We start from the raw sequence: 576,716 nt of genomic DNA, 5'->3' as shown, positions 1-576,716 counted from the left end.
TACATTTCATTATAGTACAACGGTCTGATTTGTCTAATCTTAGCAATTTCTTCTTAGCTAGCTACATAGCCGTCGTTGTATCAAAGATAATTGCGTAATTATCGTATTTCGTCGTCCTCCTATCTGCCCAACACGTTCACCGTCTACCGTAGCACTGTAGTAACTATCACACTCAACTGAACGACTTGATTAGTGTAGTGTTAGCTAGCTACATAGTTGTCTTTGCTGTCTTCGTATCCAAGATAATTGTGTAGTTTAGAGTGTGTAGTCTTAGAGTGATTATCTTAATTTACCGAGGTTAGCTAGCCAGCTATTTTGTCGTCCTTAACGTAGGAGACACTCCTAGCTAGCCAACAGCCAGCCAACGTCTACTGAATAGAACTTTCGCATTCCGGTCGCATTCCGCTTCGCTCCACAGGTAGTATCACATTTCATTTCATTACAGTCCCAACGGTGTGATTTGTTTGATCGTAGCTAGCTACATAGCTAGCTACATAGCCGTCTTTGTTTCAAAGATTATATAATTGTGTAGTCTAGAGCGATTTTCTAGGTTAGCTAGCCAGCTATTGTCGTTCTCCTAACGCAACGTAACGTAACCAACACTGCTAGCTAGCCAGCTAGCCCCCGAATAGCAGCATTGTAGAAACTTCACACTCAACGGAACGACTTGATTAGGGTAGTGTCAACAACGCAGCTAGCCTACCTCAGCAGTACTGTATCATTTTAATCATTTTAGTCAATTAGATTCTTGCTACGTAAGCTTAACTTTCTGAACATTCGAGACGTGTAGTCCACTTGTCATTCCAATCTCCTCTGCATTAGCGTAGCCTCTTCTCTAGCCTGTCAACTATGTGTCTGTCTATCCCTGTTCTCTCCTCTCTGCACAGACCATACAAACGCTCCACACCGCATGGCCGCGGCCACCTAATCTGGTGGTCCCAGCGCGCACGACCCACGTGGAGTTCAGGTCTCCGGTAGCCTCTGGAACTGCCGATCTGCGGCCAACAAGGCAGAGTTCATCTCAGCCTATGCCTCCCTCCAGTCCCTCGACTTCTTGGCACTGACGGAAACATGGATCACCACAGACAACACCGCTACTCCTACTGCTCTCTCTTCGTCCGCCCACGTGCTCTCGCACACCCGAGAGCTTCTGGTCAGCGGGGTGGTGGCACCGGGATCCTCATCTCTCCCAAGTGGTCATTCTCTCTTTCTCCCCTTACCCATCTGTCTATCGCCTCCTTTGAATTCCATGCTGTCACAGTTACCAGCCCTTTCAAGCTTAACATCCTTATCATTTATCGCCCTCCAGGTTCCCTCGGAGAGTTCATCAATGAGCTTGATGCCTTGATAAGCTCCTTTCCTGAGGACGGCTCACCTCTCACAGTTCTGGGCGACTTTAACCTCTTCAGTCGACCCTCTACTTTTTGAACATTTTGTTAAAAATCGCGCAACATTTCAGCGCCCTGCTACTCATGCCAGGAATATAGTACGTTCATATGGTTAGAATGTGTGGATAGGAAACCCTCGGACGTTTTTAAAACTGGTTAAATCACGACTGTGGCTATTACATAACGTGCGTTACATCGGAAAGCGCAGGAAAACCTGATCACAGAAAATGGAAATAAATATCCTTGCGCCACTTCCAGCAATTGTTAACAGTGAGCCGAATTAGATAAGACCGAGCATTCAACTCCCACAGCATCCCCATGTTGTCTAGAGTCTTGTGAATTGAATCATCTTTGATTCTTGGTTGAACCGAAAGAGGGCACGACTTACCTCCGGTCTCCGCCCAGATCATTCCGGAAGAGCTCTCTCCTGAAATTTTTTCCAAGACGACAGCTAATGATATTTACATCGCCTACGGATGATTTTTATCGCTTATTAACGTTTACTAATACCTAAAGTAGCATTACAAACGTATTTGAAGTGTTTTGTGAAAGTTTATCGTCTACTTTTTGAATTTTAAAAAATGACGTTACGTTGTGAAATCGCTGTTTTTCGTTTATCACACAGTCTACATATAACGATATCTTGGCTTTATATGGCCCGATTTAATCGAAATAAAGACCCAATAGTGTTTATGGGACATCTAGGAGTGCCAACAAAGAAGATGGTGAAAGGTAATGACTGTTTTCTATTTTATTGTGCGGTTTGTGTAACGCCGAAATGCTAATTATTTTGTTTACGTCCCCTGCTGTGCTTTTCTGTTGTAGTGTATTGGTGCATGCTATCAGATAATAGCTTCTCATGCTGTCACCGAAAAGCATTTTAAAAATCTGACTTGTTGCCTGGATTCACAACGAGTGTAGCTTTAATTTGATACCCTGCATGTGTATTTTAATGAACTTTTGAGTTTTAACTAATACTATTAGCATTTAGCGTAGCGCATTTGCATTTCCAGAGCTCTAGTTGGGACGCAAGCGTCCCAAGTAGAGGCAAGAGGTTAACCTCCCCACGTCTACCTTTGACTCATTCCTCTCTGCCTCCTTCTTTCCACTCCTCTCCTCTTTTGACCTCACCCTCTCACCTTCCCCCCCTACTCACAAGGCAGGCAATACGCTCGACCTCATCTTTACTAGATGCTGTTCTTCCACTAACCTCATTGCAACTCCCCTCCAAGTCTCCGACCACTACCTTGTATCCTTTTCCCTCTCGCTCTCATCCAACACTTCCCACACTGCCCCTACTCGGATGGTATCGTGCCGTCCCAACCTTCGCTCTCTCTCCCCCGCTACTCTCTCCTCTTCCATCCTATCATCTCTTCCCTCTGCTCAAACCTTCTCCAACCTATCTCCTGATTCTGCCTCCTCAACCCTCCTCTCCTCCCTTTCTGCATCCTTTGACTCTCTATGTCCCCTATCCTCCAGGCCGGCTCGGTCCTCCCCTCCCGCTCCGTGGCTCGGCGACTCATTGCGAGCTCACAGAACAGGGCTCCGGGCAGCCGAGCGGAAATGGAGGAAAACTCGCCTCCCTGCGGACCTGGCATCCTTTCACTCCCTCCTCTCTACATTTTCCTCCTCTGTCTCTGCTGCTAAAGCCACTTTCTACCACTCTAAATTCCAAGCATCTGCCTCTAACCCTAGGAAGCTCTTTGCCACCTTCTCCTCCCTCTTGAATCCTCCTCCCCCTCCCCCCTCCTCCCTCTCTGCAGATGACTTCGTCAACCATTTTGAAAAGAAGGTCGACGACATCCGATCCTCGTTTGCTAAGTCAAACGACACCGCTGGTTCTGCTCACACTGCCCTACCCTGTGCTCTGACCTCTTTCTCCCCTCTCTCTCCAGATGACATCTCGCGTCTTGTGACGGCCGGCCGCCCAACAACCTGCCCGCTTGACCCTATCCCCTCCTCTCTTCTCCAGACCATCTCCGGTGACCTTCTCCCTTACCTCACCTCGCTCATCAACTCATCCCTGACCGCTGGCTACGTCCCTCCCGTCTTCAAGAGAGCGAGAGTTGCACCCCTTCTGAAAAAACCTACACTCGATCCCTCCGATGTCAACAACTACAGACCAGTATCCCTTCTTTCTTTTCTCTTTTCTCCAAAGGGATACAACTATTAACTTCCGATAGCCACATTGCAACTGGCAGGGAGGAATCCAATTTCCATTTCAAGGCAATGCATTTCTTGGCAATCGCTAGCAATATTTCTGTTAGCTTTATAGTATGGCTTTGCCTAAGATTGGTGTTAGTAAAGTTACCCAGTAGACAGACCTCCGGGTCTAAAGGGAATGCAACCCCGTGAATTGAGGATATGGTATCGCATACCCCCTGCCAGAAACCGTGTAGTTTTGAACACTGCCAAGTGGAATGGAGGAATGTTCCTTCATCTGAGCCACATCTAAAACATAGGGAGGAGATATCTGGGTTGAACTTGTGCAGTCTAGATGGGGTGATATAGAGCTGATGGAGGAAATTAAACTGGATCAGTCTGTATCTGGAGTTCAATGTGGATGTAACACCATCCCTGCATAGGTCACTCCATAGATCCTCATCAAGATCAATACCCAGATCTTTCTCCCATCTAAGTCGGGGTTTATCTAGCCCAGGCAGTGTTAGTCCTGACATAAGAGCATTGTAAACACGGGAAATGGTCTTGAACAGTGGTTGGTCTGCGTGGCAGAGTTGTTCAATAGGTGACATCTTAGGTAGGTTCCATTGTCCCTTGAGAGTCACCCTAATAAAGTTTCGTAGCTGTAGGTAGCTAAAGAAGTCCCTGTTAGGCAAGTGGTATTTCTGTTTCAGCTAAACAAAAGACATAAGAACTCCCTCCTCGTAACAATGTTTCAGAAGAGTGATCCCCTTATCAGACTATGGTCTAAAGTTACTATCCTGGAAAAACATAGGGATCAATCTATTGTTCCATAAAGGGGTTTTAGGGGAAAGGAATCCCCCTTGTCCGAACAGCTCATGCAGTTTGCACCATGCCAGGACAGAATGTATGATTAAAGGGTTGTCTGTGATGGTTTTTATAGATTTTCTGTCCCATTTGTAAAACAAATCTGCCCCAGTGTCATCATTTACCTCAAGCTTTTCAATGTTCAACCATGAGGGAGAGGGACCATTGTCAAACCTCTGAGCCAGAAACCTAGACTGTGCAGCCCAGTAGTACATTCTAAAATTGGGGAGGTTTAAGCCCCCTTGACTGTAATCAAGGGTCAGTTTATCCAGGCCAACCCTAGGGGTTTTGCCGTGCCAGATAAACCGTCTGGTCAGCTTGTCGAGAGAGGAAGGGTCAAACGTTTCTGCTAGCCTTCCACAAGCTTCCCACAATAAGTTGGGTGAATTTTGGCCCATTCCTCCTGACAGAGCTGGTGTAACTGAGTCAGGTGTGTAGGCCTCCTTGCTCGCACACGCTTTTTCAGTTCTGCCCACAAAGTTGCTATAGGATTGAGGCCAGGGTTTTGCGATGGCCACTCCAATACCTAGACTTTGTTAGAAGTATGCTTGGGGTCACTGTCCATTTGGAAGACTCATTTGTGACCAAGCTGTAACTTCCTGACTGATGTCTTGAGATGTTGCTTCAATATATCCACGTAATTTTCACTCCACATGATGCCATCTATTTTGGAAGTGCACCAGTCCCTCCTGCAGCAAAGCACCCCCACAACATGATGCTGCCACCCCCGTGCCTCACGGTTGGGATGAAGTTCTTCAGCTTGCAAGCCTCCCCCTTTTTCCTCCAAACATAACAAATTCTCATTATGGCCAAACAGTTCTATTTTTGTTTCATCAGACAGAGGACATTTCTCAAAAAAGTATGATCTTTGTCCACATGTGCAGTTGCAAACCGTAGTCTGGCTTTTGTATGGCAGTTTTGGAGCAGTGGCTTCTTCCTTGCTGAGCCGCCTTTCAGGTTATGTCGATATAGGACTTGTTTTACTGTGGATATAGATACTTTTGTACCTGTTTCTTCCAGCATCTTCCCAAGGTCCTTTGCTGTTGTTCTGGGATTGAATTGCACTTTTCGCATCAAACTACATTAATCTCTAGGAGACAGAACCTGTCTCCTTCCTGAGTGGTATGACGGCTGCGTGGTCCCATGGTGTTTATACTTGCGTACTGTTGTTTGTACAGATGAACGTGGTACCTTCAGGTGTTTGGAAATTGCTCCCAAGGATGAACCAGACTTGTGGAGATCTACAATTTTATTTTGAAGGTCTTGGCTGATTTCTTTTGATTTTCCCATGATGTCAAGCAAAGAGGCATGGAGTTTGAAGGTAGGCATCGAAATACATTCACAGGTACACCTCCAATTGACTCAAATTATGTCAATTAGTCTATCAGAACCTTCTAAAACCATGATATCATTTTCTGGAATTTTCCAAGCTGTTTAAAGCCACAGTCAACTTAGTGTATGTAAACTTCTGACCCACTGGAATTGTGATGCAGTGAATTATAAGTGATGCAGTGAATTATAATCTGTCTGTAAACAATTGTTGGAAAGATTACTTGTGTCATGCACAAAGTAGATGTCCTATCCGACTTGCCAAAACGATAGTTTGTTAACAAGACATTTGTGGAGTGGTTGAAAAACATGTTTTAATGACTCCAACCTAAGTGTATGTAAACTTCCCACTTCAACTGTATCTAGAGAGTTATCTATATTTCTCGTAGCTGTCTACATACCACCACAGACCGATGCTGGCGCTAAAACGGCACTCAGTGAGCTGTATACCACCATAAGCTGTAATGGCTCTAGTTTGTAGAATGACCAGACCAAAGCGTAGTGTGGAAAGTGTTCATGATTCTTTTATTTCAAAAAACACTCAAACAAAATAACAAATGTGAAAACGAAAGCACACAGTTCTGTCAGGGAGAAAACTAAACAGAAAACAAGATCCCACAAAACCCAAAAGGAAAATGACAACTTATATATGATCCCCAATCAGAGACAACGATAGACAGCTTCCTCTGATTGGGAAACACACACGGCCAAAAACAAAGAAATAGAAAACATAGACTTTCCCACCCAAGTCACACCCTGACCTAACCAAACATAGAAAATAATAAGGAACTCAAAGGTCAGGGCGTGACACTACCATCCCATCAAAGGTGCAGACTCCGGCCGCAAACCTGAACCTATAGGGGAGGGTCCGGGTGGGTATCTACTCTCGGTGGAGGCTCCGGTGCGGGACGCAGACCCCGCTACGCTTGAGGCTCCCCCCACTTCGGTGGCTCCTCTGGTGCAGGGATCGTTGCCGGGACCTCCGGACCATAGATCGTTGTCGGGGACTCCAGGCTAGGAACCCCCCCTGTAAGCTCCGGACTGGAGACCTTCGCTGGAGGCTCCGGACTGGGAACCGTCGCTGCAGGCTCCGGACTGGGAACCGACGCTGGAGGCTCCGGACTGGGGACCATCGCTGGAGGCTCCGGACTGGGGACCGTCACTGGAGGCTCCTTTCCCTGGATCACCACCGCAGGCTTCGTGCCATGGATCATCACTGCAGGCTCCGGGCCATGGATCATCACTGGAGGCTTCATACGCGGAGCCGGAACAGGTCTCACCGGACTGAGGAGACGTACTGGAAGCCTGGCACGTGGAGCTGCCACAACGTGTCCTGGCTGGATATCCACTTTAGCTCGGTGAGTGTGGAGAGCTGGCACAGGACGCACTAGGCTATGAAGGCGCACTGGAGGCATAGTGCGTAGAGCCGGTGCAGGATATACTGGGCTGTGGAGGCGCACTGGAGTTCTGGAGCGTAGAGCTGGCACAACGCGCATGGCAAGTGCGGGGGGGTTGTGCTGGCGAACTGGGGATACCGTGTGTAGAGCTGGTGCAGCCGAAGTAGCACGGCAACTTCGGGGAGCTGGAAAAGTGCGCACCGGGCTGTGAATGCGCACTGGAGATACCGTGCGCATCCCCATAACACGGTGCCTGACCTGTCACACGCTCCCCACAGTAAGCACGGGGAGTTGGCTCAGGTCTAAACCCTGACTCTGCCAATCTCCCCGTGTGCCACCCCCTCAATTATTTGGGGGAGCTGCCCCTTGGGCTTCCGTCTTTGCCGTGACTCCTGGTCTCGTCGCCGTTCCTCCCTCGCTGCTTCCGCCTGTTTCCACGGCAGGCTCTCATGCCCTGCCACCTCCTCCCATGTCCATCATGTCTTCCACTCCGGGGCACGCTGCTTGGTCCGTTGGTGGTGGGATCTTCTGTTAAGGCTCTCGTTTGACCGGACCATGTTCATGATTGTTTTATTTCAAAAAACACTCAAACAAATTAACAAACGTGAAAACGAAAGCGCACATTTCTGTCAGACAGAAACACTAAACAGAAAACAAGATCCCACAAAACCCAAAAGGAAAATTACAATTTATATATGATCCCCAATCAGAGACAACGATAGACAGCTGCCTCTGATTGGTAAACAGACACGGCCAAAAACAAAGAAATAGAAAACATAGACTTGGGTCATGGCGTGACATAAGCAAACAGGGAAATGCTCATCCAGAGGCAGAGCTCCTAGTGGCCGGGGACTTTAATGCAGGGAAATTTAAATCAGTTTTACCTCATTTCTATCAGCATGTTAAATGTGCAACCAAAGGAAGAAAAAAATCAAGACCACCTTTACTCCACACACAGAGACGCATACAAAGCTCTCCCTCGCCCTCCATTTGGCAATTCTGACCATAATTCCCTCCTCCTGATTCCAACTTACAAGCTAAAATTAAAGCAGGAAACACCAATGACTCAGTCTAAAAAAGTGGTTAGATGAAGCAGATGTTAAACTACAGGACTGCTTTGCTAGCACATACTGGAATATGTTCCGGGATTCTTCCGATGGCATTGAGGAGTACACCACATCAGTCAGCGGCTTTATCAGTAAGTGCATCGAGGACGTCATCCCCACAGTGACTGTACGTACATACCCCAACCAGAAGCCATGGATTACAGGCAAAATTCGCACTGAGCTAAAGGGTAGAGCTGCCGCTTTCAAGGAGCAGGACTCTAACCTGGAAGCTTATAAGAAATCTGCTATGCCCTCCGACAAACCATCAAACAGGCAAAGCGTCAATACAGGACTAAGATTGAATCATACTACACCGGCTTCAACGCTCGTCGGATGTGGCAGGGCTTGCAAACTATTACAGTCTACAAAGGGAAGCACAGCCGAGAGCTGCCCAGTGACACAAGCCTACCAGACGAGCTAAATAACTTCTGTGCTTGCTTCGAGGCAAGTAACACTGAAACATGCATGAGACCATCAACTGCTCCGGATGACTGTGATCACGCTCTCCGCATCCGATGTGAGTAAGACCTTCAAATAGGACAACATTCACAAGGTCGCAGGGCCAGACGGATTACAAGGACGTGTACAGCATGCGCTGACCAACTGGAAAGTGTCTTCACTGACATTTTCAGCCTCTGAGTCTGTAATACCAACATGTTTAAAGCAGACCACCATAGCCCTGTACAGCACTTTGAGATATCAGCTGATGTACGAAGGGCTATATAAATAAATGTGATTTGATTTGATTTGATAGCCCCTGTGCCCAAGAACACTAAGGTAACCTGCCTAAATAACTACTGACCCATAGCACTCACGTCTGTAGCCATGAAATGCTTTGAAAGGCTGGTCATGGCTCACATCAACACCATCATCCCAGAAACCCTAGACCCACTGCAATTTGCATACCACACCAACAGATCCACAGATGATGCAATCTCTACTGCACTCCACACTGCCCTTTCACACCTGGACAAAAGGAACACCTATGTGAGAATGCTATTCATTGACTACAGCTCAGCATATAGCGCCGCTGTTGCTATTTACTGCTGCTCTTTCATTATTTGTTATTCTTATCTCTTACTTTTTTGGGGAGGGGGGGGGATTTTCATAAAACTACATTGTTGGACAAGGGTTTGTAAGTAAGTACTTCACTGTCAACACAGTCGCTACAGTCCCATTAGTTTTCTTTGCAGCCTCGTTTGAATGTCGCGGTTGCGCACATTTGTACGGAATGGCGTGAGTTTACGTTAGTTTTAGCAAGCTAGCTAAGCCAAGTTATCTACCTGATGTGAAACAATTCACCACACAGTAATGTTAATGTTAGGCTTACAGAAGACAAGCTTTCTACATGCACTGACATAGCTAGCTAGCTCGCAAAACTTCAACACAAATCTGAAATGTTTGCTATCACACGCAACACAGGAAAATAGCTTGCTAGCTAGTTAGCCAGCTAAGTTAGCAAATGTTAGCTAAGTAGCTACCTAATGCTCGAGCTAGCATGCACGGGGATGTTTGCTAGTTAGCTTGCTAGCTAAGATTATCTAAAATTGCCAATGACTGAGATAATATGTAATTATGATAGCTAGGTCATTTATTCCTGAATTAATAATTAGTAATGTTAGCTAGCTAGCTTTTTACTCACTTGTTACACAGCTGCAAAAATCCTCATTCAGGAGCTTGCCGGATCACTTTGATCTTCTGGATTTGGCAGGAGAATTAACACACCCGCTGGGTCTAATGATCTCAATAACTCTACATCAATAACACAGCATTAACAACCCAACCCTGCTCTTTTTAAAGAAAACAACTCAACTAAGTGACCCAATACCTGAAACAGTCAGAGATCACCAAGCGCAACATAGCTTCTGCGTGCATATCAGCTAGAAAGATGTGTCGGCATCGAGTAATTGTCTCTAGTCCCCTCCCAGTTAGGGGGAGTGATGAGCTCTACAGCAGAGTCTCACAACTCAATCGCTGGTTGAAAACTGTTTTCTGCCCCTCCCAAAAGATAGAATTTGTAGATAATTGGCCCTCTTTCCTGACCTGCTGAGGAGTGATGGACTCCATCCTAGCTGGAGGGGTGCTCTCATCTTATCTACCAACATAGACAGGGCTCTAACTCCTCTAGCTCCACAATGAAATAGGGTGCAGGCCAGGCAGCAGGCTGTTAGCCAGCCTGCCAGCATAGTGGAGTCTGCCACTAGCACAGTCAGTGTAGTCAGCTCAGCTTTCACCATTGAGACCGTGTCTGTGCCTCGACCTAGGTTGGGCAAAACTAAACATGGCGGTGTTCGCCTTAGCAATCTCACTAGGATAAAGACCACCTCCATTCCTGTCATTACTGAAAGAGATCATGATACCTCACATCTCAAAATAGGGCTACTTAATGTTAGATCCCTTACTTCAAAGGCAATTACAGTCAATGAACTAATCACTGATCATAATCTTGATGTGATTGGCCTGACTGAAACATGGCTTAAGCCTGATGAATTTACTGTTTTAAATGAGGCCTCACCTCCTGGCTACACTAGTGACCATATCCCCCGTGCATCCCGCAAAGGCGGAGGTGTTGCTAACATTTACGATAGCAAATTTCAATTTACAAAAAAAAAAAAATGACGTTTTTGTCTTTTGAGCTTCTAGTCATGAAATCTATGCAGCCTACTCAATCACTTTTTATAGCTACTGTTTACAGGCCTCCTGGGCCATATACAGTGTTTCTCACTGAGTTCCCTGAATTCCTATCGGACCTTGTAGTCATAGCAGATAATATTCTAATCTTTGGTGACTTTAATATTCACATGGAAAAGTCCACAGACCCACTCCAAAAGGCTTTCGGAGCCATCATCGACTCAGTGGGTTTTGTCCAACATGTCTCTGGACCCACTCACTGTCACAGTCATACGCTGGACCTAGTTTTGTCCCATGGAATAAATGTTGTGGATCTTAATGTTTTTCCTCATAATCCTGGACTATCGGACCATCATTTTATTACGTTTGCAATTGCAACAAATAATCTGCTCAGACCCCAACCAAGGAACATCAAAAGTCGTGCTATAAATTCACAGACAACACAAAGATTCCTTGATGTCCTTCCAGATTCCATCTGTCTACCCAAGGACGCCATAGGACAAAAATCAGTTAACCACCTAACTGAGGATCTCAATTTAACCTTGCGCAATACCCTAGATGCAGTTGCACCCCTAAAAACTAAAAACATTTCTCATAAGAAACTAGCTCCCTGGTACACAGAAAATACCAGAGCTCTGAAGCAAGCTTCCAGAAAATTGGAACGGAAATGGCGCCACAGCAAACTGGAAGTCTTCCAACTAGCTTGGAAAGACGGTACCGTGCAGTACTGAAGAGCCCTTACTGCTGCTCGATCATCCTATTTTTCTAACTTAATTGAGGAAAATAAGAACAATCCGAAATTCCTTTTTGATACTGTCGCAAAGCTAACTAAAAAGCAGCATTCTCCAAGAGAGGATGACTTTCACTTTAGCAGTGATAAATTCATGAACTTCTTTGAGGAAAAGATTATGATTATTAGAAAGCAAATTACGGACGCCTCTTTAAACCTGCGTATTCCTCCAAACCTCAGTTGTCCTGAGTCTGCACAACTCTGCCAGGACCTAGGATCAAGAGAGACGCTCAAGTGTTTTAGTACTATATCTCTTGACACAATGATGAAAATAATCATGGCCTCTAAACCTTCAAGCTGCATACTGGACCCTATTCCAACTAAACTACTGAAAGAGCTGCTTCCTGTGCTTGGCCCTCCTACGTTGAACATAATAAACGGCTCTCTATCCACCGGATGTGTACCAAACTCACTAAAAGTGGCAGTAATAAAGCCTCTCTTGAAAAAGCCAAACCTTGACCCAGAAAATATAAAAAACTATCGGCCTATATCGAATCTTCCATTCCTCTCAAAAATTTTAGAGCAGGCTGTTGCGCAGCAACTCACTGCCTTCCTGAAGACAAACAATGTATACGAAATGCTTCAGTCTGGTTTTAGACCCCATCATAGCACTGAGACGGCACTTGTGAAGGTGGTAAATGACATTTTAACGGCATCGTACCGAGGCTCTGCATCTGTCCTCGTGCTCCTAGACCTTAGTGCTGCTTTTGATACCATCGATCACCACATTCTTTTGGAGAGATTGGAAACCCAAATTGGTCTACACGGACATGTTCTGGCCTGGTTTAGATCTTATCTGTCGGAAAGATATCAGTTTGTCTCTGTGAATGGTTTGTCCTCTGACAAATCAACTGTAAATTTCGGTGTTCCTCAAGGTTCCGTTTTAGGACCACTATTGTTTTCACTATATATTTTACCTCTTGGGGATGTTATTCGAAAACATAATGTTAACTTTCACTGCTATGCGGATGACACACAGCTGTACATTTCAATGAAACATGGTGAAGCCCCAAAATTGCCCTCGCTAGAAGCATGTGTTTCAGACATAAGGAAGTGGATGGCTGCAAACTTTCTACTATTAAACTCAGACAAAACAGAGATGCTTGTTCTAGGTCCCAAGAAACAAAGAGATCTTCTGTTGAATCTGACAATTAATCTTAATGGTTGTACAGTCGTCTCAAATAAAACTGTGAAGGACCTCGGCGTTACTCTGGACCCTGATCTCTCTTTTGAAGAACATATCAAGACCATTTCAAGGACAGCTTTTTTCCATCTACGTAACATTGCAAAAATCAGAAACTTTCTGTCCAAAAATGATGCAGAAAAATTAATCCATGCTTTTGTCACTTCTAGGTTAGACTACTGCAATGCTCTACTTTCCGGCTACCCGGATAAAGCACTGAATAAACTTCAGTTAGTGCTGAATACGGCTGCTAGAATCCTGACTAGAACCAAAAAATTTGATCATATTACTCCAGTGCTAGCCTCTCTAAACTGGCTTCCTGTCAAAGCAAGGGCTGATTTCAAAGTTTTACTGCTAACCTACAAAGCATTACATGGGCTTGCTCCTACCTATCTCTCTGATTTGGTCCTGCCGTACATACCTACACGTACGCTACGGTCACAAGACGCAGGCCTCCTAATTGTCCCTAGAATTTCTAAGCAAACAGCTGGAGGCAGGGCTTTCTCCTATAGAGCTCTATTTTTATGGAACGGTCTGCCTACCCATGTCAGAGACGCAAACTTGGTCTCAACCTTTAAGTCTTTACTGAAGACTCATCTCTTCAGTGGGTCATATGATTGAGTGTAGTCTGGCCCAGGAGTGGGAAGGTGAACGGAAAGGCTCTGGAGCAATGAACCGCCCTTGCTGTCTCTGCCTGGCCGGTTCCCCTCTTTCCACTGGGATTCTCTGCCTCTAACCCTATTACAGGGGCTGAGTCACTGGCTTACTGGGGCTCTCTCATGCCGTCCCTGGAGGGGGTGCGTCACCTGAGTGGGTTGATTCACTGTTGTGGTCATCCTGTCTGGGTTGGCGCCCCCCCCCCCCCCCCCTTGGGTTGGCGAGATCTTTGTGGGCTATACTCAGCCTTGTCTCAGGATGGTAAGTTGGTGGTTGAGATATCCCTCTAGTGGTGTGGGGGCTGTACTTTGGCAAAGTGGGTGGGGTTATATCCTTCCTGTTTGGCCCTGTCCGGGGGTGTCCTCGGATGGGGCCACAGTGTCTCCTGACCCCTCCTGTCTCAGCCTCCAGTATTTATGCTGCAGTAGTTTATGTGTCGGGGGGGCTAGGGTCAGTTTGTTATATCTGGAGTACTTCTCCTGTCCTATTCGGTGTCCTGTGTGAATCTAAGTGTGCGTTCTCTAATTCTCTCCTTCTCTCTTTCTTTCTCTCTCTCGGAGGACCTGAGCCCTAGGACCATGCCCCAGGACTACCTGACATGATGACTTCTTGCTATCCCCAGTCCACCTGGCCATGCTGCTGCTCCAGTTTCAACTGACCTGAGCCCTAGGACCATGCCCCAGGAATACCTGACATGATGACTCATTGCTGTCCCCAGTCCACCTGACTGTGCTGCTGCTCCAGACCTGAGCCCTAGGACCGTGCCCCAGGAATACCTGACATGATGACTCATTGCTGTCCCCAGTCCACCTGACCATGCTGCTGCTCCAGTTTCAACTGTTCTGCCTTATTATTATTCGACCATGCTGGTCATTTATGAACATTTGAACATCTTGGCCATGTTCTGTTATAATCTCCACCCGGCACAGCCAGAAGAGGACTGGCCACCCCACATAGCCTGGTTCCTCTCTAGGTTTCTTCCTAGGTTTTGGCCTTTCTAGGGAGTTTTTCCTAGCCACCGTGCTTCTACACCTGCATTGCTTGCTGTTTGGGGTTTTAGGCTGGGTTTCTGTACAGCACTTTGAGATATCAGCTGATGTACGAAGGGCTATATAAATAAATTTGATTTTGATTTGATTTGAACCAAGTAGTTGGGTCATCCAAACAACCCAGCATTTTTTGAGTGTACGAAAGGTTGCTAGATTGAATCTCTGAGCTGCCAATGTAAAATCTATTGTTCTGACCCTGAACAAGGTAGTTAACCCACTGTTCCTAGGCCGTCATTGTAAATAATAATTTGTTCTTAACTGACTTGCATGGTTAAATTTAAAAAATGAAAAGCATGAGAACACACTTACTCCCAGAGCCCCCCTTGCCACTGTAATTCTGTAAGGATTTCATGAATGGTTTGAGACTGTAATTGAAAAAGGCCTTTCTTTACAACTTAACTCCTTCCCTTCCTCTATAACACCTCAACAAGGAGGATCCCTCCAAATAATGGGTTGTGTAGATGTAACAGTATAACTTTAGTCCGTCCCCTCGCACCTACCCGGGCTCGAACCAGGGACCCTCTGCACACACAGACAACTGACACCCACGAAGCAATGTTACCCATCACTCCACAAAAGCCGCTGCCCTTGCAGAGCAAGGGGAACAACTACTTCAGGTCTCAGAGCGAGTGACGTAACCGATTGAAACGCTATTAGCACGCACCATGGCTAACTAGCTCGCCATTTCACACCAGTTACACTCACCCCCCTTTTGACCTCCTCCTTTTCTGCAGCAACCAGTGATCCGGGTCAACAGCATCAATGTAACAGTATAGCTCTCCTCACCCCTACCTGGGCTCGAACCAGGGACCCTCTGCACACATCAACAACTGACACCAACGAAGCATCGTTACCCATCGTGCCACAAAAGCCAGGGCCCTTGCAGAGCAGGGGGAACAACTCCTTCAGGTCTCAGTGCGAGTGACGTCACCGATTTAAACACTATTAGCGCGCACCACTGCTAACTAGCTAGCCATTTCACATCAGTTACATAGAGACAATGACTAAAGGGTGCACTACAAATGCCTATTACTTCCTGGTGAAGGAAGCAGTTGGGATGTTATGGAAATGGGCAAATATCCACATACACACACCTTCCACTGTCTCCAGCCAGTGACATGCATGCGCACACATATACTCACTCACTAATGGCAGATGGCGAGCCAAGGGATCGACAAGGCTGTATTTCAAACCTGTTATCCTTGTCCACCCATGCAGCACTTTGCACAGACTGTCTATCAGATGGCGGTTCTTTATTAAGGTGTGGCTGATATTGGCTGAACACTAATGAAACAGAAAGCACTTTTACACAAGTATATGGGAGGGTTCCATGTAAGAATTAGTGCTTAGAGTGTCTTTAATGTTCCACCAAGCACTGACAAAAGACTGTCTTATTAAAGAGATTTGTGGTCTTCTGAACTTAAATGTAGTACTTGCATACAGTTGAAGTCGGAAGTTTACATACACTTAGGTTGGAGTCATTAAAACTCGTTTTTCAACCACTCCACAAATTTCTTGTTAACAAACTATAGTTTTGGCACATCAGTTAGGTAATCTACTTTTTGCATGACACAAATAATATTTCCAACAATTGTTTACGGAAAGATTATTTCCCTTATAATTCACTGTATCACAATTCCAGTAGGTCAGACGTTTACATACACTAAGTTGACTGTGCCTTTAAACAGCTTGGAAAATTCCTGAAAATTATGTAATGGCTTTAGAAGCTTCTGATAGGCTAATTGACATCATTGGAGTCAATTGGAGGTGTACCTGTGGGTGTATTGTAAGGCCTACCTTCAAACTCAGTGCCTCAATACTTGATATCATGGGAAAATCAAAAGAAATCAGCCCCCAAAAATTGTAGACCTCCACAAGTCTGGTTCATCATTGGGAGCAATTTCCTAAAGCCTGAAGGTACCACGTTCATCTGTACAAACAATAGTACACAAGTATAACCACCATGGCACCACGCAACTGTCATGCCGCTCAGGAAGGAGACAGGTTCTGTCTCCTAGAGATGAACGTACTTTGGTGCGAAAAGTGCAAATCAATCCCGGAACAACAGCAAAGGACCTTGTGAAGATGATGGAGGAAACAAGTTCAAAAGTATCTATATCCACAGTAAAACGAGTCCTATATCGACATAACCTGAAAGGCCGCTCAGCAAGAAAGAAGCCACTGCTCCAAAACCGCCATAAAAAAGCCAGACTACGGTTTGCAACTGCACATGGTGAAAAATATCATTATTTTTGGAGAAATGTCCTCTGGTCTGATGAAACAAAAATAGAACTGTTTGGCCATAATGACCATCGTTATGTTTGGAGGAAAAAGGGGGAGGCTTGCAACCTGAAGAACACCGTCCCAACCGTGAAGCACGGGGGTGGCAGCATCATGTTGTGGGTGTGCTTTGCTGCAGGAGTGACTGGTGCACATGAGGTAAGACAATTATGTGGATATATTGAAGCAACATCACAAATCAGTCAGGAAGTTAAAGCTTGGTCACAAATGGGTCTTCCAAATGGACAATGACACCAAGCTTACTTCTAAAGTTGTGGCAACTTGGCTTAAGAACAACAAAGTCAAGGTATTGGAGTGTCCTGACCTCAATCCTATAGCAAATATGTGGGCAGAACTGAAAAAGCATGTGTGAGCAAAGAGGCCTACACACCTGACTCAGTTACACCAGCTCTGTCAGGAGGAATGGGCCAAAATTCACCAAATTTATTGTGGGAAGCTTGTGGAAGGCTAGCAGAAACATTTGACCCAAGTTCAACAATTTAAAGGCAATGCTACCAAATACTAATTGAGTGTATGTAAACTTCTGATGCACTGGGAATGTGCTGAAAGAAATCAAATCTGAAATAAATAATTCTCTCTACTATTATTCTGACATTCAACATTCTTAAAATAAAGTTGTGATTCTAACTGACCTAAGACAGGGAATTTTTACTAGGATTAAATGTCAGGAATTGTGGAAAAACTGAGTTTAAATGTACTTGGCTAAGGTGTACGTAAACTTCCGACTTCAACTGTATATATGGAAAATGTATTGGTGTATTTTTGGCCATTACTCGCTTTGGCCATTATTTGCCAACATTTATACTCACAATTGTAAAAAAAAAAAATTCATGGGTCGTTCCACCAATTCAGTACGTTTGATTGCGCCTTATTTGAACATTCTGTCATAAAGAGCACGTTTAACTTAATAAAAAACATTTTTTCCCATTTCAAGAAATTACTACAGTAAGTGCCTATTAAGTGCCAAATAAAGTAACAGCAACAGAGGTGATTTCATCATAAATCAGCCATAAATCCCCTTGAGACAGGGGGACTAGGAGCTTATTGTGCGCTGTTAACCCCAAGGCATTTTTAACTCAAATACTGTTAGTAAGTTGTACTCAAAGTCATTATTACTTCAAATGTTTATGTGGCACTGACTCAAAACTAATTGAGAAGTCGCACAAACTAATATTTTAAAAAGATATAACAAATCAACTTTTTTCCTATTATGCTATACTGCAGGTAGATTTTTTGGCAGTGTGCGTGTATTCATGGATGCCAAGGGTAGCCAGGATTCCCCCCAAAATTGACCAATCATTTTATTAATTTTGTAATCTTTCATCTTTCAGTGTTTGTCTAGATCAGTATGGAAGAACTTGATAGCCTTGTACAGAGCCTCGACGTCAACCCCATCGAACACAATTGGGATGAATTGGAATGCCAACTGCAAACCATGCCTAATCGCCCTAATGGTCTTGTAGCTGAATGGAGGCAAGTTCCCACAGCAATGTTCCAACATCTAGTGGAAAGCCTTCCCAGAATAGTGGAGGCTTTTAAAACAGCAAAGCGGGGACCAACTCCATATTAATGCCCATGATTTTGGAATGAGATGTTTGACGAGCAGATGTCCACATACTTTTGGTCATGTAATGTATATAAACAAAATCAAATAAGATCCTATAAGATACCAGGAGTATCTTAAGAAACAAAAAGAAAGATAACTCAGGAGAAAATAAAGTGGTGAACTGAAATCCATCTCACAACTTTCCCAGCAACAACAAAAGAAAAAGAAGATCAACTATCCAGAAAATTGTGGTTATGGAGTCATACCTGTAAAGGAACACACCACCACACTCACCTGAAGTCTTACAGCTATAGAATGATGACCTATCTGCCTCTCAAATGACTCCACATCTACTGTATGTGATTGTTTTGGCCCATGCACAAATCGTGATAATTCAACAAATAGAGGCAGACAAAGCACAACCTTCCACCTGCACAGCACCACAGGCATCTCCTAGCGCAATACAGCACATTGCAGACATACATGAGGGACTGATTGGAAAATGGTGATGTGAAATATGATGAAGACCCTTACCCTGGTATTATACATAACGTTGATGCAGAGAGCTGTGCTCTAGTCAAGACAATGAGTTATGTGGGAGCCAACCAATTATTTTGGCCAATGAAAGAGGACATTATATGGTACCAACCAGAGAATGTGCTTGGGCTTGTCCCTGAGCCACATCCAGCTACAAAACGACATATGATGCTTGATGGCACAGTCTGGGAGGAAATTTACTCTCTCGTTAAGAAATAGAGTGCATTAAGGGCATTAAGGGCAATATCGAATCTTGAGTGAGCACACACCTGTCTCATGAGTCTGTATCAATAGACGGCAGGCAGTGAACAATCATTTGTTAAAACTTCTTCAGGCTAGGGTCCTTTTTTCGGGAATTTCCGCCTGACTGACGTGCCCAAAGCAAACTGCCTGTTACTCAGGCCCAGAAGCCAGGATATGCATATAATTGGTATCATTGGATAGAAAACTTTGAAGTTTATAGAAATGTTAAAAATAATGTATGTATGACACAATAGATATGGTAGGAGAAAATCCAAAGAAAAACCAACCAGAATTTTTTGGGGGAGAGCCCATGCTCTTACAATGGCCAGTATAAGGGCATATCCAAATCCAGCTCCCAGATTGCAATTCCCATGGCTTCCACTAGATATCAACAGTCTTTGTTCAAGGTTTCAGGCTTGTTTCTTCCAAAACGAGGAAGAATGATAAGTTTTAGTACTGGGACTCAGTTGGAAATCAGTCTGCTAATATCATTTTCCTATTGAACATACTTCTTTCTCTATGAAATATTATAGTTTAATTACATTTTAGGGTACCTGAGGATTAAATAGAAATGTATTTTGACTTGTTTTAACAAAGTGTAGCGGTAGCTTTTTGAATTCCTTTCTCTGCATGTTGAACGAGTGGATTACTCAAATCGATGGCGCCAATTTATTTGAATTGCACACCCTCCAATTTCACAGGAAGTTGTCGACAGGTGTCCCGCTGGTGGGACGCCTAGCCCTAAGAAACCAGTGTTTCCAACCCTGTACATGTGTTTCTGCCTAATGCATTGAATCCAAAATTGTTCTAAAAGATGCTTAAGTTATTGAGGCATGTTTCTTTGTTTTTTTAGGTTTTGAATTGTGTGTTCTATATCTTCAATAAAATGAAATATGTACACCTGTGACAAATCCACAATCAGACAACAGTATATTGTAGGTTTGCATGGCTGTTAGATGCAACGGCACCACTCCCAGTAAATTATCATGGTGTTCGGAGGTAGGGGGAGGATTAGTGGTAATTGCCAACTGTGACTGGGTGGGTCCTCTGTAGGCAAATGGTTGCGATGGGAGTGATTACTGGATTTAAAAAAGGGGCAGGCAAATTTTATGGGGGAGAGAAAAAAGGAAACCTTAACTTCTTTAACTACCTATCAGTATTTGCCAGTACCCCCCCCCCCCACACACACACACACAAACATTGCTAAAATGAATACAAGTTAAACATATTTATTTTTAGATCACTACTTATTAAATTGAGTCTGGAAAGAAGGGGACATTTATGGAACAAAGACCCAAGACAAGGTGTGATGATTATTACAACACAAAAAGGAAAGAAATGCCCCCTGGATACTTTGATGTGTGCACCCTCCAGAAAAGATTATTTTACACTTTTGCTAGATAAAATGCATTGGAAAACTGGCAAATCCATTTTGATTGACACTCTGTTCTCAAATTACTATAGAAGCCACACCACAGGCTTACTGGCAATTAATATTGAATGACACTAAACTTGGAGGTGGGGTGTATGTGGGATTCATATCCTTGACTAGTATATCTTGTGGTGGTATTGTTGCAAGATTCAATCTAGAATTAGCAACTGTTGCCAAGGCACCCATTTCCCAGGCAACCAGTGGCTGTTTACACACTTTCCTAATCAGTTTGTTCTGCATTGGCTAAACTGGCTACCAGTGTGCCAGTAGTATTTTTTACAGACCAAAACCTACATGGACTAACACTGAATTACAGCATATTGACTTACACTATTTAATTTGTGCATGGGCAATTTTTTTATCCTTTTTAGGGCCTCATGTGGACCATTGGATGAAATGCATAAAAAGAAAAAGCTTTTGTTTTGGACCTAAATAGCTGCATGCATAGCTGAAATCTAAAGGCATCAGTGCGCAACAAGACCAGCTCAAGATAAGGTCAGAGGTCATCACTTACTGCCTACCCACTTCTGCTAACCACTCGATTCTGCAAATTGCTCAATAGGACTACATTTAATGCATTTTGCGATATATTAATTAATCTAATTACTTGTCCTTAACATTTTTATTAGCTATAAAGCATAAAGGAATAAAACAATTTGGCAAATGTACTAGGCTATGAATACAGTAAAATACAATTTGCTTGACATTGAGATTAAATTGCATTTTGTGAGTACATTTAAACAATTGTATTTCTCAATAAAAAATAGAATAACAGACATGCAAGAAACTACAATTAAACAGCCATCCTTTTGAATCTTATCCATAGCTTTAGTTTCACACTCCAGTTAGTACTGAGTGCATGCTGAAGTGCAGCATGAGTCAGCTAACTCCTGTCTCCAATCTTGAACAGGGGGGGGGGTGTCACAGACTGCGAGAAGGAGAGAGGTAGTACGGTCCGGCTGCCATTCTCAATGGAAAAACTCCTGTTACAGTACTCCACTACTCACACGATCTGGGTCAGCATCAGTGGCAAGTGATGTCATCTGAGAACTTGGTTGAGCCCTGCCCTCAGGGCGAGACAGGGGTGAGAGGGCTCCCAGAAGCTCAGCTGGCCTGTGGAGACAACACGCCCCCGGAGAGACAAAGCCAGAGAGGGACACAGGAGGAGGAGGTTGGAGACAGCGGGTCCCTGGCCGACAACAACAAGATACAGGAAGTGACATCAGAACCCAGTCAAGGGGTAGGCCAACTGCAGGAGGACCCACAGACAGGTCTCAGAGGTAACCAGGGGACGTCTGCAGCACGGAGGAGTGGGGAGGATGGAGGGCCAGGTGTGTGTGGAGAATGGTGGTATTCTGGTGGTTCAATTCAGGCTTTTTTCTCATCAGGTTCTAAAAATCTAATTTGTCTGTTAAAGTTTTCCGATAATAAGTAACAGGAGAGGCATATAAACAACCAGTTAGTCATACAGTGGTGAAAAGTTCTTATATGCTTTAGTGAACAAAGATAAAAGAAAAGCTAGAATACTGAAATGAAAAGGAATGTTCAAAATCAGCACTCAGGAACTACAAAGCTGATGAAAGCAATATTATTTCTTATGGTTTAGTAAACATGACTTTCCTATCTAGAGTTGCCACCATTTTAGTTACAGTACATATTGACACTTTTTGAATAGAATTTGGCACTCAGCAGTTACATTTCAAGTGTGTAAGCGTGCATGTTCTGTACGAGTGTACGCATGTGTGTGTGTGTGTGTGTGTGTGTGTGTGTGTGTGTGTGTGTGTGTGTGTGTGTGTGTGTGTGTGTGTGTGTGTGTGTGTGTGTATGAGTGTGTGTTTTAATCTATATCTCTGGGTGCGGCAGGTGTGTGTCTGGAAGAGCAGTGCTTCAGTGGGAGCAGGAGGAGGTCTTCCCCCAGGGGGGTGGTGTTACTACCGTATCCAGAAAGGGAGAGGGACAGGCGGACAGAGGAGCCCAGGGGCCCCCGGTCTTTCTTCTTCTTTGGAGGAGGGAACGGAGCCTCCATGTAAGTCCCTCCCCTATTCCAATGAAGTGAAATGATAAGACAATTCAAATTAGGCCTTAATTCAATCTGTTGAGTGTAGCCATTTTTTGTATTGACTACTTTTATTCAATGTAGAGTAACCTCCTATTGTGAGAGCAGAGGATGGCAACGGATCTACGACAAGACTAGAGAAGACTTTAAACTCAAGTGGTGCGAGATCAAATCCCCAGTCACCTATTACAATTTCAGAGAAGGTAACTGTACTATACAAGCTCATATGGTTCACTCCACAGAGGTATCAATACAGTTATAGTTACATAAAATGTTAATTCAGTCTTGAATATTTCATAATAAGTGGCAAATATATATCTGGGTTCAGTGTTTGAAATCTTGTCTCTTTTGTAGAAGACAACAGATATAAAATGACTATATGAAGGAGAATGGTTTTGAATATGTCATCATGTAGGTGAACAGCTCCTTTACCAGATCCCCAACAACAAGGTGCTGACCACTAAGATCGGCCTCCTTAGCAGCCTTAGAGAGTATGACCGCTTCAGCAGCAAGGTCACCCACGGTCGGGGACTGAGGTGAGGCATCTGAGACAAAGAAGGTGCATAGACCTCTCACATTATAGTCCTGTAAAATACTGTATCTCTATAGAGTAGTTACTAATGTCTACTTCCAATGGTTACTTCATCTAATGGCTACTTCTATAATAACGTATGTTAGTTCCCTTTATTTTATTTTTTTACTTCACTAGGGTATTGATTTTCCTGCATCCATTTTTAAATCCAGTATTGAAAATAAGATAACACTTTTAAAAAGTGGACTATCCCTTTAAGTAATACAGTGACCTTTCATCTAATGGCTATACTTCTCTGCCTTGTAGGAGGTTGAAAATTGAGGAGTTTTTCCCCACCACCTTCCGCATGGACATGAGAGATGAGAGAGAGGCTTTCTTTGCCCAGCAGGAAGGTAAAAATTGGCCTAAGTCAAATACAACGCCTCCAGTAACATGATAACATGTCAATACTAGCACACTACAATACAGGTTCAACAAGATTCTGTAGGGGGCTACAGTTGAAAAAGCAACTTGTGCTTCATGGAAAAGACAATGAAGGCAAAGACATTGAAAACAAATAATGCGTAACTGACAGATGTGTGACACAATAGTTGTCCTGGCGATTTGAATGTATTATTATTTATTTATTTTTATGATGGAACGTTAAGGTACAGCACTTCAGTTCCCAGTAGGCTATTGTGATAAAATCACAAGAGAAACCTGTTGTGTTGCTATAGAGAAATGTTGGCAGAGGGCATGTCTGAGAGACATGTAGTGAAAAGCCATGACACCCACAGTCCTTTAACAGTGGCTACCGCCTCACTGTAGTACCATTGCTCTTCACAGAATTTCAAAGCTGTTCATTTCAAAATTCAAAAGGCACTCACACATCTGAGCTATCTTTGTTGCAGGTGCATGGTAACAGTTGAATAACATGAGAAAAAAAAGAAGAAACCTGCACACTGCTCTTGCTAGTATCACCGCTCTTTATTAAGCTTTAGGTATTGGCCTCAAGGCATTTCGAAACCTGTTATTTTCACCTTCTGCAGTTAGGTTTGTTAAAGAGGAAGAAGGGTTGAAGAAGAAACCATGACCCAGTCAGTTCTCCCAGTTCTCCCACACCAAGAGCACAAGTAGACTTATGACTCAGCTGCCATAGAAGAAGGATGCAGTATAACTTGCAATGTGTATCATCATGAAGTTAATAGTAACTTTAATTCTAAAAGTTAAAGGATAAATCCACTCAAAAACTATATTTGGGTATTTTTTTCATTAGTCCATTGTTAATACAGACCCAGAATGTTTGCATGTCAGCAGTCAAGTTTTCAGGATGTTGGACTTTCAAGAAGCAAAGTGCCACTTGCCACATCATCATGATGGTTCAAAATGCATCATCATGATGGTGTGGCAAGTGCCAATTTGCTTCTTGAAAATCCTATAATTGTTCCTTTAAGTTAAGAGGATGACAATGATACATCTGCATATCATAAATTGAAACAGCATCTCTCAAGCCTACGGCAAAATTACAACAATCAGGTGAAATATAACATGCATAATGACAACAATAAGGTTTAGTCTGCTTTGTGACATAAATAACTAATTATTGTGACACATACAGTACCAGTAAAAAGTTTGGACACACCAACTTATTAATGGGTTTTTATTGATTTATTACTATTTTCTACATTGTAGAATAATAGTGAAGACTTCAAAGCTATGAAAAAACACATATGGAATCATGTAGTAACCAAAAAAGTGTTAAACAAATCTAAATATAATTTGTATTCTTCAAAGCAGCCCCCCTTTGCCTTGATGACAGCTTTGCACACTCTTGGGATTCTCTCAACCAGCTTCACCTGGAAAGCTTTTCCAACAGTCTTGAAGGAGTTCCCACATATGCTGAGCACTTGTTGGCTGCTTTCCTTCACTCCACGGTCAAACTCATCCCTGACCTTATCAATTGGGTTGAGGTTGGGTAATTGTGGAGGCCAGGTCATTTGATGCAGCACTCCATCACTCTCATCTCTTGGACAAATTGCCGTTACACAGCCTGGAGGTGTGTTGGGTCATGGTCTTGTTGAAAAACAAATGATAGTCCCACTAAGCGCAAACCAGATGGGATGCTGTATCGCTGCAGAATGCTCTGGTAGCCATGCTGGTTAAGTGTGCCTTGAATTCTAAATAAATCACAGATAGTGTCACCAGCAAAGCATCCCCACACCATCCCACCTCCTCCTCCATGCTTCACGGTGGGAACCACACATGCAGAGATTTTATTTTATTTGACCTTTATTTAACTAGGCAAGTCAGTTAAGAACAAGTTCTTATTTTCAATGACAGCCTAGAAACAGTGGGTTAACTGCCTTGTTCAGGGGCAAAATAACAGATTTTTACCATGTCAGCTCGGGGACTTGATCTTGCAACCTTTTGGTTACTAGTCCAACTCTCTAACCACTAGGTTACCTGCCACCCCTATCATCTGTTCATCTACTCTGCATCTCACAAAGACACAGCGGTTGAAACCAAAAATCTCAAATTTGGACTCATCTTGGTCCAAGCAAGTCTCTTCTTATTGGTGTCCTTTAGTGTTGGTTTCTTTGCAGCAATTTGACCATGAAGGCCTGATTCACTCAGTCTCCTCTGAACAGTTGATGTTGAGATGTGTCTGTTACTTGAATTCTGGGAAGCATTTATTTGGGCTGCAATTTCTGAGGTTGGTGACTCTAAAGAACTTATCCTCTGCAGCAGTTGCAAACCTGGGTCTTCCTTCCCGGTGGCGGTCCTCAGGAGTGTCAGTTTTATCATAGCGCTTGATGGTTTTTCTGACTGCACTTCAAGAATCTTTCAAAGTTCTTGAAATTTTCTGGATTGACTGAACTTCATGTCTTAAAGCAATGACGGACTGTCATTTCTATTTGCTTATTTTAGCTGATCTTGCCATAATATGGACTCTGTCTTTTACCAAATAGGGCAATCTCTGTATACCACCACTACCGTGTCACAACACAACTGATTGGGCCTAACACATTAAGATGGAAAGAAATTCTACAAATGAACTTTTAACAAGGCACACCTGTTAATTGAAATGCATTACAGGTGATTACCTCATGAAACTGGTTGAGAGAATGCCAAGAATGTGCAAAGCTGTCATCAAGGCAAAGGGTCGTGTCACAAACGTTATAATAACTGGACCAAAGCGCAGCGTGATCTGGGTTCCACATCTTTTTAAGTGAAAGTCACAGCAAAACCAAAACAATAACTCTTAAAGCGAAACGTGAAGCTAATAATAGTGCTAACAGGCAACTATCCATAGTCAAGATCCCACAAAACACAAAAGGGGAAATGGCTGCCTAAATATGATCCCTAATCAGAGACAGGCCAACATAGAAATATAAATTACCTAGATGACCCACCCCGACCTAACCAACATAGAGAATAAAAAGCTCTCTATGGTCAGGGCGTGACAGGTCGCTACTTTGAAGAATCTCTTTGTTTAACACTTTTTTGGTTACTATAAGATTCCATATGTGTTATTTCATAGTTTTGATGTCTTCACTATTATTCTACAATGTAGAAAATAGTTCAAAAAAACTTGAATGAGTAGGCGTGTCCAAACTTTTGACTGGTACTGTAGGTAATGTAGTCAGCAATTTTGTCTGCATAGTTTACATATAACTACAATTATTAAATGTCACTATTTTGAGATATTCTAATAAGACATTTAAAAAGCATTCCCACATCTGAGTTATATTGTTGCAGGAGCATGGGAATAATGCGAAAAATTGCTCGTATTAGTAGTTTCATTCAAGTTTACATAATATATTCTAATAAAACCATGTTGCGTTGCTAGGTATGTGTGATGAGGAGACAAGCATGTGGATCTGTAAGCCCACGGGCCTCAACCAGGGGCGAGGCATCTTCCTCCTGAGGAGCCCAGGAAGACGTCTCGGCCTTCAGACTCAAGCTGCAGAACATCGCAGAGACCCAGTGCAACAGGACGCTGCCTTTTCGCTTGCCCCAGGCACGCATCGTGCAGCAGTGGGTGAACACTAGGGCTGTGAACACTACTTTATAAGAACGTTCAGTACTGTGTCTGCAAAACCAAAAGGAATTACAGATTATACTATCATCAAATACATTATATAATTCTGATTTTATTCGATGTGGTTATACTGTAGTAATTCTCCATGAATTGCAAAACTGCCATTGTCTGCCATATTCAGTTGACGAATTGGATATATTATTACATTTCCACCAACAGAGGGAATGCAAGATCTGTTTTTAAAAGAGCGATGTACTAAAGACGGGTTGGTTTATTAGCAACAAAACCGACGCGTGCGCAACTATGCGGCAAAACATACGGTGTTGGCATAGATTGTTGACAACATGTAAACTATATATAAATAAGGTTTCACATAGAGCACCTGATCTCTCAAATACATCGTTACAGTTGTTGGTTAGCTAGCTCATGAATTTGAGACATTTGGCATAGACGAAACATCAGTCGCATTGTTTTCGTTTTCAGCCTTGTATCTATTTCGACAAGGCTCTGGGCCTGTATTCAGAAAGAGTATGCATGCTGATCTAGGATCCGTTTTCCTTATCATAATGAATACGATTATTTGGACAGCGGGGACGATCCTAGATCAACCAAGTGGATTATAATGTATATCTAATGTTTCCTCAGGTATGTCCAGAACCCTCTGCTCTTAAAGGGGAGAAAGTTTGATGTGCGCTCCTATTTCCTCATTGCCTGCACCTCACCCTACATGGTATTTTTTCGCCATGGTTACGTGCGCTTGACCTGTGACCTTTATGACCCCAACTCCCCCAACCTTTCTTCCCATTTGACCAATCAGGTTAGTAGAAAATATGCTTCTCTTTCTTGGTTTACAAAATTATTTTGCCTCACCTGAGCAGGATAGTGTTTTTTTTGTCATGAATCTTGTTCTGGAGGCAGCTCTGCAGAGTGGTCACTAGCTGATTTTAAACCAAACTCTAACTCTAACCTTAACCACACTGTTAACCCTAATGTCTAACCCTAACCTTCAATGAAGACAAAAAGTAAAATAAAAAATAATGAATCTTTACAATATAGGCAATTTTGATGTTGCAGTTGGCCTGTCTAAAGGGAAAATGCTCAATTCTGCTCCAGGACAACTCATGACAATAAATATCAACCTGCTCCCCTGACCTGCAAGTTTAGTGATATAAGCAGAGTATTACTATTTCAGAATCAGGTTGTCAACCGATGCATCTCCATAGGATACTGCATGAAAATAGACCAGAAACCAGGTCATAAAATAATGGTGCCAATCAAGTCTCAAACTGTTGGCCCTGTAACAACTCCTCTCTCTGGCCATTCATGTGTATCCTGGTCCCCCTTTTGTTTCCCCACAGTACATGCAGAAGAAGAACCCCCTCTACAGCGTGCTGAAGGAGGAGACTGTCTGGTCCATGGATCGATTCAACACCTATGTAAATGACAAGCTCAGTGTTGCCAAGGGCCTGCCTAGGGACTGGGTGCTTGGCGCTTTCGCCGTGAGTTTTATAGTTTTTTTTTTAGGTTTACATCATGGTTAAGTTAACCCTTCAAGGACCAATTATGAAGGCATCATTGGTGTTATTTATAGTTAAGTGATGTGATTTTACTCCTGGGAGAGACTACAAATGACATCCTCTCCACCCACACCTTTGTGTCTGTCTGTCTGTCTGTTTGTCTTACCTTATGTCTGTTATCCATTCATTAGAAGCGAATGCAGCAGATCATGATCCAGTGTTTCTTCGCTGTGAAAGCCAAGCTAGATCGTAAACTGGGGTACTTTGACCTGATTGGCTGTGATTTCATGATTGACGATGACTTTAAGGTCGGCAAAACACCTCATTGGTTTTTAATGTAAAGTGTGTGTGAGTTTCAAAGTATTTGTGAGCGGTTGGTCAAACTAACAGTTGATGTGCTTGCTGTGCCTTTGTCTGTCCTCATCTAGGTGTGGCTGTTGGAGATGAACTGTAACCCAGCCCTCCACACCAACTGTGAGGCCCTGAAGGAAGTGATTCCCAGTACTGTTGTGGAAACTTTGGGTGAGCACACACTACTATTCACATGACTGGCTTAATTAGTTCTGTTGGACTATGATATTACCTCAAGAATTTGACAAGATATCCTCAAATGCAGCTGATCTCAGAAATAAACTCACTTCGGAAATACTTTTTTTGTCTTTGTAATTCAAGATAACGAGATGATGTGTCGCCAGTTCCCCTTTAATTTGTTAGTTTGCCTGTGTGTGGCTTCTCTCTGTTTTTCTATTGGAGAGTTGAAAATAGCCTGATGTGTGATAGCTACTACCCAGCTGTAGGTTAGTCAGCCCTTACAGCCTTATGCCTTATCTCCTGTAGATCTGACTCTGGAGATCTTCAACAAGTGTCGCTGTGGACTGAAGCTGCTGCCACTGGCCAGCCAGAGGGACTTTGTGCTACTGTATGATGGCGAGACTGCCCATGTCCCTGTTCTCAGCCGCAGGAGCAAAACAGCAGTACCCCTCCAAGCCCAGCACCCAAAGAGTGTCTCCACCCAAATGCCCTTCACCACCAGCAGGACTCAGAAGACAGAGTCTGTAGCATCAGTGTCTCGGGAGAAGTCAGTGAGTGAAAACACATTTTCTCCTGTAGCCATGACGGCTGTCTTGGTACCCCTGACTGGCACTGATGCCACTGACCATCCTGCCCCTGTCACTACACACAATGATCCATTCCTGCAGACTGGTCCCAACCGACTCACAGGCCCAGCAGGGGCCCCCAGACCCCATCCCACCCACAAACCCAGTCCTCGACCCCCCAAGCCAGCCCAAGCCCGCGTGGAGCTCCGGCTCAGCAAGTGCACCTGGCAGCGGCGATCAGGGAACTCAGAACATCGCAAGCCCTCAGATCTCCTGTGGGTGAAGGATACCTTCATGTCCCTGTCCACCCCGGCTCTGACTGAGGGCTCACGCTTCTCTATGAGACGCCTGCGGGGCACCAAAGCCTGCCAACCCGACCAGGAACAACCCTTCTGCTACTCCCTGAGGCCCACACAGTTCCGCCTGGCCAAGCCCGGCACCAGCAGCCCCGTGTGTACAGACAAACAGGACAAGGAAGGGGAACAGGAGGGAGGGGGGGGCCAGGAGCCCGGTGTAGACACACAGAGTACAGCCAAGGAAGAGAAAGAGGACAAAGAGCACAGGGAGGAGCTGTGATATACTCATACTGAGACACTCACACCTGTCAAAGTATAGGCTTAACGTTAATCATTTTGGTTTGTGGGTAACAATATGCATGGGTGAGGTTGGAACCTCGCCATGAAAGGAATCCTACTTTGCTTTTTATTACAGAATATTTTAAATTAATAAAGTATATTTCTCCCCTGAAAACCCCCAGATGATTCTGTCTTTTGATGCTTGAAATGTTTGAGGTGGCTTCAAAAATGCAATTGCACAACAGTATGACAACTGGTGAAATAGCACACAGGCAAATCTACGGTACCAGAGTAATACTGAGACTAAGATTTTTTACTTGAAATGTATTATTGTAATGCTCCGGGTGTCGTGGGTGTGGAGTCAAACGCAGGAGACAGAGAGTGCAATGCTGTGCGTCTTTAATAGCACCAACGCACCACAGGTTGCTCACAATAGTAACGGCCCCAAACACAGGGAATGAAAATGTACAACGGAAAAGTCACGACCAAGCACTAACACGTACCTCTACAACAGAGCCGAAGGTTACACTGAAATAATCCCGCACAACAACCAGGCGGGCCGGCTGTCTAATAAAGACAAACTAATCATACATAAACAGGTGCTACCAATAAACATACAAGGGGGGGAGGAAAGACAATCAGTGGCAGCTAATAGGCCGGTGACGACGACCGCCGAGCGCCACTCGTGACAGTACCCCCCCCCTGACGCGTGGCTCCCGCAGCGCGCCAACACCGGCCTCGAGGTCGCCCCGGAGGACGAGGTGCAGGGCGATCCGGATGGAGGCGATGGAAATCCCTCAACATGGATGGATCCAAGATGTCCCCCACCGGTACCCAGCACCTCTCCTCCGGGCCGTACCCCTCCCAGTCCACGAGGTACTGCAGGCCCCTCACCCGGCGTCTTGAGTCCAGAATGGCCCGGATCGTGTACGCCGGGGACCCCTCGATGTCCAGAGGGGGGGAGGGACCTCCAGCACCTCACTGTCCTGCAGGGGACCAGCTACCACCGGCCTGAGGAGAGACACATGAAACGAGGGGTTAATACGATAATAGGAAGGGAGTTGTAATCGATAACACACCTCGTTTATTCTCCTCAGGACTTTAAAGGGCCCTACACACTGCGGACCCAGCTTCCGGCAGGGCAAGCGAAGAGGTAGGTTTCGGGTCGAGAGCCAGACCCTGTCCCCCGGTACAAACACAGGGGCCTCACTGCGGTGGCGGTCAGCACTCCTCTTCTGCCGTCCACTCGCTTGTTGTAGAGATTACTGGACGGCCCTCCAGGTCTCCTTGGAGCGCTGTACCCATTCCTCCACCGCAGGAGCCTCGGTCTGGCTCGGATGCCATGGTGCCAGGACCGGCTGGTACCCCAACACACACTGAAAAGGGGACACGTTAGTAGAGGAGTGGCATGTGAGTTCTGAACCATTTCAGCCCAGAGAATGTAGCGTGCCCACTCCCCTGGCCGATCCTGGCAATACGACAGCAGAAACCTACCCACCTCCTGGTTCACTCTCTCCACCTGCCCATTACTCTCGGGGTGATAACCGGAGGTCAGGCTGACAGAGACCCCCAAGCGTTCCATGAACGCTCTCCATACCCGAGACGTGAATTGGGGGCCCCGATCAGAAACGATGTCCTCCGGCACCCCGTAGTGCCGAAAGACATGGGTGAATAACGCCTCCGCAGTCTGTAGGGCTGTAGGGATACCGGGCAACGGGAGGAGACGGCAGGACTTAGAGAACCGATCCACAATCACTAGAACCGTGGTGTTCCCCTGAGACGGCGGAAGATCGGTCAGGAAATCTATGGACAGATGTGACTATGGCCGCTGTGGAACGGGGAGGGGTTGTAACTTCCCTCTAGGAAGGTGCCTAGGAGCCTTACTCTGAGCGCACACTGAACAGGAGGAGACATAACCCTTAACGTCCTTAGCCAAAGTAGGCCACCAATACCTCCCCTGAAGGCTCCCCACTGTCCTCGTCACCCCAGGGTGACCCGAGGAGGGTAGGACATGAGCCCACCGAATCAGCTTGTCCCGAACACCAAGCGGCACGTACCTTCGCCCCGCTGGACACTGAGGAGGCGCGGGTTCAGCCCGTAACGCCCGCTCGATGTCCGAGTCCACCTCCCATACCACTGGTGCTACCAGCTTTGAGGCGGGAAGGATGGGAGCAGGTTCGGTGGACCCATCCTCCGTGTCGTAAAGGCGGGACAGTGCGTCAGCCTTTACGTTCTGGGAGCCCGGTCTATAAGACAAAGTAAACCGGAACCGGGTGAAGAATATGGCCCACCTTGCCTGACGTGGGTTAAGTCTCCTAGCTGCCCGAATATACTCCAGGTTCTGGTGGTCGGTCCAGATGAGAAAGGGTGCTTAGCCCCCTCAAGCCAGTGTCTCCACACCTTCAGAGCTCTAACCACCGCTAGCAACTCCCGGTCCCCCACATCATAGTTACGCTCCGCTGGACTGAGCTTCCTTGAGAAGAAAGCGCAGGGGCGGAGTTTTGGTGGCGTACCCGAGCGCCAGCCTCGGACGTGTCCACCTCCACTATGAATGATAGAGAGGGGTCCGGATGCGCCAACACGGGCGCATCAGTGAACAGCCCCTTCAACTTGTTGAATTTAAAAAAAATAATAATAATTTCACCTTTATTTAACCAGGTAAGCAAGTTGAGAACAAGTTCTCATTTACAATTGCGACCTGGCCAAGATAAAGCAAAGCAGTTCGACACATACAACGACACAGAGTTACACATGGAGTAAAACAAACATACAGTCAATAATACAGTAAAAAAAACAAGTCTATATACAATGTGAGCAAATGAGGTGAGAAGGGAGGTAAAGGCAAAAAAGGCCATGGTGGCAAAGTAAATACAATATAGCAAGTAAAACACTGGAATGGTAGTTTTGCAATGGAAGAATGTGCAAAGTAGAAATAAAAATAATGGGGTGTAAAGGAGCAAAATAAATAAATAAATTAAATACAGTTGGGAAAGAGGTAGTTGTTTGGGCTAAATTATAGGTGGGCTATGTACAGGTGCAGTAATCTGTAAGATGCTCTGACAGTTGGTGCTTAAAGCTAGTGAGGGAGATAAGTGTTTCCAATTTAAGAGATTTTTGTAGTTCGTTCCAGTCATTGGCAGCAGAGAACTGGAAGGAGAGGCGGCCAAAGAAAGAATTGGTTTTGGGGGTGACTAGAGAGATATACCTGCTGGAGCGTGTGCTACAGGTGGGAGATGCTATGGTGACCAGCGAGCTGAGATAAGGGGGACTTTACCTAGCAGGGTCTTGTAGATGACATGGAGCCAGTGGGTTTGGCGACGAGTATGAAGCGAGGGCCAGCCAACGAGAGCGTACAGGTCGCAATGGTGGGTAGTATATGGGGCTTTGGTGACAAAACGAATTGCACTGTGATAGACTGCATCCAATTTGTTGAGTAGGGTATTGGAGGCTATTTTGTAAATGACATCGCCAAAGTCGAGGATTGGTAGGATGGTCAATTTTACAAGGGTATGTTTGGCAGCATGAGTGAAGGATGCTTTGTTGCGAAATAGGAAGCCAATTCTAGATTTAACTTTGGATTGGAGATGTTTGATATGGGTCTGGAAGGAGAGTTTACAGTCTAACCAGACACCTAAGTATTTGTAGTTGTCCACGTATTCTAAGTCAGAGCCGTCCAGAGTAGTGATGTTGGACAGGCGGGTAGGTGCAGGTAGCGATCGGTTGAAGAGCATGCATTTAGTTTTACTTGTATTTAAGAGCAATTGGAGGCCACGGAAGGAGAGTTGTATGGCATTGAAGCTTGCCTGGAGGGTTGTTAACACAGTGTCCAAAGAAGGGCCGGAAGTATACAGAATGGTGTTGTCTGCGTAGAGGTGGATCAGAGACTCACCAGCAGCAAGAGCGACCTCATTGATGTATACAGAGAAGAGAGTCGGTCCCAGAATTGAACCCTGTGGCACCCCCATAGAGACTGCCAGAGGTCCGGACAGCAGACCCTCCGATTTGACACACTGAACTCTATCAGAGAAGTAGTTGGTGAACCAGGCGAGGCAATTATTTGAGAAACCAAGGCTGTCGAGTCTGCCGATGAGGATGTGGTGGTTGACAGAGTCGAAAGCCTTGGCCAGATACGGCTGCACAGAAATGTTTCTTATCGATGGCGGTTAAGATATCGTTTAGGACCTTGAGCGTGGCTGAGGTGCACCCATGACCAGCTCTGAAACCAGATTGCATAGCAGAGAAGGTATGGTGAGATTCGAAATGGTCGGTAATCTGTTTGTTGACTTGGCTTTCGAAGACCTTAGAAAGGCATGGTAGGATAGATATAGGTCTGTAGCAGTTTGGGTCAAGAGTGTCCCCCCCTTTGAAGAGGGGGATGACCGCAGCTGCTTTCCAATCTTTGGGAATCTCAGATGACACGAAAGAGAGGTTGAACAGGCTAGTAATAGGGGTGGCAACAATTTCGGCAGATAATTTTTAGAAAGAAAGGGTCCAGATTGTCTAGCCCGGCTGATTTGTAGGGGTCCAGATTTTTCAGCTCTTTCAGAACTTCAGCTGAATGGATTTGGGAGAAGGAGAAATGGGGAAGGCTTGGGCGAGTTGCTGTTGGGGGTGCAGTGCTGTTGACCGGGGTAGGAGTTGCCAGGTGGAAAGCATGGCCAGCCGTAGAAAAATGCTTATTGAAATTCTCAATTATGGTGGATTTATCAGTGGTGACAGTGTTTCCTATCTTCAGTGCAGTGGGCAGCTGGGAGGAGGTGTGCTCCATTCGCCTCTGCTGACCACTGCAACCGCACCGGGCCCCCCTTCTGCAGTGAGGTAATGGGAGCCGCTATCTGGCCAAAACCCCGGATAAACCTCTGGTATGACGAGGTACTCATAGTGGCCTGATGTGGTACTAAATGAGGTTTTCCACTCGTCTCCCTTCTGAATACGCACCAGACTATACACGCTCCTGAGATCCAGTTTTGTGAATAACTGCGCTCCGTGGAATGATTCCACCTCCGTAGTGATGAGAGGTAGAGAGTAACTATACCCCACTGTGATGGCGTTTAGACCTCTATAATCAATACACGGACGCAAACCTCCCTCCTTTTTCCTCACAAAAAAGAAACTCGAGGAGACGGGTGAAAAGGAGGGCCGAATGTACCACTGTCCCAGCGACTCCGTGACATATGTCTCCATTGCCAACGTCTCCTCCTGGGACAGCGGGTACACGTGACTCTTGGTAAGCGCAGCGTCTACCTGGAGATCTATCGTACAATCCCTTCCCGGTCGATAAGGTGGTGATTTAGTCGCTTTCACTTTACTGAAAGCGATTGCCAAATTGGCATACTCGGGGAATGCACACCGTGGAACCCTGGTCTGGACTCTCCACCGATGTGGCACCGATGGAAACTCCCAAACACCTTCCAGAACACTCCTCTGACCACCCCTGGAGAACCGCCTGTTTCCACAAAATTTTAGGATTGTGCCGGGCCAGCCAGGGAGTCCCCAGCACCACTGGAAACGCAGGCGAATCAATAATTTAAAAAACTGATACGCTCCCTATGTTTCCCCTGCGTCACCATGTCCAGTGGGACCGTGGTCTCCCTGACCATCCCTGACCCTAATGGCCGGCTATCTAGGGAGTGCACAGGGAAAGGAGAATCTATCGGCACCAGCGGAACCCCTAACTTAAGGGCGAGTCCGCGATCCATAAAGTTCCCAGCTGCGCCTGAATCGACTAGCGCCCTATACTGGGAAGAGGGAAAAAAGGGGGTTCTGGGTGAGTTTGATGCAGACTCACCTGGGATGATCGAGAAGCGTTCCGCCTGCCATCTCTACTCCCAGACGGACCCCCCCAGCACCGATCAGACGTGTGTCCTCTCCGACCACAGTTGGTGCAGGGAAGGCCTCCTCCTCCGGTACCCCTCGGCGCAGCCCCTCCCAACTCCATCGGAATGGGAGCGGAGGGGCTGGGTGGTGGAACGCACAGGACCCTCTCTGAACGCCTGCGGGCAGCCAGCAGATTGTCCAGTCGAATGGACATGTCAATCAGCTGATCCAGTGACAGAGTGGTGTCCCGACACGCTAACTCCCGGCGGACGTCCTCTCGGAGACTACACCTGTAGTGGTCCATAAGGGCCCTGTCGTTCCACCCAGATCCGGCTACCAAGGTCCGGAACTCCAGCGCGTAATCCTGGGCGCTCCTCCTCTCCTGCCTGAGATGAAAAAGTCGTTCTCCCACCGCTCGGCCGTCTAGAGGGTGATCAAACACGGCACGGAAGCGGAGGGAAAACTCTGGGTAGTGCTCCCGCGCTGAGTCTGGGCCATTCCAGACTGCGTTCGCCCACTCCAGAGCACGACCCGTGAGGCAGGAGATGAGGACACTCACCCTCTCCGCTCCTGAGGGAGTGGGTCTGACGGTGGCCAGGTATAGCTCCAGCTGAAGCAGAAACCCCTGGCAACCCGCCGCCGCTCCATCATAAGCCCTCGGTAGCGTCAGACGGAGGGTGCTGGAGTCGGGAGATGGGGAGTCCGGAGCCGGGGTGCCGAAGGTGGAGAGAGGAGACCACTCCTCTCCCATCGGTCCATTCTCTCCATCACTTGATCCATCGCGGATCCGATCCGATGGAGAACGGTGGTGTGGTGGAGAACCCGTTCCTCCATCGATGGGAGAGGGTTGGCTGCTGCTCCTGCTGACTCCATTCAATTTGATAGGTGCGGGATTCTGTAATGCTCCGGGTGTCGTGGGTGTGGAGTCAAACGCAGGAGACAGAGAGTGCAATGCTGTGCGTCTTTAATAGCACCAACGCACCACAGGGTGCTCACAATAGTAATGGCCCCAAACACAGGGAATGAAAATGTACAACGGAAAAGTCACGACCAGGCACTAACACGTACCTCTACAACAGAGCCGAAGGTTACACTGAAATAATCCCGCACAACAACCAGGCGGGCTGGCTGTCTAATAAAGACAAACTAATCATACATAAACAGGTGCTACCAATAAACATACAAGGGGGGGAGGAAAGACAATCAGTGGCAGCTAATAGGCCGGTGACGACGACCGCCAAGCGCCACTCGTGACAATTATAAACAAAAAACAATGATTGCAAAGTTAGGCAATCTTCATACTAAATTTTGAACAGAAATGCAATGGTTAATTGAACCAGTCTAAAACTTTGCACATACACTGCTGCCATCTAGTGGACAAAATCTAAATGGAGCCTAACCTGGAATAGTACATCATTGCCTTTCTCTTGCATTTCAATGGGAGAAAAAAAAAAAAATTCTTTGTATTAGCTTTTACCAGATCTAATATGTTATATTCTAGTACATTATTTTAACATTTCCACAAACTTCCACAGAGTGTTTCCTTTCAAATGGTATCAAGAATACAGCAAGATGACGCCGACAGAGATGGTCACCTCGCTTCAGGTCCTCAAAAAACTACTTTGTTTTTTTATGTATTAGTTTATGTATTATTTTTTACATTGTTAGCCCAGGAAATCTCAAGTGTTATTACATACAGGGGAAGAACTATTGGATATAAAAGCAATGACAACTTACCAACATTACGACCAGGAATACGTATTTCCCGAAGCGGATCCTTTGTTCGGACCTCCACCCTGAACATGGGATCTTATCCCAAAGGTCAACCCAAAACAACGAGGTCGCCGCAGGAGAGGCAGACGGAGTGGCCTACTGGTCAGACTCAGAAGGCGAGCACACCATCCACCGCTCCCGAGCATATTACTCACCAATGTCCAATCTCTAGATAACAAAGTGGACAAAATTAGGGCACGAGTTGCCTTCCAGAGAGATATCAGAGATTGTAACATTCTCTGTTTCACGGAAACATGGCTCACTCGAAATATGTTGTCAGAGTCGGTACAGCCACCCGGTTTCTTCATGCGTCGCTCCGACAGAAACAAACATCTCTCTGGTAAGAAGAAGGGCGGGGGTGTATGTCTTATGATTAACGACTCATGGTGTAATCACAACAACATACAGGAACTTAAGTCCTTTTGTTCACCTGACTTAGAATTCCTTACAATCAAATGCCGACCATATTATCTTCCAAGAGAATTCTATTCGATTATAGTCACAGCCGTGTATATCCCCCCCAAGCAGATACCTCGTCGGCCCTGAAAGAACTTCACTGGACTCTATGTAAACTTGAAACCATACATCCTGAGGCTGAATTTATTATAGCCAGGGATTTTAACAAAGCTAACCTTAAGAGCTAGACTTCCTAAAGTCTATCAGCATTTCGAATGCGAGATACAGGCTGCTAGCATTCTGGAATATTGCTACTCTAACTTCTGCAATGCATACAAAGCCTTCCCCTGCCCAGCCTTCGGCAAATCTGACCATGACTCCATTTTGTTGCTCCCAGCCTATAGACAGAAACTAAAACAGGAAACGCCCGTGCTCAGGTCCATCAAACACTGGTCTGACCAATCGGATTCCATGCTTCAGGATTGCTTCGATCACGTGGACTGGGATATGTTCCGGATAGCCTCAGACAACAACATTGATGTATACGCTAAAACATTTCCTAACCAGCATTTGCGCAAAAAAACTGAACCATCGCTTTTAATCATGGCAAGGCGATTGGAAACATGACCGAATACAAACAGTGCAGCTATTCCCTCCGCATGGCAATCAAACAAGCAAAGAGTCGGTATAGAAACAAAATAGAGTCGCAAATCAACGGCTCAAACACGAGACGTATGTGGCAGTCAATCACAGATTACAAAAAGAAAACCAGCCCCTTCACGGACAACGACGTCTTGCTCCCAGACAAATTAAAACAACTCCTTTGCTCGCTTTGAGGACAATACAGTGCCACTGACACGGCCCGCTACCAAAGCCTGTGGGCTCTCCTTCTCCGTGTCCAATGTGAGTAAAATATTTAAACGTGTTAACCCTCGCAGGGCTGATGGCCCAGACGGCATCCCTAGCTGCGTCCTCAGAGCATGAGCAGACCAGCCGGCTGGTGTGCTTACGGACATATTCAATCAATCTCTATCCCAGTGTGTTGTCCCCACATGCTTCAAGATGGCCACCATTGTTGAACTAAATGAGTATCTCCCCTGTATCATCGCCTGGTACAGCTGTATCATCGCCTGGTACGGCAACTGCACCGCCCTCAACCTCAAGGCTCTCCAGAGGATAGTGCGGTCTACACAACACATCACTGGGGGCAATCTACCTGCCCTCCAGGACACCTACAGCACCCAATGTCATAGGAAGGCCAAAAAGATCATCAAGGACAATAACCACCTGAGCCACTTCTTGTTCACCATGCTATCATCCAGAAGGCGAGGTCAGTACAGGTGCATCAACGCTGGGACCGAGAGACTGAAAAACAACTTCTATCTCAAGGCCATCAGTCTGTTAAACAGCCATCACTAACATAGAGAGGCAGACTCAAATCTCTGGCCACTTTAATAAATGGACTTAATGAAGGTATCACTTGTCACCTGAAATATGGAGCAGGTTGAGAGCTTCAAGTTCCTTGGTGTCCACATCACCAACAAACTATCATGGTCCAAACACACTAAGACAGTTGTGAAGAGGGCACGACAAAGCCTATTCTCCCTAAGGAGACTGAAAAGATTTGGCATGGGTCCTTAGATCCTCAGATGGTTCTACAGCTGCACCATCAAGAACATCCTGACTGGTTGCATCACTGCCTGGTATGGCAACTGCTTGGCATTCGACTGCAAGGCACTACAGAGGGTAGTGCGTACGGCCCAGTACATCAGTACATCCAAGACCTCTATATCAGGCAGTGTCAGAGGAAGGCTGCCCTGAACATTGTCAAAGACTCCAGCCACCCTAGTCATAAACTGTTCTCTCTGCTACCGCACGGCAAGCAGTACCGGAGCGCCAAGTCGAGGTCCAAAAGGCTTCTTAACAGCTTCTACGCCCAAGCCATAAGACTCATGAACAGCTAATCAAATCAGAACGCTGCTGCTACTCTCTGTTTATAATCTCTGCATAGTCACTTTAACTCTAACTACATGTACATATTACCTTTGCCCCCGCACATTGATGTACCCCCTGTATATAGCATTGACTCTGTCTACCCCCTGTTTATAATGACTCTGTACCCCTGTATATAGCCTCCACATTGACTCTTAACCCTCTAACTACATTGACTCTGTACATATTAGCCTCCACATTGACTCTGTAACCCCCTGTATATAGCCTCCACATTGACTCCCGGTACCCCTGTATATAACCTCCACATTGACTCTGTACCGGTACCCCCTGTATATAGCCTCCACATTGACTCTGTACCGGTACCCCCTGTATTTGCCTTGCTTGTTATTTTACTGCTGCTGTTTAATTATTTGTTACTTTTATTTTCTATTACATTTTTTTTACATATTTAACATATTTAATATATTTCATTTTTTTCTTAACACTGTAAGGTCTACACCGGTTGTATTTAGCACATGTGACAAATAACGTTTTATTTGATTTGAGTTTGAGTTTTGTTTAACTTTGCAAACATTGGATATTGTTTGACATTCACTACATGACCCACGTGTCCACATACATGAGTATGTGGACACCTGCTCATCGAACAGCTCATTCCAAAATCATTTGCATTATGGAGTTGGTCCCCCCTGTGCTGCTTTAACAGTCTCCAGTCTTCTTGAAGGCTTTCTACTAGATGTTGGAACATTGCTGTGGGGACTTACTTCCATCCAGCCAAAATAACATTAGTGAGTTGGGGCACTGATGTTGGGCGATTAGGCCTGGGCCTGGCTCGCAGTCGACGTTCTAATTCATCCCAAAGGTGTTTGATGGGATTGAGGCCAGGGCTCTGTAAGCAGGACAGTCAAGTTCTTCCACACCAATCTCAACAAACCATTTCTGTATGGCCCTCGCCTTGTGCATGGGGGCATTGTCATGTTGAAACAGGAAAGAACCCTCCCCAAACTGTTTTCACAAATCTAGAATGTCATTGTAAGCTGTAGCGTTAATATTTCCCTTCATTGGAACTAAGGGGCCCAGTCCGAACCATGAAAAACAGCCCCAGACCATTATTCCTCCTCCACCAAACTTTAGGCAGGTTGCTTTCTCCTGGCATCTGCCAAACCCAGATTTGTCCGTCGGATGGCCTGATGCTGTAGCGTGATTCAACACTCCAGAGAATGCGTTTCCACTGCTTCAGCGTCAAATGGAGGCGAGCTTTACACCACTCCTGCCAACGCTTGGCATTGTGATCTTAGGCTTGTATGCGGCTGCTCGGCCATGGAAACCCATTTCATGAAGCTCCTGACGAACAGTTACTGTGCTGACGTTGCTTCCAGAGGCATTTTGGAACTCGGTAGTGAGTGTTGCAACCGAGGACAGACAATTGTCACAAGCTACGCACTTCAGTACTCGGTGGTCCCGTTCTGTGAGCTTGTGTGGCCTACCACTTCGCGGTTGAGCTGTTGCTCCTAGACGTTTCCACTTCACAGCACTTACAGTTGACCGGGGCAGCTCTAGCAGCTCTAGAAATTTGACAAACTGGCTTGTTGGAAGGTGGCATCCTATGATGGTGCCACGTTGAAAGTCACTGAGCTCTTCAGTACGAGTCATTCTACTGCCAATGTTTGTGTATGGAGATTGCATGGCTGTGTGTTCGATTTTATACACCTGCAGTAATGGGTGTGGCTGAAATGGACGAATCCACTAATTTGAAGGGGTGTCCATATACTTTTTAAAGTGGAAAATCTGTGTCTCAGCATCACTCTGTTATTGTGGAATTGCCCACACCAATCCAACAGTGCCCACACCAATCCAACTGTACAAACAACAACTACAACACAACACACCGCACAACTGTGTTGAAGCTGTGGCTTGTTGTTATGACTGCAGCCCTTTGTCTTTCAGCTGTGAAACACATAATTATCATGCCTCTGTACTTATTAAGCACTGCACATGTAAACAGGAGGATTATTTCAACAATGGTCAACAGCGTCTCTTGTTTCTCAATGGCTCTGCCATCAATTGCTTCATCTGCATGATTCTCCAAAGGGAAAGCAGACAGGCTTCGGAAGAACTCAAATTTGCTCTGTGACACCGTCAAAGTGAAAAGGCCACTGAGGAAGTTGCATGGCTCTCTGCGTGCAAACTGACAGGAAGGAAGAGTGAGTGCACTGTGACGCTGCTCACAGCTTTTTGCTTCTTGACTCAACTCATCTCAGAAGCTTTGCCACCTTTTTCTTGATATTTCAGGGATAGTGATATTGTGTTTTAGAAGAAATTGAGAACTGAGAAGTTAAGCGACATAGCCCTCCCTTCCCTCTGCACTGTGCCGGTCCTCTTTTCCTCTCCCCCCTCCCTCTCTCTACATATCCTCCGTCTGGTCTTAGCTGTGGGGATGAATGCAGACGGAGACAGATGGTACAGTATAGTTAGTGTACTAGGAACTGAGGGTGAAGGAAAGAGTTCTGTGTCTCGCTGGACTGGACTAGGCTGAGAGAGGAGAGTGCTACCTGGTCATGGGATGCTGTAGTGTGACTCAGGGAGGAGCGCATTCCGGGATTGACGATGTGGGCCCTGACGAGATCGAGCTCCTGGAGATTGACAACTCAGGGTGAGTCTTATTTTGTTAACAGAAGAACATGAACCCTATCAATCCCTCATGGGAGTGGTCTGTTTGAGTTTGATAGACTGCCATTCGGCTTTTTACATCCTCACAATCCCATTTGAATTTGATTCGGAAACATAAGCGGCAGGTAGCCTAGCGGTAAAGAGAGGTTAAGAGTGTTGGGCCAGTAACCGAAAGGTCGCTGGTTTGAATCCCTGAGATGGCGAAGTGAACAATCTGCCCATGTGCCCTTGAGCAAGGCACTTAACCCAGTTGCTCCTGTAAGTCTCTCTGGATAAGAACATCTGCTAAATGACGTAAATGTATTGACTGTGGAGATTTTAAATATGTTGATGACACATGACAGCATCTAAGACTATCAAGCATGGTCACAACCGAATAGATACGCTTCACAATATCAACTTCCCTGAATCTAGATAAAACAAGCAGTAAAATACTGAGCCTCTTGGCTTTGTAAGAAAGTTTGAAGCAATACTATTAAATAGTACCTATAGTTGGGTTTTGGTAATAAGAACGAGGTGTGTTTGGTTGACGAGGTATTGAGAGGAAGTGGTATCGCTTTGCCTTGGGGTGAGTGGTGAAAATAGAGCACACATTGACAAGTGTGCTAGCAGTTTCAACCACTTCAGAACTTCATTTCCTTGAGAAAGAAACAATGACATTTGAGGGCATATTTTATTGAACAATGAAACATAATGCATCTGTGTCATTTTCATTTACACACAAAAGCACATACAGAGTCAGAGCGCTAGTTTGGAGACATAAATGTTAGACATAAACGTACTGATCCTCACTGAAGCGGCACTGATGTGATTAGGACATGAGCGGCCGGTGATATTGTCTCACTAATTAGCAGACAATGCTACCGCTCGTCTCTCCCTCCTGTCCAGTCTGGTCTAACACTGGCCAGGCCTCTAAATCCCGTCATGTGGGGAGTGGGGGAAACGAGAAGCTAATCACAATAGCAGCTAACAGACTTCACGTGCCCAAACTGTGAGAAGACAAGGGATCAGCCACAAGCAACACATACTGTGCACACGCGCGAGGATGCTTGTCCGCGCACACACATTGACGCACTTATGAATGTATGTATGTATGTATGTATGTATATATATATATATATATATATACACACACACACACACACACACACACACACACACACACACACACACACACACACACACACACACACACACACACACACACACACACACACACACATGAATAGGTTCACACACACTGCATTCAAACAGTGCATACACACACACAAAGGGACACATGCACACACAGAGACAGACACTCAAGCACAAACACAGATGTGACAGAACTGTTGACACACATAGGGAATGGTTTAGGGGTATGTAGCTACTGTATTACTACCAGATAAATGGGTGAATGTGGGCAACAGGTCTTTATGTGAGGGGGTCAGATGGTGGGTGTCTGCTCCACACTTTAATCTGCTTATGTCTGGACACTGTTGGGTGAAGGGGGCTCAGGCAACATGGCTGGCTTGTAAATGAGGTGGGCAAATTGGTCTACAGTTCTATGAGATGTTACAGTAGTGTGGGATAAATGGGAGATATAAACATCTTTGTGAGAAGGTTTTGTGGTTAATGTTACTGCTGATATACAGTGCCATCGGAAAGTATTCAGACCCCTTGACTTTTTCCACATTTTGTTACATTACAGCCTTATTCTAAAATGGACTTTAAAAAATCCTTAGCAATCTACACACATACCCCATAATGACTAAGCGAAAACAGTAAAAAAAATTTTTTTTAAAAAATTATCAAATGTATAAATAAAAAAATAAAATCAGAAATACCTTATTTACGTAAGTATTCAGACCCTTTACTATGAGACTAGAAATTGAGCTCAGGTGCATCCTGTTTCCATTGATCATCCTTGAGATGTTTCTACAACTTGATTTGAGTCCACCTGTGGTAAATTCAATTGATTGGACATGATTTGGAAAGGCACACAACTGTATATATAAAGTTCCACAGTTGACAGTTCATGTCAGAGCAAAAACCAAGTCATTAGGTCGAAGGAATTGTCCGGTAGAGCTCTGAGACTGGATTGTGTTGTGTCGAGGCACAGATGTGGGCAGGGCACCAAAAAATATCAGCAACATTGAAGGTCCCCATTTTTAAATGGAAGAATTTTGAAACAACCAAGATTCTTCCTACAGCTGTCCGCCCAGCCAAACTGAGCAATCGGGGGGAGAAGCACCTTGGTCAGGGAGGTGATCAAGAACCCGATGGTCACTCTGACAGAGCTCCAGAGTTCTTCTGTGGAGATGGGAAAAACCTCCAGAAGGACACCCATCTCTGCAGCACTCCACCAATCAGGCCTTTATGTTAGAGTGGCCAGACAGAATCCACATGACAGCCTGATTGGAGTTTGCCGAAAGGCACCTTAAGACTCTCAGACCATGAGAAACAACATTCTCTGGTCTGATGAAACCAAGATTGAACTCTTTGGCCTGAATGTCAAGCGTCACGTCTGGAGAAAACCTGGCACCATCCCTACGGGGAAGCATGGTGGGGCAGCATCATGCTGTGAGGATGTTTTTCAGTGACAGGGACTGGGAGACTAGTCAGGATCGAGGCACAGAAGAACAGAGCAAAGTACAGAGAGATCCACGGATGTGCCAAGCTTGTAGCGTCATACGCAAGAGGACTCGATGCTGTAATCGCTGCCAAAGGTGCTTCAACAAAGTACTGAGTAAAGGGTCTGAATACTTATGTAAATGTAATATTTATGTTTTTTTTTGCAAACATTTCTAATAAAACCTGTTTTTGCTTTGTTATTATGGGGTATTGTGTGTAGATTGATGAGGGGAAAATACGACTTAATCAATTTTCGAATAAGGCTGCAGCGTAACAAAATGTGGAAAAAGTCAAGGGGTCTGAATACTTTCCGAAGGCACTGTATATGATTAATGTTTCAGGATATGGAGTCTAGGAGAGAGCAGGCTTCAGCTCTCCGTGAGGAATGGAAAAGATGGTCCACCCTCTCGCTACCCTTCAGTGAGACACCTCAACCAGGAGGTCAGTGGAGGATGAAAGTGTGTGTCTGTGTGTGTGTGAGAGAGAGAGAGAGAGAGAGAGAGAGAGAGAGAGAGAGAGAGAGAGAGAGAGAGAGAGAGAGAGAGAGAGGCCCTCTGTATGAATATGACACTAAGATACAGAAATTGAAAAGGTTCTGCCATGCACTTATCACACAGGAAACAACAGTGGGTCACACCCTTCGAGGGCACATATTGGCACCTGCAAGTGTGAATGCATGGTGTCAATCGTGCATCAACATACTATTTTATGTCAAAGTTGTTATATCACATTAATGATAAAGGGATACTCATGTATACTAATGTAAACTCCTCACAACATCTAATTTCAAATGAAGTATTCTATTCTATTCCCCTAGGTTGTGCTATGGGGCAGGAGCAGAGAGGAGCTACACCACAGAATCTACAACCAGCCCATCCGTGACTGGGAGGGCCAACCTACACACATGTATGGAGAGATAGTGCATTCCTCCCTGGTGTCTCTCCACAACAGCTACACACAGGTAACATCTCACTACACCATACTCAGATAGACTGTAGAGATCAATCATCACTCACTGTCTATGTCCTGACTCTAGTACTGCTATATTGATGTTCTGTTCATGTGTTTGTTTATATTCCTATAGGAGACACGTGAACACTATCTGGTGCTGTTCTCCTTCCACTTGTTGATCCTATCTCTGGACCACTCTCACCATGATTTTATCTATGAGGTTGGTTCCTTTACAAATGGGGAAATGCTGTAACGACACTGTGCAGATGCATTTTGAACATTTAACTTGAATGTAAAATGTGTTCACCTAAGGCCAGCTAGTCAATGTGTTGCTTCTTCTTTTTCAGGGCATGCTGCCTCTCTCTGGACTGTCTTTCCAAGCCACTTCACTAGCCTCCAACTCGCAAACCATGTTCCAGATCAGTGGTGAGTTCTATTATGATTGTGCAGATAGTTCATTAAAGCATAAATAGACAAGGGTATATGATTTATTGTGGTTTATCATGGCTGTGCTACGGTCATAGGTATGATGCGAAGCCAACAGTAAATGGTTTAATTATTGTATTGTAACACGGCTACCATCTCCCTCCCCATTCTAGGTCCAATGGTGGACTCCAAAGTATTCACCTGTGCCAGTGCAGCAGAGATGAACAAATGGATACACCACATGGAGGAGAGGAAATACAAATCCATGAGCCAACTGCTAAGCCCCTCCCACTGTGCACTGTCTTACCTGGTAATTCAATCAGCATAAGAACCACACCCGTATACAGTAAATGACAGATCCTAAACAGATGTCATTGCAAAATGTTAAACTGTCTGAACAATTGTGAGGTTCACTTTGCTTGATCACAACTTGAACATCTAATAGCACATATGAATAGCACATATTACATACAGTTGAAGTCGGAAGTTTACATACACTTAGGTTGGAGTCATTAAAAATCATTTTTCAACCACTCCACAAATTTCTTGTTAAAACAAACTATAGTTTTGGCAAGTCGGTTAGGACATCTACTTTGTGCATGACACAAGTCATTTTTCCAACAATTGTTTACAGACAGATTATTTCACTTATAATTCACTGTATCACAATTCCAGTGGGTCAGATGTTTCCATACACTAAGTTGACTGTGTCTTTAAACAGCTTGGAAAATTCCAGAAAATTATGTCATGGCTTTAGAAGTTTCTGATAGGCTAATTGACATAATTTGAGTCAATTGGAAGTGTACCTGTGGATGTATTTCAAGGGCTAACTTCAAACGTAGCTTGACATCATGGGAAAATCCAAATAAATCAGCCAAGACCTCCACATTCTGGTTCATCCTTGGGAGCAATTTCCAAACGCCTGAAGATACCCCTCATCTGTACACAAGTATAAATACCATGGGACCACGCAGCTGTCATACCGCTCAGGAAGGAGACGCATTCTGTCAAATTCTTATTTTCAATGACGGCCTAGGAACTGTTGGTTAACTGCCTTGTTCAGGGGCAGAACGACAGATTTTTACCATGTCAGCTCGGGGATTCGATCTTGCAACCTTTCGGTTACTATAAAGTGGTGATCCTGACAGGGAATTTTTACTAGGATTACATGTCAGGAATTGTGGAAAAACTCAGTTTAAATGTATTTGGCTAAGGTGTATGTAAACTTCCGACTTCAACTATATATTACACTAATGAGCTAAAAGCATCATCATGAAAGGACATTTGCTGCAAATAATTATGGCGAAACTCTCCAAATATGAAGCTACGTTTCTGTTGTCACTTACTGTAGGTACCCTGCGATGAGATCTGGAAGAAAGAGGAACTGAAAATGTATTTACTGCAAGCCCCAATTCAGCAGTGGGAAGGGGCCCCCATCCAGCACATGGGCCAGCCTGTATACATATCCATGGTCCACATCATCAACACACAGAGACAGGTACACAACCCGCACTGTAACTTGTGTACTCACCAGTACTCTAAAGTCCATTTTAAGGGGTCTTGATAGCTTGATAGCTGTCATGTTAGACATGCTAAACGATTCAAATAGGCATGCATGTTGTACTGGAATGAAAAAGGCAAAACTATGTGGATGGAAATGGTGGCAAAATTACCCCAAAAATCTGAAATCCCTCTTATCTCCAACAAAAAGATAAACATCTGCTATAAAGATCTCAATAGCTAGGTAGGTGAATCTAGCTATCCACAATGTCCAGAGATAGAACAAAATCACAATTCCATCAAAAATAGCACCACTGCTGCCACCAGTGTAACTTTAGGGGCCGCATACAGTTGGATGGATGACCTCCTTTAAGCAACAAAGAGTGGACGGAGACAGATTACTATTTAGGCAGACCCAATTGAATACCATTAGCCAAAACTCAGAAACTGTCTGTCACTTCCTGTTTCAATAAAGCTATTACAATACAATTAATGCATTGGTCAATCAAATAACAGATCATTAAAACCCAGGTAAATAATTAATGACATATTTCCAGAATTAGGTAAACACACAGGTATGTTCTAAAACAGAATCAACACATGCTATACATGCCATGCAAAGGAATCAAATACTCAGACAATACTTCATCACTAGTATCTGCTACATAAAAAAATATAAATAATGCTAATGCTAATAAATATGCTAATCAACCAATAATGATCATAGGCCTAATAATAATACTTGATTATGCTAATATTAGAATGCTAATGATAATTATAATAGTGGACTTCAGATCAAATTAACAGTGTGATAATGTTAAAACATTCTTGCAGGGACTCCATCAGCAACTTCTAGTACTCTTCCCTCAAGATGTCCTCCTGCTCTCTGTGGATAACAAGAGCCTCAGTGTCATATATGAGGTACAGTCAAATTATGTTCTCTAGGAAACAATTTCACTGGAACTCCTACAATAGGAACCTGGTGACCTTACCATGTTTGCCAATTGTCGCTATAGAGTAGATGTTGGTGTGATATACTATGATGTACAGTTTAGAAGATGTTGTAAAATATAGAGGTGATCCAATACTAACCTTTCTCAATTCAAGATAAATGGCACTTCAACCTGTATTTCATAACACTTTAGGGTAGATTGCCTCGGAAAAGCATCACAGCCGTGGAGAGGTCAGCATTACCTGGGAGGCTGGAGTTCGAGTTAGCAGGTTAAATACAAAACTGACATAATGTCATTCTGCTCTAACATGTTTATATAATGAGGGAAATTGACTGTGAATTGACCATCCAAACTGCAGAGATATGTTTCAATTCCACTGTGTCAGGTGTTGCTGTATGTATTGGTGAAGAACACTGTACTTCTATTGTATATTGTGTGGCTCAGGTGAACTGATTGAGCCGCTGCAGGTATCTTGCACCTGTCCTGAAGAATATCAGAATTGGATCTTCCAGCTACAACAGGTAAAGTACCGTTACTTTGGAACAAAACAAACGGATCGGGAAAACTGTGTGGCTAGCCTTTTGCCTGTTTCCATTGATTCCAATTGAGCCATACATGTACATCTATTTTGTGAAGATGCAGGATGTTAAAAATAAGTAATTTTTTACAGAAAACGTTTTTTACAGAAAAAAAATAAAATGAGAGACAAGTCCCAAAAAGTAGTTGCAGAACGACTCAGTAGTGTTTATTTCTTTTCTCAATAGCAGGAAAAAAACCTCCAAGCTACCTCAAACCACCCGGCTCCACCTCTCATGCCAAAAAAACAAAGGAGCAGAAAGGAGTCCCAGGAACCAATGATAATTGCACATTAATGAGACTAACTGACCAATGGCCTCACAATATAGAAGACTCATGCCTCTTTTCATTAATAGACACTATTTGTGGATATCATGTATACAGTTCCTTTAGAAAGTATTCATACCCCTTGACTTATTCCACATTTTGTTGTGTTATAGCCTGAATTCAAAATTGATTAAACGTATATTTTTTTCTCACCAATCTACATAAAATAGCTCATAGTTAGTGAAAACATGTTTTTAGAAATGTTTGCAAATTTACTGGAAATGAAATACAGAAATATCTAATTTACATAAGCATTCACATAAGCATAAGCATTCACACCCCTGAGTCAATACATGTTGGAATCACCTTTGGCAGCTATTACAGCTGTGAGTCTCTCTGGGTAAGTCTCTAAGCGTTTCGACACATTGATTGTATTATTTTATTTTATTTTAATTTAAGCTCAAAGTGGTTGTTGATCATTGCTAGACAGCCATTTTCAAGTATTGCCATAGATTTTCAAGACAATTAGTCAAAACTGTAACTAGGCCACTAAGGAACATTCAATGTCATCTTGGTAAGCAACTCCAGTGTATATTTGGAATGATCTTTTAGGTTATTGTCCTGCTGAAAGGTGAATTTGTCTCCCAGTGTTTGTTGGAAAGCAGACTGAACCAGGTTTTCCTCTAGGAATTTGCCTGTGCTTAGCTCTATTCCATTTATTTTTTATCCTTAACAACTCCCTAGTCCTTGCCGATGACAAGCACACTCAATAACATGATGCAGCCACCACCATGCTTGAAAATATGAAGAGTGGTACTTAGTGATATGTTGAATTTGGCCCAAATATAACACTTTGGATTCAGGACATAAAATGTATTTCTTTGCCAAATGTTTCGCAGTTTTACTTTAGTGCCTTGTTGCAAAAATATTTTTATTCTGTACAGGCTTCTTTCTTTTCACTCGGTCATTTAGGTTATTATTGTGGAGTAACTACAATGTTGTTGATCCTTTCTCAGTTTTCTCCCATCACAGCCATTAAACTCTAACTGTTTTAAAGTCACCATTGGCCTCATGCTGAAATCCCTGTGTGGTTTCCTTCCTCTCTGGCAACTGACTTCTACACCTGCATTACTTGCTGTTTGGGGGTTTAGGCTGGGTTTCTGTCCAGCACTTTGACATCAGCTTATGTAAGAAGGGCTTTATAAATACATTTGATTGATTGACTTAGGAAGGACGCCTGTATCTTTGTATTGATATATCATCCAAAGTGTAATTAACCCTTCTCCTACAATTTACATGGCCCTGTGGAAATCAAATTAACAATAAAAAATGTATTTCAAAATCCGTCTGTTTAAGCTAGGGCTTTGTCTCAATCCACTGTATCTGCCAATATAGCCCTTCCGCATATGCGGTAAAAGGTGGCAGAGCTAGAGCGGTGTTTGTCAGACCATAAGACATCCGGAAAATCTGTCTTCTCGAGAAAAGGTCTAAAGCGTCCGAAAGGTTAGGCCTACAAACTATTATGAAAGATGAAACTCTCACGCTGATGTTCTCCGTATGGCTCTAAGATCCGCACAAGCTTCACAGGACTCGTCTGAAGTCGGTAAAGCCTCTTCTGCCAACTTCTGTCTGCAGCGTCCCAAGAGTTTGGTCTCCACACTAATATGACCCCTCTGTAGGACGCCCACAAGCCTCACAAGACTCCTCTGAAGGTCCCCGGTACCAATTGTTTCCTGAGCTTTCTTATATCTCTCAGATATAGGGCAGACACTTAAAGAACAAACTTCCTTTTTATATATTTGTTTTACTATCTGTTCCATGTAATGAATCTGTTATTCAATGCGTTTCTATGGGCTAATAACAGTAACAACAAATTCAATGTGTCATCTAATAATTTTTGTATATATTTTTTTATACTATTAAGGGGTCTTAAAATTCTAAATCAAATACTGTAATGATCCTTGGTATGACCATCTTAAAACAATTCCATAAGTTAGCTTAGTAGAACCCCCCTTACTCCAGCTTAGACAGGGCTTAGAGTCTCTTAACTCTCTAGAGGGTTAATAACTTCACCATGCTGAAAAGGATATTCAATGTCGGCTTTTTTTACCCATCTATTAATAGGTGGACTTCTTTGCGAGGCATTGAAAAACCTCCCTTGTCTTTGTGTTTGAATCTGTGTTTTACTGCTCGACTGAGGGACCTTACAGATAATTGTATGTGTGGGGTACAGAGATGAGGTAGTCATTTAAAAATCATATTAAACACTATTATTGCACACAAAGTGAGTCCATACAACTTATTTGACCTGTTAAGCAAATGTTCACTCCTGAACTTATTTAGGCTTGCCATAACAAAGTCATTGAATCCTTATTGACTCAAGACATTTCAGCTCTTCATTTTTAATTAATTTTCAAAATTTTATAAAACATAATTCCACTTTGTCATTATGGGGTATTGTGTGTAGGCCAGTGACACAAAATCTCCATTTAATCCATTTTAAATTCAGACTGTAACAACCAAATGTGGAAAAAGTCAAGGGTGTGAATACTTTCTGAAGGCACTGTATATGTATATATTATTCAGTCTGGTCCAATGAAATTAAGAGATTCTGGTGAACATTCTTCTGCTGTAGACTACTGTCTGTAGTACTCTGCTTCACTAGTGACTGTAATAGCAATGAATAGGCTAAATAGGGAGTTTATTTTTAGTGAACTGATTGTACAATATTTTTCATAGAATCTCTGTGAACCAAAATAAAAAATCTAGTGCTGTTCATGACCTTTTCCATATTTTCTGTTATGATTGTTCTTGAAATGTACGGACTCAATAAAAAGTAACTAAATACCTTTCCCAAATTGTGTTCTTATTATGTACAATACTTATATGTGCAGTACAAGTAACTCAAACTTTATGTCATGGTCACAAACATTCAGGCTTCACCTACATATTATTATATGAAACAATTTCAGCAGTGGTCTTATAAAACACTGAAAAGTATGTGCATTTATTTCAGGGGTAAAACATTTAAAGTATTATGTTCAGAACCAGAAATCTCAAGTAGCGCATGTATTATAAGTTCTAAGATTTGTTCAAATGGTATGGCATATTTTTGGCAGACCCTGGCCCTCATAAATTACAGTCATAATAGTAAATTAGCCATTACTCATTTAAACAAGTGCATCTACACTATGTAAATGTACATCATTATCTCCATAGAGAATAACCAGCTATAGGAGCATAAACAAATACACAACACCAAACATTTAAATTAGCACTAACAACTTTTTTTTTAAACTATATTTAAAAAATATTTTATGTGTCACTGGAATGGTGAACATCTGCATGTAGATGGTAGTAGTGGTTGGTCAATAATATAATGTGCTACTGTCTTTTTTGTCTACGCGTAAACAACTCTTATTGTCAATAGGGTGTAACTAGCAGTGAAAGTCAAAAGACAGGGAAGATGCACAAACACTGTAGTTCTTAATGTTTTGTTGAAAGTGATGTCTGAAATTATTATTGTTATTCCTATTACAGTGCTTGGGGGCAAAGACAAATGCTTGGTTTCTGATACAGTATTCCCATAGTTGTGTTACAGTAGTTGTACTGTATATGCAGTCATAGCAAGCATGAGTGAAAGAAAATTACTGCTATGCAGCTGGATAACCATATTTCTTAAGAATATTGCTTATGCTCGAGCTATGCCAAAAATGATGTCCTTATGAGCACCTGCAGACTAAATAAAACTCCCACATCCAGATAATCTAAAACTGCTCAGCTATTGTATAACTGGTGTTGCATAAAAGCTGGGTCTAATGGATACGAGTTGAGAGTTGCTGCCCTGTTTGATTGGACATTCCAAGTGTAAATGAAAACGTGCAGGATGGAAAGGACACTTAAAAGAGCTCCTCTTCCAGTTTCTGTGTGACACACTTAACACGGATGTTTTCTCTGAGGTTGCGGAGACGCGCACTGCGACTTGTGATCTCCTCCACGTTGGTTTTGGGGAACCAGCCCCGCTCCCCGTCTGACAGCCGAATGCCTTCCACCCAGCCTGTGGATACACAATACACAACATCCTCAGCAAACAAAAACACACCTAGTGACATTATCACTTGTGGTGGTCTACTTGTGGTGGTTTAAGACTCAAACTTTACACATGATAGAAAACTGTTATGAACTACTTTTAGGGTAAGGGAGAAAATATTTTATTTTACTGAAGTTGCTGTTTAAAATGTATACTTATTTAAAAATAAAAAACAACTATTTAACCTTTATTTAACCAGGTAAGCTAGTTGAGAACAAGTTCTCATTTGCAACTGCGACCTGGCCAAGATAAAGCATAGCAGTTCGACACATTCAACAACACAGAGTTACACGTGGAATGAACGAAACATACAGTCAATAATACAGTAGAAAAAAAGAAAACAAAGTCTATATACAGTGAGTGCAAATTAGGTCAAATAAGGGAGTTAAGGCAATAAATAGGCCATGGTGGCAAAGTAATTACAATATGGCAATTAAACACTGGAATGGTAGATGTGCAAAAGATGTATGTGCAAGTAGAGATACTGTGGTGCAAAAGGAGAAAAATAAATAAATACAGTTTGGTGATGAGGTAGATAGATGGGCTGTATACAGATGGGCTATGAACAGGTGCAGTGATCTGTGAGCTGCTCTGACAGCTGGTTCTTAAAGCTAGTGAGGGAGATGGGAATCTCCAGCTTCAGTGATTTTTGCAGTTCGTTCCAGTCAGTGGCAGCAGAGAACTGGAAGGAAAGGCGACCAAAGGAGGAATTGGCTTTGGGGGTGACCAGTGAGATATACCTGCTGGAGAGCGTGCTACAAGTGGGTGCTGCTATGGTGACCAGCGAGCTGAGATAGGGCGGGGTTTTACCTAGCAGTGACTTGTAGATAACCTGTAGCCAGTGGGTTTGGCGACGAGTATGAAGCGAGGGCCAGCCAATGAGAGCGTATAGGTCGCAGTGGTGAGTAGTGTATGGGGCTTTGGTGGCAAAACGGATGGCACTGTGATAGACTACATCCAGTTTTCTGAGTAGAAAGTTGGAGGCTATTTTATAGATGACATCGCCGAAGTCAAGGATCGGTAGGATGGTCAGTTTTACGAGGGTATGTTTGGCAGCATGAGTGAAGGAAGCTTTGTTGCGAAATAGGAAGCCGATTCTAGATTACATTTTTGATTGGAGATACTTAATGTGAGTCTGGAAGGAGAGTTTACAGTCTAGCCAGACACCTAGGTATTTGTAGTTATCCATGTATTCTAAGTCAGAGCCGTCCAGAGTAGTGATGCTGGATGGGCGGGCAGGTGCGGACAATGATCGGTTGAATAGCATGCATTTAGTTTTATTTGCGTTTAAGAGCAGTTGGAGGCCCCGGAAGGAGAGTTGTATGGCATTGAAGCTCGTCTGGAGGTTAATTAACATAGTGTCCAAAGAAGGGCCAGAAGTATACAGAATGGTGTCGTCTGCGTAGAGGTGGATCAGAGAATCACCAGCAGCAAGAGCGACATCATTGATGTATACAGAGAAGAGAGTCGGCCCGAGAATTGAACCCTGTGGCACCCCCATAGAGACTGCCAGAGGTCCGGACAACAGGCCCTCCGATTTGACACACTGAGCTCTATCAGAGAAGTAGTTGGTGAACCAGGCGAGGCAATCATTTGAGAAACCAAGGCTGTTGAGTCTGCCAATAAGAATGTGGTGATTGACAGAGTCGAAAGCCTTGGCCAGGTCGATGAATACAGCTGCACAGTAATGTCTCTTATCGATGGTGGTTATGATATCGTTAAGGACCTTGAGCGTGGCTGAGGTGCACCCAGGACCAGCTCGGAAACCAGATTGCATAGCGGAGAAGGTACGATGTGATTCAAAATGGTCAGTAATCTGTTTGTTAACTTGGCTTTCGAAGACCTTAGAGATGCAGGGTAGGATAGATAAAGGTCTGTAGTAGATTAGGTCTAGAGTGTCTCCCTCTTTGAAGAGGGGGATGACCGCGGCAGTTTTCCAATCTTTGGGAATCTCAGACGATACGAAAGAGAGGTTGAACAGGCTAGTAATAGGGGTTGCAACAATTTCGGCAGGTAATTTTAGAAAGAGAGGGTCCAGATTGTCTAGCCCGGCTGATTTGTAGGGGCCCAGATTTTGCAGCTCTTTCAGAACATCAGCTATCTGGATATGAGTGAAGGAGAATGGTGGGGGCTTGGGCGGGTTGCTGTGGAGGGTGCCGGGCAGTTGACCGGGGTAGGGGTAGCCAGGTGGAAAGCATGGCTAGCCGTAGAGAAATGCTTATTGAAATTCTCAATTATAGCGGATTTGTCGGTTGTAACAGTGTTTCCTAGCCTCAGAGCAGTGGGTAGCTGGGAGGAGGTGCTCTTATTCTCCATGGACTTTACAGTGTCCCAGAACTTTTTTGAATTTGTACTGCAGGATGCAAATTTCTGTTTAAAAAAGCTAGCCTTAGCTTTCCTAACTGCCTGTGTATATTGGTTCCTAACTTCCCTGAAAAGTTGCATATCACGGGGGCTATTCGATGCTAATGCAGAACGCCACAGGATGTTTTTGTGCTGGTCAAGGGCAGACAGGTCTGGAGTGAACCAAGGGCTATATCTATTCCTGGTTCTACATTTTTTGCATGCCTATTTAAGATGGTGAGGAAGGCACTTTTAAAGAATAACCAGGCATCCTCTACTGTCGGGGTGAGGTCAATGTCATTCCAGGATACAACTGCCAGGTCGATTAGAAAGGCCTGTTCGCAGAAGTGTTTTAGGGAGCGTTTGACAGTTACGGATGCAGACAATGAGGTAGTGATCGCTGAGATCTTGGTTGAAAACAGCAGAGGTGTATTTGGAGGGTGAGTTAGTTAGGATGACATCTATGAGGGTGCCCGTGTTTATGGATTTGGGGTTGTACCTGGTAGGTTCATTGATAAGTTGTGTGAGGTTGAGGGCATTAAGCTTAGATTGTAGGATGGCTGGGGTGTTAAGCATGTCCCAGTTTAGGTCACCTAGCAGCACGAGCTCAGAAGATAGATGGGGGGCAATCAAATCACATATGGTGTCGAGGGCACAGCTGGGGGCAGAGGGTGGTCTTGTAGCAAGCGGCAATGGTGAGAGACTGGTTTCTGGAAAGGTTAATTTTTAGAAGTAGAAGCTCAAATTGTTTGGGTACAGACCTGGATAGTAAGACAGAACTCTGCAGGTTATCTTTGCAGTAAATTGCAACACCGCCCCCTTTGGCAGTTCTATCTTGTCGAAAAATGTTATAGTTAGGAATGGAAATTTCAAGGTTTTTGGTGGTCTTCCTAAGCCAGGATTCAGACACGGCTAGGACATCCGGATTGGTGGAATGTGCTAGGGCAGTGAATAAAACAAACTTAGGGAGGAGGCTTCTAATGTTAACATGCATGAAACCAAGGCTTTTACGGTTGCAGAAGTCAACAAATGAGAGAGCCTGGGGAATGGGAGTGGAGGTAGACACTGCAGGGCCTGGATTAACCTCTACATCACCAGAGGAACAGAGGAGGAGTAGGATAAGGGTACGGCTAAAGGCTAACAGAACTGGACACCTAGTACGTTCAGAACAGAGAGTAAAAGGAGCAGATTTCTGGGCACGGTAGAATATATTCAAGGCATAATGTACAGACAAAGGTATAGTAGGATGTGAATACAGTGGGGGTAAACCTGTGCATATAGTGATAACGAAAGAGATATTGTCTCTAGAAATATCATTTAAACCAGGTGATGTCACTGCATGTGTGGGAGGTGGAACTAAATTGTTAGCCGAGGCGTGTTGAGCAGTGCTAGAGGCTCGACAGTGAAATAAAACAATAGTTACAAACCAGAGCAGCAATCGACACGGCATGGTGACGTTAGGGAAAGGCATGCGTAGCCAGGTGATCATACAAGTCCAGCGCGTGGCTTCAGGCAGCTAGCGGCACAGCAGGCTAACAGAAAGGCCTTAGAGGAGGAAAGTCTGTTGTGGCCCCCTTGTGCAGTTACATCACGGATCAGCAGGACTCCGTGTGGTAAACCAGGCCAATTGGCAAAATATGTATAGTGGGCTTAGAAATATGTCTGAATGGCCTCTTAAGCCAGCAGTCCAATGTGCTTTAGATAGCTAGCAGGCCGCAGATTTGCGGCTGTGCGTTCAGGGGTCATTAGCTGCTATAATTCCAGGTGGGGAAAAAAAATATCTTAATAAAAATGTTTAAAAAATAATCATTTAAAAAAAGAAACAATTAAACGTTAAAATAAAATAAAAAATAGGTTCAGAGCTTGCGATAGGAATCCGGAGATATGGAGAAGAATAAGTCCCACTAGCTCTGGTTTGAGTTGCACTGTACAGACTGGCGAGAGTTGTCCGGGATAAAGGTAGCTGATGACCACTAGCAAAGGATAGCTGACTGCTAGCTAGTGGCTTCGGAATGTATTTGATGGGCCTCGTAAGCCAACAGTCCGTTGTGCTCTAGACAGATAGCATTCAGGGGACGTTAGCTGCGAAGGTCGGAAGGTGAGAAGGTTCAGAGCTTGCGATAGGAATCCGGAGATTTGGAGAGAAAAATAGGTCCGGTATGCTCTGGTTGAATCGCTTTGTACAAACTGGCTAGAGGTTAGCTGATGACTGTTAGCTGGCTAGTTAGCTGGCTAGTTTATGTTGGAGAGATTCCAGTAATAGAGGCCGAGAAAAATACTTTAGAGAAAAAGCAGGTCCACACCACATTGGGTGAGGCGGTTGCAGGAGAGTATTTTGAAGTAAGGGTTTAGAAAAATATTAAAAGATATGCGAAGAAAAATATATAAAAATATATATACATGGGACACGACAAGACGAAGGACAAATATGTCTGACTGCTACGCCATCTTGGATTGAACCTGCTTATGATGATAGAGTTTAATGTGAGCTTGCCAAAGGGAGTTTCTCACCGTCACTTGTAATGGTCTTGGCTTGAAGAATATCAGCTTTCTCCAATGTAAGCTCATCATGCTCTTGGGCCTGGTAACTCTTGATGCATTGAACTTGGGAAAGATCTGAGAGGAGAAACAACCAAAGGTGTATAAAATGACTGAAAAGGCTGTACTTCTGTTAAAATCGATTTTTAAAAATATTTTAAAACGTAATGCAATATTTTCCAAGTTACAGTAAATGAAACAACAGAAGCTCAGGGACATGACTGAAGTTGGTTTATAAGTCATTGAAATACTTAATCAGCACAGCAAGATGTGACTGCTTATCCAGACTATTGATAAAGCAGCTACTTACCATCATTCTCAGTGGCCTGCTCAATATCTTCCAATGGATCAGAGGGGAACATGGCTGTGATCCATCTTTGTTTCCCACTCCTGGGAAGAAACAAAACCCACGTAGAGGCTGTCAGTTCCTACTTTATCACTACCATTACATATCATGATAGTGGTATGTATAGCAGCTCACTCAGTGTGGGCCTTGAGTAGGATCTGGTGTTTGAGTTGCCGGCCCTCACACAGCTGCAGGTGGAAGATGAAACCTGAGATGCCCTGAAGCTTCTGACTGAGGTCCTTCACCTTCAGCTGCCCGATCTTAGCGTGAACAAACACCATGAACTTCCACGTGCTGCAGACAGACCAGAGACAGGAATTTGTCAATGTATGCCATGCATCACTCAATCAACCAACATTTATGACATACAGTAACACCATACATAGTGTTGCATAGTGTGGCAGAGCATAGCATAGCTCAGCATACTGTAGCATGGCATTACGCCATACATATAAAACACTTTTCTTTCTATTCTCCCTCTACATTGTACATCTTTAGTACTCACTCCTTCCTCTTGGACAGCAGAAGACAGTCATTGAACAGATGCAGGTACACAGGCCTTGTGGGCAACTTGAACTTTGACCCAGAAATACTCATGGTCTGTGTGTCCACTTCGAGCAGTTCTCCATGCTTGACCAGCCAGCGAGACTGGGAGATCAGAGGGAATATCTAAAAGGGGAGATGTATGTGATTAATGAGCATGAATGAACAGTTATTTAATTATTACTGGGGTTAGAGGCATGCGGTTTCTTTACTTGCAATCTACAATGGGCAAACATTATATGGTTAATCCATACTATGGCAATAATAAGAAATAGGATCTGTTGTTGTCCAAAACCATTGATTCTCAGCAGTGGATAGGGGAAAGGGGAATATACTGTACATGAGTATACAGTAGGTGTACTGAGAATGAATGAGGTTGTTCCCAACGAGAGATGTTGTCATCTACCTTGCCCTCAAAGTGGATCTTCTTATTGAGGTGAATGAGCTCTTCCATCCTCTTCATTGACTGCACACTGGAGTTACATTCCTTTATAATCTGTTGTGATAAGAACGGTTATTTCAATGTTTTAGGCAATATAGTCTATTAGTAAAAAGTTTAATCATTTCTCTATTATTTATTTTGTATAACGACTAAAAATTAACCAAACTTCAACTTTTGGTATATGTTTTATTTTTTGCTACCTTTTTCAGCTCATTGAAGGCCTTGGTGGCTGTGTCCTCATCCCTAGAGCCTGGTGTTGTCCTCTTTAGGATATTCTATAAGATAGAAGGAAGATAGAACATTTTGGATCTCAACTTTCACCTCAGGACACTGCAAAGCCTGCTGCTGTATATTTGCTTATTCACTGGTCCGTAACTTGATGTAAGTTAGAGTAATTGTTTTGTCCCTACAGCCAGTCATGAATAGTTTAATTTTATGGTGAACAAGGGTGCTTTATCATACCTCCACCAGCATCTTGAGCCGTGTGATCCTCTGGAAGGGGAGGATGAGGAAGGAGGCGAGGGGAAGACGCTGGCAGATGGGGTCTTCTTCCAAACGAGCCAGGATACCTGGGAAGCGAGCATTCTCCTGTCTACAGAGACAAAAATCGCTTCAAATCTAGCACTATGGTCAGAAAAAACCTTCACTGGTATGGATTGGAGATATATGTGTAAATGTGACTCACCACCTGGATTCGGTCTTATGTAGCAAAATTTGAAATGGTGTATTTTATTTTTATACATTGGATAAAAGTAGAGAGTCAGAGATACAAAATGAGATAACGTACACTGCATTTGAGGAACAAATGGAAGTTTGTTTGTTGTCTTTTAAAGTTGATCAATTGTAAACTCACATTTGAGAAAATGGCCTTTACATTTTTTGGCATTTAGTGAAGAGCTCTTCTTTGTCTACACCCATTCAGCATCGTTCACACCCTCTTAAGCTTTAGCCCCACCCATCTCGTTTCGCTATCAGAGCGAATGATTGGATAAGATGAAAACAGCCTAACCAACTCTGCTGGCAACAATTTTATTACGTTCTTTTGCAGATGTTTACTGACACTGGCCATATTCAATGGGTGTTGTACACACATCACGTAATGTTAGTTAACGAGCCAGCCAGCTAATATTAGCTAATTAAACGACAATAAACAGTGCCAACAATGCCACAGTGCTGGGAGCTAACCAACCAGGTTCAATGTTATCTAGCTAACATTTGGCTCTAATTAAAAAAGCAAATGGCTCTGGAATATGAATAATAACGTCAGCTAGGGAGCCAGCCAACTAACGTTAGTTAGCTAGCTAACAGTAAACTTTATCTTAAGACATTTAGCTATCTAGGTAAACAATGAACCTAGCTATGTAAACCAAAGTGTAAATTCAAACAACGTCACGTAACGTTAGCTAACAAGCCAGCCAGCTAACGTTAGCTAGTTAAACAACAACGAACAGTGCCAACAATGCCACAGTGCTGGGAGCTAACCAACCGGTTTCAATGTTAGCTAGCTAACCACATTCATTAGGCTGTCATTAGCTAGCTAACAACATTTTTCTTAAGTTCAAATGGCTCTCCTGTGAAGTCGTGACTTGCAACATACGCCTAGTTTCCTGAATAGGTTCACATATATCTATGGTCATGAACCCTGTTTCTGAAGAGCTACAGGGTTTCGTTCCAACCCAGCACTAGCACACTTGGTCTTGATGATTAGTTGAACCAGGTGTGTTAGTGCTGGGCTGGAACAGAAACCTGCACACCGTCGATATCCATATGTACAAAGTGACAATTCGAGCGTGTGTACTAGGCACTGAGCAACATAATTTGCATTATACTTACGGTCTCAAATGTGCAACAAAGCAAAATAGATTACACACAAAGTAAGACTGCTCACAACATGCGCTGGTAGGTCTGTTCCTGGTAGGCCTGGTTGGTCACGTAGGGGAGGTAGACCCTTCGCAGGGCGGGACAGTGGGCCAGGACGATGTCAGACACGTCAAAACGCAAGATGTCCTCCTCCAGCCGGTGCTCCAGGTCCTGCAGGAACCTAGAGAGAGAGATGAAAGGAAGAGAGGGAGTAACAAAGAAAGTGAAATATTCAGAGAAAATCGAGCGTGGGATCGAAACAGAGAGAGATATTGAAAGCAGTGGGGCTAAGCTACCTGCCATCCATGACCTCTATACCAGGCAGTGTCGGAGGAAGGCCCCTAAAAATGGTCAAAGACTTCAGCCACCCAAGTCATAGATTGTTTTCTCTACTACTGCACAGCAAGCAATACCGATGCAGCAAGACTTGAACCAAGAGGACCCTGAACAGCTTCTATCCCCAAGCCATAAGACTGCTAAATAGTAAGTTAAATAGTTAACCAATAGCTACCTGGACCAACTGCATTGACCCTTTTGTCACTATCTCTTTTAACTCATCACATATGCTGCTACTTAAAAAAAATATATATATATATATATATTATTGAATATCCGAAACATACAATATACTTGCAGTGAAGCCGCTCAACAACTACATCATATCAATCATCCAACAGACTCCCATTCAGAGCAACACACAGAAGCATCCAGGTTCAATGCCCTGCTCAAGGGGCGCGTTGACAGATCTCCCACCAGGCCAAACGTGAACCCGAACCCTCCAAGATCCCCCCACAGTTCCCCAATAGCTGTCCTGCAACCATTCGAAACCCCTCCCACAATCACCCCCCCCCAAGAAGAAGAAGAAAGAAAATATATACAATTAAAGAGAAAAAAGGAAGACAGAAGAAAATAGCAAACAACACTGCAAAAAATAATACATTTAAAACAAAGGACACCAAAGGACACCAAGGATAACTAAAATCATAACAGCAATGCCAACTGTATATGTTTGTGTGCATGTCTGGCACTATTACATGTATGTGTGTGTTCTTGTATGCGTTTATTTGAATGAGAGTGTATGTATATTCATGTGTACAAACACCTGCATGGCATCAGCCTCATGCAAACCGGCATTAGTTGTAAAAACTGCCCCTCTGTGTCATTTAAACATACTTTTTATCATGTTTTATTTTGTTTGAAAAAGAGAGATACTTTTGGCAATCTGCACAAAGGCAAAAAGGCAATTTTAAAACAATGGATGAGCTTTTCTTAGTAATCTACTTGAGAACCATTTAGGCTTCAAGTAAAACTTTTGAATAAATGAAGCTTTTAGAGAGAGGTTTAGTGCTTTTATATTTAATAATCTCAACCCACCCAATTCATATTCATTATATAGATAGGCACATTTTATTTTGTCTGGTTTGGCGTCCCAGATAAAGCGAAATATTTTTTGCTCATATGATTTGAAAAATGTAGGCAGCGCCATAAGTAAGTGAGTAAACTGAGATATGACTAAGGAGTTAATCAGGGCAATTTTTCCATAAATAGACATGTATTTACCTCTCCATGGTTGCAGGATCTTGTCTATTTTTACAAGTTTTCTATTGAAATTAATTGTGGAGAGCTTATTTTTATATTTTGTGATATGAATTCCAAGTATGTCTACTTCACCATCAGCCCATTTTATAGGTAAACTGCAGGGTAATGTAAAAGTTGTATTTTTTAAAGGTCCAATACATAATATTGTACACTTATCATAATTAGGTTTTAGTCCAGAGAGTACAGAAAAGTTAGCTAGATTTTCAATGAGACATTGCAGGGATCTAGCTTGCAGACTTAATATAAAACTTGAGTCATCAATACATGGACACCTTTGTTTTTAATCCTTGGATTTCTAATCCTCTAATGTTGTTATTGGATCTGATTTTAATAGCTAGCATTTCGATGGCCATAACGAATAGATATGGTGACAGAGGACACCCTTCTTTAACTCCTCTTGACAATTCAAAACTCTCTGAGAAGTAGCCGTTACTTACTATTTTACACCTGGGGTTACTAGGATAGGATAAAGTAATCCTTCTCACCCCCCCCCCCCCCCTTAAAAGATTTAGATGCACTATTGTAAAGTGGCTGTTCCACTGGATGTCTTAAGGTGAACGCACCAATTTGTAAGTCGCTCTGGATAAGAGCGTCTGCTAAATGACTTAAATGTAAAATGTAAATGTTACTATACATCATTTTTTACCCATTTTCTAAGAGAATTACCGAAATTGGAAAAATCCAGGCATTTATAAATAAAATCCAGTCTTACTTTATCAAATGCCTTTTCAAAATCCGCTATAAATACCAGGCCTGGCTTCTGAGATGTTTCATGATGTTCTATTAATTCTAGTAGTTGTTGTATATTATCTCCATTGTATCGTCCATGTAAAAAACCTGTCTGATCAGGCTGAACAATACCTGGTAAAACCCTTTAATTCTGAGTGCTATGCATTTCACAAGTATTTTTGCATCACAATATTGAAGTGTAAGGGGCCTCCATCTGGGTCTCGTTTTAATAATAGAGAAATAAGACCTTCCTGCTAAGTACCTGACAGACTACCATTTATATAGGAGTAGTTAAAACAAATCTAACAATGGAGCTTTTAGAATATCAAAAAACGCTTGATACCGGTATGTCATCAAGCCCTGGGGTTTTTCCAGACTGAAAGGATTTAATAGCCTCAAAAAGTTATTCCTCTGTAATTTGGCCTTCGCATTGATCTTTTTGTAAATGTTCAATTTTCAATTTTTTATATTATTTGGAAAGAATTCCTTACCGTAATCTTCATTCAGTGGGAGAGGATGAGACGGAAAAGAGAACATCTGCCTAAAATAGTTAGCTGCCTCTTTTAAAATATAATTCTGAGAATCATAGATGACTCCGTCTTCAGTAACAAGTTTCTGCAAATTATTTTTGTTAGAGTTCCTGTATTGGAGATTCAAGAAGAATTTTGTGCATTTTTCTCCATATTCCATCTAGTTTGCTTTATTTTTGTAATAGATTACATTAGAATAAGTTCCTCAAGTTCTTTTTGTTTTTCCTCTAACTTATTTTGTACCTCTGTAGTATTGTTTTTATTGCTAACTACCTGTACTATTAGTTCATGGATTTCCCTTGTTAGTCTTGTCTCTTTCGCCAGAAACTGCTCATTTAAATTATTGATGAATATTGAATTGAATGTACATTTAAAGGTATCCCAAACAATAAAGGGATTTGCTGAACCTATATTATACGGGAAAAATTCAGTTATAAATGATTTTGTCTTATTTTTAACTAAGTTGTCCTCCAGTAAACTTTGATTAAATTTCCAATATACCCGTCCACGTGGAAAATCTATAAGAGTTTTGTGAATGCCAATTAGATCATGATCCGATTGCATTCTGTCTCCTATTAAAACTTTTTTTAACCTTTGATGCAAGAGAGAAAGAGACAAGAAAGTAGTCAAGATGACTAGCTTGATTAAGTCTCCTCCATGTATATCTCACTAGTTTTTAGTGTCCAAATATCCACTATTTCTAACGTGTCCATAATATTTGTGATTTCCTTCAGGGCACGGTGATGATAGTTTGTAGAGTGATTACCTTTATGGTCCAATGAGGTACTTAACACTGTGTTATAGTCTCCTTCCATAATTAATTGATAATTTGTTGCCTGTAAATTCAATAAATTGATATAAATTATTTTGAAGAAGTATGGATCATCCTGATTTGGACCATATAGATTAATGAGCCAAATCTCTTATTTCATCCACTTTCATATTCAAAAGGATCCACCTTCCTTGCGAATCATTCCTGACTATTTGCACATTCAGATCAAAATTGTTGTTAATTAATATCATCACACCATTTGAGGTCCTTTGTCCATGACAGAAAATGATTCCACCACCCCATTCCTTTTTCCACGCAACTTCATCTAAGGATGTATTGAGTTTTCTGTAAACAGTATATGCTATATTCCTTTTCTTTTAGCCATGTAAAGACTGATCTTTTTTTACAATCTGCTAAATCGATACAATTATAACTGGCTATACTTATTTCACCCCTTACCATAACTAGATACTATTCTCAGTCTAAATTGACCATCATTAGTGCTTCTAAAGTTACTGCCATCAGAGGTATTATGACGGTCAAAACTAGAGTTTTCAAATGTCTGATATTTAGAATTCAAGCAATAGGTTCTAGCAATATTTGTTTTATTCCCTTGCCTGTTTTCCTGTGAGCCAATGCCACAGATGTTAGAAAATTGAGACAAGATATTATGTGTGTAGTAAATCTGAGTAGGTTGATGTGTATGATATTGGATGTGATTTGGTGAGAGTGTTTACGATGTCTGTATAAGAGTAAGGCTATAATGTGTTATGTCCAAAAAATAATAACTCTGTCAATGTGCATGGTTGAGTGTCTATGTGTGTAACATTTAGTGCGTATAGCCTTAATATTCATGATGATAATTGTAATCCATATTGTATCACCGTCATAGTGGCGTCATAATTATCTTTAACATCATCGAAAAACACATCCCAGCATTTCCATAGCAATTGACGTTTCACATGATCATAAAATAGACCTTGCATTACTCTAGACCTTGCATTACTCTCACTACAGTACAAATGTATTCAGTACAATATGTTATTATTCTGATATCTCCCCTTGCTTGTTGTAAACATATATAAACTTGTAGACAAATACATAAAAAAGATAGACAAACAAACACATAAAATTATAAAACTGTTATTGACAATAGAGAGAGAGAAGAGAAGAAGAACGAGAGCGAGATCAGCTGTGTGTGTGTGTAAGTCCGTATGTGTAAGTGCGCATGTAATTGAGTACCTGTGTGTTCATATCCACTTCATAATGTTCAAATATTTTTACAGTTCCCATACTTTCTTTTTTTTGTAACCTGAAGTCCCTGTAGAATTTAATAGAGCCATGGTGTTATGGAGCTGTCTCGGAATAGCTGTCCATCTATAAAGAATTTGTCCACAATGATAAAGGCATGCTTACTCTTCTCTCGTTGTTGCCTTTGTACCGGATACAGTCTCTTAGGACGTTCGTTTATCTCCCTTGGAAATTGGTCATTGAGACCGAATTTGGTCCCTTTAAGCTCCCTTCATCTGCTTTTGATCAGCTCATTTTGTTGGTAGTGTTCAAATTTTGTGATGATCGGTCGGGGACCCTTGGTCTTGTCGGTCATCGCTCCAAGTCTTTGTACTTGGTTGAAAGCCACCTTGTTTACAGTCTCTGTAGAAAGTTTCAAGGAGGATTGTATGAATTCTCTGATCACGCCCTCTGGATTATTGGATGCGTCATCAGAAATCTCAGGAAAAAAATGATTTCCACGCATGCTACGACTTTGTATGTGTAGTAGCGACTCCTTCATCACCCTGTTTTCCCTGAGTAGACGATCCATGTTGGAATTGTGTATTTTTACCTTGGCTGTGAGTTCCTTCCTGCTACTGTTTATGTTTATGTATGCTGCTGCTACTGTTTATTATCTATCCTGTTGCCAGTGGTGGAAAAAGTATCCAATTGTCATACCTGAGTAAAAGTAAAGATACCTTAACAAAAAAGGACTCAAGTAAAAGTGAAAGTCACCCAGTAAAACACTACTTGAGTAAAACTCAAAAATGATTTGTTTTTAAATCTACTTAAGTATCAAAAGTAAATGTAATTGCTAAAATATACTTAAGTATCAAAAGTATACATCATTCCTAATATTAAATCAAACAAGACGGCATGATTTTAATGTTTTTTTTAAATGTATGGATCACCAGGGGCACACTTCAGCACTCACACATAATTTACAAACAAAGCATATTTGTGTTAGTGAGTCTGCCAGATCAGAGGCAGTAAGGATGACCAGGCATTTTCTTCTGATAATTGCATGAATTGGACAATTTTTCTGTCCTGCTAAGCATTCAAAATGTATCAAGTACTTTTGGGTGTCAGGGAAAATGTATGGAGTAAAAAGTATATTATTTTCTTTAAGTAGTACTTTAAAGTATTTTTACTGAAGTACTTTACACCACTGCCTGTTGCCTAGTCACTTTATCTCTTCCTATATGTACATATCTACCTTAATTACCTCGTACCCCTGCACATCTACTTGGTACTGGTACCCTGTATATATTATCGTTACTTATTGTTTATTTATTCCTTGTGTTATTATTTTTCTATTATTTCTCTTTTTCCTCTCTGCATTGTTAGGAACGGCCCATGAGTAAGCATTTCACTGTTAGTCTACACCTGTTTGTGACTAATCAAATTTGATTTGAAGAGAAACAGAAGAATAAGAAAAACCAAGACAGAAAAAACAGAGAATCTCATGACATACATTAATTTACTATACCTCTCACTGACGTCCTTGACCTCGGGGAGCTTGGAGAAGAGCCACTGTCTGTCCTGGGCCCCCAGACACTCCCCCAGCTCCTGGGACAGCATAAAATGGTCCACTGCGATGGTCAGACTCCGAATGTACGACGCCTCTGATGTCACCAGCTCAAACTTGGCCTGTGATGAGGAGACATTATGGGCCTTTAGGAAACAATAGGCACACCTCTCACTCACAATTAAAAACATGATACTTTATTTATCTAAATATGAAAAATGAAATACTTGAAATCATGACGTTATCATGAGACATATTGGGAAAATCTATGAATTTAATGTTATGACCACAAATCAAAATATGTTATGTTAACAAAATAGGTAATCCATCCCATAGATGAAACAGATCAACTTGGCTGGCTAATTGGATATGCTAAAAGCCTGTAGTGCTGCCATAGACATGGATAGAGGCTGCACTTTCCACAAAAGATAGGATATTGGGCACACCTTCTATCCATCTCTATGAGTGCTTCCCAAATCCCAATCTGGCTTGATGTCATCCCCATGTTCTCACCTCCTGTAGTTTGCGCTCCACGTTGCTGAAGTTGTCCAGCTGACCGCTGTTCCGGACATCAGGGATGTCTTGCCACAGCGAGAAGGCGGAGCCTCGTGACGAGCAAAAGGAGCTGGATGGAGACAGATTAGATGGAGATGGAGTCTCCCCAGCCCCTTCCTCACTTAGCCCCTCCTCCTCAGCACCTGGCTCCTCCCCCTGCTGCCTCAGGATTTCTCGGTTGATTGCAACATCACTGTACTCCTGGTACAGAATTGCTGAGGAGAGAGAAAGAGAGAGAGCGATGAGAATTTGAGTAAGAAGAGTACATAGGGGTGATTGAGAATTAAAATCAATATTGCAGAAAGTTTAAAAAAAAATACTTTCAGATATTATGTTGTTATGTAGCATGTGGTTGAACGAGTGTGGATACCATTGCTATGCCATATAAATACAATTGATAATGGAGGTGGAGAAGGGAGGTGGAATAAACCACATTTTTGACACAAGACTCACAGCTGGGGAGGAACCGTGACAGACGATTGGATCTGCTGACTGTGGGAGGAGTGCACCAATCATCCTCAATGGATTTCTTCCTCAAACTGTGGGAAAGTAGTATTTATAGTCGTTATAACAGTGTCATTCACAGTGGACAACCTTACAACTCACTTCCAGCTAAGATTTGTAGTTTAAATTTGTGAGTTTAACTTTGATATAATACACCCATTTTTTACTGTTAAAACACACTTTTTGATTGTGAATCCGGTGCTACGTCGATGTTGTTGCGTGTTTTTGTCAGCAGATGGCAGTTGCGGTGTAGGTCCTACTGGACTATGGGGGGCGCTGTCACTGGCACCACCTGAGCCACGATGCCTGGAAGTGGACTTATCTGGAGAGGAAGAAAGTAGATAGAGGTTTAAGGAACCTAGCAAACACACAACCACTACAGAACGTTGTCTCAAGTTCAAACATCCTCTTACATAGAAAACAGCTTTGCTAAATTGGTTATAGCATTTGCTGTCAAAAACATCATGTCTAACACATCCCACTGCAGTGGTGCTCAACCCTGAGGCAGGACACTCACAGTCAGGGCTGAAGTTGCTGGGGTTCTGCCTGTCGCGGGAGGCCACGCGAGCTGACAGCGACTTGCCAAGCTTTAGTGTGAACGAGTTCTTCCTCTGGGAAAGCTGTAGCCGTGAGATCAGCTCTGAGGCTGAGAAGCGACGCCGCTCGTGTTCCGCCATACTGGAGCGGGCTAAAGAGCTTCCACCGGTGGCCGAGGAATTCTCTACAGCCCCATAGTTCAAGACAGATGAGTGCTCTGACAACTGCAGCGGCTCTGCGGAAAAAGGTGGAGTCTTTCGGGGGTTGGGTGTCCCCCCTGTTGATGAGGGGCTCGTGGCATCTACAGGGTCTCCCCCGATGTCCTCCTCCAGGAAGGAATCGAAGGGTCCTGAGAAGAGGTAGTCGCCATCCAGAATGGGGCTGGCCAAAGAATCGTCACTCAGGCTGTCTGGTGAGTACACTCGCATCTTACGCCCTAGGACACAACACAAACAAGACTGAGGTGGACTTCTCTGCAAACTCCAGCCAGTTATATTGGAAATAGGCCTTGTACAAAATATTTCAGAAGTAAGATTTGAAGTGTGATTTTTATGTCCTACAGATGACAAAATGGAGGAAAGAAACATTCTCCTGATGAGGACTAACAGAGAGTTGACAAAGTGGAATGGATAGATACTGTACTTACGGATAGACTTTTCCTTGAGTGAACCCTGTGACGTCCTCCTCTGGGGTCGACAGGTGTCTGGGGTCTGCATCTCCGGAGGCTCATGTGAGTATGGAGAGCCAGGTGGCTGAGAGTTACAGTAGTCTGTGTCCCTGTACAGGGAGGACAGAGGGAGGAACAGGGGCAGGCTGAGGGCTGTGTGGAGGGGACGAAACACCGTCGACACCACCATGGGTCTCTCACACTTCTCTTGCCCTGGAGGGTCAGTCCTCCTATCTTCCCGGATAAAAAGCTCAACGTCACCCCCTAGCATCTGAGAGTCTGAACTCAGGTCCGTATCAGTGTCTTGATCAGGGTTACTCCTCCAGCCGCCATTTAATGCTTCAGTCCTTATGTGTTTGCGATGATTCAGAGGCAAAGGGGTGGAGTGCTGAACGTCTGCAGTAGGTGATCCATGGCCGTTGTCGCTGGGGGTCACAGGCGGCTGCCGCTCCTGCTGACACACGGCGATGTGGTTGTGCTGGCACTGCCGCAGGAGAGGCCTGTCGTCCCGGGCCTCGCTCAAAGCCTGGGACTCGCCTGAGACCGGGAACCACATGCTGGGACACTCTCCTCGGCAACGGAAGACATGGAGGTGAGGCTGGAAGTCAGGGAGAGGGGAGAATCCATACCCGGGAAGCATGACTGAGAGAACACATGGGAAATGCAGAAAGGAGAAACAAGTTTTTGCAATAAACTTCAATATGCTAACATAGTATCCTCTTGCCATATCTGGTAAAACAGCACCCACTGAGCATGGTTACATGCACACAATAATACCATTATTATGGATAGTCAGATTAATATAACAGTGTGTTTAAAACGTTTACATGCTTTGCAAGAAAACCATTTCCCTAATAATCCTGTTTACATGGACATATTTGAAATCAGGCTACCTGGTGGGACTTAAATAAATGCAGAAAATCGGCAATGAAAATAAACGTTTTACCACATGTTATTGACCATGTTATTTTTGCGACGGGTATTCGGACATATAAAGTTTGCATGTTAAACTCACTTCACTCGCACATAAAAGGGAGGCTTGCGCTACAGGTGCTGGCACATGTGCAGATCGAATTCACAGCCGGAGTGCTGATTAAACTGTTTACATGTCTAATCATTTGAAAGAAAAAAGAAAAACAGGTGTTTTAATCGACGTATGCTTACTTCGATTTTGACCTTATTATGACAAGCAGAGTAAGGTGTTTACATGACTATTTCCATACTTGGCCTAGTGCCATAATCAGTTTAATATCCAATGATGTGTGCACTCAGTGTAGGCTATATTGTATTCACTAATCACTATTAAAAGGAACATTTCATCATGTGGCTTCCCTCTATACGAGACATGATATGTTAAATTGAAATACTGAGTGAGACTGCTATTAACCACTGGTGGAGACAGTTATATCCTTATATGGAAGGTGTTGCTGTTGTACATAAAGCAAACCTGCTGTAGCCCAAGTACCAAATGCAGTACAAAACGACTCATCCGCTAGTTTGTTTATAGTTTGTGTATGCCAAAACAAACCGATCAGGTCCCCTTCACAAATAATTGTCATGGTTTTGTAATGTATACTGTTATCAAATAGTATGTTTCCTGAAATACTTTCAGTTTGTTCTATCTCTCACACATTGTGTAACAATCTGTTGTGGCAGTGTGAAAGATGTATTGTATACTTGCTAAGGAAGATGTCTGTTCATTGGAGCAAAATGGCAGTTGAACATGGACGCATGAAACCCCCCACCCTCTCTCCTCTAGGCCTGGCTCTGTGCTGCAGCTGAGAGTGTCTTCCTGCTCTAATTAAAGACTGCACCACACGCAGCTCTCAGCCCCCTGTACTTATCCTCTACCTACCCCCCCCCCCCCCACACACACACACAAACCTCCTTTATCTACAGATGGCATGCTGAACCAGGCCAGAGCCACACACATTCAGCCTTAACCCTTCACAAAGTGCGCCTAAACCAAGTGACACTACATATTCAGTCCTCGTCACCTTTCACCTGACAATATAGACCCATCTATCTCTCACAGTGTTTAATCTTTAACCTGGTTGTTATGACATGATCAGCAGTCTAGAGATTCAGAGAGACCGAGAGAAGGGAGAGGGATTCTAAGAGATTGAGGGAGAGAAAAAGAGAGAGTGACCCACAAATGATTCCCCCACTGAGCCATGAAAATTAGGTCGGCACTTTACACTAGTGTTACTTACTATAAACAAATTGGGGGGAATTCAGACTGGAGTTACATGCATGTAGCTTGAGCACTTTTCTCTCTATGCGTATTCTGGCCTTGAACATGGGGAAATGCCAGTGCCAGCAAGGTACGGTACGCATTTGGGGAGGAAATCAAAGAAATGTGTGCGTCTACATACGCAGTATTCTGACCTTGACTTAATTGACTAATAATTCTAGCACCTGAACGTGTGAGGAAACAATGAATAAGGTTAAGTGTACCTGTCAGTTTCCAAGTGGAAAAAACATCTATACTGAACAAAAATATAAACGCAACAGGTCCCATGTTTCATGAGCTGATATAAAAGATCCCAGAAATGTTCCATATGCACACAAAGCTAATATCTCTCCATTTTTGTACACAAATTTGTTTATATCCCTGTTTGTGAGCATTTCTCCTTTGCCAAGATAATCCATCCACCTGATAGGTGTGGCATATCAATAAACTGATTAAACAGCATGATCATTACACAAGTGCACCTTGTACTGGGGACAATAAAAGGCCACTAAAATGTGTAGTTTTGTCACACAGCACAATACCACAGATGTCTCGAGTTTTGAGGGATCGTACAATTGGCATGCTGATTGCAGGAACTTCCAACAGAGCTGTTGGCAGATAATGTAATGTTCATTTCTCTATCATAAGCCACCTCCAACATTGTTTTAGAGAATTTGGCAGTATGTCCAACTGGCCTCACAACCGCAGATCACGTGTATTTTTTTTACATTTATTTAGTTAGGCAAGTCAGTAAAGAACAAATTGTTATTTACAATGACCCAGACAACGCTGGGTCAATTGTCAATTGTGTGCTGCCCTTTGGTACTCCCAATCACGGCTGGTCGTGATACAGCCTGGAATTGAACCAGGGTCTGCAGTGATGCCTCTAGCACTGAGATGCAGTGCCTTAGACCACTGCGCCACTCGGGAGCCCACACCAGCCCAGTATTTCTGTCTGTAATAAAGCCCCTTTGTGGGGAAAAACTCATTCTGATTGGCTTGGCCTGGCTCCCCAGTGGGTGGGCCTATGCCCTCCCAGGTCAACCCATACGTGTGCCCCTGCCCAGTCATGTGAAATCCATAGATTAGGGCCTAATGATTTTTCTCTCGACCTGTGTGCACGTTACAAACTTTCATTCATAGGCTAGGTTGTAGCAACCTCATGGTGGATATAGGGAAAATGTGAGTATCATGTAGTATAAATCTATTGATGTTACATTGAATTGGGTGCATGGATATGGACAGGTTATATACCATAGAGAAAGAGTGACTTGAACTGGATACTGTCTTATTGTACCTTTATCAGTGGCGGTCGGTGCCATTTAAGATGAGGGAATACGATTATTTTTGTTCATGAGCATGGCCTTTTTCTATTACAGCAAAAATAATCGCATTCCCTCATCTTAAATGGCACCGACCGCCACTGATAAAGGTACAATAAGACAGTATCCAGTTCAAGTCACTCTTTCTCTATGGTCTATAACCTGTCCATATCCAGTCTACCACTGTGTCCCTACTATCATACAGAAAAACATGTAACACCTTGCAACCCTGCAATGTCAAATCAAATGTATCTATATAGCCCTTCGTACATCAGCTGATATTTTTATTTTACCTTTATTTAACCAGGCAAGTCAGTTAAGAACAAATTCTTATTTTTTTAATTGTTTAATTATTTGAATTATTATTATTTTTTTTAGCCCTTTTTCTCCCCAATTTCGTGGTATCCAATTGTTGTAGTAGGTACTATCTTGTCTCATCGCTACAACTTCCGTACGGGCTCGGAAGAGACGAAGGTTGAAAGTCATGCGTCCTCCGATACACAACCCAACCAGCCGTACTGCTTCTTAACACAGCGCGCATCCAACCCGGAAGCCAGCCGCACCAATGTGTCGGAGGGTACACCGTGCACCTGGCAACCTTGGCTAGCACTGCACCCGGCCTGCCACAGGAGTCGCTGGTGCGCGATGAGACAAGGACATCCCTACCGACCAAGCCCTCCCTAACCCGGACGACGCTAGGCCAATTGTGCGTTGCCCCACAGACCTCCCGGTCGCGGCCGGTTACGACAGAGCCTGGGCGCGAACCCAGGGACTCTGATGGCACAGCTGGTGCTGCAGTACAGCTGTATTCCATTCAAAAGGCTTAAAATGTGCCTTTGGTTGTATAGTGTTATTTGGGAGTGTTATGGACTTTGGCGTAGGCGTTTCCCCTGTAATTTTAATAGGCCACAATAAGAAAGAATGTCTACATTGTTAATGAGTAGCTAGTACACTGGAATCTCTTTTATAACAGTTTTGATTAAAGAACAATGTTCAATCTTTTTTTTATGTGCGGCATAATCCCTTATCAGACTCATAACATGGATACCATAAATTCAATTTTGATGCATCGTTATAAAAAAGTCTCCATGTCTGTATCATCAGTCACTTTAAGTTAGCATGTTAGCATAGTTTGAACTCTTTGGTAATAATGTCATGGTTAAGGTTGCAAAATTCCGGGAACTTTCAATAAATTCCCTGGTTTTCCAGAAATCCTGGTTGGAGGATTCCGGATTTCCTGCTTATTCCCTCCTGATGCCGGGCTACCGCCAACCGGGATTTCAGGAAAACCAGGGAATTTATTGAAAGTTACTTTCATTCCTAGTCATAGTCATACATCACTCACTCTGGCATGGGAATCATGGGACTCACTGCAGATAAACAAAACACATTGTGACAGTCACAATTTTCAAGTGGTAATAATAATAGGGTATGATGACTGGTGTCACTGTTTAGATTGATCAACAGCCTTTCAACAGTCCGTCCTCCTCAATCTCAAACAATTTGCATAAATCTCTCTTTATCTCTTTCCAGTTTCAAAGGGTAACCATAATTCAGGGGACAGTCAGAGACCTGTCCTGAAGATGTGCGTCTTCTCCCTCATGTCTCTCATCCAGAGTTATGGGGTCTGTTATTGGATGTGTGTGTTTGAGCAGGCGGAGTGGAGTGGCCTGGCGGTGTGGTGTGACCCCATCCTGTATGTGTGTGAGAAGGCAGTGAAGCCCTGTCACATCAAGACACTAATTTCCCTGTAGTAGACTGGGGGACTCTGCCACTATGCCATAGATATAATATATACAGTATTTCACACCATTGGACTCTCCACTATGCTGGTGAGGCAGCATAGCACATTCCCATTCAAGTTAAGTTATAGTAATTAATCTTCTATGTGCAAAGTGGTATCGGACAGTAGGACACACTGAGGGTATAGCATTCTGGAGGAGATTGTCAAACTTTTCCTCCACTAGCACTGAGAATGTGAGGAGATTAATTTGTGATTGGAAATATCCCTTGGGTGCAAGAGGATACTGAGATGAAAATTACATTAAATGTATTTACAATGAAACCCCACCTGAAAAGCGATTGCAACTTCAAACACTCGGAACCACCTACTGCGACCATTTTCTCAAAATCAAAAGACTAAAGTGTCTAGTCATAGACATGAAAGGCTGGATAGATGTTTTTAAAAAGGGGCATTCAGATTTTCATTTGAGGTTCTGAGGCCATGGAGCAGAAAGAAATCCCCCTTAATGTTGATACTTGGTGTGGGTCCTAATCCTGTTCAGAGCCTGGGGCAGCTACTCCTTCCCTATTAAGACATACTGACAACCTGGCTTACCCTGACACAAACAATGGACATACAAGGAGCACCTTGGGGGACAGACACACCTGAGCCTAGCGAGAGAGTGATTTCAGCTGTCTTTGACTGAAAGAGACAAAACATTAGAAAGGTGTCCTGTTAAATATTTGACCTCCGACAATCTCGGACTTGTTGCTCGAGAGTCGGGATTCCAGCTAACAGACAGCACAAACAACAATATATTATTTAAAAGCCCACAAAAATGTGTAGAATCTCGCATGTAAATGACAAGACATGTGCAGCTTTGCCTTCCCCCTCTCGGGCACCAGTACACCCTGCCCCCACCACAATACTACCCCTCCTCCCCTCTCCCCCCCATCAAAGAGACAGACTGGGTGAGGGAAGAAGAGCAACATACTCGGTTTAGTCAGGGGGATGAGTTTTAGACCTGGGTTCAAATACTATTTGAAATCATTTAAAAAACTTGAGCTGTTCATTGCAACAGAGCTTCCCTGCTGCAATGAACCAATAAAAAAGTCCCAAAAGTGTAATCCCGCCCACCTAGCACTCCAGGCTGGCTAAAGCAAACCCTCAAAGTATTTTAAAGATTTCAAAAGGAATTTGAGTTTATGAAAGGAAGTACACTTGTTTCTTCACTCAATTTAGATATAAAAAGTAGGCTACTGATGAACTACAGACCTACCATCACAAAGCAAACGGAAGGCCTGAGATATTTGTACTTTTCAACAACATTTTGTCAGATCCACTCAAACAGCTTTGTAGGGCCTCCCGGGTGGCACAGCGGTCTAGGGCACTGCATCGCAGTGCTAGCTGTGCCACCAGAGACTCTGTGTTCACGCTCTGTCGCTGCCAGGACCGGGAGGTCCGTGGGGCGACGCACAATTGGCCTAGCGTCGTGAGGGTTTGGCCGGTAGGGATATCCTTGTCTCATCTCGCAGTGCACGCTAACCAGGTTGTCAGGTGCACTGTGTTTCCTCCAACACATTGGTGCGGCTGGCTTCTGGGTTGGATGCGCGCTGTGTTAAGAAGCAGTGCGGATTGGTTGGGTTGTGTTTTGCCTCTCCCAAGCCCATATGGGCGTTGTAGCGATGAGACAAGATACTAACAATTGGATACCACAAAATGGGGGAGAAAAGGGGATAAAAAACTAAACAAAACAAAAAACAGCTTTGTAGGTGTTCTCTGCACCCAAACTGTCAATCAAAGATTGTTTGATGATCTGATCATGGGCCACTGTACATTCTGCTGATGCATCTCTTGTATTCAAGTATTGTATTCTCTCATTCCCTGTGTCTGTTTTCTCCTTCTTTCTCTCCTCCAGTTTGGAACCAAGCCAGACTTTTTTTTTGTCCTACTCTCTCCTTTATCTTCTGGACAGGTATGGACAAGTCAACTGAGGGCGGCTTGTTTTGAAACATGATCAGGGTAGGTAGAGAACCCACCTCGAAGCTGACCATGTAGTAGGTTTTGCCTGTGGGGCGAAGCTACAAACGAATACAAAAAACGGAGAAGGAAAAAGCACAGCATCATTAGGATTAGGAGGTGAACTAGAGCGAGGACAAAGTACTAGTTCTCTCTCAAGTTGGCATATAAATTAGACGCTGTACCTTGCAGCCATATCTGGGGTTCATTTTATAACAGAATACTAACAGGGAAAACTGAAGGGATTAACTCATGAAGAACACTGTACAACTCTCTTTGATATAAAAAAAAAACTGTTGAACTTTATTGTGGGACAGAAATGTATTATTGTGCATGAGTGAAACCTGCCCCATAGCATGTTAGATGCTGTGGGCTGGGGCCATAGCCAACTCAGTGCTTGGAACAGCCTGCGGGCTTCAGCTCTAGCTTCAGCTCTTGCACAGGTGTGCAAGCAACACTGTTAGGAAGGGCATTTCACACATAGCCCCAGGGCTCCACTGCTCACGCTCATTTGTGAATCTAATCTTTTTCAAATACTTTCAAAATATGAGATATCACCCAGGGAAAAATAACATGCTGTTTGTTTTTTTTATGCTATGAATGTTTAGATGTATCCTTCCCGCCCTTCCAAGTTTGTATCAATGTACAACTTCAATAATCAATAGTATTTTTTTTATTATATGTACATGATAGAGACATTTGACTAGTGATTGCTTTATGCTCTGACAGATGAGGGCCAGCAAGTTAACTTCCAAATTCATTACCGACCAGCCCCCAAACAAGAACCTTTGACAAATGCAGGCACTTTTCACATTCCCTGAATAGCTAGGCTCTCGTCATTCCTCTAAACATTCTCAGTAATCTGCAACAGGAGACAAACAAAGGGACTGGACTTTCCACATGCAACAGAAAAAAGAGCTGCCACTAAGCCAAAGGATAAGAAAGTGGTTCGCCCCGCTCCATTTATTTTATGGGTGGGTTGTCTTCTCAAATGAAAAAAAAATCATTTTGGAAACCAGGTCAAAGACAATAGTGAGGGCAAAGAATTTAACATAATACAAAAAGCTGTGTAGGTCTCACCACCCTACCCCTCCTCTCATGTTCAGTTCTCCTAATTCAAAGCCAGATCGTTTGTCTAAGGGCTAGCCATACAGCTAGGATTGCATGCAACAGTTGGATGGATGGGAAGGATGTGGCACAGCGTACTGTCTGGCTTCCCTGCAGTGGCAGTGCATGTAGATGCACATAGTCAGATACACCTCCAGCCAACCACACCAATGCATATGTGTACACTCAGGCACAAGTGCACACAACGCACACACACAATCTGAGTGACAGGTGATGGGGCAGGTGCTCCAGACTCAGAGAGATGGAGGGGAGGGAGGACGGGAGTATGGAGGTAAGGTGAAGGAACGAGCTGGAGGGGAGGGCGAAGAGGTGGAGGGGTGTACTGCAGTAAATTGAGTTGTAAATCTGAAGGTACATCACTCTCGAATTAAAATATATATATATATATATATCTGTCACGTGTGCAAACTCTCCTGCCTCTAGGTCACCAGGCTATTATGGAGTACACCTGTCACCATCGTTATGCGCATCAGCGCATAATGACACGCACCTGGACTCCATCACCTCCTTGATTACCTGCCCTTTATATTTCACTCCCTTTGGTTTCTTCCTGAGTCGTCATTGTTTCTGCGGTGTTCGTGTTTTGTATTATGTTTAGTTTATTGATTAAATCACTCACTCCCTGAACTTGCTTCCCGACTCTCAGCGCACACGTTACATTATGACACTTCGCCTAAGGGAAGCATCAGGAACTGTTTTTTTGTTTTTTTGTTATTTTTGTTTTGGTGGTGATGTCGGGTCCGGGTGTCAGAACCGTAGCTACCTGGGAGGCCTCAGCTGGTTTGTCGGATTCCCATGCCTCGGTGGGTTCGATGGGTTCCCCTGCCTCAGCGGGCTCGACAGGTTCCCCACGCGCCGGGGAGGGGGCTCTGTCATGCATGCTCTCTCCGGCGCCAGTAGGTCACCATGCTCCCTCAGCGGGCTCGACAGGCTCCCATGCCTCGACCGAGACAACCGGGGAGGTCTCAGCCGGCTCATCAGGCTCTCACATCTCAGCCGGTCCGTCAGGTTTCTGTGCCTCAGCGGAGGTGACCAGTTCGCTCCTGATCCCTGGGATCGTCCCTGTGGTTGGCAGGAGCCGAATGCGCCGGGGAGGGGGCACTGTCATGCATGCTCTCTCCGGCGCCCTAGGTCACCATGCTCCCGCGCCTCAGCTGGATCGACAGGTTCCCGCGCCTTAGCAGAGGTGACTGGTCGGCTCCTGATCGCCAGGATCGTTCCTGTGGTTGGCGTCCTGCGGCTGGAGCCGCGCAATGAAGAGGGGGTACTGTCACGTATGCTCTCTCTCCGGAACTCTAGGTCGCCGTGCACCCGTGCCTTAGCAGAGGTGACCGGTCAACTCCTGATCCCTGGGATCGTCATTTTGGTTGGCTTACTGTGGCCGGAGCCTTGAGTCGCGGAGGGGGTACTGTCACTTGTGCTCCCTCTCCGGACTCTAGGTCACCTCTAGGTCACCAGGTTGCTAGTTATGGCGCACACCTGTCATCATCGTTACGTGCATCAGCGCATAATGCTACTCACCTGGGCTCCATCACCTCCTTGATTACCTGCCCTTTATAAGTCACTCCTTCGGTTTGTTCCCGAGTCGTCATTGTTTCTGTTCCATGTCTGTGCGTTGTTCGTGTTTCTTGTTTTTGTATTATGTTTCATTTATTGATTAAATCACTCACTCCCTGAACTCGTTACACTATCACTCAAGGAGGTCCATCATTCAACTATTAACTGACAGCAACAAAAAAAACGTAGTATATCCACATTGGTTAGTTATCATGTTATGACTAAGTTTATAATAAGACACAGGTAATTTTGCAGGACTGAGAATGTTGGTTCAACATATTTTTGCCTTTATCACTGAGTCAGTCAGTGGTCAATTGTGGTCACCGACGCAGTGATAAAGGCAAAAATATGTTGAACCAACATTCTATCAGTCAACATACCTACGAACATCAATGGAATATTTGGTTGAAAACGCAAGGTCAAGGATCATGTGCTACTGTACTTCTGCTATTGCATTCACATAAATAGACACACTGTGATACTGTGAAAGGTTTCCACTACAGCTGTGTTGTTGTCTGTGGAGTCTGAGTCAGTCAAGTTATGGCTGTCTCCTTCACCTCTCCCAGACAACAAACATTACGATATGGCTGTGACTATCCAGACTGTGGGCAGCCTGTGGGCAGACATTTATGGTCTGATTCAAAGAGCACTTTAGTCACTCAACTTTACAGATTTGTTCTGGTATATTTTAGCATATTTGCCTATATGGTGAAATTACCATGTCAATACTTTCCTTCCCACAACGATAAATTGTCGTGCTAAAATTGCCTGCTTAGGAGCAAAACACTGAGGGGCCGATTCCGACCCGAGTTAAGCGAGTAAATGGAACGGATTTCCCTTTTTATCCCCTTTTCTCTCTATGCGAATTCTGACCTTGAACTTAAGCATGGGAATAGCATGCGATTCACCTGCTATTCATTTGGGGTAGAGATCTAATAAATGAAGGTGTGACGGAGGTGTGTCTAGAGATACACCGTATTCTGACCTTGACTTAATTCTCTCATAATTCCACCACCTTTATGCGCGAGGAAACCATGAATAAGGTCTAGCGAACCTACCGGCTCCAAGTGGGAAAAGCCTCTGCTCTATTTTCTTCTCTCAATATAAATAACACCATTCTCCATGCACTATAATTTACATCTTGATAAGAGCTATTGATAAGAGCTGGGTAAATGAGTAATCCGTTTGGTTAAGGGAATTATAAATATAAATGACACTTGTTTTAGATATATTTTACCTTATAAATCGCTGGTGACAAATGTGTAACCAGTCATAGGGCAGAAACTGAAGCATATCAACATATCGACTCATCATGTTGGTCATATCATGTTGGTTTTGTCCAACATGTCTCTGGACCTACTCACTGCCACAGTCATACTCTGGACCTAGTTTTGTCCCATGGAATAAATGTTGTGGATCTTAATGTTTTTCCTCATAACCCTGGACTATCGGACCACCATTTTATTACGTTTGCAATCACAACAAATAATCTGCTCAGACCCCAACCAAGGAGCATCAAACATTGTGTTATAAATTCTCAGGCAACCCAAAGATTCATTGATGCCCTTCCAGACTCCCTCTGCCTACCCAAGGACGTCAGAGAACAAAAATCAGTTAACCACCTAACTGAGGAACTCAATTTAACCTTGCGCAATACCCTATATGCAGTTGCACCCCTAAAGACTAAAAACATTTGTCACAAGAAACTAGCTCCCTGGAATACAGAAAATACCCGAGCTCTGAAGCAAGCTTCCAGAAAATTGGAACGAAAATGGTGCCACACCAAACTGGAAGTCTTCCAACTAGCTTGGAAAGACTGTACCGTGCAGTATCGAAGAGCCCTCACTGCTGCTACACCAAACTGGAAGTCTTCTGACTAGCTTGGAAAGACAGTACCGTGCAGTATCGAAGAGCCCTCACTGCTGCTACACCAAACTGGAAGTCTTCCGACTAGCTTGGAAAGACTGTACCGTGCAGTATCGAAGAGCCCTCACTGCTGCTACACCAAACTGGAAGTCTTCCGACTAGCATGGAAAGACAGTACCGTGCAGTATCGAAGAGCCCTCACTGCTGCTACACCAAACTGGAAGTCTTCCGACTAGCTTGGAAAGACAGTACCGTGCAGTATCGAAGAGCCCTCACTGCTGCTACACCAAACTGGAAGTCTTCCGACTAGCTTGGAAAGACAGTACCGTGCAGTATCGAAGAGCCCTCACTGCTGCTACACCAAACTGGAAGACTTCCGACTAGCATGGAAAGACAGTACCGTGCAGTATCGAAGAGCCCTCACTGCTGCTACACCAAACTGGAAGACTTCCGACTAGCATGGAAAGACAGTACCGTGCAGTATTGAAGAGCCCTCACTGCTGCTACACCAAACTGGAAGTCTTCCGACTAGCATGGAAAGACAGTACCGTGCAGTATTGAAGAGCCCTCACTGCTGCTACACCAAACTGGAAGTCTTCTGACTAGCTTGGAAAGACAGTACCGTGCAGTATTGAAGAGCCCTCACTGCTGCTACACCAAACTGGAAGTCTTCCGACTAGTTTGGAAAGACAGTACAGTGCAGTATCGAAGAGCCCTCACTGCTGCTACACCAAACTGGAAGTCTTCCGACTAGCTTGGAAAGACAGTATTGAAGAGTACTGCTGCTACACCAAACTGGAAGTATTGAAGAGCCCCCTCACTGCTACACCAAACTGCTAGCCCACAAACTGGAAAACTGGAAGTCTTCCTGCTACACCAAACTGGAAGTCTTGGAAAGACAGTACCGTGCAGTATCGAAGAGCCCTCACTGCTGCTACACCAAACTGGAAGTCTTCCAACTAGCTTGGAAAGACAGTACCGTGCAGTATCGAAGAGCCCTCACTGCTGCTACACCAAACTGGAAGTCTTCTGACTAGCTTGGAAAGACAGTACCGTGCAGTATCGAAGAGCCCTCACTGCTGCTACACCAAACTGGAAGACTTCCGACTAGCATGGAAAGACAGTACCGTGCAGTATTGAAGAGCCCTCACTGCTGCTACACCAAACTGAAAGACAGTACCGTGCAGTATCGAAGAGCCCTCACTGCTGCTACACCAAACTGGAAGACTTCCGACTAGCATGGAAAGACAGTACCGTGCAGTATTGAAGAGCCCTCACTGCTGCTCGATCATCCTATTTTTCCAACTTAATTGAGGAAAATAAGAACAATCCAAAATGTATTTTTGATACTGTTGCAAAGCTAACTAAAAAGCAGCATTCCCCAAGAGAGGATGGCTTTCACTTCAGCAGTAATAAATTCATGACCTTCTTTGAGGAAAAGATCATGATCATTAGAAAGCAAATTATGGGCCCCTCTTTAAATCTGCCTATTCCTCCAAAGATCAGTTGTCCTGAGTCTGCACAAATTTGCCAGGACCTCAGATCAAGGGAGACACTCAAGTATTTTAGTACTATATATCTTGGCACAATGATGAAAATAATCATGGCCTCTAAACCTTCAAGTTGCATACTGGACCCTATTCCAACTAAACTACTGAAACAGCTGCTTCCTGTGCTTGGCCCTCCTATGTTGAACATAATAAACGTCTCTCTATCCACCGGATGTGTACCAAACAGGCAGTAATAAAGCCTATATCGCATCTTCCATTCCTCTCTAAAAGTTTAGACAAAGCTGTTGCGCAGCAACTCACTGCCTTCCTGAAGACAAACAATGTATACGAAATGCTTCAGTCTGGTTTTAGACCCCATCATAGCACTGAGACTGCACTTGTGTAGGTGGTAAATGACCTTTTAATGTGCTTCTACACCTGCATTGCTTTCTGTTTGGGGTTTTACGCTGGGTTTCTGTACAGCACTTTGAGATATCAGCTAATGTAAGAAGGGCTATATAAATAAATGTGATTTGATAAACTTTCCCACACAAAAGTGTATGAAATGCTGTGCCATTATGCATAATTTAAATTGTACAGCCTTTAGCTTGCAGGGATGGGCAGTCTCGAATGTCTTAACTATAGGCTACCCCAACTTTCTCCTAGATCTATCATGTTAAATATTAGCCACTATCAGTATCGACTGTCAGTAGACCTAATAACCACACATTCAACTGTCAATTTACTGTTAGTTCCCTTCAGTTGGTATAGCCTACATTATCATTCAATTTAATTACACTATTTTGTTTACCTTTGGTTCCTCTGTAAATTATGTCAAGGCCATATGGTTGTTGCTGAGGATCATTAGTAACAGTTGATAATATACCAAAAAGGCTAATTAAAACGTTATGGAGTGGAGCACAGACCAAGCCGTAACAGTTTGAACCCTACGCATGGTGGAATACTTGGCTGTGTCATCACAGTTCCATGGTTAGTGCAGATAATAGATGACGGTATAACCTACTATTGTACACTATTCTTTCTACATTACCATTGGTTGAAGAACTGAGTGTGGCAATTTTCAGAATGAATCAAACCACCATTTTCTTTATTTTGTGCGTACTGGTGAGGCTCTGCTCACCAGTTTATGATTCATAAATACTTTCCTAACCCTAAATAATCTACAAGATCCGAGTATTTTTAAATCTACCAATTGGTGCTGAAACTGAGACGATTATGCAAATATTTAGATGGCTTTCTTTCGTTGATCCATAATATTCTACATTTCAGTTAAAGGCATTCAGTTGTACAACTCCCCTTTCCCTTTCCTTTATTCTGAACCCGTTCTCTAGATGTATTCTAGTGAGTCTGGACAAAATTCAAACTAAAAGTTACCAGCGTTTTGAAAGAGATGGCTGAAGATAAATGTACTGAAAACCCTATTGAGTGAAAAGTCCACAAGAAGATCTGTTGGCCAGTAAGTGGGAGAGTTTTCAGCGGTTGAATTACATTTATTTAGCGCACACAAGGTAACCACGCCTACAAAGCCCGTTGCTCACCTGCACAAGGTAAGTCTTAATACCAACTACTGAGAAGTGCATAAGAAAGGTGTGTGTAAGAAAGGCGTAATTTCCTATGTCCGAATCGGCTCTATGTTATCAAGAGATTTGTTTCATTTCCTGAAGAAAGTTACATTCAACAAACACAATATTGTGATCTACACTGAGTTTGCAAAACATTAAGAACACCTGCTCTTTAAATGGCATAGATTGACTAGGAGAATCCAGGTGAAAGCAATGATCCCTTATTGATTTCACTTGTTAAATTCACTTCAAATCAGTGTAGGTGAAGGGGGGGAGACATGTTAAATGATTTTTAAGCCTTCAGACAACTGAGACATGGATTGTGTATGTGTGCCATTCAGAGGGTGAATGGGCTAGACAAAAGATTTAAGTGCCTTTGAACAGGGTATGGTACTAGGTGCCAGGTGCACCGGTTTGTGTTAAGAACTGCAACGCTGCTGGGTCTTTCACGCTCAACAGTGTCCTGTGTGTATCAAGAGTGGACCACCACCCAAAGGACATCCAGCCAACTTGACACAACTGTGGGAAGCATTGGAGTCAACGTATGCCGCCATCCCTGTGGAACGCTTTCGACACCTTGTGGAGTCCATGTCTCAACAAATTGTGGCTGTTTGGGGGCGGGGGGGGGGGGGTTTCAACTTAATATTAGGAAGATGTTCCTAGTGTTTGGTATACTCAGCACCTGTTGAACCTTTTTATGTAACGTGGTTCATTGGCTCTTCATTTTTCTGCACAGATCATCGTATTGGCCTAGAGTGTAGCAGCTGTTGTACAGGCATCAGTCTCCACAAGCAGAGATATACTATTGGTCTGTAGGCAAATCAGTAGCACAGATTCAGACATACACCCTCACACATCCACTCAGACATAAGCACACACACACGCGCGCACACAAACAGATAGTGCATTGTCATTGGGAAAAGGCTTAGTCATAAGTGAGACAGACTAAATTACTTGTGGGCATTCTCTACCCGCACCACCTTGGTTCACCCTCTCTTGCCACAGCCATTAATAATATAATAAGTTAGTGCTAGCTACATCAATCTGTATCTAAACTAGAAGTCTTTGAGGACATGGCCTAAATCAAATTTAGTTCGGGAAACAGAGCAGATAAGAGCATGCTTGCATCCCAAATGGCACCCTATTCCCTATGTAGCACACTTGTTTTGAAAAAGTAGTGCACTACATAGGGAATAGGGTGCCATTTTGGAGGCACACCATAATCTGGCAGGCACTAAACAGTTATATTGCTGAACTGTTGAATGTCAGTATTGAGTCATTTGTTTGTTCCTCATGATGGTGTGTAAACAGCTTAGCTAGATTGCAGTTCCTATGAGACACTGAGTTAAATGGGCAAACAAACATACCTGGAGGCAGAGCGTGGGAGAGAAAAACACTCTCCCTGCAGAAACACTGCTGTGAAAAACACACAAACACGCACACAGACACACATGGTTGCTCCTCAGTTTACAGTGCAGTCACTTGAAAGATCCTGAAGGTTTATGGAGAGAGCCTCCAACTGATCTGGTGTAGACTAAGACTTGAAAGGAGTGTGTGCGCACTACGGCGCCGTGCAGTTTTTTAAAACAATCCTCCCCCCGACATATTCCAAACATGCACTTACCTGCCCTGCAACTAATCACAGCTCCTACTGTAACCATTACACTCCAGCCTCAAAGCCTTGCAAAGCCTCATTTCCCATGCTATGCCCAAGGATAGGGAACTATTACTGATGCAAACAATGCTTCCAATGGAATATTTTGCCATTCCATTGTATAATTGATGTGAAAGGTTGAGTCTGTACGTGTGGTGTTTCTAAAGTATCTCCATGTATTGACAGATGCGTGTGTATTTTACATGTATTAAGTAAACGTATACTGCAGACCTACACTATAATGACTCATCGACTGTAAAGTCAGTCTCTCTGGATTACAGTGCACGTCAGGGATGGTTATTATTATTTATTGAGCCTAGTTTACTGTATTATGTGTAGAGATGTTAAATGTACTTTAAAATAAAGTTTAATTTCCATAACAGTGAAATAGTATAGAATGCACACCCTATGATACTGAACATGTACCCTTGAACTCTCAAACTGTCTCACTCTAACAGCACACCATGTGTAATTGAAACAGATTGCACATTGGAGGAACACTTGCTCCCAGTACATTTGCCATGAAAATAACAATAAAACAAAAACACCCTCAAGTTGACATTCTATTATTATAATGTCAACTTGAGGGTGTTTTTGTTTATCTTGGTTTTCATCTACCTCTAAATCTGTGCATCTGACATGCATCAATGCAGTCTGAAAGCAGCACCATGGCACTGTTTTGACTCACCCCCCAAAAAACAGGACAGCTTAACTTTCATGTGCAACATCAAAATCCACCACCCCACCCGGAGGTCACAATAACTAACAACGGTACACACTTCAACATTGCATTGCACACAGAGCAATATATACAAATATGTATGGATAGATGGGCTGTACTACCTCATGGGTATCAGTAGCTTCTGAGCTGGATGGTTGCCAGCGACAGTGTGTGAATCCAGGCCATCCTAGCGTCTGGCTGAGGCTCTATGTGCTATCCATGACTGCCTTGTGTCCCTCCCAGCTTCATTCCCTTCGGGTCTTCCTCAGATTTTTACTCCACTCGTCCAGAAAGTAGGGGACAGGGTCCCGATTCCTCCGTTGTGTCTTTATTTTCTTCTCCCTCCAACAAAAAACAGGAACTTTAAACGAAAAAAAAGTGCTCGCTGGTCTGGTTACTTACCATGGAGATCCCTCTTTAGGCTTCTGCTCTCCCTCTCCTCGTTGACAATCCCTCCCGTCCCCTCTCTCTCTGCTACAGTTGGGGAAGTGCACTCTCTCCTGTTCTCTCTCCTCCCTCTCCCCCTCTTTTTCTCTCGGCCTCTAATAGTTAGTGTTGCATTTCAACACCTGCTTATAGAAAGAGATCGAGAGAGGAGTGTGCTAGCAGCCATCTGTGTGAGATAAAATGTTTTCCTTTCTGTGAATATGTGTGATAGTTTGTCTGTGTGTGTGTGTGTGCGCATGGGTCGGATCCTTGTGTGTCAACAGAAATGCACTGAAAGTGGATAGAAGGCAAGTAGGAGGGAAAAGGGGTGGGAAGCAGACAGTGTGTGCGCTCAGGCGTGTGTCTGTCTGTGTGTGTACTCAGGCCGTGTCTGTGTGTGTGTGTATGTGTGTGCGTCCATGCAATTAAGTAAGTAGCTAAGTATCAGTTTGGAGAAGGAAAGTATTTGCAAACGCATGCTTGAACTACTTGGCTTCTCCCTCTCCCAAGCATTATAACTCCCTAATTAAACATAAAAAATTGTTACCTCGGTCAACCCTCTACTAAGCAGTGGTGAGAGAAAGTCTAATTGTCCTCATTTGAACAGTTTTCCAGATTTTATCAATAAAAAATTCAAAAGTTGTTCTTTCATCATGTCACTATCAACAAACCAGAAATCTATCAAAAAACTCAGTTGCCAGTTAATCTGCTATCATTAAAACTCTACACAATATTGTACATTCCATCTTACAATGGCAACTTGTTTGTGGTTACATGACAAGCAGGTTTGGGGAGTATTGGATTACATGTAATCTGTTACGTGTAAGGGGTTACAAAAAAAATGGTAACTGTAATCCGTTATGATACCAGCAAAAATATTGTAATCAGATTACAGATACTTTTGAAAAACTAGATGATTACTTCGAGGATTACTTTTAAATTCAGAAAGGAGATTTGCAAAACAAATCTTTGAAAAGTCTTGTTGTTTTCCCAATGACATTCAAATCAGCATTGAAAAAAGGCTTTTTGAAACCAGTGAAACATGGCTCTTGCACAGCTGCACAGTGCAGATCCCAGCCTATGGAATAAAAGTGGGGCTTTCATTGCTCAATCTAATTCATGCAGATAACACTTTTTATCCATAGCCCTAATGGATACATGTTCAAACTCGTACACTTTTGATAGACTTAAAGGGGCAATCTGTAGTTGCTAAAACAATTTTATATATATATATATATATATATATATACACACGCACACGCATACATACACACACACACACACACACACACACACACACACACACACACACACACACACACACACACACACACACACACACACACACACACACACACACACACACACACACGCAGTACCAGTCAAAAGTTGACATACCTACTCATTCCAGGGTTTTTCTTCATTTTTACTATTTTCCACATTTTAGAATAGGGAAGATATCAAACTATGAAATAACACATATTGAATCATGGAGTAACCAAAAACTGTTAAACAAATAAAAATCTATTTCATATTTGAGATTTTTCAAGAATATAACTTATAAATGCCTCATGAGCTTAGTTTAACTGTCACACTACATGGGAACCCAAAATATAAGCTTGTTTTTCTCCAATGTTTGTAAACTTTGTAAATATAAACAAAAACTGTATAGCCTCATAACATGGTTAAAACAATAATGTTGATATCATGGATGGTCAGTCCTTGCATCCATAGCTCTGTCTATTAATCTGAGAGTGGTTACATTTCTCCAGGCCCATCCCTCAGCTTTTTACCAAAACAGAGGCGGGCGACCATTTTGTTATTGTTTCATCTGTGGATTTGCCCTTTAAACAGCTGCATATTATCTAGATATCAAAGTGTCACCAACAAAAAGTTATTGCAAATGCAGCATATGGCATTCATTTTTCACATGTAAATAGCACTTTTCAGTAGTGCTCAAAGCAAGTCATTCCATGAACGCAGCACTTATTTTTCAACTCAAATTAATGAGCCCAATCAGTCCTACATGACAACAAAATCATAAACAACAGAGTAGGGCTGGCTAATAAATCCTTAGTTTTGGGGTATGCTCAGGTAAAACAATTTGGCTAATCTATACTTCCATATTTCCAAGTCCTGTTCTTGAAGACCAAGGGGTATAACATTTATTGGAATGACTGGAATTCTATTTTTTGTTTTTGTTTTGTTGTTGGTATTTGTCAACAATTTTGTGGTATCCAACTGGTAGTTACAGTCTTGTCCCATCGCTGCAACTCCCGAACGGACTCAGGAGAGGCAAAGGTCGAGAGCCGTGCGTCCTCCGAAACACAACCCAACCAAGCCGCACTGCTTCTTGACACAATGCCCGCTTACCACGGAAGCCAGCCACGCCAATGTGCCGGAGGAAACAAGGTACACCTGTGCCTTAGACCACTGCGCCACTCGGGAGGCCCGTGACCGGAATTCTGACAGACTTTAGTTTTTAATGTAAAGATACTATTTAATCATATTATTATATATAGTAGAAAGTGATGGGTTAGAAGAAGCATACATAATCAACCCATAAAGTAAAATGTAACATCCATATATGGCCAGCTATGTAAACGTTGACATTGATGTATCCTGCAATAGATGTGGTTCAATTGGTAACATACATGTTTGTCTTCTTTTAATGCCTCTTAATGGGAAAGTAATCTAAAAGTAACTGAATGTAACTCACAAATATGAGTATAGAATGTGGGTATGAGTTAACAGAATATGTACTTTTCAAAGTGAGATTTTCAAATGACAGTTACTTTAAGTGTGATGTTGAGGTATAATGGGAGAATCATTAGTACAATGTCCATGTCCCAAATAGCACCTTTTTGCCTACAGAACTCTATAAAAAGGAGAGCACATTATAGGGAACAGGGTGCCATCTGGAATGCACAGTCTCTGTGGAAGACTGTGACCACGTTGCATACCTTACTCCACTAACTGACATGTACTAACGCACACTTCCTGCAGGCTGAATGGCAGAGGAACACACTCACAGCAAGCATAGCAAGCAAAAGATGAACGCTACAGCGGTAGAGAAAGAGAGAGAGAAAGAGAGAAGGAGGGGTGAGAGAGCGAGAGAAAGGAGGAAAGAGAAGTCGCCGAAGGCCACAGGAATATTTCAGGGTGGGTAGGAGCAGAGGGGAGAGAATTAATTAACAGAACACCTGTCTCTCTCTGACTCCTAATAAATCAGAGGGATTTCATCTGGCTGGAGTTCTCCTTTTCTGAGGGGAGTTTACGTTTCTGAGGGCGTGGGGAGGAAAGGGGAGCAGATTTTTTGGTAAGATAACAACAAAGTTCTCTGGCATCTTGAACTTGAATTTATTTCAGATTGACACCTTATTGGTTCTGTATTTCATTCATCCAACCAGAGTTATTTTCCAAAATTTGAAATGCAAAACAGCTTGCGCAAAACGTGTTACACTTGTAGAAAGACTTCAATCGTATAGTACAGTACCAACAAGATAAGCAACAAGATTCCCAATATGTTTCAGGTCTATCTCATTACAAATATAGAGTGATAGTGTAGAAAAGCGGGACCAGTTTCACATATGTAAGTATACCTATGTGTTTATACATTACAAGCTCATCCATTTAACAAAGTGAGAACATCACAAATCATCATAGTTGAAGGACAGAAATCAAGTCATTAGCTCATAGAAAAGCAACAAAAACGTAACAATACAAACCAACTCTCACATATTTCTCTTTGCTTATTTGAGCTGTTCTTTCCATAATATGAACTTGGTATTTTACTAAATAGGGCTATCTTCTGTATACCCCCCTACCTTGTCACAACACAACTGATTGGCTCAAAGCCATTAAGGAGGGAAGAAATTCCACAAATTAACTTTCAATAAGGCACACCTGTTAATTGAAATGCATTCCAGGTGACTACCTCATGAAGCTAGTTGAGAGAATGCCAAGAGAGTGCAAAGCTGTCATCAAGGCAAAGGGTGGCTACTTTGAAGAATCGACAATATAAAATATATTTTAATTTGTTTAACACTTTTTTGGTTACTACATGATTCCATATATGCTATTTTATAGTTTTGATGTTTTCTCTATTATTCTACAATGTAGAAAATAGTCCAAATAAAGAAAAACCCTGGAATGAGTCGGTGTGTCCAAACCTTTGACTGGTACTGTAAACATATTACTTAGAAGCTGAACAGACTGCATTAGTGAGAATTTCTACTCACCCCATCCAGGACGTTCACGACAAGAAACAGAACTCCCACAATGGCATGGTCAGAACACGGGGACGCACACCCACCATCACACCATTTAAAGGACCACAACGAGAAACAATGGGCCAGCAAGCACCAGTCTTGTGCTGATGGGATGCGAAGTGAGAGAAAGAGGCTACACATGCCATGGGAAAAGACTTATGGATGCAATAACTTAGGTTAAGGTTATATGGGTCTGGCTTTGAACACTTTAGCATTTCTATTGCCATATTATGACCGTTGTAGTGAGCCCAGTCTTTAAACATTGTGCATATGTTTTTATTGAGTCTGAATCACAGAGCAAACAGGCTAGCTGCTGCTGACTTGAGCAGTGCAATGTTAGAGTTAAGGAAGGCTCAGGGTTTTTTGTGTGTGTGTGTGTGTGTGTGTGAGGGGGCTATAAAGTCTATAATAGGATATAAAGTCTGGAATTCATTTATGAAGATCAAATCGGTTTCTGTAATAATGTAATACGTAACTTATTAACACCACTGCTTGCACTACTTATACAGCAGCTTTAGGATCAATCAATTCCTGTCTCTCTCTGGTTTCACCGCCCTTAATACTCCAGGAAATGTACACTGGATCCAATGGGATACTACTGTGACCCAAATGGCACCCTATTCCATATATAGTGCACTACTTTGACCGGATCCCTATGGGCACCCTTTCCAAAGGTAGTGCACTAAATAGGGAATAGAGTGCCAATTTAAATCCTTAATGACTCACTTTATGTGTGTGTAGTTTCAAATGAACAGGAGCCCTAGCTAATAAGTAACCACTAATATAACAGGGATACAACTGAACCGAAGGAGGAAAAGGGTGTTATACATACGCAATAAGTCACGATGGTGTGTGGTATATGGTGTGGTATATGGCCAATATACCATGGCTAGGGCTGTTCTTAGGCACAACGTTATTTAAACAGGGTAAGTCATGACAAATGACAACACATTTTGTTTTGCAATAACAACCTGACCACCACAATGATTCTTTGCAGGAAAGCAGTGGGTGTGTGGTGAGGGTGTGTGAGCATTGCCATGTTCCACTGACCTGGGCTGGAGGCCGGGGCAAGCTGACTCACCAACAGGGCATCCTGATTGTCAGCCAGGGCCTGCTTAACCAAGTAGCGCTCTCTCTTCATCTTCAGCTCCAGAGACTCAGAGACATCTGGCACCATCCAGTCTATCGCTTGCAGGAAGAAAAACACTACAAGCTGGAGAGAGGGATGGAGGGAAAAGAGCATACATTGGGGGTGACAGGAAGGTAAAAAAGGATAAATAGATAGTGAGACAGAGGGATGGAAAAGAAGACAGGGTGAAATTAGACAGAAACCTCAGTGGAAGAAGAGGGATTCTGAGGAGAGTAGTATCAATAGAGTAAAGGTGATAAAATATAAAATAGTAAAATACCATTGGAAAGCCTGGGAGGCAAAGATTAGCAAGCTTCAAATGATCACAGGTACAAAATAACATACACGTATAGTAGATAAGGGGGTAGGACAGAACAAGTAAGGAATAGAAAGACGGATAGGGCACAGTATAAGGAGAGAATGCAAAAGGCACAGGTTAAATAGAGGAGCAAGTAGAAAGCAAACAATGACAGAGACAGACAGTCAGTTCCTTGCATACCTCGAAAGCGATGATGAAGCCTAACCTTACAGCCAGGAGTTCCCAGTAAACCAGAGTGTAATTTCCATTGTTGTCCCTAAAGGCTTTATATCTACAGGCAACACATTCATGGTTGTCAACAACAGGTCAGGATTGTCAACATCACCAATTCTGCCCTCTACTGGAAAGACTTGAGATTAAATGTGAAACATGCTAAACAAGGGAGTTTGGTATAAATATCCTAATATTAGCATTTGTTGGCAGTGGCTAGTCTAACAAAACTAAAGTGTGGATTGCAGTTACTCCTTTTCCATAGACCGCTGTCAAGCTGCGGAATCACATATCTAAACATTTCAATGAACTATGCCTTAAAGTATATACAACAGCTATACTATATCTACTATAGTGTGTTTCAGTGTGTATTTATGATCACTATTACCTGCACATGGGATGTCTGGTGTAGCTGGGTGGAGCATAGGCCAGAGTGAAATTAATATATCCGTTCAGATTGTTGTCAAACTTTTACTGGTAAAGCAGTCGCGGTAAGAAACCTGATGTGAAGGCAATCAAGAAACCCTGAAAGGGGTAGATTGACAAACAAAAGCATTTTAGATGGTACAGTAAATTAAAATGAACAGAAATTATAAAAACACTAAATAATAATATTATAATCCTTTCAAAATACTACTTAAAAAGACATTACAAAATGTAAGTTTATCAGATGTTTTCAGACAAAATATTTCCAGACCAATTTTGGAATTGAAAAAAATACAGCATACTGGTGATGAGGTCATCACTACACGACTCACATTGATTTTTTAATTTTACCTTTATTTATACAGGTTTCTCTCACTGAGATAACATCTATTTTCCAAGAGAGACCTGGTCCAATAGCAGCAGTATCACGTTCTGACCTTTGTTCTTTTATTATGTCTTTGTTTTAGTATGGTCAGGGCGTGAGTTGGGTGGGTGGTCTATGTTCCCTTTTCTATGTTTTGGGATTTCTTTGTTTGGCCTGGTATGGTTCTCAATCAGAGGCAGCTGTTTATCGTTGTCCCTGATTGAGAACCATATTTACGTAGCCTGGTTTCACTTTTGAGTTGTGGGTGATTATTTTCCGTGTTAGTGTTTGTTACCACACGGGACCGTTTCGTTTGTTTCACTTTGTTATTTTGTATTTTTGTAGTGTTCAGTTTGTCTTATTAAAATGGACACTTACCACGCTGCAAATTGGTCCGTCCTCTCTTACTCCTCATCAGAGGAAGACGACGAACGTTACAAGCAGGGGGAACAACGTTTTAGACAAAACAACTTACATACACTAAAACAACAGTAAACAAAACTATGAAACACACATACAGTACAACAAAAACATTTAACGTTAAAAACATGAAAGTCTTTACTAAAAACAGCTGGCCTAAAAACAATTACACTCTTCTATGATATATACATTGATCAAGTGTTTAAACTCCACCAATGATACTAGATCATCAAATTTTTAAATGTTCAGGAGAGAATTCCAGAACCACGGAGCTAAGTAACAAACTATTTCTACCATGACCTGTTCTAATTTTTGGTAATGTTAGAAGCAAATCAGAATGGGACTGTAATCAATATTTATTTACTGACCTGACTAAAAAAAAGAACAGAGATAAATAGGATTTGACCCAATATGGCCTAATAAATCAGTGTATACCAGTGTTTAAGCCTACAATATGGCCTTATAAATCAGTGTATACCAGTGTTTAAGCCTACGCAAGGCCAATGACGACCAGCCAACAGCACTGTAGAGATCACAATGATGTGTTAGACATTTTTGATTTGTAATGAACCTGAGGGCTGCACAATACACTGAATCAAGTGATCTCAGGGTGGTGGTTGAGGCTTGTATATATAACATCACTAAAATCTAAAACCGCCAGTAATGTACATTACATTTACATTTAAGTCATTTAGCAGACGCTCTTATCCAGAGCGACTTACAAATTGGTGCGTTCACCTTAAGACATCCAGTGGAACAGCCACTTTACAATAGTGCATCTAAATCTTTTAAGGGGGTGAGAAGGATGACTTTATCCTATCCTAGGTATTCCTGAAAGAGGTGGGGTTTCAGGTGTCTCCGGAAGGTGGTGATTGACTCCGCTGTCCTGGCGTCGTGAGGGAGTTTGTTCCACCATTGGGGGGCCAGAGCAGCGAACAGTTTTGACTGGGCTGCGCGGGAACTGTACTTCCTCAGTGGTAGGGAGGCGAGCAGGCCAAAGGTGGATGAACGCAGTGCCCTTGTTTGGGTGTAGGGCCTGATCAGAGCCTGGAGGTACTGAGGTGCCGTTCCCCTCACAGCTCCGTAGGCAAGCACCATGGTCTTGTAGCGGATGCGAGCTTCAACTGGAAGCCAGTGGAGAGAGCGGAGGAGCGGGGTGACGTGAGAGAACTTGGGAAGGTTGAACACCAGATGGGCTGCGGCGTTCTGGATGAGTTGTAGGGGTTTAATGGCACAGGCAGGGAGCCCAGCCAACAGCGAGTTGCAGTAATCCAGACGGGAGATGACAAGTGCCTGGATTAGGACCTGCGCTGCTTCCTGTGTGAGGCAGGGTCGTACTCTGCGGATGTTGTAGAGCATGAACCTACAAGAACGGGCCACCGCCTTGATGTTAGTTGAGAACGACAGGGTGTTGTCCAGGATCACGCCAAGGTTCTTAGCGCTCTGGGAGGAGGACACAATGGAGTTGTCAACCGTGATGGCGAGATCATGGAACGGGCAGTCCTTCCCCGGGAGGAAGAGCAGCTCCGTCTTGCCGAGGTTCAGCTTGAGGTGGTGATCCGTCATCCACACTGATATGTCTGCCAGACATGCAGAGATGCGATTCGCCACCTGGTCATCAGAAGGGGGAAAGGAGAAGATTAATTGTGTGTCGTCTGCATAGCAATGATAGGAGAGACCATGTGAGGTTATGACAGAGCCAAGTGACTTGGTGTATAGCGAGAATAGGAGAGGGCCTAGAACAGAGCCCTGGGGGACGCCAGTGGTGAGAGAGCGTGGTGAGGAGACAGATTCTCGCCACGCCACCTGGTAGGAGCGACCTGTCAGGTAGGACGCAATCCAACGTGGGCCGCGCCGGAGATGCCCAACTCGGAGAGGGTGGAGAGGAGGATCTGATGGTTCACAGTATCGAAGGCAGCCGATAGGTCTAGAAGGATGAGAGCAGAGGAGAGAGAGTTAGCTTTAGCAGTGCGGAGGGCCTCCGTGATACAGAGAAGAGCAGTCTCAGTTGAATGACTAGTCTTGAAACCTGACTGATTTGGATCAAGAAGGTCATTCTGAGAGAGATAGCGGGAGAGCTGGCCAAGGACGGCACGTTCGAGAGTTTTGGAGAGAAAAGAAAGAAGGGATACTGGTCTGTAGTTGTTGACATCGGAGGGATCGAGTGTAGGTTTTTTCAGAAGGGGGTGCAACTCTCGCTCTCTTGAAGACAGAAGGGACGTAGCCAGCGGTCAGGGATGAGTTGATGAGCGAGGTGAGGTAAGGGAGAAGGTCTCCGGAAATGGTCTGGAGAAGAGAGGAGGGAATAGGGTCAAGCGGGCAGGTTGTTGGGCGGCCGGCCGTCACAAGACGCGAGATTTCATCTGGAGAGAGAGGGGAGAAAGAGGTCAGAGCACAGGGTAGGGCAGTGTGAGCAGAACCAGCGGTGTCGTTTGACTTAGCAAACGAGGATCGGATGTCGTCGACCTTCTTTTCAAAATGGTTGACGAAGTCATCTGCAGAGAGGGAGGAGGGGGAGGGGGAGGAGGATTCAGGAGGGAGGAGAAGGTGGCAAAGAGCTTCCTAGGGTTAGAGGCAGATGCTTGGAATTTAGAGTGGTAGAAAGTGGCTTTAGCAGCAGAGACAGAAGAGGAAAATGTAGAGAGGAGGGAGTGAAAGGATGCCAGGTCCGCAGGGAGGCGAGTTTTCCTCCATTTATTCGGCTGCCCGGAGCCCTGTTCTGTGAGCTCGCAATGATTCCTCGAGCCACGGAGCAGGAGGGAGGACCGAGCCGGCCTGGAGGATAGGGGACATAGAGAATCAAGGGATGCAGAAAGGGAGGAGAGGAGGGTTGAGGAGGCAGAATCAGGAGATAGGTTGGAGAAGGTTTGAGCAGAGGGAAGAGATGATAGGATGGAAGAGGAGAGAGTAGCGGGGGAGAGAGAGCGAAGATTGGGACGGCGCGATACCATCCGAGTAGGGGCAGTGTGGGAAGTGTTGGATGAGAGCAAGAGGGAAAAGGATACAAGGTAGTGGTCGGAGACTTGGAGGGGAGTTGCAGTGAGGTTAGTGGAAGAACAGCATCTAGTAAAGATGAGGTCGAGCGTATTGCCTGCCTTGTGAGTAGGGGGAAGGTGAGAGGGTGAGGTCAAAAGAGGAGAGGAGTGGAAAGAAGGAGGCAGAGAGGAATGAGTCAAAGGTAGACGTGGGGAGGTTAAAGTCGCCCAGAACTGTGAGAGGTGAGCCGTCCTCAGGAAAGGAGCTTATCAAGGCATCAAGCTCATTGATGAACTCTCCGAGGAACCTGGAGGGCGATAAATGATAAGGATGTTAAGCTTGAAAGGGCTGGTAACTGTGACAGCATGGAATTCAAAGGAGGCGATAGACAGATGGGTAAGGGGAGAAAGAGAGAATGACCACTTGGGAGAGATGAGGATCCCGGTGCCACCACCCCGCTGACCAGAAGCTCTCGGGTGTGCGAGAACACGTGGGCGGACGAAGAGAGAGCAGTAGGAGTAGCAGTGTTATCTGTGGTGATCCATGTTTCCGTCAGTGCCAAGAAGTCGAGGGACTGGAGGAGGCATAGGCTGAGATGAACTCTGCCTTGTTGGCCGCAGATCGGCAGTTCCAGAGGCTACCGGAGACCTGAACTCCACGTGGGTCGTGCGCGCTGGGACCACCAGATTAGAGTGGCCGCGGCCACGCGGTGTGGAGCGTTTCTATGGTCTGTGCAGAGAGGAGAGAACAGGGATAGACAGACACATAGTTGACAGGCTACAGAAGAGGCTACGCTAATGCAAAGGAGATTGAATGACAAGTGGACTACACGTCTCGAATGTTCAGAAAGTTAAGCTTACGTAGCAGGAATCTTATTGACTAAAATAATTCAAATGATACAGTACTGCTGAAGTAGGCTAGCTGGCAGTGGCTGCGTTGTTGTTGTTCTATCTCTCTATAGTGCTGTTTCTTGTATTATGGTCTCTTGTTTCTTTAAAGGTTTCACTTTGTTGTCCTTTTCTTTTCCTTTTTCTTCTGTCCTTATTTTGTTTTCCTTTCTTCTGTTAACTAGATATTTTTTGTTGTACATCATACCAGTTCCTTCCTGGCCTCAAAAGAAAAACAACCCTTATGCCGGTAATAAAAACCTATTTTCAGCTTGAGCTTCCTTATCAAGTTCTCTACATGCACAGTGAAGCTCAGCTTAGCTTATCATCAACCCACACACCCAAATATTTGTACACTTTAACTTGCTCTATAGTATGTCCAGCCAATGTAGCAATGACATGATTAGTAACGTGCTAGGCATTTGAAAATACCATGCATTTTGTTTTACCTGAATTTAGAACCAGCTTTAAATCATACAGATTATGTTGTATGATGTTAAATGATCTTTGGGCATTTTCAAAAGATAAAGATAAACTACTACCACTTGAATAAAGAACAGTATCATCTGCATAGAAATTAACAGCCGCTGTTTCAATAAGATTCCCAATGTTGTTGATATACAAAATGAACAACAGTGGGCCCAAAATTGAACCTTGCGGAACACCTGAGCACACCTCTATGGACTCAGATTTACAACCATCCGCTATTACACATTGTGTACAATTTGATTGGTTTATAAATTACCTATCTAGAGCATGACCAGTAATTCCACAACATTTTAACCATTGCAATAACACAGCATGGTCCACGGTGTCAAAAGCCTTTGACAAATCAATAAAGACACACACACACAATGTAACTTCTTATCAAGAGCACAGTGGATGTCATTTAAAATCTTCAATGTTGCTGAAACAGTGCTGTGGCCAGACCTGAAACCTGATTGCATTCCATTTAAGATGTTGTTTTCTTGGAAGTAGGTCTTTAGCTGCATACTAACTAAAGGACTCCAGTACCTTTGACAGTACAGACAATTTGGATATGGGTCAACAGTTGTCAAGTAGCGAAGGATCTCCACCTTTCAGGAGAGGCAGTACAAAAGCATATTTCCATAACTTGGGGATTTCCTCAACATCAAGCGTGAGGTTAAAGATACATGTTAAGGGGGAGCAATGATGTCTGCAGCTAGATGTAGGAAACATATTTTTTTCCCACCAATTTCTTTCAGGGCTTTACACACTTCTGAAACAGAAAAGGATGAAAAGGAGAACCTGGTGAAGGAGTGCACAGGGGTGTCAGATAATTTCATAGAAACTCAATTATACCTTTGACCTTTTCAAATAAACTGCCTGCATCTAAAAAAAATGCTGATTCAAGGCTTTCAGAATGGAGGTTCTCTCAGTTACAATCTGTGTGTCGACCAACAACTGTTTGGGAAGATGTGTATCTTTTTGCACTCCAAACCCTTCACTACTTGCCAAAATGTGGATGGATTATTTAAACTATGTGAAGTAGATTTCAGATAGTGGTCTGCTTTCAAATTATGGATCATAGCCACACCCATATTTCGAAGACATTTAAAAGCCACCCAATCATCTGCCAAACCAGTCCCTCTTGCTTGAGCCCACATAGCATTTCATTCCCTTATGATTTTTGTAAGTTCCTTAGTAAACCAAGGGTTCTCTCTGCCCTTAATCCTGAATTTAAAAAAAGGGGCATGCCTATTGCATACATCCAGGAATGTGTTGTGGAAGTAAGAAAAGGGTAGTTCAACACCAGGGATTAATTCCATGCCATTCGATGCCATGCTAGATACATCATGTAAAAATCCTTGAATATCAAACCGCTTCCAGTTTATTTGATAGACAATATTTTCTCTTTGAGGCCACTGTGATAGACGTAGACGCTTAATCAAAACCCAAGGAAGTAGATTTCCCTGTAGGTAGATGTATTGAATGGTAGTGTATTGGCTGAGGCAGACAGGGATGTGGCTGAGGTCTGTGTTCTTACCCAATTTAGTGAGCTGCAGCCCCATCAGCAGAATCAGGGCCAGATTCACCAAACTGCTGGAGATATTGGCAATGTTCCTTTGCCTGAGGGAACACACACACACGTGCACACACACAGCAATTTGAGCTAATGTATCAATCTGAGCTAACGTATCTGCTGGAATTAGCTAAATGGAGGATGTCACCTGTTGTCAGGTGTTTTGAAGGGTATTCTGATCCAGTGTCAGCAGTTTTATTCATCAGAGCAGAGTGTATTGTACTGTACCTGAGTGCGCAGCACAACGCTGCCTGTGCGGTACATCATCACACTCACTATCCCACGGTACATGGTCACTTTCACCAGGAAGATCCTCACCACACAAAACTGGGGATAGACAAGGGTAGAAAGAGGAAAGAGGAGTGAGGTGAATAAGATTAACATTAGTCCAACTACACCTTATCCACATTCAAATACAGTACACTAAAATGGCATCCTTTCTGTATCACTAGGGTGCAACATTTTCCCTGACTGTGTGGCCTGGCTGGGAAAAACTTTGGGCTTTCTGCATTAGTTTATAAGGAGGGTTTTGAATGTTAACTGGTCAGGTAACATGATAATGAACAACTGTTCAAAATCTGTTTGTGCCCTCACACCAACTCCTTTTGTCATTGTCATGTCAGTGACAGATCTGGGGTCTGGCTACCCCTGGTGTCAATAAACACAGAGCAAAGGAAACTCAGTGTCAAGTGAGAATGCGGGACAGCCGGGCCTTCTCTGGGAAGTAGGGCTCTTTCACTCCCGTCACTGGGTTGTGCTCCATAGCTGGAGCCATGTCCGCAAACTCAGGCCCATTTGCAGTACGTTTTGGTTGTGTTTGATGTGCCCAATAGAAATGCTAAATAATATATTGTGTCATTTTGGAGTCACTTTTGTTGTAAATAAGAATACTTTATGAACACTTCTACATTAATGTGGATGCTAGCATGCTAGCATTACAGATAATCCTGAATGAACTGTGAATAATGATGAGATCATACCCCAAAACATGCTAATCTCTCACTATTACCAATAACAGGGGAGGTTTTCATCTGTTGGGAGTATGACCTTTTGACTCTCTCATTATTCACAATTTATTCAGGATGGTCCATAATCATGGTAGCATCCACATTCTCATTTCCAATAAAAGTTACTCCAAAATGACACGATTCACTATTTACCATTCATTTCTATTAAGCACAAAATAATCTGAAACAACCAAAACTAACTGAAAATGTATCCAACAAGTTTGGAGAGTCACAAGCTTTTTATAGTCATTACGTGCTGGGATTATTGGACCAAATACTTTTGACTAGTTCTATACGAATCTTTAGGGGTGTCAATCATTTTGACCCCTACCTTTTTGAGAAAAAAATTATTACATGTTAAACAAAGTCTCTTTCTCTCAGCAATTGTATTAGTATGAAATAATTTAATTTCCCAAATGTTTTTAGCATACAATATACTGTAGCTCGGTATTTGAATTATTTATTTTATACAGTCATTATTGCTCATCTTTATCAAGATTGTCAATAATTTCGACCCCACTGTATGTAAGCACAGCAGTCGTCTCCATATCTGTGAACTATACTACAGTAAAACTGATGTGACCAGTACTGTATGTGACCAGTTATTTGAAATGAGGCTCAATTTTTTAAATTTAACCTTTATTTAACCAGGTAGGCCAGTTGAGAACAAGATCTAATTTACAACTGTGACTTGGCCAAGGTAAAGAAAAGCAGTGCGACACAAACAACAATACAGAGTTACAAATGGAATAAACAAACTCACAGTCAATAACACAATAGGAAAAAAATCTATATGCAGTGTGTGCAAATGAGGTAAAATTTGGGAGGTAAGGCAATAAATAGGCCGTAATGGCGAAGTATTTACAATTTAAACACTGGAGGGATAGATGTGACTTGATGAGCAGAAGATGAATGTGCAAGTAGAGATACTGGGGTGCAAAGGAGCAAAAAATAAATAAATACCAATATGGAGATAAGGTAGTTGGGAGGGCTATTTACAGATGGGCTATGTACAGCTCTGACAACTGATGCTTAAAGTTAGTAGGGGAGATATGAGTCTCCAGTTTCAGTGATTTGTGCAATTCGTTTCAGTCATTGGCAGCAGAGAACTGGAAGGATAGGCAGCCAAAGAGGAATAGGCTTTGGGGGTGACCAGTGAAATATACCTGCTGCTGGAGCGTGTGCTACGGGTGGGTGCTGCTATGGTGACCTGTGAGCTGAGATAAGGCAGAGCTTTACCTAGCAAAGACTTATAGTTGACCTGGAGCCAGTGGGTTTGGCGACGAATATGAAGCGAGAGCCAGCCAACGAGAGCATACAGGTTGCAGTGGTGGGCAGTGTATGAGGCTTTGGAGACAAAACAGATGCAACTGTGATAGACTGCATCCAAGTTGCTGAGTAGAGTGTTGGAGGCTATTTTGTAAATGACATCGCCGAAGTCAAGGATCGGTAGGATAGTCGGTTGTCTAGCCCAGCTGATTTGTACGGGTCCAGATTTTGCAACTCTTTCAGAACATCAGCTATCTGGATTTGGGTAAAGGAGAAATGGGGGAAGTTTGGGCAAGTTGCTGTGCGGGGTGCAGGGCTGTTGACCGGGGTTGGGGTAGCCAGGTGGAAAGCACGGCCAGCTGTAGAAAAATGCTGAAATTCTCAATTATCGTGTATTTATCGGTGGTGACAGTGTTTCCTAGCCTCAGTGAAGTTGGCAGCTGGGAGGAGGTGCTCTTATTCTCCATGGACTTCACAGTGTCCCAGAACTGTTTGGAGTTTGTGCTACAGGATGCAAATTTCTGTTTGAAAAAGCTAGCCTTTGCTTTCCTAACTGCCTGTGTATATTGGTTCCTAACTTCCCTGAAAAGCTGCATATCACAGGGGCTATTCGATGCTCATGCAGAACGCCATAGGATGATTTTGTACAGGTCAAGGGCAGTCAGGTCTGGAGTGAACCAAGGGCTATATCTGTTCCTGGTTCTAAATTTTTTGAATGGGGCATGCTTATTTAAGATGGTGAGGAAAGCACTTTTAAAGAATAACCAGGCATCCTCTACTGATGGAATGTGGTCAATATTCTTCCAGCATACCCTGGCCAGGTCGTTAGAAAGGCCTGCTCGCTGAAGTGTTTTAGGGAGTGTTTGACAGTGATGAGGGGTGGTCGCTTGACCGCAGACCCATTACGGACACAGGTTGAAGACAGCAGAGGTGTATTTAGAGGGCAGGTTGGTCAGGATGATATCTATGAGGGTGCCCGTGTTTACAGATTTGGGGTTGTACCTGGTAGGTTCATTGATAATTTGTGTGAGATTGAGGGCATCTAACTTAGACTGTAGGACAGCCGGGGTGTTAAGCATGTCCCAGTTTAGGTCACCTAACAGTACGAGCTTTGAAGATAGATGGGGGGGCAATCAATTCACATATGGTGTCCAGGGCACAGCTGGGGACAGAAGGTGGTCTATAACAAGCGGCAATGGTGAGAGACTTGTTTCTGGAAAGGTGGATTTTTAGAAGTAGAAGCTCGAATTGTTTGGGCACAGACCTGAATAGTATGACAGAACTCTGCAGGCTGTCTCTGCAGTAGATTGCAATTCCCTTTGGCAGTTCTATCTTGTCGGAAAGTGTTATAGTTAGGGATGGAAATTTCAGGATTTTTGGTGGCCTTCCTAAACCAGGATTCAGACACGGCTATGACATCCGAGTTGGCAGAGTGTGCTAAAGCAGTGAGTAAAACAAACTTAGGGAGGAGGCTTCTAATGTTAACATGCATGAAACCAAGAATTGTATGGTTACAGAAATCAACAAATGAGAGCGCCTGGGGAATGGGAGTGGAGCAAGGCACTGCAGGGCCTGGATTAACCTCTACATCACCAGAGGAACAGAGGAGGAGTAGGATAAGGGTACGGCTAAAAGCTATAAGGACTGGTCGTCTAGTGCGTTCAGAACAGAGAGTAAAAGGAACAGGTTTCTGGGCGTGGAAGAATAGATTCAAGGCATAATGTACAGACAAGGGTATGGTAGGATGTGAATACAGTGGAGGTAAACCTAGGCATTGTGTGATGATGAGAGAGATTTTGTCTCTAGTGACATCATTTAGAACAGGTGAGGTCACCGCATGTGTGGGAGGTGAACCAAAATGGCTAGCTAAGGCAAATTGAGCAGGGCTGGAGTCTCTACAGTGAAATAAGACAATAATCACTAACCAAAACAGCAATGGACAAGACATATTGACATTAGGGAGAGGCATGCGTAGCCGAGTGATCATAGGGACCAGTTGGAGGCTAGGCGAGCTGGAGACACGGCGATTCAGACAGCTAGCGGGCCGGGGATAGCAGAAGGGCCTTAGGGGGGACGTCGCGACAGAAGAAAGTCTGTTGTAGCTCCCTCGGACGGTTACGTCGGCAGACCAGTCGTGTTGGATTGGCAGGGCTCCATGTCGGCAGTAAAAGGGTCCAGGCCAATTGGCAAAATAGGCATTGTAGCTCAAGAAATTGGCTGATGGTCCTCTTCAGCTAGCAGTCCGATATGCTCTAGACAGCTAGCGGGCCACGGCCAGCAGGCTATCGGATGGGCCTTCAGGGAACGTCGCGACGGAGGAGCCTGTTGACACTCCTCGGGCGAATCACGTCGGTAGACCAGTCGTCGTGGAATCGGCAGGGCTCCATGTCGGCAGTAAAAGGGGTCCAGGCCAATTGGCAAAATATGTTTTGTAGCCCAAGGAGTGGCTGATGGACCTCTTAAGCTAGCCGGGGGCTGGGCCTAGCACGAGGCTAGTTCCAGGCTCACTGGTGCTTGCTTCGGGACAGAGATGTTAGCCAGGTGGGTAGCCACTCGGATAGCAGCTAGCTAGCTGCGATGATCCAGGTGAAAAGGTTCAGAGCTTGCGGTAGGAAACCGGAGATGGAGAAAGAGCAGTCCGGTAAGCTCTGGGTTGAAACGTGCTGTGCAGACTGGCAGGAGTTGACCAGGCTAAGGTTAGCTGATGACTGCTAACCGTTGAGCTCTGTTTTTACAATATGTACGGTAACACATCACAGAATTACAAAAGTATAGAAATTGAAATGAATGAAAGTCCTTTAATGAATTGGCTCTAATCCAGACCTCCTCCTCTTGGAAGTCCATGCAGTCCCAGTGGTGAGCCAGGGTGGCCATCTTGCGTTTTCAGTACTCCAGTAAGGTGACTGCCCAGAATGACATGAACACACTGAAGAAAACTGTCCCGGGGTGGTCAAACAGGTAGCCCACCTGCCAACACAGACACACCACATGTATTTACATGTTTTATTTGACCAGTTAAGTTGACTGAGAAGACATTCTAATTTTAAGCAACAACCTGTTACAGAGGAGAGGAATGATTAGGTGGCCATGATGGTATGAGGGTCAGATTGGGAAATTAGCCAGGACACCGGGGTTAACACCCCTACTCTTACGATAAGTGCCATGGGATCTTTAGTGACCACAGAGACGGCACCCTAAACACATCCGCCTGCCATCTATGGATTTAGTAGTAGTGGGACGGCTAAGCTAAAATATCCATAAAGATTGTTCATTAATGTGATAAAAGCAACACATTTGGCATAGAGGTGAATGTATGTATTCTGAAAAGATTTAGATAAGCACATCAGACAGTCACTCATACCTTGTTACTTCCTATTAAATATAGCTTGTTTGAGTTGGGTTGATGCCTCCGAACATTAGGAGCGTACTTCCTAAACTGGATTACATCAAAATCTGGGCTATGCAGATGAATCCGGACAGCTAGCGGGCCACGGCCAGCAGGCTAGCGGATGGGCCTTAATTAACAGGGCATGTTTTTTTTTTACCCTCGCAGGTGTCGTCTGGTATTGACTGAAACTTAGATCTCTGGGGACATTCTGAACTCTGATATTTTATATTGAGTGTTATAATGTGTTCTGAGCTGACAAACATTTCGCTGTCTCTTATATTGAAAACCATTTCCCTTCCCCAAATAGTTTTGCTGCTATATTTAAGCCTTTGTCTGGGGAAAAATCTAACTGTTATAGGGGTCTACCATCCTCCACCCACTAACGTTTATGCACTCGAGGAGTTAACTAGTTTATTAAATCAATTATGATTGGGATTTTCAGGCTTCAGACAGACAATCTAAACGATGTGTAATTATCTAAACCTAACCCAGCTGGTGACTAAGCCTACACGGCCCAACCCTAAAGATCCTTCAAAGTCAACTCTGATTGATCTTATCCTAACGAATACACCAGAGAAATATGTTTCTATTGGTGTCTTCACCCAAGACATTAGTGATTATTGCCCAGTTGTTTGTGTCAGAGATGTGAGAATACAAAAAAAACGAAGCCTTGTCACATCACAAAAAGGAAATTTAAAAACTTTTTTACATTATCTTTATTTTATTGACCTTGATTGTATTTCCTATCCCTGAACCTGATTTAGCTTTGAGCCTTTTTGAAGATGTCTTCAATACTATTTTTAGATAATCATGGCCTCTTCAAAAAATGGAGGGTTAAAGGTACAGTGCCTTGCGAAAGTATTCGGCCCCCTTGAACTTTGCGACCTTTTGCCACATTTCAGGCTTCAAACATAAAGATATAAAACTGTATTTTTTGTGAAGAATCAACAACAAGTGGGACACAATCATGAAGTGGAACGACATTTATTGGATATTTCAAACTTTTTTAACAAATCAAAAACTGAAAAATTGGGCGTGCAAAATTATTCAGCCCCTTTACTTTCAGTGTAGCAAACTCTCTCCAGAAGTTCAGTGAGGATCTCTGAATGATCCAATGTTGACCTAAATGACTAATGATGATAAATACAATCCACCTGTGTGTAATCAAGTCTCCGTATAAATGCACCTGCACTGTGATAGTCTCAGAGGTCCGTTAAAAGCGCAGAGAGCATCATGAAAAACAAGGAACACACCAGGCAGGTCCGAGATACTGTTGTGAAGAAGTTTAAAGCCGGATTTGGATACAAAAGGATTTCCCAAGCTTTAAACATCCCAAGGAGCACTGTGCAAGCGATAATATTGAAATGGAAGGAGTATCAGACCACTGCAAATCTACCAAGACCTGGCCGTCCCTCTAAACTTTCAGCTCATACAAGGAGAAGACTGATCAGAGATGCAGCCAAGAGGCCCATGATCACTCTGGATGAACTGCAGAGATCTACAGCTGAGGTGGGAGACTCTGTCCATAGGACAACAATCAGTTGTATATTGCACAAATCTGGCCTTTATGGAAGAGTGGCAAGAAGAAAGCCATTTCTTAAAGATATCCATAAAAAGTGTTGTTTAAAGTTTGCCACAAGCCACCTGGGAGACACACCAAACATGTGGAAGAAGGTGCTCTGGTCAGATGAAACCAAAATTGAACTTTTTGGCAACAATGCAAAACGTTATGTTTGGCGTAAAAGCAACACCCTGAACACACCATCCCCACTGTCAAACATGGTGGTGGCAGCATCATGGTTTGGGCCTGCTTTTCTTCAGCAGGAACAGGGAAGATGGTTAAAATTGATGGGAAGATGGATGGAGCCAAATACAGGACCATTCTGGAAGAAAACCTGATGGAGTCTGCAAAAGACCTGAGACTGGGACGGAGATTTGTCTTCCAACAAGACAATGATCCAAAACATAAAGCAAAATCTACAATGGAATGGTTCAAAAATAAACATATCCAGGTGTTAGAATGGCCAAGTCAAAGTCCAGACCTGAATCCAATCGAGAATCTGTGGAAAGAACTGAAAACTGCTGTTCACAAATGCTCTCCATCCAACCTCACTGAGCTCGAGCTGTTTTGCAAGGAGGAATGGAAGAAAATTTCAGTCTCTCGATGTGCAAAACTGATAGAGACATACCCCAAGTGACTTACAGCTGTAATCGCAGCAAAAGGTGGCGCTACAAAGTATTAACTTAAGGGGGCTGAATAATTTTGCACGCCCAATTTTTCAGTTTTTGATTTGTTAAAAAAGTTTGAAATATCCAATAAATGTCGTTCCACTTCATGATTGTGTCCCACTTGTTGTTGATTCTTCACAAAAAAATACAGTTTTATATCTTTATGTTTGAAGCCTGAAATGTGGCAAAAGGTCGTAAAGTTCAAGGGGGCCGAATACTTTCACAAGGCACTGTAGATCGAATGACTGGTACACTTCGGAATTATCAGAAGTCATTCATAAAAGAGACAATGCTTGGGTCAAGGTCAGGAACACAAGCTTATGTCTTGACTGGCATGCTTTAAGCAACTGAGGAATCATTTTGTAAGACAAATCAAAAAGTCTCAAATCTGATTATGTAACCGGTCTTTCAGATTGTAATGGGAACCCTGCTAAATTCAGGAAAACTGTCAAATTCCTGATGGGTTCTACTTCCTCCTCTCTGCCACAACAAATCAGTCGGCATCATTACGGAAAGAATGCAATCAATTGAGGTATTTAATCACCATTTTATTTCAGCGGGATCCATCTTTGTAAGAACTTCTAAGCTTATTCACAATGATAGTGTTCCACTTTTTGGGACCTACGATCTTCACTATTTAAACACCATCCGTCAATTTGTTAAAAATGGTCAACTTAATCTATATGTGGATGATACTATTATGTATGCTATTGCCCCGACTGTTGATCGGGATGTGTCAAAACTATAGTCTTGTCACGCCTGCACCCGCTGTTCCCCCCTGGCGCTGGAGGGTGCCAGGCTCCTCAGCATTACGCACTCCTGCCACCATCATTTCGCAAACCTGTCTTTCCACGTCACGCGCATCAGCGTATTATTGGACTCAATCACCTGTTTATTACCTCCCCTATATTAGTCAGTTCCCCATCTCTGCTCCCCACTGCTGTATTCATTGTCGAATGTCGTTGTTTTGCCCGTTGTTTTGCCCATTGTTTTGCCCGTTGTTTTACAACTTGTGCTTAATACAGGCAAAACAAAATACATGTTGTTTTCAAACTCTCGTAAGAATGTTAAAGATGAACTACATTACTACTAGTCATTAGATGGTTCTCCAATCGAACGTGTTTCTGTCAATATAAATACTATAGGCATTTGGATTGATATGGATTTGACATTTATAAAACATAGATGAGCTGGTTAAGAAGCTAAGATTTAAAGTTGTTATTTTTCTACAGAAACAGATTGTGCTTTTCTCTAAGTAGTGGGCAGATTATTCAGTCAACCTTTTTATCTGTTCTTGATTATGGTGATATTATTTATTAAAAGGGCAGCTGTTTAAACCTTTGGATGCCATCTACCATAGTGCCCTTGGTTTTGTTGACAGGTGACAGTTTTGATTGTCATCACTGCATCCTGTATCAAAAGGATGGCTGGACTTCGCTAAAGACCCATAGATCTCTACATTACTCCCTTTTTGTTTACTAGGCCCTACTTCATCATTTCTGTCTTACCTAACTTTGCTGTTGAAGTATAGACACCAGGGTTGTGTAACCAGTTCACAGGATTGGATAACTCGAGGTTCCTTGGGTCTCCACAGAGCTAGGTAGATCTGCTTTTAGTTTTAATGCACTGTATTCCTGGAACAAAATTCTAAATACATTTCATATTGATGTTCTGGTTTCGTTTGGGCAATTTAGAGTATTGATTGGGGACTCATTTGTGGAGTAACTGTTTTTCTGGGTGATTTGATGTTTTATATATAGTTATAGTTTGGGCATATACAGGGCACATTTGTAAAGGAGACCTAGGTCTAAATATAAACAGTACAGTACCTTAGCCATGGGGCAGATATCAGACATGTTCCAGGGCTTGCAGGTCTTACAGAGAGGACACATCAGGTAGCTGTTCCCACTGCTACAGATCTCCTTGCTGTGGACAGTCAGGCACAGAATCACATACACAATTCACCACTCAAAAGTAGTGAAGTGAGTGCGATTTCAGACACATCTGAATGATTATTACCCGTTGATTGCTTGCTACAGAGTACATCACCAGAGGCTCTCTGGCTTTTATACAGTGCAGTGGTTGATATTACTAAACCACAATGAACATGAAGAGTTACACTAATGTCTTTGGGCCTGTAAGAGACTCAATGCTTTTCTTCCTTCGCTATGTTATTGAATCTTTAGACTCCCTATCTTTATGGCCTGGTAAATCGACTGAGTCCCCACCAAGCCATCAAACACTGGTCCCGAGAAAGTATTCTCTCGTGGACAGATTCTGAGTGTAAATAAACGACGAGAAAACAAGTGACAAAGTTATGCACACATTTAACTACTGGGTAACGGAGATTACTGAGAAAACAATGGTCAGCAGTTGCCATGGAAACACATTGGAGACACAGGGAACATTGACAAGACATGGTAGCTCAGTTAGAAGAGCATGTTGTTTAAAATGCCAGTTCGATGCCTGGGATCGCCCATACGTAAAATGTATGCACGCATTACTTTAAGTTGCTTTGGATAAAAGTGTCTGCTAAATATAGTGTATTATTATTTTCCCCCTGACACACGCATAGACGGACACACAAGCACACACACACACGTTTTCACTCTCTCACACACCTTACTTCCTGGTCGAGGTTTGATGGTCAAATAGTGGGTGCGTTAGAGCGCATAGTTTGAGTGTTGCAGGGAAGCTAAAGCATATGTTCATATTCCTGTGTTGTATTGAAGTTTAAAACATGGTTTACCACGATTATTGATGTGTGGATATGTATCATGTGTAATATATTTCCTAAATGTTTTTGTTGACCTTGTTCATGCCTTTATTGAAGTTAATTGTCAATTATGTAATTGGTATAGTTTGTGATGCATTCTGGGTGATGTTACTATAAGACACACACACAGCGAAGCAATGCATTATGTCCTAAGACTGGTACAGGCGGCCTGCGTAACTAAATTGAGCCTGTACATTTGCAGAGCTCCAGACTGCGACTTACACTAGGCCACTCTGTTGCTCAAATTATACTGTAATTATATTGTAATAGCACCTCTTTGAGCATTCTTTTGGTCTCGATTTGTAGTAAAGATAATTATAATAAGAGCTCTATACTGTACAGTTTTCAAACCATGAATCTTGATTACAGACAAAGAAATGAATGTGTTAGAAAAGCATTGTAAGTGATTGAGTTTCAGGACTCATGCAGGAGTGTTGGTGCCCTCGGACATAACTCCTGACACAAAGACAAAGGTCCCCACCACTGCCGCGGGGAGCAGCCAGGCTGTGTAGAAGCCTACAGAGAGGACCAGAGAGACAAAAACCTCCCTCTCACACACGACACAGTGGGGAATTCTCACAAAACTGTACTGTTGTGGTAAATTGACCACATATCTTCACAAAAATGGACATTGTATAAGAGAGAATAGATATTGTAGCATTAATTTCATCCAAGTCTTCTTGAGTATGATGTGTAAATCTCAGATTTTTTGGATGTGTTCAGTTTCATGAATCCCCCCCTCACCAACAAGTGTAACCATATAAGCAGTACAGAATTAAATGATGGTATTGTATCAGATGTACTATGAGGAATTATGCTTACCCAGCCAGGCAAAGTAAAAGGCTATCTTCTCTCCAAAGTATTCTCTGATGTGGTCCAGTGGCTGGTACTTGTACCACTTAGACCAGCGGGCCCAATACCGGAACAAGACCTGCCTCTGGTTGAGCTCATCTGGACACACCTCATACTCTGGCAGCTCAAAGGGGCCCTGAGAAACACACACACACACACACACACACACACCTACGCATCTACACATGCACATACAAACTCACTTGCCGCACACACAAACACGCACACGTGCACATGGATGCAAGTGTGCACATATACACACACACACACACACACACTGCTGTAATAGGCAAATGTCACTATGCGTAGCGGTACATTAAGAATGTATCTGACCTAGGTCTCCCGGGTGGTGTAGTGGTCTAGGGCACTGCATCACAGTGCTAGCTGGGCCACCAGAGAATCTGGGTTTGCGACAAGGAGGTCCGTGTGTCGACGCACAATTGGCCTAGCATCGTCCGGGTTAGAAAGGGTTTGGCCGGTAGGGATATCCTTGTCTCATCGCGCACTACCGACTCCTGTGGTGGGCTGGGCGCAGTGCACGCTAACCAGGTCGCCAGGTGCACGTTTCCTTCGACACATTGGTGCGGCTGGCTTCCGAGTTGGATGCGCGCTGTGTTAAGAAGCAGTGCGGCTTGGTTGGGTTGTGTTTTGGAGGACGCATGGCTTTCGACCTTCGTCTCTCCCGAGACCGTACGGGAATTGTAGCGATGAGACAAGATAGTAACTACTAACAATTGGATACCACGAAATTGCTTTAAAAAAAAGAAAAAAAGAATGTGTCTGACCTCATGCAAGGGAAACGCTGCAGTGTATGCCTACTTGTTGAGCAGTCGATCCACGCCCACCTCCGTGCTCTTCCTCTTGCCATACACCATACTTGCCAGAAGCTTATACACCTGCCACGGAAAGCCAAATGGACATATAAGAATGAAATAGATTGACGTAAAGCCTATTGACCACATATACAGTGCATTCGAACCCCTTGACTTTTTTCATTTTGTTACGTTAAAGTCTTATTCTAAAATGGATTTAAGAAAAAAGTATCAATCAATCTAAACCCAATACCCCATAATGACAAAGCAAAAGCAGTTTAAAATTTTGCAAATTTATTAAAAATAAAAAACAGGTCAATCCTGTTTCCATTGATCATCCTTGAGATGTTTCTAGAATGTGATTGGAGTCCACCTGTGGTAAATTTAATTGATTGGACATGATTTGGAAAGGCACACACCTGTCTATTTAAGGTCCCACAGTTGACAGTGCATGTCAGAGCAAAAACCAAGCCATGAAGTCGAAGGAATTATCCGTAAAGCTCAGAGACAGGTTTGTGTCAAGGCACAGATCTGGGAAGGGTACCAAAAACAATTCAGTGGCTTAAATGGAAGAAGTTTGGAACCACCAAGTATCCCAAAAGCACGGCCAAACTGAGCAATGGGAGGAGAAGGGCCTTGGTCAGGGAAGTGACCAAGAAGCCGATTGGTCCCTCTGACAGAGTTCCAAAGTTCCTCTGTGGAGATGAGAGAACCTTCTAGAAGGACAACCATCTCTGCAGCACTCCACCAAACAGGCCTTTATGATAGAGTGGCCAGACGGAAGCCACTTCTCAGTAAAAGGCACATGACAGCCCACTTGGAGTTTGCCAAAAGGCACATAAAGGACTCTCAGACCAGGAGAAACAAGATTCTCTGTTCTGATGAAACCCAGATTGAACTCTTTGGCCTGAATGCCAACCATCACATCTGGAGGAAACCTGGCACCATCCCTATGGTAAAGCATGGTGGTGGCAGCATCATGCTGTGGGGATGTTTTTCACCGGCAGGGACTGGGAGACTAGTCAGGATCGAGAGAACGATGAACAGAGCAAAATATAGAGATCCTTGATGAAAACCTGCTCCAGAGCCGTCACGTGTGTTCCCTCTCCGGCCTTTAGGTCACCAGGCTGCTCGTTATGGCACACACCGGTCACCATCGTTACGTGCAGCTGCGCTTCATCAGACTCACCTGGACATCACTTCCCTGATTACCTTCCCTATATATGTCACTCCCTTTGGTTCCTTTTCCAGGGGTTATTGTTTCTGTTGCTGTGTCATGTCTGTGCGTTGTTCGTCTTTCTTATTTTGTATTTTGTTGTGTTTATTTATTGAAACACTCACTCCCTGAACTTGCTTCCCGACTCTCAGCGCACATCGTTACAAGAAAAAAGACCTCAGACTGGGGCGAAGGTTCACCTTCCAACAGGACAACAACCCTAAGCACACAGGCAAGACAATGCAGGAGTGGCCTCAGGACAGGTCTCTGAAAGTCCTTGAGTGGCCCAGCCAGAGCCCGGACTTGAACCCTGGAGAGACCTGAAAATAGCTGTGCAGCGACGCTCCCCCTCCAACCGAACCCAGCTTGAGAGGATCTGCAAAGAATGGGAGAAACTCCCCAAATACAGGTCTGCCAAGCTTGTAGCGTCACACCCAAGAAAACTCGAGGCTGTAATCGCTGCCAAAGGTGCTTCAACAAAGTACTGAGTAAATGGTCTGAATAATTATGTAAATGTGATAGTTGGAAAAAATATATATCTTTGCTAAATTTTCTAAAAACATGTTTTCGCTTTGTCATTATGGGGTATTGTGTGTAGATTGATGAGGGGGAAAAAATTGTATCCATTTTAGAATAAGGTAACAAGATGTGGAAAAAGTCAAGGTGTCTGAATACTTTCTGAAGGCACTGTAGGTAGGCCTATATATGTCCACCTAAACTGAGTACATAAAACATTAAGAACATCTGCTGTCCATTTCATAGACTGACAAAGTAAAAACTATGATCCTAATTGAGATCACTTGTTAAATCCACTTCAATCAGTGTAGAATGTAGATGAAGGGGAGGAGACAGATTAAATATATATATTTAAAACAATTGAGACATGGATTGTGTACGTGTGCCATTCAGAGGGTGCCTTTAAACAGGGTATGGTAGTAGGTGACAGGCGCACCGGTATGTGTCAAGAACTGCAACGCTGCTGTGTTCTTAATGTTTTGTACCCTCTGGGTGTATATCTGGGGTACGTCCATCACTACACAACACATGGGTAAAGATATAAAAAAGTCAATGGATGCACTCACTATACGGTGTCTCTGTGTATTAGTGAAGTAGGTGTCATGGTCCTCAAAGCCAAGGAACCTGAGAAGGACAAACTGAGCCAGGTTAAACCTGTAGTCATTTGTACACATACAGTAACAGACAGCTCTATGAGGATCAGCACGCAATGTGGCTCAACTAAAGTTTGAGGATCGTCAATCAAAACCTATATTAGGAAGTTTCCGGGATGATTTATTTCAATTTTATTTAACCTTAAGGCAAGTCAGCGAAGAACAAATTCTTATTTACAATGACTGCCTACACCCAGGCAACGCTGGGCCAATTGTGAGCCGGGGATTGGGATTCCCAATCACGCCCGGTTGTGATACAGCCTGGATTCGAACCAGGGTGTCTGTAGTGATGCCTCTAGCACTAAGATGCAGTGCCTTAGACCGCTGCGCCACTCGGGAGCCCCACTTCTCCATCTAGGTACTCACTTCTCCATCTAGGTACTCACTTCTCCATCTAGGTACTCACTTCTCCATTTGACTTGCGAAAGGCACAAGTGTAGTAGTCCAGTGGCCTGCTGGGCACGGACTCAGCCATGATGTTGGGAATGCATAGCTTCCGAAGGATCCAGTCAGACGTATAGAAGTCTGGGTTTGGTTGAGCCTGATACACAAAAACAATGTTCTTCATAACACACCATAGTATTGGGATTACCGTATTCTATACTACTGTATTTGGTACTAGCACTGACCTGTAGGGGCACTCTTAGAATGAGCTCCTCTGCATAATAAACCAACACATCCCAGGGGGCGTAAGTTTCAGATAATGGATGGATTTTTTCCTGTCTCACTGTCTCCTCCTAATGCCAAAAAAATCATTACATTACAGAACAGTCACAAAATAATGTATTATTTAGTACAGTATGCCACATAAGCATTATTAGACTGACCATAGAACTGTCAGAGCATTAACATTAAGGAGCAATTGTCCTCTCTAAGGTAACATGCAAATATAATGTTATTGGGAAAGTAGGAAGACTAGATCTAACTACTTGTTGAGCTAGGTGATCTAGTGTACATCAAATGTACATCATATGTTACCTTTTCCAGCAGCAGGCCGGTATTCTGCAGGTTTTGGGTGAATTTGTCCCTCCATCGAGCCAGCTGAGTCTTTTCTCCATTCAGACCTGCTTCTCTCCTCCTCTGGCCCTCCCCCGACCTCCCTGACTGCTGGTCTCCAATCTCCCCCTCTTTTGGGAGCGACACTTTCTCCGTTTCACCTCCCACACTAGAACAAAGTCTGATTCAGGTTCAGCCAGACAAAGACACGAGTTAGAATTTGATTGGTGGCATTTTCTTTATATTATCTGTTACCAAGAATCTGGACCAACTCAGTGGGCCTGTGGTTAGTGTTCACCCTGAGATTGGAAGGTTGGGAGTTCGATCTCCGGACGAGTCATACCAAAGACTGCAAAAATGGGATCCAATGCATCTCTGCTTAGCACTCAGCATTAAGGAGATAGATTGGGGTTAATGAAGAGGAAGAATGGATTTGGTATTCCAGCAAGAGATGGAGGAGTGGAGCAGGGAAAGGAAATTATAATACTATTTCAGTGGAGAGGGGGCTGGGAATGGGAGGGAAGAATGTGTGGATCTGCAGTAATCTCTGCCTTCTCTCCTTTCTCTCTGCATCATTCTCTCCTCCCTCCACAGGGACAGAGCCGAACAGAATGGTATACCGTAATCCTCCCAGCCAAAAAGAAGCAGAGTTTTTCTCCATCCCTTTCAGCAGAGGAAACATGGACATGCCCTTACACCAGTAAATAATGTAACACCTACTCAGTAAGATTTTAAAGGGTAGGGAGAGGACCAGCATTATCTTAGGGGTGGTGAATGCTGTAGGGCATATGAGAGGGGAGGGGAGTTTTCTGATCTTCCTGTCGGAGTGTATTGCCCCAGTCTTCATTAATACACACAATGTGTGTATTGGTTCTCCCACTGGCACATACTCATGAATAATTAATTATTACCAATAGAAGAAGCCCAGCCCTTTCAGCTTGGCCACACCTCTCTCACAGCCAAGTCACTTATCAGTATTGCCAAATGTGCCAATACACCAGTACATAGATACGGTCTTAACAGAAGGGACCAGGGTGGGGCTTTGTTAGTTGGATTGGGATAGATTTTTCATGCCCGAAAACTGCAGAGATGTTCTGATTCAGAAGAACACACGTGCTTCTTGGTTTTTGTTTTCCATCTGCTGCTTTTCATCTCTACCCCTCCCCCATTACCACAGTCACAACATAGGGAGAGAGAGAGAGGTGGAAGGGGGTGGGGGTAGTGTGAAATATTAACAATCGCCAGAGAGGGGTTATAAAGCTGAGCTTCTAGGAAGCTTCTAGATTTGAGAAGGGGATGGGAGGAGGAGAGAAGGGGAGACAGTGTCAATGCCACTCATGCCGGGACTCCTGCTTTTACAAGAGGAGGAACAACAGAGCCTTTGTGCTCATTAAAACATGACACCAACCACTAGCCAAGAATGAGGAAACAAGCCAAAGCTTACACAGTACAACTGCATTCTAAAAGTGATGTGTGCATTCTCATGTGTCAGAAGGAGCTCCTTGTTTCCAGTATGTTTAAAACTGGTTCATCACTCAGGAGTTCGGAATGTTACAAGCTGCCACACTTCTTGATAGGTAACATTAGTCACAAAACTTCATGCTGAACCAGTGTTATAAAACAACAGTATTTTTTTGTTTTTTATACACTTGGACGAAATGGCCTCTAAGCTGTGGACAAAGGAGGAAATTAGCTGTCCAGTCTGTTTGAACACCCTAACAGAGCCTACAACTCTTCCATGTGGACACAACTTCTGCCTCGACTGTATCAGAAAATGCTGGGATGAGAGTGGTAGTATCAGCAGCAGAAGCAACGCGGTTTCCTGCTGTCCTTACTGTCGAGAGACATTCAGATTGCGCCCCACACTGACTAAGAACTCAATACTGGAAAAGATGGTGGAGAAGCTAAAGACTACTTTACTCGATACCTCTCCTGGGTATCCGTACGATGGGCCTGAAGACGTGGTGTGTGACGTGTGTACTCTTCTAGGGTCCAGGAGGAAGGCAAAGGCTGTGAGGGCCTGTCGGGAGTGTAAGCTGTCCTACTGCCAGTCTCACCTTAGAGCCCACCTGGATATCCTTCTGTTACAGAAGCACACTCTGGTGGGTGTGGTGGTCAAGGAGCTGCAACTGGAGAAGCTGTGTCCCCAGCATGACAAACCGCTGGACATGTACTGCAGACTTGAGAGGAGGTGTATCTGTTCTCTGTGTGCAGTTGAGGAACACAAAAGCCACCAAACTGTCTCCGCTGAGACTGAACGGGCCAAGAAACAGGTGGGTTTTCATAACCAAAGGACATTTGAATTTTTTATTTATTTTATTTATTTTACCTTTATTTAACCAGGTAGGCAAGTTGAGAACAAGTTCTCATTTACAATTGCGACCTGGCCAAGATAAAGCAAAGCAGTTTGACAGATACAACGACACAGAGTTACAGATGGAGTAAAACAAACATACAGTCAATAATACAGTATAAACAAGTCTATATACAATGTGAGCAAATGAGGTGAGAAGGGAGGTAAAGGCAAAAAAGGCCATGGTGGCAAAGTAAATACAATATAGCAAGTAAAACACTGGAATGGTAGTTTTGCAATGGAAGAATGTGCAAAGTAGAAATAAAAATAATGGGGTGCAAAGGAGCAAAATAAATAAATAAATAAAATACAGTTGGGAAAGAGGTAGTTGTTTGGGCTAAATTATAGGTGGGCTATGTACAGGTGCAGTAATCTGTGAGCTGCTCTGACAGTTGGTGCTTAAAGCTAGTGAGGGAGATAAGTGTTTCCAGTTTCAGAGATTTTTGTAGTTCGTTCCAGTCATTGGCAGCAGAGAACTGGAAGGAGAGGCGGCCAAAGAAAGAATTGGTTTTGGGGGTGACTAGAGAGATATACCTGCTGGAGCGTGTGCTACAGGTGGGAGATGCTATGGTGACCAGCGAACTGAGATAAGGGGGGACTTTACCTAGCAGGGTCTTGTAGATGACATGGAGCCAGTGGGTTTGGCGACGAGTATGAAGCGAGGGCCAGCCAACGAGAGCGTACAGGTCGCAATGGTGGGTAGTATATGGGGCTTTGGTGACAAAACGGATTGCACTGTGATAGACTGCATCCAATTTGTTGAGTAGGGTATTGGAGGCTATTTTGTAAATGACATCGCCAAAGTCGAGGATTGGTAGGATGGTCAGTTTTACAAGGGTGTGTTTGGCAGCATGAGTGAAGGATGCTTTTTTTTGCGAAATAGGAAGCCAATTCTAGATTTAACTTTGGATTGGAGATGTTTGATATGGGTCTGGAAGGAGAGTTTACAGTCTAACCAGACACCTAAGTATTTGTAGTTGTCCACTTATTCTAAGTCAAAGCCATCCAGAGTAGTGATGTTGGACAGGCGGGTAGGTGCAGGTAGCGATCGGTTGAAAAGCATGCATTTAGTTTTACTTGTATTTAAGAGCAATTGGAGGCCACGGAAGGAGAGTTGTATGGCATTGAAGCTTGCCTGGAGGGTTGTTAACACAGTGTCCAAAGAAGTGCCGGAAGTATACAGAATGGTGTCGTCTGCGTAGAGGTGGATCAGAGACTCACCAGCAGCAAGAGCGACCTCATTGATGTATACAGAGAAGAGAGTCGGTCCAAGAATTGAACCCTGTGGCACCCCCATAGAGACTGCCAGAGGTCCGGACAGCAGACCCTCCGATTTGACACACTGAACTCTATCAGAGAAGTAGTTGGTGAACCAGGCGAGGCAATCATTTGAGAAACCAAGGCTGTCGAGTCTGTCGATGAGGATGTGGTGATTGACAGAGTCGAAAGCCTTGGCCAGATCAATGAATACGGCTGCACAGTAATGTTTCTTATCAATGGCGGTTAAGATATCGTTTAGGACCTTGAGCGTGGCTGAGGTGCACCCATGACCAGCTCTGAAACCAGATTGCATAGCAGAGAAGGTATGGTGAGATTCGAAATGGTCGGTAATTTGGATAAGTGAGCTTCTAGACTTGAGAAAGGGATAGGGGGAGGATAGGGATAGGGAGAGGATAGGGAGAGGGGTAGACAGTGTCAGTGCCACTCATGCTGGGTCTCATGCTTTTACAAAAAAGGAGGAACGATAGATCCTTTGTGCGCATAAAAAAAAAACTACGAGGTCATCTTTTTTATGGTTACCATGACACCAACCACCAGCCAACAATGAAGAAACTAGCAAAAACGTACACAGTACAACTGCATTCTAAAAGTGTTGCATGCATTCTCATCCCTCATGAGTCCTGAATGTTACACTTCCTGATAGGTAACATTAGTCACAAAACTTCATGCTGAACCGGTGTTATAAAACAACATTATTTATAAAAAAAATTATACACTGTGACAAAATGGTCTCTAAGCCGTGGACAAGGGAGGACATCAGCTGTCCAGTCTGTTTGAACACCCTGACATCTTCCATGTCGACACAACTTCTGCCTCGACTGTATCAGAAAATGCTTGGATGAGAGTGGTAGTATCAGCAGCAGCAACGAAGATTCCTTCTGTCCTTACTGTCGAGAGACATTCTGCAGGTGCCCCACACTAAGAACCCAATGCCGGAAAAGATGGTGGAGAAGCTAAAGTAGATTACTTTGCTCGACTGAAGACGTGGTGTGTACTCGTGTAGAAGCTGGGAGGAAGGCAAAGTCTGTCAAGTCCAGTCGGGAGTGTAAGCTGTCCTACTGCCAGTCTCACCTTAGAGTCCACCTGGATAACCATCTGTTACAGAAGCACCAGGGATGCAAACTGCTGAGGGCCCAAAAAGGTCACTGAAACATGCAAAAAATCCCTGCTTGGGGGAAATGCAGGTTAACTAATTAAACAAAAAATAATATGATTTACATGATCAGTCTGTGTGTAAAATAAAAAGTGGTTAATGTGAACCTAACTCACAGCTGAAAAAATGTAAAGAAAGCAATCCAATGTTGTTTGTTGCCTAGACTTTACTGCAATTGAGAAAGAACAATACACAAATATTGCAGTTAGCCATGACATTCTTTATAATAGAATGTTTGTGACCACACGCATCTAAACACATTTTAAAGTAGAAATAGAATTAAACAAATATACTTTCTATTTTTGCTCTATAATAGTGGCCACTAGACATCGATCAAGTGCACAAAACTACATGTGTGCACAAATAACGTTCACTGAGTAAAAAATGTTATAATCCCATTCACACACAAGTGTTACTGTCAAGTTCAACACAAAAGCAATATCTTTGGGCTACACTGCAAATTATTACATTGTACACTTTCTGCTTATGAACATCTGTTCTACAATGTGCCAGCATTCTTTGTTGGTATAATTGATATCTTTCAGGCAGAGAGTACAGCTGGCATACCCCTTCTTATCCACTGTAAAAAAGTGAGAAAGAGGGAAAGTCTATGGTGTTCCTTTCACCTCTATGGTGGCATCCATCTTAAGCCAGGCCCAGCTCCAGATACACTTGTTTAATAACAAGCAACGCCCATTCTGAAAATTAACCATATACTGTAGAGGGAAAACATTTGTTCACAGTAGTTTGTTTGTTAGCTAACTATAACTAGTTAAAATTTCACACAGATTGCCAAGGTCCAGTAAGCAACTAACGTTAACGCTTTATAACTTGAGGAACGGCAAGGGGTCAGAGCCAATTGTCAATTGTCAATCAGCAGGTGGGTTTTTTCATTTGTATGTGGATAATTAGATAAATATTGTCAGTGAGTAGCTCCATGAACAAGACCTCTAGATATGCACAAGTGGAACATTTAAAGTAAATTAAAGTATGATCTGTTGGAACGAGAGTGGTAGGTGTGGGACAGTATGCAATGTTTTGAATACAGTTCTAACTCAAACCTACTGTTCTTAGGTCAGTATGGCCTACCATATTGCATGTTGGAGTGAGAATGATTATGGCCTTCTTAACTGAAATGTATGGGTTTGTTCCTTAAGGCACTGTTGGCAGTGGAACAGATCAAATCCAACAGTAAACTCCAGATGAAAGAGGAGCTGCTGACACAACTGGGAGATGCTGCGGGATCTCTTAAAGTGAGTTACAAAAAAGTAGATAACATTACTGAGCCACCATTGAGTTTGCCACCCTTCGGCATGCTGTGCCAGTGGAGGCTCGTCCAGGCAGGAGGATGGTCCTCCTCATTAACGTACCCTACCCTATGTTCCAAAATAGAGCCTTGATGATGACATAAAATTATTGACTAAACAACTAGGATGCTGTCGACTAAACAGAATATGATATGTACGTTCCCATTCTCATACTAACATACCACTTAGAATGCATGCCCGGACCATTGCTAAGTAGTACTATGGTAGAGTGAATATTGGAATAGAGCCCATGTTTGACTGTACTCCCACTCCCTGTAGGGATTTGCACAAGCTGCAGTGGAGGTCAGTGACATGATCTTCGTTGAGCTGATCCACTCCCTAGAAAAGAGGAAAGCAGAGGTGAGGGACTCCATCAAAGATAGGGAGAAGACTCTGGCTGCTCAGGCAGCAAGAGCAGAGACACGACTGAGACAGGACATAACAACAATGCAAAGAAGAAACAGCGATCTGGAGAAACTCGCCCAAACACAAGACAACATACTCTTTCTCCAGGTAACTTCCCTTTGGGACACACACACATGCCATCCCCCAGGTGGTAGTGCCAACCGGGTCTCAATGCTGAGCCAAGTCTTTATGAGCTGACACGTGCACGCAATTACTGCTGCATTTAGATGGTATGAGGAAGACAGCAAACAGGATGACATTGTTTTCAATGAGAATATGACGGTAAATGCCGTTGAGGCTGGTGGTGAATGGTGTCAGCAGCCACGGTAGACGGGAGTTGCCGCCAGAGTTCAAATATTTCAACATATGCCTTAGCGTTGTTTTCTGCTGGATGTTGATTTGCACTGTTTAACGGAAATCACCATAGCAACGTGTACCGTCTCGCTGGCTTGCTTTTGCCGCCACCCTCTCTTGTTTTCTTGTCCCCCATGCTGACTGTATGATGGTTTTTGCATCAATCATCTAAATGCAGCCTCCAGCTGGAAAAGCTGTGCGGCTGCTGGTTCTATGGGCATGCCTTTGTTTCTTTCTTTTTGTACATATTTATGTTTCGTCATGATCTGAACAATTAATAATCAGCTTGGTCAAGAAAGAGCTGGCCCTGGGCCTAAAGTAAAGTGGCAGTCTCATGGGTGCATATACAGTCATGGCTAAAAGTTTTGAGAATAACACAAATATTAATTTCCACAAAGTTTGCTGCTTCAGTGTCTTTAGATATTTTGTCAGATGTTACTATGGAATACTGAAGTATAATTACAAGCATTTCAAAGGCGTTTATTGACAATTACATGAAGTTGATGCAAAGAGTCAATATTTTTTCTTAGGCAAAATTGTGAGTGAGCCCACTCCTTTGGCTGAGAAGCAACCCCACACATGAATGGTCTCAGGATGCTTTACTGTTGGCATGACACAGGACTGATGGTAGCGCTTACCTTGTCTTCTCGGGACAAGCTTTTTTTCCGGATGCCCCAAAGAATCGGAAAGGGGATTAATCAGAGAAAATGACTTTACCCCAGTCCTCAGCAGTCCAATCCCTGTACCTTTTTCAGAATAACAGTCTGTACCTGATGTTTTTCCTGGAGAGAAGTGGCTTCTTTGCTGCCCTTCTTGACACCATGCCATCCTCCAAAAGTCTTCGCCTCCCTGTGTGTGCAGATGCACTCACATCTGCCTGCTGCCATTCCTGAGCAAGCTCTGTACTGGTGGTGCCCCAATCCCGCAGCTGAATCAACTTTAGGAGACGGTCCTGGCGCTTGCTGGACTTTCTTGGGCACCCTGAAGCCTTCTTCACAACAATTGAACCGCTCTCCTTGAAGTTCTTGATGATTCGATAAATGGTTGATTTAGGCGCAGCAATATTCTTACTGGCAGCAATATCCTTGCCTGTGAAGGCCCTTTTTGTTCAAAGCAATGATGACGGCACGTGTTTCCTTGCAGGTAACCATGGTTGACAGAGGAAGAACTGATTCCACCCTCCTTTTGAAGCTTCCAGTCTGTTATTCAAACTCAATCAGCATGACAGAGTGATCTCCAGCCTTGTTCTCGTCAACACTCACACCTGTGTTAACGAGAGACTCACTGACATGTCAGCTGGTCCTTTTGTGGCAGGGCTGAAATTCAGTGGAAATGTTTTTGGGGGATTCAGTTCATTTGCATGGCAAAGAGGGACTTTGCAATTAATTGCAATTCATCTGATCACTCTTCATAACATTCTGGAGTGTTTGCAAATTGCCATCATACAAACTGAGGCAGCAGACTTTGTGAAAATTTATATTTGTGTCATTCTCAAAACTTTTGGCCACGACTGTACATTCAATACCTCGTCACGCACGTTTACTTCTCACATTTATGCACACATCAAATCAGGTTACAGACAGTTAACTAAGACCCTAGACTTAGTGAGTGCAATGATATTAGCATGCCAGTTATTGGTTTCGTAACAGTACATAATAAGGAAGGTATGAGACCAAAAACTGAAATTATACCAAAAGAAGAAAAAAAACTAACTTATTGATTAATGCTTCTCTGGTCTCTGTAGAGGTGGCAACCCATCAGCCTGCTGCCGGATCGTGAACCTAGTGTTATCAGTGAAAGACATTCATTTGGAGCTGTGATGTCAATTATCACTGAATTCAAGGAGCTGCTTAAGGACATGAATGTTGACTTCTTAGAAAAGATTAAACAAGCAGGTTGGTAAGGTAACTTAAACGTTTTACTTGTGAAATTGGTGGCAGCGGTGAGATTTTCTTCAGTCTGTGAATGGAGGAGGGTTCTGTTTAAATGGAAAGATAATACAAGAATGCAAACTTACAATAACCTATTTGGGCATTTCTTGATCCTCTTTGCAGTTGCAAATGTAGACATTTTGGAATCTCCAGTACCCATGACCAAACCTCAGGGCAGGCAAGGTAAGATATTTGCCTCTAGTCCTTTTTCCTGCACACCAAAGAATGAAAATGAAATCATGGATTTTCCACTTTTTCTTCAAGTGAGAAGAGCCCATTCTGAATGCCAGCCAATGCCACCGGTGCCATTACAAAAAGCATGGAGCAGTAAGTGTATCCTTATTTTCGTTGCAGAATATTATTTATTGAATGTTATTATTGAATGTGGACCCTAAGGTAGTGTCTCTACAACTAGTCGAATGCCCAATCTGTTAACTAAAATACTAACACTCGTCTCTCCAGTAAGCAGAGATTTCACATTTGGAATTCCTAAGACCAGACCCGACTTCTTACACTGTGAGTCATTGTAACAGAGTTATGGCTTTGCATGTACAGTAAGGCTAGTTTTAACAAGAAGGAATGTGAAAGAGAATAACCCGAACAGTGAAGACTGTTGTCTCTTTTTGTTCAGATACTTTTCAACTCACTCTAGACACTGATACAGCACACCGCAACTTGTGCTTCTCTGACCAGAACCGCAAGGTGACTCTGGTCAAGTCCAGAGGTCAATCCAGGACCAGGTCACGTCTCCCGAAGACCTTTGACTTCTGGGAACAAGTGCTGTGCTGGGAGGGCTTGACCGGTGCCCGTTACTACTGGGAGGCAGATTGGAGAGGCAAAGGAGTGTTCATTGGAGTGACCTATGAGAGCATTCAGAGGGGAGGCAGGGGACTAGCGTGTGGCCTGGGGTACAATGTAAAGTCATGGAGCTTACAGTGCTCTGACACCAGTTACTCAGCATGGCACGATAACATTGAAACCAAGATCACTGCCAAGGTCTCATCCCCTAGAATAGGGGTTTATTTAGATCACAAAGCAGGAACTCTGTCTTTTTACAGCATCTCTGACTCCTCCATGATTCTGCTCCATAGTTTTGTGTCAGAGGACTTCTCAGAGCCACTGTATCCTGGTTTTGGTGTTGGGGTACAATCCTCGTTGATACTTTGCCAATTGGGGAGACAACGACAATTGAGGACATAGACATGCCAATCACTCTTTGCAACTGACTTGTAAGATTGTTTCACATATTATTAGGCTATTTTGCATTCAGAACTACAATTATCCCAATCTGTAATGTATCAAAGTTTTGTATCAAGCTGCTCAGTGCCATATTTGTTATCCTTAGCTATCCAATATTTTCTGATCTACAAGTTCCAAGGGGTTATGGGGGCTTCTGGACATGGTATCCCTCATGGTGTTGATCACAAGAATGCTTTAGTAGTAACCACAGTTAATAACTGTTACATTCCGGTACATAGATGGGATTTAGATAGAGCTTCCAAAGACCAAAAGGTGCCTTATATTAATTTCAAAGAAACTAAAATCCAAACAAAAACACAGCTAAATTAAACCGAAGCAAAACAGGAAACCAAAAAAAGGCTGCTGAGAGAATAGTCTAGTCCTTTACTCTCCATAGTCATAGTTACAAGCCAGGCATCCACAGACGGCAGGGACTTTGTTCAATAACTTAGCTTAGAACACCCGTGTTAAGGTCATTAAAACAAAGACTAGTTGTTGAAAAGCTATGGTTTGAATTTCTTTATTCATGTTGTTCTATTCACAAGGTTTTTTGTACATTCATTATTAGCAATATAAAAACACTAAATACATGCAGGTTTTAGTGTGATGATCACAGGTTATCATACAATAGAGCAATCCCATTAGTTTCATACATTTCAAATAAAAAAAGACAGCTAAACACAATACAAAGAATATATATATAGATATAAAAACAAACGTAAAAACAATTTTATTTTCACAAGTAGTCAATCAAAAGAAGTAATCCACCATTGGCCAGCAATGTCCAACATTTAAATTACTGTTCATAAAGACAAACTTCACTTAACTCTGGATATGAAGCCAAGATGCTTCATATTTCCTTTCCTCAATCAAATATTGACAAACCTTTCAAATACTTAAGTATCGCAATTGTACATTTCTCTAGAACATAATTTAACATTCTTACTTCCAGTGAGCTCTCTAACTCCACTGCTTAGAAAACTAAGGGATAAGTACCAACAAAAGAAAGGGGATATAAAATAGCGGAAGTCAGTTGAAACTAAAATGTAGGACATGGTTTCTCTGGCTTGAGGTGTTGGGTCTTTTCTGCATGGGATCTAGGGTACTACATTTAAATTATTTGTAACATTTCTAACCTGAGAAGCTAAATTCTGGGATGTTGGCTTCCCACGCCTACAGAAACAGTAGAATAGAGGCAAGACCACGTGGCACTTAAAATGCTCAAAGCAGAGAATGTTTAGTAATTACACCTATTATTATAATGCAATTGGGGGACAGGGAACACACACATTGTGTATTCACAACCCAGCAAATTAATTTCACTGATTTTTAATCATGTTCGATTAGAAGCCAGCAGCAGTATAAGGCCACATTCAAGAGTAGTACTTTATTTGGTCAAAGCAGGGCCTGAGGCCATTATCGCCAATCAAATGAAGGTAATGAAAAAGGACGCGATTATTAGGAGCAACAGGCAATTAAACTGAAAGCCTCCAGAAACCTTCGCCTGATGATTGAAGTAAATTCCACAGTAACAGAGTGATCCTGAGACTCAAGATGTTTCACTTTTAAAAAATCTATGGTGAACAAAAAACTGATTGCAAAATTAAACAAACCACAACGACGACTTTTAAAAATGTTAATTGAAAATTTGACAAACACATTTACTGTTCAAGTAGATGTGTTTTTGTCAAATGTTCTGTGGAAATAGTTCAAAGTAGTCCTTGTGCAGAGTTGTATGGTTTGTTTAACTTTGCAATCACTGGTTTTTTGTTTGGCATACATTTTAAAGTCTTAGCATCACTCTGCCCTTGAGCAATTTCAGGATAGCCATGGCATTGGATAAATTCCCCTCTTGTCAACAGCAACACAAAAATCTTACTTTCACATAACATGTCTACATAAATAATTAGCTACATTGTCAAACAAATGAATGTGAGGATTTGCATTTAATTATTTGGGGGATACATTGTAAGGGGTAAATTGGATTAATGCGATGACAAATCATATGAATAAAGTAGTGTCATCTCTAGTCAAACTGCTTTTTATTTATTTACTAATGCATATGGACTGGTTGTACTATAACTACTGGACTAAAAGCAATGGTCTGTCATTGCGCAACAGAGTCTCCAGAGCAATACAATTACAGGTTGTGCAATAAAGTAGGGATGCACTGATGCCTCCACCTGTTGTAGAACATTCACATATCCCACATCTTGACCAGGCCACTTGCAACACATACAATGCAATGGCAGACACTCCCCTCAAAGGATAGAGGTGTGTGCCAAATGACTAGAACAAACCACGCAAAATAAAAGCAAATATATCCCCTTTATAAATTGCATACAATTAGACTCACATAACAAGTCGTGTTACAAATAAACAACTATTTGCTCCCATTTGTGCTTATATTTAAAAGCAGCACTGAACATGAACTTCGCACAGAACCCCAATGAACTTATCAATACCCTCAAATAAAATCACCACGGCTGAAACCCAAAAGCAATGTGCAATCTCGCATTCAACAGCAAGTTACTCTCTCCTCTCATCCTTCTTGTTAAAAGTGTATCCATGCTAGGTTGAGACCATTCTCCGCTCTGATACTTTAATATTAACTTTGACCATCCAACCCGACATAACTAAAAGGTGGAAAACCCAATGGTAAACCAAGATGGCCGACCAAGGCAAGAGATGAGTGCTGTAACTAATAGTGTATGCCACTTCAAGTGACTGAAGAATAACTATCACAACCTTTGCATGGGAGAGAAGGGTTTTGTTTGAGGTATTTGACAACAGACAAACCTATACAAGACTAAATCAATGTAGGTCTGGATTCATGGAGAGATGGGCAATGTACATTTGCGTAAGGATTGATAAAAATACAATACTATAATTCAATACTATACCGCGTTTTACATACGCACTAGACATGTAGTGTGTTGGTTAAGGTTCAAAAGAACCTCATATGTGAGTGAATGTCTTATTCTATAACGAGTGCACCTCCTCCCCTGACGGCCGACTCAACGAGAAGAGGAAAGTCAAGCAGAACGTACATACATACATACATATAGGGCTGGCACAACTACCGTGTAATTGTGTAACTGACGATTATGGATGAAGACAATCATGAAAATAAAATAACAGTAAAAATTATGTTTTTTAAAGTTTTTTTTTTTACATTGAATGAGCTGACTGAAGACAGGACCACAGGCATTGTGCAGTTGAGTCCCTTTCAGAGGTAACATGGACTCTTTACAACATGATGAAACTTTGTTGCTTCTTGCTGAAACAAGCAAGATGTTTTAGCAACAGTCTTTAGTTGCCTAGGCAATGACCCCCCCTCTGCAGCAGCAGCACGTGCAGTAAGGAGCGAAGGAGAGGAGAAAATGAGTGTTTCATTTTTTTTTATATAAAAAACATTTTGCTACTCAAACGATTAAAACAGTGACCAGTCATTTGCCTGACCAATAACCGTCATCCAAAATGCCATGACTGTCACAGCACTACATACATATTTGTGAAGGCCAGGAGTGTGAACGGAGATTCAAACTGCTGTCTGTCTCGCAACATCCCATGAAGACACATCCTCATATGCTTAACTTACCGTATACTCCTCATAATGTAGACACAACGGAGGGTGCGTTTCCCTCTATCTATATGGCTGTTGTCATAATTATATGTAACAGGTTTGGTGTGAATTCCATTCAAACTCAGTCACCCAGTTGAAATTAAATTTGACAATTGAACAAATCCACATAGAAAATAATGGTACATTTTCTATTCACTTGCAGAATTGATAACATTTGAATGCAATTGACTATGACCCTGATGTGTGGAGTAGGAATAGATAGGAGTGTTAGTGAAAGCCTTTTGTCCTATCTGTTCATCCACCAGTCTGTCAGCACCAGGGCTCTCTCTGGGCACGTCCCCGGGCAAGGCTGTCACTTCTCTGCCAGGCACTCCTCATCAGAGCCAAGGCCTCGCCACAATGCTTCTGCACCGACGGCTCTGACACCCTTCTACGAGGCAGACACACCTGGATCACAAGAAAAGAGGGTTGAAAAGAAAGTGCGAGAGACAAAGAGAGCAAGAGAGGGACAGAGACACAGGGAAATCATGTTATTGAGCTGATCCTTTTTTACTGTGATCCTTGCCTGTCTCAAACCCCTTCCTCTTCGATCCTTCTCTCCCTTACCTGGAAAATGTCTCTCCAGGCACTCTCTAGCGCCTCCAGCAGGCGGTCTCTCTCCTCACATCCGCTGAAGTACAACACCCAGGGAGGCAGGAACTGAGCCCTATCCACTGCAAACTCCTATATACAGAGATAATAATAATAACAATAATAATTATGGCAAGAGCAATACAGACAAAGGCAATACTACCAAATACTAATTGAGTGTATGTAAACTTCTGACCCACTGGGAATGTGATGAAAGAAATGAAAGCTGAAATAAATCTTTGACATTTCATTCTTAAAATAAAGTGGTGATCCTAACTGAGCTAAGACAGGGAATTTTTACTAGGATTAAATGTCAGGAATTGTGAAAAACAGTTTAAATGTATTTGGCTAAGGTGTATGTATGTATGTATTCTCGGCCCTCACTAGCATGAAAACTAAATACAGGCAGACTGTGTGCGGAAAATTAAATAAGACTGAGACCATCTCCAATACAACCCAACATTGCAAAGTTATGAGGATCCTTTCAAGCACACCCTTCTCATTAACCTGTGGTGAGTTATTCACAATTTTCGATTAACATATAAGGTTTTATATGGAAGATGGTTAAATAAAGAGCAAAATTATTGATTATTATTATATTATTATTTGTGCCCTTGTCCTATAAGAGCTCGTGACTTCACACGAGCCGGATTGTGACAAAAACTCATAGTGTGTGTGTGGGGCAGGCTTACAATGATGGCAAAAAAAAAACATTTGAAAGTGTGCTGACCCTGGTGCTAGAGGGGGTAGACAGCTGGAGGTCGAACGTTTGAAGGGGTACGGGACTACAAACAAAGTTTGGGAACCACTGATCTACAAGATTCTTCATATAATTAAAATGCTTATATAGTGGTGGCATGTTCAATAGAACAAATTCAATTTTAATTGAGACAAAGAGAAAAGACTAGAGGGCACAGGCAAGTGAGGACAAGGCAGGCGTGAGGTGACTCACAACAACACAGTATTCTTTGTCGTCCTCCAGACTGACAGCAGTGACATCAGAGAGATCAGCTCCGCCCAGCGAGCGGAAGAAGCTAGTCTGGCAGTCCTGGTGGCATGTCAGCAGCTTCCTGTCTGTCACCACCAGGCAACAAGGAATACACGGTGTGGGGGCCACGCCCTGGGGGATCACCTGAAGACAGAAGGGTGGTTTAAAGAATAAAAACAGCTATGGTGGGGGGTGATATAGGGAAACCAGTCTAATTTATTGATAAAATACAGATATACATAACCTATGTACTTCAGAGCTACTGTTAAAACGACAGGTTTTTTTCTGGACCAAAATCTGGATTAGGTGGTGGGCATGGCAGGGTTGTGGCCAATGATGCAGTTTTAGATGCCCTCCTGTTGGCTGCAAAATGTAGCTTTTAAAGCAAATTTTCTGCAATTTTTCAGATCTTTCCATGGAGCCGAGAGAAAATGTGCTATTTTAAAGCTAATTTCCTGCAATTCTACACATTTTGCCATGGCTTATGCTATCCCGAGTGACTCAAACATACAATCAATGTGGGCCCATGCCATGACAAAAATATTGTTCGTTCTCAAAGATCTTTTTGAAAAAGTATATTAGGTCCATTATGATTTCGACATACTTTATATCGTTTTAATCGTTTAAGTTTACACTGAAAACCTTTTTCTATCCCGGAAATGTTTATATAAAAAAGATTGGACATAGACGGTACAAAAACAACAACAATTCTATGTAGAAAAACCATGAACTAAATGAAAACAAACATATTTCTGATTTAAAAATCAGAGAAAGATCCCTTGTCTGCAGTGAATCTTTGATTGAACCTGGAGGAACTGAACTCAATGTTGGGAGATAGGGAATGACATGGTGTGGGACAGTTCATGCAAAAATATGTTTTTAATCTAGTAGGGTTTTCTTCCCCTCATGGCTATAGCATGGCAAAATCTGCATGGTCAGCCATGCTCACTCTCATTATTCTCACGGTGCAGTGTGCATGTGTGTCAGAGTGCAGCGTGTGTGTATGCCCTCACCCCTTTGGAGACAGACTGGCAGAGCACCAGCATCCAGTCGGCCATGTCTCCCTCATTGTCGGCGCTCAGCTCCAGAGGAGGCCGCTCTGTCAGGATCACCTGGAAGGCATGAGGCTGCTCTGTGCTGTTGGAGCGCCGGCAACCTCCGCAGTACCCACCCCTGAGAGAGCGAGGAAGGGTGGGAGAAAGCATACAGAAGACGGTCAAACAAGGAAAATAGGAAAAGTCAATAGCCTACTATTTACAAAAAATATATATTTTCATAGCGAAAGATACCCAACTATGGGTATTTCATCAAATTATGACTTTGGAAAATTCAGCAAAATAAGTGCAATCACCTACGTTTGAACCCAGTGCAATTGTCCAAACAACTTGATCCATAAAAGCGCTAGGAACAGATCCATTCCCTTGTGGAAACAATCCCATCATAAACAGACACAACACACATGTTGGAGGATGAGCAGTAACACGGCGTGCATGCCTTACCCCATAGTGATGGACATTAGTGGTGTCGCATCAGTCTTCTCTGTATACTGGTAGAGAACCCCTTTGCTGAACAAGGACAAGAGGAACACATACTGAAATATATTTAAGCAATACGGCTCAAGGGGGTGTGGTATATGGACAATATACTACAGCTAAGCTGTTAGCCCCCCAAACCCATGAGGTGCCTTATTACCATTTTAAAAAGGTTACCAATGTAATTAGAACAGTAAATAAGTAGTTTTAATTCATACCCGTGGTATATGGCCTCATATGCCATGGCTTTCAGCCAATCAGCATCCAGGGCTTGAACAACCCAGTTTATAATCTTGCTTTGAGCACAATGAAATGTGCAAATGTATAATTATATTATTACATTGAATACTGCAGTTACATTAGAATAAGAACAGGAATGTGTTACTGTAGCTGTGCTTCAACCTGTTCAAGTAAAGTTACACATAACATTCTATAACAAACGTAATAGAAGGCAGATATATCAGTAACACTTCCTGGAAAACGCATCCAGGTACAATGCTTTATTACTTGTTATAAGCAAGTACGAGCCTGTATGATGTCTTATTATATGGGTTTATTAAAGGTGCAATATGTAGCTTTATGGGCAACCCAACCAAATTCACACAGAAATGTGAGTTATAGATCCATCATTCTCATTGAAAGTCTTATAAGCGATAGATCTGTTTTATGGGTGTTATGTTTATGCTTACCGTCCTTAACTTTTGTTTTTGCGTCTTTTTTTACTTTCGATTTTGTACACTAGCTTCAAACAGCTAAAGATACAATATTTTTGGTTATTGAAAATATATTACACAGAGGTTTAGACGTTACAATGATTCTCTACACTGCTTGTTTCATCACATAAACAGAAATTAGGCAATCAGTTTATAACTTTAGCAACCAGGCAATGGCAGAGTGATTTCAGCATATTGTTCCTCTAAAAGCCTATGACTGCCAATACATACCTCAGTACGAGGTAACAGCTCTTCCACAGCTCCTTGCCCAGGTAGGTGGTGCATGCTCTGTAGAGTAGGGGGCCCTCTTTAGTGCTGGACGAGTCGCCAGCGCCCACCAGGGCTGTCTGGGTGGCCAGAGTCACATCCATGGGGTCCTCCCAGTGAATCAAAGAATACAGGCGAATGATCACTTGAGATACCTACACAGACACAACGCATCATTACACAAGTGTATCCCTTGTCTATTACACATTGTTGTACATGTGTTGAGCATACTGATTGAGTTGGTGATGTCTGTGGCTAGTCATAGCTATGCCTATAACCACTCCATCAGATCCATGATTGATGAGAGTTAAGTGTGTATTGTAATGTGATTCCAATCAAAATAAGACTTCATTTCACGAGAGCATAAAACCAGTATACAGGCATTCTTTCAAAATGAAATGTCTTTATTTGTATATTTTAGAAATGAAGGATGTGTGCAGGCCCAGCTAAGTGAGACAGCAAAAATTGGTGGTCCTCACCTCACAGTGGGACTCCTGGGAGACAAACTTGGTGAGGGCCAGTTTCTCCATGGTGGCGTCAGTCAGCACAGAGGGGTAGGGGGGCTCCCTGCACCCCTTTATCATGGCCGACGTCAGGGCTGCCAAAAAACAGCTGGGGAAGAGAGAGAAAGAAAGAAAAAAGAGGATGTGGGTTAGAAGAGAGGGGGAGGGATAAAGAGTAACTTATTCTGCTTCTCTTCTCCTTCATTCATACTGATATGGAAACATATGCGAGAGCATGCCAACTAGGAAGTTGCTTTCCACAGTCCAGTCCTTTAGAATTAGCACAGATGGAGGAAAGGAGATGGGGAGATGAAGCCATTTTAGACTGTGGAGATGCCGCCAGGGAGAAGGAGGGAGAGCAGATTAGAGGAGGCACTCACACAGTAAGCGATGAGTCGGCCGTGTCCAGGAGGAACTGCCGTCTTCTGTTGGTGCACACCAGCAGGAATGTCTGCTGGTCCAAGCCCACCTGAGAGACGGACAGGGACAATAACACAGCACAACTTAGTGGACTGGACATTGACAGTAATTTCCTTCTTGTCGTTTTCCCTTCTTCTGTCCATCAGCTTTTTAGGTGGAGTTCTTGTTGCAGCAATGTGCAATATAAAAGCAATCTTTTCATTTTTTATACCCATAGACTTCCGGTCACTTCCCCAGAGTCAGTTCATCGGACTCTGGGGAAGTAAATAAAAGGCCCTCATAGCCAAAATCCCAAAGTATCCCTTCAAGGCATCTTTCATGCACTTCCCTCATACAGTCCAAAGTACTTCATAAAATGATATGGTGGTATCAACACTATTTGGAAAATGAAACTCATTACAAGACTCTAGTCCATAAACTAAGCATTGGGATTTTACTTTTGGTAAATTGCTACCGCTGCACATATGTCTATGAAGGATCTACTACAATTTGCATTTGAACATTTGAATGACAGACAGTTGAATGACAGAAAGTCACAGTCAACGGTTTTCAAATTGGTTGCAAGATTGTCGGCCATCTTGGAATTCCCATAAACAATGACTGGAACAACGCGAATCTAGCAAACTCATCATGAACCATCTGACCTCATGAACATTGTGACACTGTGACCCTGAAGCTAAACATTGACCAAGACAACCCTAAAGCTAAAACTTGAAGAAAAAGTATTGTGTCCTTGCAGCCATTCGACATTACAAGAAACAATTCACAGACAATCCTGACACTAGACAACATATCCCAGCAGTATAGACAACTTACAGAGACAAAGTCCAACTCATTGTAAGAGATGGCATCCTCTACTGTATAGGGCTTTTCCGCTGCACCTGAAAGAGCAAGAGAGAGAGAGTGTTTAAGTGTGGGATGAACAGACAGACAGAGAGACAGACAGCTACAGTGCATTCGGAAAGTATTCAGATCCCTTGACTTTTTCCACATCTTGTTACGTTACAGCCTAATTCTAAAATTGATTACAATACCCCATAATGACAAAGCAAAAACTACTGAAATATCACATTTACACAAGTCAGAGCAAAATATTTATATTTAATGGCTGCCTTTTGACATTGCTTGTCACGCTCTGTCCTATCTATCTACAGTGCATTTGGAAAGTACTCAGTACTTTGTTGCAATTACAGCCTTGAGTGTTCTTGGGTATGACGCTACAAGCTTGGCACACCTGTATTTGGGAAGTTTCTCCCATTCTTCTCTGCAGATCCTCTCAAGCTGTGTCAGGTTTGATGGGGAGCGTTGCTGCACAGCTATCTTCAGGTTTCTCCAGAGATGTTAGATCAGGTTCAAGTGTGGGCTCAGGCTGGGCCACTCAAGGACAATAAGAGACTTGTCCCGAAGCCACTCCTGCGTTGTCTTGGATGTGTGCTTAGGGTCGTTGTCTTGTTGGAAGGAACCTTTGCCCCAGCCTGAGGTCCTGAGCGCTCTGGAACAGGTTTTCATTAAGGATCTCTCTGTATTTGCTCTGTTCATGTTTCCCTCGACCCTGACTAGTCTCCCAGTCCATGCCGCTGAAAAACATCCCCACAACATGATGCTGCCACCACAATGCTTCACCCTAGGTATGATGCCAGGTTTCCTCCAGACGTGACGCTTGGCATTCAGGCCAAAGAGTTTAATCTTGGTTTCATCAGACCAGAGAATCTTGTTTATCATGGTCTGAGGGTCTTTTAAGTGCCTTTTGGCAAACTCCAAGTGGGCTGTCATGTGTCTTTTACTGAGGAGTGGCTTCCATCTGGCCACTCTACCATAAAGGCCTGACTGGTGAAGTGTTGCAGATGGTTGTCCTTCTGGAAGATTCTCCCATCTCCACAGAGGAACTCTGGAGCTCTGTCAGAGTGACCATTGGGTTCTTGGTCACCTCCCTGAACAAGGTCTTTCTCCCCGATTGGTCAGTATGGCTGGGCCGCCACCTCTAGTCAGTGTCTTGGTGTTTCCAAACATCCTCAATTTAAGAATGATGGTCACTGTGTTTTTTGGGACCTTCAAACGTGCAGAAATGTTTTGGTACCCTTCCCCAGATCTGTCCCTCAACAGAATCCTGTCTTGAAGCTCTACGGACAATTCCTTTGACCTCATGGCTTGGTTTTTACTCTGACATGCACTGTCAAAAGTGGGAACTTAAATAGACAGGTGTGCCTTCCCAAATCATGTCCAATCAATTAAATTGACCACAGGTGGACTCCAATCAAGTTGTAGAAACATCAAGGATGATCAATGGAAACAGGATGCACCTGAGCTCAATTTTGAGTCTCATAGCAAAGGGTCTGAATACTTATGTAAATAAGGTATTTCTGTTTCTTATTTTTAATACATTCTGCAAATTTTCTAAAAACCATTTTTCTCTAAGTCATTATGGGGTATTGTGTAGATTGATGAGAATTTTTATTTATTTAATCCATTTTAGAATAAGGCTGTAATGTCACAAAATGTGTAAAAGTCAAGTGGTCTGAATACTTTCCATATGCACTGTAGATAGATAGGATAGAGCATGACAAGCAAAGTCAAAGGCAGCCATTAAATATAAATGTAATGACCATCACAAAGACAGAGAGACAGAGAGAGCGAGAGATAGATAGAAACAGTAAGAAAGAGAGTATCTGAGAGCGTGATGAGCAGTAAACCCTCACCTTTCCTCAGCAGGTAGATGTAACAGTCAGTCAGCAGCAGGTAGAGAGGCTGCAAGTCCCCCTCCATGTGACCCGTGCTCATCCTCACCATCTGGGAACAGACAGAACTAAACACTCAGGACTGCACCGCTCCCGAGTGGCACAGCAGTCTAAGGCACTGCATCTCAGTGCTAGAGGCGTCACTGCAGACCCTGGTTCGATTCCAGGCTGTATCACAACCGGCCATGATTTGGAGTCCCATAGGGTGGCGCACAACTGGCCCAGCGTCATCCGGGTTAGGGTTTGGCCGTCATTGTAAATAAGAATTTGTTCTTAACCGACTTGCCTAGTTAAAAAAAGGTTCATATAAACTCAAAATATACACTGCAAAGCATACTAATAGTACTTGTTTATTCACCAATACATTTGAATAATTTTTCCCCAGTTATTGTATTCAGAATGGACATGGTTGTGGCAGCGTCCCGATTCTCAATGCTTCTCCTAGTGTGCACACTCCCTTTCAAGGATTGAAATGCTTTGGATTGGAGGGAAGCATTGGCTGGAGGGAAATTCTACTATTGTTAAATCCATGACAGGGAGGGTTTAAATCCAATGATAAATGCTCAAATGATCATAATGTATGGCCTTTACACCCCCCCACCAAAAAAAAATAATATACCACAGTGAAACAGAGGCTTACCTTAAAGAGCTGCTCCTCATTCTCTCTGAAGACGTGGATCATGAGCAGCAGCAGGTGATTGTTGTCCACCCTGAAATGGCCACACAGAATCAGCACACCACTGTGGCTAAAGTACTGCCAAAAAATATATACTTAAAAGGTCCATTGTGTAATTTGGTGTACGACTGATTTCAGATAGAAATGTGAATTATACATCTTTCATTATGATTGCTTCCCCTCCGTAAGTTTCATTTTTACTCATATCAGCTTCATACAGCAATATTATAAACTATATTTCTGGTTATTAAAAATGTTTTTCTTAGCGGTTTAGATGGTACAATGATTTTCTACACTATACATTGCTTGTTATGTCACAACCTGAAATCAGACGGACATTAAAACATTTTAGAAACCAGAAATCTAAATTCGAACCCAGAAAGCTAAATTCGACATATTGCACCATGAAAAAAAGGTTTCATTCATGGTTCACCTAAAATGGTGTTAAGTAACCCTCAACTCACTTGAATTCTGCAGGATGAGAGTTTTCCGTTGGACTGAGCCGGTCCTCTTCCGTCTCCTCTTCAGTTTCTCCAGCAGCCAATCCATTCTCAACCATTACTGTCTCATCCTTTTCCTCCTCATCATGCTCTTCCTCCTCTAGGGAGGGGTCCTGTCCTGGCGGTGCCTCTGCCTCAACTTCATGGCCACCAAGAAGAGCCTGTGACTGGCCATGCCCTGCAGTGTCATGGTGGCCACTACGCAGGGCAGCAGCATCTGGACTGTGGGGGGTAAAGCAGTAAAAGTCTGCAGGAGCCGGGGGGGCCTGCAGGAAGTTGGGACTCGGGGCCAGAGCAGGGCGCAGCAGGGGGGGGTGCCTGGCTTCCGGGTCAGGCGGCTCACCCATCGAATCCCCTCGAAAGGGCTGCTGCCCCGGGGGCTGCGGGTTGGCTTCAAGGCTGGTGGAGGAGGGCCTTCTGGGGAGGGAACTCTGCTGGGTTTTTGCCCCCTTCTCTTCTTCTTCTTCTTCTTCCTCTCCAGCTGATCGCCCCCATGTCTTCTCCCCATCCAGAGCACCGTTGAGCCGGTCCATGACGTCACGTAGGGGCTGGCCAACGCTGTCCATGGAGGTGTCTGTCATCTCCGGCAGCCGCAGGAGGCCCTCTGACTCTTCCTCCTCCCCCGTCTCCCTCCTGCTGCTCCTCCTCGCCGTCTCGGCCCCCCCTGAGCCCTGCGGCAACCCCACAGAGGGGCTCCAGGTGTCGTCTCCTGGTCCCTCACATCCAGCCGGGGCTCTATCGTCTGTCTCCACCTGCTCGAAGGCCACATTGTTCTGGTCACCGCTCACTGTGGAGCTTTTCACGCTACAGCGCTTCTTGGATGGCTTCCTTCGTCTGGCCATCCTGGTGGAAAAGAAACAACCACGTCATAATGGGTAGTTCATGTGTACTCTTCCTGGGCCCATTGTATAAATTAACAAATCACATTTTCCAAGCCATAGAGCTACAAGGCTTGCTGACCTGTATGTGTGTGCCAATAAAACAAATAAAATATTTATTTGTCGCATGAGCCAAATACAACAGGTGTAGACCTGACAGTGAAATTTGGGATGCACCGATGTGGCATTTTTGGCCGATACGCATATTTTCCTTGCCCCCCAAAAAGCGATACCAATAAAAGATATGAAAGATTTTTGCGGCCTTTTAAGCATTCTAGTACAGTTAAAAAGTTATCTCACACACACACACAGCGGAGTAAGGCACTGCATCTCAGGGCAAAAAGCTCTCACTACAGTCCCTGGTTCGAATCCAGACTGCATCACATCCGGCCGTGGTTGGGAGTCTCGTAGGGCGGCGCACAATTGGCCCAGCATCGTCCGGGTTTGGCCAGGGTAGGCCGTCATTGTAAATAAGAATTTGTTCTTAACTGACTCGCCTAGTTAAATAAAAAAGGTCACACACACACACACACACACACACAAACGGATTTTGTTGGCATTTACGTATGTCCCCCGTTTCCATCTTGTCCAGCTGTGTATGTAACATTTCACGTAAACCCTGTTTCTTGTCTGCATCAAAGTAGCGGTCCTTGAACCTAGAGCCAAGCATGGTGGCGACACAGTAGAGGCTCAGAGAGAATGCCACTGAATCGCTTGTTCACAGCCTCGAGTACTTTGTAAGTTAACCCCACGGTCTGTGTCGGCATTTTGTTGAGCAGACGTTTAAATGCCACGACAGAGGGTATCACGTCTGCTGCAGACGTAGTTGATCAGCTTATTTCTCGAGTCAGGTGTTTGGAGTATGTTAATGTTTCCAAGTTTCAAACATGTTCTCAATTTTTTAAACATTTTTTATTTTACCTTTATTTAACCAGGTAGGCAAAATCCTACAATGTGATTTTCTGGATTTTTTTCTCATTTTGTCTGTCATAGTTCAAGTGTACCTATGATGAAAATTACAGGCCTCTCATCTTTTTAAGTGGGAGAACTTGGCACAATTGGTGGCTGACTAAATACTTTTTTGCCCCACTGTAGGTCTGTAGCAGTGTGGGTCAAGAGTGTCCCCCCCTTTGAAGAGGGGAATGACCGCAGCTGCTTTCCAATCTTTGGGAATCTCAGACGACACGAGAGGTTGACCAGGCTAGTAATAGGGGTTGCAACAATTTCGGCAGATAATTTTAGAAAGAAAGGGTATAGATTGTCTAGCCCGGCTGATTTGTAGGGGGTCCAGATTTTGCAGCTCTTTCAGAACATCAGCTGACTGGATTTGGGAGAAGGAGAAATGGGGAAGGCTTGGGCGAGTTGTGGTGGGTGCAGTGCTGTTGACCGGGGTAGGGGTAGCCAGGTGGAAAGCACGGCCAGCCGTAGAGAAATGCTTATTGAAATTCTCAATTAGAGTGGATTTATCAGTGGTGACAGTGTTTCCTATCCTCAGTGCAGTGGGCAGCTGGGAGGAGGTGTTCTTATTCTCCATGGACTTTACAGTGTCCCAGAACTTTTTTGAGTTTGTGTTGCAGGAAGCAAATTTCTGCTTGAAAAAGCTAGCCTTGGCCTGTGTATATTGGTTTCTAGCTTACCTGAAAAGTTGCATATCACGGGGGCTGTTCGATGCTAATGCAGAACGCAATCGGAAGTATTTTGTGTTGGTTAAGGGCAGTAAAATCTGGAGAGAACCAAGAGCTATATCTGTTCCTGGTTCTACATTTCTTGAATGGGGCATGCTTATTTCACCTCTTGCGACGAGCAAACCCGTATCCGGGAGCGTAATCATAGCCTCAAATGCATTAGCATAACGCAGCGGACATAAATACCCCTAGAAACTTTTCCTATTCATGAAAATCGCAAATGAAATTAAATAAACATATTCAAACACAAGCTTAGCCTTTTGTTAACAACACTGTCATCTCAGATTTTCAAAATATGCGTTACAGCCAACGCTAGACAAGCATTTGTGTAAGTTTGTCATGGCAGAATGCTATGCTAGCTCTGCTGGCAGCAGGCAACATTTTCACGAAAATAAGAAAAGCAACCAAATGAAATAATTTACCTTTACCTAACTTCAGATGCTTTCACTCAGGAGACTCCCAGTTAGATAGCAAATGTTCCTTTTTTCCAAAAATATTATTTTTGTAGGAATAGCTCCCGTTTCTTCATCATGCTTGGCTGAGAAATCGACCGGAAAATGCTGCAACTATAACGCCAAACTTTTTTCAAAATTTGCTCCATAATATCGACAGAAACACGGCAAACGTTGTTTAGGATCCATCCTCAAGGTGTTTTTAACATATATATTCGATAATATATCCGTCGAGGCAATTGGTTTCTCATAAGAAGCGATTGGAAAAATGGCTACCTCAGTATTTTACGCGAGATTTTCTGCGGGAGACACCATGTGACCAAATGCTATATATGGTCCCTTACAGCCATTCTTCAATGGAAATGCCTAAAAAGACATCACAATGCTGTAGACACCTTGGGGAATACGTGGAAAACTCACGTAAGCTCATTCGTAGCTTATTCACAGCCATATAAGGAGTCATTGGAATGGGACGGTTTCAAAAAATGCGGCACTTCCGGGTTGTTTTTTTAATCTGGGTTTCGCCTGTAACATCAGTTCTGTGGCACTCACAGACAATATCTTTGCAGTTTTGGAAACGTCAGAGTGTTTTCTTTCCAAAGCTGTCAATTATATGCATAGTCGAGCATCTTTTCGTGACAAAATATCTTGTTTAAAACGGGAACGTTTTTCATCCAAAAACGTTAATTGCGCCCCCTAATGCATAACTGGTTAAGATGGTGATGGCATCCTCTACTGACGGGAAGAGGTCAATATCCTTCCAGGATACCCCGGACAGTTCGATTAGAAAGGCCTGCTCGCTGAAGTGCTTCAGGGAGCGTTTGACAGGCAATCAGTTCACATATGGTGTCGAGCACAGCTGGGGGCAGAGGCTGGTCTGTAGCAGGCGGCAACAGTGAGACTTGTTTTTAGAGAGGTGGATATTTAAAAGTAGAAGTTCAAATGGTTTGGGTACAGACCTGGATAGTACGACAGAACTCCGCAGGCTATCTCTGCAGTAGATTGCAACACCGCCCCCTTTGGCCGTTCTATCTTATCTGAAAATGTTGTAGATAGGGATGAAGGTTTCAGAATTTTTGGTGGTCTTCCTAAGCCAGGATTCAGACACGGCTAGAACATCCGGGTTGGCAGATTGTGCTAAAGCAGTGAATAAAACAAACTTAGGGAGGAGGCTTCTAATGTTAACATGCATGAAACCAAGGCTATTACGGTTACAGAAGTCATCAAAAGAGAGTGCCTGGGGAATAGGAGTGGAGCACGGCAGGGCCCGGATTCACCTCTACATCACCAGAGGAACAGAGGAGGAGTAGGATAAGGGTACAGCTAAAAGCTATGAGAATTGGTCGTCTAGAACGTCCGGAACAGAGAGTAAAAGGAGGTTTCTTGGGGCGATAAAATAGCTTCAAGGTATAATGTACAGACAAAGGTATGGTAGGATGTGAATACAGTGGAGGTAAACCTAGGTATTGAGTGATGATGAGAGAGATATTGTCTCTAGAAACATCATTGAAACCAGGTGATGTCATCGCATGTGTGGGTGGTGGAACTGAAAGGTTGGATAAGGTATAATGAGCAGGGCTAGAGGCTCTACAGTGAAATAAGCCAATAAACACGAACCAGAACAGCAATGGATGGACAAGGCATATTTACATTAAGGAGAGGCATACTTAGTCGAGTGATCATAAGGGTCCAGTTAGTAGTGAGTTTGGTAGGGGTAACGGCGATTCAGACAGCTAGCCGGGCCATCGGTAGCAAGCTAGCATAGGATGGAGGTCTGTTTTTAGCCACCTTGTGCATTTCCGTCGGTAGATTAGTCGGGTTCCGTGTGGTAGAGGGGATCAATCCAATTGGCAAAATAGATATAGTTAGTGACCCAAGAAAAATTGTCCAATAGACCTATTCAGATAGCAGCCGATAAGACAGCTAACGATTAGCCGGCCGCAGATGGGCGTTCAGGTAACGTCGCGATGGAGGGGCCAGTTGGATAACTCCCTCGGGCAGATAACGTCGGTCATCCAGTCGTGAAGGCCCGGCGGGGCTCCGCATCGGCAGTAAAACGGGTCCGGATAGGTGATTGTAGCCTGGGAGTGGCTGAGATGGAACTCTTCAGCTGGCTAGCTCCAGAAATATTAATGTTTGCTCCGGGATCGACGTAAGCCAATAGTCACACGTATAGCAGCTAGCTTGCTGTGAGATCCAGGTGTAAATGTCCAGAGCTTTCGGTTGAAATCCGGGGATATGGAGAGAAAAATAGGTCCGGTATGTTCTGGTCTGAGTCGCGTTGTACAAAACTGGCGATAGCTTTTCGAGCTAAAGGATAGCTGATGACCATCAACCGTGGTTAGCTGAATACTAACGTTAGCCAGTAAACTGGCTAGCTTCTGGCTAGCTTCTATTGTGGATTTCAGATTTGAGGTAAATAATACTTTTTTTTTCAAATTGGTGAGGCGGGTTGCAGGAGAGTGTTTTGAAGTTGAGTTTTTGGAAAAGAAAATATATAAAAGATATGCGAAGAAAGATGTAAATATATATACACACACGGGAAACGACAAGACGAGTACAAAGGACGACTGACTGCTATGCCATCTTGGACAAATGCCATTGAAATGGCAGCAGCGGTATGAGAACCAGCACATTCTTGAGCATGCAATACGGCTTTTCTCAGTACGAAATCCTCGTCGACCCACTGTGCTGTCAGAATCAGCATGCTCATGGGGCTGACATCGCTGGTCCAAATGTCAGTCGTGAAGCTAATAGCAGGGACGCCCATAGCAAGTAGCTCATGGAGGTGTTTCAACAATACTGTATAACTTCAGTAGGGCAACATCTGAAAAATAGTACCTACTTGGTAGTCTGTACCGGTGCCCGATCAGTCGACGAAATCCAACATCATCCACGACAGAGAACGGTTGATTGTCAAGGGCATTGAATTCCATTATCTTGGCGTTAATGGATTTCGACTTTGAGTTGTCTCGCTGAAATGTTCTTATTCTTTCAAATGACTGCTCAACTTGAACTTCTTTAGTTGTTGGAAGTGTGTGCATAGTATTTCTCTGCTTTTGTTCTGTGTAGCCCTGTACTTTTCGTGGCGTCATTACGTCATCTACCTATGTTGTATAGGTATGGACGTCAGCTTTGACATCGGGTCGATGCCGATGTTGCCATTTTTAGCTAATATCTTCCGATTCCGATATGCTCACCGATAAATCGTGCATCCCTAAGTGAAATGCTTACTTACAAGCCCTTCACCAACAATGCAGTTAAGAAAAATAAGTGTTAAGAAACTATTTACTAAAATAAACTGAAGTAAAAAGAAAATGGAAAAATTACAAATAAATAAAGAGCAACAGTAGCAAGGCTATATACAGGGGGTACCGGTACAATGTCAATGTGCGGGGGCACAGGTTGTTTGAGGTAATGTGTAGGTAAAGGTAAAGTGAAAATGCATAGCTAATAAACAGAGAGTAGTAGCAGCGTACAAATGGGGAGGGAACAATGCAAATAGTCTGGGTTGCCATTTGATTAGCTGTTTAGGAGTCTTATGGCTTGGGGGTAGAAGCTTTTTGGACCTAGACGTGGCGCTCTGGTACCGCTTGCCATGCGGTACCTGACTAGGGTGGCTGGAGTCTTTGGCAATTTTTAGAGCCTTCCTCTGACACCGCCTGGTATAAAGGTCCTGGATGACAGGAAGCTTGGCCCGAGTGATGCACTGTGCGTACGCATTACCCTCTGCAGTGCCTTCCGGTCGGAAGCTGAGCAGTTGCCATACCAGACAGTGATGCAACCAGTCAGGATGCTCTCGATGGTGCAGCTGTAGAACCTTTTGAGGCTTTGAGGACCCATGCCACATCTTTTCAGTCTCCTGAGGAGGAATAGGTGTTGTCGTGCCCTCTTCTCAACTGTCTTGGTATATTTGGACCATGATAGTTCATTGGTGATGTGGACACCAAGGAACTTGAAGCTCTCAACCTACTCCACTACAGCCCTGTCAATGAGAATGAGGACGTGCTCAGTTCTCCTTTTCCTGTAGTCCACAATCATCTCCTTTGTCTTGATCACGTTGAGGGAGAGGTTGTTATCCTGGCACCACACTGCCAGGTCTCTGACCTCCTCCCTATAGGCTGTCTCATCGTTGTCGGTGATCAGGCCTACCACTGTTGTGTCGGCTGCAAACTTGGTGTTGGGAGTCGTGCTTGGCCATGCAATTATGGGTGAACAGGGAGTACAGGGGGACACTGAGCACGCACCCCTGATGGGCCTGTGTTGAGGATCAGCGTGTTGTTACCTACCCTTACCACCTGGGGGTGGCCCGTTTGGAAGTCCAAGATCCAGTTGCAGAGGGAGGTGTTTAGTCCCAGGGTCCTTTGATTAGTGATGAGCTTTGAGGGCACTATGGTGTTGAACGTTGAGCTGTAGTCAGTCAATGAATAGCATTCTCACATAGGTGTTCCTTTTGTCCAGGTGTTAAAGGGCAGTGTGGAGTGCAATAGAGATGGCATCATCTGTGGATCTGTTGGGGAGGTATGCAAATTGGAGTGGGTCTAGGGTTTCTTGGATAATGGTGTTGATGTGAGCCATGACCATCCTTTCAAAGCACTTCATGGCTACAGACGTGAGTGCTACGGGTCGGTAGTCATTTAGGCAGGTTACCTTGGTGTTCTTGGGCACAGGGACTATGGTGGTCTGCTTGAAACATGTTGGTAATACAGACTCGGTCAGGGACAGGTTGAAAATGTCAGTGAAGACAGTTGCCAGTTGGTCAGTGTATGCTTGGAGAACACGTCCTGGTAATATGTCTTGCCCTGCGGCCTTGTGAATGTTGACCTGTTTAAAGGTCTTACTCACATTGGCTACAGAGAGCTTGATCACACAGTCGTCCGGAACAGCTGATGCTCTCATGCATGCTTCAGTTTTGCTTGCCTCAAAGCTAGCATAGAAGTAATTTAGCTCGTATGGTAGGCTCACGTCACTGGGCAGCTCGCGGCTGTGCTTCCCTTGTAGTCCGTGATAGTTTGCAAGCCCTGCCACATTCAACGAGAATCGGCGCCGGTGTAGTACGATTCAATCTTTGTCCTGTATTGACACTTTGCCTGTTTGATGGTATGTCGGGAGGGCATAGCGGGATTTCTTATAAGCGTCCGGGTTAGAGTCCCGCTCCTTGAAAGCGGCAGCTCTACCCTAGCTCAGTGCATGTGTTGCCTGTAATCCATGGCTTCTGGCTGGGGAATGTACGTGCAATGCACTTATTGATGAAGCCAGTGACTGATGTGGTGTACTCCTCAATGCCATCGGAAGAATCCCAGAACATATTCCTAGTCTGTGCTAGCAAACCAGTCCTGTAGTTTAGCATCTACATCATTTGACCACTTCTGTATTGAGTGAGTCACTGGTACTTCTTGTTTTAGTTATTGCTTGTAAATAGGAGGATAGAATTATGGTCAGATTTGGTAAATGGAGGGCGAGGGAGAGCTTTGTACGCGTCTCTGTGTGTGGAGTAAAGGTGGTCTAGAGTTTTTTTTTTTTTTCTCTGGTTGCACATGTAACATGCTGGTAGAAATTAGGTAAAACTGATTTTAGTTTCCCTGCATTAAAGTCCCTGGCCACTAGGAGCACCGCCTCTGGATTAGAATTTTCTTCTTTGCTTATGGCCTTATACAGCTTGTTGAGTGTGGTCTTAGTGCCAGCAACGGTTTATGGTGGTAAATAGACAGCTACGAAAAATATAGATGAAAACTGTTAAATGAAATAGTGTGGTCTACAGTAAATAGTGTGGTCTACAGCATATCATGACATACTCTACCTCAGGCGAGCAAAACCTTGAGACTTCTTTAATATTAAGTACTTGGTACTTCGTGCACCAGCTGTTATTTACAAATAGACACTGACCACCACCCCTTGTCTTACCGGAGGCAGCTGTTCCATCTTGCCGATGTACTGAAAACCCAGCTAGATGTATGTTATCTATGTCATCGTTCAGCCACGACTGAAACATAAGTTATTACAGTTTTTAATGTCCCATTTTTAGGATAGTCTTGATTGGAGCTCATCCAATTTATTTTAAAATGATTGCACGTTGGCTAATAGTGGGTAGGGGTGCCTTGTAAGGATCCAACATTTTGTTGATAATCTGCCTCTAATGACAAGGCACCACGACCTACGTCCCCGATATTTCCGTCTCTTCTTCATGCGAATGACAGGGATTTGGGCCTTGTCGGGTGTCCGAGGGCTTTGTTGATCTGATAACTTTAGTTCACAGACATCGAGATTAAGTGATAATGTGCCAATTGGATTCAACAACTCCAAGCTCTGTGTTGAGGCTGAGAAAAGTATGGGTAACATAAAAGGATAACCACCTAACTAGGCTAATTCCCATGTAGTTTTAGCCACAGAGGCTAATGTTAGGGGTGTGTGCTGTACCTGATAACCTCTAGCTCGTTGCTGATGCTCTCCATGTCGTCCCTGGTGTCGTGGTGGCAGCTGGCTGTGTGGACGGGTGTAATGTCAGCCGAGGTGTTGGTGTCCGAGTACTCGTTGAAGGGGTTGTGTCTGAAGGTGGGGCTGCGGGGCGGTGGCGGCGGCGTTCCCCTCACTGTGATGACGGCAGCGGCTGCCCGGAGAATCACAGAATCACTGAAGACCGTCTGAGGGTCTGAGGCATTTGAGCGAGGACAGCTGACTGGGTCGGTGAGGTCACCCTCTATGGAGGGACACACACACAGTCAAATGAATAGCAGAACAGTCACACGTACAGTATGCCACAGGCTACTGAACACACTCTGGGTTTAAATGAATGAGAATAGATACTGGTGCTTTGGCTGGGACAGGGGTGAGAAGGTCACACAGGCAGGAGGACAGACATAAGCGACAAAGGCCTTGGCTAAACCATCCTACCATAGCTTACTGTACAATATAGTTGATAAAGCATACATAAGGTCACAAATGTTTATTAAATTGATTTAGGATGTTTCATTATCTGTTCAAATTAGGTGCCTAATTGATATTGTTGAAGTCAATCAATGCAACATACCAGGACTTGCTTGGAGAAATTATACTTAAATTAAACTAGTTAGCCTATGTCAAGTGAATGAATGCAGTGCTACACACTAAAGTTGGTGACAAAAGCTATAAAGGCTGGGTTGAACCTAGACCAAATACATGCATTCCAATGTTTCCACAAAGAGAAAGAGAGAATATTCCACATATATGCCAGTAGATACCAGACAGAGTGAGTACCATTTCATCAGGCAATGCAGCTCTCATTAGTAATATTCCACATCAATGCTGCATTAGCTTTAGGATCACATCTTCAAAGAGAAACGTGTTGCGTGGTTCATTAAAACATGATCGTCAACATCTAACAATTCACCAGTGCATACAAATTTCTACTTAGAAAATAACTTACCTGGCCATAAATCTTATTAAATGTTGGCAATAGTGCCACATCATAATTTATTGCATAAAGGTGAGCACAAAATGCCCCTAAAATTATATATACATAAAAAATGTTAACATCTAGGCATCATTATGATATTCCTCCTGTTGTACTCTACAAATGTAATGATATTAAGGAGTGATGCTTGATTCAGTAGTGTCTTCAAAGAGAAGTGTAAAAGCATTACCAATCCATTTTGCCTACTTCCCAAGAAACTAGCAGTAGATTAATCAAAAGCCCTTTGATTCCTTTCTCTACCATTCCCTCTTAGCATTAGCTAGCTGCTTGTTCTTTATCAGTATTGATATTGCAATTAAGATACTCCAATTAAACCACTGGCTACACACACACACAGAGGACCAGCATGCATTCAGCACACACAGTGGGATGGAGGACATGCATGATGCTGTGAGACGGGGAAGGGGGTGGCAAGAGAGGTGAGGACGGAGACAGAGAGGGAGGGAGGATAGGGGAGGGGTAACCAAGTCCCACCTTCCCAGTCTGCACTTGGCTGCAACACGGGGAAGATGTCACCGAAATCATAATCTAAAAAAGGAGGGATAAGACTCAACATTAGAACAGGAAGGCCCGAGAGAGAAGAGACAATGGCACACACTGAAAACATGACATATGAGAGAAATATGATACACATGATGATAACAGACACAGGTATGGGAAGGCAGACAGAAAACTACAATTTAAAAAATGAAGAATCGATGGTTTGTGGAAAGTGATGAGAGATACTGTATGAGAACATTCACACCATACTGTGTTGGGTGCTCAATGAAAATCACTTCAATGTGAGCACTAGACTATTATTTCTACGTAATAACCCATGAACGGGTTAACCTACATCAGATCCAACATCAGCTTCAACACCCCATTACTTGACACACCGGCCTATGAATTAGGCTAATGGACCGCATAACACGGAGTGGGTGGAGACTGAAACCAAGGTAGAGAAAGAGAAAGCAAAAAAGAGAAAGCAAGAAAGAGAAAGGTGGAGCCCCTGACCTTCACTGGACGGGGCGATGGCGCTGTCATCCCATTCCAGGTTGGTGGAGGTGAAAGAGTGCAGGGACAGGCTGTCCGAGCTTGGGAGACGCTCCTCAAAGTCCAGAAGGTTATGGGGCTTGTAGTACTCCGGCATGTAGGGGGCCACGTCCAAGTAGGGGACATCCTAACACCCAGAAAACAAAACAATGGAGGATTGAGAGTGTTGTTGATATTACATTATACATGTCTCTTTTTTGACTGAATTATTTATTGGGTTTTACGCACCAACCATGTACTCTGTTTACATTCTTTGGTTAAGCAAAGTTGTACCTTCTTTTGTTACAATAAAGCCGGAACATTGAACTGTTGGACTTTTGTAAATTAGGGGTATTGATGTGAATTCTAATGGTTTCAAAAAACTGTTTAATACTGACCAACTCCAGATCAAAGCGAATGAACTCCAGTCCCGACACCAAAGTGAGAAAGAGCGTGAGGTGATCATGGCTGCATACCAATGCATTTCTGGGGGAGAGATTCAAAGCAAATGGTGTATTTACAATAAGGAGACTAGCTACACGCATTAGTCAAAAGGAATAATATGATGCTCTTTAGGTCAGAAGACTCACTTGAAGTAATACTTCTGCAGCAATCCTTGGTTCTCTTGGAAGAGACGGAGGTAGCTTTCTAAGGAGCTCTCACTCAGTGCTAGGTATAACCAGGCACGGCCTGCACAGAAACACAACAGAAAAATAATTGCTCAGTACGAGGGACATGGGCATAAGTAGATCATTTTTACAAGCACCCTCTATTCTTTCTTTCCTGTCTGAACTTGCAAATAAGTCAAAAAGTATACCTACAAAGAAACCTCTCTGTAAAAAGAGAAACAAACATGTGCAAACCACAGTGGTAATTACTGTAATCCTGACCTCAAATAACAGCAGTCTTGTGCTACATTTCTGGCATGTGACACAAGAGGAACTTACATTTGCCAAACCACTAACAAATGTCATTCACATTATGACAGTAAATGGGAGTGTATGAATTTATTTACAGAAATGGCATGTATTCGTGTTTACTACTATGAAATGTTTGTCTCTTAAGTTGCCCACAAGACTGATGTGACTGTGTGCGTAAGATGTGGTGAAAATTATTGTGTTCTTACTTCGCCCAAGGTTGGTTGCTATGTGCTGGAGCTCGTCTATCTGCCGGACCGCTTCCCTGCGGGTGAAGTGTAGAACCAGGACCCAATAACCTGAGGAGATATCCTGCAGCCTGCAATGCACAAAACAGGAGAGTTGAAGAACATAGTTCAAAACTTACAATCACAGACAATGTCAGAGTTAGGATGTATCAAAGTACTGAGAAGATTGGTCTCTCTCAGTCTTCTTACCCATAGAGCAGTGCATGGTCGAGGTGCTCACACAGCCGCTGTAGGACCCGGTCGTGATTCCGAATGGCTGGGGTTTCATCTTCACAGGCAGCAAAGTAACTCTGCAACTGCAGTCAGTGCACAAAACAGGTGGAACTGATGTGAGTAGGCCCACAGCCAAACTAGAAATATGGTGATTTCTTCCCCAGTCATGAGACCCTGAGAGGAGTACCACATGTATCAAATATTGACAGCTGACAAGCATGATTGTGCAATGTCTGTCTGAGGATACAGTATAGGCTTTGATGGAAGTATGGAGCCTGAAATTGGTTAAATGCTACAGTATATCTGATCCCCTAAATGGTATTATCATGACTAACTTAAATTAATCAGACTTTTGTGCGTCACCTCAGAAAAGACCAGTTAAACAGCACTGACTGAATATACTGGAATGTAGAAATGTAATAAATTCCAGTCCCCTGATGGTAACGTGACCACGAGACAGACTGGGGACAGGAATGAACCAAATATAGGCAGAAGATGATTTGAATATCATATCAGGCAAGGTCTATAAAGCAGTGGTCGTCTGGCACAGCACAAATACTTTGGAAGGATGGGACTCAATGTTACCACACTGCACAGGTTTATGCAAAGGGTGAATGTCAACATTCAAACAGGGTTCAGCCTAATTTATGAAGACACCTAGAAGTCAAATACTGAATGTCAATGTTTTCACAGTACTCATGTTTATCTGAAGCAAGTTTATTGAAATGTGTTTGGAAAATTAGCAACAATATGTTGTCATTCAAATAGACCTAGCTAGCTACCCACGGGTTGCTGAATCGACCATGACAAAGAATTTTAGAAGCAAGTTTATTACGTGACAGTATCGATATGCGGCAGTCAGGCAGCAGCAGGATTAGTGCTGTTGTGCTTTGTTTTCACCAGCCATTGAATGTCTCGACTAACCAATACAATACTAGTGACGTTAGCTAGTAAACAAAACACCCATGTTGATATACTTAATCCATATTTGTTAACTAACTAAACAATGTTCAAGGACCTTACAGTCATCAACTGTTTTCTTTCATGAACCAGGCCTACTTATCCTAGCATGCGTTTATTTTTACGCCTGCTACGTAACTTAGGGTAATACTCATGTTTAGTCTTCAAATAAGTTAGCTAGCATGAAGAATGTGTGCTTACGAGACATAATATCAAACTTACCTTCTTGACAGACAAAGAAATGTTTTCCAATATTCGGTCCTTGACTTTAAGTTGATCCATCACTGGTCTCCTTGGCTGCCTGCAGCTGTCAGCTGATTCCCAGAAGTCTCGATGTGGTCTGTTGATGTTCTCAAAGCTAGACAACTAATAGCTAAGCTAGCTAGCCATATACATTTAATGCTGGTACAGTAATTGGCTAGCACACAACATAAACCATCAAGCAAGCAGCTGGCTAGGTAACGATAACGTTACCGTATTAACGTTTCCGTAGTTAAACTAGCACACAAGACAGTGGCAAGTGCTAGCTACTAACGTTGACTAGTTTCCTAGCTGACGTTAGCTAGCTACAGTCTCAATACTAGCCTCGGAAACGCTTCGAATGACTATTCAACTAAACTGGCTAACACGTTAGCTTGCTAGCTATCTAGCCAACGCGTTACCTTAGCGCTAGAGAATGAATCTCCCACTGTCATAGGTTGCGTAGTTTCGGTGTAGCTAGCTACCCAGTATTTTAATATCCGAATTGTCCTTTAATATATACACTTCTTCAAACTTACTTTTACTGTAGATAAACTTATCATTGTGAAATTGCGAGACCATGAGCAAGTTCAGGCCCAATGTTTAGTCTAATGGAGGAATAAGTTCTTGACAATGCTAAGCTCAGCAGCTAGCCATTCCAAGTCCTACGTCACTAACCGCCTGTCAATGAGCTCGTGACACACCAACAAAATGATTGTAGACAGATGTGGGAACGGATATATTTTCGCAAAAAAATGAATAGTAATATATGTTCTGCCCTGTCCTGCTGCATGATATGTTATTGACTAATAATGTCATGTCAACATTTTATTGTAGCTTTCAAGGACTTGTTTAACTTTCTAGTAGTTGAAAATATGTTAGGCTTACCACAGAAACAGATTTTATAAGACAACTAAAATATTCAGTGCATTTCCATATCAATGTGTTTTTAATCCTCGTACAAGTGGGTGGGGGGGGAAAAAAACAAATTCATGGAATATTTCCAAACAAGTGCTTCACCTGATATTGAGATCTGGACGCAACATCCAATTCCCAACTTAATTTTAGAACGCTCACAGATAATTTAAGTGATTATTTTATACATGAACGTTTTATTTTTTTTGTACAAAAGCTGAGTAAATTGGCCTGCAAAGCCCTAATTAAATGCCCCCACAACCAATATAGAAGCAACAATTACAATTGTCAACTCTTTTTGCAGGTTCTGACAGACAATTTAAGCAACCAAGAACCTTCACCCCCATTATCTACCAGCCCTCCCCTAATACACATTTATCACCCTAGTCTGACTTCTCCTTTTCTTTCATGTGAAGGAAGACTATGCTGAAGACAAAGAGTCCTCCCATCATAGAGAAGACACTGGCGTAGTATGGAAACGCAGAGGGGATGAAGCGGTCATACTGGGTGTGCTGCAGGGGTCGCACCGACACCTATGGAGGATGTATACATTAGCAAATGAGCCTCTTACAGTTCAGGACTATATTATGTTCTTATAGTGTGATAGGTACCTTCCATTACAAAACATGTTTTAATGTAACAGTTCCCTCACCTGAGTGGAGGAGTACAGGTGTGTGTAGCCTAGCCTGTTATAGTCCACCTTGAACTGGAACACTCCATACACGTCAGGCAACTTAAACTGGACGCTGTACTTATCTCCTGTTAAAGAAAGAAGAAAAAAAAACACATTTCAAATCAATTTGTATTAGTTACATGATTCGTAAACAGGGGCAGTCTAACAGTGCAATGCTTACTTGCATGCCCTTCCCATCAATGCAGAAATAACATGAATAAATACACAATGAGTAACGATAACTTGGCACCAGTACAGAGTAAATGCGCAGGGGTATGAGGTAGATATGTACACATAGTTAGGGATAAAGTTACTAGGCAACAGGATGGATAAAACAGTAACAGCAGCATATGTGAGGAGTCAAAAGAGTTAGTGCAAAAAGTGTCAATGCAGATAGTCCATTGTATATATTGGTTAACTATTTAGCAGTCTTATGACTTGGGGGTAGAAGCTGTTCAGGGTCCTGTTGGTTCCAGACTTGATGTATCGGTAGCAGAGAGAACAGTCTGACTAGGGTGGCTGGAGTCTGAATTTTTAGGGCTTTCCTCTAACACCACCAGAGGAAGGCCTTAAGAGGTCCTGGAAGGCAGGGAGCTTGGCCCCAGTGATGTACTGGGCCGCACGCAGTAACCTCTGTAGTGCCTTGCAGTCGGATGCCAAGCAATTGCCATATCAAGCAATGATGCAGCCAGTCAAGATGCTCTTAATGGTACAGCTGTAAAACTTTGTAAGTTTAAAGATGCACACTTTTGAATATAATTCTTTGATTTGGGTTATTGGAAAACTTTTCTGCCTCGTGAGAATTACAACAAAAAATAATTATGTAAATAATCATGGAAAAAGATTGTCCAACGTTCCCTCTATTTTTTTGCCAGCACTGAGCATATTTCAGGTCTGCTGAGCAGAAACTTGAATGTTGTGAACATTTTGTGCAACGTCCAGCATGCGTTTACACTGAGCCTGTACCCACTAAGTTACCATTTTAACAGTGGCAAATTAAGCTACAGTCTATTTGATCAGAATGGCCTACCATACATTTTTTTTTTTTTAATGGAGAAAAGGCACCCCATAACATTTTCACATGAAAAACAGCTATTCTATGACAGCCTACAGTAGCCGCCAATGTGTGGCATTCAATATAGGCCTACATTCCCATGAGACTTTAAAAAAACGGTGCAGAGCTTGCATTAACCTTTTTAGCCACTTGTCCTTCAGACAAGTATGTGACTCAAAATGTATTGTATGATGCAAGAAACCACCTTATATTCATTATTCCCATAACATTATATTAGAGAATCAGACAAAAATGTATGCTACCCTCTGCCCATTAGATTCTTCAAGCCCGTCTCAAAATACAATACTGCCCCTCTTAACCTGACTTACTTTTCAAAGATGGCTAGAAATGTACACATTTCATGCATTTTGTAGGCAGCAATCACTCCATTGCGGACCAAAAACTAGCTATAACTGGGATAATAACTCACTAACAAGCTAAGAATATCAACAAATGTGCACACGGGCTCTGCACCTTGATCTCAAAACAAGCGCATCTAGGCTACTCGTAAGTTGCAGTCGCTCGTGCCTGTAGAATCCCCATTTCGATACACTCTGCCTACAACAAAAACAATATTTCATAGTTTGCTTTATTTTGGTATATTGCATTGAAAGGGGCTGATATTGAGTCGATCACAATTACCACAGTAGAGGGAAACGTTGAGCTGAAAAATATTGTAAACTAACAGTGCGAAAATCAAGTCAAGTTCAGAGAAGTTGAATTTTGTGCATCTCTGCAGGGGCAGGTATTTTTTCACAGACTGCTTAAAGAGAACATTGGTCATGTCTGTGAAATATTCATACCATTTTTCTTCAGGTAGGTCCTGACGAAGGGGTCAATTCTCACAAACTCCAGCTGGATGTCTTTTCCGTCAAAGGGAACCCAACTGCCCTTGGACAGCTTCTCAATAACAACGCTGTACTCCTGTGTCGGAAGTAAGGGACAGAAACAATGCCATGCCACTTGATGAAAACAAATAGCTTCATGCTCACTAATGAGCTCAACGGGCATATTTTCAACTTTGAATGTCCGTTAAATAAACATAAAAATGGCTAAATACTGTCAACATAGATTAAATCATGGCCTTAAGTGCCTCACCACAAGGTCTGTGATTGTGTAGGCTGCAGGAGGGGTGCTCTCGCCCACAGGATGATGGGTAACAGCTCCCACCCGGAGTACGCCGGCCTCCTTGAACACCCATTGGGACAGAGCCTCAGCCAACTCCATGTTCCCAGTCTGAGCGTACCTTCAAGGAGGTGCAAGACAGGAATTAAAACAGTTCCATTTCTAGAAATACAAGGGTGATTATTGGACAATTAAAGTGAAAAAGTAGGGCAGGCAATTGCAGATCAGATGATGAAAAGCACTAGGAGAGAGAGTTACCTCTGGGAGCCAGGTGTGGCCTTCTGCACAGCTGAGTTGAAGAAGGCGTCGCTGAAAAAGTACAGTGAGCCGCTGAATACCACACGGGCGTTGTTCCTGGCCTGGAGTCCAGCAATCAGAAGAGTGTTCTTTCCAACAGCATGGGGGTACTGTCCAGAAAGAAGGAGAACATAGTGTCAACCAAAATATAACGTTACAGGGATAAACACCTTATACATGCACATAAATTATTACATTTTCAAAGGAGAATGTTTGATAAGGAAGGAAACAGTGCTGGTAATACCTGAGAGATGGGCCGGTCAGGGAAGTAGGAGTAGGATGTGGAGGAGCCAGTCAGGATGTCCAGGACCAGGGGGTTATCTGGGTCTGCCACCATGCTGGGAGAAGATGACAACAATCCTTCACCATGGGAAACAACCCAATAACAGTGTAGTAATAACCCTTGTTAAGAGCAAATAATTGTTATCCACTGTAATGATAGACTCACCCAACACCCTTGAAGAGGATGGGTTTGTCACTGGGGTTCCCAACAATAGTGGGAGCCTTCAGCAGATTCTCAGGATCAGCAACAATCAGGGTATGCTAGGGGAAAGAAAAACAGTTACATCTTATGATCATAACCCACCTCAAGTGCTCTGTAATTCAAATGGACACTCAAGCCACATCTTTCTGGTAATGTAGACTTCTTAAGAAGTCTACATTACCAGACAGGTGTGCAAACAGTGCCTCTATAAGCAATTGCAAAAACTACAGCTTAAAGGTTTACATTAGAATGTTATCTACATCTCTTCTGCTTACCTCACCAGGGTCTGACACATCGTAATGGTGGTGGTCAATTACAGCAGTCTTCTCCTCATCAAACTCAATCCCACATTCACTGCCCAGTTCTCTAAGTGGGTCACCTAGGGCAAAAGAGAGGACAAAACAATGGCACTAGTTCCAGTGTAAATGAAGAAGCAAAGTGTGTGGTTTTTACACGCATCATGGAAGAATAATCCATCTTTGCACTTACCAATATCAGAGCCAGCAGCCACCAGGACATTGCCTCCACCATCAATGAATGATGTGATGGTCTCAACATTGATGTTGCCACCAAAGTCTTAAAGGAAAAACATATGCATTGAATAGTTTAAACTCTGTAACAAGAGTCACTGAGTAAAGTTATGAAATGCCACAAACATTTTCAACTGCAATATTAACTAACCTTCCACGGATGGGGAGAAGATGATGAGGTGGTCATAGAGAAATTGGCCATATTTGATCAGGGAAAGTGAAGGATCATCTGCAGTCTTGAATGAAAGGTCAAAACCACGATCTGCAAAAAGAAACAGCTACATCAGCCCGCTGCAAATGTATTTGCTTTACACATTTGATCCCCTAGGATATGCTGTTAATCAGTCATTTCTAGTGCATATAAAGAATGCACTACTTTGAGGGATGTTTGTATTAAAAATGTGTATTGCCTTGGATATACATTTGGGAAACGTCATGTAACCGCACATGCGCAGTGGGGTCTGTAAAATGTGCAGGATGTAGCTCAGCAGTACACTACAATCACAATTAGTGCAAAAAGCGAACATCGTCAGGTGGACAGATACGAGCCATCTTCGTCTTCAACATCGACAATGGGAGCTAGCTAGGTACTATTTGACCAACAATCAATGCCACACGCCCCAGCAGTGACACCTTTTCCTATGCAACGTTAACAAAACTAGCTAAGATTAGCTAGCTAGTAGTGGACAGATATGAGCGCTAACTTAGATTAATATCTGAACGAAAACACGTTGTTATTGAATGTAATATTGCGAAACCACTAGCTACCTAAGTATCAATGATTGAGAAAAGCATGAGTATTCCTTCTCTCCTTCTCACCTGCCAGACTGCGGAAGAAGATTGAATGGGTGTCTCTTATGTTGAGGTTGTCCAACAAAACGAGTGTCTTTCCGTCAGCCAATGCCATGTGCATCATAGACGATATTGTTAAGAAGAAAATACAATTGTTTCCCAACAGTCTGGATTTTGTTTGAGCCATGCTTACGGTCCGTTTATTGGATAATAACGTAGTACTACCTCGGCTCGTTTGTATGTCTGATGTCCGCGTCGCCATTTTGGGAAATAAGCCGACGTCAGCTTTAGCAGTAAACCTACATTTGGCCTCAGAATTCAGCCAATCGCACACAAGAACGCGTCCACCGTGCATTCAAGTTTGACAATCAATGAACACGATCAGGGCACTTTTATTTTATTATGAGGAAGTGTGATTTTCTGTAATATCTGTGCGAATACTTAATTGTTTGTATTTTTATCAATAAATGATCTGCAATACTGTGCAGAATCATAATTTAAAGACACAAGTGGGTCATACATTCTTGTCCCAATATGCAACATATAATGCATTATGCCGGTCAGTTTTAAGTGTTACTGAACTTTTTTTATTCATCCAAGGAACACGTGTGGTGTTAGGTTCAACCACATACATTTAACAGTGAAGTGGGAAAAAACAAGCAGCTCAGTTCTGTTTTGATGTAGCCGTCTTTATTGATCAGTTTTTATACATTCTCCCCCTCCCCCATATTTAATCAGTCATTGATTTAATTTAAAACAGAAGGTGTATGTCATAATCTGTATTGTTCCACTAAAAAAAGATTTGCACGACCTAGTATCAACCAGGACTGAATATAATCATAATCTACACACATTGGTATGCGATGTTAGGTGTTCCTGCTGCCATTAAACTAAGATTTCTCAAGGAAACATATATTTTTATGCTAATATAGGCTAGCATACATAGTCAGTTAATGACTTCTTGTACTTTTTAATACCTGCCAAGTCAGTGCTACAAATCATTGAGGAATGACAGTGCAGGGCTGTTTCATGATTTACACAGGGATCAATTGGAAAATAATCTTGTCAACTTGTGGAATGAATCCACAACTTGTCATTTCTCATATGGATCCCACCAATAGGAAGTGATTTCAGTTTTCTCCACAAAGAGTAATTATAATAGGTTAGTAGGAAATAGAACAAACGTCAACGTGCACAGCATTTACATTGTTTGCCTGTCGACCATGGACGTGCAATGTGAAAGAGAAACAACATTTCTAGCAAGTCCTTCTCACTCAAAATGCTAGTAGCACTACACAAAGTAGTCTATCAATCGTTTATGTACACTTGTGCTTTTAATGAAAATACTTCAATGAAGTATACTAAAATACCTAAACTAAGAGAGGAACATTTACACTATCTCAGTAAAACAAGGCAGGAATCTGTAGGCAATATTTTACTACCTATCTGTTTTTTACTGTCAGGGAGAAGAAAAACAAAAGTGGTGTGATGTATCAACTGACCTTCCTGCCCTGGGATACACCGCATGATGATTTTCTAAATGAATAGCCCATTTCTATATTTTATAATATACATTTTAAACATACAGTGCAAAATTGACTATAGCATGTTACATACTACTGCTATCGTCTAAAGATATTCTAGAATTAGGGGAACTTATTTCAGAAGAGGCTAACAATGCTTTGCTAAATCTCTATAAATCTCTATTAATGATTATGTAAACTCGTGATTAGAAATCTTACTTTCCTTTTCCCACACAGGGCAGGAAATGGTCAAAAATGATGACTAATTACTCACTCAACGCACTGTAACTTGGGGTGTCATTGCACACCAGATATAATCAGTTCTTCAATGTACTTTTCTTCCCTAAGCCTCACACTCCATCTCTTCTCCCTCTGTTCCAGCCTCATCTTTCCCCTCAGGCTGGGAGTCAGCTTGGGCCACCACCTCTCCCCCCTCCTCCCCCTCCTCCTCCTCAGCCTCACGGGTGTGGAAGACGAGCTCCCCTCCCTGGATGACCTGCTCGGAGGCGGGTTGCCAGGTTGTGGTAACAACTTCCCCCACGGCGGTGGCTCCTGCAGCAGCGGCGTACTGCTGGTAGAAGTCCGAGTCAGCCTGGAACATAACCAGGGCCTGGGCCGTGTGGATTCGCACGTGTTGGGCCAGCGAACTGGCATCCAGGAACTTGTCACCGCACGAGTCGCACGCATACAGGATCTGAGTGTTGGGGTCTGGGAAGAACAGAGAAGACTGATGGTGAGGATGTACAGTACGTGTATAAGGAAGTATCATCGATAGCCCCAGACTTTATTGTGTGTTATCCTCAATGATTTTATTCATGTGCATGAATGGCTTTTTAAGTTTTATGTGTGCTTGTTTTTTTTTTAAATGGTCTAATTAATAAACTAAAAAAATACTGATATTACATTCCGTGTTATCCAAGTGATGAATAGTAATAGCTGATCAAAGCTGCGTTGGCCAGTCTCACCTGCTTCCTGCACCTTCTCCACAGCCTTGGTGATCTCTGCTTTTAGAGCCTCCGTCTCGTCTGCTGAGACCGATGAAGCCACAGGCACCACTGGAAACAGACAGAATCCATAGAAACGCACAACAGGAGAATTTTCTTCATTATTCCGAGTCCATTTCTTTCTTACTCTCACACAGCCACATTCCTTTCAACTCATTCTTATTACAGTCACATCCACTGCATACCACCATTCTCCTCCCCCTATCTGAACTTAATTTAAAAATAAAAAAAATATTTTACCTTTATTTTACTAGGCAAATCAGTTAAGAACAAATTCTTATTTTCAATGACGGCCTAGGAACAGTGGGTTAACTGCCTGTTCAGGGGCAGAACGACAGATTTGTACCTTGTCAGCTCGGGGATTCGAACTTGCAACCTTTCGGTTACTAGTCCAACGCTCTAACCACTAGGCTACCCAGCATGCTATCGGTCTGACCTGTCAGCTGGGCCACAGAGCTGCCAGCCAGGGCCCCTGTCGCCAGGGTGACGATGTCCTCAGTGGTGACGGTGACGATGTTGATCTCGTTGTCGTCCATCTCTGAGGCCGACCCACCGTGAAACCCGTCACCCCCGTCGTCGCTGTCGCCCCCGGCAACCACCAGGCGCTTCATCCCGGCCTTACCCTGGTGGACGGTCTTGACGTGGGAGCGCAGGTTGTCAACGCGGTTGAACCCGCGGCCGCACTTGTCACACAGGAAGGGCTTCTCTCCTAGGGGATGGTGGGATGAAAAAATGACTTGAATGTAGACTAATGTTATACCTCAGGGTAAGGAGGTTGGAGGGACACTAAAGACAGAGGGGATATAATGTACCCAGATACCCAACAGCTTTGTTTTCTTCACTGGAAATATACCTATATTCCATTTTTTTTTTACATATTATGTACTATTTTTTGACTATCCATTAACCTAATGTACAGTAGCAGACATAGAAAGATGCCTGAGCAGAGCCCCAACTTCTGTTTTTCAGAGAGAGAAAAAAAAAAATTTGCTTTCTGTCAATGTCGCCAAGGGTGTGGAATACATTAATATCCACTACTTCCAGGGAACCTCACTTTCTGCTCACTCACAATGGTACTTCCTACCTGTGTGAATGATGATATGCTTGGAGAGATCCCCAACGTTGACAAACGCCTTGTTGCAGATGTGACACTTGTGTGGCCGGATGTTATCATGGTGACGGATGTGATTGGCCAGCTGACTGGACTGGACAAACCTGAAGTCGGAGAGAGGACATAAATGTTATATCAATAGGATCATACTGTGTGTGTGTGTGTGTTTACCTTTTGCCACAGCGGTCGCAGACATAGGGCTTCTCTCCGGTGTGCTGGCGGACATGAGCGATGAGTGAACTGGCCTGGGTGAACCCCTTCCCACAGATCAGACACAGACACGGCTTCTCCCCTACAGGAGACACACACACACACTACAGTTACATTACTGTCTCTAACCAATGATGCACTGCACAGGCATTTCCCGTTATTTTTGCACATGTTTATGTTACACACATGTTAAGGCTACACAGTACAAAGCATGAGGTAAATGTGAACCGTCATATAAATCCATTTCGAGGACTGTTACCTGTGTGTATGCGCTCGTGTCTCTGTAGTGCCCCGGGGTCGGAGAAAGCTCTCTGGCAGTGCATACAGATATAGGGCTTCTCCCCACTGTGAACACGCAGGTGTCTCTTCAAATTCCCTGGGAAACAAAACTACAGTTATATACCAACACGAAGACCAGAGACTAGTTATATATATATATATATATATGTATATATATATCTCAACACAGAGAGCGACCAGGGCCTGTGTTCATAAAGTGTGTAAAAGTAAGAGTGCTGACCTAGGATCAGGTCCTCCCAAGCAATCTTATTCATTAGAATCAGTGTTGCCTTTTAGATCATAATTAATAAGATTACATGAACAGTGAGGTCCTGATCCTAGATCAGAACTCCTACTCTCTGAGACGCTTAATGACTACAAGCTCAGAAGTCCACCTCTCGTCTAGTCTGTTGTTACCTGAGGTGGTGAACTGTTTGCCGCATTCTTTACACTTCAGAGGGCCGTCTGTGATGTGGATCTTCAGGTGAGCCTTTAGATTCCCAGTCTGTCCAAACAGAGGAATAGCCAGGTTAGAGTACAGTTAAACATTTCAATGCAAGGATAGAGAGAAACTATATACAGGGTTGTACAAAAACACTACAACATTATCAGTGTAGTTGTGTTTTAGTAGTGGTCCTAACCTGGTTGAACCGCTTGTCGCAGTGCGGACACCTGTGGCCCTTGTCGGCATCATGGGTCTCCAGGTGGCGCATCTTGGCAGTGGGGTCGGAGAAGGCCCGGTCGCAGTAGTCGCAGTGGTACGGCTTCTCGCCGCTGTGCACCAGCATGTGGCGCTTCAGGTTGCCAGACGTGGTGAAGAGCTTGCCGCAGTCTCTGCAACTGTATCGGGCCTCGCCCGTGTGACGCTTCCGGTGCAAGTTGAGCAGGCTGATCTGCCGGTAGCTCTTCCCACATGAGGAGCAGCAGTAAGGTTTCAGGGGGCTACGGAGAGAGAGACATAAGATATATTTAAGTAAAATATAGCTACTTATATTTACTCAGGTGTTGAGAGGTTCGAGAGGATGTTGATGTAATGAAACTCAGATTTTTATGACTGTCTTGATTTTAATTCACTATCAATTTGATCATCGTTATTATCAACAAGTTACAAGGGGATGTGTTGCACAAATCGCCTCGTTCATACAAAGTCTTGTTTTTGAACATTAAGAGAGGGTAGATCTCTTCAAGCAAATCTAAAATGAGAAAGTAAACCAATCAGATCTGCAAAGAGAACATCAACAAGGCCCCAGAAATAGGACAAAGGGATTGGTTTGTCATTATGCCCGTGAGAAAGACAGGTGATGAGCTTGATACGAACCTGTGTGTTTTCTCGTGAGCCTTGCAGGCAGCCGGGTCTGAGAAGGCCTTGTGGCAGTCACGGCAGCTGAAAGGTTTCTCTCCTGTGTGAATGCGAATGTGTCTCTTGAAGTTCCCCGTGTGGGTGAACTTCTTTCCACAGTCCTAGAAAATACATGGCACGTAAGTTAGAAATGCGCAACCCCCAATTACATGAGTGTAAATGCAATATCCTCTATTTGATAGGACAATACACAAACAGTTTAAAACAATAAGTCCTCTAATGGGGAATGGATCATGAAAAAACATTCAAGCCGATAATTTCCATGTTTAATCACAGTGTGCAAAGTAACCACACACATAAACAAGCACGCGGTTCCCACCTCACACTTGTGAGTCACAGAGCCGTAGGACCGTGACTCGGTGCGGTCGGTGACAGCACCCAACCGTAGCTGCTTCCTCTCCTCTCCACTCTCTGTCCCCTGGCTGTCTTCTCCCTCATCTCCTTCATCCTCCTGCTCTTCTACTTCTTCTTCTTCACCACCTCCCTCCTCTTCCTCCTCCTCCAGCTCGCCCTCCTCCACCTCTTTTTTCTCTTCATTTACTGTCTTTGGTGCGCTACTCCCCTCATTGGAGTCATTATCTATGAATAGGAATTGCATAACCATCAGACACTGTGGCCCACTGCAGTCAAATATTTAGAAAATATAGCCTTCCATCTTCCCTTACTTGAAGTAGTCACTGATCCGATATGATTGGATAGGAGAAAGCAAGGTAGCTTTAACCTATCCAGTCATGGCAGATCTGTAATTACTCCTAGGAAGGTCAGTCAATCTGTTTGTTTACCCTGTGAGAGGTTGCGTCGAGGAGCTCTCCGTGTCCTTCTTCTCCTGGTGCTCATGTAAGACCTACAGGCTGCAGACTTGAATGGCAACTCTAAGTACAAAATAAATCTTCATCAGCACAGCAATATCAAACATACAGATCATCAATGAAAAGTATGAAGACAAATTATTCACATACTGGGCGTGTAGTCCGCATCCGAGGGGTCATCCTGAAACTCAGGCACATCTTTGGCGGTGCTCTCCACCTCCTCACTTTCAGCTGCAGCTTTTCTCTGTGTGGCGAAGGTGGAGGTTTTGGGGGGTCTTCCTCTCCCCGGGGTCTGTTTGTCTGGGTTTTTTCTGGAAATCTGGCCATCGTCCAGGGTGGTCTCCTTCGGGTCCTCCTGAACGCCCTTTGGCCCTTCATCCTCTGCTGAGGGGCTTGGGATTTCCTCATCATGTGACCTTGTCTCTGATGGCTCCTTCTCCGTGTTTTGCTCTCCTTCCTCAATCTTGTCTTTATGGTTTGGAAGAAATGATGGATGAGAACAATATTAACCAGAAATGGTCAATTTCCTGAAGAAAATCAGTGTGCTTGCTTCAGCTGTCCCAAAAAATGTACTGATAACATTAGTGGTCTTGTTAAAGCGAGCATGCTAATGACTGTGTACTAATAACCGCTGTTTGTGAACTGATCTGTACTGTACTCACGGTCAATTAAGTATTGTGTTGTCTGGGATGTGGAGACTGCCAAAGACTGGTAGGCAGAACAGGCATTGACTATCTCCTGCATCTGCAGGAACGTGGCCACCGCCACCACATCCTCCACATTCTGAGGATTCAGACTCAGCTTGGCCGTGTACATGAACTCAAGGACTTGGCCCAGACCTGCAAAATACACAGGGATGGATCCATGAGCCCTGCTGTGACTGAGGCAGGCAACCTAAACATGATGTTGAACATGGTCTTGGATATTAAGGTAAAGAAAATAATTCAGTGTTTTCCCTCCATATATTTTTGTCTTAGGTGGGGAATACCATAATTCATAATAGTGTTATCATTTTCGAACAAGGCTTTTAGGGGCAACAGCAGACATCCACTTATTGCAGAAATCCTAACTCATCAACCAGGGAAAGGCTTATGTACCTGCTGCGTTGCTAATATCCAGGTGCACCACATCCTTCTGGTCCAGGAAGAGGGTGCGGAAGTAGGCGCTGCAGGCAGCCAGCACAGCCTTGTGGGCCTTGAAGTCCTCCCCATCCACCACAAAGGTACAGTCGCAAAGCAGGCCCAGCTGACGCTGGTGATTGAGCTGTTCCAAAACCTTGCCACTGTGCCAGGGAAAGTCCATCCTGGAGAGTGGGCGCCTTGGGAAGCTATTGACACAGTGGATAGGGTTACAGTTGTATTGGACTTAGTCAAGCAGGTGAGGCAACACATTACCACTGTCAAACTAACCTACATGTTTGGAACTTTAAACAAAAACATGTCTGGAGAGGGGATTCATTATTGCTATTTTATTGTGTGTTACTATTTTGTTTTTCTATTTGTTAATTTTCTTACTTTTTAACTGTATAGTTGGGAAAGGGTTTGTAAGTTAGTAATTCACGGTAAAGTCTACACTTGTTGTATTCGGTGCATGTGACAAATACAATTTGATTTGATTCTCACTTAAAATGTGACTAATAATTATGATATAATCACTCACGGTTGGTTTATTCCTCAGTGCATTTATCATATGTAATTTAATAATTTGACATTTCCTGACAACTAAATAATCGGGCCTCACAAGATATAGAGCCCCACAGTGGACGTTTCATAATACCCATAAAACCTAGCGGTCAAACAGGGAAACAGTTCCAATTGTATTTCCACCATTAATTTTTTCCCATAAGGGACTTCAGAAACACTTAAAATAGGGGCGTAGGCTTACCCTGGCATGATGTTTTGATAACTCTCTCGGACAAGGTGACTCTTAGTCTCTATTTACTCTCAGATTCAAAAATGCTAATTAGCATTAAAGTAGACATCTCTAGCTGACGCCTTTGCTAACAGGTATTGTGTCAATTTAAAACTTGCACATGACCATTCACAGAATTGTCAATATATATTTTTTTGTGCCAATTTATTGATTACTAAATTTAGCTAACATATAGTTAATCCAGAGATTCTTACCATTGCTTTGATTTGGTAGTCTCGTCCAGATCATCATGGCATTTGTAGTTTTTTTTATGATAGCCCTATTAGCAGATAATAAGCATTTATTTTTTTGGGTGGTGAATATATTGTAATGAAACAGCAGGGAGCAGGTCTCGAACCCTCGACCTTCTAGCCCGAGGTCCGGCGCGCTATCGACTGTGCCGCAAAAGCATGCTCGTGCGGCAGAGTCGATTTCCGCGCTTATAAACCCAGGATCGTTACAATATTTATAAAAGGCACCTTAGAGAGATCAAAACGTCACGCTTGGGTAAGCCTACACAAATCACAGCTCTTATTTGAAATGTTTCTAAAAATCCACTATGGGGAAAATGAATGGTGGGAAAACGATTGGAACCATTTCCCTGTTTGACTGCTAGGTTTTATGGGTATATGACTCATTCTGTGGTACTCTATGGTGTTGTTTTATTAAAAAAATTATAGCAATGCAATATTAAATTTATCAAAAGCAGCCAGGGTTGGCCTATATCGACAATTGACTGTTTAAAAGTCCTAGTTTAACCATCGATGCGACAGACTGTATACGAATGGTTCGCAAATCATTTGTAATTTAAGGAATTTCATGAATTTATTTTTTGACGATGCAGAAGATTGATTACGAATCCTATATCCTTCTACCCTCGCTATCCGGGATTAATTTAGCGTGTCTAGACATGCATGTTTTGGACAAACAAGATGGCGTTTGGCTATAGAGAGGCCTTTCTCTCTGCTAGTCCTTAGAGCCTCGTTCTGTACTTTAAGCATACGCCATCTTTCAAAAGGAGTGCATTAAAATTACCTCTCAAGAATCGCAGGTTTCTCCACTCCAAACGCTTGTTATGTTGTTGTTTCGTAATATTTTCTCACAATCCGTTGAATTCGTTCAATCGAGTTTTTCGGTGATCGATCTAGCCCCAAAGACTCGATTCACCGCCATCTTCCACTCTCTGATCGATTGATAGTGGCCGGGTGGATAGTTTACATAATGCGCACGCGCAGTTTTATTTCTGAGCGTAGAACGGTGTTAAAAAAATGGCCATGTGATGGCGCACTAAACCTGGTCGTATTCAAGATGGTTCTCACAGTAAGAATTTCTTTCACTACTACGTTGTGCCTAAACTTGTATATGTTCTTTTAATCCTCATAATGACATACTAAAAACAATGGACAGCTTAGGGTGTAAATGTTTGAAAGGGGTAAGAAAATAGAAATGTAGCTATAGCCATTCTTAGTGGTGTGCACTTTTTCTTTTTTCTGACACTGGCCTAGGTCTTCTGAGCCATGAATAGACAAACATGAAACATCATACATTGATGCACACAAACGTTTATATTCTCTAAATGAAAAATCAATCAACTACTTTATTCACACAACTATTACAATGCACAATGGTAACAGTAACAGAGTTCAGTAGAAGAAGCAATACTTAGTTGATGGATGGATGTGTGTGCGCAGGCTCGTGGAAAGGGCTGGAGCAGAATAGGTGGAATGGTATCAAATACATCAAACACATGGTTTGATGCCATTCCATTCACGCAGCTCCAGCCATTATTATGAGCCATCCTCCCCCCAGCATTCTCAATTTTGTGTGTGTGTGTGTGTGTGTGGAGGTGATGTGTGAAGGTGATGTGTGTGTGTATGTGTGTGTGTGGGGGTGTGTGTGTGTGTGGAGGGGATGTGTGTGTGTAGAGGTGGTGTGTGTTTAGAGGTGATGTGTGTGGAGGTGGTGTGTGTGTGTGGAGGTGATGTGTGGAGGTGATGTGTGTATGTGTGGAGGTGTGAAGGTGATGTGTGGAGGTGATGTGTGTATGTGTGGAGGTGATGTGTGTATGTGTGGAGGTGATGTGTGGAGGTGGTGTGTGTGTGTGGAGGTGATGTGTGGAGGTGATGTGTGTATGTGTGGAGGTGATGTGTGTATGTGTGGAGGTGATGTGTGTATGTGTGGAGGTGATGTGTGTATGTGTGGAGGTGATGTGTGTATGTGTGGAGGTGATGTGTGGAGGTGTGAAGGTGATGTGTGTATGTGTGGAGGTGTGAAGGTGATGTGTGTATGTGTGGAGGTGATGTGTGTATGTGTGGAGGTGATGTGTGTATGTGTGGAGGTGATGTGTGTATGTGTGGAGGTGATGTGTGTATGTGTGGAGGTGATGTGTGTATGTGTGGAGGTGATGTGTGTATGTGTGGAGGTGGTGTGTGTGTGTGGAGGTGATGTGTGTATGTGTGGAGGTGATGTGTGTATGTGTGGAGGTGGTGTGTGTGTGTGGAGGTGATGTGTGTATGTGTGGAGGTGATGTGTGTATGTGTGGAGGTGATGTGTGTATGTGTGGAGGTGATGTGTGTATGTGTGGAGGTGATGTGTGTATGTGTGGAGGTGTGAAGGTGATGTGTGTATGTGTGGAGGTGATGTGTGTATGTGTGGAGGTGATGTGTGTATGTGTAGAGGTGATGTGTGTATGTGTGGAGGTGATGTGTGTATGTGTGGAGGTGATGTGTGGAGGTGATGTGTGTATGTGTGGAGGTGGTGTGTGTGTGTGGAGGTGATGTGTGTATGTGTGGAGGTGGTGTGTGTGTGTGGAGGTGATGTGTGTATGTGTGGAGGTGATGTGTGTATGTGTGGAGGTGATGTGTGTATGTGTGGAGGTGATGTGTGTATGTGTGGAGGTGATGTGTGATAACTGGGAAAACACAAGAACAAATTAGGCTAACTGTTGTCAATCCAAGGCAGCTATTGGAGGATGTGGTATTTTGAGGAGGTGGTATGGCAGAAGAAAAAAACGTTCCAGCTTAAAGGGCAGAATGAACATATAATGATAAAGACATTAAATGAGAAAAACAGAATATAGCATTACAAAATACAGGCAGTGAGGGAACAGGGGTAATGGCTCATGGGAGAGTCCTGTCTGTCTTCTTAGATCTTGATCTCAGTGCGGAAGGTCTGTGTGAGCTCATGCTTGGATGGGTTTCTACGGGCCTTGACTGTTAGCGTTCCCTCTGTGCCCAATGATGATGTCACAGAGGTGGGGTCCACATCCTCAGGTAGCTGGCACTTGTGGGTGAAAGTGTTCATCACTGTGCCATCTGCTGCCAACTGTTGAAGTGAAGATAGACATGAGAAAATGACCAAGATATTTTTTCATATCTCAAATATTTCTCAAATATTTTAGAAACAAAATTCTCAAAATCACAGAGAATTTAATTGTTACTAAAAAGAGATATGCCCACCTTTTCTGCATGTACTTCGATCTGGTTGTTGGAGGTGGTGACAATGACGTCCTCTGGAGAGAAGTCTTGGACATCCACTGTGAACTGGTAGCTGTCTCCCATTGTCTTGATCTTCCCTGCTGTCCCTGTCCGACCTGGAAACACAACCAAGACATATGGTCATGTGCTTACTGAGAGCTATCCATTCTTGACTGGTTGAGTGCAGCCCAATCACTCTTATCCTTATATAATAACTAAGATGATCATTCTTACTTAATTAACCTTAGATGCACCTTAACATTCATATGTAAAATAAATTCACACACAGTCCAAAGGTTTGGCCTGTTTACTGTCTATGCATTAATTATTTTTAAAAAGTGTTGTGTTAGAATGTAAATTAGTTAACGTGTGTCCCCAAATTGGAAATGAGCATTCCGCTGTGTGAGCTGCCTGGGTGCCTCTTACTTGTCTGCTTTGGCTACACGATGGCCAGTTTGACAGTGTGTGTGTATGCTAGTTGATATGCAACAGTCTGGCCCGTCCTCTCCTACGCCTCATCCCAGTCATTCTCTGTGTGTGAGGTCACGGCGCTGGCAGTGTGTCCAACATCCCCCCTCCCATCCAGCCCTGTCTTCCCTCCATCGGCAGCCACCTCCTCCTTTTTCCGGAGGCACGGGCATACCAGTCACAGCACCAAAATACCCTGCTTTGCCCTACTGCTAATACCCACCAAACAACCCTCCCATTTGCCCTGTGATGTCCTGTTGAGAAGCTGTTGGGTCAAACACATGGAAGCACTTGCGCGCAGAGCCTTACAGAGAGTTCAGCAGGCAATCTACACACATGAATACATGTGTGTGTGGCACAGAGACACATCTAATACATCATGAATTAATTATCCACAGACAAATTCATTCAGCAATGGCATTTGATACTATATGTATGGAATAAGTAGAATATTACAACCTAATATATCATGTATAGCTATATATATGTTATGCTGGTCCAAAATCGGGAATTCATGTAAAATCAACTCACTGGGAAATCCCAAGGCATCCGTTCCAGGACGCATGAAAGAGCCAAAGTCCTCTGCAAAGAGCCCCCTGCTCTTCTCCATGTATGGGTTGTTGGAGGATGAGGAGGAGGAAGAGGTCTGCTGGAAGCTGCGTTCCGATCTGTAGGCAGAGGAGTTGGTCACACTCATTGATGGCTATCTGCCTGAGAGGTGGGAAAAGGATCCGCTTTTTAAAGAGAGAAAGGGAAGATATCCTTGTTGTTCAGTCTTGGACCAGTCCACTCAGTTTACATCAGAGGGAAAGTGGGCAGATCTTCGGGTAGTTCGTAAAATGCTATCTTTACTTTCCCACTGTTTAAAAATGTGTGTCTGTGTCTATCTTTTGGATAAGTGTGTCGGTTAAGTGTGTGCACGAGCATAGCCAGTCAGTCACACATACAGGCTCTTATATATATTTGGATCCAAGCTATGTTTTTTTTTTGTGTGTGTGGTGGGGGTCACGTGTGCGTTTCTGAAGGATAACAGTGAGCTATATTTATCATGTGAGGGAGAGAGAGAGAGGGTCTGGGGTCGGAAAAGTTATGGGCGATGAGGGCTTGAGGTTAAGAGAGAGAGAGGCTCTGACAAAGAGAGAGAGAGACGGTGAGAGGAAGGCAAGAGAAGGGGATGAGTCAACAGTTGGCATTCCAGACACTCAATACCCCAAATAGTTATCTACTTCTTTCCTCTACTCTCTCTCTATCTGTTTCTTTTCTCTGTAAGCATCACTTTCCCTTTCTTGTCATGACATTTGATCATATTGTGGATCAGTGGTTACATAACATGTACTCTTGGCCATAAAACTTCTGCTGCCTGCTATTCACCCACATATTGGTTACAATTGGTGTTATTATACTTATTTCAAGTAATTACTATTACAAAACTAGTGGTAACTGAACCAATTAGTACTTGGGGTTCATATCTAAATTAAGTAACTACTGTGTATCAGTTTCTAAATATGCTGTTTCTAATTAATTAATAAAGTGCAGCTAACCTTTGTATTCCTGTCCTTTGTTCTTAGTATGTAGGCTACACTGTTCATCTACCCATTTCAATGGGTTGTTTTCGTTTTACTTCAGAGAAGAGGCAAGGTGGAAAGAATGCGCCTGAAAACAAAGCCTTTGGTGGAGGACTGATGATTGCACCAGGGATTAGGTGACATTGTTTGGGAGGGCACAGTAGCTATTAATATCTGTAGGGATTTCAGGACATCAATGGAACATTTTGAGTCTCTTTGAGCCACTCGTCAATGTTGATGATCCTTTGCCCGAAAAATCAACATTGTCCACTGAAATGGTTGTAAATAACAGTCTGCAATTAATTAACTAATTGACTTACTTTTCTCAGCTTCACTGCTCCTTAATCCACGAGGGGAAGCCCAAAATAATGGATGAATCAAGGGCAATAAAAGTTCAGCTCTGTATGGTCTCTGGCTCTGTCCTTTAAGGTCACGTAGAAGTGATTCCAATTATACAATTTACTGCACTGTGACACATCATATTCCATCCTATCAGTGTAAATGCTAAGTCCACTACTAATCGTCTAAATCCGGCTCAGCAACTCACCACCTCCCCACAGAGACTGACCATGTCTCCAGTCAAGAGACCTGTCTGAGTGGGCTTCTATTATAGACAGATTAGTGATTTGGAGAGACAGAGAGATAAGAAAGGGAGAGGGGAGTGGGGGGAAACAGGGAAAAAGATGAAGGGTGCTGGAGAGGAAGATATTTGGAAAGAGAAACTAACAAGAGAGACAGAAAGAGCAGTTTGCCAGAGAATGAGTGATTGAGAGAAAAAGAGAGAGCGACAGGGAGGAAGATAGACAGGGAGAGAGAGAGACAGGGAGGAAGATAGACAGGGGGGGAGAGAGCGAAAGGGAGGGAGGGAGTGTTATCGTTCTCAGCATGTGCTGTTCTGAGGCATTAAGAGAGGGAACGCACATTAAAAGTGAACCTTATACACACAGCCTAGTAACTCATGTGTCTCATCAGTGACATTGAGTCACTTCTGGAGAGGTCACTGACGCCATTAGCTATGACCAGCACAAGGCATGTGTTTTGGATAGTGGGAAATGTGCACAGCAGATAGACCCATAGACATTCTAACACACACATATACACACACACACACACACACTAATATCATTCCTATTTTTGGGCATGTGGTTGTGTTTGTCTCAGCTGCCATGTATTATATAACGCTCCCATTCTCACTCTCCCACTGTGTGTCTGACTGACTGACTGCCACTGGTCCCGGAAACAGATTAGAGCACTAGAGTTCCAACCAAGATGATTTTCTATGGAAGTTACAAACTTGTAATATCAATTTTCACATTCACTTCATTGTGTTGTTTCCATGGAAACCAGTACGGAGTTGAGAAATCAGAATAGGGTGTCATTCAAATACGTAGCTGTAAAATAATACTGAAGGTGGCTTAAAGTGCAACTACACTTCCTGATTTGGCCTCCTTTTAGATTTGGTTAATTAAGAAATGTACCATGGCATTATGATTGGATCACATGCAGCTGCACTTTGAATGGATGATTACTTGTGTTCTGCCAGCTGTGGGCATGTGGGCAGGATTTAAACAAACCCAACCTTCATTTAAACAAACCTTCAAAAAACTGTTTTGGATGAGACTGACTTTTCTTATTTACACGTTGTAGGCTGTTTTCTGAATGAGAAGTTGTTTTTTAGGGGCAGTTGCTCTTTAAGGGAAAGAGGAAGATACAAATTAACTTGTGTGTGTGTGTGTGGTTGCATATGCATCAGACCAATAATTACCTTCACCTTGAGTGGAGGTGGGTTAGGGAAAAAATTGTCTGGGAGCCTGAATTAATTCCAGTCACAATTTCAAAGCGGACTACCAAAAACCAAACCTTTACACAAAGGCTCCCCTATTTCTCATGCACATTATTTCATATTGAAAGTGACTTGTGAGGTCTGAGTGGCTCACAAGTCACCACAGGGATGCTGGCCCATGTTGATTCCACTGCTTCCCACAGTTGTGTCAAGTTCTTGATACACACAGGAAACTGTTGAGGGTGAAAAACCCAGCAGCATTGCAGTTTTTGACACACTCAACCCGATGCGCCTGGCACCTACTACCATACCCCGTTCAAAGGCACTTAAATATTTTGTCTTGCCCATTCACCCTCTGAATTGTACACATACACATCCATGTCTCAATTGTCTCAAGGCTTAAAAATCCTTCTTTAACCTGTCTCCTCCCCTTCATCTACACTGATTGATGTGGATTTAACACAAGTCATTACACAATTACAGACAGACAACATGAAAAACTACAGGTAATCTAGTAAAAAAACATAGAATTCACAAGAGTATAACAAAATCATAAAACAGCTCATTAAAAACATTGACAGGTCAGGGAATCAGCCTTAAAAACCTTCATTAATTATTTAAAAACAAAAATGTAGGAAAGTTACTAACTTGTAATATCAGTTTTCATGTTCACTTCATTGTGGTGTTTCCATGGAGACCAGTATAGAGTTGTTGAGAAATCAGAATGGGGTGTCATTCACATACGTACCGGTAGCTGTAAAATAACACTGACTGCTGAGTGTTCATTGAAAAAAGTGAATGAAGGGGGAAAGGGTGACTGAAGGGGGCTTATGGGAAATAGGAAGAGAAACATTGTGTGTGTCACCTTGGGGGGGGGGGGGGGGGGGGGGGTCACCTTGAGCAGAGGTGAGAGAGAGAAAGGAGAAAGAGACATTGGCAGGTTGCTTGAATAAATTCCAGTAACAATTTCAAAGCAGGTGACCAGAAACCAAACCTTTACACGAAGGCTCCTATATTTCCCATGCACATTCTTTCATGTTGAAGGTGACTTGTGACATCTGAGGAGCTTTAAAGCAGCAGTCTTTTATATGTACAAACAAGACACATACAGAAGGTCAACTAAGGTGTTCTGTTTCTATCACCTCTCTCCAGACTCCAACTTTCTCCCATATAACTTCCTTGCTCTGCTACTCACATTCTCACCAGTGGTAAAGTGAGGGTCATATTGGATGTGATAAGGTTTGATAAGGACTGTGGGCTGTTACAAATGCAAGTCATACTGTGAGATGACAGAATGCATTATATTTCATAAGAAATGTTACCCATATTAGATGTTGCAAATAAGACTTTTTCCAAATACATAATATCCATTGGCCATATTGGTCTCTTTCACACACTGAGACACATTGAGATAGAACATATAAACCATTTTTTACATTTAGTTAGCGCTGTGAGGCTAGTTCTGTTTTCAACAATCTTTTAGAATAATAAAAGCATATGAAACTGAAGTTAATCAAGTACAAAAGTTGCAAATAAAAACTCAGGAATACACACCCTGCAGCAATGGCAGGTGAAGGGCATTCCTCACATTGGCGGCATACCTAATGGCACCCTATTCCCTATATAGTGTAGGACTTTTGATAAGAGCACTTATGGGCCCTGCTCAAAGTAGTGCACTATAAAGGGAATAGGGTGCCATTTGGGACGAGCCCATTGAGTTCTTTCAAATTGTTAATATATTCCAAATGGGGCCTTCCACCCATGACCAGTATGGTAATTCATTAGAAGTGGTCTAATTTGTGAATAGAACACACCAATACCACACAGGCATCTTGAAGGCAAGTCCTCTGTATTTTTATTCAATTGATGTGACATACTTGATTTTGGTTATTCTTTTAGTTCACAGAACACTTGTGAATTAGATAAATGCATTTTCTTTCAAATATATATTAGTACAGAAATGTTCAGGTGTTTAAAATTAAATTACATGATAAAATGATAGTTACACAGTTTAACCATTGAAATACCCAAGCAACTATATAAAATAGAAAATTCAGAACACCTTTGTGGAACTTGAACAACTCCACAAACAGCTTCAAGCAAATGGACTGCGTCCAACATATTGACTCAGCAAAAGTCAATGAAGGAGACAAAACGGACGTAGAGCTACAAAATCAAAGGGACAAATTCATAGAGGGACAAAGACTCCTCACCGATGAGCAGCCGTGGAAACCATGGAAACGGTCCCGCTCCTGGGTAAAAGGTCAGGCAAAATGGATTATTACATCTTTTTTTACCACCGATCAATGCTAAACCCATCTATATAATGTTACAGTTTTTCTCAATTGCGTACAAGCAATGTTTGGATCTCTATTGAAATGTATCTATAGCAGAACAGCAAAGATCAAATAATTTTCTTGTTTTTGTATCTGCTTTGCATATCTCACGTTTTTTTAACCTTTATTTAACTAGGCAGGGGCAGAACAACAGATTTTTAGCTGGACAGCCAGGGGATTTGATCCAGCAACCTTTTGGTTACTGGCCCAATGCTCTAACCACTGGGCTACCTGCCACCCCAAAAGCTCACCTTTTGCAAAATACAAATGTCATCAGTGAATACAAAATTCACTGTTAAGTGTTTAGTTCACAGAATATTAACGCATTGTTTTCATCAGAAGAGAAATGTGTGTAAATGTGTTCACTGTTTCCGACAATCAGTAAATACTACTTTAATAAATTCTAAATCACCCCATTTGAGTAGTGTCATACAATGTACAATATAGGGAAAGATCTAGGCAATAGGGACTGTCTTATTTTTATGATTCCTCACAATATTGTGGACATGCAGAGATGCAGAGAAAGTTGGTTACTCCTAAGTAACTTGACCTACTCCTAAGTCATCATCTCCAAACATTGTCACCTTCCATTAAAGAGATTTGCTTTGCTGAGGCCTATAAATTCATATCGGTTGCGTTCCTCCATTGTATTCACCTGTCCTTATTCCTTTTGTGGATTGTGTTTCTGTGCGTCAATGGAAAGTCTACAAAACTATTTTAGCAAACCAGCCTTTGTATTGAATACATGACATTTGAATGTTATGATACCGATGAATAAATCCTGCACACAATGTGCTTCTTTTTTGTATATTTTTTTATAAGTAATAATATTTGATTTGATGTGTATGAAATTGTTTGGTGAAATACGCATAAAATTAGAGTAATTGTCCATAATTCTGCAGCTTTGGATAGTTGTACTTCCAATTTTGATCATGTTGATTTACTGACTGCAAACTGTTTTTATTGATCTACTGGGATTTTTTTAAACAAACTAACTTTCTGGTTTGTCTGCTTGGACTCTGGAGATGCTGTAAGTATGGTTGCATTAATCTTTTTGCAGGCAACTGTGTTCTTTTGTTGAATGTATTTGCAGTTTTGACAGTATAATACCGTTTTGATTATTTATGATGTATTTATGTGTTGAGGCAAGTATATTTTGAAACACATTTACTGTTTTGCAAAAGACCACAGAGTTCTATGTCTTGTGGGCTCAGATTTGAAAATCGATATTGTTCCAAAAAATGCTTGTACGGGATTAAGAAATATTGTAAGTGCCTACTTCAAGGGTAATCTGCTCTTATTTCATGTATTGTCAGTGTGTTCTATTACCATTTAGTCTGTGGTAAGTCTGCTAAGTTAACACATGTTGCTCTTTGTCTAGACTTTCTTGTGAGGGTCAGATGTGTCATGGGTTCCCTGATGGGTATGGAGTGGTACTGTTTCGCTGCTCTCGGGATTCTGACCGCCTTCCTTAGTTTTCTCATGGACCTGAGTGTGGCAAAGCTGCTTCGAGGTTAGAAACACACACACATATGCACAAACATTCAGTATAGAGTATGTAGCTGGGTGAGTGATGTCTCTCTCTCTCTCTCTCTCTCTCTCTCTCTCTCTCTCTCTCTCACTCACTCTCTCTCTCCACATCTCTCTCTCTCCACATCTCTCTTTCTCTCTCTCTCTCTTTCTCTCTCTCTCTCTCTCTCTCTCTCTCTCATATTGTAGCTCACCAGTGGTTGTATAGTCAGTTGGAGGGCCACTGTCTACTGCAGTTCCTGTGCTGGACCCTGTACCCAGTCTCACTCTCTGCTCTATCCACATCTTTCTCTCAAAGCATCTGTCCATTCTCAGCAGGTAGGAGTTTAATAATTTGTCCCGCCCTGACAATGTAACAAAGTACAAACATGGTGTTTTTATCCAAGTTACATAAACGTTAACTGACAGGAAACTAAAATAATTAGGGTATTTTCCAAATCCACTGAATGGCATTTAGAGCTATGGAGCCAACAGAAAAAGTCTAACATGATCTTATCAATTAACCTTCTATGAAATAATTAGTGGAAAACAGAAGAGTCAAACACTATCTATTCAATGAACCTATGAAACAATACGTCTGGCAGGCAGAAAAAGTCAAACGTCATTGAATTGATGAATCTACCCTGAAATAATTACTGGCATTGTCCTAGTCAGTATTTCTCTGTTTCTACATTCAGTGCAAGGGATTGACAAGCTATTGGTCATCTCCTATAGGCTACATGAGGACTGCTTAGAACTATAACACTTGAGAATTTGACTGTCATCATTTGTTTGGTAGAACTTTTTGCTACCATGTCCTAACACATGTAGAAAACTGTGAAATATCATTGTGCAACAGGCTTTAAAAGAATAATGAGTAAAAAATAGTTGGTTGGAAAAAATGATACCACACAGGTCCACTGAGGTCTAAGCCCCTGGTTGGCTCCTGTCTTTGGCTTTCCGCCTTCAGGTTCTGGGGTTCCAGAGGTGAGGACCATACTGTCTGGTGTGGACATGCCACATTACCTGTCCCTCACCAACCTATTTGCCAAATACGTGGGTCTCATCTGCACACTGGCAGCCGGCAGCACTGTCTTCCTGGGAAAAGTGGTATGATACTCTTATGTTTTACTTTCTCTCTCTCTCTCTCGCTCTCCTCTCATGCACACAGACACAAATCATGTTTTTTCCCGATCTATTAATTTCCTGGGTTTTTCTATGTTTATTTCCCCGTTCCAACTTAAAGGGTCCATTTGTGCATCTCTCCACCATGGTGGGAGCCTATCTGAACCAACTCTGCATTGTTCTCCGTGGTGAGAAGGAGGTAATACTGTGTTACAGAAGAAAAAAAATCCACAAAGGGGCAATATGTTGTGTACTCATGTCCTCTTCTCCATGTTTTTTTCTATAGGAGAGAACTGAAGGAGCGATGCTGGTCGTGGCTGCTGCTGTTGGAGTAGCCAGCTGCTTCGGGGCCCCTATCAGTGGTGTGTATAGAAGCCACATCACCATACAGTATCTAGAATAGAGTATTAGAATTCCAGTATCTTTTATTTAAATGTATCTCCTCACTTCATCTGTCTCTCTCTCCATCGCGCTTTCCCCTCTCTCTCGTCCTCCTTCTTTTTCTGTCCCGTCTCCCCCACACCCTCTCCCCTGTATCTCTCTCCCTCCTCTCTCCTAGGTGTGTTGTTTAGTGTGGAGGTGATGAGCTCTCACTTCGCCCTAAAAGATTACTGCCCATGCTTCTTTGCGGCGGCCTGCGGAGCGCTCACCTTCCATCTGCTCTCCATGTGGAGCGGCGAGCAAGGTGAGGTAACCAATAGAATTACATATAATACATGTTTGGAATGTATCCTTGACCAAGATGGCTTCCATTACCACCACACCTTAGAGCTTTAGGCGGATTGGTTGCTTAGTCATCTCCAAATAAAATTGTGCACAATGAGCACTTTTTGTTTCTCAAATACATCGTTACGGTTTTGGTTAGCTAGCTAGAGATTTATTTTCCATATTAGCATAGACGTGCTATCAGTCAAAACACCTCAAACCAAGACATGGTATCAAGACCAAGATAAAACGAACTGAAGCGAGTTACTTACGATTCCCCACATGGCAGTTTCTTGTCATCAATATCTGGCATCCAGAATCACAACAACACACGGCCTTCTGCTCCACTGAAGCTTGCTCACCATTTTCGTGGCGTTCTCAGCTAACCCGTCTATGAGGGTCAAAGCCTAATGTAATTGTTTTAGTACTGAATCTAGATGCATTATATAGTGATTTGATTACGAAAGGCCAAGAGAGAGTTGTGTGCAGTAGTATAGAGTGATAGGGTAGAAGACTGTGTTCTATGCCTCCTCCAGAGACTCTTCAGGCCTTGTTTCAAACCAGCTTCTCAGAAGACCTGCCGTTCTACCCACTGGAGATTCTGGTCTTTGCAATATTGGGGTAAGTCTGTTTTGTCACTATGTTGGTGAATCTTCTATAGTGGGGTAATATTTGATATGCGTATATATCCTGTATACCTCACACGAGACCCATAATACGACTATAAAGTTAATATGACAAAGTACATAAAATAAATTATCTGACTCCATAAAATGATTTAGCGATATGCAACAAATACTCTTAAAGAGCTACAGGAATAGAATATCAAGAAGGGAATATGAATTGTCTATATCAAAGGCAGATGTTTAATATCATTGTAAAATTAATGAAATCACATACAAGGCATAAAGCTCAAGTTACAAAGCATTAACAAGCATTACAAAGCATTATTCTAGGCATGACCAGAGAGTGAGAGAGAGAAGTCATAGTCTGAAAGGCCATGCCACCAGAGTCCATGGGGTGGGGAGAGAAAGAGAGAGAGTGTATCTCACCAGCACAGGTCAAGAACAAAGAAAGAGAGGGAGACAATGAAAGCTTAGAACGTTTTATAAGCATCTGACTTGTTAAGTGAGTCAACTTTCATCAGTCCTACATGATTGAAAGACAACAAAACCTCTGCATCACAGAAATGGGGGAAAATGGGGGTTGGAGAGATAATGCAGCATTCCTAAGACAACACAAAGGAAACCTCGCATACAGTTAATGAGTCACTTTGGGGCTGTGCCGCCCTACATGTTCTATATTTATAGTTCATCTACAGTGTTCAAAATTGTTAAAATTGTTATTCATGTAATCGTTGCATCAGAGTAAGTGATGTTGTTCAGCTTTCATTAGATTGCAAATGTTAAACTTTGTCTTGCTTCCATATGTTACCATCATACCTATGAGCTTTTCTCCACCATACCTTTTCTCTGGGTAGACTCCTACATTTCACTCTTTCCCCTCTCTCAATGACTTCCAACTGCCCATTGCTGCCTGTGCTATGGCTATATAAATGCATACAGTACCAGTCAAAGGACACACCTACTCATTCAAGTGCTTTTCTTTATTTTTTTTTACTATTTTCTACATTGTGTAATAATAGTGAAGATATCAAAACTATGAAATAACACATATGGAATCATGTAGTAACCAAAAAAGTGTTAAACAAATCTAAATAGATTTTAGATTTTAGATTCTTCAAAGTAGCCACCCTGCCTTGCTGACAGGTTTGCCCAATCTTAGCATTCTCTCAACCAGCTTAATCTGGAATGCTTTCCCAACAGTTCTTGATAAATAAATTAATAAATTAACAGAGATGGTACAGTTGCATAATTACAAAACATGACACTTGGGATGTACAGTAATGAGCTGTTGTTGGCTGCTTTTCCTTCACTCTGCGGTCCATCTCATCCCAAACCATCTCAATTTGGTTGAGGCCCGGGTGATTGTGGAGGCCAGGTCATCTGGCACTCCATCACTCTCCTTCTTGGTCAAATAGCCCTTACACAGCCTGGAGGTGTGTTGGGTCATTATCCTGTTGAAAAACAAATGATAGTCCCACTAAGTGCAAACCAGATGGGATGGCGTGTTGCTGCAGAATGCTGTGGTAGCCATGCTGGTTAAGTGTGCTGTTTGAGCCGATTTGGACATATTTGTATAAAAGACTGAACATACCGAGCTCCATGTACATTTGTGTAAATATATAAAATATTAATGTATATGATGAAATATTAGGTACGTACCTTTATGATTTATATTTACCTGATTGAGATACATTTACATTTACATTTAAGTCATTTAGCAGACGCTCTTATCCAGAGCGACTTACAAATTGGTGCATTCACCATTCATTTGTTGTTAGTGTAACTCAGTTTTTGCCCCCCCCCCCCCTCCCTGAAGGAGTCCTTGCTAGACGCGGGAGCGGTATAGTTTTTTGACCATACAGACAGGTCATAATATGTATTTTCCATATCAAGTATTCTATGCTTTAAGTTGATTGGATAATCATTTATTTGTTAGATATAAGAAGAATTTAAAAAATGTTGCACCATATCCCTGGATGTCATTGAATGTTTGGCCGTTTGGAAACCTTGAGTGTGGACTGTATGCGTACCAAACAACCCCGCTTCAGGCTTGGGCAGTGGCTATGGTAAAGAGGAATAGAAGCCACTACATGTGCCTTGAATTCTAAATAAATAACTGACAGTGTCACTAGCAAAGCACCCCCACACATCACACCTCCTCCATGCTTTACGGTAAATTCCACAAATGCAGAAATCATCTGTTCACCTAGTCTACCAAAAATTTTAAATCTGGACTCATCAGACCAAAGGACAGATTTTCCCCCGTCTAATGTCCCATTGCTCGTGTTTCTTGGGCCAAGCAAGTCTCTTCTTATTATTGGTGTCACTTAGTAGTGGGGTTTTTTCAGCAATTCGACCACCATGAAGGCCTGATTCACACAGTCGCCTCTGAACAGTCGATGTTACTTGAACTCTGTGAAGCATTTATTTGGGCTGCAATTTCTGAGGCTGGTAACTCTAATGAACTTATCCTCTGCAGCAGAGGTAACTCTGGGTTTTCCTTTCCTGTGGTGGTCCTCATGAGAGCCAGTTTCATCATAGCGTTGGATGGTTTTTGCAACTGCACCTGAAGAAACGTTCTGCATTGACTGACCTTCTGTCACGACTTCCGGGAAGTTGGTCCCTCTCCTTGTTCGGGCGGAGTTCGGCAGGCGACGTCACAGGTTTTCTAGCCGCCACTGATCAACTTATAATTTTCCATTAGTTTTGTCTTCATTGTACACACCTGGTTTCCATTCCCATAATTATATGTTCCTTATTTAACCCTCTGGTTCCCCCATGGTTTTGTGCGTGTTTGTTCCGTTGTAAGTTGGTCTGTATTTGTGAGCTTGATTATTTTCCTTCTTGGAATATTTGTTGTTTTGAGTAAAGTTACGTGAATTACTCATCTCTGTGTCCTGCGTCTGACTCCGCCTTACCTGCTACACCTAGACGCCTTACACCTTCATGTCTTAAAGTAATGATGGACTGTATTTGCTCTTTGCTTATTTGAGCTGTTCTTGCCATGTTCTTGCCATCTTCTGTGTACCAGCCCTACCTTGTCACAACACAACTGATTGGCTCAAACTTATTAAAAAGGAAAGAAATTCCACAAATACATTTTTTACCAATGCACACCTGTTAATTGAAATGCATTTGAGGTGACTACCTCATGAAGCTGGTTGAGAGAATGCCAACAGTGTGCAAAGCTGTCATCAAGACAAAGCGTGGCTACTTTGAAGAATCTAAAATATAAACACTATTTTGGTTACTACATAATTCCATATGTGTTATTTCATAGTTTTGATGTCTTCACTATTATTCTACAATGTAGAAAATAGTAAAAAAATAAAGACAAACCCTTGAATGAGTAAGTGTGTCCAAACTTTTGACTGGTACTGTATGCTCCTGCAGCTCTAACTGTGTATTTCTTTATCTCCCCAATCAGGCTTCTGTGCGGAGCAGGTAGCTGTGTCTACCTATTCTGTCACCGTTGGATACTGCTGTTCATAAAGACAAACAAAATCCTAATCAAAGTCTTGTCGACTGAGTGAGCAACCTGTGTTTAGAAACACTCCATTGTATATTTTTCTGTGAATCAGCCATTTTATATTACACAAAAACATATAACCGCATGATGATAAGTTGGATGTTGATCTAACTGTTGATCCATTCCATTAAATAATAAGATGCTGTTTGGATGTCTCTCTCTCTCTAGGAAGGCCCTATACTCCGCTATGGTGGTGTTCCTTCTGGCATCTGTGACTTTCCCTCTTTCTGCTGGTCAATATATGGCTTCCAAGGTGAGAAGGATTTTTATGAGACAACATTGACAAGACATGACATTGAAAGTATTGTCGCAGGATTGTTATTTTGAATGGATAAGTTGGAAGGCTCCAGCTTCTTCTTCTTCTTCTTCTTCTTCTTCTTCTTCGGTGAACCCTGCTGAAGGAAGGTGCTTTGTTTTTCTACCACAGCTCACCATTAAGCAGCTCCTCTCATCCCTCCTGGACAGCAGGCAGTGGACCTCTCAATCCCACAATGCCTCTGTGGTTTTGCAGCCAAACTTGTGTCCCTGGTCAGAGTGGATTCCTTCAGGGAATCCATACCTCACTCTGGGATTCTTCCTATTCATGAAGGTACATGGGAGGAAAATAATAATGGATAGAATTGAAAGAGTAATCTATATATGAATAATGTGAAAACATTTGTAAAACCTTTATCTCGAATTCACAAGAGATGAGGTTAACGAAAGCAGAAGTGCAAATATATCAGCCCCAAGCTCCGCCAGGGGGCACAATTATTCCTTTAGTCATTTCTCCTCTGGCGTCCCAACTTGATCTGCCCAGATGGTTATACACTTGTGTAACCCCTCGACAAGCAGCCACATAAAACATTATCTTAAGGGTCTGCATATTTTTCACAGGTTTTTTAGGGCTGTTCGGAATTAAAGATAGTTTAGGAGGAAACTGGCACCTTTGCAGCCTGAATGGAGGATGTTTTATGTGGCTGTTTGTCGCGAGTGTATCACGTCTGGGCAGATCAAGTTGGAACGCCATAGGAGAAAACGACACAAGACATAATTGCGCCCTCTGGCGGACCTTGGAGTTGGCACTATACATTAATTTGACCGTTGTGCACTACTCTGGCTTTGTACATGGACTGTGAGTCAGTACATCTGTGTGAAAAAGCTTTTATGTGGGGAGAAAATTGTGGAAAAGCTCATTTAAATGGTTCAATTGTGGAAAGCTCATTTAAATAGTTACATTTCAGCTGATTCTCAAGGCAATTTTCACACTCATACAGATTCCTATTCATATCACAATAATTACAGTCATTCTGACAGTTAAATGCAATTCTTGAATATTTGAGCAGAATGTTTGACTTCCACTGTCTTTCATTGTTTCTGTTGTGGAGCTGTGGATGTTGGTGTTGGCTTGCACCTTACCCCTACCAGCCGGATACTTTATGCCTGTCTTTATCTATGGTAAGTGAGAGGAGTTAAATCAGCCTGGTCCCAGATATGTTTGTGCTCTTTTGCTAATGACAACTCCATTGCTGTCATTGTCAAGCCATGTCATTGTCAAGCCATAGTTAAAGCCATGTTATGATAGCACAAACAGACTGGCACTTAGGCTAGGGGAGAATAACCAAATCATGTGGCCAAACATGTGACCAAACTGCCGATGAGTATCGCCACCCAATACTAAGTAATGTGTGTTCATTTACATTTTTGATGTTAACAATTGTCCCTGTATTTGTTGCTGTTGGTCAGGTGCTGCTATAGGACGTTTATTCGGAGAAGGATTGGCATTTGTGTCCCTAAATGGTGTCTATTTAGACCAGGACAGGAATCCAATCAACCCTGGAGGCTATGCACTGGCTGGTAAACTTGTATACAGACATGTCATTTGAAATGGATAAATATAAACAATGGTATCTTTATTTACATGGTTAGCAGCTGGAAACAGAATGATGAACTAATAATTTCAGAAGGGAAATTCTGTTTGTTCTCTTTTGCCAACTCTTACATGCATCTGTTGTAACTCCAAACATGTTTGCCATGACAATTCCATAAGGATTTGGCCAGAGAGGACAAACAGACTGGGCTAAGTTCTAATTTGTTTGATCTAAATTAAGAATTTGGGGTGTTCAGCATACCTATCAAATAGAGATAGGAACATGGATGACATAAGGTTCCATCCTTTAAAGCATGGGCAATGAGCTATACTGTATTGTCCATGCTGTATCATCTAAGGTGCAGCAGCATTCTCAGGAGCGGTCACACACACGCTGTCCCCTGCTCTCCTGGCTCTGGAGCTGACCGGCCAGTCCACTCACGCCGCACCCATTCTCCTCGCCACACTGGTGGCCAATGCCCTGGCACGCTCTGGGCAGCGGCCATCCTTCTATGATGCCCTCTCCATCAGCAAGAAGCTCCCGCACTTACCCTCCCTGCTCAAGGTCTGCCCAAGGTGAGTCACACAGGACACATTACCCAGCTAGCACAGAACATTATCATAACATTCCCTAAAGATTTTATTTTGGTTATTCAAAGATGACATATTTTTTAACACAACTTTCTGTCAACAAAATGTTTTAGCTCAGTAGCAACAGCAAGCACTGAAGAAAGTGTATGCGAAAACCAAAGATTTTATCAAAGAGACACGTTTTCAAACCGCTCAAACATTTTACAGCCACCCACACATATTAATGGCTCCTCCTTAAATTATTGGACTACAGCTGCATTTCATAAGTGAATCAAACTAAATACCCCAGTTATTGACATGAGAGATCTTCTGTTTCCCCCAGGCTCTCCTCTGTCCCAATAGGGAAGGTCCTGGGTCCTGGAGGTCCAGTGCTTGAGAGGACAGCTGGGCCAACGGAGGTTCAGCAGGTTCTCAACACCTGCAGCCAGACACAAATCCCTGTGGTTGACACACTGGGTGAGTGTACCCACTTCAAAACCTAGTAGAGATAATTAGCATAGCGGCAAGCCCCTGTCCACCTGATGGTGATAGAACAGCGGTTTGTCGCATGGGGGGTTCTGATGGCAAAACGACAGCTGCCCTGCCCTCCCTTGCCTTGTTTACTGGGACAGACTTACAACATTTAATTAAACCTAGTTTGAAGGTTTTTTGTCCTACATATGGTCGGGGTCCCTGTGACATTATTCCACAATAGTTAATGGCAACCCAACTATCACTTATACGTCAACTGGCAGTCGCCATGTTGCTATGGGCATGAGATAGAAATTATGAACTATGTAAAAGCTTTTACTGTCTCAGTTTGATATGACAGTGCTGTGATAGGAGATGGGGAATTAAGAAATAAGTGAGAAAAGGTCCATCAGGTCAGGTGAGATGTATGACAGCAATTAAATAAGTTGGAGGCATTTGTATGTATTCATTTGAATGAGTATTGTTTTTCTCATAGCTACACAATACTGCAGTTAATAACACTGCAGTATTGTATAACTAATTGTGTTCGTCCCTGTCCTATGCTTCGCTCTTGGTTTGAAGACTCACGGATTCTGCTGGGATCAATTAACAGATCGGACCTGCAGACATTTCTATGCCACAACCACAATAAGGTCAGTGGATTGATTCAACCAGGAAACGAAGGAATGCTATGTGAGTCTATCACTCTTATTAGGTGTTTTGACATTGACAAGATGTCACATTCTGTTTTTAAACATGACATACCATTACTTTATTTATCAGGTATTGAAGAAACAGTTGGTGGATATGTGTTCTATTCGGCCTGTTTCTGTCCAGCTCTCTCCTGATACCACTGTCCAGGAGGTGAGGAGTTTGAGGAGACACTCACTTGTCAGGGGCACATCTGTGTAGGTGTATGGTGTCAATATAAGGCCAGCCTCTGTCTCAGCTGGACGTGTGTCAGTTTCATCTGTCAGTGAATTCTTCTCTCTCACTTGTGTCAGGCTCATGGCGTCCTCAGTGTGCTGTGTGGCGAGAGCTTGTTTGTGACTGAAAGGGGGAGGCTATCTGGTGTTGTCACATGGCCAGAGGTGACGAGTGCTTCCTGACATGCACCCACGCATGCACACACACACATAGACATTACCACTCCTACTTAGAGGAATGGAGACAGCTACACATTATATGAGACATACAGTACCAAAGTTTGGAAATACCTACTCATCCAAGGGTTTTTCTTTATTTTACTATTTTCTACATTGTAGAATAATAGTGAAGACATCAAAACGATGAAAAAACACATGGAATCTTGTAGTAACCAAAAAAGTGTTAAACAAATCAAAATATATTGAACATTTTAGATTCTTCAAGTAGCCACCCTTTGCCTTCTCTCAACCAGCTTCACCTGGAATGTTTTTCCAACAGTCTTGAAGGAGTTCCCACAACATGCTGAGAATTTGTTGACTGCTTTTCCTTCACTCTGCGGTCCAACTCATCCCAAACCATCTTAATTTGTTTGAGGTCGGAGGATTGTGGAGGCCAGGTCTTCCGATGCAGCACTCCATCACTCTCATTTTTGGCCAAATAGCACCTACACAACCTGGAGGTGTGTTGGGTCATTGTCCTTTTGAAGGCCTGATTCATGCAGTCTCCTCTGAATAGTTGATGTATGGATGTGTCTGTTACTTGAACTCTTTGAAGCATTTATTTGGGCTGCAATTTCTGAGGCTGGTAACTCTAATGAACTTATCCTCTGCAGCAGAGGTAACTCTGGGTCTTCCTTTCCTGTGGCTATCACATTTCAGGTAAGACCCAGATGCAGACAGTGTCAAAGTAACAAAAGTGTATGACTAGTGCAGGGGCAGGAAAAACAACAGGCAGAGGTCAGTAATGCAGATAGGTTGCAAAAGGTCCAGAATGGAAACAGGAGACAAAGGGCTGTAAAACATGAGTTTAATTCTGGAAACATGAAAAGTGGGATGTATACGGAGGGTATGGGGCAACAGAGAATGAACAGCAGAGGGACTGTTGACCTTGTAGATGGGGAAAGGGCAGATAAACCGGGGGGAGACTTTGCAGGATTCCACCCAGAGGGGAAGATCCTGGGTGGACAGCCATACCTTCTGCCCGAGACTATACCGGGGAGCCGGGTACAGTGGCGATGCGCTTGTCGTCGATACCTGGAGGTAGTCTTGAGGAGGGCCGACCAGGATCTCTTCCAGGTACGACGACAGTGGTGGACAAACATCTGGGCCAAAGGTATGCCCGACCTCTTCCTCCTGCTCAGGAAAGAGCGGGGACTGATACCACAGGGAACACTGAGAGGGCGATAGACCCTTGGCAGAGCAAGGAAGGGTGTTGCGGGTGTATTCAACACACACTAGCTGCTGGTTCCAGGTGGTGAGGTTGGCGGAGACCAGGATAGCGCAGAGTTGTCTCCAGGTCTTGGTTGGCTCGCTCCGACTGGCCGTTGGACTGGGGATGGAACCCGGAGGACAAGCTGGCTGACGACCCAATGAGTGTGCAGAACACCTTCCAGAACCAGGACGAGAACTGAGGACCCCGGTCGGAGACCACGTCCACTGGCAGTCCATGGATCCGAGAGACGTGCTGCACCATGATCTGTGACGTCTCTTTGGCAAAGGGTAGCTTGGGGAGAGGAATGAAGTGGACGGCTTAGGAAAACCGATCCACTACAGTCAGGATGGTGGTGTAGACATCAGACGGGGGGAGACCTGTGACAAAGTCCAGGGATATGTGAGACCAGGGACCGTGAGGGACAGGCAGAGGTTGAAGGAGACCAGCCGGAGCTTGCCGAGGAGTCTTGTTCTGTGCACAGATCGTGCATGCGGCGACGAACGAGAAGACATCAGGAATCATGGTATGCCACCAAAAGTGCTGTCACACAAAGGCCAGTGTCCACCTGGAGCCTGGGTGGCAGGCAAGTCTTCAGGAGTGGGCCCACTCCAGGACCGAGGAGCGGACCTCGTCATGAACAAACATCCGGTTATCTGGGTCCCCACTGGGGTTCAGTTGCGAATGCTGCACCTCACAACCTGCTTCCCTATTCCCCAGCTGAGTGCCGTCACCAGGCATGAGGTGAGAAGGATGGTCTCGGGTTCTGGGGTTGAAGCCGGGAGCTTGCCTGTAATTGAGGCGCTTGGCGGTGCAGAGATATTCCAGGTTCTTGTGGTCGGTCCACACAATGAACGGATGTTCCGCCCCCTCCAGCCAATGCCTCCACTCCTCCAACACAAGAAGGAGAAGAAGGCGCAGGGATGTAATTTAAGGTCCAGGGCAGGACACTGGGACAGGACAGCCCCCACTCCAATATCCGAAGCATCGGCCGGATGGGTCAGGATAAACCAAGATGGGAGCTGTGGTGAAGCTGAATGCCCGGTCAGCAGCTGGGGACCACGTGAACGGAACCTTGGGAGAGGTGAGGGCAGACAGGGAGGAGGCCAGGGTGCTGTGACCCTGCATAAAGCGGTGATAAAAGTTGACAAATCCCAGGAAACATTGCAGCTGCACGCTGGATGTAGCCTGGGTCCAGTCCACCACCGCTCTCACTTTTCCAGGATCCATCTGTACACTCTCTGCAGCTATGATGTAACCCAGAAAGGGGATGGGAGAGGGATGGAATTCACATTTCTCTGCTTTTACAAAAAGCTTGTTCTCCAGGAGGCGTTGGAGAACCTGTCGGACGTGGAGCACGTGTTCTTGGGCGGAGCTGGAGAAGACGAGGATGTCATTGAGGTAGACAAAGATGAACCGATTCAACATGCCGTAGAGAATATCATTAATCAGAGCCTGGAACAGAGCAGGGGCCAAATGGCATGACCAAATACTCGTAGTGACCACTTATTGTGTTGAAGGCAGTCTTCCACTCGTCCCCTTCCTGTATCTGCACCAGGTGTTAGGCGTTCTGTAGGTCCAGCTTGGAGAATACGGTGGCCCCCTGGAGCAGCTCAAAGGCAGAGGAGATGAGGGGTAGCGGTTCTTCACTGTGATGTCGTTGAGACCCCGGTAGTCAATGCACGGGCACAGGGTTTTGTACTTCTTCTCCACAAGAAGAACCCTGCGCCGGCAACGGAGGCAGAAGGACGGATGAACCCTGCAGCTAGGGAGTCCTTAATGTAGGTCTCTGTCGCCTGGGTCTCTGGACCCGACAGAAAGTACAGTTGTCCCTGGGGCGGAGTGGTTTCTGGGAGAAGGTCAATCCCGCAGTCATATAGTCGGTGTGGCGGAAGCGAAGTGTCCCGGGCCTTACTGAACACCTCCAGGAGGTCCTGGTACTCCACGGTAATGGCAAAGAGGTCCGGGGCAACTTCCGAGCCACCAGGAAGACATTCTGGGGCAGGCTGCGCTGACTTCAGGCAATGGGCATGGCAGAACGGGCTCCAGCCCATGATGGCACCAGCAGACCAGCTCTCATCGGCCCCAGAGATTTCGACTGGTTCTCCCACAGCAAAATGGCATGAAAAGGGGTGCGAGTAAGGGGAGAGGAAAAGTTCTCCATATTGCCTGCCAGAGTACTCACTCCTACAGGTGAGCCTGGTCTTTTAGTGGACAGGTGGAGACAAAATGACCAGTAGTCCCGCAAAACAGGCAACTCTTAGTGTGAAGCCTGTATAGCCATTCAGCTGGAGACAGCCTAGCTCTGCCTAGTTGCATAGGCTCGGGAAGAGGTGAATTGGCAGTCTTCGGAGACTCTCGGGGGAACTCGGGCAAGGTGGAATCCTTGGACGGGCGAGTGAAATCAAATCTCCTCTCCTCCCTTCGTTCCCGTAATCGCCAATCGATCTGAATGGTCAAGGCGATGAGCGAGTTGAGATCCGTCGGTAGATCCCGGGCTGCATGCTCGTCCTTTACTTCCTCCAATACTCCGTGCAGGAACATGTGAAACAGCGCTTCCGGGTTCCAGGCACTCTCAGCTGCCAACGTGCGGAAATTCACTGCATAGTCTGTCATACTGCGGGAGTCTTGCCGGAGTAACTTCCGGGCAGCCTCTGTCACGGACAATGGAGCATCGAACTCCTCTTGCCTGCCGTAGACCACGCAAGAGCCCTTCCGGATATCAGCGTGTTGAGGTACGCTATCTTAGAGCGGTCCGAGGGAAAGGAGGAGGGCAGCAGCTTGATGATGAGGGTACACTGAGCGAGAAATGCCAGACAGGTGCCCAACTCTCCATCAAAGTGTTCCGGGGGAGGTAAGCGGGGTTCCCGGGAAACCGGGGTGACCAGGTAGGCGGCGCTGTTAACAGCCAGGTTACTGAGGGGCTGGGAGGTTACCGTCATGGTACGTTGCCTAACAGACAACTCGCAGAATTGCTCCAGCAATGTGTTCAACACTTGGTCATGGCGTTCAGCCAAGGTCTGGAACCCTTCCATAAGACCACGAAGCAACTGACTGACCTTCATGTCTTAAAGTAATGATGGACTGTCATTACTCTTTGCTTATTTGAGCTGTTCTTGCCATAATATGGACTTGGTATTTTACCAAATAGGGCTATCTTCTGTGTACCCACCCCTACCTTGTCACAACACAACTGATTGTCTCAAACGCACTAAGGAAAGAAATCCCACAAATGAACTTTTAACAAGGCACACCTGTTAATTGAAATTCCAGGTGACTACCTGACTACTAGCTTGTTGAGAGAATGCCAAGTGTGCAAAGCTGTCATCAAGGCAAAGTGTGGCTACATTGAAGAATGTAAAATATATTTCATCGTTTTGATGTCTTCACTATTATTCTACAATGTAGAAAATAGTTTTTTTTTTAAATATCAAAAACCCTTGAATGAGTAGGTGTGTCCAAACATTTGACTGGTACTGTATGTTTTTTCCATACACAGCCATACTAATAGATATACAGTACATCTCCATCAGCTCTCATTCTTGTCCCCCCCTCCCCTCCCCTCTCTCTCTCTCACTATCTCTTGTTCTATCTTTCTCACAGATGAAGAGAATGATGGCAGATTTGGTTGATGACCTCTAAGCTATTATTTACTCCCAACAAGGACCTATCCCTAACTACGCCAAATAATAATGATTCTCATAATGCTAATAATGATACTTTGTCTTCATTTTGTAATGATAAGCTTTTTGCTAATCACCAATGTTATGTTCTGCTGGAGGAGATGTAACTCCCTTGCGATTTTGGACTATCTTGTTTACTGACCCAGAGATATCTCTAAGGACACTGTGATATTCAAAGTAATTACACATCGTGCTCAAGAACATCCCTTAGCCTTAGTGTGTTATTTATCAGGATATTGCATGTGCTCTTATGCCTTATTGTGAGTTAGAGCAACTTCAACCAATAGTGGATTCTGTGATGCCGCAAACAACTTCTCTTCTGCTTCAGGACATTATTTACTTATCTGTTGCTCCCAGCAATTTTCTCCCTTCAGTCCTTTTTCACTTTGAGCAGAAGGACCCATTGTTGTTGTACAGGTCTGATTTAGGGCTAGATTCTATGAGATCCACGGTAGCCGACACACACATAGTGGTTGTTTTGGCGGTGTCGCAGGTGAAACTGTTAGAGCTATCACATCCACAAGCGGCTTCCGGCATTATACCTAAAGCGGACATTGCCATTGGCTAAATGGAGTCGCATTAAGAGAAATCCCATGCAGCCTTGTTTACCTGTTCGAACACTGGAATGTGAGATGTAATCTACACCTCAATTAGGCTGATAGGAATCCTTATTATTTTGTTTAATGATTTTCAATTTGATATATAGCCTACACTTTCTCATTCTGAACTTCTAACGCGAGTGGGACGGGTCTGGCTTAGTGACAATGACCCCACAAGCAGCTGCTCAGCGATTTGACAGCTCTAACACAGTTACACCTCTGCCATCTCCGCAATTGGACTTTGTAGGGCTGCAACAGGGGAACAAAAGCACAGACCCAATGTGTACTACAGCATTGTGTAAATGTCTATTGAAAGAACAAGGGGCGAGATAACGGTAATATTCTAGTCTCCCTTTATCTCCCTGTCTCTCTCTCTTTCTCTCTCACTCTCTCTTTTCCTTGGATCCTTCCTTCTGCTCCCTCTTCCCTCTCTCCCTAGCAGACAAGTGTGAATAATGTCTAATCATAGATGGGGACTCAGATAATTGGGTACACACATTATGTCTGCCACCCTACTCTCTCTCCCTCTCTCCTGTCTCAGAGAGCTATAGGAAGACCCTGAGTGGAGACATTCTGGAGTGTAATGCTAATTCAAGCTTGACATTTCATTGTGGCAATTTTTTCTGATTATCTATCTTTTCAGTCCATTTAATTTAAATTGGATTCAATCAAAAACTGCAATGTGAATGAGCAACTCCACCATACGTGTCACATAATTGAACGTATTATGGTACAATGCACACAATATATACACAAAGAAGAATAGTTATTCTTGACTGATGTATTTTCCTATGTACAATTCCATGGTTCACATGATTTGACAATTTACAATGTTGTACATTCAAAAAAGTTTCTCAAAGGCTACAGGTGGTTCTGCGTACACCGTATCTGTGTCTAAAACCTGTACATTTCAACTGAAAATAAAAAAGTCTCACTCAGATATGTCTACATCCCAATTCCTTGCGGTGGGATTATTCCTCTCCTTTCTGAGAACTGTTCCTCATTTTGTGTTTTAGATTACATGAATTTTGATCAGTCACCGGTCTAAAATTAGTGCTTCTGTTTCATCTCCATTTTTAAAGGTGGGGATGGAAGTGTCCCCCAAACAGTGTCTTCTCTTCTGTTCTGCTAGTTGTAAAAAACCTCATCCTCGTATAGGGAGCTGCTGTCTACGTGTTGAACGGTGGTGGCCTCTGAAGCCCCAGTCCTCCCGTCCTCTGGGGGGTGCCGCTCACTGTCTGGCTGAGAGGGGGGAGATATGGGGGAAACAGAAAAGACGGGGTGTGGAGGCCCCAGGTAGCCAGCATCGTAGCTGTTGTTGTCCTTTGTGTGGATACTGTACAGCTGCTGTGGGAGCCCAACGCTGCCAACGTCTAACAGAAAGTTAGACACGAAGTGGCTGTCTGGGGGACAGGAAGTTGACAATACAGAATTTATCATTCAGGGGTTATTATATGAGAGAACATGACAACATGGGCTAAAACAGTTAGTGAAACAAAGAAGTGGAAAGATGGGTTAGAAATGGTATTTAACTAAATACAAGAAGCCTCCACATTTGACAAGGATTATTTTGATGTGGAACTGGTCAGTGAATGGTCAGTACCTTGCTGTGGGTCTAAGCTGGAGGATACCTGTTCTGGACCTTCGTACATCGACCAGACATTCATGGCCGTTTCAGCCAAGGCAAATTGCTCTGCTACTCCTGAGAAACCAAGGGACATATGGGTAAGAAGACCGCCCGCTGGCTTACCGGCTCCATCCCTCATCAGTGCAGGAACGCAATATTCACTGGGGACGGGGGTAAAACTGTCCCCCAGTTTTATCATTGGAGTGTGATAGGAAAACAAAGCTGCGGTGTGCTTTAGGACCATGCGGACGCCTCTGAGTGGTCGGATAGCCTGTTTGGAGTGTTCATCCGATAGGATAAAAAAAACAATCTATATATGCCCCCTCCACTTCTAAAACCAAAGTTGCGCCCCTGCATCAGTGACAAAGTGAACCAGGAACAAGAGACACTGGCCTACCTCTGGTTTTAAATTTTACGTTTACATTTCAGTCATTTAGCAGGCGCTCTTATCCAGAGCGACATATCGTTAGTGTATTCATCTTAAAAGGATCGGGCCCTTTTTTGACATTTTCGCCTAAAATGACATACCCAAATCTAACCGCCTGTAGCTCAGGACCTGAAGCAAGGATATGAATATTCTTGATACCATTTGAAAGGAAACACTATGAAGTTTGTGAAAATGTGAAATGAATGTAGAAGAATATAACACATTAGATCTGGTAAAAGATAATACAAAGAAAAAACATGTGTTTTATTGTTTTTCTTTGCTCCATCATCTTTGAAATGCAAGAGAAAGGCCTAAATGTAATATTCCAAGTTATGCGCAATTCAGATTCTGGCCACTAGATGGTAGCAGTGTATGTGCAAAGTTTTAGACCGATTCAATGAACCATTGCATTTCTGTTCAAAATAATATATCAAGACTGCCCAAATGTGCATAATTGGTTTATTACTACATTTTCAAGTTCATAACTGTGCACTCTCCTCAAACAATTGCATGGTATTATTGCACAGTAATATCTACTGTAAATTGGACAGTGCAATTAGATTAACCAGAATTTAAGCTTTCTGCCCATATCAGGTATGTCTATGTCCTGGGAAATGTTCTTGTTACTTACAACCTCATGCTAATCACATTAGCCTACGTTAGCGCAACCGTCCAGCAGTGGGGTGGCACCGATCCTGTAGAGGTTAAGATAGCTAGGTGGGACAACCACTTATTTCAGTCATAATAAGTAAATTTTTCCTCAATATAGTAGCTATCATCAAAGTGAGTGCTATTAGGAAAAAATGTAAATTGGGATTATTTAAGATACTCATTGAAGAGCTAGGGTTTCAAATGTTTTTGGAAGATGGGCAGGGATTATTTTCTCTGCTCTGGAGAGAGGGTAGAAAGAGAAGGATTAAGGAGGGAGGAAAAGGTAGAAAAGAGTTCCCTAAGGTTAGAGGCAGAAGCTTGAAATGTAAGGGTTGTGTTCCCTATATAGTGCACTTCTTTTGACCAGGGTAGTATATAGGGAGTATGGTGCCATTTGGGACATACCCAAGGCTTTGTTTCCTCTCTGCTAACCTGCAGCGAAGCGGGCCTCCTTGATCTCGTCGGTCAGGTGGGAATAGAGCTGCTCATCTTCCTGCAAGTCGCCGCCTCTTTCACACCCGCCCCCCCAGCCATTCCACTCTATGAGGTGTGCAACACGCCCCTGGGCCATGGCCGTTGGCTTGGTGATGTGCTCCTTGATCATCGCCACCAGTCCTGAGTTAGAGAGAGGGAGAGAGGTGAAAGGGTATTTGGGAAAAAAGGAGGGAGAGAAACAGGGAAGGGAATGGTGGAAATGACATAAGTAGGAAAGGTGGAAAGGCTTGATGGGACGGAAAAGAGGGAGAGGAAAGATGTAAAAATGGAAAGGGCATGTAGGGGAGAATGGGAGAGCATTTCAAGAAGAGTAATAATGAAGGTGAAACGAAGACCGAAGCCATGGAGACTGTAAATGTTTTTCACAGCACAAGACTGAAGTTACTACATTAAGGTTACAAAGGGAGGGAATGTTACCAGTAACCTAAATATGATACAATACGTCTTCAAATTCTACCTGACCCTGGTGATCGTGCAAAAACTATTGATTGAATTCTCATCAGTTAAGAGAGCCTTTTGACAAAGCAATTTTCTGCCTTTTCTCAAAGAAGGCAGTCTTCATTAGAGGGAAAATCTATGAACCTTTCAGCAGTTACAGTAGCCCCTCAGCACTCTATTTATTGAATATATTCATATATTATGATTATAAAAGATTAAAGGGGGCTCTCTCTGGAGAAAAAGTTCAGAAAGCCAGAACACATTAGTCACAATGATTACCTTCCAGCTGGAGATTCTGAAGAGGTGAAGCAAAAATAAACAGATGGAAGGGTAAAGGAGTTTAGAACAAAGGGAGAAGAGACTAGGGAAGCAGAGAGCGAGTGTGTCTGTGAGTGTGTGCGTGTGCATGCATGGAGATAGAGATATGACACATGGGGCGAGTGAAATTACATTAGCAAATCTCCCAGAGAGACTGGCTGGCTTTTCCGTCTCAAATGAACGATTCATAATGAAAACTAAACAGAGCTTGAGAACATCATAAACAGAAGTCAATCTGAGCATGTCTCACCCATCAGGGACGAAGTGGCCAACTCCCCAATGTCATAACTACTGCTGCTCTTCTTCTCTGACATATTGCCGTTAGATGGAGCGTGGCCGCCCTGCACACACACAACACAACACAATACACCAGGGCAACTTTAGGCACTCACACAAATGCATAAGGTACACACACTCATACTAGAACATACACACATATAGAAATACACAAATGCACTCAAATATACTTACAGGTGTAGGATCTTAATTTGACCAGTTTCTCACAGCAGGAAAATAATCCTGCAGCAACAGGAAATGTGAATTATAGTGTGGATTACAATTCATTTACATTTTTGTAGGGGCGAATACATTTTTTGTTAGGGCAAATCAAGTCTGACATTTTAAAGTGGAAATTACAACTTTTTTTAACCTTGAATAGACTATAAGTTTGCATTTTCTGCTATGCAGGACATTTCCTGCAACAACAGGGTGGTCAAATTAAGATCCTACATCTGTGCACTCAAATAGACACAGACACCGACAAGGACAGACACATGCGTGCACACACACAAACACCCACAGGCATGCACGCACACACAGGCATACATACAAGTACACCACAGGAGGTTGGTGGCACCTCAATTGGGGAGGATAGGCTCGTGGTAATGGCTGGAGCGGTATAGGTGGAATGGTATCAAATACGTCAAACATATGGTTTGATGCCATTCCATTTGCTCCATTCCAGCCATTATTGTGAGCCGTCCACCCCTCAGCAGCCTCCACTGAAGTACACACACAAACACACGCGCACATGCACACAGACACCCAAGCTACACAGATCCCAGAGGAAGAGGTGATAATGAGGAAAACAAGTGACAGTTAACGATCTTAACCTGCACTCCCGCTAACACGTAAAAGTGAGTGAGATCCAATTAAATTGTTGCAACAAAAACTCAACTAAAATATAAAATGAGGAATAGACACATCAATACTCATGGATATTCAATGACTAGACACGACTAGACATTGGACAGATACTGGGGCTTTGACTAGAGTAAATTCTGAATGCTTTTTTAAAAGCAATATTGGGACGTTTTCTATGGTGATATTCTATGTTAGACTTGAACAATCTTTCAACTTTCAGTAGTTAAATAATGGCAATCAGAAAATAGTCTGGGAATAACAATGTTGTTTTGTTAAACAGTGTTGTGAGAACAGACCTTGACAGGCTGGGATTGCAGCAACTCCATGGGATGCTGGGGAGCACTCTGGAGCTCTGTAGGGAATCAAACACACTGGTGTTATGTGTTTGTGTGCGTGCGTGCGTGTGTCAAAGGAGGGTTGGTGGCACCTTACTTGGGGAGGACGGTCTTATGTTAATGGCTGGATGAGTGGATTGGTATCCAATTCATTAAATACGGTTTCCATGTGTTTGATGCCATTCCGTTTGCTCGGTTCCAGCCATTATTATGAGCCCTCCTCCCCTCAGCAGTTATCTGTGACGTGTGTGCATGTAGAGTACCTGTGAAGAGGATGAGGTAGCCACGCTGAATCTACATGCAGTCATTTAGCTATACCCACTTGGCACAATGTTAATCTTTAACATGGTCCCTCTGTGTTGGTTAATTTATCTTGATGAGATCTACAAGGGACATGAATTAATACGGTCCAAGTCTTATCTCTGGGGTCTGTGTAATCAGATGAGGTACACACACGTACGCGCCACACACACACACACACACACACACACACACACACACACACACACACACACACACACACACACACACACACACACACACACACACACACACACACACACACACACACACACACACACATACACACATACACACATACATACATACATACATACATACATATACATTGGGGATCCCCCAGGAGTTGTTGTCAAGACAATTGGCTGTTGCTATGGAACATGGGAGCAGCAGAAGGAGAGTGATCCCAATCAATTTACTTCAGTCACGAACACACACGCATAAACAAATCACTCCCAGCTGGATCAAAGATTTACAAATCTATCCCGCATCCATCCATAAAAGGCAGATAGGCTCTATCACGCTCTATAAGGAGCTGTTTACACTTTGAAGCCAATTCACAAGTCTGTTGTCCTTGTGGGGTCAAATTGCATCCCCCACTAGTAATGGAAAGTGAAAAGTGTCTGTGGGCAAATGGGGAGGGCAGCCGGTAGCCTAGCGGTTAGAGTATTGGGCCAGGTCACTGGTTTGAATCCCCGAGCCGACTAGGTCAAAAATCTTTCGATGTTCCCTTGAGCAAGGCACTTAACCCTAATTTGCTCCATGGGTGACGTGCTACTGTGACTCATCCTGTATAACAACATGTTCCACTCCACCTATCCGGTGTATGAGACAATAAAACATTTTGGACAGTAGATCACAGGAGGTAGGCGGCACCTTAATTGGGGAGAACGGGCTTGTGGTAATGGCTGGAGTGGTATCAGTGGAACGGTATCAAATACATATAACACATAGTTTCCATGTGTTTGATGCCATTCCATTTGTTCCAATCCAGGCATTATTATGAGCCTTCCTCCCCTCTGCAGCCTCCACTGCTGTAGATGTCCCCTCAAGATGCCCCCTAGAGTACACAAACACACACATGCACACGCACACATACAGATGCAAACACACACACACACACATACTGCAAAAAAGACACACAGTCGATAATGACAACCAACCCCCATATTCCATGTGACAATCACCCATCCCTAATTAAGATGCTAGTTACTACAGGGCTTGACCTAGATTTAGGTTTTACATATGTTCATGGATACTACCATAATTCAAACATTTACAAAGAAAACACCAAAAATGTAGTTTACTTTCACCTATGAAAAACACAAATTCCAATTACCTCAAAGGATTGACTAGGTGGATGAATTATTTTAAAGAATGTACACATTTTAACCTTGAAAATATTACACAGTAATTACTAGTACTGTGACAATCAACCCGTTAGACAACCTCAGTCTCCCATATATTTTTCTTGAACATTACTTGGAATTTCTGTTTTGCAGTCTTCTGTGAGGGTCTTGTATCTGTGCTTGCAGTTGTATGTTGTATTACCGAAGCGGGACTCTTTAACATACCTAAACAATTGGAGGCCTCTTACACTTCAGTGTCGTGATGCAAAATGCTTAGCACATAGAATTAAAAAGGTATTGTCGGATATTATTCATTCTAATCAGACAGGTTTTTTACATGGACGATACATTGGAGGTAATATAAGACAAGTACCTGAAACAATAGAACACAATGAAAAATCTGGGAAACCAGGCCTGGTATTCATTGCTGACTTTGAGAAGGCCTTTGATAAAGCAAAAAGCATGACTGGAGTTTATATATACAGTGGGGCAAAAAAGTATTTAGTCAGCCACCAATTGTGCAGGTTCTCCCACTTAAAAAGATGAGAGAGGCCTGTAATTTTCATCATAGGTTCACTTCAACTATGACAGACAAAATGAGGGGAAAAAATCAAGGAAATCACATTGTAGGATTTTAATTAATTAATTTGCAAATTATGGTGGAAAATAAGTATTTGGTCAATAACAAAAGTTTATCTCAATACTTTGTTATATACCCTTTGTTGGCAATGACAGAGGTCAAACGTTTTTTGTAAGTCTTCACAAGGTTTTCACACACTGTTGCTGGTATTTTGGCCCATTCCTCCATGCATATTTTGGTATTTTGGCCCATCCTTATCCTCTAGAGCAGTGATGTTTTGGGGCTGTTGCTGGGCAACACAGACTTTCAACTCCCTCCAAAGATTTTCTATGGGGTTGAGATCTGGAGACTGGCTATGCCACTCCAGGACCTTGAAATGCTTCTTACGAAGCCACTCCTTCATTGCCCGGGCGTTGTGTTTGGGATCATTGTCATGCTGAAAGACCCAGCCACGTTTCATCTTCAATGCCCTTGCTGATGGAAGGAGGTTTTCACTCAAAATCTCACGATACATGGCCCCATTCATTCTTTCCTTTACACGAATCAGTCGTCCTGGTCCCTTTGCAGAAAAACATCCCCAAAGCATGATGTTTCCACCCCCATGCTTCACAGTAGGTATGGTGTTCTTTGGATGCAACTCAGCATTCTTTGTCCTCCAAACACGACGAGTTGAGTTTTTACCAAAAAGTTCTATTTTGGTTTCATCTGACCATATGACATTCTCCCAATCTTCTTCTGGATCATCTAAATGCTCTCTAGCAAACTTCAGACGGGCCTAGACATGTACTGGCTTAAGCAGGGAGACACGTCTGGCACTGCAGGATTTGAGTCCCTGGCGGCGTAGTGTGTTACTGATGGTAGGCTTTGTTACTTTGGTCCCAGCTCTCTGCAGGTCATTCACTAGGTCCCCCCGTGTGGTTCTGGGATTTTTGCTCACCGTTCTTGTGATCATTTTGACCCCACGGGGTGAGATCTTGCGTGGAGCCCCAGATAAAGGGAGATTATCAGTGGTCTTGTCTTCCATTTCCTAATAATTGCTCCCACAGTTGATTTCTTCAAACCAAGCTGCTTACCTATTGCAGATTCAGTCTTCCCAGCCTGTTGCAGGTCTACAATTTTGTTTCTGGTGTCCTTTGACAGCTCTTTGGTCTTGGCCATAGTGGAGTTTGGAGTGTGACTGTTTGAGGTTGTGGACAGGTGTCTTTTATACTGATAACAAGTTCAAACAGGTGCCATTAATACAGGTAATGGGTGGAGGACAGACGAGCCTCTTAAAGAAGAAGTTACAGGTCTGTGGGAACCAGAAATCTTGCTTGTTTGTAGGTGACCAAATACTTATTTTCCACCATAATTTGCAAATAATTTTCTCATTTTGTCTGTCATAGTTGAAGTGTACCTATGATGAAAATTACAGGCCTCTCATCTTTTTAAGTGGGAGAACATGCACAATTGGTGGCTGACTAAATACTTTTTTGCCCCACTGTATATATATATATATATATATATATATATATATATATATATATACAGTGGGGAGAACAAGTATTTGATACACTGCCGATTTTGCAGGTTCTTCTACTTAAAGCGTGTAGAGGTCTATAATTTTTATCATAGGTACACTTCAACTGTAAGAGACGGAATCTAAAACAAAAATCCAGAAAATCACATTGTATGATTTTTTAAGTAATTAATTAGCATTTTATTGCATGACATAAGTATTTGATACATCAGAAAAGCAGAACTTAATATTTGGTACAGAAACCTTTGTTTGCAATTACAGAGATCATACGTTTTCTGTCATTCTTGACCAGGTTTGCACACATTGCAGCAGGGATTTTGGCCCACTCCTCCATACAGACCTTCTCCAGATCCTTCAGGTTTCGGGGCTGTCGCTGGGCAATACGGACTTTCAGCTCCCTCCAAAGATTTTCTATTGGCTTCAGGTTCTATTGGCTTCTTGGTCACCTCCCTGACCAAAGCCCTTCTCCCCCGATTGATCAGTTTGGCTGGACAACCAGCTCCAGGAAGAATGTTGGTTTTCCCAATTTTCTACCATTTAAGAATGATGGAGGCCACTGTGTTCTAGGGGACCTTCAATGCTGCGGACATGTTTTGGTACCCTTCCCCAGATCTGTGCTCCACAGAGTCCTGTCTCTGGGCTCTACGGACAATTTCTTCGAACCCCATGGCTTGGTTTTTGCTCTGACATGCATTGTCAACTGTGGGACCTTATATAGACAGATGTGTGTATTTCCAAATCATGTCCAATCATTTTAATTTACCAGAGGTGGACTCCAATCAAGTTGTAGAAACATCTCAAGGATGATCAATGGAAACAGGATGCACCTGAGCTCAATTTTGAGTCTCATAGCAATGGAGTACTTCTGTTAATAAGGTTTTTCTGTATTTATTTGTAATAAATTTGCAAACATTTCTAAAAACGTGTTTTCGCTTTGTCATTATGAGTTATTGTGTAGAAATTGCTGAGGATATTGTTTTTTTTAATCAATTTTAGAATAAGTCGTTAACGGAACAAAATGTGGAGAAAGTCATCTGTATTTCCTTTTCAAAGTGCTGTTGATCTCCTAAAAAGTTACATTTGTACTGTGACGTTCCCAACAAAGGTTAGGTATCAGAGGGGTTGGGTTAAATGCGGAAGACACATTTCAGTTGAATACATTCAGTTGTACAGCTGACGAGGTATCCCCCTTTCTCTTATATCAAGTCAGCACAGATAAATCAACACAGATCACTGGACAGAGAGGATAGACAGAAGGGGGGACTGACGGACACACAGAGGGACAAACATACAGAGGCACTGACCTTTGCGACCTTTGCATAGGCAGGCACCCATGGTGACGAGACGGCCGGTCAGTTATCGGTTTACCATCATGTCAGGGAGATGTGGGGATAAGGGGAGAGCGAGAGAGAGAGAGAGAAACAAACCAAATATGACGACTGGTCCAGGAAGAAGCTGAGGGGCAGCGAGAACAAAGTAAACTAAAGAGGGATGATACGCCAGGTCTATTTCTTGCGGTATGCCAAATCATTGCCTGTCATCTCTCGTACTGGAGAGGAGAAAGAATGAGACAGTGAGAGAAAGAGAGAGAGAGAGAGATAGAGAGAGAGGAGAGTGTGAAATGGGGGAAAGCCTGAATGCCCGTTTGCTGCCGCCTTGGTGTCCCTCCCCTCCACTCTTCTCCTCCCCCTCTCTTTATTCTCTCTGCACCCTTTGGCTGCTGAGGCACCTGAGTGTATCCTGAAATATTCTTTCACACTCACACTTCCACCTCTGACTTATGGAGAGAGGAGACATATAGAGATAGAGCTATGCCCACAACACTGCTGTGATGTGGTCATATGATTATACTAGTATCTAGCCACAGACAATATGCTTGATAGTTCTATGTTGTTGTCTTAGGTCTCTCTTGTCGTGATGTGTGTTTTGTCCTATATTTTTATTTTATTTTTTTAATCCCAGCCCCCGTCCCTGCAGGAGGCCTTTTGTGTTCTGGTAGGCCGTCATTGTAAATAAGAATATGTTCTTAACTGACTTGCCTAGTTAAATAAAGGTTAAATAAATAAATAAAATAATAATAATAAAGTTCACACACATTGACCATGAGCGTACATTGGATTTGAGTGCCAAATGTATTAGTAATGTGTCATACACATGCAACCATGACGGTAGCCGCGATTGCCGGTTGAGATTACAGAGTTTTATGGTGTCTGTCTACACAATACTAAACTCCTAGATCCAAGTGTTGCATAGCTGTAAAATCTAGTGAGCGAAATTAACGATGTTAAGATGTTAACACACATGTTATATTCCTTTTGTCTACTTTGTCTCAACCCATCAAAGTGCCAACAAACCCTTATAATGTTCTAACTGGGTCTCCATGTGGTGACATAATCCCCTGCAATGGTTGAATCCTCCTCATTGGGAAAATCCTGTTCCCATGACAACCCCCTACTCTATGTGTTCCAGCTTTCCTGTGCTAGTCGGGTAAGGAGGGAGGAGGTGAATGTGTGATGACATGTATTTGAAGATGGAGAACTAGATTAGTTGTGATAAATTGAGTAATTACTGAAAATCTCCTGCATTCCTAGGATCAGCTAACTGAAAAGAGCCTGCAAAGATATCCTTTAAAGTAGCAAGATTAAAGCAGTGAAGCTTTGAAGGCGATGTGGCTAAGTTATATTATCTAAGTGGAAGAGGAGGAAGAATAGTATGTAGGAGGAGCCTGACCTCTGCTGGTATTCAGATAAAAGTGCAGCATTTCCAACACTGAATAAATTAAATAACCACGCACACACACACACACGTCACCCAACTTTATGCCAAGGATTCTACTTGAAACATACACTAGAAGAATATGTCTTCTGGAGAAATCCCAGATGTGTCAATCATTGCCTTCCCTGGAGTGCACTAGCCTGACCCTCAACTCTCCTCATGTCCTCTCCCCTCTATCCCATAACCTGTCTCAACCCCACGCCTTTTGTAAACCTCTTTCTAGGGAGCGTAGATAAATAACTATTCTCAAATCCAGTGCCTAAATCAACAACTTTCTATTGTCAGAGTGTGTTATTACTGAGAAGCTTGAATTGACTCTCCATGTTCCTCTCTGTCGCCAGTGTGTTGACATGCTTCTGACGCCAAAAACGACACAAATTAATGGACAAAAATGTATCAGAAAGTTCATTAAAAGAGACTTTGTGGTTTTGACAACATATCCCGAGAGAGCCATGTTTCCGTGAAACAGAGAATGTTACAATCCTTGATGTCTCTCTGGAAGGCAAACCTTGCCCTAATTTCGTCCACCTTGTTGTCTAGAGACTGGATATTGGCAAGTAACATACTCGGAAGTGGTGGGTGTAGTTCACGCCTTCGAAGTCTGACCAGGTGGCCGCTCCATCTACCTCTCCTGCGGCGATGTTGTTTTGGGTCGGCCTCTGGGATTAGGTCCAATGTCCTGTGTGGTGGTCCGTACAAAGGATCCGCTTTGGGGAAGTTGTATTCCTGGTCGTAATGTTGGTAAGTTGACATCACTCTTATATCCAATAGTTCTTCCCGGCTGTATGTAATAATTGGGCTGTATGTTTTCAGGGATAACAATGTAAGAAATAATACATAAAAAACTAAATACTGCTGTAACGGCTGTCTTGGGAAGAAGGTGAGGACTAATGCGCAGCGTGGTACGTGTTCATCTTTTTTAATGTAAACTGAACACTGAATAACTAAACAACAAAGAAAACAACTGAAACAGTTCTGTCTGGTGGAGACACACAAAGACAGAAAACAACCACCCACAAAACACAATGCAAAACAGGCTCCCTAAATATGGTTCTCAATCAGGGACAACAATTGACAGCTGCCTCTGATTGAGAACCATACCAGGCCAAACACAGAAACAGAAAATCATAGACAAACTAACATAGACAACCCACCCAACTCACGCGGAAGGAACTAAGGTCAGAACGTGACAACTGCATAGTTTCCTACGGACTCGAAGCCTCGAAGCGAGGTGACCATCTCTGCCGGGGCCATCTACTAGTTTTATTTAAAAAGTGCCATAATTCAAAAGACTGTCCATGAAGACCGTTATTTGCTCAATCTGCTAACATCACAACTGCACTCTTTTCAGAGTTCACCGACACATAGGCCAAGCACAACAATATGACCACTGAGAAACATTTGACTGAAACAATTGAAGGGTACAGATACATGACCAACATACAGTAGCAACCCACCCCACATTTTTTGCAAACATTTTTATATAAAAAGAAATAAAAAAGAAATAAACCTTGGTCTCTTTCTTGAGTAAGGCAGCTCCAAAATGCATGTGTTTCAGCCTAGCTCAGTGCTTTCTGTGGTGGTGGGGCAAGCCAGCAGAAAATACGGAGCGTTGCGCCGTGATTGGCTCAGTGTTCTGTCACCCATGGGGACACTACGTCACCGCCGAGTCTAAGTGGAGACCTTGAAAATTCTCACCCCATGGGTGCTGCCATAGACTTACATTAGAAGTGCCTATCTAAGAAGGTTCAAGGTCGTTGGCCACAGATAAATTGACGTCAAATCATTTTATATGTGCAGTAGCTTTGATTGGACTGACAACATCATACATGTCAACATCATACTTTCAAAATCTTAGCTAGCAGTCATCATCATGAATAAAGTCGGCAAATCCTTTTAAATCCATGTCATATAAAGAGAAATTATAAATAAAATGTATCAGTGCTCATCATCCATAGGACATAAACATTACACAACAAGTTGGAAATCACAAATTCAACAATGAGTGGTTTGGAAGGAATCAATGACAGTGGCTCTTTGGTCCCAAATCTGGGATTAAGGGGCTATTTTCCGTGTTTAAAATGATAAACATTCAACATTGGCCATGCTGTCAAGGAAGCATGATTTGTGCCGCTCTCAAAACAACTGTTAACTCTGAACTGAGAAAACTTGACTTCAGTGAGTTCAAGACAACTGGGAAGTCGGGAATAAACGAGCTCCGACATTGAAAATACATTTTGAACGGTCATCCAACTCGAAATTGTAAATCCGGCCTCTTTCAAGAGCTACGACCTGAAGATCAATGACGTCATCATGATTAAACCTTGTTCCCAGTTGTTTTGAAAGTACCATAAATCCAGAGAATGCCAGACTTTGATGAAAAAAATTGCCCACGAAGGACCGCAGCGCCACCTTCCTGTTGAAGCACAACAAGGTGAATCCAAAAATATATTGCTGCTGTATAAATATTGTTAATATGCCAGGGATATATGTACACTGTAGTCAAATCAAATCAAACCCAATCGAATTTTATTTGTCACATACACCTGGTTAGCAGATGTTAATGCGAGTGTAGCGAAATGCTAGTCAAGAGAGTAATACTAAGTGTATGTTGTGTAGTAAGATGTTAGTAGCCCATGTGCCTCACCCTAATAATTTGGTCTATTTACCCCTCTTAATTTCGCCTACTGTTCTGACTTGGTGGTGCACATGTAGCCTTTAACCTGTTTTAGAGAAATGTAATCATTGAATACTGTAAGAGCTTTCATTTTCTGCTCATGTGCTCCCTTTATTGAATTGGTGTATAGGGAGAACACTGTAAGAATGGCCCATGTTTGGAATTCTGTCGCTGTACATTTCAAAAGTGCTATACAAATAGTTATATTGACTATGTCCGCCCTAGCTTGCTCATTAATGTCTTAATCTAAATTACGTATTGCCTCTTATCCGCTTGTCGTCCCCTTATGCCATAGCTTGTACATCTCAATTGTCATTAGAAACCATATTTGTTTAAGCAAGTCAGCCGTATCAGCTATGTTTGTTTAAAAGTCAGTAAATGAGGCTGAATTAACTGTTTTGCTGCCATACAAAGCTCCTATGTTAGCCAGGTGTAGCAGCAGTAAGATGTTGGGACTGCTGTTGGGACAGCTTTATGTAGGCCCTAACAGTGTGTGGGCACCGTTTATCACCGTTAGTGCAATTAATGCAATTAATGTATTGTTTAGTGTTGTGTACTGGCTTTGCTGGCATGCATCCCACTTTTTTTTTTTGCCCCACTAAGATTTACAGGGAGGTGTCTGTGGCTGTCCCAACATGTGGATTGCTACTGGAGAGTTTTACCCCATTTGACTTGCTGATGGCTTAGAACCGTGTTCCCTAAACATGCATAATGCTTCTACTGTTCCTAGCACAATGAAACCAAAACATTGACTCAACGATTGCAGGATGGAATTGAAAACCACTGGAAAGATTATCTATTATATTGACAAGATATTCAAGTGACCGCTTGAATACATGTCCTCAATGATGGAAGGCAGGCGAGATCAGGTGGGACCATTCTAGCCAATGAGAGGGCAGATGCACGTGTGAACAACAGACACAACTAAGTTGTTTTTCTCAAAGTTGCTGGAATTCCACGTGCATCCACTTATATCAGTACATTTGTAACAGCTTAAACATTATGAAACTTCTATTCGATCAAAGAAGCCTCATGTAATTAGAAACTCTCTCATATACCTCCATAAAAAAGGAGCTTATCTTACGTGGAGAGAATTGACTGCTCTCTTTTTCCCCTTCTCCTGTCTTTCCTAATCTACTTCTCCCTTTTTCCCCTTTCTCTCCAAAACTACTGGTAGCACTTTTAGCTCCGCATGACATGTTTCGATGACACAAGCCTAAATGGCCGTTTTGTCCTCAAAAGCGTGGGCTTTTGGGCTATGATGCCTTGCCTACAGCTAAATTGGCAAGGTCTTTGGTTGCACTGTCAGGAAATTGCATTAATCCAAAACTGGGCTGAAGTAATTTCCCTTGGTTCTTAAAGTGATGCCAGAGCCGAGGCTCAGTCCTGGATAACAGGGACAGGAGGCCTCAGGGCCAGACGAAGCCTCCTCCTCCATCTGCCTCCTAATTGGTTTAATGACTGTAATTATCTGGTGGAGTTCACATTGTGCACCAACGATTAATGGCCCCCAAAACATATGTAGACAGGAGGAAATTAGGGGGGGGGGGCTGCGCAAGACTGTGGAGAAATGAGAAAGAGAAATGGAAGAATGGTCTTATCATTTTTGTGTTTCTTTGTTTTCTGTGAAATGTGCTAAACCCTGAAGGTTCCTATATCCAGAGGAGGTAGCAACACTGGAGAGTGAATAATATTGAAGCGTAATTCTTAAAAGTCTAAACTGTTGGGGGAGGGGTTCTAAGCTGACATGGAATTGTTTTAAGATGGTCATACTATGGCTCATTTAGCTATTTGATTTTTAGGACCCCTTTAGGTATAAAACATACAGTGCCTTGCGAAAGTATTCGGCCCCCTTGAACTTTGCGACCTTTTGCCACATTTCAGGCTTCAAACATAAAGATATAAAACTGTATTTTTTTGTGAAGAATCAACAACAAGTGGGACACAATCATGAAGTGGAACGACATTTATTGGATATTTCAAACTTTTTTAACAAATCAAAAACTGAAAAATTGGGCGTGCAAAATTATTCAGCCCCTTTACTTTCAGTGCAGCAAACTCTCTCCAGAAGTTCAGTGAGGATCTCTGAATGATCCAATGTTGACCTAAATGACTAATGATGATAAATACAATCCACCTGTGTGTAATCAAGTCTCAGTATAAATGCACCTGCACTGTGATAGTCTCAGAGGTCCGTTAAAAGCGCAGAGAGCATCATGAAGAACAAGGAACACACCAGGCAGGTCCGAGATACTGTTGTGAAGAAGTTTAAAGCCGGATTTGGATACAAAAAGATTTTCCAAGCTTTAAACATCCCAAGGAGCACTGTGCAAGCGATAATATTGAAATGGAAGGAGTATCAGACCACTGCAAATCTACCAAGACCTGGCCGTCCCTCTAAACTTTCAGCTCATACAAGGAGAAGACTGATCAGAGATGCAGCCAAGAGGCCCATGATCACTCTGGATGAACTGCAGAGATCTACTGAGGTGGGAGACTCTGTCCATAGGACAACAATCAGTCGAATATTGCACAAATCTGGCCTTTATGGAAGAGTGGCAAGAAGAAAGCCATTTCTTAAAGATATCCATAAAAAGTGTCGTTTAAAGTTTGCCACAAGCCACCTGGGAGACACACCAAACATGTGGAAGAAGGTGCTCTGGTCAGATGAAACCAAAATTGAACTTTTTGGCAGCAATGCAAAACGTTATGTTTGGCGTAAAAGCAACACAGCTCATCACCCTGAACACACCATCCCCACTGTCAAACATGGTGGTGGCAGCATCATGGTTTGGGCCTGCTTTTCTTCAGCAGGGACAGGGAAGATGGTTAAAATTGATGGGAAGATGGATGGAGCCAAATACAGGACCATTCTGGAAGAAAACCGGATGGAGTCTGAGACTGGGACGGAGATTTGTCTTCCAACAAGACAATGATCCAAAACATAAAGCAAAATCTACAATGGAATGGTTCAAAAATAAACATATCCAGGTGGTAGAATGGCCAAGTCAAAGTCCAGACCTGAATCCAATCGGGAATCTGTGGAAAGAACTGAAAACTGCTGTTCACAAATGATCTCCATCCAACCTCACTGAGCTCGAGCTGTTTTGCAAGGAGGAATGGGAAAAACATTTCAGTCTCTCGATGTGCAAAACTGATAGAGACATACCCCAAGCGACTTACAGCTGTAATCGCAGCAAAAGGTGGCGCTACAAAGTATTAACTTAAGGGGGCTGAATAATTTTGCACGCCCAATTTTTCAGTTTTTGATTTGTTAAAAAAGTTTGAAATATCCAATAAATGTCGTTCCACTTCATGATTGTGTCCCACTTGTTGTTGATTCTTCACAAAAAAATACAGTTTTATATCTTTAAAGTTTGAAGCCTGAAATGTGGCAAAAGGTCGCAAAGTTCAAGGGGGCCGAATACTTTCGCAAGGCACTGTATATATATATATATATATATATATATATATATATATATATATAACATGTATTTGATAAAATATTGAATTTGGCCTTTACTACTATAGTTTAGAGAAATGCACTGAATAACACATTCATAAATGGCAAAAAAGACAGTCAAAATATAAATCATAAGAAACAAAGTTTTGAGGTGTCTGTCCTATATCTAGGCGATATAGGAAAGCTCAGGAAATGTATTTTTATTTCTTTACACATATTTTACCCCTTTTTTGGGTAGGCTCAAAACTATCTTCATACTTCCTTTCATTTTTTAAACCGGTACCGGTTACCTTCAGGTGAGTCCCGTGACACTTGTGGTGATCGCAGAGCAAAACGGAGAACACTGCCATGTTTGGGAGAGTCACTCTCCCCTTTCCATAGAGTGGCGACCATAATAGTTTCTAGGTCAAACCGTTCGGATGCTACAGAAGTTTTCATGAGAAGACCGATTTTCAGGATGTCTCATGGTCTGACACACTGCTCTTACTCTGCCACCTTTCACTGCATATGATATAGCTTAAACTGACAGATTGTGATGGGTATTGTTTTTTTTGTGGGTTACTTACTTAGATGGTGCGTCAATCGACTCCAGGGGGTTAAATGGCTAATCCAAATTGAAAATAATTTAAACCGAACCTGGACCCCATATGTACAACTATTTAAGACTATACCACCCAGGCTGTGTGTTGTTAAAATCGAAAGTCTTTTGCAGAGCAAAATCCTCCTGCGATTAAGCACCAGTGAGACTCCACACAGACATATAAATGGCAATTAAACAGTATTCTGTAAAATAGGTAAAAGAAGTTCTGGAGTGAAGACTTTTTCAGAAGCACAGACTGAAACCTTTTATCTCTGTTTTCTGGTACCGCGCCGGGTATGGAAAGGTGTCTCTGGGGCCCGAGCCTAGTACTAGACAACAGAGACAAAAAGTAGCTTTTACCTTCAGTATTCAGGCATCCATTTAAATCATTAATTGTGCTAGCAATCAGAAACACTAGCCTCCCAAGTGGCGCAGCGGTCTAAGGCACAGCAGTGCTTGAAGTGTCACTACAGACCCAGGTTTGATCCCAGGCTGTGTCACAGCTGGCCGTGACCGGGCGACCCATGAGGCGGCGCACAATTGGCCCAACCTCATCCGGGTTAAGGGAGGGTTTAGCCAGCTGGGATTTACTTGTCCCATCGCTCTGTAGTGACTCCTTGTGGTGGGCCTGGGTACCTGAAACCTGACTTCGGTTGCCTGGATGGTGTTTCCTGCAACACATTGGTGCGGCTGGCTTCCAGGTTAAGTGAGCGGTGCGGGTTGGCATGGTTGTGTTTTGCAGGAGGCATGCCTCTCCCGAGTCCGTAGGGGAGTTGCAGCGATCGGACATGACTAACTACCAATTGGGGAGAAAAAGGGGTAAAAGTACCCCAAAAAATGTATGCAATCGGAAACACTTCAATAATCTTAACGTTTTAGATGAAAATGCAAAGAAAACTGGAAAATTGGGGAAAGAGAATCATTTTCAAAAGCATGAGTGTAAGGGAAAGAAAGGAGAGCTGAAAGAAGAAGGAAGACCAATATAGACACAAATTGGAGGATGTGTTTTTTGGTCAGGAACCCATCTCTAAAATTAGTATGGATGTAAATTCCACGGTGTTGCCGGTTTTGAATCCACACATGAAAATGAGAGTTATGCAGAATTAAAAAGGAGTGGACGGGAGAAGTCATACATGAACAGTAGCATGGTCATTTCTTTTCCACAATGGCCATTTTCCAGAAGAACAGAGACATCTTTAAAGCCACAAAAAGCAGGAAAGCTAAAAAGAGGAAAAGCCACAGCGGGCCACCACACAGAAGAATCCACAGGGTAGGCTTTACTTTAACCATGTGTCCCATTCGCAGGCATCGACTCACAGCCTTCAACACAATCACCACACAAACTATTGTGGCCTGCAGCTAAGCCGCGCACAAATATATGCATGCATGCATGCACACACACACACACACACAAACGCACAATGAAATTACTCTACATACAGTCACTGAAAAGTTTCAAGGTTTAATGTCACATGTTGTAATACAGTCAAATGCCTTTCTTGCAAGCTCCAAATCCAAGAATGCACTAATCAATAACAATGTAATACTAAAAATAACAAGGTAGACCAAAAACACACAATATAAAAATAAGAAAAACACAATAAAGTAAGTAAGCATACTTACAAGGTCAGTTCCAGTACCAAATTCACAATGTGCAGGGATACTGGATCGATAGAGGTACATATGTATAGGGGTAAGGTGACTAGGCATCAGAATAAATGGTAAACAGAGTAGCAGCAGTGTATATTTTTTTATTTTACCAGGCAAGTCAACAAATTCTCATTTTCAATGACGGCCTAGGAACAGTGGGTTAACTGCTTGGTTCTGTGCAGAACAACAGATTTTTACCTTGATCTTGCAACCTTTCGGGTACTAGTCCAACGCTCTAACCACTAGGCTACATGCCGTCATATATGATGACTGTATGTGAGTGTGTCTAGGGTCATTATAAATGCATGTGCATATTATGTGTGTTTGAGCAAATGATGAAGTGAGTGTTTGTATGTGTGTTGGAGTATCAGTGTGCATAGTGTGTAGGGCCCTGTCAGGATACATAGACACAGCACAAAAATAAGAAAACAAATACAAAAGGTCAGTCTGTGTAGTCACAGCAACTGTTTGTTGGCTTAAATACATTCACATGGATTCCCATACAAACATCGATACACACATTTAGCAAAGAAATAGCTTGTGGTTCTGCTCTTGTTTTTCACTCTGGGACCATTTAAAGAAAGGTTCCACCACATATGAGAACCCTAAGGATGGAAAATGGTAGACTTTCTTGACCATTTCTAGGCATTGCATGTGCCTTAGAACACACTGTGTTCTAGGCTAAGTCAAGGACAAAGACCATGACAAGGTCATGCTTACATGACTATCACTGTTCCCATGCTCGGTCTACCTGTTAGTTCTGTGTTGGCCGACTTTCCCAGCTATATTCATTCCGTATTTAAATATTTACATAACTTTTCTCCTATGTTCATCTTATCTAATGGAAGGCATTATAGGCTTTGTTACCTGCATTAATCAATCCCAGCTAATTCAAAATGGACAACGCCAGACCCCAAGGTCAGCCTGAATGAGATTAGGAGAGGCTTGGTCAACACCACAAAGTGCAATTTAGAGAAGGGCAGGTCTGGTCTTGCTAGACTGCATGGCACAGCGGTTTTCAGTCATCTGCATTTTGACCCGACTCATTAGAGATCTTAAATCTCGAAAAGTCAATGATGCCAGTTGAGTAAGTGGCTAATGATCGGTCTTATTATTTTGAGTTAAACATAAGCCTAAAGTTCTTGGGAGAAGTTCTGATACTACGCTGGTGATTTCCCAAATGGGGAAAGTCATTTAATTGTAGATCATCATCTCTTTTGAAACAAACAAAAGCACAAGATAATGATCAAGAAATTGAAATCCAACTTTTCACTGTTAATTTATTTGCTATGATAATCTAATGCCCTTTCTATCTCAAATGATTTCAGTGATGTTGACACGAACTGCATTCATATCAAGCCAATACTGGAATTAAGTTATTGTAACGCTCTACTCTTTAACATAAGCAAATAGATGTTTGTGACTCAAAATGAGTAAACAGCCACATTAAAATGCTATCCAGGTTTAGTTTTACACATTCTTTCCCATGTAGCCAATCTGGGGGAAAAAAACAAGGATCCAGAAAATCTAAATCCTCAGTACTGTGTGTGTGTAAAATACAATCAATAAGTGAACAATGCAAAAGGAAGTCAAATTTCAGGCTTTATTGTAAGTGGTGTTTTTTGGCGCGTCAATCATTGGTCAACGGCAACGAATGGAATCAAATATGAATGAAGGGCAACGAATAGTTTGTGACAAGACAACCTTCAATTACGAATAAATCCCAGCTTTGTGTAATTATGAACAATAAATAAAAGTAAAAAATAAATAGACTATTAAATAAAGTATAAAACAAAGTTTACTTTTGAAATCAAGAAATGGTTCATTTGTCTGTAAGACAGCAACAATAAGAGTGATGTAACTTTGATGAAAGTTACCTAAATTGAACATAAAATTTGTAATTTTCCTATAAAAAGCAGTAAAATATGCTTACAAAGTCCAATTATACAAAAGGCAATAAACCCCTCCCCCCCAGAAAATCCCTTTTCCAAATGAAAATCTAGTAAACTAATAAAAAAAAGTACTATAGACTTCTATATTCATAAATGAAACAAGGAGCATAAGATGTGAAATAAGACGATCCAAAAAAGTTAAAGCAAAAAGTCAAGTAGTGAAGAGAGAGTGACTAACAAACCGTCATCTTTTTAGAGCATTGGGATAAATGATGCACACCGTCTTTTGGATATAGGCTGGTACCAGATCTGTTTGTGCTCTTGCCAACTCTATTGTTTGGTGTGTTGGCAAGAGCACAAACTGATCTGGGAAAACTATTGGATATGGATGAGCTGGTCAATTAAGACTGAAGAAAACTGATACTTTCTTGGCATTACCAGAAGCAAGCACTTTATCAATGAAATGCATTGAGAGGAAAAATAATACAATGGTATTATTATCTGCATTCTCAAAGCAAATTGTTTCATCCCATAAAACACTTGTTACTAAACACCAAAATAAGAAATAAGGATAAAGCAATTAGAAAAAGAAAAGAATGATAAATCTAAGTTGATTTAAAAAAAAATACTTTTACTGTCACATTGAAATTGCATATCAAACTACACTTTACATTCTCTGAAATCATCGCAACAAGCATTTCTAATCCTAAATCTATTTAATTCAAACATGTTGGGCACTTGATAAAGCTTGACACAATACCTTTCAAAATTAAATCCATCATTAAATGGGTCGTTCCACCAAATAGGTACCTTTTAAGTAGCGTAACTTGGTGAAAATAAATGTTTTATTTCACATAATCATAACATTCTGTCATAAAGAGGACATGTTCAAAATATATATATATATATTTTTAAATCCCCATCTCAGAGGTTAAATTAAAAAATGACTATATTAACTGCCAAATAAAGTAACAGGGTTGACGACTTAACCTTAAAGCAGCCATAAATCCCCTTATGACAGAGGGAATGGAAGCTTGTGTGCAGCAGTGGCAATTTCACAAACAATGAAATTGTTCAAAGATTTCTAGCCTGTCTATCCATGGGTAACAGGGTTGACGTATTATACTCGACCCACTCAGTCTTCCAACACAAAACGGCCAAAATGAGTAGAACTAGCTCACCTGCTTTCAGATTTTACTATTAAATGTTCAATGTCTCTTTTGAAACAATGTTTTTCCAACATGGAATAGTTTCACCATATTAAAACGATAGTTCATTTCACATAACAGGGTTAAACATAAAATAAGGGACAGGTGTTTAAAAAAAGAAGGAAAAAAAAGTAATGAAATCACTGACATTAAATAAATAATAATCTTGAGAAATGACTGTCAAAGCCTCAAAATAACTAGGGCTTACAATGATGGTGATCATTTGGAGAAATGTTGGGGTTAAGTGGGTTAAAATCTTCCTAGGGAGTCAAAGAGGATAAACTGAGGGACATGTCAAAATGATGCATTTTGGCACTTTAGCAAGTATTCATTCACATAAAAAAATCAGATTTGTTGTATTTTCCACGTGGTCTATATTAAATATAACATGTTTATTATTTGTGCACAATGTCTACTTAAAATATCAAAGTGACGAAAAAGAACTAATTTCGTGGAACGACCCAAATATAAACAAATTCTTTCAGCTGCCTCATTTTTATTTCAAATGATCTTCCTATGGCATGATGATAATAATAATGGCAAGAAGATAGATGTTTTTAGATGAGACAACTCATCCCAATTGTTACTTATTTAAGTGCTTCAATGTAAGTGATGTTCTTGATCCCAATCAATTAACACAAGCGTTTGCGGCCAGTTAAACTGAACATGAGGAGTACCTCATATCTTTTCACGTTATTTTCATATAAACTCAAATTCATATGATAGCTTAACATCTAAATCAAGCCCAGATAAGGCACAACAGTAGCCAAAAACATCCCAAACTGGACTAAGACAATAACCTCAAGACTGTGGCATACACAAATGCACCATCATGTTAACATACATCCTGCCCAGGCCCATTCAGGTCCACTCTCTGCTTCGAGTCCATTCTCATTAGTTTAGCAAGAGATTACATGGACCACAATGCATTTCACTGGCACCAACACCGCCAAACTCATACCCAAAAGGCCACAGCAGTCCACTTCACACAAATAATTGCTTTGGTGTAAGTGGTTGTGACTTCTTAATTTGATCTTCTCAATATTAGTTGCTATGGAAACAAGAGACAACCTCGGTACAAGCTATTCCAAGACTTTTATCACTTGATTAGTTTCAGGGGAGAGAGGGGAAGCATGCAAACAAAATATTAACAAAGATTGGGGATTGAACTGTATCTATACAACTGACATGGATAATAACATATATACAGTATATAATATACACAGTCTAATCAATACATCTATTGTTGTAAAAATACTCCATTCCTTTTTTTTATTTTTTAGATACGCTTAACAAGTCTGTTAGAAATCTTTAAGATTGCACAGTATTGTCAGTCTCTTTTGGCTAGACCATGCCCCTAAGAAGTTTTCAGTTTGTCTGTCCAAAGCCGTCCCCGCAGCTCCGCTCCAGTCCAGTCCAACACAGAGTTCAAAGTTCAGTCAAAGTGCTGCCCAACTCAAATTCCTGCACCACTAGCATTGGGTCACACTGCAAATACACTCAGGGTGCTGGTCTGGTCTTTCAAGCCCAGGATGCTGTATGCAATTCTCTTCAGGTGGCCGGGCAGTCTTACGCCAATGTTCTTGATATCCCTGTGAAAAAGAAAGCAATTCAGATATAAAGCCACTGGATAGCAACGGAGGAATTCACACCTTGACCTGGTTTGGATTCTCTTCAAACACATTCTTCAGTGTTCCCTTCCTTTAGGTAATATATATGAAACTGGATGTGAAAGCAAAGCTAGTACCCTATTGAAAATAACCTCTAGGGACTAGCCAGGAGGACAGTTTCTAATTTTCAAGAAAGAGCAAACATGAGGCAAACCCCTCAGACAGGCACACGTGACAGAGTCTGGTGAAGGTGTGCCACATCCAAGTCCCTCATTTCCAGGTTTAATTACAGTCTTAATTAGTTAATGAGGATTCTCCATATCGCCTATGAATCAGTTGCCTGGCAAGCAGAGGGAGTGTCGTAAATAGTTCAGTCGAGTGCTTCCAGATGACAAGAGATGGAGCATGGGACCGTAAAATCTCACCATGGAATATGACACACACTTCAAAAGAGGTTTCCCGTTTCCGCACAGCCCTCTTTCTTAGGATTAAAAGGAAAGCCTCGTCGGTAGATATGTTCTGTAGACTATCTACCTCCCAGATACTGTGTTTATTGAATGAGTGATATATTTCTGGTTACAGTGCATTCGTCTGGGTATTTTGTTCATTTTTTGGGGTGTGCGTTGGTGCAAAGTCCTCTCCTTATCCACAAATGTGCTACGCTTTCTTAATTTCCCTTATCTCCACATTGCCCCTTCTAGTGTAGTGGCTGTCCTCTCGTCTTATCCTCCTCCTCCTTTCCTTTCATGTTGCATAAGCCATGAGGGCCTTTGCCCTACACAGCCAGGACCAGCGGTTTCAGGCTGCTGCAGAAGTGCTGCCCTGGGCTGCTGGTGTGGGCAAAGGAGGGATGGAGGAATAATTGAAAAAAGGAAGGGAGGGAGAAAGAGGGGAGTGAGCCAATCACAAGTCACCACCACAAGGCCACCACAAACGAGCCTGCTCTTTCTCGCACTCCATTATTTTTTTCCATCTCACTAGTTTTCTTGAGTTGTAGAGAGGCCAGAGTTTATATTGTCCGTAAACGGTTCTCTGGCTGTCGAAAGCTCCTTTTTCAAAATCAAAACTCCAAACACTTGGAAAACTAAGGACTTAGCTTGGGAACCAGTTGTTCTACATTGTGCAAATAGTGTATACATCTCTATTTAATATATTCCTATACTCTCATCCAATCTTAAATTTGTCTTGTTTGTGATCAATTGTTTTGATGAACATCATCTCATTAAGTAACAGACAGAATGTCCCACAATCTAATAAAAAGCTTTAAAAAAAACACTACTCACACATTCTTCATCTGCAGCACCTGGTCCATGGTGACCACTCCAGCGCAGGTGAAGTTCTCACTGTACTGGCTCATCTTGATGGACTCCAGCCACTCTGACACCGACCTGAAGGGTAAGCCGTCCGAACCACTTGTGCTGGGCAGGCGGATGGATACGCTGGAGGAGGGAAAGTAGGGCAGAGTGAGTGATCATCACCAGCTGCCCGACAATAGACAGAGATGACTGATTACCCAGCGAGGAAACGGTGAGATAAAAACCGGTTGGTGAAGCTATTGGGAAACTGACAGATCTTTGTCTTTTGTGTCTAAAACATGTTCAGACACCAGCACACATACAGAGAAGTCAAGTAGCATAGTGGTTAGAGCGTTCAGTCAGTAACCGAAAGGTTGCCAATTCAAATCCCGAGCAGACAAGGTGAAAAACCTGTCGATGTGCCCGTGAGCAAGGCACTTAACCCCAATTGCTCCAGAGTTGCTGTTGATTTAAAAAAAATATATATATTTAACCTTTATTTAACTAGGCAACATAACTTTGTAAGGCACTACATCGCAGTGCAAGAGGCATCACTATAGTTCCTGGTTCGAATCCAGGCTGTATCACATCCGGCTGTGATTGGGAGTCCTATAGGGCGGCATACAGCGTCGTCGGGGTTTGGCCGGAGTAGGCAGTCATTGTAAATAAGACGGCCTACTCCGGCCAAACCCCAACGATACTGGGCCAAATTGTGCACCGCCCTATGGGACTCCCAATAACGTCCGGATTTGAACCAAGTACTATAGTGATGCCTCTTGCACTGAGATGTAGTGCCTCAGACCGCTGTGTCACTCGGGAGCCCAAAGTAGGGCTGATGGGATATGCAATAAACACATTTCCAATTCACAGATGAGTGTTAACACACTTGTACATGTGTGAAATTGGACAAATATAAGCACCCAACAAATTATTATTAAACATGCACACATTATGCTGCCACATTATCCTCCTAATAATTAGCTTTTTCTTGTGCTCCACTCGATTTCACCGTTTCATGGATATACTTTGCTGTGTAATTTCCTTCTAGAGAGTAAAGGACTCATACCGGGGGTCGAAGTCTGCGATAGCCTTCAAGGACTCGGGGCTCCTGAGCAGTTTGTCCAGCAGGCTGACGATGTCCGGGAAACGGGGCCTCTTGGAGCGGTCCTGCAGCCAGCACTGCAGCATGAGCTGGTAGACAGCTGATGGGCAGTCCATGGGCGCTGGCAGCCTGAATGCCTCGTTGATGGCCTTCATCACCTGACAACCAGAGGCTAGAGGTTAAGTTTAGTTTATTCGCACCAAAGAAAACAAGTAATAGACAACAATACAGAAAATACATTTAAAAAATAAACGGTGTGCAGGTGTGGTTGGATGCCCAAGGGCTGATATGAAAGCCACACCACAAAACTATTATACAATACAAAAGTACACAAATAAAAAAGGTTTGTTAAAACAGATAACAAAACCTACAAATTATAAATGTATAAATTAATTGATTAGTAATCCACAAAAAGTTATATATATTTTTTAAAGCAGTGGTGGAAAAAGTACCCAATAAGTAAAATGACTAAAGTAAAAGTGAAAGTCACCCAGTAAAATACTACTTGAGTAAAATAAATAAGTAAATATACTTAAGTATCAAAAGTAAATGTATGTGCGCGCATGTGAGTGTTAGGCTATATGGAGGAGATTACTGAGTAGTTCGTTTCATCAGGCTGACCCCCAGTCTTTGCTTGAAGTTACTGAGGGATGATGATGTTTTGGCAATGTGAAGATAATTCCAGAGTATGGTACCTCTCTATCCAATAGAGAATTGACTATGTGAAGTGCGGCAGTGCACTTTGAGACCCTACACTTGAATTGAGTTTCACTGAGCTGTTATGATAGTTGGCACTAGCATTCCTGTTAGCTGTTACTTCATGGGTTTCCATTGGTTTACGTTAGTGTTAGCAGTGTGGCTCTAATTGGATATAAGGCTTCCTGCCTTGTTTGGCTTAGTTAGCATTAGTATTGTAGTGTACCTCGCAGTTGCTCATGTCCCAGTAGGGGCGCTCGCCAAAGGCCATGACTTCCCACATGACGATGCCGAAGCTCCACACGTCGCTGGCCGAGGTGAATTTTCTGTAGGCAATGGCCTCTGGGGCTGTCCAGCGGATGGGGATCTTACCACCCTGTTGGAGGGGAACCAAGTGTACAATTCACTCAGGTCAGAGGCCAAAAAATACATTGTTTTGTTCAATTAAATTAAGGTACATCTAATTCAATGACAGTCCTCTATGAGCAGTTTACACTGAAATACACTGCTAACAAGGCAAAGGTGTTTGCAAGAGCTGAGTAAAGCCAAACGTTGCAACATGCAATGTTAACTCACGCTGGTGGTGTAGGTGCCCTCAGGGTCGTCCTCCAGCACTCGGGACAGGCCGAAGTCAGACACCTTACACTCCAGGTTGTTGTTGACCAGGATGTTGCGGGCAGCCAGGTCCCGGTGAACGTAGCTCATGTCAGACAGGTACTTCATGCCAGCGGCGATGCCATGCATCATGCCCACCAGCTGGAAGGAGGGCATCTCGCCATCACGATCCTGAAGGGGAAACACATTGTAACACACACATACTGTTAGAGAGAAATATTTTGAAGCTGTGGTAACTTGATCTGTAGTAAGTCTGTCTTTCACTTATAAAGGTAACTTGCATATGATGTACTGTAGGCCTAGTCACCTTTAGGTACTTGTCCAGTGCGCCGTTCTCCATATACTCAGTCACAATCATGGCATGCTTGACTGGAACCAAAAAAGGGCATAAATACTGTTAACTACTGCACAAAACAGACAGGAAATATATACATATAGAATTTATATATAGACAGGTCAAGTGAATGCTTCACAGGAGAATATTCTTGGTAAAGGTCGTAGGCTAACAGAGCCTTCTTACATTTGGTGACGACTCCCTCCAGGCGAATGATGTTCTGGTGGGAGAACTGTCCCATGATGCTCGCTTCTGACAGGAAGTCCTGCCTCTGCTTCTCTGAGTAGCCCGGCTTCAGCGTCTTAATGGCCACCGCCCCCTCCTTCCGCCCTGGCGCTTTCAGAATACCACGGTACACCTCTCCAAACTCCCCTAGAGGCGTTGAGGAAAATGGTTTTAAAACCCATAGACAAAATTGAGCAATATTTCAAGCACTATCCTTTATAGGGATTTGGCTTACAGTGTTTCTCAAGTCTCAGGCGTTTGGGAAATTAGTTAAGGGGAAAGTAAACAAGGAAGGTGTCATGAGTGGTTTTGCTCTGGGGACATTCACAGAGGTGTGTTATTGTGGGATTGTGTAAAAAAATAAAATCGGAGTCTCCATCTCCCATCGGTTGACGCCTGTGGCGTGTTTGGGAGCATGGGAATCAGCTGTCACACAGGGGAGGGCCGAGCACAGTCGTGGGAAGGGGGGGGTTCAAAGGGCAGATGTGGTCACACTGCAATAAACCCATCATCTGAGAAGTAGGAGTTTGGGCCCAAGGAGGTATAGTATAGCCTCTTAAATACTCAGTTTTCTGCTTCAGATACTTCTGTTTATCTTAATTATTATTGCAGATTTGGGTCTTTTGAGACAAAGCACTGGTCCCCAAAGCCAAGCAATTGCCGCACCAAATTATGTCTAAACATGCAGGGTGAGGACTTAATCCATTGATACTAATCTGGATGGTCTACCCACTGTCACTCAAGAGCACAAGCTGTAGCACTAATGCAACTGAAAATAAACAGATTTACTTGGATTGAAAATCCCTTTAACACCTTCGTCCTAAGCACATTGTTTTAACTGGGTTCTCACTCACCTGCTCCAATGACTTTCTGCTTGGTCACATGGCTGGGATGGATCTCGCTGGCAAACTTGAGGATGGCCATGTTGGGGTCCTCGTACGTGTGCGGATCCACATAGGTCTTCAGCGGCTTCAGTTGCTCTGGAGAAGAATATGAATAGATAGACCTTATTGAAAGAACGATACAAATACATGACAGACACAGGGGGGGTACTTATTTTCTTTTGTCTACCTGAGCTAGAGAAGTAAGTATCCTCTGGTCCTTGTCTTGTATGAGATCGCCTTCTCCTGAATAACAGAAAATAAACATCAGTAATTATCATCTCACTTCAAAACCCCCAAAAAGTCAGTTTCTCTTTTATCCTATCCTTTTTATCATTTCCAGCTAGTTTCAAAAGGCACCTAAGTCATTGGTGTGTGCCACCTCAATTCACAGAGGGAACACTTTGATAAAAGACTGGAGCCTGTCTGTGTTTGCTAAGCTGTGTCAGAGACAGACCTGAAGGACACAGACAGAGATGGCGGTGTGCTGCTGTGCTGAAGGAGCAGGGTCACCTCTAGCTTCTACAGAAAGAGCCAACCAGCTCTTATCCTAAAACAATGTGCCACTTGGGCCCGCTTCAATTTAAATCCACTACTTGTTAGAGTACACTCACTGAGCAACGACAAGCCAAACTCAACACTAATTCTCCCCTAGTGAGTGCTGGATAACAGATAAGAGTGAGAGTAGCATAAGTATAAGGGGAGAGAGGGGTGGAGAGGTGGCTAAAAGGAAAGAAAGGTCATTTGAAGCATTGACAAAGGAAAGAGATGAATGTGAAAGGAAACCAGTGAAGGGGTGTTATGAATGTGCTTTAAAAAATGACGAGGGGGGAAAAGAAGGTTGTTGCTGACCGTTTGCGTATGAGCAGGACGACCACCACAATCATCAACATGGCCGCTCCGCCAACTGCTGCTCCGAATATGACCCCTGTGTTGCTCTGGGACAGTGGCACTGTGGCACAACAACAAACAAACACTTACACAATGGTAACACACACACACACACACAGCTGCACCATTGATTTTAACACACACACCATTGATTTTAACACACACACACACCATTGATTTTAACACACACACCATTGATTAACACACACACACACACCATTGATTTTAACACACACACACACACCATTGATTTTAACACACACACACACACACACACCATTGATTTTATCACACACACCATTGATTTTATCACACACACACACCATTGATTTTATCACACACACACACACCATTGATTTTAACACACACACACACACACCATTGATTTTAACACACACACACACACCATTGATTTTAACACACACACACACACACACCATTGATTTTATCACACACACCATTGATTTTATCACACACACACCATTGATTTTAACACACACACACACACCACACACACACCATTGATTTTATCACACACACCATTGATTTTAACACACACACACCATTGATTTTAACACACACACACACACACCATTGATTTTAACACACACACACACCATTGATTTTAACACACACACACACCATTGATTTTAACACACACACACACACACACCATTGATTTTAACACACACACACCATTGATTTTAACACACACACACACACACACACACACACACCATTGATTTTAACACACACACACACACACACACCATTGATTTTAACACACACACACACACCATTGATTTTACACACACACACACACCATTGATTTTAACACTTTTAACACACACACACCATTGATTTTACACACACCATTGATTTTAACACACACACAGCATTGATTTTAACACACACACACCATTGATTTTAACACACACACCATTGATTTTAACACACACACACCATTGATTTTAACACACACACACCATTGATTTTAACACACACACACACACACACACCATTGATTTTAACACACACACCATTGATTTTAACACACACACACACCACACACACACCATTGATTTTAACACACACACACCATTGATTTTAACACACACACACCATTGATTTTAACACACACACACCATTAATTTTAACACACACACACCATTGATTTTAACACACACACACCATTGATTTTAACACACACACACCATTGATTTTAACACACACACACACACCATTGATTTTAACACACACACACACACCATTGATTTTAACACACACACACACCATTGATTTTAACACACACACCATTGATTTTAACACACACACAACATTGATTTTAACACACACACAACATTGATTTTACACACACACACACACACACACACCACACACACACACCATTGATTTTACACACACACACCATTGATTTTACACACACACACACACACCATTGATTTTAACACACACACACCATTGATTTTAACACACACACACACACACACACACCATTGATTTTAACACACACACACACACACACACACACCATTGATTTTAACACACACACACCATTGATTTTAACACACACACACACACACACACACACCATTGATTTTAACACACACACCATTGATTTTAACACACACACACCATTGATTTTAACACACACACACACACACACACACACACACACACCATTGATTTTAACACACACACACCATTGATTTTAACACACACACACACACACCATTGATTTTAACACACACACACACACACACCATTGATTTTAACACACACACACACCATTGATTTTAACACACACACCATTGATTTTAACACACACACCATTGATTTTAACACACACACACACACACACACACACACACACACCATTGATTTTAACACACACACACCATTGATTTTAACACACACACACCATTGATTTTAACACACACACCATTGATTTTAACACACACACCATTGATTTTAACACACACACAAACACACACACCATTGATTTTAACACACACACACACACCATTGATTTTAACACACACACCATTGATTTTAACACACACACACCATTGATTTTAACACACACACACCATTGATTTTCACACACACACACACACACACACCATTGATTTTAACACACACACACCATTGATTTTACACACACACACACACACACACACCATTGATTTTAACACACACACACCATTGATTTTAACACACACACACACACACACACCATTGATTTTAACACACACACACACACACCATTGATTTTAACACACACACACACACACCATTGATTTTAACACACACACACACACACACCATTGATTTTAACACACACACCATTGATTTTAACACACACACACCATTGATTTTAACACACACACACACCATTGATTTTAACACACACACACACACACACACACACCATTGATTTTAACACACACACACCATTGATTTTAACTAACACACACCATTGATTTTAACACACACCATTGATTTTAACACACACCATTGATTTTAACACACACCATTGATTTTAACACACACACACACACACACACACAAGCTGCAGTAATTCAAATAAATGAATAATTAAATGCACAAATAAATAAATACACATAAATAGATAAATAAATGGATGAATGATTGCACACAGACAGGCTGTGAATGCGCCAGGAATGAGCCTGCACTTTCTGCCGTTTCCCCAAGGTGTCTGCAGCATTGTGACGTATTTGTAGGCATATCATTGGAAGATTGACCATATAAGAGACTACATTTACCAGGTGTCCGCCCGGTGTCCTCCGGCGAAATTATTGCGTAATCTCCAGGTCCATGCGCGTTCCATTTTCTTCAGAAGAGAAACCAAACTGCCACGAATGATTTATCGTCGATAGATATGTGAAAAACACCTTGAGGATTGATTCTAAACAACGTTTGCCATGTTTCTGTCGATATTATGGAGTTAATTTGGAAAAAAGTTTGCGTTGTAATGACTTAATTTTCGGGTTTTTTCTTACCCAAACGTGATGAACAAAACGGAGCGATTTGTCCTACACAAATAATATTTTTGGAAAAACTGAACATTTGCTATCTAACAGAGTCTCCTCATTGAAAACATCTGAAGTTCTTCAAAGATAAATTATTTTATTTGAATGCTTTTCTTGTTTTTGTGAAAATGTTGCATGCTGAATGCTAGGCTTAATGCTATGCTAGGCTATCAATACTCTTACACAAATGCTTGTTTAGCTATGGTTCAAAAGCATATTTTGAAAATCTGAAATGACAGTGTTGTTAACAAAAGGCTAAGCTTGAGAGCAAATATATTTATTTCATTTCATTTGCGATTTTCATGAATAGTTAACGTTGCGTTATGGTAATGAGCTTGAGGCTATAAATAGGATCCCGGATATGGGATTGCTCGTCGCAACAGGTTAACTAAACTGCAATTATCATAAATCATTCTTAGCTAGCTGGCTATAGTAACTAAATATCTGTCAGATGTAAAGCAAGCAGAATCGTGGCATGACATACGCAATGCATGTTGGCTAGCTCACGTTAAAACTAGCTCACTTAAGCAAGTGTATTCTTAATAAGCTAGCTAACTACAGTCAAATAAGGAGAAGCATGTTGTCATGATGGAAGTCACCTATGTGAAGCTAGCCACAATACTGATTAGCCACAAGTGTAATTTGCGGTTCTCCTTAGCAATTGTTAGTGAGATGTGGTGCCATAACATAAAATAATATTTTAGCTAGCTATAAATTCACATGTATGCCATATAATTTGTCATAGCGTTATCACAAAATGGCATGCATACTTTTAAATCAAATCTATTGTTAAGTGCATACAGTGCTTGGTTGATTGAATTCAATTGATAGGACATGATTTGGAACGGCACACACACCTGTCTATATAAGGTCCCACAGTTGACCGTACATGTCAGAGCAAAAACCAAGCCATGAGGTCGAAGGAAATTGTCAGTAGAGCTCCTAGACAGGATTGTTTCAAGGCACAGATCTGGAGAAGGGTACCAAAAGAAATATGCAGCATTGAAAATCTCCCAAGAACAAAGTGGCCTCCATCATTCTTAAATGGAAGTTTGGAACCACCAAGACTCCTCCTAGAGCTGGCCGCCCGGCCAAACTGAGCAATCGGGGGAGGTGACCAAGAACCCGATGGTCACACTGACAGAGCTCCAGAGTTCCTCTGCATCCATGTTGAGGCTTGCTACCAGCAGGAATATGCAGTACTGTCAGTAAGTCATGATATTGTTTTCCTTTACATTGCACGATACTAGGCAGGAGGCCCTGGGCCAGTGGGAGGTTGGGGCTTTCTCTCTTTCTAGCACTGACTACCTCTATCCATCTCTCTCCAGGTGCTAGAGACAGAATGGTCAAAGGACCTCCAGAGCCTTCTGACCAACTACCTGCGATCTCTCCAGAGCACAGAGAAGCTAGCTACACCCCGAATAGTATACTTAATGCACCATGTAAACCTCCTTCACTGCGGCAGTCTGCCTGTGTGGTGACATATTGCACATAGCCACTGGTTGGATTGGATTTACTGTACTCATGCTCTCTCCTCCCTTTAAGAGAGTCTCCCAGACATATCAAAACTAACATGTGTCCATCCCCCTTTCCTCTAGGTGAGTCTGCTGGGCTATGGAACTCTGGTGCAGCACATCAGGAAAACCTGCCACCCTGTTGTCAGCTATCAGCAGACAATTTCCGGAGTAAGGATGCAACTATCAAGGCGATTTTCTATTACAACATATTGGATGACTGTCATTCATATTCCATTCACCCAACTCAATGTAAAATCGATAGCTTTAGTTTACTACATGATACTCAAATATTCCCAAAACCCATCACGGAGGTTGCTATAACCTAATGAAAGTTTACAACGTAGGTGCACAGGTCGAGGGGAAAATTTGAGTAATGAAGGCGAGACATTAAAATTCAATACCGCCTTGCACAATATTGCCTGCATCTAGCTGATCTAGGGTATAATCAGCAGTCTGTGTAGAAATTCTTACACAGGGACACTCTGTCAATCTTAATTGAATCATTCTTTACTTGTCAGCGTACTGGAAAGGTTCCAACCAACTCAATGTACCATAGTACACGTGTCAATCAGGAGCTCTGCTTGGGCAGTCCCAGCAGTTGTCTTATATATGGCTAAACACAGACAAGGTATATTTGCATGATTTAGCTTAATTAATTGTTACCGTTTCATTCATGTGACCGACCAATACCTCATGAGGCTTCTCTTGAAGCGGAGACCTTGAAACTTTCACTCTAAAAACAAGGTCTGGTCGTACTGACAAATTGCAGCTACTGATAGTGAGGATTAATTCAGTCAGCCACTTGCATGAAGACAGAAATTGGTTTATAGAACAGGACATGAATAGAACACAGAAATTAGTTTTCAGGAAAGCACGTATAACAATTTCCATCAGTCAAACAGTTGCAAACGAAAGTTGCTGTTGGACAAATTCAGGTGTGTTGATGCCTGTTTTGTTTGCTTCCGTTTAAGAAACATTTTTCGGGCAGAATGAATACACCACCTCAAACACAGTTCACTTTCATAGCAGCCACATATAAACATTACTATTTTACTCGTTATAGATAGATACACACAGTCGAAGTTTACATACACTTTAGCCAAATACATTTAAACTCAGTTTCACAATTCCTGACATTTAATCCTAGTAAAAAAATCCCTGTTTTAGGTCAGGATCACCAATTTAATTTAAGAATGTGAAATGTCATAATAGAGCGAATTATTATTCAACTTCTATTTCTTTCATCACATTCCCAGTGGGTCAGAATTCTGCATACACTCAATTAGTATTTGGTAGCATTGCTTTTAAATTGTTTAACTTGGGTCAAACGTTTCAGGTAGCATTTTGGCCCATTCTTCCTGACAGAGCTGGTGTAACTGAGTCAGGTTTGTAGGCCTTGCTCGCACACGCCTTTTCAGTTCTGACCACCAATTTTCTATAGGATTGAGGTCAGGGCTCTGTGATGGCCACTCCAATACCTTGACTTTGTTGTCCTTAAGCCATTTTGCCACAACTTTGGAAGTATGCTTGGGGTCATTGTCCATTTGGAAGACCCATTTGCGACCAAGCTTGAACTTCCCGACTGATGTCTCGATGTTGCTTCAACATTTCCACATAATTTTCCTACCTCATGATGCCATCTATTTTGTGAAGTGCACCAGTCCCTCCTGCAGCAAAGCACCACCACAACATGATGCTGCCACCCCCGTGCTTCACGGTTGGGATGGTGTTCTTCGGCTTGCAAGCTTTTCCTCCAAACATAACGATGGTCATAATGGCCAAACAGTTCTATTTTTGTTTCATCAGACCAGAGGACATCTCTCCCAAAAGTATGATTTTTGTCCCCATGAGCAGTTGCAAACCATAGTCTGGCTTTTTTAATGGCGGTTTTGGAGCAGTGACTTCTTCCTTGCTGAGCGGCCTTTCAGGTTATGTCGATATAGGACTCGTTTTACTGTGGATAAAGATACATTTGTAACGGTTTCCTCCAGCATCTTCACAAGGTCCTTTGCTGTTGTTCTGGGATTTATTTGCACTTCGCACCAAAGTACATTCATCTCTAGGAGACAGAATGAGTCTCCTTCCTGAGCGGAATGACAGCTGCGTGGTCCCATGGTGTTTATACTTGCGTACTATTATTTGTACAGATGTGGTACCTTCAGGAGTTTGTAAATTGCTCCCAAGAATGAATCAGACTTATGGAGGTATACATTTTTTTCCCTCTGAGGTCTTGGCTGATTTCCCCATGATGTCAAGCAAAGAGGCACTGTGTTTGAAGGTAGGCCTTGAAATACATCCACAGGTACACCTCCAATTGACGTCCATTCGCCTATCAGAAGCTTCTAAAGCCATGACATAATTTTCTGAAATTTTCCAAGCTGTTTAAAGGCACAGTCAGCTTAATGTATGTAAACTTCTGACCCACTGGAATTGTGATACAGTGAATTATAAGTGACAATCTGTAAACAATTGTTGGAAAAATTACTTGTGTCATGCACAAAGTAGATGTCCTAACAGACTTGGCAAAACTATAGTTTGTTAACAAGAAATTTGTGGAGTGGTTGAAAAACAAGTTTTAATGACTCCAACCTAAGTTTATGTAAACTTCTGATTTCAACTGTATACAAAAAATAAATATAGAAAACGAATGCATGTCAGTATTTCTGTTTTCCCTTGCCCATTTATTTAGTTGTGTGGATTTATTTATCTTAATTTAATTCTAAATTACGTCAGGTTTGGTCCACCATCTCACACACTGGTTCTTCCATTTCAAAGCCCTGGGGTATGGGGCTGTGTCCCAATCATCTCAAATACGGTAGCATCCCTTCATTCTCCCTTCTCCTTATTAACCTGATATATGGCCGTCTTCCTTACCTTCAGTCAGGGTTTCAAATTCATCCTCTATGCTGGATCCTCCAGGGCTGCCCTCGGGGCTCAGGGCCTGTACCCTGAATAGGTAGGCTGTGCCTGGGGACAAGTCACTGATCTGAACAGAGCTCTTCTCCAGAATCAGAACAGTGTATGTGGTCACATCCAGATTGTCATCCTAGTGGAGAAGGGAATTGAAAGATGAGAACACAGTGAACCAACATGCCTTTCGGTAAGGAATTATAATAATAAGGCACACTTTTGTTGTGCGGTATTGCTCCCCATGTGGTGTTTGTCAACCCCGAAACCCCTCTCATTTTCTTTCTCTTTTTCCACACCCTTTCTTCATCCACTACCACAAAATTCCCTTTAAGTCATTATGTTTCAAAAGACATATCCAAATAGAACATAAACATTTTCAGCAGCTAGTTTGGCGTGGATGGTTTACTGTACCTTCTTGCGGTAAGTGAGTTTGTAGCGGGTGGGCTGGGGCACGGGCCTGCGGGGGGCTACAGCCCAGGACAGGGAAAGGCTGGTGAGGCTCCGCTCGTCCAGACGCATGGACGTCACCTTGGGGGGGTCTGAGGAGGGAGGAGGGGAGATGTTAACAATTTCGGAGACTGCAATGTCCTTCACATGTTCAACCAAGAGCTTTTGAAATGCTTTCACTGCATTATGTTTGATGGAGTATTTAGTGATTGTGCTTGTATAAGGCCATACAACTACCTTTCAGATCAAGCATAATAAGAGTTCTACTACTACTACCACCACCACCACTATTACCCCCAAGTACAGTGACCCACCTGTGTAGAGCAGGGCAGTGGTCAATGTGCTGGTGGATGGGGGCCTGTTGGAGCGTGGCGTCCCCTGGCTGGCGAACAGCGATACTCCGCTGTGGGCCTCAACGGTGAACGTGTAGTTGAGGTGGGGCTCCAGTTCGCTCACTGCCACCCTGGTGTCCATCAGGCCTGAGCTGGCCGGCTCAAGGCGCACCTTCTCCCCGCATGGCTGGCACGTGGTGCCCTCGCAGCGCCGGCACTCCACGCTGTAGCTGATGTCACTGCGGCCGCCCGTGTCCTCCGGCGGACTCCATGACAGCTGCAGCTTGCCTGCCGCCAGCTGGGTGGTCGTGGCGACCAGTTCTCGCGGTGCTGAGGGCAGGCCTGAGGAAACAGGAGCAGGAAAATAGAAGCATGTTAGTTCATGTATGATTGATGTCATCATTAACATTATGTTAAACTGTAGCATTCTGGGACTTTCTCTTGCTTACGGTCATTCTAATCTTTTTAGTGTCATTATTTTTTGGTCAAGAGAGCACTTTGAGCACAATGAAAAGCAAATCTCTCATTTGTTTTCAGTGTAGGATCCACCAATGCTGACTGCATTAAAGTAATTTTCCAAAATGTCCTCACCTGAGCAGGGCCCTGTAGTTGGGTCATCGGGAGCACGATAGAAGTCTTCTGCACATGGACAGAACAGTGCCCCGGAGCTCAGCAGCTTGGTGTTAGCAGGACAAAGCTCACATGCGTCGTTGGAGACAAACGCTTTGAAGAAGCCTGGCTGACAATCTGAAAACACAACACGCAGATAGGAGAGACTTTCATGAGGACCTGAGGGGAACTAGTTGAGAAACTGCAAATGAAAATATGGCCAGGAAAACATGCAGTGTATGACCCAAATGGCAACCTATTCCCTATATAATGCACTGCCCTATGGGTCCTGGTCAAAAGTAGCACACTAAGGGGATAGAGTGCTATTTGGGACGCAAACACAACATTGTTATGTAGATGACTAATATAGTGTTTTCCTACATCCGAGTAGGAATTTTGGTGCATATTAGGCTCTAATCTATGGATTTCACATGACTGGGAATACAGATATATATCTTTTCATCACAGATATTTTTTTAAGTAGGGGACGTGGATAAGAAAACCAGTTGGCATCTGGTGTGACCACCATTTGCCTCATGCAGCGAGACATTCACATAGAGTTGACCTGTTGATTGTGGCCTGTGGAATGTTTTTGCACAACCATTGAAGAGTGGGACTTTACTGGATATTGGTGGAAACTGGAACACGCTGTCCTACATGTCGATCCAGAGCATCCCAAACATGCTCAACGGGGTGACATGAGTATGGTGAGTATGCAAGCCATGGAAGAACTGGGACATTTTCACCTTCCAGGAATTGTGTACAGATCCTTGCGCCATGGGGCCGGGCATTATCATGCTGAAACATGAGGTGATGACGGCGGATAAAGGGCATGACAAATGGACCTCGGGATCTCTGCATTCAAATTGCCATCGATAAAATGCAATTGGGCTAGTTGTCCATAGCTTATGCCTACCCATATCATAACCAAATGGCCACCATGGGACACACTGTTCACAACGTTGACATTAGCAAACCGCTCACCCACAACGCCATACACGCTGTCTGCCATATGCCCAGTACAGCTGAAACCGTGACTCAACCACGAAGAACACACTTCTCCAGCGTGCCAGTGGCCATCGAAGGTGAGCATTTTCCCACTGAAGTTGGTTACGACACCAAACTGCAGTCAGGTCAAGACCACGGTGAGGACGACGAGCACGCAGATGAGCATCCCTGAGACGGTTTCTGACAGTTTGTGCAAATCCACAGTTTCATCAGTTGTCCGGGTGGCTTGTCTCAGACCATGAAGAAGCCGGATGTGGAGGTCCTGGGCTGGCGTGGTTACACGTGGTCTGCGGTTGTGAGGCCAGTTGGACATACTGCCAAATTCTCTAAAACGACCTTGGAGGCGGCTTATGGTAGAGAAATTAACATTAAATTCTCTGGGAACATCTTTGGTGGACATTCCTGCAGTCAGCATGCCAATTACACACTCCATCAAAACTTGAGACATCTGTGGCATTGTGTTGTGACAAAACTGCACATTTTATTGTGTAATGATCATGCTGTTTAATCAGCTTCTTGGTATGCCACACCTGTCAGGTGGATGGGATTATCTTGGAAAGCGAATTTGTACAGAACATTTGAGAACCTTTTTGTGCATATGGAACATTTCTGGGATCTTTTGTTTCAACTCATGAAACATGGGACCAACACTTTACATTATTTTGTTTATTTTTTGTTCAGTGTACTTTGAACTCCTACACTTCCTTTAAACCATCCCCCTTTTCTCTCCATCGCTCTAAACTAATACAACTAGTCGTCCCACATTCCAGGACAGTATGTCAGCCATCAATACTTCACAAGGAGAGAAAACAGAGAGCAAGACAGAATCAAGTGGGAAAGGCAGAAAGAGAGATAGAAATGAAAAACTGAGCGGAACCATTATGTGCATAATTCAGCCGTCTTTTAAAAAGACCCCTGTGCAGATATGAAACCGTATCGCTTAGATTAGATGTCTGCTGATTTCACACGTGGGAGAATATAGTGGGAGAGTTGCAGGTAGGCTCCAGCTGTGCACCAACAGTAGGAGAATCAGAGTAAGACGTCGTGAAATCTCTGAGGGTCTCATGGAGGAAAGTGAAAATGAGAAGGCCACCCTTAAACGCTCTAAAAACATTCCAATGGCTGCTGGTCATGTCCTTGCTATATCCCCTTACATTATCACACACACTTGGAGAGGAAATCTGACTTCAGTGGAAGGATTACTGTTCTCTTCACCTCACACACCTTACTTTCGTTTATCTATTTCCAGATCCTGCGGTACGGGGCTGTGTCCCAATAATCTCAAATAGCAGCTCTTCCTTAGCCAGCTCTCTTTACCTAGGTTGACTTCATTGCTTTATCAGACATGAAATCTGAGGCCCTAATTTAAGACCGATGGATAGATGAATGATATCATGTAGATGGATGATATGTTTGATGTGAGCAACTGTATGCAAAGTAGGTACCAGGTAACAAGGTGTTAGAAAAAAGGACAGTTGGAGTTGTGTGTGTGAACGAGATAATGCTAAAATGAAAAAGAGAGATTACAGGCAATTGAGGAATGACCTGAGAAAGGTGAAATATGTCAAGAATAAATGACAGATGGTTTCAGTGTCTGCATCCAAAAGACGAACACAGGGACAAGTCAAGAAAGAAACAGATGTCTATTCTCAGAAAAATATCAGCTTTGTTCAGTTGCCGCCTTAGTTGTGGTCAGGTTTGGCTGAAGTTTACTTGGAAACTGCAAGTAACCTCACACTTGCCTGAAAGAAACTGCCTGCGTTTCATTTATTTCGAGGGTATTAACTCAAGTGACTGAGACATTCCCCTTCCTTTGCTCCATTCATCTTTTGTCTCGTAGGGGCCTCCAAGTTGCGGTCGAGCCATTTGTCAGCAATAGGAGGTGAACAAACGATATACATTACAGCAAACATGGGCGGCAATGGTGCAATCTTTGTTTGACTGAAAATTCCTAGCATGAAAAGAATTTGGATTGTGACTGACGTCCTGCATGCAGCCTGCACGTTGCTCATTCTTTCATGTTACCCTTCTCTTTCTCTGCATTCTGTTTCTAGAACATTCACGACTACTCATTAACACCACCTTCAAGGCCAAAAAGAAATGGAGGGATAGAGAAACAGAAGCAGAATAGATTGATAGAAAGACAGAGGGGTATCGAATCCTGCTGGAGACTTAAGAAGAAAAAGGGGGAGCGAGAGGAGAATTGCATTGAGTGGGCAAACAAAACAGCTGCTGTCTCAAACCCCAATTCATAGGCCTCTGCCTCCCCTCTCATAATCCCCAAATTCCTCTGTCCTCCCTGCTACTCCCTTCCAGCCTCACCAAAGGTTTCCAGCTAACCCATTAGAATCTCCTTTCACTAGCAACCAGCAGGCAGGAGAATGCCAGGCCATTAAACTCCAGAGTGGGGAAGAAAAAAAAAACACTTGTTGCAAATAGTAGAAATGCCACATGGCAACTGAATAGAGGGGAATATGCTCTTTTTGCACAGCAGTGGCAGGAAAAACAAAACAAAAAAGTGGCTGCAATGCGTATGGTCAGGGCTGTGGTGAGATGGCCTTACACTAAGAGGCAGACTCTGTAATCAACAAGCAGTCCAGAATACACCACCCAACGGGAGGCCCATGGGCCTAGAATAGAGGTCTTCACGGTTTCAACAGACCCAAAATTCCGAGATCCGACCCGGGACCAGAGTGGGTCCGAGTACTAAATTCTGACGTTTGTCTCAGGTCTGATATAATTGCCACTGGTCTCTGGATATGCACCCCTTTCTCCCCAAAATGGGTGAATGGGAGAGTAGTAGATTCACACCAACGGATGTGCTACATTACTAGGACTGTGTGCTGATGCTGAAAAATTGTGTGCTGCTGTTCTAGAAATGCTTCATTTGATTTACCGACGGGACCGTTAGGGTTTGTGTGATGAGAACTGCGCAAGCTGGTTCTGTCTCAGCCAACTGCAACTCAATAAAATGTATAGCCTATGTCCAGCTGAAACTGGTTCTGGCTGCTCGCATCACGTGCCTGCTGCTGAGGAGAGCGAGTGAAAGAAGCCTTGGCCCAGGCTGTTGAAGATGGGAGACTTTTTTTCTTTGAAATAAAACCCCCAAAAGTTAGAGGAAAAACTGTATTGTGAAAAGAAACCGATAACAGAAATGTCTTTGGAGACAAGTTTTAGTGGACAAAGATGAGAACGTTACCTTTCATTTATATATTTCCGTATTTATTATCAATTGTTTGGTCATTATTATTATTAAATTATTGGCCTATTTAAATCATTTAAACCCCTTCTTTAAATAGCCTATGTAAAAAAAGTGCTTTGTATCATTTTGTTAAGACATTTGTTATTAACTAAATGAAGCTCCGTCTAATTTTTTGCTTCATATTTAGTTTAAGGTTAAAAGTTGGTCTGTTGTAAAATAAATAGCATTAGCCTATTGATGTTATTTGTTGGTAATAGTTGCAATATAGGCTAGCCTGTTCAAATCAAAGGTTTCATTCTGTTGAGACATTTTCATTAGCCAAATTAAGTTGCAGCTGTAATGGTGTTTGCGGCAATAATATAAAATACCGGTAGACCTACTATGCTACCTTCACTCAAACCATGAAAAGGAAAAACCAAAGAGGGCAAGATGCAAAACTTAATTTAATGCTGCAATCGTATTTTCCCTATAAACAATTACTTTACTTTCTTTTGAAATTACCCTAATAAAGTCAAGCAACTTTTGTCTGTTATAGCTACTGCAGGCCTATGAAGGCAGTGAGCACCGGCACTCCATTGGACTCCAACAGTTGAACTTGAGGTGAGGAAGAATGTTTTAGGCCTACCAAAGTTACTCCTTTAATCAAACAATATAAGGCTTGTCTTTATAAATCATATTCGGATAGAAAATTAACAAATTAGCCTCCTTCCGGACGTCAATATCTGTATAGGAGTAGTAGCCTATCTGACAAATATTTTTTAAATCCATGTCGGTCGGGAACATGGCACTAGCATCTCTTTCTCTAGGGCTAGGCCTAAGCTCTTCTCCTTTAATATGTATATTTTAAATATCATACAGTGGACACCTAGGCCTATATGATTGCAATGGCCTGATGCATTTAGCGCTCAAATCTCTGACAGCTGAACCGTGAGGTAGACGGTTTAATAAGTTAAAATGTTTTGAATATGCTACACATCGAATCGTTTTTGTAATTTGTTATATATAGGCAGTTTAAGAACAAGCAACTGTGGATCATTTGGCCAATGTTGCTGGCAGCACCCAGGTTTCTTTCTACTCTCAGATCTGAACGGGTCTTTCAGATCTGAACTAGCACGGGTCTATTTGGGAACGTTTCCCACTGTTTTTTGCAGAACAGGTCTGACTGTACTCAGGTCCATGTCTCAGTTTAAAACATATATATATTTATGCATATCAGGTCGGGTGGGAAAGGCAACTTTTTGGACCCGTGAAGACCTCTAGCCTGGAGACCATATACAGTGGGGCAAAAAAGTATTTAGTCAGCCACCAATTGTGCAAGTTCTCCCACTTAAAAAGATGAGAGGCCTGTCATTTTCATCATAGGTACACTTCAAATTTGACAGACAAAGGTGCCATTACCACAGGTAACGAGTGGAGGACAGAGGAGCCTCTTAAAGAAGAAGTTACAGGTCTGTGAGAGCCAGAAATCTTGCTTGTTTGTAGGCGACCAAATACTTATTTTCCACCATAATTTGCAAATAAATTAATTAAAAATCCTACAATGTGATTTTCTGGATTTTCTTTTCTCATTTTGTCTGTCATAGTTGAAGTGTACCTATGATGAAAATTACAGGCCTCTCATCTTTTTAAGTGGGAGAACTTGCACAATTGGTGGCTGACTAAATACTTTTTTGCCCCACTGTAGTTCAGACCCATTTCCTTTTCTGCCTTTCTCTAGAAAGGTCAGCACGTGTAAACTGACTCACAATCATAGGAAATGAATCCAAAGAATGTGATCAAGAGGTATCGGTGACCACCAGCTGATTCGTTTTTGAGGAGGAATAGGAACTGAAGAAGGGTCAAGGAATGTTCCTCTGAAAGTGAGAGAGTGGTTCGCCTTTTCTGTTGGACACAGGAAGCGCGAGGCTAACGCTGAGCTTCCTTCCTCCTTCAGCCAATCATAGTATGCGAGGGAAGAGGACCACAGATTGAGTCCAGGGAAAAATTAGGGGAGAGAGCTGAAATGTTGTTGGTAAAGAACAGAAGAGGGAGTAAGACTTGAGGAAAACCCAGTGCATTTCTCAAGTAAATAAAAGTCTGTCAACCTCTAAGAGTCAGACAGCCGAGAAACCTAACTGAGAATGCCTCCTTTTTTTGCCCTTTGGGATCCCCTGGGATGTAGGCCCTGTTTGTCATTTGAGAGGCCCTGTGCCTAAAGAGCCTGGGTGTTTGTTTATAGTGAGTGACTGGCGGGTCCTGGTGGATTCTGGGTGTTGAGTGGGCTGGTTTGTCAGTCGGAGTTAAGATGTATGAGATGGAGACGGGGATAAATGCACGGACGAATGGATGGATGGATGAATGGGTACACAGCTACCGGACAACAGAAAGCCCTCAAGCCCTTGAATAAAGTGGGGGTGCGCTAGAGGAGAGGTGCAAAACAAAAAGCTTAAGTCAAGTCGTGGGCTCTTTTGGTTTTAAAGCATAGGAGGGTCATGTCTGCCCCAGGGTAGTAGTAAAATTGTCCTCGACTACAGGGAGTTGATGGCCTACTAAAACAAACACAGGAGAGAAGTCAGGGAAGGAGCGAGAGTGGGGAGGGAAGGAGCAAGAAAGGGGAAACCACAGCTTGTTTCGCAGGGAGGGGGAGTAGACAAAAAAGGGTATAAAAATAAAGCTCCAGAAAAGCAGCAATGTTGAGATCATTATCATGACTAATTGTAGATATCCAGGGAAAAGTCAGCATCCATCAGCTTTTGCAGGTATCGGCTATTTTGAAGCAGGTTTTACTTGCAATGTTTGTAATATGTGGTAGCTTCATATACCTTGGTTGAATGCACTTATTTAAGTTGCTCTGGAAAAGAGCATCTGCTAAAATGCATTTTCTGCTCCCAATGCATGTGATGTCACTAATGCCATGTTTACATGTGCAGGACAATTTGTCATAGGTGTATTAGGGGGTGGTTGAGTAGAACAAGGTGTGTATCCGATGGGGGAGGGGTAGTGGTAACATGAAGCCACAGATGGAGGAGTGGGGGGGGGGGGGATTATGGTGTGTAGTGACATTAGTCAAAAGGATAAGCTGACCGATGGAGCAGCTGTAAGTGAATTACATCTGTTTTACAATTCCACTTAGACTTTCATCTGGTTGTCAACGAACACAATAAATTCCTTAATACCTTTTTCTTCACACTCCTCTTCCCTTGTGCTGCTCACAGAGGAAGTGAGAGTGCAAATGGGAATGAGAGAGGGGTACAAACAGTGAGAAAGCAGAAATGCATGCATTAAAACAACCATCACACAAACCAACAAATAGGTCCAACACAAAATAGATGTCATGGTCTGATTAAATAATATTCTTCTTTCCTTTCCATTTATGTCCTGTCCTTCGACTACACTGCCCAACAACAGCCACCACAGTCATCTAGGACACACTTCCTTTGCCTTTCCTAAAAGTCAAGGCCAGATATCCAGGTGGCCACGCAAGCTGGATTCCAACGTGTCTGCTTCCTGTTAAGAGGCCAAATTAATGAACCAATAAACAAAATGACTTATCAGTGGGCCACAAAAACCAAAGGAGTGAAAGGGGGGGGGACTGACTGCAGCGCAACAATGGAAAGCCCTGAGCCAACAGGTTGGAGAGTGGTTGAGGATTAGGTGGCGTCCGGTTTCCGTTGGAGCCCGTCCTGTCCGGTGGGGGGACGGAAAGTGCTGAGCTCACACCGGCAGCACAATACACAAATCTCCACAGCCCAACCACGTTGCACAGGAATGCCATACAGAGGAAATATGCACCAAAAACATGCCCCGGAATACCTTTTCAGCAAAGTACCAACATAGGGGGAAATGGAGCTACATGCCACCTAGGAGTAATTGTATGTCTGGATACTGTTAGAATAAATGGCACAAATGTCTTTGTATGAGAACACAGACACCAAAAAGTTTATTGCTCTGTGTTTTGTTCAAGTTACTCTGCTGTTGTCAGCCATACCAGAAAGTAGGAATCTCTTTAGTCTACATATGCCCAGAGAAGAGCCATCTTTGCTCATCCTCATGACTAGCCAATGATATTATGCCATATTAAATGCTTCCTACGAGTTTCTAACCATAACCCTTATTTACTTATGAAATGTATGTCTGGATCAGAAAAGTAATAGGATTTGACATACGACATTGCAACCACAACATACAGGCCTATTGAATGAATTCTAAAGCAAAAGGCTAAACTTGCTAAATCTATTCAAAAATCAGTAAAACATTATGAAATGCACAATTTAGATAAATATTGGCCACTACTCTGTTTCCTGTCATCTCTTATAGATTTCATTGAATTATAATGGGCACAAAATTCAACATGATAGTGTCGAGAGGAAATTTACTCAGTCCCTCCATTTTCTAGCCCACGCTCTGAACCTCCATGTGAGAGGTCAACATCAACTTGGCACAAGATCACAGAATCACATTAAAAGTAATCGCAGTCAATCTCCCGAAACTTCCCCATTCCCCATTTCCAAAGGGTAAGAAAGAAATGTGCTTTGATATGAGCATGCTGAAAGTGCAAAACTAGTCTGATAAGGTCCTTAATGATTTATTGGACTATGAACACAATGTGATCATAGGCCTAGTAAATCCACAGTATCCATAATGATGACTTAAGCTATGGATCGCAAGGAGGGACATAAAGTGTATGTAACACTGTAGGTGTATGCACCCAATCTGATCAGGAACGAAATGTCACAACAAACCAGTCAGAGAGGTTCCCAGAGAGGTTTCCTTCCTTGGCTCCAGCAACAGAGACTGCACTGCTGATATTATGTTGCACCAAAATAACAATTGCGCTGGTCTTCTTCATAATGACTCTCCGGGGAGTAAACTGGGGTGAATCCTCTCATTTTGTCACGTATTCACTGAATCGTCTGTGTCATATATCAAGGCTGTAATCCCAATAAACATATTCAGAACATTAAAATATTTCAGTTCACATTTTATCAGGATTATGTTTCTGGGTCAATATGTGAAGAATGGCAACAGTTTTTTGCTGCATGTAAATGTATCCACCCAAAACTGTGGGATACATATAGGGAATACTGTTCAAATGTAAGGTCTGTTTATCGTTTTAAGAGACAGTTGTCAAATAAGCAAGAATACTTATTTATTTACTAGTATACACAGAACAGAGCAAAGTCTAAATAGTCAGTCACATATGGGTCGTGTGAAACGGGATGTTGCGATTCAAATAGTGTCACATTCAGGTCCTGCACACTAGCCAACCATAATAAAACCATAATTCAGAGAGAAATAGAAAAACAAGAAGGAATGTGGTCATCTTGTAGCTGGTTACAATAAAAACTCAGTAATGATGTTGATTATGATCATAAACTCACAGGAGAGTTTCAAAATGGAGATGTGAAAGGGGGGGGGGGTGGTAGAGCCTGGGAGCAATAAAATATATGTAGAGAGTGCAAATGAATGAGGGGGAAAGAAAGAAAAAACAGAAGGAGCTAAATAAATACGGAGGCAGGATTTTACATTACATTTAGAGCATTCATCTTAAGATGGCTAGGTGAGAGAACCACATATCACAGTTGTAGTAGGTAAACTTTTCCTCAAAGTAGCTATTAGCAAAGTCAGTGCTAGTAGGAACAGACAAGGGAATAAGAATGACTGAGACGTCTTATTTAAGATACTCTTATCTTATCAGGAAGACAAAGATGCAGGCAGTACCAGTAGTTACTGCACATAAAACACACACCCAAGTAATTTACTACCCACACAAATCACTCACCACATGGAAGGCACAGTCATTCAGCTTCAGTGTCACCGACAGTTTAACTTGACATCACTTTAGGGGGGAGGAAAACTAGGCCTAGATTACTGGAAAAGGGAACTCCTCCTTTGGGAGAAAATAACCTTACCAGTACTCATTTACTGGTTCTATCAGGATTTTTCCTACAGAAAGTATTCTAAAAAAAAGAACCCAACATTGACTGAGTGTATACACAAGCATTTGGAAACGGAGTGTGCGTCCCAATTCACAATATAGTGCTCTACTTTTGACCATAGGGTGCAATTTGGAACGCATATAGCTGGTCCTAAGTCATATTTGCCCAGCTCCGGGATGAGTGTGCACACGGCTTTACTGTGGGTGACAGGGTGTGGGCATGGACAGCTCGACACAATCCAAGGAGCAGCTGGGCCAGATGTTTATCTTTCTGTGGTAACACAAGGTATGTGTACTTTGTGCCAGCGAAGATTGTGTAAGGAAGGGCGTTCTTTTTAAAGGAGGAAAACTGTGTCAATGTCAACAGTGAGTCAACTGGAACACACAGCATGGGGGAAAGGGGGGCGGGGGGGGGGGGGTACGTGCATGTGTGTGTGTGTATGCATACGTAGGCTTGCTTGCGTGTTTGTATGTGTGTGTACTGCATGCATGGTTGTATCCATGATTTTTTTCAACTCAAAATGCCAAGCTCATTCAACTTACACTGTAGCTGTCTGTATTCAACTTCACATGGAATTAATATATACATCTGATGCTATCCACTCCCTTTCTCAATCCATCACTTCAATTCATTGTCCTGTAAGATGGAGTACACTCCAAATGGCATTCTATTCCCCATGTATAGGGCTGTGGTCAAAAGTAGTGCACTATATTAGATATGGTGCCATTTGGGATGCATTGCAGGAGTCCTCCCTAAGGAATTCCTCAGACCTGCAGTAATCTGGGAGGTTCCTCAGTAAATTGAAGAGGAATGCAGTGGAGAAGGGGAGGACGAGGGGAGCCAGTGCCTACAGCTCAACACTGCACCTCACTGTTCTACCTTTACATTCCATTCCTCAAATTTTTATCACAACCTTCCTCAGTCTCTGTGTGCAAGTGTTTCTCACTCACCCACCCCACTATCCTTTCATCTAAAACTATGCCCTGACAGAAATAAAATGACAGGAAATATCCATTACCAATGGAGGGGAAGCTAAGAAAATGTGTGTGTGTGTTCCAAAATCAGTGGTGCAGCAACATGCCTCGTGTTCAGGTGATGATATTTTTGTGGTGCTCTATCACAGAACAGCTCCCAACAGGCCTGAGCATGCAAACACTCTCTCACACACCCTGCTGTAGTACCACACAAAACCCTCAAATGTTGAAACCTCATCTCTCACAGCAGCTCTGAGATAGAGTGAAAAGTGGAATGTGAAGGAGAGAGTGAAGAACAGAGAGAGAGCATGCCCAATGGCTTAAGGAATGCATATTTCTCTGATGCATGTAACCAACAAAGTCAGAGACAACCAGGGGGGGGGGGGGTCCCTCCTCCTCCTCCTCCTCCTCCCCTGCCACCTAGAAGAAGTAAATTCATCACCAATATAGTTTCCGAGTTTGACTTGTGAACCTCACATCTTTGATCAACATCTGTCATTTAGTCAGGACTCAGAAGAATGTAGACTAGAGGGCCTCTGATGAGGACTTGAATGCAACATGGTTGCAATGTAACTACAAAGCCCAGGGGTTGAGTGACGGTAAGACTACCTATGAGTATCTTAGAAAAGAGAATGAATGACAAATTAGTAGGAAACTAGCTTACGAGGGCCAGAGGTCCTGATAAGCATGGCTACTACCAAAACTGGGTACCTCACAAACCCGTTTCAGTTAAGAGGAAAATGTTTGACTTAAAAGTTTAATAAAAAGTACTTTTATCTTGATACATTTGATATCACATGCATGGCCTAAGAGTAGCTGAATTTTGTTACAATGTTTCTACATTGTAGTTTGGGTTCAAGGTCAGGGATAATGTAGTGACATGCATGTTTTATAACACAAATGGTAAACACCTTCTGCTAAATACCTCTATGAGACTCACGTCAGCTCACACACGCACGGGCAAACACAGTATTAGAGTCCATGATGCTAGAGGCCAGCACTCAGAATGCCCAGCTGTCAGTGAGCCAAGAGAACACAGGAACATTATACCTTACCTCGACATGTGTCGTTGACGGCCTCGTAGCCGGGCATGCATTGGCACTGTCCAACAGGCACCACCCACTCTCCGTCCATCGTGCAGTAGATGCGGGGCGACTCCTCACTCACCGCGTTCTCCACGCAGGCCCCCGCTACTTCCCTCAGGGCCTGGTTCACCCCCCCACCCGCCACGGTCTCAGGGAAGGCTGCGAGGCTCTTGATGGTGGCCGGGCAGGTCTTGTAGTAGACCCTGACAGAGAGCAGCGCCATGCAGGCCCCAATGTCCTGGAAGGCCAGGTAGAAGCCTTTCCTGCTGAGGCTCTCCACCACCCGCGTCTCTGTGTTGATGCGCAGCTCGTTGCGGCTGGTGATCTCGTCCGGCGCGATGGTGGCCACCTTCTTGAACTGGCCCTTGCGGAAGCTGGTGCCGATGTCGGCGTCCGACTCAGAGGAGAACAGGTTGAAGGTCTCCTTGCAGGTGAGCGAGGAGCCGTCGAATGAGTTGCAGTCACGCACAATGAATTGCAGCTCCACGAAGACGCGAGAGGCTGATGGGCGGCGCTGGATGAAGGTGGTGCGCAGCCAGTTGTCCTGCTCATGCTCACCCACATTACACACAGAGTAGGTGTACAACTGGGAGCCATTCAGACTCCTCTGGACCACCTCCCACTGAAACACACAGATAGACCATCAGGACTCCAGTCACATACTGACTCTGGCGATACATGACTAAGAGTGGGCTGGAAAAAAGTTAAAATGTTCAATGGTTATGGGGGGTGCCCAACTGCCCATGTTGACATCTTAAATGCTAATGGTGTGCCTTAATTTGTTATACGAGTTGCAAGACCCCCAGCACTCCTGTAATTTGAACCCTGGAGACAAAGGGAAAGCGTGTGAGAGAGTGAGGGAGACCCCAAAGGAACATATTAAGATATAAGAGTGGCGAGAAAAGACTAGGCCTTATCAAAGGATTGAAGCCAGCTGATTTTGACAATGCCATTGAATTAACACTGAGGTCTGTCAACATCTTATACAACATATGTTGATCCATGCAACATTTACATTTACATTTAAGTCATTTAGCAGACGCTCTTATCCAGAGCGACTTACACCAACTCTTGCTGTCACAGAAGTTAGACATTTTAGTGAGAAGTCTTCAACGTTCAGCTTAATAGTAGCTGCTGAAATACATGTGTCCACACAGGGGTTCTCTCTGCATGTTACCACTGCTATTAATTAAAGGAATGTGCTTTGTTGGCTGACTGTGTGGCATCACATGAACGGGAGCATGCAACAGGAGAGAGAGCGCCTCCATAACACTACTGAACAAGGGAGAGTCAAACGTGAATGACCACTCAAATGTAAATGAAACTAAATGGGACCCAAGCACACATACTACACAAAAGCACACGATAGCAAAAAACAATAATCTGTTGTGTTTTACTGTGACGAAAGACAACATTTTCTCCTTATGAGAAAATGAAAGCCATCTTAACTCACTACATCTACATTTCCCAAAAAGCACTATATGCTCCAAACTTTAGGTCAATTGCACCCTTACATACAATTCTGAGATGAGGGACTTAAAACCACAAGTATTCTCTACCACACTTGCTATAGCTACATTCTCTCCCTTGGAATAGTCCTGACATGCTGCCATCTAAAACCCAACCCCCACTAGAATAATGTGACCCTTTCACATATTCAACTTGAACATTACACTTTTAGTAATGTTTATACATGAGCACCAAGTTATAGCACCCAGAAAAGTAGATCCTGGAAAATAAGAGTTGTTAAAGTTGTGTGAAGGTAAGAAAGTCAGACATGGCATATTATGTGCTACCCCATCCATACTTACCCAAAGAGAAAAGTACAGAGACAGGGCAATGGAAAGAATAGATGGATACTGACCCCTTGCTTGGATCCTTGTTCATAGGGCCAGGTCAGCCAGCCTAGCTCACTCCCTGATGCCCTCATATCCAACAGCACCTCTGCAGAGGGGAAAATTCAATCAATTATGTCTTAACCTACTAAAATGTGATTGACTTACCACAGAAAGCTGGGACATGTACATTTTGAAGTTAATTAGCTTCTTTCTATTAGCTATTATCATTTGAACTCTAATATCTTACCCCAAGAATAGTAATTGTCTAAATCCCCTACACTTCCTCAAGTGAGGTTCAAACATAGGTCTATGTTAGTGACTTTTACAATTTAAAAGGAAGCTTAGGGTGTAATCATTAACTTGAGATGGAATATCCTAACTTTCTCATCATTCAACTTTGCTGCGCAATAAGTGGTTCCAGGCATGAAGGTTCAGCCCAACCATGCAGATAATTATTCATTTTATATTGTTATATTTAATATGTTCACAATATCTTACTGATCTAGAGACAATATAAAAGTTCAAAATACCAACAGGTAGTGGCACTCTATAACGTAGCAAGACTGCTCTCAACACACCCTCATCTTGATAAAGAGATCAGCATAGATACCAAATCGAATACGGGCGAAACTTGATCTAATAAAGTATAAAGGATTGCATTAAAACGGTTTCTGGTCAAAATCAACAAACTTAAAAACTTCTACAAGTTGCGACATTGTATCAATAGCCCATGTTCTTGCCCTGTGCTTTAAACATCCACTTCTTCGTGGTCCCACAACCTGAACAGAGCAGGATATACTTCTTGCAACAAGAAACATTTTGATTTCATATAGTTACCAAAGTTTGAAAAGTAGTCAAGACTTTCGCTTACCTTCTTTAGTTTGCAGTGTAATAAATATACCGTTAATTAATACATAGGAAAACAACAAGCGCTTAATTCCACGGGAATCCATTTGAGTTTGTTTTCTTCTTATTTCTAAGCTTGGTTGGGACCCTTCCACGCTCTCATCAGTTGCTCAACTGAACCGTGAGCTCGCGAAAGCCTCATTCACAAATGAGGACGTCACCAACTCCGCCTGTTAGAATGTAATCAATTCCATAAAGGAGGGGGTGTGGCAAAGAGGAAAGTGACATTGGCATTATGGTTTTGATGGCCTCAGCCATTTACCTTAGCGACAAGAGAAGCAGATATCAATACAATGTTGGCCTATTTACCTTTTTATTATTCTTTTTTTTTGTGTACAAAAATAAAGAAGAGAGAATTCTGCATGAAACTCATGATACAAGTTTATCAATCACATTATTATCGTATTCATATAATCTCGAATCTGAAGCAAAGACAACTGAATCCATAGTCAAGAGAAATAAAATGGCAAATAATTGTACTAATTGGCTTTAGAATTTGAAATACCATACTCTTGATGAATATAAGTGAAGGGATACATCTGCATTTTCAATGGGAAAGATAGAGATGTGGGAGAATGGGGAGTAGGAGGGTGTGCTGGTATGAGTATGAACATAGTGAATTAAATAATCCATCACCTAGCAACTCTTTCGCAAATTAATTTGAGAGTCATCCCAGTCAACCTTCATTATTTGTTGTACAGTGTAACTATGTGATTTATGAATGCTTATCTGTATCTTGAAGTTTTCACTAAAAACCTCCTGAATATTTTGTCAACCTGTTAGATTTTCTTGATTGTCTTGGTACCATTGATTGCGCTGTCTTCGCAATAAATTATTACAATACAGTATGGCATTGATTTTGCATGGGTCACACCTGTGGGCCCAACTCTGTGGGAAAGATTGGGCTTCTCTCTGTTTCCCCGGCAGACGGGCCCCAGCCATGTGCGAATCCGACCTCCCCATCCGACCTCCTCTTACCCCGGGGCTCTGGTATTATAAAGCCCCTCTCACACCAGGGAGAATGCCTGGAGCCTTATGAAATGCCACATAAGAGTGATTCCTCATGAAACCCAGACAAAAAAGACAATAGTTTTGGGAATTTTCGCAAAATGTAATCCATGGAATAGTCCTTTGCAGGAAGGATTGTTGGCATATATTTGACATTTGTATCTAAAAGCATAATTAGAAAGAATTGATCAAAGTTAGCTTATTTATGACATCTGTAGATTTTTTTATTTAACCTTGATTTAACTAGGCGAGTCAGTTAAGGACAAATTCTTATTTACAATGACGGCCTAGGAACAGTGGGTTCGGTTAGCTGCCTTGTTCAGGGGCAGAACGGCAGATTTTTACCTTGTCAGCTCGGAGATTCAATCTAGCAACCTTTCGGTTACTGGCCCAACGCTCTAACCACTAGGCTACCTGCCAATGCTACAAATCTGTAGGGTATTGGGGGGTAATCAGACTACCAGATGAGGCTCTCACACATGCTCCCTTGGTCGGTCCACACTTTCTACTGCTGCTGCTGTGTGTTGTTGGGGCTGGGTAACAATGGGCCTGCTGTCCCCCAGTGAAGGGAGTTCAAGGGGGCTGACTTGGTTGGGAGAGCTGCCAAGCACAGGTGTAGTAACTCAACTCAGCAGCATCAGAGTGGGGGGGACAGCAGGCCGATTGTTACCCAGAAAGTGTGGACCGACCAAGAGAGCATGTGTGAGAGCCTCATCTGTTAGTCTGATTACCCCCCAATACCCTACAGATGATACCAAACACATGACACTGTTGATTTGGGCCTATGTTATACCTGTTTTTGGCTCTGTATACAGCACTGTTCTCCACTGCCTGTCAGACTTACAAATATTCGGTTCCTAAGTAGTCAAGATTTTTTTTTTATACAATGATACCAAAGTGCAAAGTGCTGAGCAAACTATCTGTGGGGTAGCTAAAGGCTGGCAGGGTGAGTCGGGATTGAACACTATCATCCCAGCAATATACTACACTATTCAGAAAGATCCCACTTGAAAAAATACTACAGTGTACTGTATACTATGGTAGGAATACTGTAGTATTCACTGCAGTGTTGTTGCTGAATTTACTGTAGTAGTGACTGTAGTATAATGTGGTATTTACAGAAATACAAAAAAATACTACAATACTATAAATGTTCCATAACCTGTAGGTAGGTAAGTAAGTAGGAAGGTAGATAGGTAAGTAAGTAAGTATGTAGGTCTGGGTTCTGAAAAGGGAGTTCAGAGCTTCTGCTCTTTTCTATAACCACAGGGAACACAATATATGGTCTATACTTGGCGTGTAGGTTTCTAACTTATGGGTGGCACAACTTGGGATTTGGAAGGGGAATGGGCAGGGTTTTTTCAAATTACATACTGTAGTATTTACTAGAGTAAAATAAATGTTGTGTTTTTGCGGACATTTCTGTAGTACTTACTACAGTGCTGTTAAAAAAAAAGAAAGAATACTACAGTATTCTACAGTATACTACACAATTCTATACTGGGGGAGGGGGGGAGGGCATGGAGTAGGGTCAAGTTCCTTGAAGAGACTGATCTAAGGTCAGTTTTGCGTTATGAAAGTCTGGGACTGGAAAACACTCATGCTCTGAATAGAGAGGAAAGGATGGCATAGGTTTTTACAATCCATATGTCAACAAACCCAATACATAGCAATCAGTATTATACTGAAATACACTGTGTACAAAACATTGTGCTCTTTCCATGACATAGACTGACCAGGTTAATTCAGGTAGGAAAGCTATGATACCTTAATCTGTGTAGATGACGAGACGGGTTAAAGAAGGATCTTGAAGCCTTGTGACAATTGAGACATGGATTGTGTGTGTGTGCCATTCAGAGGGTAAATGGGCAAGACAAAATATTCTTGGCACAATGGGGGGAAGCATTGGAGTCAACATGGGCCAGCATCCCTGTGGAACGCTTTCAACACCTTGTAGAGTCCATGTCCTGACAAATATAGGCTGTTCTGAAGGCAAAAGGGTGTGAAAATCAATATTAGGAAGGTGTTCTTAATGTTTTGTACACTAAGTGTATCTACACACCTGTAACAAGGAGCTCTCTCTCATATTCAAAGTTCTCTAATCTTGTGCGAGAATCTGAGAATCATGACACAACAACAAAGTTATTCAGAAATCTCATCTAAATGAACTCCTCTTTGGAAATTACAGATCATCCATCCCCCTGGGCTGAAGTGAATAGGCGCTATATATTAATTCAGTCATTATCACAACATTCCGATGCCCTGAGCTGGAACACACTCATATTCGTTGCCTCCCTTTTTATTGGAGACACAGGTCACGCTAGAGAGGGCTAGTGAGAGCAGATGTTGTATTTGCTCACCCAAGTAGAATGAGCTGATCCTGAGGCCATGCGTACCTCCTCGATATCAAATGACACTACTGGGGTCAGAATACATTCAAGACAATGCCTTGAAGGAAGTGTACCGGAGAAAGCGCATCCAGAATGTGTGAGATGGACCCCCGAGGGCTTAGGGCGGAAGAGAGGCATGAGGGGTGCCCATTGATAGCCACCTGTTGATTTTGTTCCAAATGACCTAAACTTTTTTAGATGACTCGATCAGGTCTATGTGTGTGTTTGTGTGTGTGTGTCTGTGTCTGTGTGACAGAGAGAGAGTGAGAGAGAGCAAGAGAGAGGGAATGAGGAAGAGAAAGATAAACATAAAGAAATAATTAAAAGAAAGTGAGAAAAGGAAAGAGAGAGAGAGATGTAGTAGAGAAGTGCCAGGTTCTTCAGGGGGTTTCCAGGCAAAATGGTTGACGATGCTGATCAGTGATGTCATGCTGTTAGGCAGCACCTGTTCTTGTAGTTGCCCCTGCAGACCTATGGTGGTCTGCGGTTTGCTGAGGTAGGCATGTGAAGCATGTCTGACCCGCCTCCATATGTTACCGGCCCCCACTTCCTGGCAAAGAAGGGGGGTTGTGCCAATGAAAGTGTTAGGACAACTATATAAAGTGTGTGTGTATGCCTGTGTGTGTGTGTGCATACATACACGCAAGACTGTTACCAAAAGTAAGAATTTCACAAAGTGTTGATAGTTGTTGTTGTGTAGGAATGTGGTACTTTTGCTCACCAGCAATTTGCCTTAAGTAGACCAGGAGAAGCAGGGTTGGTAAAAATGTAGCTTCATAAATCAGGCTTACATTGTTACTTGGAAAGATTATTAAACAATCACTGCTCAAAGGGAAAATGTTTCAGAGCCTTTTTGATTGAGATAAGTGGTGTTCTTATACAGTAGGCCTTTCAACGATGTCATCTAATCATCTCATCATAACAAAGGCTTGTGTACTGTACTGTATATAATAGTTTCAGTGCCAAATAAGGCTATAGTTACCCAGGAGGATGTAGGGAGTGTGTGTGGCTAGAACCTGCATATGAGGAGATATCAATTAGTGTCCCTGTTTACAGACACACGGGTGGTGCCATACAGCTGCCATCTTCTTGGTCACCAGGGGAGGTGGTTTTAAAGCAGTGATGTTTCCATAGTCTTAACATATCAGGAAACACACACACACATACACATACACACAAAAACACACACACACACATTCACTTTCTCATGCTGCTCTGCGGGTGAAAACAGATAGTAGATTTCAACAATTAGGTGACCAAATACAGCCGTAACCTCCAGTGAGGCAAGTGTGGGAGAAAGGGGAGTGAGCATACAAACAGGTGTTGCCCAGCCATGTGAGTGCTAAGCTAAGGGTCAATGGGACTTAGATAGTTATACAGTGCTGGGGGAACAAAGTAATGTGTATGACAGCTGACTGGAATGGCAGCTCATATCAACGCTTGTCACTCCTCCAGCATGTCTCAGAAAGCTTGTTCCTGCTTGTCTGCTCTCTTTCAACAGCTCCCAGTTCCAAACCACAGAGAAACCTATATTTTCTCCAGGACAAGACAGAATTCTGAAAGTCTGTGAAACGGTTGGCATGTAAAGTGTGTCCTTCTGAGACGGCAGTGATTCAGTGAAAGCACGTGAAGAGAAACAGTTATGTAACATGCGATTGTTGGATTAAGCAAGCATGGAGTCCAAAGATCTTAGTCTGGAAAATGCCCCAGTGCATTTTGCAAGGTGTAAATCACATATTTATGTAAAAATCGGACAACAATACCAGACAATACCAGACAATGAAAATTGTCTCAACCACGGTCAAACCACAGTGTACTTACTGCACATCAGAATGGGAGCGCTTTGAGGGATAGAATTGGTTTTGTGAAATAACATCAATAATATTTCATGATTACATCTACAGTTATGCAAGTTAGCCCTGGCGATATGTGGGAGTGTTTTTGTATCGTCCCCAAAGCTAATTCAATGAATACCTGACGTTCTACAGTCAATTCCTTGCATCTTGTGATGTTGATATCAAAACTCACTTGACCTTTCAATGTGAGAAGAAAATCAAACTGTGCAAATTGTGTTTGATGCCACAGTGGTCACCACGCACTTTTCAACCAGCATATCTGCAAAGTGGACCTAACAAACAAATACTGATGGCCTGAACAGTCCAGTAAAGGTTTCTGTCCCTTCCTAACCCCTTCACTGCTACCCACCGCCACCCCAACAATTTTCTGAAGAGCCCTGCACAAAACCTTCCTTGGGGAATTTCAATTCTGCTCAAAAGTGCCCTCTTCCTACATATCTGTTTTTTTTACATCCACTTTACCTCATCCTGAAATAATCCTTTACTTTGATCTTTATAATCCATCATCAGTGAATATTTTGATAGATATGGATAGATAGAGAATTGCATAAGTCCACTCGCCCTCTGCTTTACTGTAGATACAGCATCATCGGCCTAATAGCCCTCTCACTATCCACTCAAATACTGTGCTTTCTTGCCATAGACACTGAGTTACAATGAAGTTGAAAATGCAGTTAAAATCCTGAGTTACAAAATGAAAAAGGTGATGTAAATCCTGCTTCACCTCCTACCTATAGTAAGAACCCAACAGATAACACTCTCTCACACTCAATGTCACTGTCACTGTCACTGGCATATTGGGATTCAATTCTGGAGCGGCTATAGCCAAAAGAGAAGGGGCACAGAATTCTTAAATTCCAAACCGCAAATACACTATTTTATTTACAACAAAAAAAGTGAAACTGGTGCAAAACAAGATCACTTCCCCAAGTTCCCCCAAAGACACATCCCATTTCATCCCCTCCACAGCAACACAGGAGGAGGAAAACAAGAACCTAAGAGGGGTGATGACAAATCATATAATTCAGATAAATCTGCGTATTACTTGTATTTCAGGGGCATATTCATGTCAATCAGGTGTCTCAGAATTGGAGTGCTGATCTAGGATTAGTTTAGGTTTAGCCTTTTAGATTTACAATGAAAACGTTACATGGACTTGGGGGAACTGATCGTAAATTAGCCCTCTTACTCCCCCCTGTTGCTCTCCAGCCAGGGGCGCTGCACTGCCTATCACCGTGTGTTTGTGTGTGTGTGTGTGTGTGTGTGTGTGTGTGTGTGTGTGTGTGTGTGTGTGTGTGTGTGTGTGTGTGTGTGTGTACACCGACTATCCAAAATATTAGGAACACCTTCCTAATATTGAGTTGGACCCCCTTTTGCCCTCAGAACAGCCTCAATTCGTCAGGGTATAGACTCTACAAGGTATCGAAAGCGTTCCACAGGGATGCTGGCCCATGTTCACTACAATGCTTCCCACAGTTGTGTCAAGTTGGCTGGATGTCCTTTGGGTGGTGGACCATTCTTGATACACATGGGAAACTGTTGACCGTCTCCGCCCCTTCATGTACACTGATTGAAGTGGATTTAACAAATTACATCAATAAGGGATCACAACTTTCAGCTGGATTCACTGAGTGTATTTTCCGTGTTGACTCTACGTCATAATACATTGACAAATTACGTTGAAATAATGTTGATTCAACCAGTGTGAAGTATCTATTCTATTCTGAGATGCCTTGATACATATGGCCCAAAATCCAATTTCAGCCTGGGATGAGAGGAGCTGATGTAGCCGGATGGTGACACATTTAATGTATTCATGGTGACTCTGAGTCATCTGGTTAAGATTCATACCTGGAGCTCTCCCTCCCTGTCCCCACCTAGGAGTCTACTCTACAACATGTACTATGACCCCTTAGAGCTATTTGATCCATTTCATGATTCCTCCTGTGGCATTGTATTCGATATTCAATCAATCAAATGTATTTATAAAGCCCTTTTTACATCAACCGATGTCACAAAGTGCTGTATAGAAACCCAGCCTAAAACCCCAAACAGCACGCAATGCAGATGTAGAAGCACGGTGGCTAGGAAAAATTCCCTAGAAAGGTCGGAACCAAGGAAGAAACCTAGAGAGGAACCAGGCTATGAGGGGTGGCCAGTCCTCTTCTGGCTGTGCCGGGTGGAGATTATAACAGAACATGACCAAGATGTTCAAACGTTCATAGATGACCAGCAGGGTCAGATAATAATAATCACAGTGGTTGTAGAGTGTGCAACAGGTCAGCACCTCAGGAGTAAATGTCAGTTGGTTTTTCATAGCCAATCATTCAGAGTTAGAGACAGCAGGTGTGGTAGAGAGAGAGAGTCCAAAACAGTGGGTCCAGTTCAAGGTAGCACGTCAAGTGAACAGGTCAGGATTCCATAGCCGCAGGCAGAACTAGAGCAGCAGCATGACCAGGTGGACTGGGGACTGGGGACAGCAAGGAGTCATCAGGCCAGGTAGTCCTGAGGCATGGTCCTAGGCCTCAGGTCCTCTGAGAGAAAAGAGAGAGAAAGAGAGAAAGAGAGAGAGAATTAGAAGGAGCATGTTTAAATTCACACAGGACACCGGATAAGACAGGAGAAATACTCCAGATATAACAGACTGACGCTAGCCCCCCGACACATAAACTACTGCAGCATAATCTGGACCCCTATAGCAAAATCTGGACCCCTTCAAATCAGCCGGGCTAGACAATCTGGAGCCTCTCTTTCTAAAATTATCCGACAAAATGGTTGCAAACCCTATTACTAGCCTGTTCAACCTCTCTTTCGTATCGTCTGAGATCCCCAAAGATTGGAAAGCTGCCGCGGTCATTCCCCTCTTCAAAGGAGGAGACACTCTAGACCCGAACTGCTACAGATCGATATCTATCCTACCCTGCCTTTCTAAGGTCTTCGAAAGCCAAGTTAACAAACAGATCACCGACCATTTCGAATCCCACCGTACCTTCTTCGCTGTGCAATCCGGTTTCCGATCTAGTCACGGGTGCACCTCAGCCACGCTCAAGGTCCTAAATGATATCATAACCGCCATCGATAAAAGATTGTACTGTGCAGCTGTCTTCATCGACCTGGCCAAGGCTTTCGACTCTGTCAATCACCGCATTCTTATCGGCAGACTCAACAGCCTTGGTTTCTCAAATGATTGCCTCGCCTGGTTCACCAACTACTTCTCAGACAGAGTTCAGTGTGTCAAATCGGATGGCCTGTTGTCCGGACTTCTGGAAGTCTCTATAGGGGTCCCACAGGGTTCAATCCTCGGGCCGACTCTTTTCTCTGTATACATCATTGATGTCGCTCTTGCTGCTGGTGATTCTCTGACCCACCTCTACGCAGACGACACCATTCTGCAACTCACAGATCACTGCACCTGTACATAGCCTATCTGTAAATAGCCCATCCCAACTACCTCATCCCCATACTGTTATCTATTTTATTTATTTTTTGCTCCTTTGCACCCCAATATCTCTACTTGTAAACTCATCTTCTGCACATCTATCACTCCAGTGTTTAATTGCTATATTGTAATTATTTCGCCATTATGACCTATTTATTGCCTTACCTTCATTCTCCTACCTCATTTGCACACACTGTATATATACTTTTTCTATTGTATTATTGACTGTATGTTTGTTATTCCATGTGTAACTCTGTGTTGTTGTTTGTGTTGCACTGCTTTGCTTTATCTTTGCCAGGTCGCAGTTGTAAATGAGAACTTGTTCTCAACTAGCCTACCTGGTTAAATAAAGGTGAAATAAAATAAAAAATAAAAATAAATACTGGAGGCTGGAAAAGGTGGATCCTCATCCTTTCACTGGTTCTATTGTGTCAGCATGACAACATTGACCTTTCTGACAACAAGGCCTCCGGACGTGAGCTCACTTATTGTGAAGTGTGTGGGATGGGTCATACATGTAGTATGCACCGTGGGTGGGCTGACACCTTTTTCTTATAACCAGGTAATAGGGACAAAAGAGGACTGGGAGGTACTAGACTGTACATAGAAGAGTGTATGGAGGTATAGCCATGTTCTACTGAGAAAAATCGGCCAAAATCAGGATTTAGAAAGACTGAGTCAGAGACCAAATGCAGTATTAGCAGTAGGCCTATTGGGCTGTGTGATTTTGTACATTTTGTGTGTTACTGAATAAATATGTATACACATGACCTTTGCTCTCTTGTACTTCCTGCTTCTGTTATTTTTCTGCTACCACAAGCAGCCTCTCATCTGTCTCTTTCCACATTGTCTGTGTTCTTATCTAGGCTCTTGGATTAGCCCCCTAAGGTCGATGTCCACGACCCCGGGGACATCTAATAAGCATAATAAAATAATCCCCATAAAAATTCATACATTTAAGATAGACATGCGGTATCTGTTTTTTTGCATTGTATGCATCTGAAAGGTGACAGAGCTAGTGCAGTGTTTGTCAGACCATGAGACATCCTGAAAATCGGTCTGCTCACAAAATCGTCTGTAGAGTCAATACGGTTTCACCTAATATTACCCCTCTGTGTAAAGGTGAGACTATCACAAACACGTACACGTGGGTTGTTTTGCTCTAGGACGCCCACAGGCCTCACAAGACTCATCTGAAGGTCCCCCGGTACCAGTTGAAAAAATGTATGTAAGTATAGTGCATTCGGAAAGTATTTAGACCCCTTGACTTTTTCCACAGTTTGTTACGTTACAGTCTTAATTCTAAAATTGATTAAATTGGTTAACTACATGTCCAAAAAAATAAATGTTTGGGTTCCCGAGTGGCGCAGTGGTCTAAGGCACTGCATCTCAGTGCTAGAGAAGTCACTACAGACACTCTTGCTTGAATCCAGGCTGTATCACAACTGGCTGTGATTGGGAGTCCCATAGGTTGTCGCACAATTGGCCAAGCGTCGTCTGGGTTTGGCTTTTGTAGGCCGTCATTGTAAATAAGAATTTGTTCTTAACTGACTTGCCTAGTTAAACAAAGATGACAAAAATAAAAATCCTGATCTTTATTATATCTCTCAAATATAGGACAGACACTTCAGAAAAAAACTTCCATTTGATTTTTGGGGGACTATCTGTTGTTCCGTGTAGTGAATTTGTTATTCAATGCATTTCAACAAATATTTTTTTTCACATTTGTTTTCGATACTTCAAGGGGTTTTACAATTCTAAACCAAACAGCAAAATGATCATTGGTAAGACCTTAAAACAATTCCATATAGCTGCTGCACCAAATGAGGCGAGACCTGGAACTCTCCACACCACCCTATTATCAAGTCCTCCCACACACAGTTAAGGGAGAGGCGAGACATACCGCTAAAATCTCCCAACCCAGAGTATCCACCAACCAGATATGTAAAACACAGGCCTCTTTGGTCTAATCTTCCAAATGAAGAGCTTACTGAATAGTGAACATCCTCCCATTCATCATTTGGAGTCACAATGCTCTCCAGGGCCCAACTGCTGCCCCCACTCTAGACCTCTTCCGAATGGTTCAGCGAAGGTTATTGTTCAAACAATTCCAATGCCAATGTGACAAAATCTACAACAATATAAACAGAACATGTAAGAGTCTTCAAGAGGTCTTTATGATTTTGCTGTTGCATCCAGATCCAAATCAAATCAAATGTAATTTGTCACATACAACAGGTATGTCACCTTACAGTGAAATGCTTACATTTCCAACACTTAACAGCACTTAACCAACAATGTTTTAAGAGAAATACCTACATTTTATTTTTAAATAAATAAATAAAAGGTACATTTTTTTTATTTTTTTATTTTTTTTATTTCACCTTTATTTAACCAGGTAGGCTAGTTGAGAACAAGTTCTCATTTGCAACTGCGACCTGGCCAAGATAAAGCATAGCAGTGTGAACAGACAACACAGAGTTACACATGGAGTAAACAATTAACAAGTCAATAACACAGTAGAAAAAAATGGGCAGTCTATATACAATGTGTGCAAAAGGCATGAGGAGGTAGGCGAATAATACAATTTTGCAGATTAACACTGGGGTGATAAATGATCAGATGGTCATGTACAGGTAGAGATATTGGTGTGCAAAATAGCAGAAAAGTAAATAAATAAATAAAAAAACAGTATAAAAACAGTATGGGAATGAGGTAGGTGAAAATGGGTGGGCTATTTACCAATAGACTATGTACAGCTGCAGCGATCGGTTAGCTGCTCGGATAGCTGATGTTTGAAGTTGGTGAGGGAGATAAAAGTCTCCAACTTCAGCGATTTTTGCAGTTCGTTCCAGTCACAGGCAGCAGAGTACTGGAACGAAAGGCGGCCAAATGAGGTGTTGGCTTTAGGGATGATCAGTGAGATACACCTGCTGGAGCGGAGGAGGAGCAGTAAAATAACAATAGTGAGGCAATATACAGGGGGTACCGGTGCAGAGTCGAAGTGCGGAGGTACCGGTTAGTCGAGGTAATTGAGGTGATGTGTGCATGTAGGTCGAGTTATTAAAGTGACTATGCATAGATAATAACAGAGAGTAGCCGCGTAAAAAGGAGGGGGGGGGGGGGGGGCAATGCAAAAATCTGGGTAGCCATTTGATTAGATGTTCAGGAGTCTTATGGCTTGGGGGTAGAAGCTGTTTAGAAGCCTCTTGGACTTAGACTTGGTGCTCCGGTACCGCTTGCCGTGCGGTAGCAGAGAGAACAGTCTATGACTGGGGTGGCTGAAGTCTTGACAAATTTTAGGGTCTTCCTCTGACACCGCCTGGTATAGAGGTCCTGGATGGCAGAAAGCTTGGCCCCACTGATGTACTGGGCCATACGCTCTGTAGTGCCTTACGATCGGAGGCCGAGCAGATGTCATGACAGGCAGTGTTGCAACCTGTCAGGATGTTCTCGATGGTGCAGCTGTAGAACCTTTTGAGGATCCACCCAGGTTGATGCTCCACATTGACATGAAGTGTGTTTACCCCTACATTATGTAACTTTAGGGTATCTCTAAGACCCAGAAGAAAGAATTTTAAAAAATACATTACATAATTGTAATGCTTCCCATCTAGTTGTGTTTATCATGTGTTGAAATGTGTCTGTGGATAATACATTCAGAGCAACGTCTGCATGGAATGTCAGCAAAAAGCCTAAACCCCAAAACATGAAAACAAGCACTTATCAATGTCAGAAAAAGCCAAAATCAGTATTTTCAAAGTTCTTTGCATCTTCTTTTACTAGCTCAATGTGGCCTTTGGAATGTAATGTTGTGGGCTAAGACTTCAAAAGACAGACTAAAATTACAGAAAGATGGAGGTGGTTGAGCAAGCATGAAGGACGCATAACTTTTTTCCTTCGTACTCTTCCTGCTGCTGCTTCCCCATCTCCTTTGTCATAGGCTAGGTCTATAATTTCAGAGGGCAGGGTAGGAGGGGGGGACAAAGTGAGGAGAGGAACAGCATCTTGAGTTTCCCCTTTGCTCTCTGTGTTCTCTCTTCACACTGTGTTCCACCATCTCTGCTTCTTCTCATGCTGGGCCTCAATTAACATTCCTTGTCTTAGCCTGTCGCGGCACTATAAATCGCTTGCCCTCTTTTCCATGGTCACACTCCCTTCTTCCTCCTGTAATGAAAAGAGAAGGAGAGGAGAGGCGTGATGTGTCTTTGATGAGTTCCAGCATGATCCTCTTTCCCTCCCTCAGATATCCAGTGGCCTCAGTTTGAAAACCTTTATTTTCACAACTTCAGCCCTTCTACATCTCTTTGTAGCTGTTTTCTCTCTGATATAAAATACTGTTATGAAAAATTCTATATTATTGCATTAAGCATGTGGGATGAGTGTTTAAATAAGCGAAAACCACAGTTGACATTTCAGGAGGAAGCCACCATTTTGGAACTCTAGAACATCCTTTGATGGCTGAAATTGAGGGTTATAAAACCATAATGTACAGTTGGGGTACTTGGGGTCTCTTCGCTGCAGGCAGTCCCTGTTTGAGGACATTAATTTTAGCCTTTTCAGAACCTCCAAATGTGATGAGAGTCCACACAGGCCTGTCCGTCAAAAATTCCTCACCAATAACTCCCAATCGGCATCCCTCTGAGGATCCTTCAGTGTGCTTTTGAATGTAACAGGAGCAGCAGGACACCCTAATGTTCAGGCATTAGTCTTAACATTTTTAAACTATAGAGCCCTATAGCCTCGGGGAGGATAAGTACAAAAGTGCAACTTTAATTGCCCTTCCCTTGTGCCGATCCCAGTTTTAGACATACTTCTCCATAGTCACTTATCTTCAGACTGCTTCACATAAATGCAAAATATGAGCACATACTATCAGATAGATGTCTGACTTTCTTTGGAAGACTAACAATGCAAGGCCATTGTTGGAGAAATCAACTTCTCTTCGCTCTCTCCTATGCATGTACACACAGCTGTACTGTGGATTTTTCACTGCAGTTGCTATGTTTATGAATTAGTGGTATTTTTTCCAAAACTCATTTATGAGAGCCATTTGTCTACATAAACTAGGATTGTCAACGAATAGTGCAGTTAGAGGACTCTAACTCAAAAAATAAACATAAAATGAGCATGGTAGCCATCAGACTGTTAAACAGCCACCACTAACATTGAGTGGCTGCTGTCAACACACTGACTCAACTCCAGCCACATTAATAATGGGAATTGATGGAAATTGATGTAAAATATATCACTAGCCACCCTAAACAATGCTACTTAATATGTTTACATACCCTACATTACTCATCTCATATGTATATGTATATACTGTACCCTATATCATCTACTGCATCTTTATGTAATACATATATCACTAGCCACTTTAAACTATGCCACTGTTTACATAGCCTACATTACTCATCTCATATGTATATACTGTACTCGATACCATCTACTGCATCTTGCCTATGCCGTTCTGTACCATCACTCATTCATATATCTTTATGTACATATTTTTTTATCCCTTTACACTTGTGTGTATAAGGTAGTAGTTTTGGAATTGTTAGGTTAGATTACTCGTTGGTTATTACTGCATTGTCGGAACTAGAAGCACAAGCATTTCGCTACACTCGCATTAACATCTGCTAACCATGTGTATGTGACAAATACATTTGATTTGATTTGTAAGCTTTAGGCTACAGGCACTATAGAAGTACAAACAGAAATTTAAACAACAAAACAATCTGTGTAATGACATTAAATTCATTTGGAAATCTGATTGGATTTGCAAAAGTCATCAATGTAAAGGAGTTGTCTTTTCACCCAATGTTATACCTAAATCCAATGACAGGGTGATTACATGTTTAATTCACATTAGTTCATAACTCAGCAAAATGGAAATCAAAACTAAACATTGAACTGATGTCTGTACCCAGTGGGTATTATCCTATGCTGACATCTTGTGACTTCAAGGTGAACTGCAACATATTTCACAACAAGTAGTAACCTGAAGACGCTGCATATTTTCACAACAAATAGTAACCTGAAAACAATGTTCTGCATAATCGGAGTAACAACTAGATAATACTGTTGGTAATATATCATACAGTAATGTATCTGCAGTGGAACAAGGCATAACCAAGACAACAGGCAAAAGCAAGCAAACACAAATCAAGAGTGACGGACCATTTAATGATCTGTAGATGTTCAACAACCATTTATTTTACAGTTTAAAAATGTCCTCATGGAGGAACAGCAAAATACACTGAAAATTATGAAATAAGATTGATCAAAAGACAGTTTTAAGATAAATAATTTTGTTTTTGGGTTATTTTCTTGTAATTTGTATACAAAAATTATAAGTGCCTTCAACATCACCATGAAAGTATTCAGCCTGCAGTCATAGAAATATTTACACCACAAAAACTGAGAATCAGGGTTTACTTCCTGCATCGGTTCACAACTAGCTTCGTCTTTCGGACTGCTTTGTTTTGTCACACAAAACATGAGGACCCTGAACGGAGACAGTAATAAGGGAAAGTACACAAGAGCACATAGAGAACATGAGTATTTACAAAATTGGCTCAGGGAGACACTAGTTCAGGGAAAGAGAGCGTTTACACATCCATTCCCAGCATTGTTTAAAGTTTTAGTCACATTCGTTGCCTTACGGATTCTATTTACCCTTTACTTATTCAAGTTATGCATGCTACAGCTGTCATTGAGTCATTTGCTTTTTGACTTTGGGAGCACATATTGGTATCCAGGAGTATTTTCAGAGGAATGGTAGAGGGCAGTGGAGGACACAAGGAGAGAGACAGAAGGACTATGTTCACCATCATCAAATAGAACAGTTTATGGCACTCCATGGAAATGAGGACAGGATTTCACAATGGAGTAGTAGTATGTATGCTGTAACAGGTTGGGCTGATGAAGAAAATAGAGAAAAAAAACAAGTACAAACAGAGGCTGGTACAGTAGATCTGAGTGACAAATACAAAATCAAGTATGAAAATAGGTTCTGGGGGTTCATTGAAAAAGAGATTTTGGCACAGAATCAATTCTAATAACAAAAGTTTGTAAATGTCATTCCTAGGAGTTTTGTAGGGGTCCTTGCCAGTTGCCACCCCCAAAAGGTTGATAGTGATGAGTTGTCATATAATCCACTTGGCCTCCTTACATATTTTTAATCTTTAAATATTTATAATATTTACAGTTTTGCAATTGTCTACGACACCTTGACTTGTAAATAAGACAAACAAAAATAAACAAATTATATATATATATATATATATAGGTCGCCTGTTGAGGCATTAAGTGCAAACTGTACAACTCAAATAGTAACCTCTGAGGATAGAGTTGACTCTGGAAATGAAGTAGAAGGAAATCAAGTTGGCCGATGGTAGAAGAGTAAAAGCAGTACAGAAGATTGATGAAGCAGACATTATTCCTTTTTCTATTTTTCTCTTACACAAGTAAAGCTGGTCACTGGTGCATGTCTATTATAATAGGTAGCATTTTATTCTCTAATCGGTACAAATATCATGTTTTTTTCTCTCAACATAGTGCAATGACTGATTTGATCTGTTTTCTAAGAAAATTCCCAAAAGATGTAAATAAAATCACAATCATTATTTCAATGAGAGTAAAAACATCCCTTAGCAGTCTCTCTCTTTTCGTTCCTTCGTCTCCTCGAATGCTTTCAAAATCAAGACGCAATCCGGTTTACTTCCAACGATTGCAAAAGTGAAACGTATGATCATAGAATTGATCATGAAAACCCCCAATCCACCCTTCCGTATGCTCTCCGTAAAGACAGGGAGTTGTGGAATCAGAGGTGGAAGGATGACTTAAGGACTTGGTGAAGAGAAGTAAGAGTGAGTGCATGTTTTAAAAACAACAAAAAGAGGTCAAACCCATCCGAACGGAGGCATTTCCAGTTTTCTAACCTGGATGAAAGTCCAAAAAGGCTGGTGTTGGCTTGATTCTGTTGGGTTCTAGAGAATGGAGTTTTTCTATTGGAGGTATTACACGGAGGCAATGACAATCATGATGTGAGGGGAGATGCTGGAGATACTGTTGAGAAGGTCGGGGGCGAGCCGCGACAGGTGGCTCTCAGAGAAATCACATGGCGGAAAAATCTGCACCACGTATGCCGGCTGGGGAAGGAAGAGACCAGACACGTGTCAGTTGGGTTTCCAACCTCATTGTACCATACTCCCATCTCCACCTAATATTTACTTGAATACAGAAGGGCCATCATTACAGGTCCATTTGAAATGGATGCTGATATGGCTTAACAGTCAGAACGCACCACATACCTGATTGGAGCCGGGGTTGGGGACATTGATGATCCCAGCTGCCTGTTTTTGCTGTAGGTAGGTGATGAAGCCTCCTTTCAGGAGAAGGGTCTGACTGAGAACGTCCTCCTGATCCCGTCCACATGGCAGAGCTAGCAGGAGGCAGTAGTCACTCTCCACCTATAAACAACAATCATCAAATCGGTTGTGCTTTCACCTGAAATGTTACTGAAATATTAAGCATGTTTACATTCACAGTTGTAATGAGAACTAGTTGCCTGCAAAGAAAACATTACCAAAGAGTGTCTTAGTTTGAAAACATTCTACAAGAACCGTGCTAAAATGCATAATTTCAATGATAGACAACTAGCAACTCACCATCATCCTGCGAGCCACACCCTCAAGCTGGGCCGCTTCCAACCTCATCCTCTGTGCGATGCGGAGCGGGGCCCCTCCCTCCAATGGCGGCAGTGAACGGTGGGCCAGAACGTTGTTGCCAGAGACAAAGTGGAGCTGCACAGCAGCCGAGTCATTCTTCAGTGCCAGCAGGCCTTGCCATACTATGGGGTATTTCTGCACAAACAAAAGTGGAGCAAAGACAGATCAGAGAAATATATGACATTTTAAGTATAAGCAACATTATCTAAACTGATTTCTAATTCTAATCTAACCTTACTAATGATGACTGAAAGTCTTCAGGATTGTTTTAATTCCCATGATCAGCCTCCTTACCATTAAAAGCTGCACCATATCGACGGACCGGTATCCTGAGTGTCCCAGTTTACTCTCAGGGTGCCACTGTGAGGAACTTGCGAGGGGTGCTACTGGAGGGCTCGGCATGAAGACTGGTGGTGGGCCCTTCTGCAGAGCTAGCTCTTGCTTGTGGGAGAGAGCCATGGGAGAAGTATAAGAGGGTGAAATGGTGTCCCTCTGCATCCGGGGCATGTGGGATAAGTCCATGGAGGCTGTGTGACGGAGGTGGGAGTTGTCCGATTTGGTTTCACTTCCTCCACCAAGTGACCCAGCAGAGAGTGACTGAGATAGCTTGCCCCTGTGGCTGAGATCACCATCCTGAGGAAATAAATAAGACTTCAGTGCTATCTACATAGAAGTAATGTACTGTAGGAGAGAAACACTAAAATAATTGTCAAAGTCAATCCCAACTGAAAACACTGGCAAAAACACAAAAAATCTGATAAACTAACGAACCAAATGTAAACAAGAATGCATAGTTCTCTGACCTGGGAAGGTGTGATGCCGCGGGGAGCCAAGTTCAATCCCATCGAAGAGTGACTGGAAAACTGGGAGTGGAAGCCCTGCATATCCCGGTACACTGGGAAGGAGCTAGTGCCACCTGGATGAATCATCTGAACACCTTGAGGATGATGAGGAGACACCATAACAGGGACAGATGGATGGACCCCCATGATCCTGCTGCTCTCAGTATGAGGTGGGTGAGACGGCTTTGCCTCCAATGTTTTAGGAATCTCCTTCCGCATCTGCGTCATTCCTTTTGGACTCTTGGAGGCAGCAGAGAGGTTGGTGATTGAGGTTGCTCCTGCCTCAGGAGTTTGTGACCGACGTCCCTCTGCAATGGTGTGCTCTCCTAGCTGATGGTGCATCAGGATGCGCATGTCCCGTATGTCGCGCATGTCTCGGGAGGCCATGCTGTACTGGTCCAGACGTAGGCCTGCATGATGCAGCCCTCTGTGCTGCTCTGCCTGCATCATCATCACATCTGACTGGAGCTGGGGTGCAGAGGGTCTGCACAGCCCCTGGTGGTAGTGCTTCATGTTCTCTTCGGCACAGCTGTCTGAGGCTCCCCGAGTAGGGCCTGCATGTGACTGCAGCACCCTTTCTCTGATGGTGTTGGCGTGCTGAGGAGGTCCAGTGCGGGGAGATGGCAGGGAATTCGCCCGTCTTCCATGACTCATTCCAGAGAGCTGTGGGGTATTCATCCTGACATTGCTGTGCGAGAGGTGACATATAGACACTGACTGGGTGACGCTGTGTGACACCGGGGTCATTATAACAGACTGCTCTGGGTGGGGATGGTGCATACTGGCAACATATGGAGACATCTCAGGCATGCCAGGATGCAAAACCATAGAGCTGGAATGGGGGGACATTGAGTTTCTGGGAGAGCAAACTTTCGCAAAGGGTAAAGGTGAGTGGCCCGTTGCTCGAGGGGAATGAGGCTCTTGCTTGAGGTGTGGGACTGACCGATCAGAAGGGGTACTGGGATTAGGACTCATGCGGTTTCCAGTCAAAGATGGATAATGTGGATTCATGATTGGGCTGAGGTTGGATGTCTGGTGTGCCTTTGCCATATCCACCATCATTGGTTTGGATTCTGCTCCAGGCTCTTTCTTTACATGCTGCTGCATCACAGCCCGATTGTACATCAATATTTGAGGACTAGTGACTGGTTGTTGAAACATCTTTACTGCGCTACCCTGGGATCCAGTGTGATATGACGACTCTGACTTTTCAGAACCAGGACTCTCCTGCTTAATGGTGGAGATGACAGGCTGAGAATTGTATGTATGGCCAGTTAAGAGTACCCCCGGGTGTCCGTACCCTGTGGGTGTCAGGGGTCCCTTGGGGGTGCAAAGCTGGGATGGGGCAAATGGTTCTGGCTTAATCTGAGATTTAGACACAGACTGCTGAAACTCTATGTCGACTGCACTGGCCGGTGGGATCTGGCTAATTTTGGCGCTGATCCGTTGAGGTCCCTCTGTTTTTTGCCCTGAGTAACTTAGTACTACCACACCCTCTGATGTATTTACCCTGAGGCCACGACTGGAGCCTGTGTTGTAGGGTGTGCTCTCAACTACAGACCGTCCTCTGCAGTTTACATCCTCTGCCACATCCACTCCATGGTAACAGTTGTTCTCGTTCATACTTGATCTGGATTTCTGTTTGGTTAGAGATAGGCCAGCATTACGGTTACTTAGGGAGATTCGAGGTGCTTCCTCAGTGTCAAAGGGCATTGGAATCCGGCTGATGACAGAGGTAGTAGGGGAAGAAATGACTGAATGCACCATCTTCTCTCCAAAGTTCTGTTGGGTCTCGGTGAGCGGGGATGGTTTTTGAAGAGTGAAAGGCAAGGGTCTGTCTTCAGGATGTGTGTGCCGAGCAGCCATTGTGTCAGATGAGTTTTCATTCTCTGACATGCGAGGATCTGCCAGCGTTGTGGTTAGCACTGTAGTAGGAATGGCATTGCTGTTTGATGCCGACACATATTTGGGATCCATGAGGATCTTTCTGAGAGTGCTGGAACTAGGGTCAATATCCGATGCCTTAGTATCAGGAGGCATAAGTGGATTTGCCGACTGGCTTCCAAGCGCTGTTACTGCTGGTGCAGAGGGAGTCAATACAGAAACTAGAGTTGCAGGAGTAGCATGTATTATACTTTCTTCAGATCTGTGAAGCCAGTCTGGTGAAACAGGCATCTTGCCTTGGCAGGGTGGAGGGAGATTCAATTGGGTTGGAGAAGGTGTGAGAGCAGGGGATGGAGAGAGAGCAGGGGCTATTGCGGATATTTGAAACTTTTTGAAATGAGGAAGTCTCTTGGTGCCAGAGTGAAAGGCTGATTCTTCAGGTACGGGTTGTTCCACAGCAGGTTGTTCTGCCTCCTTGGGAGTGTTCACAGTCATGGTGCATGTGATATCACATTTGCAGGTAGCAGCTGAGGTGACAACAGTGGCTGTTGCTGTAGCAGTAGCTGCCTTAGAGTTGATGACTTCAATTTCTTCAGGAATGGACTCTGGTAGCTTGAAGGGGGAGGTCTCAGCTTCTGATACCTCTTCAGCAGTCTCTCCCTTCCGGTTGACAGCCTTTCGTCCTCTGGACCTCTTTGGAGTCTTAGGTCTGACTGCTTTCCCTTTTTTTGTGTGTGTTTCTGATGGAAGAGACTCATCTTCGGCAGAGGCCCCAGAGACTGTTGATTCAGAGGCTTTAGCATCTGTCATCAGGGGTTTGGCACTGGGAATCAAAACTCCCATCTCTGGGTCTGGGTCAATAATGTTGCTGATAGCCATGTGTGTTTCTGGTTCCAAGACATCATTGGCAGAGGGTAAGACCAGAGGCTCTGGGGTAGGAACAATTGCAGTATAAGTGGAAGGAGCTGTGAAACCATCTGTATCAGTAGATATGTCTTCCGCAGTAATGGAATCAATAGCAGCAGCTAGTTCGGTTTCACTGGCAGGAATAGCTGACTTCTCCCCCTCCATTTCATTCTCTGGTTCTATAGTGACAGGGGGCAGCAGGGTAGGTGGCTCTGCAGGTGGTTCCTTATAGGGTTGAAGAGGTTGCACAACTGTAAGTTTGGCAATATTCTCCACTGCCCGTTCCAGTTCCATCTGACGTGCCAAAATAGCGGCTGCTGGGTCTACCGTTTGTTCAGGGTCTAACAGAGCATCTTCCCTTTCCTCTGGGCTGAACTCTGCAGCATCTTTCAGATAACACTGAGTCCTTGCTTCTTCTTTATCTGGTACTCCTGGTTTGGCATTTTTAGCAGTGGTCTCAAAAGATACAGCCTCATCCTCCTCAGAGCAAAGCAACCCTTTCACATCATCTAAGCTTACACGAATCTCAAGGTTTCTCAAGCCAAGCGATTTATCCTCTGTCACCAATTTGGCATTTCGTGTAAACCTTGGTGCTTTTACTTTCCCACTCTTTTCAGACTGTTGTCTTTTCTCCACATGGGTAGATTCTATCCTCTCAATGTCCCCTTCAGAATACCTTTTCTCAATTTGATCAGTTAGCACTTTGTCTCCTTCGTCTTTCTGTGTTGGCAAGCATTGCATTGCTTCCTCTAATAATTTCCCTGCTTCTTCGGACTCATCTTTTATTTTGGGCTCAGGCTCTTCAGTAGTTATACTATCAACTGACTTCTCACCTGATGATGTTTCACTCTTGGATTGTTTGTCTACTCTACTTGCTTTCCTGCCAATTGAAGCCCCAGTAAGTGAAGACACTTGAGCTGTCTGCACTTTCTGCATACGGGGTGAACACCACCCCTCAGACATTCTGGAACCCTGTCCAGTGTTCGCAGGCTCTTTCATGTCACTGTCTTCCTCTGATGATTTTTGCGAGTCCCCTTTCACTGGTGACACATCTTCCCCTCGCCTGCGTGACTTGGGTGGGCGACCTCTCCTTGTGTAGGTAGAGGTCTTCAATGCATCCTGCTGCAGCACTAGATCCTTGTCGACACCACACTTACGGGTGGAGCAGGAGGACTCCACCACCTCTTTACATGGTGGCTGGGCATCCCCTTCAGACTGTGTGGCATAAACTGACCGAACATTTCGTCGTCTGCTCCTTCCGTGAATTAGGATTGCTTCATTCTCGGAGTCAGGGACATTAACTGGTGACTTGGCTGTGGTTTTAGGTTCTGATGATGCCTTTAATACTTCTCCTCGTGGAGATGAAGACCTTTTCAGCTTCTCTCTGTCAATTCGCTCACTCTTTCGAGTTACTGGTTTCTCAGAGACAGCGGTTTTGGGGGGCTCCAAGATTTGTGTTACTGACACATTTGGCTTAGCTCTTTTACTCTTGGGTTGTTTGCGAATTGGCTTTGCTGGTTTGATTCCAGCCTCTGAGACTGGTATGTGAACCTCTTGGGAATCGTCAGATTTCTGAGGTTTGTCAAAGTCCTTAGAATATGGTTTCTCTGGTTGGGTCTCCATCTTTACCATTTCTATATTCTCGTCAACCTTGGGGGAAGCAGAACAGGTGAATTCAGCAGCACTTGCCTCAAAACTACTTAATGAGGCACCAGGAGTGGGAGGCTTATTATCAAGGAAAGATGTATGATCCACTGTAAGATTGCCTTCAGTTGTAACTCTGGGTTCACATAATACCTCTTTAGGTTCAACTTTAACCTCAGCATCTGAAAGGAAAGGTGATAAGGGTGTGATTAAAATTGAGGCAGGGGGTTGGATCTCTACTAGAGGAGATTGGGGTGGGAACACTTCAAGATTATGTTCTACTTTTTCCTCTTCAATCAGTGAAAGAGTCTGTTCAGAGGATGAAGTAGTTAAAACAACTTCTTTCTCCTGCTGTGGAGAAATCTCTCTGGGTGAAGAAAGAAACTGTGAAATTGGCAAGATGAGAGCAGGGCTGACTGATTTAATATCGGCCTTCTGCATGAACTCTAAAACCTTGGGAGACGCTTCTTGTTCACTCTCATCAACACTTTCAATTTCTTGTGGAAAGTGGCCCCACGAGGTCTCCTTCTGTTGTTGAAGCTCCAGAAAGCGGCTATGAAAAAGAACTATGGGCTCTTGAAGGTCCCCTCCCCATGGCCCAGGTTGTCCTTTGACAGCATCCTGTTTGACAGGATATCTGCCAACTCCCAACTCAGGATCTTTGCGCTCAAGATGTTGTAGACGCCGTGAATCTTGCTCAAAGATTGAACTATGAAGAAAACGAGATGCAAACAGCTCCTGCCGTTCCAGATCCTCTGCTTTGGGGTCTTTCTTATTGTCATCCAGTTTACCTTCAGAGTCAGTACGAATCTTCTTCTTTTTCATGTACCAAGACGGGATAGGTCGTGGTACAGACTCTACCTTTTCTTTGTCTGAGCCACCACGAAGACTCGCAAAGCGAGAGTCTCTGTCAAGAAAAGACCAATTATCCTCCCTTGCAGAGGACAATGACTTGGCTCGCTCAAGAAGTGCTTGTGTGTCTGGAGTGATAGTCTTGTCTAATGCAAAAGAATAGAACTTGTTCTTCTCCAGGGAGCATGAGAGCTTGAGGCCTGTCAACCTTTCTTCACGTTCCCCGAGGATAGAGGACAGTGAGGTGTTGGGCTTAGGGGAGTGGTTTTTGTTAACACCATCATCATCTGAATCTGACGATACTTCTCCAGGCTCTAGTTCACACACAAGACGTTTGCAAATGCTTTCTTGTTTCACAATGCTACTGGGGAAGGTCATGTCCATTCTGAGGCAGTCAGATTTGATTCTACTCTCCCATCGTTGAAGTAACTGCTCGTTACACCCAAGCAATGCTGTTTTAAGCTTAGGAAATTCTGTGATAGGGGAACGGAAACAATTAGGTGTCACGTCCAAGCTGTATTTCAATGAATCTACATGCGAGTAGACTTTGTCCTCTTCTTTTGGAGAGTCTTTAGTCTTTTTATTGGTAACTGATTGTGCTAACCGGGAAGCACACTCTTCTTCATTTGAAGGAAAGGGACCAGAGCCAGAAAAAGATATGACACTCAGGTCAAGGTCTTCATTTAATTCACAGGAAGACCTGTAGTTGCGGTCTCTCTTACCACTTAGCAAGTCAAAGTCAAAACTCTCGGATTTCTTACGTTTGCTAGATGGATAATCGTCTGTAACATCTTGAGGTGTTTTTCCTACCTCATACACCAGACTGCACCGTTCAAAGTCCTCTGTGTCGCCATCTTGTGGGCTTTCTGATTTATATGATTTGTCAGGCTCTTGTCGACTCTGTTCCATTTGTTTTCTGCAGGTCTGAGAGTGGTCAAGGTCAGACTCAAGTCGTTCCTCAGTCTCCCCTCTACTTTTGTATAGTCCTACACCCTGCTCGCCATTGTCTTGTTGCGGCAGTTGCGTGAATGCGTCCTGGTCAAGACTCCCATCAGAGATTTTCGTGAGACTTGATCCCCAAAACTGAATTTTCAGACAGGTTGGGTCTAATGGATCTGTTGCCTCTTCTGTTGGTTCTCCAAGTCGTGACTGAAGTTCCAAACTGAGTCCAAGCCCCATTCCCATGGAGACTATTTCAGACTCTTGTTCATCTTTAGGACTGCAAACAGTAACAAGTCTCTCAGATTTAGCCTTGCAATGCTCCATCTTATGCACCACTTTGCGCAATAGGCTCTTTTCATCCTCATTCTCCTTTGTCATAGCACTGTCAGGTGTCTTCCTAAGTCCCAGTCTACTGCCCTCTTCCGGACTCTCCCTCTTCAGTTGATCGGTCTTCCCCATGGAGTCTTCAAAACGCCTCTTTCGTGCAGCTAGACGGTCAACATCCACACAGTTAGAACCATCATACCTAGGGTCAGCTTTCATATGTTTTTTGGCTTTCATTTTACCATCCTTGTCAACAACTTCAAGGTGGTTGTCTTTTGGCACCTTCCCATGCTTGACTATATCTCCTTTTTGGTGATCTATGCGGAAGGGAGGACTTTTCTGATCCCTTGAAGGTGATGCAAGCCGGATACTGTCATTCCCACCTCTAACTCTTTGTTTTTCTAGGACAGCATGACCAAGCAAGTTCACTTCCTTCTCCTTCACACGTGTTAGCTGCACCACACAAGGTGGTAGGTCTAGCCGTCCTTTGCCTGAGCCTTCTTTTTCCTTAAGGGGAAACTTGCTGACTTTGCTTCGAAGGACTGCATCTGAACTAACTTCTCTTTCCAGTTTAGGCACTGTCTCAGGCGATGGAACGCTGGGAGATTGCAATTTAAGCTTTCTCAGCCTCTGTTTTTCACCCTTCTCCTTGCGCCCAGACCACTTTTCCTTATCACCCCCAGTACCATGTTCAGTTTCAAATGGTCTATCCTTCTCTGGCTTATCACTCTTATTATACCGATCGGTTCGTGCCTTGTCAAATCTTGGAGGTGAGAGTGAACTGCAGCTGGCACTTCGCTCCGAGGATCTACAGCAAATGCGGCGATCAGAGTCATTTGGTAGACGCTCAGAGAGGGAGTGGGACGCTGTAGGACTGGCAGGGCGATGAGGGTGAGAAGGGCTCTGGCTGTGTTCCATTGTTCTCCGCCCATGGTCACGTTCACGGTCTGTTTCAAAGCGCTCACGCTCACGTTCCCTCTGCAAGTAACTGTATTTGCGGATGTCCTGCTCATAGGGGTCTCTGTAATCTCTGTACTCACGCGGATCATCAAAGTAACGCGGGTCATAGAAATCCCCCTGGTATGAGTCCCATTCTGTGTAGAACTCGCGGCCTCTGTCAGGTAACTTGCGACGGGGATCTTCTGTGAAGGTTCCTCCAGGTGTTCGTACACTATTGTCAAAGAACGGCCGTTCAGCTGTAAACTCATATTGCGGCCTGCGCTCATCCCTGATCAACACAAAAAAAAGAGGAACCAAATTCATATTATTCAATGTCATTGGAATTTTTCAAATGGGGATATGTGACAAAATTAATCTAGTAAAAATGATACAAACCTTCGCTCAGATAGGATTTCATAGAAGTCGCGAATGTCCTGCCCAGATGCCTGCATTGAGTGATAGAAAGCCATCTGACTTTCTTGATTGGCAAAGTCCACCTGCAAGCAAAAACACATGGAAGTTGATAAATCAGAGACAAATATCATTGTTTGGACTATGGTCTTCAATCACCCGGCCTATTTCCCCAACCAACAGGGATTCTAATTCATAAGACATTTTTTTGCTACCTTAATTTTGTTGCCACCAATCTTCCACCCCTTGGTCTCCTTAACAGCTGCCTGTGCATATTCTATGTTATTATACAGTATAAGGGCCATTCCTTTGGGTCTGTCAAATACAACCTGTGGCGGGAGGGGAGAGAAGAAAGAAACAGATTTAATAAAAAACTAAATTATCTTTCTTATATACAGCGCATTCGGAAAGTATTTGACCCCTTGAATTATTCCACATTTGGTTAAATTACAGCCTTATTCTAAAATGGATTAAATAGTCCCCCCCCACCCAATCACTCCACACACAATACCACAACTACTAAGGGAAAACAGAATTTGTTTGAAAATATATATATATATATATATATATATATATATATATATATATATATATATATATATATATATATATATATATATAAAAACAAAACAAAAAACATTTACTGTAAGTATTCAGACCCTTTTCTCAGTACTTTTGAAGCACCTTTGGCAGCGATTACAGCCTAGAGTCTTCTTGGGTATGACACTACAAGCGTAGCACACCTGTATTTGGAGAGTTTCTCACATTCTTCTCTGCAGATCCTCTCAAGCTCTGTCAGGTTGGATGGTGAGTGTCACAACACAGCTATTTTCCAGTCAGGTTCAAGTCCAGGCTCTGCCACTCAAGGACATTCGTAGACTTGTCCCGAAGCCATTCCTGTGTTGTCTTGGCTCTGTGCTTAGGGTCATTGTCCTGTTGGAAGGTGAACCTTTGCCTCAGTCTGAGCATGTTTTCATCAAGGATCTCTGTACTTCGCTCCGTTAATCTTTCCCTTCATCTTGACTAGTCTCCCAGTCCCTGCTGCTGAAAACCATCACTGCAGCATGATGCTGCCACCACGCTTCACCATAGGGATGGTGCCAGGTTTCTTTCAGACGTGATGCTTGGCATGCAGGCCAAAGAGTTCAATCTTGGTTTCATCAGGCCAGAGAATCGTGTTTCTCATGGGCTGACAGTCCTTCAGGTTCCTTTTGGCTAACTCCAATGTGCCTTTTACTGAAGAGTGGCTTCCATCGGGCCACTGTACCGTAAATGACCTGAATGGTGGAGTGCTGCAGAAATGGTGATCCTTCTAGAAGGTTCTCCCATCTCTGCAGAGGAACTCTGGAGCGCGGTCAGAGTGACCATCGGGTTCTTGGTCAGGGAGGTGACCAAGATCATTCTCCCCCGATTGCTGAGTATGGCTGAGCAGCCAGCTCTAGGAACAGGATTGGTAGTGCCAAACTTTTTCCATTTAAGAATGATGGAGGCCACTGTGTTCTTGGGGACCTTCATTACTGCAGAAATGTTTTGGTACCCTTATCCAGATATGTGCCTCGATACAATCCTTTCTAGGAGCTCTACGGACAATTCCTTCGACCTCTTGGCTTGGTTTTTGCTCTGACATGCACGTCCAACTGTGGGACCTTCTTGTAGACAGGCGTGTGCCGTTGCAAATCATGTCCAATCAATTGAATTTACCACAGGTGGACTCCAATCAAGTTGTAGATACATCTCAAGGATGATCAATGGAAACCGGATGAACCGGAGCTCAATTGAGTCTCATAGCAAAGGGAAATAACTAGTCAGTATTACAACTGAATGCATTAAATTGAAATGTGTCTTCTGCATTTAACTCAACCCCTCTGAATACGAGATGTGCGGGGAGCTGCCCTAAATCAACATCTATGTTATCGGTGCACGGGGAACAGTGGGCTGACTGCCTTGCTCATGGGCAGAACGGGGCATTCAGTTGTAACCTTGTCAGCTTGGGGATTTGATTCAGCAACCTTTCGGTTACTGGCCCAGGGTCTGAATACTTATGTAAATAAGATTATTATTATTATTTTTATTTGTAGTAAATTTACAAACATTTCTAAAAACCTTTTTTTGCTTTGTCATTATAGGGTATTGAGTGTAGGTTGAGATTTAAAAAAAAATGTAATCCATTTTACAATAAGGCTGTAAATGTAACAAAAAAATGAAAGAGGAATGGGTCTGACAACATTCTGAAGCCACTGTACGAATACACACACACACAGTACCAGTGAAAAGTTAGGACACCTACTCATTCAAGGGTTTTAATTTATTTATTTTACATTTTAGAATAGTGAAGACATCAAAACTATGAAATAACACTTATGGAATCATCTAGTAACTGAAAAAGTGTTAAAGAAAACAAAATGTATTTTATATTTGAGATTCCTCAAAGTAGCCACCCTTTGCCTTGACAGCTTTGCACATGCTTGGCATTTTCTCAACCAGCTTCATGAGGTAGTCACCTGGAATGCATTTCAATTAAGAGGTGTGTCTTGTTAAAAGTTAATTTGTGGAATTTATTTCATTTGATCCAATCATTTATGCTGTGAAAAGTTAGGGGTGGTATACAGAAAATGGTCTTTTTCCAAATAGGGCTAAGTACATAGTGTGGCAAAAACACCTCAAATAAGCAAAGAGAAATGACAGTCCATCATTACTTTAAGACTTGAAGGTCAGTCAATGTGGAAAATTAAAATAACTTTTTTTTAAAGTTTCCTAATGTGCAGTCGGAAAAACCATCAAATGCTATGATGAAACTGGCACTCATGAGGAGCGACACAGGAAAGGAAGACCCAGAGTTACCTCTGCCGCAGAGGATAAGTTCATTAGAGTTAACAGCTTCAGAAATTGCAGCCCAAATAAATGCTTCACAGTTCAAATAACAGACACATCTCAACATCAACTGTTCAGAGGAGACTGCATAAATTAGGCCTTCATGGTCGAATTGCTACAAAGAAACCACTACTAAAGGACACCAATAAGAAAAGATCTGCTTGGGCCAAGAAACACAAGCAATTAACATTAGACCGGTGGAAATCGGTCCTCTGGTCTGATGAGTCCAAATATGAGATTTTTGGTAACAACGGATGATCTCCGCATCGGTGGTTCCCATCGTGAAGCATGGAGGTGGTGTGGGGTTGTTTTGCTGGTGACAGTCTGATTTATTTAAAATTCAAGGCACACTTAACCAGCATGGCTACCACCTTTAGTCGGACAATAATTTGTTTTCAACAGGACAATAAATCAACACACCTCCAGGCTGTGTAAGGGTTATGGAATGCTGCATCAGATGACCACAATCACCCGACCTCAACCCAATTGAGATGTTTTGGGATGAGTTGGACTGCAGAGTGAAGGAAAAGCAGCAAACAAGTGCTCAGCATATGTGGGAACTAGACTGTTGGAAAAGCATTCCAGGTGAAGCTGGTTGACAGAATGCCAAGAGTGTGCAAAGCTGACAGCAAGGCCGAGGGGCTACTTTGAAGTATCTAAAATATATTTTGATTTGTTTAACACTTTTTTGGTTACAACATGATTCCATTCGTGTTTTTTCATAGTTTTGATGTCTTCACTATTATTCTACAATGTAGAAAATTGTAAATATAAAGAAAAACCCTTGAATGAGTAGGTGTGTCCAAACCTGACTGGTACTGTGTGTGTGTGTGTGTCACAAGTCCTCAACTGGCAGCTTAATTAAATAGTACCCACAAAACACCAGTCTCAACGTAAACAGTGAAGAGGCGACTCCGGGATGCTGGCCTCCTAGGCAGAGTTGCAAAGAAAAAGGCATTTCTCAGACTGGCCAATAAAAATAAAAGATTAAGATGGGAAAAAGAACACAGACACTGGACAGAGGAACTCTGCCTAAATGGCCAGCATCCCGGAGTCGCCTCTTCATTGTTGACGTTGAGACTGGTGTTCTGCGGGTACGTGTTTCAAAGCCATGCAACACTCTTTCCGTGGCCTCCAACTGCTCTTAAATGCTAGTAAAACCAAATGCATGCTTTTCAACCGTTCGCTACCTGCACCCGCACGCCCGACTAGCTTCACCACCCTGGATGGTTCCGACCTAGAATATGTGGACATCTATAAGTACCTAGGTGTCTGGCTAGACTGTAAACTCTCCTTCCAGACTCATATCAAACATCTCCAATCTAAAATCAATTCTAGAATCGGCTTTCTATTTCGCAACAAAGCCTCCTTCACTCACGCCACCAAACTTACCCTAGTAAAACTGACTATCCTACCGATCCTCGACTTCGATGTCATCTACAAAATGGCTTCCAATACTCTACTCAGCAAACTGGATGCAGTTTATCACAGTGCCATCCGCTTTGTTACTAAAGCACCTTATACCACCCACCACTGCGACCTGTATGCTCTAGTCGACTGGCCCTCGCTACATATTCGTCGCCAGACCCACTGGCTCCAGGTCATCTACAAGTCCATGCTAGGTAAAGCTCCGCCTTATCTCAGTTCACTGGTCACGATGGCAACACCCATCCGTAGCACGCGCTCCAGCAGGTGTATCTCACTGATCATCCCTAAAGCCAACACCTCAGTTGGCCACCTTTCCTTCCAGTTCTCCGCTGCCTGTGACTGGAACGAATTGCAAAAATCGTTGAAGTTGGGAGACTTTTATCTCCCTCACCGACTTTAAACATCTGCTATCTGAGCAGCTAACCGATCGCTGCAGCTGTACATAGTCCATCGGTAAATAGCCCACCCAATTTACCTACCTCATCCCCGTACTGTTTTTATTTATTTACTTTTCTGCTCTTTTGCACATCAGTATCTCTACCTGCACATGACCATCTGATCATTTATCACTCCAGTGTTAATCTGCAAAATTGTAATTATTCGCCTACCTCCTCATGCCTTTTGCACACAATGTATATAGACTCTCTTTTTTTCCCTACTGTGTTATTGACTTGTTAATTGTTTACTCCATGTGTAACTCTGTGTTGTCTGTTCACACTTCTATGCTTTATCTTGGCCAGGTCGCAGTTGTAAATGAGAACTTGTTCTCAACTAGCCTACCTGGTTAAATAAAGGTGAAATAAATTTTTAAAAATAAAAGCTGCTTTTTGAGTTGTGAGGCATCTGTTTCTCAAACTAGACACTATCGTACTTGTCCTCTTGCTCAGTTGTGCACCGGGGCTTCCCACTCCTCTTTCTATTCTGGTTAGAGCCAGTTTGCGCTGTTCTGTCAAGGGAGTAGTACACAGCGTTGTACGAGCTCTTCAGTTTCTTGGCAATTTCTCACATGGTATAGCCTTAATTTCTCAGAACAAGAATAGGCTGATGAGTTTCAGAAGAAAGTTCTTTGTTTCTGACCATTTTGAGCCTGTAATTGAACCGACAAATGCTGATGCTCCAGACACAACTAGTCTAAAGAAGGCCAGTTTTAGTGCTTCTTTTCAGCTGTGCTAACAATTGCAAAATGGTTTTCTAATGATCAATTAGCCTTTTAAAATGATAAACTTGGATTAGCTAACACAACGTGCCACTGGAACACAGGAGTGATGGTCACTGATAATGGGCCTCTGTACACCTATATAGATATTTCATGGTTTAAAAAACTAAAAAAAACTGCCGTTTCAAGTTACAATAGTCATTTCCAACATTAACAATGTCTACACTGTATTTTTGATCAATGATGTTATTTTAAAAATGGACCAAAAAAAGTGCTTTTCTTTCAAAAACAAGGACATTTCTAAGTGACCCCAAACTTTTGAACGGTACTGTATGTATGTATGTGGCAAGAAAAAGTATGTGAACCCTTTGGAAATACCTGTACTTCTGCATAAATTGGTCATCAAATTTGATCTGATCTTCATCTAAGTCACAACAATAAACTGTCTGCTTAAACTAATAACACACAAACAATTATAAGTTTTCATGTCTTTATTGAACACACCGTGTAAACATTCACAGTGCAGGGTGGGAAAAGTATGTGAACCCTTGGATTTATTAACTGGTTGACCCTCCTTTGGCAGAAATAACCTCAACCCCAAACATTTTATGTAGTTGCGGATCAAACCTGCACAATGGTCAGGAGGAATTTTGGACCATTCCTCTTTACAAAACTGTTTCAGTTCAGCAATATTCTTGGGATGTCTGGTGTGAACTGCTCGAGGTCATGCCACAGCATCTCAAATCGGGTTGAGGTCAGGACTCTGACTGGGCCACTCCAGAATGCGTATCTTCATCTGTTGAAGCTATTCTGTTGTTGATTTACTTCTGTTTTGAGTTGTTGTCCGGTTGCATTACCCAACTTCTGTTGAGCTTCAATTGGCAGACAGGTAGCCCTACATTCTCCAGCAAAATGTCTAGATAAACTTGGGAATACATTTTTTTTGGCGATGATAGCAAGCTGTCCAGGCACTGAGGCAGTAAAGCAGGTCCAAACCATGATGCTCCCTCCACCATACTTTACAGTTGAGATGATGTTGGTGTGTTGTGCCTTTTTTTCTCCACACAGTGTTGTTTGTTCCTTCCAAACAACTCAACTGTAGTTTCATCTGTACACAGAATATTTTGCCAGTAGCACTGTGGAATATCTAGATGCTCTTTTGTGAACTTCAGACGTACAGCAATGTTTTTTTTGGACAGCAGTGGCTTCTTCCGTGATGTCCTCCCATGAACACCATTCTTGTTTAGTGTTTTACATATCATAGACTTGTCAACAGAGATGTTAACATGTTCCAGAAATGTCTGTAAGTCTATGGCTGACACTCTAGGACTCTTCTTACCTTCATTGAGCATTCCTCTCTGTGCTCTTGCAGTCATCTTTGCAGGACGGACACTCCTAGGGAGAGTAGCAACAGTGCCGAACTTTCTCTATTTATAGACAATTTGTCTTATTGTGGACTGATGAACACCAAGGCTTTTAGATATACTTTTGAAACCCTTTCCAGCTTTATGCAAGTCAACAATTCCTAATCTTGGGTCTTCTGAGATCTCTTTTGCTAGAGGCATGGTTCACATTAGGCAATGCTTCTTGTAAATAGCAAACTCAAATGTTGTGAGTGTTTTTTAAAGAGCAGGGCAGCTTTAACCAACATATCCACTCTCGTCTCAATGATTGTACTCCAGGTTAAGCTGACTCCAATTAGCTTTTGGATAAGTCATAAGCCTAGGGGTTAACATACTTTTCCCAACCTACACTGTGAATATGTTCAATAAAGACAAGAAAAATACAATAATTTGTGTTTTATTAGTTTAAGCAGTCTGTTGTTGTGACTTAGATGAAGATCAGATCAATTTATGACCAATTTATGTAGAAATCCAGATTATTCCAAATGGTTCACATACTTTTTCTTGCCACTGTATGTACGTACATAGAGTTGAATTTGGAAGTTTACTTACACCTTAGCCAAATACATTTAATCAGTTTTTCACAATTCCTGACATTTAATCCTAGTAAAAATTCCCTGTCTTAGGTGAGTTAGGATCACCACTTTATTGTCAGAATAACAGTAGAGATAATTATTTCTTTCAGCTTTTATTTCTTTCATCACATTCTCAGTGCGTCAGAAGTTTACATACACTCAGAAAGTAATTGGTAGCATTGCCTTCAAATTGTGTAACTTGGGTCAAACGTTTTGGGTAGCCTTCCACAACCTTCCCACAATAAGTTGGGTGAAATTTGGCCCATTCCTCCTGACAGAGCTGGTGTAACTGAGTCAGGTTTGTAGACCTCCTTGCTTGCACATGCTTTTTCAGTTCTGACCACACATTTTCTATAGGATTGAGGTCAGGGCTTTGTGATGGCCACTCTAATACCTTGACTTTGTTGTCCTTAAGCCATTTTGCCACAACTTTGGAAGTGTGCTTGTGGTCATTGTCCATTTGAAAGACCCATTTGCAACCAAGCTTTAACTTCCTGACTGATGTCCACATAATTTTCACTTCTCATGATACCATCTATTTTGTGAAGTGCACCAGTCCCTCCTGCAGCAAAACACCCCCACAACATGATGCTGCCACCCCCGTGCTTCATGGTTGAGATGGTGTTCTTCGCCTTGCAAGCCTCCCACTTTTCCTCCAAACATAACGATGGTCATTATGTGCAAACAGTCCTATTTTTGTTTCATCAGACCAGAGGACATTTCTCCAAAAAGTACGATCTTTGTCCCCATGTGCAGCAAACGTTAGCCTGGCTTTTTTAATGGCGGTTTTGGAGCAGTGGCTTCTTCCTTGCTGAACGGCCTGTGGATATAGATACTTTGGTATCGATTTCCTTCAGCATCTTCACAAGGTCCTTTACTGTTGTTCTGGGATTGAGTTGCACTTTTCGCACCAAAGTACGTTCATCTCTAGGAGACAGAACCTCCTTCCTGAGTGGTATGACAGCTGCGTGGTCCCATGGTGTTTATACTTGCGTACTATTGTTTGTTTGTACAGATGAAAGTGGAACCTTCAGGCATTTGGAAATTGCTCCCAAGGATGAACCAGACTTGAGGTCTACAATTAAATTTTCTGAGGTCTTGGCTGATTTCTTTTGATTTTCCCATGATGTCAAGCAAAGAGGAACAGAGTTTGAAGGTAGGCCTTGAAATACATCCACAGGTACACCTCCAATTGACTCAAATGATGTCAATTAGCCTATCAGAAGCTTCTAAAGCCATGACATTTTCTGGAATTTTCCAAGCTGTTTAAAAGGCACAGTCAACTTAGTTTATGTAAACTTCTGACCCACTGGAATTGCGATACAGTGAATTATAAGCGAAATAATCTGTCCGTAAACAATTCTTGGAAAAATTACTTTTGACTTGCACAAAGTAGATGTCCTAAACGATTTGCCAAAACTATAGTTTTTTTACACTAAATTTGTGGAGTGGTTGCAAAACGAGTTTTAATGACTCCAACTATGCATATAGATATATATAAAATAATGACATGGGGATGTGTCACAAGAGAAAGGCTTAAACATGAATAAGGAGCGGGCTTACCTTGATAACATGTCCATAACGACAGAAATGACGAGTGAGATACTGCTCTGTGATGTTGGAGGCTAAACCATCCAACCAAACACAAGTTGTGGGCATACTTTTTCCAAATCCAAGCTGTAGAAAGATGGAAAATTAACATACCAACAATATTATCCTGTTGACATCACTCCAGTCAACAACAAAAAATCTCAGTTGTACATTCAAAAAATGTGTTTCGTGAAATTCTAGTTTTATGCTCTTCTCACCTTTAGCCTATTGTTGCCGAGGTACTCTCCATCCATCTTCTTTATGGCCTTACAGACACTGGTAATGTCACTGTACTGTAGAAAGGCATACTGAGGGGCACCATTAACTTTCTTGATGTCAATATCCTATGTGAATGGAAAGAAAGGCAACACTGAATTAAGAGAGGCAGTTTCAAATTAGGAAATGTGTTCCTTATAAAATCTCATTTGCAGCATGCAGATTCATAATGTATTTCACTTACCACTATCTCCCCAAAGCGCTGAAAGATATTGAGCAGATCATGGTAGCTGGTGTTCTTTTCCAGGTTGCCAATAAACAGAGTCCGTGTGGCTTTGGGGTGAAACTCATCTATCCTCTCATCCAGAGGCCGGAACTCATTCTCGCTTTCGGTCTCTGAAAAGAGAAATACATGTTTTCATGAACCTGTACAAATCATTTAAAAAAAAATATATAAAATATATATATATATTTTTTTACATAATCTTAATAGAACCCAGAGATTTTCCTGGTCAGGTTACATGGTTAGGAAAAACTCAAGCCCCTTTATATACCAGTTGTGGACGCACCAGGGCCGTTCCAGGCAATGACCTCAATTTGCATGCCAAAAAACAGCTTCCCCTTTGATGCAGCCAGGGCCTTTTCCTGGTCCTCCTGCTGGCGAAAGAACACTAGTCCATAGCGCTCCTCTAAAGCTCCATGGATTTGCACAGACGTCACCTTCCCATACTTCTTGAACTCATGGAACAGGCCATCCTTTAGACTTGTATCTGAAAGCAGAGGGAACAAATACTAAAATAAACATTGACTAAATACCTTCAAGTGCATACAGAGTGACTAATTCTTATCTGCAGTACAAAAATCATCAACAATGTAATTAACTCAACAAATTATATTATTACCAAAACCTAGCAGTGTATTGCCCACATGTAGCGTGGAGTAGATAATATATGGTATATACACAGCAGCAGTGGTGTAAACTACTAAAGTAAAAATACTTTAAAGTACTTTGGGGGGTATCTTGCCTAGTTAAATAAAATATTAAATAAAAATAAGTCATTTTTGGGGGTATTTGTACTTCACTATTTATATATTTGACAACTTTTACATTCATAAAGAAAATAATGTAGTTTTACTCCATACATTTTTCTGACACAAAAGTATCTGGTACATTTTGAATGCTTAGCAGAACAGGAAAATGGTCCAATTGACGCACTTATCAAGAGAACATCTCTGGTCAGCCCAACTACCTCTGATCTGACGGACTCACTAAACACAAATGCTTCATTTATAAATGATGTCTGAGTGTGGCCCTGGCTATCCGTACATTTATAAAACAAGAAAATGAAGCTGTCTGGTTTGCTTAATATAAGGAATTTTAAATGATTTATACTTTTGATACTAAAGTATATTTAAAACCAAATACTTTTAGACAAGTATTATTTTACTGGGTGACTTAAATTTTACTTTAGTCATTTTCTATTAAGGTAACTTTACTTTTACTCAAGTATGACCTTTGGGTACTTATTCCCTCCGCTGCACAGCTTAAGGGATAAAATCCTCACCTGTCGAACGCACAGGAAGATTCTGGACCTTGACACCAAAGCTTTTTCGAGGCTCATCCTTGTCAAGGGCAGATAAAGGCAGAGATAAAGGTGCAGGGACGGCAGCAGACTGAACTGAACGTGCTGGGGAGCCATCACTTGAACTACTGCTGGAATCACTGCTGCCAAAGAGGAACACAGAGGCTTAATGAGAAATAGATTAGTGTGCATGTCACAGAATCTCATATATCCGTCATAAGAAGAGGAGTAAAATCACTGTAAAGAACTGATGACTCAGATAGTGTGCTTTTGTCTGAAATGTTATATTTAAAAGACATCTCTATGCACAAAGATATAGCTCACAGATGTGATATATATCGGAATCATCGTCAATCCATTATACGGGTGATTCTCATGAAACCAGTTTTAACCATGGCAGTAACAAATTGATGCATCTGCAACAATCAACTATCATTCTGAAGACTAAGATGCCTAGTTTATGGCACAGTGTCTTATTTTAAATAAATTGTCATTTTTTTTACTGAAATTAGTCCAATTAAATTTTCAGGTAACTTTATAAAATGTTGAATAAAACAAAATATGTTGCTGTAGTTTGTCCATAAATCATACAAGTTATATTTATTACTTAAAACTGTGTCTGTGGATGTTTCTCATTACCGTAACAATTTAAGTTGCTATAAAAATGCCAAACATTTTTTAAATAAAGTTGAATTCACCCATGATGCATCATCTAGAGGAGTAGTCCTTAGATGAGCACAAGTTATTTTAATTTATATGCCTTCAGAATGAGGATCTTCTTCTCAAACATCCCTTTAAGACACTTGACCTTTCACCGAAATGACAAAAAAGCTCCAATTGGGAAAAACTTAGAAAACCATTACCTTACCAACATGGAGGCATGAATGGGCTATAGTGATGGTCAATTGTTTGCTGACTCAATGTCTGTGTCTCCTATTACTTGCAGATTGAGCTTTCATTACCGAAACACACATCTCATTATTTAATCATTTTTCAGGTCTCTTTCGCTAATGATAATAATTTAATTCTAATTTATAGCCAATGGGTGTTTCTTATTTAATAGGACCACTGTTACAACTATTGATTATATATTTTTGTAAAACATCACATTTTATTAGTCACATGCGCCGAATCTAACAGGTGTAAATTTGACAGTGAAATGCTTACTTACGATCCCCTAACCAACAATGCAGTTTTAAAAAATACGGATAAGAATAATAAACAAAAGTAATTAAAGAGCAGCAGCTAAATAACAATAGCAAGACTATATACAGGGTGGTACTGGTACAAAGTCAATGTGTGTGGGCACCGGTTAGTTGAGGTAGTATGTACATGTAGGTAGAGTTATTGAAGTGACTCTGCATAGATGATAACAACAGAGAGAAGAAGCGGTGTAAAAAAAGAGGGGAAGGGGGGCAATGCAAATAGTCTGGGTAGTCATTTGACTAGTTGTTCAGGAATTTTATGGCTTGGGGTTAGAAGCTGTTTAGAAGCCTCTTGGACCTAGACTTGGCGCTCCGGTACCGCTTGCGATAGCAGAGAGAACAGTCTATGACTGGAGTGGCTGGAGTCTTGGAAAATTTTAGGGCCTTCCTCTGACACCGCCTGATATAGAGGTCCTGGGTGGCAGGAAGCTTGGCCCCAGAATGTTACCTACCCTTAGTACCTGGGGGCGGCCCGTTAGGAAGGCCAGGATCCAGTTGCAGAGGGAGGTGTTTAGTCCCAGGGTCCTTAGCTTATTGATGAGCTTTGAGGGCACTATGGCGTTGAATGCTGAGCTGTAGTCAATGAAGAGCACTCTCACATAGGTGTTCCTTTTGTCTAGGTGTGAAAGGGCAGTGTGGAGTGCAATAGAGATTGCATCATCTGTGGATCTGTTGGGCTGTATGCAAATTGGAGTGGGTCTTGGGTTTCTGGGATAATGGTGTTGATGTGAGCCATTACCAGCCTTTCAAAGCACTTCATGGCTACAGACGTGAGTGCTACAGGTCGTTAGTCATTTAGGCAGGTTACATTAGTGTTCTTGGGCACAGGCACTATGGTGGTCTGCTTAAAACAGACTCAGACAGGGAGGCGTTGAAAATGTCAGTGAAGACAATTGCCAGTTGGTCAGCGCATGCTCGCAGTACACGTCTGAATGTTGACCTGTTTAAAGGTCTTACATCGGCTGTGGAGAGCGTGGTGCTCTCATGCATGTTTCAGTGTTATTTGCCTTGACGCGAGCATTGAAGTAGTTTAGCTGGTCTGATAGGCTCGTGTCACTGGGCAGCTCTCTGCTGTGCTTCCCTTTGTAGTCTAATGGTTTGCAAGCCCTGCCACATCCGACGAGCATCAGAGCCGGTGTAGTACGATTCAATCTTTGTCCTGTATGGATGCTTTGCCTATTTGATGGTTCGTCGGAGGGCATAGTGGGATTTCTTATAAGCTTCCGGGTTGGAGTCCCACTCCTTGAAAGCGGCAGCTCCTCCCATTAAGTCAGTGCGGATGTTGCCTGTAATCCATGGGTTCTGGTATGTACGTACGGTCACTGTGGGGATGACTTCGTCGATGCACTTACTGATGAAGCCAATGACTGATGTGGTGTACTCCTCAATGCTATCGGCGGAATCCCGGAACATATTCCAGTCTGTGTTAGCAAAACAGTCCTGTAGCTTAGCATCTGCTTCATCTGACCACTTTTGTATTGATCTAGTCACTAGTGTTTCCTGCTTTAAGTTTTGCTTGTAAGCAGGAATCAGGAGGATAGAATTATGGTCAGAATTGTCAAATGGAGGGCAAGGGAGAGCTTTGCATGTGTCTCTGTTTGTGGAGTAAAGGTGGTTCAGAGGTCTTTTTCCTCTTGTTGCAAATGTAACATGCCAATAGAAATTTGGTAAAACGGATTTAAGTTTCCCTGCATTAAAGTCCCCGGCTACTAGGAGCGCCACCTCCGGTGAGCGTTTTCTTGTTTGCTTATGGCGGAATACAGCTCATTCAATGCGGTTTTAGTGCCAGCCTCTGACTGTGGTGGTATGTAAAAAAAGGTGGTATGTCAATTTAGAAATGCATCTAAAATACCTTAGAATCACACATATCCACATCCTAAAGACCTTGGAGAAATAACATTTTTTTTTTACCTTATACTTTTTTAAAAAACTTATACACTTTTGAAAACACATGCACATAATTACAGTACTTATAATTATGCTAAAGGGTTATTTTACTATTACGTAAAGCATTTGGGATTTACAAATGTACAGTTTTTCCCAATGGCAAACAAAGCAACACTAATTTCCGAAAACTGCTCATCATTTACCATAATGCAGCAATATTTAATAAATATCACAAAAAGTAAAACGTATACTTTAGGAATTTTGGATAAATCTGATAAAGAACAAAAGGGACACTATCAAAAATGTGTACATAAAAATAGCATACATACAGTTGCAGTCGGAAGTTTACATACACCTGATCAAAATTTAAACTCAGTTTCACAGTTCCTGACATTTAATCCTAGTAAAAATTCCCCGTCTTAGGTCAGTTAGGATCACCACTTTATTTTAAGAATGTGAAATGTCAGAATAACAGTAGAGAGAATGATTTCAGCTTTTATTTACTAATGTAATCACATTCCCAGTGGGTCAGAAGTTAGCATACACTCAATTAGTATTTGGTAGATTTGCCTTTAAAATGGTTTAACTTGGGTCAAACGTTTTGGGTAGCCTTCCACAAGCTTCCCACAGTAAGTTGGGTGAATTTTGGCCCATTCCTCCTGACAGAGCTGGTGTAACTGAGTCAGGTTTGTAGGCCTCCTAGCTCGCACACGCCTTTTCAGTTCGGACCACACATTTCCTATAGGATTGAGGTCAGGGCTTTGTGATGGCCACTCTAATACCTTGACTTTGTTGTCCTTAAGCCATTTTGTCACAACTTTGGAAGTTTGCTTGGAGTCATTGGCCATTTGGAAGACCCATTTTCGACCAAGCTTTAACATCCTGACTGATGTCGTGAGATGTTGCTTCAATATATCCATATAACTTTCCTTCCTCATGACGCCATCTATTTTGTGAAGGGCACAAGTCCCTCTTGTAGCAAAGCACCCCTACAACAGGATGCTGCCACCCCCATGCTTCACGGATGGGATGGTGTTCCCTCGGCTTGCAAGCCACCCCCTTTTCCCTCCAAACATAACGATGGCCATTACGGCCAAACAGTTCCATTTTTGTTTCATCAGACCAGAGGACATTTCTCCCAAAAGTATGATCTTTGTCCCCATGAGCAGTTGCAAACCGTAGTCTGGCTTTTTTAATGGCGGTTTTGGAGAAGTGACTTCTTCCTTGCTGAGCGGCCTTTCAGGTTATGTCGATATAAGACTTGTTTTACTGTGGATATAGATACTTTTGTACCCGTTTCCTCCAGCATCTTCACAAGGTCCTCTGCTTTTGTTCTCAGATTGATTTGCACTTTTCACACCAAAGTACATTCATCTCTAGGAGGCAGAAAGCGTCTCCTTCCTGAGCGGTATGATGGCTGTGTGGTCCCATGGTGTTTATACTTGTGTACGATTGTTTTTACAGATGAATGTGGTACCTTCGGGCATTTGGTAATTGCTCCCAAGGATGAAGAGGTGTGGAGGTCTACAATTGTTTTTCTGAGGTCTTGGCTGATTTCTTTTTATTTTCCCATGAGGTCAAGCAAAGAGGCACTGAGTTTGAAGGTAGGCCTTGAAATACATCCACAGGCACACCCCCAATTGACTCAAATTATGTCAAGTAGCCTATCAGAAGCTTCTAAAGCCATGACATAATTTTCTGGAATTTGTCAAGCTGTTTAAAGGCACAGTCAACTTAGTGCATGTGTAACCAATGTGAAATGGCTAGCTATTTAGCAGGGTGCGCGCTAATAGCGTTTCAATCGGTGACATCACTCGCTCTGAGAACTTGAAGTAGTTGTTTCCCTTGCTCTGCAAGGGCCATGATTTTTGTGGAGCGGTTGGTAACAATGCTTCGTTGGGTGTCAGTTGTTGATGTGTGTAGAGGGTCCCTGGTCGAGCCCAGGCTGGGGCGAGGAGAGGGACGGAAGCTATACTGTTACACATGTAAACTTCTGACCAACTGGAATTGTGATACAGTGAATTATAAGAGAAATAATCTGTCTGTAAACAATTGTTGGAAAAATGACTTGTGTCATGCAAAGTATATGTCATAACGGACTTCCCGTTAATTAACAAGACATTTGTGGAGTCGTTGAAAAATTAGTTTTAATGACTCCAAACTAAGTGTATGTAAACTTCCGACTTCAACTTTACATACACAAGTAATTATGACAAAAAACAAGATTCAGAAGAAGGTTGTGTTGCGGTAATGAGATATATTACAAAATACATTAACTTAAGCCTTTTCATTAGGTGAGCAATGTTAAATATTACAAATAGATTTGTTTCCCACTTTTTTGGACTTCGACAACTGTTGTGGTAATGAGAGTTTTTGTATTGATAGATGTGGAAATTGTGGTTAAATGCATAATATCTGAAAAATAAACATATCAATAATTATGAAATAGATAACTACAGAAGCTAATCTTATTGATCCAAGAGGAATTATGGTATAGAATCTATTTTTTTTGGTAAAACATTTTTTTGTCACGTGCCAGTTTTGTGAGAATCGCCCAGTACACTCAACAATCATGTTGAACAAACTTCTATATGAAGTTGGAAATAATGAAGGTTACCCTAGCATGAAGGAATATGTAATACCATTACATGTCTTTGAGTGGCACTGTTCTCACAATTCATACAAATGGAATCAAATCTGTTGAGATTGTTTTTTTCTATATATTTGTTGAAGCAGAATGTTCTGTACATCTGTTCACCGTGTTTGTGAATATATGAGTTATCCATGAGTCCATTCAGCAGATCGTGCCCATATGGATTTGAATCAAATCACCATGACTAACAACCAAGGTTTGAGAGCCGCTGAGAACTACAATAGAGCACAAGTGCATAGATTCCAATTTTAGAAAACAATGACTCACCAGGTAGATGACAAAACGGAAAGACACTGGCTTTTGTAGAGCAGTTTTGAAATTATACTGCTTGTGTTGTTAGATGGAATAATATATTTTACAACAGAAGTAACAAAGGGAGCAAAAAAAGGAAATGTTTTAGAAAATAAATATATGAGCCGCAACCCTCATATGGCATAAAAATGAAACAATTACCTTCGTATTTTCATTGTACAGTTCTACCATTCCACTTAAATCTCTTGTGAGATGGTAATTTAGTTTGATTTGCTAAATTATGCTCAAATAGTTTTTAATATCACAGTATAGTCCCACAGTAGTAAACATGACCAGATATGTTCACACTTGCAATAGACATTTCATAAGCCGTGCATCCCTTTAGTAGTACACCCCACTATTCTCATGCCCTTCTCAATTTTCCAGCCTTCCCTTTGCTATTTGTTTGCCTCTGCTCCTCCTCCTTCCCTCAGACACTCCCATAAGTGCTGCTTATGGAGCCTGGCCTGTGGGAGTGGGCAGGGAGCCAGCAGTGGCTAGAAATGTCCAGTTCTAACTGGATCTCAGGGTGGGAGGGAATGGGGGGCATTACCCATACACAGAGGTGGGCAGTGAGAAATTACACCAGCAGTCTCCAAAAATTCCCTGTAGCATTTCTTCCTGAAACAAACCAAGCATGTCAAGCTGCACAGTCTGGTGTGTCAGATCGCAATGCTCTCAAATAACCAATGAAACTGCTTAAATTCTATAACCTACTTCATCTTTGTCGCGCTAAAGAAGTCTCCTTGCATATTTTCACTGTCATACCATATCAATTTCCTTTTTGAAGCCGGTTTTGGAATTTGTCATCACATTTATACCAGATTTCCAAGGAGTTACTTCGGCTCATGATTAGTGGGGCTTTAAATTCTAGCCCCCTCAAATTCAAAGCTGGACCTCGAAGCCAGTTCCACTGCTTTTTAATTTGTCACCTCTAATCAGGGACTGCTTTAGACATGGGACAGCAGGGGGGTGCAATAATTATCAGGTAGAACAGAAAACCAGCAGTACTTCTGGACCTCCCAGGGTAAGATTTGAATACCCTTGTTTTAGCATTTCCCACCAAAATCTTTAAGGAATTTAGTGGGTCTGAGAAATTCACACCGAATAAGCAAGTGGAAATAGTATTGTACAATTTAAAAGAAACACAAATTAGAACCATTTTCTACAATTGAGTTCATTGCATTACATTCGTCAAAGCCAGGTTGGTGCACACTGAACAGGAGTTCCGATGCTAATAACGCTAACTAGCTTTAATTTCACTCAGAAGTTTGTGAGCCGGAGGCGCTTAAACTACTATCAATTTGAGTTGAGTGAATTCAAATCATGACACAAGCAAGATGAATAAGCTAGCCCTTTTAAGTTATTGCGGGGGCATGCTTTTCATAACAATTAGTTATCATAAAGCATTACATAAGGGTGATTCCTCACAACTCTAGAACAAAACACCACCATGATTTTGGGAATTTTCACAATTTTATCTATAGAATGGTCCTTTGGAGGAAGGATTGTATCTTAAAGGGATACTTCGGGATTTTGGCAAATTAGGCCCTTTATTTACATCCCCAGAGTCAAATGAACTTATGGATACCATTTATATGTCTCTGCATCCAGTATGAAGGAAGTTGGAGGTAGTTTCATTATAGCAGATACTATAGACTTCCAGCCCTAGCGCTAGTGAGCATTTGCCCTAGCGCTAGTGAGCATTTGCCCTAGCGCTAGTGAGCATTTGCCCTAGCGCTAGTGAGCATTTGCCCTAGTGCTAGTTAGCATTTGCCCTAGTGCTAGTTAGCAACTTCCTTCCATCTGCACAATACACATAAAAATGATATCCACGAGTTCATCTGACTCTGGGAAATCCTGAAGTATCCCTTTAACCTCCAAGAGATCGGTGCAAGATCAAATCCCTGAGAAGACAAGTTAAGAATCTGTCGTTCTGCCCCTGAACAAGGCAGTTAACCCACTGTTCCTAGGCAGTCATTGAAAATAAGAATTTGTTCATAATACAAAAATCAGTCTAAAACTTTGCACACACTGCTGCCAAAATCAATTTCACCTGGGCTGTAATAATACATTATGGCCTTTCTTACATTTCAAAGAAGTTACAAAGAAATTACATTTAAAATACAAGTTTTTTTCTTTGTATTATCTTTTACTAGATCTAAATGTGTTATATTCAACTACATTAACTTCGTGATTCCACAAACTTCAACGTGTTTCCTTTCAAATGGTATCAAGAATATGCATATCCTTGCTTCAGGTCCTGAGCTACAGGCAGTTAGATTAGGGTGTCATATTAGGTGAAAATCTAGGGGGGCGGGGGGGGAGAAGGGTCCGATCCTTAACATAATTGAGAAATAATTAAATGAAGCTGGAATAATTGTACTATTTTGGCCGCACCCAGGCCTCCTTTAAGACTCAATAATGTTTAATCTGTAAGTGCTACAAAGCACAAGTTGGTGTCATATAAAGCTTTACTGCTTGCTCTGTAATATGAGTAGTATTTTGATTTCAATTTATTTATTTTTCACCTTTATTTAACCAGGTAGGCTAGTTGAGAACAAGTTCTCATTTACAACTGCGACCTGGCCAAGAATAAAGCAAAGCAGTTCGACACATACAACACAGAGTTACACATGGAATAAACAAAACATACAGTCAATAACACAGTTGAAGAAAATCTATATACAGTGTGTGCAAATGAGGTAAGAGAAGGGAGGTACGACAATAAATAGGCCATGGTGGCGAAGTATTTACAATATACCAATAAGACACTGGAGTGATTGATGTGCAGAAGATGAATGTGCAAGTAGAGATACTGGGGTGCAAAGGAGCAAGACAAATAAATAAATAACAGTATGGGGATGAGGTAGTTGGATGGGCTTTGTACAGGTTCAGTGATCTGTGAGTTGCTCTGACAGCTGGTGCTTAAAGCTAGTGAAGGAGATAGGAGTCTCCAGCTTCAGTGATTTTTGCAGTTTGTTCCAGTCATTGGCAGCAGAGATCTGGAAGGAAAGACGGCCGAAGGAGGAATTGGCTATGAGGGTGACTAGTGAGATATACCTGCTGGAGTGCGTGCTATGGGTGGGTGCTGCTATGGTGACCAGTGAGCTGAGATAAGGCAGGGCTTTACCTAGCAGAGACTTGTAGATGACCTGGAGCCAGTGGGTTTGGCAACGAGTATGAAGCGAGGGCCAGCCAGCGAGAGCATACAGGTCGCAGTGGTGGGTAGTATATGGGGCTTTGGTGACAAAACGGATGGCACTGTGATAAGACTGCATCCAATTTGCTGAGAGACTTTTGAAGGCTATTTTGTAAATGACATCGCCGAAGTCGAGGAGCTGTAGGACAGTCAGTTTTACGAGAATATGTTTGGCAGCATGAGTGAAGGATGCTTTGTTGCGAAATAGGAAGCCGATTATAGATTTAATTTTGGATTGGAGATGCTTAATGTGAGTCTGGAAGGAGAGTTTACAGTCTAACCAGACACCAAGGTATTTGTAGTATTTGCATATTCTAAGTGAGAACCGTCCAGAGTAATGATGCTGGACAGGCGGGCAGGTTGAAGAGCATGCATTTAGTTTTACTTGCATTACAGAGCAGTTGGAGGCCACGGAAGGAGAGTTGTATGGCATTGAAGCTGGTCTGGAGGCTAGTTAACTCAGTGTCCAAAGAAGGGACAGAAGTATACAGAATGGTGTCGTCTGCGTAGAGGTGGATCAGAGAATCACCAGCAGCAAGAGCAACATCATTGATGTATACAGAGAAGAGAGTCGGCCCGAGAATTGAACCCTGTGGCACCCCCATAGAGACTGACAGAGTTTTGGACAACAGGCCCTCCGATTTGACACACTGAACTCTATCAGAGAAGTAGTTGGTGAACCAGGCGAGGCAGTATTTTGAGAAACCAAGGCTGTTTGGCCAGATCGGCCAGATCGATGAATACGGCTGCACAGTAATGTCTCTTATCGATGGCGGTTATGATATCGTTTAGGACCTTGAGCATGGCTGAGGTGCACCCATGACCAGCTCTGAAATCGGATTGCATAGCGGAGAGGGTACAGTGGGATCCGAAATGGTTGGTAATCTGTTTGTTAACTTGGCTTTCGAAGACCTTAGAAAGGCAGGGTAGGATAGATATAGGTCTGTAGCAGTTTGGGTATAGAGTGTCTCCTCCTTTGAAGAGGGGGGTGATCGCAGCAGCCTTACAATCTTTGGGAATCTCAGACAAAGAGAGGTTGAACCGGCTAGTAATAGGGGTTGCAACAATTTCAGCTGATCATTTTAGAGAGAGTCCAGATTGTCTAGCCCGGCTGATTTGTCAGGGTCCAAATTTTGCAGCTCTTTCAGAACATCAGCTATCTGGATTTGGGTGAAGGAGAAATGGTGGAGGCTTGGGTGAGTTGCTATGGGTGATGCCGGGCAGTTGACGGGGTAGCCAGGTGGAAGGGGTAGCCAGGTGGAAAGCATGGCCAGCCGTAGAAAAGCGCTTATTGAAATTCTTAATTATAGTGAATTTATCAGTGGTGACAGTGTTTCCTAGCCTCACTGCACTGGGCAGCTGGGAGGAGGTGCTCTTATTCTCCATGGACTTTACAGTGTCCCAGAACTTTTTTTGTTGAGTTTGCACATTTTAATAGCACATTTCTTTTTTTCAATTTAAAGTTTTATTAAGTTCTTGTTTTTCAATCAACCAACAAAACACATTCCACATTCACAGATGTGGCTTTAAAAAAATAAAAAGTCAAAAAATAATATACATTTGAAAAAATTAAAATACAATTAAAATGAATGATAAAGTCAAATAAAAGCATTTATTTTTCTTAATCTGTATATTTTCCTTGGTACATATATATACATACATACATACATACATACGCACATATACATACATACACACGTACTCAAAAACTACATTAAAATAAAAACACACACAAAAAAAAGAAGAAAAAACATACCACTTGCAGCAGCACTATCAAGGTTCTTATCAGCTATTTCAAGCATTCGCTGAGACGACGGGCCAATAATTCGTTTTTAGGTTTTACAGTACCTTACACAAAATGTATCTGCGCATTTCCCTAGTCACCCCGTTCACTCTGTCCAGTTTGAAATATAGTTGAATAGTGGGGCCAGAGTCTATCAAACTTGGGCTGTCTCTTGTGGAGGTCATAAGTGAGCTTTTCAAGAGGAAGAAAGTCAACAATCTGGTCAATCCACATTTTAAATGTAGGGGGGGTATTGGAGGCCCACAATAGAAGAATACATTTCTTAGCAAAGTATGTAATAGTCATAAGCAAATTTTCTCTGTCAGGATCAACAACAAAGTCCTGCTGGGCATTAAGAAGATAGATACATGGGGTCATATCAAACTGTACCTCTAGTATTTTCTGTGCAGCAGTATGTACAGATTGCCAGTATCTGGCAATCTCCCTACAGTTCCAAAGTACATGCATATAGGTTCCACATTCAGAGGTACATCTTTTACAGTTAGGAGACATATCTGTTTTCATTCTATGGAGTCTCAAAGGAGTATAATAAAATTTGTACAAAAATTTGTAATTAGATTCTTTCATTTTTACGCTGGTAGAGGAGCAGTATACCCTGTCGCAAACCTCCGCCCATAACTCATCACTAATAGTCAGACCAAGGTCCTTTTCCCAGATTATTTTCAAAGGAGTAAAGGAGGAGCTTCCTTTCTCAGAAAGGAGTCTATAGATGTAAGATACTTTGCCTTTAATGGATTGTGCTGTGACAAGAAGGGTTTCAACTTCGTTCAACTGAGTTCTAAACCTCCTCTTGGAGGTAAATGAGGAAATTACATGTCTAATTTGAAGATATTTAAAAAATAATGGGATCTTGGCACATCGAATTCACTGCAGAGCTCTTGAAAGGATTTCAGTGTAGTGGTTTTCTGATGAAATAGGTTTGAAAAGGTCCTGATTCCTAGAGTATGCCAAAGATTAAAGTTGGCATCCCTCAGGGCTTTTGGCAAGTCTGGGTTGCCTACTATAGGCGAGTGAGAACATATTTGGGAGGAAATGCCCAGGTATTTCTTACAGTCCCTCCACGCTAGTAGGGTGCTGTAAATCGCAAAGGTTTTGGCTATGTTGCCCACTTCACTAAAGTTATTAATGAATATAATTGAGCTTAAGGGCAATGAACCACAGGATTGGGCTTCTATCTGAATCCACGTTGACTCTTGTCTGTTTGTGATCCATGTTAGCATGTTGCGGATTTGGGAAGACCAGTAGTACAATTGAAGGGAGGGAAGGGCAAGACCACCTTTAGATTCAGGTTTTGATAAAGTGGAAAACTTGATCCTAGGTTTTTTATTGCCCCATATAAATTTGGTGATGCTTTGGTTAGTTGTTTTGAAGAAGGAAATTGGGAGATAGCATGGGAGCATCTGAAATAAGTAGTTCAGTCTAGGGAGGACGTTCATACGGATTACATTAATTCTTCCTACTAAGCTAATTGGGAGGGAGATCCAGGTTTGGAGATTGTTCTTGATTCGATCCAGGAGTGGAAGATAATTTTCCTTAAAAAGGCTATTCAGATCTGGTGTTATGAAGATCCCGAGGTATTGAAACCCCTGTGTTTTCCATTGGAAAGGACAGTGTCTTCATAGTGCTGGTGAGTGTAATATTGAGAGGGCAGACAGTGGATTTGTTAAAATTGATCTTATAACCTGAGAACTTGCCATACTGAGCAATTGTGTCTAAAATGAGAGGGAGGGATTTCTCAGGGTTGGATATGTAGAGCAAGACATCATCCGCGTAAAGCGAAATCTTGTGCTGCAGGCCACCTGCAGAAACACCCATAATACTTGGATTGCTCCTTATCAGCTCTGCCAGAGGCTCCGCTCCCAACAAGTAGAGCAGCGGGGACAGCGAGCACCCTTGTCTTGTGCCCCGTTCCAGAGGGAATCTGTCAGAGTTCAGTCCATTAGTAGTCACCATGGCATTTGGATGAGAGTATAGTGATTTGATCCATTTAATAAAATTTGGGCCCATATTGAACTTTTCTAAGACTGAAAACAGAAAGCTCCACTCCATCCTGTCAAACGCCTTCTCAGCATCCAGTGAAGCCAGCAGGACAGGGCTCTTTTGTGCGTTTACTTGATCAATAATATCAAAAAGACGGCGAATGTTATCAGAAGAGTATCTGTCTCTAATAAATCCAGTTTGGTCCGCTTTTATTATTTTGGGAAGAAGAGTGTTTAGTCTTTTGGCGAGCAATTTCGTAATTATTTTATAGTCGAAATCCAACAAGCTTATGGGCCGGAAGGACGAGCAGGATAGGGGTCCTTGTCCTTTTTAGCAACACTGTAATGCGAGCTGTGTGCATTGAGTCTGGGAGAACTCCGTTTTGCAAAAATCCTCCAGCATTGGCATGAAGATAGGGCTGAGCTGGGGCCAAAAAGCTTTGTAGAACTCTCTGGGGAATCCATCTGGGCCTGGGGACTTATTAGGTGGCATGGAGGTAATTGCCTCCAGGATCTCCTCAGGAGTGAAGGGGAGTTGAGATCTTCCTGGTCGGTCTCTGATAGTTTAGGTAGCGAGATTCCCTCTAGGAAAGAGTGGAGTTCTGCCTCTGTGTGTTTTCTCTCATAGGTATATAGTTTGCAGTAAAAATCATGAAAAGTTAAATTGATCTTTTTTGGGTCATATGTGACCTCGTCCTCTGCTGTTCGGATAGCCATGATTGTACGCTCTGACTGCTCCTTTTTTAATTGGTAAGCAAGCAATCTACTGGGCCTATTGCTATACTCATGGTATTTCTGTTTAGTAAAGAAAACTTTTTTTTTAATCTCCCGAGTGTAGTCCAAATTCAGTTTGGCTTTGGCTGCTTTAAAATGACTCCAGGAGGTGCTGTCTAGGGATTGTTTATGTATTTTTTCACAGCATTCCAGCTCCCTCAAGATCTAGCCTGTGTGCTTCCATTGCTTTTTTCTTAGAGGAAGCATATGCAATTAGATGACCTCTTAGTGTGGCTTTAGCAGCGTCCCACATTGTGGCCGGAGAAACAGGGGAATCTTTATTGTCTTGTGTGTAGTTGTCTATCCATGTAGTTACCAATGTATGGAACTCGTCATTTGATAGCATGGAGGTGTTGAATTTCCAGCTCTTTGACCTCGGGATGTTTTTGCAGAGGTCAAAGCGGAGGTGGACAAAGGCGTGATCTGAAAGTGCTATGGGTCCGATTGTACAAGTGGCTGAATTTATGAAACTCTTTGGGATAAAAATGTAATCTATACGGGAGTAGGTGTTATGGACATTAGAGTAGTATGTATAGTCCATAGATGAGCTATTATTCTCTCTCCAGATATCTATCAGCCCCATCTCTTTAGTAAGAGAGTTCAACATCTTTGCAGATCTAGGTTTTGTGGTGGGGACTTGAGATGATTTGTCTAGGGTTGGGTTAAGGGTACAATTAAAATCTCCGGCCACCACACCAAAGGAGACAATGCTCATTGAACAGGGTTATAATTTTTGACATGAAGGCAGGAGTATCTGTGTTAGGGGCGTATATGTTTAATATAGTAATTGGTTGACCATATAGTGACCCAGTTATCAAAATAAATCTCCCCTCCGGATCAGATATGTTTTTGTCTATTATGAATGGAACATTTTTATGGATAAGTATGGTGCCTCTACTGTTTGATTTGAAAGATGAGAAATACACCTGTCCCACCCAAGCTCTGCGGAGTTTGGCATGTTCAGCATCACAGAGGTGTGTCTCTTGTAATTGCGCAATGTCTGCTTTTTCCTTTTTTAGAGCACATAGTATCTTTTTTCGTTTTATTGCATGCCCTAGACCATGGCAGTTCCATGTCAATAGATTTAAGGTACTAGTCATCGTCATCGAGCAGTAATCGAACTTTAGTGCAAGTCATCGCTGGGTAAAAGTGGATAGTAATTACAGCTGCGTTCACATAAAAGGAAAATAAATGGTGTACATAAAATAATAATCTCTGAACACCCCAGCCGAGTTCCCAAACAACTCGACACATCCCGTTGGATCTATTACCCCCCCGCTCAGTCTCAATTCTGTGTTCCGAATAAAACAAAAAACGGGAACAGTTAGCAACGCACAACGTCTCCCTCTCCCCACCAAAGAAATGCCTCACCCTCTCCACCCCGCATTGAGTAGATAACACAGTTGCCCTCGTCCAGACCTCAGTAAAAGAGGGGAGAAAAATAAGATCAATAGCCCAGCCTACATATACCTCCCCCAAGGGACATAGGGAACCCCAGGTAATAATAGCAACAACAAAAAAACAGGGAAATAAAAGTAGGCTGAAACATTAGTAGGCCTAGGTTAGGCTATACAGCCCATCCCTCTCAGTTAAAGGAAAATAAATATAAATTGGACGGCTATTATGACATTTAGGGGGTGGGTCTCTGGATATCGGCTATATGTCGTCTTACCTCCTTTAGTAATGGCATTAATCGCATTTAGTCATTGGTCTGTTTCTCATTGGCCAGGATTGTCTTTCAAAAAACGTTTTGCCTCCTCGGGAGTTTTGAAGTGTCGCAAGGCTCCTTGGTGAAGAATCCTGAGCTCGTTTGGGTATTTGAATCCCCTGAAGATGCCTCGGTCAATGGAGTATTTCTTCACTTCGTCAAATTCTCGGCGCTTTCGGCGTATTCCAGCTGACAGGTCCTGGTGTAAAGCGAGTTTGGCGTTTCCCACTGTGATGGTGTTGTTTTTCGCCGCCTGTAGGACTCGTTCCTTGTCGGTGAATCTCAGGAAACGTATGGTGATTGGGCGCGGTGGTTGTCTGGCTGCTGGTGGGGGCCTCAGTGCTCGGTGAGCTCTCTCGAGTTCTATGGGCCTGTCGGTGGGCAGGTGGAGCCACTCGGGAAGTTTGTCTTTCAGGTAGCGGATCAGTGGCATGTTTCCCTCTGCTTTTTCGCCCAGATTGAATAGAAAACAATTATTCCTTCACCCCCTGTTTTCCAGGTCCTCTGTTTTCTCTTCCAGATGCTCGATTTTCTTTTTAGCATATGCTATTGTTTCCATGGCATCTGTCAATAAGTTTCCCATGGATAGGATTCGCCCCTCTGCCTCAACCATAAACGCGGGGCGCCTGGACATCTTGTTGTTGATGTCAGGCAATGCGTTTTCCAGGATTGTCACCTTGCCCCCTATCGCACTGAGCTGAGAGTTAATGGCATCTAATTTGGTGTTTAGTTCTGTACGTTGGGATCTCAGCTCAGAAAGGATGTCTTCGACAGAGTGCGAGGTTGGCATTCGTTGTGCCTCGTGGGGGAGCGGGTTCTCTTGCTCCTGGCTAATGGCGCTAGTTTTTTCTGAAGCTAGCTTCTTCTTGGAGGCTTTTTCCGTCGCTAATACTCGAGTCCGGGTAAAAATATCACCTGTAGTGTCGCCGCCATGACTTTTTCTTACTAAAGCTAAATGAGTGTGAACTTGGAGTGGAGGTAAGATTAGGAATTGGAAACTACTTGTGCGGAGCTCTTAGTTCACGCGGCCATCCCAATAGCACATTTCTTAAAAATGAATGAATATTGAAAATAGACCATTTTGATTTTGGTCAAAATTTGGTCATAAAGGAGGCCTTGGTAAGGCCAAAATGGCACAAATATTCCAACTTAACGTCTCAATTATGCTTTCTCTAAATGTCCCTTCTATAGATAATATTATATGAAAATCTAAAAATGTATGGTCTTGTTCTGTTCTAGTTTCATAAGGAATCACCCATAAGTAAACTCAGCCAAAAAAAAAAAAAAAAAAAAATGAATGTCCCTTTATCAGGACCCTGTCTTTCAAAGATAATTTGTAAAAATCCAAATAACTTCAGATCTTCATTGTAAAGGGGTTAAACACTGTTTCCCATGCTAGTTCAATGAACCATAACTGTGGAACGGTCGTTAAAGACACTAACAGCTTACAGACGGTAGGCAATTAAGGTCACGGTCATGAAAACTTAGGACACTAAAGAGGCCTTTCTACTGACTCTGAAAAGACCAAAAGAAAGACGCCCAGGGTCCCTGCTCATCTGCGTGAACGTGCCTTAGGCATGCTGCAAGGAGGCATGAAGACTGCAGATGTGGCCAGGGCAATAAATTGCAATGTTTGTACTGTGAGACACCTAAGACAGCGCCACAGGGAGACAGGATGCCCAGCTGATCATCCTCACAGTGGCAGACCACGTGTAACAACACCTGCACAGGATCGGTACATCCGAGCATCACACCTGCGGGACAGGTACAGGACAGCAACAACTGCCCAAGTTACACCAGGAACGCACATTTCCTCCATCAGTGCTGAGACTGTCCGCAATAGGCTGAGAGAGGCTGGACTGAGGGTTTGTAGGCCTGTTGTAAAGACAGGTCCTCACCAGACATCACCGGCAACAACGTCACCTATGGGCACAATCCCACCGTTGCTGGACCAGACAACTAGCAAAAAGTGCTCTTCACTGACGAGTCACAGTTTTGTCTCACCAGGGGTGATGGTCGGATTCGCGTTTATCGTCGAAGGAATGAGCGTTACACCGAGGCCTGTACTCTGGAGCAGGATCGATTTGGAGGTGGAGGGTCCGTCATTGTCTGGGGCGGTGTGTCACAGCGTCATCGTATTGAGCTTGATGTCATTGCAGGCAATCTCAAAGCTGTGCGTTACAGGGAATACATCCTCCTTCCTCATGTGGTACCCTTCCTGCAGGCTCATCCTGACATGACCCTCCAGCATGACAATGCCACCAGCCATACTGCTCATTCTATGAGTGATTTCCTGAAAGACAGGGATGTCAGTGTTCTGCCATGGCCAGCGAGGGGGCCGGATCTCAATCCCGATTGAGCACGTCTGGGACCTGTTGGATCGGAGGATGAGGTCTAGGGCCATTCCCCCCAGAAATGTCCGGGAACTTGCAGGTGCCTTGGTGGAAGAGTGGGGTAACATCTCACAGCAAGAACTTGAAAATCTGGTGCAGTCCATGAGGTAGAGATGCACTGCAGTACTTAATGCAGCTGGTGGCCACACTAGATACTGACTGTTACATTTGATTTTGACCCCCCATTTGTTCCCGGGACACATTATTCCATTTCTGTTAGTCACATGTCTGTGGAACTTGTTCAGTTTAATGTCTCAGTTGTTGAATCTTGTTATGTTCATACAAATATTTACACATGTTAAGTTTGTTGAAAATAAATGCAGTTGACAGTGAAAGGACGTTTCTTTTTTTGCTGAGTTTGGGTTGCATTTTGAGATTAACATAACTTTGAATGTGGGTGGCTAAGTACTAAATTTGTGTGGCTAACTATGCTTCATGTTTAAGAAACATTTTAGATTCATTATTTCATTGAGCAAGTTGTACTCTGATTAAAGCAGAAAGATGGGCACAGACACCATGTGATAACTGCAGGGGACAGAATGCATGAAAGTGAAACTAATGAGCACTCGCTCTACCTACCTGCCACTGGTGCTGCTGCTGGTACTGCTGACTGAGTCGGAACTGGAGGAACGGCTGCGAGAGCCAGAGCCACTGTGGGAGCGGGGAGGCCGGGATGCCTGAGTCGACAACCTTTGTGGAGAGGGGTTACGTGAATGTGTAGAGTGTGGAGATCGGCTGCGACTGTCGTGGTAAGACCGATCTCTACGCCGACCTCCCTCTTCTTGGTACAAATCCCTGTGAACTACGCTGGCCAGTATAAATGGTTCTCTGGCACGAGGCTCATATCGAGGTTCTGGTGTATCAAAGTGGCTAGGGCTTCGGCTATGTGAACGATAGTATCCCACACCAACAGATGAAGATCCTCCACTTCCTCCAGCCACAGCCCCACCACCTGTTCCACTGATGCCAGCACCTACAACCCCTCCACCGATCCCTGCAGAGACAGCCCCACCACCTCCACAGGCAGTTCCAGTCACAGAGTTAAGCATTCTCTCCCTGGTATCTCGGTAATAGTCTGTGTCGTAGTGACGCTGCCGGTCAAAGCTGCTGCTAGCACGCTCGTGATGACCATAGGCACTGTGATCATATGCTCGATCCCGACTTTCAGCAGTCCTGAGTGACAGGGATAGGGATGGAAGGAGAAAATGGTGAGAGAGAAAGAGATACACATTATGCTTTTTGACACTAAATACAAAACTAGTTGAGCTTCACATGGTGTTAAATAAAAGTATATCAGGTTAACAAATAACTAAGACAGCAGTCAAGTTGAGTGTTCAAATGGGGTATCTGTTTGAAACGGTATACAGTAAACATTTCAATTGACATATCATACTTTACATTAGCAATATATTTAGTTTAGTTTATATTTAGTTTATATTTAGTTTAAAATATTTGTAAAATGTTCTAATGAATTCATATCGCTCATTAATTGCTGCAGAATTTGTCACCTATATTTGTCTAGATACTTTCAGATGATCTAAATGAAAATGTTTAACTGCTACTATCTAGGCATGGCAATTTATATCAAATCTTTCACTTGTTAGAATTTTATTCTAGTATTTTGATGAACATCCAAATCTTCTGAATTGGAAAATGTATTGAAAACTGGTAAGAACCTAAATTAAAAGGAGTAGATATTTTAGACACCGTATTACATGTACTCGACTGAAAAGCAGAAAGAAAGTTGATATATTTCTTATGGCCCATAATAGAGAGCACACTCTGATCTGGAAAAACAAGAGTCTGGGGCATTCCCAATGGATTTAATGCGAAAACCTAAACGCAAAAAATGTATACACTACCGTTCAAAAGTTTGGGGTCACTTAGAAACTAAGGAAATTTCATTTTTTGTCCATTAAAATAACAAAATTGATCAGAAATACAGTGTTGACATTGTTAACGGTGTAAATGACTATTGTATCTTTTTATGGAATATCTACATAGGCGTACAGAGGCCCATTATCAGCAACCATCACCCCGGTGTTCCAATGGCACGTTGTGTTAGCCTTTTAAAATGATCAACTTGGATTAGCTAATTGATCATTAGAAAACCCTTTTGCAATTATGTTAGCACTGCTGAAAACTGTTGTTCTGATTAAAGAAGCCATAAAAAACAGGCCTTCTTTTGACTTGAGTATCTGGAGCGTCAGCATTTGTGGGTTCGATTTTAGGCATAAAATGGCCAGAAACAAAGACCTCTTCTGAAACTTGTCAGTCTATTCTTGTTCTGAAATATTAAGGCTATTCCATGCAAAAAAATGGCCAAGAAACTGAAGATCACGTACAATGCTGTGTACTACTCCTTTCACAGAACCGCGCAAACTGGCTCTAACCAGAATAGAAAGAGGAGTGGGTGGCCCTGGTGCACAACAGAGCAAGAGGACAAGTACATTAGAGTGTCAAGTTTGAGAAACAGACGCCGCACAAGTCCTGAACGGGCAGCTTCATTAAATAGTACCCGCAAAATACCAGTCTCAACGTCAACAACGAAGAGGCGACTCCAGGATGCTGGCCTTCTAGGCAGAGTTGCAGAGAACAAGCTATAACTCAGACTGGCCAATAAAAAGAAAAGATAAAGATGGGCAAAAGTACACAGACAAGGGACAGACGAATCTAAGTTTGAGTTGTTCAGATCACAAAGAACATTTGTGAGACACAGGAAAAAATGAAAATATGCTGGAGGAGTGCTTGACGCCATCTGTCAAGCATGGTGGAGGCAATGTGATGGTCTGGGGGTGCTTTGGTGGTGTTAAAGTGGGAGAATTGTACAGGGTAAGAGGGATCTTGAAGAAGGCCATCACTCCATTTTGCAATGCCATACCCTGTGGACGTTGCTTAATTGAAGCCAATTTCCTCCTACAACAGAACAATGACCCAAAGCACAACTCCAAACTATGCAATAACTATTTATGGAAGAAGCAGTTAGCTGGTATTCTGTCTATAATGGAGTGGCCAGCACAGTCACCAGATTTCAACCCTACTGAGCTGTTGTGGAAGCAGCTTGACCATATGGTCCGTAACTAGTGCCCATCAAGCCAATCCAATTTACGGGAGGTGCTTCAGGAAGCATGGGGTGAAATCTCTACAGATTACCTCAACAAATCGACAACTAGAATGCCAAAGGTCTGCAAGACTAATTGCTGCAAATGGAGGATTCTTTGACGAAAGCTCAATAATAATAATAATAATTATTATTATTATTATTTATTATTATCTACTGAGTTTGCCATTAGGGATGTCGAGAATAAGATTTTGATATTATGATAACTGTAATTGCGATTATTTTTTAGGGTTTTCACTGTATTGTGCAAATAAGATCATAATGTTATTGCACAACTAGTTATTTTAGCTTTTAGGGAATTGCGCAGCGGTAGCTGCTAGCTAGAAATATACTGCACTGATCCATATTCAATTACTGGAATCATTACAAAAATGCAGCAGTTTCTAAAGATTAGATAGCAAGTTATCTTGCAGGATCAACTACAAAAATCACCAGACCTCCTAACTGGTAGATTGTCAAGGTGCGAGAGCCTTCATCTGTCGGAATACCTAAAACAGTAAAAATACCATTCCAATTTTAAAGATTTTATGTACACTGAGTTAACGAGGTGGCGATTTATCAACAAATATTAGAGGGGGAGGAATACATTTAAAAAAATGTCATGCCTACTTAAAAATTGAACACAAAACAAGTAGTCTCCACTGAGAATAAAATGTAAGAATCACACTAACATGCTGACCAGACCGCGCGCATCTTGATTTTGTCCACCCACACCAGACAACGATCAGGACACGCTGGCTGAATTATCAAAAAGAACTTTGAACCAACTATATTAATTTGGAGACAGGTTGAAAAGATTTAGCTAGCCAACTTGCTGTTGCTAGCTAATTTGTCCTGGGATATAAACATTGGGTTGTTATTTTACCTGAAATGCACAAGGTCTTCTACAATGACAATTAAATCACAAATAAAAGGGTAAACAGAGTTTTTTTCCAGTAATCTCTCCTCCTTCAGAATTCTTCTTCTTTGGACTTTATATAGAGGTTCGCAACCAACTTTAAGGTGCATTACCGCCACCTACTGGACGGGAGTTGGGACCTCAGCTTATCTTTCAATCACCCGTGTGGATATTTGTGCCGAAAAACCAATGAGGGGATGGGAGAAGCAGGACGCGTCACAAATAGAAGCAAGTTCTATTTCAGTGCCTGGCTAAGCAGACACTCGTTGACACGCGCGAGCAGTGTCGGAGCAATGATTGAATAACATGTACGTATACATTTATTTTGTAACGCCTGCGCACGTGACACGAGCGGTGTGGCCAGCATGTTAGATGATTAGTTACCCATTTCATACGTATGAGATGAATCAGACTTATTGAGATGCAGTTTAGAAGGTGCTGGATCTAACTCCGGTAACACTTTATACAGCCTAATTTAAGATGGTGCCTTTAAAAAAAAACTGTGCTAACAATGGGATACGGTCTTTCTAGTAGTTTTTGCACCTGAAGGAATAAAACAATTGGTAACTGCCCGGTACTAAATGGTAGATAGTGACACTTAAGTCCATGAATCTCAAAGAAACCAAATTATAACAACTAAAATAACTACCTGGTACATAAGCCATCTGTAAAATAAACCTTTACCATAACTTCCTTTCTGAATACAGTGATGAGTATGATGGAAGTTTAATGATAAGTTTCAAAACCACACCTATTGTAGGGCCCTATAAATTCAGTTTTATTTCTTGCGTAATTCTATTGATTTTTTTCCCAAATTCCATTTAGTTTTTTCAGGTTCTCTCTCTAGAAATCACTTTAATAGAATAATAACAAAATTGAATGTCCGAAGTCCACAACAATGCTCAAACGACATCAGGAGACCACTTTAGAGGTCTGGAAAAAATCTAAGAAAATGTACATTTTTGGGGTGTAGATACCCTTTAATTCAAGTCTGCACCAGCAAGAGACTTGTTTGGTTTGGGGTGTTTCTGTAGTGCACGTTATTACGGAGTTTGCTAAAAGCAAAAAAATAAAAAATTGCCACTGGATTGATGCAAATAATCATGTAATTCTACCAGGCAGGCATAGGCTACTTTGTAGTTAACATTTAATTGAGAAAACAGTCTTCTGGTAGATGGAAAAGCTATCATTAGCATTATCCCTAACAGCTACACAAAGTGGTAAACAAACAGAAGGGGGCATTCCCGCTTTGCCTCTTCAAAAAGTTTAAGGAAAATACAAATCACTGAAGCATTTTGTTCACGTCTTGTGATAATCTTGGGCAAAGCATGCTAGCAGATTGCCCAATGACTGGAAGTCTATGGGTAACACCAGTTAGCATTGGCTCGTAAAACTACCTCTAACTTCCGTCATACTGGACACGGAGACATGAAAATGGTATGCACAAGTTAATCTGTTCCTGGAGAAATCCTACTCTTTGGCTCAGAAGAAAAAGGTTCAGCCACTGACAAAACGAGACTTTGCCATAGCCTTCTAAACATTGTCATAAACCCTTTAGTCATGACAAATCTGACAGTGAAATGTAATATCCAGTAGCAATTCAAATTAGGTTGAATCTAAATCTTATTTTTGTTAACTAACACAACTATTAAATATGATGTATTCGTTCATAGTTTTAAAAAAACATTCCCGAGGTGCATCCCTCTGTTTAGAACATTTGATCTGTGTTCATTTTTCACTCTCATTTCACTTAATGTGAAAAATGCCTAAGTAACAAGGTACTATTGACTAGGGGATTAGGAGCTGGGAAGTGGGTCGAATAGGTTCAAGGTGAGCGGGACAGCCGGAAAAAGGTACATAATCTGCAAATAACAACAAGAAGCAATTTCTGTTAGTAGGAAATATGGAGAAAGACAGGGGTTCAAACTAGGGGTTAGAGAGAACAGCTAAAATACACAAGGCAGGATATACCAACCTTTTGAAACAGCGGTAACCCGATCTACAATTCCAAATACAATCTAGGGAGACAGAACTTTGTGAACAAAAAGGAAAACTGTAGGGTTGGTATAAAAAATTATATTAAAAAAATATATATCCCAGGCAGGTTTATGTTCAAAATAGTCATCCTCATCAGTATGGTGGGAATAGTCACTTGCTTTGAGGGACTGGAATATCAACTAATCCAAAAATCTAATCCAATTGTAACAAGATTTTGCTGTGGTGTAAAATAGTCATAGGAAGTCAGACTAAACTATTCTTTCAAAAATGGTTACATAAAACGTAACGGATCAATTTGAAATGTTCATGGAAAATAGACAACATAGTCCAGTCCAGTCAAATCAATAATCTATATACAATTGTCCAGCTTCTGTAAACAGTGCTCTATTGATTCCCCATGAGCAATGAGTCTGGAACATCATGGCACACAACTAGTGGGAAAAAAGTATTTAATCTTTAATAGTCCGCCACATTTTATGTGCAAAATTGAGAAATTGTCCAACTAGATCCATTGAAGCAAAAATGATCTTGTAATAACACAGTTTATTTGTCAGTAGTAATCCATGTCTTAAACTCCATGATTCTCCCTCATAGGTACAGTTGCCTGAAAGGCAGTAGGCTAATTATTTGATGTTGACAGGATGTTGTCTTTTCTGATTCTGAGAATAATTGTATCCAAGGATGGACAGATGTAGTTCCACATTCAGAAGGGAGGTAATCCACTGACAGAAGGCAGGTATCTCCACTGACATCCAGTACCATGTTCTTCAGCCCCATATTTCCATGTAATTGTATTGATTTGTATGATTCCAAAATAATCCAATCCTCTACTATGCGATTCTGTTTAATGCTTCCCCCTACATCCATTGGAAAGTCTCACTCTTTCAAGAGCAAAACATAACAAATTATTTGAACCACCAACAAAAATGTTTATATAAAAAAAAAAAGTGTATAATTTGCTCACCCTTTGTCGTTTCTCTACAAAGTTGATCAACAGTTGAAGTCTCCCAGCATTTAATTGTTAAACCCTGATATCAAACATAATCCCATCACAAAACCGGAAAACCCATACCTTTATCGAATGATAGAATATCCTTTCGTGATTGGCCAGTTTTAATCCAATAGGGGAATACATATCCGGGTTAGGTTATCCACATGACTCCGGACCACAAGGAAAGCGCTGCACTTGAAAACACCACTGGAAGGGTTGCAGAATGATCGAGAACCCAATTTCTATTAATCCAAAAACTAGTTAATGCGTCTTAAAATGTGTAAATATGTATTCTTTGTCGTTATACGAAAATAGGGTGACCCATTAATCCACCAAGGAGGGCACGGTACTCCAGATCAGGGAGATCCCAGGGAAGGGCGCTGGAACAAACTCTCTCCAGCATCCATTAATCCCAGGAATGTTACGATATCCAATATGCACCGTACTCTCCGCAAATGGGATATCCACCTCACAGGAACGTTTAAACTCACAAAGATAATCCCCAACAGCCAATACGCTATTTACCACACACATTGAAGTACAATTGTGTGCATAATGTACATACATGCTCATTTACAGTGTAGCTTGGTGTCTACCATATCAATCCATGAGCGATGGCAACGCCCTGAGGACTTTAGAAGGGATGCCTACTGATTTAATCCTGTTTATGGCCCTGCTTATAAATTAATAGATGGAAAAATGCTTGGGGGTAAGGAGTTATCAGAAACCAAGTTCCCCCTGCCTTCAGAGAAACTTTGTCCACTTACCCGTCTAGTCTGCGCTCATAGCGTCCCTCTCTGCTGTGGAGAGATGCAGGGGGCCCATACACCGGGCCCCCTGCCACCCTTATGAACCCTGAAACATCCCGTCCACGAGAGCCTAAGGACAGGCTATCGTCCAGCCCTCTCACGGCACTAGGGATTGTGCCTGGCTCATTGTAATCAGTGCGCAGGTCTCTGTCCCCCATCTTGTTGATTGAATTATGTGCCTTCTGAGCACTTTTAATGTCCACAAAATCCACAAAGGCTGCGACTCCACCTTCTGACCCCCGCTTTGGAAGGACCTTGACACTCTCCACCCGTCCATATCTAGGGAGGAAATGGAGAATGAAAAGAAAACGGTTTATTTATTGATTTAAGTTGTATACCAATTGGAATGTTTTATTGGAAATGGAAACAAGTCAATAGGTAAAGTAGACCTATGCATTTTATAAAATTGAATCAAGGTGTGTATGTGCGTGCAGGGGGGTCCACAAAGGGGTGTCCTTACAAAATATTTATTAGGCCACTATCATTTCCTAACCTCACCAGGCAACAGTAACCAAGCAACTACAAATCTTGGCACATAGCACGATATACAGGTAACTGCCAAAATAAAGGAAACACCAACATAGTGTCTAAATAGGATGTTGGGCCTCATTTGCTTTGAGATCTGGTGACAAGCACACGTAGTTTAAACTTCCTATGCTCTTCGAGGCCCTCTTTCAAAGTCACTGAGGTTTTCTTCTAGCCATGGTAGCCAAAGTAATGGGCAACTGGTCATTTTTATTCTTGACCTTAAGCATGATGTTATGTTAATTGCTTAAGGGCATTTCCATCCAAAACACTTCTAAAACTCATTCCACGGAGGGCCGAGTGTCTGCGGGTCTCTACTCCTCCCTTGTACTTGTTTGATGAAATAAGGTCACTAATTGGTAAGGAACTTCCCTAACCTGGTTGTCTGTCTTCATTGAAAGGAAAACCCCAAAACCCACAGACACTAGGCTCTCCATAGAATGCGTTTGACCCATGAGCACTAACATGTGAAGTTCATAGGAGAATGTCAAACGAAAGCTAAGAGTATGTTTTAAAAATATATATAAATTTGTTATATAACAACTAACAGCTTTAATTTCTGGTCAAACAGATGGAAAAGGGGTCTTTGACAACACCTACCACAAAAAGTCTTACAGTATTAGAAATGCATCAAAACGCAATGAATGTTGAAGACCCCTGACAACTAATATCAACACTTCTATTTAGTTTGAGAAATGATTTGCCTTCTGTACGTTTAAGGAACATTGCCTTGAGAAAATATCTTAAAGATATGTGCACATTTCTCTCCCTCATGGGGGAGGATAATGAAAGTTCATAGAAGCAACAAGTAAAGGTAGACTGCCGATTAGTTATAATGATTTTACTGATATGAAGTTTATGAATTATTAAGTGATTAAAACTCGGAATTGTTACCAAATCAGTATCGGAATTACTGCAATTTAATTGGCTACAATGGGAAATCATACTAGAGATAAACCACAGTTGGGTCACCTGCTACTGTCCTCCCTTCCACTGGCATACTGTTATGTTCAAGTCATAACTGTTCTGTTTCTCTTTCTGTCTTCCGGTGGCCAAAGCAAGACTGAAAACCATCTGGACAATCTCTCCCTTCTTTCACTTTCAAGTTAAATGTTACCTCACCCAGCTCTTACTGGCACCTACCATGACACCTATCCTAGTTACATGTACTGTAACAAGCATCCTCAACTACTGAGCACCAACCAACGCTGGACTTCAAAAAGTAGTTTGGGTCAGTCCACCCTGGCCGGACAAAATGTGAACCAATCACAGACATTTATGTTTCACAAGTTTGGACAGCACCGTAGAGAACAGTACAGTAGAGCAAAGTTCAGTACAGTATAATGTAGATATACTTTAAAAAGGTACTCTACTGTGATGTCCAAACTTGAGAAACATAGATGTCTATGATTGGTCCTGACCAGACCAAATCTGAAACTAACAAAAGTGTTCTTGTTTTGTGGCAGAACTCATTACAATAATAGCCAGCGTGTCAAATAATACCCAGATATGCATAATAAGAATATTGCATATTTCTACCTTTGTGTACCATGATACATTACCAAGAAGTAAGAGAATGATATTCATACCCGTAATTAGGCATTTCTGTATAATACAGATCAGAGACCCATGATGTGATTCCGTTTCCAGATGTGAATCCACTTCACCTACCGTAGTTCAATAGCCAAAAATAATAATAATGAAACCCAAGGTGTCACGTCATAGCTGACACCCCATTCTTTCTGCAGACATCTCTGAATCTTAATTCGGGGCAGATACTTAAAGAGTTTTAGAAAAACTTAGTCCCATAAACTGAGGGAGATTTTACTGTAATTCTGTTATCAAACTTTGCATCTGCAAAGTTCCTCCACTAAAAGTGTTTTTGTGAAATGTCCGGTTTAAATTGTTCAACGTAGTCCTTGTGCATCGAGTTGTATGGTTTGTTAAACTTTGTTTGGCATAGATTTTAAAGCTGAAATGTTTCAATTAACTCAGCAACCACACCTGTGTGGAAGCACCTGCATTCAATATACTTTGTAGGACTATCCCTCATGTACTCAAGTGTTTCCTGTATTTTGGGAGTTACCTGTATATACAGTATATCACAAAAGCAAGTACACCCCTCACATTTTTGTAAATATTTGAGTATATCTTTTCATGTGACAACACTGAAGAAATGACACTTTGCTACCATGTAAAGTAGTGAGTGTACAGCTTGTATAACAGTGTAAATTTGCTGTCCCCTCAAAATAACTCACACAGTCATCAATGTCTAAACCCGCTGGCAACAAAAGTGAGTACACCCCTAAGTGAAAATGTCCAAATTGGACCCAATTAGCCATTTTCCCTCCCCGGTGTCATGTGACTCGTTAGTGTTACAAGGTCTCAGGTGTGAATGGGGAGAAGGTGTGTTAAATTTGGTGTCATTGCTCTCACACTCCCTCATACTGACTGGTCACTGGAAGTTCAACATGCCACCTCATGGCAAAGAACTCTGAGGATCTGAAAAAATTGTTGCTCTACATAAAGATGGCCTGGGCTATAAGAAGATTGCCAAGACCCTGAAACTGAGCTGCAGCACGGTGGCTAAGACCATACAGCGGTTTAACTGGACAGGTTCCACTCAGAACAGGCCTCGCCATGGTCGACCAAAGACGTTGAGTGCACTTACTCAGTGTCATATCCAGAGGTTGTCTTTGGGAAATAGACGTACGAGTGCTGCCAGCATTGCTGCAGAGGTTGAAGGGGTGGTGTCAGCCTGTCAGTGCTCAGACCATACGCCGTACACTGCATCAAATTGGTCTGCATGGCTGTCATCCCAGAAGGAAGCCTCTTCTAAAGATGATGCACAAGAAAGCCCGCAAACAGTTTGCTGAAGACAAGCAGACTAAGGACATGGATTACTGGAACCATGTCCTGTGGTCTGATGAGACCAAGATAAACTTATGTGGTTCAGATGGTGTCAAGCTTGTGTGGCGGCAACCAGGTGAGGAGTACAAAGACAAGTGTGTCTTGCCTACAGTCAAGCATTGTGGTGGGAGTGTCATGGTCTGGGGCTGCATGAGTGCTGCCGGCACTGGGGAGCTACAGTTCATTGAGGGAACCATGAATGCCAACATGTACTGTGACATACTGAAGCAGAGCATGATCCCCTCCTTCGGAGACTGGGCAGCCGGGCAGTATTCCAACATGATAACAACCCCAAACACACCTCCAAGACGACCACTGCCTTGCTAAAGAAGCTGAAGGTAAAAGTGATGGACTGGCCAAGCATGTCTCCAGACCTAAACCCAATTGAGCATCTGTGGGGCATCCTCAAACGGAAGGTGGAGGAGTGCAAGGTCTCTAACATCCACCAGCTCCGTGATGTCATCATGGAGGAGTGGAAGAGGACTTCAGTGGCAACCTGTGAAGCTCCGGTGAACTCCATGCCCAAGAGGGTTAAGGCAGTGCTGGAAAATGATGGTGGCCATACAAAATATTGACACTTTGGGCCCAATTTGGACATTTTCACTTAGGGGTGTACTCACTTTTGTTGCCAGAGGTTTAGACATTAATGGCTGTGTGTTGAGTTATTTTGAGGGGACAGCAAATGTACTGTTATACAAGCTGTACACTCACTACTTTACATTGTAGCAAAGTGTAATTTCTTCAGTGTTGTCACATGAAAAGATATACTCATATTTACAAAAATGTGAGGGGTGTACTCACTTGTGATATACTGTACATTCAATATATCATGTATTCTAGTTATGAGAAAGGTCCCTTAAGTTATTCAAAGATGGAACTCTGAGGTCTGCACAACGCAGCATATATACACACACGTGAAATTTCCTGGTTTTCTCTTCCGGGGCCTCATTTATAAATGTTGGGTACGCACAAAATATGCCCCAAAATATGTGTGCGCCTGTTTTCACGCAAAAGTTGGCATTTATAAGTTTCAAGTTAACGCTGAGGCGTATCTGTCTGTAATAAAGTCCCTTTGTGGTAGAAAAAAAAATCTGATTGGCTGGGTCTGGCTCCCCAGTGGGTGGGCCTATGCCCTCCCATGCTCACCCATGGCTGTGCCCCTGCCCAGTTATGTAAAATCCATAGAAAAGGCCCCAATTAATTTATTTAAAATTGACCGATTTCCTTATATGAACTGTAACTCAGTAAAATCTTTGGAATTGTTGCATTTATATTCTTGTTCAGTATACAGTACCAGTCAAAAGTTTGGTCACCGACTCATTTTTCAGTTTCTTTATTTTTTTACATGGTAGAATAATAGTGAAGACATCAGAACTATGAAATAACACACATGGAATCATGTAATAGCCAAAAAAAAGTTACATCAAAATATATTTCATATTAGAGATTCTTCAAAGTAGACACCCTTTGCCTTGACACGCTTGGCAAGTAAAATCTCTCGAGTAGACAATATTTACTTTATAAACATATACATTTTTCATAACCATTGCAGAATAAATTCCTCACCTTTTCTGGCCATGTTGAGACAGCAGAGTTCATATTCCCGAAGTAGCCATACAACAAATACCCATGTCCATCTCTCATTTAAATTGGGCCTATTAGAAAGGATATTATAATTTCAAGCTTTTGCTCAATGCATCGGGCAGGGAGCACAGTTTATAGTATACAGTAGAATGTAATAGGTGAACAGATAGTGGTAGCCTACACACTTCAATGCAAACTAACTAGGTCTACCGTAGTTTTCATTTTTTTCAAAGCGGACAATGTTTCAGAATTCTCAGACTGTGCAGCATATTTAGGTTAGGGAAAAAGTGAATGCAAACATTGCTGCATTCAAACGATTTGTTAACAGGTCCACAACAATTTGCAATCAGTATTTATGCTGCAATAGTTTGTGTCAGGGGGCTAGGGTCAGTCTGTTATATCTAGAGTATTTCTCCTTTCTTATCCGGTGTGAATTTAAGCGTCTATCCCTCTCCCCACTATCTGGCCTGATGACTCCTTGCTGTCCCCCAGTCCACCTGGTTGTGCTGCTGCTCGTTTCAACTGTTCTGCCTGCGGCTATGGAACCCTGACCTGTTCACCGAACGTGCTACCTTGTCTCAGACCTGCTGTTTTCAACTCTCTAGAGACAGCAGATGGGGTAGAGATACTATGAATGATGAGCTATTTAAAGCCAACTGACATTTACTCCTGAGGTGCACCCTCTACAACCACTGTGATGATTGTGATTATTATTTGACCCTGCTGGTCATCTATGAACGTTTGAACATCTTGGCCATGTTCTGTTATAATCTCCCCCCAGCACAGCCAGAAGAGGACTGGCCGCCCCTCATAGCCTGGTTCCTCTCTAGGTTTCTTCCTAGGTTCCGGCCTTTCTAGGGAGTTTTTCCTAGCCACCGGTGCATTGCGTGTGGTTTGGGATTTTAGGCTGGATTTCTGTACAGCACTTTGTGACATCAGCTGATGTAAAAAGGGCTTCATGAATACATTGGACTGATTAATTGAATACAGCAAATGTCACTGGAAAAAACAAACGTTCTGCCAACACCTCCAAATAAATTGTAATCAAGTTCGCCATTGCCATTTCCTTTAGATACGGTCTTGGTCTAGTTCCAATACTTCCAAAGTATACAAGCTGGTTTTGTCACAACAAAATATTAATTATGAGCGTGTTTCTGGCAGCGTTATAATGCTCGTTAACGCGCGCACTTTTTATGACAGGTTTGATTTATAACGGGAAACATGGGGATGGCGTGCGCCATGTAAAAAAATTCTCTATATTTTTGTGCTCATATATTTCGTGTTAATTTACTTAAAGGTTATAAATGAGAACCCATGGCTCTACACTGATTTTTGTTGTTGTTACAAGGAGCACGTGTGCGCGTAAGTTGAAAAATTTAGGCGCACATAAATACATGCACAATAAAAAATGAATGCTTGAATCCTTCATTTGTCTAAGCGCACTGTTGCTCCTAAATTAAAATATCAGGTCTGAAAGCTATATATATTTTGGCGCATATAAGAGTAAAATGGTCGCACTGTGGAGCCCTCCTCTTGCTTGTGGGTGCAAACCCGATGCATTACGCAATATGGGATCATTTCACTTGTCCTTCCAATAAGGCTTGCAAAAGAGAAATATAGCTATATGGGCTTCTACATTTTAATACGGAAAATGCAACTGTTTTATGCAAGGAAAATTAAAGTTTATTTCACAGAGGAAAAAGTGATTTCAATCGTTTCCCTGGATATAGCCTATATAATTAAAAAATGGGTTATTGCCTTAAAATGTATTTCCATTGTAGCCTATGGCGTCTATAAAACAACTGGAATATTACAGTTACGATGTTATTTCTGATTCGAGTTATTTGCCAACGTCTTAGGGAGCTTAGGCTACTCCATACAACACTTTTTTATATTCAGGGAGAAAATGAAAACCACACAACACACATCTATCCATTTCTGCTTATTGTCCGATCGACACCCAGAGAATGCCCATAAGTGTAGACTCTAAGGTATGCCAGTTCCCACATTGAATAGCCTCCGACGCCATTTTAGAAACCCGTTCACACTGCTTACTCATTCTGCCGTCCCCCATCTTCAATGACTCCTATCACACACTCAGCTGTCATGCACCTGCATACGCTGTCTGCTTCTTTGTTTGTTACAATATAACCAGAAGCTGCTTGACGAGCAGTGAGCACCCGAAATGTTTTTCCATGCGCACTCATTACCTCGATGAATGCCTCATCTTCAAAACAAAATCAAAATGTCTGTGATCAATTGTCAAATGTTTTTAATAGTCTATGCATATTACATTTCTATGACATAATGCATGAACATCATAAGGACGACATAAATGCACCACAAGATTTGAAAAGCAGATAGGTTACCAGAATTCATGCATGCATCTGAAAATAACATCAAAGATTAAGTATTAAATTCAATGAAACTAGGCCTAAATGAGCATCCGTTTGAGATTAACCTACAAAATAGTCTGAAATTGCCAGTCATAATGGTCTGATGAGAATACGCTGTTTGTCTCTATAGCAAAACATGCGCTGGAAACCGTATCAGAAATAGGCCACTTAGGACATACAGCCATAATGTTGTAACTGAAAAATGCAGCACTTCAGCTAACGGAAAGAAATAATACGGATATCGCGTATTTTAATTAGGCTACACCTCCTGCCTAGCTAGCTCGACAGATAGGCGGCCTGTTTTTTCTTTGACAGCCAGTAGGAACTAGAGAGCGCACAGTGTCAAGACAATAACCAAATTTAGCCGAATTCAGATGTTGGGAAATGTTTGTTAAATGCACAAAAGCTATATAGTTTACCATCCATCACAGTCTGATTTGACAAAAATTGTAAAAATGTGAAGTAATAATAATGGAGCAATGTCAATAAAATCGCCCTTTACATTTCAGAAGTGAAACATAATGTTCCAATAGCCTATAGTTTATATAGGGTTAGCTATATCGACAATCATGTAGGCTACCAATAGGGAATACGATCAGTGCCTTATAATCACCGTGATTCTTATTCCTACGTTGACAGTTTAATTAGGGCTTATGGTCGTCATTATTGTCGTTTGTTTACACAATTTATGAACGCAACCAATGTAAAGAAGGGGACCATCTTTAAATTGTTGGCTGTTACCTATAGGCCTACGAAATGTTAGGCTATATTACTAATTTGAATAACAAACCATAGCAACCATACATGCATTCAATTAACATTTCAGTTTATTTTGAAAAACATGTTGAATGTCAACTGCTAACCACTGACATTTAATTCCATTATTTGGCTAATTGACGCCAATAGTCACACACAGTATGATGCTGCTGGCAAGTCAGCTCTGCGTCACCTCAATATTTTTTACGTTGCAGAGCCTCAGCGGAACTTGACACTTTGAAACTACTTGAAATTTGCAACAAATGTTGCGGTGGGGCCCAACAATGGCAGTTGATCACTTGGCTGAACAGCGAGCAGTTGCATCAAGGAAAAACATTGATGCGAAGTAGTGATTAACATGCTTCGAAGGTGTGAGTACATTGCACGTGGGCAGTATGTTTTGATTTTAGAACTATGATTGATTGCTGACAGACTTCTAGCCACTGCATGGTTCGTTACAATTCCATTACTGGAGACACTCCACAACTGGCAAGTTTTAATTAGGCTATACCATGGCATAACTTTGAAACAAGCCAAGTCGCTCGGTCTTAACACACCACAACCAGCAGGCTGCTACAGTGGCACGATTGTTCAGTGGCGCTAGCTAGCTGTTTTCTAAAGTAATTAACTAGCTACCTAAGCTATTTCTAAGTCCACCGCGTGTGAGAAGTGGCTTGCAAGACCTCGAAATCCAGGTAAATGGGCCATAAGATAACAATTGGTAAGCTCATGTTATTTAGTCAGTTATAATATCTATCTTCCTCTTCACCCGAGTTGTTTGCATTGGGTTGCTGGTTTGTTGGCAGTGGGTTAGCCAGGCTGTCACTTGCCTGGGCAATTCGATCCAGAATTGATCTCCCTCTGATTTAAGGGGAATCAGACAGATGCTGACAGTTGTGGGATAACGTTACTCGGTGAAATATTTGGCGTTACTCACCGTTTGAAATGTTCAATGATCTTCTCCTCTCGTACATTTTCGGGTAAATTTCCCACCCATAAATGTCTGGTTTCCCGGACCATACTGTGCGCTCCTGTCCCCCGATCATACAGATGAGTTTGATGTCCTTATCTTCTCCGATACAAAGTCAAATACGTTGTGAAATTGAGCGCAGCGAAGTATTGTGCGTAGATCATCGACTGCATGTTCTGGCCCAATGTAACCATTGGGGTTCAATTCTTGCACGCTGTTTGATTCCCTTTGCTGTCTAAGCGCGATCCAGGCTTACGAGCACGCGCTGTATTACTGTTCCCGTGACTAGGCGCGTCCCTGACACCATGCGACCCTTTGGCTGTCGAAAGAACGCTTGTAGCTACCTCAAAAAGATGCAGCAACCTTGCTCGTAATGAGGCGCACACAGCGCACGCGTGGCACTGTGTGAGAACTTTTTTTTTCGCTTTCAGACGAGATCGCCTTTCGTCGTGCGCATGCGTGGGTATCGATGTGTGAGTTTGGGGTTTGGGTAGGAGGGTGTGAATAGAATGTTTCACAGAGACAGATAGCACCTGGCAAGCAGTCCTACAACAGGCCACTGAAGAACGTTTTACTTTGTGACATTGAATAGTGTCACAAAGTATACATAAGAAGTGGTATAAGAAAAAAAAAGAACTGTAGGCTTCAGTTGCTATTCAAAGACCCAAATGACAAAAACAAACAATGGAGAATAAAATATTTATTAGACATTTGTACTAAGCTCATACGGTATTTATAAGTTTATAGAAATGTATTACAAATTCTTGAAAATAATAAATAAATGACCAGCCTAGAGCTGGTCTTTCGACCAAACTGAGCAACCGGGCAAGAAGGACCTTGGTCAGGGAGGTGACCAAGAACCAAATGACCACTCTGACACCCTTAACAGTCTTTACAGCGTTCCACCAATCTGGACTTTATGGGAGAGTGGCCAGACGGAAGCCACTCCTGAGAAAAGGGCACATGACAGCATGCCTGAAGTTTGCAAAAAGGCATGTGAAAGTCTCAGAGCATAAGGCAAAATATTATGTGTTCTGATGAGACAAAAATTGAACTCTGGCCTGAATGCAAAGCGCTATGTCTGGAGAAAACCAGGCACAGCTCATCACCCATCTAATACCATCCCTACTGTGAAGCATGGTAGTGGCAGCATCACGCTATGGGGATGCTTTTCAGCGGCAGGGACTGAGAGACTGGTAAGGACAGAGGGAACAATGAATGGAGCCAAATACAGGCAAATCCTTAATGAGAACCTGCTTCAGAGTGCAAATGACCTTAGACTAGGGTGAACATTTACATTCCAACAGGACAATGACCCCAAGCATACAGCCAAAGCAAAGCTGGAATGGCTTCAGAACAAGAATGTGAAAGTAAAAGACCTTGAGTGCCCAAAGTCCAGACTTGAATCCCATTGAAAATCTGTGGAAAGACTTGAAGATTGCTGTTCACTGCTGCTCCCCTTCTAATTTAACAGAGCTTGAGAAAATCTGCAAGGAAGAATGCAAGAAAATCCCCAAAGCTCATAGATATACCCAAGACAACCCAATGCTGTAATTGCCACCAAAGGTGCTTTTACAAAGTATTCTCAGGGATGTGAATACTTATGTAAATGATATATTTCTGTATTGCATTTTCAATAAATGTGCAAAGATTTCTAAAAACATGTTTTCGCGATGTCATTATGGGGTATTGTGTGTAGATGGGTGAGAATAGTTGTATTTAATCAATTTTGAAAATCAGGCTGTAACACAACAACATTTCAAATAAGTCAAGGGGTATGAATACTTTCTGAAGGCACTGTACCTTCGCTGTGAGACAAGATGAGACAGGATGTTGAATGGTGACAGAGAGGATGAGGCATTACCACCAACAGCATCGGTGTGCAATTACATTTAAAATTAAAAGTAGGGCAGATAAGAGGTTAGTTGTCTATCTTTGCTAGTAGTACTAGCTATCCAGTGTAGCCAATTTATCAAGGTGACAGCTAAAGTACAAGCAACAGTGGTTGCATGGTTGTAGTGATTTTTTTGCATTAATAATAACAGTGTATCCAAAAAATTATAAAAACAATATATTCATCCTGAAAAAAGCTAGCTAGCTAACTCTCCCAACTTCAACCACTATGCTACTAAACACACTAACATAATGCCCTGGATCAGAGCTAGTGTGCCGATTGGTACAGTTGAAGTCGGAAGTTTACATAGACTTAGGTTGGAGTCACTAAAACTTGTTTTTCAACCACTCCACAAATTTCTTGTTAACAAACTATAGTTTTGGCAAGCCGGTTAGGACATCTACTTTGTGCACGATTGTTTATAGACAGATTATTTCACTTATAATTCACTGTATCACAATTCCAGTGGGTCAGAAGTTTACATACACTAAGTTGACTATGCCTTTTAAACAGCTTGGAAAATTCCAGAAAATTATGTCATGGCTTTAGAAGTTTCTGTCAAGCTACTTGATATAATTTGAGTCAATTGGGGGTGTACCTCCACAAGTCTGGTTCATCCTTGGGAGCAATTTCCAACACCTGAAGGTACAACGTTCATCTGAACAAACAATAGTATGCAAGTATAAACACTATGGGACCACGCAGTTGTCATACCGCTCAGGAAAGAGACACGTTCTGTCTCCTAGAGATGAACGTACTTTGGTGCAAAAAGTGTGAAAAAGTGCAAATCAATCCCAGAACAACAGCAATGGACCTTGTGAAGATACTGGAGGAAACGGGTACAAAAGTATCTATATCCACAGTAAAACGAGTCCTAAGAAGCCACAGCTCCAAAACCGCCATAAAAAAAGCCTGACTATGGTTTGCAACTGCACATGGGGACGAAGATCTTACTTTTTGGAGATATGTCCTCTGATCTTAAAATAAAGTGATGATCCTAACTCACATAAAACAGGGAATTTTTACTCAGATTAAATGTCAGGAATTGTGAAAAACTGAGTTTAAATGTATTTGGCTAAGGTGTATGTAAACTTCCGACTTAAAATGTATGTGTTAATACTGATGCCCTGGAACACGTCACAAGTTCAGGTTGCACACATAGCAACTGAGACACAAAGATACCCTCTGAGACACATGGCGGTAAATTTGTTAAAAACCCACAAAGAGAGTAAAACCTTTCTACCAATAACAGCTAGTTTTCAGTTGTCCCCTTCCCACTCAGACCATTCCCAGACAGTCCTAGCAAAATTATTGCTTGAGAAATTGCTCTTTGCTAAGAAGCTTTATTATTATTATTTTTTTTTACCATTTTAACTGAAAACAATCACAGTTAAGTGCTTAATTGTTACAAATAAATTATTTAAAATTGAGATAAAAACAGCTGAATTGGACCTTTAACATTAGGAATTAAACAGATTTCTAGTCAAAACCACAATGGAAGGGCCACCAATTTGGTGGACAGTACCATCACCTACAAACCCCGATTTGAACCGTGAATAAGACAGGCTATACCTGAAAAATGCAGTATTGGAGCAAGCACAAACAGACTATACTCTTTTCATATCTGCAAGAACTAAACATATAACTAACTTCTGTTCTTCTGAATGAGCAGAACATAGTTTGAAATCAACATGAGGAACACAGAGTGAAAACAAGAGAATAATATCACACAATTGTCACGAGAGCCCTTTTGAATAAGTAAATGAGTTGCAATGCATTTTCAATTTAGTGCCTATACCACAATGTCAGTAATTAAACACTTTTGCCAGCAGAAATCAGGCACAAGTCCAAAAAACCAAGTATACAATGTGATAAGATATGATAGCATATAGGTCAACGTCCATGGTGTTGCAAGTGCAGTAGGCTAGTTAAATATCAAATTACTTGAAGGAATGATACAGTTTACAGTCAAGGTTTCATGAAATCTAATGGACAGTTTGAATAAAGATTGATAACGAATTTTGAAAACGAGTTGGCCTACGTAGGCATGCGCTGCAATGCGGTAAAAAAAAAGGATCTGCATTTTGGAACAAGGACGCATGCGTATGGCATGCTACCAAGGGGTCAATAGAGACATTTCTAGAAATAAACTACAGTAGAGTCCAGCCGTCAGAGGAGGTACAGGAAAATTATAATTCCCACAGTTTATTTTTATTTTAAGAAATCCATACTTGAGCGCTGTTGGAAATAATCGTGTCTTTCCAGTAAACTCAACGAATTCATCGTTCTGATGTAAAAAGGAACAGCTTAATAAAGTCTACCAATAACATCGTGGATTGTAAAATGTTCGTATTGCCTAAAAACATTGTGGTGGAACTACCGAACCTATACCATGCCAATGTCCTTTACAACTTCGGTCTTGGTCGACCCTGGATTATTTTGAAAATGCGGCACCGTTTTATTATCCACATTTCTTCAACAGATCATGGAATAAATTAACGGAATAAACAAAGCCCCATTTTGGATGCAGGCAAATAAATCACCCACTGTCAAATAAAATCGGCGCATATAAACCGTTTCTCAAAACTGCTATCAAAAGATAAAGGACTGATAAAAATCTGGTTTGTGGGTGCCATAAATTTCGGATTTAAACGAGAACTGCATACAGCAAGGAAAACAGCGCCGAATAGGCTTTTTGTGGAAGGCATAATTGACATTTGAGTGTTTCGGTATATTCGATGTAATTATTGTCAATTTATTCATACACGTAATATACTTGAGTGTCTGAAGACACTCAAAACAATCAGAATTCAAACTATTAGATTTGACACTTTATGCAGTGAGTTATGGGATTGGTTTGTTCCTCTTTTCTGAAAATAGCCTGAAGAGTCATTTTGTATAACGCCATTTTGTGTGACTTACAAGTGCCAACATTATGCTTCAGCCATTTTGTACAAGTTTATTTTCAAGATGAGTTGACATGGTTCACATTAATATACAGTGGCAAGAAAAAGTATGTGAACCCTTTGGAATTACCTGGATTTCTGAATTAAATGTGTCATCAAATTTCATATGATTTTCATCTAAGTCACAACAATAGACAAACAGTGTGCTTAAACTAATAAACACACAATGTATCATATTTTTCTATATGTTGAATACATAATTTAAACATTCACAGTGTACAGTTGTGGCCAAAAGTTTTGAGAATGACACAAATATTCATTTTCACAAAGTCTGCTGTCTCAGTTTATATGATGGCAATTTGCATATACACCAGAATGTTATGAAGAGTGATCAGATGAATTGCAATTAATTGCAAAGTCCCTCTTTGCCATGCAAATGAACTGAATCTAAAAATATAAAAAATCTGCTGCATTTCAGCCCTGCCACAAAAGGACCAGCTGATATCATGCCAGTGATTCTCTTGTTAACACAGGTGTGAGTGTTGATGAGGACAAGGTTAGAGATCACTCTGTCATGCTGATTGAGTTCAAATAACAGACTGGAAGCTTCAAAAGGAGGGTGGTGATTGGAATCATTGTTCTTCCTCTGTCAACCATGGTTACCTGCAAGGAAACACGTGTCGTCATCATTGCTTTGCACAAAAAGGGCTTCACAGGCAAGGATATTGCTGCCAGTAAGATTGCACCTGAATCAACAATTTATCGGATCATCAAGCACTTCAAGGAAAGCGGTTCAGTTGTTGTGAAGAAGGCGTCAGGGCGCCCAAGAAAGTCCAGCAAACGCCAGGACCGTCTCCTAAAGTTGATTCAGCTGCGGGATCGGGGCACCACCAGTACAGAGCTTGCTCAGGAATGGCAGCAGGCAGGTGGGAGTGCATCTGCACGCACAGTGAGGCGAAGACTTTTGGAGGATGGCCTGGTGTCAAGAAGGGCAGCAAAGAAGCCACTACTCTCCAGGAAAAACATCAGGGACAGACTGATATTCTGCAAAACGTACAGGGATTGGACTGCTGAGGACTGGGGTAAAGTCATTTTCTCTGGTGAATCCCCTTTCCTATTGTTTGGAGCATCCGGAGAAAACCTTGTCCAGAGAAGACAAGGTGACCGCTACCATCAGTCCTGTGTCATGCCAACAGTAAAGCACCCTGAGACCATTCATGTGTGGGGTTACTTCTCAGCTCACTCACAATTTTGCCTAAGAACACAGCCTTGAATAAAGAATGGTACCAGCACATCCTCCAAGAGCAACTTCTCCCAACCATCCAGGAACAGTTTGGTGACGGACAATGCCTTTTCCAGCATGATGGAGCACCTTGCCATAAGGCAAAAGTGATAACTAAGTGGCTCGGGGAACAAAACATTGATATATTGGGTCCATGGCCAGGAAACTCCCCAGACCTTAATCCCATTAAGAACGTGTGGTCAATTCTCAAGATGCGGGTGGACAAACAAAAACCCACAAATTCGGACAAACTCCAAACATTGATTATGCAAGAATGGGCTGCCATCAGTCAGGATGTGGCCCAGAAGTTAATTGACAGCATGCCAGGGCGGATTGCAGAGGTCTTGAAAAAGAAGGGTCAACACTGCAAATATTGACTCTTTGCATCAACTTCATGTAATTGTCAATAAAACACTTTGACACTTATGAAATGCTTGAAATTATTCTTCAGTATTCCATAGTAACATCTGACGAAAATATCTAAAGACACTGAGGCAGCAGACTTTGTGAAAATTAATATCTGTGTCATTCTCAACTTTTGGCAACGACTGTAGGTTGAAAAAAAGTATGTGAACCCCTAGGCTAATTACTTCTCCAAAAGCTAATTGGAGTCAGCTAACCTGGTCCAATCAATGAGACAAGATTGGAGATGTTGGTTAGAGCTGCCTTGACCTAAAAAACACGCACAAAATTTCAGTTTGTTATTCACAAGAAGCATTGCCTGATGTGAATAATGCCTTGAACAAAAGAGATCTCAGAAGACCAAAGATTAAGAATGGTTGATATGCATGAAGCTGGAAAGGGTTGCAAAAGTATATCTAAAAGCCTTGATGTTCATCAGTTCATGGTAAGGCAAATTGCCTATAAATAGAGAATGTTCAGCACTGTTGCTACACCCTAGGAGTGGCCGTCCTGCAGAGATGACTGCAAGAGCACAGCGCAGAATGCTCAGTGAGTTTAAGAAGAATCCTACAGTGTCAGCTAAAGACTTACAGAAATCTATGGAACATGCTAACATCTCTGTTGACGAGTCTACGATATGTAAAACACTAAACAAGGATGGTGTTCATGGGAGGACATCACGGAAGAAGTCGCTTCTGTCCAAAAAAAACATTGCTGTACGTCTGAAGTTTACAAAAGTGCACCTGGATGTTCCACAGCGCTACTTGCAAAATATTCTGTGTACAGATGAAACTACAGTTGAGTTGTTTGGAAGGAACAAACAACACTGTGTGGAGAAAAAAAGGCACAACACACCAACATCAAAACCTCACCTCAACTGTAAAGTATGGTGGAGGAAGCATAATGGTTTGGAGCTGCTTTTCTGCCTCAGGGCCTGGACAGCTTGCTATCATCGCTGGAAAAATGAATTCCCAAGTTTATCTAGACATTTTGCAGGAGAATGTAAGGCTATCTGTCCGCCAATTAAAGCTCAACAGAAGTTGGATGATGCAACAGGACAACGACCTAAAACACAGAAGTAAATCAACAACAGATGGCTTCAACAGAAGAAGATACGCCTTCTGGAGTGGCCCAGTCAGAGTCCTGACCTGAGTCCTGATTGAGATGCTGGGGCATGACCTCAAGAGAGCAGTTCACACCAGACACCCCAAGAATATTGCTGAACTGAAACAGTGTTGTAAAGAGGAATGGTCCAAAATTCCTCCTGACCGTTGTGCAGGTCTGATCCGCAACTACAGAAAACGTTTGGTTAAGGTTATTGCTGCCAAAGGAGGGTCAACCTGTTATTAAATCCAAGGGTTCACATACTTTTTCAATCTTGCACTGTGAATGTTTACACGGTGTTCAATAAAGACATGAAAACTTATAATTGTTTGTGTGTTTAGTTTAAGAAGACTGTGTTTGTCTATTGTTGTGACCTAGATGAAGACCAGATAACATTTTATGACCAATTCATGCAGAAGTCCAGGTATTTCCAAAGGGTTGACGTACATTTCCTTGCCACTGTAACATAATATGACATAGCTTGCGCTGGAGATCCTGCCTGTGATGAAATACAATCTACCCAAAGAAAGTAGAGGAAATTGTATACCATAAACATCCTGTGTTCAGGGGATTATGATCACATCTCTGGCGTGAAGTGATACTGTTACAGTAGCTGCTACTGTTACATGATATGATGTAGCCTTAACCAATGCTTTACACTAAAGCAGTATTTGTTAGATTACTTCAGGGCTGATAAGGTCCATTCTGTGCATTCTAAACAGCTTCTGGCTTAATTTAATGGCAGTGATATTTGAAAACAAAGGCAAGAGCATCATTCCTATCTCCCAAAAGCTCTGCATTTCTATGTGAAAATAACATTATTGCAAGGTACCTTATTCAAAAGGTTAGTAGATGTGTCATAATACAATTTTATTATTATTTTCATTATACCCTTTCTAGGTATAAAAGGAAACACTTATAATCATAGAATATAATAGACTATTGCTAAGAAAGATTCCCAGCACAAATAGTTTCTTCCCATGACTTAACTCTGGTGGTCTTTGCCAGGTGTCAGGTGTCTCCTACGGTTCTCACTACCCTGGGAATGTCTGGGAACTTCCTCCATATCCTGCATACAAACACACATTTATATTATGTTAGATAAATTGAAATGACAGAAATATTTACATAGATTGATGGATGCAGGGCAACCTGCAGCAGCACTGAAAATTGAAGGAGAATCATTCTCACCTGTGTTGTAGCATCCAACAGGTCTCTGGAGGGTATCAGACAGCCAGCCTCACCCAGGAAGCACAGAAGGATATGGAGCACATCTGCCCAGCGGCCGACAGTCAGCATCAGGACCATGAGCCCCCCCAGACGCACCACCACTGTGTTTATAACAGCTTGGCCACTTGGCTGGCGATGTTGCTCCTCTGAGTAGAAAATAATTATCATCAGTTGAACGCTTTCTCAATGAGAATGACAACACTATGCTTGTAATTTACTTGTTTTGTGGTTTTTACAAAATACCCAAATAGTATCTGACAATCTGCTGCTTAAACGTTTCCCCATACAGGATACAGTATGTTCAGTCTCTCACCCTGCATATACACCACCAGCAGTGTGTAGCAGATTGTCAGTGGAGTCCAGAACCTGAGGGCTTCTGTAGCTGAGAGGAAGTGTTTGTTTATTATAGATATGGCGGAAATGGCAGCCACTGCAAAGCTGAGCATAAGGGCCCTGGTCAGGTGTGGTAACAAAGAGCAACCTGATGTAAGCAGTGCAATGCACACTCCACAGTAGTGCTGGGAACTGTGTAGTTTGTACAGTGTAGTGACATGGAGCCGTAGGCGCCCAGTCTGGCTGGCCAGGAACCAGCTCAGTCCTGCAGCTAGGAGAAGGCAGAGCCAGCGCTGCGGCGCCCCCTCGTGGAGGAAATGGAGACTGCAGCTGAGGGCACAACCCAGGGAGAACTGGCACTGGACCAGCAGCTGCTGTAGGAACCTACTGGACTCCTGCAGATTCAGAGAGCAGGAGGGAAATTAATTTAGAGATGGATCAAGGCTGATGAATGGGAGATGTGAGAGAGATTTTAATATAATTATAAGTGACATTTATGTTATTATCTTGCAAGTGCCTCACTGGTCCAGCTGTGACCCAAGCTGACACTGCTCTGAGGGAGAACTCTAGAACCACCAGGGAGGCAACCCGAGAGCCCACTACAGCCAGCATCACTGACAGGAACAAGAACTGGAGAGTTCCACTCAGCCCAAATGTAGCACTGGCTTGATGCCTTGATTTCTTCTGCATAGATGTCTCTTTACTGCTGCTTTTGTTGCTTGAACTGAGTAGAGAAAGTATTAATTTCAAAGCAGTGAAATACAAATCAATGATTTCTAAGGATACATTGATTACTATTGACAATGTAAATCACATTACAGTCTTTGTTCATAGTGACGAAATCAAGCACAATATTCAATGGCACAAATTATTAAACTACATCAAGAGGCCTTAGTAGGTATGAGGTTAGTTATCTACATCCACATCTTCTATATGGTTTGGTCCTGTTTCTCACGTGTTTTTAAATGTCCCTGTCTATAATATGGTAATTGCATCCAGATTCTAATTATAGGGAAACAGGTATAGCAACAATCAGTTTGTTTATTTATCAAACGCTATTACAACTAACGATGTAGCCTAACCTATATACTGAAGTTGCCTAACTACAATGTAATTAAAAATGTATGATAATAACAAGAAGTGTAGCCTGAGACCCAAGTGAAATCATATCTTCCATAGTTGTATACGTTTCTCACCTTTCAGCCTCTAAGAATACGTGTACTCTCAACAGGTTACAGAGAACAGAGATCCCACATGCGCCGATAAGTCCTGTGTCACACAAAACATGTCATCAACAGAATTGTATTATAAAATATCGGTTCTTAAAATAAACGTACAGCATGAGTAGCAACCTGCAAAAAGGCATTCGGCACAAACCAAGCAAGGAGAAGGCCCTTTACCCGGAGTAGCCTAGAACGATACAAACATCTCACCTTGGAGTAGACTGTCCAGGGGGGTTGCATCGAGCGTCAGCCATCCAGGTAAACTCGGAAGAAACGATGTAATTAAAGATAACATTTTCGTTAAATCGCTAGAATATTGGACTAATGATTCCCTAGAGCTATAGCTAGTTTCGATATCAAACCTATTGCCGGTTTAGACCCTATCGTGTGCACATGACCAATACACTTTGAATTGAAAAATAGGCTAATTTCAGAAATGGGTCATTTAATTGCAACAGTTATATTTCGATAAAAGATAAGACCATACCAGTTGGTCAATTGACAAAATACTTGAATCATTTCAAAAGTTTAAATGACTATCTCTGTCTATTTCTCTGTGATTAAATAACTACGCTTTGCTCAGTCATTGTGCCGTTCAAAGGTCAGTCGTGGGCAGTCATTGTGAGACAAAAATGTATGTGAAATTCATTTAAAAAAAGGTGTCTTTAAATAAACAACGTTTAATTGTTGTAGAAACAACCAATGTAATTACTCTACAACCAAAAATGTGTGGCAAAAAATACCTTAAATGTAAAAGTTATATTTTAATAAAATAAACCTTCACTAGAGAAAACAGTGGAAATAATGTGTTTGGAAGTACAACAAAAACTCACTACTGTAATTCACTCTGTATAAGAGTATCAAAAATCTGGTGATTGTCCCAGTAGCATGACTAAGTCACCTATATCAAACAGGCAAAGCCTACTACACCGGCTCTGACGCTCAATGGATGTGGCAGGGCATGCAAACCATCACAGATTACAAAGGGATACCCAGCCATGAGCTGCCCAGTGACACAAGCCTACCAGATGAGCTAAATGCCTTCTATGAGCTCACATCTGTAGACATGAAATGCTTTGAAAGGCTGGTTGGTAATGGCTCACAATACCATCATCCCAGACACCATGGACCCACTCCAATTCGCTTACTGCCTCAACAGATCCACAGATGACACAATTTCTATGCACTCCACACTGTCCTTTCCCACTTGGACAAAAGGAACACTTATTGTACATGAGAATGCTGTTCATTTGACTAGAGCTCATTACTTGTTTTACTTTTCTATTATTTTTCTATTTCCGTTTTCTCTGCATTGTTGGGAAGGGCCCATAAGTAAGTATTCCACTGTTAGCCCAAACCTGTTGTTTTATGAAGCATGTGACGAATACCATTTGATTTGATTTATATGTTGTGATATCATTGAGTTCACGACTTCAGAGGCATTTCGTGTGCGTTCAAATTTTCTTCTAAAACTTAAATCAATTCTAACTTAAATTCTAACAGTGTAGCTCATGTGTAATCATCAATGGGGTGGCAGGGTAGCCTAGTGGTTAGAGTGTTGGATTAGTAACTGAAAGGTTGCAAGTTCAAATCCCCGAGCTGACAAGGTACGAATATTTTGTTTTGCCCCTGAACAGGCAGTTAACCCACTGTTCCTAGGCCGTCATTGAAAATAACAATTTGTTCTTAAAACTGACTTGCCTAATTAAATAAAGGTTACATTTTTATTTTATTTTTTTCTGTGTTTTATATCATATTGTACAACAGCTGATGCAATTAACACTGTAAAAAGTAATTTGATCAGTGTTAATACCTGATAGTTGTTGGTTGAAAATAGAATCTACACGACCTTCTAATCGGCACGTTTGCAGGGGCGAGAGTTTCAACATGCGTAAATTGGTTAATAGACCAACAACAAAGAGATTTCCAAACCTAGTTTTCATTTTTCCCCTTCCCACTCAGACCACTCCCAGACAGTCCTAGCAAAATTCTTGCTTGAGAAATAGTTTTTCCTAAAAAGCTATTTTTTCCCATTTGAATGTAAATCTATTACAGTAAGGTACTTAATTGTTACCCAGAAATGATTTGATATTGATATAAAAACAGCTGCATTGAGCCTTTAAATAACAGTTTCAACCATTTGAAAACATCTACAGTACATATATTTCAGGATGTTGTGTATCCCTGGAAATATTCATAATTAATGTAAACATTATACAGTTTTGAAAACATAGCTTGTCCATATAAAGTGGCCTCTTGGCACAACTTACCCCAGGAATGTGGTAAGTTGAGCCGCGGGACAGTGTAAGTTAAGCAACCTACACATTTTTGTGCAGAATAAAATATTACCACTACTTTTTAAAACCATGTCTAATCTTTATTTCCCAAACACAATATTCACAATCACAATTGTTTCTTTGTTGTCTTTTAATCATTTTATTAAGCATCTTTTAACACAGGCTTGACAACTACCAAACACTTTGTACTTTTTTAAACACTTAACATAGGCCAGGTCCTGTTACCTCATATCCAAGCAATAATGCTTGTGTTACACCTGGGAAGACAACACTTGAATTTTCTTAACTGGCCATTGTCTCAAACACTGGCTCAATATAACCCATGGCCATTGGCTCAACTTACCCAATGGCAAACATTTTGACTATATTAGCCCACACAACTACAATGATGCACTTTCATGCTAGGTTTAGGACCTCATATTGAAGCTTATAGAGACCACCAACTGATGCATAGAACAATCTTAAAATAAACTACTTTGGTTTAGATACAAGCATCACGATACCTCTAACACAAATTAATTTGACTTGGTGAAAATCTTTTATTTTTTTTACCTAACTTGCTTACCACTTTTTTCATGTTTCTTCCTTCACTGATAAATAATACCTTTTATGTGTGGTTTCCTAGAAATAAGGGAGGCTCAAGTTCAACTTACCCCTTTGGCTCAACTTACCCCACTCTCCCCTACTGTACTTTCTGTAGTCTACAAATCAGCACAAGCTTGCATTGAGCATATACTATAGCAATAAAATAGCCAACGACAGATTTATGCATGTAGTTTATAACCAGTAGTCTATGTCAAATGGTTATTCTTGCAAAGACAGTTTCTTAGACGTTCAAAACAAGTGTGGCTTGCCTCTTAACTTAGTTTGATCTTTGTCTACCATCCTTGTTTGGTGTCTTTGACTGTCGGGCTTTCCTACCTATCAGAGAGCTAAGATTAATAATATGTGACTATATTGGTCTGTTGAGGTTGCCTATGCTGTAGCTGTACTTAAATGTACTCGGGATCTCTCCAATTATTGCCAACTGTCTTCATGAGGATGTCAGGCAGAAAGCCATGAAAAGGGTTATTGTCAGCGCTGTTCATAAAATATTTTACTAGCCCGACTGCCGCCAGATGGTGGTAATATTCCATAATTATGACGTAAGGAATAATACCGCCAATGGGTGACAGTACGTTGAAGATTTTACAGTATGGAAACATAAGTAGCCTAATTTTCCGGGCCAGAAAATCCCCAAAATTGTCAGCAATGAATTAAATTACAGTATTTATATATATTTTAACTGTAAATGTCAACTTAAATGACTTGAATTAAAAACACATTTTCTTCAACACTGGGGTGCTAAGCCATTTATGTAGACATAGGCCTAATGCTATTGGCAAAGTGGGTGGGGTTATATCCTGCCTGTTTGGCCCTGTCCAGGGGTATCATCGGATGGGGCCACAGTGTCTCCTGACCCCTCCTTTCTCAGACTCCAGTATTTATGCTGCAGTAGTTCATGCGTCGGGGGGCTAGGGTCAGTCTGTTATATCTGGAGTACTTCTCCTGTCTTATCCGGTGTCCTGTGTGAATTTAAGTATGCTGTCTCTAATTATTTATTTATTTCTCTCTCTCTCAGAGGACCTGAGCCCTAGGACCATGCCTCAGGACTACCTGGCATGATGACTCCTTGCTGTCCCCAGTCCACCTGGCCGTGCTGCTGCTCCAGTTTCAACTATTCTGCCTGCGGCTATGGAACCCTGACCTGTTCACCGGATGTGCTACCTGTCCCAGACCTGCTGTTTTCAACTCTCTAGAGACAGCAGGAGCGGTAGAGATACTCTTAATGATCGGCTATGAAAAGCCAACTGACATTTACTCCTGAGGTGCTGACTTGTTGCACCCTCGACAACTACTGTGATTATTATTATTTGACCATGCTGGTCATTTATGAACATTTGAACATCTTGGCCATGTTCTGTTATAATCTCCACCCGGCACTGCCAGAAGAGGACTGGCCACCCCTCATAGCCTGGTTCCTCTCTAGGTTTCTTCCTAGGTTTTAACCTTTCTAGGGAGTTTTTCCTAGCCACCGTGCTTCTACACCTGCATTGCTTGCTGTTTGGGGTTTTAGGCTGGGCTTCTGTACAGCACTTTGAGATATCAGCTGATGTAAGAAGGGCTATATAAATACATTTGATGTGATGTGCACTTCAAGTCTGGGAAGACTATGATGGATGACTCTGTGGGCATATTTGGGTTAGCTGACAATGTCACAAACGATGCGCACGCTTCAATGAAGCAGTAGTCTGTGAGTTGTGATTCTGGTTGGCCAGATTGCTACAAGCAATGACAAGAAATTGCATTGTGATAAATTGTTAGTGACTCATTTCAGCTAGTTTAATCCTGTTTTTGATACCATGTCTTGTTTTCAGATGGTTTGACTAATTAGGTCAATTCATGTCAGCAATCTAACATGCTGACCACACTGCCCACATTGCATTCGCGAGTGTTGCAAAATAAATGTACACATACATTTTATACTCTTAAGGATTGGACCCTTTTTTCAATTTTTTACCTAAAATGACATACCCAAAATCTAACTGCCTGTAGCTCAGGACCTGAAGCAAGGATATGCATATTCTTGATACCATTTGAAAGGAAACGCTGAAGTTTGTGGAAATGTGAAATTAATGTAGGAGAATAACACATTAGATCTGCTAAAAGATAATACCAAGAAAAAAACGTGAGTTTTATATTGTTTTTATTTTGCTCCATCATCTTTGAAATGCAAGAGAAAGGCCAAAATGTAATATTCCAAGTTAGGCACATTTTGGCCACTAGATGGCAGCAGTGTATGTTCAAAGTTTTAGACTGGTTCAATGAACCATTGCATTTCTGTTCAAAATATTGTATCAAGACTGCCCAAATGTTCATAATTGGTTTATTAATACATTTAAGTTCATAACTGTGCACTCTCCTCAAACAATAGCATGGTATTCCTTCACTGTAATAGCTACTGTAAATTGGACAGTGCAATTAGATTAACAATAATTGAAGCTTTCTGCCCATATCAGGTATGTCTATGTCCTGGGAAATGTTCTTGTTACTTATAACCTCATGCTAATCACATTAGCGCACATTAGCTCAGTCGTCCCGTGGGGGGTAGGGTCACCGATCCTGTAGAAGTTATTCAATAATTTAATCTAAACTGCTCACGTGCGTCTGCTCAGCCAGGCGCTAAAATAAAATTTGGTTCTATTTTTGACGCTTGACGAGAAGCAAGTCCTGCCTCTCCCATGACTTCATTGGTTTTTAGGAGCGTATACCCATGTGGGGGATTGAAAGATGAACTGAGGTACTCCCCAGTGCAGTGGGTGGTGGTGATGCACCTTAAAGTTGGTTGTCAACCACCATATGTAAAGTCCAAAGAAGAAGAAGCCTGAAGGAGAGATTACTAGAAACGAAGTAGATGTCCCCTTATCTGTGGATTAGTTGTCTGAGGAGAGAACACACAATTTTGTGACTCAAAATGGGTAAAAATTATACAAAGATCCAGAAAAAAGGATCTTGTGCATTTCAGATAAAATAACAACCCAACGTTTATATCCCTGGACAAATTAGCTAACAACAGCAAGCTAGCTAAATGTCCATGAGTGTTTCATGTGTTTCGACCTGTCCTCAACTCAATATAAAGTCAGCAAAAAATAAACATCCTCACTGTCAACTGCGCTTATTTTCAGCAAACTTATATGTAAATATTTGTATGAGCATAAGATTCAACAAGTGAGACACAAACTGAACAAGTTCCACAGACATGTGACGAACAGAAATTGAATAATGTGTCCCTGAACAAAGGGGTGTCAAAATCAAAAGTAACAGTCAGTATCTGGTGTGGCCACCAGCTGCATTAAGTACTGCAGTGCATCTTCTCCTCATGGACTGCACCAGATTTGCCAGTTCTTGCTGTGAGATGTTACCCCACTCTTCCACCAAGGCACCTGCAAGTTCCCAGACATTTCTGAGGGGAATGGCCCTAGCCCTCACCTTCCAATCCAACAGGTCCCAGACGTGCTCAATGGGATTGAGATCCGGGCTCTTCGTGGGCTATGGCAGAACACTGACATTCCTGTCTTGCAGGAAATCACACACAGAATGAGCAGTGTGTCTGGTGGCATTGTCATGCTGGAGGGTCATGTCAGGATGAGCCTGCAGGAAAGGTACCACATGAGGGAGGATGATGTATTCCCTGTAAACGCACAGCGTTGAGATTGCCTGCAATGACAACAGGCTCAGTCTGATGATGCTGACACACCGCCCCAGACCATGACGGACCCTCCACTTCCAAATCGATCCCGTTCCAGAGTACAGGCCTCAGTGTAACGCTCATTCCTTTGACAATAAACGCGAATCCGACCATCACCCCTGGTGAGACAAAACCGCGACTCGTCAGTGAAGAGCACTTTTTGTCAGTTCTGTCTGGTCCAGCAACAGTGGGTTTGTGCCCATAGGCGACATTGTTGCCGGTAATGTCTGGTGAGGGCCTGCTTTACAACATGCCGACAAGCCCTCAGTCCAGCCTCTCTCTACCTATTGCGGACAGTCTCAGCACTGATGGAGGAAATGTGTGTTCCTGGTGGAACTCGGGCAGTTGTTGTTGCCATCCTGTCTGAGCACTCCCTGTAACGCTGTCTTAGGCGTCTCACAGTACGGACATTGCAATTTATTGCCCTGTCCACATCTGCAGTCCTCATGCATCCTTACAGCATGCCTAAGGCACGTTCACGGAGATGAGCAGGGACCCTGGGCATCTTTCTTTTGGTGTTTTTCAGAGTCAGTAGAAAGGGCTCTTTAGTGTCCTACGTTTTCATAACTGTGACCTTAATTGCCTACAGTCTGTAAGCTGTTAGTGTCTTAATGACCATTCCACAGGTGCATGTTCATTAATTGTTTATGGCTCATTGAACAAGCATGGGAAACAGTGTTTAAACCCTTTACAATGAAGATTTGTGAAGTTAATTGGATTTTTACGAACTATCTTTGAAAGACTGTCCTGAAAAATGGACGTTTTTTTGTTGTTGCTGAGTTGAGTTAGTTTAGAGTTCATTTTGATATTAAACCTGCGTGTCCTGATCACATCTGGTGTGGAGCACAAAAATCAACATGTGCGCGATTCTGGACGCATGTCTGTTTTGCCCCATAGTTGCACACAGTGGTTTTGGTGCCAAACAACCAAAACATCTATACAACATGATAAAGACATTTTTTATGGTTGAAATCTGGTCGGGACGTCTTATAAGCAAATCACATTTTGGTTGATATCTGTTTTTTGGTTGAAATCTGATTGAACTACTGACCAGTTGCCTAAATGCTACTCACTTAATCGATACCAATCTATATAAACATGTGTAGGGCTGTCCCCGAAAAAAAAATATATATTGGTCAACTGAGTCAATCGATTGGTTGAAATTGTTTGACTTCTATTTTTCCCTATATAAACACACCCTAAGTGTATTAATAAAATCAACACTAACTATTGAGCTTGTCTCATGCTTTAAGCGCACGGTTTAATTAAATAATTAAGACACAATGACACAGAGGGTAGCCCAGCGGGACAATAAGTGTTTATTGCGCTGTCTGGGGTGCTAAAGCTACAACATAATTTCATCCATTTCTAGTTTCTTACTTACTTGTTGTTTCTCTGACTGAAAGGTTCTGTTACCAAAATCCCTCATTTGTTTAGAAAAAACATTCCCTATTCCCTCAACCCTTGCTCTCTTTACGTGGCACGTATGCATCGCATGCACGTGACCAATAGGGCCTGACCTATAGCATAATCAAAGCAATAAATTGTTTTTTACAGGCTCCAACATCATAACACGTGACAGCATAATGGATGCGGAGGACGTGAAAAAGAAACTCTAAATGTTTGCTCGGGAGGGAAAGGGGAAGTCAGATGTGTGGAAGACATTTGACTTAGGGCGTTTTCACACAGTTTTGGGGTGTAGTTCGGTTATTTGTTACATTGTATTTTTTTCATCTGGTCTGGTTGGTTTCAGATTGCCAAATGTAAAACACTTTTTGTACAATTTCTTTATTGTACAAAAATGCTAATGTTAAATAATCTATATAATGAAGCTTCACTTGTGTCCCGATCTTCATATTACTTTTGCTATTCAGTAGCCTATAACCCCGGTATAGCCCCGTCTCCACTAATCTGCATAAGATGTGCTGCTATACTCAATGTTTCAGAGATAAAGTTATGATGCTGTATTTCATCAAATACTCATAGTCAAATAACCTATAATAGGCCTGCTGTGCGACTCTGGTTCTTTTCCTGTGTTTGGTCTGGATTGCGCTCTTGCCCCATTTCAAGGCTTCCTTGGCTAGCTAAGATTCTTGAATCCTTGGTAAATTTACAACTTTGCTCTTTATCTGAGAAATTAATTTTGAATGTAAACCAATCAGGGTTTAGGCCTGGGCACATCACTATTACAGCAACCACTTTAGTTGTTAATGTTCTTGTCAATGCTTTAGACACTAAAATGAAATGTGCTGCTTTGTTTGTGGACCTGTCAATAGATTTTGATACTGTTGACCATGCTATTTTATTGAATAAGTTGTCCTTGATAGGCATCAGAGCTCAGGCCTGTTCATGGTTTCATGATTATCTTAGTGACAAAACTCAGGCCATCGTGATTGATAGGGTTAAGTCTGAATTTCTTGAAGTACATAAAGGTGTTCCGCAGGGATCAATACTAAGACCTTTCTTTTCACTATTTATATACATTTTATTGATCAATATGTTAATTCTAAACTTCATCTATAAGCGGATTATACTATTATGTATGCAATTTCCCTGACTGCTGTGACAAAGCTACAATCAGATTTTCCAGTTTTGCAGGAAGCCCTTTGATTTAAAACTCATACTTAATACGGGCAAAACTAGATACATGTTGTTTAAGTCTTCATAAGATTGTCTCAGATGGATTACATCTTTACTCATTGGATGGTTCTATAATCGAACGAGTCCCTGCATACAAATACCTTAGTATATGGATTGAGGTCAATCATTTAAAAAACATACGACTAAGCTTGTTAAAGATCCAACCCTTTTTCTCAATTTTCACCTAAAATTACATAACCAAATCTAACTGCCTGTAGCTCAGGACTAGGGGTGAACATATCGTAACGGGCCATTAGCTAAAAATGCCAACATCGGTATCAGCCCGATGTCTAGTTTAATGCCAATGTTAAAAACAGATGTCAACGCTACCGTGCATATACCTATATAAACGTAGGTGCATGACATTATGATGCCACGTAAAATTTGGCGCTACACGTGCAACACAGCATTCCTAACATAGCCCACAATGTCTGCTGTGTGGATCGAGCGAGCAGTCAATAAGTTGAACAGTCATTTGAAAGTGTAAGAATTTCAGCGAGACAACTCCAAGGCGAAATCCATTAAAGCCACGATAATGGAATTCATTGCCCTTGACAATCAACCGTTCACTGTCATGGGTGATGTTGGCTTTTGCCAACTGGTCGAGCACTGGTACACACTACCAAGTGGCTATTTTTCAGATGTTGCCCTACCGGAGTTGCACAGTAATGGCGTCACTGCAATTAGCTTCACGACATACATACTATGGAACTCCGTTTGGGTCTTTATGTTTTCAAAAATACAGTAGCACTGTCAAAGCTGTATTAAAAAAGTCTGCAAACACCCGCCACAAACGATGTGTTTACAATACCGCGTTGGTAATAAAGCTTAATTTGTTCGACCGCAACTTGTGGGATGGCTAGCTTTAGCTTGGTACCAAGCTAGCACCAATACAACCAGACTGAAAACAATGACCAGTAGAAACTGCAGTCATTTTCATTACTCTTTGCAATGATTTAGGAATCCTTGTGAGTATTAGCTAGGTAGCCACTTGTTGTTCGCCTATTGAAACTGAACTTCAGTTCATGAAAATACATAGGCAGCTACTGAACCCTGTTGCCAAAAGATAACGTTATAAGCAGCCAGCTAGCTTCATCTGGCTAGAGGCTCGACCGGACCGGGTTATGAAGATAGCCACAATAAGGATTAGACACAATAGTGGAATTTGCTGTTCGCATTCAAAATACGTGTCATTGACAGTGATGCAAATGAATACGAATAGTAGAATTATGCCATACTTTTATGTTGAAGGATAACCGGAAAGTCCACTATTGTGGCTAGCTTCAGATGGGTCCGACCACCATTAATCAAATGTTTTATTTTTTATTTTATTTAACCTTTATTTAACCAGGTAGGCTAGTTGAGAACAAGTTCTCATTTGCAACTGCGACCTGGCCAAGATAAAGCATAGCAGTGTGAACAGACAACACAGAGTTACACATGGAGTAAGCAATAAATAAGTCAATAACACAGTAGAAAAAAAAAAAAAAAAACTGTCTTATAAATTAGGGCTATTTTTAGATGCTAGCTACAGTACTGAAACAGATAGTTGTTTTGCTATGTTTTTGGGGAAGAACTACATTGTTTGCATCCATGAGCTAGCTTGCTTTTTTATGACCAGCACTGTAACGTTAGGTGCGATACAACTTTACCAGCATCGTAGCATACGTATCGATGAATCATATATACACACACACACACTGTATTTTGGGGAGGGATCGAGTGCAAAAAAACTGATGTCCATCAACACCTTTAGTGAGCACCTACTTTAGACTTAATGCTACACCGATATCTGAAAGTGTGCCCAAATGTTAAACTAATGTATGTTTGGAATGAAAGGAATCCATGAGCGTCAGCCCAAGTCTGTCAGGTGGTCAGCCTCTGGCCTCTTCAGTATGCCATGATGATATTTGAATGGGAGGAATATCAGCACACTATTCCAAAGAACTCAGGTGAGTCCAGTTGTCTCTTTAGCAGCCACATTACTGCTTCAGATAGAAATGTGAAAAAGTATTTGCCCCGTTTCTGATTCTCTGTTCAAAAGTAGAGCAAATTAAAGGGGAAAATACTTTTTCATAGTACTGTATCTATCAACCATTCACCTAGTGTTCAGTAACATCACCTCCCAACTGACTATTCCGTTTTCATCCGATGTTGGTTGTGAAAGCTTTACATGCCAGAGGGTAACCCTGGATATTAAGGTTTTTCTGAAAGTCCTCTGTCTGCACTGAGAGGGGGAGACAGGATAAACAGGGTTTGTGAAGCTCTGAGTGAGAACAAAACTGCCGGTAAATTTTACATTTGAATTAAAATGATTTATAAAATAATCTACTGCGTTTCTTTTATATCTCAAAATGGCCATGACAGTTTAGAGTGATATTGATTTCACCACAGAAATGATACGTACAGTGGGGCAAAAAAGTATTTAGTCAGCCACCAATTGTGCAAGTTCTCCCACTTAAAAAGATGAGGCCTGTAATTTCCATCATAGGTACACTTCAACTATGACAGACATAATGAGAAAAACAAATCCAGAAAATCACATTGTAGTATTTTTAATTAATGTATTTGCAAATTATGGTGGAAAATAAGTATTTGGTCACCTACAAACAAGCAAGATTTCTGGCTCTCACAGACCTGTAACTTCTTCTTTAAAGAGGCTCATCTGTCCTCCACTCGTTACCTGTATTAATGGCACCTGTTTGAACTGGTTATCAGTATAAAAGACACCTGTCCACAATCTCAAACAGTCACACTCCAAACTCCACTATGGCCAAGACCAAAGAGCTGTCAAAGGACACCAGAAACAAAATTGTAGACCTGCACCAGGCTGGGAAGACTGAATCTGCAATAGGTAAGCAGCTTGGTTTGAAGAAATCAACTGTGGGAGCAATTATTAGGAAATGGAAGACATACAAGACCACTGATAATCTCCCTCGATCTGGGGCTCCACGCAATATCTCACCACATGGGGTCAAAATGATCACAAGAACGGTGAGCAAAAATACCAGAATCACACGGGGGGACCTAGTGAATGACCCGCAGAGAGCTGGGACCAAAGTAATAAAGCCTACCATCAGCAAGGGCATTGAAGATGAAACCTGGCTTGGTCTTTCAGCATGACAATGATCCCAAACACACTGCCCGGGCAACGAAGGAGTGGCTTCGTAAGAAGCATTTCAATGTCCTGGAGTGGCCTAGCCAGTCTCCAGATCTCAACCCTGTAGAAAATCTTTGGAGGGAGTTGAAAGTCCATGTTGCCCAGCAACAGCCCCAAAACATCACTGCTCTAGAGGAGATCTGCATGGAGGAATGAGCCAAAATACCAGCAACAGTGTGTAAAAACCTTGTGAAGACTTACAGAAAACATTTGACCTCTGTCATTGCCAACAAAGGGTATATAACAAAGTCTTGAGATAAACTTTTGTTATTGACCAAATACTTATTTTCCACCATAATTTGCAAATAAATTCATAAAAAATCCTACAATGTGATTTTCTGGATTTTTTTTCTAATTTTATCTGTCATAGTTGGAAGTGTACCTATGATGAAAATTACAGGCCTCTCATCTTTTTAAGTGGGAGAACTTGCACAATTGGTGGCTGACTAAATACTTTTTTGCCCCCACTGTATAACATCCACATTTGTTGTCCATTGGTGTCCCGTATTGAACACATTGATGGGATCAAATTAGCTCTCTTGTAAACATTTCACTTTTCTCTAAAGTGTTGCAACCACCTACCTCTGAGAAACATTAATACAACCTGACAAGAACATTTAAAAAATAGTTTTATTCCTAATACTATTGAACATTTGAGCTTTTCATAATCTTATATCACTGGCTGGTATTTATTTTATTTAACTTGGCAAATCAGTTAAGAGCAAATTCTAATTTACAATGATGGCCTACCCCGGACAACGCTGGGCCAATTGTGCGCCGCCCTATGGGACTCCCAATCATGGCCAGTTGTGACACCTAACACTGAGATGCAGTGCCTTGCGCCACTCGGCAGCCCAGTGGCACAGTATTGTACTTCACACTGCTGTTGAAAAGGAAAAATGTGTGAAACAGACTTCAGAGGTTTGTTCACTGTCCTCACTGCGACATTGTGGATGTGGCTCAGATCCTAGGCACTCTTTGGCTGGGGAAATATTGAGAGAGTTCGATTAAAATGAACCACGGTTCACCGGTCTATGGCTTGTGATGTAAATGGGCGAAAGCAGTGAGGGAGGAGCGCCTTTATCAAATTGAAGAGTAATCTGCACCGCTCGGTCATGTCAACAATGGAGCATGGTTTATCGATAAAATGTTAAAATTTTTTAACTTTCATTGGGAAGACAGAAAGCGTTAATCTAAAGCAATCACTTTTACATGTGAACACAGAATCCTACTCATTACTTCACCTACATCACTTTTGTTTAGAGCCGACTTCGCCATCGGACAGAGCTGGGCACTTGGCTGACTCATCCCCAGGAGGCAGCAGGGTTCCAAAACTAATGCTATCGGTTTAGACTCCTCCCACCGAGGCAACCTGGGCCAGATAATCAAATCTCTCAATATTGTGCAATGGGAGGAGAGGCTGATGCTAGCTCAGGCCAATGACTGTGCACTGGGGCGGGACTAGTGGTTGGTCCAGGGGGGGCCAGGAGGGAGAGTCTGACAGGAGGACGTCTAGGCGCTTGTACTGCTTCTTGGACTGGCGCCTCCCTCGGAGCAGACGCAGGCAGTTCAGCATACCTCGGTCTATCAGCATCTACAGGAGAGCCAGTAGGATATAGTCACACAGTCATTGAGTACGTTTAAATGCATAGTAATCATTTTATATTAAACTGATAATGGCAGTATGCAGATTATGCAATAGTCACGTAAACACCTTACTCTGCTTATCTTAATTGGCTTAAGGTCAAGTTTAAAGTAAGCATATGGGGCCTCTTATCAATCATGCGTTGGCACAAATCTGCGTAAACCATGTCTGGAATCATTTCCACACAAAATGTGATTTATCAATATGAACATTTGCTTGAGTGCATACATTTCACGCACAGCCATGCGTAGGCACAGTGCCAAGTGGTGGAATAAGGGAACTATTTGTCAAGCGTAGAATGGGGAAAATGTGTGAAATTGTGAGTAATAATATACATTTTTTCTACTTCATTGTGAATTCATGCAACATACTGTATCTGGTCAGGCTATATCACATAATTTGACCACAGTGGATTTGCTACGATAATAATTAGGGCTGAACCCAAATAGTCGACTTGTCAGTCGACCAAGCAAATATATATTTTTTCATGGCACACGGGAGACCTGTCTTATTTGCGCCCATCTTTAGTGAACTAATCCATAGCGGAGACTGAGACAAAGGCTCTGCATGGTCAATTTGACATCTGCAGTGGCCGTACAGCATTTACTGTGATGAGGCCTCCGCAGAAGTCTAAGCAAACATACATTTTGCACATCTAAGTGAGTTCGTGTTCATACAGGACCTCCCGCACCACACCTACCATCAACCAATCATGTCAATGCAGGGCTATAAGGAGCCCTCCGCCTTGATTTGGCCTCCAGAGGTTCCGCAATTGCGTCACACCCTCCATACGAAGCCACCAACCATATTTACATCTCAAGCATAAATTGTCTTTAATCCATTGTGGAGGCCACGGGGATGGCACAGTACAAGAAGAAGTGTAGTGTGGCTAAAATGCACCTCTCTCTCCAGAATGCGCGCTCTCCCGACAATTTGTGTACATTCATTGTTTCATAACATCATTGTGTGAATTGTTTGCATCTATCAATTCCCCATTACATATCACCAGTAGTATATTTACCGTTAATTCCTATTCTGTTTGTTTGTCTACAGTAATTTCTGTTAATGCATTCAATATATTATTATATTGTTAGCAGAGCACACAATCTATGCTACACTTTTGAGAAACAAGTAAACTTAGTCAGTCTTTGTTTGGAGTGCTCCTGTCAATGTTGAGTAAGGACGTTCACAATCAGGTAGAAGTAGGCCTATATGCTCGCAAATGTATGCATATAAATGTTTCCATTTGGGGATCTGATAGTATTTCTGATTGGCTTAACGCACTACCACGAATGAGCTGTGGAGCTTTTCAAAGTAGGCTAATGTTTTCTTTACCTCAAAACGGCAAGCAAACAAAGTCCGTTTTTTACATCCATTGAGAATGACAATAGTTCCTCAATGTATTTGAAAAATCTTTACAGTTCTCTCCTTTTCGATAACCACTCAGCGTGAAAGAGAAAAATGTAATTCTCTGATCCTTCGGCCCAAAATAGTTGAAACAACGTTTCAAGTTCGTTGCAGACAGGGCCATGCATAGTCAATGTGATTTATAGGATAATTATTTTTATCAGGATATTTTATAATTGCAGGCTGCAATGATCGAATTTGTTTGCTTTATAGGCAATTTTTACATAGTTGGCAATATAAGTTACTTTTTAGGTTTATCATTTTCATTTAGATTTGGATAACCACATGACAATGATTTTAAGATGCGAAGACATTATACATTTAAATTAAACTGTGCATATGAAAACCATAACTGGCAAGAGAAATTGACATTTCACATGAGAAAAAACTTAGCTGACTCCTTGTTTAGGCTATAGAGCCCCACAGTGGAGGTGTGTGTCATAATACGCATAAAACCTAGCTGTCAAACAGGGAAATGGTTCTAATAGTTTTTTCCCCCATAGAGGATTTTTAGAAAGACTTCAAATAAGGGCAGTGTTTCATGTAGGCTCACCGTGACAGTGTCTATCGAATCATGTCAATATATTTGGCTCTATTTACATTGATTCGAAAATGCATCAAAGTAAACAAAAATACACAACTTGCACAAGACCATTCACAGAATTGTCAATTTAAAGACATTTTGCCAATTTATTCATTACTACATTTAGGTAACATTAGATAGTTAATCCAGAGATTCTTACATTTTCCTCGATTCAGGAGTCTCGTCCAGACCAACATGGCATTTGTAGTTCTTTATGATAGCCAAATTAGCATTTCATTTTTGGGGGGGCCAAGTATAACTGATCAAATTATGAAAAAGACAAGCATTGTAATTTTGAACTCCATAAAGTGAGTGTGGAAGAAGTTAAACAATAATTTATCTATCAACAACGACAAGCCACCGGGATCTAACAACTTGGATGGGAAATTACTGAGGATAATAGCGGCTGATATTGCCACTCCTATTTGCCATATCTTCAATCTAAGCCTATAAGAAAGTGTGTCCTTAGGCCTGGAGGGGAGCAAAAGTAATTCCGATAACCATGAATAGTAAAGCCCCCTTTACTGTCTCAAATAGGCGACCAATAAGCCTTTTACCAACCCTTAATAAACTTTTGGAAAAAATTGTGTTTGACCAGACACAAAACTATTTTACTGTAAACAAATTGACAACAGACTTTCAGCACGCTTATAGGGAGGACACTCAACAAGCACAGCGCTTACACAAATGACTGATGATTGGCTGAGAGAAAGATTGAGGGAGCTTTTTTGCGGCTTTTGACATTATCGATCATAGTCTGCTGATGGAAAAGCATGTTTTATGCCTTTACACCCCCTGCTATATTGTGGATAAAGAGTCTAACAGAACACAGAGGGCATTCTTTAATGGAAGCATCTCCAACATAATCCTGGTAAAATCAGGCCCCTTACTTTTTTCAATCTTTACTAATGACATGCAACTGGCCTTGAGTAAAGCCAGTGTGTCTATGTATGCGGTTGACTGAACACTATACACGTCAGCTACTAGAGTGAAATCACGGCAACATTTAACAAAAAGTTGCAGTTAGTTTCAGAATGGGTGGCAAGGAATACATTTTTCCTAAATATTTCCAACTAAAAGCATTGTATTTGGGACAAATCATTCACTAAAACCTAAATCTTATAATACATGTGGTAATTTAGGAAGTTGAGGTGACTAAACTGCTTGGAGTAACCCTGGACTGTAAACTGTCATGGTCAAAACATATTGATACAACAGTATCTTAGATGTGGAGAAGTCTGTCCATAATAAAGCGCTGCTCTGCCTTCTTAACAACACTATAAACAAGGCAGGTCCTACAGGCCCTAATTTTGTCAAACCTGGACTACTGTTTAGTAGTGTGGTCAGGTGCCACAAAGAGGGACTTAGGAAAAGTACACAGAGAGCTAACATTGATAATACGCATGTCAATCTATCATCTACTGACGGAACGCAAGAGGTGGCTAGAGGTGGCTAACAACAGACCTCCATCCTATGCTAGCTTGCTACCGATGTCCTGGCTAGCTGTCTAAATCGCCGTGACCCCCAAACCAACCTCTACACTCACTGGACCCTTTTGATCACTCGACTAAGGATGCCTCTCCTTAATGTCAATATGTCTTGTCCATTGCTGTTCTGGTTAGTGTTTATTGGCTTATTTCACTGTAGAGCCTCTAGTCCTGCTCACTATACCTTATCCAACTTATTAGTTCCACCACCCACACATGCAATGACATCTCCTGGTTTCAATTATGTTTCTAGAGACAATATCTCTCTCTTCATCACTCAATAACTAGGTTTACCTCCACTGTATTCACATCCTACCATACCTTTGTCTGTACATTATACCTTGATGCTATTTTATCGCCCCCAGAAACCTCCTTTTACTCTCTGTTCCAGACGTTCTAGACGACCAATTCTTATTGCTTTTAGCCGTACCCTTATTCTTCTCCTCCTATGTTCCTCTGGCGATGTAGAGGTGAATCCAGGCCGTGCAGTGCCTAGCTCCACTCCTATTCCCCAGGCGCTCTCTTTTGATGACTTCTGTAACTGTAATAGCCTTGGTTTCATGCATGTTAACATTAGAAGCCTCCTCCCTAAGTTTGTTCTATTCACTGCTTTAGCACACTCTGCCAACCCGGATGTTCTAGCTGTGTCTGAATCCTGGCTTAGGAAGACCACCAAAAATTCAGAAATTTTAATTCCAAACTACAACATTTTCAGACAAGATAGAACTGCCAAAGGGGGCGGTGTTGCAATCTACTGCAAAGATAGCCTGCAGAGTTCTGTCCTACTATCCAGGTCTGTACCCAAACAATTTGAACTTCTACTTTTAAAAATCCACCTCTCTAAAAACAAGTCTCTCACCGTTGCCGCCTGCTATAGACCACCCTCTGCCCCCAGCTGTGCTCTGGACACCATATGTGAACTGATTGCCCCCCATCTATCTTCAGAGCTCGTGCTGCTAGGCGACCTAAACTGGAACATGGTTAACACCCCAGCCATCCTACAATCTAAACTTGATGCCCTCAATCTCACACAAATTATCAATGAACCTACCAGGTACCCCCCCAAAGCCTTAAACACGGGCACCCTCATAGATATCATCCTAACCAACTTCCCCTCTAAATACACCTCTGCTGTCTTCAACCAAGATCTCAGCGATCACTGCCTCATTGCCTGCATCCGTAATGGGTCAGCGGTCAAACGACCTCCACTCATCACTGTAAAACGCTCCCTGAAACACTTCAGCGAACAGGCCTTTCTAATCGACCTGGCCGGGGTATCCTGGAAGGATATTGATCTCATCCCGTCAGTAGAGGATGCCTGGATATTTTTTTTAAATGCCTTCCTAACCATCTTAAATAAACATGCCCCATTCAAGAAATTTAGAACCAGGAACAGATATAGCCCTTGGTTCTCCCCAGACCTGACTGCCCTTAACCAACACAAAAACATCCTATGGCGTTCTGCATTAGCATCGAACAGCCCCGTGATATGCAGCTGTTCAGGGAAGCTAGAAACCGTTATACACAGGCAGTTAGAAAAGCCAAGGCTAGCTTTTTCAAGCAGAAATTTGCTTCCTGCAACACTAACTCAAAAAAGTTCTGGGACACTGTAAAGTCCATGGAGAATAAGAACACCTCCTCCCAGCTGCCCACTGCACTGAAGATAGGAAACACTGTCACCACTGATAAATCCACCATAATTGAGAATTTCAATAAGCATTTTTCTACGGCTGGCCATGCTTTCCACCTGGCTACTCCTACCCCGGTCAACAGCACTGCACCCCAACAGCAACTCGCCCAAGCCTTCCCCATTTCTCCTTCTCCCACATCCATTCAGCTGAAGTTCTGAAAGAGCTGAAAAATCTGGACCCCTACAAATCAGCCGGGCTAGACAATCTGGACCCTTTCTTTCTAAAATTATCTGCCGAAATTGTTGCCACCCCTATTACTAGCCTGTTCAACCTCTCTTTCGTGTCGTCTGAGATTCCCAAAGATTGGAAAGCAGCTGCGGTCATCCCCCTCTTCAAAGGGGGGGACACTCTTGACCCAAACTGCTACAGACCTATATCTATCCTACCATGCCTTTCTAAGGTCTTCGAAAGCCAAGTCAACAAACAGATTACCGACCATTTCGAATCTCACCATACCTTCTCTGCTATGCAATTTGGTTTCAGAGCTGGTCATGGGTGCACCTCAGCCACGCTCAAGGTCCTAAACGATATCTTAACCGCCATCGATAAGAAACATTACTGTGCAGCCGTATTCATTGATCTGGCCAAGGCTTTCGACTCTGTCAACCACCACATCCTCATCGGCAGACTCGACAGCCTTGGTTTCTCAAATGATTTTTATTTTATTTTACCTTTATTTAACTAGGCAAGTCAGTTAAGAACAAATTCTTATTTTCAATGACGGCCTAGGAACAGTGGGTTAACTGCCTGTTCAGGGGCAGAACGACAGATTTGTACCTTGTCAGCTCGGGGGTTTGAACTTGCAACCTTCCGGTTACTAGACCAACGCTCTAACCACTAGGCTACCCTGCCGCCCCAGGCGGCAATGATTGCCTCGCCTGGTTCATCAACTACTTCTCTGATAGAGTTCAGTGTGTCAAATCGGAGGGTCTGCTGTCCGGACCTCTGGCAGTCTCTATGGGGGTGCCACAGGGTTCAATTCTTGGACCGACTCTCTTCTCTGTATACATCAATGAGGTCGCTCTTGCTGCTGGTGAGTCTCTGATCCACCTCTATGCAGACGACACCATTCTGTATACTTCCGGCCCTTCTTTGGACACTGTGTTAACAACCCTCCAGGCAAGCTTCAATGCCATACAACTCTCCTTCCGTGGCCTCCAATTGCTCTTAAATACAAATAAAACTAAATGCATGCTCTTCAACCGATCGCTACCTGCACCTACCCGCCTGTCCAACATCACTACTCTGGACGGCTCTGACTTAGAATACGTGGACAACTACAAATACTTAGGTGTCTGGTTAGACTGTAAACTCTCCTTCTAGACCCACATCAAACATCTCCAATCCAAAGTTAAATCTAGAATTGGCTTCCTATTTCGCAACAAAGCATCCTTCACTCATGCTGCCAAACATACCCATGTAAAACTGACCATCCTACCAATCCTCGACTTTGGCGATGTCATTTACAAAATAGCCTCCAATACCCTACTCAACAAATTGGATGCAGTCTATCACAGTGCAATCCGTTTTGTCACCAAAGCCCCATATACTACCCACCATTGCGACCTGTACGCTCTCGTTGGCTGGCCCTCGCTTCATACTCGTCGCCAAACCCCCTGGCTCCATGTCATCTACAAGACTGGTCACCATAGCATCTCCCACCTGTAGCACACGCTCCAGCAGGTATATCTCTCTAGTCACCCCCAAAACCAATTCTTTCTTTGGCCGCCTCTCCTTCTAGTCCTCTGCTGCCAATGACTGGAACGAACTACAAAAATCTCTGAAACTGGAAACACTTATCTCCCTCACTAGCTTTAAGCACCAACTGTAAAGTGGCTGTTCCACTGGATGTCATAAGGTGAATGCACCAATTTGTAAGTCGCTCTGGATAAGAGCGTCTGCTAAATGACTTAAATGATAAATGAAATAAATGAACTGTCAGAGCATCTTACAGATTACTGCACCTGTACATAGCCCACCTATAATTTAGCCCAAACAACTACCTCTTTCCCAACTGTATTTAATTTATTTATTTATTTTGCTCCTTTGCACCCCATTATTTTTATTTATACTTTGCACATTCTTCCATTGCAAAACTACCATTCCAGTGTTTTACTTGCTATATTGTATTTACTTTGCCACCATGGCCTTTTTTGCCTTTACCTCCCTTCTCACCTAATTTGCTCACATTGTATATAGACTTGTTTATACTGTATTATTGACTGTATGTTTGTTTTACTCCATGTGTAACTCTGTGTCGTTGTATGTGTTGAACTGCTTTGCTTTATCTTGGCCAGGTCGCAATTGTAAATGAGAACTTGTTCTCAACTTGCCTACCTGGTTAAATAAAGGTGAAATAAAATACATTTTAAAAAATGAATCAAAGTGGAAGAGAGATTGACTTCGTCACTACTTGTTTTTGTAAGACGTGTTGACAAGCTGAATGTACCGAGCTGTTTGTTTAAACTACTACCACACAGCTCGGACACCCATGCATACCCCACAAGACATACCACCAGAGGTCTCTTCACAAACCCCAAGTCCAGAACAGACTATGGGGGCAACACAGTACTACATAGAGCCATGGCTACATGGAACTCTATTCCACATCAGGTAACTGATGCAAGCAGTAGAATCAGATTTTTTTCTTTTTAAACAGGTAAAAATACACCTTATGGAACAACGGGGACTGTGAAGATACACACAGGTACGGACACACGCACACACTCTACACGGACATACATTGTAGATATGTAGTGGTGTAATAATGTTATATGATGTAAGTGCCTTAATGTGTTTGGACCACTGGAAGAGTAGCTAATGGGGATCCCTAATAAATACAAAAATGTAATGTCATGTCGTATTTTAAATTGTATATAACTTCCTTAATGTTGCTGGGTCATTTGCGTCTTACTTCATCAAACAGTATGCTTAAAGCATCAGACAAGCTCAATGCATATATAGTTGATTCTATAAAAAAATGATGATGTGAGTTCGGAACAACTGAATGTTGAAGTAGTTTTCACATACACATTTTATATGTCCAAACTCAAACAAAAAAAATTGCTTCCGAAAAATAACATGGTCGCTGTTGTAGGAAGTTTATTTTGATTGCCGATTTCTCTGAATTTATCAGAGTGCCATCAAGTAGCCTGATTTCAGATGTGTCCATGTAAACAGGATTTTTGGGGAAATCGTTCGTAAATGTTTTAATCAAACTATTATATTAATCTGATGATCCACAATAAATCGCATTATTGTGTGCATGTAACCACACTCACTAAGCGCTGAATACTAACATGAGATTACCTCAACGAAGGAAGGACAATTTTTACCTCCAATAGGAAGCAGAAGACAAAGTTGAGTGCGGCCAGGGCCACCAGCAGGATTTTGAAGTTCATATCAGGGATGTAGTAAAGCTTCAGCAGCTTGCGCAGGAAAGGCACGGGAGCTAGCACCAGCCAACTCATCAGAGCGAACAAGACCAGCAGCACACACACAAAAACCACTGATAGGAGAGAGAGAGAAAAGATGGGCATCATGTAAGAGACCTTGGCAGCTACTGTGATTATCAGAGTTTACTGTTTAAAGGGATAGTTCACTCAAATCTAAGTGTCAGATGGTTAAGTACCTTAACATTGTTTAAGTGGATTTAAAACCACTTTTTAAATTGACCAATCAAGTAAACTATCCGTTACAGCACACTGAATGAACGTCAAGGAGGGGAAAGGAGACCCAGCAACAGGTGCTTTTTTTGTGGCTTTGATTTGCAAGGCACGTTCATACAACATTACCGAACCCCACAAAGAATGATGTGATGTCTGGAGCACCTTGGTTGGTGCCTCACCGTTGTAGTACAGAGGTCTCTTGTAGGGGTATCCTTTAGTCACCACCACCGCCATGATGATGTACTGGTACCCCGACAGGTCAAACACACTGGTGTCCTCAAGGTTGGGCAGGTTCGCTGCTCCTGACATTGTTGAATTGAGAGGAACAAACCTGAAAGGATGGATGAAGAGAGGAATAATTCATATTAATTTACCTAGACATTCCCCCACAATGTACTGAATTTGTTGAAAGGCATTGAGTTGCTGTGTTTTTGATACATAATTTTAAACCTCAATGTGACTGAGTCACACCCAAAACCCTTCTTATTATTCCTTTGGTCCTTCTCAAGGATCTATTCCAATGAGAACTCCTTAATTCCCCCTCCGCAAAACATCAGAACATTATTCTGTGTCATTAAGAATAGGGCTGGGAATTGTCAGGGACATCACAATACTTCGGTGCTGATAAAATATGTATTAGGATTTTATTGGGATTCTATGTTCCAAACATATCAAATCAAATTTAATTTTGTCACATACACACGCAGATGTTAATGCGAGTGTAGCGAAATGCTTGTGCTTCTAGTTCCGACAATGCAGTAATAACCAACGAGTAATCTAACCTAACAATTTCAAAACTACTACCTTAAAGACACAAGTGTAAGGGGATAAAGAATATGTACATAAAGATATATGAATGCGTGATGGTACAGAGTGGCATAGGCAAGATACAGTAGATGGTATTGAGTGCAGTATTTACATATGAGATGAGTATGTAAACAAAGTGGCATAGTTAAAGTGGCTAGTGATACATGTATTACATAAGGATGCAGTAGATGATATAGAGTACAGTATATACGTATACATATGAGATGAATAATGTAGGGTATGTAAACATTATATTAGGTAGCATTGTTTAAAGTGGCTAGTGATATATTTTACATCATTTCCCATCAATTCCCATTATTAAAGTGGCTGGAGTTGAGTCAATGTGTTGGCAGCAGCCACTCAATGTTAGTGGTGGCTGTTTAACAGTCTGATGGCCTTGAGATAGAAGCTGTTTTTCAGTCTCTCGGTCCCAGCTTTGATGCACCTGTACTGACCTCGCCTTCTGGATGATAGCGGGGTGAACAGGCAGTGGCTCGGGTGGTTGTTGTCCTTGATGATCTTTATGGCCTTCCTGTGACATCGGGTGGTGTAGGTGTCCTGGAGGGCAGGTAGTTTGCCCCCGGTGATGCGTTGTGCAGACCTCACTACCCTCTGGAGAGCCTTACGGTTGTGGGCGGAGCAGTTGCCGTACCAGGCGGTGATACAGCCCGACAGGATGCTCTCGATTGTGCATCTGTAGAAGTTTGTGAGTGCTTTTGGTGACAAGCCAAATTTCTTCAGCCTCCTGAGGTTGAAGAGGCGCTGCTACACCTTCTTCACGATGCTGTCTGTGTGGGTGGATCAATTCAGTTTGGCTGTGATGTGTACGCCGAGGAACTTAAAACTTACTACCCTCTCCACTACTGTTCCATCGATGTGGATAGGGGGGTGTTCCCTCAGCTGTTTCCTGAAGTCCACAATCATCTCCTTAGTTTTGTTGACGTTGAGTGTGAGGTTATTTTCCTGACACCACACTCCGAGGGCCCTCACCTCCTCCCTGTAGGCCGTCTCGTCGTTGTTGGTAATCAAGCCTACCACTGTTGTGTCGTCCGCAAACTTGATGATTGAGTTGGAGGCGTGCGTGGCCACGCAGTCGTGGGTGAACAGGGAGTACAGGAGAGGGCTCAGAACGCACCCTTGTGGGGCCCCAGTGTTGAGGATCAGCGGGGTGGAGATGTTGTTGCCTACCCTCACCACCTGGGGGCGGCCCGTCAGGAAGTCCCGTACCCAGTTGCACAGGGCAGGGTCGAGACCCAAGGTCTCGAGCTTGATGACGAGCTTGGAGGGCACTATGGTGTTAAATGCCGAGCTGTAGTCGATGAACAGCATTCTCACATAGGTATTCCTCTTGTCCAGATGGGTTAGGGCAGTGTGCAGTGTGGTTGAGATTGCATCGTCTGTGGACCTATTTGGGCGGTAAGCAAATTGGAGTGGGTCTAGGGTGTCAGGTAGGGTGGAGGTGATATGGTCCTTGACTAGTCTCTCAAAGCACTTCATGATGACGGAAGTGAGTGCTACGGGGCGGTAGTCGTTTAGCTCAGTTACCTTAGCTTTCTTGGGAACAGGAACAATGGTGGCCCTATTGAAGCATGTGGGAACAACAGACTGGGATAGGGATTGATTGAATATGTCCGTAAACACACCAGCCAGCTGGTCTGCGCATGCTCTGAGGGCGCGGCTGGGGATGCCGTCTGGGCCTGCAGCCTTGCGAGGGTTGACACGTTTAAATGTTTTCCTCACGTCGGCTGCAGTGAAGGAGAGTCCGCATGTTTTAGTTGCGGGCCGTGTCAGTGGCACTGTATTGTCCTCAAAGTGGGCAAAAAAGTTATTTAGTCTGCCTGGGAGCAAGACATCCTGGTCCGTGACGGGACTAGTTTTTTTTTTGTAATCCGTGATTGACTGTAGACCCTGCCACATACCTCTTGTGTCTGAGCCGTTGAATTGAGATTCTACTTTGTCTCTATACTGACGCTTAGCTTGTTTGATTGCCTTGCGGAGGGAATAGTTACACTGTTTGTATTCGGTCATGTTTCCAGTCACCTTGCCCTGATTAAAAGCAGTGGTTCGCGCTTTCAGTTTCACGCGAATGCTGCACACTATGTCTGTTTCAGATGGACAAGAGAGAGCCATGAAAAAAATTGTTTTAAAAATATTTCCAGCCATGGAAATAAGTGCTAAAAACATGTTGGCTCACCATTTAATAATAACATAGAGAACAAGCTATAGGACGAGTTTTGGAGCAGGTACAGCCGACTAAACTAGAGGTAGCTAACGTTAACTACCTACCAATTATTAAAACAAATATTTTATTTTTAGAATCGATAAGTGGAGTCAGTATCATATTTGAATTTTTTTTAAATCTGCAAAAATTACATTGAGATACTGTTTTGATCCCCCAACACTAATTACTAATATTATTAGGGCTGACCACATTTAGTCGACTGGTTGATTGTTTAATTGATAGGTTGTTGGTCGATAAAGATTGATTTTAGTCGAGCAGTGGCAAATGTTTATAAAAACAATTATGGCACACGAGACAACAACTGTCTGATTCACGCCTGTCAGAATCTATTGCGGAGGCTGCGGTGATGGCACACCAGTATCACCAGTAGAACATTTACTGTTAATTCCTAATCTACAATGTTTGTTTGGTTTATTTCTGTTAATGCCGGGGCGGCAGGGTAGCCTAGTGGTTAGAGTGTTGTACTAGTAACCGGAAGGTTGTAAGTTCAAACCCCCGAGCTGACAAGGTACAAATCTGTCGTTCTGCCCCTGAACAGGCAGTTAACCCACTGTTCCTAGGCCGTCATTGAAAATAAGTGATAATAACTGACTTGCCTGGTTAAATAAAGGTAAAATAAAAAAATTACAGTCTTACCGTTGCCATTGTCGGAGTGGGCACGTTGTTTGCAGAGTGCACAACCTTGGCTACACTTGTGAGAAAAGTTTGTTTATTTCATTCCATTTGTGAATTTATTCATTTACTTTTGTTTGGGGTGCTCTTGTCAATCTTGAGTAAGGACACGCAACTGATTACGCTTGTAGGACTAGTCTACCTGGCCTGAGTGCAAATGTAGGCCTATAAAATGTACCCATTTGGGGATCTGATACTATTTCTGATTTTCTTAACTCACCATCACTGTGGAGCTTCTCAAAGTATTTTTCTCTTTGCATCAAACAGCAAGTAAACAAAGTCTGTTTTTACATCCATTGATAGTGACAATCAGGGCCGGCCCTCCCATTAGGCGGCCACCTATGGCGGCCACCTATGGCGGCACTTGTATTTGGGGTGGAATTTTGACAATTGGCTGCCACCCTCCGGCGCCCCTGATCGGCTGCTACACCGCCCGCGGCACCCCAGCCACCAACATAGCGTTGCTGCAGTTCCCGTCCCCACCCCATTCCCGCTTCTCCAGAAGTTCACTCCCACTATCATTGGTAGCTATGGTGATGTGTATGTTTATATGGGATTATCCAATTGTGAAATATTAAAAATGAATCTGCCAATTAAATGATTGTATTTTTTGGGGGGTGTTGTGTGTGACAAACAATTAGTGATTAAGGCAGTAGCATAACCTAGCCTGTTAACGTTAGCTAGCTACTACTAGTGGATGTAATTTTAGCTAAAAGTAATCTATAGAGATTTTAAACTATTTGCTACCATGTCTAAGAGACAAAAACTATCAGGAAGCAAATATTAAAAATAAAATAAAAAATGAGAAGAGGCACAATCTCTAAACCAAAGAAATTCCCTGGTGTGCATGACCACCTAGATAGTTTCCAGAGGTAGAAGGAGCAGGAGATCAGGCTGGTGTCTAAGCAAACTCTGATGATTTGACTTCAGGACCATGGACAGCTAATGAGAAAAAACATCACTGACTGCAATGCAGCACCACAGCAGAGGAAAGAGGCCAATATAAGCGGAGCCAAAATAAATAAATGCTGAAACTGACGTTGGACAATCAAATTCGATATGTAAATAAACTAAATTCGTTAAGGCTGGGTCAATGACATAAAGCTTATACTACCCTGCTCCAGCGAAATAACGCCCACCATGCATTTATGAAAGCACTTGTTTCCAAAGCTCAAATGATCTTACTCTGTTTTACAGTTCTACAGGAATATTAAAATATATACTGTTGAAGTCGGAAGATTACATATACTTAGGTTGGAGTCATTAAAACTTGTTTTTCAATCACTCCACACATTTCTTGTTAACAAACTATAGTTTTGGCATGTCACTTAGGACATCTACTTTGTGCATGACACAAGTCGTTTTTCCAACAGCTGTTTACAGACAGATTATTTCACTTATAACTCACTGTATCACAATTCCAGTGGGTCAGAAGTTGACTGTGCCTTTAAAAAGTTTGGAAAATTCCAGAAAATGTCATGTCTTTAGAAGCTTCTAATAGACTAACTGACATCATTTGAGTCAATTGGAGGTGTACCTGTGGATGTATTTCAAGGCCTACCTTCAAACTCAGTGCCTCTTTGCTTGACATCATTGGAAAATCAAAAAAATTGTAGACCTCCACAAGTCTGGTTCATCTTTGGGAGCAATTTCCAAACGCCTGAAAGTACCACATTCATCTGTACGAACAATAGTACACAAGTATAAACACCATGGGACCACGCAACCATCATGCTGCTCAGGAAGGAGACGCGTTCTGGCTCCTAGAGATGAAAGTACTTCGATGCGAAAAGTGCAAATCAATCCCAGAAAAACAGGAAAGGACCTTGTGAAGATGCTGGAGGAAACAGGTACAAAAGTATCTATATCCACAGTAAAATGAGTCCTATTTCGACGCAACCTGAAAGGCCACTCAGCAAGGAAGAAGCCACTGCTCCAAAACCGCCATTAAAAAGACAGACTACGGTTTGCAACTGCACATAGGGACAAAGATCATAGAACACCATCCCAACCGTGAAGCACTGGGGTGGCAGCATCATGTTGTGGGGGTGCTTTGCTGCAGGAGGGACTGGTGCACTTCACAAAATAGATGGCATCATGAAGGAGGAAAATTATGTGGATATATTGAAGCAAAATTTCAAGACATCAGTCAGGAAGTTACAGCTCAGTCACAAATGGGTATTCCAAATGGACAATGACCCCAAGCATACTTCCAAAATTGTAGCAAAATGGCTTAAGGACAACAAAGTCAAGGTATTGGAGTGACCATCACAAAGCCCTGACCTCAATCCTATAGAAAAGCAGAACTGAAAAAGCGTGTGCGAGCAAGGAGGCCTACAAACCTGACTCAGTTACACCAGCTCTGTCAGGGGGAATGGGCCAAAATGCACCCAACTTATTGTGGGAAGGTTTTGGAAGGCTACCCTAAACATTTGACCCAAGTAAAAAATTTTTTAAAAAGGCAATGCTACCAAATACTAATTGAATGTATGTCAACTTTTGACCCACTGGGAATGTGATTAAATAAATAATTGTCTCTACTATTATTCTGACATTTCACATTCTTACAATAAAGTGGTGATCCTAACTGACCTAAAACAGGGAATCTTTACTAGGATTAAATGTCAGGAATTGTGAAAAATGTATTTGGCTAAGGTGTATGTAAACTTCCAACTTCAACTGTATGTTAAATATGTTATTTAAAAGTGTTATTTTTTTATTGTAATTGTAACAATTATGGGGTCGTGCCAAGATAACAGGTGGGATATTATTATTAAGAAACTCGGTTTCCTACTATAGGTAGTAGGTTGCATAGTGATAGCAACATTGTAACTCCCCAATGCAGAGGTTAAAGTAAAATTATCTTCTGCCTGGTAAGGGACCTCCTATATATGCACGCGTGCACCAAACATTTTTATGGGAATAAACATAGAATTGCATATATAATTGGAGCCTATTTCTTCATCTTCCAAAAAATAAGTGGTAAGCCTACCTGTTTGACAGACACAATTATCCTATTAGATGTCTGTATAGCCAAATACTGTAGAAATAAAATAAAACGTATCCAGTTTATATCAAGCGTTCCATAGCTATGCTTAACTCAGAGATGCCTTATGGTAGAAACAAGCTCTAAAATGCCCGCGAAAGATGTGACTCTGATGCATATGGGGATATATTGATTGATCCTCTCTATGACAATCTGAAGCTAAAACTGCAGCCTATAATAATCGAGGAGACAAGAAAAATAAAATTGACTTTGCTATTCTGTCCCTATTAATTGAGCTTTTCTCTTTCTGGAAAGAGAAGATGTTTGTTTAAACTCAGGCAGCTTTAAGGGAAGCACTTGTGTTTTGGGGTTATACAACGGACGAGTAGCCAGCAGTTGAATCTTACAGTTTTCTGTGTCAGTACAGCCTCTGTCTGGGTAGAAAGGTGCCATGCTTAGATTCATAGGGATGTCTAAGATGTCATTATTTTTGGTGATTTTATCAATGTAATCAGATTGAAGATATTAGGCTATGTTATTGACATTCAACTGATTATATAGCCTACTAACCAGAAGTGTTAAAAATTGTGTTTAATTTGTAGCATAGGCCTATTAATTGGGCTGCTATTAACTTTATAAATTAAACTGTTCCACGGAAATGTGCATATGAAAATCATAACTGGCACACAGATCAGTAGAACTGGTACGATAACTAGGCACTCCAAATGCGAAAGGTTGCCGTCTGCTGGTGTAGCCTATTACCGGCAACTTCAGGAGCATAACAGCAAAATCTGCAGCGTGGGAGGATGGCCGGGAACAGGTTATTTGTCTTCTGGTTAGGCTATATTGATCTCTGGCGCCCTCTTTAGTAATTTGTGTCTTAACAAGCTCAGTAACCTACATATAGTTGATTCATTCAAACATAGGTTGTGTCTAAATATGGAAAAATACACGTTTTAAAATGTCGACCAATCGAACAGATGGCTCTCGGTCGTTTTTTTTTTTGTCGGGGACAGCCCTAAATATTATACAGTATTAAAAGGTGCTATACAAATCTAGCTGATCATAATCACTATTCATAAATGGTTCTTACCAGTCCTGGGAGGTGGTGATCAGCAGAGCAGACACCTGGCCCAGGATGAGAAGCAGGGTGTGCAGCGTCAGGCTAGCCAGGACTGGCAGCGCCAGCAAGCTGGCTGGGGGCCTCTGGGGGTGCAGCTCTGTGCTTGGGCCCCCTTTCCCCATGACGATAGCCAGCAGCGTCACCAGGACCATGTCAAAGAACAGGAACTGCAGGTCACCCAGGTTAGTCTTCTCCTGAATGGGTTACACACAATAGAATCAACACATGCTATAGGTGGGGGAGGGTAAAATAACATTCCAAGGCATTCTACAGATCCAGACAAATGTTGTGCCTGTTAGATACAGTTGAAGTCGGAAGTTTACATACACCTTAGCCAAATACATTAAACTCAGTTTCTCACAATTCCTGACATTTAATCCGAGCAAAAATTCGGATCACCACTTTATTTTAAGAATGTGAAATGTCAAAAAAATAGTAGAGAGAATGATTTATTTCAGCTTTTATTTCTTTCATCACATCCCCAGTGGGTCAGAAGTTTACATACACTCAATTAGTATTTGGTAGCATTGCCTTTAAATTGGTCAAACGTTTCAGGTAGCCTTCCACAAGTTTCCCACAATAAGTTGGGTGAATTTTGGCCCATTCCTCCTGACAGAGCTGGTGTAAATGAGTCAGAGTTGTAGGCCTCCTTGTTCGCACATGCTTTTTCTGTTCTGCCCACACATTTTCTATGGGATTGAGGTCAGGGCTTTGTGATAGCCACTCCAATATCTTGACTTTGTTGTCCTTAAGCCATTTTGCCATAACTTTGGAAGTATGCTTGGGGTCATTGTCCATTTGGAAGACGCATTTGCGACCAAGCTTTAACTTCCTGCCTAATGTCTTGAGATGATGCTTCAATATATCCACATAATTTTCTTTCCCCAAGATACCATCTATTTTGTGAAGCGCACCAGTCCCTCCTGCAGCAAAGCACCCCCACAACATGATGCTTCCACCCCAGTGCTTCACGGTTGGGATGGTGTTCTTCGGCTTGCAAGCATCCCCCTTTTTCCTACAAACATAACGATGGTCATTATGGCCAAACAGTTCTATTTTTGTTTCATCAGACCAGAGGACATTTCTCCAAAAAGTATGATCTATGTCCCCATGTGCAGTTGCAAACAGTAGTCTGGATTTTTTTTATAGCGGTTTTGGAGCAGTGGCTTCTTCCTTGCTGAGCGTCCTTTCAGGTTATGTGAACATAGGACTCGTTTTACTGTGGATATAGGTACCTTTGTACCTATTTCCTCCAGCATGGTCCTTTGCTGTTGTTCTGGGATTGATTTGCACTTTTTGCACCAAAGTACGTTCATCTCTAGGAGACAGAATGTGTCTCCTTCCTGAGCGGTATGACAGCTGCATGGTCCCATGGTGTTTATACTCGCGTACTATTGTTTGTACAGATGAACGTGGTACCTTCAGGCGTTTGGAAATTGTTCCCAAGGATGAACCAGACTTGTGGAGGTCTACACATTTTTTTCTGAGGTCTTGGCTGATTTCTTTAGATTTTCCCATGATGTCAAGCAAAGAGGCACCGAGTTTGAAGGTAGGCCTTGAAATTCATCCACAGGTACACCTCCAATTGACTCAAATTATGTCAATTAGCCTATCAGAAGCTTCTAAAGCCATGACATCATTTTCTGGAATATTCCAAGCTGTTTAAAGGCACAGTCAGCTTAGTGTATGTAAACTTCTGACCCACTGGAATTGTGATACAGTGAATTATAAGTGAAATAATCTGTCTGTATATAATTGTTGGAAAAATGACTTGTGTCATGCACAAAGTAGATATCTTAACCGACTTGCCAAAACTATAGTTTGTTAATTAACAAGAAATTTGTGGAGTGGTTTTAATGACTCCAACCTAAGTGTATGTAAACTTCTGACTTCAACTGTACATACAATAATTAAGTTTAAAAGACTATAGCATGTTTTTTCTAAAGCGATGAAACATGAGAAAGTATGCACAATGAACCCCTCCAAACTACTGTACACATTATCTGGCATATCTCCTGTCTTTCTTTCCAGGGGTAAAGAAACACTATAAGCTTGGCAGAACTCACAGTGTAGAGGATGAGCACAGAGGAGAACTGGATGAGACTGTACAAGGCCATGTACTTGAAGAGACTGAATGATGTCACCAGAGAACACCGGCCCTCCCTGTGAGACAGAGGAAGAATCACCCTTGTTAAAAAGAATGACAACGGCACATATTATTTTTCCTTTGACATTACAGTACTCATTACTGTTGGATGTCAGGCTACTCTTGAACAGAGTGTGGTGTACTTACCGGATGAGTAGAGGCACACAGCTGATGTTGTCTGACTTGGAGGTGAAGGGAGAGGCCACGGATGCCTCTGCCTCTGACAGAGACACGCCTACGTCTGCGGCCCTTAGGGCTCCGCAGTCGTTGGCCCCGTCTCCGCACATGCCCACACGGTAGCTACACATTGAAGGAGAGAGGGTGAATGGGTGAGAACTTAGGACTATTCCCTTTTCACACTACCGAGCTGTGCCGAAGAGAGCCCAATCAATGGAAGAATCTGCCTGTCTGTCCATCTATCCTTTCATGTACCTTAATTTGCTACCGAGTTCCTTTGTGTCTTCCTCCTTTTCCCTATGCATGACTCTACCCTCCATCTCTCTCATTCTAGGCTGGTCTCTTCTTCCCTGACTGGTTTCCTCTGTTCTTTCCACCTCTGTTCCCCCTCTCTTACTTCAGTTTCTGCAGCTCTGTGACCAGCTGAGTCTTCTGTTCAGGGGCCATCCGTGCGTAGACCGTTCCCCGCATCAACACCTGAAAACACAACGCACTTATAATGCATTGTCTATTCTACACAATAACTGACCATTCAGAACCATTTCCCCAGTATGTGTTAAAACTATTCAGCTAACTGGGTGGCTGTTGAGTTGAGTGGACAATGGGAAGGTGGTCTCACCTTTGGCAGATACTCAGGGAAGTGGTCACACAGCGCGGAGAAGGACTTTCCATTGATGGCCAGGTGATAGTTGATAACACCCTGGTACAGACCCTGAGAAAGCAAGAGGCGGTGAACTGGAGTATTACAAACAGTACCTTTCATAATAGGTATGGCACAAGGCATAGGTCTGTCTCAAAATAAAATTATAACATGAAAGAACAGTGGGGTGGATCCTAACTTCCACTTCCTAAAATGTTTCACTTAGTCTCCCATTGACATCAATGCATGACTAGATTTCATTAAATTTTGTCAGCCGGTGAATGTCAAGCAAATAACTGCCGGTCTCACTGTAATTGACCGTTAATTAACATAAAAACATTTAGCATCTCCTGGCTTCCACACATAGCCTACAAGCCACCGATGCAGACGTTTGGAACATTTACATTTTAAAAAGTCTAATAAATCCATGTAATACAGCCTACACCATCACAATAAATCCATTACATATTTTAACAGGTCTAAAGAAACATGTTATGAAGAAAATGTAGTCTATTTCAGAAGAACAGAATATCATACTCTAAGTTGTCCTCATGTTAAGCCCTGATTTGGCTATGGCTACACTGGTTCCTTTAGCAGACACGATTTGCTTAGAATTCCGTGGCATTATTTTATAGTACGAAGAAAACAACTGAACATAGCTGAATAAAATAGAAAGGATATTCTTCAAACGATTTGAGGGAGAGAAACAGGCACTCCTATATGCTTAATTTAGTTATTTATGTAACTTTAGTTGTGATACAAATATTGTCCTATATGTTATGATTTTTTAATACATTCTAAGGCTGCATGATGCGACTAATGATGATTTGATGAAAGTTGCATAAAAGGCATGAGCTCTGCCTTTTGTTTATGCGCAGGCTGTACACACTTCATCAGTCTCTCATTCACAATTTTAAAAGCACTTGATAATGCCTCGAATTTCCCGGCTGCATCCCCTTTGGGCTCCCTAGCGGTCTAAGACACTGCATCTCAGTGCTAGAGTTATCACTACAGACCCTGTATCACAACCAGCCGTGATTGGGAGTCTCATAGGGCGGCGCACAATTGGCCCAGCGTCATCCAGGTTAAGGTTTGGCCAGGGTAGGCTGTCATTCTAAATAAGAATTTGTTCTTAACTGACTTGCCTAGTTAAATAGAGGTCAAATAAAAAATATATAATTGTGTGGCAGTAATGCCCACTAAGAAAAGCCATGCCTTCTACGGCCAGTGGCCATTGTGCCCTTGGGCTGAATATAATAATTCCCTTCTCCCGACTGTGTGCCGAAGCACCTCTAACTCACATGATTGGATCTTTCTCACAGGCTACAAGTGAAGCCTGACACATCGGGAAGGAAACCTATCCAATTCCGAGGTGCATATTGAAGATATTGGAAGAACTGTCCACATTTACTTTTTGTCAGCCCACAAGATGAGTAGGCCTAATGAACAGCAAAAGCATTAGCCTATGTCAATCTACTATCCTCCATTGTACAAAAGTTGACCAATTCTATTCTGTGCGAGAAATAAATATTTCAAACATAGTCTGGGACAGTTGTGGGATGGGATGGATCCCAAATTAATACAACCACTAGCATAAAAAAACTGTTTTAAGCAATGACCCTGACACAACAATTCAGAACGTTTAGCTCAAAATGTTGATAAACTATTAGGCCATTTCTTCACATTATAAGCACAGCAATGTGGACACGGCAGTAGGCTATAAGCACAAATGTTCAATTAGGTAGTGCATTTTTATGGTGAAAATAATCTTCCCCAAACTTGAAACTCACATGCTGCGTATGCATGCCAGTTAAGGCTCTACACACGTTGTAAAGCAGATTCATGTGTTTCATTTTAAGAAGTTATTTGGCCACTTTAGTTGTGATACAAACCTAATCAAAACGTATAGGCCAGGCAACATGAGGTGTGCAACGATGATTTGTAAAAGTCCAAAAAATAGTTATGCCTGTTTCTTGCCTTAAACTGGGCATATTTCCCAAGTGATATATATATATATATATAGTGATAGGCCAATATTGTTACCCATTAGATTATTTTTGATTTTATCTCATCTTTACACATACTAAATAATGTGTGTGAAATTCATTTTGATTTCGAATGAACGATTATCATGCACCTGTCTCAAAACAGGGGCAAAAAATACATGTCATCTATGCACTTAAATAGCAAATGGAGGATGCTTTCCCCGTGGTTAATTTTTATGCCAGCCAGATATCTTTACAACAGGAGTATAGCCTAAGCAATGTGCTTAATATTAGGAAAGTTTAGAAATAAATATAGTAGGCCTAACCTATAGAAAGCTTATGGGATCCTCCTATTTTTAATAGAGGCTATCACATTTTCTCATGCAATTGCATAGCCTATAGAAATGTTGCACAACAAGAGCTCATGGGCTCTCAATAAGTTTCTGATTACATTTGTATTGATGTCAGAGTGATTAAAGGGACAATAGAGTGCTGAGTGCCAGGCAGTTAGAAATTTTGGTAGGCTTCTAATGACTATCAGAAGCCTAATTATCGTGACTCAGCGGTCAAATGGAATTTGAATGTCATCATGACTCGTGACCGCCGGTGTGGCGGTAATACGGTCACCGTAACAGCCTTATGAATGACCAAGTGAAATTTGGACTTAAGTGGAAGTTACGAATCGCCCTAGCATGAGGTAAAGACAAACCTGAGTGTACATGTCTATGGAGCTCTGTGTAGCTGTGTCCTCCGTCCCTCCTTCCCCCAGGTGGAAGCGCAGTGAGGGCAGAGACTGGGCGGTCTGGGGGGTGGCGTGAACAAAAATCACCCTCTCGTTTGAGCCCAACATCCCACAGGTTCGAGCCACATTGACTGCAGTCAGAACGTTGTCACCTGTGAAGTAGGAAAGGAAATACTTGGACTACATGGCCTGCTGTGGGACATACTGTAATATTTTTGAGTGAGAGGATTGGACTTAAGAGTGTATGCCTTAGAGTGGGTTGCTCTGGAGGGCCATAGCATGTGCATGTTTTGTTCTAGCCCAGTGTCATGACTGTCCTGATCAGCTCAGGTTACAGGAGACCACAAACCTACAGATTATCTCTCAACCCCAACAGAGGAGGAGAGATCTAGGGGTCTGAAGATGTGGGGGGTTTTATGACCCCTCACACCCCTGGTAAATCTCAGGCCACAGACTAATTCCTTTGTCCTGTTACTATGGAGAACCAGCCTCAGAACATTAAACATGAAATAAAGGGACTTTGGAACAATGGTTTCCGTCAGCCACAATGGTGGTCATGACGATAGATGGAATATGAAAATGTATGTCATTTTTGTTATTAAAGGTTAATATTACGAAAACATTGAAACGTGAAGAGTTTTCCTAGTATATGTTTGATGTTTAAACATCGTACGTTGTGTGGAAAATGTCCAAATCAAAGGGAATGTTTTGGTAAAGATGAAATGTTAAGTTAGAGGTCTAAAATTGGATTTGAGTGAAATCTAGAACTTGCCCTCATTAACTTGGTACGCCCAGAGAATTGCCCTAAAGACGGTTACGCCCACTTCTGACCCAAGGGTAAAAAACCTGTGAGTAAAGAATTCACAGAGAAGACTACGTGACACAAGCTGCAGCCAAGGTCTACAAAGTCAACGAACCCAGAACGCAACACAAGTTTGAAGACAAAGATATCCTTTTCTACCCAAGCTACGGATGAGTAGCTGTGTCTAAGCGGGTGAATTCAAGTCAAACCACCTAGACTCCATCTCCCATCGAATCGTGGTATCTAAAAGGTTTCATTCCTATGCTGTGAGCTCTGAGCTACAGAGCTGTCTGTCCTCAGAAGACCCCTTCCAGAGCAAAGGGTGAGGGAACAGACTCCTAAGCCAAAAGGACACTGACATCGGGAGGACGATCAGAGAAGTGCGCAGTAGAAGTGCGTCATCGAGCAGCTGAACGGTCCCCTTAACGGTCCACGCAGAGCATCCTCGGAGACCTTCCCCACGTAATTACATCATTATATTCTGACCCATAAGAGCGACAGTTTGGTGCAAGGCTAGGGTTAGAATAAGCATAGCTGACAAATTCACCCAAATGTATATTTCTCTCGTGTACTTTCTTTTTTCTCTCTCTCTCTTCGAAATCCCCATTTTGGGTAACACGCGGCATAGTGTGTTGGCCCGTTATACTAAGTTCTAACCAATAGCATATAATGTGTTTTGTCTATGTGTATCTTTTATCATCATTTTAGCTTTTTAGTAAATAAATATTACACTAAGATTGGTGTGGTACGAACTCATTGGTGAGACCCGGGTCCGTGCAGATTCACGGGCTACATGGCGTTCAGAACGAGATTGGTAGAGGTAACTGGTTAATTAGCGGCTGTTGTAAAATCGATATTCTGATATTCTTTGAGTTAATCTGGGAAATAGAAACTCAATATAAACTAGTTTTCCCATGGTGCCCCAGGTTAATGAGTTAATAATTGCTTGATTCAGATAATCACACAATTAGAAACTTGTAATCATTCGATGAACAACAGTCGTCACATTAACTAATACAACGTCACGACACCAGCACTAACCCCGCCTGGGGGAAAAAAAATCCTGTACACTGCGGTCCTCTATGGCCATGACTGATATTTATAATAGTCAAATTATGTTTGGGTTACAAAGACAGAAAAGAGATATGCTATTCATACCAGTGACCATGACGGTACGAAGATGTGCCAATCTGAGGGTAGTGATGACCTCCGCACTCTCCGGCTTGACCAGATTCTTCATCACCAGCAGACCCAGGAACTGCATGTCTCGCTCTACCTCTCCCCTGTGGACACCAACACAGCTCCATCAACACCTACTGACGTGATAGTTCACCAGCGGAGCCATAGGCACAGGTTTAGAAGAATTCATTGAGGACTTGGGTAGTAGCTAGAAGGGACATAACCGCATTTGATGTTCTTCATAAAAATGTCCTACCGTTCAATGGTGCTCAAGTCAGTCTGCCCATACAGTGTTTTGTAGCCGAGAGCTAGCACCCTGAAGCCGTCACTTGCGAAAGTACGCAGGGTGTTTGAGAATTGTGCAGGCACTGCAAGTCACGGGTTAAAGAAAGACAGTAGAAGTAAACAATAACCAAAAAAAGACAGACTTAAAACACAATTACATCACAAACCAGTGCCAATGCTAATCTTACAGCAACTTATTCTTTCTGTGAAATATCTATTTCAATTCATAGCTCTCTTCACTCTGTCTCCCTCTCTCTTCCATACCGCTTTCTCTCAGGCAGAGGCTGGCCACCATCTCTGGGGCCCCTTTGATAAAGGCGAGGGACGACTGTCCCTCAGGATTCACCGTCACCACACTCATCCGCTGGAGGGACGAGGAGAAAGGGAAACGCTGCACGAGGGCCACCGCCTCGTGGATGGACTGATGGGACAGGAGAGAAGAAAAGCATGGTTAAACTCCCTGGCTTGAATCCTTCATCATAAGGCTTTCAAAACAGTGTTAAAGCCATTTCACAGATGTCATGATAACTGGAAGTCCATTTATGACAATGGCCTTAACACAAACCACTATCTACTGTAGGTCAGTGTTTCCCAAACACAGTCCAGGCTACCCCAAGGGGTGCACATTTAGGTTTTTTGCCCCAGCACTACACAGCTGATTCAAATAATCAACTCATCAAGCTTTGATTATTTGAATCAACTGTGTAGTGATAGGGCAAAAACCAAAATGTGCACCCCTTGGAGTCCCCAGGACCGAGTTTGGGAAAAGCTGATCTGGGTAAAGGGATTCAAGTGTACCCATTGACACAAACATTGCAGAGTTCCTATGAATAATGAATTAATAATCTGAGAAGAACCCAAGAACAAAGAAAACCTTGTCAGTAGATGGGGAAGGCTAGGTAGGTCACTATTAACCTTGTGAGCCAGACTCGAAGTCTGTCACTATGGAAACAGGCCCACATAGCACTATCTAGGCCTAGGGCTAACTTTTTCATAGTGCCAACCCCTTTGGTGTCCACAGATCTGGGCCGACAATAAAAGCTAAGAGCTTCTTCCACCACATTGATTGAATTCACTTATTCAATTCTTTCAGATCTGTGAACACCTCAGGGGCCATGACCACGTGGGATACTCACTACACTCTCAGATTGGAGCGGACAGGCAGGGGGTCGCATCACTGCCAGAACCCTGTGACCTCCGAACTCTGAGTCTAACGTTTTGTCATCTCCTGCAGGCTCCTCCAGCTCCTGGCAGGAAAAGTCAGTAAGTCACATACATGAAATACTCAGCCCCTATTGAAGAACTGACTTTGCACCTAGTACAAACACTCCATAAATATGGTTCTTGGTTTCTCAGTCTTACCCAGCCAGTAGACTCGATCATCTTGAGCTCTAGAGGGTCTCCCAGGGGTTGTCCCCCCAGCAAGGCCACAGAGTGGCAGCAGGCCATTGCAGAGAGCATGGGTCCCTGGGGCAGGAGGCGTGGGTCAGGGACCAGCTCAGAGAACCCAGCTCCACTACCCTCCATCACCCCCCACACATCCAGTCCCTCCTCAGTCAGAGTGCCTGTCTGAATAGAGAGGAATAGAGAGTGGAGACACACTTCCTTCTTCAAAATAGTTCTTCACCAGGGTCATGTTCAGTAGAGCGTAACGTAGCAGAGCGTTTTGCAAAGAAAAACAAAAACTCGGGTAGTAGCTCCGTTTCAAAATGTTTTCTCCTGTTGTGTGCTTACAGAACACGACCAAGATATGATTTCAACTGCTGTCAGTCCTCCTAGCTGCGTCCACCCCAAAACACACACACACACACTAGGGCATACTGGTTTGGGGCCTCACCTTGTCAAAGCAAAAGAGCGAGACCTTCCCAGAGATGTTGATGCGTGGGGGACTTATGCAGAAGACCCCTTCTCTCTTCAGACGACTCTGGGCGTAAATGGTACCGGTGGTGATAGCAGCAGGGAGGGCAGGGGGCACCACAATGGTCACAATATCCAGAGCCCGAATCACCAGCTCCCACCACGTGGTCTAGAGACACAATTACATTTTATTAAGAAATAATCCTCAGAGGGTCAAATATTTTTGCCCAGGTCCAAAATCACCACATTGTTGTTTGTTTATCTAATCAATTAGGGTGGAAATGAACTCATGGTATTAATAAGGTTGGTATGGCAAATACTTACGTTGGTTCTGCTTAGGATCACGATGCTGTATACTGTGCCACACAATGCTGAAACACAATTAAATATTGGTTCATGCTGAAATTACATGTTTACACAATACAAGGGGCTAATTGGTAATACTTTTATACTTCTCAAAACTTGTCTAGCACCCATTTAAAATAATTCAAAAGTTACGACGTGCAACTCTACTGTGTGTCGGGGCTTACCTACACCGCCCAGGAAAAGCAAGAACTTAATAGCGTCTTGGTAGAAGCGGAAGTTGATAGGTTGGGGGTAGAGGATGGAGCTGACCAGGTCTCCCTTGGCTGTGAAGAACCCTGAGGGACAAAAACCAACAACATTGAGTGGAGGACAAACACAGTCCTTTTATAATGTAATATGGTGAGGTCTAATTATGTACAGTGCCTTGCGAAAGTATTCGCCCCCCTTGAACTTTGCGACCTTTTGCCACATTTCAGGCTTCAAACATAAAGATATAAAACTGTATTTTTTTGTGAAGAATCAACAACAAGTGGGACACAATCATGAAGTGGAACGATTTCTTTTCTCATTTTGCCTGTCATAGTTGAAGTGTACCTATGATGAAAATTACAGGCCTCATCTTTTTAAGTGGGAGAACTTGCACAATTGGTGGCTGACTAAATACTTTTTTGCCCCACTGTACATACAGTGCCAGTCAAAAGTTCAGACACACCTACTCATTCAAGGATTTTTCTTCATTTTTACTATTTTCTACTAGAATAATAGTGAAGACATAAAAACTATGAAATGACACATATGGAATCATGTAGTAACCAAAAAAGTGTTAACTGATCGCCACCCAGTCATCAAGGCAAAGGGTGGCTACTCTGCATGTGATGGTCCCACCATGAAGCATGGAGGAGGTTTGATGGTGCTTTGCTGGTGACACTGTCAGGGATTTATTTAGAATTTAAGGCACACTTAACCACTATGGCTACCACAGCATTCTGCAGCGATACGCCTTCCCATCTGGTTTGCACTTAGTGGGACTATCATTTGTTTTTCAACAGGACAATGACCCAACTCACCTCCAGGCTGTGTAAGGGCTATTTGACCAAGAAGGAGAGTGATGGAGTGCTGCATCAGATGACCTGGCCTCCACAATCACCCAACCTCAACCCAATTGAGATGAGTTAGAGTGCAGAGTGAAGGAAAAGCAGCTATCAAGTGCTCAGCACATGTGGGAACTTGTTCAAGACTGTTGGAAAAGCATTCCAGGATTTTTTTTAAACCTTAATTTAACTAGGCGAGTCAGTTAAGAACAAATTCTTATTTACAATGACGGCCTACCCCGGCCAAACCCATCCCATACCCAGACAACATTGTGCCAATTCTGCGCCGCCCTATGGGACTCCAGATCAGTTGTGATGCAGCCCGGGATCGAACCCGGGTCTGTAGTGACACATCTAACACTTTGATGCAGTGCCTTAGACAGTTGCTCCACTCAGGATCGCCACTCAGTCGTCAAGGCAAAGGGTGGCTACTTCGAAGAATCCCAAATATATTTACATTTGTTTAACACTTTTTTGGTTACTTCATAATGCCATATGTGTTATTTCATAGTTTTGATGTCTTCACTATTATTTTACAATATAGAAAATAGTAAAAATAAAGAAAAACCCTTGAATGAGTAGTTGTGTCCAAACTTTTGACTGATACTGTACATACATACATACATACATGCATACATACATACATACATACATACATACATACATACATACATACATACATACACATACATACATACATACACTGTACATATTGTAACGGTTTTGACTTGAGGTTATTATTTATAGGGGTGCCAGGTAGGTTGTGCCTACCAGAGAAAACATTGGTTTCTCCTTTTAGTTTGGGTGGGAATGAGTCCCATCTGGTCCGTCAAGTCTACACCAATACAAAGGACTCATGTAAAAGTCAGGATGGAAATAAACTTTTCATAAACCCTTAAAACATTGGAAAGAACTTCCAAAACAACTATTCTTTTGAGTGGGTTGTATTAACAACAACAATGATTACGCACACATATAATATAACACAATGATTTCTGGTTCCTCCAGAAATGTCCTGTACCTCGGGCCTAAAAAGAGTCCAGCCCGGTAAAGGAGTTCAGTGAACTCAAGTGACTTTTGTCACGCAATGTTTGTCCGTTCATTCCGTGTAGCGTAAACCCAGTATTAAACATACAATCAATATAACAATTATTTTACCACAGAACTTTAAAGCGTATCAACTCTTAATTAAGTCATCAACTACAACTAACTACATAAATCACAGTATACATCACATCCAAACAAATGAAATACCGTATACAAAAAGGTGGTAGTCAGTCGGTCAGTCAGACAATCCAATCCGCCAATAGATCTCCAGCGGAGAAAGGCCACGAAGAACGGAGAGGTGTAGTCCAGGGACCCAAAGAGTGGATCCGATCCTGGGTAAACTCTCTTAGGCTACAAAACACACGTTTAACGGCAACAAAACAAACGGAATAGCGAAGCTTCGGAACTGAGGGTTGAACACATCCTCATGCACGTCTCCATCACAACCCCACTTTCGCGCAGCTGATGCTGGCTATTTAATTGGGAATTAAAGGGAAAGTGCCCTATTGGAAGGAGCTGCACTGAGACGGTTCAGAAAAATTCAGGGCCGTCACACACCCCCTCCCCTGGAAAAAGCCGACCATTGCCCTGGAAGGAACATCTTGGTCGGGGAAACCGAGAAAGGTCTCATCACTTTCCTCTACAAAAATATTCATTACTTTTTGGAGCTCACGCTCCTCAGCTGAGGGGTCACAGGCCTTAAGGTGCGAGACTTCTGGGTCTGGGAATCCGAGAAAAGTCTCCTCACTTTCCTCTTCAAAGATATCCAGGACCTTGCGGCGCTCAATCGCTTCCAATTCCTCAGCCGAGGGGTAACAGGCCTTAAGGCGTGAGACATGAACAACGCGCATATCTTCACCTGTGTCCTCTTTCACCACTCGGTAGTTCAAAGGGCCCATCTGCTCCACAATCCTATATGGTCCTTGCCATTTAGGAGCGAGCTTGGCCGAGAAGAATTGTTCAGCTTTCGAGTAAGGATGAGAGCGAAGCCACACCCGATCACGAAGCTGGAACTGCATGTCTCGTCTGTTCTTATCATAATTTCTCTTCTGCTTGAGTCGAGCCTGGATCATGTTCTTTGAGACAAGAGCTCTCAAGTCATGGAGATGGACTACCTGGTCATAGCAAGCAGCGTCTGGAGTAAGCTGCTGGGGCTGTAGCACCATATCCAAGGGTCCTCGGAGAGGACGACTTAGGTTCAGCTCTGCAGGTGTGACTCCAGTGGACTCTTGCACAGCAGAATTCAGGGCAAATCGAAACTCGTGAAGGTGCTTGTCCCAGTGTTTGTGCTGGGTCCCTACATAGGAAGCAATCATTGTCTTCAAGGTTCGATTTACTCTCTCAGTGAGATTGGTCTGTGGGTGATAGGCCGTGGTCAACTTCTGTCTCAGGTTCCATCTTTGGCAGGTCTCCTCAAAGAGATCAGAGACAAATTGGGAACCTCGATCAGACAGGATATAATCAGGCACTCCCCAGCGAGTCAGGATCTCTTTCGTAAGGATGTTAGAGACGGTCCTTGCTGTGGCCTGACGCAGGGAAAAGAGCTCCACCCACTTTGAATAATAATCAACAAAAACAAGCATGTACACATTCTGATTGGAGCTTCTAGGAAATGGACCCATCAAATCCACTCCTAACATTTCCCAAGGTCGGGTAACCACCGTTTGCTGCAACTTGCCAGCAGGCTTTCTACCTTCTGGTTTGTACATTTGACAAACCTGACAATTTTGGATGTGTGACTTCACATCCATGCTCAGATGTGGCCAGTAGAGTAACGCTTGCAACCGCTTGTAGGTTTTGAACCTGCCCAAATGACCAGCTAATGGGTCTTCATGGAAATGTTGAAGCAGTTGTAGGCGTAGAGTTTCCGGTATGTACATTTGGTAGAGTGTTCTGTGAGGTAGTTGTACGACTCGGTAGACTTTATCTTCAATGATGGTCAGCTTTGTGGTAGGATTGACCATCTTTTCTCCATCTTCCAGGATAGTCTGGTACAAAGCCTGTACTTCTGGATCATCCTGTTGGGCTTTCCATATGGCCTCATCAGAGATGGGAAAGTCCGTTTTGGGCGAGTCTCGACTGCTTGACAGGACAGTAGCACATGTAAGATGAGGGACACCGTTATCACAAGCAGGAGCTCTGGACAAGGCATCTGGAACAGTGTTGTATTTTCCTTTCCTGTATTCTACTGCAAATGTGAACTCTTGCAACCGTAGAGCCCATCTTATGAGTCTGGTGCTTGGTTTGTTGGTCTTGAACACCCACACAAGGGAGGAATGGTCAGTGACCACAGTGAAGTGTCTTCCTCCAAGTAGTACCTCCACTTTTCCAAAGCCCAGACAACTGCAAGGCACTCTTGCTCGGTTGTGGAGTAGTTCCGTTCTGCTCCATTCAATGTCCGACTGGCGAACGCTAGCACTTCTTCAGTGCCAAGTCCAGTCTGTTGGACTAGGACAGCACCAAGTCCAACATCACTTGCATCAGTGTAAACAACAAAAGGGCAATCAAAGTTGGGATGACCTAAAATGGGAGGTGTGACGAGATGTCGTTTCAGGGTTTCGAAGGAAGTCTGGCACTCTGCCGTCCATTGGAATTTCGCTCCTTTTCGCTTCAACGCGTTGAGGGGTTCTGCCACCTGGGAGAAGTTCGACACAAACCGATGGTACCATCCAGCCATACCAAGGAACCGTTGAAGGGCCTTGAGTGTGGTTGGCACAGGGAAGTCTTGTACAGCCTTTGTCTTTTCAGGATCCACATGAATGCCGTCGAAAGACACAATATGGCCAAGGAACTTCAGGGAGGTTTGGCAGAAGTTGCTCTTCTTCATATTTAAGGTCAGACCAGCTTCTCTTAGCTTGTCCAACACTGCTTGAAGATCTTGAAAGTGTCTTTCTCTGTTCTGAGAGTAGATAATTATATCGTCCAGGTAGACGAAACAGATCTTCCCTTTGAGCTCACCTAACGCAATCTCCATGAGTCTTTGGAAAGTGGCAGGGGCATTCTTTAATCCAAAGGGCATCACCTTAAAGGAAAACAAGCCCTCAGCACAGACAAAAGCAGTCTTGTCCTTGCTTTCCTGGTCCATCTCAACCTGCCAATAACCACTATTGAGGTCAAGGGTAGTGAACACAACAGCGCCAGACAATGACTCCAGGATCTCGTGGATGGTGGGAAGAGGATAGGCATCAGTCTGGGAAACATTGTTGGTCTTCCTATAGTCCACACAAAATCTAAGACCACCAGTCTTTTTTGGGATGAGGACAACAGGAGCAGCCCAGGGAGAGGAGGAACGTTCTATTATATCTTGTGTTAACATATCATTAATGAGTCCCTTTTGGATGATTAGCTTCGCTGGGGACAAACGATATGGCTTTTGCTTGATCGGCATTTCCTGTGTAAGGAATATTTTGTGCTTCAGGAGCCTGGTGCGTCCCAGCTTTGAAGTACATACATCAGCATTATTCTGCAGCTGTTCCAACAGCCTTAACTCCTCTGGCTGTTCCAGCTGAGCTCTTCTCACAGCCTGTAAAAGGAGATCGTCAGAAGGATTATCGAGGGTTAGTGATACCGGAGCAATGGCAGAGAAGACTGCCACATTTGAACCCCAATCATGTAACTTCATAGCTTCTGATTGGAAGAAATGCTTCTCGCTCGGATTGTATGGAAACCAGTAGCAATTGTGTGCGATATCAATCTGGACACCACTGAAGTACATGAAATCAATTCCCAACACGACAGGAAAAGCAAGGTTCCTGGTTTGTAGGATAACAGAAGGAATCATATAGGAGCGGTTACACAGGCGGAACTCTACCTCACTCCATCCAAGTGGTTGTCTAGCCTCACCATCAGCCAGATAGAGTGGACCTTCTGTCCACGGCTTCAAGTTGTATTGTGGACCGTTAACCTCCTTCCACAGTTTCTCATTGAGCAGTGTGTAGGATGACCCGGTATCCAAGATGGCTCTTCCTGTCCATGGGCCTATGGACAGGGGTAACACCAGTTGGTGCGGTATGAACTGAAAGGAAGGGGATGTCGATGTGGGGGCGTAGGCAGTGACTCTTGGGGTTTCAGCTCTGGTTAAAGCACCCAGAGAAGGATGGTCATTGCTGCGAAGAGAGTTAGGTGTGTTGGCCTGTTGTGATTTGTGGTTTCTGGAAGGGTTTACTTGATACGGTCTTGGACATGTAGCTGAAGAATGTCCCTTTTGGCTACATCTCCAACAAAACATGAGAGGGGTCTTGGCTGGAGACTCTGGCTGTTGTTGATAGTCTGTCTTGGGTGTCTGTTTCTTTCTCTGGTCATATTGCTGTTGGCATTCTCTGTCCTTCTCAAACTGATGTCCCAAGCGAACCAGTCCATCGACAGTGGTGACTCGTTCTCGGAGTTGACTGGCTAGTAGTGGGTTGATGTTCTTCAAGATCAATTTAATGACCTCTTCCTCCTCAATGCCAGGTTTCCACCTTCTGCACAGGGAGTGGTAACCGTATGCAAAGTCACGGATACTCTCTTTCTCTCCTTGTACTCGATTTCTGACTCTGTCTGCCAATTCATCTGTGTAGTCCTCAGATCGAAATGCAGAGGAAAACTTGGCCTCAAAGTCAGCCCAGGAGGTAGTGGTGAGACGTGCCACATCCCACCAGTCTCGAGCTGTCCCATGCAACACATTCCTCAATGTGGCAAGGAGTTCTTCGTCAGCCAGGGGATTGAGTGCAAGAAAGTCACGACATCTTTCTAGATACATTAGCGGATCAGGACTGTCATCTTTTTTCCCAAAGGTGGGAAATTGCAATTTAATGGGCATCGCCCCCACATGACGTCTACTCAAATCACCATGAACAAACGAGCTAGGAGGGATTGAGGAAGTAGAGGGGGAGGGCGTTATCGGACAATGAAAATGAACACCAGGATGCATGGTGGATTGCATCCTGCAAGGGGTGGCTGCAGCATGGCTTGGTCTTGGCTGTTCAGAGGTGCCAGCTTGGCCCTCAGTGGTCTGAACTGAAGTGGACACCAGGGAAACTCTGTGTAAGGAGTTGTGCCTAATGGAGGCCATGTCCACAGACACGTCATCCAACATTTTAACACAATTAGAGAGCTCTGTCTGCAAGTGGTCTACAGTGTTAACCATGGGAGAAAAAACTGAATTAACGTCCTTGAGGACCTCAGTGTGGTGATGTTGCAGGCGCCATTGGAGAGTGGCAGTGAGTTGGTTTCGTTGGTAGTCAAACTGCCTGTCCATGGCACCAGTCATTTCCCGTCTTCCACTCTCACTGAGCTCTGTCAGCGTGTGGGTTAGAGTGCTCAGTGAGTTTCTGAATTCCATGGCACTCTGTTGTTGCTCTTCCCTCAGACATTTGAATTTATGGTGGATAAGAGTTTGGAGATGTTGTTGAGTCCGACGAATATCAAGGATGTCACCTTGAAGTTGTAAGACTACAACCTCTGGAGATAAACCAGACAATGGAGGAAGGTTGGGTGTCAGAGGGAGGACTAGCTCAGTACTTCCACACAGATCCATGTCAATAAGTGAGTAACTGGTTAGACCTCCTGTGGCCTGTGGCTCAGACCGAGCATTCAGATTCCCATGGCTCTGGCCCAAATCAACTCCATTATCTCCATTCACATTATGATTTGTGTTGTCAGCTTGATGGTCAGAATGGCCCTGTGTATTCCCATTGACAGGTATTACATGGATGAGCACCTTATCTTGGGGTGAATCCATTGTTTTAATTCCACAAAAAATATTTGCTTTGGTTAGTTCTCAATGTTGAGCTGTCCCATCTGGGGTGCCATTTTTTATGTAACGGTTTTGACTTGGTTATTATTTATAGGGGTGCCAGGTAGGTTGTGCCTACCAGAGAAAACATTGGTTTCTCCTTTTAGTTTGGGTGGGAATGAGTCCCATCTGGTCCGTCAAGTCTACACCAATACAAAGGACTCATGTAAAAGTTAGGATGGAAATAAACTTTTCATAAACCCTTAAAACATTGGAAAGAACTTCCAAAACAACTATTCTTTTGCGTGGGTTGTATTAACAACAACAAGGATTACGCACACATATAATATAACACAATGAGTTCTGGTTCCTCCAGAAATGTCCTGTACCTCGGGCCTAAAAAGAGTCCAGCCCGGTAAAGGAGTTCAGTGAACTCAAGTGACTTTTGTCACGCAATGTTTGTCCGTTTATTCCGTGTAGCGTAAACCCAGTATTAAACATACAATCAATATAACAATTATTTTACCACAGAACTTTAAAGCGTATCAACTCTTAATTAAGTTCTCAACTACAACTAACTACATAAATCACAGTATACATCACATCCAAACAAATGAAATACCGTATACAAAAAGGTGGTTGTCAGTCGGTCAGTCAGACAATCCAATCCGCCAATAGATCTCCAGCGGAGAAAGGTCACGAAGAACGGAGAGGTGTAGTCCAGGGACCCAAAGAGTGGATCCGATCCTGGGTAAACTCTCTTAGGCTACAAAACACACGTTTAACGGCAACAAAACAAACGGAATAGCGAAGCTTCGGAACTGAGGGTTGAACACATCCTCATGCACGTCTCCATCACAACCCCACTTTCGCGCAGCTGATGCTGGCTATTTAATTGGGAATTAAAGGGAAAGTGCCCTATTGGAAGGAGCTGCACTGAGACGGTTCAGAAAAATTCAGGGCCGTCACAATATGCATGATTTAATTGTCTGTTGTTTGACCTTTCATATTGGTAGTGTAAAAGTATCCGTCTCACCTGTGCTTGTGACCACGGCAATGGCCCCGCCCCTTCCTGGCCGGCCCCCTTTGGCCTGGATGCACTGCGTGCCGCAGAAGAGGGTGTGTCTGCGCTGGGTCTCAGGGCTGTAACGCCCCCCAGCAGCCGGCAGCGGGGTCTTCATCACAGGGACACTCTCACCTAGAGGTAAGGCAGGTGGCTATTACAATGGATTCACATTGCTCACTACTAAGAGCTTCAAAAGGTTCAACAATCAACGGAGGAGACATTTAACGAGTTGATCATTGGCAAGTTCAACTAGACATTTTGTGACGAGAGTTGAGAAAGTTTCAACTTAATGCACATTTCAGCCAGACCTCAGTGTAGTTCATGACTGAAGTCATTTTGTGATCGAGTTCTGTTTGGCCTCACCGGTTAGCATACTCTCGTTGACCATGCACTCCCCGGCCAGCAGAGCAGCGTCGCAGGGCAGCAGCAGCCCCTCCTGAGGGATCAGCACACAGTCCCCCGGGACCAGCTCCACAGAGCTCAAACTGTCCTCCTCTGAAAGACAGGGCCAGGGCATCAATTGGCTCCTACTACAGCAGAGGATGCAGACTTTTGTTTTGGGGATTTGCGTGTATTGTTTGGTATTACTGCACTGTTGGAGATAGGAACATAAGCATTTCGCTAAACCCACGATAACATCTGCTTAAAATGTGTACGCTGGCTGTGGAAGTCAAAAATGGAGGGAAAGCTCACCCCCGGAGCTTCTGCGCACGGTAACATTGGTTATCTGCTGAGCCATGCTACGGATTGTGTTGCTTTGCTGTGGAACCACAGAATCGACAATTCAGTGGTGAACATGTAGACAGCTAGATGATAGTCTGCCCTATAACAGGCAATAGGAAAATATGAATATAAAAAGGAGTGTTGCATAATGTATCACCCACTATAACAGAACCATAACAATCTCAAAAATACCTATTTGTACATTTATCTGAAAGCTTTCATGGGACCACAGAAGACATGGGAGGAGCCTCCTGGTGTCACTCACCTTGCGGATCTCGTAGAGAGACACACATATGGAGATAAGGGAGATGATGACGATGCAAGCAGCATAGTAGTAGTAACTATCAGTCAGCCACAAAGCAATGCTGAACACCTGGAACACGTAGAATGGGTTGAGCACCTACAGAGATGGAGGGAGGGAGAATAGAGGGATGGATGGAGAAAGAGAGAGAGGGGTACAGAGTGAGCAGGCCTTAAACCTGTATTATTGTATGTAACTGTTGGTAGATGAAAGTTTACGTGCAACAATGAGACCTTAAGCCTAAGTTTCATGATTCGGCTTTTGTGAATGTATATTTCCTTTATGAATATAAACAAGTGCACCACTGCAAATGGTCAGTAAATCTAGTCCTGTACATGTAAATCAATGAGAAAACGTCAATCGTTGTTCAAGCCAATAACCTCCTCAATCAGTAGTCGCATGAAGGACTTCACAGGCACATCGATGAGATTGGTCCCATAGACCTTCCTCCTGAAAGATGGAGAGAACTGGAGTCAGACACTGGATGAGGCAGCAAGGGGGGGGGTGAAGTGTGTGGAAATTAAAGTATGTTTGACGTGAGCGTTTGAGGTAAGCCTTCAAAAAGAGCTAGGTCCAAGAGAGGACCCTTGAGGAAAGGGTGTGATACTATAATGTGGAGCAGTGTACCTGGTGTTCTGCTCTAGGCGACTCAGGCCCTCCCGGAAACGATAAATGTCGGCACATGTCCAGTCCTCATTGAGGACACTGTGGAGGAAGAGGCAACTGTCTTTACATCAACATTTTATGTATGTATATATATATATATATATATATATATACACACACATACATAAACATAAAATGTATATATATATAAATATAAATAAATAATTGCCACTGACTCTAGCCCACACCTGTTTACACCCCCATACAGTACCTAACACGACAGAAGGCTCCCTTCCTGGCCATCCATACGTAGCGCAGCCCCTCAAACAGGTAGTAATGCAGCAGCGGTACCTGAAAGCCATTCAGGATGCATAAAAGCTGCAGACTTCTCTAGCCATTGGCTCTCTAGCTGCACCTTCAATACAATTTAATTCAATTCAACTTTGTTCATACAACTTTACTACCCCTTCCTTACCTCCTCTTTGTGTAGCTGGACAGTATCTCTCCAGTCTGAACTGTCCTCCGCCTCACTCCCTGCCGACTCCAAACTACCGAGAGCACAAGGAGAAACACTACATCAGAAGTCAGGACGAGCAACATGAGTTGTTACAGAGCAACAGATTCAACTACATACAGGAGTCATTGTACAGGAGTCAGTGCATTCCAGCTGACCAATATCCAAACACTGAACATTTGAAAATGGCAGTGTTTTTTTATGGTAGCACTGACAGAGCAATTCTATTATGGCTAATAATATGGAAAATCTTTCATGTCAACATACAACAGATGGTCTGATGATAAAGACGTATATCTAACCTGCCCTCCTCCAGCTCTTCTGTGAGGACCTCCACGACATACTGCTGTCCGAAACTGTCCTGAGAGAAGATCAAGAATAAAACCATTAACTCAAGTGCTGCTTCCCAAACTACCAAAAAACACTGAATCATGACAATGACATTACCCTCAGAAGCAGAATATTGGCGAAGGCCAGGGGACAGGAGTTGCAGCGAGCAAGGACCCCTAGACGAGGGCGCCAGCGAAACAGCACCAGCAACAGACCCAGGGACAACACGGACCCAATGTGACACAGCCAGACACGCCAGCGCACCCATCTGAACCCCTGGACATCCTGACACACAGACAGAGAGAGCAATCAGATTAGATGTCATTCATTCAAAAGCAGCACATTGATTTCCAGCTGTCATTTTGCATTGCAGACAAGTTGATATGGAACCCATTGTTTAGCTTGCAGCACAAAATTAAAGGCTCCTACCATGTGTGTTTCGGGTTTGCAGTGGGGTTCTCTCCTTGGACTAGGGGAGCAGAACCCTCCCGGTGGCTCCTCCTCCGGACAACCTGTGGAACAGGCTTGAGGTTAGTCAACAGACACAGTCAACAAAGTGACGCCACTGCAAACACAACATAACACTGCACTGCATGTACACACCCATTATGTTAACATTAACAAGGCACACATAAGCTGTAAAAGTCACCAATGTCACACACAGCTCACATGAAAGAAAGGCAAATGTATTACACTAGCAGTATGAATGAATGAACCAATTGGGAATCAGTGTAGGGGGTCCATTCCACTTTTCATTCAATCAGCTCAAGTAGGTGAATGTAAACAAAATGTATTAATAGAAAAATTCTTATATATCGGTGTAATCCTTCATTTACACATTAATTGACACGGGTGGGCATATGATTGATGTGGCCTAGATACTCAAACAAATAAGAGGGTGTTGTTCCATGCCTAGTTTCAAATACAGTAGGGTTGATCTATTTAGTTCTACAAGTTAACAAACTCAATTTTTCAAAATAAAGCTTTTGTAATAAAACAAGGAAGACCAAGGGGTTACAATACTTATTCAGGTTATAGAACAGACATTTTTGGGGGGCAAATATTCAGTTAATAAACTATACAGTTACAGTGGATAGCCTAAAATGAGTTAAATCTATCCAACTCGTGCTTGCCTGCACAATGTTAAGGTCTATACACAGCGAAAATAGGATATTTGATAAGCCAACACTAGCCTAGATATTATCATTACCAGTTTATACCAGAAAAAGTAATCTGACAACAGATATATTATTCCCTTGGAAAGACAAGACCCTTCTCCCCTCTCTCTCACTTCAGCAGCTACGACCGGTAAACGATGAAAAAGAGACCCGTCTGAATAGATCACCATAAGTGCGGTCGAGGTGAGGGTAAAACTAATTTCATCGACTCGAATATCCTATCGAAATAAATAATATATTAACAGAAATGTTGACAATCTTGAAGATGTTTTGGCTTCCGGGTATACACGTATCAGTAACCTGTTTTAGTTACGATGTAAATATCATCACAGATGTTGGCTTTCTATTTATTTGAAATATCAACGAAAGTAGTACTTACCTTATTTATCTGCTCATAATTATATCCGAAACTGTGATTAGAGTAGTTGGCAATGCTATTTTTGCGTCGCGTGTCAAAAGCGCACCTGTGTTTACCTGTCTACGTAGCAATGCTCCGATACGCATGTCTGTCCAGTTTCACTGTCGAGTTCCGCTACCATTCATTATGGCCGACACACTAATAATAACATGTAGGCCTACGCATACTGTATTTCCCTCGTTCATTTCAAATTATTTGATTTGTAATACTGGCACACAGTAGTGGCTTCAACTTCTGAGGTCCTATCAGGTGCCACACACATGGGTATTAGCCTGTCTGGGAAAGTATTGAATTAATTGTCATCTGATTGATTCCTTTGAGAAAGATTTATGGAATGATATTGCATTATTAGGCTACATTGCTTTTATATAGAAACAAAGTCACTATGTGTGGGCTAATATACATTTGTCATCATATTAATACTGCCAATATCTGGAATCGCCTTCACAATGACCACTTTGTTTCCATACACACCACTTTTGGCTAGCTCCCAAACTTGTTTATAGGGAACTTGAAAGGAGCATACCACCCTGCATCCCACTGCTGGCTTGCTTTGGAAGCTAAGCAGGGTTGGTCCTGGTTGGTCCCTGGATGGGAGACCAGATGCTGCTGGAAGTGGTGTTGGAGGGCCAGTAGGAGGCACTCTTTCCTCTAGTCTTAAAAAATTTCCCAGGGCAGTGATTGGGGACATTTCCCTGTGTAGGGTGCTGTCTTTCGGATGGGATGTTAACAGGTGTCCTGACTCTTTGCGGTCACTGAAAAATCCCATGGCACTTATTGTAAGAGTAGTGGTGTTAACCCCAGTGTCCTGGCTAAATTCCCAGCCTGGCCCTCATAAGGTCACCTAATCATCCCCAGTTTACAATTGGCACATTCATCCCCTGTAACTATTCCCCAGGTTGTTGCTGGAATGTGTTCTCAGTCAACTAAAATAAAAGGGCTTGTGGTGGTGCTCTTAGAGCTGATGTTTTTGTTGGTGCAGAAACCACAGCGTAGTAGTATTTTCTTATAAAACCACATTCCTTTAAGGATTTTACAGAGCGGAAACTGCAACTCAACGGGCTGACTGACATAAAGCAATAGGCCTCTTGGTGCCAGTGTAGGCTAATGTAGTAATATTAGTTTCATTCAAAACATATGAAGCCCAAACCAGTCCCTATAAACTAGAGTTCTCCTGGCTTCAAGTAACTATTCAATTGACATTGCACAAGAATCCTAAACATCTGGATCATGCTGCCTACAGTAGTTTCAGGGCTAACGCAAAGAGGAACTAGGCTATTCTGTTAAGTTTATTATAGTGTGTGTCATCTAGGTCAATGTTAACATAATCCTGTTCCTCCACACCATTGACTGAACCAATTAAAAGTTTGATATTTCGTTATATTTTATCTTACCATTGCTCATCTTTTCTTCAATAAAATGTTCACACTAAGTAGCTCACAATGAATGCCCCTAAGTTCCACTTCTTCAGTAAAACCTAATATGTTCATTTCCAGTTGAAGACACAGGAAATTATAGTGCTAAAAGTGACAGCACTGGGCAGAAATCTGAGCTCACGAGACCTACGAATACTGAGAGGTAAAACCAGTCATTCCTCCAAAGCCCTCAGCAAATGTTAAATCGGATACCATCTCTATCTCCCACACCCAGGAACTCGTAAATCCAGGGTAAGAGAAAAAAATGCTCCTTGCATAAGACTAGGCCCAACTGCTGAGGGTGGTTTTATTTGGCGCCTCAAGTTGTTTTGTTGTTGAATTTTCATTGTTGGACATAAAATGAAATTTCAATCTATCAAATATATTTATAAAGCCCTTTTTACAGAAACCCAGTCTAAAACCCCAAAGCAGCAAGCAATGCAGATGTAGAAGCACGGTGGCTAGGAATAACTCCCTAGAAAGGCAGGAACCCAGCAAAGAAATCTAGAGAGGAACCAGGCTCTGAGGGGTGGCCAGTCCTCTTCTGGCTTTGACGAGTGGAGAATATAAGAGTACAGTGCCTTGCAAAAGTATTCATCCCCCTTGGCGTTTTTCATATTTGGTTGTGCTGCAACCTGTAATTTAAATCGATTTTTATTTGGATTTCATGTAATGGACATGTAATAGTGTAATAGTCCAAATTGGTGAAGTGAAATGAAAAAAAAAAAACTTGTTACAAAAACCCCACAGAAAACATGGTGCGTGCATATGTATTCACCCCCTTTGCTATGAAGCCCCTAAGATCTACATGTACGCCTGTTCTGAAAGGCCCCAGAGTCTGCAACATCACCAAGCAAGGGGCACCACCAAGCGAGCGGCACATGAAGACCAAGGAGCTCTCCAAACAGGTCAGGGACAAAGTTGTGGAGAAGTACAGATCAGGGTTGGGTTATAAAAAAATATCCAAAACTTTGAACATCCCACAGAGCACCATTAAATCCATTATTAAAAAATGGAAATAATATGGCACCACAACAAACCTGCCAAGAGAGGGCCATCCACCGAAACTCATGGACCAGGCAAGGAGGGCATTAATCAGAGAGGCAACAAAGAGACCAAAGATAACCCTGAAGGAGCTGCAAAGCTCTACAGCGGAGATTGGAGTATCTGTCCATAGGACCACTTTAAGCCGTACACTCCACAGAGTTGGTCTTTATGGAAGAGTGGCCAGAAGAGTGGCCGTTTAGTGTTCACCAAAAGGCATTTGGAAGACTCCCTAAACATATTGTTGGATTCGGGATAAACTTTGAACATTGAGATTAAATAATTGATAGATCAGAAGCATAGAATATAAGGAATGGAAGAGACTGGGTTTTATGTCAGAAGATGGCCGCCTCTCCTTCCAGTTCTCTGCTGCCAATGACTGGAACGAATTACAAAAATCTCAAACTGGAAACACTTATCTCCCTCACTAGCTTTAAGCACCAGCTGTCAGAGCAGCTCACATATTACTGCACCTGTACATAGCCCATGTATAATTTAGCCCAAACAACTACCTCTCCCCCAACTGTATTTATTTTGCTTCTTTGCACCCCATTATTTCTCTCTCTTATTTGCAAGTTCTTCCACTGCAAATCTACCATTCCAGTGTTTTACTTGCTATTTTGTATTTACTTCGCCACCATGGCCTTTTTTTGGCCTTTACCTCCATTATCTCACCTCATTTGCTCACATTGTATATAGACTTATTTTCTACTGTATTATTGACTGTATGTTTGTTTTACTCCATGTGTAACTCTATGTTGTTGTATGTGTCAAACTGCTTTGCTTTATCTTGGCCAGGTCACAATTGTAAATGAGAACTTGTTCTCAACTTGCCTACCTGGTTAAATAAAGGTGAAGTAAAATAAAATACATAAAATGTACTTTTGTCTTGTGCACGTGCTTTACAGTAGGTCAAAAGCAAACAAATATTGATTGCCACACAGAGACCTGGCAAAGTGTTGGTCAGTAACTTCCCTGCATGTGTGCTACTACCTCTGCCAAGAGGCTTAGGCTAATTGGCACAGGCTGTTCCCACAATCAATACACTGAGAGGGTTCAAGGAATCAGGACTAGATCATGATTCAGCCCTTACTGGAGAGGCATGGCTGGAGTTGTCACATGTTAGCAAATTCAGCTTGTGCTGTTGTAAACCATGTATCATGATCATTTCATCATGAGAGAAAGATTTAGTTGTGCATGCAGTTTTAAACATAATCATAATTCAATCAATCATAGTTCAATTTTGTTGAGCTAAATCCTATTCATTCCAAATTAATTAATTATTATAAAACTGATTGTGCCTTGACAGGTGAGTTGTCAGAAAGAGTTTTAAGCCGGCAACTCCCATAGCTAGACAACACAGAGGTAAACAACCTGCAGTGTCAGTTAGCTACAACTGTGTTCACAATAAATGGTTCAGCTACGGTTGCTACAGCTGGTCAACACCGACTTTGCACATTTCCCAAAAGCAAAATGTTGGATTAGTTTGTAGCTCAACACCAGTGTTTTCCAATACAAATACTGCAGAGAAGCATTCAGCTGCAGATTATAGGTGCCAACTCCGTGTGGTCTGCGAACCTCAAAACAGATGCGCTCAGGGTTTAGAAACTCTGTGGTGTCAGTGTGCTAGGCACTAGATCTGGTCCAGGGCGTTATATTAACCACGGTTGCTATTGCAGCTAGCTAGTACACGTCACTATTTTAGCTAGCTAGCATACAGTATCTAGCATTCTAGTTAACGTTAGTTAGTACCTAGCTTCGAATTCTAAATGTGACTTCACCACCACTTCTGTTGGTGAAAGTAACGCAAGAGTTTGCTAGTTACTAGCCGACTCAGCTCAACGATTTATGTTGGAGTTGAGCGGCGACTGGTGTGGGCGGAACTCTGACGTCATACAATTCCGTTTCTATCTGAAACTACTTTCAGCACCCAGAACAATGTCATGTGTAATTTCGGGCTATTTTTTGGGTGCTGAAATCATTAAAACAAATATTTTAAAAATGCATTTTATGTGACGTCTGCACTTCAGTCCGCCCACGCTAGGTACCGCTCAACTCCAACATAAATCGTTGAGTTTAATCGGCTAAATTTGGTAGCTACATACATTAACGTTAGATCCAATGTTCATTCCCCAAGCAGGATTGTCAGGGGGTGGCGTAACGGCCATACTGCAAAACTCACCAAGCGTGTCCATGCTTCCTTTAGTCATGATAATTTAGTAATCGATACCATAATTAGTTGCCAGTCATACAACTGGCAAAGTGATGTCTTTGACTAGCACAACAAGTACCCGATACTAGCGAAACCGTTATCTTCCGTTTTGCCTCTCTATCCCGTCATGTGACACCAAACGCATTTCTACGGAAGCCCACGAATAGTTTGACAATAATAAAGAGTTTATTCAACAACAAAAAGTTAATAAATAGGGGTTGGTATGCAATGGGGTTTGTTTTTGTTTATTTTGATCAGTAAGCATAGTGTATATAATCTGAAAATGACAGGGGAGATCTTTTCGGGGGCGTTGCCACCAAAATAGAGCCCCACACCTAGACATGAAATCAAATTTCGCCATACAATATTTACGAGATGTAACATACATTTTTCCCAACTCCATTCCCCATGTTTTGAAAACATACTTGCATTCTGAGTAGATCTTTGGCCCAAAAACTATTCTAACAGCCATTAACCAGATGAAGTATCAATCCTTTTAAAAATCAACTAAACCATTTCAGTTTCGTTCATGAAACCTATCAATGTGTTAATGGTAAATTAAGACATCTCCAAAGCCTGTTTTAATTCTACTTCCTTTATTGATAAGCATTTAAATAACATTTAACTGGTTTTCCTTAAAATATTATGTATATACATACAGTATATCCAATGAACAAACATCAAATTGTGGTCCAAAGCTCATCATCCCATAATGTGGTTATAAGGCTGCACAACATGGGTAGGCAACTAGAATCAGCTGTTGGCTGATTTTTGTAGAAGTGGATAGTCGGGGGTGCCGGAACAGAATTAAAAATAATTTATACACTGCAAATTGACCACAACTAAGCACCAAAAGAGATTGTATTTGAAATAGCAATATTTTCAGACCCTGATTACATTGAGACACGATCACATCTTTTTTTATTAATGGGAATACTTGAACAGATTTCCTAAACAAAACACATTTTTTGCTGAATTCCTGGTGGTTTTAGTATTTTTTTCTCCAAAAACTAAAATCCCCCCAAAATCTGGAATACTTGTAGGCCAGTACCTGGTGCCAACCTCTGCTGTACAATCTACACACACACTGAGTAATAAGCTCTATCACCACATCAAACATTACTTTTGTATGTATTTTTAGAAGAAGAAAAAAACATTTCTAGAAGGAGGAGCAGTTATTCCACTCTCACATATATAAAATCAGCAGTATCTTCTAGGCTGCCTGTATCTTTTTTCATGTGCGAAGCCTAATGAAAGGGACAGACACTGTTGAAAGGCTAATGTTTAATCGAAAATTCAGCATTAGAGTCATTACTAGTGGATTTCAAGTCTGGTGGTTATCCACAATGTTCACAGGGTTAATGACTTTCTCTTTATATGTTGCCATCATTTTCTTGATCTCAGCAATAGCCTTTCCTGGATTGAGTCCCTGTGGAATTAATACAAAATAAAAAGTAAATAAAGATGGAAAGATGAGTAACATGACAGAAAGGGATCGGCGATAACTACCTTTACACTGCATGAGTTGTATAAATGGTCTGAAGTCCACTGTGCTGAACTCTACACTAGTCTTATTACTGTATTTAGAAATGGTGGTTTGGTTTAGCAAATGAAGGCTAAACCAGATGCAGTCTATTCAGATGTTGAGTGTACCTTGGGGCATGTCTTAGTGCAGTTCATGATTGTGTGACAGCGGTAGAGAGAGAAGGGGTCCTGGAGCTTCGACAGTCGTTCCTCTGTGAACTCATCACGTGAATCAATCATCCAACGATAGGCCTGTTGAGGAAGGAAACACATTAATCAGATTAATTTACATAAAATGCTAATCTCTGGGTTGGAGATGCCAGACAAACTCATTAGGTGAATCAATCATCCAATTATATGCCTGTTGAAAATGCATTCACACGTCAGCTTTACTTTGTTTTCAGACAGACATCGGTTCTCCCTGTCAAAAAAATAAAAGCATAAAAAAACAGATTCCTATATTGACTAAAAACCCAATACATACCTGCATGAGGACAGCAGGGCCCAGATACTTATCTCCATTCCACCAGTAACTAGGGCAGCTGGTGCTACAGCAGGCACAGAGAATGCACTCATACAGACCGTCCTGGGAGAGGAGGACAATCCTAGATCAGATTTATTTTGCCAAGAAAACTCCTTGCGCTCTAACAATATAACATATGTTCAAATATACAAAGTGGTAAGTTGAAATGCCAGAAAGGTGTGGCAAAGTGTGGTTCACGTGTATAAAATTATTTCCTTCTCAAGGGCGAGACAAGGTTTCAATGCAGCAAATTAAATTGGTTCAACTGACTAGATTACGTCAACCCTACAAAATAGTACATTGTCCCTTTCTGATAGCTTAATCAAATGGGTATATGTACTTGTGTTTCAGACTAGACATGGAAATGACATATGATGAATTGATAGTATAGCTACTGAAATCTGCTGCCAATGGCCAGGGGATGAAATATGTACCAGCTTTTGCCTGTCTTCCACAGTCTGGTGGTACTGCTCCTTGCCCTCCTGAGACTCATCTTTCTTCTTCAGGAAGGGCTCAATGGACTTGTACTGGGCATAGAAATTACTCATGTCCTGTAGAGGCACACACAATACATGTACACCCTTAGTCAACAAAATATAGGCTACCACATGGTGACTAAACATTGCATTGTTTTATTCAGTGTTTGTCTTTTAGATTTGTTACTTTTTTGATGCAGCTATAATAATCAGTATTCATTTACTTCTAAATGTAACCATAATACTCACCGGCACCAGATCTTTGACAACGTACATGTGTGGGAGTGGGTAAATTTTGATTGGTTTGCTGGTATTGATGTCTATTTTGTTTAAGCAGGCCAGTGTGTTGCCTCCGTTGATGTTCATGGCACATGAGCCGCAGATACCTAAAGCAAGATGCATGTATATCACACCACTGAAAAGGACAACTCCACACCAAGGCTCATTTCATATTTCATGACGCTCTGTCATTGTAGAATAGGATACATATCTATAGGTCTATATTTTATGATTTCTACTTTCTACCTATAATGATGACACCCACTTTTCTCTCCACTCTGCAAATTGCTCTTCATGCCTTACCCTCTCTGCAGGAGCGTCTGAATGTGAGCGTGGGGTCCATCTCATTCTTGATTTTAATGAGGGCATCTAAAACCATGGGGCCACAGCTGTAATAGTAGGGAGAAGGATTTGTTAACAATGCAGATATTAAATCAATGAGAGCAATTCCATCAATGCAGACTATACGCCGACATTGATAGGTTTTAAACAACTGAAGACCCTTTCTGTCGTTGTACTTACTTGTTGAGGTCAATTTCATATGTCTGCATGCGTGGCTTATCCCCCATTGTGTCTGGGTCCCAGCGGTAGATCTGGAACTTCTTGATCCTGGGCTCAGATGCCGGGGCGGCTGCGGTCTGTGCATAGCGCACCATCTGGAGACGAGACATAGACAACGTGTATCAATGTAGGAGGAATTACATTTTTAAATTAGGCTTACATTGTTTTTGGTGTTAAATGCTGGTTTTAGTATCTAATACTACTCCCTATATATAGCCATGTTATTTGTACATGTTATTTTTATTCACTAATTACATTTTTTATTATATTTTTTAATCTTATCTTTAACTCTGCATTGTTGGAAAAGGTCCTGTAAGCATTTCACTGTTAGTCTACGAAGCATCTGACAAATAAAATTTGATTTGAATTTGATTCATACAGCTGTTTATGGGCTTTGCTTTGATATCAATAGATAGGCAAGACATGGGGTGAGTGAAAATATTCTACACCAGATTTACACAATAGATCAACTGAAATTAAAATGGATTTCAGTCGGAAATAAAAAATATCTACCGTATGTCAAAAAGACAGAGTTGTATATTCATATGGGGGTTTACGCTAAAGGAAAATATCTACTTTCATAACAAGGTAGACATTTCCCTCTAGCGGTAGGACATATGTACTGCTCTGAGTTGTTATATCACCTTCAATTTCAAGTTTCATAACTAACATTTTGTCCACAATACGTTCGATAAGGATAAATAAACCTTAAGTTAGTTAAGAGTAACGCTGTTCTTAAAAATAAAAACGAATTTATGAAAGAAAACAATTTAACGATTATATGAAAAAATCTAATCTGAAACACAATTTGCGCAACAGTCGTTCACAAAAGATGCATAGGCCTATAAACCTAACTGAAACATGCTCTATTTCAAAATCGATTAGGCAAATAATATTTCGTAACTGAATATATTATTATTTACTTTAACAAAGTTACTCAAATTAAAGAATAGCTTCTTTGATTTTTCTACTGTGCTTTACTCTGATGTAAGGTAAACCTCCAATTGACAACAGTTTGTGAGTTTTCTTTTTAGAGGAACTGTCTAGTAAACCATATGAACAACAGCATACTATTTGAAGCCATGCCATAAACCAGACATGGACCCATTGACAGCTAGTAAAAACACGTTGCATGGCCAGGCAGGCAGGTGGTCTACGACTACCCTATTGATAGGGGTCTACCTATCCCAGTCATAGGTATTTTCTTTCCATTCCCCAACTTTATTATTTTTCTCCTTTACTTACCACCATCGCCCCAGTGTTCCGTAATGCCACGGCGTTTCGGCCTAAAGAGGTGCACACGACCGACATGCTTATATTTCCAGGTTGAATATTCTAACCGATACAGCGCGGTGCCTGTTTATGTATCTTGTCGCTGTCCCGCCCCAAGCATGACGTCAGTTTATATCACGACTCAGGAGTAGCCTACTTACTGAAAGCTATGCGTGCACTGCAGGCTATTATGTCAGACTCTTTTACAACTCTCATTGCTTAGACGGGGTGTCGGTTATATACAGTGAGCTCCAAAAGTATTGGGACAGTAACACATTGTGTTGTTGTTGTTTTGGCTCTGTACTCCAGCACATTCCATTTGAAATGATACAATAACTGTGAGGTTAAAGTGCAGACTGTCAGCTTTAATATGAGGCTATTTTCATCCATATTGGATGAAGCGTAAAAATAAAATAAAAACTCAGGGTCACAACTTTCACTGGGGACATTCTGAAATGGCATGTCTTGGGGGTATGATATTTGTGCATCTGTAACTTGCTATAATTTCTAAACTGTTCAAATTAAAAAGATGACAGTCTGCACTTTAACCTCCTAGTCATTGTATAATTTCAAATCCAAAGTGCTGGAGAACAGTGCCAAAACAACAAAAATGTGTCTGTCCTAATACCTTGAGCTCACTGTAGAAGGTTATTATTGTCAGATATAATATATATGTCTTGCTAGCTGCATTCATTGTCAAATTTGAAATCACATAATTTAATCATGGGTAATGAAAATCTCTTGCATTGGTAACTTTGTTGAACTCTTGTGTTGTGCTTTAAGCATATAGCCTACACATGCATATACAATGTATACCAATGCAATTCTAAGACCACTGCGCCACTCGGGAGGCCCAGCATGGCTACCACAGCATTCTGCAGCGATATGCCATCCCATCTGGTTTGCGCTTAATGGGACTACCATTTGTTTTTCAACAGGACAATGACCCAACACACATCCAGGCTGTGTAAGGGCAATTTGATCAAGAAGGAGAGGGACGGAGTGCTGCATCAGATGACCTGGCCTCCACAATCACCCGACCTCAACCCAATTGAGATAGTTTGGGATGAGTTTGACCGCAGAGTGAAGGAAAAGCAGCCAACAAATGCTCAGCATATGTGGAAATTCCTTCAAGACTGTTGGAAAAGCATTCAAAGTGAAGCTGGTTGAGAGAAAGCCAAAAGTACGCAAAGCTGTCAGCAAGGCAAAGGGTGGCTACTTTGAAGAATCTCAAATATAAAATATATTTTGATTTGCTTTACACTTCTTTGGTTACTACATGAGTCCATGTGTTATTTCATAGTTTTGATGTCTTCACTGTTATTCTACAATGTAGAGAATAGTAAAAATAACTAAACTTTTGACTGGTACTGTACATATTCAGGTTATCGTGGATGTTTAAAGAGTCTGCGATTATGGACATCCTAAAATCTATATATCCCCTAATTCTTATTTATTGTATTATATTGGTGGTCACCACCATCACTTCATGTGTGTTGCTGTGCTCAGACAATTTCAGAATCTCTCCTCAAGAAGGTAGACCTATTCCACTTCCCCAGCCCAATGTGCCTAAATGGTTGACAATGTAATATGTGCCTTATTATAATATTTTCATTGGGATGAACTTAGTTGTATTACATGCGGTTGCATAACAACCATCTATCCATCTCATTGCATGGGCATGCTGTGCCCAAACCCCATGGCATACCATTTTGTCAACAGAGCCTACTTAAAGGATACCCATTACACTCTGGCTGGTCTGGAGAGAGCCATTGCCACACACCACCAGAGATAAGCATGAACATAGTGAACAGTGTGTATGTCATGGTTCCTCCTGGCACCATATTTCATGATTGTGTCCCTGTTAACATAAGTGTGCTTTTTGTGGTCCTTTTGCAGAAGCTTGAATTGTTTACTGTGTGCGTTCATTTCCTGAGTGAGTTTGAGAGTTTGTGTTTGCTGTTTTTTCAAGTCTACTGTGATCCGGCGGCTACCAAATCTTAGTAAAGTATTATGTTTATCCTTAACCACTGATTCCTCATCTGGTCTCTTCTCTGCACCTTGGTCCAACCTTACCACGTCACAGTGTAGGGTACAGTCTCAATGAAGGGCAAAGATACAGAAAGAGCAATAGTAATGGCATCTTTTTGTAGGCACTAACTCCGCTATGGTTCGTTGAACAAAGCTTATGGGAAAATGTAGTTTTTGGATAAACGCTGAAAATAAGGTCTGTGGTAAACAGTTTTCGGAAATCTTAAATGTTTAGTTCTATGATAATCTTAAAATCAGCTGAATTTGAGGATATGTAATCACGCACAAATATTTAATAATTCATAAAGGTCATGTTAACTGACTGATATCTCACAGAACAAAAAGGTATAACATGTCATAAGCCTGTGTTTATTCCCAAACCCTATTCTTTCTCCATTAATTTTGCCCATATGAATGGCTGAATGAACTAGAGGTAAATAATTTCATTGTTTTAGGACTACAAGCTTGTGAGCTCTATAATACGCGTATCTCAAGGATGAAACTAGTTCCAAAGGCTTGTTCATGTATGTGAAGTTATCCAAAGACGCTATGGCAAGCCATATATAGCCTAGATCTTTATCAGAACAAAGGTGTTCTTCATGGGGATGTTGTCTGTCCTTCCACTTGTTCAAGACACATTCCTGTCAATGTGTTCAAAGAGCATGTGTGACCTGCATCTAGACCACTGAGTGGCCGCATAGGCTTGAGGGACTGCGTACCCCAATAAGCAAAACATTTTAGTGGTCCCTCTCTTGACAGCAGCCAGAGAAATGTTTAAGTTTGAAAGTACATTTCCTGCAATTCTACACATTTTGCCATGGAATGTAGCGGGGGAAAAAACTATTTCAAAGCTAATTTCTTGCTATTCTACACATTTTGTCATAGGGTGGAGAGAAATGTTTGCAGTTTTGAATATGATATCTGAGTAAGAGTGACTAACAAAATCAATAGGGTCAGTAATTCCTCCTTGATTACTACCATGATTAAGTTTAGGTAGCAGGCCGCTAGACACATTTACCAATAAATAAATAAATAGCTGACATGGACTAATTGAGTGACTAACATAAAGAGAAAAACTGCTGATGTGCAATTTTGAAATTTGGTTGTGCCTCGTGCAACAGTAAAGTTGAGACCCCGGCTGAGACTAGTGTACATTAATCAGTACTTTTGAGGAACAGATGTCCAAAGCTTGCGACTCATTACAGAAAAAGTGGTATTGTTTGTGAATTAATGGCAAAAATGTTGTCATAAATCTTGAAGCTAAATAATTAATGTTGTTCCCCAAAGGAACAGCCAAACTCGTAGTATCAAGTTACAAACTGAAAGAGAAGTGTCTTAATCATGTTTCCACCTCAACTCTATAGGCCATGCGAAAGAGGCACTTGATCTGGCAAGCATGCGAGAGCAGTTGGTACAACTGGAGCATTAGAGTAAAGTGAAGGTGGGTCACTTTCAAATGTCTGGTTATTAGGTTTATCCATCAAATTGTTGGGAGCATATATTGAGTAGCAACTTTATTTTGATAAAGTTTGGCATGAAATGAAACTGTTAAATTATATGCAAAGTCTGGCTTCTATACATCCTCTCCATAACGAATCAGCAACGCTCAGGGTGGAGACAGGCATGTAGAACCATCATCTCATGGGAACTTTTTTTTCTTGTGACAGGTAGGCCAACATTTGGTGCAGCATAGTCTATGCTACAGTAATATAAAGACAGAATGCTCATCTAATTTACCCATCTCCATCTGTCTTTTGGAGTCACTATTTAATTGTAAAAAATAATATATTTTTAAATTGCAGCTGCATTGTTTTAAAACGGCCTATCTGTGCACGTGAGAGCGCTCTCTCCCAGGCTTAACTCCATAACAGAGTCTCCAATCAATATTTTAAATTCGTTCAGTGGCACAAACATATCTAGATGAAGCATGGATTGTAGACTATTCCATGCCTCTAGTGCACAAGAAGAGAAGGCAGTCTTAACTAATACTGTGAATGTCCTGGGGACTTTAAGTAAGGTAGAAACCACCTAGTAGACCGGGTATAGTTACTGCTCGTGGTGAAGGAGACCAGACTACAGAGGGAGTTTACCCAAAAGGGCTTTGTAGATGAACACATACAAATGTAGCTTACTGTGCATATAAAGTGAGGGCCAACCTACTATTTGGTACAAGGTGCAATGGTGGGTGAGTGACTTGGCATTTGTAATAAAGCGCAAGGATGCATGATAAACAGAGTCCAGTCCCTGTAAGACGGAGGAGGTTGCATGCATATATATCAAGTCAACGTAATCAATTACAGAGGGAAAAGTGGCCTGAACAAGCTTCTTTCTTTACCTAAGCAAGCCTTATTAGGAAAATAAAAACCCAATTTCAATTTAAGCTTCTTCACAAGATTATCCATATGAACTTTAAAGGACAACTTGTCATCCAACCATATAGCTAGGTATTTGTATGATGTTTTTGTACATTCAAGACCAGTTAGAAACCATAAAGGAAGGCCTGGAGTGACAGAAATGCAGCCTGGAGCTCTTCAACAGCCTGAACCAGAGAAGGAGCACATGAATATATGACTATCCTCTGCATAGAAATGTAACTTTGCTGGTTGTATCCCATTTCCCAACTCATTGAAAAAAATTGAGAACAACACAGGAGCTAAAATGGAACCCTGGGGCACACCTCTATTAATCTCAAGAAAGCTAGATTTGTGATCGTCAGTATATATACACATTGTGTTCTGTCAGAAAGATTGGTTTAGGAACTATATACTGCCCCTTCACTGAAACAAATGTTACTGAGTCTAGCTAGCAATAATTCATGGTCAACTGAATCAAATGCCTTTGATACATTTAACAAACAGAGCAGCACAACGTTGCTTTTTATCAAGTGCATTTGCCACTGCCATATTTGCAGTTGTGGTGCTGTGCCCCGATCTAAAGCCAGACTGAACCACGCTCAGTATGTTCTTTTCAATGAAGAAGTTCACTAGGGATTCATAGACCTTGGCCAGGATAGGGAGTTTGGAGATAGGATGACAGTTATTAGCATCTGAGGGATCTCCACCCTTTAGCAGTGGGAGGACATGAGCTGATTTCCAAATGCTGGGTATGGAATTGGTCAATAGACTGAAGTTGAAAATGTGAACCAGAGGTTCAGTAATAATACCAGCTGCTATCTTTAAGAGGTGGGGATACGGGTTGTCTGGAACAGGTTAAAATATCAAAACACACTCTTAACCAATTACATTAATTTGGGGACAGGTCGAAAATCATTAAACATGTATGGCAATTTAGCTTGTACTTGCTAGCTAACGTTAATTTGTCCTATTTAGCTAGCTTGCTGTTGCTAGCTAATTTGTCCTGGGATATAAACATTGAGTTGTTATTTTACCTGAAATGCACAAGGACCTCTATTCCGACAATTAATCCACACATAAAATGGCCAACCGAATAGTTTCTAGTCATCTCTCCTCCTTCCAGGCCTTTTCATCGTTTAACTTATATGGTGATCGCATCTAAACTTTCATTGTATTACCACAACTACAGGCAAAACAGTTGGTCTTTCAGTCACCCACGTGGGTATAACCAATGAGGATATGACACGTGAGGTACATGCTTCTATAAACCAATGAGGAGATGGGAGAGGCATGACTTTCAGCGCAAACTGCCTCAGAAATAGGAATGAGTTCTATTTTAGCCCTTGGTGTCGCAGACGCTCGTTGGCGCAATAATTGAATAACATGGATTTCTACATTTAATTTGCGACGATCGCGCACGCGACGTGTCCGGTCTGGTCAGCATGTAAGAAACGGGCTCAAAGATAAAATGGTTCACATAAGGACCTATATATCGTAGTTTACTGTAACAGAGCTTACATTATAGGCCTGGGCACCACCATTATCAAAAACTGAACCAGCAGATGTGAAGTGCTTGTTAAAAAAAATACAATATCAGTTCCTTCACTTCATTAGAATCCATCATTAAATGGTCAGGAACGCCAGAGGATTCATTGCCAACAAAGGGTATATAACAAAGTATTGAGATAAAGTTTTGTTATTGACCAAATACTTATTTTCCACCATAATTTGGAAATACATTCATTAAAAATCCTACAATGTGATTTTCTGGATTTCTTTTCTCATTTTGCCTGTCATAGTTGAAGTGTACCTATGATGAAAATTACAGGCCTCTCATCTTTTTAAGTGGGAGAACTTGCTCAATTGGTGGCTGACTAAATACTTTTATTTTAGGGTGGAATATTCTAATCATTCATTTAAACATGTAAATTCCATCAACAAGCCCCTACTCCCAAATATAATAATAAATACATAACTTCCCAAATGTTTCTTATAAAGCAATTATAATTGCTAATCTATTCTGTTGTCTCATCTGTAGTGTCCTGCTCTTTGTAGATGAAACATAAGCATTCCTACGCAAGAGATCCACAGTGAGTCCAGTAAACGGTAAGCACATTATGCTTTCAAGAGTTAACATGTCAGCTGATTTTATCACGTCGATTACTTTGTGTTACATGAGAAAATCAGTGAGGACCTCTGAGCCATCCTTAACGCATTCCTTGACCGCACTGGAGAGAAAGAGCAGCAACAATTTGGTACCAACCAAAATCATTTTGTCATGTAAAAAATGTATTCCTTCAAGTGATTTTACACTAGCAAGTTACAATGGTGATTATATTTTAGTTTTGAGGAAGAGTATGAATAGCTTGACTTGACTAAAAAGATGTTTGAATAATACCATCTCTCTCTTCCCAGGTTTATGCTAGTGTTGACAGATTAGTACTGGAGCCCGCCACCATAGGGAGACAGTGAGTGAAACATTCTCCACTTGTACTAGAATTCCATTATCTATAAGTGGCATAATGATTCTGGTAATGACTACAAATGTGCAACGTGATATTTATGAGCTAGATCTATTTTCGATGAATGATTGCTCTGATGAAACAATACCGTGTTGAGTTGAAGGTTTATTTCACAAACCTATATCCCCCTGCAGGAAAATGAATTGGCCCAGTTTGACTATGGCCAGAAAGTGTTCAGACATTGCAATTCGTGCACCGGGCATGTCGGGGTGTGAGATCTCTAAACTGGGTGTGGCATGTTTGGTGAGTACATGTGACCTGTTCAGTTAAGCTTCCAAACCATTTAGTTGGTTGAGTTGTGTCTAAATAACAGGACAGGATAACGGATACAAGATGATGTTCAACCCATATACCACGTCAGGCTGCCGCTATGATCGATGCACAGGGTGGTGAAGCCAAAGGAGGTGGCAGCAGCGAGTGCAAGAGGATTCACAGTGGTGCAGGAGGCTCTACCACAGGCCCTGGATTCAGCCCCCACCATGCAAGTGGGGGCTGCTACCCCCATAGGCTGTTACCCCCATCCCTGCCGTAGAGGCCATCATCTCCAACACTCCGGCCGCAGCCGCAGCTGAGCTAGTGAATGTTGAAGAGGCAGCTGCCATTATCGAGGAGGCAGTCCCCTAGTTAAGGAGGCAGAGGCTGCTACCCCCATGGTCACTGAGACAGTTGCAGTTCCAGCCCTCAGAGGCAGAAGTGGTGGTTTGTGTGGAAACTGAGACTGCTATCCCATTGGTGCAGAAGGTAGAGATCATCAAGAATGTACCAGAAGAGGCTGCAGCATCTGTTGTTCCAGAGACTGTAGCAGTGCCTGAGGTAAAGGAGGTTGATGTGTCTGCACCCAAGGAGACAGAAGCTGAGGTACTTGTAGATAGAGCCCCTATCTTTAAAGAAGAACCAGCTCCAACTAAAACCACCCAAGAGTTGGAAGCCACAGAAGCAGTCAAGGAGTCAGAAGCCATTACAGTAGAGTCAGAGGCCACAGCAACTGCTGTTGCCAAGGAAGCAGAAGTCACATCAAATGTGATTACCCAGGAATCTGAACCCACAGTCGTTGCGCAGGAGGCAGAGGCAGCCCCGGAGTCAGAAGCCCTTTTAGAGGTTGTTACTGAGGAGACTACTGCTTGAGACTCAGAGGCCACAGCACCCACTGTTGCCAAGGAGACCAAGGCCACAGCAGTTCCCATTGCCCAGGAGAGTGAGGCCGCAGCAACCTACATTGTCCAGGAGATCTACATTGTTGTGGAGACAGAGACGGCAGCAACCCCTGTTGTCATGGAAAAAGAGGCAGTAGAAACCCTCCTTGCCACGGAGACAGAAGCCAGCAACCCCTGTTGTCACAAAAACAGAGGCAGCAGTAAACCCTGTTGTTGCAGAAATAGAGGCCACAGCAACCCCTGTAAGTCCGAAGCAACCTCTGTTGCCAAGAAAACTGAGGCTACAGCAACCCCTGTTGCCCTGGAGACTGAGGCCCCAGCAACCCCCGCTGCCTCAGAGATTGAGGCTGCAGCAACCCCCGCTGCCCGGGTGACTGAGGCCGCAGCAACCCATGTAGCCAAGGAGACAGAGGCCACTATAGCAAAGGTTGACATAGAAACTGCAGCTGAGATCCTTGCAACTGCTGTGGCAAGGATTCTGAGGCGACTGAAATTACAGCTTCCACAGTGGTGCAACGGAAACCTCTAACACTCTGGAGGCAGATGCTAGTAAAGTTGAAACACCTCTAGCAAAGGACCAGGAAAGTGACGACCCAACCAAACCAAAAGACCCTCCTAAAAAAAATTATAGTGAAGCTACTGAAACACATTGGTAGGGAGCAATATGAAATATGTTGAAGCAAAAAAGATGAAGTTTTGTCATGCGATTAAACGGCTATTGATTATTCTGTCTCAGTAGCTACATTTCCTTCCAATTGCCAACAGATTTTCATGCAAATATTCTAAAATCCACATAAAAAAAATATGTAAATTTTTCCCCCAGAGGGATGTTTCCATCAAACTGACTTGTTGCGGATAAAAGGTGTGATGATGTAGTGCACATAAAAACCACAACCACTTTTGCAATTGAAGGAGGGCTGAACTTCCTGATTTGGTCTCAATTCTGGCTTGACCATTAAAAAATGCAGTGGCCAAGACTGAAGCCAAACAAGAGTTGTCTTGGTGGGGTGGTTTAATGTGGGTGGTGTGCTTGCATAAGGCAAGTGTTTGTACATTATCTGCCAAAACGGTACACAGTACATCACTCACCCTTCTAGATAACTTGAAACAGCCTAACCAGGTCTTGTCTTGAAGTCGCCTAGGCTAGCTAGTGCTAGCTGGCTTCTTTTGCCAATTAGCTTCAGCCAGCTGGTGTGCAACCATGGCAAAGTAGTTTTCACGTTGGATAGCCTATAGCTGGGGCTAGTTAGGGACCGTTAATAAATTACACAATGTAAATGGGAGAATATTTTCGTGTTGCACACCTTTGAGTACTTGTTAAAGGGAATCTTCACAATTTTTCAACTTCATATTCATCATATTTGTTTTATCACAGGAGATTGTTTGTTTTATTTGTTTTATTACTCATCACTGTATTATTTACCAAAAGGATGGCTGGACCCCTTTGAAGTCATGTAGATCATATCATTATACTTATTTTGTTAACAAGGCTCTGCTCCTCAAACTTTTGACTTACTTATTTATCACTGTCATGATTTAAAATGACAAGTTATCAAACCCCGTGACAAGGTTTGTTAACTCTGGAGACTCCTTGGGTGTCTAGAGAGTTAGGTAAATCAGCCTTTCATTTCCTTGCACCTTACGTGTGTGGAATGATTTACAATACAATTGTAAAATTAAAATTGGAGGAATTGTTGCCTCTAGGTCATTTCAGACAGTTGTTAGGGGACCATTTTACTGAAGAATGTGTCTGTTTTTTATGATTGTGTTTTGCTTTTTGTGTATTGTTGTGTATAATAACATGTATTTGAATGTGTTTATTGTATTTTGATGTGTTTTGTGGTTCTGTACAGGGGTCATCTGGAAAACAGACTTTGGTCTCAGCTTTGACTCCCTCTCAAAATAAAGGTTACATAAAATAATTCAACAATCAACATATGTGATGTTTTGTAGTAAAGGAAGATAAGTGTTTCCAATGACATCATCAGTGTTATTGACCAATTGTGAGTAGGGCCTGCCTACTAATTGTCGACTAACTGGTTGATGTCATTGGAAACACTTGTCTTTTTTTACTACAAGACATAGAAATGCGCATTTTCGCTTATGTTGATGTTGGGGTGATGCTGGAGATAATGAATATGAAGTAGAACATTTTTGACATTTCCATTTAAATGCTTTCAATATTTGTATATGAATTTCTACAATTTATCGTTGGTTCTGTGGTTTTAAGTCATTGAAATTTGGAGCTATTGACCTTTTAAAATTTTGCCCCATGTATATTGTGTAATTTACTGATGGTCCCTAACTAGCCCCCATAGGGATATCAACTGTTACTGTAACCTAAATTGACCATGGGCATTACAGTCGGGTCACATCCAGCTGAGCTTTGAATTGATGATTACTTGGGTGCTGCCAGCTGTGGGTATGTGGAAATAAATCCAGCCCAAGGAAAATTATTACTACACCCTTCATTCCGTGACATGCCCTTTTCCCTATTATCTCGCAAATCTCAGTTTTGTATGAGACTGACTTTATGACCAAAATGATCCCATTTACAGTTTTCACACAATAATAAATGTTTCTTACTCATATCAATGCCACATAAAGTTTTCAAAACGAGAAGTTGCTTTTTAGGGGCAGTTGTTCTTTAATTGCCCAAGTTAAATGGGTTTCCATTACATTTTAGATTTTACTGATGGTTTTGTCACATAAATTGTTGCAATATTATAGAAAATATGCCCAATCTGGTTTTGGCGTATGCTCTGGTCTAGACAGTTGAGATGCGGATAAAAGACAGTTTATTTGATAATTGACAGCCGATCACCGATCATCATGGCACCGGCATCATTCAAATGATCTGTTTGCATAAAACCTGTTGTGAGTTTTTTTTTTAAATGCATCAGGTAATTCAGCTGCATTAAATGGTTGGATTAAACCTGGTTAATAATGGTGTGTTATTGCACTTTTAGAGTGGACGCCATAAGAAAACAGATCGGACCTGTATACATCTCAACATCAAATGGACTGGGATGGAGCGCCCTATTACAATTCCACCACTTTTCAACACCATTCATTATCTCCAGCACCATACCAGTGTGTGCCTATTATAAAACAGCACATTTCTATGATCTGTGGTTAAAAAGATAAGAAGAAAGGTCCCAAAAAAATGCTTCTCGATTGCTATGTTTCCATCCAATTGGAGACAGATTTCCATGCAAATATTCTAAAATCTGCATAAAAACAGTATGGACATTTTCCCACTAGAGACGTGTTTCCATCAAATTGACTTTTTTTATTTTTTATTTTTTTAAACATTTTATTTAAAAAAATATATATATTTTTTTAAATTCATAATACAAAAATCAACTTACATTGCTTCCTCAAACATGTCTAGCAAACCAAACACAGGTATTAACAATGCTCAAACATACAAAAAATATAAATAAAAAGAAAATACAAAAAATAAACAATTTAAGTGCAATTACATTTACATACATTTAAGTCATTTAGCAGACGCTCTTATCCAGAGCGACTTACAAATTGGTGCATTCACCTTATGACATCGACATCAATTACTCTATATTCACTCTGAAAATATCTTATTATAATGATTCATGAAGATGTTATTCTTTTTGTTATTCACTAGGCATAGTATTTTAATAAGATCATTAAATTCAATCAGAAAAATGTGTAGTTTTGGTATAGAATTTTGGAATTTTTGTTTGTGTATAAAGTATTTGGCAACAAGAATAAAAATATTAACAATCATTTCAGTGGTTTTGTTGTCATTGCAATAGTAACATATTATATACTTTATGTTAAAATTATAGGCAGTGTTCATAATGGTAAATAAGTACTTTGCAAGGTTTTCCCAAAATTCAAACACAAATTTACATTCAAAGAACAAGTGAGACAGATTCTCACCTTCTTTTTCACAGAAAACACAGATATCAATAGCCACAAATTTGGAAATCATAGAATTACATGGATATATCTTATGCTAAATGTTGAAGTGCACTTCCTTAACTTTGTTTGGTATACAGTATTTGTAAGGCCTTAACCATGCATTTTTCCAGACAATGTCAGGAATAAGCATGTTCCAGAAAAACTTTCCTCTCGGTGTAAGTTGGTTTTGTGAATTAAGAATTTGTCTTATATACACTGCTCAAAAAAATAAAGGGAACACTTAAACAACACAATGTAACTCCAAGTCAATCACACTTCTGTGAAATCAAACTGTCCACTTAGGAAGCAACACTGATTGACAATACATTTCACATGCTGTTGTGCAAATGGAATAGACAACAGGTGGAAATTATAGGCAATTAGCAAGACACCCCCAATAAAGGAATGGTTCTGCAGGTGGTGACCACAGACCACTTCTCAGTTCCTATGCTTCCTGGCTGATGTTTTGGTCACTTTTGAATGCTGGCGGTGCTTTCACTCTAGTGGTAGCATGAGACGGAGTCTACAACCCACACAAGTGGCTCAGGTAGTGCAGCTCATCAGGATGGCACATCAATGCGAGCTGTGGCAAGAAGGTTTGCTGTGTCTGTCAGCGTAGTGTCCAGAGCATGGAGGCGCTACCAGGAGACAGGCCAGTACATCAGGAGATGTGGAGGAGGCCGTAGGAGGGCAACAACCCAGCAGCAGGACCGCTACCTCCGCCTTTGTGCAAGGAGGAGCAGGAGGAGCACTGCCAGAGGCCTGCAAAATGACCTCCAGCAGGCCACAAATGTGCATGTGTCTGCTCAAACGGTAGGAAACAGACTCCATGAGGGTGGTATGAGGGCCCGACGTCCACAGGTGGGGGTTGTGCTTACAGCCCAACACCGTGCAGGACGTTTGGCATTTGCCAGAGAACACCAAGATTGGCAAATTCGCCACTGGCGCCCTGTGCTCTTCACAGATGAAAGCAGGTTAACACTGAGCACATGTGACAGAGTCTGGAGACGCTGCGGAGAATGTCCTGCTGCCTGCAACATCCTCCAGCATGACCGGTTTGGCGGTGGGTCAGTCATGGTGTGGGGTGGCATTTCTTTGGGGGGCCGCACAGCCCTCCATGTGCTCGCCAGAGGTAGCCTGACTGCCATTAGGTACCGAGATGAGATCCTCAGACCCCCTGTGAGACCATATGCTGGTGCGGTTGGCCCTGGGTTCCTCTTAATGCAAGACAATGCTAGACCTCATGTGGCTGGAGTGTGTCAGCAGTTCCTGCAAGAGGAAGGCATTGATGCTATGGACTGGCCCGCCCGTTCCCCAGACCTGAATCCAATTGAGCACATCTGGGACATCATGTCTCGCTCCATCCACCAACACCACATTGCACCACAGACTGTCCAGGAGTTGGCGGATGCTTTAGTCCAGGTCTGGGAGGAGATCCCTCAGGAGACCATCCGCCACCTCATCAGGAACATGCCCAGGAGTTGTAGGGAGGTCATACAGGCACGTGGAGGCCACACACACTACTGAGCCTCATTTTGACTTGTTTTAAGGACATTACATCAAAGTTAGATCAGCCTGTAGTGTGGTTTTCCACTTTTATTTTGAGTGTGACTCCAAATCCAGACCTCCATGGGTTGATAAAATTGATTTCCATTGATAATGTTTGTGTGATTTTGTTGTCAGCACATTCAACTATGTAAAGAAAAAAGTATTTAATAAGAATATTTCATTCATTCAGATCTAGGATGTGTTATTTTAGTGTTCCCTTTTTTTCAGCAGTGTATTTATTACAACAAGATTTCTCAAGTAAGCCCACGCCTTCCAATCTGAGTTCTGGATTTACTTTGTGATCATTCCCAAAATTAAGATGACTTTTCATAAGTGTAGTTAGACCACTGGGAACGGCTTTGATCACAGAAATAAACTCTCTGAAAGGTATTGGAAACTCTTTCAATGTTATAAATTGTTCATATGTGAGAATATTACCCTTGTTGTCGAAAATATCAAGAACAAAGTCAATATTTCTCTCATGCCAGCTGGGGTAGAACAATGACTTATTCCTTACAGTTATGTCTGAATTATTCCACAAAAGAGCTTTATGAGGGGAAAAATTGTGCAGGAAACAAGTTGACTTGTTGTAGATAAAAGGCTGTGTGATGACGTATTGCATATAAAAATTAATTTTGCAGTTACATTTCTATGTACCGAATAAAAAACACAATTTAAATGTGTTTCCATTGCATTTCATTCTACTGATGGTTTTCTCACAAAAACAATTGTGTTATATAGGAAGTGTGCTCACTCTGGTATTGTTGGCATGTGCGCTCTAGCCAACAGCTCGCTGATACAGTGCGGGAATATTTACATGTATAGATTATTATGGACAAAAGAGCGAGATTATTTTTATTTGTCAAAAGGCAGTCAAGCATCGATGATCATGTCACCAGAATAAGACACTTGATATTTATTGGAAAGCAGCATAAAACTCATCACCTTGCACTTTTACCACCCTGTGAAGTTCATCATCACTAATTTCATCTGTAGCCTAATAAACTGCAAGCTTTCCTGACGAGTCGTAGTGACAGGATCACACAACATGTCATCACGTGGCTCCAAATTCACTTCGATTTAATGATTATCATATCAATATCCGCGCATAAAAGCGCTTCCACCACCATTTCTCGCATAATACATTTTACCAACGTATTTTGTTTTGTCGACATCACAAGGTAGGATTAAAATGAAGAAAAACGGTGATTTTCAAAACCTGCAACAACTTTCTAGCTAGAGGGAGGGTAATTTTCTTGCTCCCCACATCCTAGTGTTTGCAAAATCACTGTTTTTAAAATGTTTTAAAACTTTTGATGATGTCATCAGGTAGAACTTGTTCACTTTATTTTTTTTCTATAAAACTTAGAAATGCTGTTGTATCAAGTTGGCTGGATGTATTTGGGTGGTGAACCATTCTTGATACACACAGGAAACTGTTGAGCGTGAAAAACCCAGCAGATTTGCAGTTCTTGACACAAACAGGTGTGCCTGGCACATACTACCATAACCCATTTGAAAGGCAATTAAATCTTTCATCTTGCCCATTCACCCTCTGAATTGCACACATACACAATCCATGTTTCAATTGTCTCAAGGCTTAAATATCCTTCTTTAATTAACCTGTCTCCTCCCCTTCAACTACTCTGATTGAAGTGGTTTTAACATCAATAAGGGCTCATAACTTTCATAGATTCACTGGTCAGTCTATCATGGAAAGAGCAGTATGCTCAGTGTATGTGAACAATAAGCAATCATAATAAATGCATGCATTGTTTATGATACAGTTATAATAAACAATTCTTACAAATGTACCTTGTTTATATCCTATCCTAGTTAACAGGGATGGGTGAAGGGATGGATGCTGAATAGTAAGGTTCCTGGGAATGCTTTTTCCCCATACATACACTCCCCTATGTAATTATTTAGTGAAGCTTTACATTTTGCTGAATTGTCTCTATACTCAGGATTTTGGATTGATCAAATGTTTTATATGAGGCACCAATACAGTATGTCACCTTTTATTTGAGGGTATTTTTATAAATATCATTTACTGTTTAGAAAACATTTTATGTATCTAGTTCCACCATTTGAAGGTGTCATAAGTATTTTTGATAAATTCACTTATAGTGTATTACATTTAGTCAAAAGTTACAGAGGTGTAAATTTCATACCCCCCCAAAAATGCTAACCTCCCTTGTTATTGGTAATGATGCAAGGTTAACATGTTTCGGGGACATGATCTTTGTGCATCTGTAACTTTCTCACTCATCACTATTCATGATTCATTCATGATTATTCGTAATGAATGTAGAAGTGTTCAGAAACATATTCTATTTTAATTTACAATAAAAGTTACTCCAAAACGACACAATACATTATTTACCATTCATTTCTATTGGGCACATCATAATCCAAAACACAACCAAAACAAAATGCAAATGCATCCAACAAGTTTGTAGAGTCACAACCTTGATTTATTCATTGTATGCTAGGAATATGAGACCAAGTACTAAACTTTTGACTAAATTGAACTAAGGGAATTGTCCAAATACTTATGACACCTTCAAATGGGGGATACAGATACCAGATACATTAAGTGGTTGAGTTTATAAACGGTAAAACATGTGTATGAAAATACCCTCAAATAAAAGATGTCATTCTGTACTGTCACCTCATATAAAACATTTGATCTCAAATTCAAAATGCTGGAGTATAGAACCAATTTAAAAGATTTAACTTCACTACTAAATAATTGTGTATGGAAGCGTATCTATTGAACAGTATATCTGCTGATGTTGAGGCAATGACACATTCAAACATTAGGGGTCACTGTTGTTTTTCAATGGCACTTTTAATAAAACAGACATTTTATCCTCACAACAGCAATGTCTGGACAGAGAGGGGAGGGGGACTAGGTGAAGGTTCCCGCTGCTGCTAGGCTGGTTGCTCCTGATAAGTATGAGGCAATTGGATGTAGCAAATTGGGAAGTGCTATTGGACACAGTATTGGGAAGACAAGGGAAGCACTGAACTGTCTCTCCGTCTTATCTGGGCTGGCATCAATTTATTTTCTACCTTCTCATAAATAATAACACAGCGCAGAGAACCCTGACCACAAACATATGCTCCCCTCCCCTTCTTATATTTACATGTAAATTAATACATTCATTTAATTCACAAAGTAACAAAGCTAATTAATCTGTGTTTTTAGCAGAAATCACACTCTTCAAACCCAGATGGCTGTCATCCTCATCTTCCCTACCCTCCGTTTATCCTCCCATACAGTCCATCAGCTCTACTCGTAACACTTGACTCATCACACTCACAAACAAACCCCCCCCATACCCTGTGTTCCCACTTCCCCATATTTATTAGTATTTACAGAAGCAGCAATCTAATCTTCCCATCACAAAATCTTGAAAAACACCCCTTTCCATTTACCTCCCTCCCACTTTAGAGAAAGACCCTCCCCATAGAGAAAAACCCACACTGTGGCACCCCATTCGTACTCCCCCCACTTTCTGGACACTGCCCGTATCGTACCCATGCCAAGTTTCAACAATGAACACAGAAAATGTGGACATAGACAAGATTTCAGTAGCGACTATCTTCTTCTTCTGCTCGAGTTTGGATTGGTTGGTGCTGACTTGTGTCAGGGTTGTCATAAGAAAGTCTCAGTGACAGGGGTGTTATGAACAGTGAGAGGGCAGTCTTCCAGGGTCTCTGAGGCAGCAGTTGGCCATGGGGCAGTTTGGGGGGGCTGGGATGGGGGATTCTTGTTTTAGAGTCAGAGGTGGCGTGGGCTGGGGTGGCCGTTGTGGTAGAGCTTCTGCTTGATGTGGACCATGTTGCCACTGGAGTCCTCCAGCTGTCTGAGCTGGGCTCGTCGACGCAGATCTCGAAGGTTGCAGAATGAGGGGAGCCATGACCAAGAAGGGGTGTCTGGTGGACAAGAGGAGAGAGGGAGGTTGTTATAGGAGGGTAGAAACTAGAGAAGAAAGATAAATGATTAGAACATTTATCTCATTGTGGGGTTAATAAGAGAATGGTAGTGCATTTGGTTAGGTATATTAGATGCCCAATACTGTATTCCAAAACATGCTTGATGCTCCCACCAACCTAATTGTTGGTAGTACAATACATCAATCCTACATACTCATGTGTTGCCCATGTAACCGGTGTAAAATAGCTAGCTAGTTAGCAATGCGCACTAGTAGCGTTTCAATTGGTGTTGTCGCTCGCTCTGAGACCTTGAAGGAGTTGTTTCCCTTACACTAGCTCTTTTGTGGAGAGCTAGGTAACGATGCCTTGAGCGTTATGGTTGTCGATGTGTGCAGAGGGTCCCTGGTTCAAGCTCAAAATGAGACGGTTGCAATACTGTTACACCCACACATTCATATGCCAAATATAAAATGTTACATTACTATTCTGCCCTACCAAGCAAAAAGGCAGTAGCTGCTCATTTGGTCTAAAAGGAGTTAATGTCATTTTTGCTACATTAAATACATGCTTAATCACGTGGACAAGTATCCTGCCTCTATTGTGTTGTGTTTTGGAGAAAATAGGGGTCATGTTAGCAGTAACTGCATAAGGTTACTGTGAAACCAAGGTAAATAAAAGCCATTTTTCTCAGTTCCATGCTATGAGCAGTTACTCCTTTTTTGCCTGGTATGGCAGTATTACCCATACTGTATGTGGTATGTACACTATATATACAAGTATGTGGACACCCCTTCAAATAATGGATTTGGCTATTTCAGCTACACCCGTTGCTGACAGGTGTATAAAATCGAGGACACAGCCATGCAATCTCCATAGAGAAACACTGTCAGTAGAACGGCCTTACAGAAGAGCTCAGTGACTTTCAACGTGGCACAATGTTAGAATGCCAACTTTCCAACAGGTCATTTCGTCAAATTTCTGCCCTGCTAGAGCTGCCCCAGTCAACTGTAAGTGTATAGGAAATCACATTGCAAACTATCACCCTTAAGGAAATCATGAATGTCTCGGATATATTGGAATTAGTGGATATATGAAGGCTTAAATACCCTGAACCAGTGAGATATACATGGCGGAAGCTTTCAAGCTAGTCATCTTGATTACTTTCTTATGTCATTCTCTCTGGCACCAAAAGTTAAAGAAATGTTGATGGGGACAGAATGCAGTCGGATCATAATTGGCATATATAGTACTCTTACAGAATATCCACGTGTATGGAATATGGGGAAAAATGCACCAAATTAATTTTCAATCTTCCACATAGAAATAACAAAAAAATGTATTGAAACCTGTTACAAATGATGGAGTCACGCATGATTCACTGAATTATATTTTGAAAGAGGAAGTAAAGTACTTTAAGAATATGTTTTCGGCCTCCCGGGTGGCACAGGGGTTAAGGGTGCTGTACTGCAGCGCCAGCTGTGCCACCAGAGACCCTGTGTTCGCGCCCAGGCTCTGTCGTAACCGGCCGCGACCGGGAGGGCCGTGGGGTTACGCACAATTGGCATAGCGTCGTTAGGGAGGGTTTGGCCGGTAGGGATATCCTTGCCTCATCGTGCACCAGCGGCTCCTGTGGCGGGCCGGGCGCAGTGCACGCTAACCAAGATGCCAGGTGTACGGTGTTTCCTCTGACACATTGGTGCGGCTGGCTTCTGGGTTGGATGCGCGCTGTGTTAAGAAGTAGTGCGGCTTGGTTGGGTTGTGTATCGGAGGATGCATGACCTTCAACCTTCGTCTCTCCCAAGCCCGTACGGGAGTTGTAGCGATGAGACAAGATAGTAGCTACTAACAACAATTGGATACCATTGTTTCCTACCATAACTTTCCTATTAATAATGTAAAATTAACATCTGTACAGAAAGACTCACGTGAAGGCCAAATTGCAGAGGAGGAACTTCTTGATGCAATTAAAGTCCAGGAAAACTCCAGGGCTGGATGGCATACCAGGGGAAGTATACAAAAAAAAAGGTATCATATTTTAACCACTCCTATATAAATGGTAGATTATCAGACACGCAACAAGAAGGTCTGATTTCATTATTACTGAAATAGGATCCAAGTGTTATATATAAAGATCCAGCCCATAAAAAAATTGGAGGCCTCTTACACTTCAGTGTTGTGATGCTTGGCGCATAGAATTAAAAGGGTATTGTCAGATATTATTCATCCTAATCTGACAGGTTTTTTACATGGACGATATATTGGAGATAATGTAAGACAAGTACTGGAAACAATAGAATACTATTACATATCGGGGAAACCAGGCCTGGTTTTCATAGCTGAATTTGAAAAGGCTTTTGATAAAGTACGACTGGATAAATGTATAGAATATTTCAATTTTGAAGAATCTCTTATAAAATGGGTTAAAGTTATGTTTAAAATTGTAAATAATGGCTACATATCAGAAAGTCAACTGTCAAGAGGAAGAAAACAAGGTTGTCCACTATCGGGATATCTATTTAATATTATTATGTTAAAATGAGATCCAACAATAGTATTAGGGGTTAGAAACCCATGGATTAAAAACAAAAGTGTCATTGTACGCTGATGATTCATGTTTTCTTTTAAAACCACAATTAGAATCCCTCCACAGCCTCATAAAGGATCTAAGTACTTTTGCTAACCTCTCTGGATTAAAAACAAATTATGATAAGTGTACTACAGTCGGAAGTTTACATACACTTAGGTTGTAGTCATTAAAACTTGTTTTTCAACCACTCCACAAATGTATTGCTGACAACCTATAGTTATGCAAGTCGGTTAGGACCTCTACTTTGTGCATGACACAGGTAATTTTCCCAACAATTGTTTACAGGCAGATTATTTCACTTATAATTCATTGTATCACAATTCTAGTGGGTCAGAAGTTTACATACACTAAGTTATACTGTGCCTTAAAACAGCTTGGTAAATTCCAGAAAATGATGCCATGGCTTTCATAGCTTCTGATAGGCTAATTGACATAATTTGAGTCAATTGGAGGTATACCTGTGGATGTATTTCAAGTCCTACCTTCAAACTCAGTGCCTCTTTGCTTGACATGGGAAAATCAAAAGAAATCAGCCAAGACCTCAGGAAAAATTGTTGACCTCCACAAGTCTGGTTCATCCTTGGGAGTAATTTACAAACACCTGAAGGTACCACATTTATCTGTACAAACAATAGTAGGCACGTATAAACACCATGGGACCACGCATCCCTCGTATCGCTCAGGAAGGAGACATGTTCTGTCTCCTAGAGATGAACGTACTTTGGGGCGAAAAGTGCAAATCAATCTCAGAACAACAGCAAAGGACCTTGGAAAGATGCTGGAGGAAACAGGTACAAAAGTATCTATATCCACAGTAAAAACGAGTCCTATGTCGACATAACCTGAAAGGCTGCTCAGCACGGAAGAAGCCACTGCTCCAAAGCCGGCATAAAAAAGCCAGACTACGGTTTGCAACTGCACATGGGGACAAAGATCGTAGTTTTTAGAGAAATGTCCTCTGGTCTGATGAAACAAAAATAGAACTGTTTGGCCATAATGACCATCGTTATGTTTGGAGGAAAAAGGGGAAAGCTTGCAAGCCGAAGAACACCATCCCAACTGTGAAGCACGGGGGTGGCAGCATCATGTTGTGGGGGTGCTTTGCTGCAGGAGGGACTGGTGCACTTCACAAAATAGATGGCATCATGAGGAAAGAAAATTATGTGGAGATATTGAAACAACATTTAAAGACATCAGTCAGGAAGTTAAAGTTTGGTCGCAAATGGGTCTTCCAAATGGACATTGACCCCAAGCATACTTCCAAAGTTATGGCAAAATGGCTTAAGGACAACAAAGTCAAGGTATTGGAGTGGCCATAACAAATCCCTGACCTCAATCCTATATAAAATTTGTGGGCAGAACTGAAAAAGCATGTGTGAGCAAGGAGGCCTACAGACCTGACTCAGTTACACCAGCTCTGTCTCGAGGAATGGGCCAAAATTCACCCAACTTATTGTGGGAAGGTTGTGGAAGGCTACCCAAAACGTGTGACCAAAGTTAAACAATTTAAAGGCAATGCTACCAAATACTAATTGAGTGTATGTAAACTTCTGACCCACTGGGAATGTGATGAAAGAAATAAAAGCTGAAATCAATAATTCTCTCTACTATTATTATGACATTTCACATTCTTAAAATAAAGTGGTGATCCTAACTGACCTAAGACAGGGAATGTTTACTCGGATTAAATGTCAGGAATTGTGAAAAACGGAGTTTAAATGTATTTGGCTAAGGTGTGTGTAAACTTCCGATGAACCAGACTTGTGGAGGTCTACAATTTCTGTCTGTAAAGAACTATTGGAAAAATTACTTGTGTCACGCACAAAGTAGATGTCCTAACTGACTTGACAAAACTATAGTTTGTTACCAAGAAATGTGTGGAGTGATTGAAAACTAGTTTTAATGACTCCAACCTAAGTGTATGTAAACTTCCGACTTCAACTGTATGTATATATGTGTATATGTATGACTGTTTATGTGTGTGTGTGTATATATATATATTCAGTATATATATTACATTGATGGAAGCAACAATCTATCCCCAATATTAAAGCTGATCCACCCCCTAACAAAATGAGAGAGAAAAACGAAAGAAAAAAAGCTGTAAGTACTGTTATTGTGAAGTGGAAACATCTAGAAGCAAGAACAGCTCAGCCTCGGGCTGGCAGGCCACACTGGCTCACAGAATGGTCTGAAGCACGTAGCGCCCCCTCCATAAATGGTCTGTCCTTGGTTGCAACACTCACTACCGAGTTACAAATTTCCTCTGGAAGCAACGTCAGCACAAGAACTGTTCGTCAGGAGCTTCATGGAATAGATTTCCATGGCCGAGCAGCCTAACACAGGCCAAATATCACCATGCGCAATGCCAAGCGTTGGCTGGAGTGAAGTAAAGCTCGCCGCCATTGGACACAGTGGAAAAGGGTTCTTTGGAGTGATGAATCAAGCTTCACCATCTGGCAGTCCGACAGACGAATCTGGGTTTGGCAGATGCCAGGAGAATGTTACCTGCCCCAATTCATAGTGCCAACTGTAAAGTTTGGTAGAGGAGGAATAATGGTCTGGGGCTGTTTTTCATGGTTCGGGCTAGGCCCCTTAGTTCCAGTGAAGGGAAATCTAAACGCTACAGCATATAATGACATTCTGTACGATTCTGGGCTTCCAACTTTGTGGCAACAGTTTGGGGTAGACTCTTTGGTGTGGAAGAACTTGACTGGCCTGCACAGAGCCCTGACCTCAACCACATCAACCACACCATATTAATGCCTATGATTTTGGAATGAGACGTTCGACGAGTAGTGTCCACATACTTTTGGCCATGTTTGTGTATGTTTCAGTTTCTATATCCTGATATGCATGATTAAATAGCGATTTTTTTAAAAATGATTTAGGATTTCTTTCACCAAGTATATGAGTGTGAGGTAGAATTTGTAGAAATGGAAGTGCAGGAATTTGTCTCTGTCAGGCTTAGTTGGCGAGGTGAGTCACGCTGAGACGGCAGAGAAAGAAGACGGAAATCCCAAGGCAGCACACCCACTAGCACATGGCCCTGCTAGAGGCAGGGGAGAGGGGGGAGTACGGGGAGGCAGGTGGTGGGAAGTGGGGGTCGCTGGCCGGGAGGGAGGAGTGAGTTATTTATAGCTGTGAATGGGTATGCAATCCACAAGGACAGTTCAGAAGGGTATCCAAAGGAAAAGAGAGAACGATACAGGTTCTTCTCATTTGAATAAAAGGATGGAGAGATGGAGATGGAGTCAGGGGAAAAATGTAAATGGTAATATGATGCGGAAAATGGGGTGGGGGTAGAAATGTTAAGGTCTTTTTACGGAGGGAGGGAAGGGGGGTCATTGTTATCCAAATCATAATTTACCTCTTTTGTTATCATATTTTCTTTCCTTATTTTGTTAAATAAAATGTCTTTCCACTGATGGTTTCATCACTGATGGTGCCAAAGAATATGAATCAGTTATTCATGAGAAATAGACAGTAAGGTCACCAAAAGGATGCCTTTTAAAGAAAATGGATATAAGGAGATTCAATAACTGAATGGAGAGCAGGAGACTCGGGGTCTACAGATGGAATTAGAAAAAGCTAAAGGTCTGTGTCAGTGTGGTGTGCATGTTCCTACCTCACCCGCCATTCCAGCTGCTCTCACTCTATTTATAGATCCCTAGGAGAGAGCAATGGTGTGTGTGTGTGTGGGGGGTGACAGTATGTCCACACCCCCCTACCTTCCCGCTTCATCAGCCTCACCTTCACTCCCCAGCTAAACAAATCTGACCCACAATCAATGTCACAGCCAAACACACCAGTGAAGGGGCAATTCCCTCCATTCACAAGGATTCCAGCACAAGAAAAGCCTTGAGCCACCCCTCTACCTTGAGGGAAACATTTGAATGTAAAATCTGGGTGGATTTTTTTTATGTGGATGTTATGCACTGAATATCAGATGGGTTGATTCTGTGCTGCAAATATGAAGCAGTTTTATCTTGACTAACACTTATAGAATCACAGAATCTAAGTCTGGCAATATTTGTATGCTTCACATTTCCAAATTCTTGTTTATTATAAATAAATAATAAGACGCATCAAAAGAGTACGGCATCCCTACTTTTTAATGTAGTCTTTTCAAGACATCAAATAATAGGGTTATTGTGTGGTGGTTTCATATTAATCAGAGGTGATTAATTGGCCATCTCTTACTTTTACAGTGCCTTGCAAAAAGTATTCATCCCCCTTGGCGTTTTTCCTATTTTTGTTGCATTACAACCTGTAATTTAAATGTATTTTTATTTGGATTTCATGTAATGGACACAAACAAAATAGTCCAAATTGGTGAAATGAAATTTTTAAAATAACTTGATTCAAAGAATTCTAAAAAATTAAAAACGGAAGTGGGGCGTGCATATGCATTCACAACCTTTGCTATGAAGCCCCTAAATAAGATCTGGTGCAACCAATTACCTTCAGAAGTCACATAATTAGTTAAATAAAGTCCACCTGTGTACAATCTAAGTGTCACATGATCTGTCACATGATATTATTATACATAAACCTGTTCTGAAAGGCCCCAGAGTCTGCACCACCGCTAAGCAAGGGGCACCACCAAGCAAGCGGCACCATGAAGACCAAGGAGCGCTCCAAACAAGTCAGAGAAAAAGTTGTGGAGAAGTACAGATCAGGGTCGGGTTATAAAAAAAATCTGAAATTTTGAACATCCCACGGAGCACCATTACATCCATATTAAAACATTTAAAGAATATGGCACCACAACAAACCTGCCAAGAGAGGGCCGACCACCAAAATTAAACGGACCAGGCAAGGAGGGCATTCATCCGAGAGGCAACAAAGAGACCAAAGATAACCCTGAAGGAGCTGCAAAGCTCCACAGCGGAGATTGGAGAATCTGTCCATAGGACCACTTTAAGCACTCCACAGAGCTGGGCTTTATGCTAGAGTGGCCAGAAAAAAAGCCATTGCTTAAAGAAAAAAATAAGCAAACCCATTTGGTGTTCGCCAAAAGCCATGTGGGAGACTCCCCAAACATATGGAAGAAGGTACTCTGGTTAGATGAGACTAAATTTGAGCTTTTTGGCCATCAAGGAAAATGCCTGGCGCAAACCCAACACTTCTCATCACCCAGAGAACACCATCCCCACAGTGAAGCATGGTGGTGGCAGCATCAAGATGTGGGTATGTTTTTCATCTGCAGGGACTGCGAAACTGGTCAGAATTGAAGGAACGATGGATGGCGCTAAATACAGGGAAATTCTTGAGGGAAACCTGTTTGTCTTCAAGAGATTTGAGACTGGGACGGAGGTTCACCTTCCAGCAGGACAATGACCCTAAGCATACTGCTAAAGCAACACTCGAGTGGTTTAAGGGGAAACATTTAAATGTCTTGGAAGGGCCTAGTCAAATCCCAGACCTCAATCCAGTTGAGAATCTGTGGTGTGACTTAAAGATTGCTGTACACCAGCGGAACCCATCCAACTTGAAGGAGCTGGAGCAGTTTTGCCTTGAAGAATGGGCAAAAATCCCAGTGGCTAGATGTGCAAGCATATAGAGCCATACCCCAAGAGACTTGCAGCTGTAATTGCTGCAAAAGCTGTTTCTACAAAAGATTGACTTTGGGGGGGATGAATAGTTATGCATGCTCAAGTTTTCTGTTTTTTTGTCTTGTTTCTTGTTTGTTTCACAATAAAAAATATTTTGCATCTTCAAGGTGGTAGACATGTTGGGTAAATTATACAAAGCCCCAAAAAATCCATTTTAATTCCAGGTTGTAAGCCAACACAATAGGAAAAATGCCAAGGGGGTGAATACTTTTGCAAGCCACTGTATACTCACTAGACATTATGCCCCTCTATTTTCTGACCGTAATAGCAATTGAAATATCCAGGTCACATCACCTACTTCAGCAATGTCTTATATCTAAAGGATCCAGGCCAGCTATAAAATATAGACCTGTTTTGACATTGAGAGCTGCACAAGATAATGTGTAGCTGAAGCAATTGGATTATTCCAACACATTATAAGAACACTCCATTGGGCAAACATTGGTTGAATCCACAATGTTTCCTTGTCATTTCAACCAAAAATGATGACGTTCAATCAATGTGGAAAACTGATTGGATTTGGAAAAAGTCATCAACGTAAGAGAATTTAGTCTTTTTTTCACTGAACTTTTAACCTAAATCCAGTGACATGGTGAAAAAATGTTTTCACCTTAGTTGACAACTCAACCAAATGTAAATCAAAACTAGACGTTGAGCTGACGTCTGTGCCCAGTGGGACTGGACAAGTTATTGAATCAGGAGAAGAAGTATGGACAAGAAGTCCTCTAATATGTAATATGTTCACATTGGCATACACACCAGTGAGGTCTGGCTTGCTAGGCTAACATTGGTAAGAATTGAGACAGTTAATAATTGTATGTCTTCCTGGTGTACAGACACATGCCCTCTGTGCTACGGGTAAGGAATCTTTGTTTCAGTGAATCAGTATGTACTGAACAGCATAATTAACGTTACAGTTTCACTATGCCTACTTTACACACATAACTATCCCCCTCAACGGACACAAAGTCATCTTTTTCCAAATTCCTTCTCCCAGTTATACAGTAGTAATTACCTGTATAATGTCTTCATTCTAATTCATGACCATAACACACTGTATACAGTACTGTACAGTAAATATCCTGTGAGACAATACATTTTGTCTGGAATATACTTTTTCCCTATGAATGCTTCTTTGAGTAAACAACTGAGCCCTTATGTCCTCAAGTTCTGTAAAGTTTCCCATAACCATCACTTATAGCCAGGTGTGTTGCGCCCACCCAAGAAAGCCTGGTTTCAATTGGTTTCAATGAATGGTACAGTGGTCAATAGCAGCCTGTATGTCAATTCTGGGCATTTGCACACCCACGTTACATCCCCAAGAAAATATGTAGGAGAAACACTGATCAATATGGCAGTCGAAATATTAACACATACACCACTTCACTCAACATCTCTCTTTTCGCAGACGTGGGAATCAACCAAACAATACGTCTGTCATCAGATGATTGAGAAAGGTTTTTCTCATTCTGCTGCACATTTTGTCAACCTTATTGACGTTCCAATCAGTGCATATAGAACTTTTCCCAGTCAAACAGACTAAGTCTCTGGTTGACTCACCATAGTAGCGACTGGCTCTCCATGCCCTGACAGCACAGTGCAGCACTCCGTCTAGCCACAGCAGGAGCCAGCTGATACAGAATCCCAGCAGCAGCCCCAGCATCAGGTCCATCTCCTGCTTGGTCACGCTGTCACTCACAAAGTAGTTCTCCGACGAGTCCACCAGAGAATGGTCCCCATTGTACGGGATCACGTAGTGGACACGATGCCTGGAAGAGACAAAGCCGGAGGTTAGAAAGTGTTAGTGGTGGAGGGAAGAACAAGGAAAAGAGGGGATAGGGCAAGGGAGGACAAATTAGGGGGTGTAGGTGATGAAATTGAATTCTCAACACTGATTTGGTACAAATGGGAGAATGCAAAGGCATGGAATACATGCTGAATTTACACAGTACAGTGCTGGTGAATAATAATTTCCAGAAAGGTGTGTAAGCCTGTCTTCTGTAAATGATTACCATTACTTTTGTCACAGAGTGTTCTCCAAGCCTAACATAACGATCTACCTAACATGCCCCTCAAAGGTACATCTCATAAAATGACAACCTGAGGTTTACAAGCAGTAAAGGAATGACAGTGGATGTGGCCTCAGGCCTGACTAGGTGTGTATCATCGCCAGGATGACGCCTCAACACCACATGCACTAAAAGTAGGCTTTCAAGATCAGGTGGCCTCTCATCTGACTGTCTATTCCATGAAATGTTTATACTGAGAGGATAAACATCTTAGGTAAAATTAGTAACTCTTATTGAAGAGCATTTTCAGGTCCCTAAAAGACAAAGTGGCTGTGTGCCAAATGGCACCCTTTTCCCTACATAGTGCACTACTTTTGACCAGAGCCTGGAAGCAGACACTGTGTCACTCGCTTTCAATTGGCTTAATTAAAGGCAATGACAATCAGTGTTGTATGCAATTGTTGGGATCTAGTTTAGGACTATATGTACTGTATTTCCCCAGGAGCAGGAAGGTAACAAGCACAAGTATGAAAATATATAATTAATTCAAAGCTAGGAATATTGTGAGCATTGCACATTGAATATTGAGTATAAGAGGTTTTATCAATATTTTAAAATGACTTAAAATAAACCACAAAAAAATGCTGCTATGATAGACAGCGATAATGTTCACTGAAAAAAATATTAACGCAACATGCAATAATTTCAACAATTTTACTGATTTACAGTTCATATAAGGAAATCAGTCAATTTAAATTAATTAATTAGGCCCTAATCTATGGATTTCACATGACTGGGCAGGGGCGCAGCCATGCCTGGGAGGGCATAGGCCCACCCACTTGGGAGCCAGGCCCAGCCAATCAGAATACATTTTTCCCCGAAAGGGCTTAATTACAGACAGAAATACTCCTTAATTTCATCATCTGTCCTGGTGGCTGGTCTCAGACAATCCCGCAGGTGAAGAAGCCAGATGTGGAGGTCCTGGGCTGGCGTGGTTACATGTGGTCTGTGGTTGTGAGGCCAGGTGGAAGTACTGCCAAATTCTCTAAAACAACATTGGAGGTGGCTTATGGTAGAGAAATTAACATTCAATTCTCTGTGAACAGCTCTGGTAGGCATTCTTGCAGTCAGCATGCCAATTGCACACTCCCTCAAAACTTGAGCCATCTGTGGCATTGTGTTGTGCGACAAAACTGCACATTTTAGAGTGGCCTTTTATTGTCCCCATCACAAAGTAATCCGTGTCTTGACATCCCTATCAGGTGGATGGATTATCTTTGCAAAGGAGGAATGCTCACTGACAGAGATGTAAACTAATTTGTGCACAAATTTTGAGTAAAACGTTTTTTTTTGTGAGATCTTTTATTTCAGCACTTCCATGTTGCGTTTATAATTTTGTATAATTAAAAAAAAAATGTTGGTCTAAAGGCATACAGGCCTAATATAGCACATTACTGAACATTAACTATGAGGAAATCTTGAAATGAGAGGGAGTGAGAGAGAGGCCCTCTCAAAAGTTTGGCCAATATTATTGTATGATGATCTTAGTAACACTTCATGACCCATTACTAATCTTACTAACACTTCATGACCCATTTCTCAGGTTGTTAGACTGTAGGCAGTCAAAACAAAGGAGCAGTATTCATACAGGGCCAAGAGCAGATTTTCTTCTCTTCTGTGAATGTTAGTTAAGTGAACAATTTGTTTCAGATTCTGCACTGAACAACAATGACCCAACACGTACATAAAGCTACAATATATACAGTGCCTTGCAAAAGTATTCACCCCCTTGGCGTTTTGTTGCATTAGAACCTGTAATTTAAATGTATTTTTTTTGGATTTCATGTAATGGACATACACAAAATAGTCCAAATTGGTGAAATGAAATTTTAAAAATAACTTGTTTCAATAAATAAATAAATAAATGGAAAAGTGGTGCGTGCGTATGTATTCACACCCTTTGCTATGAAGCAGCTAAATAAGATCTGGTGCAACCAATTACCTTCAGAAGTCACTTAATTAGTTAAATAAAGTCCACCTGTGTGCAATCTAAGTGTCACATGATCTGTCACATGATCTCAGTATATATACACCTATTCTGAAAGGCCCCAGAGTCTGCAACAACACTAAGCAAGCGGCACCACGAAGACCAAGGAGCTCTCCAAACAGGTCAGAGACAAAGTTGTGGAGAAGTACAGATCAGGGTTGGGTTATAAAAAAATATCATAAACTTTGAACATCCCACGGAGAACCATTAAATCCATTATTTAAAAAATAGAAAGAATATGGCACCACAACAAACCTGCCAAGAGAGGGCCGCCCACCAAAACTCACAGCCCAGGCAAGGAGGGCATTAATCAGAGAGGCAACAAAGAGACCAAAGATACTCCACAGCGGTGATTGGAGTATCTGTCCATAGGACCACTTTAAGCCGTATACTCCACAGAGCTGGGCTTTAAGGAAGAGTGGCCAGAAAAAAGCCATTGCTTAATGAAAAAAATAGGCAAACCCATTTGGTGTTTGCCAAAAGCCATGTGGGAGACTCCCCAAACATATGGAAGAAAGTACTCTGGTTAGATGAGACTAAATTTGAACTTTTTAGCCATCAAGGAAAATGCTATGTCTGGTGCAAACCCAACACCTCTCATCACCCTGAGAACACCATGCCCATAGTAAAGCATGGTGGTGGCAGCATTATGCTGTGGGTATGTTTTAAATCTTCAGGGACAAGGAAACTGGTCAGAATTGAAGAAATTATGGATGGCGCTAAATACAGGGAATTCCTGAGAGAAACATGTTTCAGTCTTCAAGAGATTTGAGACTGGGACGGAGGTTCACCTTCCAGCAGGACAATGACCCTAAGCATACTGCTAAAGCAACACTTGAGTGGTTTAAGGGGAAACATTTAAATGTCTTGGAAGGGCCTAGTCAAAGCCCAGACCTCAGTCCAATTGAGAATATGTGGTGTGACTTAAAGATTGCGGAACCCCTCCAACTTGTAGGAGCTGGAGTAGTTTGGCCTTGAAGAATGGGAAAAAATCCCAGTGGCTAGATGTGCCAAGCATATAGAGACATACCCCAATAGACTTGCAACTGTAATTGCTGCAAAAGGTGGTTCTACAAAGTATTGACTTTGGGTGGTGGTGGTGGTGGTGGTGGTGGGGGGGGTGAATAGTTATGCATGCTCAAGTTTTCTGTTTTTTTTTGTCTTGTTTCTTGTTTGTTTCACAATAAAAATGTTTGCATCTTCAAAGTGGTAGGCATGTTGTGTAAGTCAAATGATACAACCTCCCCCCCCAAAAAATAAATTTTAATTCCAGGTTGTAAGGCAACAAAATAGGAAAAATGCCAAGGGGGGTGAATACTTTCGCAAGCCACTGTAGTTGTTCAGACTCAGGCCTAAACTTGCCTTTATCCATGGCTTAATATTCTAATGAATTACAGTACCAGTCAAAAGTTTGAACACACCTACTCATTCAAGGGTTTTTCTTTATTTTTTCTATTTTCAAAATTGTAGAATAATAGTGAAGACATCAAAACTATGAAATAACACATGGAATCATGTAGTAACCAAAAAAGTGTTAAACAAATATTTTTGCCTTTGCCTTGATGACAGCTTTACACACTCTTGGCATAGGAACTTACTTTGTTAAGGTCATAAGACTGAAAATGAACTAATTCAACAACCCCATGTCACTAACAAATACAGTCATGGTTGGTTACGCTACAATTTGTGACTTAGTGGGGGCATTCAATTTAAGTATACCTTACTAAAAATAAATGCACGTTTTATTGTATTTCTCATAGTACTGCTCACTTCAGCTATTTAAGTTTCTTAACATTTATTTTAGGTGATCGTTTTCCTCAAAATATTTGAGTAGAACTTGAATTTAGAAAGATTTTGCAGTGTTGCAAGGAGTCTCTACCAGCAATTGTGAAAATGTGAGGCCACATATAACTTTTACAGGTCTAATCACAACAGCAATATGATACCTGGCCTAATCACCATTCAACTATAGTTATTTTATGTTTCATTCCATTTTCAGCCTTCATAACATGGGTTATCAATAATAGATCACTATATTATAATTCTCACAACTGATTCAATATAGGTAGGCCTAATGTCCTCTCTCCAAAAACATTTCCTCCTAAAAATATGGTAATATTGCAAATGCAAAACAGCACGAGAACGATCATTGAGAGCTGTCTTCGTTTAAAATGATTCCTTAGCCCATTCCTCATAAATCATAACATACTTTATTTATGGCTCAACCACCTTCGTATGCAGTAAAAGACAAATCACTGAATATAGGCTTGAAAACACCGTCACAACCTAGGCATCACAAACATGAGGCTGTAGCCTACCATCAGACACACATATACCTCGAATAAAACCACAGTCGACATCAATTAGGCACATTTTCAAGAGATTATGCATGGAGCAGGTTGGGATGCTTATTAAAACCAACAGTTCAGCAGGAGAAATCATTCGAGAGGCCTATTGAGGGATTATGATTAGACGAGAAAAATAGCAGCCTTCTTGACTCTGTTAGGCGACCCTTTCATTGCAGATGCAGCACATTGTATCTATCCAAATGAATCAATGTTTAATACTGTTTTTTACCTTCCACAGTTGCAATGACAGACGCGGTCTTCCCCTCGTAAATGCGGTAAGATGTAGTTGTGAAAGCGATCCAGTAGTGCGTTCATGTCCATTAAACAGGCTATCGCCTGCAAAAGAACCAAAAGAGTCAACTGGGACACAATAACTATTCCCAACACAGCAGCACCATTATATGACTTGCATTAAGCTAAAGTCCATATAAGAGAAAATAGAAAAATCCATTTGGAAACCCACCTTGCAATCATTTGCGAGGGAAAACTCCCTCGCTCTTATTAAATGGTATTTATATGATTTATTCATGATAGCCATGTAATTGTTGGCAGACTATGTGTAGCCTATTTCCTCAAGTCTATATGCATTTAACCAGAATTATTTTCAGTGTCCTTATATAAAATGTGCTATGTAGTTGTAATATCTAGCCTATAACTACATTATATAGGCTACACAAGTAAAAACATATATATCATTGCTGTAGGCGTTAAACACACATGCGGGGTGCAATAAAAAGTGGATCTCTTACCATTACAACTGAAGCGCCAAGAATCATAAAAATCATGGTGGTTGTGATCATATGCATCAAAACTTCCAAACTCGCCGCTGTTCTCTAGCCTTCTCTACCCGCCGCACTGCAAACGCTGGGCTTTAGGCGCTCTGTCCCGGGAGGAGACGGTCATTGAGGCGCCCTTACTGCACCTGACTCTCCGTCCCTCCAAACTCGCCAGGTTGGAGTGCAATTAACCAGTGCACAGGGGATGAGATCGCCCAGTCTCCCTCAGTACCCCATTTGACACACGCACTCACGGTCTTCACAGTCTACACCCCATCCAGTGATGCGTCGATTCGATGACGCGAACCGGGTCGTGGACTGGTCGGTGCCGCGGTTGCTGTGGCGGGAACGGCGAAAATAGGGTGCTGGTGGAGAGGGTGTCCTAGCCTGACTACAAATGCAATGATGTTCTTTTCCCGGAAGGCCAGGTACCGTTCTCATTCAAAAAAAATCTCAGCAAACAGGAGAAAGGGTGATCCGGTCACCTCATGGGGATGTCCCTGGCTACTGTCCCCCCCCCCCCCCTCCCTCCCACCACCACCACCTTTCGTCCAAGACAGCAGGTTATTCCCGTCTGTCTTATCAATTAGTTAATTTATTAATTATCGATACATACGGTTCTCAGTCGATGGGAGCATTTAATTAATCTATCACTCAGATTATTCATTTTTATTGCGATTGCGCGTTTTGGGCTACAGTCGTTGTCTTCTACCATGGAAATGGCTTGATAACATCGATGTCAAGCCAAATCGAGATGTAGATCAAGTCGGAACCAGACCCACCCTACCCTCAGTCCAGTAAAGATCAGGCAACGGCAGCTGCATCAACGCCCGGGGCCAGACACGCATGATTATCCCATCTTGTTTTAGCTATCGCAGTCAGGAGCATCCACCACCATCCCTTTGCGAGCGTGTGTGTGTGTGTGTGTGTGTGAGAGAGAGAGAGAGAGAGAGGGGGGGGGGGGGAGAGAATGACGGAAGGATGGACAGAAGGGAGGAAGGGAGGAAGGAAGGAAGGAAGGAAGGAAGGAAGGAAGGAAGGAAGGAAGGAAGGAAGGAAGGAAGGAAGGAAGGAAGGAAGGAAGGAAGGAAGGAAGGAAGGAAGGAGAGAAAGAGGGAGATTCTGTGCCCCCTATTGCATTCAAGCAAATAATTCCAAGAATATTCGCGATGATTTAACCTCTATACCGTTCCTCCAGAGGCGTCACCAGCTTTACTGATCACCCCCTCCCCTTCGATCTACCACGGTCTCTCTAGTCTCTACCCCCTCCATCGGGTGCAGTTCATTTTCGGATTCTACGCCATTACGCCGGGCTGAATTTCTGGCTGGCACTGTATGCTATGGTACATTATTGGACTCTACGCATATATACTCGTATTGTATTAGCCATTCACTAGATCTATTGATGTATTAGTGGAAATCAATACGAATTGCATTTCCTAATAGCAAAGGCTGTTGTGGATGAGCGTACTTTCCCCGTTAAAAGCAAGACAGATGTCCTTAAAATAACTCTCATTCACTTCCCAGGAGCTCCATTCATTCAGACCCAACCGAAATCCACTAAATGTGTAACACAACCCGAGGACAAATGTCACAATATTTAGGCTAAATCCCAAATGTCTTTAGCACTACTTAGCAGGCTACTTTTATAGCGTAAACGTCAAAGCAATTGAAAATCAAACACGGCTACCCATTGTTCGATTCTGGACAAAATCTCAAGGACGTCCCGTTACCTGTTAGAAGATCAACTTTATTTACACAAAGTAGAAACACTCACATTTGAGCTTCAATAGTCATAGCTGTACGTTCTTCAACGATCAAAATTAGCCATGAGGCTAGTCTCATACTGAACTTGGATATTAGCCTGCCACTCTCCCTTTGTGTTGTGCTACTAGGCTGCTATCAGTTCAGGACCATGGAGAGCACCATTATTAACGGGTTTCTCCCAACACAGTTCGGGACCATGGAAATCGATGCTGCCAATGGCTTTCTCCCTCTTTGTCTCTAAATACTATGTACTAGTCTTTGAATATATTTACTTTATTTATCATGTTGTTCTACCATGGCAACAAAAATGAATAATAGCCTATGTATTTCAAAAGAAAAACCCAATTCAAGACTTTTCCTCAATGATATGCAATGCCACCTCTAGTCTTTTGGTGGCCCTAAGCGTGATTCGGGCGAGGCTCCTGACCTCGCGGGCAAAACGTTTCAGCAATTATTCACATTTTGCCATGGGGCAGAGAACATTTTGTACTTTTAAAGCTATTTTCCTGCAATTCTACACATTTTGCCAGGGGGTGGTGGGAAACTCTTGCAGTTTAAGGTCTAGAAAGCTGGCTAAACTATCTTACTTAGAAATAAAAAAAAATGTTTAGCTGACATAGGCTATTTGAGTAACTGACATAAGAGGTAACTGTTGATGCACTACCAAATTTCTAAATTCCACTTTGTGCATTTTAATTTTCTAACTCTCAGCAGTAAGTTGATATCTCGATTGAGTTTCTAATATTTTTATTTAACCTTTATTTAACTAGGCAAGTCAGTTAAGAACACATTCTCATTTACAATGATGGCCTAGGAACAGTGGGTTAACTGCCTTGTTCAGGGGCAGAAAGACAGATTTTTACCTTGGCAGCTCGGGGACTCGACTTAGAAACCTTTTAGTTTCTGGCCCAACGCTCTAACCACTAGGCTACCTGCAGAAAAGTGACCAAAAGTATGTGGATACCTGCTCGTCGAACATCCCATTCCAAAGTCATAGGCATTAATATGGAGTTGGTCCCCCCTCACTCTTCCAGGAAGGCTTTCCACTAAATGTTGGAACATTGCTATTTCCCTTCACTGGAACTAAGGGGCCTAGCCCAAACCAGAAAACCATCCCCAGATCATTATTCTTCCTCCACCAAATATTACAGTTGGCACTGTGCATTGGGGCAGGTAACTTTCTCCTGGCATCTGCCAAACCCAGATTTGTCTGTTGACTGTCAGATGGTGAAGCGTGATTCATCACTCCAGAGAAAGCATTTCCACTGCTCCAGAGTCCAATGGCGGCAAGCTTTACACCACTCCAGCTGACGCTTGGCATTGCGCATGGTGAGCTTAGGCTTGCGTGCGGCTGTTCGGCCATGGAAACCCATATCATGAAGCTCCCGACAAACAGTTGTTGTGTTGACGTTGCTTCCAGAGGCAGTTTGGAATTCGGTAGTGAGTATTGCAACGAGGACAGATTATTTTTACGTGCTAAAGCATGTGCTTCAGCAGTCCTGTTCAGTGAGCTTGTGCGGCCTACCACTTCGTGACTGAACCATTGTTGCTCCTAGATGTTTCCACTTCACAATAACAGCACTGACAGTTGACCATCGCAGTTATAGCAGGGCAAAGATTTGATGAACTGACTTGATGGAAAGGTGGAATTCTATAAGGGTGTCGAGTTGAAAGTGAGCTCTTCATTAAGGCCATTCTTCTGCCAATGTTTATCTATGGAGATTGCATGGCGGTATGCTTGATTTTACACACCTGTCAGCAACAACTGTGTCTGAAATAGTCGAATCCACTAATATGAAGGGATGTCCACATACTTTTGTATATATATATATATATACACAGTGCATTCAGATAGTATTCAGACCCCTTCACTTTTTCTCCTTTTTGTTACGTTACAGCCTTATTCTAACATTTATTAAACACACATTTTTTCTTATTAATCTACACACAATACTCCATAATGACCTTGCAAAAAACAGGTTTTTAAGACATTTTTGCAAATCTATTCAAAATAAAAAACAGAAAAAATGTACATATGTATTCAGACCCTTTGCTATGAGACGCAAAATTGAGCTCAGGTGCATCCTGTTTCAATTGATCACCCTTGTGATGTTTCTACAATTGATTGGAGATTTGGAAAGGCACACACCGGTCTACACAAGGTCTCACAGTTGACAGTGCATGTCAGAGCAAACAACAAGCCATGGGGTGGAAGGAAGAGCTCCAAGACAGGATTGTGTCGAGCCACAGATCTGGGGAAGAGTAGAAAAATGTCTGCAGCATTGAAGGTCCCCAAGAACACAGTGGCCTCATCATTCTTAAATGGAAGAAGTTTGGAACCACTGGCAAAACTGAGCAATCGGGGGAGAAGGTGACAAGAACCCACAGAAGGTGACAATTGGTCAGGGAGGTGACCAAGAACTCGATAAACACTCTGACAGAGCTCTAGAGTTACTCTGTGAAGATGGGAGAACCTTCCAGAAGGACAACCATCCCAGCAGGACTCCACCAAACAGGCCTTTATGGCAGAGTGGCCAGATGGAAGCCACTCCTCTGTAAAAGCCACATGACACCCCGCTTGGAGTTTGCCAAAGGGCACCTGAAAACTCTCATACCATGAAAGCAAGATTCTCTGGTCTGATGAAACCAAGATTGAACTCTTTGGCCTGAATGCCAAGTGTCAGGTCTAGAGAAAACCTGGCACCATCCCTACGGTGAAGCATGGTGGTGGAAGCACTATGCTGTGGGGATATTTTTCAGCGGCAGGGATTGGAAGACTAGTCAGGATCAAGGCAAAGATGAAATGAACAAAGTACAGAGAGATCCTTGATGAAAACCATCTCCAGGAACTCAGACTGGGGCGAAGGTTCACCTTCCAACAGGACAACAACCCTAAGCACACTGCCAAGACAACGCAGGAGTGGCTCGGGACAAGTCTCTAAATGTCCTTGAGTGGCCCAGCCAGGGCCTTGAACCCGATCGAACATCTCTGGAGAGTCCTGAAAATAGCTGTGCAGCAACGTTCCCCATTGTTAAGGGATTTTTTTTTATCAATAATGACTCAATTATGTATACATTTCAATCAGGACTGACTAATCAGAATACTATTATGTTACTGTATAGATGTATGAATTTTATTTGAATCCTAGTACTGAATATAATGTGTGTAATTAGAATCAAGAATTAGAACAAAGACGGTCTATTCCTTGATAGAAACTAATTAACTTATCGTCAGACTGGCTAGAATGCGTATCTACACAGGGAGACCTTGGCCTGGTCGTAAATGATCTAAACTGGTGGGGACGGTGTAGGAAGGCTTGTGAACTATACTGCCATTGTATCGGAATGGAGGAGGGACGGGACAGTTTAAAACCTATGACGTAATTTTCAGTTTATAACCTGTTGTAAATTGTATCATGTTCAGTATTCTTGAGAATAAACGCTATTGCTTAATTTTTGAGACTGGTCTCTGCCCATTTTATGCAAATAAGTATCTTACAAATCCTTAGAAATGGGCTGAGTGTATTAATTGAATTGGTTAATAAACATATAGGAATTAAATTCCTCTAACACCCATCCAACCTGACAGGCCTTGAGAGGATCTGCAGAGGGGAAGGGGAGAAATTCCCCAAATACAGGTCTGCCAAGCTTGAAGTGTCATACCCAAGAAGACTCAATGCTGTAATCGCTGCCAAAGGTGCTTCAACAAAGTACTGAGTAAAGGGCCTGAAAACTTATTTAAATGTGATTTTTCATTTTACATTTTTATAAATTAGCAAAAATGTCTTAAAACCTGTTTTACTTTGTCATCATGGGGTATTGTGTGTAGATTAATGAGGGGAAAGAAACAATGTAATACATTTTAGAATAAGGCTGTAATATAACAAAATGTGGAAAAAGTCAAGCGGTCTGAATACTTTTCAAATGCACTGTTTATATATGAACTCAACAAAAAAGAAACGTCCTCTCACTGTCAACTGCGTTTATTTTCAATGAACTTAACATGTGTAAATATTTGTATAAACATAACAAGATTCAACAACTGGGACATAAACTGAACAAGTCCCACAGACATGTGACTAACATAAATGGCATAATGTGTCCCTGAACAAAGAGGGGGTCAAAATCAATAGTAACAGTTAGTATCTGGTGTGGCCACCAGCTGCATTATGTACAGCAGTTCATCTCCCCCTCATGGACTGCACCAGATTTGCCAGTTCTTGCTGTGAGATGTAACCCCATTCTTCCCCCAAGGCACCTCCAAGTTCCCAGACATTTCAGGGGGGAATGGCCCTAGCCCTTACCCTCCGATCCAACAGGTCCCAGACGTGCTCAATGGGATTCTTCGCTGGCCATGGCAAAACACTGACATTCCTGTCTTACAGGAAATCAAGCACAGAACGAGCAGTATGGCTGGTGGCATTGGTATGCTGGATGTTCATGTCAGGATGAGCCTGCAGGAAGGGTACCACATGAGGGAGGAGGATGTCTTCCCTGTAACGCACAGCGTTGAGATTGCCTGCAATGACAACAAGCTCAGTCCGATGATGCTGTGACACACCGCCCCAGATCATGAAGGACCCTCCACCTCGATCCTGTTCCAGAGTACAGGCCTCTGTGTAGCGCTCATACCTTCAACAATAAACGCAAATCCGACCATCATCCCTGGTGAGACAAAACCACGACTCGTCAGTGAAGATAACTTTTTGTCAGTCCTGTCTGGTCCAGCGACGGTGGGTTTGTGCCCATAGGCGACGTTGTTGCCGGTGATGTCTGGTGAGGACCTGCCTTACAATAGGCCTGCAAGCCCTCAGTACAGCCTCTCTCAGCCTATTGCGGATAGTCTGAGCACTGATGAAGGGATTGTCGGGCAGTTTTTGTTGTCATTCTGTACCTGTCCCGCAGGTTTGAAGTTCAGATGTACCGAACATCATGTACTGTGCAGGTGTTATTACACATGGTCTTCCACTGCGAGGATGATCAGCTGTCCGTCCTGTCTCCCTGTAGCTCTGCCTTAGGCGTCTCACAGTACGGACATTGCAATTTTTTGCCCTGGCCACATCTGCAGTCCTCATGCCTCCTTGCAGCATGCCTAAGGCACGTTTACGCAGATGATTCAGGGACCCTGGGCATCTTTCTTTTGGTGTTTTTCAGAGTCAGTAGAAAGGCCTCCTTAGTGTCCTAAGTTTTCATAACTGTGACCTTAATTGCCTACCGTCTGTAAGCTGTTACTGTCTTAATGACCGCTCCACAGGTGTACAAGTTACTTGGATTTTTACGAATTATCTTTGAAAGACAGGGTCCTGAAAAGGCGACATTTCTTCTTTTGCTGAGTTTATACATATATATATATATACATATATATATATATATATATATATGAGAGAGAGAGAGAGAGAGAGAGAGAGAGAGAGAGAGAGAGAGAGAGAGAGAGAGAGAGAGAGAGAGAGAGAGAGAGAGAGAGAGAGTTGAAGTCGGAAGTTTACATACACCTTAGCCAAATACATTTAAACTCAGTTTTTCACAATTCCTGACATTTAATCCTAGTAAAAATGTCCTGTTTTAGGTCAGTTAGGATCACCACTTTATTCTAAGAATGTGAAATGTCAGAATAATAGTATAGAGAATGATTTATTTCAGCTTTTCACATTCCCAGTGGGTCAGAAGTTTACATACGTTCAATTAGTGTTTGGTAGCATTGCCTTTAAATTGTTCAATTTGGGTCAAACATTTCGGGTAGCCTTCCACAAGCTTCCCACAATAAGTTGGGTGATTTTTGACCCATTCCTCCTGACAGAGCTGGTGTAACTGAGTCAGGTTTGTAGGCCTCCTTGCTCTCACATGCTTTTCTCAGTTCTGCCCACAAATGTTCTATGGTATTGAGGTCAGGGCTTTGTGATGGCCACTCCAAGACCTTGACTTTGTGGTCTTTAAACCATTTCGCCACAACTTTCTCTAACTCTCTCCACTGGCTTCCAGTTGAAGCTCGCATCCACTACAAGACCATGGTGCTTGCCTACGGAGCTGTGAGGGGAACGGCACCTCAGTACCTCCAGGCTCTGATCAGGCCCTACACCCAAACAAGGGCACTGCGTTCATCCACCTCTGGCCTGCTCGTCTCCCTACCACTGAGGAAGTACAGTTCCCGCGCAGCCCAGTCAAAACTGTTCGCTGCTCTGGCCCCCCAATGGTGGAACAAACTCCCTCACGACGCCAGGACAGCGGAGTCAATCACCACCTTCCGGAGACACCTGAAACCCCACCTCTTTCAGGAATACCTAGGATAGGATAAAGTAATCCTTCTCACCCCCCCCCCCCCTTAAAAGATTTAGATGCACTATTGTAAAGTGGCTGTTCCACTGGATGTCTTAAGGTGAATGCACCAATTTGTAAGTCGCTCTGGATAAGAGCGTCTACTAAATGACTTAAATGTAAATGTAAATGTAACTTTGGAAGTGTGCTTGGGGTCATTGTCCATTTGGAAGACCCATTTGCGACCTAGCTTTAATTAATAATGATGGTCATTATAGCCAAACAGTTCTATTTTTGTTTCATCAGACCAGTGGACATTTCTGCAAAATATACCATGTTTCTCCCGATGTGCAGTTGCAAACCGTAGTCTGGCTTTTTTATGGCGGTTTTGGAGCAGTGGCTTCTTTCTTGCTAAGCGGCCTTTCAGGTTATGTCGATATAGGACTCGTTTTACTGTGGATATTGATACTTTTGTACCTGTTTCCTCCAGCATCTTCACAATGTCCTCTGCTGTTGTTCTGGGATTGATTTGATTTGACTTTTCGCACAAAAGTACGTTCATCTCTAGGAGACAGAACACGTCTCCTTCCTGAGGGGTATGATGGCTGCATGTTCCCATGGTGTTTATACTTGCATACTATTGTTTGTACAGATGAACGTGGTACCTTCAGACGTTTGGAAATTGCTACCAAGGATGAACCAGACTTGTGTGGGTCTACAATTTTCTTTCTTTAGTCTTGGCTTATTTCTTTTGATTTCCCCATGATGTCAAGCAAAGAGGCACTGAGTTTGAAGGTAGGCCTTGAAATACATCCACAGGTACACCTCCAATTGACTGAAATTATGTCAATTATCCTATCAGAAGCATCTAAAGCCATGACACAATTTCTGGAATATTCCAAGCTGTTTAAAGGCACAGTCAACTTAGTGTATGTAAACTTCTGACCCACTGGAATTGTGATACAGTGAATGTTAAGTGAAATAATCTGCCTGTAAACAATTGTTGGAATAATTACTTGTGTCATGCACAAAGTAGATGTCCTAACTGACTTGCCAAGACTATAGCTTGTTAAACAAGAAACTTGTTGTAACGATGGTCTGTGTAATGCTGCGGGTGTCGTGGGTGTGGAGTCAGACGCAGGAGACAGAGAGTGCAATGCTGTGCGTCTTTAATTGCACCAACGCACCACAGGGTGCTCACAATAGTAACGGCCCCAAACACAGGGAATGAAAATGTACAACGGAAAAGTCACGACCAGGCACTAACACGTACCTCTACAACAGAGCCGAAGGTTACACTGAAATAATCCCGCACAACAACCAGGCGGGCCGGCTGTCTAATAAAGACAAACTAATCATACCTAAACAGGTGCTACCAATAAACATACAAGGAGGGGGAGGAAAGACAATCAGTGGCAGCTAATAGGCCGGTGATGACGACCACCGAGCTCCACTCGTGACAGTACCCCCCCCCCCCCCCCGACGCGCGGCTCCCGCAGCGCGCCGACACCGGCCTCGAGGTCGCCCCGAAGGACGAGGTGCAGGGCGATCCGGATGGAGGCGATGGAAATCCCTCAACATGGATGGATCCAAGATGTCCCCCACCGGTACCCAGCACCTCTCCTCCGGGCCGTACCCCTCCCAGTCCACGAGGTACTGCAGGCCCCTCACCCGGCGTCTTGAGTCCAGAATGGCCCGGATCGTGTACGCCGGGGACACCTCGATGTCCAGAGGGGGGGAGGGACCTCCAGCACCTCACTGTCCTGCAGGGGACCAGCTACCACCGGCCTGAGGAGAGACACATGAAACAAGGGGTTAATACGATAATAGGAAGGGAGTTGTAATCGATAACACACCTCGTTTATCCTCCTCAGGAATTTAAAGGGCCCTACACACTGCGGACCCAGCTTCCGGCAGGGCAAGCGGAGAGGTAGGTTTCGGGTCGAGAGCCAGACCCTATCCCCCGGTACAAACACGGGGGCCTCACTGCGGTGGCGGTCAGCACTCCTCTTCTGCCGTCCACTCGCTTGTTGTAGAGATTCCTGGACGGCCCTCCAGGTCTCCTTGGAGCGCTGTACCCATTCCTCCACCGCAGGAGCCTCGGTCTGGCTCGGATGCCATGGTGCCAGGACCGGCTGGTACCCCAACACACACTGAAAAGGGGACACGTTAGTAGAGGAGTGGCGTAGTGAGTTCTGAGCCATTTCAGCCCAGGGAATGTAGCGTGCCCACTCCCCTGGCCGATCCTGGCAATACGACCGCAGAAACCTACCCACCTCCTGGTTCACTCTCTCCACCTGCCCATTACTCTCGGGGTGATAACCGGAGGTCAGGCTGACAGAGACCCCCAAGCGTTCCATGAACGCTCTCCATACCCGAGACGTGAATTGGGGGCCCCGATCAGAAACGATGTCCTCCGGCACCCCGTAGTGCCGAAAGACATGGGTGAATAACGCCTCCGCAGTCTGTAGGGCTGTAGGGATACTGGGCAACGGGAGGAGACGGCAGGACTTAGAGAACCGATCCACAATCACAAGAACCGTGGTGTTCCCGTGAGACGGCGGAAGATCGGTCAGGAAATCTATGGACAGATGTGACCATGGCCGCTGTGGAACGGGGAGGGGTTGTAACTTCCCTCTAGGAAGGTGCCTAGGAGCCTTACTCTGAGCGCACACTGAACAGGAGGAGACATAACCCTTAACGTCCTTAGCCAAAGTAGGCCACCAATACCTCCCCTGAAGGCTCCCCACTGTCCTCGTCACCCCAGGGTGACCCGAGGAGGGTAGGACATGAGCCCACCGAATCAGCTTGTCCCGAACACCAAGCGGCACGTACCTTCGCCCCGCTGGACACTGAGGAGGAGCGGGTTCAGCCCGTAACGCCCGCTCGATATCCGAGTCCACCTCCCATACCACTGGTGCTACCAGCTTTGAGGCGGGAAGGATGGGAGCAGGTTCGGTGGACCCATCCTCCGTGTCGTAAAGGCGGGACAGTGCGTCAGCCTTTACGTTCTGGGAGCCCGGTCTATAAGACAAAGTAAACCGGAACCGGGTGAAGAATATGGCCCACCTTGCCTGACGTGGGTTAAGTCTCCTAGCTGCCTGAATATACTCCAGGTTCTGGTGGTCGGTCCAGATGAGAAAAGGGTGCTTAGCCCCCTCAAGCCAGTGTCTCCACACCTTCAGAGCTCTAACCACCGCTAGCAACTCCCGGTCCCCCACATCATAGTTACGCTCCGCTGGGCTGAGCTTCCTTGAGAAGAAAGCGCAGGGGCGGAGTTTTGGTGGCGTACCCGAGCGCTGCGATAGCACGGCACCCACCCCAGCCTCGGACGCGTCCACCTCCACTATGAATGCTAGAGAGGGGTCCGGATGCGCCAACACGGGCGCATCAGTGAACAGCGCCTTCAACTTGTTGAACGCTCCGTTCGCCTCTGCTGACCACTGCAACCGCACCGGGCCCCCCTTCAGCAGTGAGGTAATGGGAGCCGCTATCTGGCCAAAACCCCGGATAGACCTCCGGTAGTAGTTGGCAAAACCCAAAAACCGCTGCACCTCCTTTACCGTGGTTGGAGTCGGCCAATTACGCACGGCCCTAATGCGGTCGCCCTCCATCACTACCCCCGAGGTGGAAATGCGATATCCCAGAAAAGAGACGGATCGTTTAGAGAACACGCATTTCTCAGCCTTGACGTATAGGTCATGCTCCAGCAGTCTACCAAGCACCTTGCGCACCAGAGACACATGCGTGGTGTGAGTGGCCGAGTAGATCAGAATGTCATCGATATAAACAACCACTCCCTGCCCGCACAGGTCCCTGAGAATCTCGTCTACAAAGGATTGAAAAACGGCTGGAGCATTTTTTAACCCATACGGCATGACGAGGTACTCATAGTGGCCTGATGTGGTACTAAATGCGGTTTTCCACTCGTCTCCCTTCCGAATACGCACCAGACTATAGGCGCTCCTGAGATCCAGTTTTGTGAAGAACTGCGCTCCCTATGATTCCCCTGCGTCACCATGTCCAGTGGGACCTTGGTCTCCCTGATCATCCCTGACCCTAATGGCCGGCTATCTAGGGAGTGCACGGGGAAAGGAGAATCTATCGGCACCAGCGGAACCCCTAACTTAAGGGCGAGTCCGCGATCCATAAAGTTCCCAGCTGCGCCTGAATCGACTAGCGCCCTATGCTGGGAAGAGGGAAAAAAGTGAAGAAAAAAGGTTAAGACAAACATGTGGCCAACAGGGGGTTCTGGGTGAGTTTGATGCAGACTCACCTGGGATGATCGAGAAGCGTTCCGCCTGCCATCTCTACTCCCAGACGGACCCCCCCAGCACCGATCAGACGTGTGTCCTCTCCGACCACAGTTGGTGCAGGGACGGCCTCCTCCTCCGGTACCCCTCGGCGCAGCCCCTCCCAACTCCATCGGAATGGGAGCGGAGGGGCTGGGTGGTGGAACGCACAGGACCCTCTCTGAACGCCCACGGGCAGCCAGCAGATTGTCCAGTCGAATGGACATGTCAATCAGCTGATCCAGTGACAGAGTGGTGTCCCGACACGCTAACTCCCGGCGGACTTCCTCTCGGAGACTACACCTGTAGTGGTCCATAAGGGCCCTGTCGTTCCACCCAGATCCGGCTGCCAAGGTCCGGAACTCCAGCGCGTAATCCTGGGCACTCCTCCTCTCCTGCCTGAGATGAAAAAGTCGTTCTCCCACCGCTCGGCCGTCTAGAGGGTGATCAAACACGGCACGGAAGCGGAGGGAAAACTCTGGGTAGTGCTCCCGCGCTGAGTCTGGGCCATTCCAGACTGCGTTCGCCCACTCCAGAGCACGACCCGTGAGGCAGGAGATGAGGACACTCACCCTCTCCGCTCCTGAGGGAGTGGGTCTAACGGTGGCCAGGTATAGCTCCAGCTGAAGCAGAAACCCCTGGCAACCCGCCGCTCCATCATAAGCCCTCGGTAGCGTCAGACGGAGGGTGCTGGAGTCGAGTGATGGGGAGTCCGGAGCCGTGGGTGCCGAAGGTGGAGAGAGGAGACCACTCCTCTCCCATCGGTCCATTCTCTCCATTACTTGATCCATCGCGGATCCGATCCGATGGAGAACGGTGGTGTGGTGGAGAACCCGTTCCTCCATCGATGGGAGAGGGTTGGCTGCTGCTCCTGCTGACTCCATTCAATTTGATTTAGGTGCGGGATTCTATAATGCTGCGGGTGTCGTGGGTGTGGAGTCAGACGCAGGAGACAGAGAGTGCAATGCTGTGCGTCTTTAATTGCACCAACGCACCACAGGGTGCTCACAATAGTAACGGCCCCAAACACAGGGAATGAAAATGTACAATGGAAAAGTCACGACCAGGCACTAACACGTACCTCTACAACAGAGCCGAAGGTTACACTGAAATAATCCCGCACAACAACCAGGCGGGCCGGCTGTCTAATAAAGACAAACTAATCATACCTAAACAGGTGCTACCAATAAACATACAAGGAGGGGGAGGAAAGACAATCAGTGGCAGCTAATAGGCCGGTGATGACGACCGCCGAGCGCCACTCGTGACAGTCTGTGGTGGAAGAAGGTGAGGACCAAAGCGCAGCGTGGTAAGTGTTCATGTTTTTTAATAAAGTAATGAACACTGAACAAAACAATAAACGTGAAGTAATCAAACCGAAACAGTCCCGTGTGGCACCAACACTAACATGGAAAATAAACACCCACAACTCAAAAGTGAAACCAGGCTCCCTAAGTATGTTTCTCAATCAGGGACAATGATTGACAGCTGCCTCTGATTGAGAACCATACCAGGCCGAACACAGCAATCCCAAATCAATAGAATAAATGACATAGACAACCCACCCAACTCACGCCCTGACCATACTAAAACCAAGACATAATAAAAGAACTAAGGTCAGAACGTGACAGTACCCCCCCCCCCCCCCCACCCAAAGGTGCGGACTCCGGCCGCAAAACCTAAACCTATAGGGGGAGTCTGGGTGGGTGTCTGTCCGCTGTGGCGGCTCTGGCGCGGGACGTGAACCCCACTCCACCATAGTCCTTCTCCGCCTCTCTACCCGCCTCCGTGGCCTCTTTAACGCGGCGACCCTCGCCGCCGACCTCGGACTGGGGACCCAAGCCACGGGCCCCGAATAGACGGGAGATTCCGGCAGCACCGGACGGACGGACGGGAGATTCCGGCAGCACCGGACAGGCTGGAGACTCCGGCACCCCCGGAGTGAAGGACGATTCCGGCAGCTCCTGGCTGACGGACGGCTCTGGCAGCTCCTGGCTGACTGACGGCTCTGGCAGCTCTTGGCTGACTGGCGGCTCTGGCAGCTCCTGGCTGACTGGCGGCTCTGGCAGCTCCTGGCTGACTGGCGGCTCTGGCAGCTCCTGACAGACGGGCGACTCTGGCAGCTCAGGACAGATGGGCAACTATGGCAGTTCAGGACAGACGGGCGACTATGACAACTCAGGACAGACGGGCAACTCTGGCAGCTCAGGACAGACGGGTGACTCTGGCAGCTCAGGACAGACGGGAGACTCTGGCAGCGCTGGGCAGGAGGAAGGCTCTTGCAGCACTGGACAGGCGGGAGCACCTGTAGGGAGGAGACGGAGAGACACCCTGGTGCGGAGGGCTGCCACCAGAGGGCTGGTGCGTGGAGGTGGCACCGAATAGACCGGACCGTGAAGGCGCACTGGAGGTCTCCAGCACCGAGCTTGCCCAACCCTACCTGGCTAAATGCTCCCCGTAGCCAGGCCAGTGCGGCGAGGTGGAATAGCCCGCACTGGGCTGTGCTGGCGAACCGGGGAAACCATGCGTAGGGCTGGTGCCATGTACCCCGGCCCGAGGAGACACACTGGAGACCAGATGCGCTGAGCCGGCTTCATGGCACCTGGCTCGATGCCCACTCTAGTCCGGCCGATACGAGGCGCTGCAATGTACCGCACCGGGCTATGCACGCGCACCTGCCTGCCCGGCCCCTCTCTCTCCACGGTAAGCACGGGGAGTTGGCGCAGGTCTCCTACCTGACTTCGCCACACTCCCCGTGTGCCCCCCTAATACATTTTTTGGGGCTGCCTCTCAGGCTTCCAGCCGCACTGCCATGCTGCCTCCTCCTGTTAAAGCTAGTGAGGGAGATAAGTGTTTCCAGTTTCAGAGATTTTTGTAGTTCGTTGCAGTCATTGGCAGCAGAGAACTGGAAGGAGAGGCGGCCAAAGAAAGAATTGGTTTTGGGGGTGTCCAGAGAGATATACCTGCTGGAGCGCGTGCTACAGTTGGGTGATGCTATGGTGACCAGCGAGCTGAGATAAGGGGGGGACTTTACCTAGCAGGGTCTTGTAGATGACATGGAGCCAGTGGGTTTGGCGACGAGTATGAAGCGAGGGCCAGCCAACAAGAGCGTACAGGTCGCAATGGTGGGTAGTATATGGGGCTTTGGTGACAAAACGGATTGCACTGTGATAGACTGCATCCAATTTGTTGAGTAGGGTATTGGAGGCTATTTTGTAAATGACATCGCCGAAGTCGAGGATTGGTAGGATGGTCAGTTTTACAAGGGTATGTTTGGCAGCATGAGTGAAGGATTCTTTGTTGCGAAATAGTAAGCCAATTCTAGATTTAACTTTGGATTGGAGATGTTTGATGTGGGTCTGGAAGGAGAGTTTATAGTCTAATCAGACACCTAGGTATTTGTAGTTGTCCACCTATTCTAAGTCAGAGCCGTCCAGAGTAGTGATGTTGGACAGGCGGGCAGGTGCAGGCAGCGATCGGTTGAAGAGCATGCATTTAGTTTGACTTGTATTTAAGAGCAATTGGAGGATATGGAAGGAGAGTTGTATGGCATTGAAGCTTGCCTGGAGGGTTGTTAACACAGTGTCCAAAGAAGGGCCAAAAGTATACAGAATGGTATCGTCTGCGTAGAGGTGGATCAGAGACTCACCAGCAGCAAGAGCGACATCATTGATGTATACAGAGAAGAGAGTCGGTCCAAGAATTGAACCCTGTGGCACCCCCATAGAGATTGCCTGAGGTCCGGACAGCAGACCCTCCGATTTGACACACTGAACTCTATCAGATAAGTAGTTAGTGAACCAGGCGAGGCAATCATTTGAGAAACCAAGGCTGTCGAGTCTGCCGATGAGGAAGTGGTGATTGACAGAGTCGAAAGCCTTGGCCAGATCAATGAATACGGCTGCACAGTAATGTTTCTTATAAATTAACTGGTCTACTGGTGCCGTCTTGGGCTGGAGCCTGTTCTGCCATGCCCATTGCCTGATGTCAGCACAACCTGCCCCGGGACGTCTTCCTGGGGGCTCGGAAGGTGCCCTGGACCTCTCCGCCATTCCCGCAGAGTACCAGTACCTCCGGAATTGTTCAGCAAGGGCTGGCCACTTCGCTCCCGCCGCACTGACCTTATGACTGCAGGATTGACCTTCTCCCTAGCACGACTCTGCCCCGGGGACGACTGTACTCTCTGTCAGGACCAGAGACCAAGGCGATGGAGACCTACATCAGGGACTCCCTTTCTACAGGATTCATCCATCCTTCTTCTCCCACTGGCGAAGGGTTCTTTTTTTTGTGGAGAAGAAGGACACGATGCGCTCGTACATCGACTACCAGGGTCTCAAGGACATAACAGTGAAGAACTGCTACCTGCTGCCACTCATCTCCTCGGCCTTCGAGCAGCTCCACTGTGTTTTCCAAGCTGGATCTACGGAACGCCTACAACTTGGTGTGGATACGGGAAGGGGACGAGTGGAAAACCGCCTTCAACATGGTCAGCGGTCACTACGAGTATCTGGTCATGCCTTTTGGCCTTACCAACGCCCCTGCTGTGTTCCAGGCTCTGGTCAATGATGTTCCTCGCTACATGTTGACCCAGTTCATCTTTGTCTACTTCAATGCGATCCTCATCTTCTTCTGTTCCACCCAAGAACATGTGCTCCACATCCGACAGGTTCTCCAACGCCTCCTGGAGAACCAGCTGTTTGTAAAAGCAGAGAAGTGCAAGTTCCATCGTTCCACCATCACATTTCTGGGTCTCATCATCGCCACAGGTTGTGTGCAAATGTATCCCAGGAAGGTGAGAGCGGTGGTGGATTGGCCCCAGCCTACTTCCAGGGTGCAGCTGCAACGCTTCCTGGGGTTTGCCCACTTCTGTCGCCGCTTTATCCGGGGTTACAGCATGGTATATATGAGTGGTATGACATATACCACTCAGTGGTATATATCAGTGTTCCTAATGTTTGGTTTCATTCAGTCCATCATTAATTTTTAAGACATGAAGGTCAGTCAATGAGGAACATTTCAAGAACTTTGAAAGTTTCTTCAAGTGCAGTCGCAAAAACCATCAAGCTCTATGATGGAACTGGCTCTAATGAGGACTGCCACAGGAAAGGAAGTCCAGTACACAGTTGCACAGGGCGGGGTCGAGACCCAGGGTCTCAAGCTTGATGACGAGTTTGTCGGGCTGTATCACAGCCTGGTATGGCAATTGCTCCGCCCACAACCGTAAGGCACTCCAGAGGGTAGTGAGGTCTGCACAACGCATCACCAGGGGCAAACTACCTGCCCTCCAGGACACCGACAGCAACCGATGTCACAGGAAGGCCATTAAGTTCATCAAGGACAACAACCACCCGAGCCACTGCCTGTTCACCCCACTATCATCCAGAAGGCGAGGTCTGTACAGGTGCATCAAAGCAGGGACCGAGAGACTGAAAAACAGCTTCTATCTCAAGGCCATCAGACTGTTAAACAGCCACCACTAACATTGAGTGGCTTCTGCCAACATACTGACTCAACTCCAGCCACTTTAATAATGGAAAAATGGATGTAAAAAATGTATCACTAGCCACTTTAAACAATGCCACTTAATATAATGTTTATATACACTACATTACTGATCTCATATGTATATACTGTACTCGATACCATCTACTGCATCTTGCCTATGCCGTTCTGTACCATCACTCATTCATATATCTTTATGTACATATTCTTCATCCCTTTACACTTCTGTGTATAAGGTAGTTGTTGTGAAATTGTTAGGTTAGATTACTCGTTGGTTATTACTGCATTGTCGGAACTAGAAGCACAAGCATTTCGCTACACTCGCATTAACATCTGCTAACCATGTGTATGTGACAAATAACATTTGATTTGATTTGATTATACCAAACTTTAGGAACACCCCAGCGTTGCAGTTCTTTACACAACCTAGTGCACCTGACACCTACTACCATACCCTGTTCAAAGGCACTTACATTTTTTGCCTTGCCCTTTCACCCTCTGGATGGTACACTAAATCCTTATTTTTTCTGCCTCCTCTCCTTCATCTACACATATTGAACTGGATTTTCCAAGTGACATCAATAAGTGATCACAGCTTTCACCTGGATTCACCATGTCAGTCTATGTAAAGAGCAGGTGTTCTTTTTATTTATAAATTGTACTTCTCTGTAAAGTGTGTTCAGACTGTATGTACTAGAATGAATGTACTTCAGTAATGTACACTATTTGTTGAGATGAGAGTTGTAGATTAACAATAAACTATGTAGGCTACACTTAGTCAAAGGGGCATCATGTTAACCTTGTTGTTGATCCTTACCTCCTCGTATAAGACTAAGGTAATGAGTAGAGCAGGTATAGGACGTCCCTTCACATGGGAATTTAAACAAAGCAGATAGCTGTTTTATGTACAAGATGTCAGTGCATAAACAAATACAAGCAAATACATTCGTACCATGTAAACCAGAACACATCGTTGTAGTTTCTAATGTGCATCTTTATTACAACTGGGAAGGTATTTACTTGACTGTGTTTTCTTGTTTTTGTGATCTATATATTCTTATTTCCTTTCAATGCCTGCTGATGCATTTTTAGGCCCTGAGGCGACTTCTTTGACACTGTCTGAAATAATTCTACATAGCAAACACTCTCTGTCCTCCTCAACCCACTCCTCCTCCACACAACTCTTTCCAACTGCATTCTGTCATAAGGAGGAGCGAATTGGAGAAGAGGGCCTGCATTGTGGTGTTTCAAAATATAACAGATTTTCAAGAGGAGAATGGAGGAGAGGAGAAAAGAGAGTGATAATAAAGTGCAGTCTTTTCCCTTTACAACACATAACACACCCTCCCACTTTATCTTGAGTCATACACTGAAAGACGCAGATTTCAGACATTAACATAATTCAGAGCGTGTTAACTTGATAACTGTTGATCGCCATGTACCAGCTGTTTTCATATCTCAGTTGATAGACATGCAACACTTTCTTATAGCATAGAAAGCTTGTTCTGAACTTTACCATAACCAACTTTAATAAGTAGGCCTAGTCTGCACAATGACTATTATGTAAATGTCGTAAAGATAGTGAATTAGGCCTATACAGTGGTAATCCTTCCCTGTAAAAATACCCTACTTTGTCCCCTATTTTTCCCAACATTAGCTACACCATTCTTGCTTAGTGAAATTCAAGTAATGAACATTTCTCAAGACAGTTGAAAGTAGGGGTTTTAAGGTGAGCTAAACGTTTTACAAATTGATAGGATTTTTAACAAAAGGGTATGTATTGTATTTCGTTGACAGTTATAAATTTGGACGGTAACGTATAAAGTCTGATGCTCTCAGGCTTCCGTACTCTTACGACGAGTCCCGGAAGTGCTAAACATGAATTGTAAACAAACTCATGAGCCAGATCTTATTTAGTTTAAAAAAAAGAACCTACTGCCGTATAGGACGTGGTTTGCGTATCATTGGATGCACCCTGTAGAATGTGAGTAACTTGTTATGTTCCTTATATTCTGGTTGCTTGACATTTAATCACTCTTGTGTTTAACTCCAAATCAATGAGAACGCTATTAGCATTAACCGCTGACTTTTGTAAACTACCTAACGTTAAAGTTAGCTAACTAGCTAAGGAGTCGGCTAACCTAACTAGCAGTCATATTCAGCTAGCATAACAGTTGCTAGTTAACCAGTTACTTATCCGATATAATTAGCTAGCTAGCTTACGTCAAACCTGGCCAGTACAGTAGGCTCTCTCTAGCTAGTCGAAATCAAACCCTATCAGCTGTTGCTGTTATTCAGGATGCCAGATCTACCAGCTAGCTAGCATGACAGCTACGGCATTAGACACCACGCTAATACAACTGGTCAGTAGATATCTTTGGTTGTCCTTATCACATTGTAGATAATTAGCTAACCCATGTAGAGTTACAATTGCGTGCTGTGCCACGTATATCAACTGACTAAACGGACTGTGTAACAACTAGCTAATCCTAACCATATTTTTTGTAGCTGACTACTGTACCAATCCGTGTAAGTGAAATGTGGAAGTAACTAAGTTGTCACGCGTAGCTCATCTAAGTAACATTCAAACTCTCCTCATCTCTATTCTTTCCCTCTTCTTTCTGAAACACAGGATTCCACCTGTGTGGAAGTAACCCAACTACATTTGCCAGTGAGTGACGGACAGAGATCTACTTGCATCTGTAAAGATCTGTGTCTGTAGGCAGGGCAGCCATGTCTAGGAAGCAGACAGGAAAGCCACTGCGTGGCAGCAACAGAAAGTGTGATGCGGAGCGAAAGCGGGATGAGCGGGTCACTCGCAGGGCAATCGCCAAGGACCGCAAGAACCGGCCCCAGGACGGGGACGAGGGAGAGGAGTTTGTCAGCTTCTCCAACCAGCTCCAAGCGCTGGGGCTCAAACTGAGAGAGGTGCCTGGAGATGGGTAAGATTCAGAGAGAGAAGGTCTGACTACATTGCAGACACCTGGCAAACCTATAAACGCCTGAATAGGTATTTATTATATCAGCTAACCACATACAGTGGGGCAAAAAAGTATTTAGTCAGCCACCAATTGTGCAAGTTCTCCCACTTAAAAAGATGAGAGAGGCCTGTCATTTTCATCATAGGTACACTTCAACTATGACAGACAAAATGAGGGGGGGAAAAAATCCATAAAATCACATTGTAGGATTTTTAATGAATTTATTTGCGAATTATGGTGGAAAATAAGTATCTGGTCAATAACAAAAGCTTGTCTCAATACTTTGTTATATACCCTTTGTTGGCAATGACAGAGGTCAAAGTTTTCTGTAAGTCTTCACAAGGTTTTCACACACTGTTGCTGGTATTTTGGCCCTTTCCTCCATGCAGATCTCCTCTAGAGCAGTGATGTTTTGGGGCTGTTGCTGGGCAACACAGACTTTCAACTCCCTCCAAAGATTTTCTATGGGGTTGAGATCTGGAGACTGGCTAGGCCACTCCAGGACCTTGAAATGCTTCTTATGAAGCCATTCACGGTGTGTTTGGGATCATTGTCATGCTGAAAGACCCAGCCACGTTTCATCTTCAATGCCCTTGCTGCTGGAAGGAGGTTTTCACTCAAAATCTCACGATACATGGCACCATTCATTCTTTCCTTTACACGGATCAGTCGTCCTGGTCCCTTTGCAGAAAAACAGCCCCAAAGCATGATGTTTCCACCCCCATGCTTCACAGTAGGTATGGTGTTCTTTGGATGCAACTCAGCATTCTTTGTCCTCCAAACACGACAAGTTGAGTTTACCAAAAAGTTAGATTTTGGTTTCATCTGACCATATGACATTTTCCCAATCTTCTTCTGGATCATCCAAATGCTCTCTAGCAAACTTCAGATGGGCCTGGACATGTACTGGCTTAAGCAGGGGGACACGTCTGGCAATGCAGGATTTGAGTCCCTGGCGGCGTAGTGTGTTACTGATGGTAGGCTTTGTTACTTTGGGCCCAGCTCTCTGCAGGTCATTCACTAGGTCCCCCCGTGTGGTTCTGGGATTGTTGCTCACCGGTCTTGTGATCATTTTGACCCCACGGGGTGAGATCTTGCGTGAAGCCCCAGATCGAGGGAGATTATCAGTGGTCTTGTATGTCTTCCATTTCCTAATAATTGCTCCCACAGTTGATTTCTTCAAACCAAGCTGCTTACCTATTGCAGATTCAGTCTTCCCAGCCTGGTGCAGGTCTACAATTTTGTTTCTGGTGTCCGTTGACAGCTCTTTGGTCTTGGCCATAGTGGAGTTTGGAGTGTGACTGTTTGAGGTTGTGGACAGGTGTCTTTTATACTGATAACCAGTTCAAACAGGTGCCATTAATACAGGTAACGAGTGGAGGACAGAGGAGCCTCTTAAAGAAGAAGTTACAGGTCTGTGAGAGCCAGAAATCTTGCTTGTTTGTAGGTGACCAAATACTTATTTTCCACCATAATTTGCAAATAAATTCATAAAAAATAATTTTGTCTGTCATAATTGAAGTGTACCTCTGATGAAAATTACAGGCCTCTCTCATCTTTTTAAGTGGGAGAACTTGCACAATTGGTGGCTGACTAAATACTTTTTTGCCCCACTGTATTATATGATCTAGCAATCTGATGCCAGACAGAGTAATCTATGACATGGCACACAATCATTGGTTGATGCAATGCCACATCTAAAATGTAGTCTGCCTGGAATGCAACCAAAGTGCTCTTATAAATGGCTGTTACAACGTTGACTAATACTGTGTGTCCATCCTATAGTAACTGCCTGTTCCGGGCTCTGGGTGACCAATTGGAGGGACACTCTCGAGGACACCTGCGCCTGCGTCAGGAGACTGTGCAGTACATGATGGCACACCGGCAGGACTTTGAGCCCTTTGTGGAGGATGATGTGCCCTTCGCCCAGCATTGTAAGATAGAAACCAAATGCTATTTCCATGTGAAAATGTTGTGGGATGCCCAAGTTTTTGATGGTATGCCAGTCATCCTGGCGAGTGTGTCTTTAAAGATCTTGTCACTAATATTTCTCTGTTGTTTTCTTCCTCTCAGTGTCAAACCTCTCCCAGCCTGGTACGTTTGCTGGCAATGATGCCATCGTGGCGTTCGCCCGTAGTCAACAGCTCAAGGTGGTCATTCATCAGCTCAACACCCCACTGTGGGAGGTAGGAAGCTCAGTGACACCCTATTGCCCATATAGTTTACTACTTTTGTCAAGAGACTCATAGCTGTATAAAAGCTAAAGTAGTGCACAATAGGGGAAATTCGCACTTATTTTATGTATCTGTTTTTTAGGGAGATTGGAATCACCAAAAATGTTTTACATTTTTATTTAAATGATAGAATGGGAAAGTGGATGGGGATGTAGTAAAAAAATAATAAAACTGCATAGTTTATAAAGTTGGGGAGGAGAGGCGTGAATCCCTGTCGCCAGGTGGTATATGTGGTCCTACCACTAGACCACGTTGTAGCACACTGTACTGTATTTTAAGCCGAAGTCCTCTTCTAATGTAACAGACCGTATGAAATACCACTATTGATAAGCCCTACTCATAATGTTTTCTCAATTCAGATAAATGGCTCTGAGAAGCTGGTTGGCCGAGAGCTACACATTGCCTATCGCTATGGAGACCATTACGACAGTGTACGACCAATCGGTGACAACTCTGAGAGCCCTGCTCAGCTGCGTTTAGAGGTACGGGAAAAAAGCGGTTCATTTAAAAACACACTCACAAATATTTCAATATTTTATTGGATTAGTCTTATTCATAAAATGTTCCTTATTCCCCCTACACCTCTCTTGTGTCGTTTCAGAATCTTCATAATTCGAGTGGGCAGCGTGAGTTTGGTGACGGCCAGAGGGACAGACGGAAAGCCCCCTCGCCCACCCCCTCCGAGGAGGACAATGTGATCCTAAGTTCCCTGAAGAACAGGAGCCCAAACTGTGAGTGGCCCCTCTGTCTTCTCCCCCAGTGCAGTGGGATTATCAGTGTCTACTAGCTGTTTTGGGCAGGTTTTAGGTCCTTTTCTAACCCCAACTCATATAAAACTTTCATTCATCTGCAGTCTACACCTACCGTGTATAATAAACATTGCTAGTAAATACAACTAATGTTTATTGACTATTCTGGGGATTTAGATCTTTTAGAGGGAGCTACCATCCAAAAACCATTTGATAATGATCAACAGGAACATCTGATGCAGTATATTCACTGCAACTGACCCCATGTGTATTGTGTGCCATGTCTCTCAGGTGAAGAGGAGAATCTATTTCAGCTGAGTGCCGCCACCATCAACGCTGAGTGGCTGGTGGATTCTGAGCTAGCTGTCCAAGTGTGTCACGGCCAGTGTGCCTCTGGTTCATGCTCAGCGTGTAGACAGGCACCGACGGAGTGCACTGAGCACAAAGCACCACCAGATGGAGGCAACATACACACATCCAAGGTAAATTGTAATTGTTAAATAAATATTTTTAAGGTTTTAACACATTTTATTCAGAAAGTAAGGAACCACTACACCATGACTCTCCACTCAAATTCCTATTCTGAATAAGTATTCTGAGTCTGTGTGACTTTCAATTCAAGTTCCAAATTAAATTGACCTGCATTTCTCTATTCAATTGAGAAGGGACTTAAGTCCCTCCTTTTCATCTTGACTCCTGTTTTTTTACACCTCTCAGGCTTCAAACAAGCAGAGGAAAGAGCAGCAGCGCTTGGAAAAGAAAAAGCGACAGGAGGAAAGACATCGACAGAAGGTTCTTCAAAGCAAAGGAACACCTGACCAAAACCAGAACCTCTCGGAGCCTGTCACTCTAGTGCCAGCTCTAAATACACTTAGTATATAGACAGACAGAGCATGGCCAAATAAAGCTATACCGGGTGGCTGATTACAATGTTTTGCTCACAGAATCAATTTCAATCTCAATCACATTGGATGACTTACATAAACCGTTTAGTTTCTTTGCAAATGTATGGTGCCTGCGATAGGTTGTGTGTGAATGTGTTCGGGGTTGTGGTTGATTATGAGGGTGTTTGATAGTGACCCAAGGTGGTGTACATAGTTTCCTCTTTTAGAGACTCACTGTCTAGACTCTTTATATGCTGGTGAATGAGGGCTGCTTTTCACTACGATCATGCAGTACATCTTGGGCTCCTCTTTGCTTTTGTTTTGAGTTGAATTTCTCTGATTCCAGCCAAAGAAGAAAGGAACGGGAAGAGACATTGTAAACAGAATGAAATGTTTTGTGAATGATACTGAAATGATGTAGTTGATACAGTATGTGAATAATTGATATTTTATCTGGTTAATGGCAGTTACAGTATTATTAATCAAGCTTAAAGAAATTATTCAGTTGGGAGATTTGCTGATGAATGATTGTGATGCACTCTGTCTGGTATGATATGTAATGAGGCAATAAATGAAAAAATGTACAGTATTTGATTTATTCATATTTTTGATATATTTTGTCTTAAATGGTTGTGGTGTTTGTTTTTGATTTGATTAAAGATGCACTATGCAAAAATCAATTCCACCATTTCCCTTTTGCAAAAATTCTAATAGTTTGTGTAATTTCAGTTTAATGTAGAGAAGTATAGTGTAGAGAATCATTGTACCATCTAAATCGCTATGAAATATATTTTCCATAACCAAAAATATTGTATTTTCAAGCTGTTTGAAGCTGCTGTACAAAATTGAAGTATGCAAAAACAAAACTTCAGACCGGGAAGCATATAAATAGTGCACATAGAACAGATGTAGCGCTTCTTTGACTTGCTTTCAATGAGACAGCTCTAAAACTTCAATTTCGCTGTGAATTTGCTTGTGTCGCACAAAAAGTTACATATCACTGAATCAATAGATGTCCTCAATAGATTATACAAGATAGCGTATATTGTTGTTGGCTGCACTGTAATTTTATCTGATATTTTGGGCAACATTTGGCCAATACTCATCATTGCAAGTATGTTTTTAAAACTGATTGATCATTTCACAGTGGATAATGTAGATAGGAGCAGGAGCAGTATCAATGTTTAGGATGCTGACTGACTCCTACCCTTTTCTATGTAGTGTGATGTCACAACATGGGTACATATATGACATAGTATGACATCATCAGTGGTCCACACTGCAAACAAAAAACACAAATTGCATTTATAAAATCTCCATTATGGATTATTATGGATTGAGGTTAATACACTCCAATTATTTTCTGAATCTGGAAGGTGGCGAGTACCTCTTCACGATGGACAGATGTTAAGATTAGTGGCATGTAGGTCTTGAGAGCAACGTGTGTGAGAAGCATAAATGTATCAAACGTTTTAGGCTCTGAGGTGAATATGAGGCTAGAGGACAAACAGTATTTTGTTAGGCTATAGGCCTACTGTATTTTCATTATTGTCATGCATTTTCACTTGCATAAATCAAATTATCTTTAAACAAATGTATACTGACTTGCCAGTCTGCAATTGACCAGCTAGCAAATTATTAAAACAACTTAATAGATAGAACACATGTCATCGTGAAATACATCAATTCTATGTAAGCAAATAAGGGCAGTTTAGTCAGTTTCTCATTATCATGATACTGTACCTACAGGAGTGGTAAGTATAATTTTGGTCTTCAACTGTTGTTGTCTAGTACTGTCTTTTTGCAAGCTAGGGCCATCTACTTTAAGTGCTGCCTGTCTTCCCAGTAGCCTACTTGCTGTGTGAACTGCTGACTGCTATTAATTGCAGATGATTGTTGACACATCAACCAGGATTAAGGGGCAGGGCAATTTGTGACTGTTTGTGTTTTCGTAATCAGTGGCTGTATTGGAGGGGGAGTGGCTTCTCCTCTCCTAGGCAATCAGCAATTCACCTTTGCAAGGCAATTAGTATTAATACTTCAGTGTCTCCTGTTTTCTCAGCGGCAGCTGTAAGCGACGTCTGATTGCAAAACCGAAGCAAAGACAGTTTTGACGAGTTCTTCAAGGAAGGAAGGAAAGAGAGGAAGGCTCCACACTACTCTCACACTTGAGTATCCTACCTAGTTATTTATAGATCATCTCATTTTGCTCTTTTGTAGCTTTGGCAACTGTGTTTTCTATCCCAGTTTGCTCCCTTCCCTGTAGGCTTTACAGATGCTCCACACCCCTTGGCTGCAATCCTTGTAATTTAGTGTGCCTTACGTGCATAACCCATGTGGAATTCCAGGTCTCCAGCAGCAATTGGAACTGCCAATCTGCGGTCAAGAACAAAGCGCTCATGTCAGTTTATGCTACATTTCAGTCCCTAGACTTTTTGGCCCTGATGGAGACATGAATCACCCCAGAGAACACCGCTACTCCAGCTGCTCTCTCTTCACCTGACTACGTTTTCTCTCATAGTCAGAGAGCATCTGGTCGTTGAGGTGGTGGCACAGGGCTACTCATTCCTCCTAAGTGGAGATTTTATTTTTACCCCCTCTCTCACCTGTCCTTTTCCTCATTTGAATTCCATTCTGTCACTAGTTCACTCAAGCATAATGTTGTTGTCATTTATGGACCACCAAATCCCCTTAGAGTTCCTCAATATAAGCTCATTTCCTGACGATGGCTCACCGCTCTTCGTACTTGGTGACTTCAACCTCCTGACGTCTGCCTTCAATTAATTTATTTCCAACTCTTTCCCCTCCCTGCCTCTTGACCTATCCCTTCACCAGTCCCCTCCCACTCACAAGGCAGGCAATACCCCCCCCCCCCCAGGTCTCTGATCACTACTTTGTTTCCCTTTCTTCCTTCCTCCCTCCCTCCCTCTCCTCCAACCCTAGCCACTCAACCCCAAATCCAGATGGTAATGTGCCGTCACAATCTTCCCTCTCTCTCTCTCACTACTCTCTCTCCTATCCTATCATCTCTCCCTTCTGCTAAATCCTTCTCTTGCCGGTCTCCTGATTCTGGCTCTTCAACACTATTCTCTTCCCTCTAACCCTAGGAAACTATTTTCCACCTTTTCCTCCCTCCTTAATCCTCCCCTCTCTCTGCGGACAACTTTGTCAACCACTTTGAAAAGAAGGTTGACATCTGCTTCTCATTCACTCAGCCTATTGAGTTCACTGGTCCCACTCACACAGAACTACCCTACGCCTTGACCCATTCTCTCTCCAAATGAAATCCTGCGACTAGTGAGGTCTGGCCGCCCAACAATCTGCCCGCTCAATCACATCCCCTTCTCCAGACCATCTTTGGGGATCTTCTCCCATTCCTCACTTCCTTCAGCAACTCATCGCTGACCACTGGCTACATCCCCTCTGACATGAAAATGGCTGGAGTCGCTTCCCCTCAAGAAACCAACACTTGACTCCTCTGACATCAAACTACAGACTGGTATCCCTTTCTTTTCTTTCCAAAACACTTGAGCATGCGGCCTCTGACCAACTCTCTCTGTCTCTCTCAGAACAATATTCTTGACCCAAATCAGTCAGGCTTCAAGACTGGTCACTCAACCGAGACTGCTCTTCTGTGTCACGGAAGCTCTCGGCTCTTCCAAAGCTGACTCTCTTTCTCCTCTGTTCTCGCCCTCCTAGATCTACCCGCTGCCTTCGACCCCCGTGAACTAGCAGATCCTTCTCTCCATCCTCTCAGGGCTGGGAGTCTCAGGCTCTGCGCACTCTTGGATTGTATCCTACGCTATATATACAAAAGTATGTGGACAGCCCTTCAAATTTGTGTATTTGGCTATTTCAGCCACACCTGTTGCTGTCAGGTATATAAAATCGAGCACACAGCCATGCAATCTCTATAGACAAACATTGATAGTAGAATGGCCTTACTGAAGAGCTCAGTGACTTTCAACATGGCACCGTCATAGGATGCCACCTTTCCATACAAGTCAGTTCATCAAATTTCTGACCTGCATGAGTAAGTGCTGTTATTGTGAAGCGGAAATGTCTATGTGCAACAACGGCTTAGCCTCGAAGTGGCAGGCCACACAAGCTCACAGAACGGGACCTCCGAGTGCTGAAGCACCAACAAGTAATCTATCCTCAGTTATAACACTCACTACCGAGTTCCAAACTTCTTCTGGAAGCAATGTCAGCACAAGAACTGTTCGTCGGGAGCTTCATGAAATGGGTTTCCATTGCCGCACACAAGCCTAAAATCACTCATGCGCAATGCCAAGCTTCAGCTGGAGTGATGTAAAGCTTGCCGGCATTGGATCTGGCGCAATGGAAATGTGCACGATCTGTGTTTGCACCATGTACTCTCACGACTGGTGTCCTCCAGGGCTCAGTTCAAGGCCCTCTTCTCTCTAAACTCCAAGTCACTCGGCTCCGTTATATACTCACATGGTCTCTCCTATCATTGCTATGCGGATGACGCTCAACTACTTTTCTCCTTTCCCCCTTCTGACATCCAGGTGGTAACATGCATCTCTGCGTGTCTGGCAGATATCTCAGCTTGAATGTCGTTCCACCACCTCAAGCTCAACCTCGACAAGATGGAGCTGCTCTTCATCCCAAGGAAGGCCTGCCAGATCAAAGACCTCTCCATCAAAGTTGACAACTCCATGGTGTTACCCTCCCAGAGTGCAAAGAACCTTTTTTTAATTTATTTTTAATTTTAAAATTGTATTTAACTAGGCAAGTCAGTTAAGAACAAATACTTTTTTTTTTTACAATGATGGCCTGTCAAAAGGCCTCCGACGGGGGCCTGAGATTAAAAATAAATATAGGACAAAACACACATCATGACAATCTCCACCGGAAAATGACCTATGCATAGTCACTTCACTCCCAACTACATGTACAGATTCCCTCAACTAGCCTGTACCCCTGTACACTGACTCGGTACCGGTGCCCCCTGTATATAGCCTCGTTATTGTTACTTTTTATTTGAGCCTATTTGGTAAATATTTTATTCTTCTTGAACTGCACTGTTGGTTGAGGGCTTGTGAGTAAGCATTTCACTGTAAAGTCTACACTTGTTGTATTCGGGGCATGTGGCAAATAAAGTTTGATTGGATTTTTGACAACACTACATAAAGAGAGACCTAAGGCAGCAACACATGACAACACAGCATGGTAGCACCACAACATAAAACAACATGGTATCAGCACAATATGGTAGCAGCATAAAACACGGTACAAACATTATTGGGCACAAACAGCACAAAGAGCAAGAAGGTAGAGACAACAATACATCATGCAAAGCAGCCACTGTCAGTAAGTCTCCATGATTGAGTCTTCGAATGAAGAGATTGAGATAAAACTGTCCAGTTTGAGTGTTTGTTACAGCTCGTTCCAGTCGCTAGCTGCAGCGAACTGAAAAGACAAGCGACCCAGGGATGTGTGTGCTTTGGGGACCTTTAACAGAATGTGACTGGCAGAACGGGTGTTGCATGTGGAGGATGAGGGCTGCAGTAGATATCTCAGATAGGGAGGAGTGAGGCCTAAGAGGGTTTTTATAAATAAGCATCAACCAATGGGTCTTGTGATGGGTATACAGAGATGACCAGTTTACAGAAGAGTATAGAGCACAGTGATGTGTCTTGTAAGGAGCATTGGTGGCAAATCTGATGGCCGAACGGTAAAGAACATCTAGCCACCCTCAAAGCTCATCACTAAGCTAAGGACTCTGGGACTAAACACCTCCCTCTGCAAATGGATCCTAGACGTCCTGACGGGCCGCTCCCAGGTGGTAAGGGTAGGTAACAACACATCCGCCACGCTGATCCTCAAAACAGGGGCCCCTCAGGGGTGTGCGCTCAGTTCCCTCCTGTACTCCCTGCTCACTCATGACTGCATGGCCAAGCACGACTCCAACACCATCATTAAGTTTGCTGATGACACAACAGTGGTAGGCCTGATCACCGACAATGATGAGACAGCCTATAGGGAGGAGGTCAGAGACCTGACCGTGTGATGCAAAGACAACAACCTATCCCTCAACGTGATCATGACAAAGGAGATGATCGTGGACTACAGGAAAAGGAGGACCGAGCACGCCCCCATTCTTATCGACGGGGCTGTCATGGAGCAGGTTGAGAGCTTCAAGTACCTTGATGTCCACATCACCAACAAACTAACATGGTCCAAGCACACCAAGACAGTCATGAAGAGGGCATGACAAAACCTATTCCCCCTCAGGAGACTGAAAAGACTTGGCATTGTCCTCAGATCCTCAAAAGGTTCTACAGCTGCACCATCGAGAGCATCCTGTCTGGTTGCATCACTGCCTGGTATGGCAACTGCTTGGCCTCCGAGGGTAGTGCATACGGCCCGGTACATCACCGGGGCCAAGCTTCCTGCCATCCAGGACCTCTATACCAGGCGGTGTCAGAGGAAGGCCCTAAAAACTGCCCGCCCCCAAGCTGCTGCTACTCTCTGTTATTATCTATGCATTGCCACTTTTAAAAAACCTACCGGCATGTACATAATTACCTCAATTACCTCCACCGTTGCCCCCAAACATTGACACATTGACTCTGTACCGGTACCCCCTGTATATACAGTTGAAGTTGGGAGTTTACATACACTTAGGTTGGAGTCATGAAAACTAGATTTCTAACCACTCCACAAATTTCTTGTTAACAAGTTTTGTGCATGACACAAGTCATTTTTCCAACAATTGTTTACAGACAGATTAATTCACTTATAATTCACTGTATCACAATTCCAGTGGGTCAGAAGTTTACATACACTAAGTTGCTGAAAATGATGTCATGGCTTTAGAAGCTTCTGATAGGCTAATTGACATAATTTGAGTCAATTGGAGGTGTACCTGTGGATGTATTTCAATGCCTACCTTCAAACTCAGTGCCTCTTTGCTTGACATCATGGGAAAATCAAAAGAAATCAGCCAAGACTTCCGAAAAATAATTGTAGACCTCCACAAGTCTGGTTCATCCTGGGAGCAATTTCCAAATGCCTAAAGGTTCCATGTTCATCTGTACAAACGGTTTGCAACTGCACATGGGGACAAATATTGTACTTGTTGGAGAAATGTCCCCTGGTCTGATGAAACAAAAATAGACCTGTTTTGGCCATAATGACCATCATTATGTTTGGAGAATAAAAGGGGATGCTTGCAAGCCAAAGAACACCATCCCAACCGTGAAGCATGGGGGTGGCAGCATCATGTTGTGGGGGTGCTTTGCTGAAGGAGGGACTGGTGCACTTCACAAAATAGATGGCATCATGAGGTAGGAAAATGATGTGGATATATTGAAGCAACACCTCAAGACATCAGTCAGGAAGTTAAAGCTTGGTAGCAAATGGGTCTTCCAAATGAACAATGACCCCAAGCACACTTCCAAAGTTGTGGCAAAATGGCTTAAGGACAACACAGTCAAGGCATTGGAGTGGCCATCACAAAGCCCTGCCCTCAATCCTATAGAAAATTTGTGGGCAGAACTGAAAAAGTGTGTGCGAGCAAGGAGGCCTACAAACCTGACTCAGTTACACCAGCTCTGTCAGGAGAAATGGGCCAAAATTCACCCAACTTATTGTGGGAAGCTTATGGAAGGCTACCCGAAACATTTGACCGAAGTTAAACAATTTAAAGGCAATGCTACTAATTGAGTGTATGTCAACTTCTGACCCACTGGAAATGTGATGAAATAAATAAAAGCTGAAATAAATAATTCTCTCTACTATTATTCTGACATTTCACATTCTTAAAATAAAGTGGTGATCCTAACTGACCTAAAACAGGGAATTTTTACTAGGATTAAATGTCAGGAATTGTGAAACTGAGTTTAGATGTATTTGGCTAAGGTGTATGTAAACTTCCGACTTCAACTGTAGCCCAGCTATTGTTATTTACTGCTGCTCTTTTAATTATTTGTCTTTCTTATCTCTTACTTTTTTTGTTGATATTTTCTTGAAACTGCATAGTTGCTGAAGGGCTGATATGTTAGCATTTCACTGTAAGGTCTACTACACCTGTTGTATTCGGCGCATGTGAAAAATACAATTTGATTTGATTTGAATTCCCAACGGCTCCCGAAGGTTCGATCTGCTGATCCTATTGACATAACTGTAGCTCTCTCAGACCAGGTAAATAATCCAAGGCTATTAGCACTGGGCTGTAGTTATGAGTCTGTTTGTGTGTTTTGATAGGAGGACAAAAAAAGGACACTCCACAGCTTGCCAGTGTCGCCGTGTAAGTTCCACAAACTTAACATGGCGGTGTTCTTCTTAGCAATCTCACTGTAATAAAGACCTCCATTCCTGTCATTGTTGAAAGAGATTGCAATATCTCAAAATAGGGCTACTTGATGTTAGATCCCTCACTTCCAATGCAGTTATAGTCAATTAACTAATCACTGATCATAATCTTGATGTGATTGGCCTGACTGAAACATGGCTTAAACCTGATGAATTTACTGTGTTAAATGAGAAATCTCCTCCTGGTTACACTAGTGACCATATCCCCGGGGCAGAGGTGGAGGTGTTGCTAACATGATAGCAAATTTCAATTTACAAAAAAAAAAAATGACTGCGTTTTCATCTTTTGAGCTTCTAGTCATGAAATCTATGCAGCCTACTCAATCACTTTTTATAGCTACTTTTTACAGGCCTCCTGGGCCGTATACAGCGTTCCTCACTGAGTTCCCAGAATTCCTATCGGATCTTGTAGTCATGGCAGATAATAACGCCTGTTTGGCCCTGCCCGGGGGTATCGTCAAACAGGGCCACAGGGCCTCCCAACCCCCTCATGTCTCAGCCTCCAGTATTTATGCTGCAGTAGTTTGTGTCAGGGGGCTAGGGTCAGTCTGTTTTATCTGGAGTATTTCTCCTGTCTTATCCGGTGTCCTGTGTGAATTTAAGTATTCTCTCTCACTTACTCACTCACTCAGAGGACCTGAGCCCTAGGACCATGCCTCAGGACTACCTGGCCTGATGACTCCTTGCTGTCCCCAGTCCACCTGGTTGTGCTGCTGCTCCAGTTTCAATTGTTCTGCCTGCGGCTATGGAACCCTGACCTGTTCATCGGACATGCTACCTTGTCCCAGACCTGCTGTTTTCAACTGCCTAGAGATAGCAGGTCCGGTAGAGATACTCTGTATTATCGGCAATGAAAAGCCAACTGACATTTACTCCTGAGGTGCTGACCTGTTGCACCCTCTAAAACCACTGTGATTATTATCATCTGACCCTGCTGGTCATCTATGAACATTTGAACATCTTGGCCATATTCTGTTATATTCTCCAACCGGCACAGCCAGAAGAGGACTGGCCTCCCCTCATATCCTGGTTTCTCTAGGTTTCTTCCTAGATTCTGGCCTTTCTAGGGAGTTTTTCCTAGCCACCATGCTTCTACACCTGCATTGCTTGCTGTTTGGGTTTTAGGCTGAGTTTCTGTACAGCACTTTGTGACATAAGCTCATGTAAGAAGGGCTTTATAAATACATTTTATTGATTGATTGACAAAGCAGTCTGGTCACAAGCTAAAAGCATAGTTTTCCTTTTTAGAGAGGACATGTCAAGGCTACGCAGCAAAGCTATATTGCAACATCTTTGTCTAAATTCACCTCTGGAATCTTGAAGCATGTTTCTCCTGTTCAGGAGAGGAACCAGAAGCTTTCTGAGTTTGACCAGAAGATGGCAGAGCTCAACCAGATCGTTAGGGTCCCCTGGGACATGGTGTAGCTGAGGCAAAGTCTGGGGATGATGGACAACGATGATCAGGACTCTCCAGCATGGAGTCGCAACAACAACCAAAGTGAAAGCCTTGCAGATGGAGACAGAAAGGGGCATACCATGTCAGTTGTTCAACTGAATGCATTCAACTGAAATGTGTCTTCCGAGTCTTTCAGACAGAGATGCAGCACAACCTGGTCCCAGGGGTAAACATAGCATTGTAAATGTAAATCTGGTACACTCAAATTTCGTATGGTATGTATTCATTTCTGTATGTCCATCATCCATTTCATATGATATGTTACAAAGTACAAATTGCAATTCATACAATTTGTTATGAATTTGCAAAGTGTATGATATGTTACGAATTTCAGTTTGTTGTGGTTAATGTTAGCTAGATGGCTAATGCCAGCTAGGCTAGTGTTTAGGGTTAGGGGAAGGGTTAACTAACATGCTAAGTAGTTGCTAATTTGCAAGATCAGATTTGAACACGCAACCTTTGGGTTGCTAGATGTTCGCTTCATACGTCCGTCTATCCACCCCGACCAACAACCCTACATTCATTTTTGCATTCAGTAACCTTCTGTCTTATGTAACCATATCATACTAATTTGAGTGTCCCGGATTTACATTTCATGTGTTACGTCTAGTCTGAGACCAGGCTGTGAAGAAATACATGGCGGAGGTGTAGGATGGTGTGATCGTGATTCAGGAGGAGAGCCAAAGGGAGAACAATGTATTCTGTTATATCCAGTATCTGTAAATGGAAAGGGACTGTGGAATGGCCACTGCAGAAGAGGCAGGAGGACATGTGTGAGAGAGTGAACAGTATTCAGGAAGAGGGAGGAGGACTGATATGCAGGGGCCTATTGGCCATCTGGCAGTTCTAGCAAATGCCAGATGGGCTGGAATGTTTTTTCGTTGGGTGGGCTGGGGTCACACAAACTCACATGCAAAGTCTAACACGGCAGCAGCAAAGAGACCTGCTCCTAGACAGCCAAGATCATGGATCGTAAAAAACGGAAAGGGTGCCTGTAAACGTAGAAAGAGCATATTCTACATTGTCACCTCATTCAAAACGTCCTGTTTTTTGGACGACTAAAACCATGATTTGGTCAAACATGATGCCTGTAATGAAAGTATCAGCCCCTGTGCCTTTGCCCTCGATGGGGCCTGCTGCTGTGATGAGTGAGCCAGTCCTATCTCCCCCATGCGCTTGAGAGAAATACGTTCTGATCGTATAACATTTTACAACCAAGATATTTGATATGGCTTTGTGATATGGAGCAACATATTAAATGCGCCCTGGCCATTGCCAGGGTATAGGCCTAAAGGTCACATGGGTAGTAGCCTACAACTGCAATATTCAATTTACTGTTGGATGAATACATGGCTACTAGCAGTGGCATATTTAGTTAGAGATCTACAAAGTTAATGTGTTTTGAGTTTCCACTTCCTCACGTGTTGAACCCCAAATTAATTAGCCTATGATATTAGTTAGTGCACATAAAGATGTATGTAACTCATCTCTATTGAAAAAAAAAAGTTGGTATTGGTGGTTCCCGGAGTGATATGGGCTGGTGTGGATAAACTGCCAGTGCTGAATTCTTGTCCCAGTCAGCCTCTGATGATGTGATCTGGGAGGAGCTGAAGACTCTAAGAGGCATATTGGAGGGGGTAAGGCCAGACCATCACCCCTAATGTAATCTTTAACCAGCTTTGGCCTCTGGCCTCATTCCGATCTGTCTTTTCGTCCATCTATCTGTCTCCACGCAGAGAGGCGTGGTGAAGCAGTGGTCAGCATCCTCCATCATGCCCCGTCTCACCAACTCTGCCGATCCTTCCTCACGGCAGAGCTGGTATTTTCCACTCAGGCCCGACCAGACCACCAACACCCAGCCAGAGCCAACCTGGCATGCCTGCACCAAGCTCCCCGCATGCCCCACTGTCCCCCTTGCCACACGCATCTGCACCTCCCCCTGGACAGACCGGGGAGCTCTCCCCTGCAATGGACACCCTCATTGCCCTCCTCCAGTACCACACACACCAAGCCCCTCCAGCTGTTTTCACCAATGGCTGCTCCTGCTCTGGACCTCTTTAGCAAATGACAGGAGTGGAATGTAATAGCCTAGTTGCTGTCTCTGTTCAGCTAAGTGAGAGTGAGGAGAGAAGGAAGGGAAAGGAGTACCGAAAAGAATGTGTGAAAAAGAGGAGACCTGAGAGTGATCGTGATGAGGAGAAGTGAGGAACTGCCAACCCACAGGAGGAGACTGTTAAACAACAAAGACAACTCCTAGAACAGGAGTTCAAGAACAAATAGCAGATCCTCAAGAAATTGCAGAAGGATGGCGAAAGCAGAACAGGAGGCAGAGGAGAAAAGGCAAAAGAAAGAACTGGAGATAACGGAAAAGGAGGAGAAAAAGCATTGGGAGCTACAGAGAATGAACGATAGACTTTTAGAAAATGGAAGAGAATGAAAGGACAGAGGGGAAAGGGAAAAATAAGCAGGAGAAGAGAGAGGGAGAAAAAGAGAAGCAAGATGCAAAAGATGCAAAAAAAGAGAGCTGAGGAGAAAAAAAAACAATTGAACGACGAGGATGAGAAGGCAGAGGCGACAATTAAAAGAAAATGAGCATGATTGTAATGGCTTTCTTCCGTTGAAGGAGAGGAGGACCAAAATGCAGCTTGGTTAGTGTTCAACATGTTTAATATAGACGATAACACTACAAAATAACAAATGTGAAAACCGAAACAGTCCTATTTGGTGCAATGACACAAAGACAAAAGACAATCACCCACAAAATACCCAAAGAACATGGCTGCCTAAATATGGTTCCCAATCAGAGACAACGACAGACAGCTGCCTCTAATTGAGAACCAATCTAGGCAACCATAGACATACAAAACTACCTAGAATGGACAAAACACATAAATCCCCCATGTCACACCCTGACCTAACCAAAATAATAACAAAAACAAAGATAACTAAGGCCAGAGATAAAAATGGCAAAGAAGAGTGAGGAGATGAGAAAATTAGAATGGGAGTTAGAGATGCTTAGAATGTCTTACAGGGGAAGGCCATGAAATAAGACTCACCCTTTGACAACCTCTATTTCCAACTTTTCCTCACAAATCAGATATGAATGTTTCATATTCATCATCATTTCTACAATCCCTTTTGATATCAACCCTTCCTCAATTAATTCCTCTAATTAGCATCCTGATCCTCAATAAATGGTCAGTCATTCAGTCCCTGTGCTTTAACTGATGTACCACTGTGAGAGGTGACTGCAACAACCCAACAGCATCCATCAATACTAGGCACTAAGAGACAGTTCTGGAAGTTAATGCAGTTAATGTTAATGCAAAAAAATGTGATGCAGTTAGTTAGGAGTGAAAATAAAAATGACCAAACAAATACATTGTATTACACCTGTAATCACTTTGGATATGCATGATAATTCTCAAAGAAAATCCGCTATGTTGTAAAACTAGTTCATTTAATATAGTGATGAACAACTCTCAATGTAATGAATATGAACAAACCAACACTGAAACCATCTGAAAAGGATCTAAAACGCATCAGTACAACTTCCACAGGGAGGCAGCAGAAACCAGCTGATAACAGACCCACCGCACTGCACAGACGTCAGTTCAGACGTCAGTTCAACGTCTATTCTTGATTTACATTTGGTTGAGTTGTCAAATAACATGAAGTCAATGTGAAATCAACATAAAATGTCACCATGTCAATTGGATTTAAGTTAAAAGTTGGGTGAAAAAGAGACAGAATTTCTTTACGTTGATGACTTTTTGCAAATCCAATCCGTTCTCCACGTTTATTGAACGACATCGCTTAGCTCTTTTGAAGTTGAAATGATGTCGAAACATTACACCTACAGTATGAATACGGTCCAAGGAATTTGGTAGAAGAATTCTTCTATTTCCTCTGCAGATCTATGCACCGTTGGTAAATGGCCAACCTGTATCACTGAATATACAACATCATCCAATGTAAGTCCTGCATGTATAAGTCTTGGTAGTGATGTGTCAAAACAATCCTGGAAAATATCAGATTGATCCTTTATCGAAAAATCATCTGCAACATCTCACTGGTAGAACATCTTGTCTGTGGTTTTATCAGTGCAGCCATGTAGAGAATCAGATTTTTCATTGGTTTAGATGGGTTCCTCTGTTATTAAGGATTCTGTGTCCATTTGCCCTTCAATTAAAGTGAGTTGGCACACACATGTAAAAAGTGTTACTAAAACATTACGAGTGGGTGCTTTGGGAAATATTCAGATTATTTTGCAAACATGGTTGCTCCTTGTGTATTGTAGAAGCTAGAACATTTTGTTAAAATACATTCCTCCCCACTGGGTAAAAACTGGTTGAATCAACGTTGTTTCCACGTCATTTCAACAACATCAAAAATGTATGAGATGATGTTGAATCAACGTGGAAAACTGATTGGATTTGCTAAAAGTTATCAATGTAAGGGAATTTCATGTTTTTCCCACCCAACTTTTAACCTAAATCCAACGACTTGGTGACATTTTCTGTTGAATTCAAGTTAGTAAATCACCATGTCTGTGCCCAGTGGGTCTTGTTGATTAAAACTACATTATGCAAAATACCATCAAGCAGAATGACCTCGATCTACACTGATATGCTTGGCCACTCTCTACATCTTATATCTAAAACAAACATGTTTACAGTGTGAGGTTTTAGGCAATGTAAAGTAAATGTGAAAATCAAGATGTCTATATCGCTGGAGATAGCAACCCAACTCAGTTAGGGTGCTTACTAATAGAGCAAGATCTTTATAGTACAGCAAGCCTATCTATCTATCAATCTATCTATCGTATCAGTATCTATTAGACAGTGCTTTGTAAGCAAAAGGCCTTGTGTCTTGTCCAGAAAAGAGAAAATGAACTGAAGGAGGGATGCAAGTTCAGATGCATTGTTCTTCTATCTCTTCTTCTCCTTCATCCCTCCATCCTTGGCATAGTGCCTGTTGAGCTCAGCAATGTTATGATCTGTGGCCCCAAACCGATGCATCTGAAAGGAAGAAGGAAACAGACACACGTGAAAATCTCATACCAGACATTCCCAGTAGCAAGCCAAGAGTGTTAGCTAGTTGTTATGGAAACCCCAGTTGGCACAACCACAACCACACATTTTTGGTGTGGTTACTTTGGGGTCAGACAGTTGTTTCCCAAAAATTATCAGAAGTTTTGGTGACACACTATAAGTGGATCATTGTTGAAATGTAGGTAAAAAATAGGCTACTGCTCCTCTTCAGATTCAAAATGCTATTCAAAAGTCATCCTTATCCAAACAGAGAGATGGCTTGGGTGCATTTAAAAGTGCAAATTCTAGGATCCAATTAGAAATGCCCCAAAAAATTCCATGCCCGCTCCAATTGACCAACTCAACAACTGAAATTAACTGACCCCAACCAGCAGTGCTGAAAGGGTTCACTTCCTTATTCAAAATGGCAGCATGCTGTCCTCTCACCTGAATGAAACTGGGCCATGCAGCAGAGCCCCTCCCCGCGTGCCGTCCGGTAGACGGGTGACACACACACTCGGGTGGCGGGGGGCAGGTGTGTGAGGCGTGTGGACAGTGAGTTGGAAGGCAAGTAGAGGGAGGAGCGCGGGGCGGCAGTAGAGCCGTGGATGCCCTGTCCCTCCCAGGTGAGCCAGTAGCCCCTGAGGCCGTCCACGCTGGCTTTCCAGTCCACCTGCACAGAGTCACTGCCCACCGTGGTCAGCTGCAGGTCTGCTAGAGCCGGCCTCACTGAGAAGGGAGGGAGGGAGGGAATAAGGCCTATGTGCTGCATTTATACAGTTCTATGTGAAGTATAATAGTCAATTTTGCATTTCCCCCTTTTAATACTTCAGTTTAAGCTTTAAGGCTAATACCATTCATACCTAAGTCTATATCCTCAATGCTCAATGCTCCTTACCCTCCTCAGTGCACACTTTGACAGACATGGCCCTCTCCCGGCCAGAGGAGTGCCGTGCGCTCACGGTGACCAGGTACTGGGTGTCTGGCTGGAGGTTAGTCAGCAGGGTGGAGTTCTGCCCTTGGCCCACAGTAGTCATGTGGAGCTTCCCCCCCGGCAGGGCCATGTACTCCACCTGGAAGCTCTGGACAGACTCTGGCTGCAGAGGACCCCAGCTCACCCTCACACCGTTGGCCCCTGAGTCAGACACCGTCACCACAGTCGGGCTCAACACCTCTAAGGAGACAAAGTGATACAGTTGAAGTCGGAAGTTTACATACACCTTAGCCAAATACATTTAAACTCAGTTTCTAAATTCCTGACATTTAATCCTAGTAAAGATTCCCTGTCTTAGGTCAGTTAGGATCACCACTTTATTTTAATAATGTGAAATGTCAGAATAATAGTAGTGATTTATTTCAGCATTTATTTCTTTCATCACATTCCCAGTGGGTCAGAAGTTGACATACACTCAATTAGTATTTGGTAGCATTGCCTTTAAATTGTTTAACCTCAGTCAAATGTTTTGGGTAGCCTTCCACAAGCTTCCCACAATAAGTTGGGTGAATTTTGGCCCCTTCCTCCTGACAAAGCTGGTGTAACTGAGTCAGGTTTGTAGGCCTCCTTGCTCGCACACGCTTTTTCAGTTCTGCCCACACATTTTCTATAGGATTGAGGTCAGGGCTTTGTGATGGCCACTCCAATACCTTGACTCTGTTGTCCTTAAGCCATTTTGCCACAACTTTGGAAGTGTGCTTGGGGTCATTGTCCATTTGGAAGACCCATTTGAGACCAAGCTTTAAATTCCTGACTGATGTCTTGAAGTGTTGCTTCAATATATCCACATAATTTCCCTTCCTCTGATGCCATCTATTTTGTGAGGTGCACCAGTCCCTCCTGCAGCAAAGCTCCCCCACAACATGATGATGCAACCCCCGTGCTTCACGGTTGGGATGGTGTTCTTCGGCTTGCAAGCATCCCCATTTATCCTCCAAACATAATGATGGTCATTATGGCCAAACAGTTCCATTTTTGTTTCATCAGACCAGAGGACATTTCTCCAAAAAGTACGATCTTTGTCCCCATGTGCAGTTGCAAATCGTAGTCTGGCTTTTTTATGGTGGCTTTGGAGCAGTGGCTTCTTCCTTGCTGAGCAGCCTTTCAGGTTGTCGATATATGACTTGTTTTTACTGTGGATATAGATACTTTTGTACCCGTTTCCTACAGCATCTTCACAAGGTCCTTTGCTCTTGTTCTGGAATTGATTTGCACTTTTCGCACCAAAGTACATTCATCTCTAGGAGACAGAATGCGTCTCCTTCCTGAGCGGTATGACAGCTGCATGGTCCCATAGTGTTTATATTAGCGTATCATTGTTTGAACAGATGAACGTGGTTCCTTCAGGCGTTTGGAAATTGCTCCCAGGATGAACCAGACTTGTGGAGGTCTACAATTATTTTTCTGAGGTCTTGGCTGATTCCATTTGATTTTCTCATGATGTCAAGCAAAGAGGCACTGAGTTTGAAGGTAGGCCTTGAAATACATCCACAGGTATACCTCCAATTGACTCAATTAGTCTATCAGAAGCTTCTAAAGCCATGACATAATTTTCTGGAATTTTCCAAGTTGTTTAAAGGCAGTCAACTTAGTGTGTGTAAACTTGTGATACAGTGAATTATAAGTGAAATAATCTGTCTGTAAACAATTGTTGGAAAAATTAATTGTGTCACGCACAAAGTAGATGTCCTAACTGACTTGCCAAAACTATAGTTTGTTGACAAGAATTTTGTGGAGTGTTTGAAAAAGGAGTTTTAATGACTCCAACCTAAGTGGATGTAAACTTCCCACTTCAACTGTATGTAATAATAAAATATATATAATATGATGATTTACCAGGTGATTTTATTCTAAAGTGGAAGTGAAAGCTGGAATCCTTAACGGGGGAACTGCCACATCCGTTTCTGATATTACAACAAAGAAGATACTACAAACAACCAACACAGTTTTTTTCCCGTCTGACATCATTGCAAGTGCGATAGAACAGCAGCACATGTACTAATTTTACAACGAGGCACAATCTTCCGCCGCTCTACCTTGTCAACAAAACAAAAACAATAACAACGGCCGTACATTGGACAGTGGTGCTGTTTCCCCTACTGCGGATTCCATCTTCAAGAATTTTCGATATACAGTGTGATGCCCATGCTGGACACAACCCTAAAGACATCACACTCCAAGTCAACATTGTTAATTGTAACAATGTAAATGTCCAATGTAAACGTGCCACCTCCTCTTACCTGGCTTAGTGGTGAAGGTGACAGAGAGGGGGTTGAGCACCTGTAGGTTGGACTTGGGAGTCAGTGTGGCCATGTATGTGGTGTCTGGTTTCAGGTCCATCAGCCTTGCCATGCTGGAGTCCCCTGGCCGGGTCAGTCGTTGGTAATGACTACCACTGGTACTGGGGCTGGTCCCAGGCCCCCTTGCTTCTCTTTCGCTCACTCCTAGACTGGGAGCCGGTCCAAACCGGATCTCATAGTAACCGGTCAAACCGGCCAGAACTGGACGCCACTGCAGCATGGCGCTGTCTGTGGACACGTCTCGCACCTGGAGCCGTTCAGCCCGGAGAATCTCTGTTAGAGAAGAAACAGACTGAGACCGAAGGACTGAACCACTGGTGCAATATACACCTCCAGTGGAGACTCGTTTCACTTTAAATCACTTTAAATCGGAGGACGTGCTCATTGTAATGGCTGGAATGGAATTAATGGAAATTTATATTGAAACGATGGCGGTACCATACCATATTAACACAGTGTGCAGATTCCCTTCTCTCACTGGCAAACATTCATACTTGGATAACCAGAACAGGATGGCAGAAAAGAGAGGGAGGAAAGGGATGAGTTGTGGAGGACACGCCAGTAAGAGAGGAGCTCAGACAGACAAACTGTGGGTTCTCCAATGCATTCACAACTTGTACCATAAAAACCCTCGAAATAGACAAACCAGTTCTGGAGGATACCACTGTAACAAATAGCAAACCAGTATTCAGGTTTCAGTATCAGCGGAAAGGAACCTCAGGCACTCGCTAAAGGGACCCTGGATTCTCCTTCTGTGTCGTAAACAAACTGTATTTACACTCTGCGTCCGCCCATCACTATGCATCATGTCTTAGAGCTACATATGTTTACTGGAAGTGCCTGTGTGTCGATATGACTGTTACCCTATCTGACCAGAAAAATACCGTCTTGTCTATATATATATATCTGTCTGGCACCGTAGGGGGGCACGGTAGAGGGGGCTGGGTTGAATAATGTCTTTATTAATAGTCCCCCCTCTCTCATTACAGTCTAAAACACACGGTCTCTTCTTCCCTCTATGTCCCACTGTCTCTAGGAGTGGGTATGTGATAAAGGAGTAGCACAGAGACATGGATTTGTACAGCAGCACAGTTTATAGTAGAGCTCAAAAGAAGGTGTCAGGTCCATGTTAGTTGCAGTCAATTGTGGAATCAAAATGGACACACACACACAGAACCCCACACGCACTCACCAATAATGGCATCCCTCAGGTCCTCAGTGATGATACTCATATCGTCGATGTCCACAAAGTACAGGTGTGACTCCACAGGAGGGGTGACCACCTGCCGCAGCACCTGGTAGTTCCCGTGGCCCGTGGAGATCACCAGAACGGCCACGCCCTCCTCTCTCAGCTTCTCCATTGGTCCAATCACATCACCCGGCTTCACCCCATCCGTCAGCCACACTAGAACTCTGGGGAGTTCTTCCCTGGCCCCCGCACCACCCCCGGGCTTCAGCACCCAGTCCTTGGCCATCCTGAGGGCCTCCTCAGTGTTGGTGTCGCCCCTCAGAGGCTTGGTGTTCCCCAGCGCCCCCTGTAGGCCAGTTTGGCTATTGTGGCTGTCAAAACCAAACTCAAGGCGGGGTTGGGTGCCCACCTGCAGAAGGCTCACCCTCACCTGGTCCTCACCCAATGAGAATGGAAGGAGGAGCTCGGACAAAAAGCCCAGCATGCGGGAGTAGTCATAGGATGAGACGCTGCCCGAGGAGTCCAATAGGAAGAGGACGTCACCCTCACAGCAGTTCAACACTAAGAGGAGAGGAAAGGTTACAGGTGGTGGACACACATTCAGTAGATTTTTACAGCTATACGAGAATATAGATACATACAGTGGGGCAAAAACGTATTTAGTCAGCCACCAATTGTGCAAGTTCTCCCACTTAAAAAGATGAGAGAGGCCTGTATTTTTAATGAATTTATTTGCAAATTATGGTGGAAAATAGGTACTTGGTCAATAACAAAAGTTTTCCACCATAATTTGCAAATAAATTCATTAAAAATAATACAATGTGATTTTCTTTATTTTTTTTCTCATTTTGTCTGTCATAGTTGAAGTGTACCTATGATGAAAACTACAGGCCTCTCTCATCTTTTTAAGTGGGAGAATTTGCACAATTGGTGGCTGACTAAATACTTTTTTGCCTGTATAGGCTACAGATTATCATGCTAATAATATGTGAAAATGAATGAGAATATGCTCCTAGAGATTAAATGTAGCAATATTTACACCTTCTCAGTCTGTCTCTTCCCCCACTTCATGGTGGGTGAATTTCTATAAGCATAGTGCTTATAATAAGTGTGTGAGATAGACAACAATTAGTGTATGTGGGAAACATAGTGGTATAGATAGTTAACCTACAAACTTCCCATTGAGAAGTGGCAAACTCATAGCCACACATATTTACGGGGATATGTACAGTACAATCCTAGAGCAAAAAAGACGGTGTGGAGCATCTGTGGAAAAACCCACTACCACTTCCAACTTTCTCTCTATTTTCTCTCTCCCTCTGATTCCTTCTCCCTCCCTTAACTTTTTCCAGTGGTCCCCTCCCTGTTCAGTGTGAGTGTGCATGCATGCAAGTGTGCGCACACCCACACAGAGAAATGAGTGGAGGAGTGAGAACCAAGTAATTACAGAAATTAGACCGGATCAAAACAAACAAAAAATAGGGATGAAGTGAGATAGATCAGAGTAGGAATGGGCGGATGAAGGATGGATGAAAGATGCTGTCACAACATTTAGGAAGACTAGGCCAAATATTCCAGATTTGCCAATTTTCCATATTTCGTAACAGTAGCACGAAACATGGCTTCTCATTTAAGGGAGAGGGGGTTAGGGGGAGAGAGGGGAGAGGGGGTGAACAGTAGGAGCTATTGGTGGTATAAGGAGGGGTTGGAGGTGGAGAGAGAGAGAGAGAGAGAGAGAGAGAGAGAGAGAGGACAAGGGGGAGGTGTGTTTTTGCAGTTCCATTTGAGAGAAGAGGAAGAATGTGCAGTAGTAGCATATGTGCTCAGAGCAGAAAGAGTGAGGGAGAGAGAAAGAAAGAAAGAGAGAAGAGAGAAAGAGAGAAAGAGAGAGAAAGCGAGAGCGAAACATGCTAAGTTCGTTGTCCAGCTATGAGTACTTTTGAAATGCACTATTTTCTTTGGGCCCTTAAAAGTGAATTTCTTCAGGCTTTAATTTGACGCTCGATCTGTGGTGGTTGTACTGACAAGTGTGTAGTGTTGAAGGACGAATTGCAGTGAGTGTGAAAACACTGCCTTTCTCTCTTTCACTCTCTTGCTTCCTAAAGAATTCGCTACATCTGTCTTCTTGTTTGGACTTTGTACTCCTCCAGCTGCCTTAGTGGCCTCCAGGTTAAAGCGCCTGTAAACTGTATTTACAGTATGTATGTGTCTCTCTGGTCATGCCTATTGATTGTAAACCAAATATTTGCTTTGTACAGTATTAGCTTTATCGCAGTATTAGATTTACAGTCCACCATGAACAAGTTTGACTAATATATGAATGGTTCCACTGAATGTAAATGATGAAACCCCATAACCTTGATGAGCATGGGAGTAACTGACCATAACACTTTAGACCTGTTTCACACATGCATGGAAGCTCACACACACACAGGTGTGTACTTCAGATTGACAGCCCAGATGTGATAGAAAAGGCCTCATCCGCAGTTCTTCTTGATTCTAAAACATGATGTGGTTATATCACCAAGCTGTATCACAACAGGCAGTGATTGGGAGTCCCATAGGACGGCGCACAATTGGCCCAGCGTTGTCTGGGTTTGGCCGGGGTAGGCTGTCATTGTAAATAAGAATTTGTTCTTAACTGACTTATCTAGTTAAATAAAGGTTAAATAAATAAAAATGAAAAAACATCAGTAGGCTATATGTAGGATCAAAATACATCACAGAAGATTAAACCTGAATAAATTGTGCTTCTCAGCCAGTCCTTAGTATTAAAAGCATTTCTATGTTTGAGTGTGATGCATAGAAAGTAATTAGGCTCTTAGTCAAAACATGTCTTGTCTATAAATGGAAGAGGGTGTGAGAAGTGTAATGTTCTGTACATTATACCCTTACACTGAGTCATAAAAACAGACCACTGACAGATTGAATTGACTCACCACCTAGTTTAGTTTTCACCACTACGGTTATGAGCTCTAGCTAACACAAGCATGGTTGTAACAAGCGTTCAGTAATTATTATGGTGTTATAATCAATTAGATGTTTTAATTTACATCACCATAAATCATATGCATAAATACATTTAACATTAAACGTTAAACTTCTCATTAAAATCCAGGAACAGGTATCAACATAGAATTTCTACAATTTTGACAGTAACCTATGAACAGTAGTCTATGATAAAAATTATTGTGCCAATCTAATAACACCAGTTGGAGATACTCTGACTGCACCTCTCCTCCCTAGTCTGTCAGTCATGTAGAACTAGGCTATAACATCCACCCACCACCAGAACACCGACAATCACCTGCAAAACTCACCTGCTTCTGGTGCGGAGTTTTGACCACTGGACGACCACAGGAAGACGCAAACCAGCATGCAAGTAAATAAACACCGACCCTTCATTGCAAGGGTTAATTGTGATCAATTCCAGTGTAAAGAATTATGACGATATCGAAAGGGCTTCCTCCAAAAAAGTGTCCATTGCCTGGACCGTCGCTCCAAGTGAAATGGTAATCAGGCTTACATTCGAGCTTCTAATAGGCTATAAAAAGATTGGAACTTCACATATCCTCACTTTCACTCAGACTTTTCCAGTTTTGTTTCTGTTTTTCTGGAACATTTTATTCTCGTAATATTTTCCCCAGGAAATTGGTTGCTCGGGTATCCTCCGTGAGTTTGTGAGGTAAAAGGCGCTTTGAGCGAACTAGGGCGTGAGTGTTCAAGTCGGTTCTTCGCCCTGACTCCAGTCCCGTGTCCAGGTCCTCCCCTTCCAATGTTCAAGCGTCTTTATTTCCAGTCTTTGAAGAGACTTCGAATAGCAATAAGCTCAAGAGAGCTCTCGCCAAACGTCATTGCTCTGGAAAGGTGCCCATTTTCTCATAAAGGTTATCTTTACATTTTATGGCGAGTAGTCAATCACGCAAAAAAGTGAAGAGTCTTGAAAATGTGAAACATAAAGAAGAATTGTAACTTTAAGCTTTGAAATTAGCCAACGGTATAATTATCTGGATTCTGTACACTTATCCTATTAGAACTACGAATTTCAGTTATGAGCCGTTGTAATTATGGATACTTTTATTACCAGAGGGCCACTGACTTTCAGCACCAAAATCATTTTAATAAGAGTGCCTCCTCAAGATGACAACCCTAATGTAGGCTATATTCTATTTAATGTGTATGTGCATGCTTAGTTAAATATGATACTATAAGATCATGTAAAAAATTCTAAATATAGAATTACAGTATGATGACAAACTGTTCACTGACTGGTGGACAAAAATAATGGGGTCAAGTTCTTGGACTTCAGCATCAGGTTTGCTCAAGTAGTCAAACTAAATTCCATTAAATATTATTTTTAATTGAATCGCATCAGCCTATAGTGCCTCAGGGGAGACTTGGAGAATGTGATATTGGGATGGGGTCTATATGAGAGTGAAAAGCAGGCAGCTTTTGTAGAGAGAGCGAGAGAGGTGAGGAGGAGTAGGAATAGGGTAGAAGACAAAAGTGGGAATTAAGAGAAGGAACAAGCCACTTGGCAAAAACTAGTTGAATCAACATTGTTTCCACGTCATTTCAACAAAATAACTTAATGTGAATAATTTGAATCAATGTGAAAAACTGATTGGATTTGCTAAAAGTTATGTAAGGGAATTTTGGATTTTTTAAACCACATTTTTACCTTAATCCAGTGACATGATGAAATGTTTTGTTGATTTCACATTGAATTCAGATTAGTTGACAACTCAACCAGGTTTCAACTGAAATCAAAACTAGAGGTTGAAATTACTTCTATGCCCAGTGGGAAAGGTCTGATGTCTAGAGACCTCAGTGCACCACATTAGCCAAGCTTATTTCCATTGTAACAGAACACTCCACCACACACCTAGTAATTAAACACAGAGTCTGTACAAAACAGTAAAAGATAGGGGCTGCTCTATGAAAGATAAGGAGTTTCCAAAAATAATATTGTTTTGTTTGACCAGTCTGGTCTCATAGACTAGACGTAACATAGTAAACATAAATCTGTGATGGATCAGGTGAGTGTCTGTGCTATATGCAATTCACATCACATGTTGTTACAGGGGGACCAGAGTAAGGGAAATCATTTCAATCGCACACCAGCTCATGTTGACACATTTCTATCTTCTCTCAGTAAGCATAGGTTACGCAACCAAACTGGCTATCTGTTTTCACTTATTTGCACATACCCTAGAAATCTCTGTGGAAGAGTAGTTGTGCTCCTCTGAGATTCACATGTCTTTCTGGAACAGTGTCATTGAAATCGATTGGGCAAAGCTGCAAAGAAAGGTTAGTTGACCATTTTTGGCAGTGGACAAGGCAATAGGAATAAGGGAGGAAGGAAGGTGAACGAGTAAAGGAGGTGGAGACGGACAAATGGATGACAAGTCTAATACTGTATGACACCGCTCAACCTTCACAGTGTGACAACATGGAAACACAGACACACAGCATTTTGTGAGTGGAGGGACCTATTTTGTTAAATTCTGAAAACTTGAAGTTTACACAACTATGCACCATTTGTAATTGGGGTTTATACAATCTCTTAACACTTTGTCAGTGCTCCTGCTGTTATTTACCATTAAAACTTTGGCTCCAGTGCTTCTGGCATCACATCACAATGGAAACACAATTTCAGTAGTAAAGACAATTCTCCACATCACTCCTTGCCAGTTTTTGCACCTTCCTTCGCGAATTTGAGGAATTTTAGGTTTATGAGCATGCCATGTTTTGTAGAGTTGTGAGAATTAAGAGGTGGAGTGTTGACTTTCTCCCGGCCTTTATGGGGAAACAAACGGCAGTGCAAAGATAGGAGACAGGCGATGAATGAGAGGAGAGATTGAGCCCCTATCTGATCAGGAGAAGTAAGAGGGAAAGTGGGTCAAAGGGAGATAAAATATGAGAGCGAAGAACAGGGCGATCTGATAGGCCACAAAATAGACCAATTATTAATCCCCCAATCTGCTTGATGTCAGAAGCAAGCCCAAAGCATTCACACTCACAGCCCATGCATGCCAGGCCTAGAACACTCATGTGTAAGCTCATGCACTATTTTTGATTTGGACACCAGACATAAATAAAAGTAAAAATAAGTTAGGAGGGGGAAGTCAGAGAGGTTTCCCATCACTGGGCTGTGTTGAACTTAATTGACCAAATGTCCAGCGTCTTCCTGACACGCTGTGATCCTTACTTTCCTGCGTCACTGGAACTTCCTGCTCTTCATGGGGTGTGCATCCTGCCCATTGCTCATCATGCGAACTTTGTTACCACATAGATGACTGTTTTATGGGGGGTTCTAAATAAGCCCCTCAGGACAAAATGGCTGACCAAGTGCAGGATATTCTACCATGCTTTGAGAGCCAGACAGCCAAACTGCATCGAGCTCAAAAGGAAATGATTCATCATAAGACCTCCTAAACAAATATGACAAGTTACATTAAACACAACATACTGTACATTGCATGGTACCTTTGACTTAGATCATGGATATGTCAAACATCATGTATGTTGAACTTAGGGAGGAAAACACACTACACTCATCTGTGCACCGTCTTCATGTGAATTAATGATTCAACTACAAGATTCAACTAGCAAGGATACACATCTGTTTTGCTATTTTCTGCACTGAGTCTTTCCCTAATTCTAGGGGCCAACACCCTCTGTGTAACATTTAAAGTTTCCATAGTGAAATATTACAGTTTCCCATATTGCCAAGATCGACTAATGGAAGTTCTCTCTAAAGCTGTGCTGGATTCTTCAGAGGACTGATCTGAAAATAGCCTTATTGTGACAGGGAATGGTGGACTGTCATTAGAGTTGGTGTTCAATGGGGTCATCGTAATGAATGGCTTATTTGGAGAGACATTTTTTTATTGGGGTAAGTTTGCACAATTTACACTGTGCCTTTGGAAAGTATTTTGTTATGTTACAGCCTTATTCTAAAACGTATGGCATTTGTTTTTTCCTCATCAATCTACACACAACACCCCATAATTATATAAAGCAAAAACAGGTTTAGAACTATATGCAAATGTATTTTAAAACCCCCCCGGAAATATCACATTTACATGAGAATTCAGCCCCTTTACTCAGTACTTTGTTGAAGCAACTTTGGCAGCGATTACAGCCTTAAGTCTTCTTGGGTATGATGCTATAAGCTTGGCACACCTGTATTTGGGGAGTTTCTTCCATTCTTCTCTGCACATCCTCTCAAGCTCTGTCAGGTTGGATGGGGAGCTTCGCTGCACAGCTATTTTCAGGTCTCTCCTGAGATGTTCGATCTGGTTCAAGTCTGGCCTCTGGCTGGGCCACTCAAGGACATTCAGAGACTTGTCCCGATGCCACTTCTGCGTTGTCTTGGCTGTGTGCTTAGGGTCGTTGTCCTGTTGGAAGGTGAACCTTTGCCTCAGTTTGAGGTCCTGAGCGGTCTGGAGCAGGTTTTCATCAATGAGCTCGCTGTACTTCCCTCCGTTCATCTTTCCCTCGATCCTGACTAGTCTCCCAGTCCCTGCCGCTGAAAACATCCCAAAAGCATGATGCTGCCACCACCATGCTTCACTGTAGGAATGGTGCCAGGTTTCCTCCAGACGTGACGCTTGGCATTCAGGCCAAAGAGTTCAATCTTGGTTTCATTAGACCAATTAATCTTGTTTCTCATGGTCTGAGTCCTTTAGGTGCCTTTTGGCAAACACCAAGTGGGCTGTCATGTGCCTTTTACTGAAGAGTGGCTTCCATCTGGCCACTACCATAAAGGCCTGATTGGTGGAGTGCTGCAGAGATGGTTGTCCTTCTGGAAGGTTCACCCATTGTCACAGAGGAACTCTGGAGCTCTGTCAGTGACCATCGGGTTCTTGGTCACCTCCCTGACCAAGGCCCTTCTCCCGAGCTCTTCCAAACTTCTTCCATTTAGGAATGATGGAGGCCATTCTGTTCTTGGGGATCTTCAATGCTGCAGACATTTTTGGGTACCCTTCCCCAGATCTGTGACTCGACACGGAGCTCTACGGACAATTCCTTTGACCTCATGGCTTGGATTTTGCTCTGACGTGCACTGTCAACTGTGGGACCTTGTATAGACAGGTGTGTACCTTTCCAAATCATGTCCAATCAATTGGATTTACCACAGGTGGACTCCAATCAAGTTGTAGAAACATCTCAAGGATGATAAATGGAAACAGGATGCACCTGAGCTCAAATTCGAGTCTCATAGCAAAGGGTCTGAATACTTATGTAAATCAGGTTTTTTCTGTTTTTTGTTTTTAATACATTTGCAAACATTTCTTAAAACCTGCTTTTGCTTTGTCGTTATGGGGTATTGTGTGTTTATTGATGAGGAACAATTTTTATTTCATCCATTTTGGAATAAGGCTGTAACATAACAAAATGTGGAAAAAGTCTAGATGTCTTAATACGTTCTGAATGCACTGTATCTACTTTAAATAACCAGTTCAAGAGTTATGACAACTGCTTTGTAATACATTTTTCTTTACATTTTGCACAGATGTGATTACAATACTAATACTATTCTATAATTGTATGTGTAAACAGAAAATCGCAATGATTTCTGTACATCACTATTAAAACTAACTTTGTTATAATAACATTTAATAGGAAGTTCATCAGCCAAATGCCATTTTTTATTGTATAGTGACTTGAACGTCCATTCAGTAGTTTGTACTTGGGTAAAATAAACAGTATTTTGTTCATTAAAATGTGGAATACTAAAGCCCCGTTATTCAGTAACCATGGACCAAGGTCAGTGTCATTTTTGTATTATTTATGTATTTATTTAACCTTTATTAAACCAGGCAAGTCAGTTAAAGAACAAATTCTTATTTACAATAATGGCCTACCGGGGAACAGTGGGTTAACTGCCTTGTTCAGGGGCAGAACGACAGATTTTTACCTTGTAAGCTCGGGGATTCGATCCAGCAACCTTTTGCTTACTGGCCCAATGAGTCATCCAATTTCAGAGACAGAGTTCTCCAAGCCCTTACTCCCAGGTTCTATCATACAATCTGGAGGAAAAGAATGCAACATTAAATTGTAACACAGCACCACAAGCGCTCACAAACCCCTTATCTCGGTGCAGACGTGTTTATATCACTGTTTACATTAAAAATGATTCCTCATCTCGAGCTGGCCGTGGGGCCACTCTCTCTTTTCCTCCACCTAGGCCCACCTCTATCCTTCATTTTCTATTTTCTTCTCAAAGACCACTGTGCTCATTTCCCTTAAACTCTCTCAATTCTTCATTTTCTCAGACCATCTTCCAACCATACTGTGTGAGTTTTTCCTCTCTTATTTTATGTATTTTTATGTGACCCTGTTCTCTCGTATCTCGTACTCTCAGTGTATTTCCCAGCACGCCTTGGCCTTGGTCGAATGCAGCTGCATTCTCCATTCCTTCCTCCCTTTGTGATATCATGAGTTTACTCTTCATACCCCACACACTCCCTTTGTTTCACAGCTGCCTTCCACCCTGAGTAACACTCATCAATACACAAAACACACACAATTCACATATGTGCAAATTTTAGTTTCCATTACATCCGTGGGACCTATGTACTCACTAGTCACCAAAGCAAAGATCTGCTAAGGTAGTCTGAGTTGGCCATTGTGTTCTCCTGATCCAGGTGAGGGGGGGGGGGTAAACTATATGTGTTTGTGAGTTTCTGGATTGAGTGGATGCAAGAAAGGGTGGGTTTGCTTTATGATACCTTTGATTGGTTGCCAAGTTCTCCAACTCCCTCTCTGAACTTGCGCTAACAGATTCCACTGCAGATGTACATACAACTCCACATCTCCCTGAGTTTAACGTAACAGTAGTGTGACCTCATTCAGTGTGTGTGTGTGTGTGTGTGTGTGTGTGTGTGTGTGTGTGTGTGTGTGTGTGTGTGTGTGTGCGTGTGTATATATGTGTGTTTGTTTGTTTGTGTCTGTGTTTCCATCTTGTGGAGACATACAGCAGTGCAAACCTGTACTCATAGCTCTCACAATATGTGTAAAGCACTTATTAATGACAGGGAGATGACAGTTGATGTGCCCAGTTCATCCTGCCTGTTAACACAGTCATCTATTATTAATGTTTTCCTCTTATTCCACTCATTTATCTTCTCCCTTTTCTCTCTCCCTCCCTCTGTGCCGTAGGGTCAGTTGGTGAAGCTGCCTGCCTTATTTTCACTTGTCAATGAACCAGAAGGAGGCGAAAAGAGTCCTCACGTTGTCTGTCAGTAATATGGTACCAGGGGGGTTGTGTTACTTTGAACTTTGAACTTGTCTGCATGAACACTGCTTTCTACCGGTCAATGAGTCACCTATGGCTGAGGTCACATAGAATGTAAGCGTGCTTCATATAGCTCAGACGCATGGGAGAATGGATGGTTTACCTGGGGTTATAGATAAAGGAGACAGAGTCAGTAGTGTTCCAAGGTTAAGGGGTTGTTTCCTACAAAATCAAGATGGGATCAGTGGGACGTACTGTGTGTCAAGGAATATAATTAATTGGCAAAAATTGTTATAGTATATAATGCCAAAGTTGTTTCGCAAACGCAAACTTCATACATAGGCTACATATACTGTAACAATCAATTTATTTCACTGTGTTGTATGGCTTTCAGATGTTCCTTTTAGCCACCAAGTAAACACGCCTATTTTTCTTGCAACACCTAAAAGTAAATGGGCCTCGACCCACCAGTGGGTCCTTGGGGAAACACTGACTTCATAATGTCACCAGTGAACCACATCAGAACATTTCTATTTGCTGCCACATTTTGTAAGTCAATATAATCTATTTTTCCAGAGTGAAATGGAACATTTCTCTGTGAACAGAGCTATTTGAACAATTGCCAAATAGAAGCATTTGTTTTACTCAAAGCTGCCGTTTTTCCTTTTAACATCAGCTGCAGCTTGATGGCCCTTCTGAACAGCTGGCATGGGACGCTGTGGAGAAAGTCTAACTGAAGGTCACGGTCAATGTCTAACAACAGCTGTGTGAATCAAGCGCGCCCTTGATGTTTGCCAGTGCCGTCTTGTCCCATCGACTGCGCTATAGAAAACTACACAATGCATGGCCAGATACATGAAGATTCAATTGAATGCTGCACTGCACATAATTGCAGGGCAAACATGACATTTCTTGCTCCACAACTTCTTTTCACCGACTACAGAAATTCTAACCTTATCCCCAGGCTCAGTTGCTACCGCATATGAAAGCAGGCTGGGTGGACGAGATTACAGCAATTCTAGTCGGATTCACTAGAAAACATTTCACATGCCCCTTATTCTTATTTGTTCTACTTACTTAATTACTTTACTTGTACACTAATGATTTGTGTCTACTAAATAAAGAAATGTTTATGATACAAGAGAGACTCAAGACTGGAAAGACAGTGTAAACAGGATGCCTTTCAGATAGACAATAGTCAGCATCCCAAATTACATCCTATTCCCTATTTAGTGCACTACTTTTGACCAAAGGCCTATGGGCCTATGGGCCCTGGTCAAAAGTAATGCACCAAATAGGGAAACGGGTGCCTTTTAGGCTGCACACTTAATATGCAGTACGTAGGCTGGGGATTCCACTCTGACAGGATATTATCTTGACAGAGTACACAGGTTGTAACATTTTCACAACATGAAGTCCTTGCTCTTAATCCACCCACATGTACTTTTCTGTCTTTCCGTTGTTATTATACAGATCAGAATCACTCAAGATGTGCCAGGCCCACAGACAGTGCCAGGCATGAACTGGTGAGACAGAGAGAGAGATCAAATCAAATTTGATTTGTCACATGCGCCGAATTCAACAGGTGTAGACTTTACTGTGAAATGCATACCTACAAGGCCTTTCCCAACAATGAAGAGTTAAATAGTAAAAAATAAATAAATAGTAACACAATAAAACAACAATAACGAGGCTATATAGAAGGACTACCGGTACCGACTCAATGTGCAGGGGTAAGAGGTATGTGAGGTCATTTAGGTAATATGCACATGTAGGTTGGGGTAAAAGTGACTTGGCAATCAGGACAGATGAAAGTGTTTCTATGTGTGTGTGTGTGTGTGTGTGTGTGGTGTCAATATGCATGTGTGTGTGTGTGTGTGTGTGTATAGTATATGTGAGTGTGTGGGGAGAGTCCTGTGTGAGTGTGTGGGGAGAGTCCTGAGTGAGTGTGCATAGATTCAGTGCAAATAAAAAAGGGTCAATGCAAATAGTCCGGGTAGCCATTTGATTAACTGTTTAGCAGTCTTATGGCTTGGGGTTAGAAGCTGTTCAGGAGCCTTTTGGTCCCAGACTTGGCGTGCGTTAGCAGAGAGAACAGTCTATGACTTGGATAGCTGGAGTCTTTGACAATTTTGAGGGCCTTCCTCTGACACCGCCTGATATAGAGATCCTGGATGGCAGGGAGCTCGGTCCCTGTGATGTACTGGGCCATATGCACTACCCTCTGTAGCAATCTGCGGTCGGATGCCAAGCAGTTGCTATACCAAGAGAGAGAGAGACTTATGGAAATGGTAGATATTCTCAAAGACACATACAGAAGTCATACAAACGTATGTACAATCAGACTTGAACTAAGAACATATGGAACTATATAACATGAAATAATAAGGGTGTGCTGCATTATTCCATGAGGAGACTAATACACGTTACATGTTATAAGTTGCAGTAATCGTTGTGGCTTTCTGGGGCAACAGAGTGTGAATGTGATGTTGATTTTCTTTTCTGTGTGGCATAATCCATTATACATATGATCTAAACAAATTATACTTTCATCCTTACTAACCATCCCGTTGTATTACTCTTGCTATGATCTTGTCTGACTGCGCTTCGCATCAAAATTAAATCGAGAATCGGCTTCCTATTTCACAATAAAGCCTCCTTCACTCATGCTGCCAAACATACCCTCGTAAAACTGACTATCCTGCCGATCTTTGACTTTGGCGATATAATTGACAAAATAGCCCCCAACACTCTACTCAGCAAATTGGATGCAGTCTATCACAGTGCCATCCGTTTTGTCACCAAAGCCCCATATACTACCCCCCACTGCGACCTGTATGCTCTCGTTGGCTGGCCCTCGCTTCATATTCGTAGCCAAAACCACTGGCTCCAGGTCATCTGTAAGTCTTTGCTAGGAAAAGCCACGCCTTATCTCAGCTCACTGGTCACCATAGCAACACCCACCCAAAGCATGCTCTGCAGCAGGTATATTTCACTGGTCACCGCCAAAGCCAATTCTTCCTTCAGCCGCCTTTCCTTCCAGTTCTCTGCTGCCAATGACTGGAACGAATTGTAAAAATCACTGAAGCTGGAGACTCATATTTCCCCCACTAACTTTAAGCACCAGCTGTCAGAGCAGCTCACAGATCACTGCACCTGTACATAGCCCATCTGTAAATAACCCATCCATCTACCTCATCCCCATACTGTTATTTATTTTTGCTCCTTTGCACATTCATCTTCTGCACATCTATCACTCCAGTGTTTAATTGCTATATTGTAATTATTTCGCCACTATGGCCTATTTATTGCCATACCTCCCTTATCGTATCTCATTTGCACACACTGTACATACACAATAGAAAAAGTCTGTTTGTTTATTCCACGTGTGACTCTGTGTTGTTGTTTGTGTCGCACTGCTTTGCTTTATCTTGGCCAGCTCGCAGTTGTAAATGATAACTTGTTGTCAGCTAGCCTACCTGGTTAAATAAAGGTGAAATTAAAAATTTAAAAATTAAAAACATACACTAAGTTGACTGTGCTTGGAAAATTCCAGAAAATATTTCATGGCTTTAGAAGCTTCTGATAGGCTAATTGACATCATTTGAGTCAATTGGAGGTGTACCTGTGGATGTATTTCAATGCCTACCTTCAAACTCAGTGCCTCTTTGCTTGACATCATGGGGAAATCAAAAGAAAATCAGCCAAGAGCTCCACAAGTCTGGTTCATCCTTGGGAGCAATTTCCAAACACCTGAAGGTACCACGTTCATCTGTACAAACAATAGTGCACAAGTATAAACACTATGGGACCACGCAGCCGTTAAACCGCTCAGGAAGGAGATGAGTTCTGTCTCCTAGAGATGAACGTACTTTGGTGCGAATAGTGCAAATCAATCCCAGAACAACAGCAAAGGACCTTGTGAAGATGCTGGAGGAAACGGGTACAAAAGTATCTATATCCACAGTAAAACGAGTCCTATAGCGACATAACCTGAAAGGCTGCTCAGCAAGGAAGAAGCCACTGCTCCAAAACCGCCATAAAAAAGCCAGACTACAGTTTGCAACTGTACATGGGGACAAAGATCGTACTTTTTGGATAAATGTCCTCTGGTCTGATGAAACAAAAATAGATCTGTTTGGCCATAATGACCATTGTTATGTTTGGAGGATAAAGGGGGAGGCTTGCAAGCCGGAGAACACCATCCCAACCGTGAAGCACGGGGGTGGCGGGCATCATGTTGTGACTGATGCACCTCACAAAATAGATGGCATCATGAGTAAAGAAAATTATGTCGATAAATTGAAGCAACATATCAAGACATCAGTCAGGAAGTTAAAGCTTGGTCGCAAATGGGTCTTCCAAATGGACAATGACCCCATGCATACTTCCAAAGTTGTGGCAAAATGGCTTAAGGACAACAAAGTCAAGGTATTCGAGTGGCCGTCACAAAGCCCTGACCTCAATCATATAGACATTTTGTGGGCAGAACTGAAAAAGCGTATGCGAGCAAGGATGCCTACAAACCTGATTTGTGTACAGCTCTGTCAGGAGGAATGGGCCAAAAGTCACCCCACTTATTGTGGGAAGCTTGTGGAAGGCTACCCGAAATGTTTGACCCAAGTTAAACAATTTAAAGGCAATGCTACCAAATACTAATTGGGAATGTGATGAAAAAAATAAAAAGCTGAAATAAATCTGTTTCTCTACTATTATTCTGACATTTCACATTCTTGAAATAAAGTGGTGATCCTAACTAACCTAAGACAGGGAATTTTTTACTAGGATTAAATGTCAGGAATTGTGAAACTGAGATTAAATGTATTTGGCTAAGGTGTTTGTAAACTTCCGACTTCAACTGTATGCACGCACTACTTTTCCATTTAAATGTTGTATTTTTTTTCTCATTTCCCATCACCAATTTGGACTATTATGTGTATGTCCATTACATGATATTCAAATAAAAATTCATTTAAATTACAGGTTGTAATGCAACAAAATAGGAAAAATACCAAGGGGGAGATGAATACTTTTGCAAGGCACTTTATATCAAGATGAGCCTAAGTTACTATGTAAAGGGACAGCTGAGACTAAAATGAATACCAACTCCTCAATGCCTTCCTAGACAAAAATGGTGTGTTCAGGGTTGGAGGAAGACTTTGTGACTCCTCTCTTCCTAACTCAGTCAACCAACCTGTAATCATTCCTAAGGAACACAACATCGCAAAACTGATAATTGCTCACTACCATGAAAAGGTCAAACACCAGAGTAAAGGCCACAACATAAATGAGATCAGGTCAAAGGGCTACCTTATCCTAAGTATCAATCAGGCCGTAGCCTCATCTACACCAATGTGTGACTTCTAGAAAGCTCAGGAGACCCACAGAAGGGCAAAAGATGGCTGATCTCCCTCCAGAGCGCATGGACTCATCACCACCCGTTACATACTGCAGTATGGATTGTTTTGGCCCATTTCTCATTAAGAAAGGATGAAGACTGCACAAAAGGTATGGCCTTCTCTTCACCTGTTTTTGCTCTCGTGCCTTAGACCATCCCCCAAGAGTGGCGCAGCAGTTTAAGGCACTGCATCTCACTGCTAGAGGCGTCACTACAGACACCCTGGTTCGAATCCAGGCTTTATCACAACCGGCCGTGATTGGAGTTCCATAGAGTGGCGCACAATTGGCCCAGCGTCGTCCGGGTTTGGCCGGTGTGGGCCATCAATGTAAATAAGAATTTGTTCTTAACTGACATGCCTTAGTTAAATAAAGGTTATAAATGTAAAAAAAATATATATATGTTGAAATGTTGGATGACATGTCAACAGATGCCTTCATTAATGGTCTGCGCTGCTTCATGGTCATACGTGGTGATGTTCGTCAGATTAAATCTGACCAAGGAAGCAACTTTGTTGGAGCCAAAAATGAACTGAAGGAAGGGCTCAAGGAAGTTGACATGGACATGCTGACTGCCTTTCTCGCTGAGAAACAGTGACTTCAGCATGAATGTTCCCCATTCAAGTCACGTTGATGGCATCTGGGAGTGACAGGTTAGGACAGTGAGAAGTATCCTTAGCTCCACACTCTCTCTCTCTTCTGGTAGACTAGATGATTCTTCTTTACAAACCTTCTTCTACAAAGCAATGTCAACTCACTCACCATTGACAACCTTAATGATCCAAACAGCCTTGAGCCCTGCCACTGCCACTCACCCCTAATGACGTGTCAGATCACAATGTCTGTATTTGGACTTTTATTTTCTTTGTACGACCCTTCAATCCTCACTGTATATTTGACAGTGTGACTTATTTTGACAGCAGGTTTTTTGCCTTCTCTGCTCATTGGGTATATGGGAAACGGGCGTGAGAGAAAAAGGAACATTTACTAGCACTAAAGCACTTTCAAATGTAGGTCAATAGCCAACTAATGCTTATCTTAAAGATGAACTGGTATGAAAACCAGTATTTTAGGGATTGGGAAAGCATCAATGTACCAGAATCACTGTAGGCCTAAAACACATGTAACATTAACATTTTACTAGGCAAGTCAGTTAAGAACAAATTCTTATTTTCAATGACGGCCTAGGAACAATGGGTTAACTGCCTTGTTCAGGGGCAGAACGACAGATTTTGTACCTTGTCAGCTCGGGGATTTGATCTTGCAACCTTTCTAGTCCAACACTCTAACCACTAGGTTACGCTGCCTCCCCAACATCTTCCATGACGTAACATAAACAATGTAGGATTAGGTCCTACATTTTTGGGGGGTTATAATAAGGTAAGACAATTGTATCAATATCATAAATCAAAATGTCATGTTACAGGTCTTACAGATATAATTGTACAGACCTTGGGTGACAAATAGACATCAGAATTCCCTATTTGTGATAGATAACAAGCAAAGAGGATATTTTTTATCCCTTTCATTTTCTTCCCATGAGGCTTAAAAAAATATCTTGAGCGATATCTAAATTCAGCAAATGGGAGCGGGGCAGAACCAAACAAAATGGTATTGTATTATTATTCAAGAAATCCTTGTCCTCCTTGATCTTCTTAAATAATTCACTGAAGCATGTTAGAATGTGCTGAAGCTCTCACCCTTTTTTAACTTTGCAGTGATGGTGAAATAAATTAAAGTTTTTTATGCTTGACAGGGCACCCCTTAATCCTCACTGTTCTAAATTAATATGATCTTTATCTGATACCTTTACATTTTTACTTTGTTATCAAGATCCAAAAGGTGCAAAACACTATGCCTCAGAATGTCTCAAATGTAATAGAATGAGCATGAACTTGTCCATGAACAACTGTATCCATTCATTTTCTAAAATAATCTATGCCACTACGTTAATTGCATGGCTGATTGTGGCCTTTTTTGCCAACAGTGCTTGAGTTATATTATATCTATCCAATCTATTCATCACATTAGGAATAGTAGGCTATCTTACATAAGTCTGAAAATGCAATGATGCATGGAATGCTTTATTATAAAGGTGCATTTTAATGGTGAAAATTAGCTTATGTAAACTTGAAATTCACAGCGCTTCCTATGTTGAATGGATAAGTGAAAGTGAGATTCTCTGTCACTTGGATGATTTTGTTAGGGATGCAAAAGATGTATACAGCATGTTGCAGTGCAGTGGTTTTTATTCATTGGTCCATGTACCGGTCAGAGAGGAATGGCTCCTGGGATACGTGTATAGGGGTTCGTCAGCACAGATGTCTCGCACAGGGCTTCAGCCAATCAGTTTGAATGATTGCTGCATATTCAACGTGGCTATCTTCTGTGGCGAGTTAGACAATTGTATAAATTAAAAGTGATAGCTAGCTACATTTTTAAGTAGATGCACCAACATCACACTAGGTTCAAGCTTGACCAAAATGTTGCCATGGGCTTAGTCGATTTGTTTTCTATCCAACACCAGCACTAACTGATGCTGCTTAACAAAATAATTACCTTGAGGTCAATGACTACCAGGTGTGAGCAGATGGAGAACTCACACATCACTGTGCAGTACCAACTCACATCGTGATGCATTCATCCTCCAAACCTCTGTAGCTTCACAATGCAACAGGCTTTAAATCACTTCACGGCCTTGGGAATGTAGTTAGAGGACAATCTATTGAAATCTGAAGACGGTTATTATTGTGCTGCCGGGATGCATTGATTGCTCGAGTTTATCAGCAGACTAAAGCGTTTTGAGGGATGAGATGGCTACTAGCTGCGTGTTCGATTGTACATTTTAGTTAGTGGCTTTCTAGTACTTTCTCTCTTTTTGACAATACTGTCTCTATAGTAATAATTGTTATATATATATATATATAATAGACATGGAGTCATACAATTTATTTAATTGAGCGACGTCAACCCTTGTCCTATTGTGATTATGTACTCAAAGCATTGTGATATGTGATGGTATCGCACCCTATTGGCCAACCAATATATTTTGGGGTGAAGAATTTTTGCATGCTACAAGTGGACAAATCATGACGAAATCATGACGAAAGATAATGTTGAAAGCCTGGGCAGAGGCTAAATGCTGGCAAATCTTTTTGAATATTTCTTTCTGGTGGTGCTTTAGCGTGGAACAGGTTTGTGCCTGTGGCGTAGGGCTGTCCCCGACTAAAAAAAAAGAATCTTGGCCGAGTCTGTACTTTCGGCCAATTGATTGGTTGAAATTTGAAAACTTTTATTTTTCCAAATAGACACACCCTATGTGCTTTAATAAAATCAACTACAGTGAATGCACTGAGCTTGTCTGATACTTTAAGCGCACTGTTTGATGAAATAATTAAGACACAAATGACCCAAGAGGGAGCCAGAGATCAAGATAACCAGAAGAAAATAAATCTGTTCCCGACGCTCCTCCTCCCAGTGCTGCTGGCCTTCATCGGTTCTTCCGTTAGGCTCCTGAAGTTGCTGGTAATAGGCCTTGTGTATATATTTGAGAAGGCCAAGTAAAAATGAAGATTTTTTAATTTTTAACCTGCAAACCAGCAGAGTGCGCCAATTCAACAGCGCACTAAAGATTGTTTCAGAACCGCGGACAGCAACCGCTATCCAACGTGGGAGAAAGTGCCCACTGAAAATTGAGTTCAGCACCTTGGACAGTGCCACTGCAGCATCCTCTGTCAAACATAAAACCTGTCAATATTTTGGCATGTAACAAGAAAAACAAAGTTGGCTAATTTACTGTTTTCAAGTGGTATGTTATATTTGTTGTCGAACTATGGTAAGCAAACCGCTGTTTGCAGGGTTTGCATTCCACCTTTTGGCGTCATCCTTTACTACAATGAAATGCTACCATACTGCAGACTTTTTAGGGCTACATTGTTCTTACATAATATAACCATATACAAATACAGTAGAACATATAGGTCTTTCTATAAATAAAAGGGGCCAATGTGAGACATCAGGGTCAACATCTCTAAATGGTTTGATATTTAAATATTAATATAAATAGTCATTTAAATATGATTTTCTTGCAGCTTCACATGTGTATTTACAGGAATAATAGTCCAAATAGGCACAACGAGAGCATAACACCTAACAACAACAAAACATCTACATGCCATTCATAATCTCACAAGGACACTGCATATTTCTTTGTCATTCTTAGTAGCCAGGTCTGGTTGTGCTTTGGTCAACTTCTGTCATTTATAGCCATCCTAAACATTCCAGAATAATGAAAAAGATAAAACAGCATTTATATATATTAGTTGATATAATCAATTCACACAATAATATAATAGAATGGTTCTGTCAACAAAATCATTGACAATAACCAATAATGAAATCATTATAAATCAGTAAACTCTTCAAACAGTGGGTGGGTGCATGTGAAAACTAGACATCACATTCTTCCTGTGTCCTTGTTTCTGTCACTTCTTGCCTCTCCTTGAAAGTGCATTGGAGCCCCAGGGGAGGAACCTTCCCTCCTCTCCCCCAATGTGCTTTGATAGGGAGGTGAGGAATGGAGGAAACAAGGGGAGAATCTCAATTGCATTTCCTTCATTCCTCACATCCTCTGAGAGGGATTTATGGGTGGTGACATGGTGACAGTTCCACCTTAGGCTTGGTAGAGTTACACCTGTCCAATTCTCTCTGTATAGAGGTAGGGGTTGTTTCTAAGCTCCACAACCTTCCAGGTGTGTGGTGGACCTACAGCACAACACTTGAGGTATTGGTTGGATGTTTACTTCCATTGCAATACACACAGGTGTACGCTGGACACACCCACGGTACCCTATCAGTCTGATCAGACAGGTCTGGGTATCTGGAGACCTGCTTTAAATAGTGAAAGGATACATTTACATGTCTACTATTCACACCCTTGCTTCATTCCAGCTAGTTAGATGTGCAACCACTGACTTACTATAGCTAGGGCATATCTCTAGTCTATGAATAGATACTGTTGTTTTGGCTGTATAGCATAATTTAATAAGATTACCAATGGTTAGCGAGGATATATCAGCTAACCATTTACAGTAACAGCAGTTGATTAAGTCAATATACACTAAATCATTTGCAGAAATTGAGATCTTACCTTACCATTGAGGCACGGTATGGGCAGCTATTCATCAAATTAGACAGTAGATTCATAGAATGGAGTTAGAAGGGGGACCTCCTACTTTGAAAGGACAGGAAGTGTTGGCTGTACACTTGACCAGACATTCCAGATTTAACCGCAGCCACATTTGAACATCGAAATATCAAGTTGTGTTTTTGTTTTATATGTAAAAGCGAAAAGACATTTTTTTATTCAATTAAAAAAAATAAACAAGCCGTTTTAACATTCCCTATTACTAATACTATTCCCACTGACTAATCTTACCTCAGGAATCTTGATTTAATGTTGTCCACTAAGTAGGCTAATTATCTTAACCGCCATAACAGACAACAAAATGTTCTGTCAATCGTCGAGCGCAACATTAATTCCCGCACTTTGGCTATTGTTAAATCGCATGCAGTTTCACACAAGCTCTATATCGCTTGACTGTCATTCAGAAAATCCTTTCTTGAATTGCTGATGCTCCACGATTATGTCCCAACCTAACTAAACACCTAGACAAACAAGCATCAAACAACTAATGCGTAAATATTGAAGAACCCCATTAATGACAGTTTCAATTTTTGTTTTTATTAATCATATTAAAGTTACTCTTTCGGTTGGAAGCATTGGATTTCGCAAGCACATACATTATTTTGGATATGTGTGCCCCTGAAAACTGTTTCCACAGTTTCCTCCAGTTAGGGAGATAGGTTACAGTACACTTCTGAGAAAAAAAAAAAACAATATCCAGGAATTTCACAGGATCAAAGTGTAATTAAATTGCTAAATGCTTAGTATATATATATATATATATATATATATATATATATAACAGTATCATTAATGTAAGGAAAGAAAAGTCATGTTTTATGGCACACGATTGTTGCCAAATCTGTGAAGACCCCAACATGAGGGTTTAAACATAGGTTGATTCAACTCATTATATTGAATGTATCTGCTATGTTCCCCCTTTATATCTTCATGCATTCGCATGAAGATTAAAAAAAATTGCACATTTTATTAATGACTTTGTAACAGCTCCAAACAGTTGTCCACTACAAGAAATGCTCACTGGTACCCTAGTTTATAGAAAAGACCCATGTCTTAGTAAGTGGTGACCCGTCTTTAAGGGAAGGTGGGGCAGAGCCCATCTGTTTTGAGTCCAACCTATTTTACATGTTATTTTGGCATTAATATGTGGCACATATCAGTTTGAAAACAATGTAAAAAAAAAAAAATATTGAGTTAGTAAAGCCGCATACAAACATGATTTCTGCTTTCCTGAGTAAGGCAGCTCCAAAATGCCGGTGTTTCAGCATAGCTGGAAGCGAGCATAGAAGTAATTTAGCTCATCTGGTAGGCTGTCACTGGGTAGCTCGCGGCTGTGCTTCCCTTTGTAGTCTGTAATAGTTTGCAAGCCCTGCCACATCCAACAAGCGTCGAAGCCGGTGTAGTACGATTCAATCTTAGTCCTGTATTGATGTTTTGCCTGTTTGATGGTCCATCAAATCAAAGTTTTATTTGTCATGTGCGCCGAATACAACAGGTGCAGACCTTACAGTGAAATGCTTACTTACAGGCTCTAACCAATAGTGCAAAAAAGGTATTAGGTGACCAATAGGTTAGTAAGAAATAAAAACAGTAAAAAGACAGTGAAAATAACAGTAGCGAGGCTACATACAGACACTGGTTAGTTGGGCTGATTGAGGTAGTATGTACATGCAGATATGGTTAAAGTGACTATGTATATACGATGAACAGAGAGTAGCAGTAGCATAAAAGAGGGGTTGGTAGGTGGTGGGCCAATTGAGGTAGTATGTACATGAATGTATATTTAAAGTGATGCATTTATGATAAACAGAGAGTAGCAGCAGTGTAAAAAAGGGGTTGGGAGAGGGGTGGCACACAATACAAATAGTCCAGGTAGCCATTTGATTACCTGTTCAGGAGTCTTATGGCTTGGGGGTAAAAACTGTTGAGAAGCCTTTTTGTCCTAGACTTGGCACTCCAGTACCGCTTGCCCTGCGGTAGTAGAGAGAACAGTCTATGACTGGGGTGGCTGGGGTCTTTGACAATTTTTAGGGCCTTCCTCTGACACCGCCTGGTGTAGAGGTACTGGATGGCAGGCAGCTTAGCCCCAGTGATGTACTGGGCCGTGCGCACTACCCTCTGTAGTGCCTTACGGTTGGAGGCCGAGAAATTGCCGTACCAGGCAGTGATGCAACGAGTCAGGATCCTCTCGATGTTGCAGCTGTAGAACCTTTTGAGGATCTGTGGACCCTAGCCAAATCTTTTTCGTTTCCCAAGGGGGATTAGGCTTTGTCGTGCCCTCTTCGTGACTGTCTTGGGCTGTTTGGACCGTTCTAGTTTGTTGGTGATGCGGACACCAAGGAACTTGAAGCTCTCAACCTGCTCCACTACAGCCCCGTCGATGAGAATGGGGGTGTGCTCGGTCCTCCTTTTCCTGTAGTCCACAATCGCAGTCTTGGTTACATTTAGGGATAGGTTGTTATTCTGGCACTACACGGCCAGGTCCCTGACCTCCTCCCTATAGGCGGTCTCGTCATTATCAGTGATCAGGCCTACCACTGTTGGTCAGAGCAGGATTTCTTATAATTGTCCGGGTTAGAGTCCCGCTCCTGCAGCTCTACCCTTTAGCTCAATGCAGATGTTGCTTGTAATCCATGGCTTCTGGTATGTAATTACAATCACTGTGGGGACAACGTCATCAATGCACTTGTTGTTGAAGCCAGTGACTGATCGGTGTACTCCTCAATGCCATCGGAAGAATCCCAGAACATTCCAGTCTGTGTTAGCAAAACAGTACTGTAGCTTAGCATCTGCGTCATCTGACCACTTCCGTATTGAGCAAGTCACTAGTACTTTCTGCTTTAGTTTTTGCTTGTAAGCAGGAATCAGGAGAATAGAGTTATGATCATATTTGCCAAATGGAGGGCAAGGGAAAGAGCTTTGTTCGAGTCTCTGTGTGTGGAGTAAAGGTAGTCTAGATTTTTTTCCCCTCTGGTTGCACATAACATGCTGGTAGAAATGAGGTAAAACTGATTTAAGTATTATAGTCCCCGGCCACAAGGAGCACCACCTCTGGATTAGCATTTTCTTGTTTGTTTATGGTCTTATACGGCTCGTTGAGTGTGGTCTTAATGCCAGCATCGGTTTGTGGTAGTAAATAGACAGCTACAAAAAATATAGATGAAAACTCTTGGTAAATAGTGTGGTCTACAGCTTATCAAGAGATATTCTCTCAGGCAAGCTAAACCTCAAAACTTTATTAATATTAGATTTCGTGCACCAGCTTTTATTTACAAATAGACAGACCGCCACTCCTTGTCTTACCGGAGGCAGCTGTTCTATCTTGCCGATGCACAGAAAACCCAGCCAACTGTATGTTATCCATGTTGTCGTTCAGCCACGACTCGGTGAAAAAAAGATTACAGTTTTAATGTCCCGTTGGTAGGATAGTCTTGATCGGAGCTCATCCACTTTATTGTCCAATGATTGCACGTTGGCTAATAGGACTGATGGTAGAGGCGGGTTACCTAATCACCGTTGGATTCTTACAAGGCACCTCGACCTACGACCCCTATATCTCCATCTCTTCTTCATGGGAATGACGGGGATTTGGTTTTTGTCCGGCTTCTGAAGTAAATCCTATGCGTCCGACTCGTTAAAGAAAAAATATTTGTCCTGTCTGAGGTGAGTAATCGCTGTTCTGATATCCAGAAGCTCTTTTCGGTCATGAGAGATGGTGGCAGAAACATTATGTACAAAAGTTAGCCACATCAGCTATGTTTTTTAGAAAGGCAGTAAATTACACTGAATTAATTGTTTTGCTCCCAGACAAGACTCCGCTGATAGCCAGGTGTAGCATTGGTAAGTATTCCATCCTAATTTCATCCACCTTGTTGTCAAGAGACGGGACATTGGCAAGTAATATATTCGGAAGTGGTGGGTGGTGTTCACGCCTTCGATTGGTCATCCATATATTTATATGTACATATTCTTATTCCATCCCTTTAGATCTGCACTGTCGGAACTAGAAGTATTTTGCTACACTCGCATCTCTTGGAACTACCCATCCCGGATCCGGGAGAATTGTCATCAACTACACTAATTAGCATAGCGCAACGGTCAAAAAATATTACTAGAAAATATTCATATTCATTAAATCACAAGTTTTGTTAATCAGCCTGTCATCTCAGATTTTGAAATTATGCTTTACAGCCAAAGCAAGACAAACGTTTGTGGAAGTTTATCGATAGCATTATGTCCAGCTAGCAGCAGGAAGCTTGGTCACGAAAATCAGAAAAGCAATCAAATTAACCTTTTACCTTTGATGATCTTCGGATGTTTTCACTGACGAGACTCCCAGTAAGACAGCAAATGTTCCTTTTGTTCCATAAAGATTATTTTTATACCCAAAATACTTCCGTTATGTTCAGAAATCCACCGGAAATAGCGGTCACGACAACGGCGAAAAAAAATCAAAATTATGTCCATAATATCGACAGAAACATGGCAAACGTTTTTTTATAATCAATCCTCAAGGTGTTTTTCAAATATCTATTCGATAATATATCAACCGGGACAATTGGCTTTTCAGTAGGAGCGAGAGGGAAAATGACTACCTCTGTCTTTTACGTAATAATCACTCTGAGAGCCCTCAGCTGGCCACTGACGCAATGTAGTCATTTACTCTGATTCTTCAAAATAAAGACCTGAAACTATGTCTAAAGGCTGTAGACACCTTAGGGAAGCCACAGAAAAAGGAATCTGGTTGATATCCCTTTCAATGGGCAATAGGGATGCATAAAAGACAGGGGTTTCAAAATAAGAGTCACTTGCTGATTGAATTTTTCTCAGGATTTCGCCTGCAATATCAGTTCTGTTATACTCACAGACAATATTTTTACAGTTTTGGAAACTTTAGAGTGTTTTCTATCCTAAGCTTTCAATTATATGCATATTCTAGCATCTGGTCCTGAGAAATAGGCAGTTTACTTTGGGAATGTTATTTTTCCAAAATTAAAAATAGTGCCCCCTAGTTTCAAAATTAACCATCTGCTAACCATGTGTATTTCACCTATAAAATGTGATTTGAATCCATGGTGCTGAAAAGAAAGCTCTGCTATTGGGACAGTTTTATGTAGGCCCTGACAGTTTGTGGTCACTGTTATAGTGTAATTAATGTATTGTTTAGTGTTGTGTAGTGGCTTGCTGGCATGCATAAAAATTAAAATCTGCCCCACCAAGATTTACATGCTAAAATCACCACTGCTTAGAGTGATGGACTGACATCCACGTGGCCTTAGCAATGGATTAGTCAACTGAGACAGGCGTGAGTCAGACAGGTGTCTTGTGTGCCATGAAAAATATATACTTGCGCCTGCTAGACAAAAAAAGAAATCTGTCGACCAACAACCCACCAACCAGTCGACTAAATGGGGTCAGCCCTAGTGTATCGCGCACATAACAGAGCAAAGTCAGTTAGGATAAATCATGGGCTGGATAGAAGCAAAGTTTACTATCCTCAGGACCCGACAATAATTGCCTCATCCTCTTCTCTTAATATTGTTTGTTCAATCTCTCAACTTTAGGACAACACCTTCTTAGGCTGTTAGAATATTTGGTAAATAGGCTATAGTTCATAATGCTAACTTGTCTTAAAGCTTTTATGATAGGCCTAGTAGGAGGGTTGGCCATTTGGTTTTCAACCTTGCATGGAAAGAATTGATTTCTTAATAAGTTTAAACTTGTCATTACATGTTTCTGTTCATTTTGTCCTTCAGCTACACTCAACCCCTCCCATCTATCTCTGAACACCATCCAGTTTTGATTTCAATTTGCCATATTGATATTGTTTGTTCTCTCTCATTATTGTTCCCCTGGCTACCTCATGTTTTTAGGCAATTCAAACAACTTTGAGTTGGAACTCTGTTACAAGTATTAATTGTTTGATCGGGAGAAAGCTATGCATGCATAAAGCAATGAAAGCCCAAAGTCATATTCATAGCCTATGGTATGGAGAGAGAAAGGAACACAGCCTAGGTTTTAAAAAAATGGCTAGACAAGATAGTTAAGGATGTTCTAAACCAGGTATTTCCAAACTGGGGCAATGCCGGCAGGGGTACGCCAAATAAAAATGTGATTTACATTTCAAATGTATATATATATATACACACATACATACACACTTGAAGTCAGAAGTTTACATACACTTATGTTGGCGTCATTAAAACTAGTTCAACCACTCCACTTGTTAACAAACTATAGGTTTTGGCAAGTCGGTTAGTACATCTACTTTGTGCATGACACAAGTAATTTTTCCAACAATTGTTTACAGATTGTCACTTATAATTCACTGTATCACAATTCCAGTGGGTCAGAAGTTCACATACACTAAGTTGACTGAGCCTTTAAACAGCTTGGATAATTCCAGAAAATTATGTCATGGCTTTAGAAGCTTCTGATAGGCTAATTGACATCATTTCAGTCAATTGGAGGTGTACCTATGGATGTATTTCAAGACCTACCTTCAAACTCAGTGCCTTTTTTCTTGACATCATGGGGAAATCAAAAGAAATCAGCCAAGACCTCAGAAAAAAAACAATTGTAGACCACAAGTCTGGTTCATCCTTGGGAGCAATTTCCAAACGTTCATCTGTACAAACAATAGTACGCAAGTATAAACACCATGGGACCAGGCAGCCATCATACCGCTCATGAAGGAGACCTGTTCTATCTCCTAGAGATGAACATACTTTGGTGTGCAAAAAGTGCAAATCAATCCCAGAACAAGAGCAAAGAACCTTGTGAAGATGCTGGAGGATATATGTACAAAAGTATCTATATCCACAGTAAAACCCTGACCTGTGCGGAGAGCTCCTTGGTCTCCATGGTGCACTTGCTTCGTGTTGCAGACTCTGGGGCCTTTCATAACAGGTGTATATGTCCTGAGATCATGTGACAGATAATGTGACACTTAGATTGCACACAGGTGGATGTTATTGAACTAATTATGTGACTTCTGAAGGTAATTTGTTGCGCCAAATCATAATTAGGGGCTTCATAGTATAGGGGGTGAATACATATGCACATACCACTTTTACGTTGTTTAATTTTTTTTTAATGTCCATTACATGAAATCCAAATAAAAATCTATTTAAATTACAGGTTGTACTGCAACAAAATAGCAAAAACGCCAAGGGGGATGAATACTTTTGCAAGGCACTGTATACAGTGACCCCAAAAGTTTGGGGTCACTTAGAAATGTCCTTGCTTTTGAAAGAAAAGTACATTTCTTGTCCATTAAAATAACATCAAATTGATCAGAAATACAGTGTAGACATTATTTATGTTGTAAATGATTATTGTAGCTGGAAACTGCAAATGTTTTATGGAATATCTACATACAGGCGTACAGAGGCCCATTATCAGTAACCATCACTCCTGTGTTCCAATGGCATGCTGTGTTAGCTAATCCAAGTTTATCATTTTAAAAGGCTAATTGATCATTAGAAAACCCTTTTGCAATTATATTAGCACAGCTGAAAACTGTTGTTCTGATTAAAGAAGCAATAAACCTGGCCTTCTTCAGACTAGTTGAGTATCTGGAACATCGGCATTTGAGGGTTCAATTACAGGCTCAAAATGGCCAGGAACAAAGACTTTCTTCTGAAACTTGTCAGTCTATTCTTGTTCTGAGACATGAAGGCTATTCCATGCGTAAAATTGCCAAGAAACTGAAGATCTCGTACAAACTCATTTCACCAATCCGTGCAAACTGGCCCTAACCAGAATAGAAAGAGGAGTGGGAGGCCCCGGTGCACAACTGAGCAAGAGGACAAGTACACTAGAGTGTCTAACAGACGCCTCACAAGTCCTCAACTGGCAGCTTCATTAAATAGTACCAGCAAAACACCAGTCTCAACGTCAACAGTGAAGAGGCAAATCTTGGATGCTGGCCTTCTAGGCAGAGTTGCAAAGAAAAAGCCATATCTCAGACTGGCCAATAAAAATAAAAGATTAAGATGGGCAAAAGAACACAGACACTGGACAGAGGTACTCTGCCTAGAAGGCCAGCATCCCAGTTGCCTCTTCGCTGCCAGTTGAGGACTTGTGAGGCGTCTGTTTCTCAAGCTAGACACTCTAATGTACTTACTTACTCAAATGTGTACTTATTAATGTACTTACTCTTACTCAATTTTCTTTGATGAACAAATACGTTTAAAAAAAATGTAAGATGGTTAAATAAAGTGCAAAATGATTTGTGCACTGGTCCTATAAGAGCTCTTTGTCCCTTCCCACAAGCCCGGTTGTGACGACAACTCACATTCATTCTTATGTTTAATAAATGTATCGTATAGTGTGTGTGTGGCAGGCTTACAATGATGGCAAAAAACAACATTTGAGAGTGCGCTGACCCTGGTGCTAGTGGGAGTACACAGCTGGAGGTTGAATGTTTGAAGGGGTATGGGACTATAAAAAGTTTGGGAACTACTGTTAGAGTATATATTTTTTTTAATGAATAGGTTTAGGCTATAAGGCCCATGCATTCGACAGAGAGAAAGAATATTTTCTGACTGGACATTTTGCACAGCTTTGGTGGAGTTCTCCGCTCTGTGTAGCCTACCGTTCTCTCTTGCGTTCTGTATATAACATTTATTGAAATAGGCTATAGCAAATAGGAATAGGGAAATATCTCGGAATGTCACTCGTGCCCGACTCTCGTGCGCGGCGCCAGTCAAGTTCAAATAAACTAAACCATTGCCTGTCACATCACGATGTCGTCACCGTCAACAATGGCTGCAGTATATAAAGCAGAATTTAGCAACATGGTGAAATCTATAAAGTGTCAAATAATGTCCAGTTATTACAACAAGTCCACGGTATACATATTTCATTTCCATCTACGAAGGGTTGAAAATATGTCCAGAAAGCCCACTTTTCCTCCTCCGAAAATATAGTGTTCTGGGTAACCTGCAACATAGTTCTGAGGGGAATGCCGCCCATAAAGACAACGGTGCAGCTTCCCATCTCGAGTTTGAGGGAACGCATCAACACATGGGACCAAACAGGCGAACATAGGAGGTTATGGGACCAACTGCAGTTCTTCTGCCTCTTCTCAACTTGAATTACCAACAACATCACAGTTGTCTGCGGACAGACCTCCTTTAGCTTCTCAGCACACTCAGGTGCCAGAACACTCAGTGAAGACATTAGTGGACACAAATGGCAACTTCCAGTGAAAAACATAATTGAACTAAACATGAACGTGTGAACCCCTTAGGGCTTTTAGATGTATTTAACTATGGCAGCCTAATAAGTGATGAATAATGTATGCACTGTATAGTGTGTTAAAGTAATGTAATTTTAATGTAGGCAGGATGTTAATTAAAAACATTTAATTACAATACTATTTATAGCCATCCTCCCACTTTTGTGGATATGAAGACAATGCAGCATGAATGAGTCCCTGGCATTTTTTATAATTGTTATCACAGTGATGTCATCTAATGCAGTCACCCAGTGATTCTCAGCACCTAGCTCTCTCTCATCCACTCCTGCCCTGTATGCTCACTAAATTGCACAGTCTAGATTATTTTTCCAACTTGCTACCACCCACAAGTGCTGCTTTGATGAGTTTAACATTACACCTTCCTCCAACCTTTCCCCTTGGTGGTAATAAGTTACAGTATGTAACATCTCTTCACACTCTACTCTCCATCCTCCCCTTCAGTCCAGCGTGTCCACCTGATTGGGCAACAGCAGGGGCAGCTCAATCCCTGCGTGGTCGTTGTCAAACAGGTTGACGGAGTCTGTGGCGGTGGCGGGGGGCTGTGGGGGGTCGGAGGTCAGGGAGGGGGGCTCCGTGGGCAGGTTGGGCTCACCGGAGTTGCGGAGGGAGAGGGAGAGCGCCAGTGAGGGTCTGTGGGGCGAGTGGGTGGAGCAGCAGGGCAGCAGCCTCCCCAGGGCCCGTTTGAAGTCACGCATGAACAGCGGGTAGATGATGGGGTTCATGGTGCTGTTACAGTAGCCCAGCCAGGTGATGGCGTCAAAGAGCGCCGGGGGAACACACTCACATACCGCCTGACGAGAGCGAGAGAGAGAGAGAGAGAGAGAGAGAGAGAGAGAGAGAGAGAGAGAGAGCAAAAGGCAGGCACCGGGGTTGTGTTCAGTATGTACGTAGCATGAAGATGTTGTGAAACAATTTTTTTAATGAAAAGTATTCTTGTAGGAAATATGTAGCCAGTAAGAGGTAAAAGAGAAAATAATATTGTAAAGGCTCTTTTCATTAGTGTACAGAACCTAAGTAGAACATATATATATACATACACACACACACACACACACACACACATATACACATACATATACACCTATATATACTGCTTATACATATAGGGACATAACCCATAGAAGGGTGAAAGACTGGCTCACTATGGTGTATCAGAGAGAAAGGGAGAAGACTGCTGTTGCTGTCCTATATTATGAAGATGAATGAGGGAGGCAGTGAGTGAGATGCTGAAAAAGGGAGGGGGGTGTTCACATACCACATTGCATGTGAAAGGAAGGCAGACACTTGAGCCCTCTGTCTGCTATATTCTGGAGGAGTGAAGTGAGGGACACAGATGGGAAATGAAATGACTGGATCATTGAAAGCCTGAAAGCAGGACAACGATAAGTACCAATTTAGATTAAATCCTTTTATGTCACACACTTAATCCTGAAGATTAACATGCTCCCCTTGATTTTAGATAATGAGCAAATGGTGAAGGGGGGTACATTTTATGTTTGGCTTCTTTCTCACCTAATCAAGCATCTTATCATTTTTCTCCCTAAAATTCTACAACCCCAAAAAAGACCATGGTATTGACACATTCTTGGGATGAGCCCCACCCCCCCAATTGTATTTCACACATTGCTTTCATGCTGAACCACATGGCAACACTCCAGCAATGATAAACCTGGGTGACGGAACAGTAAAAACACCCAATCGAGTCACTGAGGCGAATGAAATATGGAGCTCAGATGAAGACCACAGACCTGAATTGAAAGAAATAGGATTCCAAAACATTAGTTTTTCACTGTGAATGAAGATATACTCTACATGTGAGACATTTTACAATAATATTACAATTTAAACATTTGTTTTGGCAAAAGTCAAATAAAAAAGTTTGTCTGTCTCCTAGAATTTGGTACTAAATTCAAGAAGGATGAGTGGACATTAAATATACAGTATGTTCCAGTAGATAAAGGAACATTTTCAAGCAAAATTCCTGTCTTTAATTTTCTTCACTTGACCGACATCCATTTCCATTCATACAATCAATCTATTTAGTATCCACTTGACCCCACCCCCTCCCCGTTTTGGTGCCCGTTTTGGTGCCCGTTTTGGTATTTTCTTAGCACGACACAGTTAGTTCAAATAACTGAGTTTGGGAAACCCTATTCTAGCTGACACCTTTCCCACAGGAATAAGGCAACCTCAGAGCACACACAAAGCTAACTTAATTGCCATAAGATGGAGCGTCACACACGGAATGGATGTGGTCCAGGTTCTGTAATACAGGGAATAATTGGCAATGAATAGGGAGGGTGTACACAAACATAATGATAACAGATGTGCTATACAATATACTGTGTGCATGTGGGTTGCAAGTTTCGACCCTGAGAAGATGAGCTTCAACCAATTTATAGATTTCTATTCATCTCCGCTCAGAGCAGCTAGCTGATCCCCCTAGTGTTGAGCTCATAATTTTTTGAAAAGCCCTCGATTGAAATGTGCTTTGAATCCCAAAGTTTACTGCAAGCGCTGCAAGAGGAAACAATATCATTGATATCGAAGAGAAATAATGACCAGATTTGATTGTGCATTTTATAGGCCAATTTCTTTATTAATGTGGAGGTAAAGTGAACGTTTGGAAATTGAGATTTCAGGAGAACATGTATATTCTTCTATGCTTGACATTAATGTAATAGTATGTTTAAATCACTCTTTAATAAAGAGGCCGATACAGTTTGAGCCACTGACCTGGGCCATGTTGGTGATGAAGAAGGGCAGCCAGGCGCTGAAGAAGAGGCCCAGCAGGACTCCCAGGGTCAGACTGGCCTTCACTGCCCTCCGTCCCTGGCGGTGGGCCAGCCGCCGCTCGCTGTTCACCGACAACTGAGGACAGAGGGACAGACAGGGCGGTCAGAGACAAGGGCCGTGTCCGAATACCTATACTTGCATCCTAAATAGGCCATTTGAGTATGCAAAAACAAAAACGGTTTAATAGTGTGCGACATTTCAAAAATCAAGTATACTTTAAATCCCCGGATGTCATACTAATTTCGGTTTGACAACAGCTGGTTAATTAGATATGGAGATGCGCTACCGAAATCAACTAAAAGCGGGAAACAACGCAATAATGTATTCTAAGTATGCAAAAATAGGTTTTATAGAATGAGAATTTTAAAAAATCTAGTATGGTTTAAAATGCCATGATGTGATGGCCTATTCATTTCAGTTCTTCATCTAGTATCATTTGATGCACAGTTTTCCATAATGCATTGGAAGAGGTTGGCTGCAAGTGATAGGCCCTGGTTGTCTTCAAATAGCCAGACAAAAAAACTAGGCTGCTTAATTGGGAAGATGCTGAATAGCGGATTTCTGTTTTCTCATTGAAAAGTGTTTGTTCTCTTTTAAACTACACTGAACAAAAATATAAACACAACATGTAAAGTGTTGGTCCCATGTTTCATGAGCTGAAACACAGTGGGGAGAACAAGTATTTGATACACTGCCGATTTTGCAGGTTTTCCTACTTACAAAGCATGTAGAGGTCTGTAATTTTTATCATAGGTACACTTCAACTGTGAGAGACGGAATCTAAAACAAAAATCCAGAAAATCACATTGTATGATTTTTAAGTAATTAATTTGCATTTTATTGCATGACATAAGTAAAGACGTGTTCTCCCCACTGTAAATGATCCCAGGAATGCACAAAAAGCTTTTCTCTAAAATGTTTGTTTACATTCCTGTTCGTGAGCATTTCTCCTTTGTCAAGATAATCCATCCACCTGACAGGTGTGGCATATCAAAAAGCTGATTAAAGAACATGATCATTACACAGGTGCACCTTGTGCTGGGGATTTGTCACGCAACACAATGCCACAGATGTCTCAAGTTTTGAGGGAGAGTACAATTGGCATGATGACTGCAGGAATGTCCACTGTGTAACCATGCCAGCCCAGGACCACATCCGGCTTCTTCACCTACGGGATTGTCTGAGAACAGTTGATGAAACTGTGGGTTTGCACAACCAAAGAATTTCTGCACAAACTGTCAGAAACCATCTCAGGGAAGCTCATTTGCCTGCTTGTCGTCCTCACCAGGGTCTTGACCTGACTGCAGTTCGATGTCGTAACTGACTTGGGCAAATACTCACCTTCGATGGCCACTGGCATGCTGGAGAAGTGTGCTCTTCACGAATGAATCCTGGTTTCAACTTTACCGGGCAGATGGCAGACAACGTGTATGGCATTGTTGGGGCAAGTGGCTTGCTGATGTCAACGTGTGAACAGAGTGCCCCATGGTGGCGGTGGGGTTATGGTATGGGCAGGCTTAAGCTACGGACAACAAACACAATTACATTTTATCGATGAAAATTTGAATGCATAGAGATACTGTGACGAGATCCTGAGGCCCATTGTTGTGCCATTCATCTGCTGCCATCACCTCATGTTTCAGTATGATATTTCACAGCCTCATGTCGCAAGGATCTGTACACAATTCCTGGAAGCTGAAAATGTCCCAGTTCTTCCATAGCCTGTATACTCACCAAACATGTCACCCACTGACCATATTTGGTATGCTCTGTATCGACATGTACGACAGTGTGTTTCAGTTCCCGCCAATATCCAGCAACTTCGCACAGCCATTGAAGATGAGTGGGACAACATCCACGGTCCACAATCAACAGCCTGACCAACTTTATGCAAAGGAGATGTGTCATGCTGCATGGTCACTGGTTTTCTGATCCATGCCCCTAATTTTAAAAAAAAGTGTCTGTGACCAACTGATGCATATATGTATACTCAGTCATGTGAAATCCATAGTTAAGGGACTAATTAATGTATTTAAATTGACTGATTTCCTTATATGAACTGTAACTCAATAAAATCTTTGAAGTTGTTGCATGTTGCGTTTATATATTTTTTCAGTGTAAATACTAAACCATCTTTTAATTTCTGAATTTGTCGGCACCGTGGATCTCGGGATGTGTCTGCGTTGTTGAAATCACATCAGTCATTTATGGATCAAGCCTTAGCAGTCGTTTTGATCTCGGTCCCACTGATCAGTGCTTTAGTTTATGTTGCTGTCCAGCAGTTCCAGGTTTTTCTATGCAATAGCCTTTTGATGTGAACATTTGAAAAGTTTTGGTGTGCCTACTAGGCTATTTTATCTAATGTATATGTTGCAGGACTTTGGTTTCACTAATGCATTTGTTGAAATTGAACCAAATTATATGTTTCTGTCTTCAGAGTTTTTTAAATAGGATAAATGGATTATATGGGCTAAAGTGTAGGTTGAATGTGATAGTCTGCAAATAACCAGCCTGAGTGAGCCCATAACTCAATTTCTATTCTATTCCGAGTTTAGAGAAATTAATCAAATTTGAAATTAGATATTATCATGCTGGTCAATGTGATGCATGTCTGAATTTGGAAAAATCCACATATCCAGTCAGGAGCTGCTACTGTGTTGCGGCTGTGGCATACTGTAGCGCCTCCTTTTTACTAAACGGTAGGTGCTAAATAGTAGGCTATGCGACAATGAGTACATAGTATGCCGTTTTAGTATGTAGTATGCTAGTATAGGTATTCGGACACGGGCAAGGACTGCATCTCAATGTATCCAAAAAACCTAGGTATTTATTTAATTTTACAAGGTAGCTACAGGTCTACATTGTTACATGATTCTTAAAACATTTTACAGACACTCTTATCCAGAGTGACTTACAGGAGCAATTAGGGTTAAGGACTTTGCTCAAGGGCACATCGACACATTTTTCACCTAGTTGGCTCTGGGATAAGAACAACGCTCTTAACCTCTAGACTACCTGCCGCCCTAAAACTGTTTACCTGTTCGTGGCATGCACAATTTCAAGGATTTGCAAATGAACTTGAATGAAAACAATGAAGTGGAATTAAAACAATATTTCCAGGGTGAGCACAAATCTAATGCATAGAAAGTTATTTGTGTACAAACAGCAAACCGGTATAAATAGCTTTAAGCACCTATGTAACAATGTGCACTTACACAAAAGCTAACATTTATAGCTGGATTAGCAAAAGAAAATAAATTATAGCTTCCACCAAATTCCTTTCAGGAGAAGAGACAAGAAGATGTCACTTTAGATGCATCCTTGGCCTGATTTGTCGAGGAGTCTCAGAAAAAATGAAAGGTATGTAGGCCTAACTCTTGCATTTAACAAGATGTAATGCTCACATTGAAAGAGATGTGAAGTGTTGTTGAAAACATTGAAAAGTCCGTGTGGAATAACATTGTTATGAATCACTTTCCAAGGCCTTCAATCTCAGGAGTGTAGCACAGGTCATTGACTAGAAAAATACAATGAAATGTCTGTGCCATTTATTCTATCAACCAGTTTTCCATTAACAGGCGCCATTGCCCCTCCTCCCTCTTTGTATCTTTCAGAGGATTTGTTATTGACCATGAATTTCTGTTGGGCAGAACATAATCTGAAACACAACCAAAACAAACTGCAAATGCATTCAATACATTTGTAAAGTCACAAGCTTGATGCAATCATTGTGTGCTAGTAATATGGGATCAAACACTAAACTTTTGACTAAATTGAATAGTCTTTAAGTGATTTTCAAATGTGGGGGATTAGATACATAAAGTGTATTCATTTCTAAACTGTAAAACAGATATGCATGAAAACACTCATAAACGGTGACATTCTGTACTGTTGTCTCATATATATATTTTTTATGCTGGAGTATAGACCCAAATTGAAAGTTTTAGCTACACAGTCCAATAAATACGTAGGGGAGTGTACACACACCTAATCAGCCCACAACACCTTCGTAATCTCAAATTCTTGAATCCATCTCCCAAGTCAATGGCTGTGTCCTAATTATTTTAGCTAAATCCCCACATTTGTTTTCCTTCATGACAACTAATCTGAGAGGGCATGAGAGGCAGAGAAGGCACCATGGTGGAAACCTATCCAGGCACACACTGATCATACAGGGACGGATTATACAGCATTGGGATGTAGCCTCATTGTATCCCCCTTCATTTCCTCTACCACCCCACGCTCTCACCGGCACGTGGCGTGACACAGGGTTCTCCTGATGACTGTAGTCATCTCCTTCGAGGTGAGCATGTCCGGCGGCGCCCCCACCTGGTGATGGAGGGTGAGAAGGCTCCCCAGGCGAATGATGCGGGTACGGAGGTTGACTTAGCGCCGCCACCCGCCTCGCCTGTCTCCGCGCCGCCAGGAGAATCTGACAGTAGGTGAAGCAGATGGCACTGGATGGCAGGAAGAAGGTGAGGACTGACGCCACCAGGGCAAAAGGAAAGGTAACCCGCAGACAGCACTGGAAGGACAGGCCACCGGACTGCGACAGCTGGAAGTAGGAGGCGTGGTACCACAAGCTCAGCTCTGGGTATGTGCTGACGTTGGCACTGCCAGCCCCGTGCATTGGGGAATGGCCACTCCCATGACCCAAGCTGTGCCAGTTCATCTTGATGGGCAAGAAGGAGGTGAGGGCGGCCAGACCCCAGGCCCCTCCCACCAGAAGCAGGGCCCGAGGAGGGGTCATCCTCTGCTTGTAGCGCAGCGGCGAGATGATGAGGAGGTAGCGGTCCAGGCTGATCACACACAGGTTGAGAATGGAGGCACTACAGCACATGACGTCGAAGCAGAGCCACACGGGGCAGAAGCCCGGCCACAACACCCAGGCCCCGTACAGCACATTGAGCATTGCCGGCGGCATCACCACCAGAGCCACCATCAGGTCAGACAGGAAGAGAGACACCAGGAAACAGTTGGAGGTGTTGCGTAAGGAGCGTTGGGCAAACACCAGAGCGATCAACAGAGTGTTGCCACAAGCCGTCATCAGGATGATGAGGGATAACATGCACGCCAACAGCCACGGACCACTGCCACTGATGCCCCAGGCACTGGTTTCGGACAAGCTGCCATTGGAACTCCCTAAAGGGTTAACAGCATCCCCACTTGCAGTTGCTGCCTCTAAGCCAGGTAAGGTTGAGTTGTCCATAGCGGTGGTTGACATTGGTCAATGTGAGAGCTTCCCTGTTCCTCTTCCAGTCTGTGAATGCCAACAATTGCTGTGAAGCACAAAATGTATGTGACCTCTGGTGCTAGTTAGTGCTGATAAAGCTTTCCTGACACTTGAGAAGAATAAAAAGAAGCCACTGAGGTCCTGTTTTGATCATCCGTTCACCACATTCTTCATAGGGTTAACAGAGGGGCCCATCAGTCATTTCTGTGAAAACCTCTTATTGGCTCCTGTTGCAGTTGTGATAAGAAGTGTCGGCAATGATTCTATCTCTTCGTCGTGCCCAATAGTCCTGCTTTCCTCAGCGTTGGAGCCAGAGTGAGCAATTCTGTGGCTGTATGTTTCAAAGCTGCGTGTCATGATGACACTCGCTGGGGGGAGGGCAAATTGAGAGGTGGGCTACAACATGTGAGAGCAAAGGCAGCTTGAGTGGAATGGCAAGAAGAGGGAAAAACAACAAATTCTCCAAGTTATTCTTTACTACACACACACAAGGTTAATGGTATTGCTCCTGTTGGTGTTTGGTTGTTTGTGTGAGAGAGAGCTGTGTGAAGTCTATTTGCTACTCCTTGTGGATATGTGAATCTCAAGTCTTTGTGTTGAATAGAACATACTCCACTGTGAGGGTGTCATTTGTAAGCAAGGCTCTGGCCACAAGTGCTCTACAGGTATCATGGTTTTTGTCGTGTTCCCTCCTGCTAATCCCCGTGCCGGCCACTCCAGCTCACCTCCCAGCCAGAGCACTCCGCTCCCGGGGAAGGAGCGTGTCTGAGCCTTGAGCTGCTAATACATGCCGGTGCACATTCACAGCTAGGTGATGCAAATTCACAGCAAGGAGACATTGTGGGACATATGTGGAACAATTTAATTTAATAGCCTGTGATTCTGACATTCTTGCATTATTTCTGTGAAAAAATAAATGTATTGACTCCATTTCTTCGTATGGTATATATCAGGGTTACTCAAGTACTATTTGGAAAGGACACGTCACACATATTTCCTAGGTGGCAAAGGTCCGGATGGATAGCCATTTAACGGCATAGTAACAAACCCCCACCTCGCAACCCATGCAACCCCAAACTGTTCACACCCCTCTTGTTGGCGGAGAGAAAATGTAGCAGTTTTAAAGCACATTTTTCATCTTTCATGGGGCAGATATTTTACACAACTCTACACATTTTTCCATTTCTTATGCGTTTATATGACCAAGGGTCGAAGCCAGACTAAAAATGTTTACACATTTTTGGGTATTCAGGACCCACGGTCCGTATTGATCCTGTTCTGGATATAGACCCTGGTGCGCCAGTTGAGTATGGGGAATATATATAATTGGTCAATTGTGTTCATTTAAATTCTGTGGGTATAGAGTGCCTTCAGAAAGTATTCAGACCCATTGACTTCTTCCACATTTTGTTAGGTTTCAGACTTATTCAACAAAACAAAAACATCCTCATCAATACCCCATAATGACAAAGCAAAAACAGTTTTTTAGAAATGTTAGCAAATTGTTTTGTTTTTTATGTATGTGAAATATGACATTTACATAACTATTCAGACCCTTTACACAGTACTTTGTTGAAGCACCTTTGGCAGCGATTACAGCCTCGAGTCTTCTTGGGTATGACTCAACAAGCTTGGCACACCTGTAGTTGGGGAGTTTTTCCATTCTTCTCAGCAGATCCTCTCAAGCTCTGTCAGGTTGGATGGGGAGTGTTGCTGCACAGCTATTTTCAGGTCTCTCCAGAGATGTTCGATCGGGTTCAAGTCCGGGTTCTGGTTGTGCCACTCAAGAACATTCAGAGACTTGTCCCGAAGCCACTCCTGCGTTGTCTTGGCTGTGTGCTTAGGGTCATTGTCCTGTTGGAAGGTGAACCTTCGTCTCAGTCTGTGGTCCTGAATGCTCTAGAGCAGATTTTAATCAAGGATATCTCTGTACTTTGCTCAGTCCATCTTTGCTGATTAGTTTCCCAGTCCCTGCCGCTGAAAAACATCCCCACAGCATGATGCTGCCACGATCATGCTTCACAGAAGGGATGGTGCTAGGTTTGCTCCAGACGTGATGCTTGGCATTCAGGCCAAAGAGTTTAATCTTGGTTTCATCAGACCAGAGAATCTTGTTTCGGGTCCAAGTGCCCCTGCCAAAGCAACCAGGGATGCCTCAGCTGGCTTATCAGGCCTCCACACCTCAGCTGAGGCAACTGGCATGGTCCCCAGGACCGTCCCTCTGGTTGGCGTCCTATGGCTGGAGCCGCGCGCCAGGGAGGGGGTACTGTCACATTTACTCCCACTCCCCCTTTCATGTCCTCGTTGTCTCATGATTACGGACACCTGCCACTATCGTTACGCGTACCTGCGCCTCATGAGACTCACCTGGACTCCACCTCCCTGATTACCTTCCCTATATCTGTCACTCCCCGTGTTTTTTCCCTCAGGCATTGTTGACTCTGTTTCGGGTTCATGTCTGTGCGCTTTTCGTGTTTCTTGTTTTGTATTTTGTATGTTCTATTTATTCAATTATTCACTCCCTGTACTTGCTTCCTGACTCCCAGCGTACACTTAACCCTTACCTTAACCATGTTAAATGTCTACTTCAATGGGGTAAGAATGTACCAAGGATTCCGGAGAGATCGGACCTACTCAAAATGGCGCCACACAGCTTCCAGAAGACTAGGGATTTTGTGGCTAATTGAAGTAGAACAGTAATTTTGCTCATAGATTATACATGTTTATGCAACGGTGGGTCTAAACCTGAATGCTGATTGGTTAAAACCATATTCCAGCCTGTGTCTATTCCAAAAGTTGCCACCGGGTAAATCGATGACATTAAAATGCCTATTTACTCTGTTCCATCTGACTGTGCAATCCACTGTCTCATCGGCCCAGCCAGGCAATTTATAAACTTGATCTCCACTATAAAAAGCATCTAGACATTATCTCACATTTCTTTTAGACAAACATTTTGTTTTCAACAGCGGAGATTTGTATAAACCTCTCCGACATTTCCAACATTGTTTCAATATTCAAATTTGACCTCCAGCTGTCCCATAGTAATGAAAGTGTTGGTAGGAGAGGTTGGACAGACAGTGAGCGTTTCTCAGCCAGTCGAAATCATGAATCAGCTGGCATCATTTTTATGGATATATACAAAGAAATGTCAATTGAAAAAATATCAAACTTAACAAAATGCAGCTAGTTTTCAGTCTTTCCAGCTTCAGTTTGAAGTGATTGTGTTAGCTGTGTTGGCTAGATCCTCTGAACAACAGTGTCCTGACGAGTGAGCACATTTTCTATGCCAGGCAAAATCGCAGCTCATTGTTATGGATGAATCAAAATAAATGTCACTACAAAATGTCACTGCACTTTCTGACGTGACTGAGTTAGCCGTAGTTGGCTGGATGGCTGGCTAGCAAGCAAGGGATACAAATGTTGCCAGCCAGTATGGCAATGGAACATTTAGAACGAACGACTGCGTCGCATCCATAGATACAGAACAAAAAGACTGACGGACTGGGTCTTGTCTCTGGCAACCAACCGAACCGATAGAACGCATGACCAACTGCACCGAACCCTAGATTTGTGTAGAGGTAAAGACAGTTTCAAGTTGGATATTTGACGGATATTTGCGCTTTCAAACCTCATTAGCTTTCAAACCACTTGAGCCACAGACCAAATAAGTGTCATGATGTTGGAACAATTGCGCACAACATTGCACGGGTCTTATTTTCACGATTTGGACATGAATTCGCTTTCCAAAGCTAATAAACATGTGGAAATGTGAGCAGCATTTTGTATTCCTAGTTAAATGAGTTAGGGAGCGTAAACAAAGTACAAACTTTTTTACATTCGAATTTCAATAGCTCCTTGGTCATGTGACCTACTTGACTCAAACAAGGTTCAGAATGTACAGTCAGTGGGCCTACACATTGCACACCCTTTAGTTTGTCCATTTTCATCTCGCAGGTTTTTACATGATTTAAACAACATTTTAAAAAATGTCAATAGCTCCTTGGCCATGTGACCTACTGACTTCAAACAAGGTTCAGAATGTACACTGACTACCCTTCTATATTGCACACCCTTAGGTTTGTCCATTTTCATCTCACACAATTTTACATGTATTTTACAAAATGTAACATTTCAATTGCTCCTTGATCATGTGACCCACTGACCTTAAACTACTTTCAGAATGTCCACAGTATAAGTGCACAAGGCAAGACCCAAATGCAGACACAGGAGGCAAATGGTTGAGCTCCAATATTTATTATAACAAAGGGAGTAGGCAAAGGCAGTTTGTAAAACAGAATGTCAGACTGATGTCCAGTTTGTAAGACAGAAAAGCCTCTGATACCACCGGGCGTGACTCAGGGGCTGGGGGCAGCACTCAGGCTGTGGAGGTTGGGTTGGGGACTTAGTCTCTGAGCGGATAAAAACGGGCGGAGCACCAGGTGCACAGAACTTGTTTCAGGTTACCAGGTGCACAAGGAGGCCTCCGAGTCCAAGCATGGGTGGCCGGACTCGTGGGGTGGGGGCAGCACTCAGACCAAGGAGGTTGGAGTGGGGACTTAGTCTGTGAGCAGAAAAAAGTGGGCGTGTCACCAGGAGCACAGAGCCTGTTTCGGTTTACCAGGTGCACAAAGCCTGTTGCGGGTTGCCAGGTGCACGTGGTTCCTGACAGTGGGACTATAGATGTCTTAGTAATTCCAGGGAGTAAGCTATACTCTAAGGCCAAGGGAGAGGGGTGTTGACTGGGTAGGGAGAGTAGGTGTGGAGGCCAGGTCAATGGGGGCCTGTCTGGAGGTCAGGAAGGCCCCAGGGAGAAGGCCCAAGTGAATAGGTGTGTGAGTGACACTGTCCTTCAGGGGGGTAGAGCAGGCAAATTAATGTAAAATTGCGTGAGATTAAAATGGATAAACAAAAGGGTGTGCAATATAGAATGGTAGTCAGTGGCCATTCTGAACCTTGTTTGAGGTCAGTAGGTCACATGACCAAGGAGCTATTGAAATGTTAAAGTTTGAAAAATGAATGTATAAACACGTGAGATGAAAATGGACAAACTAAAGGGTGTGCAATGTGTAGGCCCACTGAGTGTACATTCTGAACCTTGTTTGAAGTCAGTAGGTCACATGACCAAAGAGCTATTGAAATTCAAAAATATAAATAAATCATTTAAAATAGTGTGAGATGTAAATCGACAAAGAACCAGTTTTGAACATTTTAGGACTAATTGAAATTTGAAAAATTAGATTTGTCACTATGTTGATGGTCCCTAACTGCTGTTGGTGGATGTAAGGAAAACTACAGGCAAATATCTGTCGAATATCCATTCTGAAACTCTCTTTACCTCAAGTGATTTGTGTTGGGACTAGATCTTGTGGAAGGATCACTTAAATTAATTCCGCATTGACACATCCAGCCCAAAGCAGGAGTTAAAAAAAAAGACTTCTGTAGTGGCCAAAGTTCCAGATCTTCTCTTTAATAAGTACTTTTGATTTGAGGCTCAAATAATTTGAGGTTTTATAATGCAACAGTTGTATTTGACACTGTCATCTCATAAAACTGTCTTGTCATTATTGCAAAAAGTGAGCTGTAATTTATTCAATGTGTTGATAAGCAAATGTATTAATGTTTAATAAATAGTAATCAAATTCCTCAAACTGTTTATTTTACAGCAAAAGGAAATGCTGACATTGCAAGATATTGGCCACCTGCTTGATGGATAGATTTGGTGAAAATGTCCCTTTAATCGGGATGCCGCTAAGACTTCTGGTCTTGGCTATAAAATTATCTTTGAATTTCCCAGTTCAGTCGCTAGATGGAGTATTATTATGTTCCTCTTCAAGTAAAACGAGCTATCGCGAGATCTAGATAACGGCTCCGAAATCCAAGGACTGCGTTTGACATTTTTAGCAAGCAAAAAACTAAACATGTCTGAAAAGGAACTGGGGAAAAAGCTGGATCGATGCCTCTCAGATAGCGCCGTTAAACTTGGTAAATAACTCAATTTGTTCCAGAACGTTAGCTATAGTCTGCTTTGCCAGATAATACAACTAAAAGTAACATGTCAGTATTAGCTAGCTATCACTTACTGCTAGCTACTGAGCTAGTTAGAAGGTCTGCTAAGGACGAGTAGTAGTAGTAGGTGGTGGTAGCAGCAGCCAGCCAGCCATCCTATTCTCGTAATATAGCTAACGTTAACTGTTACAGTATCAGTTAGTAATTTACAATCACTGTCAGTCCAGTTAGTCACATGGCTAGCGTGCAAGATGTGAATAACATATTTTGGTAGCCAGCAAACATTGTTGCTGCTACTACATAGTTATAACCTGTCAGTGTTTGTCCAAAGGGGGGTAGGGCCTAGAGGCATAAGATGTCTCAAGCCATTGGATATTCGTTTACATTTTCTAGGTAAATGTGTTAAAGGTATGATACTTTGGCATTATACAATGCTTTCATCGTGTATCCTTTTTGATGTACATTGGTGGAGACAAGATGGCTAGCTACATCTCTGCCAGTACAGGTTCTGGCCCCATATTTCCTGTCTCAGTTCTGTTATCTGAACATTTCTCCCTATGTTACTTGTTTTAAGGTGCTGGTCTGGGCTTAGGAATCGTGTTTTCTGTGGTATTCTTCAAACGTGAGTACTTTCACTGTTCACAGGATTGTTAACAATGGCCAGAGATAAACATTCTTTATGGGGTGCAGACTGATTATGCAAAATATGGAATATTTGCAGTGGAGCAGCCATTGTGGCCTTGACTATTTCACACTACTGACCTGAACCGAACCAAGCCAAGCCAGGTTGCATTGTGCTGGCCTGTTTGTGCATCAACCACAATTCCTGCAACTCTGCTGGAAAGGAGCATACTCAGCCCTGACCAGATGCATGTTAGTTACATAGCTAGCACATTAAATTTGCATCTAGGGAGGCTCTTTTGATGTTGTGAACACGTTAAGTCATTAATGAAGGGGGTTGTGCTTTTACATTGGTTGGTTCTCTGTGTGTTTGGTCTATCGCAATTAGTGCGATAGCCCAAAACTGTGCATTCGGTCAATTAACATGGGACTCAACAGGAGTTAAAAATATTGTGGCCAGACCATTTGGAACATAAACTCTCACTTGACCACGTGGTCTTAGTTCCCAGTCTAGGAAAGGACCATGTGAAAAGAAAATATCTGCACACAGCATTGTTTAGGTCATCACGGTAGTGTGACTCAGACATTTCTGTGAGTAAATGTATTTTCAAGAGAAAATAGCTTGGACAAATTTTGCTTTCCTCAGGACACACCTGGCCAGTTGCCTTTGGCTTAGGAATGGGACTTGGCATGGCATACACAAACTGCCAGAATGATTTGAGAGCACCATATCTAATTCTGAGAAACATTAAGGTCAGTATAAGAATCCATGCACATTTTGTATTGAGGATGTGTTACAAATGCATAGTATGTTGGACCTACATTCTGCTCAATATCGTACATTGTTCTTGCGTAACGTACTGAGATGTAATTCAAAATGAAAATTGACTCCCTTTTATGTTCACTATTTTCCTCACAGGAGCAGTAGCCAAACGTCAGTGAAGGACTGTCTGTCACATTTTTGTGATGCTTCGCATTTTGCACTGACCTTCAGCCAGACTAATTTCCTTCTGTGGGTTGACCCTTTCATATGTATTAGTATAATTTATATGTGCCTGAACAGGACAGTCTGTCTTTATTTAGATAAAATAATCATAAAATAAAGACAATTGAGATTGTGTGTGTTTTTAAAACAGCTGATTAGACGTGTAGTGTTTTATGTTCCATTTCACTCTTTGATACAGTTAAAGTCGGAAGTTTACATACACCTTAGCCAAATACATTTAAACTCCGTTTTTCACAGTTCCTGACATTTTAATCCTAATAAAAATTCCCTGTTTTAGGTCAGTTAGGATCACCATATTATTTTAAGAATGTGAAATGTCAGAATAATAGTAGAGTGATTTATTTCTGCGTTTATTTCTTTCATCACATTCCCAGTGGGTCAGAAGTTTACATACACTCTATTAGTATTTGGTAGCAATGCCTTTAAATTGTTTAACTTGGGTCAAATGTTTCGGGTAGCCTTCCACAAGCTTCCCACAGTAAGTTGGGTGAATTTGGGTCCATTCCTCCTGACAGAGCTGGTGTACCTGAGTCAGGTTTGTAGGCCAACTTGCTCGCACACGCCTTTTCAGTTCTGCCCACACATTTTCTATAGGATTGAGGTCAGGGCTTTGTGATGGCCACTCCAATACCTTGACTGTGTTGTCCTTAAGCCATTTTGCCACAACTTTGGAAGTGTGCTTGGGGTCATTGTCCATTTGGAAGACCCATTTGTGACCAAGCTTTAACTTAAACTTTTAATTGATGTCTTGAGATGTTGCTTCAATATCTCCACATAATTTTCCTTCCTCATGAAGCCATCTATTTCGTGAAGTGCACCAGTCCCTCTTGCAGCAAAGCACCCCCACAACATGATGCTGCCACCCCCGTGCTTCACGGTTGGGTTGGTGTTCTTCGGCTTGAAAGCCCCCCCTTTTTTTCCTTCCAAACATAACGACAAGCAGTTTGATTTTTGTTTCATCAGACCAGAGGACATTTCTCCAAAAAGTAAGATCTTTATCCCCATGTGCAGTTGCAAATCGTAGTCTGGCTTCTTTATGTTGGCTTTGGAGAAATGGCTTCTTCCGTGCTGAGCAGCCTTTAAGGTTATGTCTATATAGGACTCGGTTTACTGTGGATATAGATACTTTTGTACCTGTTTCCTCCAGCATCTTCACAAGTTTCTTTGCTGTTCTGGGATTGATTTGCACTTTTCACATCAAAGTGCGTTCATCTCTAGGAGACAGAACACGTCCTGAGCGGTATGAAATAACTCTCTGAAGTACCTTCAGGCGTCAAGGTATTGGAGTGGACATCAAAGCCTTCACCTCAATCCTATAGAAAATTTGTGGGCAGAACTGGAAAAGCATGTGCGAGCTAGGAGGCATGCAGACCTTACTCAGTTCTACCAGCTCTGTCAGAAGGAATGGGCCCAAATTCACCCAACTTACTGTGGGAAGCTTGTGGAAGGCTACCCAAAACATTTGACCCAAGTTAAATAATTTAAAGGCAATGCTACCAAATACTAATTGAGTGTATGTAAACTTCTGACCCACTGGGAATGTGATGAAAGAAATAAAAGCCGAAATCATTCTCTATTTCACATTCTTAAAATAAAGTGGTGATCCTAACTGACCTAAGGGAATTTTTACTAGGATTAAATGTCAGGAATTGTGAAACTGAGTTTAAATGTATTTGGCTAAGGTGTATGTAAACTTCTGACTTCAACCGTGCCAGCTTAATTTCATGACCAAGATTTTGATAGCTGTGCCATGTAAATTGAGATTTTTTGATGTACCGATTGTATGGTGTATTAGCTGGGATTTTATATATACAGTGGGGAGAACAAGTATTTGATACACTGATTTTGCAGGTTTTCCTACTTACAAAGCATGTAGAGGTCTGTAATTATCATAGGTACACCTCAACTGTGAGAGACGGGATCTAAAACAAAAATCCAGAAAATCACGTATGATTTTTAAGTAATTAATTAGCATTTTATTGCATGACATAAGTATTTGATCACCTACCAACCAGTAAGAATTCTGGCTCTCACAGACCTGTTAGTTTATCTTTAAGAAGCCCTTCTGTTCTCCACTCATTACCTGTATTAACTGCACCTGTTTGAACTCGTTACCTGTATAAAAGACAAATGTCCACACACTCAATCAAACAGACTCCAACCTCTCCACAATGGCCAAGACCAGAGAGCTGTGTAAGGACATCAGGGATTTAATTGTAGACCTGCACAAGGCTGGGATGGGCTACAGGACAATAGGCAAGCAGCTTGGTGAGAAGGCAACAACTGTTGGCGCAATTATTAGAAAATGGAAGAAGTTCAAGACGACTGTGACTTAGAAGTCCGTCACTGGCCGCGGGCACACATTCATCACTCCTCCCTGCTCCGTTATAAGATAAGTTAACAATGTGGGTCGACACACAAATTAGCTTCTGTCTTAATACATACATTTCACACTTGTCAGTGTTCATATTTAATATAAGCAATATTTATTATACTTATCTATGTTGTGGATGAGCGCGTTGTTTGTTCTGTTCCTCTATCTCCGTAGCTTCTGGGTATGCTGGATAAGGACCCGACATATATATATACTGCTCAAAAAAATAAAGGGAACACTAAAATAACACATCCTAGATCTGAATGAATGAAATATTCTTATTAAATACTTTTTTCTTTACATAGTTGAATGTGCTGACAACAAAATCACACAAATTATCAATGGAAATCAAATTTATCAACCCATGGAGGTCTGGATTTGGAGTCACACTTGGAAAACCACACTACAGGCTGATCCAACTTTGATGTAACGTCCTTAAAACAAGTCAAAATTAGGCTCAGTAGTGTGTGTGGCCTCCACGTGCCTGTATGACCTCCCTACAATGCCTGGGCATGCTCCTGATGAGGTGGCGGATGGTCTCCTGAGGGATCTCCTCCCAGACCTGGACTAAAGCATCCGCCAACTCCTGGACAGTCTGTGGTGCAACGTGGCGTTGGTGGATGGAGCGAGACATGATGTCCCAGATGTGCTCAATTGGATTCAGGCCTGGGGAAGGGGCGGGCCAGTCCATAGCATCAATGCCTTCCTTTTGCAGGAACTGCTGACACACTCCAGCCACATGAGGTCTAGCATTGTCTTGCATTAGGAGGAACCCAGGGCCAACCGCACCAGCATATGGTCTCACAAGGGGTCTGAGGATCTCATCTCGGTACCTATTGGCAGTCAGGCTACCTCTGGCGAGCACATGGAGGGCTGTGCGGCCCCCCAAATAAATGCCCCCCCACACCATGACTGACCCACCTCCAAAGCGGTCATGGAGGATGTTGCAGGCAGCAGAACGTTCTCCACGGCATCTCCAGACTCTGTCACATGTGCTCAGTGTGAACCTACTTTCATCTGTGAAGAGCACAGGGCGCCAGTGGCGAATTTGCCGATCTTTGTTCTCTGGAAAATGCCAAATGTCCTGCACGGTGTTGAGCTGTAAGCACAACACCCACCTGTGGACGTCGGGCCCTCATACCACCCTCATGGGGTCTGTTTCTGACCGTTTGAGCAGACACATGCACGCCTGCTGGAGGTCATTTTGCAGGGCTCTGGCAGTGCTCCTCCTTGCACAAAGGCGGAGGTAGCGGTCCTGCTGCTGGGTTGTTGCTCTCTTACGGCCTCCTCCACGTCTCCTGATGTACTGGCCTGTCTCCTGGTAACGCCTCCATGCTCTGGACACTATGCTGACAGACACAGCAAACCTTCTTGCCACAGCTCGCATTGATGTGCCATCCTGGATGAGCTGCACTACCTGAGCCACTTGTGTGGGTTGTAGACTCCGTCTCATGCTACCACTAGAGTGAAAGCACCGCCAGCATTCAAATGTGACCAAAACAACAGCCAGGAAGCATAGGAACTGAAGTGGTCTGTAGTCACCACCTGCAGAACCACTCCTTTGTTGGGGGTGTCTTGCTAATTGCCTATAATTTCCACCTGTTGTCTATTCCATTTGCACAACAGCATGTGAAATTTATTGTCAATCAGTGTTGCTTCCTAAGTGGACAGTTTGATTTCACAGAAGTGTGATGACTTGGAGTTACATTGTGTTGTTTAAGTGTTCCCTTTATTTTTTTGAGCAGTGTATGTACACACACACACACACAGTGGCAAGAAACAGTATGTCAACCTTTTGGAAATACCTGGATTTCTGCATATTTTGGAAAAAAATTGATCTGCTCTTCATCTAGGTCATAACAATAGACAAACACCATCTGTTTAAACTAACACACAAACAATTATACATTTCCATGTCTTTATTGAACACACTGTGTAAACATTCACAGTGCTGGGTGGGAAAAGTATGTGAACCCTTGAATTTAATAACTGGTTGACCCTCCTTTGGCAGAAATAACCTCAACTAAATGTTTTCTGTAGTTGCGGATCAGACCTGCACAACAGTCAGGAGGAATTTTGGACCATTCCACTTGACAACTTTTTCAATTCAGCAATATTCTTTGGTTGTCTGGTGTGAACCGCTCTCTTGAGGTCATGCCACAGCATCTCAATCGGGTTGAGGTCAGGACTTTGATTGGGCCACTCCAGAAGGCATATTTCCTTCTCTTGTTGATTTACTTTGTGTTTTGGGTCGTTTGTCCTGTTGCTTCACCCAACTTCTTTTGAGCTTCAATGGACGGACCGATAACCTTATATTCTCCTTCAAAATGGCTTGATAAGCTTGGTAATTCATTTTTCCGTCGACGATAGCAAGCTGTTCAGGCTCTGATGGAGCAAAGCAGCCCGAAACCATGATGCTCCCTCCACCATACTTTACAGTTGGGATGAAGTTTTGATGTTGGTGTGCTGTGCCTTTTTTTTCTCCACACATAGTGTTGTGTGTTCCTTCCAACCAACTCAACTGCCGTTTCATCTGTCCACAGAATATTTTGCCAGTAGCGCTGTGTAAGATCAAGGTGCACTTTTGCCAACTTCAGACAGCAATGTTATCTTTGGACAGCAGTGGCTTCTTCCGTGGTGTCCTCCCATGAACACCATTCTTGTTTAGTGTTTTACGTATCATAGACTCGTCAAGAGATGTTGGCATGTTCCAGAGATTTCTGTAAATCTTTAGCTGACCCTCTAGGATTCTTCTTAACCTCATTGAACATTCTGCACTGTGCTCTTGCATTCATCTTTGCAGGACGGCCACTCCCAGGGAGAGTAGCAATAGTGCTGAACTTTCTCCGTTTATAGACAATTTGTCTTTCCGTGGACTGATGAACATCAAGGCTTTTAGAGATACTTTTGTAACCCTTTCCAGCTTTAAGTAAGTCACATTCTTAATCTTAGGTCTTTTGAGATCGCTTTTGTTTGAGACATGCTTCATATCAGGCAATGCTTCTTGTGAATAGCAAACTCAAATATTGTTAATGTTTTTATAGGGCAAGGCAGCTCTAATCAACATCTCCAATCTCATCTCATTGATGGTGAACCATGATTCATCACTCCAGGGGAAGTGTCCACTGTTTCAGAGTCCAATGGCGGCGAGCTTTACACCACTTCTGCCGACGCTTTGCATTCCACAATGTGATCTTAGGCTTGTGTGCGATTGCTTGGCCATGGAAACCCATTTCATGAAGCTCCCGATGAATAGTTATGCTGACGTTGCTTCCAGAGGCGGTTTGGAACTCTGTAGTGAGTGTTGCAACTAAGAATAGACTATTTGTTTTACTCGCTTCAGCACTCAGCGGTCCCGTTCTGTGAGCTTTGTGTGGCCTACATTTTTAAGACAAAGTGCCGAAACAGAATTGGTTTTCAGTTGTTGTGTGTACATGGACAACACAAGCATTCAGCCATCTGCTAATTTTCTCATTGATGAAACATTTGATCTCAATACAGCTTTCTTTTCCCAAAACTATAATTTATTTACGAACAGAGTGGACTAAGTTTTGTAGACTTTACCCTTTGACAAAGTTTTTTTTTTTAAATGTTGTTTAGAAGGAGTGCAAGGGCAAATTGAATTATTGCACACACACTTCAGAGTTGGCGTTCCCTAACAGAAACCTGCAAATACATGCTAGAATACGCCAATAGAATGTCGCTTGCTCGTGCTAGGCTCTGCCCACCTCCTTGCTTGTTCTGTCCAGTATGATTCATTTGCTCCCATTGAAAACAACAGGCTGTGGTCTATCTTGGGTTAGTTATAAGAAAATCTTTGACTGCTCCTTCTGAGAAGTACCAATATGGTGGACGGTGGCTTCATAGCCCCTCTTTGGCCAATACAAAGCATCAGCAATCTAGTGTTTGTTTACATCATTGATCTGCACTAGAAATACTTGTCAAGTGTTTACCCTGCAAATCCCCTACCACCCAAACGGTGGAAATAATGAACAGCTGACTGAATTCCTATGATACACAGGCCTTCACTTATGTCAATAGTTTCACTTTACAACTTTATTGAAGAGGGACCCCTTGGTGTAACAGCTAAGGTGGTGTGTTGACTGTCACAACGTTGTGGGTTCAATCCTCGGTCAGGACCACCCCCTGATTTTTCTACAATATTGTCAGAAGTGGGTTGGACCCCAAGAGCATGTAGCAGGTGTGAGGAATCTACAGGAGTGAAGTACTCTGAGAAGGAAGGGGGTAGTGTAGCAACCTCATCAAGAGGTTCAGATCTCTTGGCATAACAGCAAAGGTGTTGACAGTCACAAGGTCACAGGCTCAAGCCCCAGTTAGGACTAACCCTGACTTCACAATGTTGTAAATATTTGTATTGTTCTGTATTTTTATTGTGAGTGCTTGTGAGTAAAGCTTTTTGATGGTGTTGCAAACACACCACCTGGCACTTGACTGTGCAGATGCCAATAAAGACGGAGGAGGAGATTTCCAATGTAGCCTATTCATAATACATCATGTGAAAAATGTGGCTGCTAATAGGTGTATTTTTTTGTTGTCAATATTACAAAGAACACAAATATTCCAGTAAAGTTAACAAGTAATAGAAGTCTTGGTTTTAATAAAATAATCATTGGCAAATGTCTAGTCACTTACAGTAGTTTTATTGTCAAATGTCCCGGTCACTTGAGAACAAGATGGTTTGTATTTATTACTGATTCCAAGGCAGCAGCTACCCTTCCTGGGGTCCAGCAAAATTAAGCCAGTTTATACCATTTAAAAAACATTACAATACATTCACAGATTTCACAACACACTTGTGTTCCCCCAGGCCCCTATTCTACCACATCTACCCTACTAAATCAGTGTGTATAGTGTGTATGTTGTCGTGTGCGTGTGCATGTCTGTGCCTATGTTTGTGTTGCTTCACAGTCCCCACTGTTCCATAAGTTGTTTTTTTAATCTGTTTTTTAAATCAAATTTTACTGCTTGAATCAGTTACTTGATGTGGAATAAAGTTCCATGTAGTCATGGCTCTATGTAGTACTGTGCTCTTCCCATTGTCTGTAATGGACTTGGAGAATGTGAAGAGATGTCTTGTGGGGTATGCATGCGTGTCTGAGCTGTGTGCCAGTAGTTTAGATAGACAGCTCGGTGCATTTAGCATGTCAATAACTCTCATAAATACAAGTAGTGATGAAGTAAATCTCTCCTCCACTTTGAGCCAGGAGAGATTGACATGCATATTATTAATATTTGCTCTCTGTGCTGCCCTGTTCTGAGCCAATTGCAATTTTCCAAAGTCATTTTTTTGTGGCACCTGACCACACGACTGAACAGTAGTCAAGGTGTGACAACTAGGGCCTCCCGGGTGGCGCAGTGGTTAAGTGCGCTGTACTGCAGCGCCAGCTGTGCCATCAGAGTCCCTGGGTTCGCGCCCAGGCTCTGTCGTAACCGGCCGCGACTGGAAGGTCCGTTGGGCGACGCACAATTGGCCTAGCGTCGTCCGGGTTAGGGAGGGCTTGGTCGGTAGGGATGTCCTTGTCTCATCGCGCACCAGCGACTCCTGTGGCGAGCCGGGCGCAGTGCTAGCCAAGGTTGCCAGGTGCACGGTGTACCCTCCGACACATTGGTGCGGCTTAGTATGCAGTACGTTTGCCAATAAATTGGGCTGCCAGACTTTAATTTTCTTAATGGGTGCTTATTAGTAACTGGAATAAGCAATTTCATAAAAGTACAGCTTCTGGTTCCTCGTCATTACACACCACAGACCAGCAATATTCTTTACATCATCAACATATGAATCACTACAGCACTACCAACATGATGTGAAAAGCTATAATATTCCATGCTTTTCAAAAACTTGTCTGATGAGTGATATAAGTATACTACAGTCTAAATACTGTAGTATTCCCATATGTATATACTATTCACTGTAGTGTTTTTGCTAACATGACTAGTATATTGCAGTAACACCTGCTGATTAGGGTTAGCTAAAATGGCACAACTACCAGACTACGCCAGTTACTGTTTAATGAGGGGAACACCTCAACCAGAAAATAAGACAGGTTCGTGACAGGCCACCTATTGAGTTGGGTCAACAGTTCTGAGCAATGTAATGGTCCAGACAACACCTTAGCAAAAATATTCTATTTTTATTACAATTTTAACATTAAGTGTTTTAGGCAGGTTCTGGACCCATTAAATGGCAACAGTACCTAGGCAGATACAGTATAAAGAACAAGCAATGTTTATTAAAGCTTGGAAGATTAGGTTTGCTTGTTTGACACCGATAAATAACACACATGAACAAGAATACACCAAAATGACTTTAGATCTGTTTCTTCCACTAGATGGCTTCCTGAAATGCAACACTGCATTTACAGAGAATCAGCTAAACGGGTTCACAAGATGACCAAAAACAGGTACAAACAATACTGTACTTCTGGTGAAGTCTAACAAAACAGCCCCCACTATCATTTAATCATCCATTTCTCTCAGCATATCATCAGTAATTTGTGTAAGTGCTGTGCTTGTTGAGTGACCTTCCCTATAAGTGTGCTGAAATTCCAGGGTATTGGGTTTGATACCTGGTACCACCCATGCTTAAAATGTATGCACGCATGACTGCTAAATGGCATGTATTATAAATCAAAATGAAAAACATTTGGAAATAATCTGAGTGCAAAATAAATACAAACCATCATAAATTGTCATGCCAGCATGATGAATCCAGCAAGGATCCCAACCACAGTGCATTAGAAATATAACTTCCTCACATCAAAGATTTTGTCTGAGGTCACTGTCCAGCTGGAGGGTCAACCTGGCAGGGCATTAAGTGCCCTGTGGGAGCTGCAGAAATACCTGGAAGAGGTAAAGGGTGTCATATTTACAGTCACCTCTCCAGTTCTGGCAGTCAAGGATTGTTGTTTATCCAAAGCTGTGCCTTGTGGGACTGGAACTGGTTTCTGCACATGCGTTCGTAGAATATTCTTCGTCTGTGGACCACTGTCATCAGGGTTGAGAAACCGAATGACCACCTCTCTGGAACGCATAGTCTACTTGAAGATAAACCAGAATATACACACACACACAAGCTGGCTTGCTGTGAACTGATAGATGTTTTTGCTGTTGCAGCTGTTTTTCTTAACCCTATTTGAAAGGGTTAGTCAGTGATAAAGGTTTCATTTTACATAAGCATAATATCAGGTAAAGGTACCTAATTCTTACATCTACTACTAAAGTTTTAAAAAAGCATTGGATTGGTGTAAACAATCCACCCATCTAGGCGCTTATCCAAATTAAACCTACCGTACCAGTCAAAAGTTTGGACACACCTACTCATTCAAGGGGTTTACTTTATGTTGTACTATTTTCTACATTGTAGAATAATAGTGGAGACATCAACACTACAAAATAGCACATGTAATCATGGAGTAACTCAAAAAGTGCATTTCAAAAATGTATTTCATATTTTAGGTTCTTCAAAGTAGTCACCCTTTGCTTTGATGACAGCTTTGCACACACTTGGAATTCTCTAAATGAGCTTGACCTGGAATGCTTTAATAACAGTCTTGAAGGAGTTCCCACATATGCTGAGCACTTGTTGGCTGCTTTTCCTTCACTCTGCTCCAACTCATCCCAAACCATCTCAATTAAGTGAGGGTAGGCAACAACATCTCCTCCCCGCTGATCCTCAACACGGGGGCCCCACAAGGGTGCGTTCTGAGCCCTCTCCTGTACTCCCTGTTCACCCACGACTGCGTGGCCACGCACGCCTCCAACTCAATCATCAAGTTTGCGGACGACACAACAGTGGTAGGCTTGATTACCAACAACGACGAGACGGCCTACAGGGAGGAGGTGAGGGCCCTCGGAGTGTGGTGTCAGGAAAATAACCTCACACTCAACGTCAACAAAACTAAGGAGATGATTGTGGACTTCAGGAAACAGCTGCTTTTCACCAAAAGCACTCACAAACTTCTACAGATGCACAATCGAGAGCATCCTGGCGGGCTGTATCACCGCCTGGTACGGCAACTGCTCCGCCCTCAACCGTAAGGCTCTCCAGAGGGTAGTGAGGTCTGCACAACGCATCACCGGGGGCAAACTACCTGCCCTCCAGGACACCTACACCACCCGATGTTACAGGAAGGCCATAAAGATCATCAAGGACATCAACCACCCGAACCACTGCCTGTTCACCCCGCTATCATCCAGAAGGCGAGGTCAGTACAGGTGCATCAAAGCTGGGACCGAGAGACTGAAAAACAGCTTCTATCTCAAGGCCATCAGACTGTTAAACAGCCACCACTAACATTGAGTGGCTGCTGCCAACACACTGTCATTGACACTGACCCAACTCCAGCCACTTTAATAATGGGAATTGATGGGAAATGTTGTAAATATATCACTAGCCACTTTAAACAATGCTACCTTGAATAATGTTACTTACCATACATTATTCATCTCATATGCATACGTATATACTGTACTCTACATCATCGACTGCATCCTTATGTAATACATGTATCACTAGCCACTTTAACTATGCCACTTTGTTTACTTTGTCTACATTCTCATCTCATATGTATATACTGTACTCGATACCATCTACTGTATGCTGCTCTGTACCATCACTCATTCATATATCCTTATGTACATATTCTTTATCCCCTTACACTGTGTATAAGACAGTAGTTTTGGAATTGTTAGTTAGATTACTTGTTGGTTATCACTGCATTGTCGGAACTAGAAGCACAAGCATTTCGCTACACTCGCATTAACATCTGCTAACCATGTGTATGTGACAAATAAAATTTGATTTGGGTTGAGGTAGGGTGATTGTGGAGGCCAGGTCATCTGATGCAGCAGTCCATCACTCTCCTTCTTGGTCAAATAGCCCTTACACAGCCTGGAGGTGTGTGAAAAACAATTGATAGTCCCTCTAAGCACAAACGAAATGGGATGGCATATCGCTGCAAAATACTGTAGTAGCCATGCTGGTTAAGAGTGCCTTGAATTCTAAATAAATCACAGACCGTTTCACCAGCAAAGCACCATCACACCTCCTCCTTCATGGTGGGAACCACACATGCAGAGATGATACATTCACCAACTCTGTCTCACAAAGACATGGCGGTTGGAACCAAAAATCAATCATTTGGACTCATCAGACCAAAGGACAGATTTCCACTGGTCTAATGTCCATTGCTTGTGTTTCTTGGCCCAAGATTGGTGTCCTTTTAGTAGTGGTTTCTTTGCAGCATTTATTTGGGCTGCAATCTGAGGTGCAGTTAACTAATGAACTTATCCTCTGTAGCAAAGGTAACTCTGGGTCTTCCCTCCTGTGGCAGCCCTCATGAGAGCCAGTTTCATCATAGCGCAATTCGACCATGAAGGCCTGATTCACTCAGTCTCCTCTGAACAGTTGATTTTGAGATGTATGTTACTTGAACTCTGTGAAGCATTTATTGGAGCTGCAATCGGAGGTGCAGTTAATTACTGATTTCTGAGGCTGGTAACTAATGAACTTATCCTCTGCATCAGAGGTACTCTGTCTCTTCCTTTCCTGTGGTGGTCCTCATTGAGAGAGAGTTTCATTATAGCGCTTGCTGGTTTTTTCGACTGCACTTGAAGAAACTTTCTAAGTTCTTAATTTTCTGCATTGACATGGACTTTGTTTTTTACCAAATAGGGCTATCTTCTGTACACCACCGCTACCTTGTCACAACACAACTGATTGGCTCAAACACATTAAGATGGAAAGAATTTCCACAAATGTACTTTTAACAAGGCACACCTGTTAATTGAAATGCATTCCAGGTGACTACCTCATCAAATCAAATAATACAAATGTGATCACATACACATGGTTAGCAGATGTTAATGCGAGTGTAGCGAAATGCTTGTGCTTCTAGTTCCAACCATGCAGTAATATCTAACAAGTAATCTAACAATTTCACAACAACTATCTTATACACACACAAGTGTAAAGGAATGAATAAGAATATGTACATATAAATATATGGATCAGCGATGGCCGAACGGCATAGGCAAGATGCAGTAGATGGTATAGAGTACAGTATATACAAATAAGATGAGTAATGTAAACATTATATAAAGTGGAATTGTTTAAAGTGACTAGTGATACATTTATTACATCCAATTTTTATTATTAAGTGGCTAGAGATTTGGGCAGCAACCACTGAATGTGAACCACTGATGGCTGTACCACTGATGGCTGTTTAACAGGGGCGGCAGGGTAGCCTAGTGGTTAGAGTGTTAGACTAGTAACCGGAAGGTTGCAAGTTCAAATCCCCGAGCTGACAAGGTCGTTCTGTCATTCTGCCCCTGAACAGGCAGTTAACTCACTGTTCCTAGGCTGTGGGTTAACCTTTTTTTTTAAACATTTTTTTATTTAAAATACAGGTAAAATAGAAAACTGATGGCCTTGATATAGAAGCTGTTTTTCAGTCTCTCGGTCCCAGCTTTGATGCACATGTACTGACCTCGCCTTCTGGATGATAGCGGCGTGAACAGGCAGTGGCTCGGGTGGTTGTTGTTCTTGATGATCTTAATGGCCTTCCTGTGACATTTGGTGGTGTAGATGTCCTGAAGGGCAGGTAGTTTGCCCCCGGTGATGCGTTGTGCAGACCTCTGGAGAGCCTTACGGTTGTGGGTGGAGCAGTTGCCGTACCAGCCCGACAGGATGCTCTCGATTGTGCATCTGTGAAAGTTTGAGTGTTTTTGGTGACAAGCCAAATGTCTTCAGCTGCCTGAGGTTGAAGAGGCGCTGTTGCGCCTTCTTCATCACTCTGTCTGTGTGGGTGGACAAATTCAGTCCGTGATGTGTACGCCGAGGAACTTAACTTTCCACCTTCTCCACTACTGTCCTGTCGATGTGGATGGGGGGTGCTCCCTCTGCTGTTTCCTGAAGTCCACGATCATCTCCTTAGTTTTGTTGACGTTGAGTGTGAGGTTATTTTCCTGACACCACACTCCGAGGGCCCTCACCTCCACCCTGTAGGACATCTGTTGGTAATCAAGCCTACCACTGTAGTGTCGTCTGCAAACTTCATGATTGAGTTGGTGGAGTTGGAGGTGGTTGAGATGAATTTAAAATTGATTTTAAAAAATTGTAAATGTCACTGGCCTACACACAATAAAAGTAGAATTATGTTTTTCTAAATATTTACAAATGTAATTAAAAAGGAAAAGCTGATATCTTGAGTCAATAAGTATTCAACCCCTTTATGTCAAGCCTACATAAGTTCAGGAGTAAAAAATTGCTTAACAAGTCACATAAATTGCATAGACTCACTGTGTCACATCTGCTCCTGCTACACCCCCTAGTGGACATCCGGTGTCTCCTTAACCTGCAGCCATTCCCCTAGTTCTCTCCCTATTCTTCTCGGTGTGTGTGTGTGGTTGGAGACAGAGCAGTTCCCCACCAGCTGCAACCTGTTCCATAATCAATACCTCTACAAATACTCAGTCCTGCCACTTACACTCTGCCAGATCGTAATCTCCAGTCAGTCAGTCATGCTTCTAGCATTTAAGATCCTGCTGTGCCTTGCCATTTCCTTGCCTGACGCTGTTTCTCCTCTCACTGCAGTTTTTCTGCTCTGACGCTGGTTCCTGTCTCCTGTTCCACATGTCACCACCCTGCTACCCTGTTCTGGATTCAACTCTTCATCACTCCCTTGGATTCCCCTCCAGACCTGTTTACCCTGTCTCAACCCAGCTCACTCCAACCTCAGCCTCCTCATCTGGTTTCCTACAACTCATCCAAGCTTCCCTGGATCTGCATTTAATTTCATCTCTCCCTGTGTTACAATAAATATCTTGGTTCATTCATCCCTGTTTCCTGGTCTGAGTCTGCTCTTGGGTTCCCCTGTGCTGCTCCGCTTAACATTGTGTACAATAATCTTTTTTAACATGATTTTTGAATGACTACTTCCTCTCTGTACCCAACACATACAATTATCTGTAAGATCCCTCCGTCGATCAAACACACTTTCAACCGCAAAGATCAGGGAGGTTTTTCCAATACCTCGCAAAGAAGGGCACTTATTGGTAGATGAGGGAAAAAAGCAGACATTGAATATCCCTTTAAGCTTGGTGAAGATACAGGTGTCCTTCCTAACTCAGTTGCCGGAGAGGAAGGAAACCACTCAGGGATTTCACCATGAGGCCAATGGTGACTTTGAAACAGTTAGAGTTGAATTCCTGTGATAGGAGAACAATGTTGTTGATCCGTCATGAGTTTAGTTACTTAACAATAATAACCTAATTAACAAAGTGAAAAGAAGGAAGCCTGGAAAGACAAAAAATATTCCTAAACATGCATCCTGTTTGCAACAAGGCACTAAAGTAATACTGCAAAAAATGTGACAAAGAACTGAGCTTTCTGTCCTGAATAAGTGTTATGTTTGAAGCAAATCCAATACAACATATTACTGAGTACCACTCTCCATATCTTCAAGCATAGTGGTGGATGCATTATGTTATGGGTATGGACTGGGTAATTTTTCAGGGAGCTAGGCACAGGCAAAATCCTACTTGAAAACCTGGTTCTGTCTGCTTTCCACCAGACACTGGGAGATAAATTCACTTTTCAGCACAACAAAAACCTAAAACACAAAGCCAAATCTACATTGGAGTTGCTTACCAAGAAGTCAGTGAAAGTTCCTGAGTGGCCGAGTTAGTCTTGACTTAAATCTACGCCAAGACCTGAAAATGATATTCTAGCAATGATCAACATCAACTTGACAGAGCTTTAAGAATTTTGAAAAGAATAATGGACAAATGTTGCAAAAATCCAGAAAGTTCTTATAGATTTACCCAGAAAGACTCACAGCTTTAATCGATGTCAAAAGGTGATTCTACAAAATATTGGCTCAGGGGTGTGAATACTTACATAAATTTAATATTTTTGTATTTCATTTTCAATAAATTTGCACAAAAATAAATAAATAACTTTGTCATTATGGGGTATTATGTGTAGATGGCTGATCAAAATAATATATTTAATACATTTTTAATTCCAGCTGTAACACAACAAAATGTGGATTAAGTCAATGGGTATGAACACTTTTTATTACTTTTCCCAAGTGGCAATAAGTGACATCTCAATAAAGCTAACTATAGGCCTACAACACATAAATGGGTCCTAACCTCCCATGCATAGGCTACTTTCTGTCCCGAACACTAAAACTAAATAAAATAATAACATTTTTTTGTTATTAAACTGAAACTAAATCAAAACTAGTAAATCAAGGCGGAAATTGAACTGAAACTAAACTGAATTTAAAATATAAAAACAAATAAAAATAAATACTAATTAAATCACAAAACTATAATAACCTTGCCTCAAATCTCATAAAAAAATACCATTCCATAGAGTTATATAGAGGGCACACCTGCGACGAGTGCCCTCCGGCCTCACATGACCATAGAGATGGGTAGAGGGCACATCTGCCACATCATCGAGCATTGAATTCTGTACAAAGATTCTAAACCAACTGGCAGTTCCTTTTGGCTTTACCAGTATAAAACATCAACAATCATCATAAAACGAATAATACAGTCGTGGCCAAAAGTTTTGAGAATGACACAAATATAGATTTTCACAAAGTTTGCTGCTTCAGTGTCTTTAGATATTTTTGTCAGATGTTAATATGGGATACTGAAGAATAATTACAAGCATTTCATAAGTGTCAAAGGCTTTTATTGACAATTACATGAAGTTGATGCAAAGAGTCAATATTTGCAGTGTTGACCCTTCTATTTCAAGATTAACTTCTGGGCCACACTGATGGCAGCCCATTCTTGCATAATCAATGCTTGGAGTTTGTCAGAATTTGTGGGTTTTTGTTTGTCCACCCGCCTCTTGAGGATTGACCACAAGTTCTCAATGGGATTAAGGTCTGGGGAGTTTCCTGGCCATGGACCCAAAATATAGATGTGTTGTTCCCTGAGCCACTTAGTTATCACGTTTGCCTTAAGGCAAGGTGCGCCATCATGCTGGAAAAGGCATTGTTCATCACCAAACTGTTCCTGGGTGGTTGGGAGAAGTTGCTCTCAGAGGATGTGTTGGTACCATTCTTTATTCATGGCTGTGTTCTTAAGCAAAATTGTGAGTGAGCCCACTCCCTTGGCAACCTCCGAGAGCAACTTCTCACATGAATGGTCTCAGGATGCTTTACTGTTGGCATGACACAGGACTGATGGTAGCACTCACCTTGTCTTCTCCGGACAAGCTTTTTTCCGGATGCCCCAAACAATCACAAAGGGGATTCATCAGAGAAAATAACTTTACCCCACTCCTCAGCAGTCCAATCCCTGTAACTTTTGTAGAATATCAGTCTGTCCCTTTTTTATTTATTTTATTTATTTCACCTTTATTTAACCAGGTAGGCTAGTTGAGAACAAGTTCTCATTTACAACTGCGACCTGGCCAAGATAAAGCATAGCAGTGTGAACAGACAACAACACAGAGTTACACATGGAGTAAACAATAAACAAGTAAATAACACAGTAGAAGAAAAAAAAGAGTCTATATACATTGTGTGCAAAAGGCATGAGGAGGTAGGTGAATAATTACAATTTAGCAGATTAACACTGGAGTGATAAATGATCAGATGGTCATGTGCAGGTAGAGATACTGGTGTGCAAAAGAGCAGAAAAGTAAATAAATAAAAACAGTATGGGGATGAGGTAGGTAAATTGGGTGGGCTATTTACCGATGGACTATGTACAGCTGCAGCGATCGGTTAGCTGCTCAGATAGCAGATGTTTAAAATTGGTGAGGGAGATAAAAGTCTCCAACTTCTAACGATTTTTGCAATTCGTTCCAGTCACAGGCAGCAGAGAACTGGAAGGAAAGGCGGCTTTAGGGATGATCAGTGAGATACGCCTGCTGGAGCGCGTGCTACGAGTGGGTGTTGCCATCGTAACCAGTGAACTGAGATAAGGCGGAGCTTTACCTAGCATGGACTTGTAGATCCCTGATGTTTTTCCTGGAGAGAAGTGTCTTCTTTGCCGCCCTTCTTGACACCAGGCCATCCTCCAAAAGTCTTTGCCTCACTGTGTGTGCAGATGCACTCACACCAGCCTGCTGCCATTCTTGAGCAAGCTCTGTACTGGTGGTGCCCCGATCCCGCAGCTGAATCAACTTTAGGAGACGGTCCTGGCGCTTGCTGGACTTTCTTGGGTGCCCTGAACCCTTCTTCACAACAATTGAACCGCCCTCCTTGAAGTTCTTGATGATCCGATAAATTGTTGATTTAGGTGAAATCTTACTGGCTGCAATATCCTTGCCTGTGAAGCCCTTTTTGTGCAAAGCATTGATGACGGCACATGATTCCTTGCAGGTAAACATGGCTGACAGAGGAAGAATAATGATTCCAAGCAGCACCCTCCTTTTGAAGCTTCCAGTCTGTTATTCAAACTCACACTTATGTTAACGAGAGAATCACTGACATGATGTCAGCTGGTCCTTTTGTGGCAGGGCTGAAATGCAGTGGAAATGTTTTTGGGGGATTCAGTTCATTTGCATGGCAAAGAGGGACTTTGCAATTAATTGCAATTCATCTGATCACTCTTCATAACATTCTGGAGTATATGCAAATTGCCATCATACAAACTGAGGCAGCAGACTTTGTGAAAATGTGTATTTGTGTCATTCTCAAAACTTTTGGCCATGACTGTATATACCCAGATAGTGTCTTGCTCTACTCAGACACTCATAAATATGCTAGATATTTGAAATTATCCTGTTTGATATAGGACTTGATGTCCTACGTATTTATGATTGTCTGAGTAGTTGTTTTATAAACAAACATGTGCTCTACCCATCCCTATGGTCACGTGAGGCCGGAGGGCACTCGTGACAAGCCTATAACTCTATAGCAATAAGTGTTTTATAATTGTTGCACTTTTAATGCATTGCCTTTTGTTATGCTACCTAGGCCTGCTTTATGTTGATGCTTGTCACTTTTGTTAGTTTTATATTGTTTGCTTGCTTGCCATGCTATGGTATGTAGCCATTGATAAAATAACCTGCTATAGCTTCGGCCTACCATGCCACATGCTATCGCACCCCCTTTCTGGCCATTATTGTTAACTGCTGCTAAATTTCTGCATAGCATTAAACATTTATATGCTTATTTAATTTGCATATTGTCATTGATTATTGCCATCAACAGCCAATTGTATTATGCATGTTCATTGCTGTTATTGCCTGTTATTATTTGTACCTTTCTGTGTCTCCTTTTAGATAAGCCATACTCCATACAAAGCAAACCACATCTCATTTCAAGAAGAGTCATGTCAACAATGCCAATCATTTCCTGCCATGTATCATCTCCATTACCTGAGTCTATAACTGATCTGCATCTCTGCCTCTGCCTGCTCTTTAACTGGAGTCCCACAGGTGATGAGCATCCCTATGACCCTCACATAATAAATGATGGCGCCGGAGGGTAGGGCTGTCGTCTTATCGGCTCTCAACCAATCATGCTATTTTGTTTGTTTTTTTGCGTTGTTCGTAACTTGTTTTTTACATAATGTTGCTGCTACCGTCTCTTATGACCGAAAAGAGCTTCTGGACATCAGAACTGTGATTATTCACCTCAAATTGGATGAGGAGTTCTTCTTAAATGAGTCGGATGCGAGGGATATACTGCAGACACTCGACCAGGCCCCGATCCCCGCGATTCGCTGGAGAAGTTAACTAAAATTTTTAGGCAAAAGATTAGGGTGCCTTGAGAGGATCAGGCGACGAGTGGCTAATCTGCCCTTGCCTTCCATTCTGCTAGCTAACGTTCAAATGCTGGAAAATAAATGGGACGAACTGAAAGCACGTATATCCTACCAACAGGACATTAATAACTGTATCTTATGTTTCACCTAGTCGTCGTGGCTGAATGACGACATTAAACACATATAGCTGGCGGGTTATACACTCTATCGGCAAGACAGAACAGCAGCCTCTGGTAAGACATGGGGCGGGGGCCTATGCATTTATGTAAACAACAGCTGGTGCATGATATCTAAGGAAGTCTCAAAGTTTTGCTCGCCTGAGGTAGAGTATCTCATGATAAGCTGTAGACCACTCTATCTACCAAGAGTTTTCATCTGTATTTTTCGTAGCTATCTACATACCACCTCAGAGCGAGCTTGGCACTAAAACCTCACTCAATGAGCTGTATTCCGCCATAAGGAAATAGGAAAACGCTCTTCCAGTGGTGGCGCGCCTAGTGGCCGGTGACTTTAATGCAGTGAAACATAAATCAGTTTTCCCTCATTTCTAGACCACATTTACTTCTCACACAGAGACGTGTACAGAGCTCTCCCTCGCCCTCCATTTGGCAAATCTAACCATAACTCTATCCTCCTGATTACTGCTTACAAGCTAAAATTAAAGCAGGAAGCACCAGTGACTCGGTCAATTAAAAGAAAGTGGTCAGACGAAGCAGATGCTAAACTACAGGACTGTTTTGCTAGCACAGACTGGAATATTTTCTGGGATTCTTCCGATGGCATTGGAGTACACTACATCAGTCACTGGATTGATCAATAAGTGCATTGAAGACGTCGTCCCCACAGTGACTGTACGTACATACCCCAACCAGAAGCCATGGATTACAGGCAACATTCGCACTAAGCTAAAGGGTAGAGCTGCCGCTTTCAAGGAGCGGGACTCTAACCTGGAAGCTTATAAGAAATCTCGCTATGCCCTCTGACGAACCATCAAACAGGCAAAGGGTTAATACAGGACTAAGATTGAATCGTACTACACTGGCTCCGACGCTCGTTGGATGTGGCAGGGCTTGCAAACTATTACAGACTACAAAGGGAAGCACAGCCGGGAGCTACATGTCACGAGCCTACCAGATGAGCTAAATAACTTACAGTGGGGCAAAAAAGTATTTAGTCAGCCACCAATTGTGCAAGTTCTCCCACTTAAAAAGATGAGAGGCCTGTGATTTTCATCATAGGTACACTTCAACTATGACAGACAAAATGAGAAAAAAAATCCAGAAAATCACATTGTAGGATTTTTAATGAATTTATTTGCAAATTATGGTGGAAAATAAGTATTTGGTCACCTACAATAAGCAAGATTTCTGCCTCATCGACAGGGCTGTAGTGGAGCAGGTTGAGAGCTTCAAGTTCCTTGGTGTCCACATCACCAACAAACTAACATGGTCCAAGCACACCAGGACAGTCGTAAAGAGGGCACGATAAAACCTATTCCCCTCAGGAGACTGAAAAGATTTGGCATGGGTCCTCAGATCCTCAAAAGGTTCTACAGTTGCTCCATCGAGAGCGTCCTGGCAGGTTGCATCAATGCCTGGTATGGCAACTGCTCGGCCTCTGAGGGTAGTGCGTACGGCCCTGTACATCACCGGGGCCAAGCTTTCTGCCATCCAGGACCTCTATACCAGGTGGTGTCAGAGGAAGGCCCTAAAAATTGTCAAAGACTCCAACCACCCTAGTCAAGCGGTACCGGAGCGCCAAGTTTAGGTCCAAGAGGCTTCTAAACAGCTTCTACCTTTTCTTTACTGACCATCATTTTCACTTGGCTGACCGCTTGCATGATGACGAGTTTCTCACATGACTGGCCTATCTGGGTGATGTTTTTTCTCGCCTGAATGACCTGAATCTAGGATTACAGGGACTCTCCGCAACTATATTCAATGTGTGGGACAAACTTGAGGCTCTGATTAAGAAGTTGGAGCTCTTCTCTGTCTTCATTAACAAGGACAACACACGCGTCTTTCCATCATTGTATGATTTTTTGTGTGCAAATGAACTCAAGCTTAAGGACAATGTCAAATGTGATATAATGAAGCACCTGAGTGAGTTGGGTGCGCAATTACGCAGGTACTTTCCCAAAACGGATGAGACAAATAACTGGATTCGTTATCCCTTTCATGCCCTGCTTCCAGTTCACTTAACGATATCTGAAAAAGAGAGCCTAATTGAAATTTCAACAAGAGGTTCTGTGAAAATTGAATTTAATCAGAAGCTACTGCCAGATTTTTGGATTGGGCTACGCTCAGAGTATCCTGTCTTGGCAAATCACGCTGTTAAGACACTGATGCCCTTTGCAACTAGTTACCTATGTGAGAGTGGATTCTCGGCCCTCACTAGCAAGAAAACTAAATACAGGCACAGACTGAGACTCTCTCCAATACTACCCAACATTGCAGAGTTACAGTATGTGCATCCTTTCAAGCACATCCTTCTCATTAACCTGTGGTGAGTATTTCACAATTTTTGATGAACAAATAAGGTTTATTATATACAATGGTTAAATAAAGAGCAAAATTATTGATTATTATTATTTGTGCCCTGGTCCTATAAGAGCTCTTTGTCACTTCCCACGAGCCGGGTTGTGACAAAAACTCACACTCATTCTTATAGTTAATAAATGTATCGTATAGTGTGTGTGTGGCAGGCTTACAATGATGGCAAAAAACAACATTTGAGAGTGAGCTGACCCTGGTGCTAGAGAGGGTATGCAGCTGGAGGTTGAATGTTTGAAGGGGTACCGGACTATAAAAAGTTTGGGAACCACGGCTCTACAGTATCCTACAAAATTGTATAGTAAGCAATGCACTATCTAGGGGGAACCTCAGAGGAAATCCCAGGCATGAGCTCCCCAAGTACGGCACGTTCAAATCAAAACAGCACTGACAAACCTAGCAGTAAAGCTAGATAGTCCAATCAATCAAAAAGTTATAAAGTAAGAACTACGTGATCGAGGTATACTACAGTGTGTATAGTATTCTACATAGTATACTACAACACAGTGTAAGCACTACATTTTTAAATGTATTTTATTTCACCTTTATTTAACCAGATAGGCCGGTTGTGTAACGCCCTGACCTTAGATATCTCTGTTTTTCTATATATTTTGGTTAGGTCAGGGTGTGACTCTCAGGTTGATCCCCCCAATGGTGGAACAAACTCCCTCACGACGCCAGGACAGCGGAGTCAATCACCACCTTCCGGAGACACCTGAAACCCCACCTCTTTCAGGAATACCTAGGATAGGATAAAGTAATCCTTCTCACCCCCCCCCCCCCTTAAAAGATTTAGATGCACTATTGTAAAGTGGCTGTTCCACTGGATGTCTTAAGGTGAACGCACCAATTTGTAAGTCGCTCTGGATAAGAGCGTCTGCTAAATGACTTAAATGTAAATGTAATGTAAAAATGTGACTAGGGTGGGTACTCTAGTTTTTGTATGTCTAGGGTTTTTGTATGTCTAGGGGTTTTTGTATGTCTATGTTGGCCTGATATGGTTCCCAATCAGGGACAGCTGTTTATCGTTGTCTCTGATTGGGTGGCCATTTTCCTCATTTGTGTTGTGGGATCTTGTCTATGTATGGTTGCCTGTCAGCACTATTTGTATAGCGTCACGATTCGTTTGGTTGGCTGTTTGTTGTTTTGTTCAGTGAGTTTTGATTTATTAAAATGATGTGGAACTCTACTCACGCTGCGCCTTGGTCCGATCCTTACGACAAACGTGACAGGTTGAGAACAAATTCTCATTTACAACTGCGACCTGGCCAAGATAAAGCAAAGCAGTGCGACAAAAACAACAACACAGAGTTACACATGGGATAAACAAACACACAGTCAATAACACAATAGAAAAATGTATGTAGAGTGTGTGCAAATGACGTAAGATTAGGGCGGTAAGGCAATAAATAGGTCATAGAGTCAAAATAATTACAATTTAGCATTAACAATGGAGTGATAGAATTGCAGATGAAGATGTGCAAATCAAATCAAATCAAATCAAATTGTATTTGTCACATACACATGGTTAGCAGATGTTAATGCGAGTGTAGCGAAATGCTTGTGCTTCTAGTTCCGACAATGCAGTGATAACCAACAAGTAATCTAACTAACAATTCTAAAACTACTGTCTTATACACAGTGTAAGGGGATAAAGAATATGTACATAAGGATATATGAGTGAGTGATGGTACAGAGCAGCATACAGTAGATGGTATCGAGTACAGTATATACATATGAGATGAGTATGTAGACAAAGTAAACAAAGTGGCATAGTTAAAGTGGCTAGTGATACATGTATTACATAAGGATGCAGTCGATGATGTAGAGTACAGTATATACGTATGCATATGAGATGAATAATGTAGGGTAAGTAACATTATATAAGGTAGCATTGTTTAAAGTGGCTAGTGATATATTTACATCATTTCCCATCAATTCCCATTATTAAAGTGGCTGGAGTTGGGTCAGTGTCAATGACAGTGTGTTGGCAGCAGCCACTCAATGGTGGCTGTTTAACAGTCTGATAGCCTTGAGATAGAAGCTGTTTTTCAGTCTCTCAGTCCCAGCTTTGATGCACCTGTACTGACCTCGCCTTCTGGATGATAGCGGGGTGAACAGGCAGTGGTTCGGGTGGTTGATGTCCTTGATGATCTTTATGGCCTTCCTGTAACATCGGGTGGTGTAGGTGTCCTGGAGGGCAGGTAGTTTGCCCCCGGTGATGCGTTGTGCAGACCTCACTACCCTCTGGAGAGCCTTACGGTTGAGGGCGGAGCAGTTGCCGTACCAGGCGGTGATACAGCCCGCCAGGATGCTCTCGATTGTGCATCTGTAGAAGTTCGTGAGTGCTCCTGGTGACAAGCCGAATTTCTTCAGCCTCCTGAGGTTGAAGAGGCGCTGCTGCGCCTTCTTCACGACGCTGTCAGTGTGAGTGGACCAATTCAGTTTGTCTGTGATGTGTATGCCGAGGAACTTAAAACTTGCTACCCTCTCCACTACTGTTCCATCGATGTGGATAGGGGGGTGTTCCCTCTGCTGTTTCCTGAAGTCCACAATCATCTCCTTAGTTTTGTTGACGTTGAGTGTGAGGTTATTTTCCTGACACCACACTCCGAGGGCCCTCACCTCCTCCCTGAAGGCCGTCTCGTCTCGTGCAAGTAGAGATACTGGGGTGCAAAAGAGTAACAAAAAATATAAAAAAATAACAATATGGGAATGAGGTAGTTGGGTGTGCTATTTACAGATGGGCTGGGTACAGGTACAGTGATTGGTAAGCTGCTTTGACAGCTGATGCTTAAAGTTAGAGAGGGAGATATAAGTCTCCAGCTTCAGTGATTGTTGCAATTCGTTCCAGTCATTGGCAGCAGATAACTGGAAGGAATGGTGGCCAAATGAGGTGTTGGCTTGGAGATGACCAGTGAAATAAACCTGCTGGAGCGTGTGCTACGGGTAGGTGTTGCTATGGTGACCAGTGAGCTGAGATAAGGCGGGGCTTTACCTAGAAAAGACTTATAGATGACCTGGAGCCAGTGGGTTTGGCGATGAATATGTAGCGAGGGCCAGCCAACGAGAGCATACAGGTCGCAGTGGTGGGTAGTATATGGGGCTTTGGTGACAAAACGGATGGCACTGTGATAGACTACATCCAATTTGCTGAGTAGTGTTGGAGGCTATTTTGTAAATGACATTGCCGAAGTCCAGGATCGGTAGGATAGTCAGTTTTACGGGGCTATGTTTGGCAGCATGAGTGAAGGAGGCTTTGTTGCGAAATAAGAAGCCGATTCTAGATTTAATTCTGGATTGGAGATGCTTAATGTGAGTATGATCAAGGAATACTACAGTGTGTAGTATAGTATTCTACAGTATGCTACAACATTCTATAGTAAGCACTTCACGGTCGAGGGGGATACTATAGTGTGTAGTATAGTATTCTACCATACACTACACAATTCTAAAGCAAGCACTACATCAAGGGCACTCAATTGTTAACCTACAAGCTCCGGAGCCTGCTGGTTTTCTGTTCTCCCTGATGACTAATTGCAGTGGAACTGGCTTCGAGGTCCAGAGTTGTGTATGAGGGCTCTACATGATTGAGGGATACTACAGTATACTACAAAATTCTAAAGTAAGTACTACGCATGATCAAGGAATAGTACAGTGTGTAGTATAGTATTCTACAGTATAATACAAAAGTCTATAGTAAGCATTACACATTCGAGGGATACTACAGTGTGGAGTATAGCATTCTACAGTTTACAACAGAATTCTATAAAATTCAAAAGTAAATCATATAGTATTCTATAGTAAATTGTAGTATTTTTAAATGTGTGTGGACATAAAACTTGAGGTGTTTCTTCATACTTCATTGTGAAAGGACAGAGGACTCAGACAAAACCAAAGGGGAGGGGTTTGCCACCACAAAACAAGAATGGAATTAAGCTGGCACTCAACGAGTTGAACATGGCCATACACACAAAATGTATCTGTATGCTATCCCTGATGCAGTGAAAATAATACAAAAATAAATAAGGTAAGCTTTATGCAACATATTTTTGAGTGCAGACACATCACATATTTTTGCTTATCTGATTTCATGGGTTTTACACACCAACCAAACTTCTGGGAGAATGCGATGGTCCGCTTTTGTACAGGGCAATAAACAAACAAGAATACGCACACACAGCTTTTATAGTAGACGGAGACAATGCGGGGAGATTGAAATTTGTTTTAACCCACTTTTACCAACATCTCTCCTGCGCCACGAGAGGCGCTAACACTCTGGACCACTTTTGTTCTACCCACAAAATGCATAAAAGGCCCTCCATCGCCCTCCCTTTGGCAAATCAGACCATGACTCCATCCTCCTGCTTCCTGTTTAGAAGCAAAAACTCTAAGTATGAGTGATGCACACAGTACGGAACATTGAGCACCGGGCTAAAGGCTAGAACTACCGCTTTCAAGGAACGGGACATCGACACTTACAAGAAAGCCTGCTACGACCTCCGACAAGACATTAAAACATGGAAAAGGTCGATATAGGATTAAGATTCTGCTACACCGGCTACAATGCTCATCGTTTGTGGCAGGATTTGCAGACTATTATGAATTAAAAAGGGAAACCCAGCCGTGAGTTTCCAAGTGATGCAACTTTCCCAGATGAGCTTTATGCCTTCTATGCTTGCCTCAAGGCAAACAACACTGAGCTAGGCATGACAGCCCCCGCTGTCCCAGACCGTCTCGCTCTCTGTGGCCGATGTGAGTAAGACTTTTAAACAGGTTAATACTGGCAAGGCTGCTGGGCCAGACAGACTACTAGGGCGCGTTCTCAGAGTGTGATGAATGTGATGTCTAGTTCACACACACACACACACACACACACACACACACACACTGCTTGAAAAGTTGACTGATTATAAAGATTTAATTATTGGTTATTGTTATTATTAATAATTATCAATGATTTTGTTGACAGAACCCATTGTATTATATTATTGTACTAAATGACAATATTAACTATTACCAAAATATAGAAATGCTGTTGCTTGTCTTTTACATTATTGTGGAATGTTTAGCATGGCTATACATGATAGATAAGTTGACTAAAGCACAAACAGACCTGGCTACTGGGCATGACAAAGAAACATGCATGATCCATGTTTCATGCAACATTTTGAATTGCATGTAAATGTTTTGATGTTGCTAGGAGTTATGGTCTCATTGTGCCTATCTAGACTCTTATTCCTTTAATGAGCTGCAAGAAAATCACATTTAAATGTATATCAAACCATTTTGAAATGTTGACCCTGATGTCACATATTGGCCCCGTTTACCCTTTTTTTGCACTGACTATGCACACTCACTGGACTCTAGTCTACCCATACACTCACAGAATATTACACTGACACTCCAACACACACATATGCATATTGACGCCACACACACACACGCTGCTGCTATTCTGTTTATTATCTATCCTGACTGCCGAGTCACTTTTACCCTTACCTACATGTGTACATATTACCTCAACTACCTCGTATCCCTTGTACATTGACTCAGTACCGGTAGTCCTAGTATATAACCTCGTTATTGTTATTAATTGTGTTACTATTGTTTATTTTTATTAGATCATTTTCTTACTTTTTAACTCTGCATTGTTGGGAAAGGGTTCGTAAGTAGGCATTTCACGGTAAAGTCTGCTGTATTCGGCGCATGTGACAAAAATATGTTTGATTTGATCCATTCAACTTGGGCTCTGGTGTTTGGCTCTTGAACAAACCCCCAAAAACATGATTTCCAACGTTTTCTCCTGTACTGCTGTCATATGAAATCTCGCGGTAGGACTCCACTTAGATCACTACGTAATGTGCCGTGCTGCTTCTAGCGGCGCTGGTGACAGTGCTGAAAGCTGTTGGGGTGAGTTTTGTAGAATTAACTAATTGAAAATTACGGTTGCGAACCCCTTAATATAAGTGTGGGAGATGATGTTCCTTGTATTCAAATTATATCTGTAAAAATAATCTGTAACCAATGTTCTTACCCTTCAAATATTAGGCCTGGGCGGGGGCAGTGTTCTCCGGGCGCCGGTGTTTTTGCTCGTCATAAATCATACCTACACTAGCTGGGGAGTTAGCTATCTTATTTTAACAAACGTTTCGGCGTATTAATAAGAAGCCAACGTACTGTCTAAACATTTTAATTATTTAATGCCTACCGGTATACCAACTATGTTTGGCGTTAAACTAATTTGCTGAAGTGGCAAACTAGCTGACCCGACGACTGCATTTGTTAGTTAACGTTACCTACTATCTGGACTGGCACGAGTTTACCAAGTGTTGGTTAGTTAGCCACAATTTAGCAGATGTAGCCTCATCTGTCGCAGTTACTTTGTTGTCAGCGCCTGCCAGCACTGTTAACATGTTTTAGCCATGGTTGTTGAAATTGGCACTATTGACATGTTCGTTTTGACAAGTTCCGGAAATAAGAAGAAACAATGTATGATTAGCTAAGTGATCATAATAGGTAGCAAAGTAAAGCTAATGTTGTTGACTAATGTTAGTTAGACATTGATGCATTTGACGATTTGCTAATACCCTTGTTTGTATAGCTAACGTAGCTAGTAGGTAGTTTGCTAATTTGTAGCTGGCTAAAGTGCTTGTTAGCAAACCACTGCATGTTACTTATGCAAACGAATGATGCGTTCGTTGGCTAGTACGCCACGTTACTGCATTGCAAAGCATGGTCGCTTGACAACAAATCACATGCTATTGCTGTGCATAGCTGGTAACTAATGGTATTGTTTGTGCCGTTAACTTGTAAAACAATGTTTTTAACCATCAGGGACAGTTGGTTATCTACGTTACTTCGGCACTATAATGAACGACCTAGCTAACTATTTTGCGTTTATTAATGAACGTCGCAGTTCTAGTCAGCTAGCGGAAAGCCGATACAGTAGCTGGCTGGCTAGCTACCACCAGCTTGAAGGCCGCGAGAGACAAGGCCGTATATACGTGTTCATGTTGCATACTTCAGCATTGCATCACTGACATTTATTATTTGGTTAAACATGAAACAATTGCTAGGTAACGTTAGGAAGTAAACTAGTTAAGTGCTTCTGAACTCGACAATGTGTTCGACCACTTGTTTTGGAAATCTGTGCTAAAGAGCCAATCACAGCCAGTAGTTTTAGTGGGTGGGCACGGTCGGCAAATGTTTTTATCGCTGCGTCATAAGCAGCTGAAAAGCAGACGCTCCCAAGTTCCTTTTTGTTTTCACAATGTTGATGCTCTTCAAATCACATTCTATTCGTCACATCCACCTAATACGACAGTGTAGTCTTTTCGTGAAATGCTTACTTTCTCCACAATGCAGAGTTAAAAAATAAAGAAAATAGTTACCCAAACGGTTAAGGGGTACGATGTAATTGTGGTAATGTGTACCTCAGGGTTTCTGTTAGAAGCAAACACCCTGCTTTTGGTGTATAAAAAGCCAGTTTTAAATTTTTAATTAAAAATGGCACGGGACATTTAAAATGGAGGGGAAATCCCATTGCGAAATAATTATTTTAAGCATATTCATTGACAAAAAACTATATTTGGCCTTATCGGTCTGTAAATTCAATTGGTGCATGTGTATATTTGTTATGCATCTTATTTATCACACGTGCACAGCAGACAGATAGTCTTTGAGCAGAAAATATGTCAGACATTGTACGTTAAAAATAGTTCAAATGGCCAAGATTAAAAAGGGCTATTTTATTTATTTATTTCAACTGGTAATTGAAGCGCGTTTTCCATTCACCATTCAAATGCATAGGCAACGGAAAGCAGGCTTCATCAGTTCGTCATGCACCACTTTGCAATGAGCTAGAGGCAGTATGCCTTTTGAAACGTATAGCTACTTAATTGTTTGAAACCTGGACGTTTTACCTTCGTCAAAGTAGTTTAGACAAAATCCGACTATGCGTTAGTGGTCGCAACTTTTGTGGTGCAATAGGTAACAATGATTCGAGGGTCCCTGCTTCAAGCCCAGGTTGGGGGGAGGACAGGGACGGAAGCAATACTTTTACAAGCGGAGGCAATTATTTTATAAAAACTTCCATATGCTTTTGAAACCAGTAGTCTATATTTATCTCTTATGTGCTATTGTTTTTCAACTTTCTTTCATTTTCCAGTAGCCAAATGCACATTCACATTTTAAGCTAAATGTTGTCATCTGTTGCATCAAACTCATTGCTTAAAAAAAATATATATATGTATGTATGTATGTTTGTATATATGTGTGTAGCCTAGGCCTACTGTTTGTATGAATTTGGGATCTATCGTCCCACAACTGTCCCAGTGTCTGTTTGGGATATTTCTTGACAAGCTGACTAATAGAATAGGTCAAATGTTCTACTATGAGGGGTAGAAGGTTGACATAGACAGCGTGTCCATAAGGCTAGGAGAAGCTAAGCTTTCCTGAAGTAAATTCAATTAGTTGGCCTACTCCTGATAGTATAGAAATTAATTAATAATAGGCTACTAAAGCATGATTTGGCCACAGCGGATCGTTAGCTTTAAAGTTTTAAATCGCATTGTCTACAGTCGGAAGGAAAGGGAGCGTGCAGCAAATACCAAATAGAGGTTTGTAGAGTTGCGACTGTCAGTGAAGAGGCCAAGCCAGGCATATCGCAATATTTTGAAATTCAATTGCGGAAAAACAGTTGGGAAAGCAAATAGCTATTGCTGTAAAGAGAAGACAGTGAAATGACTCTAATGTCTTTTTTTTGTTAAAAAATCTTTACTTAATTGAGGAAACAACAGTAGGCCTCGCTTATAATCACCACCGGAAAGCATTGGCCATGTGCCTGATCACCGCTCATTTTCACTCTATCATTGTTTGGTCAGTGCCACTTAAGTTTGTTTATGGACAATTTCTTCCTCCAGTTTAGATTGACGTCATATTCTATTTGTCTCCCCTTCTTGTAGGACCTACTATATGGACAACGTTTTTTTATTGATCTGTTTATCAGTGTCAGCAGAGTAGGCTACCCTGTAATTTTCTCTAAAAAAATATTCTGCTAATGTATGCAGTCATATAAAGTATAGTCGAATTGCATGAAATGTGTTAAAGGCCACATTTTTCCTGTGTAAAAAAATAAAATATATCTGATATAAACTAGGCCTCTACTCTACACGCTCAGCCATGTATTGAATTATTTTTTGCAAACAGTGACTGAGTTATATTATTAGCCTAAATTATGACTATCCAATCTACTCATCACATGATGAAATAGTAGGCTCTTACATAAGTCTGTAAATATGATGATGCATGGAATGCTCTATCATAAGGTGCTATTTATTGATGGTGAAAATGAGCTTCTCCAAACTAGGAACTCACACACCGCCTATGCATAGTGAGGGATTTTACTGTTCATTACTTGTTTTGTTGGCTGAGGAAAAGTAAACGTGGACAGTTATTCTAACATCTTCAAAGTGTGTGGTAAGGACACGTCATTGCATCTTCAACTTGTCTCCTGTTAAGATGAATTACCATAAGCTAAATGTGATTTCTGTCATTTGAGCAACGTGGGCGGACTCCCTAATCAGGTTCCGCACCCATTGCATAGGCATATGGGTCTGGTGAATTTACTAAAATGTCCGGTAAATTAAAATTCTGTCAGTCAAATGTCCGGCGCTACATTTTCATAACGGAAACCCTGATGTACATGTAGGTAGGGGTAAGATTAACTAGAAGGGATGCAAATTTTGGTCAATTGTGAATCAGGCCTTCATGGTCGAATTGCTGCAAAGCAACCACTACTAAAGGACACCAATAAGAAGAAGAGATGTGCTTGGGCCAAGATACACGAGCAATGGACATTAGACTGGTGGAAATCTGTCCTTTGGTATGATGAGTCCAAATGTGAGATGTTGGTTCCAACCTCCGTGTCTTTGTGAGACGCAGAGTAGGTGAACGGATGATCTCCGTATGTGTGGTTCCCACCGTGAAGTATGTAGGAGGTGTGATGGTGTGGGTTGCTTTGCTGGTGACACTGTCAGTGAATTATTTAGAATTCAAGGCATACTTAACCAGCATGGCTACCACAGCATTCTACAGCGATGCGCCATCTGATCTGGTTTGCGCCTAGTAGGACGATCATTTGACCCAAAACACGCCTCCAGGAGAGTGACTGAGTGTTGCATCAGATGACCTGGCCTCCACAATCACCCGACGTCAACCCAATTGAGATGGTTTGGGATGAGTTGGACCAGAGTGAAGGAAAAACAGCCAACAGGTGCTCAGTATATGTGGGAACTCTTTCAAGACCGTTGGAAAAGCATTCCTCATGAAGCTGGTTGAGAGAAAGCCAAAAGTGTGCAAAGCTGTCATCAAGGCAAAGGGTGTCTACTTTGAAGTATCTAAAATATATTTTGATTTGTTTAAAACTTTTTTTAGGGATACTACATGATTCCATATGTGCTATTTATTAGTTTGATGTTTTCACTATTACTCTACAATGTAAAAAATCAAGAAAAAACATTGAATGAGTAGGTGTGTCCAAACTTTTGACTGGTACTGTATATAATGACGAGATGCTTATGTTTCCACCCTAACAATGGGAGTCGTCCCAAGTCGGGAATGCAGGCGACAAGCTCAGGCCCAAAATAATGCCTTAGAAATGCATTGGACCTATTTTGGCAAGATTTTGGAGCCAGCAAAACCTCTCGCTTTGCTTCTTCCTCTCTTATGCTATGCATGCATACAAGGACCGGACATTTGTCATTAAGAGCTTAATGGAAACAGGCTTACTATTGTTGCATATCGTCTTACAGCCAAAAGGCTATAGCCTATTATTGATCACGCAACTCCTGTAATGAAGCAGCTAATAAAATGTAATTTTTCAATTTGCCAAAGTACAATTTGCGGAAACCAGTTCTAAATAGTGCACCTAATGCCAGAAATTCCATGAGTGACAAAAATGAAAATCTATATTAGAAACTTAGAAAGATGGGGGATTTAATAGAAAATACTATAAATAAAATTGGTCACATAAACGTGTTTAGCTGACGTTATTGTGGGTGTCTCGAAATGCTTGTTTCTAGCTCCAACAGTGCAGTATTGTCTAATTTCACAATGCACACAAATCCAAAGTAAAGGAATGGAATTAAGAATATAAGTATTTGGACAAGCAATATTGGAGCGACGTAGACTAAGATACAGTATATACATATGAGATGAGTAATGCAAAATATCTAAACATTATTACGCCTTCTGGATGATAGCGGGGTGAACAGGTAGTGGCTCGAGTGGTTGTTGTTGTACTTGATGATCTTTTTGACCTTCCCGTGATTTTGGTTGCTGTAGGTGTCCTGGAGGGCAGGTAGTTTGCCCCCGCTGAGGCGTTGTGCGGACGGCACCACCCTCTGTTCAATACAGGAAGAAAACAAACAGAAGCATGCTTTTGCTTTCTGGTCACGCACCTCTATCTAACAGTACACTAACGTGCACTAATGTGACCATCGTTTTAAGTATGAAGAACATTTCCCTGGACATAGACATATCTGAGATTTACAATTGAAACTTTCTGCCAATATAACTGCACTGTCCAATTTACAGTAGCTATTACAGTGAAACAACACCATGCTATTGTTTGAGAGTGCACAGTTATGAATTTAAATGTATTAATATACCAATTAGTCACATTTGGGCAGTCTTGATACATTTTGAACAGAAATTCAATGGTTCATTGGATCAGTCTAAAACTTTGCACATACACTGCTGCCATCTAGTGGCCAAAATCTAAATTGGGCCTAGATTCCTAAGTCATATATTGGCCTTTTCTCTTGCATTTTCAAAGATGATGGAACAAAAAAACACATATGATCTTTTACCAGATCTAATGTGTTATTTTCCTACATTACTTTCACATTTTCACAAACTTCAAAGTGTTTCCTTTCAAATGGTATATGCATATCAAAAAGAATATGCATATCCTTGCTACAGGCAGTTAGATTTGAGTACATCCTTAGGAGGTTTTCACGACGCAATGTGGTGTGCCCGGATACAGCCTTTAGCCTTGTATTTTTGGCCATATACCACAAACCCCTGAGGTGCATTATTGCTATTATAAACTGGTTGTGCACGTAATTAGAGCAGTTACATATTTCCATAAGCATGGGATACGGTCTGATATACCACAGCTGTCAGCCAATCAGCATTCAGGGCTCGAACCACCCAGTAGATAAACGTAGATATGTAGATAAACAAAAGGCACCCGCTTGCTTCAGATTGGTATTTCTCAATGAAAACATGTGCAAGAAAACAAGTATTCTCTCTGAATTTCAAGACTTAATTGAAAAATCCCTACAGTCGACCAATCACCAACAAAGGGGCGTAGACTTGTTTTATGTGCGTGTCTGAACAGCTGAAAAACCTCTTACTAAAACTCCTACTAAAGTTCAAAACGAACTAAAATTATGTTTGCACAAAGTCTTCCGAAGAGTTTTGGCTGGTAAGCGTGCGAACGCCTTAAGCCATAGATTGCATAATTTCACTGAAACTTTGACTTCAAAGAGGTTCAACTGAGCGCTGCTGTCAATAAACAACTCTAGCCTGATTGCCAAGTAAGACCTATCCACTCCTTGGAATGAAATTTGACCCCTTTCACAACATTATTTTTGAACACTCTGGAAACCAGGTGGGATGCCACCACATTGCGACATTGCCATGTCAGATTAGTTTTCACGTGGCCCTGTTCAGCCAATTGCATTGAGGTCAATAATGCCAGCAATGCCCAGCCATGGGGGTTGTCCCAAAAACCAAACTTGGTGTGTCCCTACTTCTTGTTACTGTGTATACAGTTAGCTTGAATGTTAGGATCATGACATAGTTCATGACATAGTTAACATGATTACACACACCTCCCTGGTCAGAAACTGTGCCCTAAATATCAATGTGATCAAAGATATGCACAGGGACTTGTTTATCCACAGGACTTGCACGTAGTCGGGCAGCTGAAGATGGTCTATCTTTAGGCCTGTTAGCCTGGGTGCAAAGAATCTGGAGTTTAATTCACATGAAAAGGAAATGACCCAGGGCACAAGTCCACAGGCAGCTTTAACTTTCTCATGTGAAGATAAAAACATTAAAGGTCCAATGCAGCTGTTTTTATTTACATATCAAATCATTTCTGGGTAACAATTACTGTGACTTGTGTACAATTTAAAATGGTAATAAAAAAAAAAGAAACAAAGACCAATTTCTCAAGCAAGAATTTTTCGTTTCAGGCTTCACCCAGTTTTTCTAGTTGTTTATTCACATCAGTAGGAAATATATAGGCTACATTGATCTATTTTCAACTAATAGTGTATTTCTTTTTCTCAACAGTATGAAGTGAAACGGAACTGAATTTTTTTTTGTACTATCCGCAACTGCTTCTTCAAGTTCAGATCACAACGAAGAAACAAATTCAAGAGAAACATCCCAAAATGAACAAAGTCGCAACAACTCAATAAAAGGAAAGGCTCACTTCAAAGGAAAATATAGAAGCAAACAAAACGAAGAAACAACCAAAGACAAGATACACAGCTGCCCAATCGAAACACGCTCAAGAGAAACTATCCTTTGCCAAAATTGCAAACCCGAGAACATAACTGATCTGAGACCAGAAGTTTGTGCCTACTCAACAGCTTTGACAAAGCACACGTCCCAACGCTGCTCCCAGCCCTCCTCACCTCACCGCACCACCGACTCACCCCGGGGTGCTTAGAGGGCTGCTGTCTGCTAGTTTTTTTCCTTCTCATCCCTTTCGCTGTCTCTCTATCTCCTTGTGCTCTGTTCATTTTGTTGATTTCAAGCAGTGTTATTGCACCTGCGTTTGCCTCCTTTTTTATTTTTTATATATGCAACTTATATGCAGAACTTGTGCCAGAAACCTGCAACAAATACGTGGGGGGGTGTGTGTGTGTGTGTGTGTGTGTGTTTTGAAGAGAAGATCTGCAACATCTGTCGTTAACGTTCAAGACCACACCTTTTAAGACGCCAAATCAAGGTAGGTCATTTTATTTTATATTTTTACACACTTATTCCATAAATGTGTTTGGGCAGCTGAATTTCTATTGCAACGCTTAGTAGGATTTTGAAAAACTCTAGTTTATTTTTTATGGCGCATATTTGAATGTGTCCGAGGTCTGTAAAGGCATCCTCTATATGCCCAGCCATCTTGTCCATCTCCAAAGAAATTTACACAAACTGAAAAATATCCTTTACCCTGCATGGATAAAGTAATCCTTCTCCCCCCCCCCCCCCCCCCCCCCCTTAAAAGACCTAGATGCACTATTGTAAAGTGGCTGTTCCACTGGATGTCATAAGGTGAAAGCACCAATTTGTAAGTCGCTCTGGATAAGAGCGTCTGCTAAATGACTTAAATGTAAATGTAAATGAGGCTTTTACTTATCTACACATATCAAGGACTGATTTTGATAGGACTCAATTGATACACTATTCCAGCAGTTCACAAATGCATGTATCAAATTACATTTGATATAGATGTCATTTGAAATTAAATCTAAGAAGGGGAAAACATACGCTCCCAATTTCTACTCTGGTTCCCTGCTGGGCTGTCACAGGGCAGCAATGTAGATATTTATTTGACTATGAAAACAAATTATCCACTAAATGTCCCAGAAATCCTTCTTGACAAAACAATATGCTGCTCTTGTATAATTTTAACGAAGATGGTATTATTCTGTAACTTGCTTTGGGTCACTTGGTAACAAGCCATATTAATTGCACCAACTCTCGCAGAGAGATTTAGCGCAGTTGTGAAGTAGTTCCTTTTTTTTTTTGTAGCCATAGGCGTACTTAATTTTGGAAGTTGTTTTTAGCAGGCTTTCCTCTGCCTCTTTATCCTACCCCTCTACCTGGTCCCATCTAGCCTTATGTTCCTTTGTCTCCTCACACCCACAGACCCTTTCCCATGATTGACACTTTGCTCACTGGCTGACCTTTTTGCCTCCTTTAAAACATTTTTTCCCCCCTTTTCACCCTTGCAGACATCTACTGGGTGGTTTTAAAAAAGAGGAAAAATAACTAGAAAAGGCAAGGCTTTCAAGCAAACCAGTAATCAAGTACAACAAAGGGGTGGAGTTTGACTCAAGTTTATGGAAAAATATGGGCAGCCCCTGGAAAGGCTTTGTCGAGTTTACCTTGCCCGCGTCGCCGCCTGCCGCGTTCGTTAGCGCTGACCTGAGCAGCACCTCCCCCGTCGGACTCAGCCTGTCACCGTACGGCCGATCCGTAAGTTCCATCATCCCCACCACTTCCTCCCTCCGTCTTCTCCCCCCATCGAACACCCATTCACCCACCTTGCCCTGCCTCTCTGCTCTGACTGGCTTAACCTTTCCATTCCTCTGGACTCCGAGACTATCTTTTGCTCAGGTGCAGTGTAGCAAGTACAGGGTGGTCTAAAGGTTACTGGGAATTTGGGTTTGTTTCAAATTCTGTTTTACCCACCACAATTTATGTAAATGAGGCTGTAAATGCTTTGTGACATGCTCCATTTCCCCTTAGATTAAAGGTGTGGGATATGGTTAGGGTTGTAATTGCCATTTTATGTAGACAATATAAACAAACTGTTTGATCAGTAACTTCTGTGTAGTGAAGACGGTACAGAAGACATTTGACGAGACTTGGGACAAAATCTGTTTGGCATTCTTCCTCAAGTAATACTAGACTGAAATTAAGCAAATTTATAACCAAGAGAGGTTAGTTTGTAAGACGAGTTGATTTGGAACTGCGTGGAAACAAGGTTGCTTAATCTGAAATCTTAGGTATCAAAACAGCAAATCAAAACATTGAGGCCGGATTACTAACTACTAGTAAGTTCAACTCTGTTAGCATTGATGCTTTGCTAGGAAGGGTGTTTTTACAAACATTTTTGAGCTGTAGTTAGAATCAGTTCGATTATTTGTTACATTTGTATTTATTTATTTTTTTGTCCCGGTTGTTTTTTAAATTTAGTTAAACATAAATTATTGAACAAAACCACATGTCCATGCAAGTCATTTGTTTACTGGACAAAATGCTTCTGTTAAATCCATCTATGATTATCATGAAGCATCACTTTTGTGTCCTAATTGTCATCGCTTTTTGAGGGAACCACAGTGCGTTGTTTTTTGCGCCCCCAAGTGTGGATGGTGTTCACACCAGGCCAAACGAACTGAACTAAGTGGGTAAGCGCACCAGAGTTCGGGAAAGACGACGCCAAACCCATTTGGTGTGAAAGCCCCCTAAGGTGACGAGGCTGCTCATGAACTGTTCATGTAACCAACTATTACCTTACTGTGTAGATGCACTTCTGTCTAACCAGTCATAAAAAATATTAATGCAAGTAGACCGCTGATTAGCCAGCTCAGCCAATGAGCCAACAAATAAAATCACAGTGAATTGCTTACTTACAAGCCCTTAACACATTTTTTCTTAACTGCATTGTTGGCTAAGTAAAAAAATAGATAAGTAAATTCAAATAATTAAAGAGCAGCAGTAATAAAATAATGACGTTCTGAGGAAATGGCAAGCATCTTTTAAACTGTCTGTTTGAGATACACATTTGAGGATGTGTTTTTTTCGCCAAATAATACTTTGGCCACGAGTTTTGGATGAGTCAACAACATTATCTGGGCAGAATATTAACTTTAAAAAGTGAGATTAACTGGACAGTTGCACTTTATTTCAGGCAATAATAATGATATAGCATTTCATGAGTTTCCTTCCACTTCAGCAATTACAATGTTACATGACCTCCTTCCTCTACCTTTTTGTTCCATCTGTCCATTCCTTCAAATATACTGAATAGCAAGTGCTTTTGTATTCTTTTAGTTTGATGGGGATGCTAGGTCTCTGATAATTACTACATGTTTTATGGGTTTCTCTTATGGAATTCTGATTCTCAGGGTCAGTATCGATCAGTGTTTTTATTTGCCTCTCACTTTTACAGTTAAAGAAAGCTTAAGAATATAACTTAGAACTAGAACACTGAGGTGTAATGGAATGAAATCTGAGCTCATGGTTAAAACCACAGCTCCAAGTATCTCTGAATTCCCAAAATCTTTTGACTCCCCTCCCCATCCAACCAGTGTGACCCAGCCCTGACCCCACTGTCGGATATGGAGAGAGTGCACTCTGAACCCCCTTTGGCACGTAATACTGCCTCTGCCACCTCTGTGGTGGCTATCCCCCGCTCGTTCTCGGTTTCCCACAAAAAACACAAGCGGACACCCCTGTATCGGAGATCAGTAAGTGGGCATGTTGTGTGGGCATCGCATCGGTTGCACCCACAGTGATGGACAGCCCTGTCTGCTCCTGTGGTCTCCTTTGGTGACGTTTGCTAACCGCACGGTTTGATTGTTTTGCAGTGGCTCTTGATGACTGATTCTTGCTGTGCTTTGAAGTCATATTGTAGCATCCCAGTTCATCTTGACTTAATGTGCAAGTCAATGGAAGAAGGCAATGGTTTCTATAACCAACTGATTTTGCACGTATAATGTTCCTAACTTTGTCAATTTAGGGGTGCTTGTGGATTCAGTTGTGATTGTAAAAAATGGAGTGAATAGAAGTGCATGCTTCTCTTGAGCCAACTAGAAATGACTACCGTGTGGCCTTTATTTGTAGTGAATTAGGGTTGGATGGTATCCAGCTTTCCATACCTTCATACCGTGCCTGTGCCATCCCGGCATATATGGTGTTACCGCAAGGGGCTTTATAAAAATTTAAAAAATCAAATGCCACTTCTGGTTACAAGTACTAAAGAATTCCCATAAAGAATGCTAACGAGAGCATTGCAAACATTTTGTACAGTTTCTGACCTAAATTATACAAGTAACTCAAACGTTACTACATTAGCAAACCAAATGCACAACTGCAGAGCATTTAGCACATTTTAGACAAGTTCTAAGATATCTATCTTTAGTTGTGAATTTCAATATGTAAGTGGATCACCTGGCGCACGCTGCACGACAGTGAGTGACCTATAGGCGCTGGTCTCTCGTCGTGGACTTGTAAACAAACACAGCGTGACTGGGGACAACCGTAAGAGACATAATGTGACTGGTGAAATAAAGAACGCAATGTTCTTTTATCTCCTAACGTATTGCACAAGTGTACTGCAGGTATTTACTTAAGTAATTACAAATATTCAAATGTTTTATATAAAAAAATTAAAAATTGAAACCGTATTGAAAACCATCCCGTAGCTTTTTCCAAATACTGCGGTATAGGGTATATACAGTATACCTCCCAAGCCTATAGTGAATAGTTTTCATGTCGATTCAGACCAATCTGGGGTTGGCCAAATGTGCTTCCCCTGGAATTCACAAGATAGGGAAAGTGTCAGGTAACACCAGAAAGCTCTTTGGGTTAGTCTCTCCAAACTTTGGTTCAACCACCTGTCGGGAAGCACATTTTGGGTAGGGATTGGTCTTTGTAGATGTGTGTTCACTAAATGCATGTTTGAGTAAAATAGGTCCATTCTGTGTGTGTGGGAGTTTAATTTGTCAATTAATTGTTCTATCATACATTTACCCAATCCCACTCATAAACTCACATCCGCTCTCAATCACAAAGAGCTGTGTTTTGACTGACCTTTTTGATTTGTTCAATGAGTAACATTCTCCGTTCTTGTTCTGTTTAGATGAGTTTTGACCCTGGCATGCTCCACAATGGGCACACTGCGTTTGCCAATGGCACAGCGGTGGGCATCAGGGAGACTGGCGTGGTGGAGAAGCTGCTCACCTCCTACGGGTTCATCCAGTGCTCGGAGCGGCAGGCACGCCTCTTCTTTCACTGCTCCCAGTACAACGGCAACCTGCAGGAGCTCAAGATAGGAGGTGAGAGGCCAGGGCTTCTTCTAGTCATTTAGTAGTCTAGTCTCATCCACCAGCCTTCTACTAAACAACACAACTTTTAGGGGTGGTTTCCCCAGACACAGATTAAGCCTAATCCTGGACTAAAGCATTTAAATTCAATTCTCCTTTTGAGTTTGTTTTTTAGTAAAGGACTATGCTTAATCTGTGTTTGGGAAACTGCTCCTTAATGTTTATCTGGTCAGAAAAGAAAAAAAAATCCCCCTAAGATATCCTGGGAGCTGAGTGGTGACAATTGATTTCTGCCTCAGTCTCTTCACAAGATACTGTGGGTAGCCTTTAAGTCGATGGAACTCCATGAATGTCCGGTCAGTATTTGGTGTGGCGCACACATTTTCTCAAAACCTGTTTTTCTTACATCTCTCTCTGCCTCTCCAGATGATGTGGAGTTTGAAGTGTCCTCAGACAGGCGTACTGGCAAGCCCATAGCAGTGAAGCTGCTTAAGATCAAACCAGAGGTGCTTCCAGAGGAGCGCATCTCGGGCCAGGTGGGGCCAGACTCGCACGCCTCTCCATTTACTGTGCTGCATGGTTATATTCATCCAGTTAAGGAACACCATTTTACTTTTGGTTCTGTTCTTGTCCGTGTCACCTCAATGTTGGTGTTTGTCAGTTGGGTTTATGTTCAAGCTCATTGTAAATCTTTGTTCATTTTTGTTCATTAATAGTTTCATAGATGCGTACATTCTTTATACTAAACCTTTCTCCCCAAGGATTTGAATCTAATTCTAAATCCACATTTTTCTTTCCATTATTTATGTTATTGTTAGTATCTCCGTTTGTCTGAAACACTAGGAAATACCATCTGTTTCCATGGAGATTTACAATGGGCTTAACTTTCCTTGAAATACAATTTGTGTGGTGTTCAGGGGTGGAGGTGGGATTTGATGTTTAAACAAAATAGAAAATATAGAATTGTACATAGCATAAATCTTTATCCAGAAAGTCATTCAATCGAATGTAATATTTTGATATCCATTGAAGTCTTTTCTATTCGCCTTCTCTTCAATTTGGCTTCTCAAGCATTTCACATCTCATGCAGTAGTATCTACAGTACGTAGACCTTTGCTTTCTTGATATACTTTTGAAAATCAACCAGTTTGTCTTTTCACTTACCTGATTATTTTAATGTATGCAATCTAATTAATTACAATGATTGTAGTTAGGTAATCGTGTTTGTCTGACTCACCAAATGCCATTCTTAACCATCTCCTCCCCATGTGGTTCTTTCTGTCCGTTAGGTCGTCTCAGCGATTCCTACTCACCTGGATGGCAAGTCTGCTCCAGGGCAGGTGCCCACTGGCAGTGTGTGCTATGAGAGAAATGGGGTAAGACTGTCAAATGGCCTAAAGAAAGAGACTTGTCATGTCAAGGCTGGTAGTCAATGTAATGTAAAGTATGGATTCCTTCCCACGCAGGAGGTGTTTTACTTGACCTACACCCCAGACGACATAGAGGGCAACATGCACCTGGACACGGGAGACAAAGTCAGCTTCTACATGGAAACCAACAAGCAGTAAGTTTTTTTTCTTTAAGTGTCTTATTGTTTCCCAAACAAATTATCTTGAGTTTCACAATTTTTACAATGTTTAATTGCACAATACCTTAGCCCTTTTGCACAATACCTTAGCCCTTTCCTCATGCCTATCATCTTATGTGTGTTTCAGCACCGGTGCAGTCAGTGCACACAACATTGTCCTGGTTAAGAAGAAACAGATGAGGTGCCAGGGGGTTGTCTGTGCCACCAAGGTAAAGCCACACTACACTGTTGTGGATCCCTGGCTGGACATTGGCTAGTCTACCAGTGGCGGTTCTAGACCATTTCAACTGGGAGGGCCAAGCTGGGGCCAGTTGTACTGTTAGAGGCCAGTTACATTAGCCGTTATTGTTGTCATATCGTTTTCTTCACTGCATTAGCAGGCAAAAGACCATGTTCATAATCATTCAACAAGTTATTTGCATCTCCATTATAATTTTCATTTGCATTACATATTCAGTATCAGGTCACATCAACTGCATTCTCCGGTTGTTGTGTTTTTTGCAAAAAAGATCAGCAAATTCATCTAGACTCAAGGCCTTTGCCCTCCTTGACTCAATACACCTAAATTGCTTAATCTGACATTGTGGACCTGAGAAGTTTTCACCAGCTTTAATGCAGAAAAACTCTGTTCACGAGAAGCAGTACTAACAGGGTTTGAAACAGCTATCTTGCACAGTTTAAAGAGCTCAAAGAAAACTTCTTTATAAGGCTCAATGAATAATGCCAGCTCTACTACACTGGAGGGTCTCTGCATGCCACTCTGTATTTTCCTTTCTAAAATTCTTCTGAACTGATGTAGTTCATGCCCCAAGTCCTCAATATTTGATTCATACATTCTAGCAAACAGGGACTTCTCTTTGAGAAACACATCACTTGTAGGGTTTGGATGTCATTCATTATGTCACAGTGTTTGATAGGAAACCTTCTGTTAAGCTCACTGAGCATCTGATCTAAAACAGGGTTGTATGAAAACGGCCCTTTTCTTGTTCTGAATCTGACCTCTGACCCACTGTACTGAGTACACAGTCTCCATTAAATTGAGCTTAGCTTTTTTGGTCGTTTTGAAGGGGGTGTATTGCAGTATCACGTTGCTCAGCTGTGTTCAACACTTAATTTCATAGGTCATCAAAAAATTACTCATTCCTGTAGTCATTCAAAGTTTGAACTAAGGCTTCAACTAAATCAACAGCTTTTGACAGGTCAAGTGATGAAGACTGTAGCATATCTGATATAAATTTTGCTTCTCCAAACACTTTATGGAGTGTAACAAGGCACATAATGAATTGTAAATCTATCTGTGCAAGCAGACCTCGTGCCTCAACAGATCTGTCACCATTGTGTTCTTGGACTATGTCTTGTAGGTCTCGCTTAATGGCAGGTAATCTATCCATAATAGTATGTAAAGCCATATATCGAGATGCCCAGCGAGTGTCACTTAGTCTCTGAAGCTCTGTAGGTGCACCTGGCTACATCTCTTTTTGTATGCTAAGCCATTTTTGATGCACATATGACCCAGATGTAAAGTCTTTCTAGTAAGGAGAAGAACTGTCCGACCTCAGGGACAGCTTTGACTGTATCCACTAAAACTAAGTTTAGACCGTGTGCACTGCAGTGGATGTAAAAGGCTTTGCTTGTTCTTTAATGCGTGCCTGGACGCCTGAATGCGTACCATTCATAAAGGAAGTACCGTCATATGCTTGGCCTACTAGGTTGTTTTTGTATTCAAGACCATGACTTTCTAATATGTGTATGATTTTGTCAGTAAGCCCTGCTGCATCTAGTCGATCAGCCCATTCAAAGTGGAGAAAGCTCTCATGGACAGCTCCTCTGAAATAGTACCTGAGTACTAGAGATATCTGTTCCTTTTTTTAAACATCTTTTGTTTCATCTGCCATTATGCTGAAGACCTCACTGTCTTTCACTTCCTCTATCATTTTTGTTCGAACCATGTCTGCCAATCAACTCAGAACCTCATTCTGAATCTCTTTGCTTGTATATTTTGCATTATGAATGGAAGTCAACCTTTTTTTCACAGTTGTGTCATGCTTAGCTATTGTTTCTAGGATTGCCATGGAGTTCCCTTTATTATCTTACTCTGCAGACTCATCGTGTCCTCTTTGCAATGTTTTTGTGTGGCTGTAAGTAGTAGTACTTCTCCTATTGTTTTAGTCCCTATTTTCTTGAAGCTGTTTGTTGTGTTCCTTGTTTAGGGCATTTACCAGTGTTGCATTACTTTTTAGAGCTTTCTGATAGTATCTCCATATAATCATTGCTTGTTTGTGCTGCTCAGACCTTGCATGAATTGCAAATCCCCCATTTACATTACATTTACATTTAAGTCATTTAGCAGACGCTCTTATCCAGAGCGACTTACAAATTGGTGCGTTCACCTTAAGACATCCAGTGGAACAGCCACTTTACAATAGTGCATCTAAATCTTTTAAGGGGGGGTGAGAAGGATTACTTTATCCTATCCTAGGTATTCCTGAAAGAGGTGGGGTTTCAGGTGTCTCCGGAAGGTGGTGATTGACTCCGCTGTCCTGGCGTCGTGAGGGAGTTTGTTCCACCATTGGGGGGCCAGAGCAGCGAACAGTTTTGACTGGGCTGCGCGGGAACTGTACTTCCTCAGTGGTAGGGAGGCGAGCAGGCCAGAGGTGGATGAACGCAGTGCCCTTGTTTGGGTGTAGGGCCTGATCAGAGCCTGGAGGTACTGAGGTGCCGTTCCCCTCACAGCTCCGTAGGCAAGCACCATGGTCTTGTAGCGGATGCGAGCTTCAACTGGAAGCCAGTGGAGAGAGAGGAGGAGCGGGGTGACGTGAGAGAACTTGGGAAGGTTCCCCCCTCTTTGTAAGTTGCCTTCTTCCAGTTGTTAAACCCAATTGTGAATCAAATACAGTCTCTGAGACTTTGGCGGGGCTAAAATGCCTGCAGGCGTAACCAAACAGTCTGATTTTTAAAAATATATTTTTATTCAAGCCAGGGGTGGATATGGTGCCAGGTCGCCTTGAAGCTCCTCCTCCCGTCCCCATCAGAGTTCTTGGGTATATGTTCATCATTGGCTGCGCCAGTGGTTCCTCCTGGGATTTGCTGATGTCTGCCAAAGAAAAAAATATATAATTAAAAATATCTATTTGGGTAATTTTAGATATACCATTGCCATCAGGCAACTTCTGAAATCCATCTGATATCTATATCACAAGCCCAATAGCATGTTAAATAAGAATTCATTTCAATAACAAATCGACTCATTTCTATACACCATATAAATGGACTAATTGCACTGCTTTACAAGTAACCACAGATTTATTCAACATCACAAACCTGATGGTCCACTGCTTGTGGATGCACGAGGCTCCTCTGTTGGTGTCTCACTCTCAGCCTATACCTCAGCCTCAGTCTCTCCATCTGTCTCACTTTCCTGCTCTATGCCTTCACTCTCAGTCTCTCTCCAATGGATAAGTCTTCCTGCTCTCTCTCTGCAGGCTCTCTGCTCTCTCCACACCTGAACCATCTGTCTCACTGTCGGCCTTGTATTTTCTTTGGAAGAAGGACATGATGTCCTTTCTCTTCATTTTGGTGAAAACTAAAAAGCAAAAGCAATGGGGACCACACTTATTAATTCATTTACTTAAAATAACTGACTTGCTAGGTAACTACCCTTTTATGTCTAACCGTTTTACGTTACAATGCATTTACGGAGTGTGGTTTAAGTAAAAACACTCCGCACCATGAGTTTGTTGATCATATATTTGATCCTTTTTCATACTGCCACAAAGTAACAAACGGCCAGGTTAAGATAAGCTGATCTAAAGTTACACTTCTGTAATGCATTTAATACAAATACAACATATTAACAATTTTACACACCTCTATATTTCCTTTGTGCTTGAACTATAATATTCGTGCGGAATTTCTTACAACTTCTGAATAGAGAAAAACTTGCAGATGCATGTGGTACGATACTGTTGTGTTCCGCCTAAAGCTGTCCCTCTAGAAAATGTGTGGGTTAAATTAGTGTTCCGCGTTGCCACTGTCTAATACCGGATGTAAAAAAAGAACGATAGCAAAAATGTCATGTAAAAACCCCCCCAGAACCGCTAGTGTAGTCTACGTGCCTGATTATGCTCTATAACCCCTTGTGTTGTGTCTGGCAGGAGGCCTTTGGGTTCATTGAGAGGGCTGATGTGGTGAAGGAGATCTTCTTCCACTACAGCGAGTTCAAGGGCGACCTGGAGGCCCTGCAGGCCGGCGACGACGTGGAGTTCACCATCAAAGAGAGAAACGTAGGTGGCATCACATGGAACCGTTCTGGCAAAGTATAGAATATTAGGCCAGTATTGAATCATTGGAATCAAGTTGTTGTTCTTAAGATGTTGGGGATTTGTCAAAGCAGGCTTAGGTTTAATGGCAGTCAATATGTCTCAATAGGAAAAGCCATTCAACAGAAATGATTCCTGCTCATGTATATGTTCTCTACACATATTGATGCCATAAGCCTATAAAGATGCAAAATAATATCCTAATAGAGGAGGGAAAGCAACATTGAAGTAACTAAAGCATCTTGTTTTCTCTCATTTAGGGGAAAGAGGTGGCTACTGACGTGAGGCTGCTCGCCCAGGGGACAGTCATATTTGAGGACATCAGCATCGAGCAGTTTGAAGGCACTGTTATCAAGGTCATCCCTAAAGTTCCAACCAAGAACCAGGTCAGAAACTTAAACCATGCCTCTATGCTCATAAGTAACCTGAGTGTTTGGTATTTACTGAATCATATAGATTATTTTGATGAAAATTATACATCTTTTAAAATTGTTCCTCCCCATTTCAGAATGATCCACTACCAGGCCGCATCTGTGCCAGGATCAGTTACACAGACAAGGAGCTCCTGTTTGGTGAGAAGGACACCAAGTCCAAGGTGACCCTGCTGGAAGGCGACCATGTGCAGTTCAACATTTCCACGGACCGTAGGGACAAGCTGGAGCGGGCCACCAACATCGACATCCTGCCTGATACCTTCCACTTCACCAAGGAATCCCGTGAGATGGTAAGGACCCTGAGGAGATCCATGGTACGCCCTCTAGTTCATTTGAGGAAGCTTGTTTGTGGGGTTTTAATTGAATATGGCAACCTAGTTAAATTATCTGATGTTAGTCCATATTCCATACTGATGTGTAAATCCTACAAAATGCATGAGCAGAAACCTGGATTGGAACTTTTCAACATTGTATCTGCAGTGCACTGTCCTTTAAATGTTAGAGTCTACAGCATCTCTGCTGTGGTAACGGCTCTCCCTCTCCTCTCTGTCCTATAGGGTGTGATCGCTGCCATGCGCGACGGCTTTGGCTTCATCAAGTGTGTGGACCGGGATGCCAGGATGTTCTTTCACTTTAGCGAGGTCCTGGAGGAAAGCCAGCTGCACATCTCTGACGAAGTCGAGTTCACCGTTGTGCCCGTGAGTCCAGGGAAAAAATCCATGGTCCGTTTTTCAACATAAAAATGTTGTCTTTTAATTCCTTTACTCTCGCCTGCCCTCTTTCTGTCCATCTTCAGGGGTTGTGTTAGCGTTCCGAAATCTACATTTTCGAAATGGAGACCATACAAAAAAATCTGCATTTTAAATCATTTCACTTTTGTTTTTATATTGAAAGAAGTGGATTTTTTTCTTTTTCTTCTCTTCAATAGTGATCAGGGACTTGCAACTATAGTTTTCCTTCACAGAAAATTTGTGCAACACATTTGGCAGAAAAAGCTTAATTTTCATCAGATGACAACAGAAGTGCAGTGCTATTTGGCTAGCAGTCAAATAAGTAAATGTAACTTACAATGAATAAGCTAAGTCTTTTATTTTACGATGCATGTCTGTTGATCATAGGAAATGTAGCTGGCTACATTCTTTCTAATGTTTTGGTTGAAGTTAATGTTGCATTTTACCAGAGACAAGTAGGCTACAATGAGGAAAGTATAGGAGAAAAGTAATTACACATGAGTAAGTCTTCTGATATAATGCCCATTTGTGAATTCTCATCCAAGTGGAGAAGTGCAACTAAAGCACAAACGGAAGGGTCTGTCAGAGTACCAAACGTGTACATGCAGTGTTTTTAGAATTTTGGACCGTTGGCATTCATGCTTTTCGAATTCTCAACGCAGCGCTGCAACTGCCAACACATTCCAATGAATAGAGGGTGCGGCGCTTTGGTTGGGAATTGTGGGGAATTGCGCATTCGGCCTCTATGTCCCCGTGGCTGGTGGTCTTGGAGCCATGCATCTGTCACAATGGGTTGCTGGACTATCGTTTCCTAGTGTCTGTGATTTACGCTTAAGTCTGTCGAGCAGAAATGACAATAAGAAGCATTTTAGATCTGTATTTACAAAACGCAGCAAGATATTTCTTCTATGCGTTTTATCTTTTTTGTTGTGAAAAACACAGAATTCTGCTCTTCCAAGGGTGTTACTTTAGTAGGGAACTCTTGCTTTAGGAATGAACATGCAGTCAATTGTTTTAAATATTAAGAATTCTCACTCTTTGAACCCATTCAAATTTCCTAGGCACATTGTTCAAAATATATTTTGGTCTCTGGCTACCTCCACAATATAATCCAGACAATCTCAATGAGAGCTTTAACGAACACCATCACTAATTGAAAGGGGTGTTTTCTCCCACCACTCTCCTGTGCAGGACATGCTGTCTGCCCAGAGGAACCACGCTGTGCGCATCAAGAAGCTGCCTAAAGGCACAGTGTCCTTCCATACCCAGTCTGAGCAGCGCTTTGTGGGTGTGGTGGAGAAGGAGGCCACGGCAGCCATCACCAACAACAAGAGCGCAAGCCCCAGCAAGGCCAAAGAGAAGGTACGAGAGCACCCAGGGCAGCACTAGAAAGCCCACAGCAACATTGTCAACTTTTGTCCCTTTTTTGTTTTGTCTTTATTCCCTGCCTGATTTTTCTTTTACATTTATTTCCCCGTTTCCCTCGCCTCCTAGTCTGATCAGTATTGAAATTGAAAACCTCTCCGAGACGACACACACACACACTTCCCATTGTGTTTGCACATTTTTCAGACCACCAATTTTTGATGACCCCTCTTTTAGTTCTAATTCTCCTCTTTGCTTTCTCCTTTCACCCTTTCCCCCTCATGCTACTTCTCTCCATTAGAAAAAAGACAAGGTAGGCGTTCGGTCTGCATGATGCCATCACCCTGATCAATGCTTTATTTATGCCAATACGCCCCTTCTAATGAATTGTTTTCCCACGGGGTTGACACAAACTGCGGCACAGTACTAACCACTTGTTTTGGATAAGTCTCCTCAAATTGGCTAGATCTAACATTGATTTGCCAGAGTTTTTACATGGCTACCGCGAGAAGCTCCCCTAGTTATCTTAAATTCACAATGATTTGTTTTTTACTCGCTCTTTTTCATATTTCGGCACACATGCATAGTTGACATGTACGCTCAAATAGGTAGTCTGAATGTGTATATTTATCTTATTTCTCAAGGATAATGTAGTAGAAAAGGTTAGTGGTGTGGTCTATGTCCTGCTAAATGTGCTCCTCACCCAAGAGTTGACGGCATGGTTTCAGTCCACTAATTAAACTTTAAATCAATTCCTCTGTAAAAACACTTCACTTTTGAAGTCATGCTATTTGCTTTACTAGTTCCTAAGGAGATAGGACATTTAACACTTTGTACAAAGGTGTTGATTTCACACAGTTAAGGCTAATGCTAACCAAATACTACCAGGGGTGCTTTGGAATGTGTGCCAGTCATCTGCACAATTAGCTTTTCAAGGACTTGCTACTGCCGTTCATCTGATTTACTCCAAAGCTTATATCAAAGATGCATTCCTCCCTTCCTCTGAAGTAATCACTGATCTGCACTGGCTTGGATGAATTATTATTTTTTTTTTTTCCCCCGACCCATTTACTTTCACCTATCCAGCCTGTTCAGATCAGTAATACAAAACAAATGCCAGGAATGGTGCCTTTTCCTCTCTGGAAGTATTTTAACATTTCCCAATGCTCAGAACCACAGTAGGGTGCTACAGTTCAATGCCTGAGTTCTGGAGAGAAGAGCATTAGCCAACCTTTGACTGGAACTGCCAGTCTAATCAGTTTGCTGGTATGTCCTCCTGTAGGAAGCAGAAGAGGGAGTGATTTCATATGAGGATTGTGGAGTGAAGCTGACTGTGTCGTACCATGTCAAAGATCTGGAGGGAGCTGCCCAGCCACAGGCAGGAGACAAGGTACTGAAAACCAGTTTACAAGTTAAACCAGTAAAACAAATCAACACTGGCTCAAATGTGCTTTGTCAAAATGGCAACGTACCAACTCCAAAAATACATCCCGCAGTTGGTTGTTTCTATTTGGTGTAAATCCAACCTTGTCTTCAAGGTGGAGTTCTCCATCAATGAGGTAAAGAGGACAGGCCAGCAGAGCGCGGTCACCATTAAGATCCTCAACCGCACAGTCAACACCAAAAGGCTGCTGGGATACATCGCCACGCTGAAAGACAACTTTGGGTTCATTGAGACGGCCAATCACGATCAAGAGATCTTCTTTCACTACAGGTACAACTATTCAAGATAGGCAAGCTACAGTGTAAAAGATGTTGGTTGTTGGCACATTAGATGTGTCCAAAAGGGGAGGTCCCAAGTTTTTCATACTGCCTGTATCTCTCTGTACCAGTGAGCTGTGTGGAGACATGGAGAACCTGGAGCTGGGTGACACTGTGGAATACACCCTGTCCAAGGGCAAAGGAAACAAAGTCAGCGCTGAGAAGGTTATGAAGATGGCAGCAGGTAGGCAAGACAATGCTCTAGTCATTTGTTTGATTTTGCGCTACATTATGCTCTATAGTGAAGCATTTCTATATTAGTCATCAGTGTCTATGTTAATGGTGTGCTGTTATTGCAGTGAATAGTGTGGGACAGGATGTTGGTGAGGCGGTGATGCTGGGAAAGGTGGTGCGCCCTCTGCGTAGTGTGGACCCGTCGCAGACAGAGTACCAGGGGCTCATCGAGCACTCAGAGGAAGGCGAGTCCCCACTGGCAGTAGAGGGTTATGTCCATCAATTCAATGTTTTTACTCCTGCACATACTCTACAATAACCATTCCTCTTCTCCCACCTTGTCCCTCTAACCATTCAGAGGGCATGAAGGGCCAGAATTACTCATTTGGCATCATGGGCATGACAAACAAGGCAGACTGTCTGCAGAAAGGAGAGCTGGTGAAGTTCCAGCTGTGCACAGTGGCCCAGACAGGACAGAAGATGGCCTGCAACGTTATCCCCCAACGCAAAGCCTTAGTGGAGTGCGTCAAGGACCAGGTATGTGATCATGATTGTTGAAACGGGTGCAGGCACACATGATTTAATTGCCTTTCAAAATAATACTTTATAGATGTATTTTTCAAGTTTGCTAAGGAAACCTAATATGAAGAAATAAGGACGTATAATTTTTGGACTTTCTTAGTGTGGCTACCCAATTTGAATGCTATGCCTATTTAGTCTGTAATGTCTTGTCTCCCCAGTTTGGTTTCATCACATATGAAGTTGGTGAGAGTAAGAAGCTGTTTTTCCATGTCAAAGAGGTGCAGGATGGCTTGGAGCTCCAGACTGGGGATGAGGTGGAGTTCTCAGTCATTCTCAACCAACGCACAGGGAAATGTAGTGCCTGCAATGTGCGCAGAGTCAGGTAAAGACTGCAGGGGGGTGTACAAGTACCCATGAAGTGGGCTAAAATGTTTTGATTAAATCGTTTTTTCCCCCCCTCAATCTATACACAATACCCGATAATGACAAAGGAAAAACAGGGTTTTAGGAATTCTATGTATAAAAAACTGAAATCTCATAAGTATTCAGACCCTTTACTCTCTACTTTGTTGAAGCACCTTTGACAGAGATTACAAGGTTCTCCCATCTCCACAGAGGAACTCTAGAGCTTTGTCAGTGACCATCGGGTTCTTGGTCACCCCCCTTACCAAGGCCCTTCTTCCCCGATTGCTTGACCTGGCAGCCTGCTGGGAAGAGTCTTGGTGGTACCTAACTTCTTCCATTTAAGAATAATGGAGGCCACTGTGTTCTTGGAGACCTTCAGTGTTGCAGAAATGTTTTGGTACCATTCCCAAGATCTGTGCCTCGACACAATCCTGTCTCAGAGCTCTACGGACAATTCCTTCGACCTCATGGCTTAGTTTTTGCTCTGACTTACACTGTCAACTGTGGGACCTTATATAGACAGCTGTGTGCCTTTCCAAATCATTTCCAATCAATTACATTTACCACCGGTGGACTCCAATCAAGTTGTAGAAACATCTCAAGGATGATCAATGGAAACAGGATGCACCTGAGCTCAATTTCGAGTCTCATAGCAAAGTGTCCGAATACTTATGTAAATAAGATATTTCTGTTTTTTATTTTTTTATACATTTGCAAACATTTCTAAAAACCTGTTTTTGCTTTGTCATTATGGGGTATTGTGTGTATACTAAGGGGGGGGGGACTACTTAATCAATTTTAGAATAAGGCTTGTAAGGTAAGTATGGAAAAAGTCAAGTTGTCTTAATACTTTTCGATGGCACTGTAAATAAGTTAAATTTAACCTCAAGCCACCAGATTTACTAGTCATGTCTCATTTATGACCCAGTTATCCTAGACGGTATAGTGTTGGTTAAAAGCCATCTGGTTTCTCTACCCCCACAGTGAAGGGCCTAAACCGGTGGCAACCCCCCGTCCCGATCGTTTGGTCAACCGGCTCAAGAGCATCACCCTGGATGACTCTAGCGCCCCCCGCCTAGTCATTGTGAGACAGCCCCGTGGCCCTGACAACTCAAAGGTACACACATTTGGTAGCAAAATGCTGTATAATAGGTTCTGATTTATATTTAAGGTGTGTTAAGTGTGTTGCTTATAATGACCGGTCTTTGTTTTGTACCTAGGGCTTCAACGTGGAGCGGAAGACTCGTCAACCGGGTGTAATTGACTGAACAGTATATACCCCGTCTGGAATAGGTGGGCCCAGATTTAGAAATGCAATCCCAGAATGGAGGACAACAATGGAAAGGGAATTTTGCTGTCTTGCAGAAACATGCTCTTACACACATACATACTCTTGACAGGCACACAGAAATAAGCATGTGTAACACCTCTCCCTGTTCCATCACCTGCAATGGAACCCTCTCATTCCAATTGTTGTTCCCTGCCACCCACATATGTACTTGATACGGTTTCATACTGCAGTATACATTGCAGGTTTCTCTTCTGAGTGTGTGTGTGATTGTTGTGCATAAGGTGTTTTAGAAATGGTAGAAGTTACAGAGGTTTTTGTTTTAAAGGGTTTCTGCTCCCCTTAAAATCAGAGTGCTGGTTGTGTGGCATTGTCTTGTCCTCATCTTTGCTGAATCTGCTTAAATGTCTGGAATTCTGCACCTGCAACCTGTTGTGTATGTGGATATGTGTGAGTGTGGGCATGTATTAGAGCTCACCTGCTTCTTCCATTTGCTCTCCCTCATTTAAGGAAACGAAATGATTCTCATTTGCCAATGGTTTCCACTATGCTTTCCTACAAAATGCATAAAGCAAAGTTCCCTTCATAAGGAGGATCCTGTTTTTCATATGTGTGGGCTAAAACACGGAGGCTATTTCTCTGCTCGGTTTTTTGAGCAGTTTTGAAACACTTTATCCAAGAGCTGGAGTGAAAGCATGGTGTTGTGTGTTGTGATGTATGTGAATGTTTAAGTGACTGATTAGGATTTACTTTGACAAATCTGGAGCATTTCAATACCTTTTCAGTATTCACACGCTCCATAAGCAATTTCCCCAGGTGCAGAATTCCTAATGGCATCTTATATCCAGCAGTTATTTTATACAGTGTATTCTCTTTTTTTTTTTGCACATTTCTTTTTTTGTTCCATTGAATCTCTATCTGCTAATTAATAAAATGAAGTAAAAATAAGGTGCCTAAACACTACAAAGAAAACAAAAAAATTAGATGTATCCTCTGACCCCAGCCAACCGCCAAAATATTAAGAACAATCTTGGGATGGCTTTTTTTTCTAGTAGAAATAATACTGGTCTGCATCCCAAATACCTGTGGGTGGAAATATACTGTATGTAATGTGTGCTTTTTTTCTTAGTGAAAGATTAAAACATCACAATATAACAAATACATTTTACTTAAGTAAAATAGGGGGAAAAGTTAAAGTATTAGAATTAATCTTAAGGATCAGGATATCTATTATTGTGCTTTAGTGGCATTGGTGGGTGATCTGTTGTGCCTGAATGCACATATGGGAGTTAGTCTTAATGAATTTAAACTGGCGATCACTGGGTTCCTCCTGAACTGCATAGAGGCTCTCCTATGTACTTTTGTTAATGGTCTTGAATGAAACAATTGAATAAAAGTTTTATGAAAATTACATATGGCGTTTGTATTTATTTAAAAGAAAATCCAGGCAGTTGAATCTTTATTTCTTAATATATAGTTTGTAGAATGTATTTTACTCAATGGCAGTAAGATACTTATTTAAAATGTTTTCTTTTGTATAGGCTTGAAAATATCATTTGACAGTGCAGTAAAAAGGAAATGCTGTCCTTACCTCTTTTCAAACCAAGGTGCCTGAACAGTGGAACAAAATTAAGATTTAAAAGATATTAAGAAACTCTTGGTAGGACAAATTTTTAGCCTTTTTATTTTTATAGCAACAGAACAGTCAGTATAGAAATGTGAAACTGCAAACAAAATCATGTATTTATTATGGATCCCTATGGCAGCAGCTACTCCTCCTGGGGTCCAGCAAAACCAAGGCAGTTTATACAATTTTAAAAACATTACATTACATTCACATATTTCACAACACACTGTGTGCCCTCAGGCCCCTACTCCACCATTAACACATCTACAGTACAAAATCCATGTGTACGTGTGTCTATGCATGTCTGTGCCCATGTTTGTTGCCTCGCAGTCCTCGGTGAACGCTAAGGCTTTATTGTGCTTGGTTTTTACAGATAAGTTTCTGTTTTTTCTCAACCTCTTTTCAAACTCTGGTGCTGCCCAGATGTATCATTATTTCAGAGATATGCACAACCCTTGGTTGTGTTTCTGGATTTGGACTCTGAGCTTCAGACAAGCATGTCCACCAGTCCCTTAGCTGACTTGGCCCTGAGGGCTGCAATTCCTTGATCTGGTTTGGAAGAACTACAGCATGAGGATGACTGGTGTCCACTCTGGGCGCAAACTTCCTGTCAGTATTTACCACACTGACTGTAAGAGCTCTTGATTGATTCATGGCCTCATTCAGCCTTGTCCACCCTGCAGCAGCAGGAGATGTGGCATCTTGGCTTGGAATGTTCACTTGCTCCTCTTGAACAGTTCTCCTGTCCCTTGAAGAATCAAGACCTTGCATTTTGCGTTTGTACTCTTCTAACTTGGCCTTACACTCCACAGCTTTCACCTTCATCTCCAGGAACTGTTCCTGCAAGTCTTTCTCATATCCCTCCTCGGCCTTCAGCTCATTTTTCCAAAATTCCAGGTGCTCTGCCTCCTCCACTATTTTTTGCTGGGCCTCTTGGTCAGCTTGCCTGGCCTTTCGTTGCTCCTCCAGCTCATGAATTTGGCTATCCGTGCAGGTTATTTGGACCTGCAGCTCTTTCAGACTAGCCTGTTGGATAGCAACTAGTGCTCTTAACTTCCTTTTTTCATCAACCATCTTAAGGGCACTGGTTGGATTCTGCTGGCCCTCAGCTTTTATCTTTGCCATGCTAACCTCTGGGTGTTTCGTAACATGTTGGATATCATTACCTTCATCAGAATTGAAAAGGTTACTTTTCTCTCTGTCCCTGCCCTGGTCTCCCATGCAGCAGGAGATTCGCTGGTGCTCAGTGGACTTAGCACTCTTTTCTCTAAATTTGCTCTGCAAAACCCCAGGAGTGGAGGGATCCTTGGCAACAGTGACCGTAACATTCAGGGAACAACCATCCCTTTTAACCGTGTCCATCCTGCTACCCTTTTCGCGGCCTGATTGGTTCACTGTGCCCCTTCCTATGCTCTCCAGCCATCCCCAAGCCTCCTCCATCAGGGTCAGGGACTTTCTTTTGGGCTTTTTTGGTTCTTCCGGTCGCTGTTCGGCTTGTTGCCGCAGGCATGATAAGGGAGGTAGGCTTTGACGGTGTAAACTAAGCCCACCGCTAACCCTTTGTACCTTGCCCCCAGCATCTGCTCTCCTAAGCTGAGGGCCAGCCTCGTATCTGCCGCCTTTCCCTCTGCTAGGCCCTTCCCAGAGGGATGGCCCATTGTGCAGCAGGGTGAGCTGGATCTCTCTGGCCTGCTGGCCGTACTTCTCAAGAGACTCCAGAAGCCGTTCATTAGGCGTCATATTTCGCTCAAACTCTTTGAATTTCTCCTGAAGTGTGTAGCGCCCAGGACGACCTAAGCAGAGGAAGATAATTAGGATGAATTTATTACCTGAAAAGATTGATTTGTATGGGAAATCAAGTAAAGTATACAGTGAAATGAGACCCTAAAATGTAAATGCCGCCAGATGTGTACTCACCAAGGGATTGAGCCAAAGCTATGACTACTTCCTGGCATGTGGTTTTCTCAGTAACTCCACAGACAACACGTGGGACTCCCTCCACTGATACCTTAACCTCCATTCTTATTCTGTATTCAGAAAATTAAGGGATGAGAACAAAAATGAAGCGTTACTGTAGGTGCTGATATCTCTAGGTAAGAGCCTCCATTACTGTACAAACAGGGGATGTGGTGGGGACAGACTAATGACCCTCATTACCATTCTCTGTAAATAGTTTGTCTGCTCACTGTCTTGGCCAGCTTTGTGTCTTGAGGGCAGTCAAAATGACATATTTGTACGTTTAATGCAATCATCGAGTTGGAATTTACAGTATTTTCAAATAATGCTTAACGATACTCAAGGATGTAAACAAACAATTCATATATTGAGGGTAAAACTTAATAGTTGTATAAAATGTTATCAAAGGCATTAATGAACAAAGCATCCAGTTGCCAGCAAAATTCACCTATTTGGCGTCAAAAGTAGATGGTTCGAAGTTGGACATTTTCTCAAGATCATTGTAATAATCCGTTGGTTCCGATGCCAGAATATCACATGCATAGACTGTGAATAAAGTTCGCTTACCTACCTCTTAGATCCGATGCTGGGAGCCGTCCACTATACTGAAGGCACAATGCTCTGAAAGGGATGGAAACGGTCTTGTGAGGAGCACCGTGGAGTGAGTAAGGCCAATTTGAATTCCCTTGGGTAACTACTACTGCAGGGAAGTTTTATTATCCCACTCCTCTCAAAAAAAGATTGAGGGCTGATCTGTGTGAAAATTGCACAGATTAGACTCGGGAAGTTTATCAGTAGGTTTGCTATATTTATGCTTAAAATGGCATTTTGTTTGTCTTTTACGATACTTGAATACAATGGATAAATTGACAACTTTGTATGCATTGTGTTATTTATTTTCAAAATGGCATTGTTGCGTCAAGAAAAATAAATAGTCTAATTTGGGTATAAATTAAAATCCAAGTTGACATAAACTCTTAGCTACTTAGTTTGTTCGAGCTAACCAAATACTATCAACATTGGTTCACTTGCATCAGTAAACTGTCAGATATTTTTGGCTCTGGGTGTTTTTGTGTATCTTTCTGACAGGAAGGGGGATCCCTATCGGAACGGAAAATATAAACAGTCTGGTAAACTGTCCAAAGCTCCAGTACGCCAAGTTCTAGAGCATTCCACAACTGTTATATGATTTGCCTTCGATTGACCAAATACTTTTGGTTTTGAGTCTCCAGCCTTGTCGAACAGTACAGTAATCCCTTATTAGCTACTGACACTTGTTCATCATGAATCTTGACAGCAAAATGCTTGTAAATGTACTTCCACAGCACCCCTGACAAGTTATCCAAACTAGTGCTCTGATTAGATGTTGTAGGGAATGGATATTCTTAAATACATTTTGTTACTGCTAATAACACCTTCAACTGAATAGGATGCTCATACCATAGAAATAGAATCAAAAGAACAGGCTTGGAACCTCTAATCCTGGCAATTTTACTGGTAAACTAATGTGGTACACTCGCAATGGCTGTCTGGAATTGTGATGCAATCATTTCCATGGTAATGTAGATTGTTCATTGAAATGATGCTAACAAATGTGGCTCATGCAATGGAATGTATTTTTTTGTAATGTTGAGTTGATTCAACAAATTACAGCACAGATTGGTGGGTACAATTCCTGCTTTGCTCCTATGTGTGCACTCCCAATGGCCGCCAATCCACCTATTATGTCATATTTGACTTGAATGGGGACACTCACTCTATCCGTTCTATTTCTATGGCTCGCACTGTACAAATGAAGCTTGAACTGAAAATATGGTGTTGGATATCTAAGCTCGGTCACCCCACAAGGGGGAGCAAAGGTTTTGTCATTTTTCCACTCAAATTCTTAGTCTCAATAGTCAACAGATAAGTCGTTTGTATACCAAATAAAAATGGGTAGTTTACATTGTGTTTAGCACACATTCTAATTCACTCCTGCGCCAAAACTATTGGGACTGAGGTTGTATATTATTTTAAGTAGGCTACATGTGCTTTTGTTTTGGATAGTTTTGGGACAGGAGTGAATTAGGCTAGAATGTGCACTAGACTAAATACATAATGTAAACTGCTGGAGTAAAAGAAGTGGAACACCTGTTGTCAAACTTTTCTTC

The 576,716-nt window shown here is 42.5% G+C and overlaps 23 protein-coding genes, 1 long non-coding RNA gene and 1 pseudogene across 56 annotated transcripts; 9 read left to right on the top strand and 16 right to left on the bottom strand.

Moving 5' to 3' along the window:
• The first annotated feature begins 21,481 nt into the window (after window positions 1–21,481).
• On the top strand, window positions 21,482–30,564 carry LOC115101651 (protein polyglycylase TTLL10-like). Its single transcript, XM_029621112.2, is given in 12 exon segments — window positions 21,482–21,929; window positions 22,462–22,624; window positions 22,739–22,857; window positions 23,070–23,190; window positions 23,493–23,578; window positions 27,016–27,098; window positions 27,100–27,203; window positions 27,853–28,024; window positions 28,566–28,706; window positions 28,916–29,032; window positions 29,153–29,246; window positions 29,562–30,564. Coding segments are annotated over 12 exon segments (2,331 nt in total). The 5' UTR covers window positions 21,482–21,634; the 3' UTR covers window positions 30,398–30,564.
• Window positions 30,565–42,550: 11,986 nt separating this feature from the next.
• On the top strand, window positions 42,551–51,351 carry LOC115102265 (probable pleckstrin homology domain-containing family N member 1). Of its 2 annotated transcripts, none has more exons than XM_029622020.2 (11): window positions 42,551–42,988; window positions 45,960–46,059; window positions 46,436–46,579; window positions 46,703–46,789; window positions 46,917–46,995; window positions 47,169–47,305; window positions 48,347–48,493; window positions 49,330–49,416; window positions 49,641–49,716; window positions 49,893–49,969; window positions 50,216–51,351. In XM_029622020.2, exons 1-11 carry the CDS (start codon window positions 42,894–42,896, stop codon window positions 50,318–50,320), a joined length of 1,134 nt encoding a protein of 377 aa, XP_029477880.1. In that variant the 5' UTR covers window positions 42,551–42,893; the 3' UTR covers window positions 50,321–51,351. The 2 variants fall into 2 exon arrangements, with proteins under 2 accessions (XP_029477880.1, XP_029477879.1); XM_029622019.2 differs by having other exon boundaries at window positions 50,213–51,351.
• arhgef19 (Rho guanine nucleotide exchange factor (GEF) 19) lies at window positions 50,168–95,208 on the bottom strand. Of its 5 annotated transcripts, XM_029622014.2 has the most exons (18): window positions 95,186–95,208; window positions 94,768–94,858; window positions 94,190–94,352; window positions 71,126–71,788; window positions 70,460–70,915; window positions 70,123–70,264; window positions 69,892–69,977; window positions 69,397–69,653; window positions 68,845–69,005; window positions 62,482–62,634; window positions 61,056–61,185; window positions 60,794–60,868; window positions 60,558–60,647; window positions 60,114–60,277; window positions 59,744–59,902; window positions 59,573–59,652; window positions 59,236–59,340; window positions 50,168–54,348 (listed from the first exon to the last, which is right to left on the bottom strand). In XM_029622014.2, exons 1-18 carry the CDS (start codon window positions 95,191–95,193, stop codon window positions 54,191–54,193), a joined length of 3,141 nt encoding a protein of 1,046 aa, XP_029477874.2. In that variant the 5' UTR covers window positions 95,194–95,208; the 3' UTR covers window positions 50,168–54,190. The 5 variants fall into 5 exon arrangements, with proteins under 5 accessions (XP_029477874.2, XP_064861477.1, XP_064861475.1 ...); XM_065005405.1 differs by lacking the exons at window positions 94,190–94,352; window positions 94,768–94,858; window positions 95,186–95,208 and adding an exon at window positions 88,845–90,025 and having other exon boundaries at window positions 68,830–69,005; XM_065005403.1 differs by lacking the exons at window positions 94,190–94,352; window positions 94,768–94,858; window positions 95,186–95,208 and adding an exon at window positions 88,565–90,024 and having other exon boundaries at window positions 68,830–69,005.
• A 5,884-nt stretch (window positions 95,209–101,092) lies between these two features.
• ano11 (anoctamin 11) lies at window positions 101,093–117,969 on the bottom strand. The gene is given in 17 exon segments (XM_065006049.1): window positions 101,093–101,139; window positions 101,879–101,955; window positions 102,138–102,264; window positions 102,602–102,706; window positions 105,656–105,665; window positions 107,014–107,157; window positions 111,637–111,729; window positions 113,005–113,099; window positions 113,406–113,571; window positions 114,221–114,331; window positions 116,546–116,603; window positions 117,019–117,173; window positions 117,262–117,369; window positions 117,611–117,682; window positions 117,684–117,737; window positions 117,739–117,809; window positions 117,927–117,969. Coding segments are annotated over 17 exon segments (1,536 nt in total).
• Window positions 117,970–119,002: 1,033 nt separating this feature from the next.
• On the top strand, window positions 119,003–130,105 carry LOC115102262 (E3 ubiquitin-protein ligase TRIM16-like). 2 transcript variants are annotated; one of them, XM_029622012.2, is made up of 8 exons: window positions 119,003–119,901; window positions 123,573–123,668; window positions 124,002–124,235; window positions 126,226–126,376; window positions 126,536–126,595; window positions 126,677–126,739; window positions 126,875–126,928; window positions 127,106–127,191. In XM_029622012.2, coding segments are annotated over exons 1-8 (1,275 nt in total). In that variant the 5' UTR covers window positions 119,003–119,286; the 3' UTR covers window positions 127,108–127,191. The 2 variants fall into 2 exon arrangements, with proteins under 2 accessions (XP_029477872.1, XP_029477871.1); XM_029622011.2 differs by having other exon boundaries at window positions 119,084–119,901; window positions 127,044–130,105.
• Window positions 128,156–155,082, bottom strand: plekhm2 (pleckstrin homology domain containing, family M (with RUN domain) member 2). 4 transcript variants are annotated; one of them, XM_029622005.2, is made up of 20 exons: window positions 154,241–155,082; window positions 153,035–153,141; window positions 152,807–152,916; window positions 152,271–152,370; window positions 152,079–152,166; window positions 151,663–151,828; window positions 151,141–151,194; window positions 149,634–149,913; window positions 140,166–141,044; window positions 139,666–139,735; window positions 138,987–139,077; window positions 137,107–137,171; window positions 136,251–136,339; window positions 135,847–135,979; window positions 135,332–135,522; window positions 134,355–134,420; window positions 133,869–134,028; window positions 132,820–132,999; window positions 131,844–131,960; window positions 128,156–131,684 (listed from the first exon to the last, which is right to left on the bottom strand). In XM_029622005.2, the coding sequence occupies exons 1-20, from the start codon at window positions 154,298–154,300 to the stop codon at window positions 131,547–131,549; spliced, it is 3,144 nt and encodes a 1,047-aa protein (XP_029477865.2). In that variant the 5' UTR covers window positions 154,301–155,082; the 3' UTR covers window positions 128,156–131,546. The 4 variants fall into 4 exon arrangements, with proteins under 4 accessions (XP_029477865.2, XP_029477866.2, XP_029477867.2 ...); XM_029622006.2 differs by lacking the exon at window positions 151,141–151,194; XM_029622007.2 differs by lacking the exons at window positions 128,156–131,684; window positions 131,844–131,960; window positions 132,820–132,999 and adding an exon at window positions 134,211–134,275 and having other exon boundaries at window positions 133,940–134,028.
• Window positions 155,083–155,179: 97 nt separating this feature from the next.
• ddost (dolichyl-diphosphooligosaccharide--protein glycosyltransferase subunit (non-catalytic)) lies at window positions 155,180–160,406 on the bottom strand. The gene is made up of 11 exons (XM_029622013.2): window positions 160,156–160,406; window positions 159,488–159,598; window positions 159,296–159,382; window positions 159,082–159,185; window positions 158,771–158,865; window positions 158,567–158,660; window positions 158,284–158,432; window positions 157,999–158,146; window positions 157,704–157,824; window positions 155,826–155,932; window positions 155,180–155,706 (listed from the first exon to the last, which is right to left on the bottom strand). Exons 1-11 carry the CDS (start codon window positions 160,388–160,390, stop codon window positions 155,557–155,559), a joined length of 1,401 nt encoding a protein of 466 aa, XP_029477873.1. The 5' UTR covers window positions 160,391–160,406; the 3' UTR covers window positions 155,180–155,556.
• Window positions 160,407–160,796: 390 nt separating this feature from the next.
• zbtb17 (zinc finger and BTB domain containing 17) lies at window positions 160,797–169,552 on the bottom strand. 2 transcript variants are annotated; one of them, XM_029622008.2, is made up of 15 exons: window positions 169,371–169,552; window positions 167,522–167,751; window positions 167,087–167,263; window positions 166,575–166,892; window positions 166,398–166,487; window positions 165,935–166,194; window positions 165,574–165,716; window positions 164,897–165,197; window positions 164,673–164,760; window positions 164,236–164,352; window positions 163,938–164,058; window positions 163,740–163,870; window positions 163,092–163,364; window positions 162,617–162,706; window positions 160,797–162,359 (listed from the first exon to the last, which is right to left on the bottom strand). In XM_029622008.2, exons 2-15 carry the CDS (start codon window positions 167,724–167,726, stop codon window positions 161,995–161,997), a joined length of 2,679 nt encoding a protein of 892 aa, XP_029477868.1. In that variant the 5' UTR covers window positions 167,727–167,751; window positions 169,371–169,552; the 3' UTR covers window positions 160,797–161,994. The 2 variants fall into 2 exon arrangements, with proteins under 2 accessions (XP_029477868.1, XP_029477870.1); XM_029622010.2 differs by lacking the exon at window positions 169,371–169,552 and adding an exon at window positions 168,084–168,923.
• Window positions 169,553–171,355: 1,803 nt separating this feature from the next.
• On the bottom strand, window positions 171,356–174,432 carry hspb7 (heat shock protein family, member 7 (cardiovascular)). 2 transcript variants are annotated; one of them, XM_029622003.2, is made up of 4 exons: window positions 174,165–174,432; window positions 172,811–172,990; window positions 171,794–171,927; window positions 171,356–171,659 (listed from the first exon to the last, which is right to left on the bottom strand). In XM_029622003.2, exons 2-4 carry the CDS (start codon window positions 172,974–172,976, stop codon window positions 171,480–171,482), a joined length of 480 nt encoding a protein of 159 aa, XP_029477863.1. In that variant the 5' UTR covers window positions 172,977–172,990; window positions 174,165–174,432; the 3' UTR covers window positions 171,356–171,479. The 2 variants fall into 2 exon arrangements, with proteins under 2 accessions (XP_029477863.1, XP_029477864.1); XM_029622004.2 differs by having other exon boundaries at window positions 172,811–172,947; window positions 174,165–174,427.
• A 2,478-nt stretch (window positions 174,433–176,910) lies between these two features.
• clcnk (chloride channel K) lies at window positions 176,911–195,934 on the top strand. 2 transcript variants are annotated; one of them, XM_029621998.2, is made up of 19 exons: window positions 177,103–177,890; window positions 179,345–179,476; window positions 179,683–179,811; window positions 180,443–180,582; window positions 180,719–180,796; window positions 180,884–180,959; window positions 181,157–181,282; window positions 181,839–181,923; window positions 185,356–185,457; window positions 185,626–185,710; window positions 185,885–186,046; window positions 186,825–186,894; window positions 187,183–187,293; window positions 187,666–187,882; window positions 188,220–188,353; window positions 188,930–189,000; window positions 189,131–189,211; window positions 189,352–189,438; window positions 194,306–195,934. In XM_029621998.2, exons 1-19 carry the CDS (start codon window positions 177,731–177,733, stop codon window positions 194,342–194,344), a joined length of 2,085 nt encoding a protein of 694 aa, XP_029477858.1. In that variant the 5' UTR covers window positions 177,103–177,730; the 3' UTR covers window positions 194,345–195,934. The 2 variants fall into 2 exon arrangements, with proteins under 2 accessions (XP_029477859.1, XP_029477858.1); XM_029621999.2 differs by lacking the exon at window positions 194,306–195,934 and having other exon boundaries at window positions 176,911–177,890; window positions 188,930–189,040.
• fam131c (family with sequence similarity 131 member C) lies at window positions 195,738–205,787 on the bottom strand. The gene is made up of 6 exons (XM_029622001.2): window positions 205,471–205,787; window positions 200,380–200,435; window positions 199,191–199,281; window positions 198,122–198,304; window positions 196,588–196,686; window positions 195,738–196,387 (listed from the first exon to the last, which is right to left on the bottom strand). Exons 1-6 carry the CDS (start codon window positions 205,499–205,501, stop codon window positions 196,113–196,115), a joined length of 735 nt encoding a protein of 244 aa, XP_029477861.1. The 5' UTR covers window positions 205,502–205,787; the 3' UTR covers window positions 195,738–196,112.
• Window positions 205,788–216,900: 11,113 nt separating this feature from the next.
• On the bottom strand, window positions 216,901–250,016 carry epha2b (eph receptor A2 b). Its single transcript, XM_029621997.2, has 17 exons — window positions 249,846–250,016; window positions 249,001–249,080; window positions 247,107–247,758; window positions 234,932–235,087; window positions 234,323–234,682; window positions 233,973–234,100; window positions 233,526–233,697; window positions 226,022–226,121; window positions 225,360–225,415; window positions 225,143–225,268; window positions 224,250–224,435; window positions 224,037–224,098; window positions 223,691–223,900; window positions 223,341–223,490; window positions 222,383–222,576; window positions 221,305–221,460; window positions 216,901–220,003 (listed from the first exon to the last, which is right to left on the bottom strand). Exons 1-17 carry the CDS (start codon window positions 249,925–249,927, stop codon window positions 219,895–219,897), a joined length of 2,979 nt encoding a protein of 992 aa, XP_029477857.1. The 5' UTR covers window positions 249,928–250,016; the 3' UTR covers window positions 216,901–219,894.
• Window positions 250,017–264,743: 14,727 nt separating this feature from the next.
• On the bottom strand, window positions 264,744–322,060 carry spen (spen family transcriptional repressor). Of its 5 annotated transcripts, none has more exons than XM_029621993.2 (15): window positions 321,696–322,060; window positions 312,546–312,866; window positions 305,350–305,943; window positions 286,857–287,017; window positions 285,846–286,061; window positions 285,536–285,687; window positions 285,294–285,419; window positions 285,049–285,162; window positions 276,268–276,381; window positions 276,038–276,138; window positions 268,112–275,930; window positions 267,603–267,941; window positions 267,249–267,443; window positions 266,892–267,050; window positions 264,744–266,729 (listed from the first exon to the last, which is right to left on the bottom strand). In XM_029621993.2, the coding sequence occupies exons 1-15, from the start codon at window positions 321,776–321,778 to the stop codon at window positions 266,598–266,600; spliced, it is 10,626 nt and encodes a 3,541-aa protein (XP_029477853.1). In that variant the 5' UTR covers window positions 321,779–322,060; the 3' UTR covers window positions 264,744–266,597. The 5 variants fall into 5 exon arrangements, with proteins under 5 accessions (XP_029477853.1, XP_029477855.1, XP_029477854.1 ...); XM_029621995.2 differs by having other exon boundaries at window positions 285,861–286,061; XM_029621994.2 differs by having other exon boundaries at window positions 286,857–287,014.
• Window positions 322,061–322,415: 355 nt separating this feature from the next.
• On the bottom strand, window positions 322,416–332,397 carry tmem82 (transmembrane protein 82). Its single transcript, XM_029621992.2, has 6 exons — window positions 332,313–332,397; window positions 332,076–332,148; window positions 331,402–331,603; window positions 330,860–331,274; window positions 330,508–330,692; window positions 322,416–330,385 (listed from the first exon to the last, which is right to left on the bottom strand). The coding sequence occupies exons 1-6, from the start codon at window positions 332,395–332,397 to the stop codon at window positions 330,302–330,304; spliced, it is 1,044 nt and encodes a 347-aa protein (XP_029477852.1). The 3' UTR covers window positions 322,416–330,301.
• On the top strand, window positions 325,486–333,834 carry LOC135562912 (uncharacterized). The gene is made up of 2 exons (XR_010460153.1): window positions 325,486–325,800; window positions 330,519–333,834. It is a non-coding gene; the product is annotated as an uncharacterized LOC135562912 (long non-coding RNA).
• An 11,265-nt stretch (window positions 333,835–345,099) lies between these two features.
• atp13a2 (ATPase cation transporting 13A2) lies at window positions 345,100–390,700 on the bottom strand. Of its 3 annotated transcripts, none has more exons than XM_029621985.2 (29): window positions 390,549–390,700; window positions 384,741–384,823; window positions 384,429–384,596; window positions 384,284–384,342; window positions 383,943–384,015; window positions 383,739–383,818; window positions 383,489–383,566; window positions 383,242–383,311; window positions 382,826–382,960; window positions 382,531–382,597; window positions 382,201–382,332; window positions 381,808–381,969; window positions 373,142–373,252; window positions 372,936–372,982; window positions 372,592–372,780; window positions 372,117–372,323; window positions 371,891–372,001; window positions 371,019–371,175; window positions 370,726–370,837; window positions 370,449–370,573; window positions 368,456–368,640; window positions 365,741–365,833; window positions 365,519–365,598; window positions 365,092–365,244; window positions 364,865–364,961; window positions 362,769–362,992; window positions 355,148–355,299; window positions 354,636–354,808; window positions 345,100–346,081 (listed from the first exon to the last, which is right to left on the bottom strand). In XM_029621985.2, the coding sequence occupies exons 1-29, from the start codon at window positions 390,574–390,576 to the stop codon at window positions 345,914–345,916; spliced, it is 3,519 nt and encodes a 1,172-aa protein (XP_029477845.2). In that variant the 5' UTR covers window positions 390,577–390,700; the 3' UTR covers window positions 345,100–345,913. The 3 variants fall into 3 exon arrangements, with proteins under 3 accessions (XP_029477845.2, XP_029477846.2, XP_029477847.2); XM_029621986.2 differs by lacking the exon at window positions 390,549–390,700 and adding an exon at window positions 385,869–385,977; XM_029621987.2 differs by lacking the exon at window positions 354,636–354,808.
• A 455-nt stretch (window positions 390,701–391,155) lies between these two features.
• On the bottom strand, window positions 391,156–404,453 carry LOC115102253 (succinate dehydrogenase [ubiquinone] iron-sulfur subunit, mitochondrial). 3 transcript variants are annotated; one of them, XM_029621989.2, is made up of 8 exons: window positions 404,364–404,453; window positions 393,903–394,036; window positions 393,684–393,769; window positions 393,351–393,487; window positions 393,060–393,176; window positions 392,587–392,688; window positions 392,232–392,354; window positions 391,156–392,007 (listed from the first exon to the last, which is right to left on the bottom strand). In XM_029621989.2, exons 2-8 carry the CDS (start codon window positions 394,034–394,036, stop codon window positions 391,903–391,905), a joined length of 804 nt encoding a protein of 267 aa, XP_029477849.2. In that variant the 5' UTR covers window positions 404,364–404,453; the 3' UTR covers window positions 391,156–391,902. The 3 variants fall into 3 exon arrangements, with proteins under 3 accessions (XP_029477849.2, XP_029477850.2, XP_029477848.2); XM_029621990.2 differs by lacking the exon at window positions 404,364–404,453 and adding an exon at window positions 400,633–400,789; XM_029621988.2 differs by lacking the exon at window positions 404,364–404,453 and adding an exon at window positions 395,187–395,297.
• Window positions 402,280–403,930, top strand: LOC135563093 (ice-structuring glycoprotein-like; annotated as a pseudogene).
• Window positions 404,454–412,200: 7,747 nt separating the features above from the next.
• tmem240a (transmembrane protein 240a) lies at window positions 412,201–428,594 on the bottom strand. The gene is made up of 4 exons (XM_029621984.2): window positions 428,071–428,594; window positions 427,551–427,657; window positions 422,478–422,686; window positions 412,201–412,712 (listed from the first exon to the last, which is right to left on the bottom strand). Exons 1-4 carry the CDS (start codon window positions 428,125–428,127, stop codon window positions 412,558–412,560), a joined length of 528 nt encoding a protein of 175 aa, XP_029477844.1. The 5' UTR covers window positions 428,128–428,594; the 3' UTR covers window positions 412,201–412,557.
• Window positions 428,595–447,746: 19,152 nt separating this feature from the next.
• On the top strand, window positions 447,747–453,342 carry LOC115102250 (OTU domain-containing protein 3-like). The gene is made up of 8 exons (XM_029621983.2): window positions 447,747–447,894; window positions 448,543–448,852; window positions 450,677–450,825; window positions 450,965–451,077; window positions 451,485–451,607; window positions 451,727–451,856; window positions 452,166–452,356; window positions 452,592–453,342. The coding sequence occupies exons 2-8, from the start codon at window positions 448,644–448,646 to the stop codon at window positions 452,754–452,756; spliced, it is 1,080 nt and encodes a 359-aa protein (XP_029477843.1). The 5' UTR covers window positions 447,747–447,894; window positions 448,543–448,643; the 3' UTR covers window positions 452,757–453,342.
• Window positions 453,343–465,202: 11,860 nt separating this feature from the next.
• LOC115102249 (von Willebrand factor A domain-containing protein 1-like) lies at window positions 465,203–475,882 on the bottom strand. The gene is made up of 6 exons (XM_029621981.2): window positions 475,394–475,882; window positions 472,077–472,634; window positions 470,825–471,157; window positions 468,489–468,764; window positions 468,038–468,319; window positions 465,203–467,578 (listed from the first exon to the last, which is right to left on the bottom strand). Exons 1-6 carry the CDS (start codon window positions 475,476–475,478, stop codon window positions 467,550–467,552), a joined length of 1,563 nt encoding a protein of 520 aa, XP_029477841.1. The 5' UTR covers window positions 475,479–475,882; the 3' UTR covers window positions 465,203–467,549.
• A 26,471-nt stretch (window positions 475,883–502,353) lies between these two features.
• On the bottom strand, window positions 502,354–510,511 carry LOC115101885 (5-hydroxytryptamine receptor 6-like). The gene is made up of 3 exons (XM_065006128.1): window positions 509,233–510,511; window positions 504,924–505,058; window positions 502,354–502,978 (listed from the first exon to the last, which is right to left on the bottom strand). The coding sequence occupies exons 1-3, from the start codon at window positions 510,205–510,207 to the stop codon at window positions 502,625–502,627; spliced, it is 1,464 nt and encodes a 487-aa protein (XP_064862200.1). The 5' UTR covers window positions 510,208–510,511; the 3' UTR covers window positions 502,354–502,624.
• Window positions 510,512–516,064: 5,553 nt separating this feature from the next.
• On the top strand, window positions 516,065–517,981 carry LOC115101650 (MICOS complex subunit MIC10-like). The gene is made up of 4 exons (XM_029621110.2): window positions 516,065–516,201; window positions 516,800–516,847; window positions 517,493–517,599; window positions 517,766–517,981. Exons 1-4 carry the CDS (start codon window positions 516,138–516,140, stop codon window positions 517,772–517,774), a joined length of 228 nt encoding a protein of 75 aa, XP_029476970.1. The 5' UTR covers window positions 516,065–516,137; the 3' UTR covers window positions 517,775–517,981.
• A 27,381-nt stretch (window positions 517,982–545,362) lies between these two features.
• Window positions 545,363–572,394, top strand: LOC115102248 (cold shock domain-containing protein E1-like). 13 transcript variants are annotated; one of them, XM_029621977.2, is made up of 22 exons: window positions 545,363–545,455; window positions 552,911–553,574; window positions 554,578–554,821; window positions 556,660–556,818; window positions 558,213–558,408; window positions 558,823–558,932; window positions 559,686–559,772; window positions 559,863–559,960; window positions 560,112–560,193; window positions 564,139–564,267; window positions 564,564–564,689; window positions 564,812–565,027; window positions 565,295–565,435; window positions 566,660–566,830; window positions 568,116–568,223; window positions 568,372–568,547; window positions 568,666–568,778; window positions 568,894–569,013; window positions 569,127–569,305; window positions 569,509–569,672; window positions 570,680–570,812; window positions 570,916–572,394. In XM_029621977.2, exons 3-22 carry the CDS (start codon window positions 554,696–554,698, stop codon window positions 570,961–570,963), a joined length of 2,682 nt encoding a protein of 893 aa, XP_029477837.1. In that variant the 5' UTR covers window positions 545,363–545,455; window positions 552,911–553,574; window positions 554,578–554,695; the 3' UTR covers window positions 570,964–572,394. The 13 variants fall into 13 exon arrangements, with proteins under 13 accessions (XP_029477837.1, XP_064861467.1, XP_029477836.1 ...); XM_065005395.1 differs by having other exon boundaries at window positions 559,842–559,960; window positions 564,812–565,051; window positions 565,295–565,459; XM_029621976.2 differs by having other exon boundaries at window positions 558,823–558,989.
• Window positions 572,395–572,651: 257 nt separating this feature from the next.
• Window positions 572,652–575,306, bottom strand: rassf11 (Ras association domain family member 11). The gene is made up of 3 exons (XM_029621965.2): window positions 575,138–575,306; window positions 574,528–574,637; window positions 572,652–574,403 (listed from the first exon to the last, which is right to left on the bottom strand). Exons 2-3 carry the CDS (start codon window positions 574,628–574,630, stop codon window positions 573,013–573,015), a joined length of 1,494 nt encoding a protein of 497 aa, XP_029477825.1. The 5' UTR covers window positions 574,631–574,637; window positions 575,138–575,306; the 3' UTR covers window positions 572,652–573,012.
• Window positions 575,307–576,716: the final 1,410 nt, after the last annotated feature.

This window comes from Oncorhynchus nerka, linkage group LG20, assembly GCF_034236695.1.
Source record: "Oncorhynchus nerka isolate Pitt River linkage group LG20, Oner_Uvic_2.0, whole genome shotgun sequence".
NCBI classification, from domain to species: domain Eukaryota; kingdom Metazoa; phylum Chordata; class Actinopteri; order Salmoniformes; family Salmonidae; genus Oncorhynchus; species Oncorhynchus nerka.
Note: the sequence above shows the minus strand (reverse complement) of the source record. Positions and strands in the feature narration are given on the sequence as shown.

What these genes read in the sequence shown, in the direction of transcription:
- LOC115102265 (XM_029622019.2), top strand. Translation starts at nt 42,894, where the DNA reads ATGGGATGCTGTAGTGTGACTCAGGGAGGAGCGCATTCCGGGATTGAC. An exon ending in TCCACAACAGCTACACACAG is followed by an intron (nt 46,580 to 46,702) that starts GTAACATCTCAC and finishes ATATTCCTATAG; the next exon opens with GAGACACGTGAACACTATCT. An exon ending in ACCATGATTTTATCTATGAG is followed by an intron (nt 46,790 to 46,916) that starts GTTGGTTCCTTT and finishes CTTCTTTTTCAG; the next exon opens with GGCATGCTGCCTCTCTCTGG.
- arhgef19 (XM_029622014.2), bottom strand. An exon ending in AGATCCACTTTGAGGGCAAG is followed by an intron (nt 60,278 to 60,557) that starts GTAGATGACAAC and finishes CTCCCCTTTTAG; the next exon opens with ATATTCCCTCTGATCTCCCA. An exon ending in CAAGACCATTACAAGTGACG is followed by an intron (nt 54,349 to 59,235) that starts GTGAGAAACTCC and finishes GTGTATCCACAG; the next exon opens with GCTGGGTGGAAGGCATTCGG.
- LOC115102262 (XM_029622011.2), top strand. Translation starts at nt 119,287, where the DNA reads ATGGCCTCTAAGCTGTGGACAAAGGAGGAAATTAGCTGTCCAGTCTGT. An exon ending in AGAAAAGATTAAACAAGCAG is followed by an intron (nt 126,377 to 126,535) that starts GTTGGTAAGGTA and finishes TCCTCTTTGCAG; the next exon opens with TTGCAAATGTAGACATTTTG. An exon ending in CAGACCCGACTTCTTACACT is followed by an intron (nt 126,929 to 127,043) that starts GTGAGTCATTGT and finishes CTTTTTGTTCAG; the next exon opens with ATACTTTTCAACTCACTCTA.
- plekhm2 (XM_029622005.2), bottom strand. Translation starts at nt 154,300, where the DNA reads ATGGATCAACTTAAAGTCAAGGACCGAATATTGGAAAACATTTCTTTG. An exon ending in GCCAAGTGCAGACTGGGAAG is followed by an intron (nt 149,914 to 151,140) that starts GTGGGACTTGGT and finishes GTCCCTCCATAG; the next exon opens with AGGGTGACCTCACCGACCCA. An exon ending in ATGAGGAGCAGCTCTTTAAG is followed by an intron (nt 139,078 to 139,665) that starts GTAAGCCTCTGT and finishes GTCTGTTCCCAG; the next exon opens with ATGGTGAGGATGAGCACGGG.
- ddost (XM_029622013.2), bottom strand. Translation starts at nt 160,390, where the DNA reads ATGGCGACGCGGACATCAGACATACAAACGAGCCGAGGTAGTACTACG. An exon ending in ATCCTCTTCAAGGGTGTTGG is followed by an intron (nt 158,661 to 158,770) that starts GTGAGTCTATCA and finishes ATCTTCTCCCAG; the next exon opens with CATGGTGGCAGACCCAGATA. An exon ending in CTGACCGGCCCATCTCTCAG is followed by an intron (nt 158,433 to 158,566) that starts GTATTACCAGCA and finishes CTTTCTGGACAG; the next exon opens with TACCCCCATGCTGTTGGAAA.
- zbtb17 (XM_029622008.2), bottom strand. Translation starts at nt 167,726, where the DNA reads ATGGACTTTCCCTGGCACAGTGGCAAGGTTTTGGAACAGCTCAATCAC. An exon ending in TCGACGCAACCTCTCACAGG is followed by an intron (nt 166,195 to 166,397) that starts GTAAACAAACAG and finishes TCCTATTCATAG; the next exon opens with ATAATGACTCCAATGAGGGG. An exon ending in GCGACAAGCGGTTCAACCAG is followed by an intron (nt 164,761 to 164,896) that starts GTTAGGACCACT and finishes CTGTTTGGACAG; the next exon opens with ACTGGGAATCTAAAGGCTCA.
- hspb7 (XM_029622003.2), bottom strand. Translation starts at nt 172,976, where the DNA reads ATGAGTGTGACCAACTCCTCTGCCTACAGATCGGAACGCAGCTTCCAG. An exon ending in GGATGCCTTGGGATTTCCCA is followed by an intron (nt 171,928 to 172,810) that starts GTGAGTTGATTT and finishes TTGTGTTTCCAG; the next exon opens with GTCGGACAGGGACAGCAGGG. An exon ending in TCGAAGTACATGCAGAAAAG is followed by an intron (nt 171,660 to 171,793) that starts GTGGGCATATCT and finishes TCACTTCAACAG; the next exon opens with TTGGCAGCAGATGGCACAGT.
- clcnk (XM_029621998.2), top strand. Translation starts at nt 177,731, where the DNA reads ATGGACTGCGTCCAACATATTGACTCAGCAAAAGTCAATGAAGGAGAC. An exon ending in GTCAATATATGGCTTCCAAG is followed by an intron (nt 185,711 to 185,884) that starts GTGAGAAGGATT and finishes TTTCTACCACAG; the next exon opens with CTCACCATTAAGCAGCTCCT. An exon ending in TATGCCTGTCTTTATCTATG is followed by an intron (nt 186,895 to 187,182) that starts GTAAGTGAGAGG and finishes GCTGTTGGTCAG; the next exon opens with GTGCTGCTATAGGACGTTTA.
- fam131c (XM_029622001.2), bottom strand. Translation starts at nt 205,501, where the DNA reads ATGGGTGCCTGCCTATGCAAAGGTCGCAAAG. An exon ending in CCTATGCAAAGGTCGCAAAG is followed by an intron (nt 200,436 to 205,470) that starts GTCAGTGCCTCT and finishes GATTCCCTACAG; the next exon opens with AGCTCCAGAGTGCTCCCCAG. An exon ending in CAGCTTAGACCCACAGCAAG is followed by an intron (nt 196,388 to 196,587) that starts GTACTGACCATT and finishes CCTGTCCCCCAG; the next exon opens with ACAGCCACTTCGTGTCTAAC.
- epha2b (XM_029621997.2), bottom strand. Translation starts at nt 249,927, where the DNA reads ATGGATTCCCGTGGAATTAAGCGCTTGTTGTTTTCCTATGTATTAATT. An exon ending in AACAAGGATCCAAGCAAGGG is followed by an intron (nt 247,759 to 249,000) that starts GTCAGTATCCAT and finishes TGTGTGTTTCAG; the next exon opens with TGGGAGGTGGTCCAGAGGAG. An exon ending in ATCGCAGACTTCGACCCCCG is followed by an intron (nt 221,461 to 222,382) that starts GTATGAGTCCTT and finishes TCCCTCCTCCAG; the next exon opens with CGTATCCATCCGCCTGCCCA.
- spen (XM_029621993.2), bottom strand. Translation starts at nt 321,778, where the DNA reads ATGGTCCGGGAAACCAGACATTTATGGGTGGGAAATTTACCCGAAAAT. An exon ending in ATCATTGAACATTTCAAACG is followed by an intron (nt 312,867 to 321,695) that starts GTGAGTAACGCC and finishes TTTCCTCCCTAG; the next exon opens with ATATGGACGGGTGGAGAGTG. An exon ending in ATATGGTGCAGCTTTTAATG is followed by an intron (nt 267,444 to 267,602) that starts GTAAGGAGGCTG and finishes TTGTTTGTGCAG; the next exon opens with AAATACCCCATAGTATGGCA.
- tmem82 (XM_029621992.2), bottom strand. Translation starts at nt 332,397, where the DNA reads ATGTTATCTTTAATTACATCGTTTCTTCCGAGTTTACCTGGATGGCTG. An exon ending in CTTGGGTCACAGCTGGACCA is followed by an intron (nt 331,275 to 331,401) that starts GTGAGGCACTTG and finishes CTGAATCTGCAG; the next exon opens with GAGTCCAGTAGGTTCCTACA. An exon ending in TGTTGGATGCTACAACACAG is followed by an intron (nt 330,386 to 330,507) that starts GTGAGAATGATT and finishes GTTTGTATGCAG; the next exon opens with GATATGGAGGAAGTTCCCAG.
- atp13a2 (XM_029621985.2), bottom strand. Translation starts at nt 390,576, where the DNA reads ATGACTAAAGGAAGCATGGACACGCTTG. An exon ending in CTCTCTACGAGATCCGCAAG is followed by an intron (nt 382,598 to 382,825) that starts GTGAGTGACACC and finishes GTGGTTCCACAG; the next exon opens with CAAAGCAACACAATCCGTAG. An exon ending in CCATAGACATGTACACTCAG is followed by an intron (nt 365,834 to 368,455) that starts GTTTGTCTTTAC and finishes TTGCTTTCTCAG; the next exon opens with GGTCTGTACCAGGGTGTTAT.
- LOC115102253 (XM_029621988.2), bottom strand. Translation starts at nt 395,252, where the DNA reads ATGTCGGTCGTGTGCACCTCTTTAGGCCGAAACGCCGTGGCATTACGG. An exon ending in GCCCTGCTGTCCTCATGCAG is followed by an intron (nt 392,355 to 392,586) that starts GTATGTATTGGG and finishes CTTCCTCAACAG; the next exon opens with GCCTATCGTTGGATGATTGA. An exon ending in GCACTAAGACATGCCCCAAG is followed by an intron (nt 392,008 to 392,231) that starts GTACACTCAACA and finishes TTAATTCCACAG; the next exon opens with GGACTCAATCCAGGAAAGGC.
- tmem240a (XM_029621984.2), bottom strand. Translation starts at nt 428,127, where the DNA reads ATGCATATGATCACAACCACCATGATTTTTATGATTCTTGGCGCTTCA. An exon ending in TGTCATTGCAACTGTGGAAG is followed by an intron (nt 422,687 to 427,550) that starts GTAAAAAACAGT and finishes TGTCTCTTCCAG; the next exon opens with GCATCGTGTCCACTACGTGA. An exon ending in GAGAGCCAGTCGCTACTATG is followed by an intron (nt 412,713 to 422,477) that starts GTGAGTCAACCA and finishes CTTGTCCACCAG; the next exon opens with ACACCCCTTCTTGGTCATGG.
- LOC115102250 (XM_029621983.2), top strand. Translation starts at nt 448,644, where the DNA reads ATGTCTAGGAAGCAGACAGGAAAGCCACTGCGTGGCAGCAACAGAAAG. An exon ending in TGTGCCCTTCGCCCAGCATT is followed by an intron (nt 450,826 to 450,964) that starts GTAAGATAGAAA and finishes TCTTCCTCTCAG; the next exon opens with TGTCAAACCTCTCCCAGCCT. An exon ending in TCAACACCCCACTGTGGGAG is followed by an intron (nt 451,078 to 451,484) that starts GTAGGAAGCTCA and finishes TTCTCAATTCAG; the next exon opens with ATAAATGGCTCTGAGAAGCT.
- LOC115102249 (XM_029621981.2), bottom strand. Translation starts at nt 475,478, where the DNA reads ATGAAGGGTCGGTGTTTATTTACTTGCATGCTGGTTTGCGTCTTCCTG. An exon ending in CACCTTCACCACTAAGCCAG is followed by an intron (nt 468,765 to 470,824) that starts GTAAGAGGAGGT and finishes TTGTCTCCTTAG; the next exon opens with AGGTGTTGAGCCCGACTGTG. An exon ending in CATGGCCCAGTTTCATTCAG is followed by an intron (nt 467,579 to 468,037) that starts GTGAGAGGACAG and finishes TCTTCCTTTCAG; the next exon opens with ATGCATCGGTTTGGGGCCAC.
- LOC115101885 (XM_065006128.1), bottom strand. Translation starts at nt 510,207, where the DNA reads ATGTCAACCACCGCTATGGACAACTCAACCTTACCTGGCTTAGAGGCA. An exon ending in CTGTGTCACGCCACGTGCCG is followed by an intron (nt 505,059 to 509,232) that starts GTGAGAGCGTGG and finishes CTCTGTCCTCAG; the next exon opens with TTGTCGGTGAACAGCGAGCG. An exon ending in TCATCACCAACATGGCCCAG is followed by an intron (nt 502,979 to 504,923) that starts GTCAGTGGCTCA and finishes CGCTCTCGTCAG; the next exon opens with GCGGTATGTGAGTGTGTTCC.
- LOC115101650 (XM_029621110.2), top strand. Translation starts at nt 516,138, where the DNA reads ATGTCTGAAAAGGAACTGGGGAAAAAGCTGGATCGATGCCTCTCAGAT. An exon ending in AGATAGCGCCGTTAAACTTG is followed by an intron (nt 516,202 to 516,799) that starts GTAAATAACTCA and finishes ACTTGTTTTAAG; the next exon opens with GTGCTGGTCTGGGCTTAGGA. An exon ending in TTCTGTGGTATTCTTCAAAC is followed by an intron (nt 516,848 to 517,492) that starts GTGAGTACTTTC and finishes TGCTTTCCTCAG; the next exon opens with GACACACCTGGCCAGTTGCC.
- LOC115102248 (XM_029621967.2), top strand. Translation starts at nt 554,696, where the DNA reads ATGGGCAGCCCCTGGAAAGGCTTTGTCGAGTTTACCTTGCCCGCGTCG. An exon ending in GTCCAGGGAAAAAATCCATG is followed by an intron (nt 565,460 to 566,659) that starts GTCCGTTTTTCA and finishes TCTCCTGTGCAG; the next exon opens with GACATGCTGTCTGCCCAGAG. An exon ending in CCAGCAAGGCCAAAGAGAAG is followed by an intron (nt 566,831 to 568,115) that starts GTACGAGAGCAC and finishes GTCCTCCTGTAG; the next exon opens with GAAGCAGAAGAGGGAGTGAT.
- rassf11 (XM_029621965.2), bottom strand. Translation starts at nt 574,630, where the DNA reads ATGGAGGTTAAGGTATCAGTGGAGGGAGTCCCACGTGTTGTCTGTGGA. An exon ending in AGCTTTGGCTCAATCCCTTG is followed by an intron (nt 574,404 to 574,527) that starts GTGAGTACACAT and finishes TCCTCTGCTTAG; the next exon opens with GTCGTCCTGGGCGCTACACA.